General features: G+C 40.1%; 79 protein-coding genes, 2 long non-coding RNA genes and 1 pseudogene across 134 annotated transcripts in view; 45 read left to right on the top strand and 37 right to left on the bottom strand.

Annotated features, from left to right (window-relative positions):
• Positions 1-8,269, bottom strand: part of LOC135675653 (uncharacterized) — an 8,479-nt gene extending 210 nt beyond the window's left edge. The window contains exons 1-15 of one of the 2 annotated variants that reach the window (XM_065186018.1): positions 8,022-8,269; positions 7,444-7,571; positions 7,285-7,353; positions 7,095-7,208; positions 5,872-5,940; positions 5,738-5,794; positions 5,047-5,100; positions 4,910-4,972; positions 4,717-4,779; positions 4,329-4,493; positions 4,047-4,202; positions 2,543-2,623; positions 2,382-2,443; positions 2,156-2,287; positions 1-62 (exon numbers count right to left, since the gene is read on the bottom strand). The exon at positions 1-62 is cut by the window's left edge and continues 210 nt beyond it. In XM_065186018.1, the coding sequence (XP_065042090.1) occupies positions 2,203-2,287; positions 2,382-2,443; positions 2,543-2,623; positions 4,047-4,202; positions 4,329-4,493; positions 4,717-4,779; positions 4,910-4,972; positions 5,047-5,100; positions 5,738-5,794; positions 5,872-5,940; positions 7,095-7,208; positions 7,285-7,353; positions 7,444-7,571; positions 8,022-8,187 (1,332 nt within the window). In that variant the 5' untranslated portion in view covers positions 8,188-8,269 and the 3' untranslated portion in view covers positions 1-62; positions 2,156-2,202. Of the gene's footprint in view, positions 63-2,155; positions 2,288-2,381; positions 2,444-2,542; positions 2,624-4,046; positions 4,203-4,328; positions 4,494-4,716; positions 4,780-4,909; positions 4,973-5,046; positions 5,101-5,737; positions 5,795-5,871; positions 5,941-7,094; positions 7,209-7,284; positions 7,357-7,443; positions 7,572-8,021 lie in introns of both variants that reach the window. The other variant, XM_065186017.1, reaches the window with a different exon arrangement.
• A 908-nt stretch (positions 8,270-9,177) lies between these two features.
• On the bottom strand, positions 9,178-13,610 carry LOC103986683 (eukaryotic initiation factor 4A-1). The gene is made up of 5 exons (XM_009404760.3): positions 13,451-13,610; positions 11,823-11,892; positions 11,579-11,685; positions 11,045-11,475; positions 9,178-10,035 (listed from the first exon to the last, which is right to left on the bottom strand). Exons 2-5 carry the CDS (start codon positions 11,888-11,890, stop codon positions 9,400-9,402), a joined length of 1,242 nt encoding a protein of 413 aa, XP_009403035.2. The 5' UTR covers positions 11,891-11,892; positions 13,451-13,610; the 3' UTR covers positions 9,178-9,399.
• A 2,678-nt stretch (positions 13,611-16,288) lies between these two features.
• Positions 16,289-16,944, bottom strand: LOC103986682 (uncharacterized). Its single transcript, XM_009404759.3, has one exon. The coding sequence runs from the start codon at positions 16,839-16,841 to the stop codon at positions 16,377-16,379; it is 465 nt and encodes a 154-aa protein (XP_009403034.2). The 5' UTR covers positions 16,842-16,944; the 3' UTR covers positions 16,289-16,376.
• Positions 16,945-23,491: 6,547 nt separating this feature from the next.
• Positions 23,492-31,905, top strand: LOC135675652 (auxin response factor 19-like). Of its 4 annotated transcripts, none has more exons than XM_065186016.1 (15): positions 23,492-23,852; positions 23,926-24,038; positions 25,715-25,813; positions 25,916-25,972; positions 26,411-26,566; positions 26,657-26,741; positions 26,949-27,039; positions 27,363-27,527; positions 27,642-27,764; positions 28,008-28,083; positions 28,225-28,351; positions 28,632-30,388; positions 31,024-31,211; positions 31,348-31,567; positions 31,664-31,905. In XM_065186016.1, the coding sequence occupies exons 1-14, from the start codon at positions 23,804-23,806 to the stop codon at positions 31,529-31,531; spliced, it is 3,270 nt and encodes a 1,089-aa protein (XP_065042088.1). In that variant the 5' UTR covers positions 23,492-23,803; the 3' UTR covers positions 31,532-31,567; positions 31,664-31,905. The 4 variants fall into 4 exon arrangements, with proteins under 4 accessions (XP_065042088.1, XP_065042087.1, XP_065042085.1 ...); XM_065186015.1 differs by having other exon boundaries at positions 28,225-28,360; positions 31,348-31,542; XM_065186013.1 differs by having other exon boundaries at positions 28,225-28,360.
• A 3,555-nt stretch (positions 31,906-35,460) lies between these two features.
• On the top strand, positions 35,461-37,364 carry LOC135675651 (acyl transferase 5-like). The gene is made up of 2 exons (XM_065186011.1): positions 35,461-35,999; positions 36,391-37,364. Exons 1-2 carry the CDS (start codon positions 35,592-35,594, stop codon positions 37,234-37,236), a joined length of 1,254 nt encoding a protein of 417 aa, XP_065042083.1. The 5' UTR covers positions 35,461-35,591; the 3' UTR covers positions 37,237-37,364.
• Positions 37,365-42,137: 4,773 nt separating this feature from the next.
• On the top strand, positions 42,138-44,235 carry LOC103986680 (acyl transferase 7-like). The gene is made up of 2 exons (XM_009404752.3): positions 42,138-42,588; positions 43,258-44,235. Exons 1-2 carry the CDS (start codon positions 42,181-42,183, stop codon positions 44,113-44,115), a joined length of 1,266 nt encoding a protein of 421 aa, XP_009403027.2. The 5' UTR covers positions 42,138-42,180; the 3' UTR covers positions 44,116-44,235.
• LOC135675650 (acyl transferase 9-like) lies at positions 44,147-47,154 on the top strand. Its single transcript, XM_065186010.1, has 3 exons — positions 44,147-44,169; positions 45,233-45,679; positions 46,149-47,154. Exons 2-3 carry the CDS (start codon positions 45,272-45,274, stop codon positions 46,995-46,997), a joined length of 1,257 nt encoding a protein of 418 aa, XP_065042082.1. The 5' UTR covers positions 44,147-44,169; positions 45,233-45,271; the 3' UTR covers positions 46,998-47,154.
• A 2,102-nt stretch (positions 47,155-49,256) lies between these two features.
• Positions 49,257-51,167, top strand: LOC135677624 (acyl transferase 4-like). Its single transcript, XM_065189989.1, has 2 exons — positions 49,257-49,795; positions 50,259-51,167. Exons 1-2 carry the CDS (start codon positions 49,388-49,390, stop codon positions 51,114-51,116), a joined length of 1,266 nt encoding a protein of 421 aa, XP_065046061.1. The 5' UTR covers positions 49,257-49,387; the 3' UTR covers positions 51,117-51,167.
• Positions 51,168-53,250: 2,083 nt separating this feature from the next.
• Positions 53,251-55,206, top strand: LOC103986760 (acyl transferase 4-like). The gene is made up of 2 exons (XM_065189988.1): positions 53,251-53,678; positions 54,231-55,206. Exons 1-2 carry the CDS (start codon positions 53,271-53,273, stop codon positions 55,074-55,076), a joined length of 1,254 nt encoding a protein of 417 aa, XP_065046060.1. The 5' UTR covers positions 53,251-53,270; the 3' UTR covers positions 55,077-55,206.
• Positions 55,207-58,297: 3,091 nt separating this feature from the next.
• On the top strand, positions 58,298-60,304 carry LOC103986676 (acyl transferase 4-like). The gene is made up of 2 exons (XM_065186002.1): positions 58,298-58,730; positions 59,327-60,304. Exons 1-2 carry the CDS (start codon positions 58,323-58,325, stop codon positions 60,179-60,181), a joined length of 1,263 nt encoding a protein of 420 aa, XP_065042074.1. The 5' UTR covers positions 58,298-58,322; the 3' UTR covers positions 60,182-60,304.
• Positions 60,305-60,572: 268 nt separating this feature from the next.
• On the top strand, positions 60,573-64,187 carry LOC135675649 (protein TIFY 8-like). 7 transcript variants are annotated; one of them, XR_010513951.1, is made up of 8 exons: positions 60,573-60,700; positions 60,789-61,068; positions 61,440-61,627; positions 61,742-62,058; positions 62,199-62,286; positions 63,382-63,586; positions 63,671-63,796; positions 63,886-64,187. XR_010513951.1 is itself a non-coding variant. In XM_065186007.1 (8 exons), the coding sequence occupies exons 2-7, from the start codon at positions 60,855-60,857 to the stop codon at positions 63,762-63,764; spliced, it is 1,098 nt and encodes a 365-aa protein (XP_065042079.1). In that variant the 5' UTR covers positions 60,573-60,700; positions 60,789-60,854; the 3' UTR covers positions 63,765-63,796; positions 63,886-64,187. The 7 variants fall into 7 exon arrangements, 6 of the variants coding, with proteins under 6 accessions (XP_065042079.1, XP_065042077.1, XP_065042078.1 ...); XM_065186007.1 differs by having other exon boundaries at positions 63,679-63,796; XM_065186005.1 differs by having other exon boundaries at positions 63,676-63,796.
• A 427-nt stretch (positions 64,188-64,614) lies between these two features.
• Positions 64,615-76,733, bottom strand: LOC135675647 (transcriptional corepressor LEUNIG-like). Of its 2 annotated transcripts, none has more exons than XM_065186000.1 (19): positions 76,587-76,733; positions 76,283-76,478; positions 75,820-75,917; positions 75,618-75,727; positions 74,465-74,779; positions 74,292-74,377; positions 73,927-74,014; positions 73,785-73,860; positions 73,411-73,460; positions 72,020-72,334; positions 71,713-71,901; positions 69,556-69,798; positions 69,328-69,445; positions 69,100-69,224; positions 68,838-68,987; positions 66,115-66,270; positions 65,831-65,947; positions 65,350-65,556; positions 64,615-64,990 (listed from the first exon to the last, which is right to left on the bottom strand). In XM_065186000.1, exons 2-19 carry the CDS (start codon positions 76,312-76,314, stop codon positions 64,847-64,849), a joined length of 2,619 nt encoding a protein of 872 aa, XP_065042072.1. In that variant the 5' UTR covers positions 76,315-76,478; positions 76,587-76,733; the 3' UTR covers positions 64,615-64,846. The 2 variants fall into 2 exon arrangements, with proteins under 2 accessions (XP_065042072.1, XP_065042073.1); XM_065186001.1 differs by having other exon boundaries at positions 69,100-69,209.
• A 1,468-nt stretch (positions 76,734-78,201) lies between these two features.
• Positions 78,202-84,281, bottom strand: LOC103986673 (probable sodium/metabolite cotransporter BASS2, chloroplastic). Of its 3 annotated transcripts, none has more exons than XR_671810.3 (13): positions 83,533-84,281; positions 83,325-83,430; positions 83,029-83,152; positions 82,859-82,900; positions 82,613-82,726; positions 82,462-82,524; positions 81,546-81,673; positions 80,480-80,561; positions 80,311-80,362; positions 79,588-79,685; positions 79,117-79,278; positions 78,561-78,691; positions 78,202-78,470 (listed from the first exon to the last, which is right to left on the bottom strand). XR_671810.3 is itself a non-coding variant. In XM_009404741.3 (13 exons), the coding sequence occupies exons 1-13, from the start codon at positions 83,693-83,695 to the stop codon at positions 78,393-78,395; spliced, it is 1,302 nt and encodes a 433-aa protein (XP_009403016.2). In that variant the 5' UTR covers positions 83,696-84,279; the 3' UTR covers positions 78,202-78,392. The 3 variants fall into 3 exon arrangements, 2 of the variants coding, with proteins under 2 accessions (XP_009403016.2, XP_009403017.2); XM_009404741.3 differs by having other exon boundaries at positions 78,561-78,650; positions 83,533-84,279; XM_009404742.3 differs by lacking the exons at positions 79,588-79,685; positions 80,311-80,362 and having other exon boundaries at positions 78,561-78,650; positions 83,533-84,279.
• A 1,500-nt stretch (positions 84,282-85,781) lies between these two features.
• Positions 85,782-86,301, bottom strand: LOC135677937 (protein CHLOROPLAST VESICULATION-like). The gene is made up of 2 exons (XM_065190341.1): positions 86,201-86,301; positions 85,782-86,121 (listed from the first exon to the last, which is right to left on the bottom strand). Exons 1-2 carry the CDS (start codon positions 86,299-86,301, stop codon positions 85,782-85,784), a joined length of 441 nt encoding a protein of 146 aa, XP_065046413.1.
• Positions 86,302-87,432: 1,131 nt separating this feature from the next.
• Positions 87,433-89,057, top strand: LOC103986671 (molybdate transporter 2). The gene has a single exon (XM_009404738.3). The coding sequence runs from the start codon at positions 87,529-87,531 to the stop codon at positions 88,930-88,932; it is 1,404 nt and encodes a 467-aa protein (XP_009403013.2). The 5' UTR covers positions 87,433-87,528; the 3' UTR covers positions 88,933-89,057.
• A 2,061-nt stretch (positions 89,058-91,118) lies between these two features.
• On the bottom strand, positions 91,119-94,477 carry LOC135675646 (pentatricopeptide repeat-containing protein At1g15510, chloroplastic-like). Its single transcript, XM_065185999.1, has one exon. The coding sequence runs from the start codon at positions 94,270-94,272 to the stop codon at positions 91,513-91,515; it is 2,760 nt and encodes a 919-aa protein (XP_065042071.1). The 5' UTR covers positions 94,273-94,477; the 3' UTR covers positions 91,119-91,512.
• Positions 94,478-97,558: 3,081 nt separating this feature from the next.
• LOC135675645 (uncharacterized) lies at positions 97,559-103,920 on the bottom strand. Its single transcript, XM_065185998.1, has 6 exons — positions 103,729-103,920; positions 102,781-102,939; positions 100,597-100,764; positions 100,208-100,362; positions 98,638-98,804; positions 97,559-97,909 (listed from the first exon to the last, which is right to left on the bottom strand). The coding sequence occupies exons 1-6, from the start codon at positions 103,826-103,828 to the stop codon at positions 97,855-97,857; spliced, it is 804 nt and encodes a 267-aa protein (XP_065042070.1). The 5' UTR covers positions 103,829-103,920; the 3' UTR covers positions 97,559-97,854.
• Positions 103,921-109,427: 5,507 nt separating this feature from the next.
• On the top strand, positions 109,428-112,125 carry LOC135677623 (uncharacterized). The gene is made up of 9 exons (XM_065189987.1): positions 109,428-109,646; positions 109,735-109,852; positions 110,625-110,661; positions 110,827-110,896; positions 110,974-111,078; positions 111,169-111,319; positions 111,429-111,511; positions 111,612-111,705; positions 111,802-112,125. Exons 1-9 carry the CDS (start codon positions 109,616-109,618, stop codon positions 111,887-111,889), a joined length of 777 nt encoding a protein of 258 aa, XP_065046059.1. The 5' UTR covers positions 109,428-109,615; the 3' UTR covers positions 111,890-112,125.
• Positions 112,126-114,612: 2,487 nt separating this feature from the next.
• Positions 114,613-116,807, bottom strand: LOC135583649 (uncharacterized). 2 transcript variants are annotated; one of them, XM_065185997.1, is made up of 3 exons: positions 116,205-116,807; positions 115,307-116,134; positions 114,613-115,139 (listed from the first exon to the last, which is right to left on the bottom strand). In XM_065185997.1, exons 2-3 carry the CDS (start codon positions 115,985-115,987, stop codon positions 114,855-114,857), a joined length of 966 nt encoding a protein of 321 aa, XP_065042069.1. In that variant the 5' UTR covers positions 115,988-116,134; positions 116,205-116,807; the 3' UTR covers positions 114,613-114,854. The 2 variants fall into 2 exon arrangements, with proteins under 2 accessions (XP_065042069.1, XP_065042068.1); XM_065185996.1 differs by having other exon boundaries at positions 115,307-116,807.
• Positions 116,808-119,532: 2,725 nt separating this feature from the next.
• Positions 119,533-123,083, bottom strand: LOC135675642 (small ribosomal subunit protein uS15-like). 2 transcript variants are annotated; one of them, XM_065185993.1, is made up of 5 exons: positions 122,948-123,083; positions 122,776-122,848; positions 122,557-122,695; positions 122,241-122,427; positions 119,533-119,812 (listed from the first exon to the last, which is right to left on the bottom strand). In XM_065185993.1, the coding sequence occupies exons 1-5, from the start codon at positions 122,968-122,970 to the stop codon at positions 119,776-119,778; spliced, it is 459 nt and encodes a 152-aa protein (XP_065042065.1). In that variant the 5' UTR covers positions 122,971-123,083; the 3' UTR covers positions 119,533-119,775. The 2 variants fall into 2 exon arrangements, with proteins under 2 accessions (XP_065042065.1, XP_065042066.1); XM_065185994.1 differs by lacking the exon at positions 119,533-119,812 and having other exon boundaries at positions 122,240-122,427.
• A 2,803-nt stretch (positions 123,084-125,886) lies between these two features.
• On the top strand, positions 125,887-128,768 carry LOC135677622 (IQ domain-containing protein IQM2-like). The gene is made up of 10 exons (XM_065189986.1): positions 125,887-126,152; positions 126,255-126,709; positions 126,793-126,907; positions 126,999-127,064; positions 127,144-127,232; positions 127,310-127,400; positions 127,479-127,625; positions 127,717-127,809; positions 127,895-127,996; positions 128,084-128,768. The coding sequence occupies exons 2-10, from the start codon at positions 126,294-126,296 to the stop codon at positions 128,660-128,662; spliced, it is 1,698 nt and encodes a 565-aa protein (XP_065046058.1). The 5' UTR covers positions 125,887-126,152; positions 126,255-126,293; the 3' UTR covers positions 128,663-128,768.
• Positions 128,769-129,516: 748 nt separating this feature from the next.
• Positions 129,517-133,251, top strand: LOC135675641 (GTP-binding nuclear protein Ran-3-like). Its single transcript, XM_065185992.1, has 8 exons — positions 129,517-129,714; positions 129,809-129,878; positions 130,399-130,455; positions 130,538-130,655; positions 131,723-131,812; positions 131,907-132,086; positions 132,166-132,243; positions 132,927-133,251. Exons 1-8 carry the CDS (start codon positions 129,712-129,714, stop codon positions 132,994-132,996), a joined length of 666 nt encoding a protein of 221 aa, XP_065042064.1. The 5' UTR covers positions 129,517-129,711; the 3' UTR covers positions 132,997-133,251.
• Positions 133,252-134,435: 1,184 nt separating this feature from the next.
• LOC135677621 (uncharacterized) lies at positions 134,436-140,372 on the top strand. Its single transcript, XM_065189985.1, has 9 exons — positions 134,436-135,002; positions 135,091-135,208; positions 138,946-138,982; positions 139,099-139,168; positions 139,246-139,350; positions 139,445-139,595; positions 139,701-139,783; positions 139,884-139,977; positions 140,055-140,372. The coding sequence occupies exons 1-9, from the start codon at positions 134,930-134,932 to the stop codon at positions 140,140-140,142; spliced, it is 819 nt and encodes a 272-aa protein (XP_065046057.1). The 5' UTR covers positions 134,436-134,929; the 3' UTR covers positions 140,143-140,372.
• Positions 140,373-140,785: 413 nt separating this feature from the next.
• LOC135675636 (uncharacterized) lies at positions 140,786-146,992 on the bottom strand. Of its 2 annotated transcripts, none has more exons than XM_065185988.1 (8): positions 146,889-146,992; positions 146,718-146,790; positions 146,503-146,637; positions 143,409-143,641; positions 142,838-142,920; positions 141,854-141,965; positions 141,419-141,493; positions 140,786-141,349 (listed from the first exon to the last, which is right to left on the bottom strand). In XM_065185988.1, exons 4-8 carry the CDS (start codon positions 143,607-143,609, stop codon positions 141,170-141,172), a joined length of 651 nt encoding a protein of 216 aa, XP_065042060.1. In that variant the 5' UTR covers positions 143,610-143,641; positions 146,503-146,637; positions 146,718-146,790; positions 146,889-146,992; the 3' UTR covers positions 140,786-141,169. The 2 variants fall into 2 exon arrangements, with proteins under 2 accessions (XP_065042060.1, XP_065042059.1); XM_065185987.1 differs by having other exon boundaries at positions 146,519-146,637.
• A 2,111-nt stretch (positions 146,993-149,103) lies between these two features.
• Positions 149,104-151,963, top strand: LOC135675637 (IQ domain-containing protein IQM2-like). Its single transcript, XM_065185989.1, has 9 exons — positions 149,104-149,541; positions 149,625-149,739; positions 149,831-149,896; positions 149,976-150,064; positions 150,142-150,232; positions 150,311-150,457; positions 150,549-150,641; positions 150,727-150,828; positions 150,921-151,963. The coding sequence occupies exons 1-9, from the start codon at positions 149,126-149,128 to the stop codon at positions 151,497-151,499; spliced, it is 1,698 nt and encodes a 565-aa protein (XP_065042061.1). The 5' UTR covers positions 149,104-149,125; the 3' UTR covers positions 151,500-151,963.
• Positions 151,964-152,419: 456 nt separating this feature from the next.
• LOC135675639 (GTP-binding nuclear protein Ran1B-like) lies at positions 152,420-155,943 on the top strand. Its single transcript, XM_065185991.1, has 8 exons — positions 152,420-152,563; positions 152,657-152,726; positions 153,210-153,266; positions 153,348-153,465; positions 154,514-154,603; positions 154,698-154,877; positions 154,957-155,034; positions 155,674-155,943. The coding sequence occupies exons 1-8, from the start codon at positions 152,546-152,548 to the stop codon at positions 155,741-155,743; spliced, it is 681 nt and encodes a 226-aa protein (XP_065042063.1). The 5' UTR covers positions 152,420-152,545; the 3' UTR covers positions 155,744-155,943.
• A 1,452-nt stretch (positions 155,944-157,395) lies between these two features.
• Positions 157,396-159,510, top strand: LOC135675638 (uncharacterized). The gene has a single exon (XM_065185990.1). The coding sequence runs from the start codon at positions 157,538-157,540 to the stop codon at positions 159,293-159,295; it is 1,758 nt and encodes a 585-aa protein (XP_065042062.1). The 5' UTR covers positions 157,396-157,537; the 3' UTR covers positions 159,296-159,510.
• Positions 159,511-164,522: 5,012 nt separating this feature from the next.
• On the bottom strand, positions 164,523-175,660 carry LOC103986755 (uncharacterized). Of its 3 annotated transcripts, XM_065185985.1 has the most exons (14): positions 175,522-175,660; positions 175,408-175,452; positions 175,211-175,309; positions 171,724-171,834; positions 170,626-170,800; positions 170,454-170,510; positions 168,077-168,213; positions 167,925-167,984; positions 167,772-167,849; positions 167,550-167,623; positions 167,392-167,456; positions 165,165-165,241; positions 165,010-165,078; positions 164,523-164,874 (listed from the first exon to the last, which is right to left on the bottom strand). In XM_065185985.1, the coding sequence occupies exons 1-14, from the start codon at positions 175,597-175,599 to the stop codon at positions 164,809-164,811; spliced, it is 1,191 nt and encodes a 396-aa protein (XP_065042057.1). In that variant the 5' UTR covers positions 175,600-175,660; the 3' UTR covers positions 164,523-164,808. The 3 variants fall into 3 exon arrangements, 2 of the variants coding, with proteins under 2 accessions (XP_065042057.1, XP_065042058.1); XM_065185986.1 differs by lacking the exons at positions 175,211-175,309; positions 175,408-175,452; positions 175,522-175,660 and adding an exon at positions 173,212-173,397; XR_010513949.1 differs by lacking the exons at positions 164,523-164,874; positions 165,010-165,078; positions 165,165-165,241; ... (7 more) ...; positions 175,408-175,452; positions 175,522-175,660 and adding an exon at positions 173,212-175,182 and having other exon boundaries at positions 170,664-170,936.
• A 200-nt stretch (positions 175,661-175,860) lies between these two features.
• Positions 175,861-196,314, top strand: LOC135675635 (DNA topoisomerase 3-alpha-like). Its single transcript, XM_065185984.1, has 24 exons — positions 175,861-176,302; positions 178,644-178,822; positions 178,905-178,977; positions 179,179-179,301; positions 179,432-179,553; positions 179,629-179,701; positions 179,782-179,898; positions 180,737-180,820; positions 182,908-183,087; positions 183,227-183,355; positions 184,372-184,446; positions 186,277-186,366; positions 186,530-186,634; positions 188,785-188,819; positions 189,450-189,579; positions 190,579-190,631; positions 190,701-190,788; positions 190,882-190,920; positions 192,295-192,373; positions 192,475-192,546; positions 193,622-193,705; positions 194,531-194,707; positions 195,463-195,577; positions 195,801-196,314. The coding sequence occupies exons 1-24, from the start codon at positions 175,994-175,996 to the stop codon at positions 196,030-196,032; spliced, it is 2,763 nt and encodes a 920-aa protein (XP_065042056.1). The 5' UTR covers positions 175,861-175,993; the 3' UTR covers positions 196,033-196,314.
• Positions 196,315-201,371: 5,057 nt separating this feature from the next.
• LOC103986660 (ethylene-responsive transcription factor 3) lies at positions 201,372-202,104 on the bottom strand. Its single transcript, XM_009404723.3, has one exon. The coding sequence runs from the start codon at positions 202,067-202,069 to the stop codon at positions 201,509-201,511; it is 561 nt and encodes a 186-aa protein (XP_009402998.2). The 5' UTR covers positions 202,070-202,104; the 3' UTR covers positions 201,372-201,508.
• Positions 202,105-204,371: 2,267 nt separating this feature from the next.
• Positions 204,372-210,065, bottom strand: LOC135675634 (probable galacturonosyltransferase 6). Its single transcript, XM_065185983.1, has 9 exons — positions 209,786-210,065; positions 209,629-209,681; positions 209,490-209,531; positions 209,280-209,391; positions 209,091-209,158; positions 207,607-207,845; positions 207,098-207,455; positions 205,417-205,935; positions 204,372-204,910 (listed from the first exon to the last, which is right to left on the bottom strand). Exons 1-9 carry the CDS (start codon positions 209,964-209,966, stop codon positions 204,635-204,637), a joined length of 1,848 nt encoding a protein of 615 aa, XP_065042055.1. The 5' UTR covers positions 209,967-210,065; the 3' UTR covers positions 204,372-204,634.
• A 1,584-nt stretch (positions 210,066-211,649) lies between these two features.
• Positions 211,650-213,359, bottom strand: LOC103986659 (AP2/ERF and B3 domain-containing transcription factor RAV1-like). Its single transcript, XM_009404722.3, has one exon. It carries the CDS (start codon positions 213,356-213,358, stop codon positions 212,216-212,218), a length of 1,143 nt encoding a protein of 380 aa, XP_009402997.3. The 5' UTR covers position 213,359; the 3' UTR covers positions 211,650-212,215.
• An 8,813-nt stretch (positions 213,360-222,172) lies between these two features.
• On the bottom strand, positions 222,173-223,577 carry LOC103986753 (zinc finger protein WIP6-like). Its single transcript, XM_009404846.3, has 2 exons — positions 222,919-223,577; positions 222,173-222,833 (listed from the first exon to the last, which is right to left on the bottom strand). Exons 1-2 carry the CDS (start codon positions 223,366-223,368, stop codon positions 222,384-222,386), a joined length of 900 nt encoding a protein of 299 aa, XP_009403121.2. The 5' UTR covers positions 223,369-223,577; the 3' UTR covers positions 222,173-222,383.
• Positions 223,578-224,437: 860 nt separating this feature from the next.
• On the top strand, positions 224,438-246,447 carry LOC135583339 (putative ion channel POLLUX-like 2). Of its 5 annotated transcripts, XM_065185975.1 has the most exons (24): positions 224,438-224,733; positions 227,919-227,995; positions 229,461-229,597; positions 231,013-231,287; positions 231,903-231,974; positions 235,431-235,506; positions 235,660-235,758; positions 235,863-236,017; positions 236,126-236,230; positions 238,413-238,499; positions 240,331-240,415; positions 240,804-240,951; positions 242,201-242,277; positions 242,368-242,448; positions 243,560-243,748; positions 243,830-243,943; positions 244,293-244,385; positions 244,497-244,623; positions 244,686-244,762; positions 245,382-245,429; positions 245,505-245,574; positions 245,683-245,756; positions 245,976-246,086; positions 246,169-246,447. In XM_065185975.1, the coding sequence occupies exons 1-24, from the start codon at positions 224,618-224,620 to the stop codon at positions 246,268-246,270; spliced, it is 2,595 nt and encodes an 864-aa protein (XP_065042047.1). In that variant the 5' UTR covers positions 224,438-224,617; the 3' UTR covers positions 246,271-246,447. The 5 variants fall into 5 exon arrangements, 4 of the variants coding, with proteins under 4 accessions (XP_065042047.1, XP_065042048.1, XP_065042049.1 ...); XM_065185976.1 differs by lacking the exons at positions 243,560-243,748; positions 243,830-243,943; XR_010513948.1 differs by lacking the exons at positions 244,686-244,762; positions 245,976-246,086; positions 246,169-246,447 and having other exon boundaries at positions 245,683-245,753.
• A 1,013-nt stretch (positions 246,448-247,460) lies between these two features.
• Positions 247,461-248,191, top strand: LOC135675632 (pathogenesis-related protein PR-4-like). The gene is made up of 2 exons (XM_065185981.1): positions 247,461-247,753; positions 247,881-248,191. Exons 1-2 carry the CDS (start codon positions 247,487-247,489, stop codon positions 248,049-248,051), a joined length of 438 nt encoding a protein of 145 aa, XP_065042053.1. The 5' UTR covers positions 247,461-247,486; the 3' UTR covers positions 248,052-248,191.
• Positions 248,192-253,417: 5,226 nt separating this feature from the next.
• On the top strand, positions 253,418-254,164 carry LOC135675633 (pathogenesis-related protein PR-4-like). Its single transcript, XM_065185982.1, has 2 exons — positions 253,418-253,704; positions 253,832-254,164. The coding sequence occupies exons 1-2, from the start codon at positions 253,438-253,440 to the stop codon at positions 254,000-254,002; spliced, it is 438 nt and encodes a 145-aa protein (XP_065042054.1). The 5' UTR covers positions 253,418-253,437; the 3' UTR covers positions 254,003-254,164.
• A 370-nt stretch (positions 254,165-254,534) lies between these two features.
• On the bottom strand, positions 254,535-261,784 carry LOC135675631 (lipid phosphate phosphatase 2-like). 2 transcript variants are annotated; one of them, XM_065185980.1, is made up of 10 exons: positions 261,664-261,784; positions 261,485-261,588; positions 259,232-259,325; positions 257,678-257,899; positions 257,498-257,585; positions 257,294-257,403; positions 257,063-257,156; positions 256,009-256,197; positions 255,873-255,932; positions 254,535-255,062 (listed from the first exon to the last, which is right to left on the bottom strand). In XM_065185980.1, exons 4-10 carry the CDS (start codon positions 257,891-257,893, stop codon positions 254,872-254,874), a joined length of 948 nt encoding a protein of 315 aa, XP_065042052.1. In that variant the 5' UTR covers positions 257,894-257,899; positions 259,232-259,325; positions 261,485-261,588; positions 261,664-261,784; the 3' UTR covers positions 254,535-254,871. The 2 variants fall into 2 exon arrangements, with proteins under 2 accessions (XP_065042052.1, XP_065042051.1); XM_065185979.1 differs by lacking the exon at positions 259,232-259,325.
• Positions 261,785-264,618: 2,834 nt separating this feature from the next.
• LOC135675630 (uncharacterized protein At1g51745-like) lies at positions 264,619-274,764 on the bottom strand. 2 transcript variants are annotated; one of them, XM_065185972.1, is made up of 3 exons: positions 274,205-274,764; positions 270,845-271,905; positions 264,619-266,220 (listed from the first exon to the last, which is right to left on the bottom strand). In XM_065185972.1, the coding sequence occupies exons 1-3, from the start codon at positions 274,399-274,401 to the stop codon at positions 264,872-264,874; spliced, it is 2,607 nt and encodes an 868-aa protein (XP_065042044.1). In that variant the 5' UTR covers positions 274,402-274,764; the 3' UTR covers positions 264,619-264,871. The 2 variants fall into 2 exon arrangements, with proteins under 2 accessions (XP_065042044.1, XP_065042045.1); XM_065185973.1 differs by having other exon boundaries at positions 264,619-266,157.
• Positions 274,765-275,429: 665 nt separating this feature from the next.
• Positions 275,430-281,096, top strand: LOC135675628 (uncharacterized). Its single transcript, XM_065185969.1, has 10 exons — positions 275,430-275,826; positions 276,381-276,446; positions 277,933-278,113; positions 278,851-279,047; positions 279,141-279,191; positions 279,279-279,370; positions 279,496-279,560; positions 280,136-280,236; positions 280,463-280,567; positions 280,764-281,096. Exons 1-10 carry the CDS (start codon positions 275,518-275,520, stop codon positions 280,899-280,901), a joined length of 1,305 nt encoding a protein of 434 aa, XP_065042041.1. The 5' UTR covers positions 275,430-275,517; the 3' UTR covers positions 280,902-281,096.
• Positions 281,097-281,315: 219 nt separating this feature from the next.
• LOC103986651 (myb family transcription factor PHL11-like) lies at positions 281,316-283,692 on the top strand. 3 transcript variants are annotated; one of them, XM_065185971.1, is made up of 6 exons: positions 281,325-282,115; positions 282,329-282,462; positions 282,571-282,628; positions 282,727-282,793; positions 282,969-283,038; positions 283,108-283,692. In XM_065185971.1, the coding sequence occupies exons 1-6, from the start codon at positions 281,938-281,940 to the stop codon at positions 283,486-283,488; spliced, it is 888 nt and encodes a 295-aa protein (XP_065042043.1). In that variant the 5' UTR covers positions 281,325-281,937; the 3' UTR covers positions 283,489-283,692. The 3 variants fall into 3 exon arrangements, with proteins under 3 accessions (XP_065042042.1, XP_065042043.1, XP_009402982.2); XM_065185970.1 differs by having other exon boundaries at positions 281,316-282,115; positions 282,969-283,692; XM_009404707.3 differs by having other exon boundaries at positions 281,329-282,115; positions 282,386-282,462; positions 282,969-283,692.
• Positions 283,693-285,163: 1,471 nt separating this feature from the next.
• On the bottom strand, positions 285,164-287,035 carry LOC103986650 (ubiquinol oxidase 1a, mitochondrial). Its single transcript, XM_009404706.3, has 4 exons — positions 286,616-287,035; positions 286,378-286,506; positions 285,703-286,191; positions 285,164-285,623 (listed from the first exon to the last, which is right to left on the bottom strand). The coding sequence occupies exons 1-4, from the start codon at positions 286,955-286,957 to the stop codon at positions 285,564-285,566; spliced, it is 1,020 nt and encodes a 339-aa protein (XP_009402981.2). The 5' UTR covers positions 286,958-287,035; the 3' UTR covers positions 285,164-285,563.
• Positions 287,036-288,646: 1,611 nt separating this feature from the next.
• LOC135675627 (ATP-dependent Clp protease proteolytic subunit 4, chloroplastic-like) lies at positions 288,647-291,342 on the top strand. Its single transcript, XM_065185968.1, has 2 exons — positions 288,647-289,200; positions 290,656-291,342. The coding sequence occupies exons 1-2, from the start codon at positions 288,734-288,736 to the stop codon at positions 291,137-291,139; spliced, it is 951 nt and encodes a 316-aa protein (XP_065042040.1). The 5' UTR covers positions 288,647-288,733; the 3' UTR covers positions 291,140-291,342.
• Positions 291,343-292,897: 1,555 nt separating this feature from the next.
• LOC103986648 (GPCR-type G protein COLD1) lies at positions 292,898-308,085 on the bottom strand. The gene is made up of 13 exons (XM_009404704.3): positions 307,803-308,085; positions 307,197-307,297; positions 305,535-305,642; positions 304,464-304,584; positions 303,690-303,819; positions 300,590-300,668; positions 298,345-298,433; positions 297,140-297,232; positions 296,326-296,352; positions 296,069-296,155; positions 294,989-295,060; positions 294,513-294,643; positions 292,898-293,324 (listed from the first exon to the last, which is right to left on the bottom strand). The coding sequence occupies exons 1-13, from the start codon at positions 308,018-308,020 to the stop codon at positions 293,171-293,173; spliced, it is 1,410 nt and encodes a 469-aa protein (XP_009402979.1). The 5' UTR covers positions 308,021-308,085; the 3' UTR covers positions 292,898-293,170.
• A 1,001-nt stretch (positions 308,086-309,086) lies between these two features.
• Positions 309,087-312,623, bottom strand: LOC135675626 (growth-regulating factor 4-like). Its single transcript, XM_065185967.1, has 4 exons — positions 312,338-312,623; positions 311,374-311,731; positions 309,411-309,856; positions 309,087-309,328 (listed from the first exon to the last, which is right to left on the bottom strand). Exons 1-4 carry the CDS (start codon positions 312,606-312,608, stop codon positions 309,321-309,323), a joined length of 1,083 nt encoding a protein of 360 aa, XP_065042039.1. The 5' UTR covers positions 312,609-312,623; the 3' UTR covers positions 309,087-309,320.
• Positions 312,624-313,599: 976 nt separating this feature from the next.
• Positions 313,600-316,573, top strand: LOC135675625 (multiple organellar RNA editing factor 5, chloroplastic/mitochondrial-like). The gene is made up of 4 exons (XM_065185966.1): positions 313,600-314,114; positions 314,239-314,336; positions 314,676-314,741; positions 316,225-316,573. The coding sequence occupies exons 1-4, from the start codon at positions 313,666-313,668 to the stop codon at positions 316,371-316,373; spliced, it is 762 nt and encodes a 253-aa protein (XP_065042038.1). The 5' UTR covers positions 313,600-313,665; the 3' UTR covers positions 316,374-316,573.
• A 544-nt stretch (positions 316,574-317,117) lies between these two features.
• LOC103986645 (uncharacterized) lies at positions 317,118-321,355 on the bottom strand. The gene is made up of 7 exons (XM_009404700.3): positions 320,968-321,355; positions 320,558-320,715; positions 320,041-320,289; positions 319,654-319,788; positions 319,214-319,396; positions 317,790-317,951; positions 317,118-317,613 (listed from the first exon to the last, which is right to left on the bottom strand). Exons 1-7 carry the CDS (start codon positions 321,314-321,316, stop codon positions 317,203-317,205), a joined length of 1,647 nt encoding a protein of 548 aa, XP_009402975.2. The 5' UTR covers positions 321,317-321,355; the 3' UTR covers positions 317,118-317,202.
• An 805-nt stretch (positions 321,356-322,160) lies between these two features.
• LOC135583081 (SH3 domain-containing protein 2-like) lies at positions 322,161-332,996 on the top strand. 4 transcript variants are annotated; one of them, XM_065185963.1, is made up of 11 exons: positions 322,161-322,641; positions 322,760-322,888; positions 324,191-324,307; positions 324,436-324,505; positions 324,585-324,733; positions 326,003-326,104; positions 326,179-326,379; positions 329,355-329,417; positions 329,566-330,036; positions 330,488-330,562; positions 332,650-332,996. In XM_065185963.1, exons 3-11 carry the CDS (start codon positions 324,278-324,280, stop codon positions 332,764-332,766), a joined length of 1,278 nt encoding a protein of 425 aa, XP_065042035.1. In that variant the 5' UTR covers positions 322,161-322,641; positions 322,760-322,888; positions 324,191-324,277; the 3' UTR covers positions 332,767-332,996. The 4 variants fall into 4 exon arrangements, with proteins under 4 accessions (XP_065042035.1, XP_065042034.1, XP_065042036.1 ...); XM_065185962.1 differs by lacking the exon at positions 322,760-322,888 and having other exon boundaries at positions 322,162-322,641; XM_065185964.1 differs by lacking the exons at positions 322,161-322,641; positions 322,760-322,888 and adding an exon at positions 323,340-323,491.
• A 518-nt stretch (positions 332,997-333,514) lies between these two features.
• LOC135675624 (uncharacterized) lies at positions 333,515-334,234 on the top strand. Its single transcript, XR_010513946.1, has 2 exons — positions 333,515-333,661; positions 333,725-334,234. It is a non-coding gene; the product is annotated as an uncharacterized LOC135675624 (long non-coding RNA).
• A 509-nt stretch (positions 334,235-334,743) lies between these two features.
• Positions 334,744-338,893, bottom strand: LOC103986642 (protein NUCLEAR FUSION DEFECTIVE 4). Its single transcript, XM_009404692.3, has 3 exons — positions 338,254-338,893; positions 335,436-336,364; positions 334,744-335,367 (listed from the first exon to the last, which is right to left on the bottom strand). The coding sequence occupies exons 1-3, from the start codon at positions 338,713-338,715 to the stop codon at positions 334,875-334,877; spliced, it is 1,884 nt and encodes a 627-aa protein (XP_009402967.2). The 5' UTR covers positions 338,716-338,893; the 3' UTR covers positions 334,744-334,874.
• Positions 338,894-340,355: 1,462 nt separating this feature from the next.
• Positions 340,356-346,112, top strand: LOC103986640 (uncharacterized). Of its 4 annotated transcripts, none has more exons than XR_001978659.2 (4): positions 340,356-340,600; positions 340,711-340,945; positions 345,485-345,617; positions 345,817-346,112. XR_001978659.2 is itself a non-coding variant. In XM_009404691.3 (3 exons), the coding sequence occupies exons 1-2, from the start codon at positions 340,405-340,407 to the stop codon at positions 340,914-340,916; spliced, it is 402 nt and encodes a 133-aa protein (XP_009402966.2). In that variant the 5' UTR covers positions 340,356-340,404; the 3' UTR covers positions 340,917-340,945; positions 345,485-345,815. The 4 variants fall into 4 exon arrangements, 2 of the variants coding, with proteins under 2 accessions (XP_009402966.2, XP_009402964.2); XR_010513945.1 differs by having other exon boundaries at positions 345,485-345,621; XM_009404691.3 differs by lacking the exon at positions 345,817-346,112 and having other exon boundaries at positions 345,485-345,815.
• A 4,501-nt stretch (positions 346,113-350,613) lies between these two features.
• LOC135675622 (stearoyl-[acyl-carrier-protein] 9-desaturase, chloroplastic-like) lies at positions 350,614-352,167 on the top strand. 2 transcript variants are annotated; one of them, XM_065185960.1, is made up of 3 exons: positions 350,614-350,703; positions 350,895-351,372; positions 351,457-352,166. In XM_065185960.1, the coding sequence occupies exons 1-3, from the start codon at positions 350,693-350,695 to the stop codon at positions 352,018-352,020; spliced, it is 1,053 nt and encodes a 350-aa protein (XP_065042032.1). In that variant the 5' UTR covers positions 350,614-350,692; the 3' UTR covers positions 352,021-352,166. The 2 variants fall into 2 exon arrangements, with proteins under 2 accessions (XP_065042032.1, XP_065042031.1); XM_065185959.1 differs by having other exon boundaries at positions 350,640-350,814; positions 351,457-352,167.
• Positions 352,168-352,195: 28 nt separating this feature from the next.
• On the bottom strand, positions 352,196-356,235 carry LOC135675623 (uncharacterized). 2 transcript variants are annotated; one of them, XM_065185961.1, is made up of 9 exons: positions 355,875-356,225; positions 355,730-355,783; positions 355,554-355,629; positions 355,298-355,377; positions 355,173-355,222; positions 354,988-355,072; positions 354,690-354,788; positions 352,599-352,870; positions 352,196-352,505 (listed from the first exon to the last, which is right to left on the bottom strand). In XM_065185961.1, the coding sequence occupies exons 1-8, from the start codon at positions 356,148-356,150 to the stop codon at positions 352,637-352,639; spliced, it is 954 nt and encodes a 317-aa protein (XP_065042033.1). In that variant the 5' UTR covers positions 356,151-356,225; the 3' UTR covers positions 352,196-352,505; positions 352,599-352,636. The 2 variants fall into 2 exon arrangements, 1 of the variants encoding a protein (XP_065042033.1); XR_010513944.1 differs by lacking the exon at positions 352,196-352,505 and adding an exon at positions 353,052-353,325 and having other exon boundaries at positions 352,734-352,870; positions 355,875-356,235.
• Positions 356,236-358,478: 2,243 nt separating this feature from the next.
• On the bottom strand, positions 358,479-360,163 carry LOC103986638 (xylulose 5-phosphate/phosphate translocator, chloroplastic). The gene has a single exon (XM_009404686.3). It carries the CDS (start codon positions 360,002-360,004, stop codon positions 358,676-358,678), a length of 1,329 nt encoding a protein of 442 aa, XP_009402961.2. The 5' UTR covers positions 360,005-360,163; the 3' UTR covers positions 358,479-358,675.
• Positions 360,164-360,694: 531 nt separating this feature from the next.
• On the top strand, positions 360,695-363,802 carry LOC103986749 (uncharacterized). The gene is made up of 4 exons (XM_009404843.3): positions 360,695-361,137; positions 363,038-363,133; positions 363,212-363,260; positions 363,680-363,802. The coding sequence occupies exons 1-4, from the start codon at positions 360,769-360,771 to the stop codon at positions 363,772-363,774; spliced, it is 609 nt and encodes a 202-aa protein (XP_009403118.3). The 5' UTR covers positions 360,695-360,768; the 3' UTR covers positions 363,775-363,802.
• Positions 363,803-365,099: 1,297 nt separating this feature from the next.
• Positions 365,100-369,570, top strand: LOC135675621 (large ribosomal subunit protein bL19cy-like). Its single transcript, XM_065185958.1, has 5 exons — positions 365,100-365,384; positions 366,543-366,761; positions 366,975-367,061; positions 367,136-367,269; positions 369,285-369,570. Exons 1-5 carry the CDS (start codon positions 365,247-365,249, stop codon positions 369,385-369,387), a joined length of 681 nt encoding a protein of 226 aa, XP_065042030.1. The 5' UTR covers positions 365,100-365,246; the 3' UTR covers positions 369,388-369,570.
• A 2,161-nt stretch (positions 369,571-371,731) lies between these two features.
• On the top strand, positions 371,732-373,236 carry LOC135675619 (ubiquinol oxidase 2, mitochondrial-like). The gene is made up of 4 exons (XM_065185957.1): positions 371,732-372,108; positions 372,179-372,307; positions 372,398-372,886; positions 372,959-373,236. The coding sequence occupies exons 1-4, from the start codon at positions 371,803-371,805 to the stop codon at positions 373,016-373,018; spliced, it is 984 nt and encodes a 327-aa protein (XP_065042029.1). The 5' UTR covers positions 371,732-371,802; the 3' UTR covers positions 373,019-373,236.
• A 189-nt stretch (positions 373,237-373,425) lies between these two features.
• On the bottom strand, positions 373,426-378,159 carry LOC135675620 (uncharacterized). Its single transcript, XR_010513943.1, has 3 exons — positions 378,032-378,159; positions 374,584-374,773; positions 373,426-373,712 (listed from the first exon to the last, which is right to left on the bottom strand). It is a non-coding gene; the product is annotated as an uncharacterized LOC135675620 (long non-coding RNA).
• Positions 378,160-378,950: 791 nt separating this feature from the next.
• On the top strand, positions 378,951-381,065 carry LOC135677620 (transcription factor EAT1-like). Its single transcript, XM_065189984.1, has 4 exons — positions 378,951-379,088; positions 379,203-380,150; positions 380,230-380,649; positions 380,774-381,065. The coding sequence occupies exons 2-4, from the start codon at positions 379,215-379,217 to the stop codon at positions 380,873-380,875; spliced, it is 1,458 nt and encodes a 485-aa protein (XP_065046056.1). The 5' UTR covers positions 378,951-379,088; positions 379,203-379,214; the 3' UTR covers positions 380,876-381,065.
• A 587-nt stretch (positions 381,066-381,652) lies between these two features.
• Positions 381,653-397,463, top strand: LOC103986634 (uncharacterized protein At1g51745). 3 transcript variants are annotated; one of them, XM_065185956.1, is made up of 4 exons: positions 382,285-382,395; positions 383,548-383,625; positions 393,119-394,182; positions 395,726-397,463. In XM_065185956.1, the coding sequence occupies exons 3-4, from the start codon at positions 393,297-393,299 to the stop codon at positions 397,015-397,017; spliced, it is 2,178 nt and encodes a 725-aa protein (XP_065042028.1). In that variant the 5' UTR covers positions 382,285-382,395; positions 383,548-383,625; positions 393,119-393,296; the 3' UTR covers positions 397,018-397,463. The 3 variants fall into 3 exon arrangements, with proteins under 3 accessions (XP_009402956.2, XP_009402955.2, XP_065042028.1); XM_009404681.3 differs by lacking the exon at positions 383,548-383,625 and having other exon boundaries at positions 381,653-382,395; positions 395,729-397,463; XM_009404680.3 differs by lacking the exon at positions 383,548-383,625 and having other exon boundaries at positions 381,654-382,395.
• On the top strand, positions 397,205-404,718 carry LOC135675618 (DNA topoisomerase 2-like). Its single transcript, XM_065185955.1, has 21 exons — positions 397,205-397,340; positions 397,553-398,873; positions 399,160-399,452; positions 399,543-399,609; positions 399,712-399,982; positions 400,075-400,274; positions 400,358-400,567; positions 400,655-400,768; positions 400,853-400,966; positions 401,102-401,266; positions 401,350-401,535; positions 401,646-401,801; positions 401,887-402,020; positions 402,112-402,280; positions 402,368-402,556; positions 402,639-402,825; positions 402,905-402,954; positions 403,040-403,465; positions 403,546-403,755; positions 403,842-403,941; positions 404,021-404,718. The coding sequence occupies exons 2-21, from the start codon at positions 398,283-398,285 to the stop codon at positions 404,605-404,607; spliced, it is 4,419 nt and encodes a 1,472-aa protein (XP_065042027.1). The 5' UTR covers positions 397,205-397,340; positions 397,553-398,282; the 3' UTR covers positions 404,608-404,718.
• A 258-nt stretch (positions 404,719-404,976) lies between these two features.
• LOC135582826 (uncharacterized) lies at positions 404,977-407,476 on the top strand. 2 transcript variants are annotated; one of them, XM_065185953.1, is made up of 3 exons: positions 404,977-405,131; positions 405,244-405,358; positions 405,433-407,476. In XM_065185953.1, exon 3 carries the CDS (start codon positions 405,547-405,549, stop codon positions 407,341-407,343), a length of 1,797 nt encoding a protein of 598 aa, XP_065042025.1. In that variant the 5' UTR covers positions 404,977-405,131; positions 405,244-405,358; positions 405,433-405,546; the 3' UTR covers positions 407,344-407,476. The 2 variants fall into 2 exon arrangements, with proteins under 2 accessions (XP_065042025.1, XP_065042026.1); XM_065185954.1 differs by having other exon boundaries at positions 404,980-405,131; positions 405,251-405,358.
• A 1,936-nt stretch (positions 407,477-409,412) lies between these two features.
• On the bottom strand, positions 409,413-427,733 carry LOC103986630 (uncharacterized). 2 transcript variants are annotated; one of them, XM_065185947.1, is made up of 18 exons: positions 427,154-427,732; positions 424,228-424,286; positions 423,982-424,113; positions 423,672-423,812; positions 422,551-422,607; positions 419,964-420,058; positions 419,097-419,229; positions 417,215-417,394; positions 414,974-415,167; positions 414,747-414,813; positions 413,642-413,775; positions 412,806-412,872; positions 411,838-411,900; positions 411,512-411,747; positions 411,299-411,425; positions 410,795-410,887; positions 410,292-410,492; positions 409,413-409,954 (listed from the first exon to the last, which is right to left on the bottom strand). In XM_065185947.1, the coding sequence occupies exons 1-18, from the start codon at positions 427,515-427,517 to the stop codon at positions 409,661-409,663; spliced, it is 2,637 nt and encodes an 878-aa protein (XP_065042019.1). In that variant the 5' UTR covers positions 427,518-427,732; the 3' UTR covers positions 409,413-409,660. The 2 variants fall into 2 exon arrangements, with proteins under 2 accessions (XP_065042019.1, XP_065042020.1); XM_065185948.1 differs by lacking the exon at positions 410,795-410,887 and having other exon boundaries at positions 427,154-427,733.
• A 288-nt stretch (positions 427,734-428,021) lies between these two features.
• On the top strand, positions 428,022-429,226 carry LOC135677935 (coniferyl alcohol acyltransferase-like; annotated as a pseudogene).
• Positions 429,227-429,613: 387 nt separating this feature from the next.
• LOC135582771 (bZIP transcription factor 1-B-like) lies at positions 429,614-435,861 on the bottom strand. Of its 5 annotated transcripts, none has more exons than XM_065185950.1 (13): positions 435,622-435,861; positions 435,220-435,395; positions 435,026-435,091; positions 434,838-434,924; positions 434,059-434,142; positions 433,879-433,938; positions 433,613-433,782; positions 433,482-433,536; positions 432,039-432,081; positions 431,682-431,962; positions 430,429-430,506; positions 430,228-430,353; positions 429,614-430,147 (listed from the first exon to the last, which is right to left on the bottom strand). In XM_065185950.1, the coding sequence occupies exons 2-13, from the start codon at positions 435,268-435,270 to the stop codon at positions 430,007-430,009; spliced, it is 1,242 nt and encodes a 413-aa protein (XP_065042022.1). In that variant the 5' UTR covers positions 435,271-435,395; positions 435,622-435,861; the 3' UTR covers positions 429,614-430,006. The 5 variants fall into 5 exon arrangements, 4 of the variants coding, with proteins under 4 accessions (XP_065042022.1, XP_065042021.1, XP_065042024.1 ...); XM_065185949.1 differs by having other exon boundaries at positions 435,626-435,861; XM_065185952.1 differs by having other exon boundaries at positions 434,838-434,912; positions 435,626-435,861.
• Positions 435,862-436,435: 574 nt separating this feature from the next.
• Positions 436,436-437,637, top strand: LOC103986748 (uncharacterized). The gene is made up of 2 exons (XM_009404842.3): positions 436,436-436,998; positions 437,144-437,637. Exons 1-2 carry the CDS (start codon positions 436,492-436,494, stop codon positions 437,486-437,488), a joined length of 852 nt encoding a protein of 283 aa, XP_009403117.2. The 5' UTR covers positions 436,436-436,491; the 3' UTR covers positions 437,489-437,637.
• Positions 437,638-439,055: 1,418 nt separating this feature from the next.
• Positions 439,056-442,743, top strand: LOC135675617 (probable plastid-lipid-associated protein 3, chloroplastic). Its single transcript, XM_065185946.1, has 3 exons — positions 439,056-439,779; positions 440,690-440,885; positions 442,218-442,743. The coding sequence occupies exons 1-3, from the start codon at positions 439,136-439,138 to the stop codon at positions 442,530-442,532; spliced, it is 1,155 nt and encodes a 384-aa protein (XP_065042018.1). The 5' UTR covers positions 439,056-439,135; the 3' UTR covers positions 442,533-442,743.
• Positions 442,744-444,954: 2,211 nt separating this feature from the next.
• LOC135675616 (AT-hook motif nuclear-localized protein 20-like) lies at positions 444,955-446,811 on the bottom strand. Its single transcript, XM_065185945.1, has 2 exons — positions 446,486-446,811; positions 444,955-446,383 (listed from the first exon to the last, which is right to left on the bottom strand). Exon 2 carries the CDS (start codon positions 446,116-446,118, stop codon positions 445,180-445,182), a length of 939 nt encoding a protein of 312 aa, XP_065042017.1. The 5' UTR covers positions 446,119-446,383; positions 446,486-446,811; the 3' UTR covers positions 444,955-445,179.
• Positions 446,812-454,250: 7,439 nt separating this feature from the next.
• Positions 454,251-461,530, bottom strand: LOC135675615 (transcription factor bHLH157-like). Of its 3 annotated transcripts, none has more exons than XM_065185944.1 (10): positions 460,542-461,530; positions 459,650-459,872; positions 458,219-458,297; positions 458,077-458,118; positions 457,911-457,970; positions 455,832-457,055; positions 455,633-455,734; positions 454,797-454,937; positions 454,605-454,730; positions 454,251-454,464 (listed from the first exon to the last, which is right to left on the bottom strand). In XM_065185944.1, the coding sequence occupies exons 2-10, from the start codon at positions 459,661-459,663 to the stop codon at positions 454,375-454,377; spliced, it is 1,878 nt and encodes a 625-aa protein (XP_065042016.1). In that variant the 5' UTR covers positions 459,664-459,872; positions 460,542-461,530; the 3' UTR covers positions 454,251-454,374. The 3 variants fall into 3 exon arrangements, with proteins under 3 accessions (XP_065042016.1, XP_065042014.1, XP_065042015.1); XM_065185942.1 differs by having other exon boundaries at positions 459,666-459,872; XM_065185943.1 differs by having other exon boundaries at positions 459,666-459,872; positions 461,319-461,530.
• Positions 461,531-467,074: 5,544 nt separating this feature from the next.
• LOC135675612 (zinc finger CCCH domain-containing protein 35-like) lies at positions 467,075-468,537 on the bottom strand. The gene has a single exon (XM_065185935.1). It carries the CDS (start codon positions 468,516-468,518, stop codon positions 467,385-467,387), a length of 1,134 nt encoding a protein of 377 aa, XP_065042007.1. The 5' UTR covers positions 468,519-468,537; the 3' UTR covers positions 467,075-467,384.
• Positions 468,538-470,906: 2,369 nt separating this feature from the next.
• Positions 470,907-473,127, top strand: LOC103986625 (probable inositol oxygenase). Its single transcript, XM_009404665.3, has 11 exons — positions 470,907-471,039; positions 471,118-471,190; positions 471,312-471,393; positions 471,491-471,695; positions 471,780-471,839; positions 471,924-471,976; positions 472,050-472,172; positions 472,248-472,317; positions 472,409-472,487; positions 472,572-472,653; positions 472,725-473,127. Exons 1-11 carry the CDS (start codon positions 471,024-471,026, stop codon positions 472,749-472,751), a joined length of 870 nt encoding a protein of 289 aa, XP_009402940.2. The 5' UTR covers positions 470,907-471,023; the 3' UTR covers positions 472,752-473,127.
• A 156-nt stretch (positions 473,128-473,283) lies between these two features.
• On the top strand, positions 473,284-477,191 carry LOC135675614 (abscisic acid receptor PYL2-like). Of its 6 annotated transcripts, none has more exons than XM_065185941.1 (5): positions 473,284-473,626; positions 473,746-474,029; positions 474,114-474,250; positions 475,432-475,494; positions 475,562-477,191. In XM_065185941.1, exon 5 carries the CDS (start codon positions 476,475-476,477, stop codon positions 477,060-477,062), a length of 588 nt encoding a protein of 195 aa, XP_065042013.1. In that variant the 5' UTR covers positions 473,284-473,626; positions 473,746-474,029; positions 474,114-474,250; positions 475,432-475,494; positions 475,562-476,474; the 3' UTR covers positions 477,063-477,191. The 6 variants fall into 6 exon arrangements, 5 of the variants coding, with proteins under 5 accessions (XP_065042013.1, XP_065042011.1, XP_065042012.1 ...); XM_065185939.1 differs by having other exon boundaries at positions 474,114-474,255; XR_010513941.1 differs by having other exon boundaries at positions 473,774-474,029; positions 475,432-475,987.
• Positions 477,192-478,108: 917 nt separating this feature from the next.
• LOC135675613 (protein NDL1-like) lies at positions 478,109-482,616 on the bottom strand. The gene is made up of 11 exons (XM_065185936.1): positions 482,459-482,616; positions 480,528-480,627; positions 479,970-480,067; positions 479,762-479,850; positions 479,558-479,618; positions 479,386-479,472; positions 479,230-479,307; positions 479,097-479,153; positions 478,946-479,001; positions 478,721-478,856; positions 478,109-478,583 (listed from the first exon to the last, which is right to left on the bottom strand). The coding sequence occupies exons 1-11, from the start codon at positions 482,516-482,518 to the stop codon at positions 478,362-478,364; spliced, it is 1,044 nt and encodes a 347-aa protein (XP_065042008.1). The 5' UTR covers positions 482,519-482,616; the 3' UTR covers positions 478,109-478,361.
• Positions 482,617-485,356: 2,740 nt separating this feature from the next.
• On the top strand, positions 485,357-487,085 carry LOC135582591 (heat shock factor protein HSF30-like). Its single transcript, XM_065185934.1, has 2 exons — positions 485,357-485,863; positions 486,129-487,085. Exons 1-2 carry the CDS (start codon positions 485,582-485,584, stop codon positions 486,867-486,869), a joined length of 1,023 nt encoding a protein of 340 aa, XP_065042006.1. The 5' UTR covers positions 485,357-485,581; the 3' UTR covers positions 486,870-487,085.
• Positions 487,086-487,390: 305 nt separating this feature from the next.
• LOC103986619 (BTB/POZ domain and ankyrin repeat-containing protein NPR1) lies at positions 487,391-492,933 on the bottom strand. The gene is made up of 4 exons (XM_009404660.3): positions 491,946-492,933; positions 490,199-490,946; positions 488,262-488,462; positions 487,391-487,869 (listed from the first exon to the last, which is right to left on the bottom strand). The coding sequence occupies exons 1-4, from the start codon at positions 492,651-492,653 to the stop codon at positions 487,613-487,615; spliced, it is 1,914 nt and encodes a 637-aa protein (XP_009402935.2). The 5' UTR covers positions 492,654-492,933; the 3' UTR covers positions 487,391-487,612.
• A 3,469-nt stretch (positions 492,934-496,402) lies between these two features.
• On the top strand, positions 496,403-502,276 carry LOC135675610 (probable phospholipid-transporting ATPase 7). Of its 4 annotated transcripts, none has more exons than XM_065185932.1 (11): positions 496,403-496,653; positions 497,203-499,052; positions 499,143-499,253; positions 499,422-499,698; positions 499,775-499,863; positions 499,972-500,059; positions 500,162-500,371; positions 500,468-500,593; positions 500,734-500,832; positions 500,943-501,134; positions 501,384-502,276. In XM_065185932.1, the coding sequence occupies exons 2-11, from the start codon at positions 497,236-497,238 to the stop codon at positions 502,044-502,046; spliced, it is 3,672 nt and encodes a 1,223-aa protein (XP_065042004.1). In that variant the 5' UTR covers positions 496,403-496,653; positions 497,203-497,235; the 3' UTR covers positions 502,047-502,276. The 4 variants fall into 4 exon arrangements, with proteins under 4 accessions (XP_065042004.1, XP_065042001.1, XP_065042002.1 ...); XM_065185929.1 differs by having other exon boundaries at positions 500,132-500,371; XM_065185930.1 differs by having other exon boundaries at positions 497,145-499,052; positions 500,132-500,371.
• Positions 502,277-502,966: 690 nt separating this feature from the next.
• LOC135675611 (zinc transporter 7-like) lies at positions 502,967-504,922 on the top strand. The gene is made up of 5 exons (XM_065185933.1): positions 502,967-503,106; positions 503,177-503,234; positions 503,324-503,982; positions 504,067-504,216; positions 504,306-504,922. Exons 1-5 carry the CDS (start codon positions 502,978-502,980, stop codon positions 504,609-504,611), a joined length of 1,302 nt encoding a protein of 433 aa, XP_065042005.1. The 5' UTR covers positions 502,967-502,977; the 3' UTR covers positions 504,612-504,922.
• Positions 504,923-509,201: 4,279 nt separating this feature from the next.
• LOC103986616 (transmembrane 9 superfamily member 7) lies at positions 509,202-514,437 on the bottom strand. The gene is made up of 7 exons (XM_009404653.3): positions 514,245-514,437; positions 513,551-513,715; positions 513,254-513,363; positions 512,963-513,056; positions 512,774-512,886; positions 510,678-510,825; positions 509,202-510,612 (listed from the first exon to the last, which is right to left on the bottom strand). The coding sequence occupies exons 1-7, from the start codon at positions 514,362-514,364 to the stop codon at positions 509,455-509,457; spliced, it is 1,908 nt and encodes a 635-aa protein (XP_009402928.2). The 5' UTR covers positions 514,365-514,437; the 3' UTR covers positions 509,202-509,454.
• Positions 514,438-516,007: 1,570 nt separating this feature from the next.
• LOC135675609 (ent-kaurene oxidase 2-like) lies at positions 516,008-522,019 on the bottom strand. The gene is made up of 8 exons (XM_065185928.1): positions 521,702-522,019; positions 521,440-521,600; positions 518,226-518,387; positions 517,990-518,130; positions 517,435-517,689; positions 517,188-517,346; positions 516,862-517,056; positions 516,008-516,577 (listed from the first exon to the last, which is right to left on the bottom strand). Exons 1-8 carry the CDS (start codon positions 521,814-521,816, stop codon positions 516,239-516,241), a joined length of 1,527 nt encoding a protein of 508 aa, XP_065042000.1. The 5' UTR covers positions 521,817-522,019; the 3' UTR covers positions 516,008-516,238.
• A 1,197-nt stretch (positions 522,020-523,216) lies between these two features.
• On the top strand, positions 523,217-525,922 carry LOC103986612 (putative transcription factor bHLH041). 2 transcript variants are annotated; one of them, XM_009404650.2, is made up of 8 exons: positions 523,217-523,427; positions 523,518-523,646; positions 523,730-523,835; positions 523,920-523,934; positions 524,006-524,068; positions 524,145-524,759; positions 524,828-525,199; positions 525,742-525,922. In XM_009404650.2, exons 1-8 carry the CDS (start codon positions 523,258-523,260, stop codon positions 525,829-525,831), a joined length of 1,560 nt encoding a protein of 519 aa, XP_009402925.2. In that variant the 5' UTR covers positions 523,217-523,257; the 3' UTR covers positions 525,832-525,922. The 2 variants fall into 2 exon arrangements, with proteins under 2 accessions (XP_009402925.2, XP_009402924.2); XM_009404649.2 differs by having other exon boundaries at positions 523,219-523,427; positions 524,825-525,199.
• An 11-nt stretch (positions 525,923-525,933) lies between these two features.
• LOC135675608 (nucleosome assembly protein 1;1-like) lies at positions 525,934-531,550 on the bottom strand. Its single transcript, XM_065185927.1, has 12 exons — positions 531,387-531,550; positions 531,234-531,277; positions 531,015-531,110; positions 528,032-528,124; positions 527,747-527,837; positions 527,599-527,660; positions 527,335-527,519; positions 527,068-527,245; positions 526,936-526,979; positions 526,457-526,643; positions 526,335-526,352; positions 525,934-526,237 (listed from the first exon to the last, which is right to left on the bottom strand). Exons 1-12 carry the CDS (start codon positions 531,436-531,438, stop codon positions 526,187-526,189), a joined length of 1,101 nt encoding a protein of 366 aa, XP_065041999.1. The 5' UTR covers positions 531,439-531,550; the 3' UTR covers positions 525,934-526,186.
• Positions 531,551-536,282: 4,732 nt separating this feature from the next.
• LOC135675607 (beta-galactosidase-like) lies at positions 536,283-542,117 on the top strand. The gene is made up of 18 exons (XM_065185926.1): positions 536,283-536,950; positions 537,049-537,144; positions 537,257-537,369; positions 537,495-537,561; positions 537,637-537,729; positions 537,871-538,017; positions 538,346-538,434; positions 538,575-538,680; positions 538,776-538,863; positions 539,479-539,597; positions 539,685-539,849; positions 540,112-540,281; positions 540,392-540,501; positions 540,596-540,705; positions 540,918-541,028; positions 541,103-541,204; positions 541,309-541,514; positions 541,598-542,117. The coding sequence occupies exons 1-18, from the start codon at positions 536,753-536,755 to the stop codon at positions 541,707-541,709; spliced, it is 2,202 nt and encodes a 733-aa protein (XP_065041998.1). The 5' UTR covers positions 536,283-536,752; the 3' UTR covers positions 541,710-542,117.
• Positions 542,118-542,492: 375 nt separating this feature from the next.
• On the bottom strand, positions 542,493-543,714 carry LOC103986610 (1-aminocyclopropane-1-carboxylate oxidase 1). The gene is made up of 3 exons (XM_009404647.3): positions 543,518-543,714; positions 543,228-543,442; positions 542,493-543,157 (listed from the first exon to the last, which is right to left on the bottom strand). The coding sequence occupies exons 1-3, from the start codon at positions 543,617-543,619 to the stop codon at positions 542,593-542,595; spliced, it is 882 nt and encodes a 293-aa protein (XP_009402922.2). The 5' UTR covers positions 543,620-543,714; the 3' UTR covers positions 542,493-542,592.
• Positions 543,715-551,546: the final 7,832 nt, after the last annotated feature.

Below are 551,546 nucleotides of genomic sequence, written 5' to 3'. Positions count from 1 at the left end.
TTACCACTGCAGATCACAGCGACTACAAGAAAGGTTTGAGGCGAACTAGGAGCAGAGGCCATCTGAATAGAATGGAGTAATTGTTAGCCACAGAAAAAAGAACAACTCTACACCCTCATAAGAATAATTCATGGCCATTGATCACAACTACTAACTCTGAATTTTTGCATAGATATTAGATGTGCATGATTAGATAAACAACAATCATAAATATGCTGTACATAGAATCCAATCAACACAACAAAACAAGCATGAAAATGCAAATTGACTTGTTTGTCGAACTTATGATCAAATGACATGCAGACAAAAAAAACTGTAGTTGACCTTCAGATCATGTCATGACTGATTTTTGGCTGTCACTTCTGAAGGTCTCAAGACACGAAAGAAAATATTTCGGGAGCACTAAGTGTTTTTAGAAAAAGTATCACCAAGTATGTATGTGTACATGCAATACTTGCAGAATCATTTGCATAGAAAAAAGAAATCGTCTACAACTGAAGTAAAAATCAAGAACATATAGCAGGTAATTTACATGGGAATAGATTGCTTTACTAGATGTTTAAATATCAAATATCAAATCATGGTTTCTTGTCTCCTTAACCTTTTGCATAGCATAAGCTATAAGCATGATTCCAGGGGTTTGTCTACAATTTCCTCAACAAAAACAAATCCACAAGACATAAGTACTTACAAGATTCTCATCAAACCAACTGTACACTCCCCAAAAAAATGTGCTTACATAGCATACCACAGTGTGTGTGTGTGTGTGTGTGTGTGTGTGTGTGAGAGAGAGAGAGAGAGAGAGAGAGAGAGAGCCCAAATTTCACGAAATTTCTTTTACTGCTCATCATACTCAAATAACACTTATTTCTCTTTTTGCAGCTGAACCTCCCCGATATCTATCAAGAACTCCAAAAATAAAAGTTATAACCAAAACCAAGGTTATAATAACTTCAGATAAAGGATTTAAATACTGAAGGGATATTGACCAGTCTTTGTCGGTCTGATCTTGATACCAGGGAACAGTACACTAACCATACCAAAGTAAATGGTAACACATGAAAATATGTGTACTGTCATATTGTACTGGATTAATGTTCTGTACTGGTATTAAATTCTTTCTTCCAACTGTTACTCGCTGACCTATTCAACTGATTCCCCTATCTTTCTTCACTATACAGATTCTCAGCTAACAGATACTATAACTTCAACACGTGGCATAACCATTTTGCTTAATTTATAAGATTAATTTTATAATTTCTACTTTTTGAAGAGTATAGTCACTCTGCCTGAGATTACTTTCATCAGATTCCTGACTATGCTAATAATGACACTCTAACGGATAAATTGAAACAGCATATTTGATCAAACACATGATGGCCTTTTCCAAAAAGCATCATGGACCAGTTATATGCTAGGCATTGTATGAATACATCTACATTCCTCTGTCGAATCAAAGCATCACTTTATTGCCAAAGTTTTAACTTCAAAATTTAGTCACCAACCAATTTTATTCAATTCACTTGGATCTGATCCAACCATACATGAACAAACAAATACGGATCTCCGTTTCTCGAACTTTAAAATTCTCTACCATTGTTCCAATCTCCAAAGGAAGCACTTTCTGAAATAAAAAGTTGTGGACAGAACAATTTAACAGAAGTTGCTTCATTTAGGATTACTTGAAGATTATGTAGCTATACTACTAATATATTTGGTAATGTTTATACAAATGCCAAACAACAAACCTTACTAAAATATATATTTCCTAGATATTGGACTACCAAACACTATAGCTGCTGTCCCCAGAAAGCAATACCATAACAGGATATAGAATTATTAAGTCAATCTTTACTTTAAAAATCATTGATGAAAAAGGGAAACTAAAACTGATCAGTGTTTTACTAGACAAATTTTCATCCGTCTACTACTTTAAAATGAAAAACCCACCTGCCAAACACAATAGTGGTCATCCCCATAAAGCAATACCACCAACAGGATACAGAGTATTTTTTTAGCCAACCTTTATTTCAAAATCAATCAATTTGAGGAGAAGGATAATGAAAATTAAAAGCCTTAAATGATAATCTAAAATTTTTTCATCTGTTTCACCATGCTTGAGATATAAAGGCACATAAGAGACAAAGAATATTACCTCGAATATAAGAAGTACAACGTTGATAATTTTATTTTTATCGTACTCTACTTGTCAGGAAGTCTACGCTTAGGCCTTCTGTGTGTGTGGCTTCCGTGCGCATTTCGTGTTGGCTTTCTTGTGTTTTTAGAGCTGATCATTAACAAGTAGATACAAGTAAACAAATATCTTATCCATCAAAAAATATAAAAGTAATAAATTAAATATAGATGCAAAAGAAACCAACCAAAGAATATCTGATAAGAATCTGTATACAAGGAAAATGGGTAAAGCCAACAAAGCAGAAGCCTGCATGTCCATATAATCGTTGTTATATTGCTGACCAATGAAACTTTTGATTATATGAAATTCAAATATCTGATGACATAAAGGAAGAATCTGATATACCATAAACCACACCAGCTCTTTGGTAGCAAGAGGTTTTGTTAATTCATATTTCTTTAAATGTTCATGGATGCCAGCTTGGACCTACAATAAGATTAAACAGAACCATAAAATTGATCATGATATGCATATTTGCACATCACATAGCCTAAGACTAGAATCTCTAGACATGCAAAAATCTTAAACATTAGCATATGAAAGCAGCGAAAGGGCATAGAGCAAGCTTAAATTGTTCCTAAGCTTGGTGCAGTGCTAAAATGAAACAAAACTGATCAGTTAGGAATTGTTTTCATGGCAGATTTTCAAAATGCGGCAAGACTTCATGGGTCATAAGCAGAGCACATGACTTTATCCCTTATAACAAAACAAATTACCACACAATCTTCAGTCTTATCAACCAAACATTTCATGTCAATGAAGGCAAGTGTTCAACATGCATTACTTGTGTACCCGCATACCAGCGGATGCAACAAGAAGAGTGAACAAGCAGAATACAGCAAGAGACCATGCAACATGGAAACATAAATGGGGAACATGGATTGGAACATACAGAAATATGGAGCAGTAATTGAAAGTTTGAAACTACATTATACAAAGAATGCATGGTGTTGAACATTTAGTGTTCTGCAACAACAGGCTTTTGTATTACCATGCATTATGGAGCAGTAATATGGACTGGATTGGCTTTAGTGTTGAGCAGTAATATGGACTGCAATATGTATTACTATGCATTATGGAGCAGTAATGCATAGTTGGCTTTGTCCGAATTACTGCTCAACTAGTCAACATAAATGGGGACCATGGATTGGAACATACAGAAATATGGAGCAGTAATTGAAAGTTTGAAACTACATTATCCAAATGAGAGTAATGCATAGTTGTGGGTGGCTAACAATCCTGCTTCATAAGAGGAAAAAATTTAAAGGACAAGTACTTTGAAGTTTGAAATATCAAAATAATGCATGTATAATAGGGAAATGCACAACGAACAAGGAGAAACCGGCAATGAATCAATGATGTCAACTGTGATGATTACGATGACAACGGTTACGTCCTGTCAGCATGATCACAAGGAAAAAAAAATTACTTCCATATGAAGTAAAGAGTTACATCCTATAGTCTTTCTCTTATGTGTACAGTAAACAATTCTTTTAATGAGCTGGGCTGGCTTTTCAGTTTATCAGATATAGCTATTCCAAAGAACTTGCTCGCTTACAAAAAGCAGAAAAACTGTAGAAACTTCTTGCTTTGTTCATACAGAATTGTTGAATTCAAAATTCACGGGGAGCTACTATTATTCTCGTATATAAACATACATGTCTGTGTAAATGTGTGTATATCTCACACTGCAATTTCAGCCCTTTGTCTTATTTCTTTTCACACACTGGGAAGCTTGTAATCATGATGAGTGGATAAGATATTTTTTTTTGGCAAGAGATAAAACCTTTACTAAGAATAAATAAGCAGATCACACCAATTAGGAGAGAAAGAGAAGTGCAAGTATTACCTGGTGATGATAAACTGTTGCTGATTTATGAAACTTTCCATAAGCACGAACTATACGTTTCTTGTAGGGTTTCAAAGCAAATTGCACCTTATTGACATGAGGTTTGGTGATAGTGGCGACTTGATCTATATATGGTTTAGAAAACCTCTTGGCTGCCTAAAACCAAAGCACATGGAAATTATAGTGGCACAAGTAATTTATTAAAAACAAAAAATTGAGTATATAAAAGAATGTCAATAGAAGGACATCCAGTATTCCCATCAAACAGATTACATTAAGTACCTGGAAGTAGGGACCTCCCAGTTCTTGTACTTTGACTACATGTGCAGCTATGGCATCTTTAGAAGTGTGATACACTTCGACTGTCTTAGCTGATAAAGTGTGCACATAGGGTTCAGCATTTGTTGCAAAAATCACCCATCGCTCTTTAATAGCAGGAATCCATTTCTACAGAAATAGAAGAAGGATGATTATTGAAGTTAACAATATTACATAAAACATAAACTGTTTTAAGTGCATCTGTGATTCAGCATGTGATTGTTTGTATACAAGATTGAATATCAAAGTATCATATTCAGCAGACTCTCCAATAAACCAGCATGCACAGAATTTAATTGCTAAAGAATGTAAATATAATTATTAAAATGATCCTTAACTTTTGATGACATACATTTTTAGCCATTTCCAAGTGAGGTTCCATCCGTTTCTGTGCCTGAGCTGATTTCTCCAATGCCTGAAAAAATTTCAGACATAAAATGTTGAATGTGATTACAGATTGAAGTTAAAAAAAAACATGTGTCCTGTATTAATGGTGGGTGACAGAAGTAATACAGAAGGATGCTCTCATGCAAATATATAAACACCTTATGAAGGAAGACGTCCAACGTAGGTTTTGCATGATGCTTCCAGTAGGTTGCTGCAAGTTCCTGAAATGTTACCATCAAAGTTATCATCAGATGCTTAACATCTATGCCAACTAACATTTCGACATAATGCATACCAGATAGCGATTGATATGAGCGGCAAACCAACGTGGTAACCATGCTCCATGGGCCTGTAAAGTAAGCAAAATGGAAATTGACTTTTTTTTTTGCTGAATTATTTCATTATACAATATCAAGTAAACTTGCTGGTTCCACAAGTCCATCTTATCGAAAAGTAAAACAACCTACTACCATTGTGAGAATGAGGAACATGTAAAACCATCATTTGACCCTGCCTAACAAATACATACAATTACGTCTTGAAGGAGTTGTACAGGAAGCACCATTTATACGTCTAAGAGCCTGAACAGATATCAAGCAAAGACTATCCTTACCTAGGTAATGAACATCTAGATTCTGTATATTAGAGGAAGCTATTCTGGTCCACACGAAAATAAAGCCAGTAAAAAGAACTCATAATCATGAGGCACTGTTTCTGCAACAGTAAAACATTTCTGGGACATTTATTATACAGGATACAGACACAAGATAAGAAACAAAGTTGGCTTGAAAACAAAGATCAGGACAATACATGTTGCTCAGTTCGTTACTTCTTGTATAGCTTGGATAATCCAGGAATATTACAAGAAGAAAGGGTGTTAAAAAATCTGGTATAAAGGACTTACTACAATTTCTGAAAAAAAAGATACAGACTGTAAAATAATCGAAGGCTGTGATACTACTTCATTCATCTATAAGTATTATTACCTGAGACAACTCCTTTGACTTAGCTGTTGTTTCTAGCTGTGCCCTCATAAGCTCTTCCTAAAGAAGAGACCAACAGTAATATGAATGTCAGAATGTAAAACTTCCAAGTGATAATAGTGGTTGATAGCACAAACCTCTGCCACATGAAGAGCACGTTCAGTTTTCTGAATTCTACGTTTTTGTTCATCATTTATCTTCTGGAGCTATAAGAGATAACAAGGAGAAATTATATAACCAGCAATGGCAACTTGTGGCAACCAAAATAACATGTTCAACAAACATTTACTTGAAATTATATAAGAAAAATTGGAAAAATCTTCGACATAATCAAGCAAAAGATCATAGTATTCTTGGTTAAGAAATAAATATATCAATCTTAACTAAGTTCAAAAGCTAGAAAATACTTTAGCACAGGTGGTATGGAAGAAACTAAATCTACTGTTTACAACATGAAGGATTTTTGTCAAGATTTATTTGGGATCAAATCCATAAAGCCACCAGATATCTGACAGGATCCAAAAAGAAAAAAAAAGTGTATCGACCCATATCTTTCTAAATTATAACACTAATAATCAAGTGTTATATCATTCACCAATTGCAAGGTGGTCAAAGATGGGCCTAAAATGCTTCTCCAAAGCCTTTGGACACCTAGGTTCATTTATCTAAAAGAATTATCTCTCCCAAAATGTCGCATCAATAGAAGCCTCATGCACCTCACCATCCTTTTTTAATCATCACAGTTTTTCCAAAGCCTTTCGTCACTAGGTTCACATATCTGGAAGAATTATCCTTCTATGAACAGACCACTATCCTAAATTAATTGGTCCACAACAGTTGCTGAGTATATTTGGCAAATCATGATCTCATGTAAATTATGGAGACACTTACGTCCAATATTACAATGATTAAAAATCCATCTTGTCATTGTGGCCTGTGCACCTTGGAACTCCAGTATTTTTGTTTCTCTAACAATGGATGAACTGAATACCCATATGGTCAACTATCGGCTACAGACAAAAACTGTGAATAACTCTATATTTTCCCCCAATAGCTATATATGAATCAATGGCATCTAACTATAACATCCTAGTTCCATGTGCCTTGTAACCATAGAATGCAAGAACAGTGCTCCATTATGCAACAGTTTTCATTCCAAGAGATGGCTCTAACCAAATTATACTGTAAAGGCTGGATGTATGACATGAAAAGAAGAAGACAAAAGATGTTATTTGTGTTTAAATGATGATAGAATGAATACATGTAAAAGGACACATTGCAGAAAACCAACATTATAAGTGAAGACCTGTAGTAAACAGATGTTAACATCAAACATATCCAAACATAAGTTTAGACTTACATTTTCCAATTTTAAATTAAGTTCTCCCACTTTCTTTTCAGTTTCACCAGCCTGAGCATCCAAAGCAACTCTTCTTTTGTTCTGTAACTCAATATCATTTCTAAGTTTCGCCATCTGTGCAGAGAATCTACATCACAACCATGCAAATCCTTACAATTACATCACGACTAATCAATTTGATGTTTCAGACCTGCTTCTCAAGTTCACCAGCTCGGGCATGAGCCTTTTTAACAAGCTCCTCTGCATCTCCAGCTCCCTTCTTCTAGACAACCAAAAGTATATGGAAAACATAAGATGGATAGCAACAACCAAACAGAATAATTGAGCCTCTGTATCACCGTAGAGTCACCTGGACTGATTCTATCTCGCTTTGTAATGATAAAAGTGTTTTTGACTTCTCTTCAATGATCATTTCCAAATGTGTGATAGTCTCATCTTTGCTCTTCAGGTCACGCGTTCTGTCCAAAATGCTAGCTTCTACGGCGGGAATAATAAAAAAACATCATCATTCGAAACCATGTTTCCTCGGCTCAGAAATAATCACAGAATACCAGGAAAACACAAAGAAATGGAGTTGGTAGTTTAAATTAAATGAAACCCCCAAAAGAACAAAATCTAATCTGACTGCGAGAGCCAAACTACAACCTAGTTTGCCGTTATTTGGAAGTCTTAAAAAAGGAGGTACATTTGTAAAAGAACAGAACTTTAACTTCTCAAGACACCAAAAATCCAGAAGGTGAAGAAATAAAAAGGAAAATCAGACGTAAATTTTGAATCCAATCAAGGAAAGGAACAACTTTCTGAAGCAAAAAAAAACCCTTTATTTCATCTTCAAAACCCTAGAGACCCTAGAATACGAACAAAACTCTAGTCCAATAACAAAAACAAAAAAATTAAACAAGAATTAAATTCGAAATCGGCGCTGACCTAGGGCGGAGATTTTTGACCTAAGCTGCTCCAATTCCAGTTTCAGCGACGAATCCGGCGCCAGGTGTTGGACGACGACCTCCTCTTCGGCCCCGGCGTCCGCCCATGCTCCGACGAACACGAGGCAGAGCACGATCGAAGCTATCAGTAGCTTTGAAGCCTCCATCACCAGAAATCTTCTCCTCAAGAAACAAAAAGGAATCGCCTTTCTCCTCTCTTTCTATTGTTATCATTACCACAACACTAGTAATTCTTCTCACATAAAAAGTAATAAGAGGAGGAATCGCCCCATTGGATTTTACTGGAGCAATCACTTTCAATACCCATTACAGTTTTACCCGCCTCCAGAGAAATTAACCCTAGTGGAGAGAGAATTTAGAGTTCAGAGGAACCCACTGTGGGTCCAGTTTGTAAGTGGCAAGGTATACTGCGGGGCTTTCTCCATCCATACGTTAATATCCACGCTCAGTGTATACGCGACATCTAACCCAAAATATAATAATATGATGAAGCAGGGTCCACTTGCACCCACCTGTGGGCCGTGGTTGCCTCTGATGTCTCTAGAGAGTATATTTATAGGGTAACTGGCACATGGGTAGAGAAAAACATTGCTCTCTGTTTACAATGCAGTGGTGGAATGGCGACACGCGTCGTGGAGGAAGTGACCAGGTGGTCCCCACCTCTGTAGTTGCTCCGTAGCTGTCGGAGCTACCCCTTCCCATGCAGTGTCGGCCGTCCGATACTGATCGGACGGAGGTTATTCCGTGGAGGCCAAATTAGTCATCTCGTTCTTGTTTCTTGGACCACAACTTTTTTATTTTCTTGGCAATTTATGAACGGAAAATTATGAAATGATGCACGATTTTACCTTCTTTTTTTTGTTTCTGGGTGATCATCAAAATTTTCTCTTTCCTCTCTTTTCAATATCTGATTAACCCATGCAATGGCTGTGCCTTCTTTCAGCGCTGTCCATCTCCAGGACGTGCAATGATTCATGAAACCTACTTGAAGCAGCAATACTGGTCTGCTGCCGTCTCCAACTGCAGGCATTTGGCAAATCATCAAACATTTGCCACGCATCCACGAGAGGGGGGTCAAGCTCGTGCTAAGGCACAATTCGCCAATTGCACACAGCAGATAAATGATACCAAAAAACTTCAAATAAAAAAAAAATATATTCATCTTGCTTCTCTGAAAGTACCCAAATGCTCATACAAGAGATCTGGACAGCTTCGTAGCTTTGGAGAGATGGAATAACAATAAATTGGAACAAGTTACCATCGAAGGAAGATATAAAAAGGCTGAATCATTCCACCCAAAATGGATGGTTTGACAAAAAGAAACAGGCCTACAAAGGCATTAATGTCAAAGGATCTCGTCAGATGAGATCGGCAACATTGGAAGGCAGCTCCTCTATCACCACATTGTAGAACCTCTGTATATCAAATAGCATCCTCTCATCATCACGGGTAACAAAGTTTATTGCGGAACCCTTTCTTCCAAAACGTCCACTTCGTCCGATCCGATGGAGGTAGTTCTCCGGTTGAGTAGGCAGATCATAATTTATCACCATTGACACTTGCTGGACATCAATACCACGAGCAAGAAGGTCAGTTGTGACGAGAACACGAGAGGAGCCAGAACGGAATTCCCGCATTATAATGTCCCTGGTGTTTTGGTCCATGTCTCCGTGAGTAGCAGAAACCGTGTGATCCCTGCTCCTCATCTTATCGGTGAGCCAGTCAACCTTGCGTCGAGTGTTAACAAAGATGACACTTTGAGTGATGGTCAGTGCTTCATAAAGGTCACAGAGGGTATCAAGCTTCCACTCTTCTTTCTCGACATTGACATAAAACTGCCTTATACCCTCCAGGGTGAGTTCATCACGCTTCACAAGGATCCTAACAGGTTTGTTCATAAACTTCCTGGTAATCTCTAGGGCCTCAGGTGGCATTGTGGCAGAGAAGACGCCCACCTGAATTTTTGAAGGGAGTAACTGGAAGATATCATATATCTGAAAAGAAACATCAATTGTCAAATTTATATACACAGCTCAGAATATATTAGATGAATGGGAAATAAAGAAAGCATATTTCAAATTAGCAATATAATCCAAGTCAGCAGACACATGCACATGTAGAATGAGAGTATGTAGCAGGTGTTGAACATAGACATCAAGTACTAGTACTTCAGCATATTAACAATACAATAACAGTTCTTTGGCAATGAAAAACAACAAATAAACCACATTCTATATAGAAAATTATAAGGGAACAATATAGTTTGCATGGACACGGTAATGAAAGTCATTTGTAACAACAAACTATCACAATTTTTTTTTATACCAAAGAAACAAGTTAGACAAAAGGTCAGCACTTTGTGGTGACAGAAGATGTAATATGATATGCATTATCATGCTTGCGATTTTTTGCCACTAATGACAGGAACTGGATTGAGTTGGAGGAAGGATTTGCTCAATAAATTCTCAGTAGAGGGTAAAAAGGGACAAACAACAATAACAGGCTATTTATATTATAAGCTCATATGCATGTAAAATACTTTCAGCTGTTTTTCATATTGCAAATATCAAGCATCTAGAAGATAATTAATGTGAGAAACTGTGACTGTATAAAATTCAGGCCCAAGTCCTCAAAGATCCAATATTTATTTTACCAACTCACTGTCAGTCATACATTAATCATGTTATACAACAACATAGCCGATTTTGTTTATAAACCACTTTCTCGTAGTCTGATACTTAGCTCTTAGACCGTAGGCATATTGAGAAAGGAATTTAAAAGCCTAAAGAAGGTTCTTTAATAATCAAAAGTATCTTGAATCAGAATTCTATTAACTGATACAAAGATTTTTAAGTCTATGATACACATAAAATATGCATTCATTCTTATAATCAGTTCTGTATATTGCAGAACACATTAAAATAATAAAACATTTCTGATACAGTAATTAAAATAATAAAATTGTTTCATCAGAATAACAGGAGTTATCAGCAAAGAGAGAACCTGATCCTTGAAGCCTCGTGAAAGCATTTCATCTGCCTCATCCAAGACAAACATTTTAATGTAGTCAGGACGAAGGGATTGCCTCCTCAACATATCAAAGACACGACCTGGAGTACCAACCACGACATGGACCCCACTTTGAAGAATCCGTTGATCCTCTCGGACACTAGTCCCTCCTACACAAGCATGAACTTTGACACCTAAATAGTCACCAAGTGCTCGCATGACTTTCTCAATTTGCTGTGCTAGTTCTCTAGTGGGGGCAAGAACCAAAGCCTGGCATTGGACCAAGCCATAATCAAGCTGCTGCAGTATTCCAGAGCAAAAAGTTGCAGTTTTTCCTGTGCCTGACTGTGCTTGCTGAATAACATCTAGACCCTTGCAAAAGGGAACTATTCCTCTTTGCTGAATTGCAGATGGTTTCTCAAAACCTACAATGATAACAATATTAAATGTCCAACAACAGAACATATATGTTACAGAAGTATTTTGTAGCCAAAATGCTAACCAAAAAATACCATTGCAATGTCTTACCATAGGCATAAATGCCTCTAAGAAGGTTTTCGTGGAGTCCCATGTCATCAAAACTTTCACAAATCTCATCATATGAGGTGAAGAATTCTTGCCCATCCGCATTTAGCCTGTATTAACCATATGAAAACAATTGACAAAAAATTACATGTGATCACACCAAAGAAATAGCATGTATGGATCATTTATAAGGAAAACAATAATAAAATTAAAGTAAATAGACAAAAACAAGGTTCAGGTGAAGTACAGCTCAGTCATTTTAGCATCATATTGACGAGCATCAAATTGTGATCCTTCCGGTGCCATTCCAGCCATGCCTGGAAAGCAGAGAACAAATAATTATACAAAAAGGTAGAAAACTGAAGCAACGGTCTTTACAAAGTATCACAAAAACTAAAAAACTGAACTTGTTCGTTCAATTACAACAATAGATAGCACTTAGAACAACAGAAATTATCCAGAAATTGAGGAGAAAGAGATGCACCAGAGAAGAACAAACTAAAAATATATGATAATCAGAAGAATGAAAATCTTCCACAGCAACAAATAGCAATCACATGTTTATGTTTCCACTTTGAATGATATGATAGATCTCCTGTCATCTTGAAAAATGTGGGAAAACAGGATAAAGCTATGAATACAGAAGCAAAAAGGCATAGAAGTAATGACATGATTAATAAAACAAAAAAGCTCAACCGCTGCAAGTTTGAAGCATAAAATAAGGCCAGATAAATTGCTCCACTAAACATAGTGTATTGTGGATAAATCAAAATGTTACAACCTGACCTAATGGGATGAACCATTGGCTGGCTCAAAATAATTAAGCTTCACTTGTCGATAATACACTCATTAACTCCTTATAAACCAATCCAAAACTCTGTCCACTTCTGATGTGGGACTAAGGTGGTATGTTACAACAACATCCTGATAAGGACGCAACATAACCCATTACAATGATTGTAACATCAGTTTAGTCCCATATTAGAGGTGGCCAAAGACTTCACTAGTATATAAGGGGTGATAGGTGTACTCTTGTTAACTTGGTCCTAATAATTTTGAGCCAGTGATTCAGGCTCAACGAAACTAACATATCAGTTATCCTCAAGCCAGGTTACGATATAAAAAGTTGAGAGGAGGAGAAGATTATTCTTACAACTAAGACTGCAAGAAAAGCCTGAAGAAGATTTGGCTAAGCCTTGCAAGATGATCCCAATAGAAGGGAAAAGAAATTATAGAGATGACAATAGGTAGCTGGCTTTAAGGATAGAATTTTATAGACGTGAAGGTTGAAGGAACTAACATTTACATTGCATAATATAGTAGCAAGATTAACAGGAGAAAAGTAAATCATATTGCATAAGAAGCTTCTGTAGAGCCTGTAACAACAGGCCATGTCTTGCAAGAATTAAATGTAAAACATCTATGATCGGCTTCAACTAATTGTCCAAAGACGATTTTTAAAAGATCAGGGAAGAGAAGAGAAAAACAACACTGATGTATCACAATTCACCAAAAGCATTTTTCATCGAAAGGAAACCATAAGATGATCCCATCTCATGGTGCTATACCACCAGGGAAAAACTAACGCAAAGCATAGACTACTTGGAGAAGAGAAAAGCTGATCCAAGAAATAAGATCCCATCAATCAATCAAAAGTGGTTCGTTAAAAAAACGGAGACAAAAAAGAGGTTGATTACTAGCTGCCATACATCCACACAAAAGAAACCTAAAACATCAAGAAACCAGTAGTTCCAAATTGATTCAGTACTACGAAAAGGTCATCAATATGCAAACAAGACACAATATTTCCACGATTTCGCAAAGACGGATCTAATCTCGATCAACGTAAGCAGCCTAAATCACAAAACAATTCACCTGATCACGAGGTTGGAATTGACGCGGCGAGAACGTAAGGCCGGATTGGAATCAGAGGGAGGGCCACCGATCGAGAAATGAACCCGAGGTGGATATTGGATTCAACGGCAGCGAGGGCAGTCGCAGTTCTTATTAGTCGAGGCTGCTAACGGACGCGACCGCGGGGCTCTTAACTAGGGTTTCCTTCGGACCAACATCAATTGGGCCGGACCGGTCTCGACCGGATGAACCGGAGCCCTATCAGGGTTTTATTTTTACATTTAGCAAAAAAGAAAAATATACAATTTACTTTCTAAAACGAAAAGTTGGGTTTCCGTTGGCTTTTACTTTGGGATGTGCAGTAAGCCAACACACATAACTCTACAATAAGAGGAGAGATATAAAATGTAGTATATATTTCGAAGTATATTAAAAATATTTATGCTTTGTTGGGCCAACAAAAATTGAGCCGGGCCGAATCAGGCCTGCCTTCAACCCAACAAAAGGACCAGCCGATGGAGCCTTTGCAATAGTGCTCGAGGCAGATCTCATCCAACTGCAGTCAGTTCCTTACAAGTGTGCGACTCAAAACACAGGAAATTATTGTAACTGAGAAGGTAATCTACAATAATAACTTCCTGTTTCTCAATTAAGATTTATAACCTGGCTTCATAATAGTCCTATGTGTGTATCTCCTGCCATTACCCGCACTTCCATGTTCATCTATGTTCAAGATTCCTGTCTAAAAGTAAATGATAGTTTATACTTCAGAGGTATCATCATACTGGCATGTCAATTTCTCTGCAATATCTCTGGAAAACATCTAAGTTGTTCCAAATGAAGAAAATTCCATCACCCAAAAAAGCGAAAACAAAACAAAGGCCACAACCACCAGCTCATCTCTACACATTAAAACTCATGAAGAGACAAAATATCATCCTTTCAAACAGAGCACCAACCAGTCTGAACAACTGTTTAACAGTAAAGCATGAAGAATCTATACAACATGTAGATGTATTAATCAATTATTAATCATAAAACAATTGATCTCCCGTGGCACTCTAACCGGATGATGAAAACTTCATTATTTATGATGTACAAAGTACTCTATATTACAAGGAGTATCCACTAATCCAGCAAATCATTCTTGAACATATGATGGATCATTTAATCTTCACTTTTTGTTTGAAACCAAACACAACACAGTGCTTCTGCAAGTGGATTATATGTCAAAACTGCATTCAGAGTCTATCCAATTATTCAGAAGCTGCTCAGCTTCTTGCACATGGCATGCAACATTCCTGTTGAAATTAGCATTGATAAGCAGCACTTGACATATTTTACTTGTCATTCTGCACTCCGAATAAGATGTGATGCATCCTCAGGCAAGTCTTGGCTGAAATTGTGTTTAGACTGATTTAGAATTCCTCTGTTTACAAATTTGTCCTGAGTAAGTTACCACCCTTGCAATGCTAACCATAAAATGAAAAAAAGAAAATAATGCTTTGGAGTTCACTGAGGAAACAAATCCACACCTGGCACCACCATTCCCTGTGTCATTCTCAAGAATCTCGTGCACTTCTTATACTAAACTATTTTGCCTAAAAAAATTCCACACAATTTTACTTCTATAGTGCTGCATTTTGTCGATCTGTCATCCCAAATTTCGGCAGCATGCTGAATAATAGCAAAGGGTAGCTGCAAATAGCTACAGAGCAATACATCAGTCAGCCTCGAAACTATTGGTATGCTGGCAATCTCTAACTTATCTTGCACCATTTTATTCATAAGTAGGCCTCCCTCAAGCAAAAGATTCAGTTTGCTTTTAGTGTAGAGTTCAAACACCCAAGTCCCATATCAGAAGTGGGCTAAGACAAAGACTTAGATTGACTTATAAGAGCTTGGATCTAAACATTCTAAATCCATAGTTCAAGTCTAAAAAGTTAATAGGTCAGTTATTCGACGAGCATGACTAATATGAGAGCCGACGTAATATTGGGTGTGGTGAGACGTTCGAGTAGGAAACAACTACCTGTAAACAAGGCTAGAGGGCATAGAAGGTACGTCATGGCATGGAACCACCATTGCACTATGTTATGTTAGGGATTGATATGTTATGTGGAGCCTTGACGAGAATATCAAGCTCTTAAGTGGATGAGACTATAACACCCAAGTTTAGTCGCACATCAGAAGTGAACAAAGACCTAGGTCGACTTACAAAGGTCTGAAGAGTGCATTATTATTAATTTGGACTTAAGTAGGTTGATTGTTCAAGCTCATTAAGTTAATATATTAGTTGTCCAACCAAGATCGGATAACAAGAATTGCATTTCAAGGTACACCACAGCAGTGCTACACCAACAGGATGGAGGCTAAAGCCACTATTATGTTATGTTGGCTGGACCAACCAACACTTTCTGAAACAATAGCCTTAGACCAGAAAGCTCATGGATGGAGTTCTGCTCTTTCTCATATAACACTTTGGTGGATGATGAAGCTACCATAGCCCTTCCTGCACACCCAGATTGTCCAACTTGCAGAACTGACAAAACAACAAATAGCCTACAATGCAATAGTTCATAGCTGATCCATCCCTTGATCTTTCATATGGTTTGGTTAACCCAACACTTTTGAATCACATAAATTATGTCAAAAGTTATTAAGGTGTCCACCAAGTGTTGCCTCCTGCTGATTAAAACTTCCCATACTAAAAGTAATGTCTTCGTAATACACTTTAGGAGGCTATAAGAACAATGTTTCGACATGATAGAGAACTCTCTTTCGTGATTCTGTCTTTTCTTAATTTCTACCAATTTGTGCTTAAACATTTGAAAAGTAATAGTTGATGAGGAGAAATAATGACACATTTAACAGTGAAGGTAAAATTAAAATTGCAGAAATATTCCAACCAGAACAGGATTAATTAAAAGAAAGGGCATAGCAGCAGTTACGGTGAGGGAGGAGAGCCCTTGGTGGCGGACCAGACCGAGTCCCATATGCCACGGAGCCCGCCGAGGACATGAGGGATAGCTGAGACGATAGCGCCAGAGGCGACCCCGATGGCGAGCGACTCAGGGAAGCCGGGCTTGGAGTCGAGCTTCATCTCCAGAACGGCGAGGCGGGTGTTGACGCCATCGAGCTTGCGGGGGGAGTCGGCCGCGAAGCGCTCCTTCTTGGCGGCGTACCTGAAGAGGATGGCCTGGAGCTCGCGGATGGCCCGGAGGGACGCCTCGCGGGGGCTGAGCCCCTGCGACTCGTAGTGGGCGAGAACTTCTTCGGGGCCCGGAGGCTGGCGCCGCTTACTCTTCTTGGTGGTGGTGACGCTGCCGGGACTGGAGCCGGCATTGAGAGGGGGAGGGGACGGGAAAGGGTTTGGGGGGAGCGCAGCGTTGGGAGTCGGGGGCTGCTGCATAGCTATCTGGGGGAAGAGATAGTAGAAAAGATGAAAAGAAGACGAAGGGACAGATAGGGTTTAAGAGGGTTTGATGCGTGAGAGATGTTTGACGAAATGGCTCTTTAACGTTGTCCGGCGGATGGTGACCGGATGTGACGGAGAGAGAGATATGGGCCTTATATAGATTTTTCATGGGCCGGACCCGCTACACCATAAATGCTTGTTGGGCTACGTCCAATAAATGAAGGGATAGGCCCATAACATGTACTTGTTTGATGACTCACCTTGGCTGACAGGTGTAAACTTTATCTACCAAAGTTGTAAAGTCATAACTTTTTTATAAAAAGTCATATTTTAAATTAGATTAAAAATATTTATTTTTTTATTTATAGACTCTATAAAAGTATTCTTCTACTTTTCTTTAGCTCTCTGCTGCCAATTTGACCCCCTTCTAAATATTGCATATGTAGGTCACCTTAATAAAATATTTTTTATTTCAATATTATCTGATAATTACATAAGAGGTTTGACACCCCCTCATCATATTAATCATCTTTTTTTTATTATATGAGTAATATTTTTATCAGTCTTAAGAGAAGAGTGGTCCTCATAGTTGAATCGTATTCTTTGCGATCTAGTTTATCTTTATATATTTTATAAATCTTCAGTACTTATATTTATAAAATATTATATGTATAATAATTACTTTATAAAAAATTTAATCTCAAGATTTTCTTATGATCACACAAGATTATTGACCCCCTCTAATTGAATAATATTTTAATACCGCATCCCAAGAGTTAATGAAAAAAAATGAAGAATTATATTAGGTCATTCACAAATAACATAAAATTATATCAAATCTCATATTGTGTTTTGATTTATCAAAATACACATTTTGGTCTCAACCATGCACTCACTCCTTGTAGCATGACTTTCTCTCATCCTTCCAATATACAGTGAGAACAACTCCTTTGAGCCAAAAAGGCCATTCCAAACAACACATGATGCATGTTTGAGATCTTTTAAAGCCCAATGACAGAGACAAGAGGTTCTTTTTCTAATAGAAGTGGGCATCTCACTCACCCTCTCACTCTCGAGGATATGCCGATGACAAACCCTACCTGTCCATTTCTAGTGTAGCCATCAAAGTGAATCCATGAGATTTGGGGTGCACACCTCCAACGATGCATATATTGCCAAGTCAGCTGTCACTGTTGGCAGTGCCATCTGTTCCACGTGCATGTTTATATCGTTGACCATGACAGCTCATCGTGACGGCATAGAATTGTATCGTGCACTCGAGTTGACAACTTATTTTCATTAGAATATTAAGACTAGCCTCCGGGCTAAGTCTAAGAGATAAGCTTACCCTACCGCACCTAAATCATGTCAACACAACATCAATCTAATTAATGGATGCTGAAATGAAAAACCATTTAGTTGCCTGAGTCTCTGAGATCAACTCTATGGCCCAATCAACATATGGGAAAAGATGGTCTACAGATGTGGTTGATCATAGGAGGATGATAAGTAATCAACAGTGTGATGGAGTGATTGGTGCAGTATCAACTTGAGCTAAACAATAGCATGCGATTTGATCTTTGTTGATAGGCAATAGCACAATTTGCACAAAGTGAGTGGATCACAAATCCACTCCTTTCTTTGATGCGATGTTGATGGATCATAAAGTGGAATCCCTCCTCTCCCACCTTTGTGTGCATTCAATCACCATTCATGTAGTGAGGTCCAGTAATTAACAGTTTGAAGTCTAAGGTTATGGAGTTGCTCACCTCCACTGCCTCCAGTACTGAACTGATATGATGAGAAAGTTTTGAAGGACCCAATGAGCTCATTGGGACTCCAATCTCCATCATACACAATTAGTACAGGAGGGCCTCACTTTTTCACTTTTATTTGATCTATCTGCAGGTAAGTATGCATGGTAAGGAGAAGGCCTTCTTCCCTGTCCGCATCTGGTCACATTCTTCCAAGTTCAAGGGGTTGTTCTCCAACCTGAAGAATAGTAATGAGAAGGTTTCACATGAGGAGACATGTACCTCTGAGATGTCACCTACAAGGCCAACCAAAGGAGATGAGAAGCATGTCTGTTGGATGAACTAGGTTATCAGTTTATGCTGCTACTATATAGAGTTAATTCTGGAGGTCGATGTTGAAATGTGATGCTGTTGTTGCAATCACATGGTGGAGACTTTCTCTCCCTTTTTCTTTGGAGGAAACATTGGTAGCTAAAACTACTGCTGCTTGCAACTAAAATTAATGACTTGTTTGTTTGGCATATAGATAAACCATGCAGCTTGTGTGCTGCATCTTGATTTCTATGACTCTCATCCTAGTGCTTGTCATCAATCAGTTAAAACAATGTCAAAGCATCAAATGAGCTACAAAAGTCACACATTTGATGGTTTATCACTGGCTGAAGCTACTCACTCACATGCAGTAAAACCTCAGTATCAGAGCAGCAAAATCTTACTTCCTTTATTCTTCTTTCTTTTTGAAAGAGAGAGAAAGAGAGAGGGAGGGGGGGGGGGCTGTTTTCTAGCCTATTTAGTTTTATAATACGATATCACATGCAGTAAAGCCTCAGTTTCTTCTCTTTTTAGAGAGAGATACTTTGTTACAGTCCTTGATGTATCTTTGTATTTTCTTTTTAATCTTTCATCATCTAAATCAGCAAGTTTAGCCACTTGTGAGGAACAGTTTCTTTAGGGTTAAAGACAATGTTGTATCTTCTATCATCTTACCAAGCACTGCTGCTCCAGGAGAATATTCCAAACCATGGTTTAACTCAAGAGCAAAGGCTCATCTTCCAAGACTGATAAGCTCATGCCATGCTGCTGCTTGAATGCAGGTGCTGAGGTAGATGAGTGTCTCCCAAAAGCACAACAAGCTGCATAAAGATGTCTGCTACTAGAGGCCACGGTGGGTTCCCATCCACTCCCATCACCTTCTCTCAATCAATCATGTCTCATCCCCAAACAACACCATACATTTACACTCCTACACTGCCATGTCTACAATTCACAAGCCATGCCAAAGAAGCCAGCAGCATCTCTCCTACTAGGAAGTACTAATGGACCATTGGATGTTTTGGTGTGGTTCCCCATATAGAGAGAGAGAGAGAGAGAGAGAGCAGCCGTGGTAGGTGAAGGCTCAAACTCACATGAGTACAATCACAACTTCATTTACTCCTTACATTATAAATCTTAGCATCTATCTATATGATTTAAAAATAATTTATTTAACTTGAAAACTAATTTATCCTTTCTGAATATCAATAATGCATAATCAAATAGATCACAAAGATACTTTTGATAGAAAAAATTATATCAGTCAATAAATATTATGACTCCTAAATGAAAATCTAACTATCGGGATGATTATATCGTGGAGTTTTATTAAACGATATCAACGATTTATAGAATGTGACGTAGAGCATCGAAATTTTCAATTGGAATAAAATTTTGATTTGAAGAAGAGTTCGTTAGACCCGTTGAAATTCTACTAAAAAATTATTTTTTAGAATCAATTTTTTTCTAAATTCGCATTGATTAGATTATCCTTATATATCTTTACATGTCTTCTCTTACCTCGTTTGTGCCTCCTTTTCCAAATTATTTCATTCAAAATAAGAGCTTTAAATTTTTATCTTGGTGCAATAAATTTATGGTGAGATGACTAGCATTATGATCGTAGCAAACTGAAGACATGTGTTGCTACTTAGGACACCTAATCATATGCCATATAAAAACAACACCTTCTAACCAAATCCATTATATATGAAGATATACATTGCAAGTCAAATGACAATTCAATTCAACAACAAATCCCCCTCTTATGCCTTGAATTCAGATACAATTATTTGGAGGAGGGCGAGATCAAGGATGTGTAGCTAATTAATTCCCAACATGGAATTAATTTAAAAAAAAACAATGTAAATTGTGGGATGGAGGACAATAATACTTATATAATATGAAAGATTGATTCGTAGGATACAACTAGGAAAGAAAAAAACAAAAGAGAAAGATAATCTCCAAATAGTACCATTAAAAAGGACTCATTATATTAATCAAGTTGGCATAAAAGAATGAGAATGAACACATGATAACATGAACTTTTTTTTTTTTTTTGTAGATTCCACCACATTAGTCATTATATCTCCAAGCCATGACATTATGTTTTTGGATGATTTGGTCTCACCACATAAGTGATTATCTCCCTTTTCAGCAAAATTGTTAACACATTGTTATTTCCATAATGTTCTATTAATATACTTAATTCATAGACAAGTTTAAGTATTTTTTTTTGTACAAAAAATAAAAACAATTGAGAATAATTTGTGATAAATTCATAGTCGACAAGCCTACAGGAAACAAATTAATGGCAATCATATCTGTGTTGATTGATTAAAATAAAAGAAATTGAGTCGAAGTGATGAGGAATTAATGATGAAAGGATGGTAGAATCTTTGTGATGGGATGCGCCCGAGGAAAATGGCGTCGCTTCGTGACGTGGCTGATTTCGATTGGTCTTCGTTTACATGTTCTTTCCGTCGCCGCCTCAACCGTGTTCCGTCAATGACGGCGGAATTCTTGCTGACGCAGACGTCTACCCACTGGCTTGCCTCCACGCGCACCAGTCACAGGTTGCGGGTCCCATCATAGGCTTGCTGTGGGATTCTGTAATTGGTGGGTTTGCAGCCGTCAACCTCGTTACCTTGATTACTAAGCCAACGGAAACCGCTGGTGGGGCCCATGACAGCATCCAATAGGAGGTAGTCATTCGATGGGTGGTCGCTGGACTCATACAGACTTCTCATGAGATTGTTGCGCATGGTCAAATCCAACTCAAATAAAATAATTCAAAAATATGTTTATTCTCTTTGTAGTTGCACATTCTTGTGTCCAAATATTAGGTGGCTTTTGTACGATAATTATTCCGATGCTTAATTGGTCTTTTTTATGATTCCGATGCTTAATCGGTCGTTATCAATACGTATTGACATCGTCGTTCTCTGGAAGCCAGATTGGACCGGCTTTTTAGCCGATGACGACCGGAGCCGGCTTATTTCGAAACACGGCCCGCGCGTGGAACAGAGGGCACGCGCGGTCCGCGAACCCGAGGAGTACTGACCGCATCACGGCCGTCGGTTCCTCCACGTGAAACGAAACGAAACCCAAAACAATTCATTTCGCTAAGCCGATATGATGACCGGAGCCGGCTTATTTCCCAACCCGGCCCACGCGAGGACCACAAGAGCACGCGTGGGCCGCGAACCCGAGGTGACCCCATCACGGCCGTCGAATCTTCCACGTCTGATTCAACCGCTCGGGTCCACCACGTAGCTTTCCGACGCGGGACACGGCCGGGGCCCACCCTCGTGCTCCGAGATAATATTAAAATAATTAGTTCGGATAATTTTCCTCTCATAATACAAAAAAAAAAAAAAGGGAACGGGCCCGCTTCCATGCCACGTCACGGGGCACAGAGCTGAGGTGCGCCGTAATTAACTAAGCGCCAATCGCATTATAGGTGGGGTTTTGCTTAACCACCGGCTTAGCGGCATAGTAACCGTGGATTAGCGCGTGCCTGCCATTTCTTTTCCGTGAGGGCCGGGGTCGTGCCGGACGAATATGGCACGTGACGTCGGAACGCAAGCGTTCGTAGCGGCGGTGGTGCGATTTGACTCTTTTACCCCTCCGATGGTTGCCAAATTATTCCCTTGTTACCGGAGTAGGGTACAGGTGAGCTCGGACGTATACGTCCATTTTGGGATTTTTACATCGGTGAACGTTGCCAAGATTATGTATCATAATATTCTTTTACTTGAAAATTATATTCTTTAAAGAAATAATCTCCCATGAAAACATCGAACTTGGAGACAAATCGAGGTGGATGTTATTTTGTGTACGATCCGTTTCCAGACTACTAGTCACGTTTTTTAATTAATCATTATATTCTCGTCGTACCATCAACAATCACTTAAAAAATAAATTTAAAATATATATAAAAAATTATTAAGGAAATATAAATAAGGAAAAATAAATTTCAACCCAGAAAATGATTTATAATTTTTAGTAAAATAAAATAAAAAGACCGGAGAGCCGCCTCAAGAGGGTTCCCACTCTTGTGTTCACACGTGGCAGGATGCGATTATATCTGGCCGGTGCGCTGTGGACCGCAGGATTGCATGATTCAGTGAGAGGGGCAATTCCGTCCGAACGGGCTCCGAAGCCCATACAAAGCGGGTGGGAGTAGGTGGTTACCCGTCGCCGTTTGCAGCCAAATTTTGTTACAAGCCCCTCGTTAGACTAAAATTACCACCGTCCCAGAATTAAAATGTCATACACGCCCTTACAAAAATAAAATATTCGTGAAATATTTTGTATATGTAATTTTCTTTCATGTGATTCACATATCAATCATCTCAAAGTTATTTATGGGATATATATATATATATATATATATATATATATATATAATTTGTAAATAGTTTTGTGTGTGGATATTATATTTTATTAAATAGGGGACTTAAAAAGAGAATATGAACGATTACAGGGAATAAATGATAAATTTGACATTTACCCCTTTTTCTATATTACTTAGAGAGCTCTCTTTTCCTTCTCTCGTCTGCACTTCTTATTTGGTCCGTGGAGTGCCGGGAGACCGCTCGCGCGGCCGAATCCCTCGCCGGTTGCCTCCCCATTCAGGTCTCCTTCTTCTCCCGGCTGCCGGCACACCGGCCTAGCGTGCCGGAATCCGGGAGATCGGATCCCGTCCCAGGCGGTGCTCGATTCCCCACCCTCTCTCTCTCACTTAGCTATCCTTCCGTAGTCCTCCGTCTCGTCGAGCGGTAGGAGGCTGAGGCGTCGGTTATTGTGACCATGACGCGGCGGGAAGGGGTGGCCGAAGGGTGAGTGGCGTCATCGTCGGCCGCGGTCGAGTTCTCTGCAGCTTGGATGATGATTGGTCCCGTGAACGGCGCGTCGGCGGGGAACCCTTGTGAAGGTGAGTTTGCTCCCGCCCTCATGAGGGTTGGGGTTGCTCGTCGAGCTCACTCTTGTGGCAATGGTGGTGGCAGGGGAGAGGACGACGATCAACAAGGAGCTATGGCACGCGTGCGCCGGACCGCTGGTAGCCCTCCCGCCGGTGGGGAGCCTCGTTGTCTACTTTCCCCAAGGCCACAGCGAGCAGGTAATGCAGAACACAAGGGTTTACCATCGATCTCTGCTTTCTTTAGCTTCGGACGGGTTATTCATCTTGGTTGCTTTCTGGGTGCTGGGAATCCTAGGAGGCATGGAAAGTTTTCTCTTCTTTCGTTAGCTGGAAGCTTATATTTTAATCTTATTAAAGGAAAAGAAAAAAACTCACTCCTTTGCATTCTCTTTTCTCTTTCTTTGTTCTCCGCAACATCTTTTTCAACAGAGCTTTCTCAGAGCTTCTCTTCTCTTTATTTCTTTTGGTAAGTAAGAGAGAATTTTATTACCTGAATGCAAACAAAGTAGAGTACAAAGAACCAACTCAGCTAACTGGCTTCTTTCATCGATCTTTTTCCTATTCCCCAGTCCTTTTCAGTTGAAATGCAATATTCTCCTTTACTATTACTTTACTATGTTGCGTAATTGTATTTGGGTAGTTCGACCAGTTTGCCTAAAATAAAGCATGTAGACAATGAGATGTACCTTCATCTCCTGTTTCCTTCTTTTTGTTCATATGATTAGTTCTTTTCCTATGCTTTACAAATCATTTAAGCACCTTTTCTTCCACTTTGCTTTTGTTATTTAGGTGCTAATAAAATGAGTAGGTCTAAGGACAAGCAAAATGAACTGGGTTTCACATATGGTAATTATTTGGCAGCTTTCCTCATCTAAATAGTGTCTCAAACAATGTAAGCTGAAGCCATTTCTTGGTCCTTGGAGACCTAGAAAGAAGATTTGGCTTCAGTTTCTGTTTCGTCAGAATGAAGATCTAGCATGTGTCTCTCTAATTCCTTACGGTGGGTTTCCTGTCAGGTAGCCCACCTAGGAATTACTTTCTATTTAGGAGGATGAAGATTTGCGTGATTACCCTTGTCTTCATGGAGTCCTGGTTGCTGAAATCCAACCAATGATGCATAAGTTTTGTTGTCATATAGTAAGGAATACATCTCAAGAGCGTATTACATGTATCACTTATGGTCCACAAAGATCAACTCTATGAATCATTTACTATGGAGGAGACACTCGTTATGACTGTTCAGTAGCCTCCTGTGCTTAGCTGTACTGGTTGACAACATCATGTTGTGTCTTTCCTAAAGCTTTTTTTATAGAATTATTCTGTACTCTCAATTAGTTATTTCCAATGCCACAAGTGCCAGTTCTACATATCATAACTTTTTTCTCTACAAAGTCTGACATGTAACAACTACTGAGAGAAAATTAAAAGTTCATTTTCTCTCAGTATTCTAGTTGCTTCTGCTTCTACTTGACTACCAAACGAAAATATAATTGTTATATTTTGTTTGAAACTGGATACTTGTGATACATCACTTTCCTACCACTAATGGAAGTGTTTTGGTCTTGGTGTTGGCACTTGCAGCCTCTTTCAAGCTGAATATTATTTGTTAAAGTCGTAATTTTCTTGCTAAGTTATATTAAGTTCGATTGACATCAAGGAAAACTGAAAATAAAGCACGCCTACTTCTCTTCCTATGCTCTTTTAGGTATAGGATCTACCATGGTGTATTGGTAAATGAACCATTTATAATTATGTTGCTTGAGACATCATTGCTTCTGGAAACAAGATAAGAGTTCTAATTTTTGTATTGATGATTGTCAACAAAATATTTTTGCCAACTATGTGCAGAATATAATATCATTTTTAACCATCAGGTTGCAGCTTCCATGCAAAAGGACATTGATGCTCACATTCCAAACTACCCAAATCTTCCTTCGAAGTTGATATGCCTTCTTCACAATGTTACTCTGCATGTATGTTTCACCTTTTTCTTTGTCTTGTTCTCTATAGATGATAACATATAAGCACATTCATTGATCACCTTTGACGTTCTTTTATGTTAAAAAATGTTTTAGGCAGATCCAGATACAGATGAGGTCTATGCTCAAATCACCCTCCAGCCAGTTAATACGGTGAGTGAATGTCATTGTTGTTTTCTTTCTCAATAGATGCTTCAATTATCCTTCACCATGTAACTCAATGTATATAGCAAGCTGATAATTGAACTTTGAGGTGCTCAGAACATTATTATGACTGGTTTCCTCTGTCATCACTATGTCCACGTCACTATATCCGACAATGAACCAGTCTGTTTGCTCAGTGCACCAATTATCTAATGCTAGATGTGCTAATTAAAATAATTATGTTGTGGGAGATCTTTCTCTATCGATATAAGAAATTTGCTCTAGTGTTGAATTTGGAATGCAAATTTCAGTCATAGGTGTGCTTAATGCTTTTGGTCTATCTAGAATAATGAATGATACCTGTTTCTATTTGGCAATGCATCCTGCACTACAAATTTATGGGTGTATTCTCAAGTCTCAACAATGTTATTTGTTTGTGCTCTCCAGTATGATAAAGAGGCATTGCAGACATCAGATCTAGCTTTGAAACAGACAAGGCCTCAGACAGAATTCTTTTGTAAAACACTTACCGCAAGTGATACAAGCACTCATGGAGGTTTCTCTGTTCCTCGTCGTGCTGCAGAAAAGATTTTTCCGCCACTTGTATGCAACTTTTATTGTTACCCACAACCCTCTGCATATGATTCAAGATGATGGCAGTTGTTTAACAAACGTCAATTTTGCATGACTTAGGATTTCTCGATGCAGCCACCTGCTCAAGAATTGCAGGCCAGAGACTTGCATGACAATCTATGGACCTTCCGCCATATCTATCGAGGTAAGCAATTAAGTCAATTGGAATGATATGTTAGAAGTTCTTTATTGGTGTTTTGAGTCTAATCATCTTTTCTTGTCAACGAAACAATTTGATTACCTGCTGAAGTTTGCCTACTTTCTCATTGATTCTTTTTAATTCATTTACTCGTATATTTCTTCTTCTACTATGCCTTTTTGATACTATTATCTTGTCTACGTGTGATATCAGGTCAGCCAAAAAGGCACTTACTTACAACTGGTTGGAGCCTATTTGTGAGTGGAAAGAGGCTCTTTGCTGGTGATTCCGTCCTATTTATTAGGTACAATGGTTTTCCTTCGAGTAGTTTCTCTTACGAAGCAAAAATTCAAACCCAATTTTTTTCTTGTTTATGTAAGCTGTAAAGCACGTAGGTTCGTCGGTAATTAGTTACAGTCCTAAATAGCTAATGATCAGTCCTTTCATGTTTTTCCTTCTTCACTTGTAAACACAGGATTTCTTATATTTCTTTCATTTTATTCTTGCTATTTCCCCACTTTTCATCATTCATTTTCTCTGAGTTCTACATTCTTTTTCATAGTGGACTCTAAATTTGTCATTGCTCTATAAACCTAATGTGCTTTCTTTTGTCGTCTTTGTGAGCAGGGATGAGAAACAACAACTACTTTTAGGCATCAGACGTGCTAACAGGCAACCTACTAACCTATCATCATCAGTCCTGTCGAGTGACAGCATGCATATTGGAATTCTTGCTGCAGCAGCTCATGCTGCTGCGAATAATAGTCCCTTCACTGTATTCTATAATCCAAGGTTTTAATTTTAATTTCTTTATTTGTCTAGTGTCGGGCAAGGCTTATCTTCGATAGTTTAACTGCATCTTTTCTAAACTATTTACTATGGCTTTGCTCACCTTTTTATCTGCAGGACTAGTCCTTCAGAATTTGTCATTCCTTTTGCTAAGTACCAGAAGGCAATATACAGCAATCAAGTATCTCTTGGCATGCGCTTCCGCATGATGTTCGAAACTGAAGAATCAGGAACAAGGAGGTATTATACTACTACTATCTGATTATGTCATGTTAACCACTTTTGATACATGATGACTGCAACCAAATGGACATCTCGTTTTAATTCTATAATACTCCACTAAAGAAAATTATATTTATTTTCTGGTACTTAATTGAGGACCGATTCCCTCATGAACTTGACCTTTTACATCTACACCACTTTGTGGCGAGGTCTCATCAACTTAACTAGCTTTGCAGAGTAGTTACTTCCTAAACCTTGCAGGTACATGGGTACAATCACAGAGATAAGTGATCTGGATGTTGTTAGGTGGAAGAACTCACAATGGCGTAATTTGAAGGTTGATTTTCATTTTCAATTAAGCAATTTCTTTAAAGCTCAATGAGTAATATCATTCACAAGTTCATTTTACTTGATGAATCCAATGACTTTTTTTCCTCCAATTTTGTTTCTTTCTGACAATGCTTTATTGATCCAACAGGTGGGGTGGGATGAGTGCGCAGCTGGTGAGAGGCCCAGTAGGGTGTCCATATGGAACATTGAGCCCATTGCAGCACCTTTCTTTATCTGCCCTCCACCATTTTTTCGGAAGCGTCCTAGACAACCAGGTATTCCAGGTATTTATAGAGAGAAAAATATTAATAAAAATTGTATACGAGTGAACTAAATCATCAGAGAATTTTCAGCAAGCTTGAATCGAACTACTCTACAGAATAAATTTGCAAAAAAGTTTCATAAAACTATTTTGGTTGGGGAGGGGTGAACACTGGATTTTTATGTTTGGATTTAGTTGAAAAAGAAAGGACAGTAGTAGAGAAACTGCAATTTCATATCTATAGTTTGTGTTATGAAATAGCTAGAATACTGATTTAACTGCTAATTTTGCAGACGATGAGTCATCAGAAATGGAAAATCTTTTTAAGAGGGCAATCCCTTGGCTTAACGAGGAGATCTGCATAAAGGATTCTCAATCTCAGAATGCTATAATGCCTGGTCTAAGCTTAGCTCAATGGATGAGTATGCAGCAGAATCCCTCACTAGCTAACTCAGCCATGCAGAATGAATGCCTGCGCTCCTTGAGTGGACCTGTTGTACAAAACCTTGGATCGAGTGACTTCTCAAGGCATCTGCAGGCTCAGATTTTGCAGCAGAATAATATACATTTTGGTGCTCTTGGATTGCCTCGGCAATCCCAAGTCGACCAATTACCTAAATTATCCGGCTCTCTGAACCAATCCAGTGTTGTTAGCAGACCACAGCAGCAAGTTCAAGATTTCAGTCTACAGCAGAGGCAACACATGCTCAACCAAGCATCTCCTTTGACCCAAAACCAGGCCAGTCTTCTTCAATCTCAGTCACTTGTCCAACCTTCAGTTCAACAGCAATGTCCGGTGATTCAGAACCCCCAGGTATTACAAACCAGCCTCCTGCAAACCCAGCCACAAAGACCTGAGCAACCAGTTCCACTCCAGCAGCAGCAGAGTAGGATACCTGTCGATATCGCAAACCAACCAAACAAGCAATTACAAGTGTCTGATCCTCGAATTCAGTTTCAGCTCGTGCAGAAGCTACAGCAGCAACCCTCATTATTGTCACAACCAAAAGTCCAGGAAACCCAATTACATCAAATTCAAGACCAGCAGAAGACGCTGCTTGAAGTATCACAGCAACTTTTGGACTCCCCCCGTTCATTGGCTCAGCCACATGTTACCCCTCGACAAGGTGCAAAGATGACTTCACCGGGTGTCCAGCTGCCGCAATCCTTGCAGACCCAGTCACAGCAGAAGCTTCAGCAGCAGCAAGTTCTACTAGCCGACTTGCCTGGAATAACTTTCCCTGCAACTTCAGCAATCAATCCGATCTTGGCTAATGGTAGCTCTTTGTTAGCTACTGGAGGTGCACACTCGGTGGTTACAGATGACATCCCATCTTGCTCTACATCACCTTCAGCAAACAATGGTGTTGTTCTTCCTCAGTCAACTTTAAATTGGACTCGTCTGCGCAACCCTGTGTCGACAGAAAAGAATCAACTAGTTACTATGCTCAGTCCAAGCTCCTTTGAAGCTTCAGTTGCAAACCTTAACATAGCTAAGGAGCTGCCTAAAGCTGTACAGGACCTGAAACCCTCGGTGCCAATTTCCAAGGTGCAATCTCAGGGAGCTGTGGATCCTCAAGCTTACATTAACGACGCCGTACAGCTGGATTACCTGGACACTACTTCTTCAGCTACTTCGGTTTGTCTTTCTCAGACTGGAACCTTCCCATTAACATCTTTCAACCAGCCATCGATGCTTAGAGATATCCCTCCGGATGATGATGTCCAAGGCACAGATCCAAGGAGCAGTGCCCTTATGGGGGTCAACGTTGATGGACCATTGGGCATAGCTATTGCAACTGATGCATCACTAGCGACTAGCATTGCTTCAGAGAAGTACCAGAATCACATTCCCGGAAATATGATCTCAAACTACAATATCTCAAACGATGTTCATCAAGAGCTATCGTCTTCACTGGTCTCTCATTCATTTGGCGTTCCGGACCTGGCTTTCAATTCTATTGATTCGACAATCAATGAGAATAGCTTATTAAATGCAAGTTGCTGGGCACCTGCACCACCTCTTCAGCGAATGCGGACTTACACCAAGGTTTGTGGTTTCACATACACATGCTATGATATCATTGCTGTCAAGTGGGAAGCTAATTATTATACCTCCATAGTCGAATGGGAAATTTTGATCCATCCTACTCTGCTTGGTTCAAATATATTTCACAATTAATTCTTCTTAGCACCTTGAAACAAAAGTGAACTACTGCTTTTTAGTTTCTAGCAAGAGAAACGATTGCCAAATCTACCTACTGATGAAGACCTAATATTTAACTACTTCAAGTTTAAGCAAGACCTTCTAGGAGTATCTGAAATATTTTATCATATACATCAAAAGACTGTTTTCCAAATTATTCTTTTGGTGCAAAAGGCTTTATGAAATATATGGCTTAAGGTTAAAGTCCCATATATTAGCACTACTAGTAGTAGCCTCGATCTTTGTTGTTCTGGTTTTGTGTGAAATGACAGACATGTAAATACCTGTTGTTTCCCTGATTTTGTTGGAAATATATGTTAAATGATACCACTTCTATGACTAGATTATAAAGCAAACCATCGGATGAATTTAGAATTTTGAATGTTTTCTACTTCATGTTTATAAATTTGTTCATGGTGATAGCTGGTGTTCATCATTTCCATTTTTCTCAAAGCAAACCTAAATTGTGCCATTTTTAGGTTCACAAGCGTGGAGCTGTTGGCAGGTCAATAGATATTACTCGTTATTCAGGCTATGATGAGCTCAAACATGATATTGCCCGCATGTTCAGTATAGGACAGCTCGAAGATCTGCAGAAAATTGGTTGGAAGCTCGTCTACGTTGATCATGAGAAAGATGTTCTGCTTGTTGGTGACGACCCATGGGAGTAAGTCGTAACATCTTTATGCGTAGTTCCTTTCATTGAGTACTAAGTTCCAGAAGTGATGTAGGGAGCATCTGAGTCTAAAATGGTTTTCCATTGAATTTTCATGCGAGGGTGACATGGGATTGTCAATGTGCAGGGAATTTGTGAACTGCGTACAGTGCATTAAGATACTATCACCACAGGAAGTCCAACAGATGAGCTTGACTGGTGATCTAGGAAACAACATCCTCCCAAAACAAGCCTGCAGCAGTTCAGAAGGTGGAAATGGCTGGATGGGTCAGCGTGATCACAATTCTGGATCATATGATCATTTGGAATGACTCTGTTTAAGGTGTGGCGCAACAAAACCGATCTCGGTACCTCCTCTTTCTTGCTGATCTCCTAGTATCATAAGGGTTGACTGAGTGATGTGAGCTTAAAAGTCATCCTTCATATAACTTTAATATTGCCAGTTAGAATCTGGACCGGAAAGAGCAGCTGCGGAATGATGGCAAGACCACTCGATCGACCTTGGTCGGGAAGATGAGCATAGAAGACCATGGTAAAGAGTGAGCCAAATTGCTCCCTATAAATGCGGTGGTACGGAGGCTGGAATCTATACGTTGTAGTTATTTCCGGTTGGACTTCCAAAATCTTTATCTAATATGTACATGTATATTAGCTCCATAATTGAAGTTTATCGACTGTTTTAGAACTAAGCTGTGGAAAGATGAAAGGTAAAACCAGCAACTGTACTCTGGCTTAATTATAATATCAATTGTCATGATCCCTTAGTACCAAGATCAAAAGATCTAAGTTGAAGTTAATATTAATATTTTCATCCATCGTGGGGTAAACCGGGATGTTATTTTACTTGTTGAATCGTTTCGCGTGCATCGAAAGTGAGAGCTTGTGTGTAATGCCTTCAAAAGGTTCCCTTGTACAGTTGATCACGGTGATGTAATGATGGGTCAACTAGCGAGACCCACACCTTGATGTAGGTATGCCTTGTGTAAGTATAAAAATTGTTTTTATGTTACTATTATATGAAAATTTTAATGTTAAAATTTAAAATCAAATAATAATAGATCAAATTTACGATTTATACCTTTCGATATTATTCAAAAAGCTTTTATCTAATATGCGATTGAACTGTTGTCATCTGAAAGTTGTAGTGATATCGATTTATGTGACTAATAAGAGATTAGAGAAGATACGTGATCTCTAAACATATACATGTCTACACCTTGAGTCACTATGAGATCTTATTATTTTATAGGCGAGAACATAGGGCTTAGGATAAGTAATTAGGAAAGTCCCTTCTATCGCCATCAATCTCCTAAGAAATCTTACTATAATTAGATTTATTTTCTATCGATCGATAACGAATTCATAATATCCATAATATATCTTACTTAATTAAATAGTGCTACATAATATAACATTCTTCCACTTAGCCCATTAATTAGTAAGATATAAAATACATTCGAAATATAATAAATAAAATAAAATTTTATTTAAAATAATTATTTAATTAGATTTTAAAATTTTAAAAAAAATATTTTACATGTACATAAGAATTTTATAAAATAGGTCAATAAATCTAATAAATATAATGTCACATTAAGTCTAACGATCAATACAAGTCATAGTTATTATACGTAATTAATATCATACTTTCTTTGATATGCCACAATACTATTAAGCCTATCTGATCCAAAATGACCCTTGTAATTTATTTTATAAAGATAATTTTGCTATCATATTCAATCTACATACAAAAATATAAATAGTATAATAGAAATAAATAATTTTTAAATAAACAAGAATATCAATTATAATCTCTACTCAAACATGTTTTAACATATCTTTTATGAGTTGTTTATAAATCTAATTATAAGAATATATTCTTTCAAATACATAAGTGAATGGATCAAACAATTAATAAGAGAACTCAAGTTCTTACTTAACATTAATTATTTTTGGACTCTTTTTCTTTAACCATCAAATATTTTACCCCATAATGTATACAGCTACAATAGTATTTATCATTCTTTAAAAAAAAAACTATTATAATATGTCATCAAGTATTTCCAATAATTTGGTAATTGAGTTAGACCATACTAAGTCATGAAATAAAATTTCACAGTCACAAAGCTTGATTAGTGCCTTCAAAGAATATCAAAAAATTAATTTTTATTATTAGTAATATAATAATATATATTATTTTATATATTTTTTTTTATAAATTACCCCTCCAATTGATATAGATATAAATCTTAAAGTGGACTTCCTATTATCAAGGTAATTTAAAGAATCGATACATAAAAAATACCATCATTTCAAGTTAGTCTAATTTCATATATGAGCATATAATCCTTTGTTCTTTCTACATATCTTATTATTATTTTAATAATCTTTTACTATTTTTATTCTTGAGTAACTTTAATATCTATCCAATATTTCAATTACAAAACTAATATCTAATTTGGCATAGGCCTAACCTTATAATAGACTTTCAACTATATACACACATCGATCGGCGACCCCCATTGTCACCACAATGCACGGTTATTCCCATGCATCCTGCTACATAGCTATTGGGAACCGTAACCTTTAACATCTAGTTGACACCGACAATGACCAGCAAGTGTTGTTGCAACGGTATTGTTGTAGCCACAGTTCTCAATGGAGCTACATAGCCATCGTAGGGTTATCGCACCCCATGGTGATTCCATTGGGTACGTAGCCATTACTCGTGACTATGTTGGCGACCTCCAAAGATTGTCTCCCTTAACAATACTATTATCGATAGTAAACTGTCGATAATAATCCATCAATCAAGCACGATGAACCTCACATTGTCCACAAGTAAGCGATAGGATGGTGGATAGAAAAGTAGATCAGCAATACAAGTGAATCGTTCATGCATAGTAAATAAAAATTACAAAACATATATTTGTAAGTGAAAGGTGCTAATAAATAGATATAAAGTATTTGATTTCACAAACATTACTCTAATACTAATTGTAAATATAACATCTTATGCTATTGTTATATCGAAAAATTTAATATCAAAATCTGAAATCAAATTACAATAGATCAAATTTATAATGCATACCTTTCCATACCATTCAGAAAGCTTTTTTTCTAATATGTGAGCATATCATCATCGGATCTGAAAGCTACGTGATATCGATTTGTAAAGAAAACTAGACTTGCCTTCTATCCTTTAAAGAATAATTATGAGCCATAGATTATGGAGAAAGAGAATATGAGAGAAAATATATAATCTCTCAATAATGATAAGTATCTAAATTTCCACTTTAAGTTCTTAAGATATATTATTATTTTATAAATGAGAATAGAAGATGTAGAATAAATAATTACGAGAGTCTCTTCTATTAAGGTTACCTCCTAAAAAAATTTATCATAATTTATTTTTTTAATAGATCGATAATTATAATTAATATTTAATTATATTTATAATATATTTTAATTAATTAAATAAAATTATATAATTTTAATATTTTATGCTTCCCCAAATCGATAGCAACGAAGAAAGAAACCGACACAAACAAACGTTCTTAAAGATGTCAGACATTAGGCGCCTGCTTCTATCCAAAAAGTGAAGTTGCAGAGCCACTAAACTCTCCCACCACCACCATCATCATCCAAAATTCCCACTAGGTTTGGCTCGGCCACAAACTCTATTGTCTATCGAGGCTGCCGAGGGGTCTACCACGACGTGTCACGGTGAGTTTGGCATGGGTGTTTGGCCCATGCCATGATCAGCAGCAGCACCATACCTACCACATTCATCATTCACTACTGTTCCTCTTCTTTATAGCTTCACCTCCAAGAATAATAATTAGGAATCATTATTGGAGACACAAGTGTACTGCTGCAACCACAAAAGATACAGATCAATCCAAAAGCTCTCTGAAGGCAAACTAAAGAACTAATGCCAAGTATTGGAATGACCCAATGACTGGCTTTGGGTAAAAAGCACTCCTTTCAGTGAAACAAGGACCAAAAACCAAGTCTCTAACTTTATACCTTGGCTGATTAGATTTCCATTGAGTACTTTTGTACATGCATGCCTTTGGAAGCGTGTGATTATTAGTGAATATATAGGACACAACGCATAACATAATCCTCTCGTCGAGCAAAGGACACAAACTTCGGATTCAGATTAAATATACAGTGAGATTCGCATGTCCTTCTCATCCACCCACCCACACATTTCCCAACAATATGATGTATACGAAGGCACGCATCCCATTCTCATCAAACTCGCGTACAATTCAGTGCCCCATCTCCTCTCTGTCTCTCTCTCTATATATATAGAGATTGATTACCATCGCCTCACGGGCGACATCTATAGCAGCCGCAGCGACAATGAGCTTCTCCGTGAACAAGCTGGCCCCGGAGCTCGTGGCCGCCGCCGAGCCGACGCCGTCGGGCCACCTCCCGCTCTCCTGCATGGACCGCACCGCGGTGGTCAGGATCCTGGTCGACCTGATGCTCGTGTTCAAGCAAGGCGTGCAGCCGGCGAAGGCCTTCAGGGCGGCGCTGTCCCGTGCTCTCGTCTCTTACTACCCCGTTGCCGGGCGGATCGTCGAGCCGATCCCCGGCGAGCCCGAGGTCGCCTGCACCGGCGACGGCGTGTGGTTCGTCGACGCCTCCGTGGATTGCAGTCTCAAAGATGTTAACAACCTGGAGCGCCCTCTCCTGCTGCCCAAGAAGGAGCTCATCCCCTTTGCTCCCCCTGACGTGAACGAGGAAGACTTGATCTTCATGATGCAGGTACGTACGTACCAATCAATGTGCGTTTTCCCTAAAACTCCCTGCTTAGCTAGTAGCGGTGTTAAGCTTTTACTCTTCCTGTGCTACTGCCGACTGAACTGTAGAGAAGCCATCAGGCTCATGTGATTCTGCATGCTTTACGTAAATTGGACAGATGGCTTTCACGACCCGAACGTGACATTGTTTGCAATCATCACGTCTACCAAAAAAAAGCAACACTGTGCATTGTTGTTTGTCGTTCGAGTCTCTCTCTGATTCAATAACAAGCGGCAGAAAGCTAAATTTATTTGGGAGATTATGACACTGATTTGATCCAATATTGAACGCAGAAAGGTCATTTTGGTCGAATGATTCAACTCAAGACCTTTTTGACTGACATGTGTTGCGTTAGGTGACGGAGTTCACATGCGGTGGGTTCGCAGTGGGCATCAGATTCAGTCACACAGTGTTCGACGGCCTCGGAGCAGCCCAGTTCTTGCAAGCGGTCGCCGAGATCGCAAGAGGCCACGCTCGTCTCGTCGTCGATCCAGTCTGGTGCAGGGACGCCATCCCCAGTCCGCCGAAGTTATCGCGAGGACACGCACCCTCCCTCGCTTCCTTCCGTTTCGAGACCTCCGTCTTCGACGTCTCCTCCGACCATATCAGCGCGGTGAAGAACCAGTTCTGGAGGGAGACGGGCCAGAAGTGCTCCACCTTCGACGTGGTCACGGCCATGATCTGGCAGTCCCGGACGCGGGCGATAGGCTTGGACCCCCACGCCGACGTGCACCTAGGCTTCGCCGCCAACACCCGCCACCTTTTGCGCCAGGTGCTGCCGCAGGAAGGCTTCTACGGCAACTGCGTGTACCCCATGGGGATCAAGACGACCGCCGGAACCATCGCTGGTTCCTCGCCGGTGGAGGTGATCGAGCTGATACGAGACGCCAAGGAGAGGATGTCCGCCAAGTTCTTGGACTGGATGATGGGGGACGCGGAGGACGACCCGTACAAGGTGCCGCTGGAGTACGGGACGCTGGTGGTGTCGGATTGGAGCCGGGTGGGGTTCTCAGAAGTGAACTATGGGTGGGGAGAGCCGATCCATGTCGCACCGTTGAATGACGACAGCAACTTCATCGCTTCCTGCATCTACCTGCAGCCGTCCAAGCCGAAGCAGGGCGTGAGGTTGCTGACACGATGTGTTCAAAAGGAACATCTACCGGCCTTCACCGAAGAGACGATGAAGTTTGTCCATAATTAGCATGACTGCAACCATCCTCCCTCCACCTGCCTTGAAGGAACAGTTGTACATGCATGGCGATCTACAACCTATCTCTTGTTGCTCATGTTGTTCTACATGGAAGTCGTACATAGATCAACAGGTTTGCACGTCGCACGGCTTGCCGGAGCTTTGCTGAAATGTTCATAGATGAACATTGAGACTCATCGGTAGCAGCACTACGCCTACCACATTACTCATTTCCCGAACAATTAATAATTAAGAAGCATCTCTCTGAAGACCACCACATACAAAGATAATGTTAACTAAAGCAATAGATGTCCTATAGCTTTGAAAACCCTTTGGCGTTTCAGCTCTCGGCTAAGCTCCTATAATTATTAGCTTTAGTTGAAAGAACTCATAATTATTAGCTTTAGTAAAGCACTCATAGTATCTCCTCTAATATATAGGTGTCGAAATAACTTTTGTGTATAAATAAATATTAGCATAATATAATCGGAATTAAATGGAATTATAATCAAATAAAACATCAAAATATATATGAAAAATATTTTTTTGTGTACGAAGGATAAAAACTATAGGGCAAACTAGAGATAATCTACAATAATAATAATGAATATACAAATCTCAATTTTTTTATCCAAAACCCTAGCAACAATCACAAAAGAATAACTGGGATATAAAGATCACGTCATTGTGCACAATATCTAAATCCTTCATAATTCTTCCCAAGTAATCACAGTAAGAATTTACTGTAGATCTGATATAACATGAGATAAAAGCACTGCTAGATAATTGAAAACAGTCTCTTTGTGTTGTCATTGTCTTCTTCCCTTTTTTTCTCTTCCTTTTCTGCCTTGTTCTCCTCCTTTTCTTTGGAATCTTATGATTGCCAAAAATTGCCTTGTTACTGTTTTATTCTACCTCTTTTTAGGGGGTGAACTGTGGACTGATAATGCCCACATTGGGCTGAATATGAGCTGTCAGCCCAACAACATCTCCCTTCAGCCCATAAGGGAGGCTGTCTCATGACCCCTCAATGTGAAGCCATGCCGACCAGCTATCAGTATATCTCCTGTTTTTCTTTTGATCAATTCTTTGTCAACATGTCTGTTTCATTGTCATCTATGTGAATTTTCTAAAGCTGCAACTATTTCTCTTCAAATACATTTCGAATCCAGTGGTATCTGATATCTATATGCTTTGACTTAAAATGAAACATTGGGTTCTTACACAAATGGATAGCACTTTGACTATCACAATGCACTACATAGTTTTCCTGTTTAAGTCTCAATTCTTATAAGAATTCTTTTATCCATAACATTTCTTTATAAACCTCTGTAGCAACAATATATTCTGTCTCTATGTTGAAGAGAGCAATACGCCTTTGTAATCTGGATTGTCATGACACAACTCCACTTCTAAAAGTAAGTACATATCCTAATGTGGACTTCCTCGTATCTATATCTATTGTCATATCTGCATCTGTGTAACCTGTCAATATAGATGGTTCACCTCCAAAGCTTAAACATGTTGAGAAATCTTGGGGGCGACGGTACTCTACAAATGAGTATGTGATCTTTCTCAACTGAGGTAATATTCCAGAGATCGTATATCGGGCATGGTATTGTCAGACCCATATAGTTTCTACTCGAGTCTTGCTATAATCAGATTCTTCCCGAGAACTCTTTCTCTCTCAATCCAAATGACCTTGGCCAGGGATTTGTATGAGCAAGAACACATAGGATATTCCTCTCATGACGCCAAGAGTGGATGATCCTCTATCGACACTCAATAGCTCTCGTAAGGTCGACTATTACTCCCAATGACCAGTTGTACTAGATCTGAGACATCCAAACCTATAAGTTTGATATCAAAGAGCGGAGCACTCATACAGGATATCCTTGGTATCTCGAGTCTAAGGACCAAATGCACCACTAGGACTACGAAATCATTGTCTGACAATAAGGCATCATCAACCATCCAGCATTCCATAAACGGATCAATCAGTGAACTCATTCTCCAATGAGCACATGTACTGTATCCCTAGTGTTCCCACACAAGTAGCTATGAGACCAACTGCATCCATCATATGGACGGGTATACAGCACACCAGTTTATCCGGTTATCTCAATGTCCTTCTCGAGTAACCTATGACCGAGATTATTTAGGATCTGTGTTTAAAAGTGAATCAGTCTCATTATCGTGATCTCATCACGATTTGATTCATAATTTACAGATCCAAAGACATCACAATATATACATGTATATATGCAACAGTCAATATAAAGTGATAAATATCAAAATATAATAAGTAAAAAGATTCCGTGTCAAGTCACACGTGTCATCACTCATGTGATTGGCTAACTGAGCACCTATGACTAGCAAAGTCAAACAATATGCATCATATCCTTAAGTACTAATTTGCAACCAAGGTTGGTCTTTAAATGCATATCACAAATGCCAATGATGTCTGCTATGCCATAGTTGCTTATCCTGACAACACCAAAATTTTCATACCTGTATACAGCAAAAAACTCTCTTCATGGTATAGCATGATAAGAAACACCTATCTCAATCACCCACTTAAGATCTTGATAAACATAAAAAAATATTATCAGAATAAGACAAAATCAAATAATCACCACCCTACACTATAACTGTGATATTATCTTTGGACTCTGTAGACTCCACTTTTTTTCCATTCTTGTAATACCTTTTCTCACCACAATTATAGCAAACAATATCTTTTCTTAATCTTGATTTGTTCCTACCCATGCTTGAACTGCTTCTAGACTTTGACCTTTCTCTGTTCTCTGAGATAAGTGCTTGCGAATCATTTTGAGATGTTACTGAATTCTTTCTTATATACTCCTCATTCAATAAACTGCTTGTTACTTGACTCATGGTGACAACACTATTATCAAAAAAACTTTGTTGTCAGCTGTTTTTCTTTCATAGAGACTTTCCAACTTTTTCAAAAGAGAATATGTAGAAATTTCAGTAGAAACATGATGAAAGACACTATTATCAAGCCACTATCGAATAAACCTAACTGTCTTTTGATATAACCTCTTCCACTCATCATCTGATATAGTTGTGGGTTTTGCACTATCCCTCTGCAAAAGTCCATACAAATCTTTGCAATACAAGATATCTTTCATTCTTGATTTTCATATCATCTAATTGTTTCCATTCAAACTAATCATGCAAGAAATACTACTGGCCTCCTTCAAATACAAAAATTAAATCACCATAATCCTACTCTGATACCAGTTGATGAAATATAAAAAATAATAATTTTTGTATATGAATAAATATTAGCAAGCAAACCTTAGCAACAATAATAATAATAATAATATGAATAAAAGTTAAAAACCACGGGACAAACTAGAGATAATCTACTATAATAATAATAATAATAATAATAAATATACAAATCTCAATCTCTTGCCCAAAACCTTAGCAACAATCACAAGAGAATAACTGGGATACAATGATCACGTCACTGTGCACAATATCTAAATCCTTCATAATTCTCTCTAAGTAATCACAGTAAGAATCTACTATAGATTTGGTCTAACCTGAGATAAAAACACTACTGGATAATTGAGAACAGTCACTTTGTGTTATCCTTGTCTTTTTTCATTTCTTTCTCTTCATTTTCTGTCTTGTTCTTTTTCTTTTCTTTAGAATCTCATGGCTACTAAAAACCACCTTATTACTGTCTCTTTTTTTTTGTCTCTTTTTATAACCACCACACTCCCCTAATATAAATTATGATTAGATTAAGAGAAAGTGAACTATAGACCGATAAAGTCCACCTTAGTCCACCTTGAACTGAGTATGAGCTATTAACCCAATAGGGTGGTGCAAAGACAATATGTTCATTGTGGGGAAGCTAATGTGGTGCATTAAACATTCACTACCCAATGCATACTGCAAATGGTCAGAAAAATCAACACAGCATCATTCATTACTTGTTCTTCACTCGACTACCCATATGCTCCAACATTCCATGCTCATGCAGATAGATGTTAATGAATTCGGCGGAAGTCACAAAATACTCTCTTTTCGTTGACAGAAAGAGATGCACTTCAATTTCGTTTATACATGAAGGTGGGATTGGCAAGTCTGTACAGACGGCGCAATTCTTCTCTTGTTCTCACTCACCTATCCAAAATCCCCATCGGTATGATTTATACGCACGCATCCAACGTCAGCGACAGCACATACATATACAAATAGAGAGAGAGAACAGACGTTTGTACAAACTGGTGAGGTGACTAACGGGACATGGTGTGCGGCCAGGATGTCCAACACCCTCATTCAAGTGAGATTCGCCGGTCTGCACGGCCTCGTCAATCATTGCTTCTAACTCGCCGACGCACTTTCTCCAGCGTCTGACGCACGCGTCCCATGTTCAGCAGCAGGGTCGGGTGGAGAGCCCCATACCCGAGCGGGTCAAATGCGCCTCATCCCCTTCTGCATGAATACATATATAATGACCACCACCACAACCACCTCATGGCAGAGCCTGTAAGCCGAGAAATCAAAGCAGCTAGCTGTAGCAACCATGAGCTTATCCGTGAATAAGCAAACCTCGGCGGCCCCGGCTGGAGCTCCGTGGGATGAACTTAGTTTATGGCGCTAAGTGCCAAAATGGACATTAAAGAAGAAACTAAGTTTTCGCCTTTAATATTTTATGGTGACACCTATTCGTCAACGCCAATAGGAAAACCCTTTCGAATTGACTTGGTACCCCCATGAGAATGAGAAGATTCCACTCACACTGTAGACTTGTAAATAATTTAGAGAATCTAACGTTCTCGTTTGACTAGATTAGATAATATTAGATAGCGTTATCCCTGACACCATCCCCTTCCTTTCTCTCACTATATGGTCACCAACATCGCCTCGTGGCAGAGCATCTGAAGCTGAGGCACTGAAGCAACTGTAGCAACCATGAGATTTTCCGTGAACAAGCTCGTCCCGGAGCTCGTGGCCGCCGCCGAGCCAACGCCGTCCGGCCGCCTCCCGCTCTCCTCCATGGACCGGATTGCAGCAGTCAGAGTCCTGGCGGACACGATACTTGTGTTCCAGCAAGGCCTGGCGCCGGCGAAGGCCATCAAGGCGGCGCTCTCCCGGGCTCTCGTCCCTTACTACCCGGTCGCCGGACGCATCTTCGAGCCGCGCCCCGGCGAGCCCGAGGTCGCCTGCACCGGCGAAGGCGTGTGGTTCGTTGAGGCCTCAGTGGATTGCAATCTCAAAGATGTCAACAACTTGGAGCGCCCCCTCCTGCTGCCCAAGGAGGAGCTCATCCCATTCGCTCCCGCTGAAGTGAAAGAGGAAGATTTGATCATGATGATGCAGGTACGTATGTTTTGATACACGCTTTCCTCGGCATCGGCGTTAAGATAACATCATTTCTTCTGAGGTACTAATTAAATTAGTTTGAATATGACAGAATCCTATAAGCGGAAGGAAACTATGACACTAATTCTGTACAAAGAATCTGAAAGAAAGAACGCTGGAGATCATCTTATCGAGAATTTAAAATGGATGATGAGTCTTGTAGTCTACATAATCTAAAAGATTAAGTTTATTAAGTCACGAATCAAAAGACTAAGATATAGAACATTTATAAAATATTTCCAAGTGCATATACCTGATGGTAACTACCTCATCTCATGATTAAGTAAATGTAGGTATTATCTCCCATCATGAGTCATAATCTAAATCATATTTAGAACATAAGAACTATCTAGATAACTATCATGAATCAATTTTATGATTAGCGTTTATTAGAAATTAATTTAATCTAAAAGGTTAAATTTATTAAGACGTAAGTTTATCTTAATATATATAATCTGACTGACTCATGTGGTAAGTGTTGGCAATGAAGGTGGATTCATATATAGGCTCATGTAAGACACTGCATGGTTGGCTTTCACGAGCCGAACGTGACACTGTTTGCATTACGCTACTTCCAAAATCAACAGGATGTATATCACCCAGCCGTGTCTTCTCTCGATCGTTCAGGTGACGGAGTTCACATGCGGCGGGTTCGCAGTGGGCACCCGGCTGAGCCACGTAGTGTTCGACGGCCTCGGAGCAGCCCAGTTCTTGAAAGCAGTCGCCGAGATCGCAAGAGGCCACGCTCGTCCCGTCGTCCACCCAGTCTGGTCCAGGGACGCCATCCCCGGTCCGCCGAAGCTATCGCCAGGTCTTCCACTACCCTCCTTCGAGGCTTTCAACTTGGAGAACTCCGTGTTCGACATCCCCTCCGACCACATCGACGCAGTGAAGAACCAGTTCTGGAGGGAGACGGGCCAGAAGTGCTCCACCTTCGACGTGGTCACGGCCACGGCCTGGCAGTGCCGGACGCGGGCGATATGCTTCGACGCCCACGTCGACGTTCACCTCGGCTTCGCCGCCAACACCCGCCAGCTGCTGCGGGGGTTGCTGCCGCAGGAAGGCTACTACGGCAACTGCGTGTACCCCATGGGAATCAAGGCGAAAGCCGGAACCATCGCAGGTTCCTCGCCGGTGGAGGTGATCGAGCTGATACGAGACGCCAAAGAGAGGATATCCACCAAGTTCTTGGACTGGATGATGGGGGAGACTGCGGAGGAGGACCCTTGCCGGGTGCCACCGGGGTACGGGACGCTGGTGGTGTCGGATTGGAGACGCATGGGGTTCTCAGAGGTGAACTACGGGTGGGGAGAGCCGATCCATGTCACTCCGTTGAATGACGACAGTAACTTCGTGGCGTCCTGCATCTATCTGTCGCCGCCCAAGCCGAAGCAGGGCTTGAGGTTGATGACACGATGCTGTGAAAAGGATCATCTACCCGCCTTCCACGAAGAGATGATGAAGTTTTACCTAGAACTACAATGAGAGCGGGCTACCATCCACCGCCTGCAAGTCATCTTCGTCATTACCATGCAGCAGGTGTGACATCCTCTTGAATCATTATAAACCGTGTGAAAACGACATGTATGACATACATACAAGGAAATAAATATTATGCGTCACCTACCTGCTAACACATGATATTAATCTAAACAACACTAAACGATCCCTAATTTGTAGCTGCAAATCGGAGACTTTGGTTATAATCGATTTTTACCAAGTCAAAAAAAAAAAGAAGAGACTTTTAACCATACTTTTACGAAGTCTTAAGATAACTTTTACCATAACCATACGTGTACATGACTCCCTCTCTAAGCAACATCAATGGCATTCCATTGTCATGTGTCATTCACTTGCCACTCCTCTGCTACATACGGTCAAGAACTATTTCATTGTTACACCGAAAATGCATCAACATACGAATACAACCATATTTGAATGTGATGAATATGAGTTACTTTTTATTCTTATACGTATTGATCTGATCATATAATGTTTATTTGTTATTTTCTTGAGATGTCATGAATAACTTTAATATGCTAAATTCTTCTGTATCAGGAAGACACACATACTGAACTTCTTGAGGATTTGTTATAAATATTCATCTTACTTTTGTTGATTTATTTTTATATGAATAAATCTCTATGCCAATCATCGAAACGTGAGATATTAATGAATGGGAGACGAGCCATGAAATACTCCTCGCTTTGACCAAAAGAGAAGAAGCTTATCTCAAAATTAACCGCATCTAAATCTCAAATGTTGATTAAATTAAAATATATGAATTTTCATTGTATGGGAATAGGCTATCAAAGTTGACATTAACAACAACAACAACAAAAAAAACGAAAATTATATTATATATTTAAAATATTATGCCGACTATGGTGACACCAAACTTCTCATCACTAATAAAAAAAGACCCTTTCGAATTGAATCGATACAGCCAAATGAGAACGCGAAGATTTCATTCACACTGACGACTTCTAAATAATTTAATTAGGAGCCAATATTCTAATTTAACTATATTTGATAATATTGGATTGACACGTCACCTCCCGTTCTCTCACTAATGTAAGTCACCGCCATAGCCTCACGGCAGAGCATCTGAAGTCGAGAGACTGAAGCAGCCGTAGCCATCATGAGCTATTCCGTGAACAAGCTCGCCCCGGAGCTCGTGGCCGCCGCCGAGTCGACGCCGTCCGGCCGCCTCCCGCTCTCCTCCTTGGACCGCACCGCAGTGGTCAGATTGATCGTCGACCTGATACTCGTGTTCGAGCAAGGCGTGCAGCCGGCGAAGGCCATCAGGGCGGCGCTGTCCCGCGCTCTAGTCGCCTACTACCCCGTCGCCGGGCGAATCGTGGAGCCGCTCCCCGGTGAGACCGAGGTCGACTGCACCGGCGATGGCGTGTGGTTCGTCCAGGCCTCCCTGGATTGCGGTCTCGAAGATGTTAACAACCTGGAGCACCCTCTCCTGCTGCCCAGGAAGGATCTCATCCCCTATGCTCCCCCTGACGTGATCGAGGGAGACTTGATCTTCATGATGCAGGTATGTAACTATCGATGCACGCTTTCCCTGAACCTCCTCTCCGCGCTAAGGAAGAACATTTCTCTTGTCAACGTTTGACACGGACACACGTATTGCAATCAAGTTGGCTTGCTTTTAGGAGCTACCTGCCTTTCGTTCATATCGGCTCCTTTCTAAAGATGTTTTCTGGGTGTCAGGAGCTAGCTCTGCTCATCGTGTAGCTACTGCCGACTAATTGTACAAGAAGCCATTAGGCTCATGCGGCAGATTTCACGAGTCGAACGTGCCACCGTTTTCAGTCATCACCTTTATTGTTCTTATTATTAGTTTTATTATTGTGTCTCATCCAACTTTATCTCTGATTCAAGAACACGCGGCATACAGCCACACAGACCTGGTTTAGGAGATGATGAAGAGCATGCTGCCTAAATTTTAATGCTCACGCGAGACTCTTTTTTACCTTTATGCGCTCGCTGTATTACTTTTTCAGGTGACGGAGTTCACATGCAGTGGATTCGCTCTGGGCATCAGATTCAATCACACAGTATTCGATGGCCTCGGGGCAGCCCAGTTCTTGAAAGCAGTCGCCGAGATCGCAAGAGGCCACGCTCGTCCCGTCGTCCACCCAGTCTGGTCCAGGGACGCCATCCCCGGTCCGCCGAAGCTATCGCCAGGTCTTCCACTACCCTCCTTCGAGGCTTTCAACTTGGAGAACTCCGTGTTCGACATCCCCTCCGACCACATCGACGCAGTGAAGAACCAGTTCTGGAGGGAGACGGGCCAGAAGTGCTCCACCTTCGACGTGGTCACGGCCACGGCCTGGCAGTGCCGGACGCGGGCGATATGCTTCGACGCCCACGTCGACGTTCACCTCGGCTTCGCCGCCAACACCCGCCACCTGCTGCGGGGGTTGCTGCCGCAGGAAGGCTACTACGGCAACTGCGTGTACCCCATGGGAATCAAGGCGAAAGCTGGAACCATCGCTGGTTCCTCGCCGGTGGAGGTGATCGAGCTGATCCGGGACGCCAAGGAGAGGATGTCCACCAAGTTCTTGGACTGGATGATGGGGGACGCAGAGGCCGACCCGGACAAGGTGCCGCTGGAGTACGGGACGCTTGTGGTGTTGGATTGGAGCCGGGTGGGGTTCTCAGAAGTGAACTATGGGTGGGGAGAGCCGACCCATGTCGCTCCGTTGAATGACGACCACAACTTCGTCCCTTCCTGCATCTACCTGCAGCCGTCCAAGCCGAAGCAGGGCGTGAGGTTGCTGACACGATGTGTTCAAAAGGAACATCTACCGGCCTTCACCGAAGAGACGATGAACTTTGTCCATAATTAGCATGACGGCAACCATCCTCCACCTGCCTTGAAGGAACAGTTAATGCAGTCACTTCAGCCTTTCGATCCGCAGCCTGTATCTTGTTGTTCATGTTGTTCTACAAGTGATCTAAAACATGTGATGCTAATAAATGTGACACAGTCCGATTAAATCCTTATTCCCTCGAGTAAAATTACAAAAAAATTCAATTAAGATTAGACATGAAGCAAGATTTGCATGTCCGCACAGCCTCGTTCTATCACTTGTGCTCAACTGGACTACCCATATGCTCCAACATTATATACGATATATATATACACGCTCCCTGCTCATCAGGCTCGTGGAGATCAAAGATGTTATGAATTCGATGTAGGCCATAAAATAAATACTTCAATTTCTTTTATACTTAAAGTAAGATTGGCAAGTCTGTACACCCTCATAATTCTTCACTCTTTAATCTATACTTAACGTCATTAGGGATACATAATCTATCTCTAATTTTAATATGTATCCTCATTATTTTGAAAATTAGGTTTCAAACCCTCTTTTTTCATGTTATTTTTTAAGAATATCAAATATGGATATGGTACTTATACTTATTTAATTTATTAGATTTGTTAGATGAGATCAAACTTGAATAGATGTCATAAATTAAAAAAAGAAATCAATCGTATACTTTCCTCATAACACACAAGGTTGTTTAAACAACTCCTATTGAGTTACAATTAGTTCAACCATAAAACTTATAGATTTTTTAATAAATACATTAACCACAATATTGACTTTATTTGGTTAAAAATAAATCCTTTAATAATTTTATCGATCTCCTTTACTTTTTATTCAACTCTACTAACTCAAGTATTGTCATTATATAAGGAAGCTTAAATATTGATATTTTCTCAATAGTCAAATCAATAGTAAATTCACTTTTTCTATTAGGAGATAATTTAGATAAATTATCCAAAAAATGCATAGGGAACTTCCTTACGTTAAGGATTTCATTTAGATTAGGTTTTTTATCTGAGCACTTCTATATATATTCAAAGTAATATAAATATCCCTTTTGCATAAAATAGTGAGTATCAACAATAAATATAACGCGAGGAGATCGATCATGTTTGATACCCTCATACAGAGGTGCAGGCGACGAGAGAAGGGGGTGTCCTATATTGTCAACTCGTATGGGGAGGCACAAGTAACTAGGGAAGAAGAGAAGTGTGGCCGACAAGGGCTACAGGTAAAGGCACGATGGAGGATAGTGATTGACAAAGAAAAAATAATCATTTATGAAAAAAAAATATTCTATAATTTTTTTTAAAATTTATGTGAAAAATCCAATGTGTTAAATATTTTTCAAAAATTCACCCATGATATATTTTGGTGTAAAATTTTATGTATCTCAAACCAATTTTATCAGATTTATTGAGACAATCTCCAAACATACATATGATCAATATAATTAAAATAATTATTTATAAAAGTTCATTCGGCTTTGGAACTTTTGAGTATTGAATAACAGCATTCTTCGTGTTAACATCATCATCATCATTTCCTAAATTTTCATGGATCTAAGTTATCTGAACTTGTAATTTCTTTTGTATTAGGGGATAAAAAGACTTTTTGCTTCCAATAAAAATAAAACTATCTACTCGAAGAAACCCACATTATCAATTGCTATATTAGTGGCAACACCATAAGTTAAATCCTACTTTTGCACAAGTTTGGTATCAACAATCTCAAGAGACTCTGCTATACATATGAGAACTTTTCATCTTTATTTGATTAAAAATCATGATTTGTTTTCTATCATTGCTTCATCCTTTTCAGATAGTGTATGAGGATTTGATAAACACCTATATAAGATTAACCAGCTAATGTCAATTTCCAAAATAGCTTTCATTGTAATAATCATTTCCATCAAATCTAGGTAGCAAATATTTTCAGCAAAGAAAAAGATATCTTTTATATAAAATCATTTTGATGATAGAAAAAGATTGATATAAGTAGGAGACATGATTAGAAATTAATGTTGGCATGATTAGGAATAGATGGAATGCTCTTATCTTTTCCACATCTATTATAAGGTAGAGAAATATCTATGATTAGCCATAACATACTCTTTCTGTTAATTAAAAGAGATAAACTTCAATTCAACTGAGATTTTCAATTCTGCACAATCTCATTCATTATTTCTTCTAACTCGCCTACCCACACAACCAAATTAGTGTGACACACACACAGGTATTCCATGCTCAACAGGCTCGATCGGGTGGAGAGCCCCATACTCAACAAGCAGGTTCATTGCGCACCCATCCCCTTCTGCATGTATACATATGTAAAGCCAACCACCACCACCACCCCACGGCAGAGCGAGTAAAGCTGAGAAATCGAAGCAGCTAGTTGTACCAACCATGAGCTTTTCCGTGAACAAGCTAGCCCCGGAGCTCTTGGTCGCCGCCGAGCCGACGCCGTCCGGCCGCCTTCCCCTCTCTTGCATGGACCGCATTGCGGCAGTCGGGGTCCTGGTGGACACGATACTGGTGTTCCAGAAAGGCCTGGCGCCGGCGACGGCAATCAAGGCGTCGCTGTCCCGGGCTCTCGTCCCTTACTACCCAGTCGCCGGCCGCATCGTCGAGCCGAGCCCTGGTGAGCCCGAGGTCGCCTGCACCGGCGAAGGCGTGTGGTTCGTCGAGGCCTCCGTGGATTGCAGTCTCAAAGATGTCAACAACTTGGAGCGCCCGTTAGTGCTGCCCAAGGAGGAGCTCATCCCATTCGCTCCTGCTGAAGTGAAAGAGGAAGATTTGATCATGATGATGCAGGTACGTACGCACGCTTTCCTCAGCTTCGGCAGTGTAAGATTACCCAATAGCGGAAAGAAATTATGACATTAATTCTGCACAAAGGAGCAGAAAAAAACAAGGCTTAGATCATCATCTCGAGATTTTAAAACCGATGTAATAATCATGGATCAAACCCATTCTATTAAAAGCCATGGTTAGCACTTATTAGAGATCAATTATATATATATATATATATATATATATATATACAGAGAGAGAGAGAGAGAGAGAGAGAGAGAGAGAGAGGCAATGCGAGGAGCTTACAAGAAGTCATGAGACTCCAACCAAAAATGTAGGCTCACGTAATACTACTTCACGTAAAATGCATGGTTGTCTTTCACAAGCCGAACGTGACACATTGTGTCATTAAGCTACTTCCGAAAGCAACGGTATGCATATCACCCAATTATTTCGGCTGCCATGTCTTCTCTTGATTGTTCAGGTGACGGAGTTCACATGCGGCGGGTTCGCAGTGGGCACCCGACTGAGCCACGTAGTATTCGACGGCCTCGGAGCAGCCCAGTTCTTGAAAGCAGTCGCCGAGATCGCAAGAGGCCACGCTCGTCCCGTCGTCTACCCAGTCTGGTGCAGGGACGCCATCCCCAGTCCGCCGAAGCTATCGCCAGGACTTCCACTATCCTCCTTCAAGGCCTTCAACTTCGAGAACACCGTGTTCGACATCTCCTCCGTCCACATCGACGCAGTGAAGAACCAGTTCTCGAGGGAGAGGGGCCAGAAGTGCTCCACCTTCGACGTGGTAACGGCCATGGCCTGGCAGTGCCGGACGCGGGCGATATGCTTCGACGCTCGCGTCGACGTGCACCTCGGCTTCGCCGCCAACACCCGCCACCTGCTGCGGGGGTTGCTGCCGCAGGAAGGCTACTACGGAAACTGCGTGTACCCCATGGGAATCAAGGCGAAAGCTGGAACCATCGCTGGTTCCTCGCCAGTGGAGGTGATCGAGCTGATACGAGACGCCAAGGAGAGGATATCCACCAAGTTCTTGGACTGGATGATGGGGGAGACTTTGGAGGAGGACCCTTACCGCGTGCCACCGGGGTACGGGACGCTGGTGGTGTCGGATTGGAGACGCATGGGGTTCTCAGAGGTGAACTACGGGTGGGGTGAGCCGATCCATGTCACTCCGTTGAACGATGAAAGTAACTTCGTGGGATCCTGCATCTATCTGTCGCCGCCCAAGCCGAAGCAGGGCTTGCGGTTGATAACACGATGCTTCGAAAAGGATCATCTACCTGCCTTCGATGAAGAGATGATGAAGTTTTACCTAAAACACCGATGAGAGCGGACTACCATCCACCGCCTGAAGTCCTCTTCATCATTACCATGCATCGCATTCATCCTTTGGTTCATTTCATCTGGCAACCGTTGAAGGAAATACTTTCTCTCCTAATTTATATAAATAGGAGATGGAACATGTTAATGTATTGAAGCATTTTCATTTCTTCAATAAATCTTCTTCAATAATTGTTATTATCTTCTATTCTTTTCTTCATGCATTTTTATTTCTTCAATAAAATTTATTCAGTAATTATTTTTATCTTTATTCTTTTCTTCATAATCATGATAAACCGTATGGCATACATAGGAAATATTCTTCGTCACCAACTTGCTAACATATGGTTGTTATCCATGCCTTAGCCCTCCCCGAGCCCATGCGTCTCACCCAAAGATGAAGGACATGGTAGGATGGTTTCCAAACAAGATTAACATTCTTCGCGTACAAGTCAACTTATTGTCTACTGCACGACTCCCCCTTACTAAGGCACCATCAATGCCATTTGACTATCAACTGTCATTCCCTCATGTGTCGCCACCTGTCACTCCTACGCTAGATATCATCATGAACGATTTCGTTATTAAGTCAATAACGCAGGATGAATGTGATGAACATAATAAATACATATGTTGTCTATCCACTTTAATATATTTAAATTCTTGGATGAAATATTTATCTCACTTTTGTTGGTTTTCATAATAAAAAAAATCTCTGATAGATCCTTCTTTAAATATAAGTACTAATTATGATTTCAATACAAACAAGAATGAAGCTATTGACAATCATGAAGTGAATATAAAAGCAAATATCTACTAGAAAGAAAATATACAAGCAATAATTTGACATGAGTAAACTTATTAATTACTTTTCGTTTGAACTAGAATTCTTATTTGTGCGTGTTGGAAAGACTATTTTAGATTAATTTTGTCGTTATCAACTATAATAATAGACTTTTAGCTGTGATTATATTGTGTGATAGGTTGATATAACATATTGTATATGTGCATTGTGAATGTTATCGAGCTGTGCTACTTCAGGGTGATGTAAATATATTTAAGTTTGTAATACCCTTTCACATCACAAATAAATAAAATTAAAATTGATTTATAAAGGTCTGATGAATGTATCATTATTAATTTCAACTTAAGTATTTGACTAATACTCTATATTAAATGAAGCTAATAAGTCAGTTAACTTATTAGACTCGGGTCGTGACATTTGATATTAAAACCGATCAAATGAGTATGATGATAGATAGATTGGTGGATTGGGGAGTGACAAAGACCGCAAACCAAGTTTCCAACTTTACACTTTCTTTTTTTATGACCAATAATTCAACTACTTTAGATGCAATCATTCAAACGTGATATACCAAAGAATGGGCAAGATCTTCCATTCAGTGAGATTTGCAGGTTTCCAACAAATTTGATATATGAGAAGGAACTCTTTCGTAGAGCGAGAATGACTGCAGCCATGAGTAGAAAGAAATCCAAACATTCATTAATAATATTTCAAAAACGAATAACAATTTTGTCTTAGTAATTAGATGGAACGCTACAGCCTTCTCTTAAGAGCAATATCAATGGTAATTCATTCCTCTTTCAAGCTCAGCCTTGAGCCTGAGCTTGTCGATGATCGTTTACGTGTTCATCTCTGCAGTCTCTTTCTCAAACCTGGAAGTCAATTACATGCTTTCATTTTCTTAAATATTAGGATGGTTGTGGTGACACCTACTCGTCATCACCAATCGGAAAAACCTTACACCCACGTTAGGTTAAATCACTGAAGACTTGTAAATAGTTTACAAGTCCATATTCTACTTTAATACGATCAGATAATAAAAGAATATGTTTGAATATCAAATCAAAATTCATGATTAAATAGGATTTTGATTTAAGAGTATTATCCGAGAAGAGATGAATTAGAGCAAAACAAGAAAAAGAAATCCCGAGTCATAGAGATCGGAGAGATAGTAAGTTAACATTAGTTTTGAAGTATTTTCTCTTTTTATTTTTTCATTACTTGATGCCCAATAATTTTTTTTCTAAAAATCTTTTAATAAACACCCCTTCGCTTCCTTTCCCTCCATAAATAATCACCACCATCGCCTCACAACAATGCATCTGAAGTCGAGACACTGAAGCAGCTGTAGGAACCATGGGCTACTCCGTGAACAAGCTCGCCTCGGAGCTCGTGGCCGCCGCCGAGCCGACGCCGTCAACCCGCCTCCCGCTCTCCTCCATGGACCGCATCGCGGGGATCAGGTTGATGATCGACCTGATACTTGTGTTCGAGAACGGGCTGCAGCCGGCGAAGGCCATCAGGGCGGCGCTGTCCCGTGCTCTCGTCCTTTACTTCCCCGTCGCGGGGCGGATCGTGGAGCCGATCCCCGGTGAGGCCGAGGTGGACTGCACCGGCGATGGCGTGTGGTTCGTCGAGGCCTCCGTGGATTGCAGTCTCGAAGATGTTAACAACCTGGAGCGCCCTCTCCTGCTGCCCAAGAAGGATCTCATCCCCTATGCTCCCCCTGACGTGATCGAGGGAGACATGACCTTCATGCTCCAGGTACGTACCTATCGATGCATGCTTTGCCTAAACCTCTTCGCTACGATAAGCGAGAGCATTTCACAGGTCAACGTTTGACACAGACAAACGTAGTAGTGTAATTAAGTCGGCTTAGTTTTAAGAGCGACCCACCTCTGATAGTTCACGAACGAGCAGTGGGTTGGACATACAGAAGAATAAGCTCAAAAGTCACTCCCAAATTAGCTATAAATGAGGTTTTGCGATTCGGATCATATTGGTTCCTTTCTAGAGATCTTTCCTGGGTGTAAGAAGCTCTGCTCATCCTTTCTAGATGGATTTGACGAGTCGAACGTGTCACAGTTGGCGATCATCACCTTTTCCAAAAGCAACACTGCGTTGGTGTGTAATTTATTATTATTATTATTGAGTCTCATCCGACTTCACCTCCGATTCAAGAACACGCGGCAAACAGCCATACAGAGCTGTCAGCATGACGTCCCGGTTTGGGAGATCATGCAGAGCGTGCCACCTAAATTTTGTCGCTTGAACGCGAGACTTATTTGACTGCCATGCGTTGCATTACTTGTTCAGGTGACGGAGTTCAGATGCGGTGGGTTCGCAGTGGGCATCAGATTCAATCACACGATGTTCGACGGCATCGGGGTCGCCCAGTTCTCGAAAGCAGTCGCTGAGCTCGCAAGAGGCCACGCTTGTCCCCTCGTTAAGCCAGTCTGGTGCAGGGAAGCCATCCCTAGTCCGCCGAACCTATCGCGACGACATGCACCCTCCCCCGCTGGCATCCACTTCGAGACCTCCGTGTTCGACATCTCCTCCGACCAGATCAACGCGTTGAAAAATCAATTCTGCAGGGAGACGGGCCAGAAGTGCTCCACCTTCGACGTGGTCACGGCGATGCTCTGGCAATGCCGGACGCGGGCTATAAGCCTGGACCCTCACGCCGACATGCACCTCGGCTGCGCCGCCAACACCCGCCACCTGCTGCGGGGGCTGCTGCCGCAGGAAGGTTTCTACGGCAACTGCGTGTATCCCATGGGAATCAAGGCGAACGCCAAGACCATCTCTGGTTCCTCGCCGGTGGAGGTGATCGAGCTGATACGAGCCGCCAAGACGAGGATGCCCGCCATGTTCTTGGACTGGATGATGGGGTACGCGGACGACGACCCGTACGAGGTGCCATTGGAGTACGGGACGCTGGTGGTGTCGGATTGGAGCAGGGTGGGGTTCTCAGAAGTGAACTATGGGTGGGGGGAGCCGATCCATGTCGTTCCGTTGAATGATGACCACAACTTCATCCCTTCCTGCATCTACCTGCAGCCGTCCAAGCCGAAGCAAGGCGTGAGGTTGATGACACGATGTGTTCAAAAGGAACATCTACCTGCCTTCACCGAAGAGATGAAGCAGTTTGTCCATAATTAGCATGACATCAACCATCCTCCACCTGGCTTGAAGGAACAGTTGATGCAGTCATGACTGCAACCTACCTCTCGTTGCTCATGTTGTTCTTCATGTGATGCTAATAAATGGGACTCGATCCATACGATCCTTATTCCCTCGAGCAAAAGGACACCAACTTCACTAAAGATTAAGACATGAAGCAAGATTTGCAAATCTGCACACCCTCATTCATCACTTGCGCTCCACTCGACCGCCCTTATGCTCCAACAATATGGCATATATGCACACGATCCATTTCTTTGAAGTCATCTGATTCAAGAATAGCTTTCACAATAATCTTCCATCTACAATAATTCATTTTATCGAATTTGGATAAAAGCGAGATATCAAGAAAACCTTAAGAAAATCATTATCATGCAACTGAATGTACGCCATGGGAATCAAGGAGAACACTGAGGTCATCGTTGGTTCCTCGTCCTCGTCCATGGATACGATACAAGCTGCTATAGAGACTGTTGCTTGTCAAGTTCATCAGAGGAGGACCCCTACCAAATAGTTCGGATACCGGTTCGAATCAAATTGAGAAATTAGGTTCCATTTCCTGAAAATTGAACTCAGAACCAATAGTTTGGTTCGGTTTCAAATCGGCTAAAAAATATATATAACACAAATTTGTTACATGGTGCAGTGATTAGTATTTGAAATTTAAAGTCGAATTGAATCTCGATAGAGTAATTTACTTTTGAACTTTTTATGAATCGGAATAGGTGATTCGAAACAGGATTTGATGTTAGGATTAGTACGTACGAGATGTCGGTCGAATCGGGTAGAAATCGGATGGGGTTCTCGTAGGTGAACTATAGGGAGGGAGAACGGATCTAGCACGCGATGTTAATGATCATAGTAACTTTAGTCTTCCTACTTCTCTTTGTTCAGTAGATTTCATCTCGCAAGCTCTTGAATCATAATACATAGTATAAAGAATTTTATAAATATATAGTGTACATATAATATTTTGATATGGATGACAGAATAGTTTGTGTCACCTAAGTGCCAACATCGTTGCTCATATTACCTCTATTCAATTCATTTAAAATTTGAGTTAGATATTCTTTGACAATTCGCATTGAACTTAAATCTCGCTTTTGCGTTACTTATCTTCTACAAATAAATTCTTGCATTACTATAGATATTCGGGTTGGGTTTAACTTTGAGTCTAAAATCTAGATACTTAGTTCAATTATGATAATGATAGCAAGCTAAATTTTTTTTAAGGTACTCGTATGTATCATTTCCATCTAAAATGGATTTAGGTATGCTTGAATAAATTCTGAATATAGGAAGAAAAGAATGAAATCAAGTAAAGTACATTAATTTTGGATTTGAGAGAAATTAACGAAAATTCTATGTATAAATAAAATACAATCCGCTTTCGAAAAGCAAAATCGAACCGTTGTGTCATAACTTGATCCGATGAGATAATTAATTCATTAGCACAATTAGACAAAAATTGTCTGAGCTCAAGTTAATTAACTCAGTATATATATATATATATCTTTATCCACTTCAAATTGGAGTCTATATTCTGAGTAATATAATATATTCTTTTTGGGCTGCAATTATCAGAAACGTTTAAGGTCGAGCTCATGAGTCTTTGACCTAAGACAAACATGATGGTGGCTCTTTTTACGCTTAGATCACGAGACAGATTGCTAGAGAAAGACCTACTGATTCTTTTCCACGAGTATTGGAATGACTGTGGATGATCGAATATACTATAATTAGAACTGGTAGATGGGGGGTGAGGATGCGAAGTGACAAAGACCTCAAACCGAGTTTCCAACTATGCAACTTTTTTTTTTATGACCAGTAGTTCAATTACTTTTGGAGGTGCAATTATTTTAGGGTTTAGGGTTTGATGACCAGTAGTTCAATTATTTTTTAAGATGGAACGTGAGATGATATTGAATGCGACACGAGCCATAAAATACTTCTTACTTTGAGCTAACAGAAGAGAAGAAGAATCTATGATGTAGTGAGAGATCTGCATGTTTCCTAGCAAAGTTGACATATAAGAAGGCACTCATCAAACTCACGTAGAGCGAGATCGACTGCAGCCATCGAAATCCGAAGGAGGAGAAAGAAATCATGTTATTACGTACCTTCAAACCCAGAGATGGGAAGCAAAGGTTTCGTCTCAGCTTTGTGTGCCACCTTCTTGAGGAAAGAAGAGGACCGGTGGTGGTCGACTTGCACGGCCACATGACGGATTACCACAGTGCTGATGTGAACCTTCAGTGTTCTCACGTTGGGTAAAAGCGGGATTTTGTCGGACTATGTCTCGAACACAGATTCTTCCATAAATCTTACCGCAATCCAAAGACTAAGTTTAATATTCAAAATATTATAACCCTCATCTCATGGTGACATCTACTGGTCATCACCAATAAGAAATATAGTGTGGCTTTGACACCCTCGAGTCTTGCGGTTCACCTACTGCTTCTCTTTCAAATTGAATTGTTACATCCATGAGAAAGACAAGAGTAATTCAAATTTCTCAATAATTTATTTAGGGCGTTTTTTGTTTTTATTTTTATTTTTTTATTTCAAATGGTGTTCTAAATAATACTGAAAATACCAATCATCAATCCTAATATATTTTTCCTATCAACTTTGGAGAGACCCTATGGACTGGTCCATAGGGTGCACCAATTTTTCCTATTTACAATATATTTTAATAATATTATGATTTTTTAGATATTAAAAATAATATAAAGTTCTTGAAAAATATCGTAATATATTGTCTCTTATAATACTATATGTTTAGGCTTGTGATTAGTTTGATAGAGGTTATAAGTGTATATATATATATATATATATATATATATATATATATATATATATATATATATATATATATATATATGTATAATATTTTTTAAATATATTTTATAATATTTTTATTATGATAATCAAAATATTATAATAGGTTATTTTGTTTTAATAATAGTAAAATATTTTTTTATTGAGATACTCAAAACATTATATGATTATATATATATAAAAAAAGAAAACACCTGCAGGCATGCTTGAATGATCATCACTACTTCATCTCTATCCTTCCTTCCAAATCTGTTAGTCACATGCTTGTCGATGCCACCCAACATGTGAATGCCACCCTTCCTTTCTTTCACTATATATAGTCACCACCATCGCCTCACGGCAGAGCATCCCGAGTTGAGACACTCTGAAGCAGCCGTAGCAACCATGAGCTCTTCCGTGAACAAGCTCGCCCCGGAGCTCGTGGCCCCCGCCGAGCCTACGCCGTCCGGCCGCCTCCCGCTCTCCTTCATGGACCGCAACGTGACGGTCAGATTGATCATCGACCTGATACTCGTGTTCGAGCAAGGCGTGCAGCCGGCGAAGGCCATCAGGGCGGCGCTGTCCCGTGTTCTCGTCCCTTACTACCCCGTCGCCGGGCTGATCGTGGAGCCGATCCCCGGTGAGGCCGAGGTGGATTGCACCGGCGATGGCATGTGGTTCGTCGAGGCCTCCGTGGATTGCAGTCTCGAAGATGTTAACAACCTGGAGCGCCCTCTCCTGCTGCCCAGGAAGGATCTCATCCCCTATGCTCCCCCTGACGTGATCGAGGGAGACATGACCTTCATGCTCCAGGTACGTACCTATCGATGCATGCTTTGCCTAAACCTCTTCGCTACGCTAAGCGAGAGCATTTCACAGGTCAACGTTTGACACAGACAAACGTAGTAGTGTAATTAAGTCGACTTAGTTTTAAGAGCCACCCACCTCTGATAGTTCACGTGCGAGCAGTGGGTTGGACATACAGAAGAATAAGCTCAAAAGTCACTCCCAAATTAGCTATAAATGAGGTTTTGCGATTCGAATCATATTGGTTCCTTTCTAGAGATCTTTCCTGGGTGTAAGAAGCTCTGCTCATCCTTTCTAGATGGATTTGACGAGTCGAACGTGTCACAGTTGGCGATCATCACCTTTTCCAAAAGCAACACTGCATTGATGAGTAATTTATTATTATTATTATTATTATTATTGAGTCTCATCGGACTTTGTCTCCGATTGCACTGATGTGTAATTTATTATTATTATTATTATCGAATCTCATCCAACTTTGTCTCCGATTCAAGAACGCGCGGCAAACAGCCATACAGAGCTGTTAACATGACGTCCATGCAGTGTTATATTGCTTGAACGCGAGACTTCTTTGACTGCCATGTGTTGCATTACTTGTTCAGGTGACGGAGTTCAGTTGCGGTGGGTTCGCAGTGGGCATCAGATTCAATCACGCAGTGTTCGACGGCGTCGGGGCAGCCCAGTTCTTGAAAGCAGTTGCCGATGTCGCCAGAGGCCACGCTCGTCCCGTCGTCGAGCCAGTCTGGTGCAGGGAAGCCATCCCCAGTCCGCCGAAGATGTCGCAACGACATGCTGCTTCCTCCCCCGCTGCCTTCCACTTCCAGACCTCCGTGTTCGACATCTCCTCCGACCGCATCAACGCCGCGAAGAACCAGTTCTTGAGGGAGACGGGCCAGAAGTGCTCCACCTTCGATGTGGTCACGGCGATGCTCTGGCAGTGCCGGACTCGAGCGATAAGCCTGGACCCCCACGCCGACTTGGACCTCGGCTTCGCCGCCAACACCCGCCACCTGCTGCGGGGGCTGCTGCCGGAGGTAGGCTTCTACGGCAACTGCGTGTACCCCATGGGAATCAAGGCGAACGCCGGGACCATCTCTGCTTCCTCGCTGGTGGAGGTGATCCTGCTCATACGCGACGCCAAAGACAGTTTATCAGCCAAGTTCTCGGAGTGTATGATGGGGGGTTCGGCGGAGAACCCGTACACAGTACCACCGGGGTACGGGACGATGGCAGTGTCGGACTGGAGCCGAGTGGGGTTCTCCGAGGTAAACTACGGGTGGGGAGAGCCGATCCATGTGGTTCCGCTGACTGATGACAATAACTTAGTGGCTTCCTGCATCTATCTGTCGCCGCCCAAGCCGAAGCAGGGCGTGAGGTTGATGACACGATGCGTTGAAATGGAACATCTCCCTGCCTTCAGTGAAGAGCTGATGAAGTTTGCTGAAGATTTGGCGTGAGAGCGACCACCATCCACCTGCAAGTCTCTTCAGCATGCAATGTTCTTCCATGACGTCCTTGTCTTCCATCACCCCGTGTTATCTGGCAATCTCTATTATCAAATAAAAGAGTATTCCACAACATATGACACACAGCACAATGATGACACGAGCATTGCACAACCAGAATCGGCAGATCTTGTGTATCAATGAGCGTCGCATTCGTTGATCTGTCCAAATTCTGACGAAGATATTTGTGGGTGATTGGTGAGATGGGGTTTTACGTTAGCAGCAGCTCGTCGTTTCTTGAGTCAGCATCGTCATCACTGACTGTCGGCAACTTGTCTGGTGTGGATCCAATAATGGTATGTTTTTGTATTGGAAAGATGATGATTGGATTCTGTCCACTGCATGCGGTTACTTCCGAACAAATATAAAGAGAACGCAATTAGTGCTGTATACTTACGCTGACGTATATATAGATAAGTATGTCACAACTCCCACCCACCTTTCCCTCGCCGGATTCCTCCCTCGCTGCTGGTCTGCTCTGTTCTCTCAGCCGCCTCACTTAAATTGTCTGCTTCCCTTCTGACTTCCATCTTTTCTTGTGGTCCGAGCTCTACATTAGGTGTCGGCGGGGGTATCGGCATGAGGAGGCGGAGGCGGAGAGGAGGACAGTAAAGGTTGTCGAGAGATGGGCGGGGATGAGAGCAGTCCTGTCTTCCACGACTTCCTGGGAATGAGCTACGGCGGCGCCTCTTTCCCGGCCGCGCGATGGACGAAGGGCACCGGGATCAGGACGCTCCCCGGGAAGGCCGAGGCCTCGGGCTCGGGCTCGGCTTCCGCTTCGGTGGGGGTTTCTTCTATTGGGCATCGCCTCATCTCGGGAAGCGTTGATCTGGGTTCAGGTCAGTTCTTCTTCCGATCCTGTTCTCGCTTTGCCTTTCTTTGGCTTCGGTGCCCTCTGTGAGTTGGTAATTCCTTCAAAGAAAGCGCTCATCCTTTTTTTCCCAGTTTCTTGTCCAAACAAGAAAGAAGATCTGCCGATTTCTTCCTTCTTTTTTTTTTTTTGGCACTGATTCAGGGTCCTTTCATGTTTCTGATCAAGGTCTGTTGTCTGTGGAGAATGTATTATGAGTTCCTTTATGGGTACTTTTGAATCTGTGCAGAGAAAATTTGACTGATCGGATGCTTGTTGCAAAGTTAAGCGTTCTAATTCCTTGCAATTTTGATGACCAGAAGCACTTTTATTTATTTTCTCTTCATTGATCTTTGGTAGAGATGCAGGGGGTGTCAAATTCTGAGGTTTCTCAGCATGAGGGTACTGAGATTGCTCCATCAGGGCTTGAGTTGGGCAACACTACAGGTAGAAAGAGGAACCATTTCGATTCATCTTACATGGGTTCAATGAAAGATGCAGTGCTTCCAATGGGCTCAGGTTCCCTTGAAAGCTCAAATGCCACCAAGGTACTTACTTTGTGTTTTAATTCTGTAATTGCTCCAAAACAGTAAGCACTATGCTTTCTTGATAACCAGGGAAATGATGAATTTGCCTTTATGGCTGTTATTTCTGATGATTAGATGCTAGGAAAAGAGGTGATTAATGAGCAACTGGGAAGAGCTAATGATGTTGAGATGATGATGTCCTCTATGCAACCACCAATAAGGCCAACTAAACAGATAGTGCATCAAACTTCTCATTATGGGATTAGGATGTACTTGGACAATATTCCATCGTATGCCTGCAAATATTCTACCTTAGGTGGTGCAATTATCTCACAATCTGCGGCAGATGAAGGTTCCAGGACGGGCATTAGAGGATCCGGAGTTATGAATGTTCTTGGTCATAACAGGTCTTCGCAGACTACTGAACCAAAATCTTATTACCATGTACCCAGGTATGTCTCATTATATCTGTTTTGTGGTTGGTTTTTCAGATATCTACTAAGAGTAGATATCGTGAAAACTTCAGTTTTTTGGTGTGTATTTAGTGCAAACTGTAATTGAATCTGATGAATCATTCCTTGGTGCCCTGCAGGAACCGTGCCACGGCATGTGTCAGTCGTCAGATGACCATATTCTATGCTGGCCGGGCACATGTTTTCGATGATGTACATCCTAATAAGGTCAGTTTATGTTCTCTTGTATATCTTTGGGCTTGTGTGACACGAAATCGAGTCTTACGATATGAATAAGGTATGCACTATAGTATCTTGAGTTTCATCATCTACTGCTTGATAATTTCTCGATCTGCAGCTCTTTTTCTCGGAATGAACAAACTAGCTCTGTTTTTACATCAACAAGTATGTCAGTCTAAATTTGATCTGCTTATTAAGTTTTTGAACTTTTCATTACAGTTAGAGGTCACCTAACATACTTCAAGAAGACATAGTTTATATTTAATGTACAGTCATTTTCAGCAATAAAAGTTCTTATCCTACATGGCCAACTATTCACAAGCCAATAAAAGATACTAAATGGTATCGGACCAGCTCCTTGATGTACAAAATATCTTAATTCCGAGAAAAGAGGAAAATGTTTGAAAGATCAGCACGTCTATGACATGATAATGTTATTCCCTTCTTGTGATAATCAACTCTCTGCAGAGCCCATATTAAAATACTAAACAATCTTGAGCCACATATAAAAAGGGAAAAATACATGAATCTTTGAATTTGTCTATACAAACAGCCTTTCATCGTTTAACTACTGTTAGAGGCTTTGAACCATTGAGCACCTACGGAAACTAGTATAATCATAAAATCCTTGATCGAGGCACTGAATTAGGCGTCGGTGATCATATTAGGATCCAGCCAGTATGCAAGCTGAATGGTTGAGAAGGAAGAAGATCACCAAGTTGAGGTATTAATATAATTTGTTATTTTCTTTTTTTTTTTCTGAGAGAAATAGGCTTTATTTCGGCGTACGGTAGATATTGTTGAACGATAAGCTTTTATTGTTTATGATTCATTTGTTATTTTTAGGAGCATTTGACTTACCATATTTCTTAGAAATCCACATAAATTGAGAGCAGACATCTGCTGCCCCTATCGTCTCTGTCTATGCTTATACTAGTCCTGAGAATTCTTCTCGTTCGGTTTGGTTAATGGCCTTTCTTAAGAAATTTAATCATCTCCTATGCATCAAGATTATAACTTGCCAATCTACTCATGCATCATGATTAGAATTTAAAAGTGCCTATATTTTTGCCTGATCACCAGGCAGATGTCATAATGGCTTTGGCTGGATCAAGTGGAGGATCATGGTCGACCACTTACTCCACTGCCATGAACAAGGCTAAAGTTCTCGGCAGAGATGACACACAAAAGGCAAATGTGCTGCTGTCCAACGGCGGAGATCGAAATCATCTGCTTGGCCAAGTTACACAAACTCCAGTCGCGGATCCTCTTTCCGGCCACATATCTGGTACCTGCATGAACCTTCTTGAACTATATCTAATTAGATTGGTTTCGCGGAATTCTTATTCTGGATTGGTTTGGAATTATGGAGTTCAGCAGATCGTCGAGGTGGTGTAGCCACAAGAGATGGGAACCTGATGGCTCGTGCCGCAGAACCTAATACAGAAGGCAAATGGATGTCATAAGTCCGTCTCCGATCCAATTTTGTTGGTAGCAAGTTAGTAGGAGATTTCTGGTTTATGTCGTTGGATTCTCTCTCGTTGTGTTGCCGATATCATCAGATTGAAATGTCGGTCAACTCTGCAGACTTCATTTCTTAGGTAAAGAGAAAGTTTGACTACTATTATTCATCAGCAAACTGCTGCAACAAAACGACTTCTCCGGTCAACATCATCTGAAGGAAATCTCTAAGTCAAATCCCCCTCTTGTCTCTTCCCGCCTCGTACTCTGCCGTTGACTCTTCTTGGTGCATTGCCACTCCCCCAAGGCTCTCCAACACCCACCATCTCCTCCGCTGGTGTCTTTTGCAGCACCAGAACATCTTAATGTTGCATGTGTACCACTCGGTGTTGCAATGTTATACACATATATGGCACTCTAATGTTGCACTTCTGGCGTATGTATCCAAACGTCGACGGAAGAAGATGAGTAAATGATGATGTTGACAATAAAGATGCATTTTTGAAAGGTCAAAACAGTTTACATCTCTTAAAAAAGGCCTTCAAGAAATCCACCTGAAAGGCTATCATGAATTCCACCTTAAAGACCTTTTACCCAACTTGAACTCAAACATAGATACAAGCAACTCTGATTGTGGAAGCTCAAAAAGACAGTAAAGATGCTTGTAATTCTGGATAAGAAGATACAGACAGGGGACTGACATAGGGATATTAGAAATCCATCTATCGCTTGACCAACAATGTTTGAGAACAAGAGAGCTTATCCCTCGTGTTTTCTTTGCTAGTTGAAATCGTTGTATGATACAACAACCATGTAGATGATCGGAAATTAATCAAATCGCACCCGGGCAAACGATAGCAGACCAAGCAGAAACCAATGAATGGGATACAACACCTGGTTAATACAATATCGGTTTAACTTAGTAATTGAGACAACCTAAGATAATATAACATGAGATTTCATCATATCTCACAGAAAACTACAGTCTTTCTCGACGCCACCACCTGATGTCAAACATGAACAAGGAGATTGCAGCCTCTGCAGTAAAGTCATGGTCACTTTACAACACCATCAGCTAGCTCAGAGGTCACTTCCAGAGCTTGACATACTTGTCATGACTTGCAGATGCTATAACTCCGGTCACATTTGATACTGCCAGCGCTGCAATCAAGCCATCGTGTGCAGTAAGAGTCATGGTCTTGTTCTCATTTATGTCCCAGATTTCCAGCGACTGCACAGAATCAATGACTTAGGTTAGCAGTCATTTGATCGTTTCCATCACAGCACAACTTCAAAAGATCAACAAATAAAACATATGATACGCAAAACCAAACCTCTCCCTAACTATCACTCTACATGCTCTAATTAGGACAATTTCTGTTCCTAAAATTCCGAGGTGATCTCATGCCCATGCTACATGCATACTCTTTTGATGCAGAATCTGCTTTATTAAGGGTGGAGTAGATTTATAGATAGGTACTAAGAATGGTGCAAATTGAATCAGAGTGCTATTTCATGTACAATCTAGAAATCACATGATTAGATGTACAGATGAAAGCGAGTACCACTAGTAGTTAGCAGAAAACTTACCCGGTAACTACCGATAACAAGAAATGATGGATAGCTGGGGTGAAACACACACGAGTGAAATTTATTTCCATTACAACTTAACTCTTTCATACATTCCCCCTCACTTCCCAAGCCAAACGACCAAACTCTGACCGAGTCTTCACTGACAGAAGCCAGACAATCACCTGAAGAGTTCCAGCAGATGGAACCAACATGTTTTGTATGTCCCTGTAGTTGAACAGTGATGTCAATAGACTACAATGCTGTTTGGATAACACGGTAACAGAAGTTTGAAATGATCAAGAAGATATGGATAGTAAAATGGTGAAAAATCTGCATAAACTAGAGAAATCAAAAAATAATACTCAGAAGAGCATATACTTGATTCCCAATCTAATAACCCTCACTAGTGAAACTGTCATGTGCTTCATGTAACAAACAGATAGTCAAGAAGTTTGATGTACTTCATTGCATACTTGAGGTTCCAGATATGATAACCAACCTGTAGTAAATGTCTGCGAGCTTGTGTCTCAACATCTAGTATGCATATGGTGTTCTCGGCAGCAACAGCAAGATACCTACCCTGACGAGGTTGAAACCTCATTTGAGTTGTTCCACCCTGTGTGCACAAAAAAAAAATTGAAATAGCAAGTGGAAGAATCTTTAGATCAAAACGAACACAAGAAAACCCATTCAAGTGTTGCATTGGTTACTTTACCAAATAATAAGAGGGATTTCTCAGAAATAATTTGAGCAAAAACAAAAGACAATAGCACTGTTTCATACCTTAAAAACTCCGGCACAGTTACCATTATTTATACTCCAATAACGCATTTCTCCATCGCCATCACAAGAACAAATGAGATCCTCTTTACTTGGGTGAAAGTCGAGAGACATGACAGAAGCAGAATGGCCAGTAAAAGTCCGTAGTGAATAGCCTGGCTGTAGCCAAACAACATGTTAAAATAGCTGAATAAAGATAAAATCAACAACCTGACAAGAAAATAAAATATCGACATTGTACATGATGGCTAACAAATCACAAAATTCTTCTGCCTCTCTGAAATTCCTTAAGACCAGATTGCTTCAGACTGGTCCAGTCAAGGGGTGTAAGACATTGTTCTTTGTTCAGCTGGTTTTACAAAAAGAAGTTTGGTGCAGCAGTATCATTGTTCAGAGTCAACCAAAGTGAAGATTGTGATGACCAAAACCTTAATAAACAAGATTCCTAGTATTTTTTAATCTGCCATCAGGAGCAACTTATATGAAGTCTGACCGAGAGACAAAATAAATTTCAGATAATTTTCTCCCAATACTAATCCAATATTTACTAGACAGAAGTGTGATAAGGTACTTCTAAGATCTTCTATAAAAGATGATGGCAGTTGTGCAGGAGTGGCCATTTTTTGTCCTGGTAGAGCAACTTGAAGGATATTACTCTCCTTGATATGACTATCCAGTTCCTGGTGCTTGACAATAAGATTCACTGAACATACCAGACAATAGAACTGGAGGGAAAAAAAAAATTCTAGCTAAGCTTAATGCAACGACTTCCTCATAACAATAAAATAACTTAGAAGAAGAAGATTAAGCAACATATTCTCAAGAAACATACAAATGGGGCATCATCTTATCTAGCATTTGCCAACTCATGGTCATATATCTATATTATTCCAATGGGATAACTCCTTGCAAAGCTGTAATATACTTGACCTGGACTAATAAACCTCAATAATATGTTGCGTGTAATATACCCATGAGAAAGATGATATTAACATGTGGTTGATTCCACTGTTAAACTTTGCTTATTGACAATTAAGGTACTCTTTTTTATTCCGTAAACGTTCATACTTCATAGAAACAAAATTGTGTGTGGAAGACAATTTGAATGTGCAAATTGACAAATTGACAAATTTGTGTAATCTAAACCACGTTTCCTTGTGATTATCCAATTTTATATTTTGGCAACGTTTATAATAGGTACTATAAATAATGAATTTAAATAATCTTAAATAACTAAGAATATTGCCTTTTACAAAACTTAATGATAACAAAGGATCCATGTGGCTCATCCCGAATAGTTGGGACATTACAGTTGTTATTGTAGCATGTCTTGTCCTAGTTCTATAAAATTTTCTGCGATTATTTAACAAAGTTTCATCTATAACCGTGTTAAGCACTCAACCATATAGTCTCTATATATCATTGAAAACCACATAAAACAAGTATCATGCTACATCCTCGTTATTGCTTGTTTTTGTTCAACAATGACAAGTAAGAGAAATAATTTGTAGTCTAGCAAAAATAAAAAGTTTAGCCCTTTCCTTAAAAGAAACCCATTTTCTCTTTTCAAAGATACCATTTGACAATATTTCCTTATCCAAAATAACCATTTGTTGATGATCTCAGACATAACTAAATGCATCCAAGGATGAGCTTGTCTGAAGCTGGATTGTGTGTGGGTCCAGTGAAGTTTGTGGAAGGTGTTGCACGGGTTTTGACAAGACCAGGTCATCACAGTATGGACCCCAAGTCAACTAGTGTGCCAATACACACTTGGAAACACATAAGACAGACCAATGGCCAAGCAGCTGGCTAAAAGAACAGTCAGTACGTCTTGGTATGGCATTAATGTATGTCATGTTCATTGAGTTTAATTACTCATGGTGATCCATTCATACTATCCCTTCCAATAGTATAATTCTTCCAAGTCTAATATACTGTGGGTTATCTTTAAACTCCAAACTAAATAGCGAAAATAGTCCAAGGGATCATTTGTCTAATTGCATCACATAGTTGTACTACAAGTAAACAATGTGAAAGTCCTCCAGTAGATAGATATCCATCACAAAGGACAATTTACAAATGAATAAAAAACCGCCAATAATATCTATTACTCCTTGGTGGTTGTCATTGACTTAAGAAGTTACAAAACTTCAGAAAGATTTTATTATCACACTGGAGGAAACACAGGGATAATATAACTTTTGTTGACAATATGTGGGAAACCTCAATGCCCTAACCTCATTTTAAGCCAAACCAACAATTATTTTCTGCATTCACTAGTTTTAGTATAAAGTATAAACATCAATTCAGGAAACTGGCAAAAGATACTACAAAACTTATTATTTATTCCATCACAGATGCTAAGTTATATGAGACAGATTTTGATAGATTCAGTTATTTACAGATTTTAACTCAATCTAACTAAACCTACTAGCCTAATAACTTTTACAATGTCCTAGCAACATGAACCAAATACTATTAAGTGCAAGTTATTACGATAGGCAATTCATATATTATCATTGTAGATCTTGAAATATCACAGAGAGAATGAAATATTTGTCCAGAAGTGATAAAGCAACAGCATACAGAGCAGAAATGAAAGTACGAGTGCATACATCTAAAAATATTCCTAACAAACCATAATGATGTCCAAATGACAAAACAGATGTTTTTAATAAAAAGTGTTGCATTATAGCATGAGAAGTGAAGCACTTAAAACTAACATTATCAACATCCCAGACTCTGACAGTCTTGTCAAATGATGAGGTAGCTAGGCGTGGCATGCTAGGACTAAAACGAACATCAGTAATCAGCATTGTGTGCTCCTCCAGTGTTGATTTGAGTTTTAAATCATCAGCATGCCACAAAACAGCCTGCATGACAAATCAGTCACCTTAAGTAGTTGTACAGATTTCACCATCAAGATGGGAGGATATGACTCCTAATTAGTAACAAATGATTGTTGGGCCATCAAATCTCTTTGACCTTTTTATCATGGCCTCCAGTTGCAAGGAGCTTTCCATCTGAGGAGAAGTGGCAGCAAACCACTTTGTTTGTACTTGCTTTGGCTGATGAGATCTCATTAAACATGAAACCTGAAAGAGCAATTGCTGACATCAGACAGAGCAAAGCGGTCATTACACTTACAAATTTCAACCTAATTCATGTATCTGAGAAACATGAACAAAGAAAAAGATCGAAGAGATATAACACCTTTTGCAGAATCCATAGAGCGACCAACCACATCTCTTGGATCAGCATCATCATGAGATAGAAATGACTCCACATTATCATCCAAAGAAGCATCCTCCACAAAACGATCCATGTCAGCCTGCAAGCCAATTACTTTGTCATCTAACCATCAAAATGTAGTACAAATAGATCTGAGCAAGGTGGGATGTCAATGATCAATAAGCAACAACAATATTCCTGGAAAATTACCAACTGGTTGGTTGGAGATGTCAAAGAACCAGGCCCATCACCAAACATAACCAAAGGCTTAGATGAGCCACCATTATGTTGCAATTGTGTCATTGATATCACATCTCCTGGTGTATGAGTTGATGGTGTTGAGGGTGCAGAGCTTGGAGAAGGCCCAGCTGTATTTGCAGTTCCTGAGCTATTGGCAGGACCTGAGGATGACACAGGCTGTTTTCGTTTCCGGCCGGTTTGATTATTTGAAGTCTACAGTCCATGAAAAACTAGTTGCTACAAGTTAGAGGAAAATAATAAACATTTCAATATTTAAATGGATCTGAAATTTTGTGATTCACTTAAAGCAACTTCTTTTCTTTTTTCACACTCTCAATAGTACAAAAAAAAGGTCAGGACAGCCAGATTCCATAAGTTACTTCTAAAATCGAACTGATCTGATCCAACAGAGCAACCAATCATCTAAACAAACTAGTTATGCTGATGATCCAATAATCTAACTGACCATTTAATCTGATCTATGCCTATGATGTAGGACAAACTCTTATGTCAGTTATAATTTAAGATGAGCTATAATCTAACATATAGGACAAGTTCATGATAAGAAAGTTTTTTTCTTTGGGGATAGAGAAACAGAAGAAACATGAAAGAGATAATAATAGTGAAAGATAGTTATAAAAAAAGACAGTTTAGATCAGGGATCACCGTTTCGCCCGGACCAGTATGAAGCAGGCAGCGTGTACCAGTCCGAGCATTGACCGGTACGCGGACCCACCCCGGTCTGGTTCGCCGCATTAGAGAAGTGGGAAACCCTAATTCCCACTTCTCATGTGAGCACCGCAGATCGCGAGCGTCATCTCTGATGCTGCAATCGATGCTTCTCACGCAAGCGGCTATCAGACCGGGGTGCGATCATTACCTCATTGCACCAGTTAAGTCTTTCTCCTCTTCCTCTTCCTCCTTCCTCTTCCACCGCTTCCTCTTTTTCCCTCTTTCTTTCTCCTTCCTCCATTGTCCCTTCCTCTTCTCCCTTTTTTCTTCCTCTCTGAAACACCGATACTTACCGGTGTACTGTGTCAATACACTGGTACAGATCGATATGTACCGCCCCGACAAATCTCCGAGTTGGCTCTGGTACCCGATTTGATAAACCCTAGTTTAGATTCAGTCCTACTCAAGATAAAATCTCTCAGCGATGAAAGGCCCACACCTATCCATATCTCGCACATGGATGATGAAATTATATCATCAAGAAAATAAATATGACCTCATATCACTCAACCTTTCCCAAATAAAGAAGACTACAAGAAAGAAATTGCATCCCATACATAAGAAAAGAAATAATCATTTCATCTTTCCTTCTTAAAGGATGATGCATTTTCAAATTTTATTTACCAGGCAATCTATCAAGTGTTTGCAGGAGCTGTATGCCAGTCCCAGGCTATGATACAGCACCATTAGAATAGCAAGTGTCAAAGCTGGACCCATCAACGTAGAGGAATATGGCCAATGCAGCTCGCATGTGATCATCAATTAATCACTCAACACAAGAATTGGTTTTACCAAAAAAATAAAATTATTCTCCGGTAGTAGGTGAGAGCAATGGTAGTTTCATCATTTCACAGAATAAATAAATTTTTTAGGTTAAGGAAAATTCAATCAAGAATTTGGATTTTTTAGACAAATCTCCATTTCATAAAATACAAAAAAGGGCCTAAACATCAAAGGCAAACTGTTTTTACACTAAAGCAGAACTAACCATGCAGTCCTAACCTTTTATCTTATTAGCATACGATCTTCGGCATTTGTATCATGAGCTCCTATTTTCAGATTATAACAACAACATGAGATGCTTAAAGATTCTGTATGTGTTTCATTTGTCAAAAAATTCACAAGGAGAGTAACAAAAAACTGATTATAACCCTAAGAAATAAAGACGGAAAAGAAAAAGATATTAACAACCAAGCAATAACAGAAAATCAAGTGAAAAATGTGTCATCTAAGCACATCAAAATCTCAATATGACAGATCTGCTTCAGACATTATAGAACTATAATTGAAATTTTCACACTAGTGAAAACCTTCACAATCTTTATCTGTCTCATATAAACACTAACAACAGATTAAAAAAAAATTGTCAGTGCCAATATAAGGTAAAAGATATACCTGATCAGTCCCTCTAAAGGAATTTGACATGCTTCCATCAACTGTCATACTGGCTGTTCCAAGTTTTTCCTGATGAAGAAGGTGATTTGAATTTTGTGATTGATGACTTGAAAGAGCATGTTGTTGAAGCTGCTGCTGCTGTTGTTGACTGCTGCTGCTTTGCTGTCGTGGCTGCAACTGAGCTATTTTCTGTTGCAAATACAAAAAGAAACAAGATTTAGACGGTTGAGATTTTTGTTTTTATCCATGCAATCAAGTAACGGTGTGAAGAATGAACTATAATCATTGCAGAAGGAAAAGCTGTGACCTTTATTAGCAAATCTGAATCTGTCCGGGACATTAGAGGACTTGGAGTTTGCATGGAAGATCCCACATTTGGAATGACATCATTAAGGGCATTTGACTGGCCATCCTTCCCCAAGACCATGTTCCTGTTATGCAGAAGCATTCTTAGCCTTCTGTTATCAATATCTGCAGCTGATGGAGAATTCAGATTTTGCTGTGCCTGAAGCAGTAGCTGCTGTTGATGCGGACTTAGAAACTGGAGTTGATGAAGCGACTGAGGTGATTGCATAAATGACTTTTGCTGTTGCAAAAGCCCTGGACGAATTTGATCTAGACCCTATAAGTTGAAAAAGAATTAAATGTCACTAGACATATTTTGCATTCCAGTAATATACCCAAAGTCCTAATCGAAGAGTCCAACAAGAGAAACACTAAGCTAAGCTGATCCCTTCATCCAATAAACACAGGAAACAAATAGATATACAGCCATGCTGCCATGCACACAAATATGTAACTAGATCATTGCATAAAAGGTACCCAGAATGTAACCTCAACATATCTTTAATCTGAGGGCCCTCATTGCAAATTCTCTTTGGCTCCTTTGGAAAAAATCATGATGAACATCTATAACGCAACCACCAAATCCAACCATTCACTCTATGGAAAGCTATTGGTATCGCCAATGATTATATTTCTTCATTCAGAATTCTTAAGAGGATGCAGGGAGGCCTAAGAATCCTTGTAGGAATGATTCACCTGCTAGTTATAGTTTGTTGTTGGAATGTCATGGGTCCTCCAAAACTAACACAAGACCTGCAGGAGTTGGTTATTTTTCCAAGAATTTCCCAGGACAAAATATAGCAGCTGAACGCCGTACTCACAAGGCCCAATCTCCTACACAAGAAGGAAGTTTGGTAGCCAAAGAAGGCCCCTTTCAGAGTTCAGAGAGAAGGAATTGCAATTCGTAGGTAAAATCAGACTCTTTACAACTTATCCACATCCCTGACCATTTACAAGAACCTTGGTGGTCTTGAAGAGTTTGCTATAGACATTTTCTATGAGGCACAGAATGTTAAGGTTATGCAACAGCCTCATATTTCTATGTCTTGTAATCAATCTTCTCATGACCTAGCTAACCTACGTAGAACACAGGAAATGCCACGAGTGCGAGGACCTGAAGATGCTAGCAGGTGCAATCACTAATTTTGGGTTTAAATTTGAACTATGCGTCTTTGATTGAGTGAAGGTTATGTTTTCTTTCTTTCAAAAAAACACACAAACACACAAGGCAGAAAAAGAAGAACATATTGCATAAATTTTCGAGTATGGAAATACACAATTTATTTACAAGAAACAAGTATAACCAACAAGAATTAGGATTTCCGGATTCAGATATCACAAAGGCATACTTACATTCAGGGGCCAGCCTTTCAGAGTCAGATTGTTGCCAGCCTGATTAGGCCCTGTTAGAGGAGTATTTACAATCAGTTCATATGCTCTACAGAAGAAACACTGAGTTAATCTGGAAGTGTTTTAAAATAAATGGTGTTTGGACATTAAGTAACACAAATGGTCACTTGGAGAAGCTAAGCATATAAATATGTTACTTCCTCACACTACGTATCAGAGCCCCTTGAAATTAGCTCAAACAACATATTAAATCAGAAGCATGCAAGTAAAGAATCTAGATATGAAATTAGAGACAGCAACCAAAAAAGCCTCGAAGAATCAACCAAAAGGCAACATAATTAATTTTACAAAAAAATCAAACTTTTAGAGGAGACTACCTGGAACTCCAATTAATGAAGCATCAGGACCTGCAGCTCTGGGGTTCAGAACTGGACTAATCTCACTCTTTATGTCCTGTTCATGTTAGAATTATAACATTAGCAATACATTGTGAAACAATGTCATGTTTATAAAACAAACCTGTGATGATCCAGGAAGCTGTTGATTCCTAGCCTGAACCTGCTGCAGAGGTCCTGATAGACCACCAGCCGAACCATGCAAAACATGCCTGAAATGGAAGCATTTCATGACAGATCTCAAAATCTATTTACAGCACTTTAAATCTAAAACTAAGCACCAGCAAAAGCATGCACAATAACCAGTAAACGGTTCAGAAATGCATAGGTATTAAACGGCACAATTTGCACAAATGCATATCAGGACAATATACATGGGTCTTGGTATCTATGTCTGTGTTGACATAGACATGTAATTATCAAATAAAAGTGCAAAAGTCTGCTGCAAACTGAGCACACACTAATTTCAAAATTGTTAAGTGAGCATACCCTGAAGGTTGTCCAGGGGCTGCAGCTGACTTCAGCAGGGAAGCATGGTTTGGGTCCATGACCTGACCCACATTTTCACCAAATCTCTGCAAAAAGAACATAATAATTTGTCGATAACATGGAAGATGCACATCTCAATTCTCAAGGGAAACAAAACCATCATTCTGGAGCACCTTAATCGATGCCTCGTCCAAAGAATCCCTTTGAAGTGGCAACTTCAGCCGTTCCTCGTACATTTTTGTTGCCAAGGCATTAGCTGTTCCAGGATTCTGGCGCATCAAGGGATCAGCACTGACAAGCCCACTGGCATTGCCATTCAAAACCTGAGATCCCTCTCTACGCTGTGGCTGCTGCTGTTGTTGATGCTGATGCTGATGCTGTTGCTGCGCCTGCCTCTGCAATAAAAGTTGTTGTATTTGAATTTGTTGCTGCTGCTGCTGTTGAGATGGTTGCTGCAGTTGCTGCTCTCTTGCCTTTAGATGTTGAGTCTAGCAACAGAACCAACATGGATGTTCAGACTAAAAAGATCACAGGCAATCTATTTTATGGACCAGCACTTTACATATATACATATATATACATAAATATATATAGGCATGTATCTGTGTGTGTGTGTGTTTGTGTGTCAGGTTCCAGAAGATGGTGGTAGCCATAAGCTGCAACTTTTTTCTCATGTCACTTCTTGATTGAAAACTGTGTGCAAAGTTTCTCCAAAATAGTATAGTGAATTCCAAATTGTTATTTTTATTGTTCTTGCTGCTAGCCACCCAGACGCTGATGGGAACCTTTTGCACTAGGTTGCCCTTGTTCTTATTGCTTCCACTGTCATTGAGACGGTTGCTGTTGTTGCTGCTGTATTTCTTTTAAAACTTGAGTTTGGCATCATAATTCAACTTGGATGTTTGAATCAATTGCCATTAATTACATTAAACTAAGGGAATACAAACTCTATTCCAAGGATCAGCATACAAACTCTATTCGTGGGCATCTTTATCATTTCACCTTAAATTTCATCTAAGAAAACCACCTGGCAAAAGCATTTCTGGTAGTAAGACAAAAACAGGAGGAAACTATATCTTCCAAATTGAGCTTGCAGAATCACTGTTGTTAACTGGAATGTTTGTGTAGGTCCTCTGACAACAAATACAGACTAGACAGTAACAGAATAGTTGGGCCATGGCCTTGAGCCCCAACATGCTCCAAAGTAGGCACTAGAGACAACAAGATTAGCACAAGCAAAGAGACCCAGGTAAATGAGAGACACTTTTGTCAAGTCTTCATGAACTTTTAACACAACATACTGGGACGAGAATTAGAGAATATTACCTCGATGTAAGAGGCAGCAGCATCAGAGTGTTTTTCGTTTGTCCTTGCAATAAAAATATCCCAGAACACAGACCACCACTCGAACAGAAAACCACCAGGAGCATCAATAGCTGAGAAAAGGCCAATCCCAGTATTCAATCTATGAGCGGGAGAACTCCAAAGCATAAACACCACAAGTTCCATTAAACGCTACGCAACCTACCCACTGGATCCGACGACACCTTGGCTTCAGCTTGAAAGGACTTTGCAGTCGCCTGCAGGTCTCTCTTCATCAAATAATCGTAGATGTACACATCCAACCTGGTTCCCCAGTATCAGAAAAACACCAAATTTTCCATCGGTAGAAGAAAAAAAGGGATGCAAAGGTGCCCACAGAACAAGAAAAAACCAGATATGGTTCACCGTGAAGCATGTCTTCAACAACAACAACAACAACTCAGAAGTGCAGAGAACTAAAATCATCAGGAGCAAATCCATTCGTTGGTAATCGAACAACGAGCAGACATCCAAAAAAAGCCAACAAGGCCGATAAAAAAAAGAGTTTTTTCCAGAAAGAAATCGAGGAAACACATCACGCTGCTCGAATCCTGAAAAAACCCAAACGAAGGACCGAACAAAGAGGGGAGCAATCAAGCGAGTCCATAGCCTAACTAAACAAAACTCACATCTTATCAGCTTCCCAATTGGTCTGCGACATGATTCCAGGACCAAGTCCGCCGTTTTCCGAGGGCTCAAATCTCGCTCGATCCACCGGCGGCGAGATGTCACGGCGTCTCCGCTCGGCTCTGCTTCCGCAGCGAACGGCAACGGATCAAATCGACAGACCACTCCTTCCCCCCTCTTTCTCCTCCCACCCAAACCCTAAAGATAACGGAAATCATACAAGATATAGGATTAAAAAAGAGAGAGAGAGAGGTCTTAAAAAGAAGTTGAAGATTAAAAAAAAAAAAAAGAATACTATATAATTACATATAATAAAAAAAGATCAACTTCCGTGCCAGCGTAGCAGCTCCTCTAGTCTGATATGAACGACAGAAGTACATCAAAAAAGAGAATGACCAGAAAATAATGCTTATTCTCCAAGACCGAGGCCTCTCTTCTTCGGATGGTAGTAGTGGACGATAGTGCGTGCAATGCACCATTTATCGGTCTGGGAAGAGTGCGGCCGATGATGACCCACCCGCTATGCCTGCGAAGGGGACAACAACGCGCTGTGTGACATTGAATTCTTTCTCCTTTTTGTGGTGGGATAAAAATGAATCCTTGCCGTTCATTCAATTATGTCCCATTAAATCCGCCTCTCATATGACAAATTACGTGTGTTACGGAGTGGTCCGACTTTGACTCTGTGATGTATTATTGAGAGAAGTCCTCTATCTAATTGCATGTCTAGATTAGTCGTTTAGCTCTGTCGTAAGGACAAAGTCACCTGTCAACAAAAGCGACCTGAAACCAATGGTTTTAGTGTCTTTAATTATTATTTTTTTCTTTGCGTGGAGCCCCTTTTTTTTTTTTTTTTTTTTTTTTGCTTTTCTCGAAAGGTATTCTCATTTTTTTTATTTAGTATATTTATTTCCTCTAATATCCTAAATGTCTCCCCTCCCTTCGCTCGTCATCCGGTCGAAGCTCGTTTGATTCCATATTTATTTCCTTTAATATCATTGTCACTCGTTATCTCGTCGTGAAGCTCCTTTGATTCCATATTTATTTCCTCTAATATCATTGCCACTCGTCATCTCGTCGTAAAGCTCCTTTCCATATTTATTTCCTCTAATATCTTTAATCGTGACTCTTTACTATTACATGATGCACACAATCACATTCTCAAAGTTATGTCTCGTCCTTTCTCACACTGTTTGTGCACAGACTATTCTTCTCCTTCTCATCTTTTTCGATCTTCATGCTCTCTTTCTTGTCCCTCACCTTATCACCCTTGTGAAGAAATGATAGAACCTCAGGATGGGATAAAGACGATAAATAATGACAAAAGATACGTATGACATTGGAATAAAAAGAGATACAAAAAGCTAAGAACATCTATTTTTTAAAAAATAAACAAAATAAATTCACGACAGTTTAAGTTCATAATTGAAAATTAATGTCTATTTACTCCTAATCAGTCCTTCTCACATCGAAGTCGACAAATGGTCTGTTGCTATGGGGCTCCCTCAGCCACGGATAGATTCCAAACCACCATCCCTCAAACACTGCTAAGCGATCACTCACCAAACTAAATTGTTTTTTGGCAGAGATCGAGAACTAATTCTGACAGACATTTTGTAGAAAATGACTGCGCCGTATATGCTTACTACCTGTAAATTTTCATGCATATTTTCCTAATTTTCTAGCTGTGAATCAGAAGCCTGAGAGCAATTGATTCGAGAATATATCCGACACCTTCTTCACGTGTATTTTTCCGTCAGATTGGATCATGTTCGAGTTTCAACTTTCCCATAGCAAATTGTAATTGGCCCCATCGATCGAAGAACGCTCATCGACGTTGGATGTGATAACAGCATCACGTAGTGCATCATCTATGGATACAAGTCATTGTTAACTTTGAATGAATAGAAGGCATTTAGAATAAACCAACAATGATCTACGATGGGCAACCATCTGTGATTTATTCAGATTAATAGTTTTGCAAGTTCAGGATGATCAAATACTACGAACCGAACAACAATCCGAGGGGGATCAGAGATGCTAGTTATGCATCTATAAATAAACAGCTTCAGGCTTTTAATGGCAACCAAGAACAAGAATCAAGCAGTTGCCTCACTCTTTGAAGTCATCTTTGTCATCGGCAGGAATCGGCTTGTTCCTCCAGAAAACAGCAAGAGCACTCCCACCAAGCTGTCAAAATATGAAGATGAAGTATGATTAGTCACCGTAATAAAATGGTTAGAGAGTGCATGCTGATGAGGTATCAGGTGAAAGTCATACCACCATGAAGACAACGCTGACAGCTGAAGGGGTGGCGACAAGAGGATTTGTGAAATGCTTTTGGGCAAGCAGAAATCCTAGTGTGGAACTCTGTGCAAAGACGTGAAAAGGATGTACAGAAAATCAATACTCTGTGCAAAGCAGAAAAAGAGAATTTTTCAGTAATATTCTCGTAGCATTCTCCATAAAGGCTCTTCTAGAACGTAAAGATCCGACAAAAATCAGTATCTAGAATTGATAACAAACAGAAGAGAGAGGTTAACAGTTGTTTTTCTCTTTACCAAAAGCTAACACTAATTTTTCGCTTATGATATGTGCAGTTGAAGAGAAGCCTTTGTTTTAAGCCACTAAAGAGATGAAGATGTTTGCAAAATACATTCCCTTTGCATAGTCTGCTAGTATAACTACAAGCAGAACAAGGTGTCCAAGATAACTGCTGTTATGAGTGTTAAAATGTTTAGAATATTGCTGTAGAATCTTGAATTTTTGTGAATATTGAGTCCTGAGTTGGCACAAGTATATTTATCTTTTGTGCAACTTAAGTACATAAGTGTACCTGCATTCCACATTCTATGGAAATGGTCCGAGAAGTGGATTCCCCAAACGATGACAATCTTGAGAACCAATAGCCAAGAGCAAAGGCTGCAGCATGAAGGAGAGCTACAGGAACAATCAGTTGTGCTCCTTGAGCTTTCAAGACTTCTGCAACTTGTCCAATCTATCGAACAATCAAATAAGAAATTATCTCTCCAAGAAAAACAGCAATTAAAGAAATACTTCAACTGATGCACAACAAACTAGGATTTGCTGCATTAAAAATGTTCTCCAAAAAGTCCCTTGTAAGTACGAAATGACTAATAATGCCTTTCTGATTTCTTCTTTGCTAATTTTTCCTATAAGACTAAGCTCAGTAACAATAAAAAATATTAATATCATTAAAAGGCCAGCAATTCACACTTTAAATCAAATTCAGAGTTTCAAATATGTGACCTCCTCCATACTGACTTGAATCCACTGATATACTTACAGGGCTTGCACAGAGCAATGCAGTCAGGATAACCCCGATCAGTGGTGTAAGTGTGATCATTCGCTCAGTGAACTTCGGAAAATACTCATGTGACAGTACTGTCCAAAGAAGAATCCATTGCGTTAGTTATCAGTTCTGGAAGACTACAAGCATAATGTTTAACAGTAAAACATCTTTTTTTCTAAAAAGCTATATTTTGAGATTTATCTATGAATTAGACCCGAATACATTATGTTTATAAAACTAGATTGATAAATGATGTATCAGCATGAGTGGCTACAATTCTATTCAAAAGCAAAATAAGTTGTGCTTACACTACCCTCATGATTCTTCCTCTGAGTGGAGATCCTCTATGGTACAAGGCTCTGGTCCAGTGTAAGGAACCATCAGACGGGACATGTCAACACTTATGGAGTGCACCGTCTTTGATGACAATCCAGACAATGCACTAAAACCTCTAATTCTAGATTGATACGAGAGATCGAAAGCTACAGAGTAACTTGACTGTTGCAGAGTGGCAAAGATCAGAGAAGGGAGAGGTACAAGAAAGAACATGGACTTAAAAAATAGGGGTGCATGTGGCGAGGAACAAGATTATATTATAAGATTGACATTTTTTCCCATGCAGGTAACTGATTTACCCACTCATGCTGATGTTGCATGTTTAAGCTCTACTTTAAGAATATAATGATTTTTAGATGTGTCCCAAAAGAGAACTGTTACCTCCAACAATAGTGGGCACCAAAACCACCTGAAAAGTACTAATGGCCAATCCCTGAAGATAAATGTTTAGGTTCTATAATCATACTGTAAATTTGTTTAATACACAATATGACAATTGTTAAAACCACAAGATATGTTGGTATCTAACAAGAAGGTAACTTTTCCTTACAGCTGCATCAACGGGAACAAGCTGACCGGCAAGGAGCTTAGTGAGAAGAGGTGTCATGACTATAGCTCCAATTGTTGAACAACTGAAAGATTTCAAGAGCAATGATTGTTACCATGGTGGCCAGATTTTCAGTAACCTTAATTATTTGCAAGAGCAATTTCAGCATAATAAAGAAAAGTAAACATGAAATTCAGACTAGCTTGGTGTATAAAGGTTATTTCTAGGAATGACAATGTTAACCTGTGTATGAAAAAGATGGAGAATTATCCAAGCATGGCATCCAAATCTTAACACAAACTTAGCAACACATGATGATAAAGTTCCTCATAGAATGTGCATCCATCGATCAAATAAAAGTATCACTAACATAGCAGTTTTCAGTACCCTTAATTGAATCAATGGGTTATTCAGTCTCAGTCAAAGGATTGCACTTGTCAGGAACTATCTTGGCTTTTCAAATAGCAGACTATAATTTTTTTTTTTCTTCAGAAGAATTTATGACATTGGACAGTTAACACTCATCTTTCATGATGTCTATGTTTCTCGTACACTGACAATCAGCAACAGAGGGGTAAAAACCCATACATCATGGGTGCCTGAGATATAATTCCTGATCAAAAAAAGAAACTATTCACTAGACATAGATTCCCTTAAACAATTAACTTATTTTGTTTGAACCAGATACTTGCTTGTCCTGTGCCCACTCAATAGAGTATCAATAGCTCATCCAGACAATTATTCAAAATCCATTGCAACTTGTACTTCTCTTGCATGCATGGAACTTTATGAACAAAGAGCAGAGAGTAAAGATAAAAAAGGAACAAATACCCTCACATAGGCAACAAAATACTAAACTTTTTTTTTGTCAAATGTCTCAGTGACATAACAACTTGTATAAATTAATTTTGTGCTGCTCATAGTAGCATCAACAGATGTCTTGAGAAAATGGATCCAGTGTCGGACCAAGAGACAATATAGGTTCTTAGATTATTTTGCAGCTCATAATGAGGGTCATCAACATTTTACTCTGGGTATAAGCTATTAGATAGCAACACAGAAAACTTACATTGTCATTAGGACAGAAAGTGCAACATTTCCTTTGGATATATAAGTCGCCACAATGGATGCTTGGCCTCCAGGACAACATGATACAAGAATAAGACCAGTTGCAAGAGGAGCAGATAATTTTAATGTCTGCAGCATAAGGATTAGTGGTATTCAGCACACCTAATTTGATGCAGCACACCAAATACAAGACTAGCCAGACCCAATCTGATGCAGGTTAACCAAAGACACCAATTCAAGTTGTCATTTGTCAGCAACCATGATAAAGCAGAGGCTATATAACAAAACTAACTTGTGACGCCATTATAAAACTATGCTGGTCTTAGCTTTTTTAAGTTTTACCATGTTAAAACGCTTTACGTATGTGAACCGCAATATGCTTGAGAACTTTCTTAAATAATTTCGTGACAAACATTCTCATCTTTCCAAAACTATTCAATATGATAGAGGAGAATTAAGATAAATTTATTGGTTTAAAATGTCCAGGATGGAAGGCTTTGTGAAGGTTCATTTCTTGCAAAGCTTGAATTTTCTAATGTTCCATTTCAACCCTTTATAAGTTACTGTGTTATTTGGGCCAAATGTAGAATGAGATTATTTAATCTATGCTACATGCTAACTTTTAGTTGCTTATGTTCATTATTAGAATATGATAATGGCTAACTAGTTCAGAAATCAAGGAAATAAACAATATGCTGACTATATGTGGCTTGCTCTAATTCATCTGAGGTTTACTATCAGTTTGCGAGAATAAAACATGAGTTTCAGCTAAGATCAAACAAAAATCTGAAGGATAATCTGCATTTGCGTCATCTCTTGGATCAACCTTTAATGTCTGAAACCATTGCTATAGATGAAAAGGAAGAAAGAAAAAGTGCTGTTTAAACTTAAGATTGCCAGAGATAATGTGTCCATACCATAGCAATAGTGAAGCCTAGCATAGGTTTGATTAAATATTGTGCAAGGAATCCTACACCAACCTGCAAATAAAACACAAATAAAAGATGTGTGATAGTGAACATCAACAAATAATCTCCCTGGAAGAATCCAAGAATTGGAGCATCTTACCGTCCATGGGTTCCTCAAGCATCTCCTGAAATCCTCAAATGTGAGGGTCAAACCCATGGAGAGCATTAGGAATCCCAAGCCCACAGTGAAAAGGTCTGTCTCCAACCAGGTAACCTATAGATGGAAACTCAGAGTCAAGAAGTTAGAAAGCTATTGTACAAGAAATAAAAATAGGAACATTATATAACACAAAGAACAAAAGCTAATCCAAATGCAAATGGCACTAATGGAGGGAATATATTTTACCATAGATGGCTTGTTTATGCCAATGATAGTGCCTAGCATAACCTGTCAAAGTAAAAGGAGTTAATTTTGATAGCTTCACTCCCTGTAGCTTCAATATGAAAGCTGAAAGCAAGCTCAGGAATGCAGGAGAGGAGATTGATGCAGTTTTAAAGAGAACAATTAGATCATACCCAAACAGGGAAAAGAGTGGTAAGTAGCTCAATTATCCTCTCATATTGGCTCATTTCAGCCACAGGACTATTCAGTATATCCCCAGAAACATTTGCTTCAGCTTTGCACAAAACTTGTCTGATCCTGAAATATTAGTCCCCGATGAAAAGGGAAACCCAGCATCAAACAGATTTCTAGATTCTAGACAACACTACAGTGAAGCAGCAAAATAATAATGGTTCATTTCTGATTTTGCATCTTAAATTGATTGTTACCCACATTATTCATAAGGTGAGCTAGATTAAAGGGTACATACCTCAGAACTGGGATGATGGTAGACGTCATCGAGTAAGCAGAGGCATCGTTCCTTCCTCCTCCTCCATTCGGCATCGACGATTCACTCACCAAGACTGCTTTTTGTTCTTCTCGGACGATCGATTTGAAACAGAAGAAACATTGAGTACCATGTTGGTGGCAGCCCAAGACAGAAGAAGACCGAGTTAGAGGGACAGGGGAGCGCGTACCACGACGGGGCTGGGGCCTGCAACGGGCAGGGGATGGCGAAAGGCAGAAGCCCTTGGCGTACAAGGCGGGGCGCGACTGAGAACCGCAGTCTCTATGGAGGACCCGGGAGATGGAGGCAACAGAGGAGGAGGAAGCCGTCGCCGTCGCCGTCGTCGTAGCCATCGATGTAGCGGCCGAGTAAGAGGCAGGAAATCCTTCCGTCTTCCGTGGAAGCGAGGAAGAAAGGCCGGAGGCCAAATCAGCGCCCTAGTCTGCCGTAGAGCGAAGAAGGATAACGAGGAAGCCACGCGTCATGACACGACGCTTACTGCCAGGAAACGCCGTTCGTCTCCTACGGGTTGGGGTGGTGAGAAATTTAGGGACCACCCCCGTGACCGCCACCGCACGATTGCCACGTTCGTGACGCGAACTTCGATCTCGGCTGCACCAGCGACGAAGTTTTGGTCGCACACCAACGCAACAAAGCGTGCAACCCTCATTTCAGCCATGGCCGCATTGATTGAAGTGTTGTAGGCAAAACTTGCACTCTTCCTCTCCTGTAGGAGACCCGATACCAGAGATAGAGATGGGTGTCAAGAAGGTCCCTGGCCGACCGATCTCTGCGTCGAAGCTCCATCTCGCTGTCACGGGTTGCACGTCATCAGGGCACCCCTCGCAGCTTCTTCTCCCCTCGCCACTTATCGCTACAGGTGACGGGCGGCTTCGCCGTGGAAGCGAGGCTGACCTTTCCCCCTTCGATCCGCTCCACAGGTCTTATTCGAGCTCATTTCTAACTCAATTGAAATATATAATTGAATCACACTTAAATCAATTGAATAGACATAAATATCATCAAAAGCTTAATTCTCCTTCATGTTATTTTATAAATATCTTCTGATTAAAAAAATATGAGCTAATTAAATTATCTCATATAATTAGATGTTTTTAATATCTCCGTTTATACACTTAAAAATTTTATATTTAAATATATATAGGTATGAAAGCGAAATATCTAACTTCTATCGATTTTACCGATAGAAGCATGAAAATAATGAGTAAAAAGATAATTTTAATATCTCGATTATGTTTTCGATGATGACGAATGACGGTACTATTAGGGTTCACGAGTGACAGTTATAGACGAGGAGAAAGAGCAATAGTAAAAAGTGAGATGATGAGTGAGATGTCGAAGCTTTGTATTTGCATCGATGCCGCTTAACATATGCATATATGTCGATGCAGTTGTGGATTATCGGCATCTACGTCGTCGTCACTCTCCTTTTTCATCCCCAACATTCACCCGACCCGAATAACGTCACTTTCCATCACTACCCAAAATATAATTGGAACATTAAAATTATCTTTTTGTCTATCATGCTTGTATTGATAAAACTGACGATATTAAAATAAATAGAGTTAGATGTTTTATTTTCAAGATTTTAATATAAATTATTTAAAAATGAGGATTGGGATGTTAAAGAATAATATATAATTAACCCCCAAAATTATATTTTATTCAAACATAGACTTCTAACCTCACTTATTTTGGCTACATGACTATGATCTGCAAACCCAGTCCGATCTAAGCCGATCAAACGCACGAGTTATGAGATCAGATTGAATCCATTTGCCGAGCTGAATCTGACTAAGGTATCGAAGACAAACCAAACTTCATTATTATGTTTATTTACATAAAATATGTACGTTCATACATAATACTAAAACACGTTTCATTTTAGATAACGGAACCCGAACCCCCGCATCCAGTAAAATAATAGACGCAGATCCAAATCTTTGCTTGAAGGATCTGTGCACCGCGAAATTAGATTGGATTTGTGTTGGATGCCATCCTACTCTTGGAAGATGGTCAAAGGGGGAATAGCATATTTAGTTTGCAGAAAAGAAAAAGGAAGTCTCCGTTTGTACTACATGTAGTACAATAAACCCCAGTGTACCGCATGCTGACATGTTGGATATTTTGGTATCTTTTGACCCCACATGGATATGGACTTTTGTTGCAGACGATCTTAAATCTGATACCCCTTTCTTTGCTCTTTATTTTATAGTTTTGTAATGAAAAAAAATATTATTGATTAATGATCATTCGATGTATTCTTCGATATGAAAAAAGAGGATAGATGCTAAGTTATATCTTTCTATAATATTATTATTATTATTTTCTCTTTCTTCTCCGGTCAGTCGCTGTTAGGCATTCGTTCAGAGGAGGAATTCAGTCAGAAACAAAAGGAAAAGAAAATATGTGTGCACGCTACAGAGAGAAGCAACTGCTTCTGTAATGGATGAATGATCCGATCACAGGAGCAGCCGTGTGATGCCCATATGCTACATGTCCATCGGATCTCCGGCCACCGTAAGGCCGGGGAAGGTTCTCCGGCATTATGTTCTCCAAAGAATTCGCGTGCCAGGGTGGGCACCTCCTCTTGTCGCTCCATCGCATCGCCATCCTCACTTGTGATCCCTCCACGGCTCTCAGCTCTCCGGCCAGCACATTTCCGTCGCCTCCTCCGAGCCCCACGGTGGATCCGATTATGACGCATGCCGCCGTCGCGACACACCGGCTTCGCCAGCGGACCTCCTTCCTCTCCGACCTGCACGCACGCATGGTCTTCTCGTTGACATCAAAGACCGATCGATCCAAGCACATATGAAATCATCTCAGTTACTTACCCTGGAGCAACAGTGCTACTGCTACTGGTCTCGTGGAGAGTTGTGAGCTTGGGAGGAGGAGGAGGAGGAGGTCTGAGGCAGGAATGCACTGAGATGGCCATCGTTCCTTCGATCGGTTCCTGTTTGCAAGGAGGACCTACGCGTGTTGCGTGTGTGTTTATGGCTGGATTCGATGGCTTTGCGAGGTCTACTTCGATGGTTAAATAGGGACTGGGGACTGAGGACTGGGGAGGTCGACGGTCAGACCACGGTAGGTGGTGGCCGACGACACTGACGGTGGATCTTGGCAGACGGCACGTGGCCTCGCTCCTCCAAACGGGACGGCTTCTCTTGCTTGCCGTGTAAAAGTTACCCAATGGCGTGCGAGCTTAGTCGACACCTCGGATAATCTGGGTCCCACATGTGAGATATTATTTAATCCGAGAAAGACGTTAACCTCTCCCGTTGAGTTACCCTGATCGTGATTGGAGACGAAGGAGGGGTCCATGGTGGGCATCCGATCACAAGGCCGGGGTATCCGAAGTCGATCTCTGTTCCCCCAGACGAGATCTCATGGGTAACCTTTCCCAAGTCGGATGACCTTCGATCGCCCACTAGCCATCAGATCATGATCGGACGGTAAATGGAAGAAGGCGATGAAATGGTAACGGGTCTTCGTTCGCTGGTAGAGAAAGTCCGCACCGTAGAAAGATAACTGCAAGAAAAAACAGCGAAAATTAAGGCGTAGAGTAGAAGGTAACATCGTCGTCGGCGTGGCGTCTGCAAACAGCTTAGCAGAACGCTTGTCTTGGACCCAAGCGAGAAGGGTTGCGCGTGGAACACACCAAGTGGAGAGGCTTGGCCGTACATAAGAGAGTGACTCTGATTTGGATACGTATCTGACTTGTTCACCTTACCGTATGGGACGAAGTATAAAGATCCTGACCGTCCCTGCAACTCATCTAAGATCTCAACCGTCCCTATCCTTTTTAATCGGGAAAAGGAAAAAAAAATTCAGTGATTACAACTAAACTAGCAGCCCGTCCTGCAAAGCCCAAAGCCCAAAGCCCACGAGCTTGCTAGGCCTCCATCGGAGACCCGTTTGCCCAGATTCAAGATACCAGGTTGGGTATCGTAAACTGTAAATGGATCCTTCTCTGGGCCGCGCACTCGTGGCCCACGGACGGGCAACCTACGCTGGCTAATTGTGCTTCCCTTGCCCCCCCTCCGGAATCGCAAAGGATAAGCAATGGCGGTGGTGGTGCACGTAATCTGACCTTTCAACCACGCCAAGCGTCGGCACCCCTGCTCTTCTTCTTCCTGCCTCTCCCTCGTCCGTTCCCACGGCCATGGCGGGTGACGCTACTACCGACCCCCTCCTCCCCCGCGCCGGGTTCCGGGGGTGGTGCTGCCCCCGCTTCTCTGTCACGCTGCCCTCCCCGGCCGCCAGCTTCCGCCTCAAGACCACCGTGTGGGCGGAGCTGGGCGGCTCCGTCGGCGACCTCGGCACCTATATACCCATCGTCCTCGCACTCTCCCTCGTCAACCACCTCGACCTGGGCACCACCCTCATTTTCACCGGCCTCTACAACGCCATCACCGGTCTCCTCTTCGGCCTCCCCATGCCCGTTCAGCCCATGAAGTCCATCGCCGCCGTCGCCATCTCCGAATCCTCCGCCCACCTCTCCGTCCCCCAGATCATGGCTGCCGGCCTCTCCACCGCCGCTGTCCTCTTCCTCCTTGGCGCCACCGGCCTCATGTCCGCCCTCTACCGCTTCATTCCCCTCCCCGTCGTCCGCGGCGTCCAGCTCTCACAGGGCCTCTCCTTTGCTTTCTCCGCCATCAAGTACATCCGTTACGACCAGGACTTCGCCGCCGCCAAGTCCGTCGGTCCCCGCCCCTGGCTCGGCCTAGACGGCCTCGTCGTCGCCATCTCCGCCCTCCTCTTCATCGTCCTCGTCACCGGCTCCGGCGATGATCCTCCCCTCCAAGATCCTTCGACTCCCCGCCGCCGTCAGCGCGGCTCCTGCGTCCCATACTCCTCGCGTATCCCGACGGCTCTGCTGGTGTTCGTGCTGGGCGTCGTCCTATGCTTCGCCCGCGACCCGTCCATCTTCGGCGACCTCAAGCTCGGCCCTTCCAGGATCCAGCTCGTCCGGATCACCTGGAATGACTGGAAAGTGGGCTTCGTCCGGGCGGCGATCCCGCAGATCCCCCTTTCGGTGCTCAATTCGGTGATCGCCGTATGCAAGCTCTCCTCCGACCTGTTCCCGTCGCGGGGGCACGAGGTGTCGGCCACAGCCGTGTCGGTGAGCGTGGGGCTGATGAACATGGTGGGCTGTTGGTTCGGCGCCATGCCCGTCTGCCATGGCGCCGGTGGGCTGGCGGGGCAGTACCGGTTCGGCGGCCGCAGCGGGGCGTCGGTGCTGTTCCTAGGGATCGGGAAGGTAGTCCTGGGGCTGCTCTTTGGTAGCTCCTTCGTGCGGTTGCTGGGGGCATTCCCCATCGGAATCCTGGGGGTGCTGTTGCTCTTCTCGGGGATCGAGCTGGCTATGGCGTCGAGGGACATGGCGAGCAAGGAGGAGTCGTTCGTGATGCTGGTGTGCGCCGCGGTCTCCCTGACGGGGTCAAGCGCCGCGTTGGGTTTCGGTTGCGGCATCCTGCTCTTTCTTCTACTGAGGCTGCGGGAGGTGAACTGCCGCGCCCTGCTGCCCTCCACAAACAACAGAGACGGTGGAGGCGACCGCTGCTAGTGCTGGCCAGTGGCAAATCCAATATTATTATTGAACTTCTCATTATAAACTTGCAATTATTGGAATGAATCTTTTTTCTGTATTATTTATATGAATTATCATAAACCTGCGATCATTGAGATTGATTTTTCTTTTTTTGGGTATTATCGTATACGAAAATTTTCCTTTTGCATCCATTAGATTGCATGGTTGTTTTTGTATCTACATGATGATGATGTGTACTATATGTGTCTTGTGCTAGGGATGAATTCATCCCTTTTTTAGCCTACCATCATCTCTTTCTTGTAATTCTTAGAATATCCTCATCACAAAAAAAAAAGAATAATTTTTTTTTATCCTATGGACCCCTGTGGATTTTATTTTTTAAATAGATTTACATTGTTTTGATTAGAGTTGTCAAAATTATTATACTTCCTATTTCTTTTCTTATTCCTAAATCGATAATGATATTTATATGATTTTTTTTTATATCGATGACTTGATTTTTATTAGGTTTGGATCTATTTATCTTGATTATGATATTTTTGAATAATTTTTATGAAGGTGCTACCAATTCGAATATACTATAATAAATTATATAATTTTATTTAATTATGTAAGATATATTATTGATATGATTGGATTTTAATTACGGTTGTCGATCGATAAAAATAAAATTCTTTAGAAGATGATTTTGATGGTAATAATTCTCCTAATTACTTGACACTTAGAAAGGGCATCTTAATTATTGAATGTGGATGCCATGATTTTATTGAGAGATTATATATTTTCGTCCGTCTCTTTTTAGTCTCGTAAATAATTGAGAGATTAGAGATATTCTATTTTCTTAAATTAGTTATCTTTGTAGATCTATAATTTTTTACGTTTACAAATTAGATAAAAGCTTTCTAAAGAGTATCGAAAAGATATGCATCATATATTTATTTGATCCATAGTTATTTGATTTTATTTTTTGATATTAAAAATTTGTATACAGTAATATATTATGATTTTTTATGTTAACAGAATATTCATATTTGGTTATTTTTATTCACAAACTAATAATGGTATATATTTAAAATTGTATTTTTATGAGAATTGTGTTCTATTTTTTTATTTCACTTGCCTTAATTATAATATTTTGGTGAAAGCATTAAATATATTATAAGGATATTCAAAATATTTTTTAGCTGATATAGAATTATTCATATTTTGTTATTTTTATTTTAAAAAAGAATACCTATTCAAAATCATAATTTTCGAGATTTATCATTTTCAATTAGATTTTTAGTTAATTTTGCCTCAGTTACTGTGTTTTAGAGTATGGTTATAACGTTTAGATGGATATTTCAAAAACATTGACAGTATAAATTATATATATGAAGAATTAAATCGATTCAACGACTTGAGACTGCTTTAATTATCTTACTAGAGATATTTTTAAAATTATGATGTATAAAAATATTTTTTTTGAAAAATGTAAAAAAAGACTTTTATCTGAAAAAATATTTTTCGAGATTTCACACTTATGTTATTTTATTATTGGTAAAGAATGGCTACGGAATTTAACAGGTGGACTGCTGGTTGAGACGTCGAGACCGCGGCTTTGCTCACGAACCGAAGGTGTGGAGGCCGCGCTCACGAGAATCCTTCCATCTTCTCCCGTCGTGACCTAACTGGTCAGTTAAGCCGCGGGGGAAGCACTTTGCTGCGGGCGGACCCCACGATCAGCGATGCCGTTGGAAGATGGACAAAACCTTATGGGATGCCGACGCGTACTCGCTGCTGAGATCATTGATTGGACCAAAAGCGTCGTTATTACATGGCCAATGGCCAATGGCCACTCCGTTCCCTTTCGTAATCGTGACGATCGAAAGGTCGACTGCGCCAGCCATTCGACTAAAGACACGTACAGCGAGCATTACACTTTCACTGATTTGTCGTGGAAAAGGAGTGTTGGAGTTGCTTATCCTGAAATCATTCTTTTTCCACATCAAAAAAGAGTTATCCTACGCATCATCTGATAATTTTCGCATAAGGACAAGAGGTCGAGAGAGATTTTATTGGGAACCTATTAAATGAGAACAAATCCAAGGAATATTCGTCTCGCAATCGTCATGGATGACATAACCTTTGATTGGTACGTCCTTAATTTAATGGTAACCCGCACAGCTCTGTTGGGGCCCAAAGCATGTGAGAGTCGAGCATACTAATAACTGCGTTTCAAAATATATTATTCAATCATGTATGTGGCTGTGGCTGCACTTAACTATGTCATACAACAGTGACTGGACAAATTTACATCGTCCAAACAGCATGACTGGATACTAAGAATAATAATACACATGTTTTCCTGTTTCTATCTAATCCAACCATTTTGTTGCATTAGGCCGGCGGTGTGTTATCATGCACCAGATTACCATGTTCGATGTGTTCAGAATGAAGCACTTCTTATCATAATGCTTGTAGGGTTTTGGAAGCAACCGATTAGCATTGCCATTCTCAACATGAGGCATGGATCCCCAATGAATTCCACCCAGCATGCAACTGTGGATTCATGGCAACACCAAGTGACCAAATCATTTTTGCCATCCACTAATCTCACCTCATGCTTCCACCCCAGTAACCTTCGTCTCTGCAAGAGCAGCTTCCATCTTTGAAATGGTGAAATTGTTCGGTGTCCCTAACTGTAATCTCACGGCGAACAATTTTAGAGATCAACTTAAGAATGCTATGGCAATTCTGACACATATACAAGTTCTTGGTGACCCAAATAGGCATGCCGGGTGTGGTATTGATGAGCCCGAAAGCAACAGCTAATCTTTCACTGTGGCCACAGAAGATATCAGACTTTGATGCTTCCATCTGAGCTATGGATTGATCCTCAGGCAGAGTGAAACCTGCCGCCTTTATCCTATCATACAACCCCTTTAACACTCCATAGATCTCCTTTATCTGCGGGTGCGACTCATCAGAACTGAGAAATGCATGAACAACCCCCTTTACCTCCACCCAACTGCATCCAGGATCCATCTCTAGCCCCCTCTCCCTCATAACCTTCCTTGCTCTTGCCAGTTGATCCCATCTTCCGCTATCAGCATATAAGTTACATAAAAGCACATAATACCCTACACTTCTGTCATCCAATTCGAAAACATGTTTGGCAGCATATTCGCCAAGCTCAACCTGGTGGTGAATTCGGCATCCATTCAGCAAGGCTCCCCAAATGGCAGCATCTGGCTCGATAGGCATATCATTTATGAACTGGTGCGCTTGCCCCAGGTACCCCGCACGACCCAAAAGGTCCACCATGCAAGCATAGTGTTTTAGGTTTGGCGTTATCGAGTACTTCCTCTTCATGCTATCAAAATAGTCCCAACCTTGAGATACCATTCCTGACCTACTACAAGCACACAAGAGACCCACCATCGTAACCTCATCAGGATGCACACTAGCTTCTATCATTTGGTTGAACAGTGAAACAGCAAGATCTCCTCGTCCCTTCCCTGCATAACCTGTCAGCATGATGTTCCATGACACTATATCCTTCTCTTTGAGTATGTTAAACTGTGTCCAAGCATATTCCATCCTTCCACACTTGACATACAGATCTAGAAGAGCATTTGGCAGACACCCCTCATATCCTAATCCGCTTCTTAGAGCTTGGGCATGGATCTCTTTTCCGCACATCAATGCTCCAACAGCAGCACAAGCAGAGAGGGCAGCAATGAAGGTTATGGAGTTTGGCTTCACATCAACATGCATTTGGCGCAAGTAACTCAAAGCCTCGAAGCTCCTCCTGTTGATCCTCAAGCCCGATATCACCGAACTCCAAGTGACCACATCCTTCTCCGGCATCTGCCTAAAAACCTCTAAGGCCTTATCGATGCATCTAGACTTGGAATACATATCAAGAAGTGCATTTCCAACCATGGTGCAAGGCGTGATCCCAATGTTCCTCGCTAGCTCATGTACCTTAGTACCACTATCCAAACGTCCCAAAGAAGCACATGATGAAAGAACACTAGCAATTGTGACCTCGTCTGGGACTACATCGTTCGCTCCCATTTGTTCAAACACTTCCAAGGCCTTATCAGGTGAGCCATTTTTCTCGTAACCTGATATCATAGCAGTCCAGGATACGACGTCCTTAGACTCCTGGCGCAAGAAAATTTTTTCAGCTTCCTCCAAGTCCCCGAGAGTGGTGTACATCTGAATCAACGAATTATGCACTGAAACATCAGTTAGAAAATTCATTCTTATAGCATAACCATGAATCCCCTTCCCAAACTCGTTGTCAGGCAACAGACCAGAAGCAGAAATCACGCTAGTCATTGTCATAACATCTGGCTCCAAAGAGAGATTCCTCATCGTCAAAAACAGCTCCAGCCCTTCGGCACAATTCTCATTCTCAAAGTAGCCTGCAATCATTGCATTCCAAGAGATACAGTCTCTCCTCGGCATACCATCAAACACGTTTCTGGCAGTAGCACAGTAGCCACATTTCGCGTACATGGTGATGAGAGCATTCAGAACATCAACCTCTGAGCTGAATCCGAACCTGACCACATGTGCATGGAGCTCCCTCCCCCTAATCAAGTCCGTGACACCGCCGCAAGACCTCAGAACGCAAGGGAAAGTATACAAATCCGGTCGGGCGCCGGACCAAAGCATCCGGTGATACAAATCCAAAGCCTCATCCAAGAACCCGGACTTGGCGTAGCCCCCAATCATCACATTCCAGGAGAAGACGTCCCTCTCGACCATCTTCCCGAACACCGACCACGCCGACAGGAGGTCGCCGAACCTCACGAACATGCTCAAGAGGGCGTTCCCGAGAAGGGTGCTCAGGCAGGTGATGGAGGAAGAGGGGGAGATGTGGGAGTAGACGCGGAAGCCTTCGTCCACCGCGCGCTTCCATTCGCAGAGGCGGAGGAGAGCGACGTAGGCGTCGTCGTCCAGGCGGCGGCCCTCCGCCGAGTCCAAAAGCTCGAGGGCGCCTTCCAAGTCGCCACGGATGCAGAGGCGGCGGATTCCGGCGTCGGGGTCGGCAGATGCGGGGGCCTGGGCAGGGCTGAGGGCGGAGAGGTGTTGGGAATCGTGGGAGGAGAGTGGGTGCCGGTTCGGGAGGCCGCCGGAGTGGAGGTTGAGGTAATTTGGCCGCGTCGGGTTGGAGAGGAGGCGGAGGAAGTGGTAGTGGTCGGAGAAGAGGAGCGAATTGGGTGGCCTGTTAGCAGAAATCGCCATCTGTGGAGGAGGATGACATGGTTCCGAGGGAGGTTTTAGAGGTCGGGTTTTAACGCTGGTACACGATAAGCGTGCCGGGTGCGAAGAGGATATAGTTGCGTGATCGGACATCATGATTACTTATCGCAACACGCGGAGCATTTTGATTGGTGTAAGCAGAGGCTGCCAACTCCATCTATCGTTACTGCATTAACAGACTACGGTCGGAACTCCTCTCAACGAATGACGTGGCATCATCTTAACAGTTGATTGGAGAGCGTTATTGCCTTACAACGGACGACGGTGGGAATTCTTCTCAACGTACCACGTGGCGTCATTTTAATGGTCGATTGGAAAGCGTTCTTGCATTTCTACGGACGGTGGAGACTATTCTCAACGTTGGACGTGGCATCATCCTTATGGTTCATTCGAGAACGTTCTTGCCATTCTACGGATCAGATCAGTTTGTGTAGGTATATAAGCGGATCCGAAACCATCCTCCCAATTAGGCCAAATTGGGGTCATAAATTTGGCCCAATCATCCACTCAATTAAGCCGTCATAATTAAAATTAATTGAAATAAAAAATAATCAATTTTTTTTTAATTCGATTAAAACTTGATTTATCGAATATAAATACTAAATAGTCAAAATACAATTATGATCAAGTCTGATCAAAATATTTGATTAAAATAAATCAAATTAGTTAATTTTTATAATTAAGGATATAAGTCAAATTTTTTAAAATTTTGAAGCGTAAAACTATAATTTTTCTTAGGATATATTCTAAAGAAAATAGTTGAAAAATAAATTTAAGGACAAATTGAAATTATCTGATTTCTGAAGGATAAAAATATTGTTTTAGTTAAAAGGAAAAGTAACCCTAAAACCTCTCTCAATCACTATTGTTGCATTCCATCGTGCCCACGCTCGCGAGTCTCGTTGGCATTGCACTGACCATTCGTCGCCTGCGGGCTGCCCGCGATGACATGGCTGTTCTCAGGTGGCTGATTGATGACCTCACCATCATCGCGCCATGACATTGTGCCTACGTGGTTATGCACCAATTGACGACCACACCGTAAGAGGTCGGCGTTGATCAGCTCGACCTTTTGGACGATGGTAGCACCGTCCTCATCGTCAACTACGTCAATACTCTCCATAGAGTTTCCCCCGTTGATGGCTATCGCATCGTTCCCTTTTCGATTATGCAACCATTGGGAATCGTGGCTTGCGTCGTTTAGTTGATATCGATCATAGCCAATAAATGTCGCAGTCGTCATAACCGTCGCAATTGCCTCCAACCAAGGTAGGCTCGCCATAAGGATGTTGCACATAGGTAGTCATGCATGCAATCGATGTTGGCTGTCACACTCTACGATGCTTCATTTACATGCACAATCACTATTTGTGATTGTGCTAAAGACCACCAAAGGTCATCACCCTCAATAATACTATTATTGATAGTAAGTTGTTGATAGTAGTCAATCGATTAAACACGAGGAATCTCGTATCGCTTGCAAGATAACACATGACGTACTAGATAGAAAAATAGATCGACAACACAGATTGTTCAAGCATCATAAATCAAAATAGAATAACACCTTTTTGCAAGCTAATAAATAGATCTAAATATAAAATAGATTTGAAATATTTTTACGATCTAAAGTAATTGATTTCAAAACATTACTCTAATACTAATTGTAAGCATAAAAAAAATCGTAATATGCTATTTTATGAAAAAAATTAATGCTATAAATTGAAATGAAATAATAAAAGATAAAATTTACGATGCGCACCATTTGATGTCATTTAGAAAATCTTTATTTGATCTGTAGGTGTACCGTCGTCGAATCCGAAAGCTACAATAATACTGATTTGTAAAAAGAACTAGACTCTCGTTCTCTTTTCTTATTTTTTTATAGGATCATTACGAACGATGAGTTATGAATAAAGAAAAATGAGAAAAGATTTATAAACTATCAATAACTTAACATGACTAAAGAGAGATGATAGAAGATATGTAATCTCTCAATAATTATGTCATGTATCCATGTTAATTCTCTAGGAAGTCTTGTCTATTTATAAACGAAAGCAAAAGGTTTAAGATAAATAATTAGGAGAGTCTCTCCCATCAAAATTATCTCTTTGTTCTATCGATCAATATCCATTATTACAATTCAATTATATTTATAATATATCTTATCCATTATTAAAAATTAATTATATTTATAATATATCTTATTTAATTTGATAGGATCATATAATCTAATATTTATATTATAAATAAATTATTTAGATTATATCTTCCTAAAAAAAGTTTCAAAAGAATAGCAACTTTATAACAAACAAGAAACCGACAAGCAATAAGTTACAATCCTAAAAGCCCTTCGAATCGAGGAATACGATATCACAAGAAACCCGATTCTTGTAAGATGAGGAGAATCAAAGTCTTCATTTAGGAAGGGAAGCGAGATAGATCAAGAGTTGACGACAACCTCGAGAAGGATCGTAAGCTTCTACGAGCAGGTCGAGGTGGACCGGTTCGAATGCGGGGAGGCCTTTTCGATCTTTATACTATTCGTATTACACGTGATACTCACGTTTTGCACGTGTCGGCTACCTGTGGTGGGATGAAGAAGATATAAACAAAACAAAAAAATCACAGAATTAACATATGAAATGTTTATGCAATCACACACAGAAGGCCACAGAATTACGCGTGCGTATGAGGACACGCTAGCTCAAGTGATCTTTTAGTTTGAGCCCACCTTTTGGGTTCCTTAATGGGTTAGCAGACTAATCGAGTAGATAGAACCAACCCGAAGCGAATACAAGTGAACAAACACACGAGCGCAAAATGCTAGAGACTTTATTTCTCCAACAGAATTGGCCATAATTTTTATCTTCGTAGTCCTTCATGTCCTCAAATTAATTCTTAAGAAATAATTAGTTATCCTAAGGCTTTCTTTTTTATCAGGTCCCTTTTACCAGTAAATAAGTTGACCAGACTTACCTGCTCTGTCTTCCCCCGTTTTCCCTCCCTCTCCATGGTTCCAAGTCGGAGCTTTTATTTGTGCCCCTCCCCTCGAGAAAACCTACACTCTCTTGGATTATAAGCAAACACATGGGAGGAGGAAGTATCAACAACACTTTCTATGCGAATGCTACCAGCAAATACGATCAAAAGCTGAGAACGCATAGTATCGACACCTGCAAGTTGGGCACGGATGAACCCGAGCCCTACAGATGATGAGATCATGGGAGACGACCAAAGCCACCCACCTTTCAAGGAGACGGCTGAAGGCCCCTCCCACCACATGCCAGAAGCTGGGAAGCAACTCAACCTTCCAGAATGAGAATGGTAGAACGGCAGGTTGCTCCTTCCTGATTCGTGGGAACAAGAAAAACGATCATGAGAATGACGACAGGTAACAACAAATTTGGATTCAAACTATAAAAATGACCTGCTCCAGTTTGTCAAATTTCACATTCCATATGACCAACAATCCTCGACTCAGTCAGACAAATTATTGGTTCCACGACACTCGTGTCAAAGAATCATGACGGGCAAACGATACCTCGGATTTGAACAACCCAACTTACCCGCTCCAGTTTTCAAACAAACCTTTCACATAATAACGACCGGAGACACCTGGCCCACTGAAACAGTCATTTATTACCTTCCAAGGCAATTCTGCCAAAGGAATCAAACATCTCAAGAATATCCTTCCAGCATAATATACACGAAGCCACTTGGTGCCGAGGTTCTCCTGTTGGGAAAACCAAATATATCAAGTTTAATACAGGCAAACTGATCAAACAAAGAATGCGAGTACTATGCTTTTCAGATACAAATTTTAGTCTAGGCCTACATAAAACTGCAAGATAAACAACCAAAGATGGAGGAAACAATCTCCAGCTTCCCAAGATTGGCTAATTCCTCATTTTAATGGAGAAACCTAAGAATATCATGCATTATACATTTGACTAGAAGCCACAAAAATGGGCTTCTCACCGGTTTTGAGCCAGGATATCACAAGCCCCTCTTCCTAAGTTTCACCCAGTCAAAATATCCTGTAGCAGTGAGCCACATGACGACGTTTAGAAGCAAACTATGATGGTAAGGGGTCAGAAATTTCTTGGTAGATAGAAGGTTTCTCGTGGATTTAATTCCAATCAGAAAGCAAGGTCATTCTTTCAAATAGCAATATGCCACCAGGTATCTACACTTTTTGTGTCCAAGGTCTAAAGCTCCTAGTTACATTACAAATTCAACTATGATTACCGAGTGAATTCCAGCATTGATCAGATAATAGGATTATTGACTGATGCATCCCTCACCGAAGAAACTGCTGATAGGCAGACGTAATAAGTAGTCACCAAACACACGCACACAAAAAAAAAGAGAGAAGGTCCTAGTGATTTTCTCAAGTAACACTATGTTCAACAAAATGACAACAAAAACTCCAGAAATTTTAAGATAATAATGTATTACTACCTCTTGTAATAGGTGTAGCCTGCAAAACCGACCCCACTGGCAGCCACAAGCCCAAGAAGAACCAGCAACGCAACCAACCACCCAGACATCCCACTTGGCTTGTCACTAGGATCACTGCTGCTCATATCTCCACAGGCTTGCTGATTACAAGGCTCCTGCTTAACGGGCTGCAAACAATTAAGAATAGTAATTAGACACAATGCATGAAAAAGCTAGCTTACAGTACGTTCCAGCCCCTATCAAATGCATGTCAATATAAGATTGGTGATTCAGGCCTCAGGTCAAAAGCTTCAAATTGGTTTTGTGCTGTTTTTGAGCTGAAACCTTGTTTTAGCTAAAAATATCCCAGTTCCTGCCAATTCAAAAATAGCTGTATGACTTCTGGTTGAATTTTTGCCATTTTAACCAAAACTCATTAGTTTTTGCTACTTTGATTTTTATAACAATCAGCAAGTTCAATCATTCACTTACGAACAATTAGCAAGCTTAACTTTATAAATATGACAGGAATTGATAAATATATTCTAAATTTCATCACATGGGATGAAGAAATGATCCAAGCCGAACACATGGTATTTGAATTATATATAATGGAAAATTGCAGGAACTGAAGGCTCAAACAATAGACCTTTACTCAAACAGTGGGATCAGTGCCCATTGATCTCAAAGGTTAATTCTAGTAAACAAGACAGGTTCCAATATTCATATTCTAACAGGTAGTTGAGGAATACATAAGTAACTCCTTCAGGCCCATACTTTCCCTGGCAATGAGTTCATTCTAAGATATTCTACCACCAAGTTCTGTCAAAAACCAAAAGAACTAAGAGGATATTTGAACTAAGAGGATATTTTTTTACAAAATCTCTTCATCTGTGGATAGATAACCCCCAGAAGCAACAGCATGGGTGTATTCTAGAAGTTAAAATATAGTTCTTTTTTACTTTGGTCTATGGAATCCAGGCTATGGAACCCAAAATCTTCAGTCACTCAAAGTGAACGTTTTAAGATGGATAACGAAATTATAATATGTAAATTTTGTTTCGAAATTATAAGGAAAAAGTACAACTTAAAGATAAATCATATGAATTGCCTTGCAAACATTATTTATTTTCTTTTTAAAGGACGTTTTAAAAATATACTAAACCATCGAAACAGTCTGTAAGTTGCACTCCAGCCATTGATCAATGGACAAACAGTGCAACCATTGGCCAATTAAGAAATTATAACCTCAAAGGCACATTCTTGGAAGGTTCCAAATCGAAATCTTGCTATTTGCTAAAAAGAAGTTAGGGACTGCCTTAGTTGTTGTTCTCTTATTCAAAATCATGACAAGAGAGAGAAAATTAACATTCATATGTTCGAATCGGGGCAGAACTTCATGGAAGGTTGTCAAATCAGAATAACTTGTCAGACTGAAATCCTATGAGCACATTCTAAATAGATCCTCAAGTACTTCTGGCTACTTCTACAAAACATGCATACAAAAGGCCATTCACCCTTTGATCGATCCAATTCATATGATGTTAAAATGACAAAAATAAAAGTCACCAGAAAGCATCTTTTGACTCACCATTTGTTGATCTGAACACCTACTATCATCCACTGGGTAGTGTTTAATGGACGAATCATCAGTACTTGCATAACAGCCAACATCTCTGTACCGAACTCCACCATCACAAGGGGAAGAACATTTCATCCATGGCCCAGCAACCCATTTAAAAGCTTCTGAAATTTGTAGAGGTATTAAGTTGCATATTCATGATGGGTAAAATCACTTTTATTACAATTAGCTTATCAGACATGTAAAAGGAAGTAGATCGTATACCTTTCTAAATAGAAAACTTAATTATCAATTATTATATACCGCTATCAAAATTGAAATCTTTGCATCTGCTTGTTTACTATCAATCCCATCATGGTGACACAAAAAAAGAGGATAAGAAATGCAATGATAGCTACCATGTGGTTTCAATTGCACAGCCAGCTCTGCACCAGTCTTACAGTAACCCAATTTGGTGTTCTTGTCTATGAGGTAAGGATCTGAGCAGTCCATGCAGCATATGTATTCATCACCAAAATCTAACTTGTTCTTGCATCTTGTGCACCTGTTTGTTATCCTTGGGTTCTCTGCTCAGAAAATAAGGATCCTTTAGAACAAAGCAATCTTCAAAGTTCAAACATAAAATCCATCTACCAATTACGGTTGCTTAAAACCAAAGATGTTAACTAGAAAATATATCTACGTTTTAGATCTCTGTCAGGAGTCATTAATGGAAAAATTGACCATAAGGTTGTTTACTAGGAGGCAAGCACACATAATGGAACATTCACATTCAAGCAAGGAAAACAAAAAACAAAAAAACAAAGAAAGTGCATGCTTTCTGGAGAACGTCACTGGTTGGACAAGCATAATATCCATTTAAGTCTCAAGTAGAACTTCACTTGTTGGAGATGATGTCATCTAGATCAAGTCTAGAGCACATGTAACACCCCATTAGTTCCACACGGAAATAATGCTACACATGCATTTAGTGACTTACAACTAACAAGTTTATGTGTTCTCAACTAGTGTTTGGATAGGCCTCACCCCATTGAAGCTGTTGGATAACCTAATATTAGGGCAATTTTTTGGACCTTTCCATGTGGACCGACAAATAAACTGAGAAGTGTGTTTCTTTGGTTGATCCAGCACCAATACCTTAAATGTAAATTCCAATATGTACACCAATCCATGCAGGGTAACATGCATCAAGATGTGTGCTTCCTTAGGTGGCATCAAAATATCGGATATGGATGCTAGGTTACATGGAATGGCTACTATAATACACCAATTAGTCCCATATCAGAAGTGGACAAGACTAAGATTGATTCATAAGGGTATGATGGGGGTATTACTATCAGCTTCAACTTAAACATTGTGGCCACTGGTTTGGGCTCAACGAAGTTAATAGGTTCGTGACAATTAGTATCAGAGCTGATATAGTATTAAGGCATGGTGAAGGGCTTGAGTGGGAAAAGACTAGACATCAGAGCTGATCTAGTATTGAGGCATGGTGAGAGGCTTAAGTAGGAAAAGTCTACCCGTGAACATGGTAAGAGGACATGTTATGGCGTGGAGCTGTCATTGAGCTAAGCTAGGCCTTGATAAGGACGTCAAACCCTAAGTGGGAGAGTTTATAATACTCCAATTAATCCCACATCGAAAGTTAACAAAGCTAAATTTGACTTATAAGGGATGGGATACTACTATCAAGACTTGCTTAAGAAAGGTTGTGACTCTATGAGGATATGGATATGTGATCTAAGTGACAAGATAGATGTGTATTTTTTACTCTATAAAATCGTATGTTGTTGATTTTAACTAAAATGCTTAAATAAAATGGTTTTGGATCTCGTTATCTATCTAGTGGACAATACTCATCCTTACAACGGATAAGAGATATGAACTTCACAGCAGTCGAAGATATATTATTTCTTTTGAGTCAAGGACAGAATTACACATCAGTTCACCAAACTAAGAGAAGTGAAGATATTTGCAAGCTAAGTGAGAAATTTATCAAAGAATAAGAGGGCACAATCTAGAGTTAGGTATTACAAGAAAATATCACAACTTGTTTAAACATTGATGTGACATAAATGATAATCCCAAGTACAGGAAATTAGACATATCTTTATGCGAGAGAAGACAGCATATGTACACCTTGTCTGATTAATGCCTCCTATCACAGTTCAAGATTAAACAAGTGAAGTATGTTGTGAACTATTCCCAAACGTCAAAAGAAATTGTTCAAAGTGCAAGCAGATTGGCATGATGATGATTTCAAAGTACAAACAGAAATACTCTGCCTTCATTTTATACTTTAGAGAATCTGAAATTACAACATATAATCACAGATGTCTAAGAAAAGGTAGTACATGAGGCCAAACATGGACACTCAAACATAGATGTTCTTCTTTCAGGTTGTATTCAATCGATTTCAAGTCAGAAGGTGAACTACTTAACCAGCATGCTTAAAAGTTGGAAGAAAAACTGTAATTACGTGAATATGGGATCATTGTACAGACAAGCTAAAATAACATGCCAGCGAGAAAAACTGTTATCCTCTAAAACTTGAAAATATGAGAATAGAAGGACGATGATACCTGGTTTACAGCAGTGAAAATGTGTATGGAAGGGAAGGCATGGTGGATAAGCTGATTCCCCACAAAGACCATTGCAGTTATCTGACTGATCAGCTACCACAAGTCCGGCTCCACATCCACCGAGCCAGATGCTTTGACACGATTCAGTCCAGAAGCACCCTGCAATTCAAATAGAGAACACATATGCATTGTTGACCTGCCAATATATTTCACCAACTTATTGAACAAAATGAACATGTCATATTTGTGTGTGCATATACTGGTGGAAGCAATAACAAAAATTACAAGAAAAAAGATAATAATATCCAATAAAGCTCTCAACGCTTCAACCCACTAAATGGCCCTAGATCAATGAAGATATACAATCTATCAAGACCTCAGTTTGACAAAATCCTCCATAAAATTCTATTGCTATGTCAGTCAATGTCAGGGAGGCTGATACGCTGTAATGGAACATGGGGGTACCACTCTTACAGGCTTCGGTTTCACCAACTACACCATGCCGACCATCTAAAAGAACTAAGATTTGCACGCTAAGTTTTTAGAATAACGTGGAAACGAAGCTAGTAAACCCTCTCCCAACAGAAACATGAGAAAAAGAATATGCTCTTCAATCAAAGCTCACAAACGCATTCTAATCCTGATGAACATTAGACCCCAATTGAAACAAAACGACTAATTACAATAGACTGATCAGTTATCTCAATAGGTGGAACAGAAACAAAATCACATCATCGATACTACTCGTCTTAAAGCACAGTGGAATATCCGAATAAATTGAGAACCGATCGAATAACAGCCAATAATTAGCAACCAGATGAGCAGAACAAAGACCAGTAAGTGAAACGGAATCCTAGTCTCGAACATCATACTACGTGATCGATCTCGAAATGAGAGACTAAAGAATGATAATTCAAGAAACGAGACGATTAGGGTTCGAGGGGTTACCATGCGAGGGAAGATGGTCCGCAATCGAAGGAGAAGGGTGAAGGATTAGGAGGAGGAGGAGGGGGAGAAGCGGAGGGAGGAGGAGCTTAGAAGGCAGCATCTCCTCGCCTATCGGCGTCGACGCACACGCCACCGACGCGAACCCCTCTTTCTCGTACGGGCTGGCGTGGGGTGGTACGCTGAGAGCTGTCTCGGCTAAGACAGCGCGCAGGAAAACCGAAGGCAGGAGACGAAGCAGTTCGCTTGGGTGAGTGGGACCCATCCACGACGTGGACCGCGTTCGTCAGGTTGAGCGATCGCCTTAACGTCATTGGCACGGGACCCACCCCTCGGAGTGCTCTAACAATGGATCTCTGCCGTCCGATCCACGTCCATCAATCAAGGTATTTTACTCGTTTGTGAATCGCAAAGTGCAGCGGAAGCGGATCGCACCCAATAGAGGATCCGAAACCCGAAACGTTGATTACGACGTTAATATTCGTGCTGGTCACCACGTGGGCCGTTGCATTGCAGGCGAGAATTTAACGAAGACGGCTGTCGGCCCACTTAGATGGCATCCCAATCACCAGTCGTCGGTACTCGTCCAAGCCTCGTAGGCTCAACATAATAGACAAGCTATCAGTATTCCACTTCTGGATGGGGCATCTCTCCTCCTTTTGGTGCGCACCCACCGCCACTGCAAGCGTTAAGAGGCCGAAGGAAAGCCCGGCGGAGGATGGCTCGCGCGTCGCCTGCAGCCTAAACGGAGCATCGTCGATTTGTGTGGTAGTCCATAAAGCCTACCGCATGTGGTAGGCATATGCAGGGAAGCTGCAGCAGCTTTCTCTGATACCAAAGATGGCGACTACAAGCATTTCACCTTCCAAGACGCGACGTGGATTCTGCCTTTCACACAAGGAAATTAATATAGAAGAGATAGAGGAGGAATAGATTCCGAGCCCATCATAAATAGGTTATCACTAGTAGCCGAACCAGTTTGACTTCTGCATCCCTTTTTGCTTGGATATTGTTGTTTTCGCAAGGATTCCTTGCTCCCAAGTGCAGGTCAACAAGGAGCAGTCGGGGTTCCGTGGGATTGCCATCGCAGTGCCCACCTTGCCTGCGCAAATATGCATATGTAGAATCAGCATTCATGCGAGGTATCAAAGAAAAGTTCTTTTCTTTTCCTTCATTCTTTATCCAGGAGTGTCGAGAGAACCAGCGTTTTTGTCGTTATGCAGATGCAACAACTGCTTCCGGATATATTGCCCGGTATTCCAAACCGGATTAGGAGGAGGTGAATAAAGAATTTACTGTGAAAGAGTGAGTTAATACGTATTTATAAATGTTGTTAGAGAGAGAGAGAGAGAGAGATTTATTTTAATTATATATTTAAATCATATATTTAAGTTTATGATTGATCCTTAAATCATAGATTGATTGATGATTAGAATATATAAGGTATATAAGGTTATTATTTTATATTTATCTATATAATGATCTTCTATTGTACTATTGTAAGATTGAATTTTTTTTTGTCAATTTTGAATCGATATAATTATGATATTATACACGAGAAGCTTTACGATGGACCTACTAGTTCGTCAAAAAGTATGGACATGAGAAATATATAGTTGACATTTGATAATTTTATCTCTAATAAAGTATATATCGATGATAATAAAAGTAGGTTGGCGTATAAGTAAGTGGCACGGATATTATCACAGTATATTGTAAGAATGGATTAGGAGATAATATCAAGTTCATGTGGTAGATTGGTAACTCAATTGAATCGGTAGCGATGACTCGATATTCAACTTCAGTAGTGGATCTTACGATTGTGTTTTGCTTCTTGAAACTTCAATTAATCAGATTTGCTCCACGGAAGACAATGTAAGTTGATATAGATGTTCTATCATCAGTGTTATTTTCCTAATTATAATAAAAAAAGACATGAAGGCGAAATGATGAGTGTTTACGAAAAAGAATTTGTAATTGAGAATCCATTTACAATATCGCAAAATAAGTTTTAGTACAGATCAATGTATAATGGAAGGTTGATGCATGAATTGTGATAATTTGTTAACTATAAATGAAATACCTAGATATGTAAAAGGTAAATACTATAATGAACCAATTACTAGTCAGTATCGTATGAAATCCATAGTAGAGTGATCATCATCTAATTTGAGTGACTCAATTGTAGAGAATAATGTGATAATTTTTTAGCATTCTTCGTATTCATCTTTGGTAATATATTTCGAATGTACTTCTTTTGAAATAGAAATAGTCTAGAAGATGTGAACGTTACTTCTACTTTTAAAAAGTAGCTTAAGGTTCTTAGGTCCTTGATAGAAAATCGATCTGTCAATTACTCAAGGAATTATTTGATCTCTAAGAAATTATTGTCTATGATAATAATAACATCCACATAAACCAAGCACCAAAGAATATTATGTTCGAGGGAGTACCTAATGAAGATGCAAGACTTAAATTTTGGTATTAACTTGTATGAAACGTAAGGGCATAGCTAGGGACAATATAAATAATAAAATATTTTAAGTTTATAAAGATATCAAATTTTATGAAATAGTTTTTCAAATGATGAGTAGTGTTATAGGAATAGAATAAGTATACGGTTAATGAGTAGACTATAGTTTGAAATGTTGCTAACTAAAAGATTAGTGGTGTAGATGCTTAGTATAGGATAGTGAGACCTACCTCAACTAAATGTCAATGCTTTCGCTCGATAGACCCAACTAATTGAAATGCATATGGTGATGACCTGAGATGTTATATACCACAATGAGAGATAAATTGTTAGAGCTTGAAATTTACATCCTTCATCAAAGTAAATTGTTTTAATAATACACTTAGAAGAAGTTCTCGACCAGCTTTCTAAAATGAGTAATGACTACAGTAACTTTAGATTTATATTTGAGAGGATAGAGTTACGTATATTTAGTGAAGTAATATATGAAAATAACATAAAATTTAAAACTATCAAAGTGGTGGAGGTAGAGCCCTCGACATCAACGTAAATGATTTCAAGAATTTTGATGCGGAAGACATTCTAAAAGATAGTTTGTGACTTGTATTACTAAAGTAAGTATCACAATGATTATAATTCTAATTGATTTGAAGGTTAAAACAAAGTAACAAAAAAATTAGCTATTATTGAATGGAAGATAGCAGGTGACCAAGGTGACAATGTCATACATCAATTGGAGCAACAACTAAATCAAAAATTATTGGTTATGTATTTTATGAAGCTAACGGCTACTCGTAGATGTAATATTTATTCTAGCCTCAAACAAAAAATTAGTCAGAAAAAACTCAATAGAAGTGTTATTTTATTTACAAAATTATTATATGAAAATAAGATTTTTTTTTAATGTGAGATGCACATAAAACATCATCAAGTATAAAAGTGCTTATGTATGAATTAAGTATTGTGAAACCAGTGTTGTGAGTGATAGGGATTCCATCACCGTCACGAATGATGCTATCTTTACTGCCTTAATAGTCAATATGGATAGAAAAATTTTATAAATCAAAAGTGATATAATGAGAAGCATCCAAGTCAACGATCAAATTACTTTAAGGAGAAAGACACATTGAGAAGATACTATAATCAAATAAGAAAAATCCAAAATCAACGGATAGTTTGGTTTGGATGCATAGATTATGAAGATTTGATCATTCGGAGAAGATAAAATCTAAAAAGTGTACATTGGAGAATATGATCTAACGGGAGATTAAATTTGATAAGTGCACAAGGGAGGATATGATATAAGAAGTGTAGAAAATGTTGATCTTTTTCGTTCTCTCCGGAGTCATTCTCTCGATCATGAGTTCTGATGACATAGTCAAAAGGATGGTGATAAGCAATGGACTATCGTCGAGTCGTCGATTGTGGATTCGAGGCACTAGTGAGTTTAGCGGTTAATGAGCACGGGATGAGGATGCCAGTAAATATGTTGAGTAGTAGGTAGGAGTAGAGGAAACACCCACTAAGCAGAACTACATAGCAATGAAGGATTGCTAGAGAAGCTAGTCGATCAATAGAGGAGGTTGATCATATCAACAAAGTAGAGTAGATCTATTGTAAAGCATATCACGCCCGGAGATTGGTGGGGAGGAGTCACAAGTCTTCGTTCTCAATATAACACTATAATATAAAAGTAGAAAGTGTTATAAATTATCAACAGGGTAGACCAAGAAGAGGAACAACAGTCGCCAGTAGGGGAGAGGAAGAGAGAGCGAGGAAGGAGTCTTGCTTAAAGCAAGAAGGCTTTGATACCAAGAAGAATTTGTTGTGAAAGGGATAATTAAATTCATTGAGATAATACGTATTTATGGGGAGAGATTTTCCTCAATCATATGCTCAAATCATATATTTTAATTTGTGATTGATCCTCAAATCATAGATTGATGGACGATTAGAATATGTAAAGACCATATTTACCTATATAGTAATCTTCTATCAGTAAGAACCTAGTCCGATAAGATTGACAACCCGGCTCAACAACTTTGGATGAGTAACATGAGGATGTTACCTTAGCAATACCACCTTTGACTTACAATAGGTGGATATCAACTCTTAACATATGGAATATGAGGTTAAATCGTAAGTCCTGAATTCAATGCATCTGTCGCTCACAATCGGATGAGCCGTAGATTCATAATTATGTATCCGATTCTTCTTGCGACAATTTAATGCCTCAAACGTAGTGTAAAAAACCCAGGCACGTTTGCTCGTGAGTCCTCAAGTCAATGCATCTATTGCTCACAACCAAATAAGCAAGAGATTCATAACTATATCTTAGATTCTTCTTGCGACGATTTAATCTCCTACGGCTCTCTAACGCTACCCACAAAAACACGAGACCACATAATAGTGACGGAACGTAGGGGCAGGCGCTTCCACCCGGACACCTCACTTCACCGGTGAAGATGCACGAAGAGAGGACCAGTCTTTACGCAAAAGAGACTTCCATTTTTCTGAAAAAGAGGACGTCGAGGTCAATTTATTACTCCCTTATGAGCCCAAATAAACGTCTCGTATTTCTCTTTCCTGCTGGATCGTAGTTCCGATGACAACCGGGACAAGCATCTTCTTCATCCAGCTTGATCTCATGGAGGGGGCCAAAACACAACCCAATCCACCTTGCATCATACATCATCACTCTGTTGGCTGATGAAGCTGTTAACGAAGTGAGCCGTCCCTTTGTATAGAATTGGCAGAAAGCAGAGTTGGTGGGAAGCAAATATCTGACGACAGAGGCATCCTTACATGCCTATCTTCTTCGGGTCATTGTCATGTAAGCACTTGGAACTAGGAAAGCACGCCGCACTCACCCCATTTCTTTGCCCTTGTGTTACTTCATTTGATTCTCTCCTCTGCAATCAACGAAAACCTCTGATGGCTCGGTAAAAGCACAAGCTAGAGTTCACGGTAGAGATCGTTTTATCTGGAGACAAGTGTTCGATACTACTCTTGTAGGAAACACAACCGATCCGGGAAGAGTTACTCGATGGGTTATATTATTGTACAAAGAAAGATATGCTGCTGGTTCCTCCTCCACTTCCGTCTCGGAAGCATTGATTCCCGGGAGCAAATCCTGCATACCCACAGATTCTCTGCCTGCAACAAAGAAAGCTTCACTGACCTTTCTGCTATGCTGCTTGTCCCTCTTTCTACCCCGGTCTATAGGCCTTTCCGAAAGAACAGCTGCGCAGTGAAAGGCAGGCACTGTGGTGGGATGCGGATTCCTTGGTTTCCTTCCTCTACCATTCCACCAGCCACGCACCGTTATAAATAGAGGTTAATCGGGCGACTCCTCACTGCAGCGGAGCCTGTTGCAGCATCACCGGCACTCCCGGCACAGGGTGGGTGGTGATCCAAATGTACCGCGGCGGCAGCTCGTATGCCTCCGGTCGGCCTCCTTCCCCTCTGCGTTGTCTCGCTCCGCAGCCTCGTCCATGTTCTCTTCCACGTGCATAACGCGTGCGCATCGAATGCAGGTTCGAGGTCTGCGACCAGGAGGCATGTCGACTACGGGAGGACTTATGTTGTCCGGCCCAAGGGCAGACATCGGGCCACCATCGTCTGGCTTCACGGTTTAGGAGACAATGGCGCAAGGTACGAGCTGCTGCTCTTCTTTTGGCTGCATCAAATGCAAATTACAAGGCACTTTTTGGGAACGCAGCCATAGATAGGATTTATTCCCTTGTCGATATAAAATGATTACAATGGTTATATTCTGGTGCCTTCCCTGCACATATTCCTAGTATTGCTTTACCTAAGATGTCATCTCTGTATTCTCATTTATGGCGTAAAGGAAAGACAGGGAATGGAACAAGTGGCGAATGTCAATGCAGTATTAACAGTCGGGAGGGAACAACTCTTTAGCCCCTGTCAAATCCATGCAAAATTCCCACACCAAACAAATGCTCTTGTCATTCTCAACCGAATAGTTTATTCGAGGTTTTCATTGTTTATGGATCACATTCACGAATAAGAAATAACAAGTTAATCGCCTCAATTAATCATTGTGATTCTTTGAGATTGTGCTGCTTTCTGCTTCACGTTTTGATGGCTAAAGTGCATGGGAGTCCAACCAAACCTTGGGAAGAACCATTCCGATTAGCATAGAAAACAACATCATGCAGTTCTCTACTGCTATATTTGGCAATTGTCTTGTTATTTCCTTTTTCATGGGGAGATGTGTTCTTGAGGAACATAGGTATCATTAGATTTAGTGTTTTCGGTTGATTATTGTGGAAGCTACAATGATGTGTCTAATTACATTGAAACTGTAGGCTGTCAATGCAGTTCTTACGCAAATAACAATTCCACTACCTGCATGAATTCACCTTCTACTACTACTACTTCTTCTTCTTCTCTTTTGCAGCTGGTACCAGCTCCTGGAAACTCTTCCTCTGCCAAATGTAAGATGTGTAAACATGGTGTAATCACTCGTTAATCATTGGCATCCTTGTTCCTTGTGGTTCCTTTGGATTTCGATGCATTTATCCTCCCTGTCTACTGGTAACTTGGTAGTTCTGTGAGATGGTTTCGGTAGCTAATTCCAACACGAATGTGTGCCATTGCAGATTAAGTGGATATGCCCCACTGCTCCTACTCGACCTGTGGCTCTTTTCGGTGGATTTCCATGCACTGCATGTAACTCCCCATGATTTGCTTAGCATTACTCCATCTTGACCGATCTTATATGCCCTCCTCTGTTGTGTTCCACGCAGGGTTCGACGTTGCGGACCCTTCACAGGATGGCCCTGATGATGCCGATGGATTGGAAGCTTCAGCAGCACACATCGCAAATCTTTTGTCGTCTGAGCCAGCTGACGGTATAGCTTTTGATGTTAGCGTCGTTGTAATGCTGGTTAAGTATACTGACTCGACTGGGATTGATTCCTTCCTCCCTCCGATCGGTACAGTAAAACTTGGAATCGGTGGGTTCAGTATGGGTGCCGCGACCGCCTTGTATTCTGCTTCTTGCTTCGCACACGGAAGGTACGGAAATGGAGGCCGATATCCCATAAACCTCAGTGCAGTCGTTGGTCTCAGCGGCTGGCTTCCCTGTTCCAGGTCTGTTCCATCGCGAGTCAACGCAATCCTTGGATCTATTTCTTCTTTATTATTATTGCTGTGCGTGAATCGGAGGCATAATAAGAGTGCTTGGTCGTTCTTCATCCAGGAGCTTGAAGACCAAGGTGGAAAGCTCACAGGAAGCTGCAAGGCGAGCTGCCTCCTTGCCACTTTTGCTCTGTCATGGAACAGGTACCGTACGTAGCATTTACCTCGTCGAGATTGTTGGATTTTTTATTTGATCCAAGGAGCGTTGAGCTTCTCTGTTTTGTTCTTGCGCTGGTTATGGCAGGGGACGGAGTGGTTCCCTATAAACAGGGAGAAAGGTCTGCGGAGACGTTGAGGATGTCGGGGTTTCGAAATCTCACGTTTAAGGCCTACAATGGGTATGTTTCTGCCGCAGTTTCTCGACCTTAGGCCAACTATCATGCTTTGCTTTGCTTAGCTTAGCTTAGCTTAGCGAGCGATTCGGAACAATGCAGACTCGAACACTATACGATTCCGGAGGAAATGGATGCCGTCAGCAAGTGGCTCACCGCGAGGCTGCGGCTCGATGGGTCTCGCGCTTGACGCCGGGACGTGCCGTGTGCGTCCTGCGATCGCATCGAGGCGCGGTTATAGAAAGTACACCTAACTCACCCAGTATTCGTATGTGCTCAGGTGCTCGTCGCGGCGATATGTGCCGTGCGTGAGAGTCGAGTGTGTCTTGTGATAGCCTTGTCTCTCTTTGGCCTCGGAGTGGCTTATCAGCTTGTTTGGTGTACATTATCTTCCTTTCTACGAATGAATGAACGAACAGAGTCTAATTACTTTTGTCCGTAATCGTTTTCAGTGTACGATAGAGGGTGGATTCGTCGTACACCTCTTTTTTTGTGTGCTACGTGGGCAGCATCTGATCAGATCATCTGCCAGCTAATAGATACTTTTAATATAAATATTAGCAAGGGAATGGAATGCGTCTATGTAGGATGGGGAGGTGGTTGATGTCATGCAATTCTATGTGGAAGCTTGAAGAAGAATACTCGATAGATACGATTCCAACAAGTGGCCTTTCCGAGAAATATATCCATGTCTCGGGCATGTTTAGATCAAAAACAAGTCTGCACTAGAAAGGCCAGCAAAATGTCTATTTGTTGCTTCGTTCTATGGTTGAGTAACCACGCATTGAGGTGCATCTACCTACATGCATAACTTGTTTCCAGAAGAGAACAGTGCGTGTATGTGTGCATGTTAGTAACGAAAAGTAATCTGGGTTACTTTGTACGCTATGGTACTTACTCATAGCATTCCTGCACGTCCTCGTTGAGAGTATAAATACGATGTTAGAGTATAAATATGACATAACCATAAAAGAAGAGAATTCATGATTACCTGGTATAAAGAATTTATATTGCGGAGAGATGACAGTGCTGCACAGCGAGGACCCATACAGGTCGATCGGCACCCATTTCATACGAAATAAGCCATCTTGTTCAGCGACGTACAAGTCGACGTCGAACACCACGGAGCCATTCCGTAAGACTCGAAACGGCACCGCCCGATGTCAACCCGTATGAGTCGACCGGTGTTCATCCATAAGGTACAAGTCATCCTCCCAATCGGCCATCTCTTTGCAGGTATAAAAACCACGTCTCCGACTAACATAGGAGACTTCGAACACTCAACTCTCTCTTATTCCACTCAACTCTAACTTAAACTTTAGAGCGGTTGAATCGAAAAATCTCCCTCCTAACCTCGGCAATGAAGCAGGTGGTGATGAGGCCCATGAATCAACCTGACCCGACGCTCACTTCTGCCACCCAAGTCTTCGCATGGGCAACCTTATACATCCGGGCTCAGATCGAGATGCGCAGACTCCTCGACCACGGTGTAAAGATTCACAAACACTGAGCGTCTTCCATAATGGCTGAGTCAAGGTAGATTTTGTTACTCAAAGATTGTTGTGTCAAAATATTGATACCGTTTCACAACTGAGATCATTCGTTGTGGTGGTATATTAGATCTAAAATCAATAATGGACCAATTGATACAACCTATTTTCTTACCAATCTGCCTTACATATTCCACGAAGAAGCAATATGTGATGCAAAATGGAAGCTATGAGATTTCGTTGGTTTTTCTTCTTTTGCCCTATCTTTTGGTTTAACAGAATGATCAGGAGATGAATTTTTTTTTCCCTTTTTATCTTCATTTTAGATGTCATGCAGATGTTCTTGAACCACCCCAGGAAGATATGTAGAGAACTTTCTCAACATACGTCGGTTCTCCAATCATCTTTGTGTAAGATTTTATGAGCCACCGGACATGGTTGTCTTATTACTACCTGGTTTTAGGTTTTCCACCTCGCATGGAAAAATTGGAACCCAGAGAACTTGCCATCCTTGCTTTTTGTAGAAGCCACTTTAGCTCCTTTCCTCCTCTCGATGGTTTTCATCTACTAAGCACAAAAGCTCAAAGAAACTCGGTTTCTTCTTACAAAACTTCAACCAACATTCTCTCTACCTTTCAGTATTCTTTGACATACTGCCCCTTAAACCTTTTTCTATTTGAGATCTTAATGTTTACTCTTACAGGATTCTATATTGGTTGGTAGAATAAATGGATATCGGAAAGAGATTCTGGCTGGTTTAATGAACAGGTAACAATGAAAGCAAAGGAAAACGAAACCTTTTCATCCCTTTCATACAAACAGTCCAATAATCTCAGCTGGCTCCGGTGTCGATTTGCTATCTAATCTCTCATCATTCAGCGAGTCTAAGCTTGAAAGCTTTTCCTCCATTGTATGCTCGTCCGTGTTAGATTCTTCTGTACCCTGTTTGTGCATTATGTCTGCAAGTAGATTGTCGATTAGACGCCTACTACGAACACAGATTTACCAGCTTTTGAGAGAGAGAAAGAGTGATTTTGCTTTCTGAATTAACAGATTAAAAGAACAGAAATCGATCGTGTGCATGTTTTTCACAAAAGAACCTCCATCTGTATTCAACTCATTTCAATCAAGATGACTTCGGGGGTCGGAGATAGGGCAGAAGGAAACAGTGACCGAGCTATAGTGGTATTACCGCCGCCAAGGGAAGCAGCTACGTCGGTGGCGGCGAGAACGACTGACCAAAGCGGTGACTCCGGCGGCGAGACGATGGTAGTTTCCGAGCGACGGGTTTGGTATTGGGGCGTCGGGGCATGGTTATTGATTTGGACTCGATCGGATCGGGCGCCGTGTTTGTGTGTATATATATATATATATATATATATATCACTGTGGAAAGTAAGTAAGCTGACATAATGCATGCCAATTAAGAAACAATCAAACCAAATTAATACACATAAACAGTGCATCTGTTCATCTCTTTCTGACTGCATTGTTGTAGTTTGACAAACAAAAATCACATATATGTTTACTAGTGCATAATTTAATAGCATATTTTGCAGTTACAATCTGAAGCAATATCTTATGTTTATTGTGCTAACAGGCCATATCATAAACTGGCATTCTATATGCACAATGCACTTCCGAAGACACTTGTATCATCTGCACTTACTGTTTGTCTTCTTCGGTTGATGTAGCCCAGAGTACAGTGGCTCTGACCAAAGCATCCATGGGGTCAACACATTTCCCCAGCAGTGGGTCGTCCGCGGGTAAGAGTCCATGCATGTAATCAGAGACAAGAATAATGCTACTGACAGCCCTCACCAGAAGAACTTGAATCGATATCCTCAACAGATTTCTTGCACCTTCCATGTCTTCCCTGTCGAATGCCTCCCTTGCAGGGATGACAATGTGCTCCATGGTTGCTTTGTCGGGTAGCAGCACCTCGAAACCCTGCACAAGGTCATGTTTAAGATAACAGTGTGGTAGCCTCAAGAACATCCAAGAGAAGGAGAATGTAACTGCTCATGTCATCTGCGTATGCCATGGGACACAGAAGCATCATTTCTGGTTTGTACATCTCTTCATCTTTCGATGGCAATCGTGTAGCAATGGCTTACCTGGTTTTCGAGTTTTTGCTGATACAGCCGAGCCACGATTAATGCGTCCATGGCAAGAATTCCTATGCGAGCGTTGCTTCCCATTTCAACCGGCTTCAGGTTTGCTGCTTTCAGTTCCTTGGCGACACAGTCACCGGCGTCGAGGAGTGGCACAGAGCACCCCTCGGCGATCTCATCGCGCCAAGCGTGCGCGACGTGGCACGGCATAGCGATGCAACGAGCTCCAGCCCTCTCCAGGAAGACCCTCTCCCGACGGAGATTCTCCACGACAATAGAACCAGCAGATTGCGTGCAGCAGTCCCAACCGCTCTGATGCAGAGCGAGCTCTCGGTTCAGCACAGGGTTATTGCAAACGACAAAGGGGGGAGTCTCCTGCCCATCCGAGGAGCTCCATTGGACGAGCTTCTCCAAGAACCTGAGGGTGGAAGCAGCTGAAACCCCACCCAGGACACCCACAGTGTTAGACAAGTCCAAGAAAGGACCGTTGTACCCATTCCCCGAAGGAGACGAAACCGGCTCAGGCTTCCCAGAGGTGGACGATGTAGAGGCTGGTTTCGGAGCAAGAGAAGAGGTAGAAGACGGCCGAGATCTAAAATGGATCCGGTGCTTGTTCAGCTCCTCCACGACGTGGATAGGAAAGTTCACAGCGCTGTATGACAATGCCACGCTCCCATCAAACATCCTGAGCCTTCCGAATCTACGTTCGTGTCGCAGCAAATCTCACGATCTAGCGCTTAAAGCTTGGATCCACCAGGAAACATTATTGCTCTGCTTCGATTACCGACAGTAGTTACCTCGAATCCCTCCCATTCCAAGATTCTCAAGTACCTAAACAGAAATCTTCGGAAAAAGATGCAACTCCTGAAAGAAAATGAAGCTCGATTTATAGGAAAATAACCTGTAAGAGCTCGATGTTTCGGGGGGGAAGGAGAACGGGCGAGTCGACAGGGTGACATCACGAAGAAGCATCTCGGATCGTTCGAAGATACTCGATGAGCTCAATCATGCAATGTCTTTTCCACCAGCACAAAAATCCAAGAAAGAAAAAGAGTAGACTAGCGAAGAATCCACGACACCGTACCTTACACGCCTTTCATGAGCTGTCCGTCTTCCATCAATCTGACATTGGATTCTCGGTGAGATGAAAACAAAGCAAAAAACAGCGATGATCATTGACTTTTGCTCATCTCAGACTACACCTAATTGGGCTCTCTCGACTCTACTCGACTGCAGTGAGTTTATTCACTTCTCTATTTTACCGAAGGAAGAAGAAGCATTGGAATTTGGATACATCTGAAGAGGATTTTGTCCATTTCTGTGGCTGCTTCACCGGTCGGTACGGAAGTTTATGGTCCAAGAGGGTCATCATACTTGCACCCATCTCCTGCAGCAACCAGCAGCTTTGCGCATGCAAGTTTCTCGACTTGTTCGTCCTCGAGATTTCCGCAGGCTCAGCATGCTGAGGGCACCTCCATTTTTCCTTCCAGTGGTGGGGCATAAGATACGGACTGCAGTGACCCCATCCATCGCTCTCCTGTGAGATGAAAGGATGGACTTCACATCCTCCGGATTAAATATGATGAAGCTGCGTTATCCTAAGCTCAACGGACCGGAGGACGCCAATTGGTGATATTTGCGCCGTCGGCGGACTTGTGCGGGGCCCAACGTGTGTCGGCTGCGTAATTAACGTGCGTAATCGGCCACTGGACTGCCGTGATGGGCCGGATCTTGGCCGGTCTGCCAAAAGCCCAACTTCGAGGGATACTGCGACGGGACCCATCGCATCGGGTGACGGCGACAGTAGAAAGTAAAATGGAGAGGGAGGTTACTGCATCGCATGGCGAACATGATCGAGCAATATAATATGAAGCAAGCAGGTGGTAGGCAAAGGGGCCGCCCATGCACCAAAGAGGATGGTCCACGCACGAATGGCATCGCCTTTATGATCTCAACCACTCTCGCGCTTCCGTCGCCGCCGACCGTCCACCACGATTGACTCGACTCCGTGTTTCACGTTGGCGTGCAGCAAACATTTCTTGCACGTCCCAAACTCACACCTGAACGGATCCCATCTCTGCGTGCAGTCACAAGGCAGGTGGGCGTGGGTGGTGGTCGATGAGGGGATTGGTAAGGCCTTGTTCTGCTCCGAACGCGGTACCCACACTTGCTCGAAAGGAAGCCGCCGCGGGCCACGGCGGAAGAAGTTCTTCTTACGTTACGGAGAATCGACCTACGCGCCTTGACAAGTCATCGCTTTCGGCGTCCAGCATTATAAATAAGACCAGAATGGTCGAGTCGAATCCATCATCATCGAGCTTCCGGTTTCCATCTCGACCGACAGGCAGCAGACGTCTGCATCTCCAGGGCCGACGTCCAAGCCACCGAAAGCTTCGAGGAGGAAGAGATCGGTCTCCAAATTGTCGGGAAGCTTCGGACCATGGGAGGCAACTCGAAGACCACCTCTGTTGTCGTCGATGCCAGAATAGCATCGGCACCTGAAGATCGCAGACCCACGTCCAGCAAAGGCAGCAGCAGCAGAAACAAACCCTCCGCCGCTGCCTTGTTCCCTGGAAGAGGAGACGCCGGACAACAGCCGCGTGTGGCTGAGCTCAAGGCGAGGAGAGCAAAGCGCCTGGCAGTGGAGGAGGAGGAGGACATCAACGAGGTAGCCGATGCATTCATCAGGCGATTCAGGGAGGACCTCCACCTGCAGCGCCTGCAGTCCATCGAGAACTACAACCAGATGCTCGCTAGGGGGCTGTGACCGTCCTTGCTGACTGCAGTGTGCTCTGTGCGCCGATGAATCAACTGCATGCAGCACAAATTTGCCTGTTCTCTTTCCTTTTCGTGTGCTTTCAGTTTGATCCTTTGTAAGTTCATTGTGCGTCGGGTGTCGGAGCATGTGCTTTTAGCTTAGCCTGTGTTAAGTTCATATATGATCAATACAACCTTTCGTTTCTAGTGACAGAAAATTGTATTTGATCTATAGAGATGTCCAACATAAGGTGATCTCCGGAGAAACCAACAAATGTGGCATGAAGTGCTCATTAAGAGTAGAAGATCACGTTACACAATTTACTCGATCAAAATCAGAAAGTAGGCTTGTGTCCGCAAGATGTGTTAATAGTCTAATATGTGCAATCGCAACATGGACACGATAACAACCAAGCAAGCAAAGAAGCAGCTAATTATATATTATCCCCTGTAGTAAGCTATCTTTAATGTTTTAATCTTTATACTTTAAAAAGTTATATTGATATTTCTATAATTATGAAAATGAAATATCTAGTTTCATTTACTTGAACGATATTAGTTTTAATGATGAAAATAAATGATAAAAAGATAATTTTAATATTCGATGACAAACGACGATGGTGGTGGTGAACGATGATGTCGTTTGCATTGACGCTGACTGTCCACCTTCGATGATGATAAGGTCCGCTCTCACCAAGACGCCGCCCGCCTCCACGAAGAGTGTGTCGCCAATCTCATCGTCACCCGTCACGCACTGCTCTGCATCTGCGGCGACACTAATATAGTTGTTGAGTGACAACTATGTCGACATTGACATAGATGGCGGTAGCCATTGCAACGTCTACAGCGAAGATGGTGGTCACCTCGTCGCTGGTTTGTTAGGCAAATCTCAGCCTCAAACCGAAGCTGGGGTTATCGAAGCTCCTACCGCATCAATTTCGACACTACCTCTAGTCGAGTGACCCTTTCAATTTCGAGACAAGCAACGATAAGATTGACACCATGCTCTTGGTAGAGACAAGTGACATCATTCAAATATGACCAAACTAGATGACCAATTACGTCAGTATTAACACCAACAACATTATCGTACACAATCACCGACGACATTTATCATCAAACGTTATAATTATCCTTTTATCATTTATTTTTATATTTTTATCAATAAAACTAATATCACTAAAATAAATAAACATAAATACTTTCTTTTCATAACTATATAAATATCAATTCAATTTTTTTAAAAATATAAATATCAAATATCAAAAATATTAAAGATTATCTAACTTCATAATCTATTAATTAAACCGAAAAACAAAGTACAACCTACATCGCTCTTCCAGCGGAATTAGCACAAGCACGAGGACGAAGTTTGTGGAAATATAGATGAGGATTAAGTCCTCTACCACCCCCACCCGGCTACAACTCAATCTGAAATTCAAAGGATAAAAATTTTGAATTCAGACAAAACATGCATGAAAGATAGCTGGCTGGTGATGCAAAAATTGTCCTCATTACAAACCCTGATGCCACAAGTTTAAAAGAACACAAAGTAATCATCTGAAAAGCACATTGTCCAGCTAGCTGAAACACAAGCAAATAGTTCCATCAAAAAGATAATTTCAAAGGTTCATACTAAACTATATTTTACTTCTTCAATAAGCTTTTGGGCCCATCAGCCTATTGACCGCTGGTAACCTGAACATGGTCAGGTCCTAAGCCACCATAGTTTCAGCAGCAGATCCGGAGACACTGCAAAAGCAGCGAGACAGCCATTAAAACCAGAACATTTGAAGTTAGAAATGATTCCAAAACGGAGTTAGCACAAGCCATTATTGAGAACTATGATCCAAATACAAAATATAAGTACACAAGAACAATATTCCAAAACTTGTTATCAATAAAACATATCAAATATTTAAGACAATGAACCCTCACCTTACAAGTGGAACTGTATCCACCCTAAAAATCATAATTGTAATACCCAAAATTCCATGTCATGTCATATATTGACAAAGACTGAATATTTACTAGATGGTGTGTGTTTCCACGTCATACTCCGTTCATATGGACCCGCAACCATTTGTATGGATGGCAATGCAAATGGACTGACTGGCCTCAACAGTCAACTATAATTAAAAAAATAATTTGTACCAAGCTGCATGATCTATGTTTCTCAAGTGGCAGCAGAAATCTAAACAATGTGTTGGCAGGTGCCCATATTTTTCAATCCCCAAGCTTGGATTTGCAAAGATATGCAGATTAAAATACATTAAAAAAATTGATTGATCAACTTAATAGAATGTGAGGACAATCTTCAGATAGAAAGATGAACAGGATGCGCCAATTAACAGCTAACATCACCAACCCACATTGAAGATGAATGTTGACCAAGTGAGGCTAACAAGTCAGATATCATCATTTTCTTGGCGTATGAGATAGGAATTAAGTGATTCTGCCCAACCAGAGCCAGCAGGAAAAAATAAGAAAACTAATAAAAAAGACAGATTCTTGAGAATCAACTTACCAATACATTCATCAATAACTAGGTAAAAGTTATCCTTCATATATCCCCTCACTCCCTTCCCCATTATCATTGGTAAATTGACAAGAAGATTTGTCAAAGGTGAAAAATGGGATCAGTACCAATCAAGCGTGGTGCATGGAAAGCCACATCCAGTGAAATATCAGTAACTGGATATAGTTTCATTACTCATCCCTCATCTCATCCTCGTTGCACCTCTTTTCTTATTATCCCTCTTGAATCCCTGCCCCTTGCTTTCTTCTTGTACATTTTTCTACTCATCCTTCTACTGGGTGTTGACATGGGGTTGTGTGGATAATTGTCCATAACCAACAAGTCCAAGTTTCTTGATTTAATTAAAGTCAGGATAGTACATGAAAATCATACTAGTGATTGGACACATGAAGCACACAAGGAGAAATATTGCATTAAATATTGAAAACAGTAAAATGACAGTATGTCTATAAATCAAACACCATCAGCCTAAAATAAATTTCTATTAGAAGCATCAACTCAATCCTAAATTACATAAGTATAATATGTAGCCAAGAATATCTTAAAACATAAAAGTTACAAATACATTGGATCAAGAACAGACACTGTGAAGAGCACATCACAGGAAAAGCAAACTACTACAATTATATTCTGAAAATAACATGAAAACCTACAATCTCATGTCATTTTATGTTCCAAATAACCGAACAAATGAAGACTAATATGACAGCCAGTTGCTTGTCGTGCGCTAGGGTTAGCAGTACGCAGAGTCCACGTACCATTAAAATAAAAAAAAGGATCCGAGAACATCAAAATTTTGACACATTCGATTACTAGGCAGGTTTAATGGTTATACTGACTGATAAAACTTTAATGCATGCAATCCCCTATTGTCAAAATGCATGATAAAATTCTTATGCCTTCTTTCGCTGAAAAAAAAATTCTATGCCTAATCTCTACCTATCATTCTTTCCACAAAAAAAATGTTACTTACCTATCAAGCTAAAGATTGAAGCAGACAGGGCTTTCAGAATTTGTCAATCTGTCAGTACACTACCTAACAAACAATAAGAGCTGATGCAAAAAGAGACTACATAACAACAATTCATATGTCTCGATGACCCATTCAAAATAGTTAACACCTCACCAAGGGATCTAATGGCAACTACTAAATAATTTCATCATCCACTTATGGACAAAAGACACGGATTTGACAATAAAATATAAAAAAAGACAAGTGTTTAAACATGCTAAAAGGTTTCCAATGATCAATGCCTAAAATATCCATTAAAAATGAGAGTAACCACACATCAAATATCATGATTTGATTTTAAAAAACCCAATGACTTAACTTCCAGCATTAAAGTTGATAAAATATTAATAAATAACCTATCTAACTTTGTCCAATTCCAGTATTACAAAATTCAGAAATCCTAATCGATAGAGAAAAAAATCATTTCATGCATTGAGAGTGCTACTTGTTACGCTTGTGCGGTGACCTAAGGACCACAACTTCAAAGAGATATTCGGCACCTTACATTTGGGTACAGATATAAAGATCGAAATCAAGTGTAAAACGTTAAACTTAATTCCATTCAATGGAATACTGAAGTTTAGCTAATAAGAAAGGAAGCCAACAAGAAGGGTAGTAAAGTAACTCACTATTTATAGGTTGCAGGAACCTGCTTGGTCCTCTTGTAGTATCGGGTCAGGCGGTGGATCCTGCTCTCCACCAGGATCAGCCTGAACTTGGAATCCTTGTCCTTCTTGTTTCTCTCCAAGTGCTTCCTGATTGCCACAGCCTTCTTAATCAGAAAATACAGATCTTCCGGAATCCCCGGTTGAAGACCTTCATCAACCACATACCAAAAATCAAAAGTGATAAAAGACAAACGATTCATGACAGCACCAAACACAGAATATGCATAAGAAAAAGAAATTAAAAAAGCATCGCGGCTTAGGAAACTAATAACAGTACCGTGGGCCTTGAGGATCCGGAGGATCTTGTTCCCGGTGACACTCTTGACCTGGGCGATGCCATGAGAGTCACGAAGAATAACACCAATCTGCGACGGAGTCAGCCCCTTCTTAGAAAACTTGCAGATGCTTTCCTCCACCTAAGAGAGATCAAGCACATCAACACGCTTCAACATAAGACACTCCGATAGAAGGAAAGAACAAGGAGGAGATGGCTCACTTCTGCAGCAGAGATCTTGAGCCAACTCGGCGGAGTCCTCTTGTACGGCAGCGCCGATGAGGATATACCCTTTCTGCAGTCCACATCACGGAGATTGACGATCCCAGCACACAAAAAAAGAAATCGAAAAACATCAACCAGGGCGAGATGCGGCATGGAGAATGGGGATTACCCGCGACTGTGCATACGACCCATGGCGGCGACGGCGGCGGAGAAGCTTGGGTGGAAGAGACGCGCAGAAGAAACCCTAAGCCGGGCGAGAGAATGCGTCGTTAGGTCTTCTTAGCGATGCTTATATACAGGTGGTGGTGGGTCTCATTTACCGAAAATGCCCTCAAGACCGCCTATCAGCCGTTCAAATGCGCTCTGACGGATGTGATTGAACTTGATGATCTCGATCGATGAACGATATGGATCGAGATGACGTGAAACCATTAGATTGGAGGCTCCCAAGTGCAGTCTTCGCCGATGAATCGAACGGGCTACAAGAATCGGACCAAATAGTGGACTAGTAATTGGTCCGGAGCGGCCGGTCCAAGTTGTGTCCAAATTAAAAGCAGAATGAACCGATTGGTTCAGCCAATTTTTGAATAATCTGTATAAATCGGATGGATTATATACAACTAATAGGCTTTATACTATAACGAAAAATTACTCAAATATGTTTAATTTATTTTTTTATGATTTACTTAAGATGATATTTACTTCAAAAAAAAAAGGATTGATTGTGTTGTTTTTTTGTTATAACTATAATGGATAAATAAGTAACCTATTATGAGATTGAAATCGTCATTGTATTTTTTTGATGGCTCAAAGTTTTCAATAACTTATCTTTTCTTATTTCTTGGTTTTATGATTTTTTTTTATATTTTCGTTCATTCATAATAATTTTTGTCTAACTATGATTCTTTGAAAACTTATCCTCGTTGAGAGCATTGCACATATGTCAATATATATAATCGATGGCTTATAAGTATACACCCATGTACATATATCCCATTGGCATACTACTTAAATCTATAAGTAATAATTTTGAAACACCAAACATACAATAAAAAATTCTTTTTATTTTCGCTGAAATTTGAATTCTTGCTTATTTTTTAAATACACTTTTAAAAATTATAAGCTTCGGATTCTGGTATAAATTTCGAGGTCATGTGATAGAAAAAAAATACATATTATGATGAAATAAAAAACTTTTTGGAAACCAAGTTTGCTAAAGAAAAAGCTTTTATTATAGCTAAATATCTTTTTTTTCCCTTCCAAATATTTTTTTTATACAGAAGTATGCTTTTACTTTCAGTGATGGTCATTCAAAATGATCATTAATTTTTATCGTAGTATGTGAAAGAAATATAAATTTTTATTATTTTTATTTGTTTATGGTCAAAATAATTAGAAATATTTATCGTTATAAGTGAATATTCGATTTGCTTAGCTATTAATGGAGTAAACCTGTAACACCCCACTTAATCTCACATTGGAAATGGACAATGATTATAATTGACTTATATAAGCACGATGAATGTACTATGTTAACTTCAGCTTAAGCATTTTGATCAGTAATTTTAATCAAACGAAGTTGATAGGTCAGTTAACCCATAAAACTCAGGTCATGACACTCACGAGAAAAACATTTGATAGAAAAAGTACATATCATCATGATATATTACCAAAAATATATAAATTATAAAAGTTCGAGCATTTATATGTAATTTAAATATATTTACTTGTACGGTTGATCTTCATCGTTTTGATCATTAGCATGATTGCAATTTTAGCTAATGTTTAAACTCATCAAAAGATGAGCCACTGGGGATCTAAATATTTAGAGACATAGGTATGTTATTAAAGTTTGAAAGAATACTTCGTAACATCTTTTTAACTTTATTTTAAGTCATTAAGATTATTCTACCCATCCAAAAATAAGCTCAATAATAATAACACTAATAATTATTATTATTATCATTTTTATTACTCTATTGTCCACAAAATATTTTGTGGACAATATTACGCTAATTATCTGATTTATTTGGAATAAAAATCTTAAATCGTACAAATGTTTATGATCCTTCATCCCACGATGCTTCCTGTTAGCACAACCAGTTCGTCTCATATGATCGGAATCGCGCAAGACGCTCTAATGCAGGTGATTGGCTGACTCGAAGAGGATACACCGTCGCATGCAGCGGAGTTTCATCGACTTGAGCACCGATACAAGAAACGCTGTGTACTTCTCTCGCCGAGAACTCACTGTCCCAATAAACAAAAGGAAGAGCAGCTCGGATCGGTCGATGCCTGAGACCATATGATACAGACGTCTTCGACGGAAAAGCGACATCATACAATTGATAAATGCTGGTGGTGTATCTTATGTTCTGCCTTCGTCCAATGGACGTCCGACAAGCCGGCACACACACTTTTATCTACGTCCATGGACGCCCCATCTCCCGCGCTTTTGAGTTCCACGGCGAAGGTGAGAGCCACCTTCCTTCGTGTCGGTCGCATGGCCGTCTTATGTTCCAACACTGGGCCATGCGGTGTGGGAGGACAGTTGGACGTGACGGTGGTGCAGTTGATGCCTCCATTTTTATTGAGCTCCCTCTGTCTCGTGCGTGCCTAAACAATGTGCGAAGCGGGTCAGAGAGACACGTAAATGGCTGAGCAGGCGAGTTGGCTCGGAGGTGTCATATCATATCAGGACAACAGTTTCAGCCACGGTTGACTTAGTGCCCCTTTAGATGTTTGAATTACTGACGGTGAGACATAATCTTTTGGGGAGGAAACCGATCTCAAGCAAACTGCGGGCTAAATAATTCATATGAATTGCCTCAAAATATCCATGCATGTTGCGATCGTTCGCCCTCCTCCCTTCCTCGAGAACGAGTCAAAAAAGTCGAGTGAGAAGAGTCAACCTTAGAAAAAGTCATCAGCTTTTCTCCGTCCTCGAAAGAAACAAAACAAGTGCGTCCACGGTTGGATTCTTGGTACATGTGGCAGGAACTATGGATTTCTTTCCTGTCATCCCACCGTCACCTCCCTTACCTATATAAGCATGTCACCTCAAATTCCATCGCTCTGTGTTCTTGTCTCTGTCTCTCTCTCTCTCTCTCTCTCTCTATATGTATATATATCAAGCATTTGTGGGCTTCCGGCAGGCAGAAGAGGCAAAGTTGTGGTTGCGGTGCATGTTCTGTCGTTTCAAGTAATTTTTTTGTTTTTAGCAGGACTTGTACTCCTTCATCGTTTCTCTTGTTCCTGAATCCAAATCCTCATCTTTTGGATCTGAGATTTACCGATTGCAAGCTGATGTTTTTATAAATGAAGGAGATGTCTTTTCTCTTGTGACTTCATTGATCTACAGGAGCTTCACTCATGTACATCTACTTATTTGACTCATTCTTTGTTGAAATTAGTTTGAGCTTTCATCGATCTACGGTGATCTTGACCGGATGTGTCTTTCAATCATTGCTGTGCAGGAAGAAAATTGATAGGTAATTACTCTGTTCCAACTCGACATGCCAATATCATTTTCGTTCCCAGAAGTTGATGATGATGCCAAGGATGAAAGCTCAAAAGCCATTCTCAATGACAATGTGAGGCCAGCCCTGAGGTCTTTGAGCTTCAAGGGTCGAGATGCCAATCATTCCACGGTCAAAACTCTGAAGCCGGGCAAGTTAGTAGTCAAAGGATCCCTGAGCTTCAACAACACAAGGCAGATGCGCCCTTACCACTTTGAAACGATGATCTCGCTAGTGAATCCTACGACCGAAGACGACAACTCGAAAAGTTCAAATGCGCCTGCACTTTCAAGGTTTACTGTTTTGAAGGACAGGCCGAAGCATGAAGCTGCTGTGAAGTTGCAGAAAGTCTACAAAAGCTTTCGTACAAGAAGGCAGCTTGCAGATTGTGCTGTCATCGTAGAGCAGCAATGGTATGACATATAGCATACGTATCTGATCTTCGTTTAGCTCAGACAACTAATATGTTTTCCTTTCCCCTACTTGCTTTAACTAGGTGGAAATTGATAGACTTTGCACTGCTCAAGCTGAGTTCTGTGTCGTTTTTCGACATTGAGAAAGAAGAATCAGCTGTTTCTCGATGGTCGAGAGCAAGAACCAGAGCTGCCAAGGTAAATTGCTTCTCTCTGCAATCAAACTACCAATGCCGTGACTGTCTTCCGATCGTGTGATGTCGAGCATTCACCCATGCTTGATTTGCAGGTTGGCAAGGGGTTATCAAAGGACCAAAAAGCTCAAAAACTTGCCTTGCAACATTGGCTAGAAGCGGTAAGTCTGGTAGATCCAAGATTCATATCTCTCTCCAATCTCCATTTGTCATATTTGTCGGTTTATTGGCAATCAACAGATTGATCCTCGACATCGCTATGGCCACAATCTCCATTTCTACTATGACTATTGGCTCCACAGTGAAAGCAGGCAGCCCTTCTTCTACTGGTGCGTTTGCAGAGTCCCGTTTCCTTGATGGCTTCTAATAATAGCTCATCGAGAAGTCACCATTTCTGACTCATCAGGCTTGATGTGGGAGAAGGAAAGGAGATCAATCTTGAATCAAAGTGCACGAGATTAAAGCTTCAGCAGCAGTGCATAAAGTATCTTGGACCCGTAAGCACTATAAATGCTTCTTCCATGAAATTTATGCGGAATGTAGCATATGAAACAAAATATTGTGATACATTTCAGAGAGAAAGAGAGGCCTATGAAGTTGTAGTCAAGGATGGGAAGTTCATTTACAAGCTGAGCAGTGTACTTCTGCACACTTCTGAGGTTCCCAAAGATTCAAAGTGGATCTTTGTTTTAAGCACATCAAAGAATCTATACGTTGGTCAGGTAAACATCCTCATCCTTCCATACTATACCAAAAGATTAAATTTTGCTGTCTTTTTGAGTAGCCTAATGTATCATCTATTCGCTACTGCAGAAGAAAAGAGGCACATTTCAGCATTCTAGTTTTCTCGCTGGAGGAGCTACGTCTGCTGCAGGAAGATTAGTAGTGGAGAATGGGGTTCTTAAGGTACGAAGATGATTCGGTAGGACAATTTGAACTTTGTTGAAGTCATATCTGTCTACGAGTATGCTCATTTCATAGCATTTGGCAGGCCGTGTGGCCTCACAGCGGGCACTACCGACCCACAGAAGAGAATTTCAAGGAGTTCATGAGCTTTCTTCAAGAAATCGGCATCGATCTAACTGACGTTAGGGTGAGCACATCACTCGTCGATCACAGTGAGATTGTTCCCTTTTAAGATTCCAGTATGATACCTTGGAACCACATCTTTTTGCTACAGAGAAGTCCCACCGAAGGCGATGATTTGCCCTGGAGAGGTCACAGAAGCAGCTATTCTGACATAAACTTGCCTGATGACATCACCATCGACCCTCAACCTGAAGAACAATTGTCTCATGCATCTCCTGGAGAGATAAGCAACGATGCAAGAACTGGCTCTTCGAATGACGACCGGCAGCGCAAGGGAGTCCTCAGGGACACCGAAGAAGAAGCAGGCGAGGAGACAAATAACCCGAGAGAGTCAAAGAGTATCAGTTCGGAGGAAGAAAAACCTGAAGGATGCGAACGAGACTTCTCTGACGCCGCACAACAAAAGGAGGAAGAAACATCCATACCGTCGGAGCTGATCCTTCGAAGGATCAACTCAAAGAAAGGGCTGACGTCGTGTCAGCTGGGGAAGCAGCTATCTTTCAAGTGGGCAACCGGGACAGGGCCGCGGATCGCCTGCGTGAGGGACTATCCATCCGAGCTTCAGTGCCGTGCTCTCGAACAAGTAAATCTGTCGCCACGAACTGCTGCGACTTCTAGATTTGCTTCTCCTCGGACTACAGCCAGCCAAAGCCCAAAGATGTCAAACTGAGCGGTTGACTTCACAGGGAGATAAAACGTATTCATTTCCTAGGCATCGTAGAGAAATTGTCTATTCAAACTGTATCGACTTTTGATGGATCATCAGAAGCCAAAAAACCATACGTTTATAAAGATGCTGCTGCCGTGTGAATTGACAGCTGGTGGGTTGATACAATGAGAATTCAAGAAAAGAGCCCCGATAGGTGTTACAATAGGACGTGAGATCGTCCGCCGCCGCTGGCGAAGCGTGAGAGATTAGGAGGAAGGGAAGGAGTGGCTCAGCAGGGACCGTCTCCTCGCCTCCGCCTGTCTACGCCGCCGCTCGGCTGTAAGCCACGTATCGCCGTCGTTTTCCAGATCTGTTTAATCGGGGGCTCTTATGGGGTACACCGGGAGCTGTCTCAGCCACAACAAGGCACACAGGGTAACGAAGAACCTTCCGTGATGGGAGAGCACGCTTGGTTCTGGCACGAATCTTAAATCCGTCAATAAGTTATTTACTCTTTCGTGAATCTCGAAGAACCGCGGACGCGGATCACACCGAACGTACAAAAGAGGATCCGAAACCCTCCCCTTCAGAAACAATGGCCTCAAGCACGAATCTTATGTCAGTGAATCAAGTTATTCGTGAATCTCAAAAATCGGCTAACGTGGATCACATCCAACGCAGAACAGTTCGGTAACTCGCCCCGGAAACAAGTTAAGATCTGTACAATGAGAACGAGTTAAGATTCGTGTTCGAACGCAACCTCCGTGATCACAGGTGACCCATTTTTTGAAATCATCGAGATAAACGCACGTGGACGCGACCGTCTTTGGAAAAGGAAAGAGAAGACAAGAAGACGCGGACGTACGTCGCTCGGATTAAATACTTTTTCATCAAAGCGGCGCGATCAAAGAATCCGACGGCCGAGAGAGTCGCGTTCAAATGAAGCCGAATGGGGTGGGAAACGGAAATCTGTGAACCGTTTAGGGTTTGGCGTCGCTGTTGAAATTTATATACGTCCGTTCTCCACATTTCGCTTTCGTTCTCGTACTTCCCCTTTTAGAAGTGTTCTTATGGTGGGTTTCAGATCCGTTTCCTCTGTTATTCTTCTATTAGCTGGAGACCTGTGGGGTATATGTTTGCCTTTCTGATCTCTGCTATCATTTTCAGGCATTGCCGAACCAGCAAACTGTCGATTACCCGAGCTTTAAACTCGTTCTCGTTGGTGATGGAGGAACTGGTGCAATTTCCTGTTCTTCGTCTCCTTTTATATATTTAACCCTTTGACTTTTGATTTATTGAGCACAAATGAGTTTCTTTGTACTTATTCTCATTGCTAGAAATGATGGTCTTTCTGCTTTAATCAATCGCATAGACATATCGGAACAAATTTGCCGTGTTCTTTTTTAAAATATTTTTATGCATGAAATTCCTGATTTTTTTTTTTTGTCTTTTTCGAGGGACGTGGCTGGAATTTATTGTTAATCCTGTTGTTATCAATGCCTGTTAAATTTGATGTATTTTTTGGTATTCGCTATTAGTTAATCACTGTGCATAACATTGATCAGATTATAAACTGGGGCTTGAGAATTGGCAGGAATCTATCTCTCCCATTTGTTATAGTAATGCAACAAATAAACGTTCTTTTTGATTCATAGTTTTCGCTTCCCTTAACAGTGATCTTAAGTGCAAAAGAAGAAATTAATTCTTATATCTCTGCTTTTGCACTTAATCCTATGCTTTGCTTATGCTATGTACAGGGAAAACTACCTTTGTGAAGAGGCATCTTACTGGTGAATTCGAGAAGAAGTATGAGCGTGAGTATCATGGCAAATCTTCAGACATTTCTTTTTTTTTTTTGTTGCTGATTATGGATAAAATTGTCTTGGATTTTTTTAGCTACCATTGGTGTTGAGGTCCATCCGTTGGATTTCTTTACAAACTGTGGGAAGATCAGATTCTATTGCTGGGACACAGCTGGCCAAGAGAAATTTGGTGGTCTCAGGGATGGATACTAGTATGTCGTGGGCCCTTCTATTTTTAGTTTGATCGTAATGTGTTCACGGATGTGCTTTCTAGTCAATAGATGTATTGCACCTGTTGCTGTTTCTATTTTCTAAATGACAGATCTTGTGGTAATTCTTTTATTAGTTAGCCCACTTTGAATGCTAAATTACTTCCTAATCTGTTAACTTAGCTCACATTGTACCCAATTCAGGTTCATTAGCCGATACAAAGACTTACAAATAGTACTGTTGCTTATCTGACTATTTGGAAGCTCAGTTATTTGTGCTAGATAGTTATAATGTGTGTTTTGGAGAAACATCATTTTCCTCAACTTTTTGTGGACTCCTTTCTTCTAAAATCTATTTCAGATGGAGGAAAAATAAATTGTTAATGTAGAACTTTAAAGATTAATGAATAGGTACCATGATTTTGAGAAGGCAATAGTTGGGCATTCAAGTTACCCTGTGTCTTGGTCTATAAATAGTCAAGAATAAGAAGAGAATTTTTGCATGAGAAGAAGGCTAATTACATTTGAAACTACATAGATGTTACATTGTAACAACTTAAAATGCGGCACTTGGTCTTGTTTATTTGGATGTGATTGCAAAATTATTTGAGATCTCTTACATTATTGCTCTTGTGCAATCCAGATTAGTAGATGCATTGGAAATATGAATGTTTTGGATTTGTTATGGGAATTGATCATAATGCTAAGGATCATAAGTGGTCAAATAGAACTAAATATGTTGTAATACAAGCTACAATGTGAATAACCAATGAGATAGAGCAGAAAATGTTGTGATGCAATATTTTATGGGTGTCTGACTAGTAAGTTTTTGGATTATGGAAACTGTGTCCTCTCATTTAAGATGATGTATTGTGGTGTGGCAAGGTTGCTAATTGGATTTTTTTTTATAAATTTAAGATCATATTTTCTGTTATTGTTTGAGGATTACACAAAATTGTTTGTCACCTTTTGGCTGCCAATATGATTAGTCACATTAATGATTTGCAGTAATTGTTATTGCATGGATTATTTTTGTCTTTATTTGACTGCTACAATTCATTTGTCGACAGCATTCATGGTCAATGTGCTATTATCATGTTCGATGTCACCGCCAGGTTAACATACAAAAATGTCCCGACATGGCACCGGGATCTATGCAGGTCTTTTGACAAGACACTTTGAACTAAATGAGCACAAAATTCTTGTCACTTACAATTTAAAATGTGTAACTATCCTATTTGTCTCAAAAACCAGGGTCTGTGAGAATATTCCTATTGTTCTCTGTGGAAACAAGGTTGATGTGAAGAACAGGCAGGTTAAAGCAAAGCAAGTTACATTCCACAGGAAGAAGAACCTTCAATATTATGAGATTTCGGCAAAGAGCAATTACAACTTTGAGAAGCCCTTCCTTTATCTTGCTAGAAAACTTGCTGGGTAAATGCATGTTATTATGGTGTAAGGATTACATTGAGATATCTCTATAAGGTAAAACTGATGACAAATTCATTTGCAGGGACCAAAACCTTCACTTTGTCGAATCACCTGCTCTTGCGCCTCCAGAAGTCCAGATTGACCTTGTCGCACAGCAACAGTAAGTGCAGTTGATTATTTTATTATGACTCAAATCACTTTTTGAAATCTTAATTACATGTTTATCGGATTTGTTACTGGTTGTCACTTTCTGGATATGAGTCAGTCACATATATTCGTTCACATGTTTGGTTTTTGAATAGTCAATCTAAATTTCTTTCTTTTTTTTTGGAGACTTGAGGGGTATCTTAAAGGGGCACTTACCAAGATGACCATTTTAATGCATGTTGTACTTTTGATCAACGATGAGATGAATTTCTGTCATTAAATTGTTTATCTGAGTACAATTTGTATTGAGCATTCTAAAATGCTTTGTAGTTGTCGGAACTTTAAATTGCATATATAATTGCCTAAAAATTGTTAAGATCTATTTTATACCATATCTTACGTATAGTCAAATGACCTTATCCTTGTGTAGTATATGATTGCTGTTTGTCTTTTTTTACCTAATCATCAATCTTATTAATGTATGCATATCATGACCCATATCCAATGCCGTTAACTCTGTCACCTTATCACCGAGAACTGCCGTTAACATCTAAGCCAATTTTCAGCACTTATGTATTCATAGCAAGTTCAAGTCCCCACTGTGTCCATCTCTTCCTTATGCCACTTGACAATGAAGCTATTGAATGTATATGATAACATGGATCATCCATCTAACTTGCTATTTGTTTGTTCCAGACATGAAGCGGAGTTGGCTGCAGCTGCTGCGCAACCTCTTCCTGATGACGATGATGATTTATTTATTTGACTAGAAGATCCTACTAAAAAACTTTGATGTTGTGAGCAGTCCTTGTCTTGAATCATTTTGAGTTATTTTAACCATCCGCTTTTGAACTTGATTGATGAATTTGATTGATGAATTCAACAATCTTACATTTGATGTGGAGCAGATTGATTAGTCTCGTGCTAAGCGATCCATTTCTTTGATTGCTGAAATGGCCAGTGTTAATTGTGCTGGCGGATTACAATCTCATGTTTATGCGTACGAAACGCTTCTAATGTTTGATTTGCGTGCATCATTATTTAATATTCGTGTTGTTAATAAGATTGACATCTTTGAGATCGGTGCACAGAACGAAGTCTTCGAGCGTCATTTGCGTCGAGCTGTGTTTCTCCGTTCCCGGGATAGGTGATAGCTCACCCTCGTTCATTGGATGACGATTTTCGGGTTAAGACGCTCGTGGCTTGGGGGTGATCGTTTTCTTGCAAAAAAAACTTTCGTCGGGTGATACCCGACTTTGGCCCATGAGCAAGTTGATCATACGCGGGTTGGCGTGGTGGACATGCTAAACAGTTTCTTGATATGGATTTTGACTTGTCGTGTCTTGAGGGTTACGTTGTCTCGGGATTCTCGAGACGAGACGTGTCGAGCAACGTTTTGGTACGGATTTTGATCTGACGTATGGCATCAGCTGTGACGTGTCTTGGACAAAAAAAAATGTCTTAGTATCTTTAGAATCTTAAATTTCAGGATTATATTTGATAAGACTTTAAAAATCTTAAAATATTTGTTAATCCCAATAATGAGATAATTCACGTCACGTAATTACTTATCACAGCAGATATCTGCCGAACAGTTATATATAACAGGAGATATCTGAACTGTTATATATACGTGAATTAGGGCACCCGATCACCAGTAGCATTAATCGTCTTGGTCTGGTCGGGTTAACATAATGGAGAACCCTATCGGTATTCTGATAAGATGCTGCTTCTGGATGGGGGCATCTCTCCCTCTTTTGGTGCGTCAGTAGCCAACGGAAGCCCGGCGGATGGCTTGCGCATCGCTCACACCCTAAACAGAGCGTCGGTCATTTCCATGGTAGTACATAAAGCCTACTGCACAGTGGTCGGTAGCTCACGCAGAGAAGCTGCTGCAGCTTCCTTTTCCCTCATCTTCCAAGACAAGACATGGATTCGACCTTTCACGCAAGGAAATTAATACGGAAGAGACAGAGGAGGAACATATTCCGAGCCCAGCATAAATTGCTCATCACTAGCAGCCGAACCAGGGTTTGACTTCTGCACCCCTGTTTTGATTGGAGGTTCTCTAAACGTTCGATTAAAAAGGAACTCTAAAAGTGAAGATCCTTTGCTAGAAAAAGAATTCCCAAAATGAGAACTTTTCTCACGATCGTTTTATCTTGAGACAAGTGTTTGCGACGAGATGATAAGATAATTCTTGGATACTGCTCTCGTAGGAAACACGAACAATGGAAGGGCGACTCTATATCTATGGGTTATCTTCTACGAGAAGATATTATGCTGGGGCTGCTGCTGCTGCTACTACTGATTCACCCCTCCACTTCGTCTCAGAAGCATTGATTCTCACGAGCAAATCCGCAGCATTACTACTTCCTTTTCTCCGTCCCGAGTTCGTATCGTATTGGCTCGTGCGAGAGAGCCGATGGTCTGCCCGTCTAGAGATTCTCTGCTTGCAAGAAAGAAAGCTTCAGTGCCTTTTCTGCTATGCTCGTTCTACCTTTCCCACTTGGGTGCTGCTTGTCCCTCTTTCTACTCCGATCTAATAGGCCTTTCCAAAAGAACTGCTCCGTAGCCGTGAGCCGCCCTGTGGTGGGATGCGGATTCCTGGTTTCCTCTACCATTCCACTAGCCACCAGTAGTTGCTATAAATACGGGTCAATGGAGTGGTTCTTCTTCACCGCAGGCGAGCCTGTTGCATGCAACATCACCAGCGCTCCCCGCACAGGACGGTGATCCAAATGTACCGCGGCGGCAGCTCGTACGCCTCCGGTTAGCCTTCGTCCCCTATGCTTTGTCTCGCTCCACAGCCTCGTCCGTGTTCTCTTCCACGTGCATAACGCATGCAAATCGAATGCAGGTTCGGGGAGTGCGACCAGGAGGCATGTCGACTACGGGAGGACTTACGTTGCCTGGCCGAAGGGCAGACATCGGGCCACCGTCGTCTGGCTTCACGGTTTAGGAGACAATGGCGCAAGGTACGTGCCGCAGCTCTCCTTTTGGCCGCATCTAATACAAATTAGAAGGTACTTTGGGAACGCAGGCTTATAGAACATGATTTGATTCAGTTCTTAGATTATATGAATGTGTCTAATTAAATAAAATATATTATGAATACTATTAGATTTTAATTGTGATTATCGATAATGAAAGTTTTATTTAAAAGGCATGCATCATAAATTTAGATCAGTTATTAATTTATTTCAAATTTTGACATTAAAATTTTTTACATAATAATATCATATCATGATTTTTTTAGATATCTTTAGTAGCAATATTATTCAACGAGAATGATATTAATCCTCTATAAATAATTTTGGATGAATAGTTCAACATTACATGAAAAATTTAAAATATTATTTTATTATAATGACACTTCATTGTATTCTTATAAATATCCATATATTTTTTGGATTATAAATGACTTGAGCATATGCAATTTACTGTTGAAAATTTCATGAAACAAATAATTTAGATGACTAATTGGAAAAACTATAAAAGACTCGGTTATGATAATTGCTAATAATATTTAGACTTTATTACCGTCTACAATTAGTGTGCTGAAATATTTTAAAATTTAATTTAAATTTGTTAATAATTCATTAGTTGACATATTAACGAAAGGACCGATTGATATTCAGTATAGAGAAATTCAAATTTATATTTTCAATATGGCTAATAAAACTATAGACTTAAGAATATTAAACATGAGAATAGTTGAATTCTTTTTCATAAAATTTATTTTTGCATATGTTTCTTCTTAGTTTGACTCGTTTAAAATTTATTATAATAAAATTAAGAGTTAGTTAAACTTAAATAAGCTGACTATTATATATTTTTAGAAAGAATTAATTTTAAAGTAGGAAAGACTCATAATATTTTAAGTACTACTCAAGGAGTGGTTAACAATAAAAAAAATTAAAGTATAAATTGTCTGAGTTTATAAATATTATTTAAACTTATAAAATCTTCACAGGAAAGAATTATTTGTGCGGAAAGAAAGATTATGTGAAAAAAACTATAAGGTTTTGGTTTAAAACTGAATTGTATAAATCTGACTTTTGTATATTTCAAATTAAATATTACAGAAATCTTTTTCTAATACTTGGTATATTGATTATGATGCTTCAACATATGTTATCAATAATAAAGATTCATTTTAATATGAAAATCAAAAGAGAATAAAATATTCATAATTATAAGCAAATATATTTAGGTGAAAGTGATAATAGTTTGTATTTATCGCCTATGCCTAAGATTTATTTGATAAATCTTGAGCATATATGATATATTCTTACAATTATAAAAATTTAAATTCTTTATCTAGAATTGTTAGGATATCATTTCTATCATAGTGGTTGCAATGGTTCAATAAAAGTTAACCTTTAAATTCTATATGATAGCATATACAAAATTAATATGAATCTTGAGTTTATAACGATCTTATAATCTAATATTAGATAAAATATAGTTTCATTAACTTTTTGAGATTATGTATGCTTATATCTACGGGTTACTTTTATTTTTTTTTTTTTAGTAAAGAAAGATATTTTATCATATTTATAGATAATATGTTAAGATATAACCATGTAATGTCTTATACTAAAAAAAGAGATAGGAATTTTATGACTTCAAGGGGATCAACCTTCTTTTGATCGAGGGGAGTAACCTTCAAAGTGGTGAAAAGCTTTGAATTATATTTAATTACTTAAAAAAGATAACCGAAGATATTACATATATATAATTATTTAATCCCTAATCAGCTAAGACTAGGATTTCTAACAAAGGAAATAAATAAAACTAATAATCCTTAATTGGCTACATCAAAGGACTTTAACCATAATTAGAAAAAATAGATAGAAAAATAAAGATTAATATTAAATCTCTAAAATTAAAGACTCCTAACACTTTCTGTCTCTCCAAAATAGTCTTGTCCTCAAGGTTGAGCAACGATAAATTTTAAAAATTTCTCCTTTAATACTTTGTAAGACTACCAAGTGACATCTTCGATTGGTAATTTAACTTATTGAATAAGTACATCAATGTCAGGATATCTATCACTAATCACAATACATCAATCAATTAAATAATATATTTTTATATTATTATTAATAAAAATTAATTTGGTGACATACTTTGAGGCTACTAATCGATTTTTATGACTGCGAAATTTTATCTTAAGACTTGGTACGATCGAACTCAATTGCCAAGTCGTTGAACATACTTTGTAATATATTGTATTAGTCTTCTTCTCTAAACAAGTATTATTGTAACTTTATGTATTATGATATAAAATACTTGATATTTATAGAAAAAAATTTAGAAACAACTAATATTAATTAATAACTTGAGTTCTCCTATATTGATTATTGTTTTATTTACTTAAGATTTACAGTCTAATGTGTTTGAATGAACATGTTCTTATGATTCAGTTTGTGAGCAACCTATAAAAAATATGTTGATGAGTAGATATTATAATTGACATTCTTGATTGTATACTTAAAGTTATTTATTTTTGTTATTCTGTTCACATATATATATATATATATATATATATATATTAGTCGAATATGATGATAGGATTATTTTGAGAAAATAAATTACAGAAGTCATTTTGGACTATATTAGAAAGGGTTAATAGTATTGTGATACATAAAAGAAAATATGATATTGATGAGACATAACCGTTGTGACTCACATTATTAGTTAAAATTAATATAGTATTATTATATTTGTTGAACTTATTGGTATGTTTTTTTAAATTCGCACACGCATAATTGATTTTAAAATTTTATAATCCAATTGAGTAAAATTATTTTTAAAAATAAAATTATTTCTTTTTTTTATTTTGAACCTTTTGTATCTTATTAATTAATTGGTCAAGTGGGAGAATGTTAGATTATGTGATCTTATCTAATTAAATAAGATATATTATAGATATGATTAGATTCTGATCATGGTTATCGGTCAATATAAAGGAAATCTATGGTAGGATTTTTTAGGAGAGGGAGAAATACTTCCAATTACTTATTCTAGCCCCTCTGCTCTCACTTATAATTAGACAAAACTTTTTAGAGACTATATACATAAAAATTAAATATGCTGATACTTGATATTATCAAGAGATTATAAATCTTCCTTAATCTCACCTCAATCATGTTAATCAATCAATGAGAGATTACAAATTTTTTTTCCTATTTTTAGTATTGTTTTACCTATATAGTCTTTGTATTCTTATAATCGAATCATGAGCAGAGAATGTCAATCCACTATTAGCGGGTGTGGGGAATAAATCTTTCTTTCGCCCCGTCGAATCCATGCAAAATTCCAACATCATTTCTTTAGCCCTCGTCGACCTAATAAAACAAATCCAACGTCCCTATCTCTCTCTCTCTCTCTTATTTGGGGTTTATGACAGTCGTGAATCAGAAGTAGTACAGGATGCTGATCGCTGTAATTAATCATTGTGATTCTTTGGGATGGTGTTGCTTTTCGATTGACGTTGTTGTCTTGAAGGTAACGCTCTGTTTCATGGCTAAAGTATTCTTGTCAGGCCATCGTGCTCATAGATTCGGTGGAATAACAATTCATCTGCTAGTATTGCAACCGAGTGTCGATGTTAAGCCATCGTCCTCATAGTTCTTAATGCAGTTCTTATGCAAACAACAATTCGGTAGTACGCATGAATTCACCTTCTTCTTCTGCTCTTGTTCAGCTGGTACCAGCTCCTGGAAACCCTTCCTCTGCCAAACGTAAGAGGTTATCCTTGTTGGGTTTTTAATGAATTTACCTCACTTGCTTACTAGTAATTTGGCACTTGTGTGAGAAATAGCTAATTCGAGCATGAACATGTGATGTGGCATTGCAGATCAAGTGGATATGTCCTACTGCTCCTACCCGACCTGTGTCTCTTTTTGGTGGATTTCCATGCGCAGCATGTAACTCTCAATGATCTGCTTACCATCACTCCATCTTGACTGATCTTATATGACCTCCTCTGTTGTGTTCCACGCAGGGTTCGACATTGCGGACCCTTCACAGGATGGTCCTGATGACGCCGATGGATTGGAAGCTTCAGCAGCACATATCGCAAATCTTTTGTCGTCTGAGCCAGCTGATGGTATAGCTTTTGATGTTAGCATCGTTGTACTGCTGGTTAAGTATACTGACTCGACTGGGATTGATTCCTCCCTCCCTCCCTCCGATCGGTGCAGTGAAACTTGGAATCGGTGGGTTCAGTATGGGTGCCGCGACTGCCTTGTATTCTGCTTCTTGCTTCGCACATGGAAGATACGGAAATGGAGGCCGATATCCCATAAACCTCAGTGCAGTCGTTGGTCTCAGCGGCTGGCTTCCCTGTTCCAGGTCTGTTCCATCGCTAGTCAACGCAATCCTTGGATCTATTTTCTTCTTTATTATTGCTGTGTGTGAATCGGAGGCATAAGAGTACTTGGTCGTTCTTTCATCCAGGAGCTTGAAGACCAAGGTGGAAAGCTCACTGGAAGCTGCAAGGCGAGCTGCCTCCTTGCCACTTTTGCTCTGTCATGGAACAGGTACCGTACGTAGCATTTACCTCGTCGAGATTTTTGGATTTTTGATTTGATCCAAGGAGCGTTGAGCTTCTCTGTTTTGTTCTTGCGCTGGTTATGGCAGGGGATGGAGTGGTTCCCTATAAACAGGGAGAAAGGTCTGCGGAGACGTTGAGGATGTCGGGGTTTCGAAATCTCAGGTTTGAGGCCTACAATGGGTATGTTTCTGCTGCAGTTTCTCGACCTTAGGCCAACTATCATGCTTTTACTCAGATAGCGACTCGGAACAATGCAGACTCGAGCATTATACGATTCCGGAGGAAATGGATGCCGTCTGCAAGTGGATCACCGCGAGGCTGCAGCTCGATGGGTCTCGCGCTTGACTCCGGAGATGCTGTGTTTGTGTTGTGATCGCATCGAGGCGTCGATGGAAGTGCATCTCAATGGTATATGTATGCGCTCCGGTACTTTTTTGCGACGACGTGTCCGTAGTGCCTGTGCTGTGCTGTGCTGTGCTTTGAGAGCTGCGTATGTATTGTGATAGATTTGTTTCCCTATTTATCTGTCTTCCTATGAATGAATAGTTTGATTACTTTGTGTGGTAGAAGGCAGAGTAATCCCACGCTTTTCGTATTGCTGTGGTTTCCATATGCTTGTGCTACGTAGATATCTGATTAGATGATCAGAGTTTCAAAGTGAAACTGCAAGCTAATAAATTTTGCTGACGCTGTTAGGACCTACTGATTGTTATGTACAAAAGTTCAACGTAATGTAAAGTTGAAAATAAAAAAGATGGTCGCGGGTGTTTGGCAGATGAAACCACATTAATCGGAAGCAATGGCTTTGGTGGGAGAGAGAGATGCAGGTGTCAACAGAGAATGGAGGTTATCTACCAATGATCAATGCAGTAGTTCTATGTTCAGGCATGACAAGTCATGAAGAAGAAGAATACTTGACATATTATTCCCACAAGTAGCCTTTCTGAGAAATCTATCATCGATACTGGGCCATATTTAGAGCAAAACGTGAATTCTCCAACATTTCAACCCATTCAACGTATTAGATTGCCAAAAAAGTTTACATAAAGACTAGTGAAGAATCAAGTTACAGGCCGCTACTTCTTTGGACAAACATGTAGCAAATTTTTATGATTATAATCTTGCTGTAGGCAACAAGCTTTCATAAAGCAGCTTCCTCAAAGTTGCTCTCTTGGCATTGATCTAGAAGGGCGAATTTTCAGCAGACCGACAGATTGGAAGTCTTGCATGTTGGGCATCATCATGGGAACAAACAGGATTTTGTTTCACCCCCTGCATTTGCCACGAAAGCTTCAATCTATCTCAAGTTAGGCCATAAGTTGAAAAGATGGCGAGTTGGGTTGACTATGCATGAAACTATAGACTTCGCTCCCTAATGGCCACCATCTTCATCACTCATGACATCACTCAAATCAGAACCATGAGCATCAGTGACATCGCTGAGTCCTTCACTGCCTTCATCAGTCTCCATTGCGTCTTCAGATTCTTCGCTATCACTGTTCTCATATATAATGGGTTGGTCTGCCCCTCCATCATCAGCTTCATCAGCAATCTGTTATTGGAATTGTGAATTTTATTCAGGCCAATTACAATACCTTAGCTGGAAAACCAAACAACTTACCCTAGGAAACAGGTGATCTAAACAGGATGATAGCTGCAAAGCTGATCCAAATGTTGAAATCCTTGAATCAATTAGCTGTAAGAGTAACATAATCAGTAATTGCACATGCAAAAAAAGAAAAAATAATGCACATTAAACTAGCACAAGTATTCTTCAGCTGTTTTAGATGATTTAGATGGAGCTCAGTGTCAGAATGCTAATGCCCACCATCACAACAGGCAAAACGCTACTGCAGAGAGAAGATTAAGCTGATGATAAGGCTATGATCAGATCTGACACCACAGAATTTTCATTTAAGAATTGGTCTGGAAGAGACTAGAGGTAGTAACCGGAAAAGCTATCTAATCTCAGTCTTGGATATAGCCGGAAGAGGGTCAAGAGCTATAACATTATAATCTCGGGTACCGGATGAGGTAGTAAAGAATTCATGATTACCTGGTATAAAGAATTGAGAATGCGGATGGATGATTCCTGTGACATTATACTGCTTGCTTGTTGACAAAGCAAGATTCTTATCCACGGAAGTGCACAAACCAATACGGCACCCCTGTGACAGGAGACAAAGCAAGATTAAGGGAAGTACATATTTCATAATGCCAGACAAACACAAGCCAGAATCTCATTCAGAAATTCCATTCATTCTACCCACCAGTATAGAATCCACTAAAGAAAACATTAAAAATCAATAAGTTTTAGATGTAGTATGTACTATCAATAAGAAGCTAGGTTACAACTTAATAATCATCTAGAGAAGTTTCATACGAAAAACCATTCTGTGAGCCTTTGTGCCTATTAGCAGAAAAATATCATTCTAGGTGAGAACCATTGAAAGGGAAAGAGAGATTAAGTGACCATCTTTTATAATGATTTGAATTTTTTTAACCTCTTATGGAATATGGTATCAGATGTGCCTTCTACAAAAAAGCTAGGATAGCAAGTTCTAACGATTCCAATTTTCCTAAGTGACGTGCAAAATGTAAAACGAGGTAGTAGTAATAAAACAAAACTTAGGTCCATTTAATTACCAAGAAAGGACTTGACAACAACATCCAATGCCTCATCAATTTTTTTCACAAAGATGCTGAGAGATCCTAAAGTATGTTGACAAAAGTCAGGACATATCCTCGGATGGTGCGAGAAACGAAAAAGTTCATCAACTGCTGAGTCTTTTAGACCAAATCAAAAGATGAAAGAAAAAAACAAGTGAAATATAATATTTCAAAAAACCCACTTAACCTCTTCCATTTCACATTACGTATTTCTTCTTAGTCGAATATGTCAGGTGGTTTGGTGCTAGAGAAAAAATGTTGTATCGGTTGGTCGATTAATGATTTTAGTTAGAATCTAACAGCACAAGATCTCAGTGGACAACTGTATCAATATTTGGAGACAACAATCTTTGAGGAGTAACAAATCTACCTTGACTCGGCCATGAATAGAAGGCACTTCAGAAGCTTGACAACATTAGCTGGATTCAGGAGCGCTATTGACTTTGCAATAACCTGCAAGTAGGTACCATATTGAGAAAACCATAAGACCAAAGCAGAAGAAAATGGGTGTATTCAATAAACTGATGGTGGTATATATGTCAATAAAATGGGGACAGTGTTATGATACCTTGATGTTAAAAACACGTCTAGACATTCTCAACCCAAGGATATCAAGACTAGTAGAATAAGAATGGGTGTGTAGAACTCGGAGGAAAACCTATTCTAAAAGTACAGAGAAGTCAAGAGAAAATCCTTCAACAATTCAAATTCTGAGTTGAGTCCAACATCACTTCAATCTTTTACAACTCAAAAAGACCAAATTCAGGACTTTCCACCATCTGACACAGCTTATCAAAATTTGACAATTAAGATAGCATAAAGTTTGAAAACCCAGGTTTAGACTACAAAAATGCTGATATGCTGTTGACTACACAAATGATCAGCAGAAGGTGAGTGCCTACTAAATGAACAGGTAATAATGAAAACAAAATAAAACAAACCTTTTCATCCCTTGTATATAAACAGTCCAATAGTAATGCCTGATCTTCAGCATGTAGAGCTTGCCTCAACAAAATATGCAATGAATCTGCCCTTGGGAGCTCAACAGTGACAGCTGGCTCTGGTATAGCTTTGGTATCTAATTTCTCATCATTAAGCATGTCTAAGCTTGAAAGCTTTTCCTCCATGGTAGGTTCATCCATGTTAAATTCTCTATCCTGCTTATGTTTTATCTCTGCAAGTACATACACATGAATGACCAAATCAGACAGCGGATTAGGTAACTGCTATGAGCAAAATTTTACAAGATTACGAGAATGAGAAAGTAAAATGGCTTCCTGAAATAATTAGATCAAAAGAACTATCCAAATCACTACAAATGAGCATACCACCATGACTACACAATTTCATGATGCCACATTAAAGGTTCAGTGTCCAATATCCACAGAGGAAAATTCAACTTTCCAACACCAAAGGGAGGTTTAGTTGTGAACATTTCTTAATTTCAAAAAGATAAAGAAAAAAGGTAGTCTCTAAACTAAAGAGTGAAAAACCATTAGGCTTGTTACTCGGATGCATGGGGCACGCACATGTGCAACAACAGAGATCAACTCTGTGATGTTCAACAGCGATTCATGCTCGAATAACCAATGAATGCCAATGGAAATGGAAAGCCTGACCGATAGAGAATATGAAATCACAGATAAAAATCTAGAAAGCATGGTTGCGATACAAAAATAAGAGGTGAAATAAAACTTAACATGAGTGTAAAGATACTTTCCACATATGCATAGGACAATCAAATTAAAATGGTTCTACTAACAACAAGATTTCCACTATCCAACTTAGAGAGCAGGAGAGAGAGAAGGTGGAAAAGGGGAGGGCAAGTGAACAAGAGAGGTCTTTCTAGTGTCATCGGCAACAGCTACATTGGCAGCAACCCAGACTACAGGGGGAGGAGGCAAGGTTGGCAGTGAAAGGATAGGTTTCTGAGCAACAGGTTTCAAAGGGACTGATCAAACAACACATCTTGAGCAGGTGACCTTGGAGAAACCATGGGTCACTAAGTTGGACATGATCGAACAATACATCTCAATAAAAAATGATGAAAAATACAATAAAAACATCAAATTCTAAGAATTATAAGTTGTATTTGATCTCAAAGTCTGGAGACCAATCCTTTTAAGCTATCCCATTTATCTTAAAGGTCCCCGTCAATGACTGACCATTACAAGGATGAAGAGGAGCTTTTAAATATATTGGACAAAAAAGAAGAGCATGTACAACTAATGGTCATCCCGGCAGCACATAGATCTAAAAAACATGGAGGTGGTTTCAAATTCTTGTGGGATTCTTGGATGTCTTAGATCAGCTAACAAGTTGTTTCAACAGGCATCAAGCTTTTCCCAGGTACATGGATGCGCTCCAAGTTTCATTCTCCCTGACACAGGCCTTCAGATAAGGTTCAGAAGCCATTGTGCATGTAACCAACCTTTGTTCTTTGTACACCATGATCTGATCTGAAATCCAATCTGAGATTGGATCAGCTTCATTTACTGGCACTCACCATTATAAAAAGGGCAACCCCGGTGCAAAAAGCACCAGCTAATGCGGGGTTCGGGAAAAGCCAATGCATACAACCTTACCTCTATTGAGATAACCTGTTTTGGATTCTCAAATTCTAGTCTCCTAGATCATAATGGAGCAACCTTATCATGCAACTCAATGAAAAAAATAATTGCTATGTCTTTATATGATTTCATAAACATTTAAAGATACATACACTAACACCAACAATAATAATAAGCTTTAAGGTCCTAATTATAAAAGTTCAAGTAAATGAATCCCTCCTCACCATTGAACTTTAATGAGGAAAATATGACCAGTCAAAGTAAGAGCTCCCTCCTTACAAGTTACAACAAAACCCTCTCACACAATTAATAATAATAATTAAAATATGAAAATATTTATGACAAAAAATTGTCACATTCAACCCTCCTTATTTTGGACTTTGGATTAAGGTAAACAAAATTAATCATAAACATGTATAAGCAGAAGTAAATATGTAAACAAATGTATGCCAAAATCGTCGAACAAAAGATAGATATGATCATTTTCAATATCTTGACAACTTTTTATGAAATATTAGTACATCTTGGTCAGTACGGTTGGCATGTACCAGTACCTCTGATCATCTAGGTCTCAGCAAAAACTGATATAATTCATATCAATTACGAAACAATTGAACCAAATATATATATATATATATATATATATATATATATATATATATATTCTTCTCAATTGCAGTATGGAAAGCTTTATATTTGTAGTTCGACCAAGAAACCACAGAACACATTGTTATTTCTACAATGAAGGCACTCGACATGAAGGATATAGAAGGTGCAAGAAATCTTCTGAGAATATCAATTCAGATACTTCTAGTGCGGGATGTTAGTAGCATTATTCCAAAACCTATCCTTCCATCGTGGATCTTGCCACTACCATTGTAGTTGTTGCCCCGACACCAAGAAGCCCTCCCCCTCTCCCTTCTTCTCTTTCTCTCAAAGTTGGATCGTGGAAATCTTGTTTCATAGTAGCATAGTTTGATGTTTTAGATACTGAGACCATATTGTTACCCAACAATACCTTTTGTTAAGATTTGAAAAACAACATAATGGGAGGCACGTACATGGTCCATGTTGCCAATCCGATAGGCCACTGGACCAGTATTCACTGCCTGGTATGTGCTGAACTGGATAAAGCATAGAACCATGATTAGTAGAACCCTTCAAATTAGATTGCCATGTACGTGTGTGGGTATTTCCTTTACCCTCATGTTAAATGTCATTTGATATCATACGTGTGCTACAACCAAGGTTTGCAATACTGCTTGGTATAATACAGTTGGAGCAGTATTCACTGGGAATGAACACTTATCAATAAGCATACCAGGGAAAATGAAGTGGTACAAACGGTACAGGGTACCACCTAGTACAAGACTTCTACAGCCAGTTTTTTTTCAGGTTTTTAGGCTTTTTTTCCTCGAAATTCGATATGTATTGGATTACCACACTCGGCAAAGAAATTGCGAACCTTGAATACAACAAACCTCTTGAATCTTTCGGTTTGATTTGATAGTAAATTATCTCTGCAAGAGTAACGAAGAATGACACCAATCTGCGACGGAGTCAGTCCCTTCTTGGAAAACTTGCAAATGCTTTCCTCCACCTATGAGAGATCAAGCACATCAACACGCTTCAACCAAAAACACTCCGACAGAAGGAAATAACAAAGAGGAGATGGCTCACTTCTGAAGCGAAGATCTTAAGCCAACTCGGCGGAGTCGTATTGTACGGCAGCACCGACGAGGATATACCCTTTCTGCAGTTCACATCACGGAGATTGAAGATCCCAGCACCCAAAAAAGAAATCGAAAAATATCAACCGGGACGAGTTGCGGCGAGGAGAATGGGGATTACCCGCGACTGTGCATACGACCCACGGCGGCGGCGACGAAGCCGTAGAAGCTTGGGTGGAAGCGAAGCGCAGAAGAAACCCTAAGCCGGCCGAGAGTGCGTTCAGGGTTTCGTAGCGATGCTTATATACAGGTGGTGGTGGATCTCATTTGACCGAAAATGCCCTCGAGACCGCCTATCAGCCGTTCAATGCGCTCTGACGGACGTGCTTGAACTTGATGATCTCGATCGATGAACGAACCATTAGATTGGAGGCTCTCAAGGACAGTCTGCGCCGATGAACCCAACGGGCTACAAGAATCGGATCGAAAAGTGGACTAGTAATTGGTCCGGAGCGGCCGGTCCGAGTTGTGTCCAAAAAAAATCAAAACGAACCGATTGGTTCAGTCAATTTCTTAGATTAAGCCAAAAATATTATGAAAAATGATATCATATATATTTTTTGTTATTACTATATTTTATGGTAAAAATATTATGATGCATCAATTAGAAATGGATTGGTAAAATAAATTTCTTTTATATTTCCGAGGATATGATTCTATTGCGAGACATGTGAGATCTTCATCTTAAAATTATTCTACCTAAGCAAAATTGAGTTCAATAATTAATTAATTATTATTATTATTATCATCATCATTTTTATTACTCTAACTGTCGAAAAAAATATTTTGGTCCTACATCATGCATCGCTAGTGATATGATTTATTTGGAATAAAAATATTACATGGTACAAATGTACTGTTTATGATCCTTCCTGTTAGCACAACCAATTCGTCTCATATGATCGGAATCTTGTGCCGAGTCATGCAAGACGCTCCCATTCAGGTGTGGCTTACTCGGAGGAGAGGATACACCGTCGGATGTTCGAGTTCCTCTCCGGAAAGATTTCGACGACTCGGTCACCGATACACGGACGCCGTGTACCTCTCTCGCCAACAACTCACTATTGTCCCAATAAACAAAGGAAGAGCAGCTCGGGTCGGTCGATGCCTGAGACCGTACGATACAGACGTCTTCGACGGAAAAGCGACATCAAACAATAGACAAATGCTGGTGGCGTATCTTATGTTCTGCCTTCGTCCAATGGACGTCCGACAAGCTGGCACACACACTTTTATCTACGTCCATGGACGCATCATCTCCTGCGCTTTGTCTTCCATGGCGAAGGTGAGAGCCACCTTCCTCTGTGTCGGTCGCATGGCCGTCTTATGCTCCAACACTGGGCCATGTGGTGTGGGAGGACAGTTGGCCGTGACGGTGGTGCAGTTGATGCCTCCATTTTTATTGAGCTCCCTCTGTCTCGTGCGTGCCTAAACGGCTGAGAGACACATAAACGGCTGAGCAGCGAGTTGGCTCGGAGGTGTCAGATCATATCATGACAGCAGTTTCAACCACGGTTGGAGTAGTGCCCCTTAAGATGTTTGAATTAATGACGGTGAGACATAATCTTTTGGGGAGGAGACCGATCTCAAGCAAACTGATGGCTAAATAATTCATATGAATTGCCAAAAAATATCCATGCATGTCGCGATCGTTCGCCCTCCTCACTTCCTCGAGATGGAGTCAAAAAATAGAGTGAGAAGAGTCAACCTTAGAAAAAGTCATCAGCTTTTCTCTGTCCTCGAAACAAACAAAACAAGTGCGTCCACGGTTGGATTCTTGGTACGTGTGGCTGGAACTATGGATTTCTTCCCTGTCATCCCACCGTCACCTCCCTTAACCTATATAAGCATGTCACCTCAAATTCCATCGCTCCGTGTTCTTTGTTCTCTCTCTCTCTCTCTCTCTATGTATATATATCAAGCTTTTGTGGGCTTCCCACAGGCAGAAGAGGCAAAGGTGTGGTTGCCGTGCATGTTCTGTTGTTTCAAGTAATTTCTTTGTTTTTGGCAGGACTTGTACTCCTTTATCGTTCCTCTTGTTCCTGAATCCAAATCCTTTCTTATCTTTTGGATCTGAGATTTACCGATTGCAAGCTGATGTTTTTATTGATTCGGTTCTTCCGCTCATTTTCTTAAGTGGAGTTTCTAAGTCTAATTATAAATGAAGGAGATGTCTTTTCTCTTGTGACTTCATTGATCTACAGGAGCTTCACTCATGTACATCTACTTATTTGACTCAATCTTTGTTGAAATTAGTTTGAGCTTTGATCGATCTACGGTGAACTTGACCGGATGTGTCTTTCAATCATTGCTGTGCAGGAAGAAAATTGATAGGTAATTACTCTGTTCCAACTCGACATGCCAATATCATTTTCGTTCCCAGAAGTTGATGATGATGCCAAGGATGAAAGCTCAAAAGCCATTCTCACTGACAATGTGAGGGCAGCCCTGAGGTCTTTGAACTTCAAGGGTCGAAATGCCAATCCTTCCACGGTCAAAACTCTGCAGCTGGTCAAGTTAGTAGTCAAAGGATCCCTGAGCTTCAACAACAGAAGGCAGATTCGCCCTTACCACTTTGAAACGATGATCTCGCTAGTGAATCCTGCCACCGAAGACGACAACTCGAAAAGTTCAGATGAGCCAGCACTTTCAAGGTTTACTGTTTTGAAGGACAGGCCGAAGCATGAAGCTGCTGTGAAGTTGCAGAAAGTCTACAAAAGCTTTCGTACAAGAAGGCAGCTTGCAGATTGTGCTGTCATCGTAGATCAGCAATGGTATGACGTATAGCATACGTATCTGATCTTCGTATAGCATAGACAACTAATATGCTTTCCTTTTCCCTGGTTGCTTTAACTAGGTGGAAATTGATAGACTTTGCACTGCTCAAGCTGAGTTCTGTGTCGTTTTTCAACATTGAGAAAGAAGAATCAGCTGTTTCTCGATGGTCGAGAGCAAGAACCAGAGCTGCTAAGGTAAATTGCTTCTCTCTGCAATCAACCTACCAATGCCGTGATTATCTTCCGATCGTGTGATGTCGAGCATTCATCCATGCTTGATTTGCAGGTTGGCAAGGGGTTATCAAAGGACCAAAAAGCTCAAAAACTTGCCTTGCAACATTGGCTAGAAGCGGTAAGTCTGGTAGATCCAAGATTCATATCTCTCTCCAATCTCCATTTGTCATATTTGTCAGTTTATTGGCAATCAACAGATTGATCCTCGACATCGCTATGGTCACAATCTCCATTTCTACTATGACTATTGGCTCCACAGTGAAAGCAGGCAGCCCTTCTTCTACTGGTACGTTTGCAGAGTCCCGTTTCCTTGATGGCTTCTAATAATAGCTCATCGAGAAGTCACCATTTCTGACTCATCAGGCTTGATGTGGGAGAAGGAAAGGAGATCAATCTTGAATCAAAGTGCACGAGATTAAAGCTTCAGCAACAGTGCATAAAGTATCTTGGACCCGTAAGCACTATAAATGCTTCTTCCATGAAATTTATGCGGAATGTAGCATATGAAACAAAATCTTGTGATACATTTCAGAGAGAAAGAGAGGCCTATGAAGTTGTAGTCAAGGATGGGAAGTTCATTTACAAGCTGAGCAGTGTACTTCTGCACACTTCTGAGGTTCCCAAAGATTCAAAGTGGATCTTTGTTTTAAGCACATCAAAGAATCTGTACGTTGGTCAGGTAAATATCCTCATCCTTCCATACTATACCAAAAGATTAAATTTTGCTGTCTTTTTGAATAGCCTAATGTATCATCTATTCGGTACCGCAGAAGAAAAGAGGCACATTTCAGCATTCTAGTTTTCTCGCTGGAGGAGCTACGTCTGCTGCAGGAATATTAGTAGTGGAGAATGGGGTTCTTAAGGTACGAAGATGATTCGGTAGGACAATTTGAACTTTGTTGAAGTCATATCTGTCTACGAGTATGCTCATTTCATAGCATTTGGCAGGCCGTGTGGCCTCACAGTGGGCACTACCAACCCACAGAAGAGAATTTCACGGAGTTCATGAGCTTTCTTCAAGAAATCGGCATCGATCTAACTGATGTCAGGGTGAGCACGTCACTCGTCGATCACAGTGAGATTGTTCCCTTTTAAGATTCCAGTATGATACCTTGGAACCACATCTTTTCGCATTTCTACAGAGAAGTCCCACCGAAGGCGATGATTTGCCCTTGAGAGGTCACAGAAGCAGCTATTCTGACATAAACTTGCCTGATGACATCACCATCGACCCTCAACCTGAAGAACAATTGTCTCATGCATCTACTGGAGAGATAAGCAACGATGCAAGAACCGGCTCTTCGAATGGCGACCTGCAGCGCAAGGGAGTCCTCAGGGACACCGAAGAAGAAGCAGGCGAGGAGACAAATAAGCCGAAAGAGTCAAAGAGTATCAGTTCGGAGGAAGAAAAACCTGAAGGATGCGAACGAGACTTCTCTGACGCCGCACAACAAAAGGAGGAAGAAACATCCATACCGTCGGAGCTGATCCTTCGAAGGATCAACTCAAAGAAAGGGCTGAAGTCGTATCAGCTGGGGAAGCAGCTATCCTTCAAGTGGGCATCAGGCACAGGGCCGCGGATCGCCTGCGTGAGGGACTATCCATCCGAGCTTCAGTGCCGTGCTCTCGAACAAGTAAATCTGTCGCCACGAACTGCTGCGACTTCTAGATTTGCGTCTCCTCGTACTACAGCCAGCCAAAGCCCAAAGACGTCAAACTGAGCGGTTGACTTCGTAGAGAGATCAGGCGTATTCATTTCCTTGGCATCGTAGAGGAATTCTTTATTCAAAATGTATCGACTTTTGATAGATCAACAGAAGCCAAAAAAATACCATCCGTTTATACAGATGCTGCTACGGTGTGAATTGACATCTGGGTTGATACAATGAGAATTCAAGAAAAGAGCACCGGTAGGTGTTACCATGGGACGTGAGATCGTCCACCGTCGCTGGCGAAGCGCGAGTGATTAGGAGGAAGGGAAGGAGTGGCTCAGCGGGGAGCCTCTCCTCACCTCCACCTGTCTTCGGCGCCTCTCGGCTGCAATCCACGCATCGCCGTCGTTATCCAGATCGATTTAATCCCGGTCTCGCGTGGGGTACACCGGGAGCTGTGTCAGCCAGGACTGGGCATACGGTAACGAAGAACCTTCCGTGATGGGAGACCACGTTCTTGACTCCTCTGGTTCAAGCACGAATCTTAAATCGTTAATTGGTTGTTTACTCTGTCGTGCATCTCAACGAACCGCGGATGCGGATCACACCCAGCGTCTAACAGAGGATCCGAAACCCTCCCCTTGAGGAACAATGGCCTCAAGCACGCATCTTAAGTCCGTGAATCAAGTAATTCGTGAATCTCAAAAATCAGCGACCGTTGGATCACATGCAACGCATAATGGATCGGAAATCCTCCCCGAAAACAAGTTAAGATCTGTCCATTGAGAACGAGTTATGATTCGTGTTCGAACGCGACTGCCGTGATCACATGTGACCCACCTTTTTGAAACGATAGAGATGATTGCACGTGGCCGCGACCGTCCGTGCAAAAGAAAATGAGTAGGACAAGAATAGGTGGACGTACGTCTCTCGGATTAAATACTTTTTCATCACAGCGGCACGATCAAAGAATCCGACGGCCGAGAGTGTCGCGTTCAAATGAAGCCGAATGGGGTGGGAAACGGAAATCTGTGAACCGTTTAGGGTTTGACTTCGGTTTTGAAATCTACAGCGGCCAGTTCTCCACATTTCGCTTTCGTGCTCGTCCTTCCGCTATGAGAAGTGATCTTATGGTGGGTTTCCGATCCGTTTCCTCTGTTATTCTTCTATTAGCTGGAGACTGGGGGGTATATGTTTGCATTTCTGATCTCTGCTATCATTTGCAGGCATTGTCTAACCAGCCAACTGTCGATTTCCCGAGCTTTAAACTCGTTCTCGTTGGTGATGGAGGAACTGGTGAAATTTCCTGTTCTCTGTCTCCTTTTATATATTTTCCCCTTTGCCTTTTGATTTATTGAGCACAAATGAGGTCCTTTGTACTTATTGTCATTGCTAGAAATGATGGTCTTTCTGCTTTAATCAGTCGCATAGACATATCGGAACTCGTTTTCGTGTTCTTTTTTTAAATATTTTTCTGCATGAAATTCCTGATGTTTTTGTCTTTTTCGAGCGACGTGGCTGGAATTTATTGTTAATCCTGTTGTTATGAGTGCCTATTAAATTTGATGTATTTTTTTGTATTCGCTTTTTTTGTATTCGCTTTTTTTGTATCCCTCCCATTTGTTGATAGTAATGAAACACATAAATGTTCTTTTTGATTCATAGTCTTCGCTTCCCTTAACACTGATATCAAAATCTTGCATCTTTCTGTAAGAAACAATTGATTCTTATATCTCTGCTTTTGCACGTAATCCTATGGTTTGCTTATGCTATGCACAGGGAAAACTACTTTTGTGAAGAGGCATCTTACTGGTGAATTTGAGAAGAAGTATGAGCGTGAGTATCATGGCAAATTTTCAGACGTTCTTATTTGTTGTGGCTGTTGATTATGTATAAAAATGTCTTGGATTATTTTAGCTACCATTGGTGTTGAGGTCCATCCGTTGGATTTCTTTACAAACTGTGGGAAGATCAGATTCAATTGCTGGGACACAGCTGGCCAAGAGAAATTTGGTGGTCTCAGGGATGGATACTAGTATGTCGTGGGCCCTTCTATTTTTAGTTTGATCGTAATGCGTTCACGGATGTGCTTTCTAAGTCAATTGCTGTATTGCACTCGTTGCTGTTTCTATTTTCAAAAAGACAGATCTTATGGTATTTCTTTTATTAGTTAGCCCACGTTGAATGCTCAATTACTTCCTAAGCTGTTAGCTTAGCCCACATTGTTTAAACTTTAAAGTGCCCAATTCTGGTTCATTAGCCGATACAAAGACTTACAAATAGTACTGTTACTTTTGTGATGCACGACTTTTCTGACTATTTGGAAGCTCAGTTATTTGTGCTGGATAGTTATAATGTGTGTTTTGGAGTAACCTCATTTTCTTCAACTTTTTGTGGGCTCCTTTTTTCTAAAATCTATTTGAGATGGAGGAAAAATAAATTGTTAATGTAGAACTTTAAAGATTAATGAATAGGTACCATGATTTTGAGAAGGCAATAGGGGACACAGGTCTTGGTCTATGATAGTCGAGAATAAGAAGAGAATTTTTGCATGAGCAGAAGGCTAATTAAGTTTGACATCACATAGATGTGACATCATTGCAAAATTATTTGAGATCTCTTACATTATTGCTTATGTGCAAACCAGATTAGCAGAAGCATTGGAAATCAGTTAATGTTTTGATTTTTTTATGGGAATTGATCATAATGCCAAGGATCATTAGTAGTCAAATAGAATTAAATACGTTGTAATACAAGCTACAATGTGAATAACCAATTATATAGAGCAGAATATGTTTTTGGATTATGCAATATTTTATGGGGGTCGACTAGTAAGTTTTTTGATTATGGAAACTGTGTCCTCTCATTTAAGATGATATATTGTGGTGTGACAAGGTTGCTTATTGGATTTTTTATATAAATTTAAGTTCATATTTTTTTTGTTATTGTTTGGGGATTGCACAAAATTGTTTGTCTCCTTTTAGCTGCCAATGTGATAATAAGTCACGTCCATGATTTTCAGTAATTGTCATTGCAAGGATTAATTTTGTCTTTCTTTGACTCTACAATTCATTTGTCCACAGCATTAATGGTCAATGTGCTATTATCATGTTTGATGTCACCGCCAGGTTAACATACAAAAATGTTCCGACATGGCATCGGGATCTATGCAGGTCTTTTGACGAGACACTTTGAACTAAATGAGCACAAAATTCTCCTTAGTTACACTTTAAAATGTCTAACTATCCTATTTGTCTCAAAAACCAGGGTCTGTGAGAATGTTCCTATTGTTCTCTGTGGAAACAAGGTTGATGTGAAGAACAGGCAGGTCAAAGCAAAGCAAGTTACATTCCACAGGAAGAAGAACCTTCAATACTATGAGATTTCAGCAAAGAGCAATTATAACTTTGAGAAGCCCTTCCTTTATCTTGCTAGAAAACTTGCAGGGTAAATGCATGTTATTATGGTGTACGGATTGCATTGAGATATCCCTATAAGGTAAAACTGATGACAAATTCATTTGCAGGGACCAAAACCTTCACTTTGTTGAATCACCTGCTCTTGCGCCTCCGGAAGTCCAGATTGACCTTGCCGCCCAGCAACAGTAAGTGCAGTTGATTATTTATTATGGCTCAAATCACTTTTTGAAGTCTTAATTAGATGTTTATCGGATTTGTTACTGGTTGTCACTTTCTGGATATGAGTCAGTTGCATATAATATTCGTTCACATGTTTGGTTTTTGAATAGTCAATCTAAATTTCTTATTTTGTTTTTGGAGACTTTAGGGGTATCTGATAGGGGTACATACCGAGATGACCATTTTAATGCATATTGTACTTTTGATCAACCATGAGATGAATTTCTTTCATTAAATTGTTTATCTTAGTACAATTTGTATTGAGCATTCTAAAATGCTTTGTAGTTGTCATAACTTTAAATTGCATATATAATTGCCTAAAAATTGTTAAGTTCTATTTATATCATAGCTTACGTATAGTCAGATCACCTTGTCCTTGTGTAGTATATGATGACCCATATCCACTGCCGTAAACTCTGGCGCCGAGAACTGCAGTTAGGAAAAAGTGACATGAACATCTAAGCCAATTTTCGGCACTTTTTGTGTTCATGGCAAGTTCAAGGCCCCACTGTGTCCATCTCTTCCTTATGCCACTTGACAATGAAGCTATCGAATGTATATGATAACATGGATCATCCATCTAACTTGCTATTTGTATGTTCCAGGCACGAAGCAGAGCTGGCTGCAGCTGCTGCCCAACCTCTTCCTGATGACGATGATGATTTATTTGAATAGAAGATCCTACTGAAAACCTTTATGCTGTGAGCAGTCCTTGTCTTGAACCATTAGAGTTATTTTAACCGTGGAGTAGATGAACTTTTGAACTTTTGATTGATGAATCCAACAAATCTTACATTTGATGTGGAGCAATAAACTGATGGTGACATATACACCAATAAATTGGTGGCAGAGTTATGATTCCTTGATGTTAAAAACACGTCTAGACATTCTCAACCCAAAGATATCAATACTAGTAGAATTTGAATGGGTATGCAGAACTCAGAGGTAAACCTATTTTGAAGGTACACAAATGATCAGCAGAAGGTGAGTGCCTGCTAAATGAACAGGTAATAATGAAAACAAAAGAAAACAAACCTTTTCATCCCTTGTATATAGACAGTCCAATAGTAATAATGCATGATCTTCTGCATGTAGGGCTTGCCTGAACAAAATATGCAAGGAGCTCAACAGTAGCAACTGGCTCTGGTATGGCTCTGCTATCTAATCTCTCATCATTAAGCATGTCTAAGCTTGAATGCTTTTCCTCCATAGTAGGTTCGTCCATGTTAAAGTCTCTATCTGATTTATTGTTCCTAATAAAATAGCTCACAGAAACATACAAGTCCAATAAATTTGGGTTCAAGAATGTAGGTTTGAGAGAAAATAGAATATTAAAAACTCAATTGTCACACTTGACATTGACAAATCTATCATCTCCAATAATAAAAAAAAAAAGAGAGAAGCCCTTAGACAGTTCATAGCATTTAGACAGAAACTATTATATTTAACATGAACTATATTGAGATAATACCAATATGTTCTATCCAGAGGGTTGGATTATGCAAAAAGATATCATGAATATCGAGCCCCTAGTAAATTTAGGAGATAATTATTTCTTAATTAATCAGTTGTAAGCTACATTGTGAGCAACCTTTTTATCGATGAAAAGTCCTAATCATTTTCTCAATTTTGTGAAGGACACGAGTAGACATTCAAGAAATACACGGTGTGTATATGAAAAACTAGGAAAACAAAATTAATAATGTGATAGAGAAAAAATAATAGGTTTCAGACAATTAATCCTTTCGTTAGTTAGGTTTATTAATTAAAAATAGAAATAAAATATCATCAATATACATCAAATGAGAGATTCTAAATCTAGGTTTAAAATAGAAATGAACAGCTAAGAAATCACAATATACACACATGAGATAAAGATCAAGCCTGATTCTTTGATCTTTCTTTAAAGATCAATAAAGATTCTTTGTTAATCATAAAATAAAAAATTAGAGAGGAAATAAAATAAAAACTTAGGTGTAGTTTGACATTTGGTGTGTTGAGATATATAGTTTTATGAACATTATTTTAGATGGAGATTTGATCCCACAGTAAATCGGTTTAATTGAAACTAAGGCGTGCAGTCAAAGTATTCAACCGTAGTTCTCAAGCATACTGACTCATCGCTGTGAAGATCTGCTGTACCATTGCGAACAGGATTCAGCCTTTTCGGTGACAACCGAACCACCAACTGGCCAAAGAATGACAAATGATGCGGGCCCATTCTGTGTTGGTCGATCGAAACCTTAACCCTGTCTGACCGCCGACAGGACAGAGTGGCTTTGTTCTTCTAACACACGGATTAGCCATCGATCCACCGCCACCCTAAGCGCTCTATTTGCCGGAAAAGTTGCTGCGACTTCACCATCACAGTCACTTTTGAGATCTCCTCTCCACCAAACGCCACCGACCGGCTTCAAATCCTCCTCCTTCCCCAATCCCAATTCCACCAACCCTTCGCTCGAGACGGCCATGAAGGATTCAGGGAGCGACGCTTCGGCGGCGGCGGCGGAGCGGGAGCTGCCGCTGAGCCAGAAGGCGGTCAAGGTGCTCGGGAATGTGTGCTTCTCCGCATTCGTGCTCTCCGTGCTCGTATTCACCGTCATCGCCGTCACGTACCAGCCCCCCGACCCCTGGCTCGACTCCCCCAAGGCCATCATCTCCAAGTCCCTCGCCGCCACTCTGCCAAACGCCACCTTCCGCACCGACGACTCCGTCCTCCCCACCGGTGAAGACCTGGTCCCCGTTCCGCCCCGAAATGACACCGCCGCTGATGCCGCCAACGACACAATCCCCGCCGATCCCACCAACGACACAATCCCCGCCGATCCCGTCAACAATGCCACCGCCGCCGACGGCGCCTCTGTGCTCCTTCCCTCGCTGCCGCCACCGGCGTCGGACTGCGACGCCGACGCCCCGATCAACTGCTCCGACCCCCGCGCCCTCGTCGCCATCCGGCGCTTCAACGCCCGGGTATTCCGCCGCTCCATCGTCTTCCTCAGCTACGAGAAGCCCGTCCCTGGATCCGCCTCTGGCGAGTGCGATGCGGCCTGGCGCTTCCGAAACCGACGCGAAAAGTCCTGGCGCCGCTACAGAGACTACCGCCGCTTCCGCCTCGTGCCCGCCGACAACTGCACCTACGAGGTCGTATCCGCCGGCAAGTTCCGCTCTGGCGCAAACGCCGCCCCGAAGCCCTTGGCGTCTCGCCGGTCCTCTTCCCCCTCCTCTCCCGCCCAGATCCTTGATGCCGAGATCAATGACACCATCCCGACGCTCGGATCTGACTCCGATTTCCGGAAAGGGAAGTACCTCTACTACACCCGTGGCGGCGACTACTGCAAGGGGATGAATCAGTACTTGTGGAGCTTCCTCTGTGCCCTCGGCGAAGCCCAGTTCTTGAATCGGACGTTAGTGATGGATCTCAACATTTGCCTGGCCTCCACTTACAATCCTAGTGGCCGGGATGAGGAGGGCAAGGATTTCCGATTCTACTTTGATTTCGAGCACCTCAAAGAGTCGGCGTCATTGGTGGAGGAGAGCGAGTTCTTGAGAGACTGGCGACGGTGGGAGCGCTCCTCTGGCCGGAAGACCGGTGGCAAGATCACTGTCCATAAGGTGCCAACATACAAGGTCACACCGATGCAGCTCAAGAAGGACAAGAGCACCATCATCTGGAGGCAGTTTGATGGGCCGGAGCCCGAGAATTACTGGTACCGCGTGTGTGAGGGACGAGCAGCTAAGTACATTCAGCGGCCGTGGCAAGCCATATGGAAATCCAAGCATCTGATGAACATCGTTTCACAGATTGCTGGGAGGATGGACTGGGACTACGATGCTGTCCATGTGGTCCGGGGAGAGAAGGCCAGAAACAAGGAGCTGTGGCCCAATCTAGATGCAGACACCATGCCTGAGGCTCTAGTGCAGAAGCTTATGAAGGTGATACGACAATGGAGGAATTTGTATATCGCTACAAATGAGCCATTCTATAACTATTTCGATAAGTTGAGGTCTCATTATAAGGTGCATTTGCTTGATGATTATAAGGAGATGTGGGGGAACACAAGTCAGTGGTATAATGAGACAATGGTTCTAAATAATGGGCGTCCCGTGGTGTTTGATGGGTACATGAGGGTGGCAGTGGACACAGAGGTGCTCTATAGGGCAAAGAATCGAGTGGAGACGTTCAATAACCTGACGAGGGACTGTAAAGATGGTATCAACACGTGCTAGCATTGGCATGAAAAAAAGGATCGGAGGCTGAAAGCTGTGGATACTCTTCATGTTTGTGTGAGTCCTGGACAAGTACTTGTTGAAGAATTCCTCTTCTGTCCGTTTCAATTTGGAGTTCAAACATTGAACATTTTCGATCTGTATCATGTTCTATTATTTGCTTCTTTCCTGCTCTTTTGTGGTAATATATCTCTTTGTTGGTAACAGATTTATCATCTATTGGCCCCATACTATTCCATGACATGTTGAAACGTTCATGTTTACCTACACTCTATTTTGTTTGATCTACTAATAACCTTGCAATGAAGCTTTTATTCTTGTTTCTTAGTTGAGTCCCTTTAGGGCAAAAACTACAAGTGATATGAAATTTGTTCCCGAACAATTAGATTGAAATTTATGCAAAACATGTTTGTCTCTCATGCAATTTAGCTCACCATATACAAGAAGCTGATATTGGACGTGTTAAGATCATGTCTTTTTACTTCATCCAGATAGACTTTGAAGCGAATTAGATGAGGTTCTAGATAGTCATGGATGAAGTTAGGTTGCATGGTTGGGATGTCAGGTTGGGCATGGTCACATGAGTCAGCATGCCTGACCTTGCTGATGATATCTACAGTTTGACCTACAGTTTTACATGTGGATGACATACTTAAGGCATATTTCATTCCTAGTACATTGTAAAAGTGTTCTTGGCACCGGTCTTCTTGGATAGTCAGTTCCATGTGTATATTCTGAAGTAAAAAGTGGGTAATTTGGCGTAAACAAGTGAAGTTTAAATGCTACCAGAGACAAAATGTAAAGTATCTATAGGTGAAGTTTGACACCTTAAAGGCCAGGTATCAAGCTACCTCAGATAAAAACTAGGATTTAGGTGGAACCAAAATTACACTACCTAATAAAGGATTCCTTTTATTTGGGTGGAACAAGAATCCATGGGTTTCAATGAAATGAATCCCCAAGGAAGTGTTGTGTTGAGTAATGTGTTACCGAATCATTCCTTTTATTCTAGTTGGTGCAGAAATCCCTGGTTGACCTAAATAATACATGCTAGAATCAGTTCTACATTAGTTTGCTCAGATCCTCCTCCAAAACTATATCTACCAAAAATTAAACGGTTCTATTGACTCTCCATGTTAATCTAGATGATATGAATAAGTGGTTATTATCTCCTAAAAGTCAATGGTATAGCCCTTACCGTGGATAATCTTGCAAAAAGGTGCACCAAATTAGTTTCTGCTAGCGGAAACTCGAGATGGATGATCTTTGCTACTCTTGGGAATTGAATTCGTTCACTTGGCAGGAAAACCATGCTAATAAATCAAATGCTTTTTCTTGACCAATAAAAGAAATCGATGGTTGTAGACAATCAAGATTTGTGATACTCAGGCAAGACATGTGATGCATGGAGAGTGTCGATGTCTTAACTAATCGAGAAATGTAAAAAATGAATAGGATGGTTAAGGACGTGAAACAGTTGCTATGCCTGACATTGGTTAGATTGAATACTTTCTGCTCTTCATTCTTTGGCCTGAGTAACAGGATTTTCCAATGCCTTCAAAGGATCTTCTCATTAATGTATTGAATTTGCCCGCCGGAACATCTTGATGGTTTTCAGGTGCTGGATTGATGCAGGATACGAACCCATGTAGCCTAGTAAAGCAGGGACTTGTCTCGCGGTATTCTTCTCTTAGGTGATAATTTGACAGCTGAATATATTATCCTGCTTCTTTGAATCACCAATGTTACCATGGTAATTTATTTTTTTGTCCTAGTTGACAATAACAATATTGCAGGACATCATGGATGTTTAAAGACTTCAATTTCACGATATCTTTTCATGGTTTTCAATGCCAATCTGTTTGGCATGATCCGTATCTTTGCTCCAGCTTGAATTGGTGCTTACTGACTCAGGATTTTACTTGTGTGTATTTCTTAGATTGTGGGTGTTCTTTGTTATGATTTGTTATTTTTGTGCTTTCGGTTTATATAAAACCTAACCTTTGATTTTTTTTTCGCCTATTTAGGCATGTCCTTTTTTTTGTTTTTTCCTTGTGTTTTCAGAGGTCACTTTTGAATTCAAGAAATATGATATCTGGGCAGTATGCAGCATCACCTCTTTTGCTCTCACTTCTGTTCTTCTGTAAATATTGTTGTCAGCAATTTTTCTTCTCTTATTTATGAATGTTTTCCTTGCACATGTTTGCTATTTAGATTTGTGATTTTGATGCTTGAGCATCTGCCCATCATACAGTAGCTTCTTTTTGTCAAGGAAAATGGATTGTTTAAGTTTTTGATGCTAGAGCTTTTAATAGAAAATAGATTGATATCTAACTGAGGGTTTTGGTATTTGTTTATACTGGATTTCCCATTCGAATTATGCAGGGATCTACCCACAGTTGAGATAAAAATGTGATAATATCATGAGTCAGATTCGATATGATAATTGATTTATTCATAGTTCATCTTTCTTATCGGTCCGTATCGATGTACCGATCAATATACGGACACATGATATGCTGAAACTTGTTAACAAATCGGTGTGTACCACCTATGTTGCTCTCCTTGTCAGATCGATACATATCGCTCGTATCAGAGGATGGTACATCACGGTACGAAAGAACTATCAGCTTATGAATCATACGATCGTGATGTAGAAACTTGTTGGCAGATGAAGATCCACCTGGTTCACTAATGGTTATTCCAAATTGTTTCAAGGAGCACGAAGGACGTACGACGTGGGGAGAAGGCAGTCGTTGATGTTGGCTTGGCTTCCAACTCAAGGCTGTGAACGGTAGAGGCACGGAAGCAGCACTCGATTCACGGTGCTTCGTTCATGATGGGGGATGACTTGAGACGAGGAAAGAAAGAGCGAAGGCAAAACCTTCTACCGCCCACATCTGTCTTCCACCTCCAATAAAGGTGTCTGTCATTCTTCTCCAGCCGGTCTTCACAGCATCTATCTCTGTTTCTGTTTCTTCCCAATAATCAAGGGAAACTATATTACTTCGACTGTCTAATACAAGAAACAAAGGTTGTTCACACTTTAAGCTATGGATTTAGTATATTTTTATTATGATTTACAATATCGTACCATATCGCTTAGTATATATCGGTCCGATAAAAAATTGATATGAACGATACATCGATACACTTTAGTGTACTGTATATCAGTATACTCGATATAATTTGATACGTACCATGATAGTTAATGGGTACATTGGTATGGTGAGATATATTTAAAACTTTACTTATTATATGAATTTTGGATACGAAAATAGAGTGACTCGTAACCAATATGATAACAAGTGATTCGGTAGAATGAGGCCTATCCAACCCCAACAATGATGTCCATCCATCTTGACACTTCAATATAAGCTATTATACTATGATTGTAATATTCAATAGTTCGACATATATTTTCACCATCAAAGAATGATCAATGATTCAATGTGCTCTCACTTTAATTTGGCGATTGTCTAAGCTCACTATAAAGCACTCTTAGTTCATATGAGAACATTAGTTTAAATATCATTCTTCCAAATCCTTTTGACTCCACCTAAGTATAGCGTGCGTGTATGCCCCGACATAGTTTTTGCAGAATGTTGAATCCCTTGTTTTCCAAACACACCACTTTCAATGATATCGAATGGTGGACCAAAGTTAGATCCAAATCTCTAACATGTTGGACAATCAAATTTGAATTAATAGTTTTAGTTTTAAAAATTGAATTAAATAAGAGTTTGGATAAAATACGAATCATTTTTATTATTGACAGTTAGATTCAATTGAATTTTATTTCTATGGTAAATTATTTGTCTTGATTAACTGTCTATGCCTGTAAGTATTCAAATCGAATAAAAAATCAAATTAAATCGATTTATTAATAGTTTGGTCTCGAAGACTATAAACAATTTTGGTTTGGGGGTATTTTTCTTTAGTTCGGTTAATCCGTTCAGATCGAATCGAACTAATTTTAATTAAAAAATCATCAACTCGATGGACTTCATTATCTTCGATCCTTAACCGATTCAATCTTTGACATAGTCCGATTTCAACGCATCAATTTCACAAATGACATGAGCCTAATTTCATAAATCTTGTTGTGTTGGTCGATAAATATATTACTTGGTTAATCCAATCGATTTTAGTATTTTTTATACTTATCTAGTATAAAATAGTTGGCCCATCTCATATGATGATGTTTCCTTGCGTCTCTTGGAATGCATCTTCCAAAACGATATGATGTAGGATTAATTATTGTAGTATGATCTAGGATTAATTATTGTAGTTAGACCTCCTTAGTATTTAGATTCCTAGACATAAAAAGTTTACATTGGAATCCATATATTTATGAAAGTGAAATATTTAGTTTCATTTATCTTAATATCATCGGTTTTACCGACGAAAACATCAAAACAAAAGGTAAAAAAATAATTTTAATATTTCAGTTAATGGTGGCAGATAGAGTCGGTGGTAGCAGATGATAATGTTTTTATGTATGAGAAGAATGACGATAAGAGATGAGGGCCCACATCAGTGTTGGTACAGTTATCGCACAACAAAAGGCTCGTTTGACATTTGCATCGATAACAACACAAAGTAGAGCATGCTACTATGCATCTGCATCGGTGTCGATGCAGTTGTCAAGTGATGTTGCTTTGCATTTGCATCGTTGCCAACGTAATTGTTGAGCATGACTGTTTTGCATTTATGTTAATGTCAATACAAATACATAATGACCTTTATCTCTTGTTGTTGCTCTCCTCGTACACAATAGTTATTGCCGGTGTCACTATCCGCCACCACTAAATAAAACGTTAAAATTATTTATTTTTTATTTTTTATTTTTTATTTTTATTTATAAAACCGATGATATTAGAATAAATAAAACTAAATATTTTACTTTTTAATTAGTTATAAGGATTTCATCGTAAATTTTTTAAGTTTAAAAATAAAAAAGGTTTAACTTCCAGAGGGGGATAATATATAAATTTTTTACCAACGGCAGGAAGCTAGTGATTGACGTACCATCAAATGTATTAATTAGATAGTGGCTTCAACCATTCAGATCGTGATTTGCGCAATGATATGAAACAATTCTTGATTAGATATTTTTCTAAAGAAATGATTCACGGGCCGTATAAGTTTCTCAGATTGCTAAGTCATGTAAGACAGTAGCAGACGGTCTTCTGTTTATGCTCCAATGAGTTCAATGCCTATGCAATTTTTGGGAGAACAGCACGGATCCAAATATATCGAAGCATTTAAGGAATTACAATAACTGGATCAGTACTAACGTTGACTTTCTGAAACTTGTCTACAGTTGTATACGAGCTATAACAAGAGACACAGATGCCATCTTTATATCATTTGGTTGCTGTGCATGGAATAATTCCTGACCGCATCCTAAATCATGACATCCAAATTTGCTACAAGGTAAACTCAAGAACATAACACCTGAAATTTACAGGAATCAAGAAATTACGCTCTCATTGTGAAAGACACGACCTTCATCGTTGTGCGTCTGTAACCAAGTTCTCGGTGCCTAAGTGGCGGATCAGAGAAGCCTCTAGACCCTGTGCGAAGAATATAACCTCAGATATATATTTGAGAAACGAACTGATAATGATTAAAGAGGTACAATATCTGCGATGATGATAATAAAAAGTAAGCTTAAGATTATAAAGTCAGCCAAATAACATATATCTAACATTTGATTTGTCAACATCATCGACCGCAGGGATCTCTGAGCTCGCTGCTCCTGGAGGAGAACCACATGGCTGCAAGACATGACAGATAGGTTAGTCTTCACTAACTCAACAAATGGCTGCATCACAACACGTTAACCAGAAGAAAATTCATTTGCCTGGTGTGAGGATGAACCCGCAACATGTTTCTCTGAGGAGTTATTCTGTAGCAGGCATTCCTTGAACGGAGAAAAACCTGGTCCAGGGAAAAGATGGGCGCTTGTAGATAAGCCATGTTGCAAAAAGTTCAGTTCTCTAGAGTCAATCTTAAGTGTAGTCGTGCAGTTACACGTCAATATGGGATAAGTTTGTGACATTGAGGCACCATGATGCAAATTCATGCTAAGCTTCTAAAATAGAGAGGAAACAAAAATATTCAAAAGGGTATGAGTAACATTTAGTGGCTTGGGCTTATAAATCTGATAATTCCACAAAAATAATTTTCAAAGAGTTTCTTTTTGACCATTACATTTTTTTGCATATTACTTTTACAACCCAATTTTTAAGTATACATGGATGCAATATGTTTACCTAAGTCTCAATATGAAATAGAGGTAGGTCCTACAACAACTTTTTCTTTGTCAGGCTAAACTAATATCTGAAACTAGTTCGCAGCCCAAAAAGTTCTGGATCTACTTCACAAGTTCAACACCTTCATGGTTCAATTCGAGAAGCTTCCGACAGCTACAATCCATATATATATTACAGATTTGGAGGAATGTAACCAGAGATGAAGAATATTATAAAGATGATACAAGAAATGGATTGATACAAAGGTTCGCTTTGTATCTGAAACTAGGCAATATGTTTACCTAAGTCTCAATACGAAATAGAGGTAGGTCCTACAACAACTTTTTCTTTTTCAGGATAAACTAATATCTGAAACTAGTTCGCAGCCCAAAAAGTTTTGGATCTACTTCACAAGTTCAACACCATGGTTCAATTCGAGAAGCTTCCAACAGCTACAATCCATATAGATATTACAGATTTGGAGGAATGTAACCAGAGATGAAGAATATTATAAAGATGATACAAGAAATGGATTGATACAAAGATCGCTTTCTGAAAGCAGTGAATAGGGATTAAAATTTCAGTCTGCAGCTAAATGGTACACCAGAATGGATTTACATTATTATCCATATGGTTGCTTTTTACCACTCAGCTATGTAGCAAATCACTAGTCCTGCCAACAGAGAGAAGTGCTTGAAATCTTGTTCTAGCAAATATACTTCATAAAACACACTGCCCAATATTTACCAGGATTTTACTAATTATGTTCGAGAAGCAATTCCAATCATGATACCTGTAGGTCATCTTCTAAAGCACAAAGATGTCTGTATGAAGGTGATTAAATTTGTAATTTACATTATATACTGTCCAAATAAATTACAGAAAAAATAATGCAAGACTGGATTCATTTATTGGAAAAATGTGTATAGGATAGGACTAGATTTCCAGAAGCCTAACTCCTCTATCTATCCCTTTTACCATCATTCTCGATTGTACATCAAGGGAATGATAACCATAACTGCTTGTTGACTATCTCTGTTCTTGACAAACTATTAACGAAATTTTACTTCAGTGTTGAAAATTGCAACTTGTCAAGAAAAATTGGTAGTCTCAAGAAAGAAGGAAACCATTCTTCAGCTTATTCTAAAGACGGACTGATGGTTACTTTTAAGCACCAAGTATGATGAATGGGCACTAAGTACTAATTTGAGAAGTATAAATCATGAGTTGTGATCATGTGTTTGAGATGCCGAATGGATGTTCCTGTCCCTTTACCTGGAAGATAGAGCCTATGATCACAGTTCAACATGTCGAGGGTTTGATTCCTCTTAATAATGCTTTGTGCACCTATTGCTTACATTTTGTTTGCCCTCATGGCATTTTCTATATGCCTTGGGTGCCTACCTTCTTGGCTATACGTTTCCTCTTTTATGTGTCGGATTGTGCCAAGGTGGCATGGTAAAATTAAAAAAAAGAAAGAATGGAGATAGAATATTTTAAATTCTTAATATATGTCATTTTAACTATAAGATGTTTACATAAAAAATAATAATTTTTAATCATTTGCAAATGGTTAATAACAGTTTTAAGGTATTGTACCAATAAACTTCCAGATTTGTGTTATAACTAACAGAGAGTGAGCACTGTAAGCAAATATATTTTATAAAAAGGTTTTTGAGATACAAACACAGGAAAAGACGAGTATTCTGACTTGATAAATCCTAGAAAAATTATGATTCCATTTCTAAGCTTCCTTTATGGCTGATATGCAGAGGAAGGACTAACTATTCATAACCGCTTTGCAATAACAACAAAGTTTTGACAGAAGGGACTAACCTGGATGATATCTACATGTTGAAGAAGGCAATCTTTGTTTATTTTCCTGGATAATATTCTCCAAACTGATACACAGTAGCTAGGATAAACATCTTCCACTTTGACCCAATGATATTGGCTGTTCCATAAGCATTTTGGGAACTAAACAACATTCTCACCTTTCATTTTTGGCTGTGCTAATCATGTCAGACATTTCTTGGCTTCCTAGAAATGAGGACAATAATTTATGATCCTGAAATGAGAAGAAGACAACCATTAGCTGAGAAATCTATATCTCAAAAAGAAAGAATCTGTTAACAATGCCATAAGATGAGATAAAACTATCTCAAAATATGGAACTCATTAATATAAAAACCATATATAATATATAAATCTTCAACCTCAGTATTCACATTGAATAAAGTGTCCTGAATCTTCCTTGACATAACTTCCATGTTCCCCAGGTGAAGATACAGTGTCTGACATTAAAAAACTAGATTAACAACAATGAAACACCATCAGAAGGAAAATACAGTATCTAGATTTATATCAACCTGCTTCTCTATGGTTAACCTTTGTATAACTTCATCTTTCACCAGCAGAGTTTTCTGGAGGTGGTAACATGAAAGACAAACAGTTGACTACAAGCGATCAGTGACTGTAAAGATGAAAAAAAATAGTAGATACTGCTGAATCATCTGGATATCTCTTCAATTTGTGGCTGAAAATTGTTAGTAAATTTCGCAGCTTCAAGTTTTTCCTCTAATTCATTAATGGTAGCATCCCTCCTTCGAAGTTCAAGCTGGTAACTGCTAAGCTTCTTTTCGAGGTGCAAAATCTTCTCTAGATGGAAAGATATCAAAAGAAGTTATCCAACAATACAAATGTTGGCCAAAGAAAATATGAAAATAATACAAATAATTGATAGAGCTACTAAGCATCATTCATCAAAATCAAAGTTTCTAGTAATGCAATGAAGTTCTGCTATCCCCATTCGAGGGCATTATGTTTTAGTTACAATATAACAACTGGGAAAAACTATATGATAATCAAACTTGAATAAATAATGAAGACAAGTCGGTTTAGTCTTGAACAAAATTTAAACTTGGCTATCACACAAGTTTGTTGAAAAAGGCCCAAAAGCATGTCAAGTACATTAAATACTAACATACTAATGAGAAAGTAGTTAGTTAAATATTTTACTGCAAACAACATTGCGAGGAGAATATCAGTACATTCATGCTGAAAAATGCATTTCACATTACAAGAAGGGGTTCAAAAACATCATGCATGGAAGTGAGATGAGAAAATATCTTTAAGATCAAAGCTCAGTAGAAACAATAGCCTAGATAATATAATTTATATTTCTGATCCCCCCTATAAATTAGTGGAGAAAATATAACCAAAGTTACCAAACTACCCAAATATGGAACCGGTGATAATGGTTAACTACAGCTAGATCTTCAAAGGTCTGTAAGATAGCAGACAGAGGCCTCATGTTCACTTTTCTGGATTCTATTTAATGCTATTTCAGCTCATAGGAAAAAATCTATGGCTTCTGTATGGTTAAGTAATTAGTATAATGCTGAAATGAAAAGTTTTGGATTCTGGACATGCAAGAATATTACTAAATGAAGAAAACAGGCTTTTTTCTGCACTAAAGAATCGCATAAAGGGATCATGAAAGGCAAACTGGTAACTAGTCTAATTAAGCAATTGAGATTAAAAATTCTTCAGAAAAGAGGAAAATGAGAAAAGGCTGCCAGTACCAGGACTGATTTGAATTTTCTCTAGTTGAATGCTCCTAGATATGGTATTTCAACAGGAATCATAATAAAATTTGCCTAAGAACCTTAGGTTGATAAATATTTGGTCTAGGCAAATGTATTAAGTTAAAGTCATAGCAAGCAGATACTTGAAGTTTTATAAAAGGTAAAAAGGGTTGCAATGAAGTATTTGATGATAATCTTTGAAACTAACATCTGGCTAATACGGGAGAGATGATATCTGGATTCACTTTGGTAGGATCTCATTTCCAGTGTGCCTCATATATGGCAATTGTGCTATATCATAGGAAAAAAAAAATGAGAGCATTGAGTTTCATTATTTCAAAGTCAATTACCTTGGACTCTATCCTCTTAAGTAAGCAGGTAGTTGTTCTGTACCCCGCTTACCTGACCCAAAACTAACCCAGCAACAAGAGACTGGATTCTCTAAATTCAATCCAGAACCTAATAGTATTGATTAAATTTGATACCTGATCTGAAATCCAATCCAACTCCAGTACTTACCTGATTATGATCCATGCTTGGATCCTTATAGGATTTGGCTTTGAGATTTCAATGGATCTCATCTGATAAAACCACTAGCCTTTTAGAGATCCACTAAAGAGACCCACACCGCAATGACTTTGCACAGTAAAGTTCATGACCTGACAAAATTCTATTTGATATTTAGATGGTTAGACCTTTCAAATTGCAATTTCTAATTGTGCTAGAGCCTATATAACAAATGCACAACTGAAATTGGACTTCTATATAATATTAAAAAATCCAAAAAACTCAAGAATATTATAAACATGACTGAAACTAAGTTGAAACATACCCTAGACTTTAACTAAACTTATCCTATGACAATTTAGGACTGGCATCAAAATCTACAACAAGATACTGCCTCCTATACAGCCACCACGCATAAACACTCATCACATCAATAGCAAATATACAACGCAATTGGACTAATTTTTTAAAGTGCATAACTTATTTATCAAGGCCTCATGAACCTTGGTTGCCTTTAAATAATTTAAGCAGGCCTAGTCATAAGATGGTCTAGAGGCAAAACCAAACATTTCTTCTGCATAAGAAAACAACAAAAGCACTTGCTTCTTAAAATATCAAATGCAGACAATAATTACAGGTATGTGTTCTAGAAGGAAGGAGATAACCTTTAGCTATCCTGTTACATCAACTTTATATTGCAAACAACTTGTATCAATGAACCACCAAAAGTTGTGGTGAAATTAGATATGCTTCTTCTCAAATTTTAAATCATGAACAAGAATAAAGAATAAGGATTGAGCTTACCCACAAAATCTTTTTCGAGGGTTGAAATTTGGTCTACTTTCCTCTTTAATCTAGCAACTGAAAAAAAGTATAAGGGCAGTATTAAACAACCTCAACTGCTTGTTGGAGAAAATAGAATAAATTTTTAAATGTGATTGACGATATGGACAATATGGTTTTATGAGAAACAAGCCTTCTTGTTCCTTTCCATTTACAGTATCTTCAACAGTATTTACAACTTGCTTAATTGCAGCAGCTTCCTTCTCCATTGAATCAAACAACTGAATTTGTGTGTGTATCTTTTCAGTAAGGAGCACAAGCTTTCTGTCCCTTTTTTGAATGCTTTGCTTCAATTGATATGTAGAATCCTGCATTTCAAGTTCATAATCATCAAAATTTACCAGCAATCTTCCAACAGAGGTCTACAACAGGATGATTTTCCAATGGAATATCACTAGTCATGTATGGAACTCCTCAAAGGCAGTCTTTTTAATCCACATAAACCTGAACATACCTCAGTTTATTTAGATTATATAATGAAATATGCAAATACAAGTTGGCAAAGCTTCTTAACAAATCAGCCGTTGAAACATGGATAACGTACAACACAAGGTTCGCAATACCGTACCGTACCGGTATTTCGACTTGGGCTCGGTACCGGTATGGTACGGTGTACCGAGCACTGTAGCACTACTACAGTGCAGACCGGTACCGAGCAGTTCGTGTACCGCTGGCCTATCGGACCGGTACGTACCGCCCGTACCGGACGATATGATTCGGTATGGCAGACACTGGTACAACATGCAAAAACATAATGGACCAAATTATAAGTACTTTATCAGACAAAAAAATTATTTGGGTAAATAGATTATAAGTACTTTATCAAACATAAAAAAATTTATTTGGGTCTTAAATCCACCGAGATTTTTTTAGCTCAATTGCCAGCCATCAAAGCAAGGAGAACATAATAAAAAATAAGTCCACAAGTGGGTGAATATCTTATACCTTGCATATGTGATTACACATTTAGAACATAAGGAGCTAAAACACAAGTACAAATATGAAGCATGTACGATGGGCAGAAGATTCTAAAAGTGAAAATAATAATTTGTATTGAACACATCCTTTATGGTTAATTATGTTCATTATTAATTTATCTTCATGTTGTAAGAAATGAACTAATCATGAATTTGATCCCAATTTATACAGTGGCAAACCTGTATTACATAGATTTAAGATTCTCCATGTCCTGATGCCTGATTCTAAGAATAAAAATAGAAAAGAAACCAACCTCATAATGGCTTAGGAAAGCTTCTCTCGACTGAAGCAAGCTGTTGATAGTTTCTTTTAACTCTTTCTCCTTTTTCTTCAGTAAGTCTTTCTCAGTCTCAACATACTTTACCTGTAAAAGGAAGCAAATAAATTATGGAAGCAAAACTTATGAAAGCAGATGAAGATTAGCTTATAGCGTTTCATCACCAGCAAAATCAAAATGGAAAATGTGCAGCATATTAGTGTAAGTAAACTTGGATAGGAAGTCTGAATCTACTAACATACACATTATCCTTTAAGTGTTAAGTCACTATGGAAACCTAAAAGACTGAACCTTTTTCCAACTACTATATAGTCATTTATAGAGCAAAACCTAAGTTCAGGTGTAGTGAGCAGCGCTACTAAGCAAGCATCTTACAATATCCAGAGATTCAATAACATTGTGCTACAAAGATGTTGATTGCTTTATTGTCAAATCACTTTCTTTACTAAAGACTCGTGAACAAAGACCAAAATACTAATCTCATAACAGTCAGATCCAACTAAACCAAATAGGCAAGCATTTTTCTGGAACCTTGATGCAAAACAGACTCCATTTGTCTTATTAGTACTAGTCTTGTACACTTTTGCAAGCTACGCTTGATGAATCTACTCATGATCACCATCTTCAAACTGCGTATGTGCACTTGCTTCTCAAACATGGGGAACACAAAGGCCATTCTATTTCTCACTTATAACACAAGCCTGGACTTTTTTTTTATCATCATGTATGACACACATAACTTAGTCCGCCTTCTACCCTTTGATCTTGCACTTTCATATATTATATGAGACAAAATACTTTTAGCTCCAATAAGCAATGCTGTTACACTTATTAGAGTTGAAAAGTCAACATAGTGACAATTTGTCAATTCATAAAAGCTAAAACTGTAAAATATAATTGAAAGTTGAAACAACAATCCTATATTAATAGATGGGCTACGGCTTTAATCTCTTTTAAACTACTTCCACTGTTGGAAGTCTCATTGGACCACTGGGTTTTCTTCTTGTTTGGAGGTTAACATCTGTTTTCCATCAGTCACTTTTTACTTTTGGGCATCTATCAACTGGTCTCCAAGGATAAAACCAAAAATCTAAAAATTTTTAGGTGGTTAAGTTTCCAAAAGCAAGACCAGCAAATCAACCAAGATAATTGATGCGACTGATTTTAATTAAAGATCACAAACTACTGAGGGACACCATGGAATACCTTCAGCTAATTGCATTATTTTGACTTATTAGTTTTGGTTAGCCAACTATTCAAGTGTGTCGACACCATGAAAGAACCAAATGAGTTTGTAATCCAAGCTGATTTCTCATATCTGTTCATTCTAATATGACAACTAAATGCATCAAGAAAATCAATGGTTTTCTAAGTCATTGGAGCCAAATTTCTCCAAACTTTAGTTACTACAATTAGTCTTTCCAAAAATATCAGCATATATGCCAGAGTTTATCTAACACTCACCACATAGAATTTCCTGTAAAAATTTAGAAACAATAGCTGTAACGTCATAGATCATGGTCTCCAATCCAACTGAATGCAGGATTCTTTTGCAAACCTACTACTGTAATCTGATCCCTTAGAGTCTTTACAACTTCCCACTTCTCTTCGGCAGCATATATGTTGGAAAGCATCACTCTGTATGCAGCCTTTCTTGGATCCATCTCAAAGAGCTTTTTAGCAACAATTCTGCCCATCTCCAGATGACCATGAATGTTACAACCCCATAACAATGCCCCCCAAACACCAGAATCTGCTGGCTTTGGCATTGTATGTATAAAATCATAAGCCTCTTTCAATCGACCAACCATTGCAAGAATCTTTACCATGTACACATAGTGTTCCATCTGTACCTCTATACCAAATTCATCTCTCATTCTATTAAAGAGCTCCAATCCTTTATCCAAAAGCCCTGAATGGCAACAAGCACATAGAAGAGCTGAAAATGTGGCAGCATCAGGCTGATAGCCTCTATCAAGCATCCACTTAAAAAGAAAAAAAGCCTGGTCAACAAGTCCATGGGAACCTAGACCTGATATAACTGCATTATAGGCAATTACACCCTTCTCCGGCATCAATTCAAACAACTGAAATCCCAATTCAGGAAAACCACATTTCGCATACATATCTATGAGACCACATGATACTGCAGTGTCTAGATTGATGCTGCTCCTCATGGAATAACAGTGGATCTCTTTGCCTGGTCTGATCGCTGCAATCGAAGAAGAAGCAGAGAGAGCACAAGCAATTAAGATCGCATCTGGCCTTTTACCTGAACTAGTCATTTTTCTAAACAGCGTTAGTGCCTCCTTGTATTGTCCTGCCAGTGAAAAACCAGATATAAGAGCTGACCAAGTAACCAGATCTGGCTGGTATATACAACTGAAGATTTGACAAGCCATGTGCATCAACCTGCATCTGGCATACATGGTAACAAGTGCACTGCTCACATGTGAGCTGCAATCATACCCTCCTTTCAAGCAAAGTCCATGTATTCCTTTGGCAAAATGCAGAATGCTTGGATTCCAGATGCAGGAGATCAATGCAACCATGGAGTACCCATCTGGTTTTGCATTGGTCTCTCTCATTCTTCGAAATAATTGCAACCCCTCCTGCCACAAACCACCGTACCCGTATCCTGCAATGATTGAATTCCATACCACCAAATCTGGTGTATGCAACTGATCGAACACGGTTCTAGCGTTGTTGAGAAAGCCTAGTTTTGAGTAGGTGCTAACCAGGGAGCTGCTGACTATAAGATCAAGGGCAAGACCAGATGACAGGACAATGGCATGGACCATCTCAGCACCACTGCTATCAGAGTTGTCCGCACAGGCACGAAGGACACAGGCAAAGGTGTAGCAATCAGGCTTAGCGCTATGATCATGGCGCATGCTGTTGAAGAGGGTGTAGGCAAGGGGGAAGTGGCGGAGGCGAGCATGGGCTCGTATGATGGAATTCCAGAGGAGGGTGGTTCGGTGGGGACATTGGTCGAACAGGCGACGAGCAGAGAGTAGGTCGTTATGGGAGGCATAGGAGCGGAGGAGGTTGGCGGCCAAGAAGGCGTGGTCTAGGGAGAGGCAGGAGGTAGTGACGAGGAACGCATGGAACTGCTTGGTCTTGGACACGGTTGTCGTCAGAGAAGACCAAGAAAAAGAAGCAGGAAAGAGAAGGGCTGCCAATGATTGCATTAATTGCGATTTAGATGTCATTCCACTACTTTGTCACGTTGTGCCCATCTGTTAATTTCTCTAACTAGCGGAAGCAAATCGATTTCCCCTTTCCAAGTATCTTGTCTTCTTCTTTCCTAAATGCGATTCGCGATCACTGAAACAGACAAAGACATCCGCTATCCACTTCTCATGCAATAAATCGGCATGCCTCTCGAGGTATACAACAATGATCAAGAGAGCAAGAGTTTGAATTCAAATCATGAAAAGCGCTTCAAGTGCGGAGAAAGCACCTTGTCTTCGAGCCTGCGCTGCGACTCCTCGTGCGACGCAATCTCTGCTTGCAACTCTTGCAACTTCCTCGTGTACTCCGCTTCGATCTGCTCTCGCCTCTAAAATTCGAACCATCAGGAATCAGACAGCGTGAATCTCGGTGTGAATTCTTTATTCGACAATGAGATGAATCAGGAAAGGGAGAGAGGGGTTAAACCTGGATGGAGAATTGGAGCTCCTCTCGGGCGCTTCGTTCTCTTCCCTGTGAAGAAGGAAACCAAAGAGAATGACGAGGAGAAAACCACGTCGGGAGAGCGGAGATTCAATTTACTCGGATGTCGCGGGATTCGGCGATCAGCGCGAGTAGCTGAAGCTTGAACTTGGAGAGGCCGAGCAACTCCATCGCCATCGATGGATTTGGCCTCACAAGCTTCGCATCAGCTACGAATATTGGAATTTATTTTCATTTCTTTATTAAATGATAATACGATAACGGATCAAATCGTTTAAGATATTCGCATCTACTCGATCCGTTTTACCGGCTTCGTTTACTTCTGATTGAGTCGGAGTGGAATCACATAGAACGGTAAATGCTCAATCGGATTGTAATGATGAAACCGGTTAAAACCGGCCTAGAAGAATCAAATCGGATCCCTTCTGTCCTCTAAATAGCTCGCGACGAGGGTTGGGTAATAACCCATCGGCGAACTTGCGCGCTTGCCTCGAATTTGAAATCCCCGCCGTTGGTCTCGTTTCGTTTATAGGGCGAGAGCGGAGCGCGCTCTGGGAAGCGCCATTTCCAAATGTCGCGGCGCAGCGGCGGAGGCCGCATGATCCGGGTGCTGAACGTGGCGGAGAAGCCGTCGGTGGCGAAGGCGGTGGCGGAGATCTTGTCGCGCGGCAGCGGAGGGATGCGGTCGAGGCTGGGGCGGTCGCGGTACAATCGGGTGTTCGAGTTCGAGTACACCATTGGCAGTCAGGCGTGCCACATGCTTGTCACCTCCGTCATCGGCCACCTCATGGAACTCGAGTTCGATGACCGCTTCCGCAAGTGGCACTCCTGCGACCCCGCCGACCTCTACCACGCCCCCGTGCGCAAGCACGTCCCTCAGGTAAATGGATCGATCCTTCCATCTATCAATTAGCCCTTCGAATTAGTGTATTGCAACAATTTTGCATACGGATGTTTGTTTGCAATTTTTATCTTTGGTATTAAGTTTTGAATTTTTATCCTTTGGATTCTTCATATTGTTTCTTCTGTTTGCTGCTAGAAAAATAGCGATTTAGGATTTTAAATGTTTAACATTTTAGATTCTTGTCTACGTCTAATTTAGGGTTTCATCCTTTCTTGGAGATTTGGTAGAATTTCCACTTGCTGTGCTGCTCCTCAATGGGTCGTTCTCTTTTCTCTTTTTCCTTTTCTGAGTTATAAAGGATCCTCCGGCAGATATACGGTGGCCCTATCATGAATGTGGTAAGTTGGCCGTCCTTTTGTTGCTGTGTTTCATCTATCTACATATTTAGATATATTCTGTTAGTAAGGATGAGCAGAACAAGATGTTGAAGTCCAAATATCTAAACTCTTGGGATGATGATAGGGAGGGATTCCCGTAGAGGATGCGTTCTGGGGAACAATGAGTTTAGAAGTCTTTGGACAGGGAGCCCTACACAGTTTCTGATGGTTAGCACCAAAATGTGCAGAAATAACTCAAGCATCCGAGTCCTTTTATCACGATACAACAATAACAATTTTGTAAGTCTCAACTGTTTGAGGTTGGCTGCATGGGGCTTTTGCTGCTATTGAGATATGTAAAAAGTCATAAGTTTAGTTAAGTTTAGAGTACTTAAATCCTTATTTACAGTTTCTATTAAAATTTTTTAGATCTTTCTCTATCTCTCTTCGTATCACTAGCATTAATCATTTTATCTACTATCACATTTAGAGGTCTCCTAAGTACATGCCTATACCATTCTAAATGATTTTCTTTTATCTTATTCTCTATCAAAACGATATCTAATTGTTCATGAATAAAAATATTTCTTTTTCTATCTTTCCTATAACTCTACACTTCCATCTCAACATTCTTATCCTTTTTTCATATGTTTTATCATGATATGGCTACAAATTAAGGGATCAAGATCATTTTACCAATTATACACCCTACAGTTCTCTTGTAACTCCTTTTTTCACATGTTTTTTGGATATGTAATGTAATGGCTAAATATTCACCCAGTGAACCTGGTTGAGTACCAATTGAAGGAAACAAAACTATCAGACCAGTGAGTTGGATCTCACATTGTGTCTCATGAAGGGGAGCACATGCACCAAATGTGTACTTCTCTCAGGCATTTAAGATGTTAAAATGCTAGTCTTATGTTTCTTACTCCTGGCTGTTTCTGGTTGTGAGGTTTCCCTTCTCATTTTGCTTCGTCTTTCTTTATTTTCTGACATTTCTTCTGTCCCATCATCGTTAGACTTCAATAATATCACTGAAGTGCTTCTACTTCATCTATGCTTTATTTCTCATTTGTTGTGTTCTGAGTGGTGGCATGTTGTTCTCTTTTTTATCTTTACCTTTACCAACAACTTTAATGCCATAGACACCTACTTTTTTGCTGACATTTTCTCCTTTCGATTGAGTTGTATGGACTGCATCATATTATAGCTTGTCCATAATTGGTAATGAAGTGCAGTGCTTACATTTTTTACCTTCACACTCAGTGCTGAGTATTTGTCTCAGTCAATCGAGTGAAGTGCAAGAATATTTAGGTTTCTTGGTAAGATAGATAGTTATGCTAAGTAAAATCAGTTCACTTCCAAGAGTGCATGCTGTAACATATTATTTGATTTGTTGATGATGTTTTCAGTAGTCGATATAGACAAATTGCCATCAGATTCCTAAGCTGTCAATAGAATCAGAAAATTTTCTAATACATTGGTTGTGTGTGTTTCCTTGGCTATTTTCATGTTCAATGGTTTTAGGTCCATGGGTCTAAATGTAAGTCATTTCTTTGCTTGTGCAGAACTATCATGAAGTTATGATTTCACTTTAAAAGAACATTATAGAAGGAATTGAACAGATGCTAGCAAAATGGAACTTGGGTTTTCAGATAAAAATAATGACTGATAAGGCAAATTAGTCAAATAATACATATAATAATGAAGAAAGGACAGTCTGAATGTGTGAAGCATCAGAGTCAATACTGAGGTGGCGGCAATCATTCTGGATATTGTGTGGCTTGTGCATGCAAATCTGTGGATCAGAAAACAGACAAACATTGGCATGTTCTTTCTAAGCTGGTTCATCTCACTTCTTTGTTCTCCTAATCTAGATAGACAATGCATTTGCAACTTCAACTTGTACCTGATTAGATACTTGATGTTGCCTTCCTGTTCTATCTTTTGATCTGAAACATAGGATTGTAAGATTTCATTATTTCCTGGAAGTGCAGGATAAGTTGGACATCAAAATTACTTTGGAGGAGGAAGCAAGGAGATGCCAGTGGCTTGTTCTGTGGCTGGACTGTGATAGAGAGGGTGAAAATATTGCCTTTGAAGTCATAGAAGTTTGCACATCTGTCAATGATCATCTCAACATTTGGAGGGCTCATTTCTCTGCATTAATCGATCGGTGCCTTGTGCTTACTTTCTGGCTATATTGTTGCTTCATTTGCATTAACTAGCTTGTGATGCTAACTTCTAAGAACTGGCAGGGAAATACACCATTCTGTGCAGAATCTTGCACGACCCAACAAATTATTCTCAGATGCAGTAGATGCCAGGCAGGTAAATTATTGTTATAACTTATAACAATGATCTGTTTGATTCCAGTTCATAGGTTCACCTTTGACTACCAAATTATTGGGTAAAATACTTGGAAAATTATGGTTGAACTTATTAAAGGAATAAATTTTCTATTTACATTTTTTCTATATTTTCCTATATTTGGTTTGCAAATGAAAACTAATAAACGATGATATCTTGCAGGAAATTGATCTCCGAATAGGTGCCTCCTTTACTAGGTTCCAAACTATGCTACTAAAAGACTTATTTGTTCTCGATTTTGCCAGTGATAATAGGAGTCTTGTACTAAGCTATGGTCCATGTCAGGTTTTGTACTGTATATCTATTTTATTTAAGTTGAGAACTAAGCATCATTAATCTGGTTCCATTGAACTTTATATTTCAGATATCATATTCTGTAGATTGATTTATAATGAAATTTCTCTGCCTGGTGCAGTTCCCTACTCTTGGTTTCATTGTGGAAAGATATTGGGAAATACAATCCCATGAAGCTGAAGAATTTTGGACAATTAACTGTTCTCATACTTCAGAAGAGGGAACTGCTAATTTTATTTGGATGTAATATCGTTTGATATTCTGCTATTTACGTTTTATACATACACATGTTTTATAAACAATACTTGTTCTATGCAGGCGTGGCCATTTATTTGACTACACTAGTGCTGTTGTAATTTATGAGATGTGCGTTGAAGAACCAGCTGCAACTGTGAGTTTCCAGTCATGCTATTTAACCTACTCGATGTCCAGCAATGCACGGTATTAGGTTTATGCTTCCTGCATTTTCAGGTTAAAAATGTTAAACACCAGGAGAAGTTGAAGTATCCTCCATATCCTTTGAGTACAGTTGAACTTCAGAAACGTGCCTCCAGATTTTTCAGGATGAGTTCGGAGCACACAATGAAGGTGAGGTACAAACACAGCTGCTTTCTGGTTTTTGCTTTAACCTATCAATTTCCTTAGTAATGATTATAGAAGTTGTTTCTGGTTATAATATGTTCGTGCTTATTAATCTGGATGTGTCATTTCGATCAGCTTTCATGGTGTTAAAAATTTTGATAAACTACTCTAATTTGCTAGCAATGAACTATATTATAATGATCAGAAAAAGGATATAAACAATGAACTCACAGGGTTCTGAAAGATGAGGATAAAAAAGGAATAAGTGGAAGAGTAGAAAAAAGGAGAAAGGTACCACTAGTTCTCTGCCACCACTGCATTTCCTGACATTGCTTTATTGTGTTCTGGTGCTTTGCTGCTATCAACCATCACTTTGAAAGAGTGGAACCCTAGCCTGAAGTACTATATTTTGATACCATTCTAACCTTTTGAGTTATGGACACAATGTTTGAGTGGATTAAAATGAAAAAAAAACTAGTTGGTTTGGAATCTTTATTTCGTGATATTCCAATTTATCATATTTTGTATTTAAAAGTTAGCCATAAGCATTTAACCTCATAGAGAGAACCAATTTTCAGACTGCATATATTTCATGGTAGGTTCTGAGTATTCAAAGCCAATTGTCATGATTACTGTATTGGTTTATATTTTTCTGGTTCAACTTGAACTCTGTATAGTTGGATGGTACTCTTGGACCTGTTGCTTTATGATGCTAAATTGCTAATCATCTTGATAGATTTAAGAGTTTCTTTCTCATTTTCCTATTTTGTGCTGCATGTCTCTTGGCCTTTTTATGTTTCGCTTATCACTGGAATTGTGATGCTAACTTGTCTCTTATATCTAGATAGCAGAAGAACTTTATCAGGCTGGATTCATTAGCTACCCTCGTACTGAGACTGATGGCTTCTCAGTGAACACAGACTTACATGTTGGTATCTTAGTTTTTCTTGATCTTCTTGTATAGCACAATAGAACTTGCTTTATGATCACTTGAACATTTTCTTTTTGAAAGAAAAACAGTTACGTTTAGCAAGTTAGGATAAGGATGAAAGGAAATCTTGATGTCTTTGTATGAATAGAAAAACAGGTACCCTTCCTCCTCTCCACTTGAAAACATTTTTGAATGATTATTCTATTTGGTGGATTCACTTAAAAACTGAGGAAGGCAAGGAGGAAGCAGTGGAGGAAGATGATTTTAAAAGAGGAGGATGTTTAGCAAGTTATGTTAAGCCTTCACTTGATCTTTCTCAGTTTTTGTTGATTTCTTATGTTTTCGAATGATTCTTCTATTTGTTGGATTCACACTCATCATCTGGATCATTTTTCATTCTGCATTAACTATGAAAATGATGATTAAGTATGAATTTTCACACTCAAATGTTTATCCAAATATATAAATGTCTTTAACAATGATTACTGTCCTGTTACATTTTCTACAAGGAGAGAAACACTTTTATTACTGCCATTCCTTTTTGCTTGATGATTGTTTCACTGGAATGATTTTTTGATGGAAGAATTTTCATCCTTGGTGGGTTTTAGTTCTTTAGTGCTACACGAGGAGATATATAAAATCAGCATATTACTATTTTGAAGAAAATAGTTGGTTGGCAAACTATTTTTGTTTTCTGAGGAACCTTGGAGCATGGTTTGTTTGGTACCTATGATAAATGTAAGAATGTAGAAAGTTACTAATGCTAAGACGTGGTAGGATAGAGGTAGACTTCTTTAGATCACCTAGGTGAACATAATACATTTACTTGGATCATGGAGAGCATGTTTACACACACACACACACATATCTCTCTCTCTCTCTCTCTCTCTCTCTCTCTCTCTATATATATATATATATATATATATATATATATATATATATATATATATATATATACACATTTATTTATTTATTTATATCATGTATATTATGCATGTGGATGAGTGTTGTAAGGTTGATTTAAAAGTATGAAAGTGCAAATTCAAGTACTAGCCATCTACTAAATGTGTATGTGTTTCTTTGTTGCTCTTCCTTTCCTTTTAGAAGTCTTAGAACGTTCATCATGCTGTAGTATCCAGATTGTAAATCATTGCACATATGTATTATGTAGATAAGACCAGAAATGACATAATTTTCCCGAACTAGAACTTTGATTGTTGCATTTTCCAACAAGGCTACATTCTGTTTTTGTTCCTTTGGGTCTGATGTCTCATAAAACCAAGGTATGCAATAACATACCGTATCGATGTTTCGAGGTTGGCTCGGTACGGTATGGTACCATGTACTGCTCAATACACCAGAGCGTACGATAGCGGGCGGTCTGCGTATCGGTATGCCGTCGGACAGGTACATACCGTCCGTACCGGATGGTACTATTCGAAATTGCATACCGTGCATAAAACTGTAGAAGCCCCCCTAATTTTTTAGTAATTTCTTTTATTTTATGTGTTTGTCTCACTGATCTGAACTCTTTTGCCTCTTTTTCTTTCTTTTCTCTCTTATCTTAGCAACTTGTTGATTGTCTTATAGAATGACTTTTGTATGGGCTATTTGTTGCCTCCAAAAATTTAGATTCTGTAGGTATCACTTTGACCATCTTTTTTAATTATCCTGAGGCCTTGAAAAGTTTTTGACCTCATGGTCCATGAGCCATGGGTATTAATATGGTGCCACATTGTAAAGAAATTGTGGATAATCATGTTTGTTTGGAAGATTAGTGACTTTTTCTTTGCTAAGTAAGTTATCAATGACTTAGCAACATTATGTCTCAGTTATATTATTCTCTGTGCTCTCTGTTTGTTTTTTTGCTTCGTGAAGTCAGATCTGTATGCATATAATTGTTGTTGAAGCTTTAGTTTTCTATTTTTGAAGTAGTCGCAACCTGATGTCATTGCATCCATTTAATAGTAAATAATAATCCTTTTCCTGCTGTCATTGGCTAATATACTGGATGTTATTTCACCTTTTTTATATTGCTCATTTGTTATAATGTTCAGTTATTTCTTGACCATTTTATGGCCTAGGCCATTGTGCGGGAGCAAGTAACACATCCAATTTGGGGTTCATATGCGCAACAACTTTTGGATGTAGAAGCAAGGCTTTGGAGAAACCCTAGCAATGGTGGGCATGATGACAAGGCCCACCCTCCTATTCATCCAACAAAATTCTCTGCTGGTGAAACAGGGTGGAGCCAAGACCACAATGTATGTACACAAGCAACTAAATTATAATGCAAGTCACATATTTGGTTTTGATTTAGTTGATTTAACTCTTGGATTAAGGTGTATCTGTTGTTTCTAATAGTCTAGTAAGTTTATATTTTATCTTAATTGTTCTATCCAGAGATTGTATGAGCTTGTTGTACGTCATTTTCTTGCATGCGTCTCACAACCTGCAGTTGGAGCTGAAACTACAGTTGAAATTGACATTGCTGGTGAACAGTTTTCTGCATCAGGACGTGTGATAATAGCTGTAAGTTACATTAGCTTGTTATTACTAATCTTCGGTGATGATATATGTTTGTTTCTTGTTTGTGTAGCTGTTTTCTGGTTGTTTCGTTTTTTGATGGATCAGTTTGATTTTTCCTTGACTTGTTTATGCTATTTCTTTTTATTTGTTTTACAAGCATTTATGGCTTGTTTCCTAGTTGCTATTACCAACCTTCATTCTTGCCACTTCTGCAATATTAGGTACTTCAATTACTCTTTCTTGCAGAGAGCAGATGATCCAGATTAATAGGAAATAACTATGTAAATAGGCTTTTTGAGAGGATTATAAACTAATATTTTGCTATGAACTGACTGCACAATCAAATAATTCCTTGTTGATGCTTGCAATTTGCTGAAAATAAGGCAGTCTTGCAAATGATAGATGACAGTTTTTGGAACTTGAGATGATATTGTGAAGTTGTGGTAACTGGTAAACAAGTTTTTTGATTTTCCTATGCGATTATAGCATGTGGCAAACAGCTCAGATCACATGGGATCGATGGCAGCAAAGTTACATGTTGGCATGCCTTATGTCTTGGATGATAATGATGGGTGAAAGAGATCTTGTTCATATAGAGAGAATATTTGTATGATGTTATCGACCTTAACATTCTGAAGAACTTAGTGTTTTCCTAGAAGAATTGAAACTGCAAATTACTACATATGAATATTGTGGTTTTCATAAAGCATTGTGGATTACACAAACAAGGAACATTTAGTTTGCTTAATGCTTGACCATAGAATGTTAGGAAGCAGTCTTAGACCAACTTTTGCTCACATATGAGTAGAAGATGTTATCTTCACTTTGTTGCTTGCATTGCATGATTGTTAAGTTAATATTTATGCTATTGTTCTGGTCACTTTTCTTATTCTAAAGAATTTTAAAAGTTATTTCTTATTTTCTGAATCATTCTTAAAGATACTTAATTTTGGTCACTGGAAAAGTAGGAAATTTATTTAAGTATTAATTTATGTTCTGAACTTTCTTTTCTTTGATAGAAAAATTACTTGGATGTTTATCGGTTTGAATCATGGGGAGGTAATATAGTTCCTACATACACAATCGGGCAACAGGTATGTTATTGCCTTTCACTTGTTCTGTAGATTTATTTCTTAATTGAAAATTTGAAATTTGAGTTGTAACTTGTTTTATACTTGAACCTCCCTATGAGATTCATTGTACTTTAAGTAGTTTAACATGATCATGCTAAGCAAAAAGATAGCATATTATTTTGAGCTGAATACTGGTTTGATCCATGCCCAAGAAAGGTTATTATATGTTAAAATTTATGAAGCAATTTTTTGCTTGTAACCCCCTAAAAATTACATTCTAAGAAGATGCTATTTGAAAAAAAGATAAGAACACTACTTTATATACTGATTTCTGGAGTATTTTATTGAAAGAGGGGTCCATTCTTACTTTACTAAAAGAAAAGATTTTCATGTGCAGCCTTTGGGAAAATGTTAGTCCTTTCTTTAACTTGATTCATCATTTAATTTCTAAATAGGATTTTGGTCTGCAACATGAGATTGGACTAGTTAAGTTGAATTTTGGGAAAAATGTAATTTTTCTTAGGCTCTACTATAAGCATAGTTAAGCCTCCATAGGTGGATTGTTGACAATGATCCTGCTTAAATCAGATATCATCTATTTGTTAGAACCAGGGATTGCAATTTTTTCTGAACATGTATGTACCTGGTGGTAACCTGTGTAAATTGAGCTTATTGCTAGCGCCACACCCATCTCTAAACTCGCTTCGTTGCCTCTCGTGTTGTTAGCCTGCACTTGGCACTCTTCCTACTCTACTCTTCCTTCTCCCCTCTTCTAGGATAATGGTATCTAACCGTGTACCATATGTTGACCTGTGTGTTATGGACCATACTTGTCTCGTCAATGATTGGCATGGGTTCGATTGTCAAGATTGCAATATTGGATTAGAACTAATTGTTTGATTAGCTTAAGTTTGACTTTTACATATGCCATGGTTAAACTAAAAGTTTAAAATACTAAACACCACCCTTGGTAGATTTCTAAAGGTTAGTTATATAAACCGTACCGTATTAGGTGTACCAATTTAAGTGAATACTTGGACTAGGCTATTGAGTTTAGATCAGTTGGATCTCAGAGCATGTTGCTTTCAAACCAATCAATGGACAGTACTAATCCTAATCCTACATGCTATCTGCCAGGGAAGGATTTTGGCTTATATGTTACCGCCAGGATGTTGGAGATGTGATAGGGGAGTTGTGATGCCTTAATCCATCATAAGTTGTGGGGTGCGAAATTGGATAGTATGAGCTACTCACTCACTGGTGAAATGGAAAGTTTAGAATAGTTTTCTGAATCCAAATTGTTTCCAGATATCCTTTATTGATGTCTGCTTTGAGTGAGTTGGCTGTTATTGGTTAGAGATTTCACTGCTAGATGTGTTTGGTAGGCTATCAGATGTGCGTCATGTTCAAGGCTTTTGTACCTCTGATGTTTCAAAAGCCTAGCATCACCTGATACTTAAATGGTCCTTGATCTTTATTCTTGTTTTCTAATTTCTAATTTTTGGTTTCCGTGAAATTTCATCATCAGCCTTTTTTTGGCTTTTGTGGACAATCTGAATGGATTTGTTGATAAGTATATCCCATAGTTCATGATTGCCAGAGGAGTTCACCAGCTGGAAGCTTTCTATATTTAAATGTTGATATTCCTTTTCTGAAAATTTTCCACTTCTTTTTCTAGTTATGATTCTCTTAAACAAAACTGAGTTTCGAAGTAGGACTTCACATATCTAGCATATGTACTAATACTGAGCCTCTAATTTTTTGCTTATTTTTGTGTATGTTTGTATTTATACTGATATCTATGTTCAATAAAGCTCAATAATGAGTTAATGTTGCTCTATCTTTTCACAGTTTATTCCAACCAGTTTGACCCTTGATTCAGGGGTGACCAGACCACCTCCTCTTCTAAGTGAAGCTGATCTACTTAGTTGTATGGACAAGGTAAGCATCCACTATTACAAGTCCTGCTTTTGTTTCTTCTTTTTTTTTTGGTGTGTCTATGAATGCTTGTATAAGTCCTTGTGCTTTTGTTTTTCTTTTGGTGCACACATGCTTGCATAAGTCATCTTTTGATGATGTATCACTTAGCTCAATCTGCTTTCAGGCAGGAATTGGCACTGATGCGACAATGCACGATCACATTAAAAAGTTACTTGATCGGTGCTATGCAACAAAAGATTCAAATACTCGTTTCTCACCGACAAACCTAGTAATTCTCATTGCCTTTTGTTCATGCTTTTGTAGCTCTTTATATTTGTACCTTTTTTTCTTCTTAATCACTAGGTATAACTCATGCAACCAATTAAGCATCCATGCAAACTCTATGATTTAAAATTAAAATTGTTCCATCTATTGTTAGTTGCTAGATCATGCTTGTTATAAGATGGAAAAGTTTATGGCAGTTAAATAACAATGCAGTTCAATTTAAAGATATAAATTCAATTTTGTTTGTTCTTTGTGGGAATACATGGCCATTTAGATCTCGAAAAATTCCCTTCTTTCGCACTTTAAGATCATTGGAGGTATGTTGCATCCCTTCAAGTCTGTTCTTTCTTCGATATACATGGCCCTTTCATTTGAGAAGTGTATGCAGGAAGTCTTGTGAGTGTTACATGGGCATTATGTTAGAAACTGTAGATCCTAGTCACTTCTTTTTTTAACCTTATAGTAATAACTTTTCTTTGAAAGACCTATCCAGAGCTTCCCATGAAGGAATACTTTGATCACATGTTGTCTATACTCTTGATCAGACTAGTGAGATTTAGCCACCAAGGATTTGCCAATTTCTACCTCTTTGAATTTTCCACATTTTGTTAATCTAGTATCCTGTTGAGTCAGACAAGTAATCCAAGTCAAAGGTTCATTGCCAACATCTGTTTATTTATGACAAACCGAATTCCAGATTCCTTTTTTACCTCTTCTAAGTCATGCCATACATAATTAATGATGATAAACGAGCCTAATTTATATTAGACAAGCCAAAGTTCACAATTTTGTGTACTGGTCAGGGATCAGACTGGCATCATATCAGTACATACCAACATATCGAATGTTGGTACATCAAGTGTTAGTATACCCGAACATATTGATTTTTGGAAAAAAAAAACCTAAAAAGACTGAAAAGGAACCAAAAAAGAAACTGTTTGATGTATGACCTGTATACCGATGTGTACTCTCTCTCTCTCTCTCTCTCCTCTCCTGTCACTGCCTCTGCCTGTTCCCCATTGTGTCACAACTGTGCCTCTAACATCCTGTCATGTCACTGTCATCTGCTCCTTGTCTGGAACTCCATTTCCTCCTAGTCCTATTATTATGCCTCATCCTCCTCTTCTTTCGTCCTCCCCTTCTCTCTAGTCTAGGTGGTTTTGACTTGTACCGAATGTCGGTAAATTGTCCTTAAACCAGAGCCACACCAGTCTAGTCGTCTACTGGTATTGACACTAGATTGAGATTTTCAATCTTCATTTCAATATTTAATGTGAATACCCATATGTTGAGCAGTGTATATACTATATAATCTTGAAGTCGATACAATGTGTTGTTCTTTATTGCCGTAGGATATATTTATGAGAATGATGTTATTTTTTGTCTTTCTTTACAGAGATTAATATTGACATCTTTTAGTGATTTGTTAAGTTCTATTGTTGAGCTAAATATGTAAATTTACTGCATTTTTCTTGCATTTCCTCATACTATTGCAATTATCTGACAATTAATTATTTCTGTTTAGTTCACGAGTTATTTTACTTGAGAAATTACGTGTATGTGTTTTACCAGTTTGGCAGTATATACATGCACATATAAATTATCTGATTACATACATGGATTTCATTTTTATTGACTGGTAGTGACCAATTCGGCATGGAACAGCATGTAAATGCTTGACCTAAGTTTGGAAATTGCTGTGAGCCCAAAAATTAGTCAAGATGTCTTCTTCTTCTATAAAAAAATAAAAAATATCTGCAAAGTATTTGTGAAATTTGTGGTTCGTATATCACCTCCTATATTTATTGGCTGTTGTTTAATAAGCTTACTTGGGATTTGCTTTGCCTAACACTGCTAGGGGTCTCTTCTATCACTTGCTAAAGACATCTTATCAAAACAGGTCTGTTTGATATTATATTGAATAAGCAGCCATTATAGTTAGTTCATCTTTTGTCACATTTGTCGCCGTCATTCATCTTGGTCATACTTCATCTTCTCATGCTTTGCCTAGAAGAGTTCAATCAAACATTTCTTTGTTTTTTGTTATATTGATCAAATTGCTTCCATTAATTCATAGAAGTTTTATGATTTTCACATATCAGTTAATTCTTGTTGACTAAATTTTTGGCTGACCATGTAATCTATTAATGGCAGGGTGAAGCATTAGTGATGGGCTATGATGAGATGGGGTACGTAAATAATTGTTATCTTGTCTTGTGTATCATAACATGTGTCATCCAGCATGAAATTACTCTCTTTACATCTAGTATGGTACATGGAGCACTCAAACAGTAAAATGATATGCTATTATAATTTTTCCCTCCTGCAGAACCTATATGTTCAAAGTCTACATAGTTGCAAGTTTATGGTGTTGAAGCTTCTTGTTGCCTTCTTTAATATTGGTTACCTTTTTCTACATGCAAAGGAAGAGGACATTAGTTTGAAAGTTAAAAAAATATGTTAACCCTACCTTTTTAAACTAACTTTCAAACTAATGTCCTCTTCCTTTGCATGTAGAAAAAGGTGATTTATTTCATTATTCTTGAACTCTTATTCATGGAACATTAGAGAATATAATACTACCTTTTGAAATAAATTTGTATAGCTACTGCACATCGTGCACTTGTCACAATAAGGAATTTCTTAATTAATGAAATAATGTTGGTCACGTCCCAGGGGATTTTTGATTTTATAAGATTCCATTTATATTTGTTGACCTATCTACTAATAAATTGTGAACACTAGTTTTGTAGTAATATAAAATAAATTTAGGTTTTCTTTTTTTTATTTTTTTGAATGTTTGTGTATACTCCATTCAGGTATGAACTTTGGAAACCCTATCTCAGAGCGATGATGGAGTGTGATATGAAAGCAGTAAGCATAGGTACAAAGAGGAAATCTGAGGTTTTAGAGAGCTGCTTACAACAGATGAAAGCTTGTTTTCTAGATGTAAGTCTGGTTAACTCAGTCACATTCTTAAAGCCTAATCGTTACATTAAAATATTCAGTAGAACACCATGATACTTGTGTTTTAACATTTCAACTGTAGTATTTATTTAATTATTTTAATTAGCCTTTGGATAGTCTTTTCTATCTAGTCAGTGGTATTTAGATTCTTGTATAAAACTTTGCAAGATCCGCATATTTTACATGGTTAAAATATTTGGCCTATTTTCATTCTCTTGCCTTAGAAAATGAACTAAAGTAGCTGGCTTGCTTGATCATCAACAAAAGTGGGTTTAGTAGGCCTTATGAATGAACTGAATGAAATTTGTTGGGTTCATACATTATCATTCTGTTATTGAAGTGCATCAAGTCTACAAGGATGGGAACTGATGATTTTACGTGCTTCTGCAAAAAATGATTTATATGTAGGTTTGAATCTGATTGCAGTTTGTCCACCTAAGTTAGGGAAGTGTCAAATAAATTGAATCAGTTTGTCAGGTAATCTGCTTTAACTATTCAAATTAAACTGAATCATGATTAGTGAAGATTCTAGAATTGACTAGTTGTTTTGTCTTAGTACTTAAAAACTATATAGGCTAGAGAAAAATATGCAGAACAATGTATTTTACAACCAAGTTTGAGAACATTTTGGCAAAACTCAATCTCATTTTATGCCAGTTCCTGTTAAGTGTTCACATATAAAAGAATGAAACCTTTCTAGTTTCTAGTACTACATAGTATAAATAAACACCTTTTAGATATTTGTCGTACATAGACCTTACTTTTTTCTTTTGCCTGAATAAGCTGGAATGTTTGAACCCTTTCTGCCCAGTGACAAATTTGTGTTTGGGTAATAGTATGTGCTACAATCTAAATGAGTGGAAATGCCTTGTATTTATTGCTAATAATCCTGCTACACCTTTTAAAATCGTGTGTTTCATATTGATTACTTTCTTTCTTTTGCTTCCTTTTAAATGTTTATTCCAAAAGTGTGTTCTGTAGGCAAGGCGAAATAAAGTGAAACTCCTGGAAGCAATGGGTTTATTCTTTGAGAGGTAATCATGCATTTTTTTCACTCATGCTCTTTTGGATTTAGGATTCCAATTCCTTTTTTTATCTAATAGATCTGCTGGGGATGCACATAATGTTGGAGAGACTGTAAGGCCATGTAGTTTATGCAGTGAAGCTGACATGGTGCTGAAGCGAAGACTGGTAGTTATTCTGTTCTTTTGTTTCATTCCATCTTCAAAGGACAAATTCTATCTGATCTTTTCTTCAATATTAATCTGTTTCTTCTTTCTCCAGAATGGTGATTATATGGTGGGATGTTTGCGCTTTCCTAATGTGAGTTGCTATCTTTGAGACCTTCATGTTGCACCTTATAATTCACCATAAAGGGCTTCTTTTCTGTTATAATGATTTCCTCAATCATAGTTTTCTTCAAGTTTTTGTGTTGCAGATATCATCTTTCTGCTTAATGTAGTTGTTATTGTTGTTGTATAATTAAACAAATTAAGTAAAATCATTGACTTTCTTGTGACAAAAATAATGACACTAATTTTAGGCTCTTAAGACTGCTACGTATTAAGTAAAATCTACAACCATTAGAACAATACAATGACAGCCATGGTTTATCAGTGCTGTGCAAGGAGGTGTCATGCCAATGATGATGAGAATGGAAGTTGAGTTGTATGTCACAGAGTAGCCAAGAGTGTAAAGAGATTTACACGTGTGCAACATTGCACCCACCTGCTTGGAGATTCTTTCCATGATTGAAACGTACTCATTGGAATGCTAGGGTCACATGCAGGTGGGTGGTTAGTCTTTTAGGAAGCTGCAGGTTGATGGTGCTTGCAAGTTAGTCTTTTATTGTGGTAATTTGAATGCAATAGGGTCACATGCAGGTGATGGTTGCAACTGAGGAACATACATACTGCTCCTCTTGCCATTGCCTATATTACAGAGCGAATTGGCCTTGAACCAATTTCAGGCAGAGTCAATCTGGTCAAGTTCCAATCAGCTTCTAAAGATGGGACCCAGGAGGACTTTCAGAGCTCTAAGATGCATACATCTCTTTGATGATTGAGTTATCACAAAGCTCTAGAAGTCCTCCTGGGTCTCATCTCTGAAGTCCTTCAGCTTAATTGACTTGGGCTGGGTCTTGGGCTAGGCCATTCTGCATTACAATTGTGCTTGCAGATGGAGTTCGTTTGTGAAGGGGTTGACATCTCTTGTTTTGTTAAGGACTCTTGAGCCCTACCATTTCATATGGATTTCTTTCCTTCTTGCAATAGAATTGATGAAGGATTATTTATTTCTTAGTTAAGTCTTCTTGCAGCCATTTTTCATCTTTAGACCTTACCAAATCAGGATGTCTCCAACAGCTGGAAATATGTCTCTCGAAGTTTTAGAAGTCTTACTGGATTGCATCCTCTGCAATCAGCTGAATCTGGCTTGATTGACTTGGAATGGGCTTGTACTTGAAACCAATCTGATCTGTAACACTCTGAGACCTTCAATTCTTATTACCAAACACAAGAAGTGTTTTAGATCAGAAATTTAGAATTTGGAACTAATTTGATAAAAAGTGATGCCATGATTCTCACATCTATAATTTTTCATTATCATTGCTACTAAACTTCCATGCCTAGTAATGGTTTTCTGGAATGGTTCTTTGATAGGCTGTGGTTGTACACTAATTATCTGAATATATTTCAGTGTAGGAATGTAGTATGGCTTCCAGGATCAATATCAGAAGCAGCTGTGACCAATCATGTTTGCTCCAGTTGTGCTCCAGGTCTGCCTGACATCACCATTTATCCTAACTGAGCTGTAAAAGTTGGGCTATTTTACTTATCCATGTTGTCTTGTGTGTTGATTAAGTTATTCTACATATAGGTCCTGTTTACAAGGTTCAGTTTAAGTTTCGAAGACTGGAGATTCCTCCAAATTATGATGTTGATCATTTGGGTAAGCTTTATTATGGCTGCAGTGATTAAATTCAATTGCAAACATGATTTATAGTCTCCTATGAAAGCTACAAGTACATCGATCTTGAGTTCACGAATAACTAGTGTCATATTAGATAGAAGGAATTCTTTTTTTTTTTGGCAATAAAGTGAACAAATAGATTCATCATCCCATTACATGTATGTGCAAATCCTATCTCAGTACAAAATCTTGTTTTGTCTCAGAATGTTGAGTGCGCACCTACATATCCATTTTTGCAGTTCTTGATCCAAAACTTAGGAAGTAGAGATATCCCAGAAGCACCAACTACGTGATGCACAAAGGTTAAAGACCAAAGCATGCCCAACTTGATGAATCGGTTTATTCTAAACCTGCAACATGTGGTCTCACCAGTGTTGGATCATGACAAACTTGAAACTTTCCAGTATTTAAGTACTGGGAGCTGTTGTACTACCAAGAATTATGAATCTGCCATTGCAACAGTAATCAACATTTAGATTGTAAGTGTTCTTGTTAAGTTTGTTTTGGGTCTTCTTCAAACACTGTCTATATGTTTCACTAATGAGAGTTGAAATAGTTGGATTTGGGAATTGTTACATCATTTCAGATATTTAACTAGTAAATGGATTATGGAATGTTCCTTTTAATTACTCTAGAATCAATTTGTTACATGATTTTGTCCTCTGTCCAGCCTCCATATTACTGCTATAATGCTATTAACCAACAATAACAAACCGTAATGTCCCAAATATCTAGGGTCAGCTAGATGGATCTGTTGCCATGTTTCCATCATTAAGTCATAAAAAATTATATCCTTAATTCAATAAAGAGGATTTAAATATTTATTTATATTTTCTAGTAAAGTCTTTTCAGTTGGGACTTTACAACCTTGTTGTTGTTGTAAAGTCTTTTCAGTTATGGGGCTTTTTTGTGTTTGAATAAAGTTAATCATAGAATTATCTTCTATCAAGCAAGGCAGATGGCAATTGGCATACTTCTTCTATGAAGCTTATGGCATTGAGTGTACATTATATTCTCTTTTATTCAATTATTGTGCTAACATTTCTTTCTTTAGGTTGTATTGGTGGCTGTGATGTGATACTGAGAGAACTAATTGAGATTTGTGGAACAGGATCTCATAATCATACTGGCATGTCAGGTTTGTTCCAGAATATAAAGAAGTCAGCTTTGGATTGTACAATGAGTTTTCAATTGTGCAATTATCATTCTTTTTGCCAGTAGCCTTTTCCCCTTGGTTCTTATTGTTCTCCATTATGTTTATTTCCCTGTGTCTTCCAGGGAAATAATCTGCAGGTATTGTTAATTCATGATGCAATACATGGTTTTTATCATTTTTGCTGCAGCATTGTTCTTTCTATGCATATATGTGGCCATGGTTGCTTCATTTTGAACCCTTCCTTGAGATCTCTGAAGGGACCTGTTGCTATTGTTGCTCTATTGTCACTAGAAAATACAGTGGATGATATTTTTATTTGACCTTAATGTCACTGATTAGGCATAGTAGAATTTCCATCTTTTTCTTTTGGGGGCAAGCTGACCTATTATTTCATCTCGATCCTGCATTATTCAGATCTTCCTTGTACTTAACACTTATAACAAGCTATGTTTTCTAAGCCTAGTGTTTCTGAGTCATAATTTGTATGTAATACTAATAGCTCTTGGGAAAGGACATAAAGAATACTAAATGTAATAAGAGATTCCTGCGTGTGTTACAACCACAATTTAGATAGAGGTCCTGCACTTTTTGATGTCATCATTTATATAGATTTCCCCTTATAGTTCACCATACATGGAATCATACCGCTCTGCATATTCTGTGACTTGTTAGCTTCAATAACATTAAAATTCAGATCTCATTATATAGTAATTGGGGGTCATCAATATAATAAGTGGACATTTCTATCATTGAGCAAAATCATAATAGTAAAGTTTGATTTGATTTTGGTTTCTCTGATTCTATCAGCGAGAGGTCAGCGAGGCACAGAGCCTCTGAGCAGTGCAAGTAGAGGTAATTCAAGGCAGGAGCCCTGTCTGCACTGTGGACAAACAGGGCATTCTTCAAATCATTGCCCTTCCCAGGATTCCTCCTGCCCACGTGCTGCTCAACCTGCCCGAGTCCGGAATGCTAGAATTATTTCAGGTATTAAATTGCTAATGCTCTTAAACCAGCATAAATCTAAAATGCAACTTCAGCTTATTAATTGCATTGTCCAAGCTATCATACACCTGTGGTTTAGATTAAATTGATGTTACTGCATTGGTCTGACATGTCATTGTCCAAGCTATAACATACACCTGTGGTTTATATTAAATTGAAGTTACTGCAATGGTAAGTCTTCATTGCTTATTTCGCAATATGACCAGCTCGTGTTGACTTAATACATTTGTGGTAGGTACTAGCAGCTGAACTTGCAACCATTAGCAATCATTCATCCATGACTTAGAAGTTTCTAATAGCATGGTCAAAGCACCAATGTTACCAATTGATGCCTTTTTTTAATGTGGTGTGTGTGCGCACGCGTATGTGTATATATATATATGTCTGATAGCATGATCTGTGGTTTATCTTTGGGTTGTTCCGTTGCCTGCAATTGGGCTGAGTACCACTGCATTATCAACAACCAAGCCAAAAATGACTTCTTACTTTCCTGCAAATATCTCCAGTAATCCGGCTTGCAAAATCTTCCAGCTGTGAATTTCTTTCTCCACTTCAATAAATAAAATATCTTACTCCTTAAAATTCAGCTATACTGAATGAGTGCAGTCAATTAACAGTTGGCTCAAAAGCTCTTGCTGATCATGACACTTAAAAGGGTCTTAGATAGTTAATGTTACTTCATCAATATGCTTGTACAGTGGAACAGTAATCTTGGCTCACATATGTATTAAACGCAGGTGAAGTCCAGTGTAACTCATGTGGAGCAACTTGTGCATTGCGAACTGCTAATACAGAAAGTAATAGAGGAAGGAAGTTCTACACCTGCCAATCACAAGAATGCGGCTTTTTCGTGTACGTATCTCTTTCATGATGGTTTCTGTGGGTTCGCAGCATCTGATGCTTTCTTTAGTGACTCGATGAAGGTTATGTGTGTTTTGTCTGTTTCATGCCTGCCACCTCAACCACCCCTCTGAAAGCTTACTTAACTCAGTTACAGAAGATTTTTCTTGTGCTTCCCTCCAGAATCCTTTTGGGTGGACGAAAGTAATCAATCTTATCCTTTTCTGGAATGCAGATGGGCAGACAGCTTGGAAGATGGTGGAACACGAGGACATGGTGGATCCCGTGGGGGCAACGGCAGGTCATCTTCCACGGCGAGGAGAGGTGGTCGCGCCCGGGGACGGCGAAATACACCTACTAATGGTGTTACATTCGTATCGGCAACCGGTGAGCCAGCATCTGGAAGCTGCTTCGTGTGTGGTGATCCCTCACATTTCGCAAACGCCTGCCCAAATCGTGGCAGGTGACATGAGTGTCATATTCATGCAGAATTCTGGCTTTTGCTGCGTTATTCGAGTTCACGAACGTCATCTGGTCTTTGCATCAACAGATTGTCATTATTCCACCTTTTGTTTTAGTTGAAGGTTTATGAGAAGTAAAAGCCGATGCTCCTTGTGAAATATATTTTTTAATTTGAGAGGAAAAAACAAAATTATATTTTTTTAATTTGAATCTGCTTTTTACAAATTTAAACGATGGTAAAAGATCATCAATGCTCAAATTTTAAAATTTTAAATAAAGCTTATACATCGATAGGGGATACGTTGTCATTTTAGAAGGATAATTATAAGTTTTTTTCTTATTATTTATGATTAAAAAGATAATCATAAATTTTATTATTATTATTATTATTATTAAAAAGATAATTATAAAAAAAAAAATTATCTTTTATAATTAAGTATAAAAGTTCATTTTTAATATAGAGAAAACGAACTTCTTTAGATTATTTGTATTTATACTTGTACATCTCGGGTTATCGATATTAGAGATATCGAGTTGAGAAATTTTTCTCGATCTTGATCTTCGTATAGGTGGCATTTTAAAAGTTTATTATTTTCATCTTAGAGGCACCTTAAACATTTTAATATTAGAAGAATGGTTAAATGTTGCAGGAACATTCATCTATTAATCCTCTTAACAAATGCTTGAGCGATGAAGTCTTACCCTCGACTACAATACTTTCGCTTAAGAGGGGGCAACAGCTTTCCTGCCACACATAGATGCATCCATCTTAGCGTAAATACCGACACGATACTAATGTTTTTGGAGCAAGAAGGAGGGCTTAATATTGAAGGAACGTTCATCTACTAATCCTCTTAACAAACGCTTAGCAAGGAGGCCTTATCCTTGACCGTAGCACTTTCACTAAGGGGCAACTGTTAGGATCAAGAGCACTAAGAGGGAGGGGTGGGGGGGTGAATTAGTGCAGCAGAAAACTTTCGACGATTAAAACTGTGTTCGTATGTTGAAATCCGATTCTGACATAAAAGTCGTTTCGTACAGATAATAACTTTCAAAGTTTATGAAAATATATTTAAAGTAAAGTAAGGCAGGAAGTTTGCAGTTAAGATAGAAATCGGAATTCAAACTAAAATATTATGTTCGTACGATAAAATCGATTTCCGACGTAAAACCGTTTTCGGAAACTTAACTTGTAAGTGAGTTCGTAAAAGAGTGCAGTAAAAGTAAAGAGGAAGTAAAGCACATATGAAGGTTTGCAGTAAGGTACGCAGCAAGAATAAATGCAAACCAAAGAGCACCGTAATTTTAAAGTGGTTCGGTTAATCTTGACCTACATCCACTTTTGGCTTCCTCCTCCGACGAGGTCACCGATGTCCACTAGAGGCCTTCCTTCAATAGGCGAAGGCCAACCACCCTTTTACAGATTCACTCCTTTTGACAGGCTTAGGAGACAACCCTTACAAGATTTCTCTCCTCTCTTGAAAGATGAAAACTTGGAAGAAAAGAGGGAGGAGAACTTCTAGCCTTTACAACACTTTTTGAGCTCTAAAACTCACAGAGTAAGATTTAATTTTCGGTGCTTTGGGTTACCCTTTCATTGCTGAAAGGGTGGGGTATTTATAGGCCCCAAACCAATTTGAATTTCGAGCTCAAAACTGTCATCTCTCGGAATTCCAGGGTCTGGCGGTTGCACCGCTTGACTGGGGCGGTTGCACCGCTTGGCAGAGCTCGGAGACTGAGCCTCTGGGCGATGCCACCGCTTAACAGGGGCGGTTGCACCGCCTGGCAGAGCTCGGAGACTGAGCTCCTAGGCGGTGCCACCGCCTGACAGGGGCGATTGCACCGCCCAGTCTCACTCAGAGACTGAGCCCTGGAGGTGCCACCGCCTGCTTGGGGCAGTTGCACCGCCCAGCTTTCCTGGGAGACCCTCTCCTGGGCAGTGCCACCGCCTAGCAGGAATTCTGGTCCAAATGGGTTGATCCATTCGGCTCAATTTAGGTCTGTCAAGAGCCCAATTACCCCTAGATTAAGTTAATGGGATCACCTCTCATTCTTAACTTAATCTACATGCTAACTATGATAATTCTTAAGACATTTACTACAGCTTGCTTCGGTGCGTCAATCGCTTCTTCAGGCGAGCTTCCGGTGAACTTCCGTCGATCATCTGATGAACCCTCGGTGATGCTCCTGCGGACTTCCGGCAAACTCTTGGACTTGTGACGACCCACTTGGCGAGTTTCGACGAGCTTCTTTTGGCAAGCTCCTGGACTTCTTGGATTTGTTCTCGCAGAACCTCCGACAACCGTCCAGACTTCCGTCGAACTCTCGAACTCCCAATGTGATCATAGTCTTGACTCTGACGCAACTCCTACGGCATGTCTTACTTCCATCGTAGTTAATCCTGCACATGTAAAATAAAACTTCGATCAAGACAATTAATCCTAAGCAATTAACCAAGTTGTCCGGCATGTCATTGGTCCCTCGACGCTTCGTCCGATTCTTCGGCACATCGTCCTCTCCTACGGCCTATTGCCCAATCGGTCAGTTGACTCCACAACTCCGATATCCTTGGCACAATACCCGCTCTTCTTAGCCCGATGCCCGAGTCTACGGCCCGAAGCCTTCTGTCGATACGTCGACCGATCCACCGGCTCGATGTCCAATCTTCTGACATGTTCCTCCGGCACAACATGAATTTTCTTGCTTTAATTGTCTCATCCTGATCGAAGCATCCTGCGTCACTCAAAATGCAAATTAAAACATAAACACATATCAAGTGGTTTCATCATCAAAATATGAGATTTAACAGCAACAGCCTCCCTTGCCACACATGGATGCATCCACCTTGGCATAAATATCAACGCGATACTAGTGTCTATTCAATAACTCAAAGGCGACTCCTTATTTGTCCACGTTGAAACATTCTTGAACCTCACCCAATAGACACAAACACTAATAGGCATGATGCATATTGTTATTTGGCTCTTGCTCTAGCTAAGCTCAATAAGCAACGTAACCATCGCTATCACGATTAATAGCTCAACCACCATCGGCAGTGGCACTCGTCGAGGTTCCCCCATCTAATGCAACACCAACATCTCAAGAGTGCTTGAGGCCCATCAAACCATCGGTCAAGGAAGTACCTTGTTCCCCAACCATGAAATTCAATGGACTGCCACACCACTACTATATTCCACTTAAATCCCAAGCCCAATCGATAAATTCAACGGATGATTCTATGAGGATTTGGCTATGGCAAATGGACTAACTTTTGGAAGAGGTGCGATAAAAATTTCAACAATCTAAAGAGGAAAGCCTGGCCAACCCCACCTTTACTAAGAGCATCTAGGGGAGCTGATCCAGGCCCAATTTTATCTCCCATCATTGGAGGTCTTTGATGGTAATACTGACCCGTTAGAGCACTCCATTGCTTTATGCACCCAAATGTCGTTAAACAACACTTCAGACACCCTGATGGGTCGTGCCTCATATAATACCGACCTGTTGGATCATACCATTATTTTTCATGCTCAAATATCGTTATACAACACTTCAGATACCTTGACGTGTCATGTCTTCCTAACTCCATTAAGAAGCCTAGTACGAGAATGATACACAAACGACTCTCTATTAGTCTTTTTATTTAACTCACTAGAAAAATTGAGTTTCACTTCCTTAAAAATATACGCTCAAAGCCATCACAAACTTCGTACATCTTGGATTATTAACTTAGACTCAGCGATCTGAGAAACCTCTTGCAATCTCGTTCTTTGTGTCTATTGAATCTTAAGATGTTATCATTTTTATCTTAGAGGCACATCAAACAATCTTATAAATATAAATTCGAACTATGTCAATTTAATCATGATATCAATAACATTTTTTCTTAAACAGATTTCCACCGTCACTTGAACGGAGAGTTAACAGATAATAACAAAGGGTGGGGGGTTTGACCACCCGTCAGTGATCTTACCTCGTACAGGTGGCATGTCAAAGCAGCCCAAAAAAAGAAATTTTCAGCCTCACGTCACGCGAGTTTCGCAATCTTATTCTTCCTATCGGTGACCGTAACCCAAGCTGGTAGTCCATCCAGTGCGTTTACCGAAACGGGCCTCACATCTTTCTAGAATTGTCTTCTTGATTCGGGAAGGTGCGCTTACCCGAGACCTCACGACCGGAGAATACTCGAGTGTCACCGGATGGTGAGCTTACCTATTTGTGCCGGGACGATAAAGTCATCCAAAATAAATAAATTGACATATCGTCTCATATTCCCTCGGTGACCGAACACAAGTCATAATTATAATTAAGTAAATTTATTAAAAGGTGTTATCTACATAATTAACATAGACGAATTGATGTGTCCTCAGCCTTGGCATCAGCCCCGAAAGCAGCGGTAATTAAGAGTTAACAGTACCCAACGTCGACGAAGAGGATAACAAGGAAGAGCTTCGGGAGGATAAACAGGGAAAGCTTCCCGATCACAATACCCAGTGACTGTCACGCCACCTCTTTATTGGCTTTGAGATGCGGGATCGGTTGCCCCCTCATAGACCCTTTTTCTTCGGTCGGTGGACCCATCTTTGCAATATGCTCTCGCAATGACACGTGAATGCACATCGTGGCCCCACCGTCACAGATTCCCCGATTACGGCCTGCCGCCACAAACGTGACACCCATCTCGCTCGTCCGCATCGGTGACAACGAATCGGATTCTTCCACTTTGTCGTCGTCTCCCGCAACAGATCGGCGATGGCCGACACATGCGGACAACAAACCGGCACGAGAAAGAAAGGAAAGGATGGGCCGGTGGGAACGGCCGCCACCACACGTGCATGCCGATGCGACAAACGGCAAGCGACCCGCGAGTGCCGGGGCGGCTATATGGGCCAACGCGAAGACCACTCTCTATCACTCTCGCGACCGACACGTGCCCCGTTAGATCGACAGATGGATCAGCCGCTCCTCCAAACTCCTCGCTCAGCTTTTAGACGCCGGACACGGGCCGCCGTTTCGAGTCGTTGCGTGGAAGACACTACTGGAACTTATGCATTGTCAAAAATACCCTTCCGTGAAATGCCTCTTGAAAGGATAAAATGACGGGAAAGCCCTCCCATTCATGCGGGAGTCCGCTCTGTAACATACCCTCGTAAATGAAAAACAACGGTAAAGATATCCGATGGCAATTCCGTCCATCATGGTGTGACATCACGTCTCGGCAACTCGGTACCGAACCGGACGACTCGGCCCGGCGAGTGAACGGTGATTCAACTCGCTCCGAGTAATCTTCTGTCGGCTTCTGTTGTTTACATCCAGAATCGCAAACCAGCGTTTGATCGGAAGCTTCAGTCGCAGCGAGGAAAGGGCATAATAGATGTCGGGATATGTCACAAGAGAGAGGGAACCGAAGAAGGCGAGGACAGGTAAATACTACAGGACAAAAAAAACCGCCGGACATGGATCCGAGGCGATCGATCTCCGTCACACGAACGGAGGGGGTAGGTTGAGATCGAAGCAGAAGGGCGGCTTCTTCTTACCCTCCGCCACCGTCCCCCTCCTCTCCTGCTCGCCCTTCACCACCATCTTCACCGCTTCGAATCGGTACCCGGAGAACTCGGATCCGCTCTCCACCGCCAAACCCGGCTGCCCCAGGAACAGATCTCGCCCGTTCAACGCCGTTGCAGGTTCCCGGAAGCCCGATCGCCACGGCGACGACGACAGCCAGCCGATCTGCGGCTCCTGCACGGCGGCGGGAACGATCTCGACGTCAGCGGCGGAGTACCCGAAGTTGGTCTTGGCCTTGGACCCACGGAGCGTACGCGCCGCCGCGTCGTAGGCCAGCGCCGCCTCCTCAGCGGTGTCGAAGGTCCCCAGCCACTTCCTCGTCTTCTTCCACGGGTCTCGGATCTCCGCCGCGAACCTTCCCCACGGCCGCTTCCTCACACCGCGGAAGTGGGCCTCCTTTTCCCCTCCAGCCACCGCGGCTGCCGCCGGCGGCCCCAAACCCTCCTTCCTCAGCCGCAACGTCTCTACCGCCATCATCGAGGCGAACAACAAGAGGGGTCCAAGGGAAAGGAGGTGGGTGAGCCGGGTATTTATAGCGCAACCGGAGCGTCTCTGTTCCTCCCGACATGTATATCTCCTCGTAATTATTAATTTATTATTTTCTTAATAGGCGGATTTATTCGACGGCGGTGATTTCTCCAGTGCCGCACGAACGATCAGACGGCTGGCGACGCCGTGTTCGTAGTACGCCGATGACCGGCGCCCGCACATGCGCTTGCCGCGTCGCTGTGGCAGCTCGCGGCGCATTCTTTGTATCCTTTCGCATTGCTTTCCGCACGTGCGGCCGGGGCGTCCTCCCGCTGCCGAAACAACGGAGGTAGGTGTCGTGGGTAACGGAAACTTGGCATGGACCACGATGCGGTCCGGGGCGCGAGGTCCGGTGACGTAGCAAGTGGGTTGCGAACGGTCGACACGTCGCCGTGGTGACGGCCGGGATTCCCGGTGGGCCCCGCTATGGCTACCGTTTAACAAAGGAAGTGACACGTGAGGGGTGGCGTTGTAACGGCAGGGAGGCGCGTGAGCGATTGGGGGCGTGTTAAAGAGAGAGGGGGTTTGTTTTACCAACCACAGGATTATTAGGGTGGAAGAGATGCCCAAAAAAATAATGTATACGTGTGAGGGGATGCGTGCGTGGGGAGTTAAGTTAGTGGTACGAAGCGGAAAAGGAGTGGCCTCACAAAAGGGTGGATTCGGCGGCGCCGGCTAAGTACACGCAACCTGGGGCGGTTGAGGCGCAGCTGTCCTAGTCAGATTATGGGACAGGAAACCGATCCTGCTATGGCTTGGCCTCCACATATTTTTCCCTCTCCTCGCCTTTTGGTGGTGCGATTTCCTGAACTGTGAGAAGAATCTGTGAGTTTACGGTACTAAGAAAAGGACAAAAGGGTTGGCATTGTTGGCCACAATGCCGACCCGCAGCTGGACTCCCATCTCTGCTTGTCCTTATTCTCTTGACGACCGAGGCTTGCGTGTAGTGGGACGGTCGTCGATGAGGATTTGTTCATTTCCTCGGTGCTACTATTCATGATGATTACAAGAATAGTGGCTGGGTGCTGCAGCAAAGTGTGAATCAGCAGCGGCAGCAGCTCATTTATCGCATTTGCTTACATCTGTAGATTCGTATTAGTGGTGCCGAAAGCTGGAGAGCTTCGGGGAATGGGGCAATTCTTGCTAGTAACGCTAAGTGGTCGCGAGTCCAGTCGGACGGACCGGAGGGCGGCGGCAGCAGACCATGGGGCAAAACGAGAAGCAAAAGATGGTCAAAACGAGAAGCAAAGCGACATGTCAAGCGGAATGGAAGCGAAAGGAGTAGTCACCAGCAATGCTGTAGAGCATGTGGGAAGAGGAAGGGGAGAATAAAGCGGCTTATATAGCAGATTGTTTCTGATGGAGGAGTTTGCATGAACTGAACACTCAAGAGAAGAAACATTTGAACATGGGTTGGGAAACGTTAGACATGCTAACATATTCTACAACGCATGTAAAAGAAATTTCACAGGAACATTCGTAGAGGCAAGCGAGAATTGCACCCTTGAACACTAAACATATAGATTAATTCATTCCTGAGAATTAATTAATCTTTTTTAATTTTCTATAGATCGAGCTAATTACATAATACTTTTTGTAATTAATTATCTATGAAAATACCGCACATGTTGTTATTCGAAGTGTTATTCAAAGTGTTATTCGCATCGTCCAAAGAAAAAAAAAAGGAGAGATTTTATTCAAAAAATGAAGTCAGACAATACTATTTAATTGCTCTAACTTTTCTCTCAGTCCTTGAAGAGTTTGTTAAAAAGTGAAACACTCGATAAAAAATATCAATAAAAATAGTACTATGAAATTACCTTTTAAACCTTATTTTAGTGTTATTTTTCGCACCTACGATATTTCCTTCAATAGAGTTGACAACGTGAAAAGAAACGAGATTAAATATTTCACTTTCATAAATATAAAAATCTCAATGTAATTCTTAAAAATATAGAAATCGAGATGCTAAAGATAACTAACTACATAAGGTAATCTATAATTAGTCCCTTGTAGATCTTAACACGATCGATTGATGCATATAAGAAGATAAGAAAAGAAAACGATCCCTTGCCTCGTACTTACCTCTGATTACAACCTCGAGTACTTAGGAAACTTGATGAGGTTATCTCAACAATTGTTGTGATGATTCATACTTGAAATCAAAACTAAAGGTGCAGCAGTGCAAGTACAAGTACAAGAATTGAAACACAATTATAGTTCATGGTAGGCAACTGCACAAGCAAGTGTATTAAGAAAAATGGCATCATTTTCCAGTATATATAACCTTTCAACCATCTGTTTATTCCGCATGGTATAGCAAAAAATGAAGAAATAAATAAATAATGCCAACCAGGCTGTGTGGAAAATAAGAAAATGTCAAAGGCAGATTTACATCAAGGAATGTAGTGTCGAGGAAAAACATAGGTAGGAAAAAAGATGCTCATGTACACTGTAAAAGAACCAAATAATATCAACTATCAGCCGAAAAGAAGACTGCTAACCTGCCGTTAACTACTCATGGATGTTGCATTGTTGGAAGTAGGGGTTACTGTAGTCAAGAAACCTGGTCCAATATTTTCTGTACTTTGCAAGTGCAACATCCAACCATGGCTTCATATTTCCGTCGTAGTGTATTACTGCTGCCCTCTCAATCTCTGACCTCCTGATGCTTGAATGACGACCAAGCCCCAAAACGTGCCACCGCCTGTCCAGAATCATTGTGTGGTTGTAGCAGAGCAACTGGCCCAACAGAGAGCTTCCTGCTTTCCATGGCTGCTTGCTATTTTCCTGCAGTGTGATAGATCCTCAGGAACAGACAGGAGCAAGTCCAAACAATTTCTCTCGTCATGACTCTTTAAGGTTTTCCATTCACCAATTCAACTTCTGAATGGCCAGTTAAGATTGACAGGATAAATGGCCCATGTCCATGAAACCACGGGTCAAATGTCTTATTTACAGCATGACAATTTGTAGACCTCTTTAGCCTAATGTTAAGATCCACAAACCCAGTGAGATTTTAGGTGAGTCAAAGATCATTACTAATTACAGTATGCATCCATCAAACCTCCATATTGACCAAGATAGACATCTCTCCACTACTACCACCTAAATATCATCGACTAAAACTTTCCACAAGTACTCAAGGAGAAAAGGCAAAATAGTTACTAAAAATGCCCGTATGAATCCGTAAAAGCACCACCAGACTCCACCAATTAATAACTGTTCATGCTAATGATGATATAAATTTAGAAAAGAAGATATAGAACAAGAAACATACAAGCAATACTACTTACTAGTTGCTTCCAGTGGTGGTAACTTCCTGTTAAACCTCGTCTTCTCCACTCCTGCAGGTCAAATATGTTCATGCCGAATGCCCATGAACAAGCCTTGGCATCAAAAATATTTGCTATGACTGGATCCGAAAGGTTCACAAGTGTTTCCAATTTATGTGATGTCTTGTTGTCCCTACAGATATCCACTGCTCCATTGACTTTCCCGTTCATATCCACACTCCACAATCGTCTGAGATCTCTTTGCACAACCACATCATGGTCCAAAAGCATAATCTTGTTCAGCAAGGGGAAGAGCTCTGGCAGATAGAAGCGAAGGTGATTGAGTGGTGAAGTATATCTTGGATCAGCTTTAGCTGACTGCACAAAAAACGAACTGAATCCAGCAGGCAAGAATCGGAAATCATCCAAGCTCTGGATCTGAATGGTAGATTTTCCAGGAGGATTCAATAAAAACCACATCACCATTGCTGGAAAATTATAGGAATTGGTTACCACATGAAAGACAATTTTCTCTGGTTCCTGCAAAAGGGCTAAAAGTAAAATTTTCAAGCATATGCACTGTGATTGTAACAAAATAATTTAGTTTACCTGATACACTCCCAACTTACTGTTTTATTAGATTAATAAAATTATGATTTAACTAGTGTTTGTGCATAGCAGTCAAGGCATAACACCAGAAGACTTCCTAAAGCACACAAGAAGCAATTTCACCAGCTAGCTGAAAATGAGCCAAGGCACATCCTGTTGCTCAATATGATACATCCATATTCGAAAATAAGTAACTTCTTAATAATGTTCTAAAAGACTATTCTGGGGGTCCTGGGTATGACGTGATGTGTCTAACCAATGCTTGGGTGCTAAGGCTAAGATTTCTATGCGAATAACATATTTCTCGAGTTCAATGCTTACTAATAACAAACCAAAAGATCTGAATATTAGAAGAATCTAAAAGAAATACTAACAAATAAAAATATATATATATTGTTAATGTACAGCAAGTAAAACAGAGCTACCAACCTAAAATTCCATACTGTGTCAAAACAAGGGTCATCTACCACCACAGAAAATATCTTATTCATCTCTTAAAACGTGTAAAAAGAACAGGTTTGAATCGAACTCCATGACTTGGTTTCTTTCCTTTTGTCATCATTTCTCTATAATTAGTTCATATTAGAAGATTCAAACTGAATGAAAGACCTAGTGAAGATACAGAAATCCTCACTTAACCTCAATTAAATGTTTAGAGGTTATTCTGTTGAGATATGCACTACAGGACACAAGAAGGGATCATAAAAAAAAACTTAACATATGAAAAGGGCTATAAATAATCCCAAGATGAAAATTCTAGTTTCTCGTGATAGCCATTAAAAAGTTACAATATGCACTATCATTTAAGCAGAATGCATATGTACAAACATAATCAAGGTGTACATAAATATAGTCGATGCCAATTCATCCTGTATATGCACCAGAATTTAAACAGTTTCACATTGCCAAATAGTGCAGCCACACAGTATGCAAACCTAGCCAATCACCCAATTAAATTTTCTGTCAAATATAATTTCTAGTTCAAATTTCCAGAAGAGCTAAACCTATGTGATATTACTTTCAATTTCTCATGCATCCATGCCCACATAGATAACTGGAAAGTGTATGCACACAGAGAAGAGGAAACTTTTACCATGGAAGTAGATGTTGTTGAGTTCACAAGCACTGCACATGCCAGAACATTGTCGGAGAAAATAGCATAATGATAGAGAGCCAATTTATGCACGTTCTGACTGTTAGGCAACTTTCTCTGTTCAGGCTGCAATGCAAAGTACTCGGTGGTGAGACGCATGGATAGACAGTGAAGACCCCTGGGGAAGGTCCTGGCTGTAAGATGAATAAGATATGAAGCTTGGTGCTTCTGTGCCCTAAGCTGTTCTTCAGCATTGTATAACTGTGCATGCAGTTTTGATGCCACTGCAGAGCAATCTGGATAAGCCTTTCTAGCTTTGGAAAGAGTTACTTCCATGGCTTCCAATTTCTGTAAATCACTGAACAAGTTCCATTCTCAGTCAAAAGAAATTCATAACTTCCATGCATCAGAACATTTCATGGCACATTGAAGCCCTTTTGCCACAGTATTAATTTATATGGATAAGAATGCTTCAGTTAACTTTATTAACTTAGAAATGAATATTGTACCTCATGAATAAGTCTGAACTTTTGTTGGTTCGACCAAGAACCCTTTCTATCTCTTTTATCCTAATTTTTAGCTCTCGTACTAAGTGAGATTTACTATTGGATGAAGAAAACAGCAAGTATGCCTTTGCCATGTTTATCTGATCCTCCATCTCCAATATTTTCTCAGTTGTGGATGATTGAGGGGGCAAACCACTTTTAGTTTCACCACTAGTTCTGTTGGATGGTCCCTGCTTGTTATCCTATTGAAAAGCAGAAACAATCATGAAGTTTACATGTTTACAGAAGCACTTCAACAGTTTAATCCAACAAAGATCTAAGACTGGCATCAATACAACTCGCTGGTTTATCTTTTGGAGGCTTGGTCATTTAAATTTTATTAGGATCCAGTTGTTACTCAATAGGCAGAGATCAGCATTAATTAGTATATGCTTAATTTTGGAGGAAGTTCTCTTGAAATAAAAAACAGAAAAATGGTTGAAACAAAAAGGGGTGAGTGAATCAAAATTGTAGTCATAACTCTATTTTTCGACTATTAGGCATTTCTCCTTTACCTAAAATAGCTGTCGAAGATAGAACAAGTACAATAATAACATGAGTAGTGTTATAGGACGTTATAAAGAAAACAAAACATAAATGCACCAGTAAGACAAAGTAATTTATTTTTAGGAGAGAGAAAAACAAAGTAAGAATTAGTTACAATTGACAAAAAAGAATATCATCAGTGTCTAATTAATACCAAAGAGTTTAAAAAAAGATACATTATTGTGATTTGCTATTACAACTGCTGGTGGTGGTGGTAGCAGATATGCCATACCTAAACTTTAAAGTATGTCAACATTCAATTATAATATGCTTTATAAAGTTCAAACCCTGATTCAAATTAAGATTGTCCACCAGAATACGTAGATTATAACTAAGACAATCTTATCTAGTGCAGTGAAGGTAAAGGTACTTAGTAACATGTTCTTTACAGAGTTATGAAATTTGTCTTAAACAGGATGCAGATATAGTATTTGAATCTCGTTGCTGAAGCAAGTCATACAGATATTCTGGCTGTATAAGTTTCATTTGCAAGAACAAAGCCTCTAGCTCAATCATGCTGAGGATATGAATTTCTACTAATAGAAATGGTACTTAAATGATTATAATATACTATTTTCAAATCATTTCAGGACTAATACACCTTACGAAAAAAGTGCTAACAATGTTTGTGATACTACAACACTTTAAGGCTTATGAGTACCATTCGTGTGGCCCCATAAGCAACAAATAAGTTGAAAACCTAAACTGTGAAACTGCACATTTGACAATATTGCATGAGTTATCACACATATAATCAGGTAAACATCCACTTCCATAACCTAAAACTGATTTTGAGAATGCAATGAAACAGAATAAAAGAACAAAAGCAATCATTTAGCGGCTTCTTCAAATCTCAAACAGTAAGTATAGTGTAAGAATTCTCCTTGCATTGAAAAAAGTACCTCTCCAATAGCAGAACTTAACAAATGATTTTGATGATCCACACCTCCACTATTTCTTGAACTGGGGTCTTCAAGACACAAGGAGACAAAGAAATTGACAGATCTAATAAACATTAGATGCATAGATTGACAAGCTAAATACAAAAAAGAACATGAAAAACATCAATGAGCAAATTTCCATAGAACTACCATTTGCTACACCAGAAGTCGTTACATTCTCACTATATGTACTCTGAACATCCGTCAAGTCCTCGTCGTTGTAGATAATTCCTTTCGGCTCTTTCACTCCGCCACCAACTTCCTGAAACCCCGAAAACGGTAAACAACCAGCCGTATAACCACAAAGGAAACAGAGATAACGAGAGGCAATCATATGTCTATATACAATAAAGCAAACACCTGCTCGATCGCGTTGAGGTGCATAGAATTAGAAGCATGCACCTGCACTCAGACACAATATAAAGAACACATCCATGAAACAACAAAGATTCAAAAGGGATAAGAAGGGAAAAAGCGTAGAACACAGAGTGAATCATACAGGGGATAGATTCTTCACAATGCCGTTGCCCTCCCTGTCGGACTCCTTCCTTGCTGCATCGAATAATCCGACAAGAATCACCTAAAGCTCCCTCGATATAACTAGTAAACAAATCAACTGATCAAGGAAAGGGCGCAGCGATATAAGATGGGATCACCGTGAGAGAGGAAGATTTCGGCCGCAGGGACGCGAAGGAAGAGGAGGAGTGGGGAGACGAAGGAGGCAGCGAGGAGGGCGAGGACGACGACCGTGGTCCACGGCCGGCGGAGCACCACCATCGGACGGCGAATACCACCACCAATACCACCGCCGACGCCGCCGCGATTACGGGCGACCATTGCGCGAGATCGGCATCAGGCCTAGGGTCTCCGAACTCGCCAACGGCGAAAGCGGCAGAGGATGAGAACGAGGAGAAAGAAATCGCCATCCTCCTTTTTATTTTCGCTCCAATTTTATTGGTCTTTTTTTAGTTTGACTCCCTATCACATTCGTATACACCCTTATACTAATCGTATTTGCATATTAGTCTCGTCGCATCTTTGCAAATACATCCTTTGTACGAGTAAAATTTCGTAACGGAGCCGCAATAATCACAACTTGCGGTACGATCGAGTTTTTAAAGGAAATTATATCCTTACTTAAATTTTAAAAAAATAATATTTTATTTTATATTTTTGTATAAAATCCTTGGTTTTATAGGAGTATAATGTTTTTTTTATCTTGATTTTGTAATGGTTTATATGAGGGTTTTAAATATTGATTCGTATTGGCGTACAAATATATAGCGTGGTGCCTCGGTAACTATCAAAATTCATGATGATATCTATCAATATATCTCGGTATTGATCAAAGCACTAATACCGCATGGTAAAGGATAGTCCGTGTATCGATATCTTCTCGAACAGATATGTATCGTCCCAAACAATATATATTAAAATTAAAATTTTTATTTTATATAACAAGTTATTCATAACTCAATCGTATATGATTAACACCTTAGTGATAAAAGAATATCAAAACGCAACACACAATCTAAAACGAGCATATAATCCAATAATTATGCCTCTAATTCTTATCGATATAAATTAATGTATTAAGGTTTTCATCATACTATAAAAGACCTTATGTACACTATCATAAAAGGAAAGAAACACCACTTATCAATTCAAATCACTAGATTACTCATTTCTAATCTAAATTAATCTTTCTAAAACTTGGTATATATTGAGTCATCTAAATCCTTTAATAACTAAAGCATAGAAGGAGTTTTATTAGGTACATATCCAATGTATTTTCGTTGGTCTTCGTTTCGATGTTTTATCTAATTTTATCGATAATATTAAAAAAAAAGTCACGGTTGGATTTGGGTCACTCTGAATATCAAGCAATAAAAATATATTTTAATAATATTTTTTAATTAAGAATAGGAAGTGCAAACATGTGAAGGTATTAGAATGTCGAAATAATTTTTTATTTTTATTTTTTTTTGAAAAATTGAGTGTAAAATTGGTTTTGATAAGCAAGTGATCAAATTGGATGCCATTATTGATTACTCATACATATTTCGGTTCATTGTTATCTCTGCAAACCATAATTTAAATCTTTAACTAATTAATATTCATCTGTATGTGATTCATCTTCTGTGTCAGCACGAATGCAATCATGTTGCTATTAATTGTGAGACATAATACGTTTATCTCATGCTGTTCTTTAATTAGGTGCCTTTTTTCTTTCCCTATCTTCATTGGTTTCGAAGACGACATCAATCTTGCACTGTTTGATCCCACGAATTATTTCTTTTCATCTGTATGCTACGATTAAGTTGGAAAAGTCAAGACTGTTTCAAGACATTTGTTTAGATTAAGAACAAGTACGATACTAATTCATAAAAAAATCATGTCAGGTGGAGCAAAGAGACGACTCACTTGGCCACCATCAACATCAATCATCCAATGTTTGACACAAGACGAGATGAGATTTGTAGAAACTCGAGATATGCACCGAACATAGATGACTTGCACTAACGCAAAACTTCTTCGCCTTTATCTTGTAATTAAGAATACATATGGAGATTACCATCGGACATCAACATGAACACATTCATAGAACATATCCTCCGAGATGCCATTTCCTTCTCTTTATTTCGTGCTCAGATCCTTCATGGATGATGCCAGAGTTGACTCGTCCGTGAGACACTATCGAATGCAGCACCTCTTTCCTCGTGCATGTACAACATGAAACATATTTAAGAGATTGTCCTCCTCTTTTGTTGCAGAGAATAATACCATGTCCCCGTTTCCCATGCTTGCATCGTGCGGGTTTACCTTCTTACTCTGGCAGGACATTAGCATGACTCGTCCGCTGAACACAGTGATCTTTGGGAAGCAAAACAAAGATGAGATGCATCGATCGATTAAGATGGATAGAAACGCAATTATATGTGGTCGACAACATTGAAGCAACGCCTTCTTTTTATTGTTCCTTTTCTTTCCATGCAGCTGATGTTTCCAATCCTTTCACCAAAGATTCTAACTCTTCATAGTAATCGGACATATTGCACGACGGATTGGAAATCAAAGAGCCAACACTACAAAGCTTGTGTGCTTTGCCTCTTGAACGGCTCCCTTGATGAGATCAAACCCATGTCCCTGCTCCTCTTCCCATTCCAACCGATACCGTCCCCGTCCATCACACCGCCGCTGACGGCCACCGGAATCTTAACTATGTTTACTCCGAAGAGCCTCACCACCTCGACGGGAGGTCTGGGCGCGTGAACCCCTGCGGCAGCGTATCTGCAGACGGATCGCCTCCTGCAACCGATGAAGAGCTGATTCTCGGGGCCAGTCGACCGCTGAAAGGTGATGACGTCGCCGGCTCTGAGCCCCTTCTCCTTCACATACCTGCTCCAGCCCTTGGTTAGCACGTAGCTCTGGCTGCTGTTCCAGTACGAGTACCGAAACCGCCACACCTTCCCGCAGGCGTCCTCGAAGTTCAGCAGCAACCCCTTGCAGGCGGCATCGTTGGTCTGCTGCAGCGGGAAGTGCTTCTCGGCATGCTGCTTCGGTATCACCAATCTGTTCAGCTTCCCGACGTCGCTGGGAGTCACGGCCTTGTCGAAGAGATGCTCCCTGTACACTCGACCGAATGTCTCTTCGTGGGAAGGGAGAGGCTTCCTCCTGTCGGCGCCGGAGTACCTTCTACTTTGTTGCAGCTCATCGAAGTAGGTGTGCTTACGGAGCATATCGACGATCTCGGCCTTGGAGCGCGAGTTCAAGAACAGGAGTTCCGCCGCGTCGTTGCCGTCGGTCACGACGAGCGGCTTGAGGTTGGTGACCGCGTCGCGCCCGCGGAACCGCTGCACCGCCACGTCGTACGCCCGCGCGGCCTCGTCTTCCTCGTTGAAGGTTCCCAGCCAGACCCGCTGGTGTTTCTCGTAGATCTGCGCCCCCCACCGGCCGTTGGGCTGTGGCACGACGCCTTTGTACTGGGAAGACGGCAGCTTCCGTAGCTTGGCCTCGAGTATGACCTCGGGATCGAGGACGACGCTTGTGCCACTGCCGAGACGCTCCAAGCCCCCCGGAGATGGCCGTGGCGATGGCCGTGGCGGAGGAGACTGCTTCTCGGTCTCGCTGCAAGCCTGCTCCGAGCCGCTAGTCTCCATAGGACGTTTGAGCTTGATGTGATAGTCGAAAGCTTGGGAGGTAAGGAAAGAGATGAGAAAGAAAGACATAAAAGAGTGTCAGCGGTACAAGTAATTAATTAGGTTTGTATAGGGTTGATATATAGAGCCAATGGAGTGATTATTATTAGATTATTAGCTAGCCTGCATATGATATATCTCATGCCATGCTCGGTCAACACCAAGTGATGGTGGAACAAGGTTATTGGGAAGTAGGAGGGGGGGGAGTAAAGCTCTCTTTACCTTGGATGAGTGTGTAGGTGAGAAGAGACGGTGCAAGTCTGGAATGGTGGGGTGGGACCTGACCCTGATGCAAGTGGACAGGAAGAGGCTTCACGAGTGTGGACCATGCCTTCTGAATGCATCCCCCCTGAGCTTTGCTGCTTCTGTTGCTGATGGTGGTGGGTGGTGGTGGTAGAGCTGATGAACATGGCCTGCCCTGCCCTACCCTGGCCTTCTCTGATGCCAAAGTCTCATAGGAAATTGCATGCGCCAAAAAGCAAAGGGACAACAACACCATGGAAATGTTGCTCTTTTGTTTCTTTATATTTCAGATGGACTTACCCATCTCTCACAGTCCCTCCCATGCACAGAAAGGTGCATGCGCCAGAACCCTAGCATGACATGGAGGTGGGTAGGGGGGGAAGGCTAAGAAATCTAACATGTTTTCTTCGCAGGGATCTCGTGGAGGTGATTGAAATGTGGGTTCAGAACAGCGGTCGAATGTCTCCTTTGTTGCGTGTCTCTAAGTGGGGTTCTGTGTCCATGCACTGCATCAATCAACTCGTTCCTACAACCCGATAAATCTAAATCTGGAGCAACCAGTTTCTCCAGAGAATCCACTCGTACTACAGCTGCTCCAAGCAAACCATATGTAGCTCTGCCCATTGTATCAGAATCCAAACACATGCATGCTAGGTTACAGCAAATGGTGTCCATGGAGAGCTCAGCCTTTTGCTGCCCAAACCTCTAAACCTCCTAAGCTTGGAATCTTTCTTGCCACAATGTTGCTCTTAATTACCAGTGATCATACTATAGTTTTGATCATCAATTAAGAAGCTTGGATGAGTCAGATGCAAGCAGCTTGCATGGGGTTTGATCTTGTCAAACCTTTGGAAACGATCGTCCAACGGCAACCGCTTTAGATTGGCTGTCTCATTTTACCCAACTTTGCAGTCTCTTCTCTTTTTCTGTAACATGAATGAAGTCAAGTCAACGCATATCCTAAATTCCATAAACTCGGTCAACATTCTTAATTTCGAAGTAATTGTCTGTATACACCATTCATTTGCATAAAGTCAATCTTGCAGTAAATAACTTTGCCTGAAAAGTCAAACTATTTCTACATCCAACTCCACCCTATCAATTCAGTCAGCAGATTAATATCGATGAATGAATCAAACAAGTCAACTTCATTTTGTTTTTACTACTTTATATTTATTTTTCTTCTTCCTTGCAACTAATTAAATGCAGTTTCCATAATATTATATTATCTTGAATTGAGTTGGGTGCTGAAGGAAGAACCAGAGAGATTTTTCTTCTCATTTCTATGGCTATCAGAAACCAACTTCATCAAGTACCGGGATTGTACTGGAACCCTGTTCATAGTCCAATGCTAACATGTCATATTCATATAGCAGCTATGAGGTCCTTACCTTTAGTCAACTGGTGAAGGTTGTTTTCAGCAGTGTTCGCGCAGTATGTTGACTGTGGCGATTGTGACCAGCACAGTGTCTATTAAAATATCAGACATTGCTCCTCTATAGTATGCATCATGTCATCTTTGCTCTCTTATCTCACTTTCACGTTTACTTTAATGCTTTTGTATGAACGGCTTGGTTATCCTTATCATGATTCTATGCCGAAACCTCATCACCCACTCCCAAGTGCTCCAAATCTTTGAACACGATTAAATAGGCGATTGCATTGGAGTTGAAGGAAATATTTTGATTAAGTCAGTGACTTTGTTAATTCTCTTCAAAGATCTCAGTAAAAAGCTATCTATCTTTGCGTCGTCAATGAGCTCAAAAAATTACCTTTCTTCTTTTGAACGCTTGCTGAGATATCCTTCCCTTTGTCAGAAGATAGAAGAAAGAGTTCCCAGACTCGTCAGGCATCAACATGCGGCAATTGTTTGTTGTCATGTAATGAAGATTTAAGGTAAGTTGCTGGCTTTTGGACCACTCGGTGGGGGAAACAAAGCCAAATAATGGTACCATGCAGGCAGAGAGCACAATGAATGAGAAGCTATTCACGAGGAATAGTGTGTACTCTTGAGATGGGTTTGCACAGGTCGTTGTCTGATCCCAAATTGGCACTATCGAGTGGTCCTCGAGGAGCACAAGAATCAGACACTGTGCCTCGTACTGCAACACTTGCTTTGGATGCTGATGATGCTGTAACCCATTCGCTCTATGCGAGTATAGCCTGCGAGCTCGGTAGCTATCTGCTGTCCCTTCTTTCTCGTCGTTGTTATCGTCGGCATCGCCGTCTGTGAATGTCTTCTTCTTCTTCTTCTTCTTCTTCAAAGAGGTAGAATGGATTGCCCACATGAGGTATATATAGTTCACGGAAGAAGAACAAAGTGAGCACACTATGTGATCAAGAGAACCAGTTGAGAGATCTAAATGCATACATCACAGTTTCCATCCGAAGCAATTTGAAGTTACTAGATTTCTTCTTTCTAATCCACCATAGCAGGTGAAGATGATGATGGCCACCAACTGTTGAACGATTAATGTGTTGCCTACTCCCTTGAAGACCACAGCCCTCTGCAAGCTTCAAGGACTGGGCCGTTGGCTAATTTAAGGTAGACAGGAGCCTTTGCTTTCAAGGACCACACCGGGAAACCTTGAAAACAGGAATCGGGACTCTGTGCCTCCAACTCCCACAATGTTCTTCTTCTCCGTTCCTGTTCCCTGTTGGGTCCATGTCAGGAGCTACAGATGCCTGCAACATCTCCATGACAAGGTTGGCAGGATTCCTGTTCCCATTATCTCGTCTGGTGTTTGCATCCTCTCCACCGCACATCATGACGACCCAAAGAAGAAGGCCATTCACACAGTAGGAACAAACAGAAAACGGATGCAAACTACGTTAGGAAGAAGAAATCCACGGTCCTATTGATGGTTGGTGATTCGCTTTGATGTTTCCGACAGTCTCACTGCAGTCCTTGTCCAACCTAGTTGTACGCACGGACAATTCTTAGCATCATCACGAGACATCACAGCCAGAAATGCCCCATCATCCCCCACGTAGCACACTTGAGACTTCAATGCATGAAGCGATTCCGTGCATCCGCAGATTCTGACGCCATGCATCTCGAGCACCGACATGGTTGGATTTAGATGAGAAATGTAGTCTGTGATTCGCTTGGAGTACGTACGCAAGCTAACACATGCACCTTCATCACCGATGCCAGATGTGCAGGACGTCTGCAATAATGATTTCCTTCGAGCGACCTGCTGAAACTTGTGCTTGAGAACGAGAGTTGCTGAAGCTTCTCTTACTGCCACTGGTTACATACTTGTCAATAACGGGGACTGTGAATGAATGTGATTGTCCCATCTACTTACATATTATATGCGGGTTTGATGACCATTTCCATGCTGAACTGGTCGTGGCAGCATCTTCTATCCATGGTTTCATTTGTAGAGAGCTCGGTCTCTTTCCTTCATCCTGTAGTTGCCACTGGACGTACGCTACCTGTGCATGGGCCATTGAAGAGTGGTACAAACACATGCAAAGCAAGGTTACGGAGTCTCACCTACTCCACATTAATACTTGGTCACCAACAGAACAATCAATATCATATGACGTTGTAGCCATGCCTGCTCCAGTACCCATTCTTGTAAAGTCATTTCATCGATATCACCTGCAGTTTCCCAAGAAATGGCCCCTGCTGTCATGTCTCCAATTGAATAGCAGTGTTGATGGAGACCCTTATCTGAGACCTCAACACATCCAGTTTCTTGGTGTGCATGAAGTCACTAATCAACATTATACATGAATTAGGACGATAGGTATCGAGGCTCCCATTGTTGTGCTCATGGGCCTCTTTCTTCCATAATCATCCTACTATACTGATGATGATGATGATGATGATTATATATATATATATATATTGAACTTCATTTAGACTTTGATGGATCTAAGTATGTATATAATTATTGTCTATTTATAAGCGTAGAATAATAATTTAAACCAAGAGATCCTTATCTCTAAAATTTTATCTAATCAATTTATTTAAAAAATAAAAGATAATAATCTAAAATCTTTCATCTTAACATTTTGCCAAGTCAATAGATTGTAATTCTATAATTATGGCGGCAGAGTTCAGTTCTGCATGCAATTTTTGGGTTTCGGAAGAGCCATTTCCTTAATAATTACATATCATTGTGCAACAACATGAATACATCGACAGTGATCGGGTGTTCCATATTATAGATGCCAGACAAAATGATACTTACTTTGTTCTTATTCCCTTGCTTGCTTAATATTAGAATGAGAGAAGGCTGCTGCTTTACTTGCCTCACTTGTGATATAGTCTTTGTTTCGGAATGGACTAATACATGGATGAGATGGACACGTCCGGCAAATAGCTCTCCCACTTGTGTTCTCTGACTTTTCCAGCGACTGTCTGCATCATATGCATTGCTCCTCATGTGCTGCCATGATTGCTCATCTACTTTCTTGCTTCAATACTAAGTATTTACAGGCAGGCGTACCTCAAAAAGAATGGTAACAAGATCATGTTTACACTTCTTTTGTGCTGCCATTGTTATGTGAACCTTCCTACAGGTACTAACTCGATGATCGCAGAAGATTCTGAAACCCAGCTTCATCCTGAGAATACAGATCAATCTCTTTCACAATGTAAGGTAGAGAGCTGAGATCCATTCGACACTGTTCATGAAGCAAAACTAGTAGACATACACGCAGCAGTGTGTATGACTACTATAATACCAGCATGTGCGACGTTGCCTGAGTTGCAGTCAATAGCAAATGATGCAGAAACAACGTTGCTTTGAGGTCGGGAAAAGTGCCAAACATCATTGGCCTTTCTTTTGCATCAAACCAATAGCTGATAGCAACTCAAGCTTATTTTCTTTCCTATATGATTACAAGAACACATGCAGCCATGATGGAATCATCTTATGCAAGGAGTGTTTTCTAGTGCATTCTACATTTTCACGAAAGCATAATGCTTTCGATTGAAATTGAAATTTGAATGATGACAAATTTCCTTTTTTCACAATGACAATTGATCTCTTAATTATACTGTGCATCTTCATCGGTGGTGATGATGGATCAGTGCCCGTAATCATAGGAGTCATGTTGTTGCAACATCAGCTTTGATCACAAAATATACACTAATATTGGGTTCATGATATCTCTGGAATTTGATCATAGTGTTTTCCTACTTGTTGAAATATATCAAATTGTTTCCCCACCAATTTCTGCTAAAGTGCTTTTCTAGAATCGCTTTTAATTAGCGGATCAAAAGCAAATAATGGTCAGTCATCCAACTTTTCATCGGGGCATGTGTTGCATGTAAATCCGAGATGATGCTCGGGTGTCAGAAGATATTGATGTACTAGGAGAGATTGAAAGAGAAGAAGATTAAAAGAATAATTTCATATTAATAAATATCGAGAGAGTTAGATTATATATATATATATATACTTATCGGCTTCAAAAGTTAAATCATCGTCCTCTTCTTCCCGCTGTCGTCGAAAGATGTACTGCTCAAGCGGCTAATGCGTGCATGTTTCTTCCTAAAAGCGACCTGCTAGATTGATGATTGCCGAAGGATCCGCATTTGGTCGTCACAGGAAAACGAAGTGTCATCTGGCGCTGCTACCAAGAAAGCGAAAACGAACCATTCGTTTTTATTCATCCTCCCGCCCCCGTTGGCTCGCATTGCCTTCGCAGTAGGAGAACAAAAGCAGCCGAGAAGATACGAGATTTGTCTAGAAGGTAGGTACGTACGTACGCAAATTAAAAGAAGGAAGCATGCATGAGAGAGAGAGAGAGAGAGAGAGAGAGAGATCTCCTCCCTTCGGCTGCAGTAATAAGGTCATGCCGTAGCATGTCGGAGGACCCACAAGGAGGCCCATGCAAAGTCTCCATCAGTATCTATTACGAAAGGAGAGGAAGCGCGTCCTGCGGTCATGACTGTTGGGGAGGATGTTGGAAAGCGGCACCGGAAGACCTTTGAACAGGGCGCAGAAGCTGCGTTGGGTACTTCTCCCGTAGCTTTCGGCCGCGGCCTTTGGCGCGCAGGGCTTTGGCGTGTTCTGGCATGGCCGGAGCACACCACCGAGCTCCGGGCGTACCTTTTCCCGGCCCCACCCCCTCTGTCCCTTCCCTTGGGGCCCGCGCGCGTGGGGGACACGTCCTCCCCGACGTTGACGGGTCCTCCCGCGGGACTCCCCTCCCACGTTCGCGGGACCCACACCCATCATTCCCGCTAATGACCGTGCACCCAAACTGCGATGACCCAGTCCTCTGTTTCAAGGAAACCTAAAAGACGGAGCTGCTCGGCAACTTCTTCCGCTGCTTCACCTCTTTCCTTCTCCTTCTCCTTCTCCTTAGAACTCCATACTAATCAGCACCAGACCAGTAGTAGATTTCACCGGGATCTAATGCTTAGGAAGTGTTCTCAGAACATATACATGCATGCAGCGTAAGCAAGCAAGATTACAGTGCATGCCAAAACTCGGAGGTGGGTCAAAAGACACATTTATACTTGCCGCTTGAAAAGTTTGTCTTGGTTCACTGCATCATCGGGAATGCGTATGCCTGCGCAGTTAAAGTAGGATGGCGATATGATCTTTATGGACGGAGAACGACTTCTCGGTCGAGCAAAATGTGGTTGTCGTCGAACTCGGAGTGTAGGTTCTGCATCGGTTTCTCCACCCAGCTGACTCAGAAATAGTGTACGTAATCATGTAAGCATTGCGAGAAATGTGAATTAGGTCAAGTGGATGCACTTCTCTTTCACCTCGGATAGACTGTGATGCTACTCTCTAATAGCCGTAGGAATCCATAGGCACGCGTAGCATTGGTAGTTTGAAGTTATCTGTATTTGGACAACTTTAAAGCAATGAATGATCCATTATGAATATGATAGAATAGATTGATTACTGCGTTTAAAGATTGAAGATGATTCAACGCCTGGATCATTAGATCATCGTGATGTTCTACCAGTCGTTTAAATGTAAGCACCATTGTTAATGTCTGCTTGTGGATAGAGTGTTGAGGCATGGAGTCGAGAGAAAACAAATTTAATCGAACGATCGATTTAGGATGCTTTAATGATTGATTTTGATTAGTGGTTATCATTCGAAATAAAGACAAGAAGAATCCATGGTTTTCATTTTTTATTTAACTCTATGTTTCTCATGGCACACATTAGAAGCATTATTGTGATGTCATGGTCGGATACGAAATGATTTCAGAAGAAAGTTCGCTGTTAATTACTTTGTTTTAGGAGAAGGTGGTAAATCCATAAATAAAACCACTTTGTGACTTCATTTCATTAAAATTTGATGAACCAGATGTGAATTAAAACATCATTAAACTACATTTCAATAGTATGACACAGCTATTGGAAAAAAAATAAAATAGAATATGTAGTTGTGAGCATTACTTGATTCAAATCAGAACTAAATTCATTAAAAAATAGAATTAATAATTTGATTTATGTAAAGAAATTAGCACAATAAATCTACTCCATCTCATATATCCATCACGTCAACGTAAACTACTACACAGGGATAATCGGAAATAAAGACAAATTATGCTTAGCACCAGTCCAAGCAAGCCTCATTATATATGCAACATTATCGTAGAACAATGTCGTATGTTCTTGATGAAGCCTCCCGATTGCTTTTAGTGTCACACTTTGTTGGGTTCAACTCGAGAAACTAGTCAAACACATGAAAGGAAACCAGCTATAATGATCATGGGAAGAACAACGAAGTGTTAAACCATTAATATTTACCTTTACCTCTTAATTGTGGAGCATTACACAACAAAAAGAAAGACATCATATGTGTGTGTATATATACATATGATTGGTGCAACATGCACATGCACGGCAAGATCATGGCGTCTGTTTAGCAGCGACATGCATCTTGGCATCAGTTCGGTGCATGGAATGGCAACAAGGGACGTAGGAGTCTGGGTTTCTCTTTCCGTGCAAGCTGATGCAACCAGGCATGCAATGGCATCGAGGCGTTACTGCTCGCTTTCTCTGAAGCTTGTGTTTGTTGTTGGCTGAGAAAGGCAAGGAGCTACAGTGGGTTGGCTCAATCCTTAGAGCGCACACATAATGGGAGCAGCCACTCTCTGCAGTCCACGTACCGTGCTGACACTTCTGCACAAAGCGTCGTCTGCGCGAGCAGGAGTGGTCGTGGAGGAGCCATCGCGAGAGAGAAAGAAGGCCACCGAAGTGAATGAGAGAGAGAGAGAGATCTGGAGTGGAACGTACGTGTTGACATATTAATAACTCAATGGCTGCACATAACAGGCATGAATACAGAGACGAACCCTTCTCTCTCTTTCTCAGTCATGACCGCATTTATGAGCAGAAGAGTTGCTTAATATGTGGAGGCTAAATGAAAAGACGCTACTGCCCATTTCCAGCTCTCTCTCTCTCTCTCTCTCTTACTGACCGTCTGTCCCTGCCTTCTCTGATCTGCCATGCAAGGTGTGCCAGCTTTAGTATGGTTAAGAGGGAGAATCTAATTTACAGTTCTTCAAGTCTTCTGTACGTGCTGGCAACTGCACTGAGATTAAACTGACTAGGCATGGAAGACTTTAGTGAAAGACAGAAGATACAGACACATACTGATACATAGATCCATTCTCTCTCTCTCTCTCTCTCTCTCTCTCTCTCGTGCACGGGACACAACGACAGTAGACAACAGTAACCTAAAGAAAAAAGAAGTAAAGAAACTGATGGAAACCTCCGATTTGAAGTACCTTAGCATGCATCATCTACCCCCCTCTCTCTCGGATCCTAAGCTTAACGAAGTCTGTTACGATGAACGCTGTCTCCATTGCCCTCCTAATCACCGTCCTCGCCATCTTCTTCTACCTCATCCTCCTCCTCTTCATCGACGCTCATCGTCTCCACGAGGTGAGGCGCATGGCCGCTGCCGAATGACCTCACGTGGTCCTTGAGAGATCGCTTGTGCTTGAAGTCGGAGCCGCAGATGCAGAACCACAGCTTCCCGCAGTTTTTCTCGTGGGTGCGCCAGTCGCCCCGCACAGCGAATGCCTTGCCGCACCTCCGGCACGCGTAGGGCCGCGCTCCGTGCTTGCGCTTGTAATGCGTCTGCAGCGTCCGGAAGTCCTTGAGCGGCCGTGACCTCGGGTGCTCGATGTTGTTCTTGCACCCCTCGGCGCAGCAGTAGCACGGCAGCTTCAACAGAGATGGTGACGGCACTTGCCTCGTGACGCCACGCAACGACTCCGATCCTCTCCGGTACTGCGAGCCGTGCCCCCACATGTGCATCTGCTCCGAAACTATCACACAGAGTTAGGATCGCAGGAACAGTATTAAAGGCTTGTAGAGACACGCGTGCATGACGTTCGTAGACCTGCATGTTGTTGTATCGGTTGAAGGTTTTGTTGCACACAGTGCATGAGAACTGGGTGGTGCCGATGAGGATTTCAGCGGGAGAGGGGATCCAGTACTGACGAGGAACGGGGTTGAAGCCAGCGGCGGTGGTGGCCACGCCGCTTGTGCTTGCACTAGCACTCGCATTGGGCGGGCCGATGGACAGCGCGATCGTCACAGGCGAGTCATCGTCCCCCCGAGTGGAAGACTGGGAGAGGTACTGCTGCTGCTGCTGTATGAAGCTGGTATGTAACCGACTAGAAGCAACGGAAGTGGAAGTAGAAGAGGAGCAGGAAGAAGAAGCTGGTGAGGAGCAGGAGGAAGGGGTGCCTTGGCATCCAGGCGGCCAAAGAGAGAGCAACAAGACGGAGCGGTCTTCTTCCTCATCATTGGTCTTGGAAGACAAGGAGGTGCCACCTTTGGAGAACATGTTCGTCTAGAACGGAGAAGAGGGAGGGAGGATGAGGGAGTCGGAGAGAACAACAGGAGAGGAGGGGGTTTATATGGGTGTGGGGTTGGAGAGAGTGAGTGATTGGAAGTGAGGGCAGGGCACGTGCAAGTGGATGAGCATCGAAGAGACAAGGTGCCGGCCGAGGTGCGGAGGAGCTGCAGCATACACCATACTCCCTAACACGCACGCTCTGGCACCGACCACCGAGTCCGCGTGCGATCGGCAGCGTGCTTTCCGAGCGCCTTCTCCTCCACTTCTTCCTCCTCTCCTCTCACATCGTTATCGGTTTCCTTCTGTGGACACAGTCGTCCTCGCCTACACTCCTTCTCTGCCACCTCCTTCAGAATGCTAAAACCGTGAGATGGCGGGCCCACCAAAAAAGCCCAATCCAACATCTGGTGGAAACCGGAGTACGTCTTAGAGTGTGCTCGTTGTTTAATTGCCGACTCACTCTAACTCGTGGTCTCGCTCTCTCTCTCTCTCGTGTGCACGCACGCGCCTGCGCTTAATCGAGCAGCAGCATTCCATGCAGTGGAAGGTGTACTAGTTTAATACAATCTGTGTACGTGGAGGGTGATGGGTACTCCATATCATTGATCAAGACAAATGAACGATTCAAGTACGAGTAGAGTGGGAGTAGGTGGCAAGCAACGAGAAGGTTCGAGCCTGATTTCAGGTTAACGCTGAAGTACTAAATCTAATACAATTAATTCTCATGTCAAACTTGACTTATTGTCTTCTTTTAATTTCAGGTCGAATTGGATATATAATTAAAATATTAATAAACTGAAAATACATTACAATATCAACTCTATCAAATAAGAATAACACCTTAATGACACGTGATCAATATCTAAATACCATAGAGTCAATAATCCACACCCTAATGTCACATAGTTGAGTGGATTAAACATTATCTAATATTCTCCCCATTCTAATTCTCTGAATTATATTGACTTCCATACTAAAAAGGATATTATCGTGAATTGTCTCGACATAGTTTTATAGGATTCGAGAAAAGCTGAAATAGCGCCCCTGTTTTCGATTTTTTCTCACGCAGGCCCCTATTATCCCTAATCCTCAAAAGATCCTTCGTTCCCTTCCTCGTCGCCGCCCGCCCCTGCTGCTCCGCTCGTCGCCGCGAGATCCGCCCTTTCCCATCCCACTGCGAGTCTCTCGCGACGCTCGCCGCTGCCCCTTGTGCCACCGGCTACAGAAATGCAGCCCAATGTCTGCGTCTCCGCCGCCCCACGAAGCAGAGGAAGGGAGGGGGGTGACCTACGGCGGGGCCGACGCCTCCTCAATCGGTTCGCCGCCATTGATCTCCATTCCTGCTTCGCCCAGGTGAGCTGACGACTTCTTATGTCGATCGTTCTCGAGGTTGTCGTCAGCACTGTCGTAGGCCAACCCCCTCCCTTCCTCTGCTTCATTGGGCGGCGGAGGCGTAGGTACGGGTTGCCTTTTTTTGTCGGCAACGACAAAAGGGGCAATAGTGGGCGTCGCGAGGGAGATGCAAAGGGAAGGCGCCATCGCACGACAGAGAAGGAATCGTGCACGCGGAGGTGAGGGCCGCGACAGGGAAGGGCGGACATCACGACGATGAGCGGGTTAGCAGGGACGGAGGCGACGGGCGGGGCGAAGGCGGGGAGCACCGGCGAGGAAGGGTATTTTCGGGATTACAGAAAATAGGGGCGTATATGAAAAGTGAGGGGAGAGAGAGGGGTGCAAAAATGACCAAATAGGGGCGTATATATATATATATATATATATATATATATATATATATATATATATATATATATATATTACTTGCCACCGGCAATATATGTCAATGAGCCAACGGGGCATCCCATCGCTCCCATCTGCTGTAAGTTATACGAGAGACCGACAGGGAGTGAGAGGCCATTCTGTTCCGTTCCCTTCTAGAGCAAATCCTCTTCACTGAATCAGACCGTAGACTAGGGAAGTGAAGGCAGAAGGAGATGGGGTCTCAGCTGCGGTGGCCCGTGACGTGCTCATGGCCATCCCTTCGCCCTCTTCCCCGAACCCTCCCGACCTGCGCTATTCGTCGTTGCAGGTTACGATCTTCTTGCTCTTCCTAAGACTTGTCGAGGATCTTTCTCTGGAAATGGATTTTGATGGTTGGGGCGGCGGCCAACGATGTCCGTGTATTCCGTTCCTTCGCTTGGTCGACGACTGCTTCATTCTTCTCGCGGAAAGATTTTCTCTTTGATCTTATGTCTTGTCAAGATAGGATGCGACCGGTCTCTCCAATCTGAAGTCGTGTTTTTATGCTTTTCTAGAATCTTTTGGAGAATCTTTATTCGGTTTGGGGTTTTGCGATGGATTTTTGATGCGGTGGTCAGTTGTATCTATGTGTTTTGTTCCTTCACTAGGTTAACGGTTAGTTTAGTTTCCTGATCTTCGTGAGTTGCTACGAAAGAGAACGATCGGTTTCTTGAATCTAAAGCTATGCTGATTTGATCACTGATGAAGGTTTCTGTCAACTGTTTGTTTCTTTCTACCAATTCCAAATTCTTTGTGGGTTGATAAGAATGATTAGGAATAAATGTGAAGGAGTCAATGAAGTCATTGGGATGGACGTTAATATTGGAAAGTTTTTTTTTTTTTCTGTTGAGTGTGATGGTTACTTGCACCCATGGATTGCTTTTTTCTGTTGCTCTTAAAAGTTCGGCCCTTAGTTAATACTGTCCTATATTGGATAATTAGTTATTTGAATACTGTTGTGGGCACGTGGTTTATATTGACTGGATCTAATTGGTGGATGGTAATTGTATCTTTGAGCAGTCTTTACAAAAGTTCTATTTCTTTATGCATAATGCTATTTCAGATGGGTGTCCGCACTCAGTCACATGTATTATCATCTAAAGACAATATTAATTAACTTCTTGTTGCAAGTTATGGTTGCACAGAGAAATCTCATGTTTTTTTCCATAACATTTATGTTAAAGCTTTTAACTAATATCTCACTAATGATATTGAGGCAGTGCGTCTTTCTTTCGAACTAGGAAAAGTTGATCATGACAGAGAAACACTAAGGTGAGGAGGATCAACAACTAACTGATTTAGTCTAGATTTAATGGTGTAATTTCCACTATTGTGCAGAATTTAGAACTCATAGCTTGACCTACAACCTTATTTGTTGGTATGATAATGTTTTGGAAGAAGCCAACTGAATGCTTCTTATGACAAAAATAAATCACAAGGAAAAACTGATAAAAATAGCTTGACAAGCTTAAATGCGTGAGAAAATTGATAAGTAGATTAAGATCATGATTGTTTGAGAAAAGTCGGTGAGAGAGTTATAACAGCTTAATGGCTGTAGCAGGAGGCCTTCTTATGTCACTGACCACTGCAAGACATTTGTTAGAGGCCGATGATCCTAGATGTTTCTTAAGACTTAGAAGACCCTTCCCAACCAAGTCAACTAGAGCTTTTGTAAAAATATGACTTATTGTGCTTGGCTTGTATTGGTCAACATTCTCTCAATGTGATTGGCTTGTATTGGTCAGCATGTGACCCTTGTCATCAGTTGTGTCTTATTGTGCTGTTGGCGAAAAGATAGTCCGTGTTCAAAACCATTGAAAAGCGTAGTCCGTGATACTTGGTGAGAGTCTATATTAGGTAGTAACTATTGACTTTGCCAGAACAATTGTCTGGTCTCACTGTAAAATTTATCATAACTTAGGATTGTACATGTGGAAAGTTGGAACTTGTAATATTACAAATTAGAAGTTTAAATGTGGAAAATTGTCTGTGTGATTTGGACATGGTTGCAAGAATCTCTGATGCACTTGTAAGGCAAGATGAGTCAATATAGATGATGGGATTGGATGAGAGAAAGATAGAAAAAAGAAAACTTGGTCATCAATTTAAGGATAGATGCCATTCCTTTTGATTGTTCATTGACATCAGCCTCAATAGAGTTAAACTTCAGCAAGGAATAGACAAACTGATATTAATTGGGAATAATAGTCTCTTGTTATCATCATAATCAGAGAAGTTATCTTTGATTCTAAAGTCTAAGCTGCATCTGTGACCATACTCTGTCTCCAAAGTCTAGGCTGCATTTGAGGCCATGGTAGTTTGAGGAAAAAAAGTTATTAAAAATGGCATACAGTTCTGCTTCTTTTTTGCTTGATGTAGTAGCTTGAGTGTATCGTCTAATCTTATGTGCCTAGTCATTGACTGACTATCAAAAGCAATTTGGGTAGAGAATTCTGATCTTCTTTTCTCACTTGCCATTGGTGATTCACCATTGCTTCAATACTTAAGATTAGGACTATCTGTTCCTCTACTAGGAGCCGCTGACACCTATCGATTATTTTATTTGATCAAATCATAAGTTTATATATACAGTAAAATCTTTTTGTTCTTTAAGCTGATGTATTTTAATAATTAGGTTAGATAGTCAGTAGATGCAGTACAAGACTACCAGTCTCCTTTCTTTTATGGAATATTCTTGTTGCTTGTTGTGTAACTCTAATAAAATGCAGTCTCACTAACAGGAATTCTCTCCATTTTCAATGTCATTGCACACAATCCTCAGTGACATGTGCCAGCTATTTACAAAAGTACTCTTCAGGTGTGCTCCATATCTTTTACTCACTGAGAACATTGTGACCTTGTTATATAGGATTTCTTCTAGTCTTGTTAATTATCTTCAATATTTTAAAAAAGGATGGAAACATCCATTTGATAATTATACTTGATCATGCCATTTTCACATTTATGAAAGATGTTACATGGAAACATATTTGCTTTAACAATTAGATGTGCCCATGCTGACACTGATGTTCATGACAAAACGTGAATATATACTTATAGTATGGCTTTATATAGCTAATATGTTTGTAAAAGTTATTGGAAGAAGATATATGTCTTATTGTGATCCAGTAACCTTAAATATTAAGCATGGTAGGAAATTGTAATTCTCAACTTATATGGTCCATCAGTTTCTTTCTTCTTTTGGACCAAATCCTATTTACATTATTGTGCTCCATTTACCCTGTACTTTGTTATTTTTCATGTTCACCTTTCTATTAAACATAGTGTATTCCGCTCATACATCATTGATGTCAACATAGTTCTGTGATTTATCTTCCACATCATGTCTATTTCTACCAGGTACACATTTGAGATTTATGCAGATGGGCTATTATAACAAGCAAAAATGCCTTATATTCTGTGTTTCTAAAAAAGTGTCATATTTTGTGTCTTTCTAGAATAGTGTTATCTTAATATCCCTTAGATCTGTCAAAAAATTGGAGGCTCTGTTCATAATGATGTTTTATATATAGGCGTTTGTCTTTAAGAATTTGTGCTTTACAAACTGTATATACTAAACATGCATGGTTAAGTGCAAAAGTTATTTTTTTCATTCCTAATTATGTTTGTGCCAACTCGTGATTTTAAACTGTAAATAGGAAACATGCATGGTTAAATGCAAAACCTACTTTTTTCTGTCATGACATATGAACAGTTTAAGCTGTTAGGCCTATCAGAGAACTGCGGATTATCGAGTTCCCAGAATTATTGCTCTTCTTTAATGTTTGGCCTTAAAAGTACAACAAGAAATTTAATTCTTCCTGCATGCAGAATGACCTAGCTTTCATGGAAAACACTTGCTTGCTTAATTGGCTTGCCTTAGAAGTTAGAATCTTACTACTAGCTTTTAATAGGTTGAGATTGTGTTGAGAGCAATCTTAAAATTCATTCAGATGTTCAATGATGAAGACTCTAATATATATCTTTTCTCCTTGGTGTTAATGAGAGGTTTATATGTTGAGAAAATGAGCTTATACACAATCTCATCCATGTGTTAATGCAAAGGTTGAATATGTTTTCGTGTTAATGCATTTGATCTTTCATATTTATGGCTTCTTGGATGGATATAAAGAACACAAACAGTTTATATTAAACTGACTCCATATATGGAGGATGTTCTTGTTATTTACTTAAACATCCAAAATTAAAATATAGTGACAGTTGATGAAACTAATTTGTGTTCATTTTTTGGTACTAAAACTCCCTGTTTCTTTTTCTCCCAGGAAAAACAATGGCCAAGTCAGCAACAAGATTGGATAACATACGGACTCTCAGTTTGCACATCTTGCGTTTTAGATCACTCATCACCAACTCTGCAAATAACACTAGCAAGAATATCATCTTTGATAAAAACTATATTGTAATGCTTACTTAATCACACCTACTTTTGCCTCCTGATATGTGTGCATTTTGCTTTGGTTCAATAATTTTGTTGCTGGATGATTGTGATGGCAATTTTATGCTTATTTCAATTTTCAGTAAGCTATGCAGGTGCTTATTATATTCCCTTATTCAATGATGCCACTACTAGAACCCATATATTGAGTCAATGGTGTACTGAAGAATTTGGCTTGTTTCATTGGTGATGTGAAATAGTAATCTCATACTTTCAAATTTCAATATCTGCTACTTGGTGACTGTGAGAACAATTCATAATTACGTGATTAAAGGAGAAGATTAGACTGAAGCTTTAACTGGCTATTCAGTGGGACTGTTTACTGCAAATCCTCATCATATGCTTCATCATTATCCTCATCATACAAGGGAATCCTGGCAACATTTAGGCTTAATTTTCTGTTTGTTCTTTCTTTTCTTTTACCTTTATGTGATATGTATCTGAGTTCTTTGTGGTCTTGAATACCTTGTATTAGGTGGTTTTCATACTGTAAGACTGAATGTGATGGTAACCAACTATATGAAGCCCTAGAAAAGTCGGGAACTTGAAGTTCTCTCGGTGATAGTATCTTGAACTGCGTAGATCTTCACCGATATAAGTTTGTTCACTTTTTCCTACAATTTGGCAATGGAGTAGTGGTTGCTTGTCTTACGATAACAAAACTTCCAATATGTGGACAAGAGAAGGGGAAACAATATCTCGGAGTCTCAGACAATAATAATATTTTATTAATTAGACTAAAATTTTGCAGTAACTTGATATAAGATGAACTTAAAGGACTTGAAGAGTTTATTGACAATGATAATAGCCAGTTTTTAATAATAAGCGGCTTTTCATTTGTTGATGAGTTGATGACTCATGACTGACAGATGTTGGCCCTACTAAAAGAACTTTATTGTTAAGCTTCACGTCATTAGTCTTTAATATCTTTGTTTGTGCATCAAATTGTTTTTGTTATTGTTATGTTGTGAGCCATTTAAATCTAATATCTTCGTTTGTACAACAATTTGTACTTTTAATCTACGAATAATTCTCAGAAATGATTCTCTGATGAGAATAAGTTTTTTTTTTCAGAACAGTGGAAGAAATCTTTTTGTCAAGAATCATGGATATTATTCATAGTCAGAAACTCAGAATATCTTAATGCTATCAAACCACTTCTAAACACTTGATGTGCGGTGTGTAAATTTCACAATCAAACATGTACATTATGATTATGGAACAAATTTATATCAGAAGCATTTTATGATTTTTAGTTCTGTATGTATTTACTTTGGATAGTAATTGTGAAACAAGTTTGTACCAAAAGCATGTTACAATTCCTAATTGTAGTTCCATCTGTTCTATTTTCTAAGCTTGTTTGTCTAAACATTTTGCAGGTTTTTCAAGTTAAAGTACTTTTACGCTGCGTATCATTCTACTTTTTGTCCAGATTGGCATGGTCAAATACTATTCATTTAGTATTGAGGACAATTTGTACATTACCATGGAGTGGCAGTACCTTGCCTTTTGCTTGTTTGTCCAACTCTAGCTCTATAAACAAACCCATTCCTCTTCAGTTAAACGTATCTTTTCCATCATTCCAAGAACTTAAATGGAGTATTGCTCGACTTTATTATTTATTCAACATCCAGCTTGAACGAAATATTGGCATGTAAGTCTAGTAGCAGGATATTTCTACTAGCAAGTTACCATTAACTTCTGAATTGTCCTTTTCATACTTTTTTGCTATTGACTAGCAAGTATACTTTAATTCTATACTATTAAGTGCCACTAAGGGAGCTCTAAATCATCTTTACTATATTGCCAAACAAGAATTGCTACTTTTTTGTGGCATGGGGGCAATGCATTTCTGGCATAATGTGGTTCCCTGTATGCTGGTCAAAACACCCTTGTGCCTAAGAACACTAATTTGTTTTTGCAACCTAAAAACACAATATAAAACTTGGCCTAATCATATGTCAGCACTCTTACACGATTTGAAATGACATGCCTTGATACATCTGGTGTGGTGCATCTTGATTCAGGCTGGTACATGCCAAAATGACATGATGATCCTTGTTGCCACTAGGAGCTTTTTTTTATTCAACTATGTATTAATAAAAGTGAAATTATATATACCACTTTCCAGCATGTTACAAATTTACACGATGAATCATCTACACTAGGTTTTTCTTGTTGAAGTAGTGGACTTTATAAAACTTTTACTAACGAGTTAAATCTAGAACCATTTTCTCTTATCTGCTACTCATATTACTTGTAATTGTAGGTTTTTTGTGGTATTACTCGTGGCATGTTTCTCATTCGTTATGATTGGAGGCATCCTATTCTACAAATTCAGGTTATCGTATATATTTTCATCTGGTCCTTGTCATCTTACCCTAGATGTTCTGTTGCTTTATTGTCTCTTATTGCCTTGATATTTATGTTGTCTTTCTTCTACATAGAGCAAATATATGTCAAGAGTAGAATATGTTTTCTGTTGCATGTACTCATTCCAGAACTCATGCAAGTGTAATATTCCATTTAGTTTCATGGCTTGATTGTTGGACCATACTGAAGGTCTGTTGGTTCACTAACATATGTTTATTGGAAAGCTGAAGTTGTGTCCTGCAGATTGTAAAAAGATGACTCCATTGTAAACCAATTTATTGCATTTTGTGTGCTATGTAAACTTGATTTTGTTTGTTCTCAATTTTTGTAGTAGGAATCATTTTGTGATTATAAATTCCTCAACAACTTGAAGGTCTGAAACTCAATAAGATACTTGCAGATTTTGGCCATTTGTATCGATCAAATTCTTCAGTGGCCTCCCTCCTATATCAGCCAAGATTATCCTTTTTTGAAATCATTACATCGGTGGCCCCAACAGTAGAAAAATGAAATGTGTTATCTTTTGGAAAAAAAATAATATTGACCAACTACTCCATATTGATGGAAGACAATTTGCCTCAGCATTTATCTGAATAGTTGCATCGCAACTTGAATAACATTGCTCTTTGAATGAGAGTAACCGAGTATATGAAAGAAAAAGGATTATATGAGAATCCAGAGATAACATGGATTTATTGAGAAAGTACTCCGATTCTAGAGGGTATAGGCCAAGACCCTTCATTTACATATTTATAAAATTAAATTACTAATACATTTGTAAAGCTCATTATTAATATTTTTTTCCTACTCTTAAGTCCTAATAAAATAGGATGCTCAAATACAAAAAATACTCAAGGGACATGACTTCCTGTTTTAGAAAATTTGGAAGCCCATAAAAATTCACATGTAAAGAGACCTTTTGAACTCTCAATACTCAAAGTCAAACGGCTAAATAACTTTACTTAAGCCATATGATACCTGAAGTTGGATGTCTTAATATCAATGTGATTCAGATAGGACTTTAAAAACAACCACATGATAATGAAAATACATCCAAAAACTATAGGAAAAATAAAAGACCGAACCTTGACTGGATGACGCAACCCTGACTTAAATTAGCTTAACCCAGAACTTAAAATTGTCCTACACCAGTTAATTTTATTGTGTTCTTGTCCTAAGGATCTTTCTTCTGTCAATGTCTATTATCAACAAATGAAGCACTACCAGTTGAATTCCTGTACTCTGGATCAGTGCTCATGTGTTCTGGAGGATTGACGATTGGCTGCATTTGTGATTTTGCTCCACTATAGTTTTAGTATGGGATCTTCCTTTTTTATTTGATTTCCCATCCCATTCTCCTTTTCATTTAGTCTGGAAGCATTACTTCAAGTTGTACAATTCGAGGAACTTGTAGGATTTGCATTAGTTTTGTCAGTATGATTGAAGTGTGGCTTGTTCAGTTTGCCGGTTGTGCACCATGGTCCATAGCTCTTTCTATTTTCTTTAGGTAGGTCATAAGTTTTTGTATCGGACCTTGTTTTTGATCTATTAAATACATGGGAATGGATTGGAAGAAGGATCAATGAGAGGCTAACAATAGGCTTGTGGTGTGAGACTGTGGAATTTGTTACTGTTATTACAGAAGTGAACAAGAATATAGATCATATGAACTTATGAAGTATAAGTGATAGAGAAAGTTGGAGGTTTGGAATTAGTTTGTGAGTTAGGACCAAGTTTACGATATAATATTAAATCTGTGATGGACAACTATATTTTATAGAAAATCATGATTGCCACAACTCCTAATCAGTTATATTTTATAGACCAAAATGATAGTGGATGAGTGTACGATAGAAAGAGAATTAGAAGAGAAAAGAAAGTTAACAGATTAGAGCAAGAAGACCCAGTTAGAGAGGAGACACCTAGGCCTTTGACCAACCATATCTAATCAATTAAGAAAAGTTGTGTTACCCGATATTTGTAATTCTCCATCTCCTAATCCCAACTATATAAGAATCTGAAACAAGCAAAAAGATTTTTTTTTTCTATTTTAGGAATCATGGAAGCCCAAGATCTCAAAGGGACTGCAGTAACTGGCTAAACTCAAATAATGATAGAATCACTTTCTTAACCAAACCATGGTTTCAAATACCGGTTGGTATAGTAGGTGTGGACTATGAATCACCTGTTTGTTTACCTATCTGACCACGGACTTGTAGCAGATCATAAGGTCCAACACCAGTCGATATAATGTTTCATTACATTTTAGTGATACTAGATGGTGCATATCTGTTATCTCACTAGTCCAGTATTGATTGGTATTAATTTTCTATTGGTTTTTCGAGTAATTCAGGTGGTACACATTGATATAAGTCTCGATATGCAATATACCAGTGCCGTAGAGGTTTCAGTATTGAGATCAGTAATGGAACGAGATCTAAATTCTTGAATTATGCTATACCTAAACTGACTCCTGTCACTGAAATAACTTAAAACAGGGGTCTGGAAATATCATAAAATAATAACCTAGAATATATGGTTACTTTAAATTGCTTGCCAAGTTGCCATATACTTATGGGATACTTGTTAGGTATAATGGTTGTAAGATATTTTCTTGGATACATCTTAAAAACTTCCTTGAGATGTTTTACTTTTTAGGTAACTATTAAAAAAATACATGTTAGATTATGGTTTTATGTCATTGAGTTTAAAGCATCAGATTATGAATTTTGATGATAATTGTTTATCATTGAGTTCTTAATCTCTTTTCTACATTCTAGACATGTTTTATTGCTATAAATATTTTCTTTCATGATTTATAGTTATGCACTGCCAGAGCATTACTTGTTCAACTTTGTCATGTATAATTTTTAATTTAACTTATTTTTTATTATGATATCTGTGTTCTTTATTTTATTTTCTTGTCATAACTACATAGTCCTAAGCTGTAACATGTCATGTCAGTATCTTGTTCCTTTAACCACACTTCATTGATGACTGCTAAAATAAATGGCTAAAAGTTCATTTTTAAAACTGCAGAAAATGGGAAAGCCCAATCACTCAGTGTGACTTGATCTCAAACTTAAATTACCTATTGTTGATCCCACTAAAGACATGCCCTGAACCATTCAGCCTGTCATTGACTTTAAATTTTTAAATAAATTTTTTATATTTCAAAGTTGTCTATAAATACTTTTCTTCATTCTAAACTGCATCTCCTGTACTTATGGTTGTTAAATTTGCATCTAAGATAATGTCAGTTTTTGAATTCTATATATTTTTTTTCTTGACAAGCTAGTGTTCTGCTTGCTTAGATGTTCATTGAGATCAGCTTTATGCCTTTATCAGTTGTTGATTTATCAGTACCTGCTTCAGTTGCTATCCTAGACATCTCTGTATAACTATTTGTGATCTGCTTATTTAGGAACAAGGATCAGTCTTTGGAAGATTGTTTTTGGGAAGCTTGGGCATGCCTTTGTACATCTTCTACTCATTTAAGAGTATGATCAAGTATCATAGCAACAAACTGATATTCTTTGGATGTTTTATGTTTTATCCACAAGTTATCATAACTCATACATTTACCCTTTTTTTTTGTAACATGGTGGTAAATGATGATGGTCTAAAATTTAGGCTGTTATGTTGTTTGGCAGCAAAAAACTCGTGTTGAACGTATTCTTGGTCTTGTCCTTACTATTTGGGGAATATTATTCTATTCCCGATTATTAAGTACAATGACTGAACAGTTTCGAGTAAGTTTTTCTTTAGAATTTTCCATTTATTTTTTAAAAATGCAAAGTGTAAGATATACCATTTCAAGCTAAGAACATATTCCTGCACCAATATATGCTGGCAGAACAACATGCAAAAGATTAGAGAAGGAGCACAGTTGCAAGTTATGGAAAAGGATCATATTATTATCTGTGGAGTAAACAGTCATCTGACTTTTATACTAAAGCAGCTTAATAAATTTCATGAGTCAGCCATTCACTTAGGTACAGCCACAGTGAGGTAATATTATTTGCCTGTCAATGTACTTCATCTTAGAGATGTGTCCTTGGGAGTTGGGACATTACTCCTAAGTCCTAACACCATATTGAACACATTACATATCTGCAGGAAGCAAAGAATTCTTCTGTTGTCTGACCTTCCAAGGAAGCAGATAGAAAAACTCGGTGATAGCATCACCAAAGATTTGGACCATATTGATCTCCTGACTAAAAGGTGCAATATTGCTACTGAATTTTCGATGATATGTTTAGCAAATATTATAAAACTTCAGCTTCATTAGAAATCAAAGATGATTCTTTACTTGCATGTCCTTTTCTTTCTCCTGATTAATCACTTCTTATATGTATGCAACTGCTGCTTTGTACTCTCGTTTTGGTTTAATGAGAGCATATGTTAAATCTTTGCTTAAAATTGATGTCAAATAAATTTGACATCTACATGCGTATTCTATTTAACAGTAACCAACCTTTATGGCGAAACATAATGGATCCTCAAATGCAGATTTGTCTTGTTACCACCCAATAACTCTTTGGAGTTTGGTCATCATATCTTATCAGTGTTACTTAATGTTCTCTCTTTCACGCCATCACTACTTCGAATCTTGGTCTAATGTGTTGGCAAGTGTTCATATCATATAGTACATAAGGGGTTCCTTCAAGATTGAAGTACTTGCAAGTTGCAAGAATAAAGATATTTTCTGTCAATATTGGTATTGTGTGTCTATGTATGTTGATGCATTTCGTGCAAAATGTACCATGCAACCAGTTCATGTCATACCACTTACTGGAAACAAAAAAGAGCAATGAGTGCCAAACCAGTGAACCATGACCATGCAACCAATTGATATTATACCTGTTGCTGGAAATAAGAAAAAAGATATTTGAGTGCCTAACTGCTGTGGCCCATGCATACTTCTCGTCAGTACAGAAACCTGAGCAGCAGTGAAACTTCTTTACTTTGGTGGTCAATTAAAAACCATTGAAGCCTTCCTTTCTTTTGCATTCGTCACTGGTTATATTGTCCAAGGATGTGAACTGAACCATGCCCGTTCAAAATATCTATCAAAATCCAACCCAATTTCTTTCTTCATCTTATCTTTCTACCACTATCTTCCATGGTGCTCATTTCTCCTCCACTTCTCTCATTGATGTAACCTTCTCTCATCTTATTGGGTGCCTGAGAAACAGACAATTTAAATTTTTTATAAATTGATTTTTTTCCCTTTCTTTGACAACATAATCAGCAGGAAGATGATGTTATGTTGAACTTTTGTACGATATCAGTTGTTGGTTAATGTGGGCATGATACATGCGACAATGGTGCCTTGAATAGAAGTATTATAGTTGGCTAATTGGATGATTTAGAAACTAAGCAATGGAAGGAAAGTAATAACACGATTCTGAAAAGTTTTTGCTTTTGTATGAAACTCTAACTGTGTGAGATGCCTTTTCAAAGTCTAATTTGATGACCAACATCTGAATTGCATTTGTGTGACTGAAGCAGATAATCTCATGCACTGCCCATAAATTATCTCGTGATTGATCTTCCTTTGTTTACAGCATTCTGAGCTGATGAGCTTTTGCAATATTTTCATCAACTATTATGCCAGCAGCTTTGCAAAAATTTTGAAAATGCAGTTGAGCAAACTTCTGGAGCAGTAGTCTCATAATGCATTCTTGCATTCAGCATCAGAGCAGTACTGGGATGCTCAATCTGTCCATCATATTTTTACTTAGTCTTATACACACCTCTTGCATAATAGAGAGGTACCATATCTTCAGTTCCACACTAGGTTTGTTTCAGTTCATTGTAAGAAAGGTAAAATTGCTGATCCATATCAGATGAATATAGGATGAAGATCCATGTGAATTACCTCTAAAAGTGATAATTTATTTTAAAATTACCAATGTATGCTTTAGATCTCTGCATTATTAGGAAGTTTATATCATTTTTTTGGCTTCTGATACCATTGTTAGTTTGTTACCAAACAACACTATGTAGAAGCCTAGGAGGATTATGTTTGGATTATAACACTTAAGGTTCTGAATATTGTATCGTACCAATATACCGATCAGCTATTGGTACGGTACATACCGAGCTGTACTGAACGTATCAACATATGGTACACTAAGATGTACTGATGTACTGCTCATACCGGTCTTCTATCGGATCGGTATGTACCGCTCATGCCGAGTGGTACGGTACGGTATTGCAAACCATGATAACACTACAGGCATGTGAAATGGTTGATAATTACTCTGTTTACCTTATAAAACCAGATATATTGACAATGATGCTGAATGTTATCCTGTAAACTTTATTTCATTAAAGTCATTAGCTTCTTCATAATATATTTCCTTTATTGTAATGTTTTTAGAAAATGTTGTCATTGCAGTTGCAGTCTAAGCTTGACAAAATCTTTTGAAAGAGCAGCAGTAGACAAGGCACGTTCCTTGATTATTTTGCCAACGAAGAATGATCGGTTAGTATAACTTATAATTCTACTTATTCAAAATTATCAGGCTTTTCAATGAAAAAATTATTGTAATCAGAAGTATTTAAGTCATCTTACCAATTTGTCTAAGACATTTATTTTTATGCTACAAGAAGAAATAGGTTGAGTAATTAATGCATTGTTGGTAAGTTGGAAGTAGCACCAGCCACCAATTAATGATAAATGGATGAAAATTGTTTTGCTTTGGAATTATCAATGCATAGTTAAGGTGATATTCATACCACCATATAACATAAGACACGGGTATGTCCATGTCATAGCCAGAGTCAACCCTGATGGTTCATCTTTTACTTTGTTGATTGACTGGATAGAAAGCATTTTGTTTCCACTGACTTAAAAGTGGATTTCATGTAGTCCATGACTCCATGCAGTATTTTCTCCAAGGGTGACTTATTTATGAGTTCTGGTGCAATTTTAAAGTAAGATGTGCATTACATGTGGTGAGGTCTAGTAAACTGTAGTTGCTGGTTTTATGAGAGGAGATCAAAGACAGCGGCAATTGTGTTGTGAGTCTAGGGACATTGAAGTATGTATTCCCTGATAGCTAAATGGACCATAGTTGTGTTACGGGTTATGGCAAGAATCTTTCCTTGCGATTACTGGTATAGGACACCACTTGGCTTGAATCTTCAAGTTGGATTTTACACAAAAAGTTGCTTGCATATACTAACATTTTGTTTTGGTTTTACACAAACTGTTTTGAATTAACAGTTTTTGTTGAATAACATTTTGTTACTCAACAGTTGCTGGCAATTTGGTGTGGCAATTGCATATGAAGTTGCGAGTTGTCATATGGATCTCTTACGGAAGTCAGTGTAAACTCAAAATAGTCAAATCAAACAATGTTGTTGGAAACTGTAATATGTTTTCCTATAAATGACATAGCTAGAAATTTTCATTTAATTTTGACATCAAGAATGCTTGATCTTTTTGTGATATTCTGATGCTTGCTGTTTTCATAGTCTTGTTTTCTATGCCACAATGATAAGGGGAATCCATAACTAGGATCAAGAATTGTGCTCACTAACAACTCATAGTCTGTTATAATTGTTTTGACTTTTGAGAACTTTGCAATTCTAAGTAAGATTCATGTAAAATTTGTCAATGATATATTGGCCAGATGCAACTAATATGCAATAAACAAAATGCAGAACCCTTTTTTCATATGATGGCTTGCATACTGGAATAATACTAAGAAATCAGAAATACAGCACAAATAGTTGTTGATTATCCTATGAAAGACCTAAGAGGTCTTATGAGATAAAAAACGGTGCATATTCTGGTTCTCGTAAAACTGACTTAGTTATGAGATGGAAAATGATGCTCATAAAATTGACTTATGTGTCTTATCTGATTGGTTAGTGTATTGTTGCACAAGTGATCACAAGTGATGAGTCTCATGTTCTTGTCCATGTGTGAGTGACATACACCGTAATAAGAATCCAATATAAAAAAATTGACTTAGGTGTGTTGAGCTTGTCCGGGTACGCGATTGCAACATTTTTCAAGCATCATGGGCATGCATTTCAGGGGATACATTGCAGCATCTGAATTTATGCTCAAAAATATTATTGCATCTATAGATGTTCACAAAGATTTCTTTCAGTTACATTTTTTGAGAATACTCTATGTTAACACACCAGTAGCATATTAGACTTTAACAATGCTGATTGTTATGTGGACTATTTCACTGCCAGTAGTTCAAGTGATTTCATCCTAATCTACATGGAATTTCGTCTTAGTTCTTTTCTAATGCTTTACATGTTGATAATTTGCTTATTGAAGTTAATATAATCAGGTATGAAGTTGACACAGATGCATTTCTCTCATTGATAGCTCTTCAGCCTCTTCCCAATGTGGCATCTGTCCCTACCATAGTGGAGGTATATTATTTGTGCAGCTGAAAAGTTTTATTTTTAAAAAGTAATTAATTGAAATGCTATGTTGCTAACAGAGAACAACCTCTTGATTTTTTAGTTCTTATGTTAGTTTAGTTTCTGAATTTCTGTACATCGAGAAGTTAGTGCTCCAACATATGCTAATAAAAGTCCACTTCGATAGGAAACATAAAATGTTGAAATGATGGCGATTAGATCCAACAAGTTTCCTTCCTTGCCAGATTATTCAGGTTGTGGGGCATGATAACCTTGACATTGTCTGTGATAAAATTGCACTAGCATTTCTTGCCATAATCTGGAATTTTGCTTGAGTCAGTGCTTATTTATTTATATTCGAAGTTGTGACCTTGACAATTTTTTTTTCTGAATGTAGGCTTCCAGCTCTACTACATCTGAACTTCTTAAGTCAATCACAGGCCTGAATGTGCAGCCAGTTGAGATGGTTGCTTCCAAATTATTTGTTCAGTGTTCTCGGCAAAAGGGTCTCCTCAAAGTTTACAGACACTTGCTTAATTATCGAAGTAATTTTTTCCCTAACTGCATGATGATAATTGCGATTGACTAAAGAAAGAAGTGCTATTATTAGTGCAATAAAAATTTAAAAAAATGTTTTTATGCATTAGAAACTCTGCTTGTCAAACTGATTGCAAGATGTTCTTCCGTAAAATATTCTAAAATATCATATTTACGATGAAAATTTTTGATCCATATATTCTGTTAGGAAGCATTTATATGGTCATATATTTTATTTTGTTAAGTAAAGTATTACTTAAATGAACTTAATATAGTTATAAGTTATAATTCACTTATATGTTTTTTTAATAGCACATATGTTTTTTTTTAGCAGAATGTAGTAGCAAATGCCATATTCTGAAATGTTGAAGTTTCTTCTTGTTTTCATCCTTAAACTGTTAATATTGTTGATAACCATTTGCCACATTGGCATGTCCATTAAGTTGCTTCCTAGTTAAGCCTTCTACTTAATTTTCATTTCTTCCGTTTAACAAGATTACAAGCATGTAGCGCGCAAGATTATTTCTCATTATACAGTTAATACAGTCACCATCTCTTGTTTGATTGATTTAGATGGTTTGCCATGTCAAAAATTTTTCTTGCTTGTAAGATGTTTGCTTTTAGTATTAAGAAACTAGTCATTTTCTTGCTAAATCATTTTGGTCTTTGAAGTGATTTACAAATGTATCCAAGTTATTCTGGTACAAAATATTAAAGACAATGTATTATAATTCCAGATATTGACAATAAAGAAACCTTCTTTTGTACAAATGAAAATTGATGTCTTTTAGAGACATGATCTAATAAAGGCTTTGCTTCTCTTTTTATCCCATAAATTGTTACATGACTTCTATTTGTCCTTGAAGCTTCATAATCTATCCATTATTCTGTGCATTAATTCATACTGGGCCTATTTTGGATTCCAATTTGATAATTCTTAATGCCTGTTACAGTAAGTCAATATGAAAATGATCATGCTTGAACTAGAAATCCGGAGGATTAATGAGCTAGTAGATCTCAAAGTGCCAGATTCATATACATCCTGAACTTTTTTGATTGCATGTTCTAACTATAAAATTTGGGGATTTGGTAGTTGATGGGTTTGATGTCCTCAAAATTGATCGACGGGGTGTCCAAATAAGATTATGAAGATAACATCTTTTCATTAAATAAATGGAATTCTTTTTATGATTTTAGTAATGACAGTGGATTTCCTTACCTCCATGGAGTCTTGATGTTTGTTTTCCTTGCTTACAGAAAATGTGTTCAACCTTTGTAGCTTTTCATGTCTAATAGACTCCAAGTACAAGTATGCAAGACAAGCCATCCAGGAGGTAGAACTAAAAAAATTTATAAAATGCTTTTTTCTTCTGTAGATTCTGAGGTATAGTATTTATCTAATCATTTTCTTTTACTTTCTCCAGGCAGTGGTGTGTGGCCTCTTTAGATCTGGAAAAATATATTTTCACCCAAATGATGATGAAGTGATTACACAAACAGACAAAGTATGGATATCCTTTGATACTACTGAACATCATATTAATTCATGCTTCTCTAGACATAAATCGTACAACAATGTCAATAAAGACTAAATGAATAATTTGTGTTCACCCATTGGCGGATGGTAGTAGAAGTGTAGAACTATGATAATGTTCTTCCAATTTATACTTCCACTGGAAAGATTTCATCACACTAGTATTTGCTGCTAGACAGGGAAAAATTGTACTAAGTGTTATGTACATGAAGTGTTTTCCTACGACTAGGAGGCAGCAAGGCCATGCATAGAAGTTACTTATTATTCTAACATGATATTTATTTAATAACTGCCCTAGAGCATGAGCCTTGGCACCAAGATAAGGTTGTTCTTTTCCATCTGGGTCACTAGCGTTTTAGTTATAGGAACAAGCCAAGGGGAACAAACTTTTGACTTGCAGGAGAAAAGGATGCTCATTAGCTGTACTGCCCGTTTTGTATGATTCCCATCCCACAAGGATCCAAGATTTATGTTCAATTACCCAGTAGGAACTTACTAGGGAACATGCAGAAAATAAGAAAGGCTTTACAGATTTGCTAGGTATATTGAGATAGAAGAATAAATGAAACTGATTAAGTACATGGTCAATATAAAACAAAGTTGATACTTGATACAAAGAAGGGCATGATCTTTTATGTTTCTACATGATGCCTATTGATTGTTTAGACGTTTTCTAGTGGTTCATCGAAACTATCACCTTCTTAATATAATTTATCAAATCTTATGAGTAAGTTTTTTGAGTTTATGCTTGTTGGTTAGTCATAACCACCAATTTCTCATATACTCTAATTAATCTGGTCACAACCTAGATGATCCATATTTGTAATGTTTAAATCATAGGACCAAACAAATTTTCTACATAAGGCCTTCTAGCTAGAATAATGGATCAAAATTGGCAGGGCAGTCAGTCATGATAATAAACCAACCATTGTTATGCTTTTTAAATAAGTATTTTGTTAATTACAAATGTAGTAGGTGTTTTTCAGTTGGTAACATTCCTAGACGTTTATCATAACACGATTCACAAACAGTTTCCTTGTTTGCTATGCTTTTTTGTCTCCTAACTTTTATTTCAATCATAGCTGCTTCTTATAGCTCCTGTTTATGGGAAAAAAATGCCACAAATGTTGCTCCCGGATGCATCAAATTTGCAGCATACTTCAAATTATCAAAATCTAGAATGCTCAGAAACTGAAGTTTGCTTTGACACCAAGATTAGGAAATCAAGGCTCGAAAATATAGTAAAACGCCCTTCAAAATCAAGTTCCAAGGTATGACGGTAGTCAAATGGCTTTACAACAGTATTTTAGAAGATCATTCATTGCTTTTGACAAGTTCCAAACTTTGTGCAGACTAGTGATTGGCATCTTGGACCACAAGAGTGCATATTCATGATTGGATGGCGACCAAGAGTTGCTGATATGATTCGAGAATATGATTATTACCTTGGACCTGGTAGTACATTGGTCTGTTCCAAATTCTTGGAAATTAATGCAAGTGTTATTTTCACATGACTATATAAACTTTAGAGAAGATAAGAAAGCATTTTCTTCTCATGACTTTACATAGCACTTGAGAAACATTTACACGAATATTGTACAAGGTTATCTAAAAAGCTGTTGACCCAATTCCTTGCATTTGACCATGCTATTTCTGTTCGTTTATTGAGCACTTACCTAAATAAACTAGAATAATGTTGGTTAACTTCCAAAAGATTCTTTTCATATCATTTTCAAATCTAATATATCTGGGAATTAGTGAATAAATATTTGAAATGAATTTTTAGTCATGGAAAATGCATACTGAATTTTGTAGGAAATATTGTCAGAAGCTTCCATCAGTGAAAGGAACAGTATAGTGAACCCTGTGCTCCAAAGCCAATTAAAGAATGTCAAAGTTTCTCACAGGGTATCTCTCTATATATACATATTTAAGCATATCGTGTACTGTATTAGTGTGTTTGTCTGCATGTTTGTCTTGCTCTAACAGGCTGTTGGTTTGTGATGATGTTATGCATAGATGGGCAATCCCATGTATTATGAAACACTGAAGGAAGCTATATTAAATATTAGGAATTCTTCGTTGAAGGGGGGTGATGTCCCTCTATCAATTGTTGTGATATCTGACAAAGAATGGCTTGCTGGAGGTAATTTCTATATTAATGCCCATTTTCAAAGTATATACTCAATTGACATATCTTCTTCACAGATCCATCCCAAGCAGATAAACAAACAACTTATTCCCTTCTTCTTGCTGAAATTATTTGCAAAAAACATGGGATAAAGGTTTGCTTGTTCACTATTGAAGAATTCCAGTTATTTGTGCCAGTGCATTTAACAAATTTGCTCTTCTGGACTTTTTATAGCACGCAACATCTGATTAATTACCTACTGCATAAGATTTGTGTTACAAATTGTCTCCATACACCGGCACTCTTATATCTATTTCTGTTTTAAAAAACAGCACTCAATTAGTTCTTGAGATCATTTATTTGTTATTTTGGTTCTTTGAAAACATTTGGTTCTACACCATGCAGCACAGGTTAAGCATTGATAAATATTGTGGAGCAACTTGTGAGAGAATTTCAGTTGCAAATCTTTATAACATTTATCTTTTTATTTCCTCGAATTATCTATATTGGTTCATAGGAGCCATATCAGAAAATTGCTGTAGATTTTGGCCTTCTTGTAAACTTTACATCAATAAGAAATTTACTGGTTGATTTCGGTTCCTGCTCCACTTCCAGACAAAATGAGAATCTGAGAAAGCATAGATCATCCATGTGCTCCCTTTTCTCCATTTGTATTATTCTTCTTTCATATCGAATTAAATTTTGTTTTACTGCATTTGTTTGCTTTTCAAATTCCACTTCATAACTTGAATTCTCACTCTTCTTTCTTTCAGGTGGAAAACCTAGTTGCTGAAATTGTTGATACAAGACTTGGGAAACAAGTAATTCTCTAACTTCATTAGCTACCCAAAGAATAAGGAATAACAATTTTATGAATCATTTCATCTTCTGTATAGATTTCAAGAATAAGACCATCCCTTTCATTTATTGGTGCTGAGGAAGTGATGAGCCTTGTAACTGCTCAAGGTATCCCTTTTTTTTCTTTTAAAGTTTCGTCACTTTTGGTTATGTTTGCAGACACCATCCCTACTGTTTATAAACTAAATAAAGCACACCCTGCCTTCTGGATGGCAGTGACAGAAAGCGCTGAGCTGAATGAGGTTTGGAAAGACATCCTTAATGCTGAAGGAGATGAGATATATCTGAAGGTATTTTCTTATCTTCTTTAATTCCAGTCTCAATTGGTTTCATTCATTCTAATCTCAGGAGTTTCATTGTATTTGCCAAATTCTGCGACTGGAACATTTGTTCATAATGGGCCTGGATCAAACTTCATTATGAATGAATGTGGTCGGAGACTGGCCAGGCCATTACCAGTGTGTTGTTCAAGTAAATAGTGTCTGAAACACATTATACCTCGCCAACAGGATATAAGCTTCTACATGAAGGAGGGTGAGACGCCATCTTTCTTGGAGCTATCTGAAAGAGCAATCCTACGCCGAGAAGTTGCAATAGGTTATGTGAAAGGAAACAAGCAGGTAGTTTATTTGTACTGCCTACCCACACAGTTTCACTGTCACTAATTTGGATGCCATGTTAACTTCCTCCACATTATGTTAGGTTATAAATCCAAGAAACAAGACGGAACCTCTTTTCCTGGAGAAGACAGATTTGCTTATTGTAATCTCCGAGCTTGAAGGCAAACAACCGCTCATTGTGTAAAACGTTTTTTTTTCTTTGGAGTATATATTATATGGCAGTGAAGTTGGAAGATCTTCTGTTCATGGTCGTCGTGGTGGGTTGTTATGTGCAAGGATGATCGTCCACCTTTTGTGGCAATCAAAAGTATCAATATAGAAATACAAATCTGTGCTCTGAAATCCGTGAGCATTCTGGTTATGCAGCCGCAGCTGGATTTCACAATCTGTATATTCTACATCCTTTGCTTTCTTTTGCTAGTTATGGCTTCTGTGCAGCTGGGATCGCTTCCTTGATCTTCTTGAGAAGTGCAACACACTAACCCACTTCAACCAGATCTTGGCCCCGGTAAAGAGGCTCTGCAGTTCCTCACCCCGAGTACTCGACTCGCGAGATCAGTTTTGTCTCTCCCCAGTCCAGAGGTTTTGATCTTTACAAGTGTATGCTCTCATCACAGATCTTCTGTCGTTTAACAGATCCATGGTCCATGTTCATTTGCAGAATTCTCTCATGAAGATGTCCGTGCTTGGGTTGTGGAGATACTGCTTCTGCCCGGCAGGTGTTTGATCAATTGCATGGATACGATGTCGGTTCAGTGCAGGTTCATGCCATCCGGGCCTGCTGCGTGGGATATGGAAACACCATGGTGAGTTCTCAAGTAGTTCTTGCACTATAATGCTATCTTAATTTGATTCGTGCAAAAAGTATAGCATCATGTCAGAAGACCCAACCTTGTGTTTTTGGTGGGTTCTATTCCTAGTCACGATGGGCAGAGACTTGGTGGCGAAACGAAGTTTTCCATCTCTCTTTATCTTATGATAATGAAGGGTGCTGTGTGGTCAAGACATGGATAAAGCATAGATGACTTGACTGTGCCAGCGTAATGGTGAGAGAGGAAAGTTTCTAGTGGCTCACTCTGTCTCTCGCCCCATTGATTGGATTTGGTACGAACATTTGGTTTCTGAGGTTGGAAACGTGACTCCATCCATCCATCTGCCCAACCATCGAATCTCATGTCATTTGCTCGAGCACTCCACCACCAGAGGCGGCCCCCGTCTGTGGCGGGCGTCTCGATTCATCGTTCCAGTCAAATTGGCTCCAATTTTCCGGTCACGTGGAAAGCAGAAACGTCACGCAGATTGGCTCCATTTTCCACGCAAATCCGAGAAAACTTGCACCAGCGACATCTATAAATGCCGACCACCATGCCGCCACCGTTTTCATCCGAAGCAAAGCCGTCATGACGATGAGCGCCAAGGTGAGCTCCGTCGTCACCGTGCTGCTCTGCGTCGCCGCGGCGGCCAGCGCGCAGCAAGCGTCCAACGTCCGGGCGACGTACCACTACTACTACCCGGCTCAGAATAACTGGGACCTGAACCGTGTTAGCGCCTACTGCGCGACGTGGGACGCCAATAAGCCCCTCGAGTGGAGGAAGAAGTACGGCTGGACCGCCTTCTGCGGCCCCGTCGGCCCAACCGGCCGCGACGCCTGTGGCAAGTGCTTGCGGGTAACAACTCCACGCCGCAGATACTATACGTTCTAAGTCGACCCATCCCAATCCACTGAAGCAGTGTTGGGAGAGCAAAAGGTCGAGGACTCGACACTGACCCATGTCCCTGGCGAGCGTCTTGCAGGTGACGAACACGGCGACGGGAACTCAGGCTACGGTCAGGATCGTGGACCAGTGCGCCAACGGAGGGTTAGATTTAGACCAAGGCGTCTTCTCTCAACTGGATACCGATGGTGGCGGCTACAATCGAGGCCACTTGATTGTCAACTACCAGTTCGTCAACTGCGGTGACTGATCTGTTGCCTCTCTTCCACACCATCTCCTGCAAGCATATATATACATCGATCTATATAAATAAGCTTGCTTGCATGCTCAGTTAGTGATGCTGTAATGCTATCTTACCATCCAATAAAATGACAACGAGGAATGACTGCCTCTGCTGTCTGTCTTCGCATGACAAAGAAGAAGATCGTGGAATTCGCTGATGTGAGACGATAAACTTGGAACATTCCTTTTAAACTAAACCATAGTACACTGCGAAACACTATTTTCGAACACAAAAAATATGGATTGAACAGTCAAACAGTCTTTACCAATTACAGTTTTGGTGCCAGGGAAAGATTTCTCCTTCACTGGCTGCATGTTTCGACAATTCTAATGTTTCAGCATGCAGAATAACTTAAACAAGATGTTGGAGTTCATCATGTATACATAGATAGCAGAGGAGAGACCCTCCCTACACAGCAGGAAGAAGAGAGAAGATTGAATCTTACACATTGCCTTCAATTTCCCATTTGAAGGGGAAATTAAAGCAGTTGCTGGGGATCAAGAATGAAAACATGGTGAGAGGTAAGAAGAGATGATGAATCATGTTTCCAACTATTCGGATGTGGAAAATCTATGCTACACTCATGCAGCATCCCAGCGTCGAACTCACTGTCTTCTCCCAGCCTCCATCGAGTTCAGAATCAGGATTGTGTCCCTCAAGTGGATCCCATCTTGGCCCTCAGATGAAACATAAACAGTCTCCATCTCTGACGGCCTCGACTGAAGAGGATTTGCAGTCGGTTGATCGTTGTGTCTGGAGTCAGCCATTGCATGCAAGTATGCATGAGGAAACCAACCTGGAAGAAATACCAGATATGAATTAGGAAGACGGAAAATATATATTATGCAGTGAACTCACAGCAAGCAGTTTTTGACGGAGTTTGATAGTTTTGGACATGGCAAACCAAGTTACTAAAGCCATTAAATATCGACATGTCGCTTTCCCTGTGAAATTTGGTGAAATGTTGACTTCGATATACAAATTCGTGGATATGGTATGCACATTAATAGCAAAACTTAGCAAGATTAGGAATCCTACAAGTGAATAATGACTGCTTGGAATTTGCAATACGTAAGGGTCTCACATTCGAAGTGAGCTAAGATTGGTTTATAAGGGTCTCACATCGGATGTAATCTTAGCTTAAACGATTTATTCGGGTCAATGGTCTAGCCTCAATCAGTGATTTTAATAGATGCTCGGACGAGGCCTAAGCGCCTTGTGTGTGGACCAGCGATGCACTTCAATGAGGCATCGCTTGGGCACTTCAAGCAAGCGCCAGGTCCAAATAAGCAAATTGAACTAGATTTTTAAGTTTGGTTCAGTTCAATAGCATAGTTTCTTACTCTCAATAGCCACCTTTCATGCTCGCGCGACCTCGAGCCAACCTTAGCGTTGCTTTTGCCTCTACCGCCGATGCTTTATGTTGTTGTCTCCAACACAAACGTAGTGGACTGAGCCTTTGTCGTCGACGGACGAGTCTGACGACCTAGCAAGAGCTTATAGCTTTCTTTCACTGTTGCTTCGTATATAGTTCCTTCCACTGTCAAGGGAGAAGACCGTAGGTTCCTCTGCCACCAACGGACGCTCTCTGGAGCTTTCGTCACTACAGCTACTATTGTTCGCAGCTTCTGTCGCCGTTGTTGCTGTATGCAACTTCTATTGTTGCTACTGCTATTATCTGCAACTTCTACCATTACCGCTATCCACAGCTTTTGTCGATGCCGCCACTGTCGTCCACAACTTTCACCGCAACTATTGTTGTTATCCTGTCATGGACTTAGCTAGAATTGCCTAAGTCATGAGGACCCTTATAACAAAGTTATAGATTTAGCTAGAGTTGCCTAAGTCGTGAAACACCTTTGTGTTAACTCTTCGAACTTAGTTGGGATTGCTTAAGTCAGGAGGTGTCCTTGTGACATATGTGTCCGCATAGGGTCAACCTAGTTACAATCTCGTACAGGTCCCAACGGACCTGTAAAATAGAAAGGTGATTGGATTAAAAACGAACGACGGATAAGTCCTGACGTTTCGTGAAGAGGGAAGCTTTATAAGTAATTCAGTGAGCACCTTGAGTACAAGAGAGAAAAGAGAGAAAAAAGAAAACGACTTTAGAAGGTAGAATGAACAGTTGCAAGTCCACAAACAACTACTCACCGGGTGCCGGGCGCAAAGGCAAGTTCTCGTCAAGTTAACGTGTGAACTTATGAAGATTATTCAATGCCCGACAATATACCGAAGCCTCATCTAGTCCTGTGCCAACCAGGAGGTTTCAGAGTGCTGAGATGGCTAATATTTCGCGTGCAACTGTAGTCTATAGAAAACAAGATATGACACGAAAACGGAACCATTTTGGACAGTTTTGCTCGTGCAGTGAGCCGTCGCACTATAGTATGGCAATCTATTCGAACATGCATTTTTTTCAAGAAAAAATACACAAAACTAAGGTAAAACATATTGCCATGTCTTTGTACAAGCATGCAAAAGCGACGAACGATTCGTTGAACGAAGTTGTTGCATATGCATGACGACTATTCGTGACAGTTCACAGTGCAACCGCAACCGTCCTAAACTAATCCTTCGCCGTCGCTACTGCCAACTTCTCACCATTGCCTTCTCACCGCTACTGTTGCCACTTTCCTTCAGCTTTAATCGTTAGCGACCCTTTTATCTTCATTTGTTATTGTTAACGGTTGTTTTCTCCCCCTCTATGGTTAACATTAAGTAATATACTATTAATAGTATATATTTAATTTAATATCATATTTTTATCTAAATAATTATATTTTTAATTATATTATATACTTTTTATATTTTAATATTTAAGAGCGCTTTGTTTCACTCGACGAGCACCTAGTGCCTCGGTTATTTCGAGACTTTAACGCCTAACACTTTTTAAATCAATAAGTTTAATAAAATTAATAGACGAATTATCCCATCAATCATCATGAGGATCTATACAACTGGTATTAGACTCGACGGGGCATCCACTACTATTAACTGTTGGGTTGTGACACAAACTAGATAACTCAACGAGTTTACCTTTGGATATAAATTGAATTAAAAAGAGTAATATTTTACATGCTAAACAAATATTTGTATGCATGAGGTGAGAAACACCAGTACATGAAATGTCCTAAGTACCATTTGTGTTTCTTGAGAAATCAAACTCATAAAACAGAGACTTGCATATAATATAAAAAAGAGTACGTACCATCTACATCATAAGGTGGCGGGAAGAATTGCAGGTAACAAAATGAAGCAATTACCAATCCTGCATAAGGAAACAAAAAATATTCAGTAATATGGAATAACTTCAGCTTAAAAGTTTAGCTTGATTTCAAAACAAACCTAGAAAACCTCCTGCGAACACATCTTGCCAATGATGCCAGTAGTCATCAACTCGGGAAATTACAATATGAGATGCACAAAGCTGAGGAAGGAACACAATGCACAGTTTTGCAACGTAGCCCCGACGATCAAAAAGCCTTGAGTTTCCCTGCAAGATATCATGAAAGAAAACTTAGACCTGCAAAAGACCCTGATAAGAAAAGAAGTTAAATGTAATAAACTCAGTGATGAAAATAATAGAAGATAAAGATAATTATTGAAGAAGTTTTATTGAAGAAACTTTATTGAAGAAGTGAAAAAGCTTAAATACATTAACATGTCCCTCTCCTATTTATATAAATTAGAAGGAAGGATATCAGTAAAGGATTTTCCATAACAGAATAGAGAGATTATCTCATATAATTGGGGAAATCTTATCTTCTATCATGCCCCCGCAAGATGGTACTCCTGTCAAGGATACCAATCTTTGGATCGCAGATCAGTTTTGTCAAGGATACCAATCTTCTATCATGCCCTTCGTTCTCCTTAAGTCTACTGACTTTTGGCAGATCAATGAAGATTATCGCAGTGAGGAAGATGAGGATTGATCGTGGAGCCTCTTAGGAATTTGACTGCAGCGACGTTGGTCGCTGGCCGAAGGCAAGGGTGAAGCAAAATTTATGCAGATTAGAAAAAACTTATGCAGATTAGAAAAAAGCAAGGGTGAAAAAAAAATTTAAATACATTAACATGTTCATGTCCCTCTTCTATTTATGCAGATTAAAAAGAAAAATTATCTCAATGCAGAGATTTCCTGACCTACATGGTCGTGGTCGACCAACGGCGGCATCCTTTATTGCGTCAGTTAAAACTCATAGTTATAAGTACAGAGAAGAGCAAGCCTTTTTTCATATGTATCAGTCTAACTGCAGAACGAAAGAAACTTCACGCAAACGAAACTGATCACTCCTATAAAGGATGAGGAAAGGAGGTGTACCTACTACGGCATTATGCAAATCATACACATTCTTCCTTTTGACGTAAATTCCAATGTATATTCTACATCCTTGCTTTCGTTTGCTAGTTATGGCGGCTTCTGTGCAGCTGGGATCGCTTCCTTGTTCTTCTTGAGAAGTGCAACACACTAGCCCAGGTAAAGAGGCTCTGCAGTTCCTCACCCCGAGTGCTCGACTCGCGAGATCAGTTTTGTCTCTATCCAGTCCAGAGGTTTTGATCTTTACAAGTGTATGCTCTCATCACAGATCTTCTGTCGTTTAGCAGATCCATGGTCCGTGTTCATTTGCAGAATTCTCTCGTGAAGATGTCCGTGCTTGGGTTGTGGAGATATTGCTTCTGCCCGGCAGGAGTTTGCTCGATTGCGTGGATACGATGTCGTTCGGTGCAGGTTCATGACATCCGGTCCTGCTGCGTGGGATATGGATACTCTCCATGGTGAGTTCTCAAGTAGTTCTTGCACTGTAATGCTATCTTAATTTGATTCATGCAAAAAGTATAGCATCATGTCAGAAGACCCAACCTTGCGTTTTTGGTGGGTTCTATTCTTCGTCCCGATGGGTCGGGACAAGAGACTTGTTGGTGGCGAACCAAAGTTTTCCATCTTATGATAATGAAGGATGCTGTGTAGTCAAGACGTGGATAAAGGGTAGATGACTTGCCCGTGCGCGAGGAAAGGTTTCAGTGGCTCACTCTCTCTCTCACCCTATTGATTGGATTTGGTACGAACATTTGGTTTCCGAGGTTGGAATCGTGACTCCGTGCATGTGCCCAACCATCGAATCTCATGTCATTTGCTCGCGTACTCCACCTCCAAAGGCGGCCCCGTCTGCGTCGGGCGCCTCGATTTATCTTCCAGTCAAATTGGCTTCAATTTTCCGGTCACGCGGAAAGCAGACACGTCACGCAGATTGGCTCCATTTTGCACGCAAATCCGAGAAAACTTGCACCAGCGACATCTATAAATGCCGGCCTCCGTGCCGCCACCGTTTTCATCCGAAGCGAAGCCGTCATGACGATGTGCGCCAAGGTGAGCTCCGTCGTCGCCGTGCTGCTCTGCGTCGCCGCGGCGGCCAGCGCGCAGCAAGCGTCCAACGTCCGGGCGACGTACCACTACTACTACCCGGCTCAGAATAACTGGGACCTGAACCGTGTTAGCGCCTACTGCGCGACGTGGGACGCCAATAAGCCCCTGGCCTGGAGGAAGAAGTACGGCTGGACCGCCTTCTGCGGCCCCGTCGGCCCTACCGGCCGCGACTCCTGTGGCAAGTGCTTGCGGGTAACAACTCCACGCCGCAGCTACTATACGTTCTAAGTCGATCCATCCCAATCCACTGAAGCAGTGTTGGGAGAGCAAAAGGTCGAGGACTCGACACTGACCCATGTCCCTGGCGAGCGTCTTGCAGGTGACGAACAAGGCGACGGGAACTCAGGCTACGGTCAGGATCGTGGACCAGTGCGCCAACGGAGGGTTAGATTTAGACCAAGGCGTCTTCTCGCAACTGGATACCGATGGAGGCGGCTACAAACAAGGCCACTTGATTGTCAACTACCAGTTCGTCAACTGCGGTGACTGATCTGTTGCCTCTCTTCCACACCATCTCCTGCAAGCATATATATATATACATCGATCTATATAAATAAGCATGCTTGCATGCTCAGTTAGTGATGCTGTAATGTATCTTACCATCCAATAAAATGACAACGAGGAATGACTGCCTCTGCTGTCTGTCTTTGCATGACAAAGAAGAAGATCGTGGAATTCGCTGATGTGAGACGATAAACTTGGAACATTCCTTTTAAACTAAACCATAGCAAGGTTCGCAATATCATACCGTACCGGTATTTCGATCTGAGCTCGATACCGATATGATACGGTATACCGAGCGATACACTAAGGTGTGTCGAGTACTGTAGCACTGCTATAGTGCTACAGTGCACTCGGACCGGTAATAGACGGTCCGTGTATCGATAATCGGTCGGACCGATACGTACCGTCCGTACCGGGCGGTACAGTTCGATACTACAGACCTTGAACCATAGTACACTGCGAAACACTATTTTCGAACACAAAAAATATGGATTGAACAGTCAAACAGTCTTTACCAATTACAGTTTTGGCACCAGGGAAAGATTTCTCCATTACTGGCTGCATGTTTCGACAATTCTAATGTTTCAGCATGCAGAATAACTTAAACAAGATGTTGGAGTTCATCATGTATACATAGAGAGCAGAGGAGAGACCCTCCCTACACAGCAGGAAGAAGAGAGAAGAATGAATCTTACACACTGCCTTCAATTTCCCATTTGAAGGGGAAATTACAGCAGTTGCTGGGGATCAAGAATGAAAACATGGTGAGAGGTAAGAAGAGATGATGAATCATGTTTCCAACTATTCGGATGTGGAAAATCTAGGCTACACTCATGCAGCATCCCAGCGTCGAACTCACTGTCTTCTCCCAGCCTCCATCGAGTCCAGAATCGAGCTTGTGTCCCTCGAGTGGATCCCATCTTGACCCTCGGATGAAACATAAACAGTCTCGATCTCTGATGGCCTCGACTGAAGAGGGTTTGCAGTTGGTTGATCGTTGTGTCTGGAGTCAGCCATTGCATGCAAGTATGCATGGGGAAACCAACCTGGAAGAAATACTTGATATGAACTAGGAAGACAGGAAAATATATTATGCAGTGAATTCACAGCAAGCAGCATTTTTGAGGGAGTTTGATGGTTTTGGACATGGCAAACCAAGTTACTAAAGCCATTAAATATCGACATGTCACTTTCCCTGTGAAATTTGGTGAAATGTTGACTTCGATATACAAATTCGTGAATATGGTATGCACATTAATAGCAAAAAGTAGCAAGATTAGGAATCCTACAAGTGAATAATGACTGCTTAGAATTTGCAATACAGTATGCACATTAATAGCAAAATGTAGCAATATTAGGAATTCTGTAAGTAAATAATGACGACTTAGAGTTTACAATACAAATTGTAACACTCTGGCTTAGCCTCACATCGGAAGTGAGTTAAGATTGGTTTATAAGGGTCTCGCATTGGAAGTAAGTAACCTTAGCTTAAGCAATTTGTTCGGGTCAATGGTTTAGGCTCAATAAAGTTAACAGACCAGTTATCCCATCAATCATCAGGGTCTAAACAATTGGTATTAGAGTTGATGGGGCGTGTACTACTGTTAACTTTAGCTAAACCAGGTTGAGGTCGGATTGTGACACAAATTGGACAACTCTAGGAGTTTGCCTTTGAATAGAAATTGAATTAAAAAGAGTAACATTTTACATGCAAAACAAATATTTGTATGTATGAGGTGAGAAACTCACACTAGTACTTGAAATGTACTAAGTACCACTGTGTTTCTTGAGAAATCAAACTCATAAAACAGAGCATACAAACAGACACTGCATATAATATAAAAAAGAGTACATACCATCTATATCATAAGGTGGTGGGAAGAATTGCAGGTAACAAAATGAAGCAATTACCAATCCTGCATAAGGAAACAAAAATATTCAGGAATATGGAATAACGTCAGCTTAAAAGTTTAGATTGATTTCAAATCAAACCTAGAAAACCTCCTGCGAACACATCTTGCCAATGATGCCAGTAGTCATCAACTCGGGAAATTGCAATAAGAGATGCACAAAGCAGAGGAAGGAACACAATGCACAGTTTTGCAACGTGGCCCCGACGATCAAAAGCCTTGAGTTTCCCTGCAAGATACCATGATAGAAAACCTAGACCTGCAAAAGACCCTGCACATGGATAATAGAAATCCTTATAAGCAGAACTACAAAAAATCATTTCTTGTGGAGAGATCCTATACAAAGCTGATCCAAGTCTTGACTAGTGATGAGTAACGAAAAAAGCTTACTCATGAAGAACATTGGAAAAGACTAAACAGGATGGCAGTAATTAGAGCTTTGAGAGGAACAAGAAATAAAACACCAATAGCTCAAAAAATATGACATCCTAAAATTCAACCACAAATAACACATAAGTTGGAGTTAATTAAATGGTCAGGCCTACATTACTGCAAGATAGTAGTATTTTCAGATATAACAATAGTAACAACAAAGCTTATAAGTTCTAACTATTTGGCGTCTGCTACATGGATCTTTTGCCACCATTAAGTTATATAAATACTATATATTTAGTTAAGTTTAGAGTAGTTAAATTTTTATTTATAGTTTTTATTAAAGTCCTTTTAAGTCTTCCTCTAGCTATTCTCGTATCACTAACATTAATTATTTTACCTCTTTTGACAACCGTATCAGAAGGTCTCCTCAGCACATGTTCATATCATCTTAAATGATTTTTTCTTATCATTTATTGAAGTGATACCTAATTATTCACGAATAAAAGTATTTCTTTTCCATCTTTCCTGGTAACTTCACACATTCATCTCAACATTCTTATCTTGACAATATAAACTTTTTGTATATGTTTTTTCTTAATTGCCCAAAGCTCAAATCCATAAAGTAGTACTTCAAGATACAATAATACGAAAACAGATGAAAATCTATCAGAATAGATTGACAAAAGCTGAAGTTAAAACCCTCAATGACAAGAAAACTAGTTGGCCAGTTTGATGCTCTAGCCGACCAATTTTATGCTTACATGACGAATGTCCACTTGGAAAACTCTTGTGCCCTTCTTTAATAACACTATTGTCCCCATGGCATATAACATTTGTCGTTATGTTGTCATAGACCTGCATATTAAGAGTATGAGCAACATTATTTTAAACAAAAGCTACATAAACTAGTATGTTTATCGATGGTAATAGACAAAAGAAAAATTCAGGACATGATAAGAAAAGAAGTTCAATGTAATAAACTCAGGACCCACAGCTTTTCCATCAGGAAAACATCGCCAAAAGAAATCTGGTCGTGGTCGACCAACGGCATCCTTTATTGCATCAGTTAAAACTCCAGTTATAAGTACCGAGAAGAGCAAGCCTGTTTACATGTGCATTAGTCAACTGCAGAATGAAAGAAACTTCATGCAAACGAAACTGATCACTCCTATAAAGGATGAGGAAAGGAGGTGTACCTAGTACGGCATTATGCAAATCATACACATTCTTCCTTTTGACGTAAATTCCAATGATTATTGCAAAAGGTAATAGAATTCCAATCAACTACCAAGAAGATGTTATGGTTCCACTAAGCACAAATGTGATATTAAATGTAAAGACGTGATCCAAAAGTGTAAAAAGGTGACAACATGTACCGGAACAGCCCAAAATGGTACTGTGTTGCTTTTGAGTGGATATCTCAGATCTGTCATCATGTCTCTTCCAACAAACCTATGAAAAGGTTCTATAATATTCAAGCATCCATCTATTATAGCAAGGAGTATGAGTATGAACCAGTCATGCATGTGAAATCTTGCGACTTGTGTTCCATGGGATCTCACTGTGTGAGTGCCTAACTGAATGTCTGGCATTTTTTCCTGAAGGAAGAAAGAAGAAAAAATCAGTAAATTAAACAGTAAAAGATGCTTAAATTCATGCAGTTTCCTCAATTATGTGTGATCTGCCCTCATCAGTTTGCAAACATACCCAAACAACACAGTTAATGCATCCACCAACAACAGGGAAAACTGTGTTTTCAAGAAATGATAAAGAAATGGAAGAACTTGAACAAGAAACATAAAGGGGAAACTATTTTCACTGTGAGAGTGTTAGATTTACAGAACTAATGGTAAATCGATTCAACATAACTGATGTGAAGGCTTGTTATTGTCATTGTTATGTTGATAATATAGCAAAACTTCTAATACAATATGCTTGAATTATACAATCTAAAGAATAGTTAACATTAACTAAAGCACAAAGAAGGTTGATGACCATAAAGTTTGTGTCACGCCCCAACATGATTTAACTCTGTAATAAGAAAATTATATCGTGCATAAACCACTCATTCAAAATCCATATTTACAAAGGTAATTTTTTTTATTAAATCAAATATTAATTGTATTTACAAGAATAAACTTTATCAACTAGAAAAAGAGGGGAACTTGTTGATAGTGCTATTTAAAAACAAAGAAGTCTCCCTCATGTTGTGTATGAATCACGAAAAAAAATCATAAAAATAGTCTTCAATGCTCATGAAACATCTTTAATTATTATATACTAATATTTTCATATCGAATGACAATAAATCAATTCTTCATGAAAAACGTCTAAACTAACCTAATTGGACTTGAGTGGATTAATTTGTACTAAACCAGCTTAAACAAAACAAGATAACTTTGGAATCATCCTAAATCGATCATGAACCAATCAAAACAGGTTTGGTTGGTCAATTACAAGGCGTAGATTGGGCCATAGGTTAGGCCACGGACCACATGTGGTGCTGGCATTGGGCCCTTGTGGGCAACGAGCATGGCCCGTAATTGGCTAAAAGGGGTCAAGCATCTGCTCGGGTTTGGTGCACAGTTTTAGGTGGGGCTTGGACTAGGTCGCAAGGGCCTGAACTGGGGTCATGTGGGACACACGTGCCCATGGAGCAAAGGAGGGCAATGGGCTCGAGTATTTTAAGGTGATAATGAGTCAATGACAAATTTTCATGAGTTTCATTAATTTGGTTTATTAAACATGATTCAATATTTTAAAATAACAACATAATTCAGTCATCATGATCTTAAAATACAAGATATTCACTATCTGACAATCTTGAATCATAATTCAAAATTTTTAAACTAATGAAGTTAGCATCATTATACATCCAAAATTTTTCAGCAATATAAAAAACAATAAATAAGAAAAGGGAGAGGACCTACCTCTCACTTCAAGATGATCCTCTACTTATTCCCTCTCGTTGTTTGTCAGAACAAGGGAGAGAGGGACATCTTTAAATAGGAGAGGAAGAGCACTCTAAAATGGTAAGAATAAAAAATTATTTTTGAATTAATTAATTTTATTTCAAATGCATTCACACAATCAAGGAGATTAAATAAAAAATATAAGGCTAAAAACCTAATATGAAATTCTTATTTTAGGAAAAGTGGAAAAATAATCACGTGATTCAGAAAAAAGTCCTACTTGTTATTAGGATTGTAAGTACAAACAATATTCTTCTACCCTAAATGATTCCACATACAGGGAAGGAAGATATGTGGCGAATTACTGGGAACTCTTTTATCATAAAGGGCAGCATGCAATCAATGATCCTTTCCACGAACTGAAAAGGAACTCTGAAGTACTAGCCCCTTAATTCTACATATTTTAAGCAATGATAATATTTGGTATTAGAAGCCAGATTTGTGTGTATAAGACCATTGAAAATATTTTCAGAAAGTTAGATGTGCTTAAAGTTGTAAACCACAATAGGGAAGACTTGACTTGTATTTTAACTGGAGTAAAGGATAAGAATCCTTCATATTACTAAAGAGTACGAGTGATCTTATTCAAGTATTTGGTGCACGGATCCTATCATTAGCAAAATGCAGGGTTACCTACTAATAAATTTTAGAAACTAGGCTGTTGAATGGGTACCAGTGCCACCAGTTTGATAGAAATTCCCTTCTCATACTAACTGGAGTTTATCACAATACAAGATTATCATACACTCTCAACAGGTGAAATTGACTCCTAAGCTTATTCTAGTATTGTCACTATACATATACTTTTTGGTTTTTGGTTGACCTGCGACCTAAGTGCTATCCAGCTTGCAAAACCTCAATCAGAAGGATCTCCAGAAGCAAGTTGAGCCCTTTTTTAGGTTGAGATTTTAGACTTCTTTTCATTAGATGAATTACTATGTTTCTGGTAACTCTGCATCTGTCTCTTTTTCCTGCACTTGGAGAAGGGTGAAGTACTGATTCTTGGCCATGGGAAGTTCTATTGGGGGGTTGGGGGAGAAGACCTCGAAGACAAACAGAAAAAACGGAAAGCCAACCCAAACAAGTTGAGGGTGAAAGGACTCGGGTGCTATCATCTTAGAAACGCATAAATTTAGGCAAACTGTCTTTCTCAGTAACTTGTAATCTTTTCTCACTTGTATGTACCTAATCAACTGATGTAACATAAGTCAGCATAAAAGTCAAACCAAATCTCTAATAAATGTATAACTTCCACAAAAACAGAAATAAAAAGAAAACCTTTGTTTTCTGTTTCACTGAAGCACACAACAGTCCCTCAACCAATAATTGCATTCCTCACGACTATGCCTACAGTTCGATTATCATCATAAAATACCAAAACTATAAAAGAAATGCAGTTCTTAAAAAAACAAAATTGTGTCCATCAATTCATTAAATAGCACAGCAGAACTTATATCTCAATACAACTGCTCAGCTCAAATGCAACATACACATGCAAAATACAATGGATCAATCCCAATAGACATCCCTTTTAAAGTTTTTTCTCCAAAAACTCCATAGTATTTTGCATTTGAGGTTCCTATATCTCACGAGCAATGGGTCTTTTATGGACATACAGCAACATTCTAAATTCGTGGCAGTTCCTCATCGTTTGCGGAAAACTACTTCCCCCTACAACTCGTGGCCAATCCTTTCTTGGAACTTGGGTCAGAAAATCTACTTAAGCTGTGCTCTATAGGCAACGGTTGTAGGCATCGCAAGAGATAAGGGTCTCAATCGGAGGAAAACTAGATCCAATGCCTAGGTCAAGATCAGCAGATCAACTCTGGCATTTTCACCATAGTCGTCACATCATCCGAACTCTTTGATAGGCCGATAGATCTCTCTAAAAATCTCTTCTTTTTTTAATTTGCAATTCCAAGACTCGGGAACCAATTCATCCGAAGATCTGGACATGCTGAAGGAGGACCGAGGAATCACAACCATCAGAAAACCAAGAACAGAACTCCAACATGCAAAAGCACAGATCTTAACTGCCAAAAAAGGCAGCAAGACGCTCCGGAAACTCGGGTTTTCCCCCACCCAACATTCCAAGCAACATCAGAAATGGCTGTCCACTCGGTGAAAATTCCAAGAGTGGGAAAGCAAATCCAACAAACCGCAGACAAGAATTAAGAGCAAGAAGAGTCAAACATTCAATCATCCTCTTACCGATTTCCTTTGTCGTATCAGAGATAATGTGTTGTGTGGACACGGAAGCAGCGGCTCGTCAGAGCAGGCCGACACCGAGCCCTCTCCTTCCCCGTCCTCCGCTTCTGTAATAGACATATCACATCAATCAAAGAAGCAATTCCAAGAAACAGGACGAATAGGTCAGAAAGGGACCCAACCCGGAATTTTCCGGTTCCTTTGGACTCCCAAACCAACCACGAGAAGGAAGACGACGTGGTAGAATCGTAATCAGACACGAGAGAGAGAGAGAGATAGCACTCTTCACACTTTTAAGGGCACGGCGTTCCTTTCTATTTACTATGAGGGGTTGGGGCGTCCGTCCATTTACGGTGTTGCAGTTCGAGTTGTGTCGGATTTGGTTGCGAATCACTCGTAAGACGCTTTGTTAGATTTGGTTACACCTCTCGTTAGGTTTGTCTTTGCCGTTGGATTTGGTAGTAGATATCGAACGGTTGTGTGTTCTTTTTTATTGGATCCGGTGGTAACTGTTTGTTTCATTATTGCATTGGAAAGGAAAACATAATTGAGGAGAGAGAGAGAGAGAGAGAGAGAGAGAGAGGGGGGGAAGCGAGTGGTGGAGGTAAGACCACGGGACGGTGGCCGGAACTGGAGTCAACGAACGCGGGTTAAGGGATCGATGTGGGGAAGACAGTATTATCTTTAAGGAAAACACTTTGGGCACAACTCAACCACGAAGGTAGTGAAAACTATAATATGAAGCCATGATGGATCAAGAAAGTTATAAAATGTTCTTATCTCATATCACATATATTGTCTTAATCAATTTTTATAAAAGACTTGGTAGGTATGCAATTGATTATAAAGGAATTCGACTGATATTTATGCAAAAGTGGATGAGATTATTATTATTATTATTATTTCATTCTATGTAGGCACGTCTTATGCGTAAAAAAATATTTTACTTAATTAAGACACATGACTTTTTAATACTTATATCTTAAATGAATATATTATGCATTCGGGAGATGTTTTATTTGGTTGTGATATATTAGGCACTTTGACGTTAAGGTACATAATGTGCTTGGCATCTCTTAGGTGAACCATCATATGTAAGAAAAATCTTTAACTATCAATGAATGTGTTGCGGATAAGACGAACGTTAGGGGTTGCATCGAATATTTTAAAATTTTTTAATCTTTAATCGCATAATTTACTTCAAATGCTTTATATATTTTTAATCATTAACAAATGTATTATCGATAAGATGGATGCTATGGGTTGTATGAAATGTTTTAAATTCTTTTATCCTAAGCAAACACATTATATGTAAGTGGATATTTATGATTAGGTTTGGTAATTCAATGAATCGCTTTGGATTATGTTAGGTGTTTCGTTTTTTTCTTTTAAAATCTTTGATGGATGCATCAAGCAAGAGAAATACACTTTTCGTCACATTACGGGATATAAGCTACCTATGAACAAATCGTGGTAGTAAGGCTAGGCTTCACATGCATAATACTATATTTTGATTTTGAATTATGTAGATATTATAATATAATAATTTAATCTTATATAAAAATAAATAAATTAAGATTAACTTATAAGACTATGATGTATATATTCATTTATCTCACCATAGACAAAATCATGATGCTTATAGTTACTTGTTCAAAGTAGGTCTGGCCTGTCAATCGAGTGTGCTTATAAAATTGACCAGGGTTGAAAATATTTATAAGCGATTTTAGCATTAAGTAGTCAGTTATATTTAATAAGTCTTTAAATATACGAATTGACATGTTGTCGCATTCAACTTGATTAGACTATACATGTTGAATATCGATTAGTCGAAAATGATGTTCCTATGTTACTATACATGTTGAATATCGATGGGTGGAAAATGATGTTCCTATAACATAGTAAACTTATAGTGAGCTCCTTAAATTTTATTTCCTAATGATTAATAGATCAAAGATGATCGTCGATCATTAGTGAGATCATCAAAGTGGTACAAAAGTGAATTATAGAATGGCTACTCCAAAAGAAGCTTCAAATCCAATAATTTCAGTAATCAACAGACAAACTTCACTCACTCACTATAAGACAACATCCCGGCCATGGTTTATATATATGAAGTAGCATTCGGTTACTAGAAGACATCCAAAAGAAGCCGTAGTGTGATGATTGGATCTCCACTTAGCAAGTAGATAGTCTATCCGATGCTGAAGTCTGTGTATGATTTATTTTTTTTCATCCATGGTTGGAGATGATTGACAATTTCAATATTTTGTTGGAATCAGTAAAGTTCGATTGCCTGTAATCATCATCATCAATGCTCGAGAGAAATGGTTGGACACTTTCACATGATAAACCTTTTGTGAATGATTTAGTTCTTAACATGAATCTGAGTCCAGTAAAATTAGCATGCCGGCAATATTCGTAGACCACCGATATCTACTGGTCCGATCAAGAATCAACATCCAACCAAGTAATCGTATCGGTTTGATCAGATCAAAAAAATAAAATAAAATAAAATTTGATGATCATCCATCTGTCTGATTATCAATAACCTCTCGTGCCGATCAGTATATTGGTAAACCATGTGATAATAGGTCTCGGACCGAAACCTAAAACCTTAGTTGAGAGGTCATGACTGGCTTACTATTGCAGAAAATATTCCTAATCAGATGGTAGGTCAACCATTCTGTTTCCATCAAAAGCACTGTAATGTTTCATCAACGACAGAAAACTAGTGTCTATGGAAACAAAAGCAGGGAAGTTGCTGAGAAAACCTAACACCAGGGGCCCTAAATTTAGCCACACAACTGACTATGACATCAAGGATCCATTAGGAATAATGAGACAGCACCGGTTACATTATTTGGGCATACTTCTACTCATTCAGAAATATAGATGATGGCATTTTACAGATCTGGCTCTTCTACAACACTATATGAAATTTAAGATTTATGTGTGTTTCCAAATTGTAGAACATACTAAAAATTGCAGCTAGTACTTTACAAGAGTCGGCCAACCAAGCATCAACAAGGAACTTACTCGAGTGAAAGTACTCCTTGTCGTCGGAAGATACCAAGTTGGCCAGCGGGGATGTGCTGAACATCAGCGTGCCGTAAGGGCCAAATGCACTGCCTCAGTTTCACGAGAAGGAATATATATTTATGGTAACTTGCAATGGAACATTTATGGCAGCCAGTAAAAGCTCATTTGACCCCCGTTACTGGTCAGACTCGATTAGCTGATCAACTACAAAGATCCACTTCCATTGCTGATTTAATCGGGGAACACTGGAACATTCACTTTGGCACTGAAGTTTATGACTAGTGTACATGAAGTATTGGAGTAAATGACTGGACAAAGTATCAACCATAACTAGCACGTAATGGTTGCCTATGACGCATCTCTTATTGCTAAAGTGGCCATTCGAACACGATTCAAATTTGATGATGGCCTTCTAACTGCTTCCAGAATCCTACTATATGCTACCTTCACGGGGACACATGGAACTACAGGCACTTGCCTCTCCAGTTTCATCAAGCCACTGAATCCATCACTTCCCCTAGCAAGCCTTGTGTTGCAATTCTGACGACCAAGTCTTTGTTCAGTTGCAAAAGAAGAAAGTGTTCTGGTTTTCTGGCTTGACAAGGTTACCCTTTTCAATGACTTCTTGTGAATCTTCCCCAAGGGTGGTCGGTGAGCGGACATTAGCTTATTTTTAGCTAATCTGGACTGGTCCTTAGAAGGATCTGAAGTTCTGCTTTGTTGCTCTGAATATCTAGAAATCCCAGCATCATCATCCTCCAAAGAAGATGCCACCGGATTAGGACGAGGGACTCGTTGCATGGCTGTTCTTCTGGCAGTCCTCCAGACAGGTTGGTGTGCTACACTTTCATCCGGACAAGAATAATTGCTAGAAGTATATTGACCAGCAGAACCATCTTCTAAAATTTCAATCTGGACAGGGTGCCCTATAATTGCTTTTCCATTCAATCTGCTCATTAGAGAAACCAGAGGGACATGCTCACCTTGATAGCTCGCTTTAACTTTCAGATTAACATCAAACAAAATGGACCCCATCTCTCTGCTTGCCTGAGCAGCATAAACAGCATCATAGCACTCATCAGATTCTTCCCAAAATTTCGTTCGAGCTCTGTGATGTGACCCATCAGCTTCCCAGCCTGATGTCGACATTGAATGAGAATCATTTTCCAAATGGTTGAAGCCAAAGTGGCTTCTCCTGAGACCCCTAGATGCTTTAGAGGCTAACGGATATGTTTGATTGTTATATCCATTGATTTCATCCTGAAGAAAATCCTCACCAATCAAATCAGCCTCATCAGAAGAATAGTTTTCCTCCATTTTAATATGGCAAGAACCATGCTCCACATCCCTCTGGCCGGGATGTTCCATCTCCACCATTCTTGAACTGCTACACTTGGCCCCATATGCTGTTTCCCTTGCAGAACTGTTGCATTTCTCTGAACCAATGATACTGATCTTGTGATCCATTACGTCAGCTGGCATCTTCACTAGATTACGGATGTTGCGTTTTCCTTTCATATGCCATTTGGAAACTCCCACCTCAGCAGAAGCATCTGCAGGATGTTCACGAGGATGGACTTGGGAAGTGTAGCCAGTAAAAGGCACATCGTCATTGTACATATCGCCAAATTTTTCTGAAATAAGATATGCAGAAGGGTCACAATCTTTTCGTCCAGGTGGAAGGGAACAACTAGCATCTGAAACCAAACCAATAGAATACAGCTCTTAAGGAAAACATAGCAAAAGAAATTAGCATCAAAGGTCACAGAAGGCTTAAAATGATACCCCACATCATAATTTCTGCAAATAATACTAACATCATCTTCACACCATCACAAATTATTTTTAATACCCAATAATGATTTGCAAATTAAATTCAAAACAAAAAGTGGCATTGACTCTGATCTTATACAAGTATAATTCAAATCAAGTAATGGAATCCTGAAGAAATGATCAAAATGAGCCAGATACAAGCAAGCAGGACTGCATTTGTCTACCACATATATAAGCCTCTAGATGCACCAACAAAAGGAAACAAGTTGCTATGCATATTTTTATAAACCTCAAGGTCCAGATTGAATATGTTGAAGATTTCACCTGTTTCTAACAAAATGTCAGACTGTTAAGATCAAAACCAACAACCGATCAGCAAATCATAAATGGTATTTTTTATCTTTAAATACATCTCTGAATGTTTTGAAGTGGGCCTAAGATTATCAAAAGTTTCTGCCAAGTCTTTCAACCTACGCATCTGGGAAAAGATGCAATTTTCCATATTATAATCCAGACAAGTCTGCCCTCTAATTGATCTGTCACATCCCTTTTTTTTACAACACAACTAAGAACAAGACCATCTGTCCAAGACATCCATCTAGAGCAATTATAGGCTGATTTAGTTTATTCAAGAGTCAAAATTTCACGTCTTATTCAAGATGAGAAAATTGTTAGAAAGACAACTAATGAGCTCTAGTAGCTTAACCTAGGAATTATTAAAAGCTGGAAGCTTCAAGTACTGTTACGTAGCGATATTGAAAAGTCTTTTCCACTCAAGTATCAGATATAATACAATCAGAATGTCTACTCAGATTTGACACAATCAGAAGAAGTCTTCTCTGAAAATAAATAATAAACAAAAACATTTCAGCAATCATGCTGAGTAGGATACTCTCAAATTAAATTCAAAAACTATAAATTAACTTGAATCATCATGCTGAGCAGGAGTCCACCATCGCTCGTCAAACATCGATGGTGGACTCCCCCAACAATGAATGAAGAACCATACATCGAGTAAACTATACAACAACAACCACTCGCTCGTCAAAATAGAGACACGTTCCTTCCAACAATGAATGGAAGAACTATCTAGCAGCCACATTTATCAACCCACTAATCCTCGAAAGGAATCACTCTACTAGCTCTTGTGTGTGTATATATATACATTACATCATTCATTTATAATTTCATTAATTCAAACATGAATCCAAAAAGACATTTAAATGTATAAAAAAAATCCATACATGATATATCACATGGGAAACTCGGTCTGTTAATGGCTCCCTACCATGATGGACTTGGAGCCCTTTTTCATATGTCATCATATGCGTTATAATATCAAACTCGATGTCAATTAGTGAATAAACTTAAGAAATGGTTAATAGTTGTCAAAATTCATCCCTTAACATCAAATGAAATCCCTTAGATTCAATAAATCAGGAGATCAAGGGGTATTGAGCCCACTAGATGCTAAGATTAACCTGAACCCAACCTAAACCAATCCAATTTCTAACCTGATTTAGATTCAAGATGAATTTTCCTGAATCAATTTGAACCATTCTAGAACCATCCAAAAGCGGCTTCAACTGGTCTGATTTCTAGTTCAACCGGTTTTAAAAGCTGAATAGGCTTGAACTGACTCTAAACATTCTAGAATCACCCAAAACTGACTTGAAATCAGCTACCACATTGGTCATGCCATGTTGGACTGTGTTCAACATGTTGGGAAATGCTGGTCTAGCCTGGACCAGACCAGGCATCTGGGTCATACTGACTTGGTGGCGGGATGGGTTAGACATGACCAAAGTCGAGTTTGGTCCACTTTGGTCGGTGGTGGACCTGACTCATACCAATTCGGTCCCTGCCAGGCTGGAGCTCACTTTTGATCCAAGACAAGCTAGGGTCTGCCCCGGATCGAACCAACATTCATCCTCTTTTTAAATATGACTTCTCTTAAATTAAAAAAAAAATTAAACAAATATTTTGTCATTTAATCTAATGAATATGTGAACATATTTAATCTAATCTAACATGAATATCATTAAATTTTGTTTAAAGACACAAACAACATTAAATATGGTATATTAATTTTAACATCATGGTATAAAATTTTTGAAACAATTAAATTAACATTAATAATACTAAAATTTAGAAACATATGCTATTTTTAAATATAAATTTAATAAATATCATAATTTTATGAAATATTAAACAACTAAAGAATCAATATATTATTTCAAAATTTAGACCAAAAGAAAAGATGGAGAACATACTATTTTTTCTAAGGCAATGACCACATGGTCCTCACTAGTGGTCTTCCCAAACAATCAAACCTCTCCCCGGCCAAAGTTAAGATAAATAGTGAGGACATCATCTAAGTTTATATAGGGAATGACGAAGGACCTCCATTGATGTAGGGATGTTTGTATCCATATCAGATGCTATTTTTAAATAAAAATAAAATAGATTTTTCCTTATTATAATACTTTGTAAAAGTATGAAATAAATCCTGAATGTTGAGATATGTTCCTTACGAGTGAATGAAAATTTAAAACAAAAATAATGATGGTGATTACTGACAACCTCTGCATATGATGGTAACAACATTACAACTACACAATATCTGATGAATGAAAGTAATCCCTTTTCGAAGAGTCTTTAACTTTTTGCTGATCATCTAATATAATATATGGAAAGAATCAAGATAACTTGTTAAAGTAGTCTTCATATTCAATCAATGTCTAATTTCCTATTTGAATGTTGAAGAATTCTTATTGTTTCTTACGACGGACATGAGTGGGAAAATATTGTTCATAAATTCTTCTTTAAAATTGTTCCCATGTGATAAATTTCCCTCCGTCTTCTAAGATCCTTCTATTAGTTGTCTATCCACCAAGCATCTGTTTTCCCTCTAGAATAAGAGAAGTAACCATCACCTTTTGCTCTTCCATACATCCATTAGCTTCAAATGCTTTCTCTTCCAAGTGTATCCATCGTTCATCAAATAAAGGATAAGGTCTGCCATCAAAACCAGATGAACCAACTACCAAGCCTTCAAAACTACTCAAATCTAGAGTTAGCACCATGATTAACTCCAGCATGTCCTCTACACCATGATGTGATGGTGGCAGTTGCTAAAAATAATCTCTCGTGGCATTAAGAACTTCATGATCAATCTGAGGGGCATTCAAAGCTTCAGGATCACCTAATGGATTTAATGAGCATATTGAAGCTGCCACATTATAGTCAGGAGGTTATACTTTTAAAAGGAACATTCTAAGACCCTAGCGCTTGCTGATCCTTAACCATACTCTTATAACAGGAAAAGATGTCGCATCTCATGACGAATTTTTTTGCAACTCTACTCAAAACATGGCCATCTTTCCAAGACGTTCATACAGAGCCATTATTGGCTAATTAATATATTCAAAAGTCAAAACTCATGTCTTATGAAAGAAAGGAAAATTGTTTGAAAAGCAATTAATGAGCTCTAGCAGCTCGAACCAGGATTCAGAAAAAACTGAAATTTCCAAGTGGTGCTACTTATCCATGTAGAGAAGTCTTTTTAACTCGAATCTCTGGTCTAGCATGTTTAAAAGGTTGCTCTAAAATTAGATAACTAACAAAACATTTCAACAATCATACTGAGTAGACATCTCCTAAATTAAGTTTAAAAAATATAAATCAACTTTATCTGAAATGAGCAAGTAATCTCAAGACAATGTAACCGTGAAGCAAAGTCATTCAAAATCATATGCAACATGAATGAATCATAATAGACCAGACAACATTATTATGTGCACCTAAAATTCCTAATGCTTGGACTAACACATCCTGAAGCTGAACTCTAACTAACCATTAATTCCCTATATTATTATGCTTACCTAAATATCGAAGTTGACTGAAATTAGGACTACATAATAAATCCAGTCAACATAGCATATAAAAGATATTATTCATACTTCATTGATATTTTGTGGTATTAATATGCTGAATTAATCATTTAACTTAAAAAGTCTAAAACCGACCAGAAACATAATTGATTAAGGATTTCCCGTTGCAGTGTCCTGCCTGATGCCCTGTAATGCCTGTACAGTATTCTAAGGTAATAATAGTATAGTGCATTGGTGCATGCAGATCTTGTGCCTATTTATAAAATCGAGAAAGAAAATAACCATTGTAAATATGAAGTGCCACAGCTCAGCACCTGGCAGCATGCGGCAGTCTTATTAAAATGTAATAGCAAGTACACCTGAGCCCTAACAAATCAAGTCATTAGCATTATTAAAGATATCACTATAGAAATTGCTTCAGAATTCATCCATGACACTAAAGTGTAGAAGGCTTTGTCTGCTATCTGAAACAGTTCCAATAAACATGCAACACCATCAAACGTGATACAAAAATGTAGAAATAGAGTAAACAGGTGTAGCTTTTAACCAAGTGAGCCTGCAACAAAAGTAAAGAAAAACAAACCAGAAATAAAAACTTAAGAGATTGATTTATGATGAATAAAAAGACAAGTACATGATCCATTCAAGTCAGTACCTCCTAAGGTATCTCCATCCTCCATCCTAGTCTCCAAGTAATCCCTTGGGGAAGAATCAGATTCATCCGTCTCAATCATCTCAGATGTGCAACCTTCTGCCAGCGAACCAGGTTGGTTAAGGCAATTATCCAGTCCAAACTGGTCAGTTGGTGTTTGTGTTTCTTCAGAAGAATATCCTTCATCATCCTGATAATTAACTGAATCAGCAGGCAGATAGATGCATCTGCTTCGTTTTGCCCGACACATAACACCCAATTGGTCTTTTTCCCCTTGCATTACGACAAGATTAGGATAGCGATCAATCTGAGATGAATGAGAAGCCTGCAATTTTGCACTACTTTGTAAAACTTGATGAAGTGGCCTACGTCTATCGCGTTTTTTCACTAGAGATTCTTCAATTGTAGCACCATGTGACCTTTTCCTTTTGATTGCCAAGGTACTTTTGCTACTCCTGACATGATCCATACCTCCTACTACATTGTCAGAACAAGGAAAATCATCCATGTAGTTGTCAGAAGGTTTCCTGGTAGTCAACCAAGAAATAGAGTGTGGGAGCTTTTTCTTTGGAGCAGTCCTCAGGCCAAAATCCTGTAGTCCTCTCATCCGAGGAATAGATTCAGAAAAATCTTTTTGCCACCCTATTTGCTTATAATTTTTTCCGTCATATATATTTGTAGAATTGCTAATATTCTCTTCCTCATGCAACAAAGCTGGTTTATTGGGAACTGTGGGAGACTTGTGAATGGAATATTTACTATGTCTCGAAGATTCATCATTTCTGGAGAATATATCTGATGATGACATGTTATTGAACTCTTTTTTCAGTGTAAAAGGTTTGCCGGTAACTCCATTTGACATGATGGCTTGTTCATGCTGATTCATCTCGAGCTGCTTTCTCTCAAGTTCAAGAGCATGGAGAATAGCATCTTCTCGACGTGCATATTTCTCCCTTTTCTTTATAGGAACTCCTAGAGAAGCTTCAGCCTTTTCAATGCAGGCATCAAACTCCCCACAGCGAAATGCCTTTACACGTTTGGATTTCTCCAAGTTATACCAGTCCCTGCATATAGGTCCATCTTATTATTAGTATATGTTTACAAACAAGATATTCTATTATCCATTGATCAACAATGGGGTTGCACACAGAAATAAAAAGGTAAACAAAATGCAATAATGTCCAGAAAATGAGCTAAGTGATAAATCTCACCTATCAAATCAAATCTAATTTTTAAGAACAGGGAGACTAGAAGTTTCTAAACATAACCAAACATTTAAACCAGAGGAATATATCACTATTCATCACCTCAAAGTAATTATGCTGTTTTATTTGTGTAAAGGAAGTTGAAATATTATCACACCAAGTGAAGGGAAGTTAAATATGAAGTTAACGACTTCCATTTCACCCTAAACTAGAAGTCAAATGATGTCATATTATGTAAACACCTATAACAAACAAGACAAGGGGCCAAGTGCCAGTATATTTAAATCATGATCAGAGCAGCAATGCTCAAACTAAACCTTGATTTCTAACACAGGCAAATATTAGTGGTATTTGAATCATATCAAGTTGCCTCAGATGTGATCTTCAAAATGAACCAGTTACTGAATCTTGATCATGTTTGCAAAATAAGCAGGCTTGCATGTAGAGAACTGTGCTAATATGTACGTAGTTTCATCAACATATCACAAAATATAAGCTAGAAATGATACCACATATATTAAGCAACTCTAACTTGGAAAGGACATCCAAGATAAATAAGAAAAGTTGGTTCTTTATTGACCTTGCAAAAATGCATAGGATAGCTGACAAGTAACCTAGCCTTCATTGCAGATGCCAAAGAAATTCTCATAGCATGGTTGCATTCCTATCATTTACATTAACAACCAGTTCTCTTTGTATTAAGTCATATGGTCTACAACACTATTTAGCAAACAAATCTTCAATATTTATGAGGACAAGTCACAGACAAATTTAAATTCCACAAGAGACATGAGTTACTTTCGATGAAAACAAATTGGCTATTTGTTTGCTGAGAAATTCGAGAAAAGAGTGCAGAGAGAAAGAAAAACATGGTTTTTTATTGACTACGGAGAGCATTATGATATAATTTCTAGTGAGATAACATGGATTATAGATAGAAATAAAGATACAAATTTATTGTAAGTTCGCATCTACAACAACATACTTATGGAGAAACAAATTTATCATAAATGAATATCTTCTAACATTTATAAAAAAACTATATAGAGCATATCTTTTGTTGTTGAGATATCATAAATGACGAACAATGCCTTATGGATTTGAGTGTTGGGTAGTTAAAAAACAACATATACAAAAATTTTGTATCGATGAGATGAGAATGCTGAGATGGATGTATAGAGTTACAAAGAAACATAGAAAAAAAATATTTTTTCATTCATGAATAACTAGGTATAGAATAAAATGAGAGAGAATCGTTTAATATGATATAGACATGTAATTAGGAGACCTATGGATGCAGTGATTAGAAGAGGTGACTGATGTTAGTGGTACAAGGAAAGATAGAGAAAGACCTAAAAAGACTAATAAAAATTATAAATAAATATTTAAGTCCTCTAAGCTTAATTAAATATATAACTTTTTGTATATCTCAATGGCGACAAAAGATACATGCAACCGACCCCAAATAGTTAGGATTTATGGCTAGAGCATATCTTTTACTAAAGAACACAAAGAAAAACAACTCTTATGCAACCGCATGAAAATAAAATTGAGCTGATATAAAAGAAACAAAAAGGATATTTTGAAAACTCTCAAACATCTTGCCAAATATTATCTTTTCCTAATCTTCCAACAAAGAGCAAAGAGGAAATTTGCCTTATTGTTTGGGTTAGATTTAAAGGAGAAGGTACACATCCTGAATAACTACAACTTGGAATCATAAGTCAATCTTCAAGTTTCATTTTCCTAACAAAATAAGCAAAGAAGTTTGCCATGTACAGTAACAAGTAAGCAGAAGCATGGCAAGGCAAGTCAAGGTCGTCAGTTCAGGATTCACCCAGTGAAGTTTTACTTTGTCAATAAAAATAAAGAAGTACATGTATCTATATATGAACATCAAAAAGCTCAAAGGATGTTCTACATAACATGCATAATTAATGTAAGGCTTCCACAGCTCAGAAAGTTCTTAGCTTCAATTTAATTTTAGCTGCAGTCTTCCCCGAGTATCAAAATCTATGCCACAGTTGAATTCCAACTGTAGCAAAACAACTAGCGGTTCTTGTGAAAGTTTTGAAGTACACTATGGATTAACAAAAATTCCACAAAGAAAAAAATATTACAGAAGTCGAAAGATGAACAAGGAAAGCAGAAATCTCACACGCTGGCGTCCTCCCTACCCAGGAGTTTGACCGGCGTCCCGGACCTTGGCGACATGAGATGCGACGCCGACAGCTCGTCGGGGCCAAGAATCCTCCCAGGCCACCACGAGCCGTTCCTCCGCCGTACCCAAACGATCGTGCCGACGCTGCAATCGACTCCATTCCCCCCTCCATCCCCGTCCTCAGAAAACCCCATCTCGTCCCTTCCCACCCGCCCGCAACCGGTCCAGAAAACCAGAACGAAGCCCTAGAACCCGATACCACCGCGGCGGGGATCGAGGGGCCGTCGCCGGCCAATGGAGCCGGAGGATCGCAACGGCCGGAGAAGGTCCTCACAGATCCGATCAGTCCGTTCCCAACCAAGATTTCCATTCACATCAAAGAAAATCTCATCCTTCTTTCCTCTCCGCTGACCTCCACTCCTTTGGATTTCCTCGAGGTTTTCATCATCACCACCTCCTCCTCCGCCGCCGCCGCCGTTATTCTACCACCGGATCGAAGAACCCCTCCGATCTCCCTCACCGACTAATCGAAGAAGATGCTTCTCTCCCCCTCTCTCTCTCTCTCTCTCTCTCTCTCTCTCGCTCTCTTTCTTCCTGCCTTGTTATTTTCCTTTTACTTCTTATTCTCTTGTTCTCCTAAGAAAGATGGAATGATAATTTAATTTAATTCAAAATAGTAAATGGGGGAAGAAGGTGACGACGACCTTCGGAGACCGCTCTTTAATTCTCTGCTCTCTGCTGCTTCGATAATTGTAGATTAAGAATAATTAAACATACAAATAGGAATCCCCGTGGGTTTTCGACCGGGTTTACTCGGTTGGCATCACGACCGTGCGATGGAGATGGAGATGGAGCGGACCAGATTTGTCCTACGCCAGAGGACGTCCGTCGGATTGGAATCGGACGGACGGATGGACGTTCGTGGATTCGTGACATCCGCCGCATCGGCGGGGTTGTCGGTGTTCGGTCCGTTGATTGCCCGCAGTAATTAAACCCAGACGCACATGCCTAAAGAACTTACAGCACTAAACCGTGTCCACATGACTTCTTTATGCCAACGACGCTTAGCATGCTGATACATGTGACCAACTCATGGTTATGACTCAACCACATCATACATGTATGCGGCGCCATAGTTTGGCATGCTCGGCTCGCGATTACATGTGGCACAGCCGCGTGTATGCATCCATCCGCTCGGCCAGTTTAAGATTGGTTTCTCTGGAGGCGTATTGTATTGGTACATAACTCCAGTGTTCCCACTCTTCTCGGCTCTACCGAGAAACCCTACCGGAGGGCTTAGCGCGTGTGACATGGCGGTGAGGTTTCTGATCCCGCGAGCATCCAAAACCCTGAGCCATCACTTGTTGCGTTCCCCTCCCTCTCGGGTCGATTCCATCCCCTCAGCAGCCGGCGTCTCCGGATGCCTCCGAGCTCTTCACTCCGTCGTTTCCCGCAGCTCCCGCCCCTTCTATCGTCGTGGCATCTTGCCGCCCTTTTCGAGGTTCATGGTCTCCGCCTCCTCTCCGCGGCTGGACCTCGCCGAGGCCGTATCCTCTGCGCTCGACATCGATATCAGGGTTCCTGCCACCGTGATCACTGGATTCCTCGGCTCCGGGAAGGTCAGCTCCCTCTTTCCTTTTATTTCTCAATATCTAATGTTGTCGTTTATGGGTCTGTGGGGAAGCTGGAGAGTGGTTTGCTGTCACAAACTCAGAAAAGTTTTTCTTTTATTAATTTTTGAAGGGATACATAGTGGCTCGGTTAAATAGTGAAAACTGAGTTACATTAGAACTCAACTAGCTAATCTTGATGCTTTCTTGTTTTTATCTAAAGGGCTTAGGTATTGATCCCAGTAACTCAACTTTTCAATGAGATTCTTGAGGAATGAAATCTGTTACATTTTCCTTCCAAGTATCTTGCAAATTATGCTTTTGGGAAAAGTATGACACCTTTTTCTGAGTACAATTGATCTAAGGCACAATTGTAAATAACACCAGAGTAATCCAATGTTGCTTTAGGGCCTCTATGTTGTCATTTTGAACACTAAGAAAAGTGATTTTTGTTTTGCAGTGGCTTTGCGACAGTATATGAATCTTGTTATATTCTATAGTTGTTTATCTCTTGCTGTAGCTATGAAATACCTATCGGTTGAAGTTGTTGTCAATAAATGCAGACAACTCTACTGAACCACATTTTGACCTCACAACATGGGAAGAGGATTGCTGTCATTGAGAATGAGGTATTAAAAGTTTCTACATTTTTCTCTTCAATACTATCTACATATAAATTGACTTCCATTATTCTTTTCGATCTCATTGTTCTTTTGTTTCAATCATATAAATAAATTCATAGTTTTTGTAACAAACAACTTGGTATTGATGTCATTTCTTTTTCATGGAAATATTAATGTTACTTATTCAAAATGTTCTAATGTTCTTTTGACATTTAAATTTCTCCCAACAATATATCTTCAGCAATGCTCCATTCGGAACAATGAATCTTTGTGGCAAAAACTTAAACTAATCATCATTGACTTCTATGGGTGTCATATCTTTTACTGTTTATCCTACCATTGCCCTTAACCTCATCCTGAAGTTCTTTCACATTATCGGCCTTGTGACATTCCAATCCTGTGTTCAGGTTTTCTTCTCTTTTACATCCCTGTACCCTCATCTGTATAATCTTCTAATTGTTTGTTTGACTCTTATCATTACCACAGTGGTCAAACATTAAATCTAACTGTAGTTTGTTCTTTAGATAGTCAACATCTGTTATATTTACTTGTAAATGCAGATAGCTGGTTTTTCTTTTAGACCCTTTTCAGGCTTGTATTTCTTAAATCTTACCTTTTTGTATCTGAGAAGCCATCATTTGTCATCACCAGTCCTAATCATTGGGGTTAAGGTTTTTTTCATTGATTTCCATTCATGATATTGCATCTCAAGGTCTATGCAGGAAGCTGTATCTGTCTTTCTGTTTGGCAGTTAGGGAAAGCATGCGATTGTCTTTCTATTGTAGGAGTTAGTGTAATCCTGAGATTTACTGTCTCCAGAATCTGAGTACTTTCCCAATATTTATTCTTATTCTTGCTAAGGATCTGTAGTTGTTTGTATGTACAATTTTGTAATCACATTCTTATGGAAGCTGTAAAGCTATAGTTATACTTCTTTCAAATTGTGAAGTATTCATTTGTAAAGAATCTGATTGCTTGAATCATTGTAAACTCTGTTTTTAGTCTAGGCAGTGATTTAGCATTATCTTTAGGTTTTTGGTATTTATTCTTATCTTGCTCTCTATTCAACATGTTTCTGTGTGAACTCTTTTATTAAGTTTTGTAGTAAGCTTTTGATAAAATCTTTCTTGAATACCTTCATAAATAGATTTGAGATGCTAGACTGTTTGAATTGTTAGAAAAAAGATCTGCACAAATGTGCCATTCTTGTAATTGTTTTCCCATATTTCCATGGACAAAATGCAATCTTATCTCGACCTTGTGAATTTTTTCAAATGCAACATGTCAATTATTGAATCATTGGTGAGGCTGTTATTGGGCATTGCACGCAGCACTTCTCTTTATTGTGTTAATGGAAATGAAGCACATTGGATGATTCTTTTTTATGCATTGGATGATTGATAATAAGCTTGTAAAGTAACTTATTTACATTTTTGAATAGTTGTTTAGGAATTAAGCATACATATCTGAATGGTCTTTTCTCTCTTGGCAGTTTGGGGAGGTAGATATTGATAGTTCATTGGTTGCTAGCCATTCTTCTGTTTCTGAGGACATTGTGATGGTTAACAATGGTTGCCTCTGTTGCACTGTGAGAGGAGACTTGGTTAAAATGCTTTTGAAGTTGGTGAAGAACAAGCGGGACAAGTTCGATCACATAGTTATAGAGACAACAGGTGAAGTTATTCCATGCAAGGTCATTCTTACCATATGTGAATAGTTATGTGCACTTTGTTCTACCTTTTCTCTGGTCATCTCTGCATAAGGCTGCAATTACTTAATGCACACTTGCTGGACTTGATATTCCTAATGCTACTGCTCATTCTTAACCATGGTTGTTGATGCTTATGAAGTCAATATGATTCAGAGGGTTACTGTAGTCATGATCCACTTCATCTCCTTTTCTTTTTCTTTTGCTGCGTGTTCATTTTATGTAAAAAAAATTTCACCGACTTCATGGGCACATCTCACAAACACTACATTATGTGATTTTGATTTGAAGTCTGTGTATCAAGCTAAAGATAAGGACAGCATTGGAGTGAGAAGGCTACTGTTGACCCTTCAAAGAAGCTTCCTGTCTTCTATATAACCATTAACCCATCATGCTTAATAGCTTCAGTTTAGATGAAGTTTAGGTGTAGTTTCCTTTTGACTATGATAAAAGAATATATGTTTCCAAAGTGAGATGCTGACTGGTTGATTCCATAAAAACACCAAATTTTCATGTGGCATCGACCCGTGAAGCATTCTAGGCTGACATACGAACATGAACTTGTGCTGATACACAGGTCACATTGCTCAGTTTCCATGCTCCAAGTACATCATGTAGCTATAATTAAGTTCTTAGTTGCTTACCTGTACATTCTTTTTTATATTGAAATTTGTTGTTTTTTTTTTTTTTTTTTTTGTGCAGGTCTTGCAAAACCTTCTCCTGTTATAGAAACTTTCTGCTCAGATGAATTGGTCGCACGATATGTGAAGCTTGATGGTGTTGTCACTTTGGTAGATTGTAAGCATGCTATGCGACATTTGGATGAAGTGAAACCAAGGTGGGTCGTAAATGAGGCAGTAGAACAAGTTGCATATGCAGACCGCATTATATTGAATAAGGTAATCGTATTTCAGCTGATAAGCTACTTTCTTCATTTAGCTAGCCATCAAAGATGTTTTAGCTTTTTCCTGAATTTATTCTTGCTTTTGCAGACAGATTTGGTCAATGAGGCCGAACTGGATGCACTAACTAACAGAATCAAGGTAAATTTTGTTCATGAACAAAACTTTCTCCAGCTAGCTTAATGTGTAATACTTTTAATATAATGATGTCATTTGTAACTGTTGCAGCTTATAAATGGGATGGCACAAATTAAACAAGCCAAACACAGCATTGTGGATATGGATTTTGTTCTGGGAATTGGTGGCTATGATTTAGACAGGTGTCTCTATATAAATCAGTTGTCCTTGAATTGATAGATTTCTGAAGTTTAGCTTATCTGCTGTTGGCTTGCTAATTATATGGTTTCATTTAGCTAGGAGGTTTTGAGTTTTCATATTTTTGCAGAATTGAGACTGATGTTCAAGTGGAAGCCAGCCATGACAAGGGTCATCATTGTGGAAATGGACATGGTAGTGCCTTTTTTATGCAATAATGAAAACTTTCGTTATGACTGTATTTTGAAACGAGCTACAAGATAGTCACATATTAGTAGAAGAAGATCATAGAGGTCATGTGGAAACTCTGGGGCACTAATTTCTAATAGTCATCGTCATTTGATAATCATAGAAACATAACCTTAAAGGTAGTCATGATATAAGTGTCATTTGCTATTCTGCATGTTCTTTATCTGGCATATAGGTTTCACTTTTGGAAATTATTCTCTCTGCTATAATGTTGTTGATTCAGTTGCTTGGTAAAGATAAAAGAAGCTATGAATACTATGAGCACTTATTTTCCAAATATCTCTCAATATTTGGCTGGGCAAATTGATTAAAGGCCATGGCCCATCATCACCAAGTTTATCATGTAGACGTTCTGGGTAAAGATTAACTGAAGTCATTGGAAAGCATGAAAACAATACTTAATGTTTGTGTGATGCGATGTGAAGTAATTGTTTTTCTTTTTCTTTTACTTGAGTCAGCTGCTAGAACCTGTAGCGCATTGGTTGTTTGTGATGGTTTCTTGTCGGGTTTTCTTCTTCCAGATCACCATGGGGAACATGGGGGACATCATCATGACCATGTGCATGATTCATCTGTGACCAGCGTCAGTATAGTTTCTGAGGGGACCCTGGATCTTGATGAGGTAGCTTTTAATCTCTTGCTGTATGTTAACTATTTCTCTATGTATGCAGAGGATTTCAGTATTTATTTGTTTTAAACTAGTTAAAAACAATAACTCCTGTTTCTTTGACTTGCTTTTTGCTTCAGTTCTTGATCTTTCTGCATCAATCTGGCTGAAGTACATATGAATTATCTGTCTGTTGAAAAGTGAACATGAAGTTGTGATTGCTAACTAATTCAACTCTTAGGTTAACGATTGGCTTGAGAGACTTGTTGATGAAAAAGGGGAAGACTTGTACAGGATGAAAGGTGTTGTATCTGTAAATGACTCTACCGGTCGATTTGTCTTTCAGGTACTTGGATCTCTTGTTTCCTACCCTGCATCCTAATTTATCCGCGCTTGCAGATGCGATATCATATGTTAATTTTCTCGGTTGCCACTTGGAACAACTTTCCCCAGCTGTTTCTGGGTTGCCACTTAAAAACAACTTTGCCCAGCTGTTTCTTATCTGCTATCGTCATAATTTCTGTTCGTTGTACTTATCTCAGGGGGTGCATTCTATGTTGGATGGATGTCCTGCCAAACCATGGGGACCAGATGAAAAGATGATCAACAAACTGGTGTTCATAGGTAGAAACTTGGATGAAGCTGCTTTGCGGAAGGCTTTCAAAGGGTGTTTAATATGAGTGCATGATCCAAAGATGAAACAAGTAGTGTGTTCCTTAGGGTTAAGATTGGATTGTAAGTCTCAGTGGAGTGTTGGAAATATTTTACACAGCTAGAGAGAGAGAGAGAGAAAGAGCCTATTAATCATGTACGCGACATGATTGAATTGTAATGCTGACATATTACATAAACTTTACCAGATATTATTGGGACAACTCTCCTCATTCCATGCCTTTGACTTGGTTCAATTTGCCTCATCTTTTTCCTTCCTCCCCCTCTCCACACGAGAGAACAACCGTCTTAATCTTTTTAGCTTCGTATGTCGTTATTGTTCATCATGATCTGTTTTCCAGTGTGATCTCATCCACTGATCTACTATGACCCCATGAGCAGGTTCGCTGACATATGACACGATCACATACTTCATGATTGGAGTGGGACCCTCCCACAACTGTTCGGTGGCCAGCGAAAACAAACGCTGGAGAAGAGAGAAAGGAGACTGATCAAAGGCTGCAGAGGATGGCGCCGACTGGTGATGACGACGAGGGAGCGGGAATGGAATATTCCCAGCCCCGCCAAAGACGTCGCCTTGCTTTCCGCAAAGGGCCCTCGCGGGCCCACGCCGACATGGCGCGCTCGGGTGCATGGCGGCACGAATCTTCCACTTCCCGGTCTCGGCGGCGAATATGCCGGCCCCCTCTCTGCCGTCCGCACGCGGCGCCCGCCTCACGTGCTCTCGCTTGTGCTCCTCCGCGGGATCGCCGTAGCCACCGACGCTTCTCGGGGGCCAAGCGCCAAAATCTCTCCTTTTCCGCTGGTGTTGACGTGCTCCGCGGTGCAGTGGAATGTCCGAATCCCTCGGTGCGGTGGACGAAGTCGACATCTCTCACTCGTTTGAAAGGGAAAGACTTTTGATGTCTTTATACTGCTTTCATTTCTTTCTTCGCTTCTCTTATCGTGTTGCGGGTTGTCAGATTCGTCGCCGAGAATCCTCCGGGAGTTCTTCTGCTCTCTCACTCTCTATTCTCCACACGAACACACTCGCATACATTCGTCATGAGGTTCGAGGATGGGATGATGAGGCACCACCGCACGCGATCGGCAGGAGCAGAAGCATCAGCCTACGAAGCTGCAGGGGCGACGCTGTCGAGAGATCCCAAGCCTCGACTGAGATGGACGCCCGAACTCCATGACCGGTTTGTGGACGCCGTCGCCAAGCTCGGTGGACCAGACAGTAAGTACTCCTCTGATCCTGTTCAGGCAGGATTAGGACATAATACACCTCCATGTCACAGCTTCTGATTCTTAGCATCATCACTGTGGTAGAGAACGTCTTTAAAGACTGATTCTTAGCCTGATTGAGTTAAGCAGCCCAATTCAAGTACTGCATCTGTTCAGATTATTCAATTAATACTGTGTGTTTTCGAGCTGATTCATGATCATATAGCATTTGGCACCGGTGCCGCTTTGTCGTTCCTGATCGCCGACGTGAAAATTTCCGCAGAGGCGACACCGAAATCGGTGCTTAGATTAATGGGCATGAAGGGATTGACGCTGTACCATCTGAAGAGTCACTTGCAGGTTCTGTTGATTGATCTATCCGTTCCAAAATCCTTGTTTCATCTTCTTCCGCTCTTCTTTTGCTCAAACTTGTGTTCCTTTATTGATCTCAGCCTGCATTTGCTACAGAAATATAGACTTGGACGGCAAACTGGACGAGAGACGAAGGCGGAAACCTCCAGCAAAGGTATATATGTTATATATACACACACACCCCTTAGTCAAGGATGCATTGCAAACTGGGTATACAATTTCTTGTTCCGAATTGGGGTTCTATGAGTACAGGAAGCAACCCAGCCGACACGAGCTATTCCGCTGATAGCAGTGTCTTCGGAGGACCAGAATCCGTAGGGTATGTTTTGTCCCTCGTTCTTCCCACAACAGTTCACCATTGTTTATTGAGTGGAATTAGACGAGTACAGCCAAGGCGTCGTGCACACTCCACTAATTAAGACGATGATGATGATGGTACTGTTTGTATTTCGACTCATGGGCTGATCATAATCATGATCTGTGAAATCACACAGAGGAACTCCACTTGCTGAGGCAATACGGTATCAGTTGGAAGTGCAGAGGAAGATGAACGAGCAACTTGAGGTAAAGACCACTGGCACCATTCAGCAGTGTTACCTCATCGGATTCTCAAGGAAAGAACACGCATGGCAGGTACAAAAGAAGCTGCAAACGAGAATCGAGGCTCAAGGAAGATACTTGCAAGCGATATTAGAGAAAGCCCTCAACAGTCTGTCCCTCGACATGAACGCCTCTGCTAGCGTGGAAGCAACCAGCAGCTCCCAGCTCACAGATTGCAATCTGGCACTTTCAGGCTCGATGGACGATGCAACCAAAAACTCGACCTCGCTCAAGAGGAGTGACACTTCAGCCTTTCAGCTTCACCGGGAGGGAAGACAGGAGCACGAGGACAGCAATCTCGGCAACGATGCAGGCACAGTCCTCTTGGATCTGAATGCAAAAGGAAGCGACCAACTGTTTGGTGTTGCCGGTGGAAGCGAGTTGAGTCTGCGAATCCAACCACAGGGAATATAGGTGGTCAACTGCCACTAACTGGTAACGGTGTTCAAAAATCCTGGGCTCGAATTCTGTCTTCGTCAAAATAAAGCTCCATTCATGTCAAGAAAATTGCAGTGCAGACAGATAAAAATAGTTATGATGGGATTCTGCAATTTTGATTGTGTTAATCTTACAACACAAACTTCTCTGATCAATGGACTCCACCTATTCCAATTTTGAGGAGTTCGCACTTACATATCCATTAAATCATCACCGAAGAACTAAATTTAGAGAGAATCCAACCCAATTCGATCATGCCGTTGACTTCTTTTGAGCTCTCGGAAACAAAAGCAACATCTGTGTTGAGCTTTAATTGACGATTGACGAACGAGAAAGGAAGTCCACGACGACTGTTAAAGAGCATCTAAGAAAATCCTGTTGGTTGGTCAACAAGTCAAGAGAGCACATAGCTTGACAAATACGCTGCATCATCAACTCTTGTTTTGTTGGTTTGAAAGACCATAACACTTCATGATGTATTTTCTCCTGCCAGGAAAAATACATCAAAAAGCTTGTTCTAAGAGCCATTAGACTTACACAGGCTTCTCCTCCATCCATATCTCGATTTATTTTAATTTTTTTTATTATTATTTTTAAGAAAGAGATATTATAGTAAACGAAAAAAATTCATACGAAACCGCGATGATGATGATGATGATGATGATGATGAGTTGAGCACTTAAAATAAGTGGATCAACGATATTATCATCATATCAATATTTTATGTATATAATTTTATAGGATGAGTTTTAAACTTTGAACTGATCAACAGATTAAATTTGTGCTTTATATGCATTGTAAATTAGTTGGACCTACATTTAGTTTATGGCCCGGTCGTTGTAGCTGTCTATTTCATTCTTTTCTCATGTTCTTTGTGTTCTCATGACATTAGGAAACTAAAATGCTTCGACACTTGCAACAACACTCAAAATCTTTACATCTTTAACTTTATACATTATATCTTCATCATTATAATGGTTTGGGTCTAATTATTTCTAAAGTGTGAATAGAATTTTATTTGGTTAATTACATATTATCATGAATCTTATTAGCGTCCTTGTATTTAAAAAACTTATATTATAATCTTTATAATTTTAAAAATAAAATAAATAATCTTATTTATTCTAATATTGTCAGCTATATGGATGAAACACATAATACATGACACAATGTGTTGGATCGATATGAAAATAATAAAAAAATGATATCATAAAAAAAATTAAAATTATTTATTTTTATTTTTAAAATTATAGGAATCTCAATATAATTTTTTTGAAGTACAAGAATCATAATATTAATAGAATCTAAGTATAAATAATAATATGTAATTAATACTTTTACATTCTCCAATATTATTATTACTTTTATAAGCTCCAGTGGCGCACTGAGGATGCTTTGATGTTCCTGATCACCTACGTAAATAATTCGCAGAGGAAACACCAATACCGGTGTTTAGATCAATGGGCATGAAGGGAATGATGCTGTACCATCTGAAAAATCACTTGCCGGTTCCTTTTCCTCCGTTTTCTGTTGATTGATCTATCCATCCATTCCAAAATCCTTCTTGTGAGTTCTTCGGCTCTCCTTATGCTCATTTGCTTTGCTACAGAAATATAGATTTGGAAGACAAACTGGACGAGAGGCGAAGATAGAAACCAACAAAGCCGAGCAACAGCACCTTTCCTCCTTCAATTCATACAGTAACAGACAGTCTGTCCCTCGACATGAACACGCCTCTGCTAACTTGGAAGCAACTCCCAGCACAGATCGCTAGTGATATTAGAGGAGTCTGTACCTCCTCGACCAATGTTTCAGCTTCTTAAACACACTGTTCAAATCACAGCCAACTACTAAGCAAAAGCTTACCCTATCACAAGATAGCGAGTAATACACATGATCGAATAGGATGCTTCAGAGTTGTGGTCTAACATGAAGATAGCAATCCTTGTTCCTCGTGCAAGGATCATCTACATAGCAATCGATGCCATCAGACTTATTTATGGCCCGTATTCCGCCGGCGAACTATCTACCTGTCGACAACGAGCAGCAATTTAGTGGTAACCGAGCGGTGCCGGTGAATCTTTGAGTTCCAATCCCTGGTAATGGATGTCCTGCAAACACAACGTCGTCACTCAATGACCGCAACAACTACAATAATGGCGTCGGAGAAGAAGACAGAATGAAGCGCACCGAAGCGAAGTGATTGACGTCACGATGGTGCGCCTCGTCCGCGCGGACGACCACGACCACATCCTTGAGAGTGGCGTCGGCGGGGAGACGCCAGTAGTCGATGGCGATGGAGGGGGCGGGGATGTTGTCGATCTTGCCGGCCTCCAGGTCCCTTAGGTACTCGGTGTAGGAGTGGATGGCCTCCTCCTCCAGGTAGCCGGTCACGCGATGGGCGAACTTCGGGGAGACGAGGTAGCCCAGGAAGTAGGCGTTGAAGAAGACGCCCTGCACCGCGAGGACGATGGCGCGCTCGTACCACCGCGGCTGCGCCACCTCCATGAAGGTCATCAGGTGCATCCGCTCGTTCTCCGCCTCCTCCAGCAGCGCGCGGATCCACCCGCCGCTCTGCTCGAAGCGGCGAAGGGAGCGGAGGTGGAGCAGCATGCCGCCGACCATACCCGGCACAGCCGCCACCGTCTCCAACATCATCGCGCGGCAACCATACCTCCTCTGTTTCAAACAAGCGCGGTAAGAATAGCGGCAACTACTGACGAATGAAGCTTGCAATCGTCTTGATGATCCCGAACGGCAAATACATCACGAATCGATGATAAGAGGAAGAACGACGGTGGCTTTAGGTCATCGAGGTTCCGATTTCTTGGGAAAGAAGAACAGAGAAGAAGCGGCGTTATGTACCTGGAAGAAGATATCCGTGGGGACTCGGAGGGCTTTCACCATCCAGTACGCGATCTTGTCGAGGAGGGTCGCGGGAACGTGGTGCTTCTTCAGATCAATCGAGACATCCGCCTTGTACGTCTCCCATGGCTACGGAATCGATCGTACTCGATCAGATCATTAGGAACAAGATTCACCGAGAACGGCAACGAAGAAGAGATCATGGTCACTAACCCAATCGACGAACGGAATCGCTTACCATGAAGCAAGACCATCTCCAGGGGGTGCCGTCCACGTTGGTGATCTTGGAGGGCTGGACGCCCCAATAGCTCGCGGTCGCATCATTCGCGGCGGCGGAAGGCTTCGCCTCGCCCTGCCCTCGGTCTCCACCAACAGCCGGAGTCGCCGTGGTGCCGGCCATCCGGACGGGGAAGAGGCGCTGGTGCAACGGGGCGGGCTCCGACGCAGTGGCCCGGGAAAGGAGTGACGAGCACGCCGGCCCTCCAGCAGCAGCGGCGCCGCGGATCGCGGAGGCGCCGGAGAAGAGGCGGGGCCCGAGGTGCCTGAGCAGCGTCGACCCGGCCATCCGAGAACTCATCATCTCAATCGAGACGCAACGAGAAGGAAAGTTGAGAGGGGAAGAGGAGACTACTAGTCGCACCCGACGACGGGGACATTATATGGCAACAGCGGCGATATGGTGGTGTTCGTGGTCTTCGTGTCGGTTCCCTGGAGTCTGTCACTCGCGAAACGTTTACCGCATACTAAATCCATCAATCGTAGCCGTTGATGGAAAGTCAATGGCCAGCAGCCGTCGACGAGGAAGCTGGTTGCGGGGGTGACCATTTTCTGTGACATACTGCGGAGGAGCGTATACGTTCCGAGATTATTGGTGGTCTATTGGTGGCCGGCCGTTGCTAGGAAGCTTCCAGGAGGCCGACGGGGTTCCCATCAATTTACCGGATAAACCCTCCGTGTCAGAACGACAATGGTGGTAATTTGGTCATTTCATGAGGCATGTTTTCTTGGGCCCCCCAAATGCAGGGAAACAGAGAGGGAGGGAGAGACACGGCGGAGCACGTGACTGTGTTGACTGTTGCTTTTCGGAATTTTTTTTTTTTTTATGAATTCGTATCATTAGACTCTTGAAACCATTTAATTGCAAAATATCCGTTCTTGATTTATCTTTGATAAGTAAAAAATAAACAGTATACTATATTTTGAAGATATAAAATAGTTTGAAACTTCATACTCGAAAAGAATAAAAAACAATATGAGCATGCTTATCGTCCAAAACGGATAATTTCTCTCACACTTACGGGTCATACCGACGATAAATCGATCAAATATTGATTTATTAAATTAATGCTAGAAGAAGGGTCTTGAGCCTTTTGGCTCTCCTAAACGAGGAAACATTGGTAAAAATATTTAATTTCATATTAGTTGAGAAGAAAGGAAATCAAAAGCTTTCGTCAAGTTTCTTTTATCTATAAAGGTGTCATTTAATGTTCGTTAGCTTCGAAATCATAAAATTATATGGGTACCCTCACCGCTTAACTTAAAACAAATAATTTCTCGTGCCTCTACGCTATAATTGAGAGTGAGTTAGTCTTTTAGTAGATTAATCTTTTTATATATTAAAAAATATAAGATGAGATTTTTATTTTTTTATAAGAATACCTTTTTATTCTTTTTTTTTCCGAGAGATATCCTTTTTCATTTTTTTCAATCAATCTTTTTTATCATATTCCATAAAATAGGTCCGACAAATCGTAATAATATAACTTTCTCTTTTCTGATTAATCGATTTATAAGTTTAAAACATAGTAATGTTATTCGAACGGATCGTAAATTAACTAACATAAAAATCTCTTTATTTGATATTAGATCATTTTTGTTCGTAGAGCAATAATAATATTTTTTTAAAATATATATTTTTATATAAATTTTGAGTCGATTTATCTCTATTATAATTTTTTTAATAAAAATATTTTTAAAAAAATCACTCTATATAAGGAATACTAAGGCTATTTTGTGAAGGGATATTTTAGGATTACAATAAATAAAAGGGGACCCCTATTAGTAAAAACATAAAAAGAAGAGGAAAATTTTCCAATAATTAGTCCAAAATAAAACTAATTGAACTTGAAAATCATCTCTTGTTTTTTTTATTATTATTTGTCTTAATTATTTTATTCAACTAACAATTTCTATTTTTTTTCTTTTATTAAATGCCAGTAATATAAATAATAATAATAATAAAAGAGGAAATTGAGAAACGAGGGTTGAGCCTCACTGCTTTATCCGCTCGGCTGCAGTTGCCGAAGCCGCTCCTCCCCCATCTCGTTCTCATTCTGCTCTCTTACCGGTCTCCGCCATGGCCTCCCTCTGTGTCTCCGCCCCCCTCAAGCACTCCTCCCTCCTCCCTCCTTCCTCTTTCTCCCTCTCTCCCAAAACCCTCCTTTCCCCCAGATCCCGCTCTCTCCGCTCTATATCCCCTCCTCCCCTCTCCCCCATCCGAGCCCTTGTCTCTTCCGCCTCCCCCGCATCGAAGCCCTTCTCCCATGGCAGCCTCGAATCCCAGAGTTACTTCTCTTCTCCGCTGTCCTCCCCCTTCGATTCCTTCTCGCCGGCTTCGTCGGACCCGCAGACGCCGGCCGCGGCCATGAGGGGGGCGGAGTCCGACGTGATGGGGCTGTTGCTGCGGGAGCGGATCGTGTTCTTGGGGAGCAGCATCGACGACTTCGTGGCCGACGCCATCATCAGCCAGCTTCTTCTCCTCGACGCCCAGGACCACACCAAGGACATCCGCCTCTTCATCAACTCCGCCGGCGGCTCTCTCAGGTACACTCGTGGAACTCGAAGCGCTTGATTGTGGGGCTCCTCCTTCTTCTTATCTTTGTTTGTGGTTGGGCGATCTGGAGTCGGACATCTTCTTGTTTGAGTTTATGCGGCTTAAACCAAAACCTTTTTTCTTGCAATTTAATTGCTACTCTCTTTCAACTATGGGTTGTTCGAATGAAATTGACTTGCAAATAATTGAATACCGAGGAGATCTGTTCGACATTCATGTATAAGATGGTGAGATTGGCTGTAATTAGGGCAATGCGGCATGCTACTACTTGGATTGTGATGTCCAAAGCAACTTATTGTAGAAGTCAAACTTTCTTTGACGAATATGGTCCGTATAAGTAGGGAGTTGAAGCTAATTGATATAATTTGCATGGTTCAATCATTGTTATAAATATTATAAATATTTAGCATTCTCTAAATAGGATACTAGAAAAATGACTTTCACCATATAGCTATTGTTGTTCTTATAACATATATACTTCATATCGATCTCTTCAGCAGAAGTTCTGCCGATCTTGAAGAATATCTATCTCTTGGTGATGACCTTGCAATGTAGAATGATTGCCTATTTGCTACATGGCAGGATATGGCTTTTCTGATTCATGGTGCATACGGTGTGAGCCTATGATCACATCTGCAGAGAGCAGTACAAAACCATGATTTGTTAATGTACCATTCTATCGACTAAAATCTTTGTTACTGCTTCCTTCCCCTCTTGGATTTACAGGTGCTCTGGTTCTTTTCCTTAGTTGTGCAACATTTCTGTCGAACATTTAAGTGCTACCACTTTGTAATTTTTGCACCTTTCCGTGGTGATTCTGACAGATCTAGGTTAGTTTGGTTGACCATTGCTAGTTTGATACACGCTGAAGCTGAGGAATGCAAATAAATTTTATCTTCATGATTTCTTATGTACTTGTTATGTCTTCCCTTTATGATGAAGTGCAATATTTTCTTGAACTTGGTTTGCAAGTGCTATTTTAGGAATGTAGATATATATATTTATTTTCCAGAATTGTTGTTTTGCATCAAGTTAAGGTGCAAACACTCTTTCTATTGTCAACCAGCCAACTGACGAATGTAAGAATGTTCTATAACTACAATGAACATAGAACAGTTCGATTCGAAAATCGATGGTTGAGCACTTTTGCCCTAGATCTTTTTTTAGGATTCCTATGTTGAATTTCTGAAAGTCTATCAAAAATCTGTTCTTGTTCAGCGATGGATTTTTTAATAGGAAGCAGCTGAAGATTTTACTCACATAACTGTCATTTCCTTCGATAAGATTCCACGTCATAATGCTTGACATAAATGTTTACTTTATGATTCAATCTGCTGTGCCATCATGTTTTCCCTGTTACTTTTGACTTTTAAGTTGATATTATCTACAGAATCATGTCTACTGCATATTTTTATAATGAGCTTAAGGCTGTGCTCTTTTCTCAGTGCTACCATGGCCGTTTATGATGTGGTTCAGCTTGTGAGAGCAGATGTCTCTACCATAGCACTTGGTTTTGCAGCATCTACGGCATCTATCATCCTCGGCGGTGGTACCAAGGGAAAGCGACTTGCGATGCCCAACACACGGATAATGATTCATCAACCTCTTGGAGGAGCCAGTGGTCAAGCCTTGGATGTTGAGATTCAGGCCAAAGAGATTATGCATAACAAGGACAACGTTACCAGAATCATCTCAGGTTTTACTGGTCGTACCTTCAAACAAGTTGAGAAGGATATAGATAGGGATCGTTACATGTCACCTATCGAGGGTGTTGAGTATGGGATCATCGATGGTGTTATCGACCGGGACTCCATCATTTCCCTTATGCCGGTGCCAGACAAAGTGAAGCCCAAACTGAATTACGACGAGATGTACAAGGATCCTAAGAAATATTTTACACCAGAGGTTCCCGATGACGAGATATACTAGCTGAGTAGTTTTCTTTCCTTTCCTTTTTCTTCTTTTATCGTTCTTCGGGTTGGTAACCATGGACATGTGTTTCTTTTTACATGTTACAATTTTTTTGTTTGTTTTCCGCTGCACCGATGCAGTGATGATATTACCTGTTGTGAAGTTACCTTAGTGGATGATCGCTAGGCGGAAACATAAACTATGCTCAGTCAATTCGGCAAGTGATGTCTCTGCGATGTTTTATTGCGCAGATCAAACTCTTCGTGGATCGTCTTTTGCCCCCAACAAAGAAGAAAACTGTTTCAGGCTGGTGGTTCCGCTGCACGAGATGGATGATTAAGTTATGGGAAAGAAGATTACAGGTCTTTTCCTTCCTGATGTGTTTGTTCTTTTATTTTAAGTGATTGAAATAATAAATGATTCTTTAGTAAACATCAATCTGAATAAATTCAAAAGTTTCATAATGTTGCAAATAAACGAATTTATAAACTATTTGCCAAGACAAAGTGCCCTGTAACCTCGACGCTTTCTGGATGCATAAACTCGACATCTCATAAGGCTGACATTAAAACAAATAATTGATAGATACGTACTTCCAAATACTATGAAACAATATACTTGATACGTACTTTAAAATACTGTAAACTTCAGATCTTATAAGGCGACATGAAAATAAACACTCAAGAGGTACTCCAAAATATAATATTGAACTGAATGATTATACGATAAAGTATCTAATATAGATCGTGTATGTGTCTCATTTCCCGATAAAGTATCTAATATAGATCGTTTATGTGTCTCATTTCCCAACTAATCCCTCAACGTTATTATTGAAATGTTATTATTTAAACACCTCAATAGAGACGTCTATATCTGACTATTCAATAATAATCCCTCAATAGAAACGTCTGACTATTCAATAATAATCCCTCAACTAGTTGAGTAGGGGCAATATGCTCATAAACATCTACACCCGATGAGCGAGGTTCAAGAATACCTCGATGGGAACAAGCAGGTGACTCGAGCTCATCGGTGTCTGCCAAAGTGGACGTATCCACATATGAGTAGGAGAGCAATTGCCCCCATGGTAAAAGTGTTTTGGATCGGAGACAAAGCCTCATCACTTGAGCATTCGTTGAGAGGTTGGTAGGTGGACGTTACTGCACCATCAAGCCCTACTTATAGCACCAAACCATTAGAAATTGAAGTCTTAGTCAGCCCAATGTGATCCGGACCCATGTGTGCATAATTATCTAAAGTGACTCCGAGGAAGAGGTGTCAAACTCCCGAGATAGCTCTAAGATGGATCTAAGATCGAGATGTTGAGCTCATGAGATGGAAATATTACGATCCCAAGATGGAGGTATTGTGCTCTCAAGGTGAAAATATTATGCTTTCAAAGTAGAAGGAGATGACACCCGCACAAAAACCAAGGTCAGAAGAGAGAAAAAAATTAGTAATCAAAGGTCCTAGATATTATATCATTCCTCATCATAAAAGGAAAAAAAAATTAAAATTATCTTCCTTATCATAAAAAAATTAAAATTCTTTTTTATTATTAAAAAAAACCTTAAAATTACCTTGAAGAGAGAAAAAAAATCGTGACCATCTCTCTTACCATAATGAACAAAAAATATATATATTTCTCTAATACGGATGGCAAATATCTTGAATGACATGTGAAGATTGCAAGTCAACCGCTGATAAATTCTCTATCATCATGATAAATAATGATCAATAGATTGTGTCATCAAATCTGCAATTTGCACTGGGAGACACAGAGACAAAGCCAGAGATGTCACATTATGAAAGAACCACTAAGTGTATGGTGTATTCAAATACAATTTTAAGAAAAAAAAAACTTAGGTTGCATGTGGTTGAGGCATTAGCTCATCTGTTGTCAGATCTCCAAACAATTTTCCAAACATGATAACTCGAAGATCAGATCATTCATAATGGGGGGCGACTAATGGCTTGTACAAATAGAAATATTAAAAAAAAAAATATTTTTTTATTTTACATATTTACATCAAGATGTCAATCAAGAAATCAATCAATAGAGTGCTTGTCGGCCTTCCGTGAAGTATATTGTGCAGAAAGCAATAGTAAGGACAGGAAGGCACTGGCAACAAATATTGCGTCGAACCAGCGATGGTAAAAATCAAACTGTATGTCACCTCCCAAAACATCAGTAATAATTAACCTGCCACCAACATCAACAGGATTTCATTAAATCATTTTACCATAACAAAAGTCGAACAAAAAGCAAGCTTCTCAATGAAAGATATGTTCAACATTTCTGGAACATTCTGGCAGGAATATAGATGCACAACATTCTGGAGCAAATGACGAAAAGACCCAGACTTGCTGATTGGCTTTTTTATTTTTATTTTCCTTCTTATCCCAAACAAGATGAATAAATGGACATTGACAGAAATGTTAAGCTCTGTAGAGATCTGCAAGGTTGGCTTCCTCAAGATGTATAGAGGAGTTGCCATTACAAAGATGCCTAGAGCTAGCCTTTGCAATTAGTTCTGATTTGAAGTTACAAAGAGGAAAAAGATTTAACCAACAAATAAAACCCAGAGAAAGACAGTTACACAACAGTAATAGTCTAACCATTTGATCTTAATAAATGGGAGCAAAGAATAATTCTTCATAAACATATTGGTTGATGTGGGCTTATCTATAGTATGCCTTGAGTGCTTCATGACTCGTGGATTATATTTCATATGATGCTATTACCATGAAAGCATTTTGAAGGGTCATGGAAGAGGCCCAACGTAAAATTGAAAAGAGCAAACAATCAATTTGAAGAAAGCCATATTTCTATAATCACCACAAAGTACTAGAACATCCTGCATTCTTAATGGCACACTTAGTTAAGAAGTTTCAAAGTAGATATTAAGATTTCCTTCATGCTCAAAGAAATTGGACTTCCAACTGAGAACATTAAGAGTAAAAGAGCACGTTGTCAGATATTAAAAAGATTCGAATCTTTACTATGGTTTTCTCTATCCTATACCATTTTGCCTGGTCTCTGCAAGTATCACACTGCAGAGTGAACATTTAGAGAGAAATAATAATAATAATAAAATCTAAAGAAAGGTAGTGACAAAAGTTTAGAGACCAAGTAGTGTGCTCGTTTGGTTGCATTGTGGGATGACTCTTTGTGGTATCCAAACTTTTTAAGTCAACAACTTTGTCCTTGTTAGCAACTCCCAGTACAAGCAAGTTTTATGTCAATGAATGAAAAAATGTATAATAATTTACCGCAAAGTGAAGAATGAAAGAAAGATTATCTCAAAGGAACTGTAACATCACGGGATCCAGTACTTAGTTCACATTGCGATCACATTCTCGGACAACTTTCTAGTGAAGATAAGCATACCTGTATTCAGTTGCTAGACTTTTTCTAATAAGAAGGATCGATGACACGAAATACATGCCCATAATCTCAGACAGGAAAAGGACAACATTTGTAGATGATCCACTTCCAACTCTAGAAACTGCAAAGAAGAACTGCAAATAAAAGGATAACAAGAAGTATCAGTCATATTGAAGGTCCAGTACAATCCCACAACACGAAAAAAAAAAAAAAAACATGTCAATATGTTTTCCTTATAACAAGCCAGATTCATTTTCAGTTTTGATCAGAACATAAATGACGAAATGCAGCATAATATTCTATGTAAATGTAGCATAATATTCTACATTAATGAAATGTAGCATAATGTAACCATATTCATTTTCCTTATAAGCCTTATATTCTACATTTTATCCCTGGTTAGAACATAAATGAAAAGGATTTATGTATGGTTAGAACATGAAAAAAGTTGTCTCCTCCGAAAAGAAAAGGAAGTTTACCTTCATGAGATTTGTTAAGAAGCCTCGGACAGAAATGACAATCAACATCCCAATGAATAGCAAAGATATATACTGTTAAATAAAAAGATGACACCAGCAAATGCAACATCAGTCCATACAACAAAAGAATATAGAGATGAAAACAATATAAAGGGAAATGAAGCAAGCTTTGGTTGTGCAATAATTGTTTAATAAATCAAAACCTTCTAGAAATTGCTGAATATATCGTCAAACAGATGACCATGATTTCCCAAGAAGAACAGAGGTTGAACACATTATTGATAGCTTTATAGTGTAATGGTTAAAGTCCAAAGTGCCATGAATGAGTTTTACGCAATTGCCATAACAGATTAAAAAATAAGACAATTATAAAACCAAGTATGCTTTATGCTTTGGAATTCTCAGCAATTAGGAATTATATACAAAAAGTTTGTTGCTCAGATGAAGATGTTGTGGATTTATGAGTTCACCAAAATTAATAGAAGAAAAATATTAACATTCACAAATAATTAGATATAACTCTTAAATGGTGAAAATCATTTAATATGATATGAACATGTCCAAACAAGATCTACCGATATCTTAGATGTACTGAGATCTAAGAAAACTTTATTAAAAGCAATAAAGGAGGCCCCATTGTTTTTAGTTTGACTAGCAATATTTTTCTAGCTGAAGCTCAACGGTCAAAAAGACACAGGTCCTTGACCCTAAATAGTTGGGACATTATGGCCTATTATCATAAAAATTGCTCATCTATAGGTGAAGACAAGGTCATTAACTAGGCTTCTGTTTGAATTTGCTCATACAAGATATAATGTGGCAAGGTATTCCACCCAATCATTCAACTGCAGCTACACAGCTGACATTTATACCAAAGAATATATTTGCAGCATGGTAAATAGGTTAGTCAAACTTTGTTTTTTAATAACTCAGACATCAGATGTCAAGATGTATAGTTGACTACTACAAGACCATAACATTTCACACAATGAGAGATCATGCAGCAAAATGGTATTTTTAAATTTCCAAGTAAAATTCACAGATTAGCCGTTATCATCATTTGGAATACTGGACTACAACCTGCGACAGAAGAGCAGCATTGATTCCTATGTCAAACAATTGCAAGAATATACTGATCACCATTGTCACTGGATCCACAGAACCTGCCTGTCACATTGCAAGAAAGATGTAAATCTATCTGCTAGAAGAACATACAAAAATGATTGTAATAAAATAAAAAGAAGTAATCAAACTGAAAAGTATCTAGTAGTAGAAAAATCAATTTAGGTCATAAAACAAATGGGAAGCTTGATACAAAGGTCATGTACAATCCATACCTCCTTAAAAACCACACTTTGTAGAGACTGCAAAAGAAAACCAAAAGGAATCAAACTAATGAAAGCAGTGCTACAGGAAAAAAAGAGAAGAAATTACTTATTTTAAAATGAATAGATACATAACAAAAAATAGTCATCAAAGATGTCAAATGTCACTATTTGGCATTTGAAATAAGATATACTAGATATTATGATGCAACAGCATCCAAATGAGACCAATGCATGCTCAAAGACTGTCATTTGCACATATTACTGGAACTCTCATCTTATAAGTCTAGATATATGGAGCCTCATATGCTTCTTAATGGAGTCTCATGGATGCCAAGCTTCATGATCTATACGACCCTATTTTTCTCACTCTACATGTATAACATGTGCAGAGATTGGTAAATATAACTTTTTAGCTGTTCCCATGTTCCTGAATAGAGTTATGTAAGAAAACGAAGATACTGCATAAGAATTCACATTCATACATTCTCTTCTTTTACTGATTATATGAGACATTCGATCAATATTATGCTTATTTCAACAGCAACAAGATGGATTTGTCAATTCCCTTCATACCTGTCCTTGGATTAAGATGCTCATTTAGTCCCTAGATTCCCTACTATGATGAAATGAGCAAGTTGTCTACATCATGTCGGATATATAGCAGTACTAAGTCACTAAGTACTAACTCCAATCATCTAAACACCACAAAACAGTAAGATATAAGCCATGGAAGAAAGAATGTTGGGGATAAAAAATGAAGGCTCAGATTTTCACAAGCAACCATCACCAAGAGCATCCTAATAACACAAAAGTCAGTTGATACCTTTATCATCTTGTAAACACAATAAACAGACAAAGCATAGCCCAACAAATTCTGCAGGTGCCCTTTCCAAGTCCGTGAATAAGCAGCTGCTACCTGAAAGTAGCGTTAGTCAGACAGCCCAACAACAACGATGTAATAGGACAATATCATTAGACAATTCACATGACAAAGAATGACCAGCAGCAAGGTGAAAATTTAATCCAGAATATAAAGATATACAAACAGTGCAAAGTCAATGTATAGATTCTGAATTCATATTTTGTAATTAGAATATGTAAAATGGGAACTCCTGCAGTAACAATTGCAAAAATTTTACTGTTGGTGTTAAAAAAATGCAGTCTAAAGAACTTCCAGAAGTAATCTAAAGCAAAATTTTCATTGTTAAACCAATTAATTGAAAAGGACAATGAACATATATTATAGGTGGGCTGGGAACTGACCCATTGGATTGATAAGTCAGTATTGGCTGGAACAAGCTAACGATCCAACATGATCAACCTGGGACTAACATGAAACATCTAGAGATAGCATCAAATAGGCTTGTGACAGGTCCAGATAAGCCCATCTCAGGTTGATTAGGATCCTGGATTCCTGAATTTTGGGTTTTGTATGCCGTCTCATGTTGATCTGAATTAGCATCAATCAATTTCTGGAACCTTGTAATAAATGCACTACAAAGATGAAAATAACTCAGTGACGATTTCTAATATGAACCCCAAGGCCCATGAGGTGGCTTCATGTTGATTGTACTAGTCTCAAGTAAAAGAAATCATAATGGAAGTTACGTTGTAGCATAAGATGCATCATAACTGAACATCTTTGCTATAGAAATTGAAGGGCAGACCAACACTAAGTGATGGAAATCAGAAAAAAAAAAATACTGAACCATGTGTTGCTTGATAAAAGTCACCAACCCATTTGTTGGAGGTTCTAGAAAGCAGTTTTGTCAGCACCATGGTTCCAAAATGACCAAGGTGCTAGCCGCTTGCCTAGGTGCTCACTTGAGCAAAGCGAGATGCTCGACAATATAAAAATTGGAAGTTGCCTAGCACTGGGCTCAAGCATGCGCCATGTTCCATCCAATATGATTTGGTTCAGGCACTCACCTAAGTTGCCTAACAATTGGGCTCAAGCATGCACCTGGACTGCACCCGATTAAAATTTAATAGGAAATATACTTCATGTAACGAATATTAACAACAAACCTTAGCCTTCCTAAGTTCATATATATCAAGGAACAACTGCTTTGAAAGCTCTTCCAAAGCTTGTACCTCTGCTTCCCAGGTTTTGATATCTTCAAAAGATTAGCAAAAGAATTAGGATAAAGATATTTCTACCAAGAACCAAAAAATATGCTATAAAACTTTGTCTACAAAAATCTATGAGAAAAAGATCAACAATTTTCTACCTAGTGTTCAAACTTGATAGATGCAATTCTTCTTTTCCAAATATCATAGTAAGAAACATATACCAACACAAGAACAGACATAGACTCATAGAGAATTAGAGATAATATCCATCATAAACACATTCCTGATCAAGTGGTACGTAAGATAGAAACCAACATAAAAAAATAACTCATTGATTAAAAGAAAAAACACTAAAGAAATTGACAAGTAAAAGATTTAAGGACTAGTTGCTTCCTTAATGACTCCAGATGATTGAGACTTGAAGGCCTGTTGTTGTTATTGTTGCATCCTTAATTATAAGACAAATGCCACAAAGGTAGCATCAAAAGTCAAAGGAACCAAATAGAGATAATTTTGGTTATATTTCCTTTTTCTTTCATTGGAGATGTCCAACTTTATGCACATTTATTCAGTTCTACATTATTGAAATGCTTAAAAGGGAGATAGAAAACCTACAGAGGTATTATCTAATCGATAAAAGGTGGCACTGATTCAAGAAATGAGAATGCAGCATTTTAAAGGACAATAATATTCATATTTCCTATATTAGAAACTCACGTCTTAGCAACAATAAATGCTATTTCATATACTGTTGACCATCAACTATCATATTAGTGCACTACACATGATGTGCACATATCCTGATCTGTTTCCACCAAGCCTATTGCTTGCAACAGGGTCTGCAGTACCGACTGTACCGCCCAGTACGAGCGGTACGTATCGGTCCGCGGACCACCTGTTACCGGTCCGAGTGTACTATAACACTGTAGCAGTGCTACAGTACTCGACACACCTGGATGTACCGCTCGGTATACCGTACCGTACCGGTACCGAGCCCAGATCGAAATACCGGTATGGTTCGGTATTGCGAACCTTGGCTTGCAACATTATAAATCTTACTCTTTGCTGCAACTGGTGCAACCAACTGTACAGTGTGCTCCCCACGTCTCAACTGTTCCCCAAAAAATTTAATGTAGTTACTGCTAATGATTCAACAAGTGTTTCCAGTCAGTTGTCAAAATGCCTGCAGCATTCGTAGGATGTAACCACTGTGACAGCACAATGATGTATTTGACAAAATGCTGTTGCATCTAGAAAGACCTATACTGAAAATCTGGAGATCGTTTAGTCCGTGACCAACCTAAATCAAAAACATAAAGCTCATTATGGGCTTTAGTGCATAAGAAGCATGAGATCATTGAGGTCAAATTTGAACTTTAACTGATAATGAACAGGTCAAAGTCCCATGTTATATAAAGAGTTTCCAGTTTCAGTGCTCTCAGCTAGTTTCCCACTGAAGTAGTCACAGTTGGAACCTACTCTTGCATGTAACATGAATCCATCAACAAACAATAATCTGGTGCTCCAATTACCTCCAAGATACCTTTCGGACAAACTTCCAATCTTAAAATGTTCATTTCAACATAGTTTCATGGATATCATTGCTCTGCAATTCTCATCACCCATGCAACATTCTCCACCTACACCAATTGTTTCTCTTCTGCATTGTGTAAGATCCGTCTCTAACACCCCCTACACCAGAACCTACCAGTCCTATAAAGAATGCACACTGGTAAAAAGTTGTTGAAATGATTGTGAGAAGGTAGTATAAAGCATAAACCATGGTTCATATGCTGCTTGGTATGAATAATACCAACCAACGTTTGTTGTACCACCCGAGTTGGTACGGTACGGGCGGTATAGACTGGTCCGACTGGCAACCGAGACGTGAATCACCCGAGTTCCCATCGGCATACCCTAGCATACCATGTGTTGGCACACCGGTACAAACTGATATATATACCAACCCAATATATCTCCGTGATGGGTCCGGTACTCGAAATGGTGAAACCTGGTACCAACCAAAATTTACTGATGTGACCAAGGACTGGTATTGGACCATATTGTCTAGCACTGATCAATATTATCTTTTTACTCTTTTTAGGGTGATACCAGGGGTACAGATCAGTATACGGCCAGTATTGTCCCAGTTTGAACAATATCTGACAAATATTTAAATTATTGGGAAACAGAATCATACCTTGCTCCCTTTGATCTTCTTGTACTGACCGAATGACTGTTCCAACTATGCGCTTTAGGAAAGAACTAGCTTTTAGCTTCTGCAAAGAAAATTCTTGATGAGATGCATACGTGAATAAAAGAAAATTCTACAAAAAAAACAAGGTTAAACATCTTGAAACTTCATAAAGCACATGCTTAGTATATAAAGCAGAAAAAGAAACAATAGGATAAATTTATTTTCTTTCCATGTGATAATTCTTTCACAAGTAGTAGAAAAATGACCAAGACACAAGACTAGCTGACTAGGTAACAAGTATTCCAAAGAACTTGATTTCCAAACTTAATTTACAAGACTAACATAAAGAAACCAAAAAGCACAGCCAGACAAGATCAAAGGATCTGCAACCAAAATAAAAAGAATATACTATGATCCCACATTCAAGATTGAAGTGTCAGCTCTGCTTTGATATGTACCTATATGCCAAGTTTTTAAATTTCTAACTGATACCTATATAAGGAATCTATCGGACCGGTGCAGTACCGATGCATCAAGCAGTATACCAACCCACACCGATGGATACTAGTCAAAGGCTAAGAACCAGTTGTCGGATCGGTAACCAATGCATCAAGCCGCTGCTCTGCCACCTCATTACCCCACTGTGTTGCAGCACCCTCCTCTGCTTCATCTCCTCTTCCTCATCCTCCTCCTCTCCACCATCTACTTCTCCTTCCATTCTTCCTCCTCCCCTCCACTCTTCTCCCCCTCTTTCTGTTTGGTCCATGCCCATCAGTACGTCAGTATGTACCAAGGCCATACCGGTCCGATAAGTGAACAAAACTTGAAATCTTGCTTAACAAAGCCCTAGTGACACAACAAAGAAATATGGTGTGCTCATTAACTTTGCTCTTGGAATACGGGGTGACATAACATGTGGGTGTGGTTTATGAATAGAACCGCTTTGCTTGGATCATGGCATGTAAGAGATAGACATGATAGGTTTGTCATTTTTTATTGTTGTTCTCTTTAATCATAATTAGATCGCTTACAATGTCAAATAAATTTCTATGATTATTTAAATCAGAACTTATGCATTTGATTAGGTCAAAAATAATGGCCGTAGAAGACCTTTAGATATCATTTTACCGTTTACTCCTTTGTCGCTCTGCTCTATCTTAAGTGAGTTACAGAATAGGAATGTCTGATGTGATTACATTTGTCTTTAACTGGGTTATGTCTATAAACAATGACATTTAAGAAATTGTCCCAGCTTTCAACAATATTATCCACACTCCACAAACACAAAGGTAAGGTGTCTTATGAATCAGGATGCAAAAGACTCAATAATGGTTAAGGTTTAGGGTTGTGCAGAAGTGCCAATCAAAAAAACAGTCCCAACCAACACTCAGTCTGATATATTTTTGGGTTTTCTACAATGATCGATTCAGTTTTGTTCGAGAAAGTGAAAGTCAAACTTCTGGTCCGATTTGATTTGGCATTCAAGCAGAATTGTCCAAACCAAATAGTGCACACCAATATATGTGTATTAATATGAAAATATTTCAAACTTTTAATAAGAAAATATTTCAAACTTAGAAATATTGAATCTAGCAGCGTTCGATCATATATAATATACTAACAATGTATTCTATAATCTATTTGATCCTTATGAATAAACGATACTTTATGCAAAGTGTAATTATTTATAACACAACATCTTAATAAACAATTCATTCTAGAATTAACAAATCATCAAACTGAAAAAGTTGAAGTTAGGTTCAACTTTTTTCTTATAGTTCTATTTGGCTAGATTTCAAATTCTTAGTCCAAACAAGAACCGTTCTTTTTTTTTCTTTTTTAAACCAAACTGAACCAATCCATACCAAGTAAGCAGAAAGATAGCAGGTAACTATGGGATTGGTGATGTACAAAGCAAACATATGAACTAACACAAATGAGAAGATGCCTAATCCAACCAAATCATCATATCTGCTCTCAACAGTAGCCAACTCAATGGAAGACCTATTGGGGAATTCCACATGCTATTTATCACATATCGAAGATTTTAAATGAAGCATGTATACGTCTTTCATAAGTGGTCCAAAAGCCCCTCAAATAAGTACACAATTAGGGTGCAAAGTTAGTTTCTGTCACAATTGTCATTTATGATACATATATGAGGCCACGTGTGTGCCACATGGCTACAAGTAAATCAAATTTCCCATAGATGTCATTTACAGTACGTATCATTCGTCTTTGATATAAATTTAGAGGTAGCTAAAAAGGGGCATGATTGAAATTACAACACCAAATTAAATTCAAGGTAACCTATTATACCATATGCCTAGATATAACAAAAACAACAACAACAAAGCCATAATTTCCAACTATTTAGGGTGCATTTGTCAAGAATGAGATTCGAACCTATACCATATACTTAGATAGGTGGCTAAAATATTGCAACTATAGTTTCGCAATCATATAAAACACAACAGTAAGAATCTTCAAAAAGGAAAATTGGAACCAAAGTCCAAAGCTCATAATGACATGGAACCATGTTAAGTTTAATGCATGCCACCCCTGATCCCAATTAGAACCAAAGTCCAAAGCTCATAATTAGTTTCATACATAAAGAATCTTTTAACTTTGTGGCCCCTGCTACCCCTCTAAATCCACCACTCATCCCAATTATCCAAATGGCAAAAAGTTTGATGAATTAGACGAGAAAAGAAATACATGGGAACTAGGAGACGAGGAAGTGATATAGACTTTGTTTCCAACAAGAAAGTCATGTACAAAATCATTTCGAACAAGAAAGTCATTCGTGCCAAATCATAGTCCTGGCCATTATATAGAAATCCAAATTCCACAGATTTCTCCATCTCCTAAAGATCAGATTTGGTGTTCAGTTGGGGAATTTCGAGCATGGGAATACATGGATAAGGATCTGTATAGGATATAGAATCCCAATGCAACCATGGTCGCCAAACTTGACCAACACTAACCAGTTTGTGACTCTAGATACTTTTTAATTTGGCTGATATTTCACAACATTCAAGCTACTGCACCTTTAACTTTTGGTGTGGAAACACGAGAAACATTTCTGTTAGATGTACATTACCTCTTCAGATCCCTGAATCCGCTCCATCTCCATTTGGGATAAAATGATTTTCTTCTTCTTTGAAATGCAGGTCTCTATTGATTGCATCAATTGTCTCTCCAAAGCTTTAATATCTGATTCTTCAATCTCCCTAAAAGGAATTTCAAGATATCAATAATAATTCAATTGGACTGGAAATAATAAGTTTGCAGCTGTATTCAAGAATTAAGCATCTTGCATGACTAGATAAGCACTTCAGCATTATCGAAGCATCTTGCTTCTGAAGGCAATCAAGCATTCTAGCATGTGGTCTAACAGATGGTTACTCATTTTCACAACAGTTCAGGATGGAAGATCCGCTGAAAACACTCAACTAGAGTCTTTTTTAAGGTATGGCACAGGTTTTTAATACCTTTTCAGGCTTCAGCCAACTCGAGAGTACAAGACGACAGTGCACGGCTAAGTTTCAATTAATAAGGTGCCTCACAGATCAAGACTATGAAGTGCAAATAAGATAATCGTGAGCTGCACATTGTAGTATACATTGGGGAACCTCCCATCCCTATGCACAAACGTAAAGGAGTATCCAAGATCATTGAACAAGTAAGCTACGTAAAACACCCAAAAGGCTTAAACCACTAAAATAACAATAGTCCACTTACTATTAATTCTAAAAGGTAATTGCATTTGTCAAGTTCAACTCACAAAGCAGAACCTCCTTGTATGTATCATTTTATAGAAACATTTAACCAGGAAAAAATGCATAAAGTAAATAATTCTATGAATTAAATACACCTGATGAATAGGGATAAATAACTGTATGGAAGATTAACAGCTCCAAAGCCAGATAGTACGGCCATGACAGTGACACCTATGACACCAATTCTGCTAACTAACTGAGGTGTAGTGAAGAAACCTGCAAAGAAAAGAATCATAGCATAAACTTTGTTAAAATTGGTATTCAGCAGCTTTAAAATATTTATGACATGGTAAGAGCATATTTTAGATGTGAACAACAGACCCAAAATTTCTTATTTGAACTTTAGGGGAAAAAAATATCTTCCACCTATATTAGACACTCATGCTTGCAAAAAATGAATTCTTAGAAGTTAGAACAGAAATAAGGTACTACATGCCGTAATGCCACAAGTAGAAAGATAAAAAAAGAAGCTACTATAGGCGTGGAACTTTAATATGGCAAACCACAAACACACAACATTGAAACTTTCCTTGACAGACGTCAATCAATTTCCAGTCCATGCTGCAGATATTTCAATTTCTTAAGCAGCCACTACACTGGCAGACCAATTAAACTGGTAACTAAATTGAGTATCTCATCAAGGCCTAGAAAGTAGCTGAATTCTAGGCTCACAGTGGACTGTATTTAGGAATGTTAAATGCATAGATTAAAACTCCATGTGCATCTTAGATAACAACTTTGCCATTCAGAAAAAAGAATTCTATTTTTCAAGCACTAGTTTATTTATTTCTAGTTGTTGCATAACATTTTTTAATAAAGTTGTTTGTTGCAGCAGCTCAATCGAACTTGTAGAGCAAGTGATCGTATTAGGGACAAACTACTATTGCTGCAAATTTCTAATACATTATGACATTATGATTGCGACGTTAGAATAAATCAAATCACAAACAAATGCAAATGCATTTGTCCTATTTGTAAACTAAAACTGGTTAAGGATCTTTAAGGACTCGGAACCAGCCAAAGAAGTGTCACTTCAAAGGACAACATATGAGGTCAAGATGTCACGAGTCTGGGAAAGCCTAAGTCAAGACTAATGGGCTAAGTTAATGAAACGATTACCAAACAATGGAATACCTCCATCAAATAGAAAAGTTTTCGAATCAAACCTTTTTCTGGAGAAGGCATAGGAAAGTGAATTCCCAAGCGCCAAAAAACATAAAGAAATGCAAGCAAGAATAAGGTAGCTCCAAATGCAGCTCGTTCTTTCCTCACCGCTGTGATCAAAAGAAGTAATTTGTATCAATTAATACATCAATGAACCAAGCATAAACAAATAATACAAGCCAACAATAAATTATTGGACAACCACACTTAAATACTTTCATTTAATAAGATGTAAAGTTGGATGTGAACTACATTCACCTTGTTAAAGAGCTTGAGAGAGACCACACACATTTGAGATCCCATGGAGAAGATCAAGAAATAAATACACAAAAGCAACATTATATCAGTGTTTTTAAAAACGTTAGGCGCCGAGGTCCCAAAATACCTAAGGCGCTAGACACCCGCCTAGATGCCCGCCCGAGTGAAACAAGGTGTTCTAAAATATTAAAAATATATTATGAGTGATAGATATGATCATAAAAATAATTATGACACAATATGGTTTCTACTAATGGAAACCTATGCTAAACAGGATTCTAACCAGTGCTAAAGAGAGAGTTCTAAAGAGTGGATCAATATGGTGCTAAACAGTTCTAAAAGAGGGAACTGAGAAGAGGAGTAATTGAAGGTTGTTGAGGAAAGAGAGGGCAGCAGACGAAGGCAGTGGCCATGGGGTGGGCGAGGGGGGGGTGGGGGGGCATTAGTTGGTTTGATTGAACCAACTTGCACGTTTAATCGAACCAGGCGTGAACCCCGACCCAACTTCACTCGGGCGCTCACCCGAGGTGCTTGGGCTCAAGCAAGCGCCCAAGAGGTACTTCATGGAAATGTCTTGCCCAGAGGTTTTGCGATGTGCTCAGGCGAGGAAAACACTGTATTTCATCTTCTACTTGAAGTTTGAGACAATCGAGTTGGTAGGACAATATTAAACTATCATAAAAAAGGTTCATAATTCATATTAGTTTAAATGATCAAGTTAATACTTCGTATATCACAATTAAACAGTCAAATGACCTTTCTTTGTCCCACTGACCTCTTGGAGTTTTCTTAAGAATGTCAATTATAATACCAAAATCTCACTTGCGCACAGACCAAAAATCACATGCTGCAGCAATAACTTGGGTTCAAGTCAAACCCACTAGATTCTACCAGATTAATAGTCTAACATCTAGAAATATTCTGTGTCAGTGAAACATAGCTCAGTTGGAATCGGAATGAGCATCCCAGACTGGGCAAAAGCACATCAGTTATAGCTCACAACTACAGAAAATCAATTTATTTCTCCTTATGTATACCTCCCCTCCCCAAACTTTCTGTTAAGTGTCTCACCAATCATAATGGAACAATGACCAATGAGTAGAATGATAATAATATCCAACAGTCATATAACCCACTTCCTAGAAGTGAGAATTGGCTAGGATGATAATAACATCAGGTATAAAGATATAAGGTTGTTCATTCCAGAAAATTTTGCCTATATTCAAATTTCTCGTTACATTTTTTTTTCCTTCTACATTCCTTTAAATTCTAAATAAGCATAGGGCGACCAATTAAAAGATACAGCCAGTATTTATTTTAAAAATGTTCATGACATGATTTCAGTATATCACAAACATGAAAATTGAAAGAAGAGTTGCAAAGGGTCATGGGGCTGCAGAACATACCACTGTTCCTGAGAATCAAATAGCAATGATAATACGGCAATACAAAAACCAGCAACATGATCAAACAAAATAGATCAATCTTCCAGTTTATCCATCTAGCCCTGCAAACCAAAAGACTACTAGATGAAACGCATGTAAGCCAAATCCCAGATAAACCTGTACCAGCATCAAGAAATAAATGTAACCAACTAAGACAAAAGCATTTCATGGGGAGATCTATACGCAATGGAGCAGTATCAGCCAAGTGTCACTATATTACAGAAAGATCAGCCACCAAAACGGAAGATCTACTGCGAAAGGCCAAGGCAAAACTAAGAGAGAAAAAGAAGATAACTATATAGCTAAAACTGCTTCAAAGATCGCCAAGGAACACTTCAAGGAATTGAAATCAAAGGGCCAATCGTATTCGAAAAGACAATCCCTGGAATCAAGAAATGAGCCCCAGAATCCAAAGAACACTTAAAGAAATTGAAATCAAAGGGGAAATTGTATTCGAAAAAACGATCCCTAGAATCAAGAAATGAGCCATGGAATCCGGAACCCTACAGACGCGTAATCTTGATAGCAAATCAAACAAGAGGGAGAGACGGAGAGAAAGAGGCGAACTTCTTGGAAAGTACGGGGAGGATCTCGAAGAGGACGAGCTGAAAGAGGTTGCAGGAGAAGGCGAAGACGAGGCTGAAGAGGATCTGGACGAGGGCGCGCTTCTCCTCGTACTCCTTGTACAGGCGTCGGTTCAAGAACCAAAGCCCGCCCCATGCCAACAGGGACAGCGAGCCCACCACCACCGTTCCCTCGTACATCATCCTCCACCCCGACTCCATTGCTGCCGCCACCGCCGCCGCACCACCTTCTCCACGCTCCCTCTCACCTCCTCCGGTGGATCTGATCTGAGGATTGTCCGCGTTTTGAACCATCTTCTTCTTTTGTGTGCGTGGAGGGCGGTCCCACACATATGACGTGTCAACTTAGGGGTAACTTAACTGATAAATTAGTAGACGAATTTTCGGAAAAAAAAACCTGTAAGTTTAAGAATTTTCTATATATATACAACCCCCAATTTGAAATTATATATATATATATATATATATATATATATATATATATATATATATATATATATATATTCTTAAACTCCTGTCATCGTCCTTTACACTACTCAGAGGACTCATCGTTGCCACTTGCAATCCTCACGCAAGGGAGGACTATCGTTGTCGACAACCTTGATCATTCCTCTCGCACAAGGGCTCGTCGTTGCCATGAGCAACCCTAGTTACTCTCCTTCGTAAGTCTTGCACGAGTATTCTTAGTAGCCACTTGCAACCTTTGCGTAAAAAATTGATCATCGATCAATATCATAATTCGTATCGGTTAACATTAATCGATATTAATCTCTACTGTTTAAATTACTTCAATATATTAAAACATAAAAAATAAAATAAACATACAAATTTTTGGGGGTTTTAATCCAACATCGACAGTAAATATTTAATGATAATATAGATAAAATCATGCAAACAGATGTTCAACCCTCATCAATTATGATCCTACTTATGATTCATCAAAGTTTCCTGTTTCCAGAACCCTCGAGCTTTGCTCCACGGCGATGAAGAGCCAAAGCCCGTCAAGGAAGTAATCATACATGATCATGCCCCCTTTTCCGATTCAGCTCGAGATGCCAGTGGTTCCACTTTGGCATCTCAAAGGTACAACAATTCAGTAGAATAAAGTCGCAGGGCTGCAAGACATTGATACGCGGACCCAAACTTGAAGCAGAAACAAAGCAATATGCTCCCAGCATCATAGAACTGATACCTGGATTCGTGGGATAGCATCGCCATCTCAATAATTGGACCACCACATAGGTCTCACATGTTGAGACACAGAAACTGTCTGCATGAGCTTTCCAAGCAGCCTTTTTTCTAAGTACATATTCAAATCCAAAAACCACATCAGTTTCAAGTGTCACACACTAATAAACTTACTCAAAATGGAGTTGACAAATGCTCAATAGTCAACTAGGACAAAAAGGATTGAGCATAAATGATGATTAATAGAACTGAAAACTACTAGGGCCATCAAGGAAACTTCCACTAGTTCAGCTTCACCGGCGAACCACATGTTTCAATCATCTGCAACAACACAAAAATGGTGAGTTAGGGAGCTTGGGGGATGATCAGAATCAAGGTGACAATGCATAAGAGCAGGACACACCGATCGGGGATCTGGAACTGCTGGTGGAGAAGTCAGAGGATGTCACAGGTATGGAGATGGACAGCTGTGTCGTGGAGAACGATGACCGGTTTGATCTCTCGTCTTCAAGGTCAGACCAAGGACCTCTTGTCTTTGGCCACTCATCGAAGAAAGGTCGGAGCTCCTGACTTTGCTTCACCGGCTCCTCGGACCCAAACTCATTCCCGAAGAAAGAATGCTGAGATTGGTCCTGCTTTGCCAATGAGCTGACTGTAACCTGTCCGAGATCGTTGAATGCAGGAAGCTGCAGGTAATTGCTCTCGAAGCCCAGGGCATTTGGCATCTGTGATGGCATCAATCCCCATGAGCTGTCCAGAGGAAAGTCCATTTCGAGGCCTCTTGCACTTCCAGAAACCTCCGGAAAGAAACCATGCTCGCCAGCCTCGGATTTATCTCCATAGGGATACCTGCATGTTCGAAGATAAAAAAGCATCATGTACTGGGAAACAAAGCATCACCTTCTTGTAACTATTAAGATCTGTATGGAAGTTGCAAACGGAACAAATTCAGACATTCAACTGGTTGGGTTTTCTAGTTAAAATGACAAATGCTCAATATAAGTGACTCTTTGTCAGTCAAAACTAGAACCGTAAAAAAGTAGCTTAGCAACCGATCCACAACTTTCGGAACTGGGAAGCGCTCTCTCTTGGTAACAGATACCAGAGAACAGTGAGTCATTTTCTTGATTAAGTTTGCCTACCAACTTGATTCGAGCAGGTCAACCAATGTTGTACCCTCATTATATGTAATAAGATCAAAGAGCAGATTGCTGACGATTCTACCTGAAGGGGAATTATTATAGCCATGCATCAGAATTGCAAAGGATCAACAAAGCATGAGCAGCCACATCACTTGATCATCGTCCGATAAAAATATAGCTGCATTTATTCTTCACATAGGAGCAAGAAATGCATAACAAAATCATCACCACCATCAAGCCATACAAAGACTTCCATACCAATACATTATCCATATATTGAGCTAATGAATTATCAAAAAAACATTACTCAATGCACACTATTTACAAGTTTGAATGGCTTATGGAAACTAGGCGCAATGCAGAAGGAAACGATGATGTCCAACAGATGAATCAGGTCAAAATTATAACAAAAAATGAAAGCACTATGCTGATTGTGATTTCCTATTTAGTCACCAGCAAGATGCAGCAAGCAATTCAATTCGATCAATCATTATGGACAAAAGCTTCAAAAGCTCAAAAAATTACATTACCGAGTGTAATAAGGTAGACAGAATAAAAAAGAAGTTACAGTTCAGTCATGAAAAGTATGTATATGAAACATTTGAACTAAACTTCTATTCCAGATGCTAATAATAACAAGCAAACCTGGAGATTTGAGACAAAGAAGGCAAGCATAACAGTAGGACGGGTAATTTGTCTATGAGAACAGGTGGCAGGTTTAGATTCTATTTCAAAAAATAAATGTCAGATCTTTCATATGACTTGCACTTGGGCAGGAGACAATTGTCTGGTAAGCCAGTATCACTAGCTGCAACTAACTTCTCAGAACCAAAAGAGAAGCAGAAAAGCTAGTCAGCTTACAACACTATTTCATCTGTCCATGAGACTGACTGACAACTAAGCGCAATTCTACCCACATTTTGGGAGCAAAAGAAGCTCCACAGACACATTGGCTTCCCTGACAGCAGAAAGCCACTGCCCTGCGGTAATCTGAGGCCATTAGCATTTAGTTCAGTACATCAGGCAATTGTCACACCACCACAGGATACGAACATGCATTTCTCATATACGACTCAAAAGCAAGATCAGAAGGCACGCCTCCCTGAAATCTAGAAGCAATAGACTTTTGACAGATTAAAACCAATAAGAGGACATCACAGTGTGCTATTCAAGTTGTTTCACTCGGTCCATAAAACAGAGTAGTCACAGAATGAAAGAAGAGACCTGAATTCTTTGCTGCCTGTTTCATGGGAACCCGTGCCAGGCTGCAACTGGAAGCAGCTCATGCCGCCAGAGAATGGAACCTGAGCACCGGTACCAGGGTGCATGGGGATGCTTTTGCTGTCACTTCCGCCGCTCCCGGAAGGGGCAAGGGAGATCACGGTCGATGCCGACTGCGACGGGGCGACGGGTTGCGATTCCACAGGCTTTCTTGAACGGTTTCGGCCTCGGTGCATGTGGCGCTCGCAGTATCGGGATTCAGGGTGGGCGTCCTTGGAGCACCGCCACTTTTTGCCGTCTGTCCGACGGCACCGCCCAGGCTCCGGGTCAAACTTTTTCCCGAAATAGGAGCAGTGGCCATCTGAAGCTCAAGCCCCCAAAAACACAGAAACAGTAATTAATGCTCGGAAGAATCATCTGACCGCCAGAGGACAGAGGCAGACTCTAGTGGAAACGGAAGATAACACGAAAACGAAAAGAAACCGATACGAGCCGAAGAAAGCGATGCGTACACAATTAGTCCAACAGAGGTTAAAGAAGTCCTAAAAGCTGAACAGAAATCATAAATCAGCTTGGGAATTCCAGGAAATAAAATTGCTAATGAACGATCCATCCCGATCAACAAGAAAGTCCATATGTAACTTCAACCAAAAACCTGCAAGGAGTATTTTTGCGATGAGATGCAAGACAAAGGCGCTAAAAACCAGAGCAAGAGACGAGAAAGATAAGAACTTGATCGAAGCGACAGATTAACTCGGAGGGTTAGAGATGTCGCAAGGTAGAAAGCAACGAGAAGGAACTACTAAACCAAGACTCTTTTGGATGATGAACAAGGGCCGGAACGGAGAAGATATGCGCCAAAAGCAAACAAATCCAAAGATTGAAACTTGATAATAAAAAATATATATATCCTACGGCAATGTGGAGCAATCAGGAGCAACACGAAATGAGAGGAGCGCTATCTTACATGCGGGGTGTTGATATAAACGAGCGGCCATGGCCTCCAAGCTCCTACGAACCAGAAGCAGGAGCTCCGGCGGCACGGGAACCCCCATGAGGATGTGCTTGAAGATGAGCACCTGGACTCGCAGCTCCTCCAACTGCGACGCCGTGAACGGCGGCCGGCCTTCTATGGCCGCCGCCGCCGCCGTATTATTCATCAGCCACCCCGATTCCTCCCTCACCCCTCCTGCTCCTCCTCCTCCTTCCCCCCCTATCCTAATAAACCTGTCCCCCATCGCCTCCCCTCTGCAAGGCAGCAAAAGCTTCAAGAAACAAACAAAGAAAAAGAAAAGAGAAAAAGGAAGCACAGAGAGAGAGAGAGGAGAGAGAGAAAAGAAAAAGCAATGAAAAAGGACGGCTTCTCAGTCGTTCCCCCGAGAAGAGACAGCAAGGACGTACCCGTGAGGGAGAGGGGGAAGACAGCAGAAAAGGTTGGGGCTCGGGAGTAGGGCGGTGGAATCACCATCCGGTGCGCGAGGCACACAATAGGGTTTCGCCATTTCCGAGCTGGATGGATCGATGGGACAGCAGAAAACTCAGACGAGAGGACGGTGTTCTCTGTGAGAGAGAGAGAGAGAGAGAGAGAGAGAGAGAGAGAGAAGAGAGAGGGACACACACACAGAAAGCGACCTGTTCTGTTCTGTTGCGGCGACCGAGATGTCTGTAAGAGCTCTTTATAGAGCCGCTTGCTTCTTGTTTGTTACTTCAAATTGGTACGTGTAACTTCGATATTGTCGATATTAATTAGGACCAAATAAAGTAAGAAAAGGAAAAATCCAAATTAATTACCTTTAACTGCAGTTGCTATTAATTAATTTGTTTGAATCAACATAGTATTTATAAAATGTAAAATACCTAAAATACTTCTGTCATAATTGAGAATCATGAGCGTATTAATACATCTACTGTCGAATTGCTTCCTTGTTATGTCATGTCCGCGTCACGGGCGTTACCAGTCACGTATATTTGTCGGATATGGGTAATGGTTTGCCGTGTCGATGCTTGTTGTATATTCTTCTTCGAGCGTTATCGATTGACTGTGTTGTGTCCATATATACACATATATGAATATATATACATACATATATATATATATATATATATATATATAAATTTAGAGCAAGTGAATGATTTAAAATAATAATAATAATAATAATTTTGGCTGCGCATTGCAATTTCAACGTCATAAATACTCCTCCAAACCTACACCCCAACCAAAAACCCTCGCGCTCTTCTGTACTTGCTTTGGTGTCTGCTCGCCTCCCCTCCCTCGCTCCGACGGCCGTCGCTACCATGTCCCGCTCCATCATCTCCTGCCCCATCGCCACTGCCGCCGTCGCTCGATACCCTATTGCTTCGTTCCTTTCCAAGCGCTGCCTACACCTAAGCTCCTCCTCCGCTCCCGCTTCCGCCGCCGCCGCCGCACGCCCGTTAGTCGGTATTCGCCTTCTCCGCCCCTCTCCTACGTTACTTGGGCTGGCCGCGGTGGGAGTGGCCTCCCGCATTGGTGCGTTCCGATCCATGGCCCTCCGCGCTGGCGATTCGGGTTACTCGCCCCTGAGTTCGGGCTCCCGTGGTGGTTCTGGTTTCAGCGACCGCCCGCCGACGGAGATGGCGCCGCTGTTCCCCGGGTGCGACTACGAGCACTGGCTTATCGTCATCGACAAGCCTGGAGGCGAGGGGGCCACCAAGCAGCAGATGATCGATTGCTACGTTCAAACCCTAGCCAAGGTCCTCGGCAGGTAACAATCATGTAACGCTTGCTCGTATTCTTACAACAAGCCCAGTAGTAATTTGTTGAATCGATTCTCTCTTTGGCTAATTGATCGCGTCCTCTGCATTTCAAATTCTTTTCCACTGTGTTAGTGAGGAGGAAGCGAAGAAGAAAATATACAATGTGTCTTGTGAGCGTTACTTTGGATTTGGATGTGAAATTGATGAGGAGACATCCAACAAGCTCGAAGGTAAGTGTCGTAGTTTCGTTCTCGGATGTAAATCTCATTTCTTTTCTTTTTTCCTTTTCCCTTCTTAAAGAAAGTTAAGCTCGCAAAAGTGTTTCATTTGCGGGTGATAAAGGTGTAGCGGTGGCGAGTGTAGCTTGTCTCAAATAAGTGGCGTGTGCTGTCTCCCAAGAAGCAGTTTTTATTGCCACCTGAATCTTCTTCCGCCATTCTGGAAGTCCAAACGTTTTATTTGCATTAGCTTATCTGCCCATGCTTGTAATTTGATTCATTAGTCAAGGGAAATTCTCTCCCATTTCTGTGAGAAGCACCCATTGTAATAGGTGTCTATGATTTTGACAGGTCTTCCTGGTGTTCTTTTTGTGCTTCCAGATTCCTACGTCGATGCTGAAAACAAGGATTATGGAGGTAAGCATACTAGTTTCTTTTGAGTGTTCTTAGATGTTTTTGAATTAAGCTTAGGTTGCATTGTTATGCGCTAGGTTAAACATCTTCTTCACTAGGTTACTTTCCTTACCTGGTTGCATAAGATCAGTTATATTTTGTTACTGATCAGTTGATAATTGTCAAATATGGACACATCTTTCTTTCTTTTTTCTTTTTTTTTCTATAAACCACATTATTTCAGATCGTCCTCAAGTGAAAGCAGTGCTATCTGCAATTCTTTGAGGAGATAGTATCAATTACTTGTTGCTTCAACTGTATAATGCACCTCGGCAGAATTAAATGGTCTTATTACTGAGAAGCCAATGGGCACATTAACATTCTCCCTTATGGTGCCACACTTTTCATATTCAGGGAAATTGCAGACAATGTAAAACAAAACTTCATGATTTCTGTTCTTTGCATGTGCAGTTCTTTTTGCCACTAAAAAGTAGAATGTGGAATCAGTGATGTTTGATTATTTTCTACGATGGCTATTATTGTGTGTATTACAAATGACTTGGAAAGATGGTTTATGTTGTTATAAGGCTGCCCAAATAAGAGGATAACATCATGTCTACTGTTCCACAGTTTGAATTTTTTTTCTCCGTGGATAGTTGTAAACTAAGGAGTTTTTAAATACCTATCCTTTCAAAGTTTGGAAACTGTGTATTTTCCTTACGAAATTTGATCTATCCCCCTAAACATTAGGATCCTTCACATATATCCCTCCCATTGACATAAGACTCGGGTTACCATGACTAATTGTAATTAGCATTAGTTATCTTGTGTTATAAGGATATATAAATACTTAGAAGCACCTCAAATGTTCTTATAATCCAAAGAGTTGTAATGTATTAATGTCATTTAGAGTTTTCATACTATCAGTCGCATGATAGTTAGTGGATGAAATGACATACATGCAAGTTTTTAGGTTTTACAAAGATATACAGGGTGAACTCAACTTTAGAGGGATAAATACGAAAAACATTTATTTTGGAGGGAAATGTATGCATTTTTGCCTAGGACTAATGGTTGTTACGACACCTGGACATCATGTAAAAGCTCTTGTGTATGCTACACTTTGCTTCTTTTGATTCAAGACAATAATTTTAAATATTTCTGCTTGATCTGCAATATCGCGTTAATCCATATATTATGTGATTGATGCCATCTGCTGGTTATGGATCGTCAGATATTGAACACATGAAGGGGATTATCATTTCTTTGTGTTAGGTAGAAGCTTGCTAGACATTTATGACTTACTGCTTTTTTCTGCCAGTACAGTATGCCTGTACTGATTTACATTTTCTTATCCACAAGATTTCTCTCTAAAAGAATTAGACGAGTCACTTAAGAAAACACATTTGATACATAACTGAATTATCTGAGGAAGTAAACTGTTTGCTTTCACCATAATCACGTTGGACAAAGTGTGCTCACTCCTACTATGTTTTGGTAATTGCAGCTGAATTATTTCTGAATGGAGAAATAGTTCAAAGGCCTCCGGAGAGGCAGAGGAGGATCGATGCAGCCACCACCCAGAGAAATGATAGAGATAGACCCAGATATAATGACAGGACTCGTTATGTTAGGCGGAGGGAGAGTCAGCGATGAACTGCTCCCTGGTAGCAGCTAGATATTAGGCTGTATACACTGGGAACCTAAGCACTCGTCCCATAATGGTAGCATTATGGTGTGAGATGTTTGGTGATGCCATATCTTGATCCAATTTTCTTCATGATGTTTTCTTCACCCTGGACGTGATCATGAATGTTTGATTTAAATAAAGACTTTGGCCTCGGAGTTGTAGGATACTGCGTTTTGTTAGTCCAGTTGGAATTTACTATCAGATCAAAGCTCGGTACTTGTTTTGCTATAAGGATGCTCAAAGCTTTTTCATAACTTGTTCTGATGCTCAAAGCTCGGTACTTGTTCTGTAGTTCTTTTTAGCTTGACTTGTGTCAAGCTATCTATATATGATTGGAAGTTCTCGAATGTATTTTATCGTACATAATTCACAAAAAGATATACCTCATTTGCTTGTGCTTCCACCAATACAGAATCTGAGAAAGATCAATCAAATATATAGAGGATTGGTTGTATATAACACGAAATGTGAAAATGATTTCTCCATAGGAGTAATCTTATCCTTGTATATAACATGAAACATGAAAATTGATCAAAATCCGAAAACATAAAGGCAACCTTACTGTTTTTTAGGGTATAAAATGTGAAAATTGATGATAACATGGAACATCAGATGAAGATTTGGCAGGTTCAAGCCGAATAGTAGAGAGAGAAAGCGAGAATTATAGACTGCTTGCCTTGGAGGACCAGACAAATGAAGGCCAATTCCAATGCTTGCAAGGATGGTGACTATTCTCATATTCTAGGCTCATAACTTTGAGCAAACGTTAAGCAACTAAGATAATTAGAAACAATTTTATGACTTTTTATTACCCCCTCTGGAATTGAACAATGCTGAGCTTGAGTACAAGATGTTCCTGATCCAACCACTACCTGATTTGTCCATACTCGATATCAACCATTCATGATCTTCTAATGCCTTCCCCGATAATGGCTCTAAAAACTCACATTTAGCTAATATTTCAGGTGTTGGCACTCCATCAACTAGATTTGTGTCTAATTTAGGCTTCCCTTTTGTGGATTCCATAGGTCCTCCTGAATACTGGTCAAAGGCAATGGGAGAAGCTCCTGGGATAACTTCCTGCTGGAAAGGCAATGCGCTCGCGATTTGCAAGCAGAACTCCAACCACTGATAGATTAGCGGAGACGGGCTTCTGACTCTGCCACCAATTTTATCGGTTTTGAATCTGGTAGCATAAGGTATCACCTGAAAGATTAAATACTCAATTTAGCATCTCATCAGTGGATTTTATATACTTGTGAAAATGGAAAGCTTTTGGGTAAATGCAGCTGACATTCTGCAGACACAAGTTTTGACCAATGGAACATAAATTATGAAATATATTTCATCATAAAAATATCTTAGTGTAATTTAGATCATACCCATAGATCCGCCCATAGACTACTCCCTGATTTGGGAACGATCACTGCAACATTGGACATGCGCTTGGCAACAGGAATAACATCACTACTCCATCCTACAGCAACCCATACATCTCCTGAACTAAATGCCTTTAGGTAGTGAACACTGTCAAATAGCCGAACCTACATAAGGAAAAGTGCATATTATAGTTTCAGATTTAAAGCAATGGCAAGCATTATTTGGAAACTAACATGACCAAATAGGAGTTGCTACCAAGACTAACTCAAAAGCTTAAATATAACTTGTAATTTATAATTACAGAAGTCTTTCTAAATGGTGGACTTTCACTTCTATAGTATACTAAATATTACAGAGTAGTTATTATGATTTAAACTGTTGTTGATGACTTCCTTATCATTTTGCTTCAGTAAAGCTAATTGATTTTTTTATTTTTTTCATAAGTCAAGAAAGAGAGCAAGAAAAAACATAAGGTTACATTATATACTGGTGATCCTCATGGCCAAACCAGCATATCAAGGACAATTAAGTGGTAGATCTAGTTGTCACATAGGTAGATAATGAGGCAGGAGCTCTTACAATAACTGTTTGGCTGGAGTCAGTAATGATGTATCGAATGGCAATGGAGATGGTGATCACATGTATTTATGTGTCTATTTTTAACAATATTTTGTTGTATGATGCTGAATTTGAGTTATCACTGACTAGCTCATTTAAAGCTTCAGGAGGAAATGGGCTTCATTTAGCTTGTTCACATGACTACGCTGATTTCTGAAGTGGCTGTCTTTCAGTTTTGAGGTTGTTGCACAGATATAATTATCTGTGGAATATTGTGGAATGAGAGTGCTTGATAAGTATTGACCAGAAAAGGCTTGCTTTTAATGATCATGTGTACATGGTCTCATCAGATGAAAATGTTTGTAAGTGATTCTAAGTGGCCTCTTCTTAGTGGGCTATGCTTTATGTTTGCTCGATGAGATATGCAGTATGCTTTCAGATATGCCGGTAATAGTTCCTTAGCTGGCATTTGCAAATGCCAGTATTTTATTTTTACTCGCATTTGGCCTTATACCAGCAGTTCTAAAAGTGAGATGCAACTAATGACATTGGCATAGCTCGCCTCAAAATGTTAGAATAAATGCTGGTGATTGTATTAATGGAGCTTTTACCAGCATTTGAAATGTATGGTAGATGCCTACTCTATGTCATGCCCACCCAAACTCATTATTCTTTCTTCCCAATTACTTGAGTAAATATTAAACCTGTTCTTGACTATTCATATTGGTATTATAACAGAAATAACAATCGGGAAAAGATATTTGGGAGCAATGACTTGAATAACAAGGCAGTTATGCATAATTTAATGTGTCTCAGCAATCTCTTGAAGAAACATCAACAGCCTGAATTCACAATCTTTACAGCATACCTGCCTTTGAAGCACTCTTAGATTATGTAGCACTGCTTTCCTCCCACCAACAACTTGGGTTTCAACATCCTTGGTGTTGTATGATGATCCCATATATTTCAACACTGCACCAATGACCTCCCTAGAAGAATCAACCATTGCAACCTTCCCAGCGAGCTCAGTTCTCCATAAATCACTCCAGTCCTGCAATAATAATTCAAATATCCTAGAAAACAGGATAAAGATAACCCGATATAAACTGTTGTCTATGTTATTCAGATAATAATTACTTCATATGTAGGTATAAAGAACATATCAGAGGAAAAACCAACATCACGAACAAAGCCATAAATTTTCAGCTATATGGGGCCAGCTACATCAAAGGAAAAACAAATCTTCCATTTTTGTATGAAAAGGAATAAAGAAATGATGCTCACATTTTCTTCAAAAATTGAAATTACCTCAATCGGTCTTAAATTGTGCCTTCTAAATTTCTCCTTCTTGTATGCTATTACCATAGGTCCCCAACGATATGGGGCTCCCCATATATAACCATTTGGATCCAATTCTCCTTTATCATTCCTGCATAAATGAACCTGAGAGATTTTCAATAAACTACCGTGCAAACTCTGCTACAAAAGGATTCAGGAATACAAGACATCTCAGCATTTAACAATAGTTCCACATCCATAACAATTATATGGCATCCTCATAGATAGCTGGCAAGCATACTACTGTGATAGTATGACAACTTAGTGATATATCAAACCCAGAGAACCATAATAGAAAGCTCTAAGGCTTAATAATCAATGGGAAAAATGAATCCAATTCATGGAACAGGTTCTCACCTTCCATTTGTTGCTTAAATTTTTAAACCATTCTTGTTCTTCTATATGTTTAACAGGTTCAATTAGACCCCTGATAATTGCAAAATTCAGCCAGGAGTCACCAAGGGAAATAATATCAGCTGCCATGGCTGATTTTGGCTGCAGATGACCTTTATCAGAAGCTGATGACAAATCAGAGAAGATGGATTCAAGACCTCCACGATATTCAAGGTTCATATGTAATCTCCTTCCTTGCACTTGAATGAAATCCTGTTTGCCATGAAGACTTAAGGTTAATATTACAAATTGCTACAAGCACTAGAATGATAAAATCACCACCATTTCCAGATATACTTGTATTTAAAAAAGATTGCTTCATGCAAACTTGCAACTAAAGAAACATAATTGAATGATTAGAAAAACCCAAGCTTGGTTTAATTTGCAGGATCATGAACATAAAACCAGTGGAGAGCATGTTATGAATAAAATACTAGCACCCCCACTTTTTCTTTCCAGGAAACATACTGAGGCACCAAACCTTAATCCATGAAGGTGGAAGGGATCCACGAAGGGCAACAATTCTTAGCGGCACAGTCAAAGCATATGTCTTCGACTTCCAAGCCTCCAATGCCGCTTTCAACTCCTCATTCTCCGCTGATTGTTCTATGATCGCATCGGAGCTCTCCGTTTCATTCACTTAAAAATCACAATTTTAAGATCACTTCGTCAGTAAGAGGGATCATTTTGCGGTTCAAAGAAACCCCAAAACAATTCCAAGCCTGAATTAAAAAAACAAAGTTATACGCTCTAGAATGGCTATGAATAGCCCAAAGATACATGCATATATTCACTCCAATCAACCTCAAATAAAACCAGATAAGGCAACAAGGTGGGATCTTTATGCAAGTACAATCACTTCCTGATGGAAGAAAAGAAAGGTTGGCACACCTGACGAACTGACGACGGTAGGGGGATCAACTGCGGCAGAAGCGGGGGTAGAGGCGCGGGCGCTAAAGCCGATGAGGAAGGCAGCAGCAGCGGCAAGGTGAACCAGCAGGCCTAAATGCCTTCTGAAGGTTTCGGTAAGAGATAATAGCGGTAAGAACGAATTCGTGGTCGCCGGTGATCCATCCGACGCTGGACGACGGAGGGCGGCGGATGGCCGAAATCCGCGCCTCGGCTTCGCAGTAACGTCCAGCCTTCGAAGCCACAGGGAGGGAGATGTCGCTCTACGGTTTTGAACGCGGAGGTGGGGATGAGGAACGAGCAAGGACTGAACGAGAGCCACTGAATACATCAGAGTGAGAGAGAGGGAGTTCCGTTTGCGACCTTTGGGGACGAAGGGTTTGGGAGACTATTAGTGGAAATGTGGATCTAGTGGTGGGTAACTAAACCGGCCCATTTCAAAGGGCCCATAAAACTAAACCGGCCCAATTTAATGGACACGTTGCGGTGACTTGCTCCACACCAACAGAACCTGTGGGATGCGCGGGCCAGCGTGAATTGTGTGGACCCAATCAATTTGATCTGTCATTTTGGGGCCTACAGCCCCGCCGACAACTCCATTAATATCATTGCTGGTTAAGGTACCGCACCCGATCCCAGGTCAGCTGACCCAATCACGACTCGGGTCTGCTGCTACTCTGGTTACCTTACCCGCTCGCATCATCGCTTCCGCGTAACATTATAAAGTTGGTTCCCACGCTACTATCACCGGTGAGCGGATAGAAGGACCCCACTCGCCCGTGACAGGATCAAACCGGGGTATGTGGCCGCGGCGTCGAGTCTTTCTCGACGTGTTGACGCTTTGTTACCTTCTACGGATAAATTTGTACTCGCTAAACCCACCACGCACCCCACCACCCGACGCCACTCTGTAACTGTTGTTTCGTGCGTAATAAACTCCGCGCGTGTAACGGCCATGGCGTGAAAGCTACGCGCTCGGGGCGGCCACTCTGTCGTGGAATCTGCGCGGCCTCTGGTTCTGCTCACACAGGCAACTCCGCGGGAAAATGACATGGCCATCGGTGAGAGGGCAGGAGAGGCGGGCCCCAGCGTGAATATGCGTATCATTGTGTTGTATGTTGTGGGCGGAAACAGGTGATGGGAGGCCGCTCGGTCGTCTCCCCTGCTCCCTCGGTCGAGTGTAGCAGTTGCTGTGGCTTCTGCAAGTTTTGTCCTTTATAATTCGAGCAGAATGGATAGCTCGCCAACAGCTCCTCTTTCTCATCGTCTCCGTCCCTCTCTCTCTCTCTCTCTCCTTTTCCCTTGCTGTAGCAAGACACTCACCGAGTGTGATGCGAGAGTAGTGTAATAAAGATGATGCATATTTATAACACCAAATCTTTCCGTCCTCTGCAGCTCTGCTGCTGACTGTGGTGGCTCGTCGCAACTACTCGGCGTTCCCAAATACCATCTGATTCTGGACCAACAAAAAGAAAATATCCTCTACCAGATCGATTTCTTATTGGCTTTTACTGCATCGGGTTCGCGATGGGGATGGGGATCATGATCTGAAACCCTTCTGCAGCAGGGGAGGTGGAGAAAGGAAGGAGAGGCACCATGGAAGCGATTCGGAAGCAGGCTAGTAAGTTGAGGGAGCAAGTGGCCAAGCAACAACAGGTGCGTCTTGCCGTTCTCGTTTCTTCCATCTTTCTCTTTCTTGGCTATTCTTGTCCTTCTTGCTGGTTTGGAGATTGGGTCGAGTACGAGATGTCTAATTTTGATTACTCACTTCCAGATTGGGTCTAAAATGACGAATACCTGAGGATTTTGAGAGCATTCACGCTTTTCATGTTGGCGATTTTGCTGTCTACTGTGAGATTTGTGGGTTTAGGCAGTGGCATATCGACTATCTATATACTGGGAAGTAAGCTTCTGGATTCGTATTATGGATCTTTTAGGTTTTGCACCTTATCCGCAAATTTTTGAGACCTTAGGTTGATGATATTGGAGTCTGATACGACATGAAAGAGGCCCTTTTGTGAATTTTTTAGCTTTATCAGAATTGTTTAGCAGTCAAAAGCTCATCATTGCCTGCTTATTTGAGGTCAATCTATAATGCTGCTCAATTTCAGCAAAATAAGATCTCCAAACTCTGAAAATGTGGCTGCCCCAAGTCATGGAAAATTGATTATATATGTAGTATTCTAATTCGATGATGCATGCAGGGATGCTGTTAGACATGGCTAAAATTTGATACTGTATGTTAATAGATTGAGGTGTCGCATCTCATCAAATGGCATGACATTGTTGCAGTTATTTTTAAATTTTTTGATATCTCGTCAGGTTTCAGATTATGAGTTTCTAGTCCCATTGCTTATCAATATATACAGACACATTTAATGACAAAAGCTTTAGGAGAAAAACGAGAATGGCAGTCAGGGGTGGGAAGAACGGGGTTTTGAGATACTTGAAGAGAAGAAGGTGGGGAACCTTCTTGATTTAAGGATCTAAGAGTCTGCAGTAGCAGGTGAGCTGGCCAGGCATAGAAGAAAATATAAACGTAATTCTCAACAACCTAACTATATTTTTATATAACTATTCAAATTAGACAGTTCAGAAGATTGAACCTCTTGCTTTGACTGTTCTTCAGTATTGTTGTCGTTTAAAAGTATTGATATTGCAATGTAAGTAGCAAACCATACAATTCTCTTGTTCCATGGAATGAATTGATCTCGATAAACTCCCAAGTATGAAACATGAATTTGGGTTTGCTGTTCTCTCCTCTAAAGGGATGTGACTTATGAAATGGCATGTGAAAACTATCCTTTGCTTCGGGAACTAACAATTGTGATACTGGAAGATCTACTAAAAAGTTTTAGATAAAATTTTATGAATACATGCCTCATGAAATTATGGAATATAATATCTCTCATATAGTCTGGTGACAAGTTAAATCATGATCACATTCCTTTTGCTGCTCTGTTAGTAAATCTCTCCAGCTTAATTGTAATATTTAGTTTCTAATAAATGCTAATTTCTCGTTGAGCTTGATTCAACACAAATCACAAGATTAATATATTATGGATTTTGTCACAAAGCAAAACTTGTTCTGTAACTTCTTAATAATTTAAACTATTGTCTTTTCTAAATATTATTATTATTATTATTATTATTATTATTATTATTTGTTTTGAGACACTAACAGAAGTTTTATCATGTTATGCAGGCAGTCTTTAAGCAAATTAGTGTTCGTTTTAGTCATGATTCTTCTCTTGTTGATGAAGCTGAACTTCAATGTCAGCAAAAACTTCAGATGCTATATGCTTCTACAAAAGCAGCGAAGGTAAAGAAAGAAATTTGGCTAGGACTTCCAGTTTTCTTATTTTCTTTCCAGATATAGGAGATGAAATGCTATTTGAGCTGAAATTTTCATAATTGTTTTTTATTTTTAAAAATATCCCTTTTATATAGCATCTTCAACGGGACATTGTACGTGGTGTCGAGGCATTCATTGCTATTAGTTCTAAGCAGATGGAAATAGGTAATATATTGTTACATATTCAGATTAAGGTGCCACTGAAAATTTTATATTGTCTAAACTTGATATTTAATATTTACAGTAAACAAGCTAGCTGAAGATTGTTGCAAATATGGAACCAAGTATCAAGATTTTGGCTTTCCTTTAGCGTCTGGTGCTCTAAACTTTGGTACTTCTCACAGTATGATGGAGAAAGAAAGGGCTAATCTTCTCACAATACTTGGAGATCAGGTTTAGTCATTTGACTCTACTTGTTAAATGATTATGGAACTTGAAGTAAGAAGTTCTTTGATTTGACTACAAGTTTTCACTTTTTGACTTAATCATACAGTAGCTTAAAACCAAGGGAGTCTCATTATATTTTTTTTTTTCTTTCAAGAACTGTCTCAATATCAACATCACCAATATCAGTCCCAAGCTTAGAATGAAAAGAAATGGAGGGTTAGGTCAGGCTATTGATAGTCAGCATGAAACTATGTTAAATCTCATGTGAATGTGTCCCATTCATTTTCATTATAAGGCTGTGTCATCACTCAAATGTATCTAGGAGGTTGCTCACAACCCGAAGTTCTAAGAGTGGGGCTAGGAGGTTGCTCACAACAATCTTTCACCTTTGTGCCCAGATGTGGTGCAAGATAGATGAGTACTCTTGCGTTGTATCAGATCAACAAAGATTATGAGTGTGACAAAAAAGATTCTTAGATATTCTCAAGTTAGAGGTGTAGATTCAAGGGGTGAGTTAGTGGTTGTGTAAGGAATTTCATAAGTTAATCACCACAAAAGGGCATGTTTTAAATACTAACAAAATTTTAAAAATAAGAGGAATTTTAAAATAAGCACACTAGCTAAAAAGCAGCAAAAGTTAGTCAAATTGGTTAACTACAAGGCCTATGATAGTCTTTATGATAAGGTAGATACTAAGTATAGGAAAAGAATACTTTTTACTTTGCTAAAGTTAGGGAAAGGAAGAGTAGAGATCAAGGTTACATTATACGAAGATCAACTGGTGCTTGTCAATAATATGAAAATTAAGGAAAGATGGAGAGATTTGTTATAAATTATTAAATTAACATCCTAGTGCTGAAGTAGCTTTAGAGATAGACAATGGTTTGAAGTTCGAAAATCAAAGATATTTTCATAAAATTAAAACAAATGAGATACATGAAGTTAAAAGAGAATGAAATTGGATAAGTGTGTAAAAAACTTGATGGTGTCTTTTGAGGTTTGGAAGAATTTAGGAGATAAGGATATGACTAATTTATTTAACAAAATTTTGAGGATAAAAAAATAACTGACGAATGAAGGAATAATTTCAGCATTAATTTGTAAAAATAAGGGAGATATATTCGAAGTTACCTCCAATTATTAAGGAATTAAACTAATGAGTCATGTTATGGAACTTAGGGAAAGGGTGGGTGATTGAAGGATAAGTATCACCTTAGATCATTGTGTATCAACTTGTATATTTGGTTCTTAAGGACTCCTTTTCTTTCTCCACAGGTCTATGAACCAATACGAGCAATGATAATAGGAGCCCCTCTAGAAGATGCCCGTTTCTTGACTTACCGTTATGACCGGATTAGACAAGATGTGGAAGCACAGGTAAATAGTATGATTATGTATTTGTCCATGGAGGTGAAAAAAATGTAACTAATGAATGAGTATATGCTGATTAGACAGCAGAAGTTCTTAGACGTCAATTGAAGTCCAAGGAAGTTGTTGAAACCACAGATGTTTCACCCAAACTTCAACATGCAGAATCAAAGTTACAAGAACTGCGGACTACTCTATCAGCATTGGGCAGAGAAGCAACTGCTGCTATGATGGCTGTTGAGGATCAACAACAACAGAATACTTTTAATCACCTGCTTGCAATGGTACTGCCCATTCTTTCGTGGTCATAATTTTTCAACTTGTGCTCTTATGCTTTTTCCTATTCGTCATTTTTTATTTTCCTCCATATATTTAATTTCCATATGGTATGTTTGCATATGAGATTTAAGATACTGGACCTGTCCAAATTCTTGATACTTGTGGAAGGCCACCTGAGAGAGAGAGAAGGCAAAACTGAACACTTTGATGGAATATCTATTTAAACTTGTGGAAGAATTTATATTTTGAATTCAAATGAAAATTTTTACCTATTGCATAGGTTCTAAACAGATACATATACTGGGCTTTTTGTATAGCAGATAACCTCTCTATGAAGTTAATTGTTGCACACATATTTTATGAACCTATAGTGTATTATGGGGCCATTGTTGGAAAACTTACTGTTCTTCCATGTGGGAAGCCACAAACCGGGTGTGATCTCTATTGATCATTGGTCATCAGATGTGGGGTTACAGTTTGCACAAGATCAATCAAATTGGATGTCAGATGATACAACAAAGCCATAAAGTCCCATTGAAATTTGTAAAATGTCATATGTATAGTTAAGTTAATAGTATTTAGTTCTTTATTTACATTCTTTATTAAAATCTTTTTAGGTCTTCTTCTACCTCTCCTCAAACCACTAATAGTAATTATTTCATTTTTTCTGACTACCACATCCTTCGAATCTGTAGGTCTCTTGAGTACATGTTCCTTCTAACTTAAATGTTAATCTCTTATTTTATCCTTATAACTATACCTAATTGTCCACGAATGAAAAGATTTATTTTCCTATCTTTCCTAATAACTCTACATATCCGCTTCAACATTCTCATACTAACAACACAAACATTTATATATGTTGCTTTCAGAATTGTCCAACACAAACTTTTTATATTGGTTGTCAGATTATATCTTTCAGAAAGACTCAAATAAAGCTAAAACAGGCTGATTGATATGCGTTGAAACTCCTTAGTAATCTATTTCTAGACTCAGTTTGACCAAAATCAGTCAAGTCAGGTGGTTCAACCATAAAATATGGAGTTAGTCAAGGAACTTTCACATTAGATATTCCTCCTGCTTCCTTTCCCTAATCTCCTATGTGCTACCCTAATATGGGGCATACAACACTCAATGCCAGGATCAGCATTGCCAACATAAAAGCAGTCCTTGGATCTAAGCTTGTGAAGCTTTCTCAGATTAAGGGATCCTTTACTAGCATCATCATTGATTAACATATAAAATGATGCAATATCTTGATCCATGTATTTAAAGAACTAGAACATGAATGCTGCAATTATATCTGAAACAGAACCATATAGGAACCTTTCCTGTAGCCTTTTATGCCTAGAGTTGTTAGGTTCTCTTAAAGACAGTTTTGATGAGGGCTTCATTTTCTGAATCGGAACTTTCATATGAATCATTTTGTAGCTATGTTAGCCTGGGAATGCTATTTGTAGATCATTGATGGCCTATGACAATAACAGATAACTACATATACATAACCCTAGTACCAAATACCTGTTACTGTTTGGTTCCTATATGGCTTGTTTTTGCATATTTAGTCTTTATCGCAATTTGATTGAAAATGGTTTCTCATCACCAAGGAAGCAGAACTTCCCAGTAAACATGGGCCATCGTGCTTTAATCATGTATAGCCTTGTTTATTTCTGCTGGTATCTTGAACCAGTGTTAACTGCATAGCAGTTAACCTTCTATCTGAACGTATCTGACCCACATATCTTATAAACACCATAGTGTAGATAGCTTGAGTTAACATAGAATTCAAAACTTTAATTATGTCTTTCATATATTTTAAGCAAAAAAGATTCCACTTAAAGCACAAAATGCAGATGTCATAAATCTGCATGTGCCTGAACATAGAGGTAAATATTTTGAACATCACCAAGTTATTGATATACCAAGTTTATCAGTAGGTCATTAATGGTACTTTGTTCTCATCAGTTCCCATCAGTGTGCATGCTGGTAGGAACTTTTATCATTACAAGTAACTTAATGATTGATAACCTCATGTATAAATATAGCGCACCCTCATAATATAGAAACACCCTAGTAAAGAGAACTTTTGAGTTAACATAGTATTCAAAGCTTTAGATTTACATCCTTATATATGTTTTCAAAGAAATTTCTACTTAAAGCACATAATGCAACTATCATATTCATCCTTGTGTCCTAAAAAAGAGGTAAAGATTTTGCAACATTACCATATTATTGGTGTACCAAGTGTAATTAGAGGATCATCACCAAGTTTTACCTCTAGCATGACAGTCACATGTACATTCATCTGTGCATGTGATGTAGGTATAGCCAGTGCACATACGCATATTGGACGTGTGTAGAATGGAGTGTCTAGTTTTACCTTTAGATTTACATCCTTATATATGTTTTCAAAGAAATTTCTACTTAAAGCACATAATGCAACTATCATATTCATCCTTGTGTCCTTACAAAGAAGTAAATATTTTGCGACATTACCAAATTATTTGTATACCAAGTGTAATTAGAGGATCATCACCAAGTTTTACCTCTAGTATGATAATCACATGTACATACATCTGTGCATGTGATGTATGTATAGCCAGTGCACATATGCATATTGGATGTGTGTAGAATGGAGTGTCTAGAGCCAATTATATGGCTTCTTCTCTGCAGCTGACCTCTAGTTCTTGTTCTCATCAGCATGTGTATTTATATTTATGTTTACACATGATGGCCGGTAGATATACGTGTATGCATATGATTTTATCAAAATGAAAGTTTATGCATGTGATACAGGTACATATATATACATATACATATACATATATACATATACATATACATATATTGATATACATATATATATATATATATATTTATTTATTTATTTATTTATATTTATATTTATATTTATATTTATATTTATATTTATATTTATATTCTACCTGAAATTGACATTCTTATTGCTGATGATGTTCAGGTTGATGCTGAGAGGGCTTACTATCAGAGTGTTGCCAACATTCTAGATAAACTCCATGATGAGGTACCCAGCTAGAGTAGAGGAACTTTGTGACAGCATCTCGTGATTTCATATTCTATTTCTAGATTCCCAATACAATTTATACATAGTAATAATCATAAAAGTTGTTTTATGCTAATCAGCATGTATGACTGTTTACATGTTATCGCAGATGGTCCAAATGAAGGATAATCATGGGTCCGTGAGACAGGCTGCGACAATTGAGACCATACAAAATGACGATTCCAAGACAAGTCAATCGTATCATGTGTCTGTGACACAGGCTGCAACAACTGAGATTATGCAATCTCAAACAGGAAATGAAGATTCCAATACGAGTCCATCTCATCAAGAGTCTGTGACACAGGCTGCAACAACAGAGACTGTTCAACGTCAAACAGGAAATGAAGATTCCAAGAGAAGTCAATCTCATCATGTATCAGTGACACAGACTGCAACAACTGAGACCATGCAATCTCAAACAGGAAATGAAGATGTCAAGACAAGTCGATATCATCATGAGTCTGTGACACAGACTGCAACAACTGAGATGCAATCTCAAAAAGATGACAATGATTCCAAAGCAAGTCGATCTGGTGATTTCCAAGTAAATGGTCAGAATCCAATGTATTTTGTTGCACAAGTAAGAATTCCACTTAAAATTTGAATTTTCCTTTTTTTTAAATAGATTTGTCCATAGCTTGCAAAACCTTGCATGATGTAGAGGATAATTCATTTTCCTTTGGCAATGTCCTTGCACTTTTTCTTTATAGCATTTTTTATCTTCAAAATATAATTTCTGTTGAATGCAACTTTTTGCAGCATGACCATATAGAGAAATGCGGCAAGGACCATTTGTACTGAATATAAGTATCCAGTTATCTTGTGTTAGTACTTGGCAGTTTTTTCAAGAAGTTGTTAATAATGCTGTGATGCTTTAAATTTATAGTTGACATGGCATAATTCTATATACGGTGGATTTATTTCTAATGAATCTGTGTTATTTGTTTGTGAGGGTAAATTCTGGATAATGATATTAGTTTGATTGATGAATTTCATTTTGGCATTCGTCTTATTCTCTGTAATTTATGTAGGTTGTCCACTCATTTGATGCGCAAGCTGATGGAGAGCTAAGTCTATCAGTTGGTGATTATGTTGTAGTTCGCCAGGTACATCTTCAAGAGATGGACAAATTTATCTGTCTCATGCACTTTGATTTGGCCTTTCCGTATGTCAATACTCTATTATTTGCATCGCTCTACTATTATCATATGTTTTGATCATGCTGAACTGCATAAATCTATGTGAATTATATTGGGTATTTAGATACATTCTCGTGCAATCTGAAAAAGCTTTGGGGGTGAAATACATCTTCCGAATATTTTTTACTGTAGGTTGTAGCTTGGACCTTTTTTTTCCCCTTGAAAGAAGACTCAGTTTGAAAACCTTTCTGGTTCCTGTGTGCTCCACAACTGAAAAGGAAGGGCCAAGTATGTTGTGCACATTTGCAGAGTTAATGTAGTTGCCCTCATAAAACATGCATCTGCAAACTCCATGGGACGATAGCATATCTCATAATACCATCACTTTGCAATCATGTATCATGAAACCTGAGATTGATTCCTTGTTAGGAAAACCTACCTGTTAAAGCACTTGCATCTGCAGGCCAGCACGCTTTTTCCCTCTGTTTCAAATGAGTGGGAAAACAAAATAATATAGCAAGCTCAGGAAAATACTTCTTTTTTACGAGGACAATAGAAGCTGCAGCCAAGTTGCTACCCTTAATTACTTCACATTATTCATAAACTTCTCATCGTTAGCTTTCTTATCACTCTTGGAAGTGCTGTAGGTATTTGCTGATATTCTGTCTGCTAGATTTTTCATTTTTTTCATCCATTAAAGAGTTGTTTCCATATTGAAGTCTCATCCTGCCCAAGTGCTAGGTCGGCTTTGAATTTTATATCAAACAGATAGAAGGTGAAGTGGGATTCCAAACATAATATGGTTCATCCATTTCTGAATGACCACCAAACATAATCTAGAGCATCGCGGGCTCTAAGCATATACCCTTTACCATTTCTGGCAAAGGTCCAAATAATCCCACAAACACCAGAGTACAAAAGGGTATTGTGAACAATAAATTGGGACATATCGGAAACACATGCGGAACAACGGAATGCATGTGCCTACACGAAACATTGCGATACAAACATGAAGTTTACATAACAGATTCAAGTATTCAAATACATGTAGGACAAGAGTATACAGAAATTTAAAGCAGTAATGTAAAGCTGAAGTGAGGTAAGGATTTTAGCTAAATCAATTTCCAAATAGATGAAATAAGAATAGGCGAAATCGATCAAAGCTCGATTTCTAACAGAATTCGAGAGGCACATTGAACAAATGATTCAAACTGTCAATTGTGCTCCAATATACTCAAGAAAGCTATTGTGGAAAGATATTTCAATCTATTTTTCAGATAAAACAAGTCTCGTATGAATCGAAGTTTCTAACAAAAAGTTACAGTTGATTTAGTAACCAAAGGTCAGAAAACAAAATCATTGTTTTGCAGAATCCATAGGGTCGGATTCAATAGATAACTGAGCAAACATTTGGACTCTAAATCTTTCAATCCAGGTATCAAAAGAAAGATCTACGAGTCTAGTTTTTAAAGAACGACTACCAAAGAGAATTTGCAATAGAGAATTAAAGTTGGTCTGACCAGAGTAGTTGATGGATAATAAGATTAAATAACTTGATATAGAAGAAATAGTATTCCTGATTTTATTCACATGGACCTTTTCTGGTCAGAATATAAAAGATAATATGAAGTGGCTGGATATTATAAAAGATAATAACTTCATCCAACCACAATATATCAGAAAATGGTTATTCTAATATTTTCCCTTGTGATCCTCTAGCAGAAACCTTTGTTAAATTTTATAGGCACGCCCACATAGTCTGCGGAAGTTGTATGCCTCAAACATAAATGTAAGTAAAGGATTACATAGAAGATAAAAACTTGATGATACCTTCTCAAGGCTTCTATGCTTGTCTAGGAGTTGCATGCAATTAGTTTTTTTTTTTGTTCATTTTTCATTGTAAAACATGCACTGCAAATCTTGTATTAATAAATACAGTTTCTTTTCAACTTTGGGAATTGGTTGCATTTAGAAAACTCGATCAACAGACCTGAAAATCTATGTATAGATTTAATCATTTCAACAGAAGTTTTGATTGTTGCAAGGCTTCGCAGGTAGCACCTAATGGATGGTCTGAAGGTGAATGCAAGGAAAAAGCTGGGTGGTTTCCATCCGCTTATGTGGAGCGACGAGACAAAGCTCCAGCAAGCAAGGTGATAAAGACCCACTAGCCGACATGATCGCTGTATGCAAATCAATATTCTTGTAAAGATGCATGTTGTCCGGTTACAAAATCTCCTTGTTCTTTTGAGCCTGCTATTAGTTTCTCTAAAAGGTTGGAATTGTTCTGTGAAAAAACAGGATGTCTTGCGAGTGTAGTTTGCATACATGTTTGTGCTTAAAACAACAGCATGATGTATACATGTAATAACTTTTCGTGCCTTTTTATTTTTTTGTTGGAGATGGATGTAGCAAATTGCTTGAGCTTTTTCGTTGCAGGATCATCTTTTCTTCAGACCAATTATTTTTGTGATGGTGGTGATGTAGTGTTCAGTGTCTGAGGAATGCCAGTGAACAACAAAAGAGGTTTCATGTAGGAGCATATCTTGGTCATATTATGATTAACTTTTTCTTAGTCTTCTAATTAAAAGGGGTTTAACCTCCTTTTAGCCTTGTCATTTTGAATCTGCTCATGAAATGTATCTGCAAGCTAACATTATATATATATAATATATTTATATTTAGAAATAAGACTATATTTTGATTCTTCCTAAATCCTACATCCATGGAAATCTCGTACAGATCGATGGAAGCCTCGTACATTTAGGTAGGGTTTGGCGTAGTGTCAATGAAATATGAAATGATCAACTTCACCAACCCCACTAGCTTCCTAGCGATTCTCCAAAAAGCTGTGGTGGGACCGGAAAGCCAAAATTAAAGTCTCAGCTCCCGAGTCGTCCACTAAAATGGTCACATGCTTCTCCAGTTTGATGTCACCTGAAAGCGAACGCGCAGCCACCTCCAAGTCACTACTCGTCCCGAATCTCTCGGCTCTTCCATGGATCTAAATAGACATATATACATTCAAACCAACACAACACCTCGATCAGATTGAGGAAATCGTTGGTAAGAGGAATATCATCTGTATTAATTGGAAGAATCCTCCGATTTATGTATCTGATTATGCAGAGAAATCTGTGAGATCATTCCTTACCATCTCCTCCTCTGTGGTCATGGCTGAGAACCGATCCGGGGAATCGCCTCCACCACCGCGGCGGACGTGTTGCTTCGGATGTTACGGCGCTCGAGAATCCACCAGGAAGGGAAAGAGCAACGAGGTCCACGGTGCAGCAAGTCTCGATGAAGCAAGGTGGGGGAGCAACCAGGGAATTCTTACCGATTTCAGTACCTTTTCCGTGGAAGAACAGCGGCAACGCCTGAAGCGGGCACTGGAGGAGGAGGAGAGGGCGAGCAAGGAGGCCGAGAAGATGGTCCGGTGGGTAAAACAAGCATCAGCCAGGATAGATACATCTACTGTCAACGACTGAGATCAGAATCATCATCAGCTAAACCAGCAGGAGGTAAGAGCGCCTGTTACTCTCTGATGTAATCTACGAATTAAGTTCAGACCAAAACTTCTCTGCCTTCCGTTCAGAGATCAAGAAATCTGGATAACCAAAGAGCCAAGGGTTCAAGTCATCTGCAGGCCAGAGTATTACTTTTATATATATATATATATATATATATATATATATATATATATATATATATATATGAATTGTCGATTCGATCCAAATCAACTTAACTATAGTATTACTTATCAGATGTTGTAGGTTTAGAGCGTGATAAAACATCCGAGTGAATATAGTATTATGCATTATAAGGAGAAAAGGTTCTTCATCAAAATGCACAACGAATGCTAACGAGAATCTAAGATGGGTAAGTGAAGAAGATTATAGTACTCAGGAAATCTATATCAGAAGCGAAAGGAATTTGAATTATTAATATATTTAAATATTTTGAGTCAATGATTGTATGTCTGTCTTTGGATAAATAATCTTATGAGGTTGAACCTTCATTTTTTTATATGAATTCATCGTGTTAGCTCAATGAATCAGTTATCTTTGGAACAAATTTACGGTCCTATGTTGGTCAGATGAGTCATTGATCACTCTTATATAATATATATATATATATATATATATATATATATAAAAGATTTTAATTTCTATCTCGTATTCCTAAGTACAAAACTACCGTCGTATTTTGCCAAGGAAACTTTTCTAGCATCAAAACTTCGACCTGATTGATCCCCAGACTGTAATCAACATTCTGTGAGCTAATCCTGAGCCTCGCTCTGAGCTCCTTCCTCCGCTGCCGGCCTTCGCGCCGGCTGCACGTAGATCGCCCTCGTCCTCAAGTATAGCGCCAAGCTCGACGCGAGACCGACCAATGTAATGCACGCCCACCACAAGAACGTCTTGGAGTAGCATTTCCTCCCCATGCAAAGCACCATTCCGTCACCGAGTACCAGTGGGACCATAGACTTGCCATTGGCATCATATATCAAGGCGGCAAGCAGGCCGTAGAGGAGAGATCCCAAGGGGATGTTGGTGATGAGGATGTTGTGGTTGACGCCCAGACTGTTGGGCCCGAAGAGCTCCGAAGTAATGCATACGGCAGCGGCGAAGATGAAACCGGAGCTGAGCGCGATGAGAGCTGTGCCGGCCAGCAAAGCATGCGTGTCGCCCACCTCTGCCAGCAGAAAGAACGCAAGCGGCATCGGCACCACAGCCACCGCCAGCCACCCCGTCCTTGCGAAGTTGATCTTCCTGCCATTGAGATCCAAGATTAATCATAATTATATGCCGCGAGAACGAAGGCTGAAGCACGTACGTACCCGCGAAGGAAGTCGGGGGCGGCGGAGACCAGGCGACCGAAGAATGAACAAGATGAGTAGACCGTGACGAGCATCGTGGTCTGCGACTGCCTTCCCATCGACTGCGCGATCTGACCCAGGTTATTGCTGTAGACCAACCCTACCGTGGCGGCGCAGAAGTAGGACACGTAGTATAACCAGAAATCAATGCGGGATACAAGCCTCGTGGCGGTGTGCTCATCACCGAGCGCCGCCAGCCGGTCACAGCACCAACACCACCACCACCAACAAGACCGTCGCCCGTCTTCTCCATGAGAGCAGTCGTCGTTACCGTCGTTGACGTTGAAGGCGTCACCATTGTTGACGCTGACGTCTATGTCGTCCTCGCTCCTTTGGACGAGCTGCTTTTGGAGTTCGAGGTCTTCGACACCAATGAAACTGAAAAGAGAGCTAGAGAATATGGTTCGGCGAGCCCAATCACGAGCACAAATGACGCCGGGGACGCAGAGCGGGAGTAGCAGGAGCAGAACGGCACCGACAAGGAGCAGGCGGGCAGTAGACGACACGGAGGAGATGGAGTTGAGGAAGAGGAGATAGAAGCCGGTGATGAAGGCAAGGATGTTGAGGAGAAGGAAGATGTATGAGTCATGACGAGCGGAGTCCGCAGGAGCCAAAAGGAGCAGATGGGTGGGAGGTTGGCGGACGATAGGGAGGAGGGCGATGGTGGAGACGAGAAGGGGAAGAGTGGCGTTGAGCAAGAGGTAGACAGAGCAAGAGCCACCGACGGCATTGACAACGAGGGTGTAGAGGGAAGCGCTGACGCCATTGAAGCTGGTGGTGAGGGAGAGAGCCAGAGAGCGGTTGACAGGGAAATTGCGAACGCACAACACGAAGCAGACTGTGTTGAACCAGCAGATGCTGCATCCTGCAAGCAGGCACAAGAGGAACACCTGATACCACTCAACAATGAAGAGTTAAACTCAGTTTCAGTCAAAGAGAAAAATCATCGAATACTGTAGATAATGAAAAGTCAAATCGATTAATTTTTCATGCAATCTGAAACGATATTGATTTTTTTTTTTTTTACTGAATCCGTTCTGCAACCCTATCATCGTCTTCCGCGTGTACATGTCGTACCCACCAGTCTTATTAATGTTTTTCACCCCGACAGCAGTCTACCGGTGAGGTGTCCACGTTTAGTCGTAGGAAACAAGAAAAAGAAGGGCATCAGCCTTATTTTGGTCGTTGCACGTGAAACACGCCCCGACTGACTTGTATAGTTTATATTGCAGACTGGGTTGGCTGTTACCAGCTTCAGGACATTATTGATCATAATAATATGCTATCATCATGATTCTTCATGAACGAGAAAAACGTGAAGCACCCCGAACTGACTGATGCGTACAAGACCAGCTGCATTTCCAGCCTGTGATTCATGTGTAAGCACTAACAAGAGTTCACTATTCTAATAAAAGAGCCAACCCTTATGCATCGAAAGTGCTCCTTCAATGCATCTTCGGCTCAAATATACTATTATATAAAAGCACGATCTGATCACTTTTTTAGACTAAATCTGTTCTCATAGGAATCGTGCCATCTCTTCACATGCAGCATTGATTATATGCCTCACGGTGTTCTCTGCGGACAAATTTCAATCCGAGGCTGGGGCTCATTGTCTCGGCCAATCTAAATGTCTCTAAAGCGTAAAAATCATATAATGACTGATAAAAAAATTTAATTATAAAAAATATTAATTGATTAGGAGGATAATATAATATCACTAAGGACTAAGGACTAAGAGAATTACGTTACATATATTGAATATCACCTACAATCTAATAAACTTAAATCTCTTGGTTGAATTAATGTCAGACCTAATGTATGATAACATTAATTAATTTTAAAATAAATTTAAATTTTATATTATATTATATATACTGAGGACGACCCATAATCTATCATTCGTGAATAGGATACGACAGCACAACCTAAATATGATGTATGCTAACGTGAAACAGAAATATCATAATCTTCATCTGATTTTAATCCTAATCTTCATTTGGCATCTAAGATCATCATTTGATTGAGATAAAACAAATCTCAAACTGAAGTTAACATTTTTGACTCTTTCGTTGGGATCACTAACAATATTGACTTAGAGGCTTATTCATCCAAACGCTGGGAGCCAAATTGGGACTCGAAATATGAATTAGCTCGAAGACACGGTCCAAATTTGTTCGAGAAATCAATAATAATAATAATAGTAATAGTAATTTGATCAGGAAAAATATATAAAATGACAGAAAAATAAAGAGTCTGACTAGTAGATTGGAAGTCAAACCATCTGCTATTCCTAGAGGCACGCCTAACCTACCCGTTGTCTGGTCGCTGGACGAGAACCCGAGCCTATTGGAGAGCAAAAGAGGGACCACCCTCCAACATTGCCATGTGTTGCGTCCTTAAGCCATGTCTCCAACGGTGACTGCACAACGCACCCCGTCGTCGAGACACAGACACCTGTCTCATCCGACGGTGGACGAGCTACTGGCTTGGCGATTGATCGACCAAGCAAAACGGAACGGTGGGCAAGGCGCCCAACTCCGATACGATCGGACTCTGCTTTGGGTTCTCAGGAGAACCATCAGCAGGGATAAAAGGGATGCGATGAAAGGAGTTCACCGTACGCTACCTCGCCGATCTCACGAGCCACCCCCGCCAATGTTTAATTAAAAGCAATTTAGTTCGAAGTTTTGAATCGAAAACACAAAAAAAAAGTATAAAGGAAGTATAAATTATTCACCAAAAATTAATCGAAAAACAGAAAGGGAAATGAACCCACCGGGAAGTAGGGGAGGGAGATGCGATTGGTGATGAGGAGCCACTGGGCGCCGTACGCGCCGAAGCCGACGGCGGCAGCGAGGAGGAGGACGAAAGGGAGCGGGAGGTAGAGGAGGGCGAGGCCCGAGGACCAGCCGAGAGCCTTGCCGAGGTCGGAGGCGGTGGCCAGGTAGTTAAGCTGCACCTGCGATATCCCCATGGCCGCCTTCAAATCCGACGAATAAGCCGAAAAGTCGAAGTTGGTTCCCGTGAACGCCTGGATCCACACCGTCGCCATCAATACCATCCACTTCCGCGTCTGCCGCCCCATCATCGCCCCATCCTCCATCGCTCCCGCCGGAATCCTTTTTCGTCCTTCACGAGCGGTGGCGGTCTCCGATCGGTCGGGAATCGACGGGGAATTTGGGCCGTCGAAGGAAGGGAAGCCAAGAAAACTAACCAACCAAGAGATCAATGTAGCCATCGTTCCCCGGAGCTCGTTGATTTAAACGGAGGAGCTTCTTCCGGTCTGATGTCATGGTGTTGCAGTCTAACAAACCGGCCTCCCTTCGCCCTTCCACTTACCCTTCCAACCTAAAAATACTGAAGAACTCGAGGAAGAACCAACGTTTCATCCATCGGCTATTTTTAACAATATTTTATAGACCCAACGTATTGTGCATGATCCGGTGATACAAGAAAGTGGAATCCAATTTTAGGGTTCAGATATTTAGATGTCTTATCATTCCCAGTGTCAAACCCGAGGCATCGATCGATCGAGTCCCATTCTGTGTGGAATTGAGTCGACCTCTCTCTTGCAACCCCATTGGCTACCACGTCATCCAATGACGGTTGAGGTGTCGATCGATGACGTGTCGGCGAGTAAGGTATCATAACACCGTATCAGGTATGAATGTTATTGGTAAGGATTTAAACTCAGGAGATTTCCCTCTCAGATCATCTTATACTTTGAAGAATAATTATGCATCATAAAAAATTATTTTTATTAGAGAACAATTAGATACGTCCTCGTTAGATTAATTTTTTATTCAGTATATGTTTAAAGAATCTTTAAGGAAACTTAGTAAAAAATAATAATTATCAATTCTTCACTAATAATAATCAATTTTATCGAGAATAAATTATATATCTCGTTTCGTAACAAAATATGAATCGGAAACGAAAATGATACGAACATATTCGGAAGTAATAACTAAATAAAAAAAAATCGATTGATAAATTTTATAAAAAAAAAATCTTAAAAATTTTAAAATCGACGATGCAATGCTGATTAAAACTCTGATAGGCATCCAATCAGTTTAAACAGTATGAGACGTTTGAGAAACTGAAGGTATTTTTCTTTATTTGAAAGATATATAAGAACTAATAAAGATCGGTATAACTCAACTTATTTCACACTAGAGTCAGAGTCAATGGAGAGCATACACGAGCCAAGATGGAGACTATTCAACAGCGATGATGGAGAGCATACAAAAGCCAAGATGCATGTTGTAATTGAAGATTGTAGATTCAATAAATGTGCAAAGACGTAGCATCCACAAAAGCTTCGATGAGAACGTTAAAGTAATAAATGAGAGAGAATATCAAAGACAATTCTGTGAATAAGATATTGATATATGTTTGTGTATATTCGTATCTTTTAATTTTATTCATGCTTGGCACAATATATAAATAATTTACAGTTGGTTTGATAGTCTTATTTTTGTTGATTTTTATGATTGTTCAATCTTATAGTCACATATTGTGTATATTCGTTGCACATAAGCAAGATTATTCAAAAACAAATCATCCTAGAGATCATTTTTTAGGCTTTCTAGCTCTATAAAGTGATGCAGAGTGTTAGTCATTATAGTATTAAAAAATTACCGAGGTGGTATACGGTTGGATGATTATCTATCAAATATTTATTAAAAAAATAATTACTCGTTAAATGTTCTCTTTTTTATTGGATAAAATCAATTATGTGCATGACACCCAGCTAATAAATCAATTAAGAGATGCCATCAGGTAAAAGAGCTCAAAGAAGGTTTGTTTACGGTAAATAATTTTTATTTACATGTTCTATGTATAATTTTAAAACATTTACGATTTTTATTTTCCAATGAGATAGTCGGGAGAGAGAGAGAGAGAGAGAGAGAGGAGGGAGAGAGAGATGGCATCGGGCGACATCAAGGGTTTCTACCGGCAAAAGAAGAAACATCAGAAGGGCGGCATCAGCAAATCCGTCTCCGCCTCCGCCTCCGCCTCGAAGAAGAAGAAACCTAGCAAATCAGGCGGTGGCGCCACTTTGGGGGCCACCGATCCTCAGACACCTGCTCTCTTTGCGCATGGCGCGTTTGATCTCACAGGTTGTGTGTTCCCCTTTCCCCTTCCCCCTTTTGTATTTGATTCCCTTTCCGGTTTCCGCGCTCCTTCCTTGCATCTCGTACCATGTGCTATCTCTTGGGTCCGACTTCAGATGACTATGGCGAGGACGAGGAGAGGCTGAGGCAGTTCGACATGGACATGAGGTACGGCCCCTGCATTGGTCTGACGCGTCTCCAACGCTGGGAGCGAGCCTCTTCCATGGGCCTCCACCCCCCAGCCGACCTCCGCAACCTCCTTACTCGTGCGTCCGGGCCCAAGTCCCCCGATCTGGAGTGCCTCTGGGAGGGGCGTGTCTAAGGAAGTAGGAGGATGGGGAATTATTTCCGGTGAGATTTGATTTCCATGGTTTCTCGAAAAACAGACAACAATTTCTTCCCTTTCAAGCTTCTTGTTTGTTAATAGTTCCATGATGACTGACAACTTGCTACACAAGTAAACGAAGTAGAGGTTTATTAATGCTTGTTGCAAGTTCATTTACTCATTGCCATAGAAACCCTTTAGTTGCCTGATAATGCAAACCGGGCAAGTATTAATGTTATTTAGAAAGCCAATCATTACTGTTAAAAGGTCATGACACTGTCTTATGTGGAATTAAATTCACCTATAGCATCCTCGACCTCATTACTACAATTGTTTACTATGCATTCTGTAGTAAGAGCAACTCAATAGTATGCAAGAAATTGCAATCACTTGATATGCTTTTTAAGTGCCACAAAGTGTAATCTTTTTGTTGACACTTTATTTTTAAGCTAGCAGACAAGGTGATGTAGTTTGCTTCTTAACATTTATTATAAGTTGGAAGCATTTGGACTGCACATACTAGGCCAAAAGCAGCTCCTCTGGGTATTTCATTTGTTACGATTGAGAAGTACATAAGAAGGATAACATTCTTCTTAGAAGTGCATCTTCTTAACGAGAAATGAAATGTGGTTTTCCATCGTTTGGGTTTCTGCTTGCTCCTCCCCGTTGGCCGTGGTAGTTGGTGTTTCAGCAGAGCTATGTTGAAAATTACCTTGAGTTGTTGGAACATCGACGTTAATCCTTAGTCATGTTGAACATGTCAGTTAAGGGTATTCTTGCAGATATCTTCCTCGTAATCATGATGATTGATGGTGTCATATAAAGTTGATGAACTTTAGTAGCTTCACCAATGGTTTAATTAGTCATTATGCCTTTTGAACTACCATAATTAAAAAACACAAGAGCCCCTATTTTTTTATCCTTCCTGTTTTCATTGAAAAATTATATGATGATTGATTAGATTACTTTTATTTGCAAACACCTTTTCTAGGACAAAAGGTACGACTTGATTGCTTGACTACATCTATTAGCATGTGATTTTCCTTGCAAGTTATTCTTAAATTTTGAGGAAATTATTGATATTTATTGTTTCTAGCATTAGGCTGTATTTTGTAAGAAGATTACGTTTCAAGTACAAGAAACATGTAAATTGTTAAAAACAAGATATTTCAGTTATGTTTAGAACATTTAAATAGTTAAAGAAGTATAAATATAAGGTACTAAGATGGAAGTCCATACTCCAAGGTTCATTGCATGATCTAACTTGTGTTGAGTTGATTTGTTGAACGTGTTCCTGGACTCTATAAGGTACTAAGATGGAAGTCCATGCATGATTTCTTCAATGCACTCAGATGAGAGGGAAATCTCCAAGGTAAAAAAAGAAACTAGTACCTTTTAATGTGATATTCAAGGACTACAATAGACTGCATGCATCACATAGACTTTAGAGTAGAGATTGAGAAAGAGAATCTTTTGAGTTCTCCTTCCTCTCTTACCTGAAATATCCATGAGGTGCCTTGTGAAGTTAAATTTTAGCATAAATATCTTCCATGAAAATTGAGTTAACTAAATTATGACCTACACTTCTTTGACTTATACTTTAAGGATCACAAAATTTATCGAATTCTGGATTGCATTGTTGCATGTTAATGGCTGTGTACTTTCGTCTTTATTTTTTATGGGAGCTTTAGGAATTGCCCATATCCTATAGCGACAAACATATATGAATAGTTTAACATAGGAGAGAATCTATTGGATACATATGGCATTGTATCTCCGGAATAATACTACTCATGTCTCTCAAAGATAAGTACTTAAACCTTTACATAAGAGCATAAATCATGAAAAAATAGCTTGGAGTAAAAATCTATATATATGTAAATGCACCTGTCTCATGGCTAACCTAGTGGCTTATTATTATGGCAATAAACGTTCTAAGAGATCATCTTATGGGTTACATATTATCTTTTTCGATGGCTTGTGGATCTTAGTTTTGTTTAAACGTATGGTAATTTAGTTAGCTCACCACTTCTATAGTCACATTTTAAGAGATCATCCTTATATAGGTCTGTCTCAGCTAGCTAAATGCGACCACTTATAGCTAGTGGGCGAAGTTATCACTAGGTTTGTGAGGATCTTTTATCGCATTTTGCCAAAAGTGGTGATGAGTGAGTTATGTGAAGATCCTCAAATGGGAAAGTGACATGTAGGAGCCATGTGAGTGCATATGAAATTTAAATAGGCGCTACTTTTTTAATTTGGATTTGATGTTTCTCCTGCATTGGTACAAAACAAGTAGTGTGTACCGGTCCAGGTGTGAACCGGTACATAGATCGCTCTCGTCTTAAGCATTCTGATTCAAACCTTAAAAATAAAAAAAATAAATATACTTTATGGTTGGCATTCGTGAGCCCTTCCCGTTTCGCCTCCTGTAGTTGCCCATCGTCATGACGCCCACTGTCGATCAATAGTCATCCTTTTCTCTTCTTCACTTCTTCGTCTCGCCTCCTCCCTCCTCTTTTTCCTGCATTGCCTCCTCTCCTTCCCCTTCCTTCGTTGTCTCCTCTTCTGCCTTTCTCTTCCTCCTACTTCCTTCTCTTCCTTTATCGCTTCCTCTCTTTCTTCCTCTTCCTCCATTCTCCTCTTCCTTTACCACCTCTCTTTTTCCTTTCTATTCCTCCCACTTCTCTTCCTTCATCGCCTCCTCTTCTTCCTTTCTCTTCCCCTCCCCTTCTCTTCTTTTCTCCTTTTCTTTTACCATCTCTTCCTCTTCTCTTTCTTCTTCCTATTCGAAAACACCGATATCGATCGATACGTACTAGTCCGACCCTTCTTCTAGTTCCACACATACCATACATGCATAACTAGAATAGGATGTTATCACACCCTTTTATTTATGCTATCAATAATAACATAGTGGGGAAAGTGGGCCAATTTGAAGCATTTCAACTTGCTAATCATAATGATATTTGACACCTGTATATAGGTTATTAACACATACTCTCAAATCATACATGTATTTTCTATTCAAACTCATGTACATAAAAATGTCCACAGGTGGTCATCTATATCTACTTTGGCATGAGCCTATATCTGCTTTGCTCCTTGTCCATCATATGAATAGATTCACATTATCCTTTTCTGCAAAAGGGTCTACAATGAGTGATAATTCAGTAAGTATAAACTTTCAATTTAACATATTAAGATGAGCATGCATTGTGCCATATATGCAATCTTTTAAAATCAAATGCCTAAAACATTCCATTGTGAACTCATCTTCTTATGACCTCTTTAGCAATGAATAACCCCATAACATGATAGATGCATAATAAAAAGGTAAAACTTTTATTCGAAATAAATTGTAATACATATGTGCAGAGTAGGTCATACTATATGCAATAGGTGATCATAGTATATCCAAGAACTTTCACATCATATTTATGTGGACTCTTATACTGCACGTCGTGCATACAAATGCATAAAATATTTCATGGTAAATAAATCTTCTTATGTCCATTTTGGCAACATACCAGCCTATAACATGATGGATGGATAACGAGATATAACTCTTATTCAAGGTAAATCATAATGTACGTGAGGTTCGTTACGCAAAACAGTGGTTTTTAGTGCCTATTGCTTCTCCATAAGATTTCCGTATATTCTTGATCAATAGGATTATCTTCAATAAAGGTTTTTAGTGCTCATCTCTCTTTTTCCTGAGTACAAGTTTAAGGTCAATATTCTCACAAGAAGGATGATTGGAAGAATAAGATATTTCTGGGCTTCTAGATTTAGAAAAAGGAAAGTTTAATAAACTCTGTTTTTTTGGGATTTAATCGAAGTGTCATTAGCAATTTTGTTAATGTCAGATTTAACCACATGAAACTGGTAAGCATGAAAGACAGTATCAATGGTCTAAGATCCCATCCTTTTCTCTTAGGTTCAAGGATATTGAACTTGACTAAGGACTCATCTCGGTTACCTTTCGGTGCTTAGAGTTCAATTATTTAGCGTATGGTTGGTTTTTCTTTCTCGTGCTTAGGTTGGGCATGATGCTCCATTTTGTAGTGCCTTCTTGACTTTAAGCTGGTTAACCTCTACCCATCAACTTAATATGGTGATAGTTGAGCTATGTGATGGAGTAATCTGAATTAAGTTAGTCACTGCCTGTATGCTGCTTGATGTAGTCTGTATAAGAGATCTTTGGAACCAGTAAACATTCCTGGTTTGTCCTGATTGGTGTTTGGGTTTTACTGGATGGGTTATTTCCTTCTCTTGAGCAGTTGCAATTTCTTGAGTTTTGTTTTATTTTTGTACAGGTGTTGCAGTTGGTGCTGACGGTCATAAATAGGATCCCAATGTTTTGTTTTTCTTTGAACTGTCTCCTCAAGTCTTAAAGCCTTTTATCAGTTCTTGTGTCATAAATGATATTGTATCAAGCATAAATGTTGCATTATATATATACCTGTTGAGTTGATGTACATAGGAATTGTGTCGGCATGTGAATATTAAGATTTATATGGGTTTGTTAGTCATTGTGCATGTCATGTTGGTGGATTTTGCAGTCAACCACGTCAAAGGAATGGATGTTCTTGAAGATTGGTCAGACATATCGTTGCTTCTGCACCTAATGCTCTGCGGTGGAAAGGCTTGAAGTTAATTCTCACAGAAGATCTGAAATTTCTTTTCCGCAACAATGTAAGTAAGTCTCAATCAGAACCTGAAATAGAATAAGATATGGATGATGCCTAAATGTTATCAATGTATGAACTCAAGCACATGATGCCAGTTGCTTATGTGCTGGAGTTCTTCAGATGCATGGACAAAACTCTCGTTGGTTTTTGTTATTCTTAGATCCGTGATCAAAAGTTGATTTAACATTTGAACTTATTCCCAGACCTGTCTGATTTATATCATCAAAACCCATCTGATTCATTGAAGGCAACAACGTGACAGTCTTTGTTCGGTGGTGACACACCATGTGAAGTCAATATTGCATGATGATGGTAGCGACTAATAGATTGTTTTGGGTACAGGAGATTGACAATTTTGAGCTGTGATGGAGTCTGCCTTTTTGTAATGTCGACACTAAGAACCTTTTTGTAATGTCGACACTGATACTTACTCATCATAACTTTCATGTTATAGAGGATATTATCAATAGATATATGATGATAATTAATATTTGTTTTCCATTCTGGAGTCAATAGTACTTACGCCAGAGTCATAGATTAGTGACACTAGTCACTGTTCTGGAACACTATTCCTCAAGAAGGCAATTACTTGGGTTAATGGCAATAACTTGTGCTGCATCGATGTGTCAAATCACATGGTTTACTAGTATAATCTACCTAATAGCAGTTTGAAGATCGAGTCCATGACATTCAAAAGATTTAAGGATCTTGATGAGTGATGAATCAAAGGAAGAGATGTCATCATTAATATTACCTTTGATATTTTATTTTGGTCAAATCTTAGAGTTTGACACCTAATCCAACATCTCAGCTGTTCTTTATGGGTGAGAGAATATTAGATAGAATCAATGGAAGCAACTTTGACTTTGCCATAGAATTTTTATTGTCGATGCTTATAGCTTAAAATTTCCATTGATTTATGTCTTGGATATACTTTATTTTTATCTAACTTTAACTTATATATTAAGACAGTAGGAGAAAAAGAAAGAAAATATCCTAAAATATAATTTTTCATTTATTTATTTGATATACTAACATAGTACATAGGTACTGATAGGGGGGAGAGAGAGAGAGAGAGAGAGAGAGAGAGAGAGAGAGAAGAGAAAATTAAATTAGCTTTAAAGGATAGAGTGGAGAAGGGTATGGTAACTTAGATCCAAAATTAAATCGAGGTTGTTAGTGGAAAAGTCCATCCACTCTTAATTAAAGAAACTTACAATTCATAGCCTCTATTTATTATTCACAACTACTCACTGTTGTTGTCATCTTTGCCAACTCGTTGTCGTCGCTCCCTCGATATTATTGTTCGAGGAGGAGGATAAAAAAGAAGGGATGAGAAAGAAAAGGATAGACAAGAAAGATACTGTTTTCATTCTTTATAAAGAAATAATTTAATAATAATAATAATAATAATAATAATAATAATAATGAGAAGGGGATTGTAAATAAAAATCTTCTAATAGAGAGAGAGAGAGAGAGAGAGAGGAGAATTTAATCCTCATAGAAGGTGGGTGCTTATGGTGTAACATATTCCATGCCAAAAACTTTGACACATGTAGATAGAAACGAGAATCAAAATCGATCTTTGATCCAAAGTAACGGATGACAATTCCAATGATGGTGGGATTCAAAGTGCTCCATTTCGACTCATTCAATTACGGTATCGGTCATCACAGTTTTTAGTGGTGAAGTAAATAGAGCCACAAATTCTTCAATCTTACTCGGATCTTTTTTTTTGGTTCTCTCTTGATTTTTAAGATTTCTCAAGAAAAGTCCAATCATTTGTGGGCTTTTTTAGTATAATTATCTCCTCTTTTTTTTTTTTTTGCTATCTTTTTATCAATATTTTTTAAGATAAAAAAAAACTTCAAATTTTTAACTTTTCTCACTAAGCATCTCTTTTTTGTTTTATTTTCATAGTGTATTACTTTTTTTCTAAAGGATGAGATTGTTCTTAGTCTTCGTTCCGTTAGTCATTGTCTTTGTCATTTCATGACCATCTCTATCTCACCGTTTCGGTCATCTTCGCCTCTCGTCTCCGTCTTGTCACATTCTCATCTTACACTTTTCTCTACCATTGCCTCTATGCTACCATCGTGGCTCTCATCGTACCTTATGCTACTATGCCATCATGATGGTAGCAATGGTGGCTCATGACTTTTGTAATGAAAATAATAAGAATATTATTTTACTATTTATAATCATCTTCGCCTGTACCACCGTCGATGCTCTCGTCACACCTTATACTAGCATGCCATCAGGATGGTAGCGATGGTAGCTTATAGTATCCACGACTTTACGAAAACAATAATTTTTTTGATAAAATTAATTTAAACTATTAAATATAATTAATTAGGTAGAAAGACCCATCCAAACTTATTATTCATAGCTCCTCTATAGTCACTTACTATTCATAATCTTTTAAAAAATAATGAGAATATTATTTTACTATTTACAACCTTAGTATTATCAAATTTATCTTCTTCTTTTTTCCCAAAAACTCTTATTTCATCGCATTCCTTATCGATATCATCATCGCTGATTACACTTAGATGTCGACACCATCGTTACCAACATTGCTTACCGATATCATTCATCGTACCCTCAAGAGAAAGAAAAGAAGATGGGGAGGACAAGGAAAAGAAAAAAGAGACAGGAGAAAAATAATATTTACACATATTTATAAAAGAATAATTTATAAATATAAAAATAAATAAAATTTATAAAAAAATAAAAAACTATTTTAAAATAAATAATCTTCTAATAAAAAAAAGAGGGAGAATTTAATGCTCATAGAAGGTGGGCGCTTATGGCCTAACATATTCAAACTTGTGATATATGCAGATAAGAACATGAATAAAAAATGATCTTCTTGATATAATTCAAAGTATGGGGTAATAATTACTCATTAAATTTTAGTGTTGGTTGGTTAGATTTTCCATATCTACTCATTAAATTGTAGCATGGTTCCTTACTTTTTTTAGTGGAGAAGTAAATAGAGCAACAGATTACTCAATCCAAATCCAATCTTTTTTTGGGTTCTCTCTTAATTTTTATCAAGAAAAGTCTAATCATTTGGGGGCTTTTTAATATAATTATATCCTTCTATTTCACTATCTTTTTATCAATAATTTTAAAAATAGATTAAAAAAAACTTAAATTTTTACCTTTTTCTCACGAAACATATCCTTTTTATTTTATTCTCATAATGGATAATTTATTTTTTAAATGATGAGATTGTTCATAGTCTCAATCCTATTAGCCATCGCTTTCATCATGTCCAGAGCATCTCTATTTCATCGTATTACCGTAGCCATTCTCGTCTTTCCCCATCGCACTCCAACCTCACTCCTCTTCATCTATGTCTCTATACCATCATTAATAGTTATGTCGTACCTTAATGCTACCATGTCATCGTTGTGATAGCGGTGATGGTCGGTAGTAAGCTTTAATAAGGAGTCGGCTTCCGTAATGAAAATAATAATTTTTTTTGATAAAATTAATTAAAACTATTAAATATCGTTGACCCACTTAAAAAAAAAAAAAGCAATTGGAGAACGAGTGGACTAACAAATGGACCTAAAAGAAACACGGAGAGTTCATTTATAATTTAGACCCGTGAGGGAAGCATTCAAACGTCGAAGACGAGTAGTATATAGGAGGATTAGTTGGATGAGATGTGAGGAGAGAACACATGAATCAATGGAGTCAATTTTATTGAATGAAAGACCATGCTGCGACGGAGTTTATCTATAATGCGATAGATCCGAAAAGATAACAATTTATATTTTCCATCTTTAAAGCTTAGAATTTCTATTAATTTATGATTTCGATCTACACGCAATTACAGAACTAACTCAATTAGGGCATAGAACGACATTAAGGATGCTCTGACTTGTGAGTTGGGGTACGATTGCCAACTATTTTTTTTGGTGGAAAATGTAAATAAACCCTCTAATAATTTCACTTGCTTTCTTTGTCATCAATTTTATTTTATGGGAGATCCAATCTTTTTACATACTCTCTCTCTCTCTCTCTCTCTCTCTCTCTCTCTCTCTCTCTCTTAATTATCTTAACTATCACTCTTTCTCTCTCTTCATGTTTTTTTCAATAATTTTAGGGATAGGAAAAAAAGAAATAAAAACATAATTCATGTTTACCTTATTGTGTGTATTATATATATATATATATATATATATATATATATATATATAATATATATATATATATATATATATATATTCATAATTTGAGTATTTTTCAATCAATATATCTCATTTTACTCTTTTATGAATAGTATTATAATTTTAAAAAATATTTAAACTGTCTCTTAAAATTTTTTTATTGCTTATAATGTTTTTGGCATGTTATAGTGTTTTTGCCATTGCAAGCACTGTAAAGTCTATTTGAAAACAGTTTAAATATATTAAATGGAAACTATTTATATATCATTCTGATTCAAATAGATATTTATAATAATTTATGAATAACATCACCCGAATAAAAATTAAAAATTGACTTGTTATAATATTTTGGTTACCACAATAAAAACACTATAATAAATGCATAAATCATAACCTCTACCAACCAACTGTATATCATAATGATTTATGAGTAATGAATGACAACTAAAAAATTATAATATGATATCACTTCTAATATTTTTCAATAGTTTTTATGATGTTTATAGTACCAGAATAAAAACACTGGAAACATTGTACTGATTTAAAATTGATGAGAAATTTTTTAAAAGATATTTTAAATTAAAGGATATTTGTTGAGAAAAAAAAGTAAAATAGGGATATATCCATTAAGAAATACTTAAAATATAAATATTTGTTTAAAATACACTGTATATATTCAATATAAATATTTCTCTCTCTTGACAATTACTACTTCAAAGTACTAAAATATTTTATTTCAGGATAATGACAAAAGGATTCAAACATCAAAGCATAATAGTTGCACTGTTTCAGTTTGTGGCCTCTATAAATGATGAGGCTTCCTCCTCTGCAGCACAGCAGCATCTCATCTCATCTCCTACGAATTGCCGTGCCTGCACGCTCGATCGCAAGATAAATGGCCTTAAGGTTGAGCCCTTCTTGTTTCCTTCATGGCTGCGGTCCAAAGTCTTCCACTGTTGTGTTACTTCCCCCTTTTCCTTCCTCCTATAAACCCGGCCACTTTGCCATGCTTGCCGGGTGAGACTTGCTTTCCGGCAGACCTTGATTACCGATGACTACACTCACTGTTGTCACTATTGTTGTTGCTGTTGTTGCAGGATCAACAAGAAGAAGAAGCAGAAGACTGTTGTACGTGCCATTAGTCCGGAAAAGCTTGAGGTCGTTAAATCTATGGAGGGATGGATGGAGGATAACGTGTTGACGTTCCTGAAGCCGGTGGAGAGCTCATGGCAGCCTCAGGATTTCCTGCCGGATCCTTCGGGGGAAGGCTTCTTGGATGGGATAAAGGAGATCCGTGAGCGGGCAGCAGAGATCCCCGACGCGTACTATGTCTGCCTCGTCGGCAACATGATCACCGAAGAAGCTCTGCCCACTTACGAGAACGTCCTCAACACTTTCGACGGCACCCGGGACGAAACCGGGGCGAGCATGACGGCGTGGGCGAGGTGGACGAGGAAGTGGACGGCGGAAGAAAACCGCCACGGCGACGTCCTGAACAAGTACCTGTACTTGAGCGGGAGGTTGAACATGCGGCAGATCGAGAAGACGATACAGTACTTGATCGGATCGGGCATGGTAAGGGTTTGAGCCAAAAAGGCTACGTTGCACGCAGGGTGACGGGGTGGGTAGTAACCACTACTTGGTCTGTGTTTTGGACAGATGATAGAGGCAGACAACGATCCGTATCGTGGCTTCGTGTACACGTCCTTCCAAGAGAGGGCAACCTTCATCTCCCACGGAAACACAGCAAGGAAAGCCAAGGAGCACGGCGACGTGCTGCTGGCGAAGATCTGTGGGCTGATCGCCGCCGACGAGAAGCGCCACGAGATGGCGTACACGAAGATCGTGGAGAAGCTGTTCGAGGTCGATCCGGAGGCGACCATGTTGGCGTTGGCGGACATGATGAGGAAGAGGATCAAAATGCCTGCTCGGTTCATGTTCGATGGGCAGGAACGGGACATCTTCCGCCACTACTCCTCCGTCGCGCAGCGGCTCGGGGTGTATACCAGCAAGGACTACGGGGACGTGGTGGAGTTCTTCGTGGAGAGGTGGAAGGTTGGGGAAGTGACGGGGTTGTCGGGGGAGGGGAGACGGGCTCAGGACTACGTCTGCAGTCTGCCTAGCAGGCTTCGCAAGACGGAAGAGAGAGCTCAGGAACGGGCGGAGAAGAAGACCAGCATGGTGCCCTTCAGTTGGATCTTTAACAGAGAAGTTGAGATTTAAGAGTTGCACACTGCATGGTCTGTCACAATCTACACGCTCTCAGCAAAAACCATATATATATCTATAGCTTATAGCTATGTTTGTGCTCATCTCTCTCTAACTCACATCCCTATCCCTCACCTGTTTTACTTCATGTGTTTCCATAATAATAACAACAATCGGATGATCAATAAACTAGGAAATAACGCCAGACTCCCCATTCTAAATATATTAGGAATCATCGATTCTTGTATACAATTTTCCGCACAAGCACTACGATCCTCGTGTTATCGAGGAGCCATGGTTTGCTTGTCTCATAAAAGGAATCAGGACATACTGCTAATCAAGCTAAAAATTCTGCTTTGTAACAGTAACTCTCAAACCTCGTAGACCGATAATGTCGCCAACCTGCTGAAGCATAAGCCATGTTTGCATCAGGAAGAATTGGCATGCCCTTCAATTTTCGTGCATGGTTCCTCGGCTCGCCATCACCGAAATCTCATGCCCTGTAAAAGCACATGAAGTACATAGTTGTGGTTGGTGAATTCGAAGGGATATAAATGGATGAATTAGAGGACAGGCGACATGAAGCTAAATACCTCAGCAGGGGAATAAGGCAATCGATCATATGTTTTGGCTAAACACAATGCTTTTGTTTTTGGTATATCCTTCTGTAGATTCTAGCACCTTCTAGCTCTGCATGTATCTCTCTTTCTGTTCGTATACCCATGGGGTTGTGCAGCACCCATCCTTGGGTGTCACATAAAAAATTGTTGTCGATGGTATCGACATGCTCAAATACATCCAAACGAGCATCAAACTGGTTCCTCATGTCGAATGCCAATTCAAGCACATCTGATTGCACAAAGACCTACAAAAAGTGAAGCGCAAACAAGTTCAAAAAGCTTTGAAAAAAATAGAGGATTAACTCCCACATTTAAACGGAAACACTGGAAGCAACCCAGCAATGAAAAAGTAAGCCAACAAATGAGATAGAAAAAAAAAAATTGTTCTTAAAGTTTGCAATATTCATGAAATATAATGTCTATCACCTTCTGACTTGATGCGATGGCAGGTTCTCTGTAATTATCAGCTTGTCACTTAACATAAAAAATGAAATTCACACTTTCAGATGTCCCATTTAGATTCTGCACAAAAGCAATCGTGCAGCTGACTTAGCTGATTGGGTCGGACGAGTTAGCAGGCTGCTTGTGATGCAGTGATCTGAAGGATGTGTTTTCTAAGGAGTTGTAGCATATCATATCCAATGATGATTTTGGATCTTTCTGGTATGTAAGGGTTCACTGCCTTCACCTCCCTCCTCCACTATTCTCCCAAAAATTAAAAAAAAAATATATTGTTAAGCTACCTGAAAAATGAAGAGGGTTCTGAAAATTAAAATTACGTGAAAGCAATTTGTAACTGCATCAAAATTTATTTGACTTGTCTTCTTGTGGTGAATACAGACATCAGAAGCCAATGAAGTACCGACCTGTCACGACCTTAGCTGGAATTGCCTAAGGCGTGAGGCACCCTTGCGGCCAAAGACGCGAACTTAGCTTGCGTTGCCTAAGTCGCGAGTCACCCTTGTGGCAAAGACGCGAACTTAGCTTGCGTTGCCTAAGTCGCGCTTTGCCCTTGCGATCTTGCTCCGCAAGGATCAACCACTTTGTAACCTCTCGCAGGTCCCGAAGGACCTGTAAAAGAGAAAGAAAGTTAGATCGAAAGAACGAGCAACGGACAAGTCCCGAAGTCTCGCGAAAAGGGAAGCTTTACAAGCAATTCGACGAACACCTTGTGTGCACAAGAGAAAAGAGGGAGAGGGAGAAAAACAAGGCTTTCAAGGATGAACGAACAGCTGCAAGCCTACAAACAACCGCTCACCTGGTCCCGGGCGCAAAACCAAGTTCCCGTAAAGGTCACGTGCGAACTTGCGAAAGAGTGTTCAACGCCCGGTATATAACCGAAGCCCCATCCAGCCATGTGCCACCCGGGGGGTTCCTGGGGGCTGAGATGGCTGACATTTTGGTGAGCGGAGGCAGCACTCCGCTCACCTCCCGCGGCACGTGAAAACGGAGCCGTTTTGGGCTGTTTTGGGGCTGTTTTGCTCGGTTCGGTGAGTGATCGCTTTGCAACGCTGCAGCTTGTTCGAACTTACATATTTACAAGCAAAATGACCCAAAACCATGAGAAAACATGCTGTCAAGCAGCTGTACATGCGGGTGTGAGCGACGAACGATTCGTTGAACGGAGTTGTTGCGGGTGCACGACGACCGTTCGTGACAGACCGGTCAATAACTTCACCAGAATAGTTAGGTAGAACTAGCAAAATTACATGGACATACCATTGGTGTTTAAAAAGTCGGTCATTTAACAAGCTGATTGATAACAAAGAAAACAAATAAATTCTCTTATTTCATCAACCTTTATGGTTCTTAAGGTGATGCTTTACCCTTGAAGAGTAATCAGCAAGGCCAACTTTTAGTAAACAATTGACCTAGCTATGATTTTTCTGAAAGTGCTTAACTTTAACAATGGAAGGAAAAAGAAAGATGTTCTGCTTATCCCTGGTATAAGTTAGCACACCTTCAATTCAATAATTTGGAAGAAAATTTTGATTTTTATATATCTGTGCCGGCTATGTATTTCGAACTCAAATAGAATAGAAGCGCAAGTTAAGCGAGCCATACCTGCCCTCCAATGCTCAACCTTTTTGAGATGGAATCAACTAAGCTCGCCTGTACAACTCTTCTTTTGTGATGCCTTTTCTTGAAATAAGGGTCCGGGCACTGCAAGATCGAATGAAGGCATAAGCTCTCAATCAAACCCAAAATTTGGTCATATTCAAGACAAAGAAACAACTGCATTATGCAAAAAAGAAAAACCTGTCTCACTTCAAACTAGTGACAGAGAGCCTGAGTTTGCAGTATCAAGAATAATCTCCCTGTTAAATTCTAAAATGGGAAAACTAACTTAGGTAAAGCTCACCAGTATGGAGACCAGCATAATAGGTCCGGGATAGGTGGCAACCAGTGGCTCGAAGGATACCGTGGCGTTGGCAAACATAAAATGACTGCTCAAAAAATGAACATCTTTTAGTTCCACAGGTAGCTTACAATCCTTCATTTGAATGATGTGCGAGCGAGCAGGTGATTTTATACACAAGAGCTCACATGTTTGCAAGACCCAATTCTTCGACCCAGAACTGTGACCGCTCCACTAGCTACATTAACAGCAAAAAGACCATATTACTACGGAAGAATCAGATGAAGATAGCTTAAGCAGTAGCATTTAGAACCTTTTGACGTATCTCCAGACCCAGATAATTTCTTCTTTCGGGGCAATTTTTAGCAAGCCAGATAAGGAATCTACCACTGCCTGCAAGGATTCATCGTCATCATCATTAGAAACTTTTGGGAATCAGAAATACTCGTAATTTTTTCACATCAAACGGGAAGCAACAAGCAAAGACCATGGCATCTTATTAGATGAGGAGGAAAACGAAACAGATATAGTGACCATGCCATTTATTCTCACAGAGAACGACTTCATACCACTACCAATATCCACCATCAACGGGAGCGACGGATCCCTGAAAACTTCCTTCCATACCGGAATCTCCACTGGTGTCTGTGATTCACCCCATAATCAAAAACAGAAAGAAAGATAATAAAGGAGAAACAAAGAACTCGGACGTGAAGATTCGACAGATGGAGTGATCAACACTCACAGCGAAAGAAGAACTGAGGGGATTCACATGTTGTCGAATCCGAATGTGACCTAACTGCCATAGAAGAACGGAATGTTCCATCAAGAGGAAAACGCAAATAGAGGAGGGAAAAGAGAGCCCGGAATAGGAAGGGGAATCGGGATACATTAGGAGCGGCGCCGTAGAAATTCTTGAGGTTGAGGTCAGCGTACTCCACCTCAACCACGTCGGGGCTCCGCTGTGCCGCACTCGTCGACCTCCTCCTCGTCCACCCATTCGCCGTGCCCTCCTTGGGCTCTTCGCACCAGAATTTCCTGCAACAGCGTCGGAGGTGAAGGGTAGGGGCGATGCGAAGAAACGGGGAGGAAGCCATGGCCGAAGCCGCCGATCCGAAGGCATATGCAGCGCACCAGCCGCCGCCGGTACACCCGAAGACCAACATTGTTGATCGGTTTATCCTCTCCCCTCAAGGCTTGGGTATACGAGTTCGGGTTTAGGGTTTTTGGATTTAGGATTCGGGTTTCATGTCCACAATTAGTTGTATAGGATATAGAATTTAGAATTTAGGAATTGCTAGAGTTTAGTGTTTGAGAGTTTTAGATTTAAGGTTTATTAGGTTTAGGTCATAAGGTATTGATTTCAGGATTTAAATTTTAAAGTTAGGATTTAGTATTTGAAATAGGGTTTGGGGTATAGGTTTTTTATTCATCGGGATTAGGATGGATGAGCCTTAGTGTTGATCAACCAAAGTAGGTCACTTATTGATAAGTCCATTCACGGATAGTCCTTTGATACTCGAGTCCTCTTATTATACTTAAACACTAGGAAAATATTAAATGTCACGATGTAGGCCTAATGGCCTAACTGATCCATAAACTTCGTTTAGTCTAAATCACTAATCAAAATACTAAAGTTGAAGTTGATAATAATATACTCATCAAATCCTTATAAGTCAGTCTTAATCTTACAATGTGAGACTAATTATCTTACAATGTGAGACTAATTGAGGGTGTTACATGTCTTGGGTTCAACGCATCATGATCATAATTAAGTTCGAAAGAGACATTATTTTTTTCATAACTAGCAGGTAATGATATTTGAAGTCCGGAGTAACCGATTTATGTTTTGGATAGGTCTTGTGGAGAACACTCTCAACATAGTCTTACATGTTTCGACATGATTTGAAGGTAAATAACAATAGAATCAACTAGCATCAACTCAGGACAAAGATGGAGAAGGATCTTAATTGGCTCTAAGTCAACATCTAACTCAAACAAATAAAATCCAACTTAACAAGTTTTTTTATGTTTTAAGATTTAGGAATTTTGATTTAGAATTACATTACATGAATTTTGAACAGTGAGAATTCAATTAACATGATGTTACATATATACACAAATTTTATCATAAATCTAAAAGAAATGTTGAAGGTGATCATATGTTTACATATTGAAGAATTATAAATTGTATGCATTTAAGTCAAAATGTTTATAGAATATACTTAATATTATTATTGTTTGCTATACATATGTTCATTTTCATGATATACTATTGTAACTTATATTTATTAAATTGATTTTTTAAAATCTTTTTTAGTTTGATTCGTACGAGAAAGTTATATGCTTTTAGTGTGACGGGATCGAGCCGACGATGCGAATGACCCACGAAGTGCACTTAGGCAACAAACAATACAAGTAGAATGAGTGCGCTCGTACCAACATTAAAGCATTGGATCTTATTAAAACTTTGAAATAAAGTGTGCTTTGGAGAGAGTCCTTGTGTTGTACTCATTTTTTACGCTCGAGCGACGAAAACCTTTGCCGCAGACCTTTGAGGCAATGGTTTTCAGGCCTGGAATTTTTTGTGATCACTTCATAGTCAGCCACGTGGGGCTCGGGGAGAGGTTTCCATAATGGGGTCGCAATAGCGGTTTCGAGATCATTCGAGAAAGTTACAATGGTTTTAGGTCGAGCCGACGATGTGCGCGACCCACGCAAGGGGCTCCACCCATCCCATCACTACCTGCGACGTGCACTTAGGCGATGCACGACACTCACAACATAGATGCGATCATACTAGCATTAAAATATCGAATTCTAACTTTAAAGTTAAGCGTGCTTGAGCGAGAATAGTTCTAGGATGGGTGACCCCTTTCGAAGTTCTCGTGTTGCACTCTTTTTTGTGCCAAGGAGACCCACATAAGGGGCCCTGCCCATCCCATCATCACACGTGACATGCACTTAGGCGACGGATGACATTGCAACATGGTTGTGATCATACCAATACTAAAGCCCATAAGAATTTCAAAGTTAAGCATGCTTGGACGAGAGTAGCATTAGGATGGGTGATCCCTTGGGAAGTCCTGTTGTTGGGGTCGAGCCAACGACACGCATGACTCACGTAAGAGGCTCCGCCCAACCCAACGGACGACACATGGATGCCATCATACCAACATACTAAAGCACCAGATCCTATCAAACCAACACTAAAGCACCAGATTCTATCATACCAACACACTAAAGCACCAGATCCTACCGGGCACAAACATTATGGATACGATCATACCAACACTAAAGCATTGGATCCCATCATAATTTTAAAGTTAAGCATGCTTGGGCAAGAATAATACTATGATGGGTGATCTCGGGAATTCTTTGTGTTGCACTCTTTTTTGCCCGTGATTGTTTTGGGCTCGAAAGATATATATATATATATATATATATATATATATATGCAGACATATTATGTACTGAATTATATTAAAAATTGGTGAAAAAGGAACAGAGAAATCATCTTCACCTATTAACAACCCGCCTGTCATCGTTCCATCAGTAACCATCCTAGTACTACCAGCGAATGGTCCTATAAAAGGACAGCAAAAGGGAAGGAGACGAAGGAAAGAGAACTAGTTCTTACCAGAATCTAATGAGAGGAGCAAGGCTTCGTCAAACCAGCAGCAGAGATTGCTTAGCTCTTCCTCTCGGGGATATCATTCTTCCCGCTCTTGTTGCCCATTGTGGTGGCCTGCGAATATAAGAAAGTCCCGAAGATGGCGATAGCAGACCCTAAGGCGTTCAATGGCCTAATGGGATTCCTGAAGACCAAAACGGAGGCCACAATCACCACGACTCGCTTCATGGTGTTGCCGACAGAGAAGGTCAAGGGGCTGATTTCGTCGAGCGCTTGGTACGACGACTGGTTGTAGAGATGGTAAAAGATCCCGGACAAGAGCACCCAAAAGTAGAAGGTCCACGGGGTGGGAACCGCCACCAAGGCCCTGCGGAAGCCCTCCACCCACTGGGAGCCCTCGACGAAGATGGCGACGGGGAAGAGGTAGAGAAGGGAGACGATGCTGATCCAGCCGTAGAGGTTGAGACCGTTGACGTGCGTGACGTCCTGCAGGCTCTTCTTGGAGTAGATGTTTCGGAACACGAAGCCGACGTTGCTGATGAGGGCGCCCCAGAGGCCCTGGGCGTCGAAGGAGACCTCGGTGACGGCGGCCAGGGAGCACCCGGCGACGATGGGGAGGACGGAGAGCCAGACCGGGAGGGGGTAGAGGCGGACGCCGAGGAGGGCAGAGAAGAGGACGGAGAAGACGGGCTCGGAGGCCTTGATAACGTGAGTGAAGGAGACGGCGACTTTGGAGAAGGAGACGCAGGCGGAGATGTGGCCGACGGTGTGGAACAGGGCGGGGCCGAGGAGGGCGAGGAAGAAGCGGCGGCCGAGAGGGCGGGGAAAGGGCTGAAGGCCGGAGAGCCACAGGGCGGACATCCAGAGGGAGCCGGCAAGGAGCTGGAAGGAGGCGAGGAGCCAGGGGTAAGGGAAGATGTTGAGCACCTTCTTGTTGTAGATGTTGAACACCACGTTCTGGAAGTACCAGAAGCCGAACACTATGGCCAGATTCAGTCTCGGATTGCTCTTCTTCTTGACACCGTCGCGGCTGCTCCTATCATGAGAGCTTGCGTCTTCCAATCCTCGTCCCGTTGGATCTTGCGATTGAGGAGCAGGAGAGGCATTCGGATCTCCATCCGGATCAGGGACGCCGGCGGCGGCGGCGGCTGCGGCAGCGACGGGCCTGAGACCTACGGAGATTCTTTTGAGGCCGATCTGGAGGACGGATTGACGCACGGAGAAGCACAAGAAGGGGATTGTTTTACTTGGGAGGCCACAAATACTAGCTGCGCGGAATCTAATGGCGGCTACGTGCCTCAGGTGGTGGGTTTCTGTGTGGTAACGGTAGGAAGAACGAAGAGGAGATAACGATGGCGGAAGCAGAGCATGTACGGAGGAGATCATGGCGGTCGCTCGCTTCTCTCTTTACCCTTGGCGTCTGCAAAGTGTCCCTCTACCTCCCTTGGCCTTTGCTCTGTTTCCGTCTCGATCGAAGTGAACCGCCGGGAGAACTCGGCCAGATATTATTAGGATTAGATGGGGAAACGGCCACTCGTAAAAATCACCGGGCCGCGGTGGCTCCCGTAGAGACGAAAGAGATTACTGATGTATACAGACACGGCACAGCGCTTGACATCACTAACATTTGATGGCTCATCGGACGGTCAGCAACTGCTGGGGACCAGTATCCGGACAGACCACAAACACAAGTGTACATTGACCGAACGAACCGGTCGAAGTCGCTCCGGTTCGATTCCGAATTCTGTTCCGGATGTGGATGATAATGACGAGTCACTAGTGGACCGGGCTCCACGAGTCGTTTGCTTAACGATGGGCTAACGATGTGTTGGTCTTCGAGTCTGCGGAGTGGCCGGCATCACATCGGAGATAAAAGCGGCTATACCGCCAAAGCTAGCTGCGTATAACATATCGAATCATTATAATGTTTTGTTTTGTCTTCACCATTTATCATCATCTGGTTGGGCCCAACCAAGTCCAACTAACCCCAAAACGAACATCGATTGTAGTCCGTTATACTGTTAGTTTACGAATTCAAATTGGAAATTCAAATCCTTCGATTACGAGCCCGCTCATATGCGACGTATAAATAGCTACCGCGACGATTTGGTTACCATTCCCTCCGCGGGAGGAACGCGCGCCTCGTGTCGATGAGGAAGAGAGCGGCATCAGCATCGGCGGCAGCCAAATCTGTGGCGAAGGGTAAGTCGACGGGGCACGACGCCTTCTTCACTTCGCCCGATCCTTCCTCCAAACCCTACCATTTCGATCTCCCGTCGTTCCCTACTGCAACTGCCGCCTCCTCCTCCCTAAACACCACCCCTGCCTCCTACTTGCGCCACCCCCCATCACCTCCCCCTTCCGCCAAGGACAAGACCACCACCCTAGCCACCATCTCCGATCTTAAAGCCTTGGCCTCCTCCCGCATCGACTCCCTCAAGCGACACCTTGACCTATGTCGCTCCGACATCCTCAGGGACTTCGACGCTTCCAACACTCGCCTCTCCAAACGCTTCAAGGTACGAATCTTGTTACCTAGCTTTTCTTCTTTTGTCTAGATTGTCCGTGCTGGTATCATATGATTTAGGACTGGTTCTATCTTTTTCTGGCCCCTGATGTATTTAGAATGAGATTGATCTTTAGGGATTGCATGTTTCTTGATCTTGCCATTGATTACTGTCTAATTATCTTTAGGTTGCCCTGTTCTGTCGATGAACTGTCTGGATCTCATGCAAACAGGAGATTCCTCTGTGATATCTTTGTTCGTTTCTTCTGTGGCTGACGATAGTGTGGATCAGACACTGTTGTTGGTGTCAGCAATACGTGATTTGGAAATTCATGAAATATGTACGAGAGGAATTTGTTTTAAGTATTAATCTTCCAATGGTTTTATACTCACCTATGGGTGATGCATGATCTCTTGTTGTTATTGTAAGTTCATTTTCCTTTACCTGACTAAACTTGCATAATGTTATTGTCCTTATTTTCTAGTGTAGATAGTCTAGTTTGGTCCGGTATCCTATGGTTGATGCTATTGATGATCACTCTCTGGTTCTTCCGTGTATCTACATGTTGAGTCGGATATTCTTGACTTTCTTACTTGAATCCTGATGTGGTACCAAGATATTTGTGTTTGGAGACATTATGTTTGTTGGTCTTGCTATTTTCTTAGTCTAATATTTTCATGTCACCCTCTACCAATGTTTTTCTGCCTAGACATTGTGTATCTGAAGGGTGATTCTTGTGGTTCCTTTGCTATTTTTATATATGGCATATCTGGCCATATAGACTGCCGATGGCATCAGTAGTGAGTGGGTTATCTAGACATTCCAGAATAATCAGTAGAAGAACTATTTGTGAATCTAGATTTTCCAGTAAGTTTATCATGATCTACAGGTGTTTCCTGAATACCTTAGTTTGTCGTAGCTGTAAAAGCTTGATCAAACACAATCATAATTTGTGGAAATATTTTAAATGGAATGACAATTCTTTTATCTTGAACCAAATTCTTGTCTTCATTGTTTCATATAAAGAGATTTAATATGTACACTTTCTTTATTCTTAATGAAGGAAAAATATCTCAATAAGATTTAATTGGACTGCCACTTATCCAAAAACTTAAGCTCATAAGAAAGGGCCCAACTTATAAACTCTAATGTCTGTCTCATGTCCAAGATGACTCGACACACAAATCTAAGTGTAAGGGTGATTAAACAATGGGTGAATTAAAAGGGATGGAGCTAGTGTTCATACTCATGCTTCCACTGGATCCTTGATAAAATTTTAGTTGAGTTACTGCTTATCCTGAATTCTTAAGATTGCAGGAAATTTCCCTACCTATCTATGGACCCTTAACAAAATCTGAATCTACAGACACATGTTTTAAGCTTTTTTGCCAAGCTATAGCTTGATTAAGTCAGGTAACATGCAGTCTCTGTAGTTTAGACATATAAATGCTTGCAGAATCCTTTATTTAGTCTCGTCCTTCAAGCTTAAGTTTAGAAGAAAGATTAGACACAAGTAACAGGCACAAAAATTCTCTGGATTACGTGACATATTGCAATTTTGTATTGGAATTGATCCTTTACTGTTTAGGTGAGCTACCGTTTTACAGGATCTCACTAGAAATTCATGTGATAATATTTTTCTGAAGCCATTTTTTATAGATATAATCACTTCTTTCAATACTCTAAATTTATTCACTTTATAGTGACATATTTTGAAGGATGTTTTGAGCTTCAAACTTTTAGTAACTAAATTGATACTTGTCTCTAGATAATTACATTCAGACAAGAAACAACGTTTTAGTGGCAATTCTTTATCCCTTTCTAATTTGTAGACTGTATTAGCTTCTTAGAATTATTTGGATTCGCATGATATCTTAATTATGTATTTGTTCTTATTGCTCTCTCTCTGTAGATCCAAACAAAAGCTTGCCTGCAATTAACAGAGGAAGCAGAAAAGGACTATAAGAAGATTGCTGATAGGATTAGTGAACATACAGAAACAATAAAGGTGCCATGATGTCCTCTCAGCTCTTTCATCATTTCTCCTTCCCAACATAAGTATCTTGATCTAATGTTGTTTTCTCAGGCCTCATATGCAGAAGTTATCAGCGAAGCTCATTCCACAGCCTCTCGTGGTACATAATAGTTCCTAATGCCAAAATTTTGGTCTAGTTTGCTCTTCTTTTTGTAAGTAGGATTGGAAATTGCACAATAAATTTGATGCTAAAACAATCAGATATGTAAATATTGGCTCATCGTCAGAGTTAGCAGTGCTTAATTATTGAGGAGGAATTACATTAATTAGAATGTCATGTCTTAGTTATTCTGCAGCACTGAATTTGTAAGATATATAGCTTTTGACCAGTTCAACGTCGTTGGTAGGTTAGCAAAGAGAAACTCCCATGCTGCATTTTTTTCAATTTAAATCCGATCAAAGAAGGTACAATTAATAGCAAGAAACAAGATCACGTGAACATGCCAATTTGCATCAGTTTGAGTGCTTCATCTTATTTTCTGTTGCTCTTATTTTCCATCTTTTCTATGACTTTGTCAGTTTGTAAGGTTTCCATCCCTGAGCTGATACAATCGATGGAGAAAGCTATTGAAGGATTGCGTAGTCGTTATAAGATTCCAGCAACTCCAATTTAATCAAATCTCAAAGTTTGCTTTGAGATTTTTCTGGGTATGCGCAGCTATTTACTGTTTGCTTGTTCTCAAAATGATATAGAATCAAGAATTACTAATTATAGCTTCGTGATGATGAATAGTTCAAGTTCTTTTCGGTCTAAATTTCTTGTATTGCCAATCACTACTACATTGTCAAGTTCTCCCTAAGATACAAACTTTTATGCCACTTATATGTTTACTGTTTACTTGTTCTCGAAGCGACTTACCTATTCTGTTTTCTTCCCAGATCCATTTTTCGCTTTACTCAGTTCCACATGCTAGCATACTTCCACATCAATCTTTACCGACACAATGTGTATATTTCAGGTTTCAGTCTCAATCGCTGGATGGTTTGAAGGCCACTTTATGATTCGTGTGAATAAAAGATTTCAAAACCACTAACAGAGAAGTGTGATCACTGTTACGTGTAGCAGCTAGGTTTCTAGCTTGAGACTACTCTATGTTACATACGATCAGTAATCTTGTCATCCTTTGTTTTGGCACCAGAATGATTGATGCCTTATCTCAGTTGTTTCGACTGAAATCCCTCGAGGGTTCAGATTTGACATTTCAGCAGATTTAATAGTTAGACACTTTAAATATCTATCGATATGTAATTATATATTACTTCACATACTTGGATTTTATTAACAACGTGATTATTGTATTTAAAAAATTTATATTAAGATTTTTATAATTTTATTTGTTCTAACGTTATTAGCTGTATTGATTAAAAAAGCATAACACGTGATATCGTGTGTTAGATTGATAAAAAAATAATTTTTTTTATTTTTAATGTATAAAATATTAAAATTATCTTTTTATTAGAAAATTTATTGAAAATAAAAATAATATTAAAATTATCGTTTTGTTCGATGATGTCATATGTTATATTTTTCGTCAATACAATGAATGACATTAGGATAAATAAAATTATTTATTTTATTTTTAAAATTATATGAATCTTACTATAAATTTTTAAATATAAAAAAAATAATACTAATATGATCCAAATACAAAACTAATATGTAATTCGCCCTATGAGCCACTCCACACAAGCAACCAAGTTCAGTCAGACAGTAAGATACAAGAAAAAAAACGTATTTGTTTAACTTAATTGCTATTAAAAATTCGATAATACCGAATGGATTTTCCATTTTAATTACTGTTATAACTTGTCTGTTTTAATGATAATTTGCCTGTCGGATAAGTACACTTTGACAAGTATCGATTGATTGACGTCATATAGAGGTTCGGTTGGGGAATCAAAGACGCGAACTTGGGTCCTCCGGCCCACCCGTGTGTGCGTCCATCATGCTTCGAAAATAGTGCAGGGTTTTTGAGTGGCGTCTTCAAGATCCGTGCCTACTGTGCGTCAAGGGCCGGGCTAACCCCTTCTGTCTCGTTCCCCGGCGTCGCATGCGCTCAACAGCAGCCGAAGAAGAGAAGAGCAAATGCTGGGTGGCGTCTCGAGGCGTTGGGTCGCTTCCGCGGTTCGATCTGCCGGCGCTGGTTACCGCCGGATCCTTGCGCCGGTCTGCAGTTCCGCCTACTCGCCCCCTTCGTCACCATCCTTCGTCCTCCGTCCGCCGGTGAGAAAATATATGTTTTCTAAGACAGAATATACACTTTCCCTCTCTCTCTCTCTCTCTCTCTCTACCTCTTTTTTCTGTTCTTCGTCTTCTGTATTTTCCCATTTAAATTTCTTTCCACTAGTAAATTAATGGGTGTAGTTTATCCTGATGATGATGCACAACCTTGTACTTGTCGAACTACGATGGGGCACGTACACAAGATATAGAATGTTGTGATTTATGCTTTACCTTCTTACGAGTTTCTTGACTGCACTCGGACGAGCCGTAGTGCCTGCGAGTTGCTTGTGGAAATGGTGATGTAAACTTGGATGTTTTAGGGTGGCAAAAGAACAGATGAATCGGTCTGAACTGCTCTTTCAATTTTATCCTTAGGCAGAGAAAAGAAGTAAGAGGTCTAATAGAAAATGCAATCTTGAGCAAGCCACATCTGAATCCCTTGGTTTGGTCCTGATCTGATTAGATCTACTCCGAAAGAGTCAAATAATAAGGTACGTAAAAAAAGGCATATATATTTTTTCATCTTTCATGGATGCTATTGTGAATCTGTGATGCCAGTTCCAGTGACAGCAGGCAGTCTAGGCTGCGATGACTGAACATAAGAACTGATATATAGGAAATAGTATTTGAGAAAAAGAGAATATAATGCAGCAAAATTTAAGGATAGAAGAATAGGAGCATTGAACACAACATCAAAAGATTAAGAAAAAAGGAGAAGATGTGGAAAAAACCAACATAGAGTGACCTTAGGCCTTGTCAAAAAAATTGTGGAACAGTGGTATACTACTTTTAAGAAAATAGAAAGAACTTATTCACACTTAATAACGAGTAAGTAGAAAATTCTCTGGAGAAATGCCAGAGCTCAATCACATAGAACAACCTCTAAACCACCCATGTAGGCTCTTAAGTTGATTCAGAAGCACTACACCTACAGTTTTTTTCCTCTTGCACCTTCACATTCCAACAAGTGATTATATTTCTGGGATTAATGATGGATGTCTTTCAGGGGTGATGGTTCCTGTTTATACAATTGTATAATAGATATATACAAGAAATGCACTCATAGGCCTTATGCTTAATTGTCATTATTTTGTTGAATTTTCACAAGATTTAGGAGTTCAAATTTCAGATATTTGATTTATTATTTTGTTATTGTAGGCAAACAAGCTTGACGCTCATGGGGAGTTGATAATAACTCATAATGGAATATTCAAGCCTTGGATTAATGGAAATAAATATTTCTTAAGGTGCATGACAACAGTGGGCAACCCTGAGGTATCTTCTGGACAGGAGAGTTCTGTTGCCTCACCTGAAACTGACCAGCCTCATCGCATCAAATTCAAAAGGCTTGACAAAACTGCTAAGCACATAATGAATGTAAGCATAGTGCAGTAGATGCCAAATTTTTAATGATATGCCTTATCTGATAGGTGGGCACCTGGTGCACTGATAAGCGGGTACCCTGTGCACCGGGCTGCCCTTTTTATCTCTCTGATTAGTTTGCTTATGTTGTCCGTCTCAATAGTTTGAGAGATAAGTGTTGTGTTATTATGGTTATTGATATGTAGTAGTTCTTTCTGACACATGCAGATTTTAGATAAAGAAGCAGTGGATAAAATGAGAGATGAGAGAGATATTCCTGACATAAGACCTGGGTATATTATCCAGCTAAAAGTGGTATGACAGTTTTTGTGTTTTATTATAAATCTCTTCCTCTCTCTATTTTCCTTTGCGATTCATGATATCAACAGGAGGTGCCTGAAAACAAGCGTCGAATTTCAAGTATGAAAGGCATTGTCATAGCAAGGCGAAATGCAGGTCTGCATACCACATTCAGGCTGCGAAGGCTAGTATCTGGTGTTGGGGTTGAATCTGTTTTCCCATTGTAAGTTTTTTTTTTTTTGGAAGAGCCTTATCCTATGTTTTAGACATTGATATGTGCGATCTAAATTTGCCATATTTTCAGCTTTTATTATCTTCTGCTGATTGTTCCTCTTTAATTTATCTTTTTGATTGAATGAAATGAACATTTTCTGTTAATGTAACCTTAGTGTATAAGTTGTTGACACTATTATCATGGTCATTCAATTCTTGTTCCATCTATTGAATGGGTCAGAACATACATGTAAAGAGAGACATATTGAGTTGCTGTTTGAGTGATCATGTACTGATTTTGTGACTATCGATTATAAATCTCATGAATACTAATAACCTTCTTTTATGTCAAGTATAATGAAATAGAACTTAAAAAAGAATCGAGTTTAGAAACAAACACATCTTGTCAAGAATGATATGATATCCAACATCAGAATCTGGATATCTTTTGCTTCTTTTCGTAATAAAAGAAACAATGGGAGGAATGTCAATATTTAACATTTTAATGTCTTCATCAGTTTATACATAGAAAAACACTGAGGATCTTGACAGATATTGAATACAGTGTATTGTGTGGGGTTTGTTATATGTGCAGTATTTGTCCTTGAGGATCCATTCGATGTGATTTTGCTGCATAAAAAAAACTCTGGTACTTATTGTTAGATATCACTGTCTTAAGATTTCCAATTTGTGGACTACAAGTGTTATTTTACATTGATCAATGGACCGCTAATAAGAGGAGGTCAACATAAAAAGGTGGTCCATTTCACCAGGCTTCCCACCAATGCTGGACCTAGGGAGGTTAATGAAAACAGCCTTATCCTTGTAAGCAGGGAGGCTCTGCTTGTAACTAGAGCTCTAGATAACTAAATCACAAAGTAAAATCTTACCATGACACCAAGAGTTGGCCTCCCTGGAGGACAATAGTTTCACTTTAGTTGGTGTTGAACTTAGAAATTTTGTTATTTTCTGAGAGTTCTAACTACTACACCCCAAGAACAAATAAGAATCAGTATAACGACCTTTCCTCAAATCCCTCGATGGAATTAGTATAATAAGTGACTTTGATAGCATAATGGCAGTACCTTAACTGGGAATCATTGTCTTTTTCTTTTAACATCAGGGTTACATAATAGCAAAAGGGTAATATTTTCATGTCTAAATCATGTGAATTAACAAATTGGCAATAGGGTGAGTAGATGCTTTTATATTTTCCTTGCCCTATTTCTTTTATGTATACCCATGTCAATTTTGAGCTACAATATCTAACTAAATAATGTAAATCAACAAAATAGTGCACCCATGGACTTAATTCTGTATTTTTTTCTCTCACCATGTTTCTTTTTCTTTGCCCTTGTCCTTTTCAACCAATGATTTCTATTTACATCATGTGAATCAAGAAAATGAGATGCCCGCCAAGACAAGGTATATACTCTCTATTCTGGTGTTGTTCCTCTTGGTTTGCCCTTGTCCTTGTGGAGCAATGGTTTTCTTTTTTTTTTTGTCAACATCATGTGAATCGACAATCAGATTGTTAATGCATGCTTGGGTATAGGATATTGGATGGTGCAATTGGTATGAGAAGTATGTTCTGTTGGGGATTTATATGTTCTTTCTTCCCATATCTTTGTATGCACCTGATTTTAACATAGGTTAAAGCAATATGATAGTAGCAAGAAGAAACCAATGTTCAGAGATATAAAAAGGCTGTACCTTACTCAAATTTGAAAAGTCCTATTTGGCACTTGCAATTAACTTCTATTCTTAATTTATTTTGAAAAATCAATATTTTTTTAATAATGTTATATGTTTATTGTTTATTTTGTCTCAAAACAAAAAAGGTCCAAATGCAGGAACCATGTTTCCATCCTTGCTCAGGATTAGGAGGCTGTTGTAGCTTTGTACTGTGATGTAATTTTATATTCTTTGACCTCACTATAGGGAAACTTGTATATGCTTTTCCTGTCACTTGAAGTGTATTGGTTTTTATTCAGTTCTTACATTGTGTTTGCCATTTTGTTGCAGATACTCGCCTAATATAAAGGAAATAAAAGTAGTAGACAAGAAGAAAGTGAGAAGGGCAAAGCTTTACTACCTCAGGGATAGGATGAATCCATTAAAAAAATGATGATATTTTTTGTCATCTTTTGCATTTTGTTCTTTTGACAGTTCCATGGTTCTTATAGTCATGATTTTATGAATTCCATAATCAGTAGCTGAGGAGTCTGTCTTCCTGATGCACATTCAGGGCTGTTTCTCTTATCAATGCTGTTTCTCTCTTATCAATTCCGAAACATTATCTTGCGACTCACCTATAAACTTCTGTTTCTGATATCTATGGAATAATGCCTTTTTCATTATACAACATTTTTCTTGAGGAGGAGGCAAGGCTTTCATTCTTATAGCGTGCATTTTTAACTATTTAGTAATTTGATGTATATGCATTAAGTGAACTGTCAAATTGACTTGTTGAAACTTCAACTGGCCTATGGTAACAGGGACTTGAAGATCAACTTCCAAGAGGTACCGGAGAGGTATGCCTCCAAACTTGTGTTCCATCTTCTTACTTATTTTACTCTTTGCGGGTGGGTGGTGCCAGTTGCACTCTTTTAGATATATGGTGCATGCATAACGTGATGGAATGTATTCATTCCAGACTTAGACATAGATTCATGGAAAATATATAGTTTTTTTTAGAGGGTAAAAGGTAGATCTTACCGGTAGTCTATACAGGTAAATTTACTCACGATCCCAACTCGACAATGGGAAGCGAAGCGGGACTTGGATGACATGACAGTCACCTAGGCTTAGCAACAACGGTTAGCTTAGAAGGAAATGTTTTACTCATATTATAGGATTTTTTTTTTGAGTTTAGCCTTCTATAAAAGTTTATTAATTTATTGTTACTCAGGTAAATTATTGTTTATTGTGATTTAGGTAAGTTATTATTCAATTTACCTTTCATCTATATCCTAACTTGAACGTCCGAGTGATCGATCGAGCTCCTCATTCAATACTGATCTTTGGTAAGCTAGAATGAGATCATAAACCCTTTGGTTGGATCTGGGACATCTCTTTTAGTTGTAAACCCGACTTGGTGATCATGAATTCGTTGCCTTAAGTCGGTTAGGAGCGGAGTCCGCCGCCAACTAACCACGAAGCTCGGCAAGATTGCCCGTCGCCGTGTCTGGCGCACACGATCCGGCCGACTTCAAAGGACCGAGTCAGCCCCACATGACAAGGGGCACCGCTAGATTTCGTCATCCCTGACGAACGCCCCCCAACCAGTGGCCGAGTCGAATGCGTGCACTGGTTGAGTCCTAAAAGAAGGGAATCTCGTGCCTTCCACGCTCCGTAACCAAACCAAGCCATCTGACTTTGGCACGTGGTCAACCGTGGCGGTGGGGGATGTAGCCTGGGCCTTCACGGCATCATCAAGGTGAGTGGAATCCTTGCCTTCCTCCCCAAGAAAAAAAAATTACTTTTTTTTAGATTGTATTTGTCATCCATGACGTAACCATCTCAGGAGTCTCTCGTCTTCTTGTTGAACGATCGTTGACCACTGATTAAGGTTGTTAGTGTAAACAACTTTATGCCGTGGTCTCGGGGTTGACGCGATTTCGTTCGGGGTCCGAATGATGGGGATCTTACATGACGTCCCTCGAGATCTCCCGGTGGTCGATTGCGGTCCGGTCGGGTCGTCGCGTCAGGAGGAAAGCTTTGCCGCAGCGCCGGGAAGTGACAACCTCGTTCTTGCACCTGCACACAGGTCGGGTCGGAAGCTCGGTCCGACCCCTCCGACGATCAAGTCAGTGAATGTGGAGGGGATTTTGGATGAAGAAGTCCCCTCTTCACTTAGAACTCTGGGGTATTTATAAGTAGGTTTAGTGTTACCTGATGTGCCTGCTCGCAGGAGCAAGATCGTACCTCTGATGGCATCTGGCATTGTTGTTCGCGTTGCGTGGGGAACCGAACTGCCGCATGGCATGGGCGAGCCTCGATCGTCGTTCTCTTTTGCCTCGGCCAAGCGTGTTGAGTTAAACGACGATGAAGTCGTTGTCTGAGAGCGGGCGACGTCAGTGCACATCACGTCGACATTATTGTCATGCAGGTTTTGGGCAAAGTGTCGTTCAGGCGTAGCTGATGTCGTGGCGCGTCATGTCGCCGTTATTATCCTCGTCAAAGTCAAATTCGCTTCGTGTAAGCTTACCAAAACATCATCCTCTGTTGGGAAGCTCTTAGGCAGATGGAAAGGGAGGTCAAACCATGGAAAGCGTGGTGGTCAAACAGGGATCTACATGAGGGTTTAAAATTCGCTGCTGGTAGTACAACCGCCCCGTTATCGTACAATTCGTGCTTCTGCAAAGCAACGTATTCAATCTCGCCAGCTCAAATTATCTCTCGATTCTTAACCCACCCTGGATTGAGTTTGACCTTTTCTCCCTCCCTATATATACGCCACCACTCTTAGATTCCTCTCCTCACATCACGATCACAGTGCCTCCACAATAGTAATATACGCACCAGTTCGTTCCCACGAGCCATGAATCGTAGGGTGGCAGCAGCGGCGCTGAGACAGCTCGGTCCACGCCTCTTCTCCACCGCAGCGATCTCCCGCTCAGCTGCCGGAGGGACCTGGGAGCCAACGTTAGGCGTTTCACCGTTGGCCCTGAGTAGGTTCCTCAGCACTGCGGCGTCGATCGGCGGGGAGGGCGCGGACGAACGAACCGGCGCCATAGCTTCCGCCAGTACGAAGAGGGAGGAGAAGGCGTTGGCGAGCTACTGGGGGGTGGCGCCTCCGAGGCTCTTCAAGGAGGACGGCACGGAGTGGCGATGGACTTGCTTCAAGGTCGGTCATCATCTACTTCCTCTCTCTCTCTCTCTCTCATCTGTCTTAGCGTCGACATGTTGATGAACAGCCGTGGGATACGTACTCGTCCAACGTCTCGATTGACCTGCACAAGCATCACGTCCCGACGACGTGGGGAGATAAGTGTGCTCGTTGGCTCGTCAAGTCGCTCCGCGTCCCGACCGACATCTTCTTTCAGGTACGGAGAGAAGGCTTTGTTGCTTCTCTATGATTCATCTCCTCCGCTCCAATGTCATATCTATATGAAAGTAATGAGTTGTTGCCGCAGAGGAGGTATGGCTGCCGTGCCATGATGCTGGAGACGGTGGCGGCGGTGCCAGGGATGGTGGCCGGAATGCTGCTCCACCTCCGCTCCCTCCGCCACTTCGAGCACAGCGGTGGATGGATCAGGGCGCTGCTGGAGGAGGCGGAGAACGAGCGGATGCACCTGATGACCTTCATGGAGGTGTCGCAGCCGCGGTGGTACGAGCGGGCGCTGGTGTTCGCAGTGCAGGGCGTCTTCTTCAACGCCTACTTCGCGGCCTACCTGCTCTCCCCCAAGCTCGCCCACCGCATGGTCGGATACCTGGAGGAGGAGGCCATCCACTCCTACACCGAGTTCCTCAGGGACCTGGAGGCCGGCAAGATCGAAAACGTCCCCGCCCCCGCCATCGCCATCGACTACTGGCGCCTGCCCGCCGACGCCACGCTCAAGGACGTGGTCACCGTCGTCCGCGCCGACGAGGCGCACCACCGCGACGTCAACCACTTCGCATCTGTACGTATCAGCCTTCTATCTATGTGTTGCGCGCATTAGCTCCTTCTCTTATCCGTGTTGGTGCATCGGCAGGACATCCATTACCAGGGGCATGCGCTGAGGGAGCTCCCGGCTCCGGTCGGGTACCACTGATTTGGTTGTTCATCGGAGAAGGGATGGGACACCACGGAATCTCGCCATCGCGTAATCAAGTGGTAGGAATAAAGCAGCTGTAGTGACTTGGATTGTACATACAAGTGCAAGTTTGATTGTTGTTTACTTTTGTTTCCTTTTTGTCGGTGATGCAGTGCCAAATTTGGTATATGTAATTTGGTCGATTAACGTACGATCGCAGCTTTGCTTCTGTTTCATCACCTTTGCCTTGCCATCGCCATCCCATTCCGTTGTGCTCACGATGGCAACGACACAGAGGCGACGAACAATGGAGGTAGACACACACACACACACACATCCCATTGCGTTGTGCTAGGTCATCTGTACTACCAACGAACAATGGAGATAGCCACACACACAGAGAGAGAGAGAGAGAGAGAGAGAGAGAGAGAGAGAGAGAGACTAACTTTAATCGAAGAGAAGAAGCTAGCAAACCTGTCTATGGTGTTTCTCTTCGAGAGGATAACGAACAACGATGGAGCAGATATTTCGAGCCAAATAGACGACAGCCATTCTCCTCTTCCGTGGAGAAATGCTAGGGTTAGGTTAGCAAACCTGTGGCTCCATGACTCCCCCATCGAGATCCTCGTTTCAGTTCTTTACGATGCCTTCGACTTCCTTCGGTGCACTGCCCCACACGATCACGCGCTCATCCATGGCTTTGTCGCGAGGCCTTGCAATAACAGAAAAGATCAAACATAGAAAGCTAAGCCACACAAACCATGAAATGGAAGACTAGGCTTAAAAGACCTCTCTCAATAAAACATTAACAAACATATGTAGAGAAGCCATCAACATGAAAGTTACCCAATAATGTCAGCCATCATATACTATAAATTGTAGCTAAAATTCCAACCAGTTAAAAATGAATCCCAAATTTGCCTCCATGAATTATAAACAAGCCGAGAAAAGGTTGTACCACTGAATGATTGTCCTTTTTTCTTATTCTCTCTTTTGGTTCTCCTCTCTAATATGTTTCTTAACCTATCCTTTCCAAGTCTCGTGAATGTTTAACATAATGCTTCTTTCCTGCCAACAACAGCATGTTGCTGTAGAAATTTCAAACAAAAATAATCAAATAACCACGCCAAGAACCATCCTTTTCATGGTCAAAAGCTGTACAAGATGAAGACTGGTTAGACAACTGCACGCCTCATAACCTCTCCAATGTATTAGGCATATGAACCTGTCTCCAGTGGTAAAACAAAATTCTGTCTTTCCGTGAATTAACTTTTATGTGTTCCTCAAGAGAAATCTTTGGTGTATTTACCTCCAAATTGTAGATCAAAATTTACAAGTTCAGTTTTTCCATCAAGGTCTATTAAATCCCAAAACAGGGGTTCAGTTCATTTTGCCATGCTGACTTTGCATCATATATACGAATAACACTGGCAAAACTGTCAAGATTATTCACCCTGCCGGTGCTTTGATTGTTCCACAGACAATAACAATAAGAGCAATGATATATATCAGAAGGTGAGACTAAGTTTAGATCTGTATCATGCTTTTGGATAAGAAAAGGTAAAGAAGACAAAAGGACACACCATTCAAGTCACAAGAGATCTGCGGTGGAAGTCAGAGGAGTGTGGCTGCTGAGATATGGCCTGGCAATGGATCTATCATGAACCAATCTATGGAATGGGACTACTGGTGCTTGTGGGAGGCAAGTGAATGTTGGCTCTGGATGGTTGGGAGAAGTCACCATTGCCACCACAGCTGCTGGAGGAACAGAATCTGCAGGAGAGAAGGAGGAAATTTGTAAATAAAAAATATCAAATCAATTTTGAAATTCACATTTATCCCCCAGCTGAACTTTATCACCCCTGGACTTTTAGTGGATGAACTTACATGAGTGTAAATCGAGTATGCATGAACATATATGACTTATGCGTAATCAGCAAAATCATCAAGGAAAGAGTCTGGTCACAGATCTGGTTGGGTGCATACTAATATAGCATATTTTGGCATCCACCCCATGCGACACATCAGCTGTCACAGCAGACTCGGCGTGGCGTCCCTAAGTTGACGTGTCGCACCGAGCCAACTTAGCACCGTGAGCTCGAGGCCAGCCAGTCGCATGATGCCATCCCCCTGCACCCACTCCGCTCGAGGTTGTACGGTGTGGTGCAACCATGTACCAGGCCACACGGGAGGCGAGAAGCAACGCCGAACGAGACTGAATTGAGCAGATTAGATGACGCTTGCACCCAACGCACGGGCCGATCGCCTAAAGCGTCAACGGGCATTAAATACCAGCGTACGATGACGACCGAGGATCATTAAAACTGCTACGTACGACCGCACGCAAGAACAAGTATAAAAGCCACCCCCAGGAACAGCACTGGGGGTTGGACCTCATACACACACACACACTCCAACTCATGCTAACTTAATCATCGGATGGGTCGACTCGGAAAGCCCTTCCGACGCCAACTTGTGTGTAGGAACCCAGCGAACGACGAGAGGAGTCACCTTCAACCTCCATCCGTGGGAACCTAGGTCGCAGCCCTTCAACCCGACTCCAAGTCAATACACTCCAGCTCAGAGATCGCGCTGGTGACCTTGCGCATTGGGACAGACCAATCCATGCTGACACCGCAGCCACAGCATAAAGGTGTAAAACACATACTACTTGGAACATCAATCAACATTATGACTGAGAGGTGCCTTGCATGCTATAGAAATATGCAGAAGGAATTGGGCTAATCATCATGAGACAACTAAATTAGATCCAGTAGCAACATATGATTAATACAAGAAAGATAATGTAGACATCAGCCAACTGGAAGACAAAAAAGAAGTTTCTAGAAGAAACTTTGGATAGCACAGTCATTGTCATTAATCAAATGTTTCGATGATAATTTAAGATCCCTTCAGCAACTATCTCACCTTATTCTTTCACAAACAAAAGAACATTATCAAAAGGAAGCAAGTCAGCTTTGCCCTAGAAGTGAAAATTTTCTTGCCTTGTGTCTCTTTTTAAATGAAAAGAGTTAGAGAACTGGGTGAGAAACTGAGTACATGTTGCCATCAGCAACAAAAGTCATATTCAATCATATAAAACAATACTTCATCACAAATAATTGCAAAAGATTCAGTTCAATTACAAACCATTTGTAAGTACAGCTTTTTGAAAAATCTATGATCAAACTGATGACATCTTGCTTCTGCGGCAATGATCAATACTAGAAAAGAAAAAGGAAAAAAATCCTCCAAGATCTTTGTCTCTTGGGTGTAAATTGTTCAAGAAAGAGTCATCTTGAATATAGGACTCAAATGGTTGTTTGTCTCTTGGGTGTAAATTGTTCAAGAAAGAATCATCTTGAATACAGGACTCAAATGGTTGCAGAAATGGGCTTTAAACATCTGTGGTAAGTGGATAACTCATTATTTCCAGCATGATAAGCTACGTTGGGATGTCCAGATCAATACTAGTCAATGCAGAAGTTTCCTGGTGAACAAAAGATATTAATTACCTAGTCCATGATTACTAAAAAATGAAATATAGTAATAAGGAAGCCTATTACTATATTTTTTATTGACCTGTAGAAAAAATATAGATTTTCATATGTTCCTCTTTTAGAACATGCTGAAGTCGTGAACAACTTTCCAGCCTAGGAATCTCTCATATGATTTTGCCTGCTCTATAGCTGACACAATCCTCATGCTTCCCATGCTCAATGTAGCAGGACCACTTTTCTGCCTTGTTCTATTGAACAACATCCAAGTTATAGAAAAAAGATATGGCTATCACCACTAATTGTCTTCACCGCTCAAAACACACACTTACATTTGTGTCATTTCTACACTCATCTCTCTTGTCAACAAATTTTTGGATTAAATCCCATCAGATTGAGCTCTTGTTCAAAACCAAAAAACAAAATTCATAATACCAAGGGGTACATTCTGATTAATCCTTGTTTCCTTCTGGTCCTCCTTAAATTCATCTTCTTCTTTAGTTTCATATTAAGATCTGACAACTATCTTTCTTCAAAATGACTAACACTTTTACAGAATAATGATATACAAGTGGCATTCAGAAACATTAGATTTCATGTCAAACAATGTTACAACAAATTGATCAAATTAAACCAACGGAAATTGCAAGATATGGTTGCACGTATCACAGCTCACTTTTCCATGATGATAAAGAAATGTGAGGATGAGGATGACAATGGTGATGGTAACTAAAATCTAAGTCTAGATACTAGAATTTAAAAGAGTTCTGAGGTGACTAAGTAATGGTGATGGAAAGCCAGTGCTGCAAAGAAATGTACCGTCCCTTGAATTTTCTTTTTCACTTATAGTATACATTGTGATAAAAAAAATATGTGCTAAAACCATGATCATTAAGTATCAAACATATGGTCGTTACAAATTTGACAATGCAAGAAAGAGAGAAAGACATATTGGCTTATCAGGATGCCGACATCATAATAAGCAGAATTACCAGACAGGACAACATAAACCAATGGACTAATTTTGTTCACTTAACAGGAAATGAGTGTTACCAACAACAAATTCAGTGTTACATTAACGTTCCGTAATCTACACCATTTAGCACACAACCATCTGATTTATGGATTTCCAACATCGAACAGAATTTATCTACAGCGTCTGTTTCAAAAGAACAAATGCATCACAGAACAGGTAAGCAGAAGTAATCTTTTATTGGATATACCCTACAGTCGACCACAGAAATCTTCATGGTTTTCCTTGCTCGCACACACAAACACTGTGCGTACTGGCAAACTGCAGTGGAACTCATCATAGTCCCACTGATTTAATCTTAGTCGCACAAGTCGCTCTCTGGATGAATCAAACCCCAATATGCATCTAAATTATCGACAAACTAACCATTGATGACCTGAAACAGCGTGAACATTCGGGAGAATGGACCAGAGAACTCCCAACATTACTAACACACAATCCAACGAATCTATGAAGTTCTACAACCCAAAGAACAGGAAATCGAAGAAAAGATCTACATACAAGATATCTAAATCGAAGAAAACGATCCCTCGCACACCGATCGAGATTTTGAGCGCCGAGATCGGTCTGGGAAGGGCGCCGAAGAGGTTACAAAAGGGGTTCTTCTTTCACCGTGAGAAGGGGATGATGGCTTAAATGGGCCTGGGCCCATGTGAACCCATGGGACCCACCATTCGGTTGCTTAATATGTACATACGACCATCTTTGACCAAATGAATTCCAAGTTCTTAGACATCGGTTTGCAGGAACTATAACACGGCACGTACTGTTAAACCAAGACGACATCGTACTCGTACACGTCCGTCCACGCATACGTTTTCTTGCCTCGATTGCCTTTCCAACTAAAATTGTAACGTCCATAGGTCAATTATATTTACTCGGTGGTCTCAAGCAGATACAAAGAACCGTATAATACTGTTGGGAAGATGAAAGGCATGAGACGCATTTCCCAACTTCCCAAAGAAAGAATTCGCAGCAAAAGATGCCCCAAGTGAAAAGAGTGTGGGGTGGAGTATTTTTACTGTGGGTTTGGTGATAACCATATGATATTCCCTCATTTGGCCTTAATTTAAATGATGAATGAATGAGTCCCAATTATAATACAACCACCTTGGATAGGTGTTGTATTATAATCTTCTCTCTCTGTCATCAACTTTACGTGATGGCCTTCTTATTATCATAAGCCATCAGAAGCCTGAATGAGTGCACATAAGCTGGTGAAATTTCTCTGTGAATACAAATATGTTTAGGCTCCCTTTGATGATTGGAGAGCAGCAAGGATGGTCGGCATAAGCGTGTAGTCGATCATAATTTAGGTACCTGAGGAGTCTAAAATACTCTTCGGATGCAATGATGATAGAACAGATTATATAGTTTTATACAGACGAACTTGTCAGCACGCAAAAGGAAACCTGTTGAGACTTCGTGGAGGAGGAGGAAGAAGGTTTCCTTGCCTCATCATCACCATCATCTCGTTTCCCTACTTCTAGTTTGAGCTGCTGAGCTTCCTTGCCTCTTCTTCCAGCCACTATACTTCCTGGAGGACATTGAGATATCGGTACTTATTTTCATGCCTTTTTTTGTTCCTGTAACTCCTGAAACAAATGTCTCTTGATGCTTGAAAGATTATTATCCTCAACAAAATGTTGGTGATTCTCTTGAAACAATGCAGATATCCAGTAAGATGTTGGATGAGAATGGCTACTATGATCCCAACCACGGCTCCAACCCCATACAAGCATCCTTGGTTGACAGCCCCAACCAATCTGTCACATACAATGATCACAACAATGGGTTGGATGATGGCAATATCAAGCTCCCCACCTTCTCCCTCGAGGACCTCTCCCATCATGACAATCTTCCCTCCGAGGATGCAGCTCCGGAGATTGGCCTTGACCACCTGCAACACCCGATCATTTTTGATCTGGATCAAGAGCTACAGAGCAACATCATCGAGGAGGGACCCCCTCCTCCGGTGGAGAGCAACAGATGGGAGCCGTCCATGGAACACATCCAAGAGTCCTTCACCATGAACCACCACCGTATCATCTACGAGGACCAGCAACAGGGTGTGGCAGAAGAGGATCTCCAGAACTACGCCATTCCTTATCCCGATCCGCCGTACGCAGTTGCACCCGATCTCTTCAACATCCTGCAGCTTCCGGCGTGCACGGTTGCTCCCACGATGTTTCCTCCCACCGCCTCGATCTCCTTCGGTAACCCGAGCCTTCAACCAGCGTCTTTCTCGTTTGATGTATACAACGACGATGTCCCGGCGACTCATGACTCAACCCAGCAAATGGGATATCCTCCTCCTCCTCCTCCTCCTCAGTCTCGTTTGCTGAAGGACTTGTTCAGCTCACTGCCACAAAACTACGGATTGTTTTATGGGGTCGATGAGAGGGAAGCAATGGTAGGAGGAGCCATCGGAGGGGGTAATGTCTTCCAAGAGATGGATTTAAGGCGCTGCGATGGCATTGGCTTGGACTATGACCGGAGGGAGATGGGAGGGTTGGGTAAAGGTGAGGGGAAGACTAGCTTCGCCACAGAGCGGCAAAGGAGGGAGCAGTTGAATGAGAAGTACAAGGCTCTAAGGCTCCTCATTCCAAACCCAACAAAGGTATCGGAATCTTAGCTTCGACCTCTCCTTCCTCGCACTATTGCTCTATATCTCTGACCTCCTGCGACACCGTTTCAAGGCCGACAGAGCCTCCATCGTCGGCGACGCAATCGAGCACATCAAAGAACTCCTGAGAACAGTTGAGGAGCTAAAAGTGCTGGTGGAGAAGAAGAGACACGGCAGGGAGAGGAGAAAGATCCTGAAGATGGAAGACGAGGCCACCGCCGACATGGAGAGCTCGTCGATTCGGCCTCTTAGCGTCGAACGTGATGACCCACTTAGCGGCGGACTGAGGAGTTCTTTGCTGCAGAGGAGATACAAGGACGGCGCAGTGGACGTCCGAATCATCGATGACGAGGTGAACATAAAGCTTACACAGAAGAAGAAACCCAACTGCCTGCTTGGCGCTGCAAAGGTGCTGGACGAGCTCCACCTCGATCTCGCCCACGTTGCGGGAGGAAACGTAGGAGACCACCATGTCTACATGTTCAATACCAAGGTCGACTTCGCATCATTTCTAATTACCCATTATATGCGTTCTTCTTCCATTATATTACTTGCTGTTTATTGAACTTCTTTCTTTCTTCTTCTTCTTCTTCTTCTTCTTCTTCTTCGTCATGCAGATATCTGAGGGGTCTTCGGTGTACGCAGGTGCAGTAGCCAACAAGTTCCTTCGTGTCTTGGAAGGACAACACGGAAATCAACCATGTCCCGTTGCATTCTAGTGCATGTCCTTTGATGTTTGTCCTGTCGTTCCTTGGTTCCCTTACACTGGTAAGAAAAAGAACTGTCCCAATCGGACAATCAACCATGGTATGTTTTATCGACAACAAAGACGATTTGAGTCTGGTGTTTAAGATCTTGACATATTTCATCATCATAAATTCATAGTAACACATTCAAAACAACTATTTTTGGTGGTGGTGATTTGGCCGTAAGATTGTGTTTAGATCCAATTCGATGGGACAAAGACATATTAGCTTGGTATTCTTTGAAACGCATGCGTCTAAGATAGAAGCAATAAATAATATACTCAACAAGCCCTTTCTGTGCAATAATACAATATCCTATATCTTGGGCGGAAAGTGATATACATTATTCTCTAAAAAGAAAAAAAAAGAAAAAAAGACTACTGTGAAATTGATTCGTAATTGATGCGACCATTTAACGAGAATAGATTATAAGACATGATGCGTGTGGATCCGTCGGCGAAGAGGACACAGAATGCACGTAACACGTAAGATCTGATCATCCGATAGGTGTGAACCATTTCGAGGAACTCCTGCCCGTCGGATCCTAATCCGACAGCCCACGATCTCCTCGGTCGTATGAACCACTGAAAGTAGTCGCGGCGAAAGCACCCTCTTCCGGTCGATCTCCATCACACGGCCGTATCACTCGGTGTAGGATAACGTATGTAGTTCAGACGGGACAACGACGCAGGAAATGGGAATAGAAAGCCAAGCCAACTCCTGGTTCCGATCCCTCGCGTTTTATTTCTTGCTCTCTTAATCTCCCCGTCATCATCTATTTACTATTTTGAAATAATTACCGTTTGCATTTCCTCTCTTCTTCACCCGTCTCTCTCTCTCTCTCTCTCTCTGATGTGAAGGAAAACAAAAGGAGGAAAAAAAAAGAAGGCGAAAATAAAGAAAGAAAATAAAAGAAAAAGAAAAAGGAACGGAATCTTGGTCCCAGAGGCGGCATCTCTTCGATTCATCGGCGAGGGAGATCGGAGGAGCTCCTTGACCCCAATCGAGGGTTGGGTCGCGGCGGTGTCGGTGGGGGAAGAGGTGACGATGGCGACCTCGAGGAAACCCTAAGTTTGGAGGTCCCGGTCGGTCGAGGATGAGATCTTCTTTGATGTAAATGGAAATTCTGGGTAGGGATCCTCTCTTCTTGATCGGATCTGTGAGAACCATCACCTGCAGCTGCAAACCGCCGCCGGCATCAGCGGCGGTCAGCCACTCGATCGCCGTCGCGGTCGTGCCGTTTCTAGGGCTTCGTTTTGGCTTTTGGATCGTTTTGTAGGCGTAGGGAGGGAGGAGATGGGGGTTTCGGAGGGCGGAGATGGAGGAGGGAGCGGCGTCGATTGCAGTGTCGGGACGATCATCTGGGTGCGCCGCAGGAACGGCTCTTGGTGGCCCGGGAGGATTCTTGGCCCTGAAGAGCTGTCGGTGTCGCATCTCATGTCACCGAGATCCGGGACGCCAGTCAAGCTCCTCGGTAGGGAGGACGCCAGCGTGTGAGATTTCTGTTCTGCTTGTTCATTTATCGACTTCTATGGTGATTTTATTTTTTTCTACTTGTTTTTCTTAATTTATGCATTCTGTACCCTTCTCTGGATATCAAGAAAAGGTAGCATGGATGAATGCACTACTTCAAATTTTCATAAATCTCGATTTGGTGTTTTCTTGGCTGATTCTTGCTTAGTATGTTCGTTCTTATGATTCTAATTTTCTCGATATTTATTTGCTATTGCGTATCAAATTTACTCTTTCCACGGTGCTGTGTGCTTGCAGTGCCTGATGCGACTCAGTACCTTCCAATTATCTAGTTCCGCTCTAATTTCGCAATCTTTTTATATGAAATAAATGCAAGCCAGCCTGTGGACCAATTGTTTTCCTACAGAAGAACTCTCGCAATTAGGAACTCAACTGAGGCCTAGAGTTGGTCACCTACGGGATGGGTTGAAGCTAAATCAAGTGGTAGCTAGGAAGCTCTTTCTTCACCGTGGAAGCATTATGTGTCCATGCAGTTAGAATATGCATGTCATCGATAACATGCTGTTTTATGAACAAAGTAACATCACTGCTGTGGGGTTCAGGTTATGCTTCCTGGGTATTGTGTGTTAGAAGAGATGGTTAAGCTTTAGAGATGGATGACTTTTTTTGTTCAATTTTTTCTGCTATCATATAAACTTTAGCTCTCATCGATGGGAAAGTAATTCTGTGAAATGCTTTTCCTTGGACTTTCCTTTGGCATGAACTTTCATCCACTGAACCTGATTCTTTTAAGGTGGAGAGAGCCCTACACTGTTAAACAGGAGCAGGCACAAGCAGCCTGAGCATTGGACATCCATATGCAAGTTTATTATTGGGATTATATGGTTGAAATTTAACATTTATAGGATCTTCGAAAATGTTGCAATTTAAGGTGTTTGACCATTTGATTATTATATGAAAACTGGACACTCGGGTTATAAACTCAATATGTCTCTAGCATTATTTTCTTCATTTGCATCTTCTGTTGTGTTTTCTCACCCTCGAAAAGGAATGTAGAATTTAGTGCGGACCATGATCCCATTGATTTTCTTTATAATTTTCTATTAGCCTCTAATTCCTGATATAGTTGTCACCTCATCTAGATTGTTCTAATGATCATTCTGATTTTTCAGAAACAAGTATTGAAGACAGAATGACAAATTATATAGTAGCCGTCCTATTTCTAAATTCTGGAGAAGTTGCCTATGTTGGTTAGATTTTCTTGTATTTGAACCAAATACTTCATTTCTATTTTATAAAACCACACTATGAACTAGTAATTATACATACATTTAACTATAAACAAGTAGTCTTTTCCTGAGTACCTTGTGTTGGCTTTACAAATTTTTTGGCTAATTAATATTCCTCAGTGGCGCTACTTCTTGTGTAACAGCAAGATTTTACATGTTTGCTTGTTTTTCTTTAACATTTTTTTAGGTTGTTACTTTCTGATGTATCTTATTATCGTATTTTTATCAGTGCACTTCTCCAGCATCTTGGTTGCTGATAACTTGTCCATAAGGAATGTAACTTTGGTAACTAATACCATTTCTTTTGTCCTTTCCACATCCTCAGATCTCCATCTCAGAATTCTTATACTAGTACACCAATCCTGATTATAACTCTAAATCGACCATTTATACTTCTCATTCATCTCAATTATAAATAATAAGGATTAAGCTAAATTGTATCCTTTATTGCTCATTGGTTGTGTCCTTGACCATAAGCCAATCTTGTGGATCATAATCCTATGTGCTAGGCCAATCCAGAAAGTATGCACCTTGACTTACATTGTCATGCTTTTGCTGAATTATTGATTTGCATGGCATTCTTTCTTGCTCATATCGTGTCACTCCATTTGTCCCTGAAATCTGCTGCTTTATTATCTTTATACTTGACCATAATATAACAACCACACTACATTATGCTGAAATTCCATTTGTTTCATATTTAACATCGATCACATATTCAAACCTGCCAAATAACTTTTTTTTAGCAATCTTACCCTTTTTTCTTTCACTTCTTTGTTAGTTTCGTATCATAGTTTAAAATATTATCTGTACCAATTATTTACTGACCTGACAGACACTTGGGACATGAACTGAGTGATTTCACCTTGTTCAGTGTGAGCTTCACCAACTTACCATACTGACTTATCTGACTATCAGCAGACCGTACGAACTATACAGATGGTAAGCCTACTGCTTGGTTTGAAGTTCTTGACAGTTTTTGTAATTGTCTTATCCTTTGTTTTTTTGTTTTTTCTCTTTCTTTCTTCTCTTCCCTCTACCACTGTGATGTAGAACAAGGTAGAGAGAGGAGAGTAGTAGAGAGAAAGCAGGAGAGCAAGATAGCAAGAGAAGAGTGTAAGAGACTAGAAGAGAGAAGATTCAAGCCTTTTTTCATTTGAATCAGTAGTGTTTGATTCATTAACAAGCTCCACTATTTATAGTGGTTTAGGAGCATTGGTATAATTAATGAATATAATAATTCCCAAGAGTAATCTACCAAGGAATTAGTATGATTTTTAGAAATCTAAAATGTGACTTCTAGGATACTTAAATAATAAGCGAGTGCACTTAATATAAAAGGAGTTCCTAGAAAGCAATGATTTAAAAAACGCTAGGTTCTAAGGTTCCAAAACGCCCGAGGCGCTCTAAAATATTAAAATATAAAAAATATATAATATAATTAATAAATATTATTACTTAAATAAAAAATATTCTATTAAATTAAAACAAAGATTAGCAGCGTTAAAATCTAAATAGTTATTATTAATCTAATAAATAAAGATTATTTTAAATAGTAATTAATAATATATTGTTAATAGTATATTTACTGTTAACAGTAGTAGGGAAGAGTAGAGACTGAAGAAGTCGCGGTGAGATGCCGAGTTGCAGGCAGCAGACAACACCAGAAGCTGTAGAGTCGCGGATAGTAGGAGGTAGCAGACAACAACGATAGTGGAGTCGCGGATAGCAGGAGGCAACGGACTGCAACAACGACAGTGGAGTCATGTCGCGGATAGTAGTAGGCAATGGACAACGGCAGCGAAAGCTGAGGAGACTCGGACGACGACAAAGGAAGACTTGGAGGCAACGAGAGAAACCATTGGCGGCGGAGGTAGAGGGAGAAATCGTCGACGACGGAAACAAAGAGAGAAGCATGTGTAGGGTTGGGAGTCGGGGTCACGTGCTGATATAACTGCATGCGTTAGTTGGTTCAATTGGGCCTCGCTCGAAGCGCCCGACGCCTGGGCTTGGGCGAGTGCCTAGGTGGCACCTCATTGGAGCATGTCGCTCGGCCCTTAAACGAGGCGCTCGGGCCTCGCCTTGCCCGAGCACTTAGGCAAGCACCCGAGCGTCTTTTTAAATCACTGCTAGAAAGACCAAAAGACTTTTTAATTTTCAACACAACTCTTGGAATTTCTAGGCGAACTAATTGATGACTTTTTTGTTGATATCTTTGTCTTGAATAAACTTTTTTGAGATCCTTTGCAAAACTCGATGGTTCTCCATCATTCTCCCTCGATAAAAAAGAACTTGACCTCGGAGAGTGATATGCAAGGTACTGGTCCAATAAGTCTGCTGCAAAGTCTTGAAATTCCCCCAAAGTAATCTAAGTGGCATCGAAAGTTGGACCATCATGCCACTTGATAAGAAAGTGTTGAGTAATGCTAGTAGTAGACGCAACAAGACGGTCATCAAGAATGACCTCTACCTCATCCCTATGTTGTGGGAGAATCGGTGCTTTGGGAGGATTGTCACTTGCAGGAATATCGATAGATAGAGGAGGCTCAAAAGTACCATGATATAGAGTTAAATCCTCTACATTAAAAACTAGACTAATATTTAAGTCGAAAGGTAAATCGAGCATATATACATTAAATCCCAGTTTTTGGATAACGAGAAAAGACCAATGACTCGGGCATATAACTTTTTGAATGAGTTTTTAAGGAATCTCTCAGGACGAATGTGAACCAAGACAGAATCGACAACTTGAAACTCTTGACTTCTATGATATACATTAGTTGTAAGTTTGTAACTTTCATTACTTATGACAATTTTATGTTGAATCTTAGCATGCAAATCATGAATATGTTGAGCAAAGGAGTATGTTGGTTTTGAGGGATGATACTCAAGGAAGGGGTGCAAAGTCAATGAGAGTGTGAGGAGTATAGCCGAGGACAGTTTGATATGCGCTTTTTTTGATAGAGTAGTTGGCTGAGTTATTGTATACAAATTCTGTAGTGGGTAAGTTGAAGTCCTAGTTTTCGGGTTTCTCCCTAACTAACATCTAAGAAGGTTTTTCAAGGAACGATTAACAATCTCAGTTTGACCATCAGTCTAAGGGTGAAAGGCTGAAGAGAACTTCAGTGTTGGGTCAAATAGTTTTCACAAAGCTTTCCAAAAATAGCTAACAAATTTTACATCTCTATCAGACACCATGGTTAAGAGCAAATCATGTAATTTAATCACTTTTCGAAAGAACAATTCAGCAATGTGTGAGTTGTCGTTGGTCTTGTTACATGGGACAAAGTGAGCCATTTTTAAAAATCGATCAACAACAACCAGAATGGAGTCATGATCACGAGCTATTTTGGGAAGTCCAAGGACAAATCTAAATTCACATTTTGCCATGGTGTATGTGGAATGGATAAAGGGGTGTATAGGCTAATATTGTGTTTGCGAGTTTTAGCAATTTGACAGGTGTAATACTATGACACCACTAGAGCAACATCTTGCTGTAAGGAAGGCCTGTAAAATCTATCATCGATTAATGCAATGGTTTTGCCTCGGTCTAGGTGACCTACTAATCTACTCATGTGTATTTCCCAAACAAAAATGTCTTGAAGGGAGGATCGGGGAATACACAATCTAGTAAATAAAAAAAGGTAACCATCCCTTAGAATGAAGTCCATACATTCACGATGGTTTTCATCTTGGACTTCTCGATATACGTGACTAAAGTCTGGACATTGGATATACTCTTCTTTTAATCGCTTGATGGTCAGACAATAAGATAAACTCTTGCTATAGAAGGTAAGATTGCCAATACCTAAGACATTGCACAATCACGTAGAATTCTTTGTCGTAGGTAGAATAATGCTGTTTTGCATCGTTGAGTTTCTCATTGAAAAGGCGATAGGCTTACCCTCTTGACTAAGAATTCCTTGTATGCCTATACCAGAGGCAACACAAGTGACCTCAATGGGTTTACTAAAGTTAGAGTGCTTAAGAATAGGAGTCGTGGTCATTTTCGTTTTGATGTTAGCAAAGGCTTTGGTAGCGGCCAAGGTATAAGAAAACTCACATTTCTTTAGACAATCAGTGATAGGTGTCATGATAGAAGTGACCTCAATGGGTTTACTAAAGTTAGAGTGCTTAAGAATAGGAGTCGTGGTCATTTTCGTTTTGATGTTTGCAAAGGCTTTGGTAGCGGCCAAGGTCCAAGAAAACTCACATTTCTTTAGACAATCAGTGATAGGTGTCATGATAGAACTAAACTCTCTAATGAATCTCTTATAGAAAGTGATTAATTCTTGGAAACTTTGAACTTTAGGAAGGGTTTTAGGCTTAGACCATTCTAAAATGACATGGATCTTTTTTGGATCAGTGGAAACACCCTAGGTAGAAATGTTGAAGCCTAGGGAATAGGATATGGGTTTGCATGAACGAACATTTTTTCTAATTGACATAGAGCTTAGCAACTCGAAGGGTAGTAAGAACCTGTTGAAGATGTTCCAAATGATTCTCATTGGTTTTAGCAAAGATCAAGATGTCATCAAAGTAGACTACAACAATTTTCTTATGTAGGGTTGTAAAACATTGTTCATGAAGCGCATGAAAGTGTTTGAGGCGTTGGATAACATTTTTTCTGAGTGAAATAGAGCTTAGCAACTTGAAGGGTAGTAAGAACCCGTCGAAGATGTTCCAAATGATTCTCATTGGTTTTAGCAAAGATCAAGATGTCATCAAAGTAGACTACAACAATTTGCCTATGTAGGGTTGTAAAACATTGTTCATGAAACGCATGGAAGTGTTCGAGGCATTGGATAGACCAAAAGGCATGACTAGCTATTCATATAGGCCATCATGAATTTTAAATACTGTTTTCCATTTGTCACCAGGTCTAATATGAATTTGGTGGTATCTGCTTCTCAGGTCAAGTTTTGACAACCAACTGGATCCAGGGAGAAGGTGTAGCATATCCTCAAGTCGAGGAATTAGGAAGCTATATTTGATTGTTATTTTGTTGATCGCTCTACTATCGACATAAATCTGCCAAGACTCATCTTTCTTTGGGGTTAACAAAGCAAGGGCATCACAAGAACTGAGGTTGTGTCGTACAAAGTCTTTAACCAAAAGTTCTTCAACTTGTCTAACTCAACTCTCTCCTTATGATTCATTCTATAATGTAGGAGGGAGCTGTGATCCTAAGACAAGGTCAATGACATGTTGAATTTCCCGTAAGGATGGTAGCTCACTAGGTAATTTCGAGGGTATGATATCAAAAAAAATATTTAATAAGGATTTAACCTCGGGAGTTTGGTTAGGAATAGTACAAGGCTAGGAATTTTTTTAGCAATAATGGTCATACAAAATTTGTTGTCTAGGCTCTCTATTTCAAAAGATTTAGGATCCAGTAAGTGGAGTCCCTTAGTGGTTGGGGCTTGTGGAAGAGACTTGGGAGTGTTCCTATTTTGTCCTTTTCTAACGGTTTTACTGGTTGTAGAATATAGTTTTTGCCTTTATATTGAAAGGCATACGTGTTTTCTCTCCCATGATTGGTGACATCAAGGCCATACAACCAAGACAGACCTAAAAGAATGTGGGCAACATCCATTGGTAGGATGTCACAATAGATCTCACCCTGGTAATCACTCATTTTGATTGGTACCGAACATCTTTTGGTCATGGGTAAAGTGGTTTTGTTAACCCAGGCTACTTAAATTGGTTTGGATGTGACTCTATTTTAAGGTTTAGTCTTTTGAAAATCACATTCTAATGAAATATACGATTTTTCTTTCTGACAAAAAATATTAGTAAAATTTTCAAAAATTTACTCGACATTGAGAGCTATGTGGTCCACCAATTCTGTAGGGGCAGTCGCCCCAAAGTCGTAAGAGATTGACATTGGAGGTGTAAGGATTCATGAGTGTTGATCGAGGCTTTTGCTGCTAGTTGGAACACAACGTGGTGTAGGTCAGGTTTTTTTATGGGCTCTGATACCAAACTGATGTAGAACAAAGTAGAGAGAAAGCAAGAGAGCAATATAGCAAGGGAAGAGTGTAAGAGACTCTGAGAGAGAAGATGCAAGCATTTTTTTTCATTCAAAACTATAGTGCTTGATTCATTAACAAGCTCCACCATTTATAGGGATTTAGGAGTCTTGGTACAATTAATGAAGACAATGATTCCCAAGAATAATCTCCTAGAGAATTAGTATGTCTTTTAGAAATCTAAAATATGACTTCTAGGATATCTAAATAGTAAATGAGTATACTTAATTCAAGAGTACACTTAATACAAAAGGAGTCCCCAGAAATACCAAAAGACTTTTTAATTTTCAACATAATTCGTATAATTTATATTTTATAGACCAACTAATTGATGACTTTTTGTTGGTGTCTTTGCCTAGAATAAAATTTTCTGAAATCCTTTGTGAAGCTCGATGGTTCTCCATCACGCTGCCTTCTGATGCTCCTTGCTGTGTCACTACCATCATCTCCTCTTCCTCCACTCTCTCTTTTTCTCTCTAATCTGAGCAGTATGTTCAAATGCGACACATACTGAGTGTCTGTATGCTGGCCCGTATTACTACCATTACTGGTCTGACCATCTAGTATCAGACTGAGATTGTATTCCATGTTTAATATCATTGTAAACTTGTGCACTAACTACCATAATCTTGGAATGGCTTCTGTAAGGTTTTGCTTGGTCTCTAGCCATATTATGCATCTACTGGTATCTCCTATTATCATTGCATTTTTTTCCGTTAGATCACAGTCTTTCTCATTTCTCATCGACTATCTTAGCTTACCGTTGCTGGTTTGCCGCCTATGTTTCTTGTTTGCCTGAATCTAACTTTATGAAGACTATAATCTTACTGTCGTGTTGAAAAAGCTATTCCAGGCATTGGTTGTTTTGGCTGAAAGGCCTGACCAATTAGAGTTGTTATGTCTTTGCAGCCTCTAGGTATGTAGCTCTATTTCATTGCAATATAGCCTCTTGCTTGTTGTCTTGGTGATTGTATTTTTGTGATTAGTTTTTTCAAGTTGTTTTGGTCTTGACTTTTCTGGCTTGTTTAATTCATAAGTTGTTGAATCTTGCAACAGTTCCATTATAAACTTCCCTACAATACTCCCACAGAGGATGTGTTTTATGAAATGGCATGGCATGAATGTGATGACTGAAATCCATTCATATACATGACTTGCTCCATAAATTGAGCACTTAGGAGTTAGTGATTATGATACCTGAATATCCTACTGGTGACTTACGTTGGATTTTTCACAAATTTGTTCATATTAAAATTAGGTTCGTTTTGAAGTTTAGGTCCACTAGGATATATTCAGTCTTGATTTTATTTGATTTTGGGTACAGTTGACTAAATTAATTTTATCTTTTAGTATTTTCTGGGAGTTCTCATTGTATTGTAATAAAATATCACAGAGAAGTCGTTCTTGGAATTATTTGAAGCCTGTCATCAAATAAGAGTGTATGAGATAAAAGAGTTTGAGTTGATATCCAATATTCTTAATATGAACGTGTTTAACTCATATTTTTTGCTGGCTTGATTAAGGTTATTTCTTTCCTTTTTTATTCTCTAATAAGAGTCCTAATGAGGAAAGTAAAGGCAGGTTATGTGGTACTAGAAGAGTATCCATTCCTTCAAAAGACAGATTTTTTGAGATTGAAAAATTTTGTGAAAAAATTTGACTTGACCACCAGTCCTATCTTGCTTCTTTGCTTTCTTTTTCTTTCTCCTATCTGTTTCCTTTTTCCTTTCTCTTTCATTTGTTGGAATGAATATTGCAGCAGGGGTCTTGTCTCTCTTTGAAAAGCAAACAACCTCAAGCCTGTTCGGAATGCTAATGACAGTTCAATGACCTAATCTTTTTTTAAAGAGACTAAGATGCAAACTACCAGCCTTATTGTAACCTCTAGGTGTATCTGTCCTTTTATGAAACCAGTAACATAGCCGTGGGGGTTGCGTGGCCACGTGCTCCGTGCAGGCGGGTTGAGAACAGCCCTCTATCCTACCTTGTGCATGTTAAAACTGAAAAGCACCACTGTACCTCATATTATTTTCCGTTGTTGCCAGTCTAACTAATCAGGTAGCAAATTCCATGTGAGACTTCTGTGTCCTCACTTCCCATCCATTTTGCCTTGAAGTAGGTGAAATTTCGTGCTGTATCCCCTTGAACCCAGGAAGAGGGAATAAGAAAATTAGTTGCTAATCCTTTATTATATATATGGTAAGGATAAATCTGGGTTTTAAAACTTAAAAAAATCTTTTATTGATTTTGAAATAGGAATAACATAATATAAGATTGAGCCTCCTATTTTAGGCTATTATTATTAAGAACATGAAGATTGTTATACGAGTTTAGTCTATGGGTGTTATGATCAAAATTCTTTCTGTATTTCTCTTTACTATCTCTAAGAAAACAATAAATTTGAATACTCTCTGTGATATTTGTTGAGTGTTAAGGAAAAACATTCTTCCAGATAAACAACTCATTTGAGACGTGATTCTTGATATTTCATATATGTTTTGATAGAACAAAGAATAGTGATATATGTGATAAGGGATTATAGCCTGAAAATGTTCTTTAGGTTGTTTGAATATTGCCACAATGCTCAAAGAAAATTCCAGATTTCTATATGTTTTGACAAGATTCATGAGATTCTTCAAAATATATTCATTTTAAACTCTTTTCTATTAGTCCAATTGCCATATTCAAGGTGTTGAATGACAGTTCTTTATGTGCTGTTTAGCAGAATTATATGCTTTATATAACCTTTATATCAATATCAAACTTTATTGTTTATATCCATTTATGGTAACATACAATATTATTTCATCATAACTATATATGGTGCATTCCCCCTCCATTAAAGTTCTAGTGCCACCCGTCTAAGATCCATCATGTGATATCTCTAGAAAATATATCAATAAGATTCTTCTTTAGTCAACAAATAACTGTGTAAATCTCTCTCTACACTCTTACATTCAATTAAAAAATAATTAATTTTTCCAATCAAAAGTAGCTGATGCCTGTTGTGGAATTTAACTTGGCTCAAAAATATGTATGATTCTCTTTTCCAGATAGTGTTGTAGACTGTATGATTTAACACAAAGATTCAAGTTAGAGTTGCTCGATATACATCCGCTAGGAGTATCTAAGCTTATCTTTTTTGGCTATGATGATGTACTTGCACATTAGCGAAGTTTTCTTTAGTTTGCTTTTAAGCAAATGATAAAGATTGACAGTAACTGATTCATTTTGGGATCCGCCACAAAGTATGTTATTGTGTGCAAAGCAAGGCTCTGTATATTATTATATTTTGAATATCGAGTTATGTCATATGCAATCTCATCGTTGACCAATGACATAGAATCTCCTGTTGATTTATATGTATATACTCATTGTATGATGTGTTTCAGTTGAAATATTTAAGGTGAACCTATTGGCAGGGACTGGTACAACTTAGAGAAATCCAAACGTGTTAAGGCATTTCGCTGCGGGGAGTTTGATGCCTGCATTGAAAAGGCTGAAGCTTCCTTAGGTGTTCCTATAAAGAAAAGGGAGAAATATGCACGCCGAGAGGATGCTATTCTTCATGCTCTTGAACTTGAAAGAAAGCAGCTTGAAATGAAGCAGCAAAAACAAGTGATCACCTCTAATGGAATTACAGGCAAACCTTTAGGTACTTTAAAAAGAGAGTTTATTAACTTGTCAGCTTCAGATACACTCACAGGAAATGATGAATCTTTGATAAATAGTAAAAATGCCATTCGCAAGACTCAGATGCTTCCCAGAAAAGCAGGTTTGTTGCATGAGGAAGAGAATATCAACAATTCTATGAAAATGGATGACGATCATAAAAATAGTAAGCAAATAGGAAGGGAAGAAGATATTTCGGATACCTTTCATCGGATGAGAGGACTGCAGGATTTTGGTCTGCGGATTGCTTCAAAGAAAAAGCTCCCCAAGTCTGTTCCTTGGTTGACTACCAAGGAACCTGCTGAGAATAACATGGATGCTTTTCCTAGTGCTGGGCATATAGTGGGTGGTAGAGGTCATGTCAGTAGCGTCAAAGATGCCTTGGAAATCAATAGAAAAAGGTCACATGGCGGTGTGATTGAAGAATCTCTAGCGAAAAAGCGTGATAGACGTCGGCCCCTTCATCAAGTTTTACAAAGTAGTGCAAAGTTGCAGTCTTCTGATTCTTCCCAGTTTATTCATTATCCTGACATTGTCAGAACACAAGGGAGAAAAGACCATATGGGTATTATATGTCGGGCAAAACGAAGTAGATGCATCTATGTGCCTGCTGATTCAGTTGATTCTCAGGATGGAGGATATTCTTCTGAAGATATGCAGATACCTGCAGACCAGATTGGAATGGATAGCCTTGACCGACCTGGTTCTTTAGAAGAAGATTGCACATCTTCTGGAATGATCAAGATGACTGACTCTGATTCTTCTCTAAAGGATTACTTGGAGACTGGGATGGAGGAGGAAGATTTTTTGGGAGGTACCATGCTTGAGTTGTTCATCTATTATTTTCTTTTTCTTCATCAGGGATGGATCAAGTTCTTGAGTTTGTGTTTCTGGCTTCTATTTCTTTGCTTTTATTGTAGATCGCTTGGTTAAAAGCTAACTGTTTATCTGGTGTGATGCTGCTGTGTCATCTTTGATGGTGTTGCAGATGTCATTACAAGAACTGGCGATGTGACTACAGGAACTCTTAGATGAACTCAAGTTCATTGCACTTTCTTTTTCTTAGCTCCATTTCAGAAGTAGCCAAAATCTTTTATACTTTGGTCTCAAGGATGAATTTTGAATCTTTTGTTTTAGTACCAGGTCCATTTAGAATAGCTAGGTATACTTATTTGTTGTTACATAACTAACCTTCTTTTTTATGTTCCAAGGATTGCAATATATTGCCACATGTTTTGTTCTCTGCTATTCTGACTGGCCATGTTGTTCATTTTCTGGGCCTTATAAATGTGCATGCTTTTTTCCTAGAGCACTGGATGGGCATTAATGGGCAATAAGAATGGCGTGGCAAGAAAAACCCTAATTAAACTATGTTTTCTGGTGAACCAAAAAGAACTAAAATATGTTTCCAGTATCTTTAATGGGCCCACAATATTTGTTTTGAATTGTAGTGTTCGCTGGTCTAGCTTAGTTTATTTGAAGTTACGAGTGCAGTTAAGGTCAATTATCTAACAGTTTTTGGGCTTGTTTATAAATTAGTTGAAGTATCACTTTTCAGTAGTTATAGTTTATGTAGCTGTAGCCTGAAAATGCAGGGATTAGTGGCTATGCATAATTCTGCATCAGGATGTGTCGGTCCATGTCTAATAAACTTTTAATAGCCACTGACCGATGCTTTACTTAAGTCCTTTTCTTCTTTTCTTTTCCTTATAATCCTCTTTCTGTCTCTAATTCCTTCCTCGAGACTATAAATTCTATTTCCTCTGCTATTTGCCTCCTTATCTTTTATCTTGTTGTTTATTCTTTTTGGAGATTAAAAACTGTAGATTGAGTAGATATGCAGACTTGTAAAGGATTTTAATATGAAAAAATGGAATATTGTTCAGATGCATAGGTTGAAAGTCGTTGCACAGCATTGCAAAAAGAACACCACTAATGATTTTTCTGCTGGTTGTTTGCATAACATCCTTAAATCTAAATGGAAACAAATGATATTTTCATAATCTTTAATTTCGATCTTGAGGGGCCCAAATATGCATATTAACAATGTGTTTTAAATTGTTGGTGCATCTAGAGCCTTGTTATGGTATACAAACAAAACTTACAGTCCTGCTTGATTTTTTTTTCAGGATTTGGCCATTGCAACTTCTAAATTAATGATTGTGTATTAATTTTAGTGTTTGGAAATAACTTGTGATGGTGTGAAGATGACGTTGAATTCATCTGCAGAATTGATGATTTGAGATCGCATGTTAAGTTTTATGTGCTTTTGATGCTAATTGATTTTGCTATAGTTTCCTTGAGAACCATGTCTTCAATGGTTTCTGATAGTGGTCAATTGTTTGAATCTGGACCAGAAGATCGTGACGCTTCTGCATCTCATAGTTCGGAGAAATTTGAAGATGTGGACAATGATGAAGTGCCTTTTCCTGGCAACATTTCCCAGTTGCATCCTTATGGACATTCTGCAGATGCTTCTGCTGAGGCGGGAGTTTCCAAGTGGCATATGAAAGGCAAACGCAACACCCGAAATCTAGTTAAGAGGCCAAGCAATGTAAGGGATGGCAAGAATTGTGTCATTGGTTCTGATAAATATGATGCTTCCTTAAAGGAAGCTGCATATGGAGCCAAGTATAGCAATTTGAAATTGGAGAAGATGGAACCTTTCAGCCAGAGGACTGTAGAACCAGATTCCTACCATATCAAAGAGGAGGATAATTATGCTTCTGATGATGTTGACTTGAGTGATGGGGATTTTCTTCAAGAACAAGTCATTGGATATAGTAATCAAAGATACCCTCTAGTCTCCAAAGCAGCCAGGGATTCAGGGAGACGCCGCATTGGCATGAACAATTTGGGAAGTGATTCTCATTTAATGATGACTCCAGGCTGGGAAGCTGATGGACCGTCTTATGTGACTCGAAGGAAGTATTGGGAAGAATCTGGTGAGTGCTATGATCCTGTTTATTCTTCTCATATCAGCAGAGAGATAGGATCGAATTTGTTTAATGTCGATCTGAAAGTTAAAGCAAGCTATCAAGGTGAGCATGTTCCTCTGGTTTCTCTAATGAGCAGATTGAATGGAAAAGCAATTATAGGCCACCCTCTCCAGATTGAAATCTTAGAAGATGGTTCCACTGGCCAATATTTTTCTAGCAATCCTGATGAAAGTACAGCACACCAACCTGTCTGGAGGACTGCCAGAAGAACAGCCATGCAACGAGTACCTCGTTCTAATCCAGTATCATCTTTGGAGGATGACGAAGCTGGGGTGTCTCTGTATTCAGAAATAGAAAACAAACATCTACCCGACATGTATTCTGGTCATTCCAAAAACCAGTCCAGGTCAACAAAGAAGAAAGTATTTCATGATCTCCGACCACCCTTGGGTAATAGCCAGAAAAAGTCATTAAAAAGAGCAAGTTTGTCAAGCCAGAAAACTAGAACACTATCCTCTTTTGCAACTGAACAGAGAAACAGTAGAGAGAATGGTGATGTGAGGCTTGGTAGGGATCGTGATATATTGAGTGGTTTGATGAAACCAGAAGGACAATTGCCTTCAGTTACATGTGTCCCTGTGAAGGTAGCATTTAGTAGGATTCTGGAAGCAGTTAGGAGGCCATCAACTGCTGTGACCCATCATATTTGAACGGCCGATCCAACAATAAGTTCCATCATAGGTGACAATTCCATGCAATATGTCCAACTACCTGATTCAATGCTTCATGTACACTACTCACAAACACTTTGGCCCGAGGTGAATGTTCCAATGAAGTTTTCCGATTAGATCGGTCACAAAGGTGGGTCCTTATATTGATAAGCTAATTCTGTTTTACCAGTCACCAAGGGCAAACAAGCGCCCTGCTTGTTGCTGTAAAATGTCACATTGCAAGTTATATATTTGGCTCCTATGACAAGCTGCTCTTCTTTAGCATAGCACTTCTAGTCAACCTGGCATCTCGGTACTCAAAGGTGTGTTCTTATTCAAGAACTTTCTCAGTGGTGTTTGGTTGGCCGACTCGTGTAAATTACTAATTGCAAATTTTAGTATGTTCAACAGTTTGATTAGTATACATAAATCATAAATTTCAGTCATGTGAAAGAGCCAGATCTGTAAAACTTTATATGCATACGAGTCAGTTATTTATTGTCAAATGCTCATCAACTCTTTTGTGGATGCGTAGGCAATTTAGCTACTGCATTTGATGGAACCTGGTACCATCTCCCTGTTCCACATGAAACTGTCGTCAGCTGAGTAAAACTCCTCTGGCTTTTTTTTTTATTTGGTTTGGCAACATCATTTCTCTTCGATGTTTTTGTAGACACTGGGATGATTGGTGTGAGGGAGAATTTTATACATCGCTACTGTTTCTCTTTTCAGGTTCTAGGTGATATGCTATGCAGCATTGAGGTAGCAGGACATGTTTTCTTTTGATTTATTCGTATCTAAAATAATTTTATATATTTTAATAGATTTTAATAGATTTTAATCTAAATTATACGTATTAGTATGTCACAGGTTTTATTTAATGTTTATTATTTATAAGTTATATTTTTAAAAATACATGAGTTATTTTAGATATGAATAAATCATAATAATTTGATTTAAAATTTTTTTGATTAAAATTTAAAATTACATTGGCTCAAATGAATATTAACCTGACATGGGGAGAACTGCATGCCTTTCTATTGACTAACCGCACCCGTTGGATCCTTCCTCCTGATCTCATCACCGCCATTTAATTCAAACACGCCCCGCTACGAATTCAAATTTCAAATCTTGGAACGTTGTAACCCTTCCCCATATTCTCTTCCTCGCTGCACTTCCATCTCTGCCCAATTTACATCTATCTCTCTTGATCTTTGTCCCCCTCTCCGTGACACAAGCTCTGTGTCTCCTCCTCCACCACCGCCATGGCCGCCGAGAGGAAGCTTCCCCTCCAATCCAGCGCCGCCCACAACTCCGCTGCGGGGGGCGGTACCGCCGAAGCCCCCGCACCGGCAAGGGGCAAGAAGACGATCGAGCAGATCTACCAGAAGAAGACGCAGCTCGAGCACATCCTTCTTCGCCCGGACACTTACATCGGCTCCGTCGAGAAGCACACTCAGCCCCTCTGGGTCTACGAGAACGGGGAGATGGTCCACCGCCCCGTTACCTACGTCCCCGGCCTCTACAAGATCTTCGACGAGATCCTCGTCAACGCCGCCGACAACAAGCAGCGCGACTCCTCCATGGACACCGTGAAGGTCGAGATCGACGTCGACGCAAACCGCATCAGCATCTACAACAACGGCGATGGCGTGCCCGTCGAGATCCACCAGGAGGAAAGGGTCTACGTGCCGGAGTTGATCTTCGGCCACCTCCTCACCAGCAGCAACTACGACGACAACGTCGAGAAGACCACGGGTGGGCGAAATGGCTACGGCGCCAAGCTCACCAACATCTTCTCCGCGGAGTTCATCATCGAGACCGCCGATGGGAGGAAGCAGAAGAAGTATAAGCAGGTAACCACGGTTTCTTGATCTGGACCTCGATTTCTTGATTACTATTTTTTATTTCTGGCACCAAAAAGCTACGAATGAGGCACTCTGCTCTCGATTCTGCCACATCCTTGCCTGATGTTTCTGAATTAGGATTTCCGCTCCCGATCTTGACGAATCCTCTTTTCTGGATCTAGATATGTTTGGCGCTCAGGAATTTCATGGTTTCTTTGTCCTGATCAAGCTTCTTGATCGAGTGATCTGATCCTTAACACTATGAACATGTGTTCTTTTCGGCTTTGGGTTGTAGGTTTTCTCTGACAACATGGGGAAAAGGTCCGATCCCTCAATTACCAAGTGCAAGGAAGGGGAAAACTGGACAAAGGTGACCTTTAGGCCAGATCTTGCCAAATTTAACATGACTCGTCTCGAGGAAGACGTGGTTGCACTCATGAAGAAGAGGGTTGTTGATCTCGCTGGAACCCTCGGCAAGTCCGTCAAGGTAGAGTTGAATGGGCAACGGATACCTGTAAAGACTTTCTCCGATTACGTCAACTTGTACCTTCAGTCTGCATCGAAGTCCAGAACTGAACCACTTCCAAGGTCTGCTGAGAACCTGCACTTCTCTCAGTCTCATTTCAGCCTTTGATTATAAGAAAAATGATCTTTTTTTGGTGTGGATTGTTCGACCAGGATCGCGGAGAAGGTTAATGAAAGGTGGGAGATTTGTGTCAGTCTAAGTGAAGGGCAGTTCCAGCAGGTACACATGGAACTTGTGCTTGATGATTGTTGTATCTGCTACTGGATTTGACATTGTTTATGGATTGCATAGTGTCTCATCAGTTGCGTCTCGTTCATACAGGTTAGCTTCGTGAATGGTATTTCAACTATCAAGGGAGGAACTCACGTTGAGTATGTTACTAATCAGATCACCAACCATATAATGACCGTCGTAAACAAGAAAAACAAGAATGCTAACCTTAAAGCACACAATGTGAGAAGTCATCTATGGGTATTCGTCAATGCCCTCATCAATAACCCTGCCTTCGATTCACAGACCAAAGAAACCTTGACTACTCGTCAGGGAAGCTTTGGATCAAAGTGTGAGCTCTCACAAGAGTTCCTTAAGAAGGGTTAGTTCTACTCCTGACATGCTGCTGTTCCAGTTTTTTCTCTAGACGGTAATAAAGCATTGCGATAATTTGAACATGTTCTCTTTTTGCAGTTTCTAAATCAGGAGTCGTAAACACTCTGCTTACATGGGCTGATTTCAAGCAGAGCAAGGAATTGAAGAAAACAGATGGTGCCAAAAGGCAGAGGATTACAGGCATTCCCAAGCTCGAGGATGCTAATGATGCTGGTGGCAGGAACTCCGATAAGTGTACCTTGGTTTTGACTGAAGGAGATTCTGCAAAGGCTCTTGCTGTGAGTCGTTTCAGCCTATTTAGTCATGTACACTTTCAGCTTCCCATTCCAAAGCATAATCTCAATTCTCTACTTCATCACAGATGGCTGGTATCTCGGTAGTAGGCAGGAACTACTATGGTGTGTTCCCGCTGAGAGGGAAACTGCTGAATGTCAGAGAAGCTAACCATAAGCAGATAATGGATAATGCAGAAATCCAGAACGTAAAGCAAATTCTTGGTTTGCAGCATGGAAAGGAGTATGATAGTACTAAAGGCTTGAGATATGGCCATCTCATGATAATGACAGATCAGGTTTGGTGTCAGCCCTGTGCATCACTCTATTCTTACCATAATATAATTGCATTGCTGGCAAAAAAAGTTACTTCCATTTCTGTGCAGGATCATGATGGCTCGCACATCAAGGGCCTCCTCATCAACTTTATTCATACATTTTGGCCCTCGTTGCTAAAAGTTCCCTCATTTATGGTTGAGTTTATAACACCTCTTTTGAAGGTATTGTCGTTTCCACAATAGTCTGACATGTTAGAGAAATATTATGTATGAGAATTAAGAATATATCTATCATCTTTCATGCAGGCAACTAATAACAAGAACAAGACTGTTCTATCATTCTATTCCATGCCAGAGTATGAAGCATGGAAAGAAAGTTTGGGAGGGAATTCAAGTGGTTGGTCAATTAAGTATTATAAGGTTTGCTGATTAAAGCATAACTAATCTCAATCTGATCTTCCCGAAGTATTATTTTCTCTGTTTATTGTTTATGGAGAGATCTTTGTTTGCATATACTCAAGAATTAGATTTTAACATTGTCTATCCTTGATTCAGGGGTTAGGGACAAGTAAATCAGAAGAAGGCAAAGAGTATTTTAAGGACATAGACAAGCACAAAAAGGAATTTGTATGGGCGGATGAGCAAGATGGTAATGCTATTGAGTTAGCATTCAGCAAGAAAAAGATTGAGGCTAGAAAGAATTGGCTCCGCCAATTTGAGGTAAGTTTCATGATTACCGCTAACCATAGCCAATTGATCTTTCAACTCTATTCTGAGAAACACATTTTATCAAACTATTTCAGCCGGACAATTATCTTGATCAAAAGCAGAAGCTTATCAAATACAGTGATTTCATCAACAAGGAGTTGATCCTGTTCTCCAGGGCAGACCTACAAAGATCAATACCTTCAATGGTTGATGGCCTGAAACCAGGCCAGAGGAAGATCTTGTTTTGCGCCTTCAAGCGGAATTTCGTAAAGCAGGCCAAGGTATACCAAGGAAGGGGAGCCTTGAGTACTTTGCTTCCAAGCAGTAGTTTTAAGTGTTTAAAGACAAGTTCATAAATCTTTTATTTAATGCATATTTCATTGTCGTACAGGTTGCCCAGTTTGTAGGTTATGTTTCTGAGAAGTCAGCATATCATCATGGCGAGCAGAGTCTTTCTACTACTATAATTGGTATGGCTCAAGATTTTGTGGGCAGCAACAACATAAATCTTTTGCTACCTGAAGGACAATTTGGTACTAGACACCAGGTAAATTTGCTCAAGATTTCTCTTTATATCTTAATTCGGCTCTATGCTTTGGTTTCTAACTCATTATTCCCCTCACCATTCATAGGGAGGCAAAGATCATGCCAGTGCAAGGTATATCTTCACTTGTCTGTCACCTGTCACGAGGTTCTTGTTCTCCAAGGATGATGATATTCTTCTTGACTACCTAAATGAGGATGGGCAATCAATTGAACCCACCTGGTAAACATCTAGAAAGCACTGATTACATTCTATAATTTGATTGTTTGGACTCCCTTGAGCTTATCTATGACTCACATATTTTAATTGTCAGGTATATGCCTGTCATACCTACAGTTTTAGTCAATGGAAGTGAAGGGATTGGAACTGGGTGGAGTTCCTATGTTCCTAATTACAACCCAAAAGACATTGTAGCTAACGTTAGGCGATTGTTGAATGACGAACCAATGCAACCCATGGACCCATGGTATCGAGGTTTCAAGGTATGTTCGTTTTTTATGCTGTCTTTTTCTACTTGAGGTTACTATAAGAGGAACATAAACAAGATTCGGTTCCAATTATTATATCAGGGTCGGATAGAGAAATCAGCAACAAAGGAAGCTGGTGTGACCTATACTATTACTGGTGTCATAGAAGAAGTTGACAACACAACACTGAGAATAACAGAGTTGCCGGTCCGTAGATGGACCCAGGACTACAAGGAATTTCTTGAGTCCATGATGACTGGGAATGATAAGATCAAGGAACCATTTATCAAGGTAAATTGCTGAAAAATGGTTTTTGTGTAAGTTCAGAAATTATACATGAAGAAAAGCATATGTGATGGTGCATTATCCACAGGATTATCGGGAGTATAATGATGACAAGACGGTCCACTTTGAGGTAACTTTGACAGAGGAGAATATGAACATTGCCAGACAAGAAGGGCTGGAGAAAAAGTTCAAGCTGACTACAACAATTGGCACCACCAATATGCACTTGTTTGATTCGAAGGGTGTCATAAAAAAATACGATAATCCCGAGCAGAGTAAGTTTCATTCTGCAAATATCAATGTACATTCCTTGTCAACTTGAATTAGTTGCTAACACTCCAATCTTATTTGCAGTTCTTGAGGAGTTCTTTCATATGAGATATGAATTTTATGAAAAAAGAAAGGTGAGCTTTCTGTCATTGTTGTGCCGAAATTCTCTGGGTTGTTTCGTGTAGTAGACGCTAATAACTTTTCACCATCTTAATGCAGAAAGCACTCTTGGACAACCTCGAGCTCGATTTGCTGAAACTGGATAACAAAGCGAGGTTCATCCTTGGTGTTGTTAGAGGTGAGATAATAGTCAGTAACCGGAAGAGAGCAGATCTGTTCCTTGAACTGCAGCAGAAAGGGTTCACTCCTATGCCAAAGAAAAAAAAAGGCATTGATGCTGTTGTCGCCGGAGCTGTGGAGGAAGAAGATCAAGAAGAAGAGAGCCCTGAGGTGGGAAAGGGTGGAGTAAAAGCCAGCGATTACGAATATTTGATGTGCATGCCGATAGGAAGTTTGACGTTAGAGAAGGTTCAAGAGCTTTGTGCAGATAAAGACAGACTAGAGGGAGAGGTTGATGAATTAAGAAGAACATCTGCAAAATCTCTATGGTTGAAGGAACTCAATGCATTAGAAGAGGAGCTGGATGTAAGTGTTGTTACTGATCTTTATGAAATTACTCTTCTGTTTCATTTGTCATGTTACAAGTTTGCCTATACGTTTTACAGAAGCTAGAACGAAAAGATGCTGAGGCCGAGGGGGTGAGGAAAGAGATGAGAATGAAGACCACTGCCGGTCTTGCACCCTCTAGACCAGGACCGAAGAAGCCAAGAAAGAATGCAGCAAATAACTCATCCGTTGTTGGATCGGAGGCTACTGCAACTGATGCGGGACAAAAGAAGCCTAGAGGGGCAACCAAGAGAGCTCCTGCTAAACAGGTTGATTCAATTGCAGTGATGATAACTTCATATATTTGAAGTCCACTCTGTCTTAAGTCAATTTTGTTTTCTGACTTCCCTGTTAGCGTGTGGTGGTTGAGAGCGGCGACGAAGACGACGATGATATTCTTGCACTGAAAGATCGGCTTGCTGCCTACAATCTCGACTCTTCTCCGGATCACCCAGGTAGGCGCACTGGAATAGCATTGCGTCACATATATTATGGTAGCACATGGTGCAAGACTCAATGTCTGCCATGTTGCAGCAATGGAAACAACAGATGCAGTGGTCGGGCAGGGAGAGGACAAAAAACAAGCGGACGGAAATAGCGCTGCAACAAGGAAGGCAACTTCGATCGACCTGTCGGATGACGAGGATAACGAAGCTGGAAATCACATGCCCGCCATAGACGAAGACAACGATGAGGATTTCAGTGTGGTGGAAGCACCTAAAGGAGGGAAAGGTAGAGGGAAAAAGCCTGCCAAAGAAAAGGCTACCACGACCGCGACAAGGAAGAGGGGTTTGGCACTGCCGGTTTCGAGTCAGAAACGCATCACCCAAGTGCTTAAGCCCGCGGAAAATGCCACCACCAGGATCTCGCCACAGAAGAAGGTCCGGAAGATGAGAGCTTCTCCTTTCAACAACAAAAGTGGATCAGTGCTGGGTCGACTCAAAGGTTCACCCTCCGGCAGTGAAGACTCTGGCGGTTCCTCAAATGGCGGCCCTTCACCGATCAACGAAGTGGCAGCGGCAAGAACTCGACCGAGGAGAGCGAACAGTACGAGAGCTGTGTATGTGCTGAGCGATTCAGAGGTGGAAGAGGAATCAGCCGATTCAGACTTCGAAGAGTAGGAAGCTTAAATTGTACGAGTATAGTAGAACCGTGTTATTGTAACACCATGTTGATGTAACAGTTACTCGAGGGAAAAGCTTGGACTGTATTCTGATGTTACTGATTGATCATTCGTCTTGTTCGTGAAACAATTGGAGATCAGTATTTACGGAGTAAGTTTATGAGTAAGTGATGTGTCCACATATATTGGAAGCGGTCAATGGCAATGTGGTGGGACCGGCGTCGATGAGCCGTTCGGTGAAGCCATTTCACGGAGAAGGCGAAGCGGGTAGGTACGCGAGTCTCTTTTGGCATCGTTCTCGGCCTTGAACCCATTGCGACATCCGAACCGTTTGATCTGAATCAGATGATCATGTGGACAGCACAAGTGCATCTCAGCCATACACGCCCCACCCCTCCGCCGCTCCATTTCTCTCTCGCTCGCTCGCTCGCTCGCTCTCTGGTAGCCGAGAAGGGGGAAGGGGGAAGGGGGAGCAACGCCGTCCCCCTTTGTGACGTCGCCTTTGCGGACCTCAAGTTCCTGGTGAGGCTTTCTGAACCTTTCGGCTTTGCCTTTTCCTTTTGATGCTTGCTCTTCCATCCCCTTTCGCTGTTTCCCCTTGTAATGTCCGATCGCTTCGTTGATTTGCTGTAAGCTTCCAGCGTTTGGAATGTCGGTCTCCACTTCGCTACGAGAAAAGGAACCCTAACCCTGATTCCCCTATTGGAAGATTATTGTGATCCAATGAAGATCTGATCCTACTGAAGAAGGTAGAAATCCTTGCTTTCGATTTTGTGAGTCAGCTAGGGTTTTTCGTTCCCTTCTTTTATCAGGTTTTGTGCAGGAGTTTCGATGGTACGGTGGAATAGGTGGGATTTTGCTGCTAGGATTTGGGGAAACAAGGGTTGTTTGCTTTCTTGGATTGACAGATAAGGGAAATGAGAGCAATTTTAGGAGGATGGATCTGAACCTCTACCTGGGGCTGCCTCGTTCCCCTCGTCCCTGCACTCTTGGTCTCGGTCCGGATCTCGCTCTCAGTTCATTGTACTTGCCATCGTCTTCCACCACTATCGAGGACGTCCGTGTTCCAGTTCCCATGTCAGGTGCCGTGGAACCATCGGATTCTCACCCTCCATACTCTCCTTCACATGCCGAATACACCCCTGACATGCCGGCTGTTCTCCCATTTCATAGGATCGACACTCCAGAGTACACCCCATTCCCTTCCAATGAACGATATGGGGAATCCTCGTCTGCTATTCCACCAATTATTCGAGACCCTGAAGGACCTGATGTTCCATATTCTCCTTCCAGTGTACAACCCCTGCCAGCTCTGCAGGAACCCGATGAAACTGCAGTCCAGGATGATGACTCTCATATGGTCTATTACCCTGCGTCTCCACTCAGACGTGCTGATGAACCTGTATTTTACTCGCCACCTTATGTTTCTGGATCGACAAATTCACAGGATCACGAAACAGCCACCTTTCGCTTTTACCCATCAATGCCCATGCAAACAGGTCAGATCCTGTGTCCGGAAGATGGCCCCTCTTCGAGGCCTGAGCCTCTTCACACCACTGAGGCACATTTCAGAAGACTGACCGAATCTAGCCTTCGATGGCCAAACAGACAATTTAGATCTTTGCTTCAGCATGCCAGTGAGAGGTCCAGTTTTCTGTCGCCATCAGTGCCTATTCGTGAACAGCCAGTGTGTGATACATTGAGCTCCCAAAGATCTTTGGAACATAATGGGAAGCATAAAGTGAGTGCTGAAAATGATACAACAGAAACTTCACAAGAGGAGAGGGAAGAGAAAGGTACAAGTGCTGCTAACTTTGAGTGCAATATATGTTTTGATATGGCTGTAGAACCTGTTGTTACCTCATGTGGACATCTGTTTTGCTGGCCATGTTTATATCAATGGCTGCATGTCCATTCTGATTTTAAAGAATGCCCTGTTTGTAAGGGAGTGGTAACTGAATCAAACATCACACCTATTTATGGTAGAGGGTCTCTGCAACCTACTGTTGAGAAAAATAATGAGGATGAGGTGTCAGATCTTACAATACCACCAAGACCACGTGGAAATAGATTTGAAAGCTTTAGGCAACTGTATCGCCCAGTTTCAAGGAGACTGGGGGAGGGAATTGTATTGTCATGGAGACGCCTTCTTGATCAGCACATGCATAGAGAAAACAGGCACGAAGACCCAAGCCTGCAGGAAATATTTGACAGTGTTCATCGTAGAGCTCTAAGTAGGATGAGGGCAAGAAGACTGCAAAGAGAGGTAAATCCTGAAAGTGGATCTATCACTGAGGATCTTGGATTGCCCATAAACAATGTGCCAAACCCTATCAGAAGTAATACAAATTCTATCTTCCGAGATGGAGCCAATCTTTGGCCACAGAATTCCATGTATGACCATGGCACAGATAGAGAGATTGGTAATATGGTTGGACAAAATGCAAGTAGTAGCAATGGATATGGTCTATCTACTTCATCTGCCGATCCTTTAAATCTGGAACCACCAACAATCAGGCATCACGCTGAATCAGTATTGGCTGCTGATCAGGCCTCTGCTTCTAGCACCATGGCCATGATACAGGGAGATGCTGCTGCCACTGATGCTCTCGCAGAACCAAATAGTGCAGGATATTCTCGGTCCAGTAGAAGGAGAGTTAGAAGCAACACTTATGGTTCTTTTGATGTTGATGAAAGCACACTTCACTCATGTAAGAGAAGAAGGCTGAACTAGTCTCCTTGTCTTGTTGTTTAGACATCTTCTAGTTATTCACCTCTTGGTATGATTGTATGCGGAAATAAATCCACTAGAGTGTTATACTTAGTTGTTTGGATAACATTTATATTTATCTGATTATCTTGGGTCAGGTTGCCATTTGATTTCCTTCATTTATTATACTCTGCACAACACGCATCCTGGAAATTTGATAACCTTTACGGCTGTATTACAATGTCGATGGCTAGTTTCTGTATCTGAAATACTGATCTGATGGACTACCATAATTTATGGTTCTGATCATTGAGTTCTACTGTTGACTTTCCAGTTCTACTTTTGTGATGCTATAATAAAATGGATATGCAGAAAACCTATTGAAATTGTTAGATTTTTATCTAGCTATTTTCTTTCAAATACAATCATTTTTTTGTGTGGCAAGATGATCTTTTAGAGGAGACAGAGAATTCATCAATCCTTTTATCAATTTTCTTTGTTTTTTTCTCTCGTGTGCATAATTGTGGAGGCATAGGTTCTGCACAAGCCTTTGTGCAAGTCCAATGTCTTTGATGTGTATCCAAATATCTTGACCGATATTTCTTTCATCCTTGTCATCCAAAGCCAAGATCAGTTGACTTTTTGGTTCATCTTGGTATTAGCCGTTAACCAAGATGGTCTCCTGAAGTGTCTACAGCCGTTAAACCAGTTAGGTTGGGTCGAGGAATGGCGTCATGTGCTGTAGGAGTGTGCCAGTACCTTTCTCGCATTATGAGAATTGTATGTGCCAGTTGGAAGGCCTCTTGTGCCTACCAATCGACCTTATCATGTGCCGTCTTGGCAGGCCAGAAGCCATTTTGTTTGATGAGGAGGAACTTGTAGTGGTATTTTTTGTTGTTGCAGGAACAAGCAGCTGTCAAATATGTTCATAATTCTGGGAATGCAGTTGTGATTGGTCATATTGGCAGAAACTTATGAATCTAGTCCATTTGATAACAAGCACAAAGTAACCTGCAACATAAGTTTCATCAAGTGTGGTTGTAAGAATTGCATTTCATATGGTCATTGGTAGAGAGGATGTAGCATAAAAAGTCTTCTGTTTTGGTGAAGAAATCTTCTGTTTTAATTTGAAAACTTGTTCTGATTGCTATGCTTTTAAATAGGTATCTGCATGTGTTGACTCCAGTAGCATAAAAAGTCTTGTTTAGGATATCTGTGAAAGATGTTAATCTGCATTTGTTGTTTATGTTCATCTGGAATCATGTGTGGTTTACCAACTTGACGATTATGAAGTCATTTCTTTTTTTCCTGCCAAGACATTTGTATTTAAACAATCCAACCTATATCTACACAATTAGCTACTATATATTTTTTTTTGATGTACTGTTACATTGATGATTCATTTGACTGCCATGAACATTAGTCATCAGATTTGTGGACACAATCAATGGTTCTGAGTTTATCGTGTCATCAGATTTGTGGACACAATCACATTGAAGTTTATTCAATAGAAGAAACTTGGACTGAATTGGATGGTCACATTAATTAGAAGGACCCAATAGAAGTAATTAGGAGAGGATTTTGATGTAATCAGGCTCTCCTAATTATTTATGTCTCTGTTATCGTCTATAAATAGATTGGACCTCATAATGACTCAGCACACAATATCCGAATACACGAAGATATGAATATGATATTATTGAGAGATTAGAAAATTTTTTCTCATCTCTCCTTAATCATGTGAACTAGTAGATTAAAGATCTTTTTCTTATCTCTCCTTTATCCTTAATCCGCGATGATGTGAAGGATTGAAATAGAGAAGACGAGTTTAGTTCTTTCGGATTCGAATGATAGCAAAAGATACTTATCGTAAATTTAAATATATTATTATTTAACTTTAAAATTTAATATTAATTTTTTTTTATATAATAGTAACATAAGATTGATTTTTATGCTCATAAGGTTACTGACCCACTCCTATTTTAAAGTTGAATTGGACTGAGAACGAATCCACCTACATAGAAGAGCCCACGATAGTATCCCGTGGTCAATTGTCAATCAGGCTAATGATAAATAATAATCCAGTATCACAATGGAACCAAATCCCATCCAATGCTATCTGATTGGTAAGAAGCAACTAAATGCCACAAGATACATTGATTGCTGGATTATGATATGTATATTTCTATGGAATGTAATCAAGCTTTGATCTTCTTGAAAAGAATTCTGTACAAAGAGCTCCATCTCTGCGGAACTAACGTAATGCAACATCGACGAATAATAACTATCCCACGACCTGCCCAACCATCTTCTTAATCTGCCCGTCGCATGCAACTTAGGTTCACACCCTCACTTCAATTATATCACCATCCTTGAGCTGGGTTTGTGGTAACACAAGCTGTCCATTTACCCAGACAAGCTTTCCATCCTGGCCTATTCTTCTAGCAGCATCGGCGGCAGTGGTACCAGATTTCATTCTCATTATTTCACCATGCGGCCAACGTATAACCACCACCTCACCAAGACCAACAGAATTAGATCCTCCGTACAAGCTCGATTGATGCTTTCGTTCTCTTGACGATGCTCCGAGCAAGATCTGCTCTTCCCACTGAAGCATTGTCCTCAGGAAATGCACCTTTATTGAAAAATAATCTCCATGAGAACTTTGTGATACATGAGCAGTTGTATGGGTAAAATGAACATGGAAAAAAAAAAATGCAGTGTTATCCGGCTGGCTCTTTCCTGCTAGAACAATTATCACAGTGCTGACAAATCCAGTTGGGTGTAAAATCATACGACCGTCAAAGGTAATCATGAAATGGGGCAGGAGTGTTGGTGATATTACAAAATGGACAGATTACTAAGATGTGATTGCTTGCTACCTCAGATTTGCATGTTTAGTTTGTTCCAAATAATCTAGTTGCCCGAATGAAAAGCAAGCTCCAAAATATTGAGTTGATAAAAATTCTAACCTTGTTGGTGATGCCATCATCCGCAGGAGCATAGCTACCAGAGTAGAGGGTTTTCTCTGAGTAGTTTGAACCAGATGGAACAGCAAGGATTTGTTTCCCCTCAAATACAGCAGAAACGACCATCCAATACTCAGCTTCGTCCTCCTCCTTTAGATCTATTACTTGGATGAAGGTAGGTAATAGTCGTTGAAATTGGTCTTGCTGGACAAGAAAAAGCAAGTCTTACAATAATCAAACTGTTAGCTTGGAAATGAATATGCAATTTCATCCTGGTGGATAACTAAAATTAATTTATCATTCAAGTTTTAGCTTTGTTCTTTTGCCTCTCTGTCATTTGAAGGAAACTTGTCCTTTTCCAATGCAAGGAGTGGCAGTAAAGAAGTGAGAGATATTCAAATGCTTGAGACTAAAGAAAATTGCCATATTGATTTTTAACAATATTACTTGTGGGAGTTGGCTTTAGTGACACTTCTTAATAAAATCAGATGTAGTGTGACTTCCACCTTATGAAATATCCCATCTCGGCATAATGTATACTTCTCCAGGCATGTACACCAGTCCCCATGTCCTGGTGCGAACCACCACTGTTCGGAAGCCTAAACAACCAACTTAAAGTTTTAGGGAAAGAAAACTAACAACAGAAGCAAAAGACGTACATCACAGCAAAACCCAATTACATTAAAGAATGGCAATCGAAAGGCAAATGTCACTGACCAATAGATTAGCAATTTCAACAATGGACTATTCTTATTCAAGAAAAAGAAAAAAGATAATTAAATGTTGTTATATGATCTTTCACAAGAACTTTGATTGTTATTTTGACATAATAAATGTTGTCATGAGAATAGAAAGGGGTAGCATTCAGACAACCCTCACAGCCAAGATGATTGAATTTGAAAGAGCAACTTTTGTTAATCTATCAATATCATATACCACAATGTATATTTTGATCGTTTAAAACAAAATATATAAATCGAATAAATAATCTGCAAGAGTAACATAATTACCTTCTTATAGAGTCTAGCATAAATTTCCCAACGCTTCAATTGAGAAGAAGATCTTATATCTGCAACGGCTTCAGAAGCTTCAAGAAAGCTCACAGCAACAAGTAGCTCCCTTTTATCATGATCTACCCTGGATTAGCCATGTTTACATGATAGCATTAGACATAAGAACCTAGTAATGTTAATAAATAAATTAAGTTACAACAGATACCGAACCTGACAATGACTGCTGCAAGTAATTGACTTCCCTCCACCCTAAGGACAGGGTGTCCCACTTTAATGGAACTGTATTTCCAGGGGCTCTCATCTTGAGTATACACCTCATCCTCCAAAATATTTGATTGATAGGGAGAGACATTAGCTACAGAATCACTAGGACTTGTATAGTCAACCTCGTTCTCCTTGTATAACCAATGAGCAGCAAGTCCATATTCTGCATGGTCATGCATCCGCTAGATAGGAAAATGGTGTGTCAGTATTAGCACAAATCTAGAATTATAACTACATGATGTTCATAATTAATGCTTTGATAAGTGCTGTACCTGTGTTCTTATTTGCACCTCCAAAGGTGAGTTATCAGGACCCTGCACTGCAGTATGGAGCGACTGCAAGAAATGAATGAAGAATAACAGCATAAGAAGAAAAAAGTAGAACTGGGAAGAGAACTGGGAGACCTAGTCAACCAGCCAACTACCTCACATATACAATTTGATGCCAATGAAAACCTACATGCATGAAGTTTAAATTTAAAACATATGAATGAACCTAATCAGAATTTCTAATGAAGAAAATCTAATATTACAAAGCAAGTCCAGTTTCGCACTCTCAAAGATCAACAAAATAGAGTAAATGCATCAAGTGATATGCCCAAACAACTGCACCTGATAAAGTAAATTAACTGGTCATACTGACATGCTCTTCAGCTTAGGAAAAGAAACAAATATTTTCACAACTAGAATTCTCACACAAAATGAACTACTTTACCTCCAAATAGTTAGACTGGACTATTCATCAATATTTCCATTTTCTAGGTCTTGTACGATAAAGACCAATCCGCTACTGATGTCTCCTCCCAGGCTTGCCTTTTTATCTAGCCAAACTACTTGTCCACTCGAGAACTGCAATTCCCTTTTAAGGTTCTTGATTATGCATGTCCCTAGTCCTCTTAGATAATGTACCACTATTCCAGCCTCATCTCACCTTAGTTTATCTTAGATATCTAAGCTCTTTGTGTTTATCAAAGTGCAAAGTTTATGATAAATTCAGTTTGGAAGCACAGTATATGTGCAGATATCTTGACATTTAAGACTATTTGACATGGCATTACACAATTTGTGATATTGTAAAACATACCAAATAAAATGGACAAAGCTATCACCATTTAAACAAGTTCATGCCAACTAGAACGTGTGGCCTAAGAGATCTCTAATGCCCGTTAAGAGGTACCATCAAAATGCAGTTAATTGATTCCACATTGTATTAGCATGACTAATCATGCAACAATATTTACCTGATAACCACTAGGCTTCGGATTTACAATATAGTCATCAAATTCTCCATCAATTGGGGTCCAGAGCCTGCAAGCAGGTAGCAAATTCAACAAAGCAACAATCAACAATCTCACTGATTAACATTTTACTGGACAACCCTCACATACTTTGACACTTTAATCATTAGTTGGTAGCACTCTGCAGCATTGTTTCTAGAATACTAAAAAACATGCAATATCAGTTCAAATTTTGGAAGAGGGTCAACCTATAAAGACAAACATACCACAATGATATTTCTAAGAGAACAATGTCTCACATCACGAGCATTCCCTCCCAAAACTCATCCTTGGCCTCTCATAGCTCTATGGTTTGGGGCCTGCATGGTAGGTTGAAACAACAAACCATGTGGGCTCCCACGAAAGGCTGGTGAAAGGCCTATAGGAACAGAAAGTAGATGGGATGGAAGGCAGAATTTCTTTACTGAATTTCCTGCAGATTAATGATCTATAGTAGGAAAATCTACTATACATCCTATTTACTTGCTCAAACAATTAACAATGCATCAACTACCAAGCGAAATCAATCAATTCAGATTATCTAAGAGGATAGTTAAAGGAACATCTAAGGAAACATTACTAGAAAAGTAAAGAAACTAATGGCTCTTAATTTGACTAGTGATCTCACCCTAAAAAAACTAGATGATGGAAATATCAATCTAGCCAACCCCAAATAAATGGGGCCTCTAGATTGCTGTAAAGGACCTCAAATAATAAATTTTCTTTTAGGAGTTCTGAAATGTTTGACATTACCCACAATAAAAAAGTTGGTTCAGCTTACAAGTAACCAGAAATCTTACTTGTGTATAATGTCAAGAAGACAGTAGCAGTTCTTTACAGCAGGTCCGTGTAGTTTTCCATTCTTATCCCCAATAATCACCCTTAGTGCACGAGCATCATAAATTTTCCTAATGCCAACACCTTTGCGTTTCATCTTTTCAAAACATAGGAAGAAAATGATAAGCATATTCTAATACAAAAAGAAACATATATGAGAACCCAATTCATTAGATAGCTATTATACACTTCATCCTAGCAGTTACATAGGTCATGTTTTCCAAGACAATTGAAAGAATGCACAACTTTGTCAACTTAGAGATCCTCATGGAAATTTGATGGTTTGCACAAGGATAAAACAAAATTCTGTTCATATATCAAAACACTTTTGACATGCATAAGAAATAGAAGAAACAAGAACATTAAATGTTATCCTAATACAGCCATTTTGAAGATGTTTTTTACCTACAAATTATATTAATAATACACATGCATTGCACAACTAAATGAGAATCGATACACATGGGGGTATAAGTTATAATAAGGTCATTTTAATTCAAAACTTATTAAGGGTATTTGCACAGTCATTCTTGCAAGAAAAATCAGGTTTAGGTGATTATTCCAACTATCTGGAGTAGGGAGACAAATTATATAAGGCACTGATTCAACAATTTTATGACATCAGTACATCCTTAGATTGGATATTTTTCTATTTTACCCAAATGTTAGTGAATTGTGACATTTCCAAAGCAGGATATATCATACAACACATATAGAAAGTAATTCTAAGACATCAATCAATCCTGACAATGGCTTAAACCATAGAATTGTCACTGGAATACTGTTAGTGTTTCCTTTAGCCATTTGTTTGTCTGGATACTTTGTCATTCAGGGTTTCTGTAATTTCAAGTTATTGACATTTGTCAAAATAATATGTTTCATGTTGGTTCCATAAGAATTTCCTTCACGTTGGTCTCCTTCAAAATACTTTTTCATTTCTCAAGGAATATATGTAAACATAAACATATATGTATATCTCTATGTACCAGGCATGTCTCAAGCATATTTGAATAAGTAAAAAAAGATGAATGTGATTAATTAAATTTACTGAATGAAACTTGGATATACCTTGCAATAGATACTGTACAAGCTTTTCAGCCGACTACAGAGAGAGACTTCCATCCCTGGTATGTAGCTGAGCAGTAGAAAATGTTATTATAAAACTTATAACTGATTCTAAGGTAATAAATATGAGAATATCTGCCCACAAGCATGAACTAGAAGAATGATAAATATACCCATAAAAGAACCAGTTGATCATAAGGCAAAATCAGAAAAGGATAATACAATCTTACGAGGTTGATATGTGTAACTCTCTTTCAAGTGCTTCCTCACAAATTGCTAAAGATGCTAGTGCGATAACTGCATCACTGAAAACCTTAGGCTTTGTTTCATGTGATTCTGAGCATTTACTAAGATTACTAAGAAAGTTAGTGCGCTTCTTCCGGTCCAGAAACAAATCAAATGGCAATACAGCCTGTAAAAGATCCTGCAGATAAACAATAACCAGAAATATTAGCAATTAAGTTATTGCAAAAAGTGAGAGACGTCACATTTCAAAAGAAATTGAAGAGTATATTGGTAATTCTACCTATGAGCAGTGAGATCAAATTTGTCCTTTATTTTCAACTAAATTGTTAATATTTGTTAAAATAAGTCCTCCAAACATTGTCAACTAAGAAATTGAGAAGGTTTAAACCAGAATAGATTAAGTAAGCACTTTTATATAAATATAACCACTTATTCACTTAATTGTAAAATAAGGAAAAACAACTTATCATCAAATTATAATTGCCTGAATTAGTATGAACTCATGAAGCAACTATACATTTTAATTGTAGGATACAGGAGATTAAATAGAATATTAGTCTTTTGTCCTAACTGTCCAGAAGATAATTAGAAAATTTTAATTGACACCGTTTATAAAAAAAGATAAATTTTGATGCTCATTTTACCTCATTTAGAAACATATCACATACTAACTCAAGCCTCATGGATAAAGCCTATAGAAGGTTGAGGCATATGTACCAAATAAAAATGCTTGTGTTATGTGAACAAGATGTACTTTACTTATTGTGTCATATGCAAGGAAATTCGTCTAAAATTTTCAAAGATGACTTGGAGTTCTCTCCCTGTAGTAAATTAAGCTGTTAATTTACCATTGAACACTCATATGTACCTTTGGTGCTGCTCATTGTTTCATGGTCCCAATTGCTATTAACCCCATTTTACATGTTCTGTTTCAGATTTTCAAAATTTTAAGAAAAATCAGGAGCCCTGTGGTTCACCTCTGACCTCACTATGAATCTAAACTTTTGTGAAAGCTTTCCTTGCTTAAAGTATCAGCATATTGTAGCAAAATAAACATCCAAAAATACATAGAGATAGGTCTGGTCTACCATGTTTGTGCTACCTTCTCCAGAAATGCTTAGGACATGTTTTGTGTCATTTGACTTAAGGAGAATACTAACATTTTTGGAATTTCTTTTACATCCTCCTCAGGAGAATCAGAACCACATAATTGAGCATTTGCATGCATGTAAAAACATGAAGGTCCTTGATTTTCTAGTAAGATACCAGGCATGACATGCTGATGAGGAACCCAGCAAAGTGCCAAGGCAATTCAGCAAAAAGACATCTGTGCTACTTCATAGTGGCCCATACTAGACTGAGAAAGGTACCCATGATTAAGTAGAGAATAATTAATTATGGCCAATACATGGGTTTGCACACATGTAAACTGCTGAGATATCACTGATATGATATAGTGCAGCATTGCAGTTGTCCATGGATCAGCATAACCATTTATGCATTTAATTAAAAGATGACAAAGGAACCCCAAACTCAAGGTTGTTCTCTCACTCAAGTGTTTGCATCCTGCAGATCATCTAGTCGTCAACTATCTTGACATATCTTTTTCTATGGTTGTATTATAGGTCCACATAAAAGTAACTCGCAGCAGCATGCTAAAAGAGTTGTATTTGTTGATCTCATCGGCTTAGTTATCTTTGCATCATTCACGACCTAACATCCCAAGCCATGACATGAGGAACCTCTGATTTACTTCCTTCAGCTGCTATTAGATTAGTATTGTGTTTCATTATCTACATTGTTCAATTTGCTTGACACTAAAATCTCAAACTGCTGCAATATTTGTTTTTATTTATGAACTAAGCTTTTCAATTTCCTTAGAACTTTGGGTATAACATGCTTCCAGAGTTGTTAAATGACACAAATCATTTTCTTGCAGCTAAAATATTGTTTTCTTCATTTAAAAAATGCAAATTACATAACATGTCCTAAATATTGAGGATCCACTCACTAAAATATAGAAGAGGGAACATCTGTTGTTTCGAAGAAAATTTCAAGTCATTGAACTATTTATTTTTCGTTTTAGCTTTGTATTACTCTTTACAATAGTATCTTAGTAGCTACACCCAGCACATGTCATATAAGTAAAACTTAGCTTGAAGGTCCTAGTTGTTAATTTGAAACACTGCAACCAAACCATAGAAATTCTTGCAAATCATACTCACTCTCATATTTTCTCTTTCTTCATTGTTTCTGATAGGCCAACCATCATGAAATATTATACCATCATCTTTTGATGGGGTTAGAAGGCCAGCCTTCATAGACACTCTCCTAAAATTACGAATCTTGTTATTTGGAGCCCACATGGAAGCAAGCTCAGCTCGGATTATCCTAAACACCCGTGGCTGCAAAAGATTCAACATGAATGTTAAACTGAAGAAAATTGCATGTAAGTTTAAGAGTTACTAATAAACTATGTCAAAGTGAAATTTACACAGCTAAATGACAGCAAGGTTTCTCTTGCCTATCACTACTCATACAGCTAAAAATTATAATGCAGGAGAGAGAGTCAGACAGAGCAAGCTAACCTAATTCAGGAAGTATAACAATTGCTCCTGCATCTGCAGGTATTAGTTTGCATATGAATACAAGATAAAGAAAATTTTTTATATTGTAGATCTTTTTGGCTGAAAAAGAAGACAATTATTTCCAAACAAGCACTTCAAAGCACACATAAAGATGATGATCAATTGTTAACTTCCAGAAAGAGGAACTCCGTACTGTTATTCATGGCAGTGGTTAGTAAAATAGTGTGATGCCTTACCTTGCCCTGCAAAGAGTAAGCATGTTGTGCTACTTGCTTCATATTGCTTGGAAATTGATGCTGTATCAGCTATTTTGTCTTTCCATGTAGGGAATATAACAATATTGTTAATGTTTACTCTTCAAATTGGATTCATTTTTCAGTGCAAGCTTATTATCTAGCAGTAGTTGACCAAGAAGTTCCAATTTACTCTTCTAGACTCATTGTCATTTCAGCAATTTTGTCATAAAACTAGTTGCAGCTTGATTAAGAAGAAAAAAATATTTAGTACCAATGTTTGCAGAACAGGATATTAGAAGGAAAAAACAAAATTTTGTTAATAACCAATGAGGTTCTAGTTGAGGATAAGCCTTGGAACAAGATAGGTTGCTCCTTGTAACATAGATTAATAGGGTTTAGTCATAGAAACAACCTCTCTATTTGTAGGTGTAATCATGGTTCGTCTTAATACCGATGTACTGACCAGCTATCGGGATGATACGTACCGAACTGTACCTAACCGTGCCGAATATACTAATACATGGCACATGGGGGTGTACCAATTTACTGCCTATACCAGTCTACTATCGGACCAGTATGTACCACTTGTACCGAGTGGATAGTACGGTGAACCTTGGGTGTAATATTGCATATTGTAATCTTGCATAAAGTTTCTTTTTGTATCCTTTCTTCTCTCCCTACTCTTTTTACCCTACTTCCTACTGTAATGTCATTATGCCAGCCGCATGGACTCTAATGTCTGTACTGCACTGACATGTATGACAAGGCCACATCGAACCTTCAAACATGTTATTGTGCAGTTCTCTAATGAACAGTACATGGTGTAAGCAATCACAAACACGATAAATATTATATTTCACTCTCGAAGTGGATAATTTGTGGTTCTACCATATCAATCTCTTCAACAAACACATGGGTTTAATTTCTTGTCATCATATCATCCAAATTGCCATGGTACAAATAGAAAAGAAATAAAGGATATTAGGCTATCAGCCAAGTGCAAGTTTTCCTAGTGAGAAATAGCTAACAGATTAACCATGTTATTTACTTACATTAGACAAGACGACTAGCAGTTAATGCTTCTGAATGAGAACACAGTGGGTGGGACAAATTGAGAGAACTGAATGCTTCAGAATGACTAACAGTTTTTGCCATTAAATATGAAAAAAAAAGCATGACAATTGAGCAACAAATAATCCTGAATGTTGATCAACTAGGAAATCTTTTCATTTTTTTTTCAATAGTTTCTGCAAGTCCATATCAGAAAGACACTGGAAACAGACCTGAAGGACTGCAAAGCACAAATCTTCCAGTTCTGATTTTAAAGCCCAAACACCTAATCTAGAAGCAAGAGAACACCAAACTGCCAATGTCTCCTGAGCCACTGCCTGAGCTTTGGGCAATGATAAAGCATAGCTGAAGGAATTGACAAAAAACTGAGAAATTTAAGTATATCAAGAAGCATTCCTTATGATAGTTCAGACACTGAAAAGATTGTACCATCATTTGGCTTACCGAATTAATATTTCAAGCTAGTATCCATGATAGTCAAGGAAAAGACTTTAAGACAAATCAGAAATAGAACAAATACAAATGTACTTCAAAGTTTAAACATCAGAATATTGAAAAGCTAAACAAAGTGACTTTAGAATGAGAACCTGGTTCTTGAAAATTATTTAGTTCCTCTCAAAACATAGATTGGGTTACTAAAGCAAGAATAGGTTCCTTGTAAATGTAACAATACGGATTATATGCACCAACTCATGATTCAAAAATAGATGCACCCAGTAGATTGGTGTCCCTTTTTGACCAAATAAAACATGCTTCTTTTTTTTCCAACAACTGGTCAAAACTGCCAAATGTATGTGTGATAACCTCAACTGGAGAAAATGGAAAACTTCGCAAGACACATCTTATATCATCTTAAGATTTTACAACTAAATCAAGCCATTTCATATGCACATTCAGGCAAATATATATACCAATTCCATAACTACTTGAACAATATGATTTCTGTAAGTAATATGGTTCAATACTTTTAAACTCCAGATGGACAAAGAGAAACTGACGATCTGATGAAATCATCCACATATTATAAAACAAACAGCTATGAGAAAGAAAGATCTAGCAGTAACACCCAGCAAACTTACATTGTCCGCATATTATGCAAACGATCTGCCAGCTTGATGAGAACAACACGAGGGTCATCAACCATCCCCAAAAGCATAACTCTTAGGTTATTTGCCTACAGAGCAGGTTAAAACTTTCAAGATATTAATAAAACATTAATTTAAGTGATGTCTGTCAACATATATTTTCAAATGTGAAGTCAGTCATAGATGTGGATAATAAAATCAAGCAACATTTCGTACCATGATCCAGTTAATTCACAAGATAGTTTGTTTTCTTTTTGCTTTCTGTTTTTCTTTTTTGTTGTCCGTATGCATTTACACGTGTGAGAACTCATGGAAGCTTTTTCTTACTTCTAGAGTAACCTAGACCACGACACTGAGTGCCCAGTTAGGAAAAACTAAAAATAGGATAACCACATCATATTCAACATCATAATGTACAATGCAATAGTCGTAGAACACAACATTATAATAAACTGAAATGTCTAGTATTGTAACTTGTTGGTGTGTCATGATAAGATACATGGATTTAAGAATACCAAGAAAAATTGTAGTTCTGTGCAGCATTTGCTTTTAAAAGTCAAAGCATGAAAGAAAGTATAGAATAAAAGTTAGTGAGAAATTAGCTCCTAGCCTCCTACAAAAATTGATGGGTAGCATGCCACATGCTGATGGCATATAACATAAGGCAAATGTAGCTTACAGTATTATGCAGCAAATTTTATTTTCAAGATATGAAAAGGTAAAAAAAAAGGTAACATTTGGCTTATATAACTTGAAAAAGTTTATCATACAAGATAAAAGATTTACCATGCAATCTCAGATAACCCCTGAGTACATTTAGTTGATTATGTAAGTGTTCAATATTCATGTGAGAAAAATCATTCTATTGAATGGATAGACCAAAAGTATGCCCTATCGATTGATATAGACGCTGAACAAGTAAAGAACAAACAGGATCAACAGATATAACAAATAACAAAAGGGGGTTGATACAAGGAAAAGGAATAGTAAAAGAAGAAATAAGATAAGGTACTGCCCACAGACACTTTCTGTTCTTATAAGAAATTATATCATGTCTTTCTTCTTCTTTTTCTTTCAATTGACAAACTTTTATTTATGGAACTCTCGAAAAACGCAGACCTACGATGCAGCTGAATTGGACATGCATCAATGGGTTACTATGTGTGCACCTTGATGTTGTCTAATTAGACAAGTGCAAGAAAATCAGGGACATGGATCAAGCAATCACAGGAAAAAGACAAATGGTTATTATGTTGCATTTGGTAGAAATCAGTGGTCCCAAAATGGTCACTTTGTTTCTTATAAGTAATCTTCACATCACTACAAGCAGTTACTAGTAAACCTTGCAAACTTTACTTTGGTTAGCATATCAAGAATATGTCTTAGAAATATCACGCTCCATTAAATTGTCCAGTACATTCTTGGACTTTAATTATATCTTTTAACACTTCATGAGGAATAGTCAAATGATACCTGAAACAAATTCTAAGCTTAACGTGTCATTTTGGCATTTGTTGACAACCTAGAGATGTCTCATTATCTATAAATTTTCAAAGAACCTGGTTTGGATAAGTAAAAGGAAGAATGAAATAGTAAAAAGGAACATCACTAAATCATCTTTAAGTTTGTTATGCCTGAAATCTAGAAATAATCAAGAATGAAGCCAGGATGTCTCAAAATATAGTTCCAATTTCAGCACAAAGTACAAACCTAGTCCTTATCGGTCTACAAAACTTTATCACTATGCTCTGTACTTGTTCTTCAGCAGAAAAACATCTGCTGTGGCCAATTTTAATTTTCTTTAGTTAATGAAAATTCAAACCAAAATAAGCTAGATAAACTTGTGCACCTCCTTGCATATGATGTAACTTAAAAGGACGAGTCAAAAAAGGAAAAAAATTCTTAAATATAATAATGTTAGGTGGCCCAACAGAACCTCAGTTATAATTTCGATACAAAAAGGCCTCATAATAATAAATGTTTCAGGAAAAATCATAAGATAACAAATTTGTTAAGACTATTTAAGATTTCATGTAAGGACATTAAACTAGTGCATAAAGAGAGTGATGATAGCCATCTCAAGGACCAAGAGGTCCATGATGTTGGAAAAGAGAGCAGTGCTCGTGAAATTTGGTGACATTATAAGAGAAGTAAAATAGAAAACAACAGCCAGATCTGATAGGAAATGAGAGAATGTAGGGTGTGGTTTACAACGACATGCTTTCTTTTTTAGCAGGAAAAGTCCAATATGCTAACTTCAACTTAGAAATCTGGCTTAGAGATAGATATCAAAGAAAAAATACGTAAATCATTTCTCAACCTCTAGAAAAGAGCATCTTAATATGCTGAAGAAAAGTACTTAAGAAAATAACTCAAACGACCAAGGTAATCGATGAAATTTGTAATTATACATGAACATTTATTGGTGTCTTAAAATGCAAACATTTTATGATACTAAAATATATACACACATAATGCTACATAATAAAAAGTTTTACATGAATATCAAATAAAATCCCAGAATTTAAGTTTCATGCTCCGTGGGTAAGATATATATCTATATAAGAGAAGAACATATTACCTCTTCAGAACCAAGGGTAGTTTGGTTTACACTTTCACGCCTATGTCTTCGTAACAGCTGCACAGTGCAATTGTTGATCATAAGCAAGAAATTAAGACATAGATGTTGTTCTCAGACACAGGGTTACCAAGAAAAATTAGCTGCATACTGTCACAGTCACAAGTACAATCCCAGCATAAAAAGACTGATGCACTTTATATTGCCTATTGGTTCAGATATTTTTCATTTTGTCAAATTGCTGCTAGGTGATATGAAAAGTTCAGACATCACAGTAAAAGATGAAAGATTTTCATATGACAGTGTCTACATAGGATGTTTAAGTATCAATGTATCATTCAAAAACAAGTTGTACATGTGTCGGAAGAAATAGTACATATGATGTGCATTGCAGGAGAATAACTTTGGTCGACTGGATCTCAGTATCCATACTTTAGGGATTCCAAAACAAGAATTGACTTCATTAAAAATGCTTAACACTTGTCCCTTGCCAGCTTAAAGAAAGCCTTATATAAACTGAAGGCATCCAAGACATCATCTAAAAAACCAGTAATTAGTAGCTCTCCATTCCAGACCCAACAGAACCTTCACCACAATCAGATGTTCATGAAATGAACCAATTGCTATCTGACTAAATTAAAGTCAGATTATGTTACAAGTTCTTGTAGTGTCTAATATATGAGTTAGTGTGTACCAATGATTATAATTTAAGTCTGATATCAATATCAGTCAATGACCGAACCGATACAGTGCTGATCCTGTACAGTGTACCAAATGATAGTATGGGTTGATGCTGCTTGAACCACTAGAGAGAGAACCGGGGGGGAGGTGGTGACAACACATACGATAGGCAGCAACATAGACGAAGACGAGGAGGAGGAGGAGAAGAAGAGGAGTAAGTGGCAGAGGATGAGAGAGAGAAGCAGCAGAAAAAAGAGAAGCACAACTGAATAGCTGTCGAGCATCTAAAATGAAAAAGAAAAAAAAAGAGAATCAACACTCGGACTGAGCAGTAGACTTGCCACTGTGTATAACTTCATATCAGTCAGCTCATAGATGGTAAACCTTGTTTCACAGGCAAAATTGCACGGCTTATATAGCTTAACAAAAATATAATGGCATACCTGGTTTATATAGCTTAATTTTGATACACCAGCAACTAAATGTGCCACATCATCACCAAACTCTTCCTTGATTGTACTGAGGTTTTCTAATGTGTCATCAGTCACATCATGAAGTATCCCAGCTACAACTGTGTTTACTGCCTGCAATAAGATTATATTTATTTTGGTTTTTAGGGGACAAAATTTGTATGACTTCAAAATGCAAATCAAACATAGGATGATTGACAATTTAATGTATATTTATATATAAATATCCTTCAAGAAAAACCTAGGTATAAGCAAGAACATAAGTATACAAGGGAGTATATACTCTATTTCCACTTATTGGAACCAAGGCAGCTAAAATTTTTCCTGTATGGATGCAATGTGTAACATAAGGCTCTCCAGTTTTTCTTAATTGGCCGAAGTGAGCTTTGCTTGCAAATGCAATAGCCTTCTGCACCTGGAACACAGAACAAAGAGTAGACATGAAGCCAGAATATATATATATATATATATATATATAAAGTGTGTGCGTGTGTGTGTGTGTGTGATGATTAGGAAGAGAATACTAAACCTTTGCATCTTTAAAGATTGGGTATCCTGTAACATCTACTCCTTCCAATATTAGAGTATCTGCATTAAAAATCCTCATCATATTAAAATTTAGATGGCAATATTGACAGTAGTATTAAGAGAATCAGACAGTGCATTACAAAGAAGCAAGAAAGCAAGATATGGTGGCGATCAATGATCACAAAGTATAGTCTATAACCATGCAAATACAAACATAGAAATTTGGTCCTGTCATTGAGTAACTATAACAATCATTATAAACTTGTTTCACTATAACATATGAAATCATTTACTATGCTTGATTACGAAAACCCAAAGAGAACATAAGCAATGGCCATAATATGAATCAAGGCACAGATACTGTCGAAGAAGTAAACTGAAACAGGTGGGAACTGCAGTTCTTTTATTTTCAACATTGGGACCACTGTGTTTCATTTTCTGCAATACAGCAAATACCTTATGTTAGATGACGGGAAACACACCTACAAAGTCAGAGCATAGAAACTTTTATCTAGGACAATTACAGTTGAGCCTTAGTGTGAATCAAGTCCAGTTTTAGGCCATGTCAGAATTTCAGATTATAAACAATTTTCAATTTCCATGAAGCTGTTTCATGTGTTTGTCATCAACCTAAAAAATATAATCAAGATGACTAGGATGGTGATCTGCCATGAGGCATCCTGAACAAATTGCTGCTGAGAATGTGATAATAAATCAAAATGTCCATGGTCTGCCAAGATATTGTGATTAGATCATGGCCAATGCAATTATTGGTAGAGATTCTTCACTCTTCACGGATGAGAGATAAATGCAGCAAGAATTAGCTTGAGACAAGTCCTGTACTGGGTTAAGCTAGATTCTCAGTTAAAATTTTAACATGATATTCCATTTACTGGAGATCTTTTAAGTCCCTAGTTAAGACAGAGACTTGACTATTGTAGCTGTTAACCAGAATGCAAAAGAATTTAATACATTTCAGACAGGATTTTGTCAAGATTGTAGATTTCTTTAAGAAAAAATTCTTGCCCCATAATGTTTTCTTACCCTGCAGTTTTAATTAGCATTCAAGAATAGATGATCTGTAAATGAAAGCTCATGACTGATTGGAAGGATTCAAAGAAGACTGGAAGTCGGTTTTGACAAGCCAAAACTTGTCTACTCTGTCTTTTTTTTTTTCTTCTCTTTCCTTATTGTTTCTGCTCATCTAAGATACTGCTGTAATAAATTCCTCTGGAGATAAACAAGCAAAGAACTATATTTCCCCTCTAGCCATAAGTGTGCATCAAATTGCAGTATGCGATTTGTTATTGGCAACTTCAAGGTGGATGAGAGATAGATCAACAAGAAAGTTCGCAACGAGAAGAGGAGAAATAAATAGAAGGCACCTTTCCTTGTTCCCAGTGTGCATTCTTTAATCTACCTGACTCCATAAAATCATACCTCTATCACTGATAGTAAAGATCACCATATAACAAAAGCAAAACTGATTCATCATATCCAAACTTCTGTATAGCTGATCTCCTATCATCATAAATGCAAATTTTCAGGCATAGTCATGAATCAATCTTCTTTATAATTGGACAAACCAATGAATACAGCATCACCTCCTAGGAATGATCAACCCAAGAGTCTTCCCTAGCATGCCAATTCGAGCACCATTTCACCCCAAATAAATAAGGTTCTCATCTAGACAGTAATCAAACTTATTTTCTTGATAAAGAATAAGCAGACTTACATGTTTCTTTTTTTTGTGCAAAGGGTAAATCGTGAAGGTGGGATTAGAGCTCAAGACCTTACGATAAGCTGTCAAAGTCTTTACCAACTAAACTAGCTAGCACCTTCAAGTCATTGGTCAGCTTAGTAGCCTCCCATATGCAGCGAGGGCCCTCCGCCTCCAATGTTTGTGTTCCTTAGTGCTCTCCGCACCAGGGTTGGTTGTTTGTCCCTGCCATCATCCCACCCGAGGGCAAATCGACATTCGGGTGATGCCGAGACAAGCCCAACTGGTATCCGTTGACGCGTTCACAGTCGTCCTCATCAATGGGTCTCGACAATGATCCTTCAGCAGGTTCACCTATAGAAACCTTGTTACTACTTCTCCTTCCTCTAAATGATAAGGTTTAGTGGACTTCTCATGACGTCACGGGCCACCACCTCGATCCAAACACTTCACTAGACCATTCAGTCGGTAGGAGCGATAGGCGATGTGTACAAAGGGTAGAGACATAGCCAATGCGAGCTGATGACTCGTGCTCAATAAGAATTCCTCGTTGAAAGCCAACAATTGCAATTATCTATCCCCGTTACGATGAAATTTTCAAAGATTACCCAAGCTTGTCAACCAAGGTTATAGACTCGTTGAATACATTAGTGTAGCGCAAGCAAACTTAAATGTTCCCCAACTAACTAAATCAACAAAACCATTATAGTAAACAATAAAAGCCTTTAGGTCTTCTATTAAGTCCTTCGCACTAATACAATTGGACCCATTATAGATAGTTCCTTTCATCCATAATTAACATGTTTCAGCTCATAAAATGGACGATGAAGGATTTTGTTCAGATATTGGATATTTGATCCGATGCTACAGCTGCTTTGATCTTGATCTATTTACTTTCTTTTTCTTTTTTCCTATTGTCTTCACCTTCATTCACTAGAAAAGAACAACTAAACATTTGCAAGATAACATGAAACATGGATATAGATTCCTCAAAATTCCTCCCACAGTCACACAACTATACCATTTCATTCCCATTTTCTGTTACCAAAGAGATACATCACACGCATTCATCTATCCGTATTCCGTGACCTTCTAAAGACTAGAAGATCGAACTAAAGGTCAAGACGGCAAATCCGACGCCTCAACTGAGAACATGAAAAAGAAGAAAGAAGGCGAAAATATAAGAGGAGAAAGAAAGGAACCACACCAGGTTTTTCTTCCACCTTGGGCCACAAGAAATCGACCTTGGTGGAGAGGCACGCCCCGGAGGCGATGGCGACAGCCGTGACGGCCACTTGCGCGAGCGTCGACCCCACCGCAGCGTGGCTCGCGCCGGAGCCTCCGGCGGCCGCTGCGGCTGCGGCGATGGCGTTGCCGGCGGCGAGGACGGAACCGAGCGGAGGGGAGGAAGCGGCCAGCCGCGCGGCGACCTGGTCGAGGACGCAGCGGAATCGGGGGGCAGAGCCGCGGAGCGCGGCTGCCGGGAGCAGGAGGAGGCGAGAGCTCCGGTGGCCGATCACGGCGGTGCGGCCCCGGAGAGGTCGGCCCAGTCCGGCGCAAGAAGACATCATCCGTGGAGGATCCGATTCTTTAGGGTATAACGGTTGAGGGCTTCGCCTCACTCACTCCCTCCCTCGGTCGCATCTTTTCCGCGAACGATGTCGATGGGAGGGGGTAGGAAGCAGAGGAGGATGAGAGAGAGAGAGAGCGCGCGCGATGAGAGGGAGGAGGCAACGGTGTGTCCGCGTGTGTGGTTGGGGGGTGGAAGAGGAGTTGGTTTCGTGATGTCATAATTAGGAGCAACTCGGCAGTTTCTTCTGGTGAATAAAATGGGAAGGTTCCGTGGTCCCTTTTTGTCTACCTCACTCTATTATCTTCTTTTCGTTTCCCCGAAACGAAGAAAACGTTTCCCGGCCCAGATAAAACATTTTACGTAATTCATGAATTAAAAAAACACTTTTTTGGACCTCACGTACTTCTTCCTCTCGGCTCCCTGGCTCCATCTTCTCTCCATCTCCGAGTCCTCCCTCGTATCGGCGTCTTCTTCTGCTACAAGAAAGAGACAGCCCGACGCGATGGCGGCCACCACCTCCTCACGCCCATCGATGCCATGGTGGACAAACTACGCTGTCGTTGGTGAAGTCGTCGACAAGCCCTCGGGCGAGTATGAAGTGCTCTGCAACAACCGCGGGGTGTGCCTTCGTGGAAGCTTATGCGAACATGGGGCTCAGCGAGCTCAATCTCCATGATGCTGATAGGAACGTAGAAGGAAAGCTGGTGCGCAGGAACGATGGAGGAGTTCTCTGTGTTCAGGTGAGAAGGAACAGAGTGCTTACTTCGGCTACGTGCTTTACGATCCAGTGTTAGCTATGATTACTCGTTGCAGGTCACCGAGCTCAAGCGCGCGGGGGGCGGGTGGGGGGGTCGTGGTCGGCCTGGCGTTCGATCACCGCGTCGCCGACGCCTTCTACACCAGCATGTTCCTCGTCGCATGGGCCGAATGCGCACGGCCTAAACCAATCTCCGCCGCTCCTTGCTCCACCCTCGCCGCCCGGCTCGCTATCGCCCCTCCCTAATCAGTAAACTCTACACCACACTTATCATCTCTCCTGACGGTCCATCCCATCACCGCTTCGTTAGCCGCATCTACCGCGTTGCCGCGGCTGATATCAGTCGCATCCAAGCTCTGGCGACTTCGAATCCGGCCAAATCCGGAAAAAGGACTAAGATCGAAGCCTTCACCGCATTCCCGTGGCAGACGGTCGCCGAGGGCATGGGGAACGGCTCCGGCCGGCGCAGGGCCTGCAAGATGAGCGTGGTGGTGGATGAAGTCTTACTTCGGCAACGCCGTGACAATCACCTTCGAGAATCTAAGAATCGCGGATCTCACGTCGATGGAGTTGGGCGAGGTGGCGGAGTTCGTGCACGCGATGATAATGGAGGTGGCCACGCGGGAGCAATTCTTGCAGTTCATCGATTGGGTCGAGGAGCAGCGGCCAGAAGCAGTGAGGTCGAAGATCTACCGGGAGGAGGAGGGCGACGGGGCGGCGGTGAAGGTGTCGTCGGGGATGAGGTTTCGGGTGGAGTAGGCTGGCGTTGGCGTCGTACCACTTCTCGTGGGCGTGAACGTGGGCCCTGTCATGCCCGACGCCGAGCGTGGGAGGGGAAGGGGACCGGGTGGTGTACACGAGGATGCAGAGGTGGCAGGTGGAAGCCGTGGAGGTGGCTGGCAACATGCGATTACTTTGTGGAGCTGCCGCAGGAGGAAGAAGGTCCTTAGCAGGTCTCCGATATTGTATTCATCATCTAATACGGCTTGTTTGGTCCATAAAACTTTTGGTCTTCCCACATTTGCGGTGTAGGTTGACCATTGACTTCATCCGACTCAGCAAAAGTCTACACTTGGCTGGTCAACACACTGCAGCAAACAACCTTGAAACGATATCAATGACGATCAGAACTAAACAGTAAATTCTTCACCCCACTGCAACAGAGACCAGACAAATTATTTATGAGAAGAGAAAAGAGAGAAAACAAATTTCTATTTTTCATCAAGTTGAGACAGCAGCATCATTCCTTTGTTACAATCTGCAACAAAGTTGGGACTGCGGCTGATGCTGATTCACATTCCACCAAAAGCTTCTCATACAGGTAGACCTAACCCCGGTAGTAGCAAATTATTTAGGATTCATTTATCTTGAAAAGAAATACACACAAGTTTCATAAATTCTGTCCAATAAGGAGAACATAGAACTTGATCACAGTTAGTTATTTAACTCAATATTCTATACCTGCTGTAGCACAACACTTGGAACTATATAACCTCCGATAACATATCAAGCAGTAATCATGTCATATAGAATGAACAAAAACACCTAGCCTTAGCCTTGATCTAAGTGACGGGGCAACTGATTTTAGCCATATATGCTGCTTGCCTTGACTGCTAAAAGATCAATCAAGACAATCAGGCAAGGAACATTTTATGTCAATCTGTGAAGAATTCATGGTTATGATTCAGTCAGGGTTAGGCTTGAGAAGACGGTATCAAGCAGTCATGATCTCACTTGCCACTCTGCTTAGAGTCTGATTGCCCTTCTTGTGGCTCAGAACTGAAGCTCCTGCGAGCATTATCATCAGCATGTTGGCTGCTCTCCTTTATCACTAAATCTTCTTTTACTTTTGTTGTCTGCCCAGTCCTCTCCTGCATATAGCAATATCATTTCTGCTGCTTGCAAATTGCAGGCAGAACAACTGGAAGCAAGTGAAGACAAAGTTTAGTACCTTGAGGGAGGCATTTTGAGCAACAAGTTGATCATATTCTTTCCTGATATGATCTACTTCTGCTCTGAGGGCTGTATTCTCCTCCTTCAGAACCTCAACACGCTGAGCCAATTCTTCATACTCTACCTGGAAGTAGAAACTTAAACCAATGGCAGCCACTTACAAACCTGGAGATTACCAGTCTCTCTGGATGCATAATACCTGCTTGCGCAACCTTGATCGACGTGCAGATTCCCTGTTTGACTGCTTTCTTCTCTGCCTTTTGAGTTCTCTTTCATCCTGAATTCATCAAAAACCATATATTTAAACAACACAAATGTCAAAAGGCCAGTTCCATTAACACAAAGTTCAGCATCGTGCAGGAAAAGGAAAGGAGAAATGCAAATAAACTGTAGCATCACTAGCTCTGGAGAATCGGAAAGGCATATGAAGACAAAGGATAAACATAACAAAGGGAGTAAAAGGGAATTTTGAAGGGTGTTTAAGTCATTATATCTTAATTTTAGCAAATAAGTCTTGGATCATCAGAGCAACAAATTAGTAACAAAAGGCAGCAACTTATTTATAATGCAACAAAATGGAATAAAGTACCATTTCTCGGTTAAAGAAAACAAAATACCTTATTCAGAAATGTTATAGTTTTTATGACCCAACGGAATGCTGGATATTTACTTCAAGGTCAGTGAGAACTATCTCTTTGTCTTGAAGAGAAACACAAAAAATGGTTCAATCTTCACTTGTTACATGTCAGCACGAACAGTTATCCGAGTATGTTCATTTAACAGAAATTTATATATGTAAAGCCAACCTACAGCTGGTATAAGAATCCTTAAAAATAGGACATGATATGACAAGGTATAATAATGAAACTATACTTGTCAAACACAATAGCTTTTGCTTTCTCAAGCTTATTCAGAAAAAATGTGTGGTTAAAACCTAATTGTAAGTGATGAATGTTAATTATGCAAGTATGGTTAACTTATTCAACAGGAATAAGCTATCTTTTGCATCACAATGCTCTTGACATGCTGAGGATGAAAATACAAAAGTGCATGTAAGTCTATGAACAAGAAAGATAGTAACACTAAATGGACCATAAGAATTGGCCAATATCTAGTACCTATTAAAATGATATTACTAAATACAGAGCTCTAGAAGTCCTATCATTCATGGGTCAACATCAAGTATCCGTCAAGTGCCCTTGTTTTAATTTCCAATAAATAGGATAATAATCCAAGTATCCAATGCATTGACAAAGAATAGATCCAGTATCTTTATCAATCACGGAATGCATTTAGAGATACTTGTGAAGATCCTCCACTGTCAAACGGGCATCAAAGTTGCAAACACTAATTGCAGATATTATTTATTCAACATCAAATAAAATGTTTATCTAAGCTCAGAACAATAAATATATTACAGTCAAATAACTAGGAGTGAAGCTGAGAAAAAACCTGTAGCCAAATCTCGGATGCAACCTTTTCGTTGCCTCCAACAAGTGTACTGGTAACTGTTGCTCCTGAAGCTACTGTTGCAGGAACCTTCCCATATACTGGAGGGTTTACGGACGGTGTTGGACCAACCCAGTAGTCCAACCCTATATTCAAGTTTGTAGTGGGACCAGCAACTACCCCAGGTAATCCAGCTGCTAAAATAGGCATTACAGGGACTGTCTGATGTGATTTTGTCTGTGTTGATCCAGTAGCAATGCCACTTGTGCCATTCTGGGATGTCTCTGCAAGACACATGGATGATAAGTCATTAATATAAAATTCATTAAATTAACCAGGCAAAAAATTTATAGTGCCTACCATCCAAAGGTTCATGTCTGCCACCTGTCTTTGGTTCCGAGTCCTATACAATTTTCTCACAACATTAATGCTTGATCCACCAAAAGTATAGTTTTCAAACAACATAATATGGAAATTATCTCTATAATATGCAAGCTACATGGACAAACCATAAAAGAGAGCATTTCCACACTTAATCAACTGCTAGCATTTCAACAGAACATGCTTGCCTCAAAATATACTTGTTAATTCAATAGTGAAATTTAAACAGAAATTGGATAGACTTTAATTAGCAAAAAAGAAGGCCGACAGCAGGAAAAAAAATCTCATAGTCAAAATTTGTCAGAGTTTAACAATAAACAATCAGCCAAACATCCTCATAATAAGGGGTTAGCTTAAATAAGTCCTATTTTTCCATCATCTGCTAAGGTTGCTATTCATAACAATTATTGCTAGGTCACAACATCAAGAGTAGCTTTTTGATGTTTTGGGCCCTCTCTCATATGTATAACAAATCAAAGTAATATTAGACCATATTTTAATGACCTAACATGACCTCATTCCAAAGGACCTGATGAATAAGCAAAGACTAAGCTTGTCACTCAAAATTTAATAAAGCATATATTCTTACTCGAAGTAACCTATAAACTGTAACTGTTGCTCCAATTCTGAGCGGCCAATACTTTGAGCAAATGCTGAGGTTGGAGTATGCATGTTATCACATTAAAATAGAAAAATAATTCCCAAAAAAATCTGAATACACAAATTTGATATCTGTAATGAATATACAAATTTGAAGTCCGCAAATATTCTTATTCTAAGTAACCTATAAACTGTAACTGTTGCTCCGATTCTGAGCGGCCAATACTTTCAGCAAATGCTGAGGTTGAAGTCCGCATGTTATCACATTAAAATAGAAAAATAATTCCCAAAAAAATCTGAATACACTAATTTGATATCTGTAATGAATATACACACATTAAATTATAACTGGGCATCAACTGCCAGAATTTGACTCACGAAAATGGGGTCTTCAGAAACGATATTTTGTTCTTCCCACTTTATAACAGTTGATCTTAGAAGATGCCATACAACAATAGCTAACTTAATCTAAGGATACATGTAAACATTTGAAGTTCATTGTAGAAAGTTTATGTTTGACTAATGAAAACAGCTCGAAAAACTACACAAGTTAATAATTACTGTTTCTTAAATGTGCTATTATTTCAAATGACCTTCAGCATTCTGGTGTTTAATAATGCAACATTGTATGTTGCAACTGACAACAGTAGCCATCAGTTAAATTTGCATTAATGTATGGGAAACACAGAATACCTAATACAACACAGGTTCTGTTATGTGGTGACAGCTTATGAATGTACTACCAACAGGAAACTCTAAAATGTACAGTTTATATTATTTTCCATAAACAATTAGGAAAGCAATACAAAGGAAATGACTCACATTCTTAGAGTTAGCATCACTTCCTTCACTTGAGTTTTCACTGCCGCTATCACCACTGGAAACAATCGAATCATATCAATTATAAAAGCAGCACATCACGATAATAATTAACCAGTCCAATATGCCTTTACCTTTGTGAGAAGATTCCATTAACCGCTCCTGATGTTTTATCCAGCTCATTCTTATTCTTTTCTGTTACCATATTCAAACTTCCAAAACTTCCCTTCAATTTTTGAATTGCATTCCTTTCTTTCCCTTCAGATGATCTTGCATCTCCTTCTGTGCTTGCAGGTATGCTTCCCTGTGAGATACAAAAGCATATCACACAACTCACCACCCTTATACTGAGTTCTAGATCACAATAAATTTTATAGTGTGGATTAGCTTGGGAACTCACATGGGCTTCAGCATTGCCATTTGGAGAAGTCATAGCATAAGGACTAAACGGGTGCAAACCCTGCTCACAGATTAAGGAGCATAGCAAGTAATTAGTAACATTTGCAAAGCACTGAAAAAAAAAGTCATGCATTTCAAAAGTAAGAAGTCTTTTGCTTAGTCATGTTCTAAAATGACATACCGGTGGAGTAGATGGATGTGCATATATTCCATGAGGATACATAACATATGGAGGTGGTGGGGTCCCATAAGGTGGCATAAGGTGCTAAAAGGAGAAAAAAGATGATTAAGAATACATTTCACCAGTGTATCATAATTAAGTTACAGCAACATGAGAAACCCACCTGACTTCACTCAAAACCGTCACCACTGTCATCCTTCCATATTCACTCTTAACTTTTTTTAAAAAATTTTAGGTGCTTAAAATTTACACTCAGACTAACCAGGCTAATACCACAAAATCATACTAACTTGGAAGACTCCCACTAGTCAAAATAAAAACATCATAGATGAGAAGCCAAGAATGTTAAAGAAATTCACTAGACATACATAGACATGTAGTTACTGATTTCATTTAAATTACTGAACTTAGCACATGTAGACTAATGCTGGTGATGGGATCGGCATAAGGAGAGGCGTGCTACTTAATGAAAGAAATCAATGTCCCTATTCTGAAGCAGTGTGCAGTAAATAAGCTAACTTCGTGCTAGATTGTTTGTCTTTGTTCATGAATCAATACTCTCAACAGACCTTTTCTCTTCCACGACAGATCTGTCCTCATATGGAATGAGCAAAATTTGGATAAAAATATCTTTTGTCACATTTAAGAGGTTACATTTTCCAATTGCAAATTGTCTCCCCGTATATACAACTAACCCAGCAACCAAGAGTCAGAAAAGTGCATCTGAAATTTGAGAGGAAAAAAAAGAGGCTTTGTTTTTATGTAATAGAAGAAAGCACCTGAGGTCCCCACATGTAGGGATGAGCCTGAGGACTTGATACGATCGGAGAATGGAAGAAGCCATGTGGAGGAATCTGCGAGTATGCCTATTGGTGTCAGATAAAATACAAAGTCATGAGTGCACAAGATCTGTTGGGAGGTTCCCAAATGTCACAATTCACTTAAGCAAGAAAATTCCCATCATCACCTGAAATCCAGACCAGTCAGGACAGAGTGAAGCACTGGGATTGGAGCTTGTGGCCGGTGGCTGCTCCTGAGAAAGGAGAAAAAAACAGAAGAAGTAGATAATTAAACAAATAAAAATCAAAGTCTTAGACTCTTGATTCAAACCAGACCATCGAATAGGATAAAACTTGCAATTGCAAGAGCAGAATAAAGTACCTGCACGGCAGATGTCTTCGGCCCCTTGGAATCCGTCTCGCTGCCTCCCATTGTCTAACTTCTCCTTCTAACTCTACGTAACACTTACTTTGACTCTCCTTTCTTCCTCTCCGTCTTTCCCTCTCAAGCCATCCTATTTCTCACTCGATCAATTCTAAGGAGCAATATTCTCCAATCTAATAACCGAATTGAAAACGTCAACAACTCAAACAACTCAATTCTCAATTTCCCTTCAAATCTCGCTGTAAAACCCTACCTCGTGGATATATATACTAAAATCTTGAACTGAAAAATTCACCGACGAAATTCGAAACGGTAACAAAAACAGATATCTCCCGACAAAAAGCACGATTCTATTGGGAAACACATAAAAAAACGTTCGATCGAGGAGGAGGAACATACTTACATGAAATCGAACACTATCGCAGACGAATCGGGACTTCAAGCTAGATCAGGAACCAAAAACCAGCGTAATTCTCTCTGTCTGGCGAACTGATCTCCGGCGGGGAGGAGAACGAAGAATGACAGAAGAGAAGGGAGGAAGGCAAAGTGGCGGATCCAATGGTATTCCGATGAGAGCAATCTCTCGCAAAGACCACGCGAGCGAGAGAGAGAGAGAGGGGGGAGAGAGAATTGTGTTGTTTGTTATACAACATGTAGTCCGTAGCAGAAGCTAAGGAAACGGGGACGGATACGCTAAGCTTTGGGCTGACATGGGCCGGGCTTCGACTGACTCTACGATATACGACTAATGGACAAAGTGGGACCCATCTCCATGCCACGTTAGCGGTTCATGTGCGTTTCCCACGGCATTAGCACGTTTCTGATTTGACACGTATGCACAGAATATAACAAGCTTCTCAACAGGCCTACATGTCATGACCAAACTATATGCAATTCACATAGATTACGTGCAGAGGATTCATTCATACATACTTGTTATAGTAGAATAAAAAGGCTCACACTTCGTGTTAATTAAGGTCTAAAGCGTAAGCAAACAATGAATGTAGAACACCAATCCAAACGAAGTAATATTGCAACATATGTTTATATCCTTGTCAACGTCTAGTTTTTGCACGTAAGGAAAGAAACCAAGAGATCCTTTCTTTCTTCCTCACCTCTTCCCTCCCCTACAACGGTCCATGTTACCGTTGTAGACCTCCCGATTCAAATCTTTTATACCCCCTCCTCTTCTTCTTCTTCCGCCCACCTCCATTCTTGCGTCTCCATCTTCCTTTCCAAGACTTGGAAGCTTCGTAGTTGTCGCAGGCAATGGAAACCCCATCATCCACGGGAAGGAACACAAGATCTCAGGCCGCCGCCGAATGCACTGTCGCAAGCAAGCAAGAGGAGTCGCACTCGAGATCGAGAAACGGAGAGGAACGGGCGGGGCTTATTGACGTCACCAACGACTCGCCCGTCGTCGGGCTCGCCGCTGGGCGGCTACTGGTGGAGAAGACGGCCTCGTCGTCGTCGGTCGAGAGCCGGGTTCCAGCGAGTAGGACCCCCGTGTCGGGCGAGGAGGTGCTCCGTGGCCAGGTGCGGACGCTGCTGCAGAAGGTTGAGGAAGACGCTGAGCTTGTCGATAAGCTGCCAGTGGGGCATCCGACGCCGCTGTTCTCCTCCATCTTGGACCTCGCTAGATCTCCGATGCGGCTTCTCGCCCCGACGCCGGCCAATACGCCGCAGATACCCGACCTGACCGGCTCGAAGGAAGGCTTTGCTTCCGTGGGGTTCGCATCGCCTTGTGTTTGTCCAGAACAAGACGACCATCTAAAGGTATCCTGAGAAGAGCTCGCCTCTTCCTTTGCACGGAGTTCCCTCCGCTATCTCTTCCTTCGATACATCTTAATCATCGTTTAGTTCCATGTTTGGCCATGGGTTTTCACGTCCTTTGATCTATCATATATTGTTGTGCGTGCAGTTCGTTCAGGTTGTGGCGGCTTTCCGCGCAGAGGAACGCCTCGGTCCTCAAGAACTCCTCATCAACCGGACGCTGACGTTCGACTCCCCTGAGAAATCGGGCGACGAGGAGGAGGAGGAGTTGGATGGCTTGTGCGACGGTCTGAAGAAGATGCGGGTGCAGGATGTGAAGCATAGATTGGCTGAATTCACAGGGAAGCACACGAGGTTCATCTACAATAGCGACGACGAGATCGAAGGAGAAGAGGAAGTGATGGCTGCTTCGCCGAACGTGTTGGTGTTGAAGGGGCTGCCTACGCCGGAGGGGAAGCACCTCCGCTTCCAGGAGGAAGACGAAGAAGACTAAGCTCGAATCTGCCATAATTGGACAGAGAACGGGTGCAATTTCTATCGGATAGCATCATCTATTCAAGAAACAGAGAACGCTTTATATGTTCTTTACTATATCTAAAATTCTATCAATTAGATTTTTAATAAAGTTTACAAATTAATTAATACCTCTATTTTCTTTTGTTGGTGAATTTTTATGCCATGGCCGAGAAGTCACCGTGGCTTGATCCAATCCCCGATGCGCAAAGCCACCCACATAGACACTCAGTGAAGAGGGAGAGCGTTGGGTCAAGTCGGGTTCGAGCCTCATTGGGCTTGCCTCTCTCTTGACGAGCGACTTGCCTCTCTATTGTTGAACTCATGCAAACAGGTCAAGGTCTGGAGGGGGATTTCTCGACCGAGCACGACCTTCCCTCTTGGCAAGCAACTTGTCTCATCGGGTGCGCCTATCTTTCTTGGCAAGTGACTTGCCTCTCCATCACGGGGCTCCTGCAAACCGATCGAGATCGAGAGGGAGATTTCTCAACTTAACCATTCCAAAGCTTAAATTAGCTTTTGGTGGAATGAGAGAAAAATAATTGAGTATTCGAAAAAAGCCTCCCTTGTACTAACCAAGCGATGGATTTTTATATTTGCACATGGGAGTTGGTCATACCTAATTAATTAATAACCGTTGATCCTTTTAAGTGGTGAACCCATATCCTCCATGCAAACACTCGTCGACCTGCATGGATCGACACCGAACGATGTCACCCTAAGCTTTGCAGGGAAGCTTCGTACTTGACGACTCTATCTTGAGTTTTGTAGGGCAGTTTTGTACTCGACAACATCGTCCTGAGTTTTGCAAGGTAGCTTCGTACCTGACAATGTCATCTCAAGCTTTCTACGGGTAGCTTCGTACCCAATGACATCATCTCAAACTTTTCGAAGGAAGTTTGTACCCGACGTTACACCTTGCATGGTATTGTACGACACGAGAGGATGGTCGTTTTGTCCGAGGTGTCACACCGACGTGATCCGCCACATCGATTTTGAAGCTCCATGTTGGTGCTATCGTGGCTGTGAAATTGCTATCAAATTATGTCATATCATTTTCCTATAATACTAGCGACACTATATACAGTATATTTATTAGATCTCAAGAACGTGATAATTAAGATCACAACAAAAATGTATTGTCTCGTGAGTTTTTTATTTTATTTTATTATTTATTTATTTGTTTTTAAGCTCCAATGTGCAATTATTAGCAGTACTTTGCGTGGCCAAAATGCAATGAGCACCCAAACTAATCGGGATTCCAAATTTGTGGGGCGGCAAAAAATTTCCTACGAAGATTCCAAATGCATAGCATTCTGCTGCCATTGCACCGATCGAGCAGCACTTGTCCTTCGTGCGACAAATCAGACAGCGTATGGGAAATGAACCCGGTAGCACGGCCATTTCGAAGCGGGGTCCATCCGGCAGCCATGCGGGACCCAGTTAATTAGCCAACGTAAGGCTGCCGATTATCTATTCTTTGTCTGGGCCAAGACAGATGAGCCAGTATTTCTTTTTCCCTTTTATATAAGAATAAATGGGAAGATATTTTTGGTGGCAGCGAAACGACCACCGCTGTCGCCGCTTCGTATTCCGACCACCCGAACACGAACCACAGCGCTACCAGATGGCCGCCCTCCTGCCTTCCTCGCTCCCAACCTTCTCCTCCGCCGCTCCTCAGAAGTCGAACAGACCGCATCGACTTCTATCCAAGACCCTCGCCCTCCCCTCCCTCTCCTGCTCCTCCGCTGCCATTAAAATCCATAGATCGTCCTCCTTCGCTGCCGCTTCCGCCGTCCCAGGCGAAGACCGTGAACCGAGAATCGCCGACGAGTGGGGGGAGAAGTTCGAACCAGATGCCGAGCCGCCGTCGGCGCCGGATCCCCCCAAAGACGAGGACGAATGGGGCACCGAACCGGGGGCCTCGGCGTCCTTCGCGGCGGGCATCACCGACGAGTGGGGAGAGAAGGCGGAGCCGGAGGTCGAGGCGCCGTCGCCGGCGGATCCTCCCGTGGATGAAGACGAATGGGGGCGAGAGCCCGGGGGAGCAGGGAATTTGTCGGGAAATGGAACCCCGACTCCTTCCGAGGATAACCTTGGGGACTTGAAGCGGTGCCTTGTGGACTCGTTGTATGGGACGGAGTTGGGGTTTAGGGCATCGGTCGAAGATAGGGCCGATATCTCGGAGCTGGTCAACCAGCTGGAGGCAGCAAATCCCACTCCAGCGCCGACGGAGGCCCCCGAGCTTCTTGATGGCAATTGGATTCTACTGTGAGTTGTTTGGATTTTTCTCTCCCTTCTTTTCCTGTTCCTTAGGGATTCAGATTCGTCAGTTCTCGTTGGGGCTAAGAAAATGACGGTAATTTAAATTCGCATAACAATACATTGCACAGTAATTGGTATGTCCAGTTCTTGATTATAGTTGTTTTCTTCTCGCGAAATATTCCTGGTCACCAAGAAAATAGACATTAGGGACCTGCGTCAATCGGACTGTTCAAGGTTGAACATGGGTTTGCATTTCAATATGTTAAATTTATGGCCTGTAGAGGAAACGAAGATGGAATTGTGGTTACTGTAACCTGTAGATATTGGCATGATTCTCTACTTTTTCTGTCTACCAGAAGAGGTTCTTTCATTTAATTTGAGTCATCCTTAGTACATGATGTAGGATAATCTTGAAGGTTCCTTTGAGATTCCTAAAGATGAATATGCAACTTGCTGAGTACAAATATGAGCTGTAGAAAGATTAAAGCTTAGCAACTACACTAAGCATAGTTAACTGTCAGCACTCAATTACCAGAGTTCTATGATCCATATCAATCAACAATTTCATGATGTAACAAAGGAGAGGATATGAAAGAAACATGCTATTTTAGGCAGGAAAATGACTATGAGATCAAGTAGCTGTTGTGAACCCTGAAGGGTAGGTGCTGCATGTCCTCTAAATAATTTGCTACAATGATGAAGTTTCCGTTGGGTCATTACACTGAATCCGTCTCAACTTTTATGAGATATATATTCTGTTGCATATTAACAGCAGAGGCCACCTCTTTGCTACGAAATTTATGTTATTTCAACAAAATAATTGTCTCAATATTGAAAGAATCACGGCATTATATATAAGGCTTCATGTTGTGTGTGCTATTTTAGCTAATTAGAGGTTGTCTTTTACTTGCTCTAGGTACACAGCATCTTCTGAGCTATTACCTCTTTTAGCAGTGGGGACAACACCATTGTTGAAAATTAAAAGGATATCTCAAGCTATTGACTGCAAGACTATGGAAATTGTGAATGCTACAACTCTTTCCAGCCCTTTTGCCAATTTTGCTTTTAGTGTTTCTGCTTCCTTCGGAGTTCGAAGTTCATCCAGAATCCAGGTATCCTCATATTAGTCACAAGTGATTTCTGATTATGTTTTTTTCTTCCCTTCAAGTAACTAGTAGTGCTCTTATCAAACACAGTTTAGACATACATAGTATATTTGATTTAGTTGGAGAAACACTTACTGTTCAGTTAGTGACACTAATACAGAGAAGAGCAACTGCACTTGTTGAGTTTGCATATATGTCTGTGTTAAATAGGAAATGCTTTTAGTGTTTGGATTCTTGAAACAATGGATTGAGGAATGACTTTGGAATGTGATTTTCTTTTTACTATGTTGAATCCCATGTTTTATCCAGAATACTGGTATCCTCATTTTAGTCACAAGTGAATTCTCATTATGCTTTTTTTCCCTTCAAGTAACTAGTATTTCTCTTAAAAATCACAACATAGACATATTGTACATATTTGTTTTAGTTGGAGAAACACATACTGGTCAATTGTTAATACTATTCCAGAGAAGGGCAAACTGCACCTGTAGTTGTTGGAATTGCTGTTAATGTTCAATTCTTGAAAAAATGGATTAAGGAATATGTTTGTAACCTTTTCATGATTTCATGGTTTGAGAAACTGTACCAAATTAATTTTAAATTGAAATTTTGCTCCATGTATCAACTTTAGAGCAAGGAATCCTTTGGGGAATCTTGATGCCTCTCGGAAGGATAAGTGTTCTTTTGATGAACTGAATTTTGAAATTGTGGAAACTACAGTTCAAGCAATTATGAAAAAAAAATATTTCCAGTTAAGATGGTTTTCTGACTTGATTGATGAATCTCTTCTTGAAATTATTGTTTCATGTGTCCATGTTGGTGATGGGAATAACTCCATGGGAAACCTCTTCATGATGATTTCCTGTATATCAACTAGGAAAATTAATTCTAACCGGACAGGTTCTTGTGTATTGATTATTTCGAATCCTCTCTAATATGTTCAGTTTGATCTAAATTTGATCAGGCAGCTTGAGCATTTGTTTTTCTTCTGATCTTCTAAAGCATTTCTCTGATTTTTACTGGTGATTGAACCACTAAGTGGTGTTGAAGTTTCAACAAGTAGAGACTACTCAGGAAGCACTTTGATGCTTCACAATGATATATGTGTAGTTTTAAAGAGGAGGAGGATATATCGTCCACCATCCATGACGCACCCATATAAAAGCTTCCATACAATATATTGTTTAAATGTTGCAACTGCCAACTGTGTGTCTTTTTCTCCTTTCGGTAACTTGATCGGCTTTTCTGCTGTTTTTTTTTTCACAAAGGTTAAGTTGTGGTAGCGAAATTTGCTTTTTTTTTTCACAAGGAAGCTCAAGCTTGTTCATGCCGGTGCAGGTCCAGTTCAAGGAAGGAACTTTTCAGCCTCCGGAGATATCATCAACACTGGATCTGCCGGAGAAGTTTGATATCTTTGGGCAGAGTATCAACCTGAAACCTGTTCAGCAGACGCTGAACCCAGTACAAGAGGCTGTTGCAAACGTCACTCGTTCCATCTCTGGCCAGCCACCTCTCAAAGTCCCTCTGCCTGGAAATAGAGCTGAGTCCTGGCTTCTGATAACATACCTCGACGAGGATTTCAGGATCTCAAGAGGTGACGGTGGTTTGTTTGTTCTTGCAAAGGAAGGAAGCCCTTTATTAGATCAGCTGTGATAAAGCTGATTGGGAATATCAACTGTATCCAACCAAATCTTTAGCCAATCTTCCTGTTCTTTTTGACTGATCTATACCTAATTATATTTTCTGTGAAGCGGGATTGCATCACTCCCATGAACGCTATTCCATGATTTCCATCCATACACGAGATGCAAACGATCATCATATGAACTGATCAATTTTGATTCATCATGGATGTTACATCACATTATTCTGGGGTACAATGAGCTCTTGACTGCAATTCTGCTGAATAATCGATATAATGAATCTCATGTTTTGATTCATATTTAGGTTGCAGGTGTGATGGTCATCATGTATCGAATAAACTCTTGTGGATTTTTCAGCAACTGTTAGGTATGTTTGGCTGAAATGATGTATCATCAGCATCAAATCTATAGTGGTGCTCCAATATCTAAATAGATCAGGCTGTTCTCATGTGAGGGACTGCTTCAGTGTCTAATTAGTTTCTTGCAGAACAAAAGAAGTAACTAAGGATCAAATCTGCTAACATAGATGTAAGAAGCCAATCGACATGAGTTCCAATTTGGACCAAGAGGAAGGAAAAAGTCCTCACAACCTGAGTAATCCCTGTATATATTGGTAATATAGTCACAAGCACTCGTGCTTCTCATAATAAAAATGACTGACCTATTGCCTTCAGTTGCCAACAGAGGCTCCTAAGATTCAAGTGCATCATTAGCAGGAACTTAAATTTGGCAATCCATTGACATCATGCACAGTTTTGGGTTGAAAAGAGGCAAGTGTTGGAACAAAAATGAAACTCAATACTGGATATTATCATGTTTCATTCTGAAGGACTCGAGGAACTTCTCAGCACTATCTCTACTTTGAACATGGAACTTGACTTTAATGAGAGCATGAGGTGTTGAACTTAACAAGTCCTGGAACTCTCATCCCCTACTTAATTCAAGGTTCATGTGTTGGGTATGAAACATTTAAACAGCTCACATGTGATCTCAAGAGTTTTAACAGTATAATATAACACAACAACACGATCATCTCCAAATTTGACTCGCACAATTCTGAATAGTTTTTAGCACTTCAGTAGCAGGATAATAAACTTACAAACAGGCATAGCATGGTTTTCAAGCAGCTTCCAGTCCAAAGCTAGAATTCAAGATAATAGAAAACCAGAAATGATGTTGCTACATACATATACATGATTTTCTCTGAGTCGAATTACCTTTGATGTAGCTCAATGCAAAACATAAAGGAATTTGTGTTGCATGTCCAGAGTTATACATATGCGCACACAGTAGCAAGAACTCAATGAACTGTGTGTGACAAGAATGCAGAGGCCATCTTGCAGTTTGCTCATCCAGTAAAACTCAAGTTTGAATTTTCAGCACCAAATGCAATAGACCAAGCAACCAATAGCAGAAAGGCCGTAACATCACAAAGGACTAATCTGTGTGTCAAATGAAAGATTGAGGAGTAGTCTGAATTAAAGATAAAAACATTCATTACTCGGAACATAAGCAAACTAAAAATAAATCATTTAGCTAAGACAACAACACTGATCCTTCGACAAGGACAACAGATCTGTTCGGATCTTAAACATGCGACCCTGATATCGGGAAACTCAACCAGAGTTGAGCGACCATGGTTGTGAACAAACAAGACTATATATATATCCATGCAGTGTGAACAAGCAAGACCAAGGCAAAGTAGCACAGCGACGCATGCCGATTGACCGACTTTTGTGCTGCAAGACAGCTTCTTCCAGCTCAACTTATGTTCCTGCTCATGATCATGTTTACTCCGTCATGAGCAGGAAGCCATAAGCTAAACATCATCAGAGAAGCGAAAGGTATCGTCGGTTACAGAATCACTGCAGCAGCGAGACAAGCAGTCTTTACCAAACAAAATCAGATGGCAGATGAGGAAGAAATGGAGCAGGATTCGTGCCACAAAAGAGTGCAAGCAGTTCTTGTTTGATGTCCCCATGGCCCCTAGTGATCATGAAGAAGACAAGCAAAATTGTCTTGATGTGAAAGAATGACCTCCTAATACCCAACTGCCTCACCTAAACCTGAAGCTGAAACAACAGCTTGGAGAATTTAGTGCACCGAGAGAGACCAAAAACAATCTCCCTTCACAGCTGCAGTCACCATCCTAATGCTAACCCTGCTTAGTTGGTAACAGTAGGATCCGTGAACTTGTCATGCAATGGTGTGATAGAAGTCATCAAATGGACAGTTTCATCGAGACTGCAAGTTGTTTCATGTCAGAATCAGATTGCACGGTTTCTATGAGCTCGAGTAATTGCACGAAAGAAACATCAAAGATGAAGATCTCAGAAATAATCGTAATTATTTGAAATTTTCATCATCTTGTACCTAAACGAGCATCCAACTGATCATGCACAAGAACAAGGCATTGACATGAGGATGATGAATTTAGTGTGAGTAGATATAGAATATTTGTTTATTGAAATTGATGAACCTCCAACTCCAGTATATATGTTTACTGCAGAGAGAGATCATGCAATGGCATTGACACGAGGATGATGAACAAGAAGAACACTACAATAACAAAGGTACAACAAACATAGGAACATATATGTATGTATATATATATATATATATATATATATATATATAGATAGGAGAAGTGTAGGGACTTAGTAGGACGGAGGTGGCCGAGGAGCTGCAGCAGATGCCCAAGCGCCGAGAACCTCATGGGGCATCGGACCATTAGGCAACAGATTTGGCGGCAGATTGTACAGTGGCATCGCCGCTGGATCCCATCCCCCATGTGGCTGCTGCGACGACGATCGAACGCCAACTCCACTGTCACACGGGTTCTGTGGCAATCCTTCTGTGGTCGGTGGAGCCACCGCCGTGGCTGGCTCTTCGACCACGAGCGGTAATTGCTCATATGTCGCGTTGGAGAATGTGGCTGCGACCATCATCACGGGGCCCGACGCGACCAATTCGCCCACAACATTGCCTCCCACCACCTGCCCGTGGCCGCCGGCTAAGTAGACTGTGAGCCCGGTGGCCCCGGGTGGCGATGGCGCTGGCAGGAAAGCCCCCGAAAGAGCAAGGATCTCGAGGCGGCCGTGGAGGGTGACGACCCCCGGCGCACCGGGCTGGCGGAGCGTGACGTCGGTCACGACCCCGCTGCCGTTCAGGATACAAACGCCACGCTGCCTCCGACGGGCGAAGGCGGCTACGGCGTCCATGATGTCGGTCCCGCTCGCGACCTCAAGGACATGCGAGCGGAGCGCGCTGGGGCTCTCCCGCGTGATGATGATAGGCGGCTTCGGCTTATTCTTGGACCCGGGCGGCCGTCCACGCGGCCGGCGGCCGGCGGTGCTACTGGCTCCTTCGACAGAACCGGCCTCGAGCCCACCGGCGGACTGGTCCTCGGCAGTGCCGTCGTCGTCGTTGGGATGGTTGTTGCTGCCGCTGCTGTTGGTGGTCGTAGTCGTGGTGTTCGGCTCTTGGTCTCTTCTGCCGAAGTGGTGGCTGCGGTGGTCGTCGACGCTGTTGGGATTGCCGAGATGGAGGGCAGGGACCGATGTGGCAGAGGCGACCCCGGGATCGATCCCTCCCATCGCCACAGATCCGTTCCACCACCGGTTCGCCAGCTCTTCAGCCAAGCACAAGCACAGCCCCAACGAGGAAAGAGATGATAACTATCGTATATGAAAGCTCTCTATGCTGTTCGCATAACCATCATTTCTCCAGCTTTTGTACTTCTCTTCGACTTTTACCCTTTAGAGTTCTGTTCATTCTTCATGCACATCTCTCACTGCACTCTTCTCCATCCTTTCCCCCGTCGGTCGCTTTCTCTCAGCCAAATCTCATCTCCGCTAGACTCTGACAAGGAAAAGAAAAAAGAGAAAGAAATAGCAGCACTCAGAAAACAATTACAAGAAGGAAGAAGAACAGAACCGCATGAAGCTCCTAACAAACACCTACAAGATTTCTACTTCTGATATAGAAGCCAAAGACAGCAAAGAGGAGAGACGATCCACAAAACTAGAGAGACGGAGGGAGCAGCTCCACAGGCTTCAGACATAACACGAAGCAATCGGAGATGGTGTTTTTGTTCTTTAAAGGACTCTGCATCAAGTACAGGATAACCCACACCAGAAAGCGACTCCCCTTGCGCCGCTGCTCCCACTCACCAAAAGCCATCCATCCTCCTCTTTATCTTCATCTCGCTCTCATCATTAGACCAATAGCGAGAAATGTATATCGACTGCACTACTGGTATCCCTATGAGTCTACTCCCCATCTCGTCAATCTAACAGAGCCGATGGGTGAGAAGGTCAGCGAGACGTTGCTGTCTGAGTCTACACGTGAGAGACTGGGAGGAGCGTGGGAACACGTCGACGTCCCGAGTCCCGACGCAGCATCGAAAGCCCGAATGTTAGGGAAGGAGCGGGGTAACGTGCACAAGAGAAAGTGTAGAGACTCCCTGGCACCAAGAAAGGTGAAGGGAGAGCAAGGCTCGCTGTTCCTCCACCGGGGCAGGTAGTCTCCGACAAAAACTTCAATCACGGTAGCTTAAACCACAAGCAGTAGGGCGTCGTTCCACGACCCCATCATTAATGGGCGACGCAGAATGACCCCCGCCCCTGTGTCCCTGTCGCTGTCTTCTTCTTCTTTGGGTTCATACGATACCCTCACGAAAGGTGGAACAGATCATAGACGCCACCTTATAGTCACATCCATCCCTTAACTCTCATCCGTGACACCATTAATGCGTGTTCGCGTTCCTAACCCGACTAATCTAACAAAACATGTTTGACATGCCGATATCGGCTAGACGTATAATGAATCATGATGTTATAACATTTCATTTTTTTTATTTTTTTTGTAAATTAATACATTAGTTGACCATCGAGAAATTTTAAATTTATCAAATTATAATTATTTAATTATGTGAAACTTTTCAATCTCACACAAGAATTATTGTCTATAGATAATTTTTCTATAGATTGGACGAATCGTGACCATGAGTCGGGTGCAAAAACAATAACAAGCACAAGATAAGATCTTAGATCGTCATTTCGTCGATATGATACGGTGATAGATTGAGACGGAGAGACACATAGATAGTGATCACATCACTCGAGTACAACTATGGCATGTTTTCATTAAAGAGAAAAAAAAGGAGAGGTCGACCTTTCTGATAGCATATAAGATATTTTTAACTATACTAAAAAATCTCGGTTCAGAAAAATCCTTCCTTTAACCCGTATAAATAAAAAATATATCAATAAATTTCTCATCAATTTTTGTATCACATTCTAGTTTATCATAGTATCAGAGCTCAAGGGGGAGGATCCTTGGGCAGTGAAAGTCTTTGGCTGGAGGAGAAGGGTGGGAAGACATTCTGGGCACTGGTCATCGTAGTTTGCCATAGCGATCACTATAATCTGTGAGAGATCTATAGTTCTTGTCGTAGATCTGTGAGAGATATGCAAGTCTATGACGACACAGTGTTGCGACTATGGCTTTAGAGAGTCGTAGTAAGGAGGGTCAATGTTGGAGGTGAAGAGGTTCGTCGATCATATCATCAACGACTATAAGCATAGTTTGTTACAAAGTAGATGGGGAAACAATGTTGTTGCTACAAAGATGAGTGGAGAAGATAGCTGCAACAAGGTGCATAGATGGTTGTGCTACTTCCTGGGGCACTGTTCCGATGCAAACTAGGCCCAACGAACGCCCTCAACCGCTTGGTTAAAGGAAAATAGTCAATAGAGTGAGGTAGTCGGACAATGCTTTGCAACCAGGCAAGTGGGCCAACTCTGTGCTTGGTGCATAGTTCTAGATGCAGATCAAAGCATCAAAGTTACAGTATCTGATAGAGGGGTTTTGCACAAGTGATCCTCGACGAGGCCGATGAGGTGGACCAGCGATCGCCTCCTGGAGCGCGCCACCGTCGATCTCTAGAGCAGTGATTGGTGGGAGAGGGAAAGTTACAATGCGGTAGAGATCAGAGAGCTGCAGCAATTCTCTACCGAACAGGATATGGTTGCGAAAGACCACCGAGCAAACTAACAAAACACAATCAAATAGAACACCAAGATATACGTGGAAAACCCCTCCAATGTGAAGGGTAAAAATCACAGGGCAAACTAGAGATAATCTACTATGAGAATAATGAATATACAAATCACAATCTCTTGCCCTAAACCCTAGCAACAATCACAAGAGAACAACTGGGATACAAGGATCACGTCATAATCCACGATATCTAAAACCTTCCCAAGTAATCACAGCAAGAGTTTACTGTAGATTTGATCTAACCTGAGATGAGAACACTGCTAAATGATTGAGAACATTCTCTATGTGTTTTTCTTATTTTCTTCCCTTTCTTTCTCTTGTTTTTTCTGCCTTTTTCTTCTCTTCTTTGTTGCTGCGAAGATCACCATGTTGCTACCCTTTTCTGCCCAAAAAACGCAGCCACCTCCGCGTCAAAACGCAGCCACCACACCCCCCTTATATTGATCTAGGGTTAGGTCAAAAGGGTGTGGGTTGTGAGCTGATAAAGCCCACCATGGGCTGAACCCACTTTGGGCTATCAGCCCAACAGCGATCGCTTAGCGAGGATGATCGCTTAGAGAGCGGTAGTGTGATAGTGGTCAAAGATCAACGATAATGAGTAAGAAGAAGAGAGCGGCCTACGACCAGTGGATCGTAGCCGCCAAAGGAGAAGGTGCAGATCTGCTGGGGAAGGGCTTCTCACCGGTGAAGAAGAGGTGCAACCACTTGTGTAAATTAGATGACGAGGAGGAGGGAGGAAGCTTGCCATTGGAGTAGTAGAGGAGGCCAACTAGAAGCCTTCAAAGCTCCGATCGGAGTGGTGATGTCGCTGCTCATTGGAGTTGGTGTGGTAATGATGGAGCTCGAGGACTTTGAAGGTGTCGCAGGAGCAGTGACATATTACGTTTGTGGGGAAGGTTGATTGTTGTGACAAGGCAGAGAAGAGGAGCACTAGCAGCGAAGAACGCAGCTTCTCGCTAGTGAGGAGATGTCGTTGGATAGCGAGGAAGTAATGGTAAGTCTTTGCTCTAAGGCAAGGGCTCTTAGAGCAATGGTCAACATCCCCGGAGAATCCAATCCAGTACCAAATCCAGCTCACAAACTATGATTACATCAAGATCGTCTCATCCTCCAAGCTATTCAAGCCTTAGTCACTAGATCTATCGCCCCACTGATATCTTCATATGCAACTACTGTAGAAGCATGGTATAAGCGACAAACAACCTTGACAAATCATTTACATACTCGCATGCTCAGTCTTCTATTCAGTCTAATAAAAACAAAATAAGATGAGAGTGCTACTGCGGATTATCTACAAAATATCAAAGTTATCATCGATGACTTAACTTTGATAGGTTATTCCCTTAGTGATGAAGAAGTAATAATCCATACTCTTAATGGCCTAGGAGACGAGTACAAGGAATTGACAGTTGCAATTCGGGCATGCGACTCACCAATGTCATTTGAAGAACTTTATGATAAGTTGATTAACTATGAGACGTATTTGAAGTGCGAGGATAGGTTGCCCGGACCAACCATCACAACTCAAGTCAGTTAAAAATCCAAGAGGAAGAGCAACTAGTATAATAAGAACGTCAACAAAGGTTTGGCCATGATGTCTCCTGACCCTATGGGTCCCAAACAAACTCTCCTTCATCCAGATCATCAATATTTCTATCAAGGTGGCAACTTCAATAACCATTAACCCTAGCGTCCTGACCTCATAAACCAATAATGAGTCGTTTGCCAGTTGTGTGATAAAGTCGAATACTCCACAAAAGTCTATCGATCTCAACCCAGACTCCTTACTCCATCATGAGTCTCCTGTCATGCAAGCCACTATAACAAACATTCATCATTGGAGTATACCTTCGATCCTGTCGGATGAGCCTCCCATGACACCGTCTAATCCATCCCCTCAGGATCCACACTCTATTGCTACTCCAATTCAACAACTGCTCATTCCCTCCATTACTTCCCCCACTCTCTTCTTCTCAAGTTTCTCCTATTAATGAGGCAATATATTTAGAAACACAACCACTATCTTTACCTCCTTCTAGACCTAGTGACACTGAAGTACGTCAGCCTGACCCGGCCCATGTTAGTGACTCTCCACTGCTTATACCAACAACATAACCTCACAATCCCATGGCCTCTAAACATCCAATGACAATACGCTCTAAGAGTGATATTTTCAAACAATGTTAAGTCATTGACCTACATGTTATCACAGAATCCTCACCTAAGACCATTGAACTCACTATATTTACTTAAGCCTAAAAATCTCCACACTGGCATAAAGCCATGTGTAAATAATATAATGTCCTCCTCCATAACTCAACAAGGACCCTTGTACTCTTTTATCACACCATCATCGAGTATAAGTGGATCTTTCGAATTAAGTGATACTCAAATAGATCTGTTGCCAGATCTAAAGCATGTCTAGTCACCAAAGGGATTCATCAACGACCTAGTGTTGAATTCACTAAGACATTCAGTCTCATTATTAAACTCACAACAATATGACTTATCCTGAGTTTGGCCATCACTAAAGGCTGGCAATTATGATAATTGGATGTTAACAATGTCTTTTTATAGGGGACTCTAACTAAAAACATTTTTATGTAGTAACCTCATGGTTTCATCCATCCTTAGTATATAAGGTATGTTTATAAAATATAAAAAGCTATTTATGGACTTCGTTAAGCTTTAAGAGCTTGGTACATTGAACTTGGCTCATTTTTTACTTCAACTGGTTTTATCAACTCCAAGTCTGATATCTCGTTATTTTTACGACAACAAAATGGAGGCGTATAATATATCTTATAGTGTATGTGGATGACATTATTGTCACAGGTAATAATCCTATAGAGATTCAATCATTCATCAAACAATTAGTAGATTGATTCCCCCTTAAAGATCTAGGAACCTTGAGCTGCTTTCTAGGAGTAGAAGAAATATATACATTTTCAAGTCTCTTTCTATCACAAAGAAAGCACATTCAAGATTTATTATCAAAGATAAATATACAGGAAGTAAAAGAGGTTCCAACTCTCCTCTATACTAGTGAATTAATCAAATTATGTGATTGAAGGCCTACTACGGAACTCACTCAATACCGATAAGTTATTGGCTTCTTATAGTACTTAGCTCTCACCCGTCCAAATATTTCATTTGTGATCAATAAATTATCATAATTTATACATCGGTCATCTACTACATATTGGTCTGCAGTCAAACGAATCTTGTGATATCTTAAAGGGACACTTAATCATGGCATATTTTTTTGCAAACACTCTCTATTTCATCTCTATGCCTTTGCCGATGCTGATTGGGCAGGAAACTTTGATGATTAATCATCTACATCGGGGTATATTGTCTTCCTTAGAACTAATTAGTTAGAGTTCTAAGAAGCAAAAGATAGTTGCACGGTTTACAATTGAAGTTGAATACCGTGTCATCACCATCGCTACTGTAGAACTCAATTGGGTCACAAATCTACTAAGGAACTTAACATCGACTCCATTCTTCTACAATATATTGTGATAATATCGGAGCTACCTACCTATGCGTCAATCCAGTATTCCACTCTCGCATGAAACATATTGTCATCAACTTCCACTTCGTGCGAGATCAAGTCGTCCGACATCAACTACGTGTTCTCATATACATACGGTTGATCAACCAGCAGACTCACTCACGAAACCTCTCGCCCGTAAACTATTTTCATTGCATCGATCTAAGATCAACATCGTTGACATGAGCACCATCTTGCGAGGGCATGATAGTAGATAAGATTTTTTGAACTACACGAGGAAATCTTGTTACTCTCCTGTATAAATAAAAAATATATCAATAAATTTCTGATCAACTTTTATATCATACTCTAGTTTATCACTTTATCTCACAACTAACTACTGCTAATCGATTGACGAGTCGAGTTAGACCGCTTAAATGAATGTCTTATCCCCTATCGTTTTAAAAAAATTAAAAAAAATATTTTGATATTGGAACTTGAGATTCCATCCTCAACTTTAATTTCAGAATTTATGTTATATTATTATTTTTTATAACAAAATTAAAGAGTAATAAAATTTCAATTTATTGGAACATAAATATCTTTTGCTAATCAAAGATGAAATTTTATTATTTTATTTTTTTTCATATTTGAGAAATATGGTTTTATACGTTTTTCACATTTAAGACAGATTGATATCTGTCCACATATTCGAATTGATTAATACATTATTATACAAGTAATATATTTTAGGTTTAAATTTTAAATTTTGTACATATTATTTGATATAATATATTTTTTTTAAGAAATAGATAGGAATGAAGGAATTTAGGTATGAAGCTATATTATACAAGTAATATTTTTTTTCTTATTGCCTGCCTTTGCCGCCGGAAGCCAAATGATTGCAGTGTGTAGTTGCTGTTTTTGGCAATGGAATCCGAAGTCCTTCCTCTGTTCTCTCTCTCTCTCTCTCTCTCTCTCTCTCTCTCTAAGTGGGGAGAGTAGAAGTGAAGACAAAGCTCTCTCCATCTCCAGATGGGGGGGGGGGGGGGGGGGGGGGGAGTAGAAGCGAAGGCAAAGCTACTGGGGATGGCAGCCTTCACCAGCCGACAGTGGCAGCGTTCTCACTGCAGCCCGTCCCATTCGATTCCATCCAACTCACTCCCTCCGCCTACGTGCATGGATTTGGTTGTTCCCAGAAAACTCGCACTGCACGTGCACCAATCCCGACGCCAATCACCTCTCTCTCTCTCTCTCTCTCTCGCCCCTTACTCTTTTTGTGCATCTCCGAGGAATTCCTTCGTTCCAAGCATTAAATCGATTGATAGAATATTATCTGGTAGCAAAACACAACTCTTTTATCTCGCAAAGAGTTGTGTTTTAGATAAATGATATGGGCGTGGATAAGGACATGCGATGGAAACATTTTTCGTGGCTGAATAGTAGTATACCATCATCTCAAGACCAAACTTTGGTTGGACGAAGAAATCATATGAAGTGACTCGAGCAATGTTCGAGTAGGCCCTCATGCCGCTCCAATAATTGAATCCAATCGTTCATGCAATTTACATTGAATCTGAGAACCATCTCTTTTGGACTTGTCAATTGTGTAAGCCAAAGACTGTCGGTGGGGTATGGAGGTGTCATCCTCTCCGATTCACGTAGAAAATTGGGACGCAAATTTAAGTCAGTCACTACGAGAAGCGATGAAGAGAGGATTCATACGCAAGCAACATCGTGGCGGTGCCCACCACGCTGTTGGACGTCACACGAACCCATGTGAAGTAGAGATCGCGTCCTTCGATGATTGGCTCGTTCGAGGTGTGCGCGTGTGGCTCACACAGTACGATTGTTACCGGACAGTGTTCCATTTAAATTGGTGCATGATACGGCAGCTGACACCTTTCATGTCTAAGTTGATGGGGGCATCTATATATCTATCTATCTATGTATCTATCAAAAGAAGGTGAGCATCTCCAACAACACCACCACTGCATTCACCGTGGCAGTAAGAATGCCTTGTTGAACTCATCTTTACCTACGTCTCTTCGGTTCAACTTCTTACTGCCAAACTTTGATTCATGATATTTTTTCTTGACATGTACATCCCAAAAATCTTCCTAATTGCATTTTTCAGAAAGCCTAAAATTATGCATGTAATTTTGATGATGAACTCAATTGACATAGTAGTACGTAAATTGTTTAAGCATACAACTTTAAGTTCATCTACATTCATTCAAGATAACGTTAACACATACAAGCCGATGTTTCAGTAATCCAACATGATGAGTGATCAGAACTTGCGTGGCATCAGTGCATATTTTCGCTGCAAAAGCTGCATCAGCGGCAAAAGAATGTGTGTTCTGTGGAAGCCTTTGGACGCCTGTTTAGAAGAATATGCCATTGTCTCATGTTAGAGTAATGAAACGAAAATTTAATTCTTCGAGTAAACGTAAACCGTAAATGGTCATCTCGCTCATCACTATCCAAGTATAGTGTGTTACAAGCTTGGCATCAGCCTACCTCGATTATGAAATGAGCCCAGAGTTTGTTCGATCGACTTTCCAGAACTCCCTTCAGGATTGTCAGCTCTAGTCGCCTAATGACATGCACAATTTCCAGAAAGAGCTCATAGTCATTGCACTGCACCTGGTGAGATACATAGCTTAGCAAGGAGGTGGAAAATAATAATTTACTCAAAATATTATATGGTACCTCTATGAGGATTTGTCCCAGTTGGTCAAGGTTTTCAACTAGTATAGGCCAAAACTCTGGTTTTTTCCCCTCTTCACGGGCCGAGTTGGCTCCATTAGCTTGAGTTTGTGGTTTCGCAGAACTGCAAAGCTCACTTTTGGCCTGCAATTTCATTGTCTGCTGGTTCAGTAAAAATACCATCTATATGCAGTATTATCAAAATTTTAGTCAGCAGTTGTGTCATCCAGCTTTCTTTTTTTTTCCAATAAAACAACTTAAAAATGAAAATTTCCTCATCGGTAATCAGTTGTAGTTGCAGCAAGGTCAATGTATATTATGTAGTAAAACAGAGTTCAGGGCTCAGATATCCTCCGAAGTGAGCATCAGCATTATGTCAGCTTCTCTTAGTACTGTGGCATGGCTATAAAATATGGCTGCCATCTCACAGGTGAAGGTTTGTGCGAGAACATTAATCATGTCCCTGGAGTGATGGGACGATTGTAGTTGTGGCTTGAATAGAGATATAATCCGCACCACTTTCTTTTGTCAAGAGAACCAGGGAATGAAAAATCACAAGGATTGATGCTACATATTTGGTGATCTCATGGTAGGGATAACCATATTTAGAGTCATGGACACAAAACAATCTAATACCTCACAAGTTTAAGTTTAGCGAACCATGCCAATTTATAAACTAAGTGCGTGCACTCCTTCGGCAGCACCTAAGGGGCATAGTTTGAGATCCTAGAGAACCAGGTAAAGCAATTAAATGGTGCACAGCAACTACTATTAATGATTTTAGACGATGCTACCAGAAGTGCTTATGATCATCAAGACCTCCATGATGGTTTATCTACCTCTGTGTCCGCAGTTTGTTTCAGTTTTTCAGCCTGAGAAGAGATACTTTGCAGGAATACCATATGGCTAACAGTTCTATCCAACAATGCATCGATGCTGCACTGTACAGCAGAAGGAAATGGCGTTAGAACACATGATTTAAAGACCAGAGGACATGCTAGGAGTACTCCTTAACCAATGATCTCTTAAATGACTTACCTTTGATCCATTAGGAATAAGCTTGCGCAATTCCTTGACTCGCTCTTGGATCAACTGCCTGTCTCTTGGTCTTGGTTTGTGGCTGTTGCCATTTCTAACCCCTCTTTTGTTTATCATGGCCAACTTTCTGCTGTAGCGTCCTTTAGCCATGTGATTGTAATTATCTTCATTAGTCGACTTACAGAAACTCTTGCATGAAGAAATAGGAGAACTCATGAATCCATCAGCTTTTGATACAGATGTGGACCTCTGTTGACTGGTCGGCAGTACACTGCAAATGTCCAAGACACTGGATTCACTTTTGTTTTCTCTTGGGGAAGAATCAACCAGCCTCTCTGATAAGTTATCACTGAATGATCTTAAAGATTTGCCATCAAATGTGTCATCATCTGAGCCACAGAGTAAACTGCTTACCATTGCATCAAACAGATATCCTGTCTCACTTTCTTTAATTAGCCATGAATTAGATTCATCAAATGTGTGATCATGATACTCGGATACCACACCTTGGAAGGTAGTAATTGAATTATCAGGTCCATCGTCCATTGGTACTGTTGTATTCAAGAAACAGCCATTGTATTCTTCCATAGAAGTAATTCCAAGTGCCTTGTGTAGCTCTGAATCAATTGGAAAGGAAAGAAATCTGCCATTTACTAAGGAATTTGTCTTGCTAGCATAATTCTTTTCTGATTCCTTGTATGTCATATCTTCAGCACTTAAATCATAACCATACTGCTCTTTGTCAGAAATTGATATACAATCTAAAGGATCTGGTTGTAAACTTATTTCTGTCTCATTTTCGGTGAACAAAAGATCCAACGTATCACCTTCAGGCATGGTATTTGGGTGGCTGAAGTACTGTGGTTCTTCAGTGGAGGCTAGCCACAGATAATTGCACGCTGCATTAATAACATTTTCATCTATATCTAGTATTGTATCTGTGTCAAGAATTTTCTCCAAAATGTTCTCTGACGATGGAGAATTATGGTCAACCATGAAAAAGGGCAACATGTTAGAATCAATAGTCCAAGGTTGTTGCACCTGAGATGAATTGAATGAACTGAAAATTGATGTTGAACTGTTTGTCAAGGAAGGCACATTAACTGGTGATAAGATGTTTGAACAATTAATGCCTGAATCTAAGGAATCACTAGTCTCCAAGTCATGGTAAAGAGCAGAGAATAAGCATTTAATGTGGAACACCAATGTTGTATCTTCCACAACCTGAATTTTAGAGGGAAAAGAAAATTTGTCAAGATGGAATATCCTGATAATTGGATATACCATGGAAATGATATATAGTAGCAAAGCTCAAAAATAAAATGCAAAAATTAAACACTGAATGTAGTCAACTGGAAGCTATCACTAACAAAAAAAAAGCAAGAGATTTCAAATGAATCACCACTTTTAAGCAAATTTTCTGGGCTGCATTATACGCTTTGTCACTGATGGATGATGGGCGATGCCTTGGTTTAGTGACAAAGGATATTGCTTGCCTTAAAAACAGCCCTGTTAATGTAATGGGAAAAAAAATGAAGACAATAAGATGCAAAACGAAGAATAGAAAATAATGGAGCTATCAATTAGTTGACCAAGTGAAAGGTCTCTGTAGCAAAACTGTCTAAGAAATGGCCATGACAAAGGTGACGCAAGATTTGCTTAATTGTGCTACTTCAGTAAAAGAGTTTCTCTCTCCAATAGGAATAGGTACTGAAAACAGATAGTGGAATCATGATCCCAGAGTCCATATTGGAGTGTGCTATGGACTGGTCAATAGAGGAGGTAGTTGTTTGTAATTGAAAGATAAAGCACTCGTCCAAGTAAGAATTTTTCCTGAAAAGTACCGAGTATATCTTTACCTGAAAACACCTTGTTGTACTTGGGAACAAAAGGTATTTTGTTTAACTGGTTAATCATAAATGCTTATTACCCAATCTACTGGGGAAGGTACTCTCATTAATGGTTGACATCTAATATCTCTAAGAACTGTAGACATATACTAAATATAAAAACTAGATCTGAGGAACCAAATATTTGACTACAGTCATAAACTGATATAACCAGATCAAAGGAACCAACCGTTTCTAATGAACCAAGCTGAACAACTCCATAACAGGCAACAGGTACAAGCAAAATAGTCTGCAAAACCATCGAATCATCCAAATGTGTATATTAGTAAAGGCTTAGGCAGAAGGAAAGAGGATCACAATATTTAACAACTCTGAATAAAACAGATGACCACTACCTTAATGTCTGCTGCCAACTGCAGTTGCCAATCCTCGCATGACTGTACAAGGAAAAAAAATTTCCTCAATTTGCAATTCATTCCATGTAAGAGAATAATAGTAGCCAATTTTGAGATAGCAGTGACCCAACTAACAACTCACATCTAAGTGGTCTTCAGATTTCAATTCATCAGCAAAGATCCAGGAATGCCTCCGGATAAGTGCCACCTTCCCCACAACCCTGTAAGACAAACATGCAAGCCTGTAAACTAAGAAATCCTCGTTGAGGATTCAAAAAGTGATATGCTAGAAGATTCCAGATGCAGGATTTTGGAGATCAAATTCCATGTTGAGTATTTTGATCAACAGGACTTGTATTTTCATTTAGACTATCAAATTGATAGGAAAAAAAATTCGAGCAGCAAAAATTGTTTTGATATTGATAGTTTAGTTTGCTTCAAAAGATAGATCTCGGCCATTGACATCACTGTGTTTCACTTCAAAGTTCTTTTGTTCTAGATGTCACTTTTTTTTTCTTTATATTCAGAGACTTTTTTATATTTTGAGGTTGCATTAGGTCAAGCATTGATCATCGGCTTTGGTTTTTTGTGGTCTTTCCTTGAAAGAGTTCCATGCACATCAGGAGCATGTCTCTCGGTTTTGACTGAAGACAGAAGAGGGAGAGAATCCTCAAGTTCAAACATTGTGATGACTATTCTCATTATCGTATATTTGGACTATGCCAAACATGATTAGTAATCTTCGAAAAAGAAACAGATAATAAGATATTTAGAAAGGGGAACCTTCTTCCAGAAGGGTGAATGTAAGACAAAATCTAGACAGCATTTGCTTATTTCAGCTATAACTTTTTCACAACTGTGCTACCATTACAATATTACGTAAAACAATCCCAGAACTCCCAGCTTTATTAGCACTGAATTCGCACAAGAGAAAAAGCTTTTTAACAACTGAACTTCTAATTCAACTGAAATATTTTAGTTATACATTTTTATTAATATGTCCATAAAATGCAACAAAAGCCAGTCTGTTACTCCTAAACACCTAAAAAGCTGAAAAGTCCAAGATGACCATGGAACACCAAATTAGTTGAGGTTAAGGCTTACAACAAGACTTTGTTAGCTGACATATGCATACAAGGAATGAAAGAATAAACTATCTGCTTAAACTGACTGACAGAGAGAATTTTAATAAAAGATAAATAGCAAAAACATCTAGTATATTGAAAATAAGTTTAAAGTGATCTTTCATCCATTTCTGCATAAATCAGATGCTTAAACAGACACCCAAATGACTTAAAAGATCCAAACCCAGTGAAACCAGTAAAACTACAACATTATTATCTTTACCTGCAATGCTGGAATTGTCATCTTTCACAAATATGGAAAAAGTGGTAACAAAGAAGACAGAAAAAAGGAACAAAAATGACCTACCATCCAGAGTTTGAGATGTTAAAGTTCTTGAGATTAGATATATCGAAACACTAGAATAACCTCCCTAGAGTCTTGACTAGTAAGGTGACTAGTTGAGCAACCTAAAGAGGGCAAAAGGAAAATGGGGGTGAGAATAACTAACGGCTCAGCCTGCATACCCTTCCCCAAGTGAATAACGATGACATTTCATATTTGCCAGTGACACCTTGATTGGATGACTAGTACAATTTTGATATTGGGCATCATTAGAATCCACAAAAGAAATCATCCGACGGTTAATATGGAGGGATCCATCAGACAGAGTATCTTCCAATTTAATTCTTGCTTTTGCATCATCAAAATAGCTATCCGCCCATGTCAACACCCTGAAATAATAATACATGATAGATCAGCAAAAAAAATAATGGTGATGGATCTCATAGAGAGTATGAGAAGAGGTATGTAACCTAGGTGAAAGTCACATGGGAAGCAAATATTTTTGCTGATGCTTGTGACAAAAAAATAGTAATTGTCTCGACTACTTGTATACCAGATAAAACTAGAACAAAAGTACCACAAACAGATGTATCCAACCATCTCATAGTTATATAAGTAGAACAATAAACAAGTCAAAGTTATGCGGCAAACCTAGATTCGGTATAAGTTACATTATTCGGGGCAAAAAACATGTAAAAGAAGAAAAAAAAGGAAGCAAGTAGCATGCTCCCCAACATCTTCAATACAAAATGTGTATTTGAATGAAATATGTTGACCCAGGAAACCAGCTAGTCTAAAGGCAACTTGTGCCTGCAGCAGCATTATAAAATGGACATAATGACACCAAATTGATCATAATAAGACAAAATATGAAACTAAACATACCTAGATGCAAGTTAAGAAAAAGACTTGGTGAGCTTCTGAGTAAGCCCGGCTATAGGATACATATGCAGTAACAAGTTCAATGAAAACAGAACTAGTTAAGAACAGTTACATGGATATCCTTTTATCTCGAACTAGAGAAGCACACCGAATGATGTCTATATAAAGAATCTTACGTTCTTGTCTCCTGCTTAAGCTTCCAAAAGACAGCATAGTCCCACCGCGTGTTGTGACACAGATTCCTCAGCAACTGCCTCAGCATGGTGGTATTTCTCATTTACAAACTTGAAATCTGACCTCTGAGAAGGTGAAATTTCAAGAAACCAGAACTTTCTCAGCTGGCTCGGTAGCAGCCCCGTCCTGCTTGCTTCCTCCGTAAACCAGCTCGTCCTTTGATCGGTGGCTCAGCAGAAGCAAGTAGCAGTAAGCGCATATTTGGCCCCGCGTACTGAGTTATAAGTAGGTTGCGTCTCTGTTTGCACTCAAGCACCCACTAAGCGACACAAGAAGAACCAGTGACCGAGAATTCAAGAAGTCACTTGACACCGTTGTTTTCCTGGGCAGGATGGAGCCTGAAAAGCTAAATTTTCTATCTGATACAGAAGACTGCTAAAGCTTAACACCTACACAACACCTCCCTCGTTCATGGTCTAATCCGATGATTATCGATCTTTTTCTTGTTTGTTAATAGCTAACACAGATTTCTATCATCTTTAGTGTGGCACCTTCTTATCAACGTCAGTGTGTCGCAGTTATTCCAGGAAAAAGAAACCCCAGCATAGAAGCACTGCTATAGGCGTCTTGATGGCCTACTTTTTTGCAGAGAGACGAGAGATCTTTGGGAAAACCAAGAACTTCCCGCCCAAATCCAAACTTTTTAGCATCTACTCAGTTACGAAAGTAAAGATCTCGAGAAAGAGAGCAAATTAGCAGACGAAAGACAAAAGCATCACCGATTTCGCCATCCGAAGCCTTTTCCGCTGGTTGGAACGGTCCCTGAGCCATCCGAGAAAATCCTTTCGATGTAAACGTCTTCCCTACAAGATTTCCACCTCAGGGAGCAAAAAGCTAGAGATTAGACAATGGAAGATTCCGACTTGGGTTCTTTGATCGTCTCGCGGGCGGATGGGGCTTCCGCGGGGGCGAAGACGACGTCTTACGGCTCTTCGCGCTCTCCGTCCCTTTTATGCGCCTTTTGCCGGACGTGATACGGGAGACTAAACTGTATTTAAGAATCTGAGCAAAATTTTACGTACCTAATGTTTCGTACCCTTCGATTACCGGCATCAACTTCCTCTATCGTGAACGGTCTTTCAATGGGTCCCACAAGAGTAAACATACATTTAAACTCGTGGTCTTTTGCGATTGGCGTCGGGACAATGTGAAGGAAAGATTACCCAGCGCCGCACCAGCAAAAGGTCCCACACGTGGGGCCACCCTCAGTGCAAGTAAGTCAGAGGGGTATGATCGTAAATTTAAGCGCCGATGAGCTTGGCGATTCGTGTCGGCATGATGTGCGATGACTTGTGGATAAGCATGATGGATTCCTAAATGATGCTTCGATTTTGCTCCCTCAAAATAACTATTGTCACTAAATCAAGAACTTGAGATTTATTGATTCAAGAAAGGCTAAATTATTATTATTATAAGGAAATTGCACTTGAAACATCTTTGAACATGTCAAGCTGATGTCTAATTTTGGTTTAAAAATAGGAAATCAAGATAGAATCTTCTGAACATGTCATGCTGATGTCTAATTTTGGTTTAAAAATAGGAAATCAAGATAGAATCTTCTTTTAGTTGTGACAATAGCAGGGAAGACTTTGTTTCGAAAGGCATCCCAATGTTAATTTAAGGATGGTTGACTCTCCCGACAAGATTAGAATACTCATTGGGCGGCCGCAGGCAGATCAATCAAACACGCCATTTGATGCAGCATCACCGACCTCGTCCTGTCGTCGCTCGACACGACAAGGCTAATCGAGAAAGGGAGAGGCTGCTGCGCGCGAGAGAGAGAGAGAGAGAGAGACGGGAAGAGCTCGCGTGTCTTCTGAGAAGGGCCCCACAATCTATTAACCAATGGGAAGGCAGAGATTGCTAAATGGTATCTCGGGTGGGACACATGGAACTACGGGAATGTTGTGGCTGTCTGCTTCACCTTTGTCTTCTTTTGAGATCAAAGAAAAGAAATATAAATTAAATTGAATAAAAAAAAAAAGGGATGAGGTCACCACACAACCACTGAGCCACCCACCGCCCACACAAGGTTTGGTAGTCGGAGAACCCATTTGAGTGAAGCATCCATGTCAGAAGAGGGCAAAGATGGTATGGCACGCAGTGCTGAGGTGGCATGCACAATGAGAGAAAGGTCAGAGGGATTATTTTAGGGAATAGAGGCTTCATGAAAGTCAAAACAGAAAAAAAAAAAGGAAATGGTGGAGAGAAATTGTCGAAGGAGATCAGCAAGATACCAAGACAGTTTCATGCTTGTCTAAAAGCAGATACCAAGACAGGTCTAGAGTTAGGCAGACGTGAAGGGTTTTGACCAAGTTTAGAGTTGGGTTTAGTGTTAGGGTATAGGTTAGATTTAAGTTTAGTGTTAGGGTATAGGTTAGATTTAAGTTTATGGTTAATTAGGATTAGTTTTAGAGTTAATCAAACGATATTTGTTATATAGGGAGATCATATATCCCTGTAAAATCCTAGATATATAGAAGTGGATGAATGAGATCAACTACATTACTTAGTGATCCGCATGGTAAATGCGACGAATACGCTACTCAAATCATTGTACAATCTTCTCTCCATATGGTGATCAAAAAAGAGGTTGACCCTTCTTGCTATCCACACACTCAAACTAGGGTTATCAATTGAGGAGGAGAGAGAGAGAGTAGAATAGGATATGGTAGATAAAAAATGTTAGTCTATGCCCCTTTAGTTTTCTCCTATTTATAAATGTTCATATTAACTAACAATAATGGATCCTGCTCTATTGGATACTGGATCTCCATCAAACTACCCAAGTCTTTTGGATTAGTTGATCTCTATCAAATAATCTCTCGTTGGCTCTTATTGAATCTTATTTATAAGATTCAATAATTATGGGGCTTACTGGATATCTAATACGATAGGGGCTCCAACGGATATCTCATATCCGAACCTTTATTCGTCGCAACACATATCATATGTGCGTGACCCTCCAGGCCCAATATCAAGTTGGTCATAAATCATACATGTCAAAACTCGTTCTAACTCAATGAATTATCATATCCTATAATAACTCACTCGACTCATCGACTACAGACGTACTATGCTACTACGTCATAGTCCCTAAACGATATAGGGGAATCCAATCCATTTGACCTATTTGTCCTTAGTTACTATGTATCTATGTCCCTCATTCATCTAATATCCTAGAGATTGTATACCGAGTATGGTACTATCAGAACTATATGGAATCTACTCGAGTTTCGCTCTAATCGGATTCTTCCCGAGAACTATTTATCTGTCAATCCAAATAACCATGGCTAGAGATTTGCCTATGTAAGAACACATAAGATATTTCTCTCATGACACCGAGAGCGGATGATCCTATATCAACACTGAATTATCTTCGTAAGGTTGTCTACTACTCCTGAAGATCAATTGTGCTAGAGTTAAAACTTCCAGATTTATAAGTTTGGTATCAAAGAATGAAGTACTCGTATAGGATGTCCTTAGTGTCTCAAGTCTAAGGATCAAATACACAACTGGGACGACGGAATCATTGTTTAACATTGAGGTATCATCAACCATCTAGCATTCCGTAAGCATAAGCAGATCATTCTCTAATGAATACTTGTATCATATTCTTAGTGTTATCACATGAGCAACTATGAGACCAGCCACCTCAATCATATGGACGAGTACATGTGATACACTATATAATCTTTTGATGTACTTCTCGAGTAACTTATAACTGAGATTTTTAAGGTCTGTGTTTAAAAGTGAATCAATCTCATTATCGTGAGTGATAGCACGTGTGACACACTATACAGTCTTTTTACTTATTATTAAGTATTGATATTTTTTTATTTTATATATTGTGATATTTATAGATCTATACAATGGAATCGAATAATGAATAATGACACAGTGTGTCACACGTATCATCAGTTACGTGATTAGTTTGCAGGGCACATATAACTTATAGGTAGGCTTTTACTGGGCTCTTTAGCTCTCAAAGATTCATAGCTACCAAAGGATCACGAAGCAAGAGTTAAAGAAAAATGAAAAAGAATCCAGAAAGAAAAAATTGACTATATCAGATGGGGCCAAGGAGTGGCTTCCACCAAAGGGCCTCCTCCTTACACTCCATCGGCCCAGTTGATAAGAACCTCATAAACTTCTCTAGGCCTTGGCTTCGGCAGAGGAGGCAGCGCGTTGTCCGTAGTATGCACTGCTTAAACCACAAGAAAGCCTAGTACTAACTAAAAGATAGAATATAATTTTTTCTAAATAATAAAAAAATCATATCCTAATACTCATGGCACATCACAAAATGAAACTCGGCTTCAATTCCCAGAATTCTAATTCCAAAGTCAACCATAGGTTCCATAGTTTTCCATGGTGGACCCCTTCTTCCTTCTTCCTGTACTCCGACTCAGGAACACTCGCTTGGCTCTCGCCGATGAACCATCATCCTAGTGCTACACATACGATCCTTTCCTTCTTTCTAGCTTCATATCATTAACTTTTAATGATTAATTTGCTCCGAGAAAATCGATAATCTGTCTATTCTACTACTGTATTTAATTTCAACGTTTGCTCTCTGTATTTAATGTACTGTAATCATGAATCGTAACCTAAAATAATACTCTTTCCAAGTCAACGTCTTCACCACTCGCCACAATGAAGTCGACATCGTACCGAGGCTTCTGTGCCGTCAATGTGTATCTACGTCTCACACTGAGACAAGTATCGCAACCGCGTTGCGTCTCCGTCCTTGAACTAGTATGGCCAGACTGAGTCAATGGTCTGTGCTAGCAAACCCTGCGTTCTATATATGTCCAGTGCGTCGTCCTCCCTTCACCACGCCCATTCCTCACTACAAATCACAGGCTCCTTCTTGCTGCGTGCAGAACGCAGAGAATGGAACTTCCCACAGAAATACGCTTCTCCCACGCAGGCGCCCCGTTCCAAGCGACTCTGGAAGAGAGAGCTCCTGCAGGGACGAACGCTGTATGCAGCTTGTGCCTCCACTCAATACTGGAAGGCTGCTCCTTCTATACCACTAATCCGCCCGACTTTCAGGTGCATGCCGAGTGCACCCGACAGTATCTATCCAGTCATATGGCGGCAGCGACGGTCGACGGCCGCAATACCTCTTTTGTTCCTCCTGACAATTCCCGCTCCATGAATCCGGGATCACACTTTGGCCATTATCCTTCCTTTCCTCCCTATCATCTTTTATCTTATTATCCTTATCCCTACCCTAGTTATTACGCTCAGCCGCATGGCTATGGCCCTGCTCCTCCCCCTCCGCCGCAGCTGCCACCTCACCATGGTCCCTGGAACTCGGTATTCTATTCTCCCGTTCAACCACAACATGTCTATGCTCCTTTTCCTGCTCCTCCCCGTCCCCCGCCGCTGCCGCCTCCTCACCATGGTGCCAGCTGGAACTCGGTTGACAACGCTCCTCCTCCCCTTCCTCCTCCTCCTCCTCATCACAATGATACCTGGACTCCGGTGCTCAATACTGTCCAAACATCTGCAATCGGGGCATTTATGCAGATACTTTTCCAGTCCATATTCTCTAGTGTGTTGTTCAATTAGACAGCTCGATCGAAACATCTTCGTCTTCCTTGTGTTTAGCGCACCTGTGTGTGTGTCTGCACGTCGATCTGAAGTATATGAATGATGTAATATATGTGTTTGGCTCATTACGGTGGGCATTGTAAGTTTTCCTATTCCAATAAACATGATTGATGTTATCCGTATGACAATGTTATCTATCCACTGTATCTTTTAGCCAATAAATGATGAAGGAACTGCATGGGTTGCGGATTGCTCGCAGACCCGAGGAGTCATCGTCTGCTCACCGAGCTGATTGATTTCCAGGACCTTAAAATCATCCTCGAAACCCGCCTTCCTTTGTTTGCCGAGAAAAGCTTCGACATCCGAGAATCTATAATAACGATAATTAAGCTTTACCTTATACAAACAATACCATTTTATTTTATTGAATTTGACTGTTAATTCGGTGTTATCGTCTGACCGAAAGATATAATTGTGTTAGTTGAATAATAACTCAATTCAAATTTATTTTTGGATAATTTATCTAAAAAATTAGACTAATTTATTTTTATCACATGATATTAAGATTTTAATTTTACTCTTTTATTATTTTTTTGAAAGAAATTTAAATCGATTTGGACCGGTGAACTCATTCACTGAACCGGTCGACCCTCCTCGATGGAGTGACGACGACGACGGAGGAGCCGGGCAGGAATCAACGGGATGATGATGACTGGCCTACGACGACGCGAACGCGGTGGCAGAAGAGACGAGAAGGGACGACGCCGGTCCTATGCTTTGACCGGATCAACGGCGCGAAGGTCGAGACGCGCTGTCCCCGTTACCATGAGAAAGGCGACAGAGAAGGGAGTAATGAATGCATCGTCGAATCGCGAGCTGAGGGCAAGAAATGCTGTCGCATATGCATCGGACATGGACCGGCAAGGAGTGACATGTCGCACTAAATCGTCGTGATACAAAGCTACATATATACTACAAAATACAGACGTGATAATTACAGATTTCACATTGCAATCACAAGGATAAGGCCGCGGTGCTGCTCCTGCTTGCTTCGATCTTCCATGGATCACTTCACCTTCTTTCTTTCTGCAGGAAGAATCCCCAAAACAGATCCACCACGGTTCCATTCCCACCACCATTTTCTATGTACAAATATTCTACATCCATCTTCTCTATCTCCCTCGACGGTTTACGGTCACCCATAAGATTCCTCCTCCGGCATATCACTTCACCACCTCCGGTGCCGGTGCCGGCACCGGCGGAGCCGCCTCGGCTCGCTCCACAACGCATTCTTTGCTCAGCTTCTCGAAGATCTTCGCTCTGAGGGCTCTCCCCGACTCCACCCTCTCCACTGGCTCTTCCCCCTCCGCCAACCCACCGTCCGCGTCGTCCGCCCACCCCAGTCCGCCGCCACTCGTCCCCGCCATCGTTGGAGTCGATGGCAGACTGCAAAAGCCGGCATTGAACCCCGATGCGGTGCATCTTGGCGATCCGAACAGACCGTCAACTAGTTGTAAGTTCCAACAGCTAGGCGCTGGATTCGCCTGGGTGAGCTGTAGCTGCCGCAGTGCGGCCACGATCTCGTTCAGAGAATTTCCCACCGGCCACGACGCCCGCCGGAGTGCTGTCCTGCTCGGTGACATCGGCGGGGAAACCGGCGGAGACATCAGCGTCGAGGTCTTGGAGGACATCAGTTTCTTCGATATGTAGCACTCCAGCGCCTGCTGTTGGCGTAGCGGCGAACCATCATAGGACTCCACCGCGGGTAATGTTGTCGTCTGCTGATGCTGTGAAAGGACGCGGAGCTGGTCGGGCGCGTGGGCGAAGAAACAGACGCGGCGGGCGCAGGTGGTGCCGTCCTTGCAGGGCTGCGTCCGGTAGCGCGCCGGGTGGAGCCAGCACTCGAACACCCCGTGAGCGAACTCGCAGGCGTCACCGCGCTTGCAACCGCCCTTGCGGAAGTCCGGGCACGCCGCGCTGGAGTAGTGGTACTTCCTCGGGTCCCGGCGCCGCGCCTTCTCACCAGGGTGGACGAAGGGACACTCGGTCCAGTCGTGGGAGCGGCCGCGCGCACACCGCCGCACCTTGAACTCATACATCCGGAACTCGTCCGACGAGTAGACGTCCACGGCCGAGTCGGGCTCCTCCACGTCCTCCTCCACCCATCCCGCCTCGTCGCCGTCGAACCGCAGCTGGCGCTGCAGCAGCGCGAGGGTGGACTCCCCGCCGGCGGCGGCCAAGAGGTGGTAGTCAATCCCCGCGGCCGGACTCTCGAAGGGCGACGACCACGGCGGAGCAACGACCGTCGGATGACGACGGTCCCCTCCTTCTGCCCCCATCATCATCATGGCCATCATCTCCTCGCTGGCTCTCCTACTACCTAGTTTGTCGCAGCGCTCAAGGGGTGATTATAAACTACGAGGGTGAACCCGGTTGGGGTTGCAGTAACCGCGGTTTGGTTAAGCTTCGCCAAACCTGAAAACACGACGTCAAAACTAACGGCGCCCGAGGGGCCGATGCGTTGTCAGAATAACGACGTCAGAAAGAAGCAGAAGCGAAGAAAGAGGGAAGTGGGACACGTGGATGCAGCAGACCGTCGAACCGTGGTTCGTGTAGCCGATCTGGGGCTTGGCAGTGTTTTTGTACGATTTGGGTTACAACGGTGGGCCCCTTCCGGAGTGCCAGTGAGAACCAAATCTTACGGCTCGATCCAATACCACGGGTGAGGAGAATGGTGCTGTGGGTCCACCAGTTTTGGTAGAGGATCTTATCCTCCTCCAGCATGGGAAGAACGCCGATGCCAACTGCAGCACTCGTGGCCGCATATGATTATGGCGGGCCACGGTCTTTCTCTGCTCCTACTACCACGTGGCATGCGTGGAGACGCAGAGCTGGGTGATGCAAGCGACGTCGTGGGCGACGCGGGTCATCATGCGTGTGCCTTCTGCCTTTAATAATCGTGCATCTCATCGGATCCCCGACGTCCTCGTGAATCTACGGATTAGGTTACCAACGTTCGGCCTTCGAATGTACGCTGCCCGCACGGTTCCCCGCTTGTGGTGGGTCCCCGAGTGAGCCCACTGTTGCTGCAATCGTAAGGCAGCATGGATGCCTCCGGATAAGAACAGCACTCGGATTCCGGAACAAGGAAACAGGTCGTATTTCTGTGTGCTACCAACTGGGTTATCACACCTCCTCCTCCCATACTCTTCTTTCCGATGGCAACCGGTCGGGGGAAGAGAGAGAGAGAGAGAGAGAGAGAGAGAGAGAGAGAGACTCTGTGGGAGGAAAACATGGGAACCGGAAGCTTATCCTTCTTGACTATGCAAGTTTTGAGTTTTATCTTTATGTATGTGAAAACTGCACGATGGTGTGAGCGAGACGTGAAGCTGATCCCCAGCTTGCATGGGCCGAGCTCGATCCAAATACCCATAGTTTCATCCGGTAAAAGGCTGCTGTGCAATCGAGATCAAAACGAAGAGTATGAGATTTTATGATTCTAATTAATTGATTAAGATATACTGAGATCCTAATTAGATTCTCTCTTAGTTATCTTAGATCTTGAACCACTACATCATATTCTAGCAATTCTTCATCCACACATTAGCAGCATATAACGCATGGCAGGTAGTAGCTATGATTGAAACTAGACGCTTTCCCAGCCGTCCGTTCTTGGGCGGCCAAACCTTACGAGGCGACTCACCGAAGCAGTGGGTGAGTGAGATATTAGCGAGTCTCCATCGATCCTGCCATGGCTGCGAGTTGCCGGGTTTCCAAGCTTGACTCGGCTCCACGTCACGTGGGTCCCTTGTCTCCGAAGAAACCGACGATCCTTGATGAGACGTCATGAGTCGCCGGCAACATGATTTTTAGTCTGAACGATTCTTTCCAACCTCAATATATTACGTGATAGATAAGACTTGAATTTCTGGCGTAATGTGTACTTAATTATGAAATCTAAGAATATTTTACCCCACTCCAGTCTATATAACATGATTTTTTTATTAGATCCTATCGACAGGGAAATCGATCATAATGAATGAAAGATTTAGTTACTAATGGCTCTTATATTGTTTCCTTTTCTTACACTTTCTTAATAAACTCTCCAAACGTATCATTGTTTGGGTTTTTTTTTTAGTATAATTTCTATCATTTTGCTTCGGCACATATAAATAATTTAGAGTTATCGGATAGAAATGATGATTGATGCAGGAGCAATAAATGACAGTCATAAGTTAGAACAATGAACACCTCATCTGTGATCCACCTATGGCATATATTAATCTAAAAAGACAATGCTATTTTATTCTTTTCATGAATCATGCATGAGAATAAACGTAACCCAGATGTATGCACTTGTCTTGTTCTACGTAAAATATTATGACCTCGAAGGCCAAGTTGAGGATGAGACAATCATGCATGTTGACCTTGTGGTGTCTCCACGCCAGTTCCCAGTCATTCCCAGACTCGTCTTATCCTCTTGTCCTTACTGCGCTTCCTCCCTAAATTTGCCTGGAATTTACTATAGATTCCATGTTCTCATCCACGACAGCAATAATTTACTATAAATTGCTTGTCGTAATCTATCACGATGATTCACTATGCGTCACGTGCATTAATCCCGTCGAGATAATTCACTATATTATACGCAGTTGACCAATTCAAATCTTTTGTCCAGCTCAGCTCTGCGTCACAGAACAGCTGTGTGCTCCTCCAAATGGCAGACTTCTCCTTTTGCTTGCTTGCTTGCATCGCCCCCTCCCTTTATATGCACTCTCTATCTTGTCACCACCGCCAAATACAAACAATACCACATCATTCCCGTTGTTCTTGTTGTTGTTGTTTTTGAGTTGTGTGCGAAGATGACTATGGTCGTTGGTAATTTTTCTTCTCTTCTTGTTTTATGTGATTTAGTGTTGGATTGCGTGGATGTGATGGGGCTTGTTCTTGTTGCAGGAGACTCGAAGGAGATGGGTTTGGGTGGTGGCTTTGTGGTGCCAGATACCAACTCATTTGGACAAACCTTCAGGTATCATTAGCTGATTCTTGTGGTCCACTTTGCTGTTGATGTGATAAAGATGCTTGTGTTTATGTTTCAGTGGCCTCATATGAGTTGTTGTTTCGATGATCTGTGATCACCTCATTGGCAGGGACTATGATGCTGCATCCGAGAGGCAGAAGTCAGTGGAAGAGTTTTACCGAGCGAACCATATCCATCAAACCTATGATTTTGTACGTCGGTCACATCGTTCCTTTTTTCTTGTTAGCGAGCATCGGGCAGAAGCAGCAATGGAGGTAATTAAGATCAAGGTGTATGTTTGATGAACAGGTGAAGAAAATGAGAGAGGAGTATGGCAAGTTGGATAGGGTGGAGATGAGCATCTGGGAGTGCATCGAGCTGCTCAACGAGTTCGTCGACGAGAGCGATCCCGATCTCGACGAGCCACAGATCGAACACCTGTTGCAGACCGCTGAAGCCATCAGGAAGGACTACCCTGACGAGGATTGGCTTCACTTGACCGGCCTGATTCATGGTGAGCTGCTTGTTCATGGAAATTAGTCTCGTGGAGCTTCTGAGGTAGAGTGACGTCGTTGGACTCTGTCCTGCTGTGAAACAGATCTCGGCAAGGTGCTTCTCCATCCAAGCTTTGGCCAACTCCCGCAGTGGGCTGTCGTCGGTGAGCACTGCCATCTTCTTACTTCTCTTTCATCCGGGAATGTTCTTCCAAGGTGCTGATTCTGTGAGCTAATTCTTGATGCAGGTGACACATTCCCTGTTGGCTGTGCTTTTGATGAATCCAATGTTCATTTCAAGGTACCGGACTGCTTCAATGGATGATGCCAATCCAAAAATCTCATGCTCTGATTGCTTCTCTTGGTTGCTGCAGCATTTCATGGAAAACCCAGACTACGACAATCCTAAATACAACACCAAGCTTGGAGTTTATTCTGAAGGATGTGGATTGGAGAATGTACTCATGTCGTTTGGCCATGATGACTACATGTATCTGGTACATCATCAGAATCTCTCTCTCTGTACCTCAGCATTGATGAACTCAATTATGATCACAAAGTTCAATCTTTAGGTGGCCACGGAGAACAGGACTACTCTTCCTTCAGCTGCTTTGTTCGCCATCCGATACCACTCTTTCTACCGTAATTCCATGAACTCATCACATCCTTTCACTTCTCTACCATAATTTCAGATCGAATGAACATTACTCTGTGTTGTGCTGTTGCATTTCAGCTCTGCACAAGCATGGAGCCTATCAGTACCTACTGAATAAGGAAGACAGAGAGAATCTGAAGTGGCTACATATATTCAAGTAAGATCTCAAGAATCTTGATGTTCTGATAAATCTACTCTCTCAAGATTGCCCTGCTAACAGCAAACCATTGTTTGGATCCAGCAAATATGACCTGTACAGCAAGAGCAAAGTCAGAATCGATGTGGAGGAAGTGAAGCCATACTACCTTTCCCTCATCGAAAAGGTCAGTGTCTTGGATTTCTTCTTTTCTCTCTGCTCACCGCTGTTGCTAAGTAGCTACAGTTCCTGCTGCAGTACTTCCCAGCTAAGCTGAAGTGGTGAGGTCCCCTTGAGCATGATCCACTCCATGGTCATCGACTCTGAGGAGTCGAGGAGTTCCCATTTTCTTGGATTCATCAATGGTCATCTCACACCGAGCCCCTCAACCTTTCTCTATCTATCTCCATCAACCATGTACTGCACTCATGAGTAAATAAAGCACGTTCCAAAGAGCTTAGTTTCTGCAGTGGCAGTCATAATTGTGAACTGTGGCTTATATTATGTTGTTGATGTGCAATGAACAGTGGTATGATGTGCAATGAACAATAATATTATCGGAATTTTATTTATGCTATACATCGCAATGTAAACCATATCTTATATAGTTATATCTATATATAAATTTTCCAAAAAAGAAGTAGAGTTATTATTTCCAAAATGACCGTAATATCCCTCGCGTTCTAAACGGATTTCAGGTAACGGTAGGTGGTACGCTCGTAAATAATCATGTAAGGGAGTACAAAACCGTCAAATATAACGGTTGTGAACGAAATACAACCGTCAAATATATATGTATTTGGCTCGTTTCGTTTTATACGAGTCCAGAGAGTAAGGGTTCTCTTGCGGCCGCGCTCGCGTCACGGCGGCGCAGCAGAATTCGAAGCTACGGTTTTCTCTCTTTCGTAGATCCTTGGAGTTTCCTATGGAGCTCGGTTGTTGATCCATTTCTAGGGTCTGGATCGGTGTTTCCTCGGTTCGGCCTCCGACACCGATGGCTACCGTCAACACTTTTGATCTCCTGGCCGATGACGACAACGACGATCCTTCTCATCTTATCGCTGTCCGGCAACAGAAGGTTGCCTCCAAGAAGCCCCACGCACCCGCGGCTGTGCCGGCGACCAAATTCCTGAACAAGCCCCTCCCTTCCGCTCAAGCAGGTTTTTTTTTTTTTTTTTGCTATTCTTGATCCTTCCTGATTACTGTTTGCTCGAAAAATTGGCATTTTGTTTGTTCTTCGAGCTCGTTTTATCAACAATTAATTAGTTAAAGGATTTAGGAAACGGGGACGTCAATGGATTTGCCAGGGGCTACGGTGGCGGTGTTTCTGAAGAGGGTGATGGTGATAAGCCCTCTGAAAGGGGGCGTGGAGGATATGGGGCGCAACGGCAGTATTTTCGTGGTGGTCGACTTGGTGGATATGGCAATAGTAACGGAGAAGGCGGGTCTGACTCCGAACGACCCCCACGTAGAAGAAGGTGGGAGCGGTCGGGGTTATGAGATGAAGCGTGAGGGCACAGGGCGTGCGAACTGGGGAACCAAGGATGATTATTTGATTGCACAGTTATGATTAATCTTTTATTACAATAATATCATCCATCAATGCTTGTTTATGTATTTGTGCTGATCTGAGAATAGTTGGATTAGAGGGACCGAAGAAGAAGCAGACATGGATGGGAAGCTTGCAAATTCTAAGGAAGAATAGGATGGTGGAACACAAACAGAGGTGAATAAGGAAAGCATGGAGGCCACAGCAATTGAAACTGATGAAAAAGAACCTGAAAGTAAGGTACCTCATCATCTAATCTGATATATTTGACCCTATTTATTTGTAGGTGTAGTTTAGATACTCTTAGTATTATTCACTTTTTTTCGGAGAATCACTGCAGTCTTCTCTCCCAACAGCATTTTTGTTAATGATAATGATAAAGTTGGTGGATTCACTTATTGATTTAAAGAAACTAGAAGCATCTTATTTAGGGTCCAACACTGAACATCTTCACATTACATTTAAGATGAGGTAAATCTTGTCCTTGTTTGCTATTGCCTTTGAGAGAACTAGGTGGCTTGCTATAAAGCTTATATATATCTGTCACTTCAGTTCCGTTGCAGGCATACACTAAAATCTACTTACAGCCCTATCTTTGAAAATTTCCCTGTGCAACAAAATGTTGCTTGCAAGAAGGGCCTTGGAAATTGTATGCTTTCAGTTTTCTTGGATATTGTTTTGGTTGCAAAATATGTTTTGTGACTTTCTGTTAATTAAGGCCATAAATCAAAAGTATAAAAAAATCTGCATGTATGATATCGTTTGATGAACCAGGAGCATATCTAGTAAGCTCTTATTTATGGCTGCGGTCAATCGAAGGGGTCATGGTGAGAACCAGGAGCATATGAAGTGCTTCATTTTTCTTGACCAAAATACATATTTTGTGGTAGCATCAACGTTTATGGATTTTGGTGAGTGTTTTCAGTGCCATCTATAATTTAGAAAGCCACCACATGTTTTGCATGGATGTTTTCGAGGAGGGAGCTGACAACTTGAGACGTCCTGTAAACGTACCACTATATTGTTTGAAGTAGCAAAGCTAGTACTTCAGTTAGTATCTTTAGTGCTACCAACGAATGCATTGCCAGTTCTACATTTTCAAATGTTTGTCATAGATATATACCAGGGAGTGGATTTCTAACTGCATCTTTGAAAGGAAGTATGGCTTGAATAGAAAAGGAAGAAATAAATGAAACCACTCATTGAATATTTTCTTTTAGATTATTACATTTTAACTTTGTCTGGAAAAAAATGTGCTTATGTTTTCTGTTTGTGTTCACCTGTTGAACTTGTTGATGTGGGAAATTACATTTTATTAAGTTGGTAAGCTTAGTCACATCACCTCTTGTGGACTCCACCTCCATGTAATAGATCGTTAGCAAAATCAAATTTTAATGATACTAATGATTTTAATAGGGTTCCGACAAGGATATGGGAAGAAGAAAAGATAGTGCTGATCGGGAGGAGCGAGGCAAAAAGGTATTGTATTCTCTGATAAATAAGTTTGCTTTGAACGGAACCAAACCTATGTGATTTCCTGCTCTAGTCCGAGTATCACAGAGTTTCTGAGACCAGCTGAAGAGGAAAGATGCTACAGTCTTGGTGGTCATGGCCATGGCAAAGGCCAAGGTGATCATGGAGCGATTTGGCGGTGCAACAGTAAGCCCCACTTATGCTCCTTCCATTGAGGATCCTGGACAATTCCCCACACTTGGGGGAAAGTAGAATACTAGTATGCCAATGCCTTTTTCCCCACCCTTCTCTTGCATCTCTTTCAAAATTTTGTTTATCTAACTTAGAAACTTGTCTGACTTCTTTCTTTTAATTATTCTGTTTAGAAATTCTATATGGTTAATACTCAGGTGGTATAATTTCTTGTACTTGCAGTGTTCTCTTTGACCACTAGTATGAAGTATGTGGTTAGATAAAACTAGCATTGGAATAGTAGAATCTGATCCAAAACATTGCATTTCGTTGGATCTCTTTGAATCTTCCTGCTGCTGTTTGCATTATCTGATCCAAAACAACCGTATTCTGATCTGATACAAATTTTCAATTCAGCCAGATATGTTATACAGAAATGTGCTGTGGAATTAGATTTCTTCAGAATAATTAACAAACAACTGTGATGATCTATATAGCATGCCCCTTCTTTGTCTTTACATTGGTTCCACTCGATGACAAGTAGGGGAACCAATGTATTCGTTTGATGTCACTCACAGTCATCCATAAACCTGCCTTGATCCTATCCTACAGATGACATGAGCAGTTGACATGACAGCTTTTGTGTGTGTATATATATATATATATATATATATATATATATATATAGAGGGAGAGAGAGAGAAGTGAACAAGTCCAAATCGTGCCCAGCTTGCACGATCCTCTCTCTCTCTCTCCCCTCGACTCGCTCCTCCATCTTCCCTTAAAAGAGAGAGAGAGAGAGAGGGAGAGAAGCCATGGAGCCGCACTGCCACCCTGCCCAGGGATTGACACAGGAGGAGATGGCAGAGCTGGAGCCGGTGATCCGAGCGCACCACGCCTTCCCGCGTGCGCCGGGTACGTGCACCTCCCTCATCACGCAGCGCATCGACGCCCCGCTGTGCGCCGTGTGGCCCGTCGTCCGTAGCTTCGACCGGCCCGAGCGATACAAGCACTTCATCAAGAGCTGCCGCCTCGTCCGCGGCGATGGTGGCGTCGGCAGCGTCCGGGAGGTCACCGTCGTGTCGGGCCTCCCGGCGTCCACCAGCGTCGAGCGGCTGGAGATCCTGGACGACGACCGCCACGTCCTCAGCTTCTGCGTCATGGGCGGGGAGCACCGGCTCAGGAACTACCGCTCCGTCACGTCGGTCACCGAGCTCCACCGGGAAGGTAAGGCCTACACCCTCGTCCTCGAGTCCTACGTTGTGGACATCCCGGAGGGGAACACCGAGGAGGACACCAAGATGTTCACCGACACCGTCGTCAAGCTCAACTTGCAGAAGCTCGCGGCGGTGGCCATGGCCTCCTCGCGCGCTGAACCATGCACTGCTTCAGGTCGGACTTGATGACGCTAACATGCACTGCGTCGGTTCCCTCTTTCATATGCTGCCTCTGTTGTTTCACTTGAACTCTTCGTATCTTTAACCTTGGTGTTTGCTGTACTGTCGTTTGAGATAAACCCCTATGTTTCTTTCCTTTTTCTTCATCTCACTAAGAAGGTATTGTTGATGCGCATCTGTACAAGATTTTCCAGTGCCTGCCAATGAAAGATCTGTGGAAGGCATGGGTTAGAAGAGGAGGATGATGAAGAAGAAGAAGAAGAAAGTAGAAAGGTGAGGGGAGGCACAGGAGACATGTGAGCAGACCTTGGGAGACATGTGACACTGCATCAGAATCTAGTCTTTGGGAGTGTGTGCGTGAGCAGCCCCTCTTTCCAGACTCTCTTAACTGCTACTAACGAACCAGAAAGGGACTTCCCTACTCGGAGGTCTCCTCTGCAATCCTCTGTTTCGTTTTTACTTGGGAGTTGCTGCTGCTAGGAAACCTCGAAGGCCATGGCAGTGTCGATCTACCAAGGGAAGATCTTTAAGCTTTTAGATTGTCTCGGTGTTTAATCAAAATCGAGTCAAGATTACCAAAAGAGAAATCCATATTAAAGTCGAGATGAAATAGAACATCTGCGAGGGAAAAAGGTGAGACCAAGAAACCAATCTTCCCACTCCTCAGCAGCTTATTGTGTTCTTAATATTAAGGTTCCCGATTCACTTGAATCATCTCCTTTCTTTGCGTATTAGTGTTAGTGAACTCTGTCGAAGTCTGTAACCGATGCATTAGGGCAGGCCAGAAGAGTATCTGGTTTCATTAGTTGTCTCTCACATATGTGATTCAGAATCCACACTGTATCTTGTTAAATCCCCAGAGATTGTCCAATCCATGACAAAGAGTTTGGACTGGAAAGCAATAGAAAAGTAGCAACATTGTCTTGTACATAAATCACACAACCAGGCTGTTTTGGTTCGACACTGCATAGCTTGAGCATATAACTGAGTCTTGGTTCATATCTGGAAATATTGAAATGAGACAAACATTACCTCTGGCAGATCTTAAAAGCTGAAGCTAATGATTGAGGGCAACACTTGATTACTTTGGTCATCATAAAAAATCGATTTACACAAGTTATTTGAGGACAAATGAATTTCGATAACAGCCCTTAATAAGCTCGCTTATTCTCGATGATATCTACAATCCTACACTAATGAGCCAAGAAACTGTGTCTGTATAGGAGGTACATGATGCTTTACATTGTTTGGCAAAATTGTGCCTCTGCCTATCGACAAGTCGTATGTTTCTTGATACTAATCTTCTCAGACTTTAAGGGAGATCCGAGTCTTGATTGGCTTTAGCTTCAGTCCCATGCTTTCGGGCGACAGCAGTTCGGGAGAGATGCATAACGGACTGAGAGGACTCCGCGGGCTGTAGCTCAGCTTGGTCGGTCTGTACAAGCCGTACCCCATGAGGAAGTACTCCAAGGGGATCAGCATGGCATGGGGCTGCTCTTCTGTCACGACCGAGCCACATGCTTGAACCTGCAGCGTTTTGACAAGGATGCCAAGACAACCATGAGAGGATGAGAAATAGATCCCAGATAAATGTCGATGGTAGGAGGATTTCACCGTAAAGAAGGATGCAAGACAGTTTGAGATGATTCGATCAAGTAGAATACCTCTACCAATGCGCTGTATCTCTTGTCTAGTTCTTTGGTCATGTTCAGGGCTTCTGAGTGAAACGGAGAGTTCTCACCTACAAAAATTAGAGTCCGACACCGCAGTTTCTTCAAATCTTCCATCAAGTCGTGTCTCCTGTTTAAGCATCAGAGCACTATGAATTCTTCACTACATTGTCTGCAGTAGATCTAATAATTTACAGAGCTAAGAGAGTAAGGGTATACCCATTAATTGACTGAAGAAATCGCCAAACATTTTCACTCTGCTTCTCATCAAGCAACTGCAGATTGTAAAATAAACATACTATGAGAAAATAATCCGAATATATCTCGATCAAATTTCAGAAGGGAAACAAACAGTAGATGAGTTGCTAACACTTCTACAGGCTAGTACAATGTCTGACTCAGGAACTTGTGAACTTCCTCGTACTTCCTGCGGCACATTTAGAAGAATAAAGAACAGCATGATGCAGAAAAAAATTGCCAAGGAGTGAATGCTCCTAGCATACCTTACTGAAGTATCGTTGGAGTAAGTATTCCTTGACCAAGCCACACATTCCATAAAAATATAGTAAATTTGATACTACCTGAGATTTCACATCTGATCATTAGCACCAACTCTCCATTACGATTGGAACATTATCGGTTAGAATATCAAATCATACCTTAGTATACAACCATTCCGTCCATGAAGGAGCCTTACAGAGAGGTGAGACAAGTATTAGTCCAAGGACACGCTCCCTATATTTAGTCTGAGAGATGCATAAACAGGTTCTTAGGCTCTAAATTAAGTGTTTAACAAGCTAATATGTTAAGGGCCTTAATTGCAGCACTTACAGCAAATAGAGTAAGAATATAAGCACCAGCCGTAACCCCAAAGCACATGGCAGAGCCTAACCTGGAAAGATCAAATTAAAAAAAATGGAAAAAAAATTGTTATGGAACAGTGACCGTGGCGTAGAAAAAACAACTTATGATTTGTAAGCATTGAGTTCACCAAAAGATACTGCCAAGAAGAGAGAGAGAGAGAGAACAGATTACCCGAAATAATCAAGAACCTCTGCCACCTGATCTGCTAGCTGGTCAACAGAGAGTGTTGGTTCATCTGCAGAAATTGGAGCAGCACCTAACTGCAGGATTCTTAGAGTAGATGACCAGCAAAATCATGTTAAAGAAATATCCAGAATGTGAACCACAGACATGTTTAATAAACGCATGTCAAAACATAAGCTGCAACAGAATTACCGACCTCATGTCCTGGAGGACTAATATGGTATATGCAGAAATTATGAAGCAGCAAAGAAGAAGCTTCCGGACAAAAAAGTAATCCTTGAAAGCATGACATATCTGAACAAATCAAGAAGAGTAGAAGTTATGTCCATTTCTTTTTTATTTCTATTAGAAGTTAAACCAATTGCATGGTGAATGACAGAATTAGCAAAGTTTCAGAAGAACACATTCTTGCATCTTAGCCACAAACTAGGTTAACCCCATGCACAGTCAAGAATGCAGGAGGGCAAAGGTATCAACACACCAGATGATTAGGACAAAACAAAAATGGTAGGAAGAAAAGAATCAAGAAAGGAACAATATAGTAGCAACAACAATGACAAGCCACAACTACTGGAAGTCAGCTAGGGAGAACACAACATTTCTAGAAATGAGTGATCGAGTGTTTGATGCAAGCAAAACTAAATATGACATCAAGTAAGATCGCTAGAAAGAAAAACCATGTGGTACATTGAGTTAACAATGAATGTGATTGAACTAATAGAATAACAAATAAGTGCGATGCCACACAACTTACGATTTAAAGCAACATCTGGATATGTCACAAGTGCAGGCTTTTCTAGATCCCCATAAACAGCAACTGAAATAGGGCCATGGCTTGTTAATACATGATGTTCCTGAAGAAACAAATAAATGTGCTGATGAGCAAACAAAGAAACACTATAGAAAAAGGACTTAATAATTTAGAATAAGTGATTGCATGTGCACAAGTAAATGGCAAAGAAGAAAGAAATCGAAGCAAAAATATGACATTAGACAGAAAATATAGCAACCTTGTTAGTGGGAATGAGAATCAACTTTTGGTTTGAAAATATAGCAACTTTGTTAGACAGAAAAAAAAATGCTGAGAAAGATAATGAGAATCAAGGACCTCGCTATAGGAGACTTGATAGTGGGAATGTTAATAATCATCTTTTGGGTTGAGATTCATCTAAGGAGAAGAGACTATAAGTAACATACACACACAATATATACATACATACATACATACATACATACATTTATACACACACACACACACACACACATATATATATATGTATATATATATGTGTGTATATATATATATATGTGTGTATATATATATATATGTGTATATATATATATATGTGTGTGTATATATATATATATATATATATATATACATTTATACACACACACACACATATATATGTATATATGTATATATGTATGTATGTATGTATGTATATATATATGTATATATACATATATATATATGTAACAGGTAATTGTTAAGGAGGAAGTAGGCTAAAGAAAGGTAAAGGTGTGTGTTGTGAAGACAACGTGAAATGACAAGGAGATAGCATAGCATGATTCAAGACCATGCATGCCCTGAGATGTTATTGAACACTGGATATGTATAAGATTTTGGAAAAAGGAAAAATAGATCTAATTTGGCCTCCCACAAGCTTACAAGATCAGAAAAATAAGAACCACAAGAATTTGACAGGTGATCTGACTCCAAATGACATGTGCCACAACTGGCAATAGCTAAATCCCCAAACTGGTCGAAAATGACTAAAAACACACGAAAATCTCATGTTGTGGAATCGTTTCTGTATCATTATAGCCTATCCCTTCCAAAATTAGCACACTGAATCATAACCTTACCCATATTTAGAGCTGTCTATCATTAGACTAACGAAGTAAATATTCTGAAAGCATCATCATCGAGTATAATCTGGTACGTCACTCGTAATATCTGTATGTATAGCTAAGCCTATATTTCCCAGCTAGAAACTAACCTACCGCCTGATGCTTCAAGGAAAAAACGATTCTATCTTAAGCAATGAATAGAACGACAGGCAAAACAAGTGCGTGCTTTTCCCGTCATAGTAGGTTCAACGATGGAGACTTACAAGACGCCTTGTCTGAAACACACACACACACACACACACAATGGAAAAAGACTCCGCGAGGGAAAAGAAAACTGTTCTAATAGAAAGAAAAGCAAGCTCTCATCCAAGATAAAGCCTTCAAATTTTTCATAGAGAAAAAGAAATGCAAAACTTTCATCAGCAAACCTGCATAAGAAGATCGATCATGTTGAGAAAACAACACAGAATGGAAAAACAAATTAGCAAACAAAATACACAACTGACACCCATAAAGGAAAAGAACATCAAATGCAGCAAAATAAGACAATGAATTAAGCAATGGATGAAAAAGACTACTTTTTTTACACCCATGAGAAGAAACAGCCATAGCCTAAAGCAAGCATTTTGGCGCAGGGAACGATTAATCCCTCTCCACGCGACCAATTACCTCGAGGAGAAAAGATAGGAAACTCATAGAAATGCAATTTACCTGCTCGGAACGCAAAACTTACGCCACATTCTACGTTTCACCCCATCATTAATCGACCCCAAGAAAGCTCAAAGCAACAGAGAGGTAAAGGTGATAAGCATTGAATCAGTGAATTCCTACCTTCCCTCCGAACGAGATCCTCTCCACATCCACCGAGACCGTCCCGCTCGATTCCCCCATGGCTGCAAAATCCAATCTTTCTCCTCCTCCTCCTACCTCTTTTGCTTTTCTTGCGCCTTCCACCTGTGATGGCTTGGCTTATTAATATACCGTCGGGCTCCTCTGCCTCCTCCTCCTCCTCCTCTCGGCTTAATTCTGGTCAAACTTAACCGTGGTTTGAGGGATTAGCCCATCGACCGACAGGTCAAATCGAATGACGATACTGCCCTTCACAAGATACGAACCGTCCGATGAACTGTCGGCCGCGATCCGAGCCGATGGCGCCAGGACGCCCGCCACGGATCAGGAACTCCGGATGTGGCACGTGGTGGGTTGGGGGTGGGCCGCATCGCGCTGTGCCAGGTGGGACCCACTGTAGTACACCCAAGGCAAGCTCGCCGCGTGGCCCCGTTGGTGTGGGTGGCGGGCGGAGTGAGGCGGAAGCGCGTGCGGCCCCCTCCCCTCGTGCTCGATCATTGCCGAGGGATCATATCGAAAACGACGACTTAGTTCACGACGCTTCTGCAGCGTGCTTCCCGAAGGTGCACCGACAGCCTGTGTCGTATGCCAAGTCGTGCGTCAAAAAAGGTCACGTCCTGGGCTTGAGAAACACGTGGCCCCTGAGATGTCCTAAGGTTGCCTCCGCGTGCGTGTCCCAATTCGTGACACCGTTTAATCGTTTAAACTTTATTTAGTGGCAATTCACCTTTCAACTCTACTATTAAATTTTATCGAATATTTATAGAAACAATATAAAAGACATACAACTAATATTTCATGAGAAGTCTAATTTCACCATACTACCTTTTAAATATAAAATTTTATTTTTTTTTCTTTATAATGATATTAAAATTAAATTAAATTTATATTTTTCGAAAGGATAAAATCATACGGATACGTTCATCGTTCAAAATGGATAATTCCTCGTACGAATGACCGATCGATCAAATGATCCTTTGTCAATTCTGAAAAGAATTTTTAAATTAGGATGGATGGTAATGGAAATTGAAATTGAAATGAAAATTGTCAAGTTCTCTTTTCCACAGGGTGGATGGTAATGGAAATTGAAACAAAGATTTAGTTGCACTGTCGTTGAACGCTCTCTCGGCATATTATATACTTCTCTAAAGGAAGAAGGTGGCAAGTCGTTGGCAATTGCGAGCGACATGAGAGTGGTGAAGGAAAAGGCCGGCGTTTTCCACGAGTTCTCTCGTCATTTTGCATGTGTGGCAAAGTCAAAAGAGAACTGTCCTCACCTCACCAAATACAGAGAATAATTTACATTCATTAGACTAAGATAGATATTTTCACGTGAACTCGAACATGAAATCTAATCATATTGAAATGAAATGTCAACCTAATGCCAATTCTATACTGAAACAATGAATATAAGAATGTAGTTTGTGTAAATTAAGCCGGATATATCAGCCTAATGCATCGATACCTAAATTTAGATACGTAAGTATAAACTAATAATAATAATAATAATAATAATAATAATAATAATAATATTTACACTGATCAGATAATAAAATAATGGGATGGGATAGGATGAGCTCTAGTTATCAAAATCAATGAGATTACAAAATAATCTACTCTAAATTGATTGAAGGATTCTCAAAAACAATGGTTTACTTGAAAAAAAAAATCTAGTGATAAATAAAAAAGATAAATTAGTATTAATTGGGATATTAGAATATAATATAGGAGGAGACTTTCGATTTAGTGTTAACAATAATATATTATAAAGAATCCAATCTGAAGCTTTGTGAGATATGACGGTCATTATCTAGATTGACCTTTTTGGATTAACATATGAATACAAGAAATCTTTCTCTATATTTTGGTTGATCGATTTATATCACAAGAACAACATATTACATTTCACTTTAGAGATACGATGATACGATGAATAAGGTGTTTATTTGTCTTTCATGTGTATAAAATATTAGCATATGTTTGTTATAAATGATGAGTTATAAGATGATTTTGTTGTAACTCAGATGATCAAATTTCTTCCCCATATGTTATATTGGCAAGTGTGGGTAATCCCTTCATGATTCTAAGCATGAATGTCTTCGCTTTCGATGGGATCAAAGTTGATAGACGTAAGAAACAAGATATTTGTAAAATTAACTCCGGTATTGATTTGCTCTAGATACGAAAATACGTTGACCCATAACGGCCTTAGTGCAACTGGAGCATTATGATGGACAAATCAATTTCTATATGCGTAAGAAGGGCACCTCGATACCTACATCGTCTTGAAAGATTAAGACACGCGGTTTGATCGAAATTATTTACGTAAGTTAGGCTCAAACCATGTCACACTAACTTGTTACGACCAACATCAGACCACATCACCAGAAGATGGCTTTGAATAATTACCCATCAGCCTTCTTTTGGTTCTCTAGGATCCAATTCTCATGTTTAATTTAGTTGATGCGCTTTGAAGTTTTGGTAAGGTTAGATTTGCGTATATTTGGCTCATTTTGATATGATAGTATCAATGATGTAGTTCGAATCTTAAAGATTTAGATCATACGTCCTCCGAGCCGATCTTTATCGCACGCATGGGAGTTCGTCACGAAAAATCCGGAGACACGCGTCGGGCTCGGAATGGGTTCACCAGGTTCAATGATGGAGGAGGCCGACCAGTCGATCACCGCACTCGTGGGCGCTAGAAGAAAAGAAATCAACGGCCTTGCCACCGCGAACCCGTCGATCCCGAGGCCTCTGCCGTAGGATGCCATCGACGGGACGGCAGTGATCGCTCTCCGCAGTGCCTCGGGATGGGATCGCATTCGGACGACGGAAGCTTCTGGAAGCCAGGTGGTGGAAGACGGAATGTGGCGACAGAGAACAGGGTCGCTTCGCGTGTTGCCTGCAGGAACAGAGACGGCCCATCCGTTCGCCGCTCTTGTTCCGTCTTTCCAGAAACTTCTATCCGCCTCCCTTTCAACCGCGCCCGCCCCTTCTTCGCTGGTGCTCACTCCTCACTCCGACGGAGGACAGGAGAAGAAGAAAGGTTGTTGGCAGTGATCCGTTTCTTGGTCCCGGGTTCTGGTTCCAGATTGGCGACCCATGGAGAATGCGGTGTTGATGGTGAAGGAGGAGGAGGAGGAGGAGGAGGAGGCGATGGCGGCGCCGCAACCGCTGACGGGGCTCCACGAGGCCGGCCCGACGCCGTTCCTGTCGAAGACGTTCGATATGGTGGAGGACCCTGAGACGGACGCGGTGGTGTCGTGGAGCCGCGCCCGGAACAGCTTCATCGTCTGGGATTCCCACAAGTTCGCCATCGCCCTTTTGCCCAAATACTTCAAGCACAGCAACTTCTCCAGCTTCGTTCGGCAGCTCAATACCTACGTAAGCTCCGCTCCCCCTGAATCTTGTATTCCGTCTCTATGTCCTGCTGATCTCGAAGCGCCACGTTCCAAAGCAAGAGTTTGGGATATTGGTAAAGGTCGTTCCTTGACGAAAAGAATTCTCAGAACATTGTAAAGATAACGTAGATTTTCACTCGTTTGATTGAAATCGAGACGGAATGGGATGAGACCTGGCAGGTTCGGTTAAAAATCTTCACTTGTCGCTAAGTATTTGTGGGATTTGGTGGTGGCTCTGACGGATGCAGGGGTTTCGGAAGGTCGATCCGGACCGGTGGGAGTTCGCGAACGCCGACTTCTTGGGCGGACGTAAGCACCTCCTTAAGAACATCAAGCGTCGGCGCGGCGTCGCCCAGAGCTCGGGCCAGCAGCACGGCAGTGGTGCTTGCGTCGAACTGGGGATGTTCGGGCTCGAGGCCGAGGCGGATAGGCTGAGGAGGGACCGCAACGTGATGATGCTGGAGATCGTCAAGCTGCGGCAGCGGCAACAGAGCTCTCGGGCGCAGCTCGTCGAGATGGAGCGGCGGATGCAAGGCACCGAGAGGAGGCAGCAGCGGACGATGACCTTCTTGGCGCGGGCGCTCAAGAGCCCCACGTTCATCCGCGAGCTCGTGCTGCGAGGGCAGCAGCAGAGGCAGCTTGGCGGCGCAGGTAAGAAGAGAAGATTGCCGGCGAACCCAAGCTCAGAGGACCTCCTGGAACTCGCCATCAGCTCGGAGATTGACAGTGTGTCCTTGTCTTCAACGGAGACCAACGGAGCGACGCCGGAACCAGTCGATCAGAGCACGGCCGCCATCAGCGATCTGAGATGGGAAGAACTACTCAACGAGAGCATCCTGATGGAGGGTGACGAAGAAGAAGGAGAGCACTCCGAGGCGGAGGCGGAGGCGGAGGCGGAGGATCTGGAATCGGCTGCAGAGCAACTGGAATGGGAAGAGGACATGAAGGATTTGGTGATGCAGATGGATTACATGAACTCGAACCCTTAACACTGGTATCTTCCTCGTGCACGTATCTCTGTGCATGTAGACATGATGACATTATTAGTTAGTCTAAAATATAGTTGGAGATGTTGATAGAATCTAAGTGTTATTTCAGTTATATATCCTGCGTTTGTCGAGTCCACCATTGTAAGAAAGTTGGAACCTTTTTGGCTGTGGATATTCCTGGAATCTACAGTTGATAGTCGTGCTTTGTGGTGTCTACAGTTGACTTTGCTGCAATTCATAGCTGACTTCTTTTACTGTTTTCTTTGACCTCTTCTTTTATGTGGAGACTTCAACTGCAACAGTTTCTTCCTCCTCATCAACTTAGTTGTAGTTGACTTAATGTTTAATCTCATGCGTGTTAGTCATCATCAATCTGACTCAAATTGATCTAACAAAAGTCAAAATTAAGAAAAAAAAAAGGAGAGGTTTTCAGTAAAAAAAAAAAAAAACAATAAATAAAACCCGGTACTTGATTCTGCATTCCAATGGAAGCCACGGATGATCATACTGAGACAGTAGCCTATCCAAGCTGCTTTGCATTAATATTATGATGTTCATAATACCTTTGTAAATAACACAAATCAGTAATATTAGACAAAGAGTTATATAACACATGTTACAGCATGATCTAGTGGTGTGTCATGGTTCTATAAGAGGCAACAACTCAGAGAGACGAAGCAAACATGTTTTGGCACGAAGAAACCATAATCAGCGTACAAGGTATAGAATCGACTAGGTGGGAATCATCTCATCTTCTTGTTCGGGCAAACCTTGTCGATGGATGTTGATGACGATGAGGATGAGGAAGACAAGGCAGACCTGTCGAATTCCTCCTTGTCTTGGCTAAATGCTTTTGACAGGACTTCCTGCAACTCCTGAAATCTCCTCCTCTTCTCCTCCGAAGTGTGGTGTCCGAGGCCAGTGATTTCTGTGAGATCGTCGTCCATGATCTTGTTGATGACCTCTGAGCACCGAGGGAAAAAGCGCTTCCCAAGTTCCACTGTGACATGCCATCATCGATTTCATCAGTTGAATAGTACAGAGTGCAACATCACCAACAGAGCAGCCGGTTGAATCGAGAGCACGTATAACCCAAAGGCTGTCTACTGCATGATTAGCTAGCTACGGCGATACGAAAGTTAAAAAGTGTGAAATGATGAATCGAGAATTTCACTTAGCATTTAGTGCCCATCTTACATCATCTATATGTTTCACCTCCTCCACCGGATTGCCTAATTCTACATAGCCAGCAAAAAAATGAATGGAACTGTAACTACTAGTGTGATTGTATATAATTTTTCAAATTATCATTTCCTGATATAAATATATTTTTCTCTTGAGGATCAAGCGCAAGAAAGCACTGAAAATGGAAAGAAAAGCTTAAGAAAATACCTGTTCTGGAAAGTGCTCTCATTCGTGCCAGATGCTCTTCCTTGATCTTGAATGGTGCTTCGTTTAGATCCATCGCAGTCCTTTGATTTCCAGTAGAACGGTTGCTGGTAGACCCTAAGGTGAACTCCGATGTGCCATCAACTTGTGCAATGTCCATAGCAACTCTTGCCTCCATGGGGAACAATAGTCTTGCCAGAGCAACTGCACGATAATGCAAAACATAAAAGAAATTAGAAAAACGTTATGCATAAAATAACAAAATATAATATTCTGGTATTCTCCTTGTTGTGAAGTCATACGGTGTGGAGTAACTAGTTACCATTTCTGTCAGCATTTTGACATATTTAGAAGTTTTCTTTTCGGACCATTTCCAAAAGGCGACTAGTTTCTCCCCAAAAAAAATAGCATTCTCCTTAGCCTAAAGAATTTCTTGCAATCTTTTTATAAAAATCAGTTGAAACAAACCAAGGAATTGGGTGACGTTTTAACAGTGGACGCAGAAGATTGTTAATCGGCATCAAATCTTTGCTGAAAATATGCTAACATATGCAATAAGAAAAAATTCTGCAGAAACACGTACAAGACTCAAAAATCGAAAGCTTTGAATCACATAATGCATGATTACTTACGAGCATCTTTGAATAGAGACAAAGAACTTGGACATCGGAAGCGCTCTTGTTTCCCGTTACAACATTCTGAACTGAACTTTGCTTAGAAGAATAAACAATGAGGAAATAGAGTTGTACATACAACCAAGATAAAGAGTATATAAATTTTTAACAGATCCTATAATTTTTGTTTAACAGCTCTAACTCAAGATTTGAACTTAGTAAGTTGGACAGCCAACTGCAAGCCTGCTTGTATAGGTTTGAAATAGAAATATTGTAGCTTCGCAACAGCATGAATATGCTGAACTTTTACAAGGCTCACTTGATGTATCTCAAAAGTTTCAAACGAATAACCATAAGATGATCATCAGATGCTTGAGTAGTAACAACAGGAAAAAGAAACATTACAGCAGCAAGAAGAAGATGGCATAGAACAAAACAAGGCAATAAGTTATACATGCAATTGAGGTAACTGCATCTTCGAAGGCCAAAGTCTTTAGAAACACAAAACACATCAGTATAAAGAAATATGCAATTTATACAACTAACTGATCTTTGTATTATTCAGGACCTTTGAATTAAACAGAGCATTACGGAGATATAACATTAAGAAGTAGATTTCGGCACATATGAAAGCATCCGAAGCAGCCAAGAGACATAAGCAAAAGATATAAGGGCACAGGAGAAAAATGATATTAATGAATCGATTTGGAATTGGATCAGGATTCAATAACTAAGGAAAACACTTGAACAATTAAATACTTCTCGAATAAATAAAAATCACACTGAAGTTTCAGCAGATTTGATCTCTTAATTTCTTTAGAACACACCAGAAACTTAATATATAAATGGGCAGTCTAGAGAACCGGGCTCCCGCCAATGAAGGATTTCCAAGGGGTCTATTTATATGCAGCCTAAATCACAAAGTATGATTATTGGAGGTCTCTCTGACCTCCTGTTTAATATATCCTTTGTGTGACTGGCATTTGTTACTTTATATATAAAAAATTACCTATGTAGGAAAGGTAATGAAGATTTAATAAAAAAAAGAATAGCATACGATGATTGGAAAAACAAGACTTACAGGGGTCAAACTCCACTCTTCCACAGTCAACGGGCACACAAAACAAATGACGATTCAAACCATAAAGGCCACTTCTGTATTAGCTGATTAAGAGTGGACAAAAGTACGACACAAGCTAATTTGCGAAAAGGGGGAAAAAAATAACAACTAGTGATATATGATCGACCTTGCAAAATGGTGGAAAAAGAACTGTACAATTAGATCAAAATCAAAAGAAGGATTAACTAGGGACCTGACGGAATTACCTCGATTCTCAAGATACAACAATCTTCCCCGCAAGTCATCACCAGCCATTGCAAGTGATACAGAAGCTTCACCTACTTGTGGATCTCTTCTTTCAGCTTGCTCTAATATCTCAATGCACAAACGACTCTTAGGAGATGCTTCTCCTTCTTCAATCGACCTGAGGTACTCCACAGACTTGGTAAGTCTCTTTGCAATCTGAAGTGCTTTCCTTCCATCCAATGTAAGATCAGATGGTCTGGCTCCCTTTGTCAGAAGTGACACGATGATCTTAGGTTCTTTACGCATTGCAGCTATGTGAAGCACAGTATAACCTCTGAAGTCTCTATGGTTAACATCTGCCAGTGCAAGATCTAACAGCTCTGTTGTGATTTTTGAATCACAATATGCTACCGCATAATGCAATGCACATGCGTCATCTAGCGTTGTATTCCCCTCCTTTAATAGCATTCTTACTAAGTCAACATCATCACTGTCAAGAGCTCTATGTATTCTCTTGACGTGTTTATCAGGAAAGCTGCTGCTTTCAGGTCCCACTAGCCCAAAATTCAAGCGTAAATCCATAATTTGCTTAACAATATCAGGAGGCGTCTTCTTCTCTAGGGTGATGGTATCTAGGTCTGACTTGACTACAACGTCTATGCATTTGCTGAGCAGATTGGCGCATGAGCTATCGCATAGTTTAGCAACAGAGAGAATTACTGGTATGTCATCTATTGCCATCTTGTCCAGAATACCAAGGAGGTGCCGCTGCAATTAAACAATTGATGGTTAACCGGCATTTCAAGAAAACAATGACGATAAGCATACATGAAGAAAAAACCGATAACGGAAACTTCACATATCTAGATAAAAACTTATAGTAAGTTTTAATCCTGTAATGAATATGCTTGTGCTTTAAGAATACAAGAAAAAACAAAAACACTAACCCAAAAGACGTAAAGAATGGCACAACAAATTTTCCTCCATCTAAGAAGGTAACTATGCGAAGGCATAAGTCAACTACGGGATATCAAACTAAGGAGTCGCTACATGTGAGGTGGTTATATATGTTGCAAAAATTGTAGTTATGCACTTCATCTTTCTTGACTCTCTATTTGGAAGGATAAGGTTAGTACTACATTGGTGAAAGCCGCAAGCATCGATCTGCGCCTTTTGTGTACTTGGCCATGTGAAATTTGCTTCCATGCGGCCGCAAACATAAGCTGATAACAACAACAGTAAAGACATGATAATAGAAAGAGCACATCCGATAGGAATGAAGATCGTAAACCCAGAAATTTATACACTCTTGTTCTTGTTCAGAATAACATCATCATCCCTGGCCTTCTATTTTTAATCATGGTATCTACATGACACAATTCAAAGTCAAATTGGCTCTCATCATGGAAAATTAAACTTCTAAATAAGGTGTTTAATTCCTGTTGAAATAAACATGAAAGGAGGATTTACTATAATACCTCAAAGATTACTTTTTTGCTTACTATGACAAAAGAAATCGAAGAATGCATCTCTAAAAGAAGCGAGAGATGAGAAATTTGGTACAAAGAGATGACTCGCCACGAGACCTCCAACATTAGCTGACCAGTAGTAGAAATATCTATGTTGCTTGTGTATCAATCAGACCTCAAAGATCCCATCTTGCTGGTTGCAATCCATGCTCATATACCCACCCAAAACCTCAAGAAGTTTGAGAGAGAACAGCAAGATGGCATGACGGAGATAGACTTGAGCATTCCATTAACACACCTGGAAGAGGCTGACCAGCTCGGCGATTTGGAAGACGGAGGAGGCGTAGAGCACTTCGGCCATGAAATCGACCGCCGGCCGGCACGCCTCGTGCCGGCACTCCTCGTCGACGCAGGCGCACACCGCCTTGGGCAGCGGTGCCACCCTCCCGGTGTAGAGGTACCCGAGCACCGCCACCAAGGCGTCGTACCCGACCTCGAAGTCCTTTACCAGCTCCTTCAGCTCCATCCTCACCGGGGCCGCGGCCGTTCCCCTCCCCCGCCTCGCGAACTCCTCCCGGAATACGATGCTCCGGGCGGATAGCACGCAGCGGTGTACCGCGACCTCGCGGGGCGTTGACCCGCCGTCCCCTGGGGGCCCGACCGCGATGCGGGCGTCGGCGAGGAACTCGAAGTCCGGCGACTGGAAGGCGGAGCCGAGGTGGTCCGACAGGCGACGGAGTCCCTCGACCTCCGCCGCGGGCGGGGCGGAGTCCGGAGCTGCAGCAGCCGCCGCATCGCCGGAGAAGTGCACGCAGCTGCTGTTGTCGGAGCCCGAGAAGGCGGTGGCGGCCGTGAGGTAGCTGGGTTCCATGTCCCGCCGTTGTACCGCCGTCGTCCAACGGCGTGCCGGCATATACTCGGGATACGTCGCGCGCGTTACAGAAGGGGGAGGAGATCTACACGAGATTACGATGGCAGGAAACGTCGGCTTTGGGTTCCGATACATCAAACGGAAGGCTGTTTGACTTTATGGTGATGATTGACCGAAGAGAAGGCGTCGCTCCATCTCCAAGTACTCCTTCGATGATTTGGGCATTGGCTCGATAGGATCGATCAGGCATGATGTGCACGTGTGGAACAAGAAGAAGAAGAAGACGAAGAAGAATAGTATCCAAATGTTACATCTCTGCTTCAAGAGACGGATCGCGTAAAGGTCAATCAAGCCTAAGCAACTATAGAGTTGGTAGACAAGCGACAGCATTAGCTATAAACGTCGTCACGGTAATTGAGCTGGATCACGAGAAGCAACTCACAAGCACCAAGACAGTGTCACATCATCTAGACATCGTCGATTCGTCAACTTAACCTTTCAATCCTCCGACGCAGATTTATTCTCTTGCAGCGTGCCGAAAGAGCGAGTTGAGGAGGTCAACGGGCGGGGAAAGGGGGGGGAGGAAGAACACCTGAGGCGACTTTTTGAGGTAATATTATATTGATCGATGAAAAGTAATTTTGCTTTTGTTAGTGATTAGGAGAGGGATTAGAAAGAATCGACGCGATTAATAAAAGGAGATTAGGTCGAAAAGGAAATATGTGGGGCCGACAGGCAGCTAATGCTTACCTCGCGACGCCCCTTGTTTTGTTTGGGGCCCATCATCCATCCATTCATTCAGCGCGTGTACCACGCGTTCGCAGCCACCTTCGTACCTCACTCGTTCTGTGTTGTCTAATTCCGGGACCCACCGAGGGCTCTGATGGGGCCCGCGTTTCTTCCGATTGGATTTGGCATCATCATCATCCGATCTAAATATTAAATGACTGTAAGATTGTATGATTCTAAATATTAAATATTATTTGGAGCTGATTTTAATACCAAAACTTATTATCGAAAAAGGCTTAAAATCTTTATTTGACTCTATCTTCCTATCAAACCTTCAAAGGAGGATAACAAAGGTGAGGAGAGGAAACGGGACCTCCAGAAAGCGACCACAGTTCCTTTCCTTTTTCTCTCACGAGAAAAACAGGTCACAGGTTCATGCATGTCTTGAGAGAGATATTGAGCGGACAGTCCACACTCTATAATGGGTTTGACAGTCTACGACCTATATTTTCTCTTAATATATAATAAATTTTTACTGTGATTATTTGAAAAGGTTTTAGTCTCAATTATTCTTTTGTGATTATCATCAAAGTTTTGGACAAAAGATTGATATTTATATATTCATTATTCTCATAGTAGATCATCTTTAGTTTGTCTTGTGATTTTTATCCTTCGTATTTAAAAAGATTTTCACGTATATCTTGATGTTCTATTTTATCATGATTTTATTTAATTTCATCACATATCATTACCTACTAATATTTATTCATATATAAAGATTATTTCTATCAATTTAGAGAGACATAGAGATGAGAGTAAATTCTAAATAATTCTGCAATAAACTACAAATTTCAGCTTGAGAGGATCGAGCTGCCATTTCCACACAGGTTTGGAGAAGCATCGCCCGTCTCTCTCGATCACTTCCACTGTAACTTCGTACCGAATGCATTGATAGCCGGCCATCTCCATTAAAGTCATGCCTGCGGCTTTGCCGATGCTCATCTTACTCCAAGGATGAAAGATTGAGCTTTGGAAAGATCTATTACTTTATTATAAGTATCCTATATTTCTAACTCTTTAATTTATATTCTTTGTGTGCTCTCAAAGTTTTCTCTGTCGATAAGTAATCGGACATGATATCGATCGAAAGTAAAGTGGAAACACCAAATGGGATTCAAATCATAAGAGGAATGAGTGCGTTTGATCCATCAATCTCTTCAATAAAGTTTAGCCAACAATAAGTATTTGACAGATAATATTATTCAAATCTGATGTATGATTACAAATAACCTAAACTGATTTGCACAAAATACATGAAATTTTTTGCTTTAGTGGCCAAATCTCAGACAATTTAGATGATAACTAACATGACAATAAAAACACAAATAATGTATATATATTATTTCCAGTATGCATATATGAACAATAATATGTGGATGTTTTATACGTATAAATTTTGAACATATTAAACGTGTGATTATTTTTTTTATTAGAGGCTATAATTATGTATAGGTGTCAAAAATATTAAATACAAAGAAAATCTTATTATTTTGTTTAGTAAATTAGTATGTTTTAATTTTTTAATTAATTATTTTTTACTGTACCTTTATTGATGACGGTAAAAAAATTTGAGATCCTAGTTTACTCGTGTATATAGGATATGGGTAGAACTAAGAGTACGATGTTAAATTATATTTTTGGATGTATCAATTTTTCGAGATACTCAATTGATTACTTTAAAAGTTTTATTTTTGTCAAAAAAAAATTAAAAAAATCTTATAAATTTTCTATGATCGAGTTGTTATCTATGTTAACGTATCGATATGAAAGCTCATCATTTCAATGATTTTGTGACTTTCTTATGATTATTCAATGATTTCGTGACTTTCATACTATTGGGATGTGCAAAAAAAAATTATTAGAAGTGATGACTAAACTTATCAATTTTTAGATAATTTTTTAATCGAACAGAATTATAAATCTCTCAATTTAGATTGAGGATCACAATAACATCAATACTATTAATCTATAGAACCAATGAAACCCAAATTTTTTGGGTGATGACACTCATCTATAGTTTTATTTTCTTTTCTATCATAATAATGTAATGCAGGGATAAATTTTTTTATACTTTGTGTTTTAGAAAATAAATTTTTTATATATAAAAATAATTTAATTGAGACATGAAAATCACTTATTTCATTTGCTGATGTGTCATTCATGAATATCACTCAATCACATAAATAATAACTTTTAATTTTTGATATAATCATCTTGTCACAACATCACCACCAACTTCTGAAATTTATGCTTATATAATCATGATCTTATTTATATTTTAAGGAGGAGCTAATCCTATCAGATGAACCTGCAATAAATATATCATGGATATATACATTAGTAGATATGATTTTATTTATATATTTCAATTGCTCCAAGTTTAGAGTTTCTTACATCAACATTATGCTCTCTCCTAATTAAGCTTAATTACAATAACCAGGCGGTAAGTGTGACACGTATTAGGAAACCACTCAAAAATTAGCCCACATGACTGTCATTTTCCCTAAATTAATGAATGAACAAAAAAGCAACCGCACACCTGTACTTCTTACTCGTTTGCCGACCGGCCTTCGAGTTCAAAGTACCCGTGGGGCGCAAAAATTATCACCCAATCATAAGGCAGGTAAGAAAGAGGGGTTTGACTTCAACTTGCTGTCCTCGTTGTCCTGTACTGGATCCTGTTCCACGGAATAGCCGCACCTGCGCTGTCGCCTTGTACTGGATCCTGTCCGCAAGCCGGACCGCCACCCCCTCCAGCACCGTGCAAGAGCGACCGCGTCCTTACGCGTGGCACCGACCGAGGGAGAAGTGGGTGCCGACGTGTCTTCGAGGAAAACCCACCCCCCCACTCCTCCTCGGCCGTACCGTCGCTACCCTGCGACGAGTGGGAGGTGAATGGTGCTCCGCGTGAATGGGACCCCCTCGACGATCGACGGGGTGGGGGAGTTGCGTAAGGTTCGAGCGTGGCCGCATCTGCTCTGCGGTCCAGCTAAAAGTTACGAGCTTAGGTTCCGTTAATCTCGTTTTGAACGAACAATTTAACTCCGCTTAATAATACCTGGGAAAAAAAAAGATATAATAGCAGAGGCAAAATTTGAGGGCGATGTGCCAAGTCCGGGAAATCCTCGCGTTGCGTCTGGAGAGAGAGGGAGAAAGCGAGAGACGGAGGGAGAGGCAGGGAGAGCCTCCCATCTCTCTCTCGTCCCCTCTCCTCTAGTCTCTTGCTTTGGCGGTCGCTACATCGTCGAGGAGGAGGTCTTCGTCGGGCGCGATCTCCGACGCCTATCGGGCGGTGGCTGGTCCCTGTAGAGTTGGCATTCCGGAGGGGCTTGGGCATCGGTTCCAGGTGCGTCAAATCTTTTCCCTTTTGCGTCCGGCCGAGTCGTCGATCTTGGCTTCCTCGCTCGTGGTCCCGATTCGGTTCTTGCTTTGTGGGATTGTTTTTGTGATTTTGGTTGGCCAAACACGGATGAAGCCATCCCTCGGCGAGTTCTTCGTCTACTCTGCGGATCTAAAAGTAATACCGTCGCCGATTCCGTCTTCCTTTGAGTTTCCTGCGATTAGGTCTGCGGTTCGAGCTGCAATATCTGTTTATTCTTCTCGTTGTCCTGGTTGTCGAGGCTCAGTTAGCGTTAGGGCACCCGAACACTTAATGCTTCTCCATTTGCCGTTCAACGACAGGAATTTTGATAGGATACACGAAATCGATCTTTTTCGGCCTCATTATAACGAATAGGGCGGAGCTCTGAGTCGATATTAATTCCATAATTGTTGTAACTTTCAGATAAATATCTGGAATCTTGTCAACCCATAAACATTACACGCATTGTGTTGTAGATTAGAGAGAAAGTTTCCAACTCTGTTATGACGGGGGATGCTTCATGCTTGTCTGTAGCCTGAGCTTAAAGGAAGTCGAACGAGGGGAGCGATGGCACGGCGAGTAAGGAAAAGGGATCGGCTCCGCTGGAGCCTGCTTTATACTTTCGCCTGTGCCCGCCCGGCCGTGTTAGCGGATGATGAGCAAACCCCATTCCTCCAAGGTCCCGGTTACTCCCGCATTGTCCACTGCAACCAATCCCAACTCCACGGCAAGAAGCCCCTCGATTACTCAAGCAACTATATCTCCACCACGAGGTACAATGCCATTACCTTCCTCCCCAAGGCGCTATTTGAGCAATTCCGTCGTGTAGCCAATATCTATTTTCTCCTCGCTGCCATCATCTCCATCACCCCTGTGTCCCCATTCAACCCCATGAGCATGATCGCGCCTCTGGCCTTTGTTGTCGGCCTCAGTATGGTGAAAGAGGCACTGGAAGATTGGCGGAGATTTTATCAGGACATGAAAGTCAACAGCCGGAAGGTTAGCGTCCACAATGGGCAGGGGCAGTTTGGTTACAAACCTTGGCAGAAGATTCGGGTTGGAGATGTTGTGAAGGTCGAGAAAGACCGGTTCTTTCCGGCTGACTTGCTTCTACTTTCGTCAAGCTATGAAGATGGGATATGCTATGTGGAGACTATGAATTTGGATGGTGAGACGAATTTGAAGGTCAAGAGGTCGCTGGAGGTAACGTTGGCTTTGGAAGATGATGAGGCTTTCAGGGATTTTACAGCCACCCTAAGATGTGAAGACCCGAATCCTAATCTCTACACTTTTGTGGGTAACCTTGAGTATGAAAGACAAGTCTATGCACTTGATCCAAATCAGGTTCTGCTCAGAGATTCAAAGCTTAGGAACACTAGCTATATATATGGAGTGGTTATCTTCACTGGTCATGACAGCAAAGTTATGCAGAATGCGACAGAATCACCATCCAAGAGAAGCAGAATTGAGAAGAAAATGGATAAGATTATATACATCCTCTTTACTGTTCTCGTACTCATTTCACTGGTTAGCTCCATAGGGTTTGCTGTGATGACAAAATATGATATGCCGAATTGGTGGTTCTTGGAACCAAATAATACAACAAGCTTGTATGATCCTTCAAAGCCAGCGTTATCTGGTATTTTTCATATGGTCACAGCCCTTATTCTTTATGGATACCTAATACCTATTTCACTCTATGTTTCTATTGAAGTCGTCAAGGTCTTGCAAGCGACATTCATCAATCAAGACGTTCTCATGTATGATGAGGAGATAGGAAAACCTGCACGAGCTCGGACTTCAAACTTAAATGAGGAACTTGGGCAAGTCGATACAATTTTGTCGGACAAAACAGGCACTTTAACTTGCAATCAGATGGACTTTCTCAAGTGTTCCATAGCTGGAGTTTCATATGGTGTACGTGCTAGTGAAGTGGAAATTGCTGCTGCAAAGCAGCTGGCATCGGAGGCCTCTGGTTCTCCTGAGCATCACGATGACACTGAAGAACTTGGGGAGGATAATGCGGGTTTTTATGGGACATCAGAGATTGAGTTGGCAAATGGGATTACTTGCATGGTTGAGAAGTCACATAAGCCTGCCATAAAGGGTTTCAGTTTCGAAGATGACCACCTAATGCATGGAAACTGGACAAACGAGCCCGCTGCCAGTACCATTCTCATGTTCTTCAGGATACTTGCTTTGTGTCAAACAGCAATTCCTGAGCACAATAAGGAAACTGGTGGTTTCACCTATGAAGCAGAATCACCCGACGAAGGAGCATTTCTTGTTGCAGCCAGGGAATTTGGCTTTGAATTCTGTAAGAGGACTCAGTCTAGCGTATTCATCAGGGAGAAATATTCTCCTTCCGAGGACCCTGTGGAGAGGTCATAGCTCAATCTATATATTTTAATCAGTAGGTTATCATTTATCTCTATTGTTAATTCTTGGCATCTTAAGCATTCAGTATCCCACAGGGAGTTCAAGATCCTCAATCTGTTGGAATTCAACAGCAAAAGGAAGAGAATGTCAGTAATTGTGCGTGATGAGGGTGGGCAGATCATTCTTCTTTGCAAAGGTGCTGACAGGTATGTGTGACTAGTTGTCTTGATGGGGTTGATACATTTGATTGTTGATATATCTTTATCATGGTGCAAGAATTTTTTTATCCGTTTATGTTCTCAAATCATTTAGTGCAAGTGGAATGAATATGTCCTCAATTATTACTCATCTTCGGTGCTCCTTTTTTTGTGCAGCATCATCTTTGATAGACTGTCAAAAAATGGAAGACTGTACGAGAATGATACAAGCAAGCATCTGAATGAATATGGCGAAGCAGGCTTGCGGACATTAGCACTGGCATATAGGATGCTTGATGAATCTGAGTATTCTGCTTGGAACACCGATTTTCTAAAAGCAAAAACTACAATTGGACCAGATAGAGAAGCTCAAGTTGAGCGAGTCTCTGAGATGATGGAAAGGGATTTGATTCTCGTTGGTGCCACTGCTGTGGAAGACAAATTACAGAGAGGAGTAAGCTTCTGTCCCTTGCTTTTATACTATCGATTTGCTTGTTCTTTTCTTCTCTTGACAGATAACTCCTGCACAGGTTCCACAGTGTATAGACAAATTAGCGCAAGCTGGTCTCAAGATCTGGGTTCTGACGGGTGATAAGATTGAAACTGCAATAAATATAGGGTACGTCTCTAGCCATTCACATAGCCGAAGACCTATCGTTACTGATGGGTTGACTGTTTGCTATAATTACATGATCGATGATATACAGAACATCGCTTCTCTGTGCAGATTTGCTTGCAGTTTACTTAGGCAAGGCATGAAACAAATATCTTTATCCATCACAAACATTGACCTACTGACACATGATGCAAACAAGGTACATCTTTATCATATGCATTCAATTACTTCCCTTCATCTTGTTCTGTGCAGAAATTTGATTTTATGATAGGGTGTGCGTTTACATTTGATGACTGATCAGGCAGCAAAAGAGAACCTTTCGATGCAAATAACAAATGCCTTCCAAATGATCAAGCTGGAGAAGGACCCAGATGCAGCCTTTGCTTTAATAATTGATGGGAAAACCCTAACATATGCTCTGGAGGATGATTTAAAGAATCAGTTTTTGAGTCTAGCAGTTGATTGTGCTTCTGTCATATGTTGCCGTGTCTCCCCAAAGCAGAAAGCAATGGTACAATATGTCATCTTTTGACTAATGTACTTTGATGTGCCAAAATCTCCACCCTTCATATTTTTATAGTTGATAACAGTTTATCTGTTGCTCTAGGTGACTAGATTGGTAAAAGAAGGTACAGGAAAAGTTACATTAGCTGTAGGTGATGGTGCAAATGATGTAGGCATGATTCAGGAGGCTGATATTGGTGTCGGCATTAGTGGTGTAGAAGGGATGCAGGTTTGGCAAAGGATGAAATAGTTGCTTGAAAACTCAATTATTTGTTCAATTCTGACCTTTTAAGATGTCTGACTCACTTTATGCTTGGCATGACTGGATAACCAATTGCTATATGGTCATGACTACTTTGATTCTTGCAGGCTGTGATGGCTAGTGATTTCTCCATTTCCCAGTTCAGATTCCTTGAACGGCTTCTTGTTGTACATGGCCACTGGTGCTATAAGAGGATAGCACTTATGGTGAGAACCATTGATCGACTGATTTTTTGCTTTTGCAGTTATTATGTTCTCTATGTAAATGTGCATGGCTACGCTGTTTACTAGCTTGATATTTTTTGGGTTGTTTTCAGATTTGTTACTTCTTCTATAAAAACATCGCATTCGGTCTGACAATATTCTACTTCGAGGCATATACTGGCTTCTCGGGGCAGTCAGTGTATGACGACTGGTATATGCTACTATTTAACGTTGTGCTGACCTCATTGCCGGTCATATCATTAGGAGTCTTTGAGCAAGATGTTTCTTCTGAAGTATGCTTGCAGGTATGTTTTCTTATTAGTTTTGTTTTTCCAAATACAATCTCATTATTGTAATGTTTTGACTTGTCAGACAGATTCACCATCAGTGAGGATTAGTTCTTCCTTTTTTCTTTTTTTTTTTCTTTTCTGTGGCCCAATCTTCTGTTTGTCTAACGTCTTCATTACATAATCTTCTTGTCATGCACATCATTTATGGTCTTGTTCCTATATGACACAAACTGGATTCATCATCATCATCATCTTCTTCTGCAGTTTCCAGCACTGTATCAACAAGGGCCAAGGGACCTGTTCTTCGGTTGGTACAGGATTATCGGTTGGATGTTTAATGGTCTCTCTGCGTCCATCATCATATTTCTCCTCAACATTGCAATCTTCTACCACGGAGCATTCTGTGCCGGTGGCCAGACCGCTGATTTAGCTGCCGTCGGCACCACCATGTTCACCTGCATTATCTGGGCTGTCAATGTGCAAATTGCCCTTATCATGAGCCACTTCACATGGATCCAGCATCTCTTTGTGTGGGGCAGTGTTGTCGCGTGGTACCTCTTCTTGGTTGCCTATGGATTGTCTTCACCAACAATCTCCGGGAATTCCCACCAAATACTCTCGGAAGCCCTCGGACCAGCACCCGTTTACTGGTCTGCCACACTTCTGGTTACTGCAGTCTGTAACATTCCATATCTGGTTCACATCTCCTTCCAGAGAACCTTCAATCCACTCGACAACCATGTGATCCACGAAATCAAACACTACAAGAAGGATGTCGAAGACCAGCATATGTGGAAGAGAGAGAAGTCCAAGGCAAGGCAGAAAACCAAGATTGGTTTCACTGCAAGGGTGGATGCCAAGATCAGGCAGCTCCGAGGAAAGTTACACAGGAAAGTCTCATCACTGACCATTCATACTGTATCCTAACCTGTCAGCCACCGTATCCATGTCTGCAAAAATTTTCTTTTTTTTCGTTGCCCCATTGGTTAGTTTTGGTCTTTCACATTTTGATTACCCACCAATTCGTTTTACACTACGCTTCTTGGGGATGCTTGACACACACTTCCCCTGCTTGTATAAATCCTGCTGCTTTATCACATTTATAGCCATGTCCAATCGAAGCTTCATGGAAATAGATGAGGTAACATAGAACCACAGCTCTGTACATTGTCACTTATCTCAGATTGCTTTCTTGAGATTACTACTGGTTGTAGTAGCTACGCAGGTATTAGCCTGACCACATCTCAGTCGACATGTTTCTTTTACTTGCCAAATTATATATATATATATATATATATATATATATATATATATATATATATATATTATTGCGGGTTTGGGTAGTAATCCGGATCCGTCACACGCGAACCGCCCCTCGCATAGCCAACTACCCAGAACCGTTCCCTATTCTCTTCAGATTACCCACCACTCTTACCTCGCTTCTTACTGATGTTACGAAGGGTCCCACTGCAGTCTACCAGGAGGGCGCCAATGGGTGCACCACACGCGTATCGACGACTCCAGAACAAAGCGCCCGTGACGCAACCCGTGACGCGACCTCGCGTGTTGCTTATAGAGGCAATTCCATGCCATCCCCAGATGTGACGTCCTCATTGTGTCGACATCGTTATCTCATCAGATACTTGCGTTCTCCTGCAACGACACGTGGCAAATCCGACGGATTCGAACCCCCCGTTGGTGATCACACGACAGCAAAAAGGAAGTCAGCGGATCATCGTTGAGACATCCGACGTCGATAGCCGTCCGATCCAACCATATTAACGCCCAGATCTCGCAGTTACCGTCACGGCGTGACCGCTTTCCGTTCCCGTCATGGAGTGGCCTTTACTTCCTTTGGATGACGACATCTCGTAAAGTTGCAGCATCCCCAATAACACCCTCTTTACTCTCTTCTAGAGCTGTGTCTATCGAAACCCAAAGCCGAGACGAGCGGGTAGAGCGATCCAACGCAATGTCACTGTTCGAGGTATTCGATCTTATTCCTTTTCCTTGTAATCGGTGCTCGACATGATTATTTGGAACTTATTCGTTCGCAGGATCTCGAGCCTTGGTATTTCCTCAATCGATTCCGCGACCATTTGCACGCCTTCTCCGGTAAAAATCGCGTTTTTTCCTTGGTTTCTTGAGTTTCGATCATGTGATTAAAGGTGTTTTCTGTCATGTGGTGGCGATCGACGAAACGGTATCGGCGTCGATGTCGACGGCGAGCTGCGCTGGGGAGGCGGCTGACGAGTGCCGGGACGACGCGGCAGCGCTGACGCTGAAATTGGTGGCGATCGTGGCGATCCTTGTGGCGGGGGTGGTGGGTGTGGCCATCCCCCTGGCGGGCCGGAAGCGGCGGCTGCTGCGGACCGACGGGGGCGTGTTTATTTGCGCCAAGGCGTTCGCTGCCGGCGTCATCCTCGCCACGGGGTTCGTGCACATGCTCCACGACGCCCAGTCCGCGCTCACCAGCCCATGCCTCCCGATCTCGCCGTGGCGGCGCTTCCCCTTCCCGGGCTTCGTCGCTATGGCGGCGGCGCTCGGCACGCTGGTGTTGGACTTCGCGGCCACCCAGTTCTACGAGCGGAAGCACCGGGAAGAGGCTGCGGGCGTGAAGGCTGCCGCAGCGGCAGCTGTGGCACCTACGTCGGCAGACGAAGAGGAGTTCGGAATCACGGTCGTCGTCTCTGTCGCTCCGGACGCCGACGTGGGTAGCGAGAACGATCCGATGCACATCGTCGGAATGCACGCTCATGCGGCGGCGCACCGCCACAGCCACGCGCGTGACCATGGCCACGGGCACGCGCATGCGCACGCCCACGAAGAGGGAGACCACGTGCGGCACGTGGTCGTATCACAGGTGGGCATCTCACATGCTTAATTCACCAAATCTATCCCATTATACTTCCTAATGGAATAATGGTCGAGTTAATGATGTGGTTAGATTCTGGAGCTTGGAATCGTCTCCCACTCTGTGATCATTGGCCTCTCGCTGGGTGTTTCCCGGAGCCCCTGCACCATAAGGCCACTGGTAGCAGCCCTCTCCTTCCACCAGTTCTTCGAAGGCTTTGCTTTGGGCGGCTGCATCTCCCAGGTGGCCATTTGGCTTTTACCACTGCTTTCATTCGTCTCTGCGTTCTGCACTCTTTAACTTTGCCTGGATTCTACCTGCGACGACACCAGGCGCAGTTCAACCACCTGGCTGCGGTTCTCATGGCGTGCTTCTTCGCCATCACGACGCCGGCGGGGATCGCGGCGGGGGCCGGCGTCGCGTCGTCCTTCAACGCCAACAGCCCACGAGCGCTGGTGGTGGAGGGGCTGCTCGACTCGGTGTCGGCTGGCATTCTGATCTACATGGCCTTGGTCGATCTGATAGCCGCCGACTTCCTCGGCCGGAGGATGAGCAGCAGTGTGAAGCTTCAGGTGGCGTCCTACGCCGCCCTCTTCGTCGGCGCCGGATCCATGTCGATCCTTGCGATCTGGGCTTGAGACGAGACTAAGAGCTACTTGGAAGATCACCACCACCACCACCGCAATACCTTGCTTGGACTTCTCTAACATCGAACACTTAGGTGGTCCATCCAAAACGCATTAGGAATGTATACCAAAGGATGATCGTTGCTTGCACCACCGCCGATTGATCCTGTAAAGAGTGCACGTGACTTCCTTTTTCTTGTTGGTAGTGACTCTATTTTGTCTTAACTGCCGAAACTAATGTTTGAATTGATACCAAAATCAATTCAAAGCGAGTCGAATTGATATAAATATTAAACAAAGTCAATCGGTTGCCATTATTCTCATCCAATAAACCTAAATGTGAATAATATCTAATTCTGTATCCGACTTGATCCCAAATAAAATCAAAAGGTATATAAATATAATTATGTAGGTCAAAAATATATGGCACGGACAAAGATGTCGTTTGGGGTGGCGGCTAATGGAGGAGGACGAGCGATACCCGCTGTGGAGAGCACGATCGCCGACTGCCTCTTGCTTGGTCCGCCTCTCTCTTCTTCCTTCCCCCTCATCTCCGCGTCTAAGTTTTGATCGATTGGGTTTTCTCGTTTCTTGTGAATTCGGGTTTTCGTTGTTCTTTTGTGTGATTTAGGGTTTTGATACGATGTTAAGAGATGGTGGATCTTGCCCTGTTCTTCTTGTGATTTGGTTTCTGTGATTTGATGGGGGAGTGAATCTTGATGACATCGACCTCCTTATGGGATCTCGATAACATTTAGGCGGATCGAGGTGTCAGGACGTTCCGTATGCGTTCTCTTCTCCTTTCCCATCTCTCGTTCTATCTGTTTACTGCGATTCTGGTCTTCGTTTCATTGTTCTTTTGTGCGATTTAAGATCTTGGTGTGATGAAAGAGATGGTGGCACGCGCCATGTTCTTCCTGCGATTTGGTTTCTGTGATCTGATGGGGAGCGATAAAGGATGACATCGACCTCCTTTTGGCATGGTCGAGGTCGCGGGAACATTCCGCTGCGCAGAGAGGGAAAGGATCGAGGAGGAAGGTGGCACCGGGTTAGTTATCTTCTAAGACAATTCTTGAATCTCGGACCCGAGAATTCGATTTGCTAGCAAAGAGTACCTCCTTTCTCGGGCTGCCGCGTACAGTGCCCAAGTTTTTCACCAAGATCGAGGCTACGTTCACGGAAACGAGGATCCCTTGCAAGAGAACCGAGGAACAGGAAAAGCGGCGCACCTCGGCCGGAGACAAACAGAGGTCGATGTATCTGCTGCGCCGCCACGTGAGCGGAACAATAGGGGCCTCGCCACCTCGGCCGCTGCCCCGCTTTTGTACAGAGAGGGGTCACCGATTTGGGTGGGACGGATGCGGTCGAACCGCGGTATAAATAGCACCACGGTGCCGGTCTTAGTGGTTAGCGGTTTGGTTCTTGTGTACCTTAGCCGGTCAGGGCTTTGGTGTACCCAACAACCTTTTATTATGTTTTTGCCGCTTTACCGGTGTTATTATTACACGAGATTAAAGGCAGAGAGAGATGACAACGGCGTCGGAATAATTATATTTTTATCCCTATAGTTACTTAGGATTTATATTCCGATCCTTATATCTTAAAACATTTAATCTCAATTCTCTCAATGTCATTAATTTCATTTTGAATGAAAAAAATAAAAAATTATTTTATAAAAAAATTATTTTTTCCTATACAAACGGTAGATCACCAATGGTGTCGATGGCACGTAAGGCAAGGCCGGACTGACGACGCACGAGGGGAAAGGGGAACGGGATGTACGGCGAGAAGGTGCACATAGTAGTTCTCGATCTCCCTCCTGGAGTCCCATCGCATAAGGGAGTGGTAGAATTTCACCACATTCAGCACTTGCATCACGCTTACTATCGCTGATTTGCACTCTATCGTTGGTGGTGGGGGAGGTGGAGGTAGGGGATGTGGCTACACTTTGCTTTGCTTTGCGATATGAATTTTACTGATGGGGTTGGTGATAGAATCGATGAGAGACACGTCAAATTGGAGCCTTTGCTTATTGCGATGTGAAATGAGGTACGTGAAGAAATGACATATGTCGACACACAAGGGTGGTATTCCAAAGGAGATCCATGTGTCGACCTTACACGACGTCGGAATAATTATAGATTTACCCCTATAATTACTTAGGATTTACATCTCAATCTTTATACTTTAATAAATAGTATTAAAAATCTTATATTTACAAAAGAAAAATATTTAACCTTAATTATCCTCTTAATTTCGTCGTGCATGAAAAAATAAAAAAAATATAAATTTTTTTTAACTTTCCTCCCATTCAGACGGTAGACCACCAACGACGTCAATGATTTGTACTACCAACAACATTGGTGGCATGAGAGGCTGATGACGTGTGAGGGGAAAGGGGAACGAGCCTTACGGTGAGAAGGTGCATGGAGCGGTTCTCGATCTCATCCATCATGTTGCACGCATTGGAGATGGATGTGGTAGCGGGAGGCGACTCTTGCACTCTGCCGCAAGACTCCCTCTTACAGTCCCAACGTATAAGGGAGTGATATAATTTCATCACCTCTGGCACTCATCTCACGCTTACTATTGCTGACCTGGACCCCATTGTCGACGATGAGGGAGGTGGAGGCGAAGGAGGTGGCTACGCTCTACCTTGCGGTGCAAATTTTATTAGTGGGGTTGGTGATAGAATCGACATGAGGCACGCCAAGTTGGGGCCTTTGCTTATTGCGATGTGTGATGAGGTATAGGAAGAAGATGATGCGAGGCTTGCGCACAAGGGTGATATTCTAAAAGAGCTACGGGCGTTAGCCTCACACATCATTGGCCTTGCACGCCTCTGACGTTATCGATGGGTCTACCGTCTATGAAATTATTTTTTTACCGTTTTCATTCACACCTTTTTTTACCCTTTCAGCATTCAATTTCATGTTAAACGTAGGGATCTGCATTTCTTTCTTGGTAAGAATTAGATATCCGCTAATCAAAATAATATCCTATTTTGTGTGTGTCTTAATTGATCATTGATCTATGTCATGAGTCGATCAAACCCACTTCCTGAAGGTTATTGCGTATTAAGAAGAGGACAAACATACTTCTTCAAAATGACTTCCGATTAGATGAGTCTCTTCCGTCATAGATATCACTTACGAGGCTATATGTATATATAAATAATTTTAGGATCTGATTATTAATAATCAAATTCTGAGTAGCTTCAAATTATGATCAATCGGATAAAATTTAAAAGATAACATTTTAGATTTTTAAGTAAATATATCAGCACTACATAAATATTTTAGGTGTATAAAAAAAATTATAGGTTAGAACTTGAGAAACCTCATTCTGAAAGTAGAGGAAATCAGTATTTGCGGCAAAATCACTCGCATGAATTCTCATGCGCGTACTTTTATGATAGGTATTAGGTATGGAGCGGTATTAATCCTACATAGCAATGCTTCTCTCCTCCTATAGGGTGGGTTGGTTTGCCTTCAAGCCACAATTGTTGCGGAGTAGAAAGTCGGAAATATAAATTTTAATTAAGAAATTAACTAAAACCGCAAAAGAGAAAGACGGAGAAGAAATTATATGCATTCATTATTCCATCAGCCGCATGGACTCAGATTAACTTTGAGAAATCCCTGATCCTAAAAAATGTTGTCCATCTTTCCAATCAGGGCCCCAAAACCCGAGCACTGTGTAACAACTATTTAACGGAAGTATCGGCAACATATACGGATCAACCTCAAGGAAGGCAGGAGAAAAGAGAAAGGAAAGAAGGGGCGAAACCTCCGAGGCTCCGAAGCACATGAGGGAGAGCACCACCTTCAAAATCTTGCGTCGTTGGAGATAGGCAAGCAGAGAAGGAGGTGGATCTCCGCGGCCGCCGCCTTCGTCGTCGTCGTCGTCGGCGGCGGCGGATCTCTGGATATGGAAGGCCAGTTCCTCGAAAAGGCGGGCGATTTGAGTACTGGGAATGGCTAACGGACACAGAGAGGCGATTCGAAGGACTCTTGCTATATATTTAATCAGGCGGTAGGCTTGGGAGCACGATAAGAGATGGTCATCGCTCCGAGGACCAGCAGACCGGGAAGCGTAGTACAGGTTAGCGGATGCAGGCTTATGCGGTAGTGATTAGGGACCGCTGACACAATCCATCAAAGTCTAATTGACTTTAAGATGGGGTAATAAAGATTCGCATGGAAAAATAATCAATTGCAATTACGAATTTATTACCTTTATTCGATTTGGATATATATATATATATATATATATATATATATATATATATATATATATATATATATATATATCTCTCTTCATTTAAGGATGATATATAACATGGACCAGACTTCTTTCCTTGATCAATTAGGTGTCCCGTTAGAGGACGAATTTGTGATGACTAAGAAGTAGGGATAGGATACTTACCTCATCTTCGTCATACGACATATTTATTGGATGGTTTTAAGTTAGTTTTTGGTACGTGCCTGATCACGCAAGCCCTTGCACATCCAAGGAAGATATTCGAAAATGTAAGTGACAAAGGTACAGGATGAACAGCTAAAACCAGGATGTCTGTATCCTTCCCTAACTTCGTACAACTTATCTAGAAGATTGCTTGATTTAAAAGCGTTTAATCCAATATTCAGTCAAAGTTACATTCAGGCGGATAAAAGATAACACAACAGCTCAAAATCAAACAGAAACAAGAATACATGATGCTATATTTGCCTTTATAAACTACTAAGCTACAAAGTTCTCTGATCTGCAGTTGTTGCAATAAAGCTTTTCATCATCTCAAGCCCAACTCATCCCTCCAAATCTCGAGACTTGCCAATTTATTAATGGGACCTGATCAGTCTATTTTTACCGATGAATATATCTTGCGGACAAACCAGAAACAGGCATAAAAGCCAATTGTGCCGGTCAACACGAAGAACGCATAAGATCCGATCAACATGTACCCAAAGTAGAGGAATCCAGAAACCACTTTGGTAATTTCCAACTTTGTGAAGAAATAGAATGCTGAATATGCAAAGAGGTAGAATGCAGACGAACCTGCAGTCAAGTATGCCCTCCACCACCAGTGATAGTCTTCACTGCATAGCTGGAAGTAGCACAGCACAATCGTAATCTCAGCACAGGTCACGATGAGGATGACGAAGACTATGAAAAGGAAGCCGAAGATGTAGTAGAACTGGTTCAACCATATTGAGGTCAGGATGAAGAAGAGCTCAATAAAAACAGCACCAAACGGGAGTATCCCACCGATTAGTATAGAAAATGCTGGTTGCATATACCAAGCCTGCTCAGGTATCTGCCTGGGGATCTTGTTTGTCTTCACCGGATCCTCAAGAGCTGGCCTCTTGTAGCCTATGTAGCTGCCAACAAACACTAGGGGCACAGATATGCCGAACCATAGCAACACCAAGGCGAACATTGTCCCAAAGGGAACTGCACCGGATGATTTCTCCCCCCAGATAAGAGCATTCAGCACAAAGAAAATGGCAAAGACAATACCAGGAAACATAAAAGCAGTTTTCAAGGTGATCCTCTTCCATTCTGAACCCTTGAACATTTTATAAAGGCGGGCTGAAGAATACCCGGCAAAGAGACCCATGAATACCCACAGGAGAACCATAGCAGTCATCAAACCCCCACGGTTGGAGGGGGAAAGAAAACCTAGTAATGCAAAAATCATAGTGACCAAAGTCATTCCAAAGAACTGAACCCCGGTTCCAACATAAACACAAAGAAGCCCGGAGTTCACTGGCGGTCTGAAGACATCACCATGGACTAACTTCCATCCTGTTTCTTCCTGGGCTTCGTCCTGAGTCTCTAACTGGTTGTAATTAGCTATATCTCTGTAAAGGGTCCTCAACATAATCATGGCCACCATGCCAGACAGAAACAGAACTATCATTAAAGAGTTGATAATAGAAAACCAGTGGATTTGATCATCATTCATGAGAAGGTAAGTGTCCCAACGTGAGGCCCATTTGATATTGCTGGGCTGCAACAGACAAACTCAGATGTAAGGAACACACTTGAAAAGGAAGGTGCAGAAAAAGAAGGTACCTGAAAGGTAACATCATATGAGAATACAACATATGTGTCAGCAGCCACTTCTTGGAGTGCATTGCTACCAGGAGTTATTTTAGTGTCTGAGTTGCATGTAGTAACTTTGGGGTTTTTATCATCCCAGTTACCAGACTCATGCTTCACACTGTTTGGAAGAGCAAATTAAAAAGTAACTTATTATGAATCAATTAATTCTGAAAAGATAGATGAACAGAATGTGTAAGACCACGGAAAGCATAGATAACCAGCTTGGATGAGCTAATTTGATGGTTTCTTATTCAATACATAAATGATGTTGAGAACATCAATGCAACATAGGATTTCACAAACTTCACCCAAAATTTTCACAAAATGCCTTGTGTTAATTATAATGGATATGGATCCTAATAACAGTGCGAAAGAGATACATGTACAATATAAAATGGACATATAGATCATGATATGGACATAGAAATAGAAGAAAAAAAATTAGAACAACAATTGGCCAATATATAAATGAACAAATAGAATTCTTTCATAAGTGAACACCATAATCGAACTTTTCTACTGCTGAAATATGATCCATCATCCTAGGCCATAGCGAACCACTAATGCCTTTTGTAACTTTATAATAGGACTACTATATACAAAAAATGCATATTTGTTGTCTTGTATGCTATTTTAGTAAAGGACATCCACCTTAGATATTAACTTGTGCTATTCCACTCACATACAAACATCACCTTTGATATGTGACACACAACTTTCACTATACCATTGATGACATCATTATCATCAGCCAACACAACTTTGGTGGGCTTTCTATATCTGTCCCTTCAAACTTTTGAAAATAGCAAATTTGCCCCTCCAGATTTTGGTATAGCATATATATCCCTATGAATATTTAGATGTTGCATATATATCCTTTTAATATTCTAATCCTCCATAAGTTATTCCCATTAGCATCCATCAAATAAAGATTAACGACTTGTCATTTTTACTTATTTGATTCCTCGTCTTATAAAATTAAATATAGAAGGACAAATACAAAAAAAATATTAATTTAAGAGGAATGTATAGGAAACTTTTTTAAAGGGGTTAATTGGAGTTTCAACATCACTTAGTTGAATGTCAAAGAGACCAACTACAATGGCACATCTGCAATTTTTTAAATTTTAAGTGCTTAACTTAATCTTAGAGGGGCACATACAAATATCATTAACTTTGGAGGGATACGTCACACACACTAAAATATAGGTAGAGACTCAAGACTACAGATACATAACGGGGAATGAGCAACAGGTTTTCCTATTTCTTCCAAACAGATGTATAGGCACAGCCACGTTTGTAGCAGCATCTGACATAAGAAAATCTCCGAATAAAAGCACCAAAGGAAGGCTTATCGAAATATTTATTATGAAATCCAATAAAATTCAAATTCAAATAACTATAGCAATCTTTAAAAGAAAGAAATAGTTCATATTTGAACTGTGGTATGCCAAAACAAAGTAGAACCCATCAACATAAATAGCCAAATCCAACCAATACATCATAAAAATATATACTTCAGTATCAGAACTTTTCATTTTATGCTTTTATGCTATTAGTTATGCTCTATAGAAAATAATTTCAAATTGCAGGCCAAACAAGCTACTGATACTCAATAAACAAAATAATGGTTACACTGCAGCAAAATTTTTAAAGCAATGCAGGCAATTGGAAGACACCCATAAGATGGTTAATGCTGAAGGGCTGAAAATAAATGAGACAGCAACATAATGTTGCAAAGATCAGAACCTCAGAGATAAATCTTTTGGCTATCCTATTTAACAATACACTGCTAGAACATCACTTGTTTGGATGGTTTTTTGTTTTGTTTTATATCTAATATTGTAACAACATAGTTTGGCAGAGCTGCTGCTGTGTAGTTGTCACTTATTATTACTTGGCAAATGACAAATAATTTAGCCATACTGACGACTGCTTTCTGCGGTACGTTTAACTCTACAGCAAGATCGTGTTCCACAACAACTACTACCAAAGTTAGCATAATGCTTGACATTGCTTAAAAAGGAGAACTAATTTGACTGCAGAGCTGCATGAAATATCAGTACCTGCTTGGAATCACCTCAAAACCAACAATACGAGCACCATCTGATTCTGGATCTTTATGGTACATGACTTTGAAACTGAGGTGGTTACTAAGGTAATATTTACCATCCTTGCTCTGATCACAAACACTGCATGTCAACTAACTAAACAAGCTGCTAGGTGTTCACAACCTAATGTGACAAGTGACTTACTTTATATCCAACACGAAAACCTTGTTCATAGCTTGTATCTTGACTGCCATCTCTTCTTAGCCTAGGAACTGCGACAGGAAGATTGTCCAGGATCCTATAAAGTGAAAAACAAATGTGGGGATGATATGTTATCAGAGAAACATGATTATGTGTCTCAAAAACCATGCAAAGAAGCTGGAGATTACAGTAAGCATAATATTTACCAGATAGCAATAGCTATATACAAAGTGGTTTTAGGACTATGATGGATTACCACTTTACAAGTAGAGCAAAAACAGACCAATAACTTACATGTTCACTCGATATTCATCATCAATTTTTTCCTTGAAGTTCTTAGCAGCTTCAGAGCTAAGTTTTATTAGACAGGCTACTTTGCAACTTTCATCCCTTCTCATTTTAAACTGCAGATATCATGCATACCAAATGGGAAAAAAAAAAAAGAAGGTTAGACAAGTAGAAACCTTAGCTTATTTCTATTTAATATTCTATTGTTGTCGGGAGCAAAGCTCTGAGAATACATGAAAGTTCAAATGGGCATTTTACAAAGTATTTGTTGTCTATCCAACAGAAAAGAGAGCGGGTACTTACTGCATAAACAGAATTTTCAATGCGATCACCACGAAGGACCTCCCCCAAATTCTCAGCGCTGTTCATTATCTTGGGAGGCTTACAGTAATCCAAGAAATAATAATCATAAGGAAGTTGCGTTTTTGTGGATGAGAGTTTGTTCACTTTGACTTGCAGTTCATCATCCTGGCAAAAAGGCGAAAAAGGAAAATCACGGTTGACAACATTTTGTCAAATAGGAAACATCAGTTTTTTTGGCAGATCATGAACAGAGAACTCTGAAGAACAAAATCTAACAAAATATGCAAATAAAAGAGGCGTAAGTTGATTGGAAGTTGGCGCAAGAAAGTGGCAAGATATTCGATGCATCACACTTTTTCTGCTACCTCAATGGACTAACAGGCGACGTCTCCAAAGGTGAACCATTGAACGTATCACACGTTTTTCTAACAACTACTCGTCATTATTAACCCTCGCGACCAAAGAAGTACCAAACGCAGGGAGATCCCCTGGCCAACCTTTGGATCAGTTAAGTTCCTAAGACCAGATTCGCCAAATCAAGCTATAAAAACCCCCTCCCCAGATTAAATTTTAAGGGGATCGAAGAAGCGATGCGCAGATCCAAGGAAAGGAAGAAGAAACACACAGTATCAGCCCTGATCTCGAGATGTCACACAAAAGATCCTAAACCCTCGCCAGATCAGGAAGTGATCACCTTCTGGAAGTCGCGAGGAGCTACGCCGGGGAGGTAGAAGGCGCGGGCGGAGGGAAGCACGAGGTACAAGAGGCAGGAGAGGAGAAGAGCTGCGACGACCTCACGGTTCGCCTCCGCCATTGCGAGAGAGAGAGAACCTGACGCCCTCACTGCGGGGAAAACGAGCGACGGAAGGACGAGAAGCCTACAGAAGCAGCGAGGACAGATCGGGAATTTTAGTTTTAATTGACTTCGACTAAAACGATCGGAACGCCCGACACAGACCCAAAATCTGACCCTCCTCGGCGAAACGGGAGTCGGGAGTTCGGACGCTGATGGGACCCACGGACTTCGGTTTGTATTTGTACCCTCTTCTTTGCCACGAGGTATAATGGGCAGAAATAATCATTTTTTATATTTTATTTTTCGAGGTATATATGGATATATTATTTAGCATATATTATCCCTTTAATATAGTTATATAATATATATTCATTGTTCATGATCAATAATAATTTATTTAAATTAAAAAATACATAATGTTTAGTATAATAATATTTTTAATAACTATTACTAGAGATTATGAATTCAACTAAAAGTAAATTAGCTAACATAAATTAAGTACATTGATACATATAGAAGCGTTTATGGAAGTAAATTTATAGGGACAAAAAACAGTTAAAATTCATTTGATATAGTTAAAGTAAATTTTTGGGGGTCGATGATGTTATTTAATTCGATATTAGTTGAGAAGTATGAGAATCAAATGTTCATTAGTCCGTCGGATATTTCTTATTCTCAGATGCGTCTTTTAGAGTTCACATATTCCAAAAGGATAAAATCGTGTGAGTACACCCATTACCTAAAGCGGATAATTTCTCGTGAACTTACGAGCCGCACTAATGATTAACCGACCAAATAATCTCTAATCATATGTGTTTATATCAATTCAAGATTGAAAGGAAGAGATATCAAAAGTACTCTATTTTGATGGTACATGGATGCTATTTTGCTAAAAATCATGATACTGTAACTTGTAAAAGGATAGGGTAGAATTTAGTCTCACGAAAAATAAATTCGAAATAACTCTTTCTAAAACGTGAAAAGATTGATAAGGGAAATTAGTAACATGTTTATTTCCACATGTATGCATCTCATAAGCTATGTGCATGCTTTTTGCCTCAAATAAAGGAAGTGAGTTTGTCCCAACGGGAGCTTCCACGCGGAACATGTTCAACCATGGAAGTTGATAGGTTTTAGTGGATTTCATATACTTTTGTGACCCATTTCAACTAAAAGTCAACATAAATTTATCCTTTTTTTATTGTCATATGAAATGCTCTTTAGAAACTTTCTATAGTTGTTATAACAATTTGCTCAAAAAAACTTTCACTAATTAGCTTTGAACAAATAGTGCCCTTCAGAATTCATCCCAAATATTTTTTTTTTCACAAATAAGTAAATATATCTTTTGTCTTTGTATTAAACTATTTTTCTCGATTTATTTTCTTCGTCTATCTGATGCTATCTTTCACGACCCCTTTTTCGTTGCTTCTCCATCTTTTTTTTTTTTTTTTTTTTTCTGTTTTTCAATCAAGTTTTGAGTTTGTAGTTTTCTCCTGGAGAAATCTTTCGAGAGTTGGAGACTACCAAGAGTATCTCGGACTGGACAATAGCTCGCGTGCCACAAAATGCGAGCTCTTAGAGACTCTCTCGTAGAAGTTCGTTGGATCATTGTGTACAATGGATGCAAGACAGGCAAGAAAGGCAGCAGTGACACCCAATTCAAGAACAGGTAAGCTAACTCAATTTAGGACGAGGAGCTCAACAAGAACGAGGCATCTAATGCTAAGAGTGTCAGTGGAGGCCTACAGCACGGCACCGAGCGTTTAATTTATTGATGCAGTGTTGTCGGAAGCTCAAAGTTGATGCCAAACACACATCTTAGAGAACATATAACACATCGACTATATGCTGATGAACTTGCTTCTCAGTCCGTATAACTTCATCTGAGTCTAGGATGATTGAGGCCTTGCAGAATCTGCTTCTCTTGGTGTTATGTGTGCTTGCATAGGCTGGAGCTTGTGAGTTGTGAGCTGAACGGTGGCAACATTGGCTTCTTCTCCTTCCTTCAGTCTCCACTGGAACTCTTGCACGAACCTCGCGATGGCCACGCAAGAAATCAGCATCGCTTGCAGTGTTCCTGCACATGCCCGCTTTCCTGCGCCGAAAGCCATTGTCTTGTGCATGTCCGTCTGCTCGAACTTGTCGCGTAGGAATCTCTCAGGCTTCCATTCTTCGGGTTCCTCCCATTGCATTTTGTCCATGTTGCAGGCATAAAGATTGACCGCTATCTGTAATGGTTTAAGCTCAGTGAAGACCAAATAAATGCTGTAGTGAGACGATACGAGATAATCAATACTAGTGGTACAGGAGAAATAGAGAGAAGGTTATGATTTTATCGGAAACTTTCAATAGTCAAATGATTTTAATCTAACTAAGATATTATTCTTTACAAGCCTCAACAGTGATAGAAGTCCAAGAAGCTGACCCAAATAACTGGGGACATTATGCTTATTGTTGTTGTTGAAAGACCAAATAAAGAAAATTCATAATCTAGTGTCAGCCAAATGCTCACCTCAGAGCCTGCCTGAATGTTGAAGCCTCCAAGCTGGGTATCTTCAGTGGCATACCGGAGGGGTATAATAGGGACTGGAGAATGTCGTCTGAGAGCCTCATGGAACACAGCATTCAAATACGGCATCTGTGGCAAATGCTCCTCTGTGACTTTTTCAGACCCACATACTTGTAGAATTTCATGATAAAGTCGATCCTGAAGAGCCAATGGACTTTCAATTTGATGCTAATAAATGCAAGAGAGAGAGAGAGAGAGAGAGAGAGAGAGAGAGAGAGAGAGAAAAGAGAGAAGAAAAGAGAAGATAAAGATGTGGTTTATATAGCAACCTGGCACTCTGGATTCTTAGCAAGCTCAAACATAGCCCACTCTGTTGTGACCACAGTTGTATCGGACGCCTCAATTATTGCTTCCCAGACTAATGTTGTCAACTGCTCCTCCGTTAGCGTGTTCTCAGACAGCAGAAAGTCCAAATAACAGTTTATCTCCTACAAATTAGCAAGAATTCAGATCATCTGATATATAAAGCAATTGCAGAAGACTGAACAAAACCAAAATGAATTGATGGAGAAGGACCTCTCCTCGTTCTCTACGTTTCTTTTGCTCCATAATCAGGGCCCTCGTCACCGCCATCTTACGAGTCACCATTCCTTGGATCTTCGTCTCGAAGCTTCTATTTGGGATCCAGCTGAGGTATGGGAAGAAATCCCTCCAATCTACGTCAATAGCACCCATCATTGGATCTACAACTAGTGTATCGAAGATTTCCTTCTTTGTTATTTCCTTCCCAAGTTCCTCTACAAAAATGGATTCCACATCCAGGCCCAAGGCCTGCAAAATACTCGGTAAATAATTTGGTTCTGATTGTCAGCATAGAATAATGCAAGCCCTGACACAAATTTACCAACACACACACACAGAAATAATAGATCCAATTAATGTACTATTTATTGACTTGCGTGTTAAGAACCTTTTCCTTGTATCCTTGTACTATGGTGATATTAGACCATCTAAACATCCAGCAATTTCAAGTTTAGACTGGCTTGATATGTCAAGATGGTATACCAAAAGGAACTACCTTAATAACAAAAAAAATTCATCGAAATAAGGAGTATGAAGCATTATACTTACTTGTTTCAAGGATAATCGGAAAATCTCAGCCTGAAATGGTGTTCTGAATTCTATTGCTCGAGAAGGATCACTTTTAATTTCTGAATGCAGAATATTTAAGACGTTACAAATCATCGTGTCCCTGTAACCGCGGTTGTGCTTCTGATATCCAATAGCATAGAGAATTAGTGTGCGTTTCAGCTACAGTGCATAAGGCATATTATAAGAGCAGTGAATGAGACTGTTGGCCTGCGCACCTGAGCATTAGCTCCTAAGAGACTTGTCAACACATAGCGCTTCACCATCCGGTGGAAATCCCCATAGTCACTCATAGCAACCATTGATTTATTGGAAGTGAGCAACATCAATGCCTTTGAGAGCTTTCGAGTTGAAATGGATGAGAATTTGGTCACCATTGCCTGGAAAAAGTGATTCATTGTCATGTCTCATTTCAGTTGTAAGAAATCACAAAGGATATTATTAATTAACAAAATCACATAGGAATAGGGCAAAAGAGATGCCAATACTTGACCTTTCAGGTTGGGACAACTAAGATCCTACTATAGCATCATTATACTCCTCTCTCTACTAATGTCACTATTTGTCTGTTCTTAATTACAACATCACAAGAACAGCACCAGCATTTGAACACAATAATGTCCACACATCAAAACCAAAGTCTTTTATTTATGCAAATGCAATTAGAAGTTTAGAACATTATGTTGCATACTCAAGTGAAACTACAAGCATCAGCAAGTCTCCATCAGTCACCACATTTGGAGCCGTGTATAAGATGACACTAATTAGATTACTGATGCATGTAACTTACAAAATCAACCATTTATATGATGTTCCAGGCTTTTATTCATCATAGTCTCAAGTTATTCACTATAATTTCGTCATGAAGACTTCTTGTGTAACTTTTAGAAGGAAATCACTTCAAAGGTTTCTTCTCACTTATGGCGTAGGATAGCAGTGAAATACTCAAATGAACTGGTTGGGATTAGAACCGAGGGCAGGTCCTAAGAGCTTTTCAACAATCGATAGCAGCAAAGGTTCGAATTCTTCTCAAGTTATTCATCATAATTCCATCATGAAAACTTCTCATATAACTTTTAAAAAGAAATCATTCCAAAGGTTTCTTCTCACTTGTAGCATCAGATACCCTTGTTTTGAGAGTTGAGAATCCCAAAAAGCTAAAGAACTTGAGAATTGTTGATCCTACTATCGCAAATTCTCCTTCCTCAAGCCGCCCACGTAGATGTAGGTTATCAGCTCAACTACATAAGTTGTTAATATTCCTCTTGATATCCAGGTCCCCTCTGCAAATTTTTGGTCATCTTGTTCTTGTTATTGTGGTGACATCAAGATTATGCCACTTCCTATATGGCTCTCCAGCTTTTAGTAACACAAATCTTTAGCACCCATAAGGAATATAACAAATCTACTAAGTATGTAATACAGAAAGAAATCGAGCCCTTCATCTGGTGCCTTGGGTACATACCACCAAATAGATCATCGATTTAGAATGAACCTGAGATATGTTGTCACATCCCAGATTAAAAAAAATAAACCATCATTTCATTATTCATAATTTCCATAAGAGTCTTTTTTTATCTTTGAATTCAAATCCTTATTTTTACAACACTATATATATTTTTAATTAAAAAAAATGAATCACATCTTCTTAGTAGGGCCACAAGTGATGAAAAAGTCTTCTCCACCCAAACCTTAGATCTATTGCAAAGTAGTAGGTTACTCTGAAAATAAATATAAGATGAAAACAAACCAGCACCCACACATATTAGTAGGAACCTTTGAAAAATCATAAAAATAATTTTCAATATTCGTAAAACATATATAAATGTCAATAATTTAATATGAAATAATAACATATCAATTTATTATGAAACTTATGTATCAGAAAAATAATGATAATTCTTATACATTAAACAAAATCATGTATCAATCACATGCAACACATCTTGATGACATACATAACAATCAGATAACAAAAGACATATATCATACTCGATGGTGCACTCTTCTAACAACAAATGGAGATACATACTCTATCGGATGGATTCTTCCCAACAGTGAATGAAGAAAATCTATATCGCACCCCCAATAGCAAATGGAGTGGTATCCCTCACTCACCCAAGTAGAGACACGTTCATCCCAATAGCAGATGGAGGAATCATCTAACTATCATATCTGACGGTCTACTAATCCTCAAAGGTAATCGCCTTACTTGCTCTCGGCAAAGATATATAGTCACCCATGATCATTTATTTACATTCATCCATTTATTTATGTATGCATCCAAGAAGTAGTATGATAAAATATTATGAGGGACTATGCTTGATGTACTAGCCTGCTAGACTATGTCCATCGGTGGCACTGCATTGTAATGGACCCGTAGTTCCTTTCATAGATAGCATTTCCAATGTGGACAACTCAATATAGTCACATATACTACATGATAACAATCACATCAAAATCATCAATTTAATCTAAAAAAATAAGAGAAAACTAATAATAATTTTCAAATGACACATTCAAATAAAACTTTTAAGTTCATCAAATCATAAAGACACGAGACATCAATCTCTCAATAGTCTTCAATCAACCATAACCCTAATTAGAATAACTCAATTGACTTGTACCAAACTTAGTTCAACTAGGATCTAACGGAACCAATCTCAAATCCTTATAGAACCGATCTAGAATCACCCTAAATTGGTCTAATTTAGATTTAATTAATTTTAATTAGGTCAAACAGGCTTTAATTGATCAAGTTGGTCTGGAATCACCTTGAACCGACTTGAACCGATCAAACCCATCTGATTCAATCAACTAACAAGCTTAAACCAATAAAGGGAGAGGAAATTGGACTATGTCGTATAGTGCTAGCCCAGACCGAACCGACCCACTTGAGTCTTGGAGAGGTCACATGTGTTGCATATGTCTATCCCAGATAACAGGTTAGGCTAAGATATAACGAGCTGGATAGAGGGATGTCGATGTGTCTAGCGCCAGTTGCATAGTTGGGCAAGCCTAGCTTAACGGGTTGGGCTGAGCCTCACTCACGAGTTGAGCTAAGTCTTACTACTGAACTGAGTCACGCTTGGCTTGCGGGTTGGGTTGTGCCTAGTCACATAGGTTGGATCATATTTGACCATATAGGTTAAATCACGCCTGACTACATAGGTCGGGTCATACCCGATCACATAGACTGGGTCGTGCTTAGCCACATGGATTATGTCTTACCTGGCTACATAGACCATACACAAAAATAAAATTTGAACTATTTAAGTTCTAAAAATCATGTCAAAAAATAGTTTAATTAATTGATAAAAATTTTAACTTATACATATGATTAAGGAAATTAATTTTAATCATTTTAAAAAATAATAATTTAAATAAAATAATCCCATTATTTATAGTAATTAAAGAGAGAAATAAAGGTACCTCTTTGGCAAGTTCAGTGGAATTCAGAACCACCACAGTGGAAGTGCCGGTTCTGATGGTATAAATCGGCCCATACGTCGCGGCCCATTTCGCGAACGTCAGGTGAGGCTTCTTCTCCTTCAGCTGCAGCAAATTCCCAATCAAGGGCCACCCAGGAACAGCTGCAACACCACCACCATCAGTCACATGAATCAGACAAATCCACAAGCACGAAGGAAATTATGACCCAAAAAGAAGTGGGGAAACGGCCGAAAGCCGACACCTGGAGGACTATTGGACCGCCGTCTGCGGGCGACGAGGAGGATTCCAGCGACGACGGCGGCGGCGGCGGGGGCGCTCCGCAGGAGCAAGTGAAGCGCCGCTATTGACATCTCCATCGCTCGCTCGTACCCACCACCCGACTAGTCTTCGGCGTGCTACCCAAAGAAGAAAGAGACAGAGAGAGAGAGACAGGTGGGACTGATAGATGGCAACAGCAAGAGACAAGGCGACCATTTAAGATGGACGGCAGGGTTTTCGGTGGCACCGCCCTCTGCTGCTGCTGTTTTTCCTCCCATCATCGATTCAGTGGTGAGAAGAGATGCACCGTATCGGCCGTTCGATGCATCGTTTTCGAAACTAGGACGATTTTTGGATAAATTCTCCTCCTTTTTTTTTGTCTAATATAATTCTTTAATTTAATAATGCCTAAAATTAAGCCCATAGAGACTCTTTTATTTTTTTTCTGAATATATAAAAATAGCTTGGATTTATCGTCTTTTATTTTATATATATATATATATATATATATATATATATATATATATATATATATATATATAATTGAATTCGGATGACTTATGAATCAATATGATTGAGATACAAAGATATCACCTTAATTCATAGAAACACATCAAGCGAGGTGGCTATTTTTAGTCTTTGGAGGAAAGCCGGCGCAGCATCTTCGACTACCCCTTATCGGTAGATTCTCCCCACAAAAGGCCTAAATGGTACTCCCCATGGATACTTACATTATAGGGCATCACCCAACGTTATCTCACCTTTCATTCGATCGTGTACTGCCAAAGGAAAGCAATCAAAGAATCGAACATTGGCTTCACCCACAAATTGAATTTGATTTGGGCTGGAGTTCTAACCCAAGTGATCTCCCTATCTAAAGAGGCCCATTAATCAAGTGTGGGTTATGCCTCAAAGCTACAAAGAAAAGCCCAAGTGATCAATCGATTTGAATTTGCATTAGTAGAGTATAAATCACTTGCATGTCACAATGGAGAAGTGGATTGAAGTTTTCTTATCACACATTCTATAATATTGTGTAATGTTAACAATTATATAAAATTGGAATGTTTTTGAGTCCTTTTTTTTTATCTCTTTTAGTATTCCACTCCCAATAAAAGAGACTAATCCTTTTTCTGCTATTAGCTCAAGCTTTTAGCAGTAACAAAAAAAGGATTGACCTCCCAAGTAAGCCCGCCAGCCATGAATCAGTCTCGGTCTCGCTCTCAGTCTCTCTCTCTCTCTCGACGATGGGACAGAAGGACGACATCACGATGACCACAGCCGCCTCTCTGTCTGTGCTTGTCTATCTCTTCTGCCTCCTACTTTGACCCAATTCTGAATCATCTCGAGCAAAGACTTTGAACCCCTACTTTTCAATTTGAAGTTTGTCATCTCTCTCTCTCTCTTTGAACCCCTACTTTTCTACTTGAAGTTTGTCATCTCTCTCTCTCTCTCTCTCTCTCTCTCTCTCTCTCTCTCTCTCTCTCTTATAAATAGCGAAGGGGGAACCCATTTGTCTCCCATCGTAGGCCATGGAAGATGTTATCCAAATGCCTTAGCTTGGAGCCGCACGCATGTCCTGTCGCCTTCATGGACACCGTCTTCCTCCTCCGCCCCGAAGCCCGCAGTCACTTCCTCCGGACCGCCGCTCGCGCACTGGGATGCACATATATTTGCCTGTGGTCTCCGCTTTACCATCCGTCATCCGAGTATCCATCGATTCCTCTCGGTTCACAGACCAACTCATCTCTTTCTTAACTGTGATCGGGATATATCTGACTCGAGTAATTTCCAACCAGTTGCTTCACCTCCATGGATGGATGGCACCACGAGGACGACAGCAGCGGTCGGCCGAGCTCCTCGTCGGGAAGCCCCTCCAGAAGGCTCTTCGCCGCCTACTTGAGGTCTCTCTGCAGCATCCGATGCAGGTGTTCTGCCTAACGCCCTTCATCGTTTCGCTCCATGTGTGGTATCTGACATATATATGGATTGCTTCTTCCCGCTTCTTAAGCTGTGTTCCTGGTTGGGCTTTCAAGAGCAGCCTTCCCTACATCGAGCTAAAGGACTCGGACCTCATGAACTCGGCATCAATGCAAGTACAACGGCAATTCTATCAGGTATATATGCGTGCCAAGAACATTAATGGCTGAATTGAATGCATCCGGAATGCTTGCTTACTTTGATGTGGTCTCATCTTTCAGGAAGCTGGAATTAAGGTTGGCAATTCTCCGTCTCTTTAATCGTAATGGATCATCTTCGACATAACGATTGACTCCTCCCTTGACAGACTGCAGCTTTTCTTGGATGCACAAGCGGAGAGATCGAGTTTGGGATGACGACTTCGAGTGATGTAATCGATCGAAATCCAAAGGATTTGTATCGATCATTTCTGTGTCATATGTATAACGTGGAATTCCTTTTGGCAGGCAAACATGCATGCGAATGTTGAGAAAGTGTTCAGCGAGGATTTCATACGACAGTCGCAATTAGAGCAAGAATTCATTCACCAGACTCAGTTGGAAGAGCTGTTCCCACCTCCCGACTCCTCCGACTCCTCCTCGCTTCGATCTTTTTCGGTGGAAAGTCCAGAGTGCTCGTCTCTCCTTCTCGCCAATACGAGCACCGTTGCCCCTCACCAAATCCCCATGAGCGTCTACGATCGACACCGAACCGTGCTGTTTCCATCAACTGCCGTCGATGATGCTGCGATCGCGAGGGCGATGCTGGCTGTCATCTCTTCGAACTCTTCTTCGGCTGCCGATCGGAGTTGGTCCGGCCGCCGAGTAGGGGCATTCAAAGCCTACGCTACTCCAGCCTTTGCACCAAGATGCGATCCCACTCCAAGCTCGCATGGCCAGAAGATGATTAAGATGCTCATCAACCTACTGAAGAAGATGAATGACATGCGGTTCGAAGCCCGGACGCAGGACGCCCGGCCTACCAGCAACCAGCTGCACCACATGATATCTGAGCGCAAGCGCCGGGAAAAGCTCAACGAAAGCTTCGATGCTCTCAGAATGCTACTTCCACCGGTGTCCAAGGTGCGCTTCCCAGTTCATCATCCTTGTTCGCATCCATTTACATACTGATTTCTTCGATTCAATAGAAGGACAAGGCGTCGGTGCTTTACAACACCAGGAACTACCTGAACGCATTGAAAGCTCAAATATCTGAGCTGGAGCGTAGGAACCGACTGCTAGAGATGCAGGTTCGGCGTCCTGATGAGAAGGAAGAAGACGGCGATTCGAACGAGAGAGTACGAGTTCAGATAAGCCGGCAGGCAACCGAATCGACACCAGAAGGCGAAGGAGTCAACCTCGTCATAGCAGTGAGGGCGGGTTGCAACATGATCGATTTGATTCACGACGTACTCCAATGCTTGAAACGGATGGGAGTCGCTACTTTATTATCGGTGGAGGCAATCACAGGATCGCCGCAGAAGAATGATCTAATAAAGGCAAGCTTCACCGTACGAGTAAAGGTAATTTTAATTTCAACCTATGCAATTAAAGCTTTCAAATTGGAATTATTTATGAGTATTTTCCTTCGAGCTCTAGAAAAAAAAATCTATAAACCTGTTAAAGTTGAAGATAATAATAAATAAAAGGATATTAAATATTCTGCTAGCGAGGACAGAAGGGCCACTTGATGTTCACGTTTGGAGGTTTTGTGGAAGATCGAATAGATACTGTGTGCCAAGGTTGTCTGCCACCGAGCATCTGAGTCAATGAGCCAACATCTAAATCGCAGCGCCAACTCCTGTCATAGTATGATGTCATACAAGATTCATTCAACTAGAACGCTATTGACATTTCTTAGATGCCCCCCTTGACTGCAGAATTCAAAAGCAGTATATTATGGTTTGTGATTGTAATGGATCACATGCAAAATTCTCACCTGGTAGCTGAAGCAACGCACAGGAAGTTTCGTCTTCCCTGCGGTCCAGTCCCGGTTTTCTCTGTCTTCCGGAGAAGAAGACACCGCTGAATGAAGAGAGAGCTGACGTTGATTGATGTCACGCAGGGCGCCGATTGCGACGAGGAGACGCTCGAGGAAGCTGTGACCCAAGCTGTGGCTGCGGTGTTGGAGCGATCAGCAACACCCACTTCATAATACTTTTTACTCTTCGCCCATCAAATTTGACCGACTGTTGTAATCGATAATGGCCAAACAAGTCATTTCCTGTGAAAGAAGCTGCAAAACAAAGATGGTGACTGATTGGATAAATAATGCAGTGACTTATTGTCATCGTAGCAGAGAGTTTCCCCAGTCAATGGACTGAAGACAATCATAACGCTACAGTTGGAAAACATTGAACGGATCGTCCCAACAAATCTATGCAAATAATCCTCCATGACTACACTCTATACGGAGTTTAAATGAAAAATCAGAAAACTCTGTAAGGATCCTCCACAAATACACACGCTAGAAGACACTTCATCCATTATAAAACACGTTATAGAACATTTTACTGTTGTTTGCACTCTGCGGGCCGATCGACTTGCTCCCCTCCACTCTTCTGTATTTCCACAATTTAGAATATTAACAAAGCAAATGCAGAGAAACGACAAAGATTAAGACAAAATTAAAAGAGGGGGAAGTTAATAATAATGCACCTTCTGCCTTGTAGCCGACTGCATTGGTGATACAGAGAATAATAAGAGCACAAGTCAGTGTCTAATAACCCAAGTGTAAAACTTGCAAACAGGAAACAAGATCTTGCACGTGTTAGACATACCATTTTCTTGGACTTGCCATTCTCTTCTTCATCTTCATCTTCATCTTCATCATCCTCTTCATCTTCATCTTCATCCTCTTCATCTTCACCATCCTCATCATCCTCTATTTCTGCATCTTCATCTTGAACAGCCTCCCCCGTGAACCATGAAACTGCATGGGGAATTATCTTGTCTCTAATTGTGGACCTGCAGGTTTAACAGTACCTTTGACTTAATGTTGTGACGAGTGACAACCGGGGAAAGAACCGTTATGTATTGTGAAATGGTGACTTAATAGGGAATTATGATTTCAGGCTAAACATTATAAGAACTAGTAAGCAAATTAGCAAGATTTGATATTTACTTGGCAGGTTCTAAAATGTCTTAAGAAGCCTTTAGCATCTATAACTATTGACATTCTCATTGCACCTATTTATCAATTTTCATTACAAGATAGTGGACCAGCGGACAGCTAAGCCAAACTACAGAAAGGGCTTACCCAATATCATAATCTAATTCCATCTGACTCTGCAACTGCTCAGCCTGCCCAAAGAATGACAATGTAGTTAGTTGTGCTTTTTCTTATTATTCTGCTAATATTTCTTTAGGCTGACAGACGACAATAACTTACAGTCTCTTCATCAATATCAGCATCATCATCTGGTACTTCTGGTGGATTAAAGAAGTTGAAAAAACTCTCACAATCTTCAGTTTTTGTTACGGGTTTAGCATTCCTTGAACCTTTCTTTGGCTTCTTCTTAACAATTTTCTGAGTCACACACTTCCCTGGAAACCATTCAATATCCGTACTGGAGTAGAAGATGACAATTCGCAAAAATCAGTAATAGATCAACCAAGATAAGATACACAATGTCAATGAGATAAAAAGAAGGATTACCCAATTGCCTTCTCCAAGATTGGTTCATCTTCATCGATCATGTGATACGTTTTTGTCAGAACACTGTTCTTGAAATAAGGGTTGGAATTGAAAAAAAATTCAAGTTTAAAACCCTTAGGATTATCAATTCTGCACCATTTTATGTCCTTTAGATACTTGAGAGCTTCCTCATCACGCTCTTGAATCTAGATGAAGAAAAGGATAATAGATACACCAACAATGTGAAGACGAGAAAAAAAGAAGTGATAATTTGCAATTGATTACCTCCTCAGCTAGCACTTCATTTGTTTTCAGAGCAGTGAGCCAAAAATCTGGCACACCTTTTTCTGAGGCAATGCGGAACAATAAGCATCCATAATATGACTAGAAAGCTAAAACAAAACATTCCACATCTCAGGTGTGTTAAGATAACCTTCACTGGCTTTATCCTCAGCAAGGGTTTCAACCGAAGATTCATTTTTAATGCCGTCAACTTCGACAACACCATTCACAATCTCATATCTCTGTAGTCCATGTCGTAGAATGTTAGCCGATATTAACAACATTTAATCCTAGACTCAGTAAACAAACTACACAACTGACAAAGGCACATAAAAGCAACTAAACATTAGGTTTAGACCTTAGCCACATTGTTTTTTCCCCCAGTAGTCAAGTAAACTAGAAAATCATATAACATTAATGGCTCTTTAAAAAGTACCTTAGTATACAAGGGCTCATAAAGTTTCTGGTACTTAGCTTCTAGTACAGCCCTTTCCTCAAAAAACTTTGCCTCAAGCTCATCGTGTTGGTTCTGCAGAAAAGAAACAAGAGAAGGTGAATGACATCTGGAATTTGGCATCAACTTTGACTCATGACACGCTAAACAAATTGATGAGCAGAGGGGCAGAGGAATATTGCTAACACAATTGGCAAGCATCCTATTTCTTCCTAATCCATCCAATATCCCTCTTGTTCATTCACGAGGTACAGACATGGCACATCTAAAAATATGTATATAGGTCAAAATTAAAGAAAGGTGTGACATCCATTTCAGGCTGGTCAATGGTGGTAGATGAGCTGCCAAACTTTAATAAATAATTAGACTGCAATCCCACATATTATACTGCAGGAAAGATCAATGGTTATAAACACCACCACTAACTTTTATCTTTCTTCAAGATTTCCAAGTTGAAACCCCTAATATGATACAAAAGGAGACCTTAAATGTTCAAACACAAAGTCTTCAGGTGACATTTAGTAAGTTAGAAGTTTCCAAGAAAAAAATGCTGATTATTAATCAAGTGAGATTGCTTATGTACACAGTATCCACAAAGAAGCAAGTTCTATGTTATCAGATGCATAACCACATAGTAAAAATAGCATGCTACATCAAACTAACTTCTTGATTTATGAACAAAGAAAGGATAAATGTCAGGTCAAATTTAGCAAATTAGAATTTCGCAAATATTAGTTTAAAAGTTCAGTAGTCATATTCAAACGAAGATAAATGTTGATTTCATTCACAATCATATATATGGAAATTAACAGGATAATCCACTACTTTCCACCATACATACATACAGAAAAAACTAACAATAAGAATCAACATAAACTAGCTAGAGTAATCAAAAGAATAACATGCACTAATAGAGTAAATATGAATGGCATGATATAGTTCAAAAAAATGATCAACTTCAGGAAATGGCACTACGCACTCGTCTATGTACATTTAGCTCTTATACAGCTTGTTAAGGTACATCTCTCTTTACAGCCAGATTGGTTATTCTCTCTTTCCTGTCACATTGGTCATTAATACGACCGAAAACTTCAGTATCATATTTTCAAAAATAGAAAACTAGAAGGAGAATAAGAACTAGGAAGAAAAGTAATCAGGCATGTAGACACCAAGAGGGAGCAAATGCAATATGAATTCCTCCCTCTTGCCCAAATCTGTTTCCAAACCATCTTCTCTTCATGTATTTTCAAACTATCCTCTTTATCATCCATACCACATCATGAACCGGTCAAATTAATAGCAGCAGTGAATGCAATTCAGGTGCTTCACCATCGATGGGTTAAATTGCAAACTATGAATCTGACATATCTAACATTCAAAAGTGTTGTATGATCGGGCCCAAAAACTGAAACGCTGGCAGCATTGAGGAATCGAACAGATACATCTAGACGTAGGCACAATCATCTGGAAGTTGGACAAAATTAATCAATCTTAATTGCTCGCGACAAGTTTTGACTGATTCTAAGGAAATCCCTCAATTTAAAAAAGAAACAAAATCTAACATAACAGTCCTGTAAATTGACTGATTGATTGGAAGTAAAGTCCCAAACCCGATAGTCAATCCTGAAACCATCCTAATCTTACAAATGTTAACACAAAAGCTACCACAATATTAGCTAACACACAAAAACATTCAGCTGCATATCTAATGCAAGAAATATGAAAAGTATTTTTATCCAGTGTAAACTAGAATAGGAACCCCCTTCAACCAAGAAGAAGAGAATAATAAAACAGGTTAATTGTAGCCCGCATAGTGGCAGACCAATTCACTAATTTGATCAAAATGTATTTAAAAAATTCTTTTATCAAACTAAATGTAATCAGCCAATGTAATCAACCAGTCAAGAGTAGAAATGATAATCTTAGAGTGCATTTTTCGAAGATAGGAATACTGAGAACAGGTTGATACCAAAGACATAAGAAGAGAAAATCAGATGCTGAAAAGGAGTTCATCCTCCTCAGACCTCACTATAATGCAACACATTAATACCAAAGGGACCACTCCACTGGTCAACATAATATGTATTTTTACCTCCTCAAAATCCACATTTTCTAGTTCTTATATAGTGCTTCATAATTGTTTCTTACAGGTCCAAGATAAATGGTCCTGACAGAAATTATAATTTTGCAAACTCAAATGAGAACAGAAGAATTGAAAATAAAGGGAAAGAACATTCTAAGATATAATGACAACAGATAATACTTCAATTAGCGAAGCGCTGCTTGAAGTCAAGTATCTGATTCTATGACATGATAACGTAAAATTGGCTGCAGATGTATGTTTTCTCTTTCACCTACCTCTCTAAAACAAAAGGCAAAGCAGCAACTACTAGAAACAATTCATGGAGTTAATGCAGTCGAGTATAAGATACAATGTGCCGGTAAAGAAGAGATAGATGATGACAGACTTAAAATCATTGACAATTTGGAGAACTATTTATAGCAAATCGAGCACTTTTCAATAGAAGTCATCTTCGAGTTTCAAAGAAGTCGAAGTTGATTCGGAGGATGACATTTGAAATTCTAACAGGAAAAACAATGGAACAAGCATTTTTCACGGAATAAGGTTTTACGACTTTGAAAGGGAAAATAGATCTTCATTCGCACTGACCAATGTATGAGGGTTTATGATCCCAAAAATCAAGCACCAAAACGAAAATATAAACAACCGGTCATGCTCGTCATGCATATACGGATATTGTTTTGGCGATATATAAATCTTCCAACGTTAACTTGCAGTCAAATATCCGATCACAATCTAAACAGAAAGAAGATGATACGAATCAAAATCCCCAGGAAAACCCAACCAAGTACGTAAGACAGAAATATACAAAGCAAAACAAATCATCCCAACACAGAAATATACAACAACAGAAGATCTCGAGTCCAGAAGAACGAAGCAAACCTGAATCTCCCTCAGCACCTCGACGCGCTTCCTGACCGCCGCGCTAAGCGTCTCCAGAACATCCGTATGCTTCCCTGTGAGGCTCTGGAGCTTGTCCTGCAGCCAACCAAAGTACCAACGAAAACACGTTAAACAACAGAAAAACAGACCTATCCAACCTCAAATCTCCCAACAAACGCAGAGGTTAATATACTCGATCGAGAATAACCAGGATCGCACCTTTAGAGCATTGACCAGACCGACTCTATCCTCCTCGCTCATAGCTGGAAGACAGAAACAGTTCGACGTGATAATCAAACGGGAAAAGAAAGAAGGCGAACAGAGAGCGAGAACGATCGAATTGAAGACAGAGGGTTTGGGGGAGGGTGAGACCGGCACGGAGATCGGAGAGATTGAAGCCATGTTGGTGATTGTCGTTGCTCATTGTCGCCCTCCGCGTCTTCCGCTTCTTCGCCGAGATGGGATGCTCCAATGAGGCAAACCCTAGGGCGGGGGATAAGAGCCGGAACGAGAGGAGACAGCCAGAGAGACACGGGAGGCAGATTAACATCTTCAACTATAGCACGCATAATTCAAAATTTTAGCAGAACTTTGCGCACACGTACCTGTGTACTCGTCACTGTATCCTCAATTTCATTGGTTGCATGATAATAGCATATCTGGGTCCCACACGCAGGCACAGAAAATTCTCTTACAACGAAGCGGGTAAATTCGGCGAGTAACGTTAGTTTGGGGGTCAACACAACTAAGCGGCGCCATTCTGCCAAATTATTTTGTTTGTTTTTTTTAATTATTCCGTTTGTTTAATTGTGGATTTTTAGATATATATCATCGTAATTATAAATTTTATTATAACAAATAAGATCCTTCACATGAATTTCTCAATTAACATTTATTACGAAATATTCATTTTCAACCATGTTGCACTTAAATATATATATATGTATATATACATATATATATAAATATAATATCTAAACTAACCTAAATGATATATATCATTTGATTTTGAAAAGTACATATACATCAAAATATTTATAAGTCAATCTTAATCTTTGTCTATTTCGAATGTGAGATTAATTGAAATATTACACACTCAATCTCTGGATGACTATTGTAAAAAAATTTATCCGTAATAATTATGGAATGCTAATAATATTTTTTCAATTGTGAACTGAAACGACGATATCTTTGGAAGTGGTATAAAAGGATGGATCTTATCATTTAGGCCAAGCTTTGCATTGCAACCATCTTGTTCTTTCTTATTATGAATATAACTCAAGGTCTCCAACTCACCAAGAATAAGATCAGTTAAGATACTACATCTTAAGAACATGGTGAAGGCTATGACTAAAAGATATTTAAAAGATATTGATATGGACATTGATATGTTTTTGCATCTGAAACATCAAACTGCAATGATGATCACTCATGTTCCTTCTCCTTCCTTTCTCTTTCAATCTTTTTTTTTTTTTTGGGTACAGAACAAGAAGGGAAAAAGTAATTGGGAAAGAAGGATACAATGGCTTTGTGGATAAGATTGGTTGGAAATCCTGCACTCATTGAAACCTGGTGGGGCAAATATGTTTCACCCTATAAGTGGCTTCAGACATGAACAGATGAGAGTGGTCTACAACATCTCAAAGAACATTGGTGAACAAAGTTGTCAATTGAGTGTTTGATTTGGCTGCTCACCTTCTATCCTTCACTTGATGAAATGAGATGAGATTAATTCGATGATCACACGTGTTTGCGCTAATCCAAGACGGATAGATACAAAGAAGCTCATTAGCATGTCTAAACTTATTTTACTGATATCCAAATACAGATTTACCAAACACATTTTCAGCAACTTGTTGATGAAAAGGAAATGTGTTGTGTGTAGCTAATAGCAAGAAGACCAAACTTGGTTCATGTGGTTGGGAATGTGTACAACCCAATCATATTGCCATGGTAGGAGTTCATATATTATAAGTCCTGAGCAATCTACACAGGAAAAAGATTTCCATGGATGCTGGTACACAAGCCATTAACAAGATTACAAGAAGGATACAGTATTAGTGTGTGAAGCCTTACCATCATCAATCTGGATGTTGTTCTATTTGACTTTGGAAAAGTACATGGTGCATTGGAGGTCTAAAAGAACAAAGGCAAGAACAGATGACAGAGGTCAGCAAAGGGAATAGTACTCTCTGCTGAGCTGCTGTGGACCTCTTGTTCTTTTGACTTATATTTCAATTATAATCTGAATCATCAAAGATGACACTGATGCTTGATTGTTTTCACATTCTCAGCAGATCTGTATTGTTAAACCATGACCTATAGTATCTTTGCACCTTCTACACATCAAATGGCCATACTTATAGCATAATAAATGGCATGGTAACATCATCTGCATCTTGTTCATATCTCTGTCTGCTACATTGTAGAATTTCTATCTTATCCTGAATTTTACTTCCACTGTTTACAGCACTGCTAGAATTCATGTGCAATTTTATCCTGAATTTAGTAGCTTTTATTACTACCTAAAATTATCATGTTCTTTGAATTAATTAGCCAAATAGAAGCTAGCCATCAGGTTAGGCACTGGTCAAACGAAAGCAGAGTATGGAGATGGAGTGAAGGCTTTTGTCAGAACACATTGATAATGAAAGGATATAAGCACCAGTGAGAACCAGGCTTTCCATTGCATCTAGATTAAAGAAACTGATGAAGGGACAATGTACTATTTTGTGGCCTTCTTCTCTTAAACTATGCAGTGGGATTTCAACAATTTTTTTCCTCTTGCAACACCAAGTATGTATAATGCATCAAGTTTTACAATTAGGAATGCCTAAGCAGCCAAATATTATGGTCACATCAACAAATTATTTCTCCTTGAAATGGTGGCAAGCCTATTCTGAACCAAGCTACCATGAATTTTGTGCAAAAACACTTCAGCCTGCTAATTCCAGTGATATGAGATAGTTTAGGCCAATATCTCTGTTTAATCTCTCTCTCTCTCTCTCTCTCTCTCTCTCTGTTTCACACACAAAAGTAAAGAAAAAGTTCAAGTGTGCTACTACAACCATTGTTCCTTTTTTTCAGCATAAAAATTGCTAGCAAGTGTAAGATAATTATAGAATGCATTGGTAGGACAAACTTATTTGGACTTGGAAGGCACCTGTAGGAAGACAACTAAGAACCTAGTAATTCAGTAACATTTTCCTTTTCTTTAGGTGGAGTCCAAGGAAAAAATTGAAACATTATGGTGGTTGAGGCAGCTGTCTCTAAAGTCTGACTCCTGTCAACTAGTGTCACTAAATGACAAAAACAAGTAGTCTTTACTATGCTAAAAATTAGGTAGTGAGAAAAAATTAAATGCATGGTTTCTGGCCTAACATTGTGTGCATGGAGTTGTTAGGGCATCCCCACATTAAGGAAGGTAGGATTGGCACTCATCTTGCAAGGTGTTTTCTGCAGTGGGACCTTTACTTACAGCAAGCTGCCCTCCTTCCAAACAACATGGTCCCAAACACAAAGGGAATATTAAGGACCAGCAGCTATAAAAGTGAGAAGCACAGTGCACCAAAAAGAAGAAAAGAAGAAAAGAAGATAGCATTTGGTAACATTGGAGGTGGTTTAGGTTGATCTGAATTAACTTTCTACAGCCTCAGCAGGTTGAGATCTTTTCTTGGTAGTTTGACTGAGGACATCCATGTTAGCATACTGATTCATCTTCTTTGGCTTAATTATCTCCTTCATGCACCTTGACTTGCCAATCTGCTTGTCCATCTACCAAATTCTTATGCATGAAAAATCTTACTGCACTGATCATTATCAACCTATGAAGTGCACTAACAGAGGATGATTCCCTACTATGAGAACAAAGGTTAGGTCACATTCACAGTGGACTTTGGAATCTTATTGGTCGATGATTCTGGTCCAACTGTTTCTTGGTGAAGTAGAAAGTGATCATCTAATACTGTTTCTAACACACCCAAAAATCTAGTTTATACAACATAACTTTTGAGCAACCCAAATTAATGTTGGTGTTAATATGAGAAGTCATAATGGAATGGTTCTAGTGAGTTGTTGAGAAGAACAGCAGCTGTTTCACCCTTTTGTACTGATGATTAACTACAAGAAGCATTTTTATTTTCAGAAATAGAAGAAGTAGTCTAAAAGATGACAGAATTAGCCAGATTGTTGGAACCAGAAGCAATCACTTCCAAAGCCTGATACAGATGGCAGATATAATGAACAGCAGTGAGTTGTTGAGAAGAACAGCAGCTGTTTCACCCTTTTGCAGATTAGACAATGAATGTACTGATGATTAACTACAAGAAACATTTTTATTTTCAGAAATAGAAGAAGAAGAAGAAGAAGAAGTAGTCTAAAAGAAGACAGAATTAGCCAGATTGTTGGTTCCAGAAGTAATCACTTCCAAAGCCTGATGCAGATGCCAGATATAATGAAACAGTGAACTGATACAGCTTATCTGTTGTTCTTAATTCATATAGATTAGTGTCCCACAATATTTTATATGGCAAATTGCTTCATGTTCTAGTTGGTGCAATGTCTTGTTCAAGACAGTTAATGCTGTCTCACATGTTTCAAGTCCAGAGTAGTGACAAAAAAGTTGTAACTTTTATTGAGCATCAATCGAGGGCAAAAGATGTCTTTACTCACAGAATAAAAATAGCTTCTGTGGCTACATTAACACCCACAAAATTAAGAGGAAAGAAATCAAAGCATTGATCCAGAGTGTTTAAACACTTGTTCTCTCTCAATCCGAAGACTGCATAAATTATGCCAAATTTCTCTTTCTTTTTTGATTGAGATCTCCACTTGCTCTGACCTGATTGCATGATACTATCATTTGGTTGAAGAACTTTTGGTGTATGTGATCTCAGTGATTAATGCCACAAATATATCAACAGGCTTTACATAATTACCCTGAGAACACAAGATGAATCTGCATATAATATTACTGAGATTTAGTCATCCTTGTTCTTTCAGTGACAAAAGTTCAATTTTCTCATATTTGAACCACATGTTGCCGACAGCAGGTGGTGTTCTCTCTCGTCTTCTTCCCTGCTGCTACCTCCTAATAATACAATGCACAGCCACTTTTTGATGAGGCGTTTGAGCTGCTCCTTCAACCTGCACGTCAATGTAGTCCTCCTTTTTTTGATGGGATTTAACATCTTGTAGCAGCCACTTTCTGGTTCATATGTTTGAGAATTGGACTATAAGAGTATGAAATCTTCTGGGAACCTCAGTATCTCGATGTCAGCTCTTGTCTCTCTGCTTCCCTGTTTCCTAAGAAATAAAAAGTGCATGGAACTTCCAAACACCACGAGCTTTGGGTAGCACAACATACATGGAACAGAACGTCACTGGTTGGATGAAGCCTCGACGGGGGTCCCACGTTCCCGCACCAGTCCTGGTCTCGCTTTCACCCCTCCGGTGTTAAAGAGCAGTGATCCCCAGCTTTTACGGCACATTTCCTCCTCCTCCTCCTCTCTCTCTCTCTCTCTCTCTCTCGCTCTCATTCTCTCTGTTATTGTGCTGCCATTGTTTAATGGATTCATCGACTCATCTCTAGCCAAGAAGATGGAGAGACGTATGAGAAGGAAGAGACTGCTGTGGCAAAGAGAGCAGAGAACAAGCAAATCATTTCTCGGAACCCTCTGCCCATAGTAAGGTTAAAAAAAGGGTTACTCGTTTGAAGCTAAGAACAATAGTTAGCCACAATGGGCGTCGAGCATATACTGGTTAGACGCGGCCGAGGGCTGTCGCCGATGCTGCTACTGGCGGTCGCTGCAGCTGTGGTGTGGCGCTTCACTCCGGTCGATGCCTCCGTTTCTTACGACCGCAAGGCCGTGATCATCAATGGGCAGCGGAGGATCCTCTTCTCTGGTTCCATTCACTACCCCAGGAGCACTCCGGAGGTAAGGATTCCGCTCTTGCGGGAAATGTGGCTCCTTGGTGCCTTTCTGTTTCTTTCGTTGCACAAAGCTCCGATTTTTATACCTCGAATTGTCGACAGATGTGGCCAGATCTTATCCAGAAGGCTAAAGATGGCGGCTTGGATGTAATCCAGACCTATGTATTCTGGAACGGACACGAGCCTTCCCCTGGCCAGGTTTGCTTGCAGCTTATGGAACGGAACCTTCCCCATCTCTTTCTCCAGTCTGCTGCTCTTTTTTGCAGTAAAGTTAGCTGAGTTTTGCAAGATTTTTCTTGATTTATGGCAGTATTATTTTGGAGGAAATTATGACCTGGTTCGCTTCGTCAAGCTGGTGAAGCAGGCCGGCCTCTACGTTCATCTCCGAATTGGTCCTTATGTTTGTGCCGAATGGAACTTTGGGTAAGCTTCTTATTCACAGTCTTGAAAGAGTTCTTTTACCAGTTCCTCGAAGAAAGGTGTAGAATCACATGTCTTTACATGTAATCTGATGATGTCTTGTTCTTCTTCTCTTCTTCGGAGAACAGGGGGTTTCCTGTCTGGTTAAAATATGTTCCTGGTATCAGTTTCAGGACTGATAATGGTCCTTTCAAGGTACAATTTTCACAAAATATACTTTATCTTATTCCATTTTTGCTTGGTCGCTGATTAGTTTTGTTCATATAAAAGGCAGCAATGGCAAAATTCACAGAGAAGATTGTCTCCATGATGAAGTCTCAAGGACTATTTGAATCTCAGGGTGGTCCCATCATCCTCTCTCAGGTATTACTGAATCATTTTCCATTCTGCTGCATCGGTTTATTAGCCAATATAGCGAGACAAACAGGAGAGATCAACATAATGATCTTAGTTCTCTTCTGATTCAGTTTCCTGTTCTTCCATGTGTTTGCCAAATTTGAGCAGATTGAAAATGAATATGGTCCACTGGAGGAGTATTATGGTGGTGCCGCAGCCAAGAATTATGCAAGTTGGGCTGCTCAAATGGCAGTTGGCCTCAAGACTGGTGTGCCATGGGTCATGTGCAAACAAGATGATGCACCCGATCCAATTGTAAGTTCAAAAAGAGACCTTTTTACTGTCTTGAATTTTCACTGCATCAACTATTTTGGTTATTGTGCATCGAGCTGGTTGCATCACTTGCCTTTTTTTTTTTTCTGTTGATTTGTCACATCGCGCGGAAGACTCTTTTCATTTTCCTCCTCCAGCTTTTCCTTTTCAACATCAAGTTCTTGGATTTATATACCAACTGAAACAAAAATGGCACCTAGTTTCCAATTACTCCAACTAAATTTGTCGATGCTCAAGCTTATATCCTAGTGAAGAATTTATAGTTTTACACAACTTTCTAACATTTTATTCTTGAATTTTATATTTACAGATAAACACCTGTAATGGATTCTACTGTGATTATTTCTCACCAAACAAGCCCTATAAACCTACCATGTGGACAGAAGCTTGGACTGGCTGGTAACTTTCTTTGTTCTTGAACTTTAGTTCAGCCCAACATCACACTGAAATTGAACGCACTTGCATTTCAGAAAAAAAAATGGCAAACTGATACCTTCTTGTTATTTAGTGCATTTATTCAACGTATTCATTGCTAACAGGTTCACTGCATTTGGGAGTCCGGTTCCTCACCGGCCTGTTGAGGACTTGGCTTTTGCTGTTGCACGGTTTATACAGAAAGGTGGCTCCTTTGTTAACTATTATATGGTAAGAAGTCAAACATTTGTTTTTCAGTTCCCAGTAATCATTTATTTATACACATCATCTAAGAAAAGTAATTTGCACATTTCTGTCAATTCCAGTATCATGGAGGAACAAACTTTGGTAGGACAGCTGGTGGCCCCTTCATTTCAACAAGCTATGACTATGATGCCCCAGTTGATGAATATGGTATGGTAGCTTCTCTTTTGTGATTCTTTGGAAATGATATGTAGCAATTTTCATAAAGATATGGTTTTAGTCAAAATGGTGACCACATTGACGTGCCAGTATTAGAGTGACTCGATCATCTACCTTCTTTTTTTCTGCATCTGAAGCACTTGTAACATGCATTTGACAATTTCATCGAGATATAACTTTGTATTGTCATCCTGCTTTTGAAAAGAAATTCATGATTCTAAAAATGGTATGATTGCTCACCTAGCAATGTTTTGAATTCAAAACCTTTTTCTAATAGGGGTTAAACCACCTCTAGGTGATGAATCGACAAAATAATGTGATTTGACTGCCAGTTGGTTTGCTTCTCCTATGAGCCATTCTTCATATGAAAAATCTGTTGTTCCACTGCAAGGATACTATTGTATACTTCTCTCATTGCTCAAACACTTAAAATGTTATAAACTTCCCATTGATACGATGAAATACAGCATGTTTCCAAATCTGTCACTCTCATTCTTTGGAATCCTTGAAGGACTGGTGATGCAACCAATTCTGTTATGAGACTCGATTTTATGTAAAATTTTAATTCCCTTTGTCTAGTATTTACCATTTTTTACTCTTTCTCAGGTCTCTTGAGGCAGCCAAAATGGGGCCATCTGAGAGACCTGCATAAGGCGATCAGAATGTGTGAACCCGCTCTTGTGTCAGCAGATCCCACTGTGACAAAACTTGGAAATTATGAGCAGGTTCATCTTTTATGTGTAGATGTACAATTAGCAAACATATTCCAATGGTCTGGATTTGGAACTAAATCTATAGTCAATTCCTTCCAGGCACATGTCTTCAGATCAAAGTCGGGCTCTTGTGCTGCATTCCTTTCTAATTACAACCCAAGATCATATGCAACAGTTACTTTCAACAGAATGAAATATGATATTCCACCTTGGTCCATCAGTATCCTTCCTGACTGCAAAACCACAGTATTCAACACTGCAAGGGTGAGAAATTTCTGATAATTATTTTTGTTCATGGTTGCATTTGCATTCTACTCCTTGCCTTTGCACCCACAAGTCAACTCTTCATTTTGAGTTATTTGTTTCATGGCTTGAAAAGATTATATACTCCACTACATTGTTCTGTGGTTCCTAAAACTTTATTGTATCATCTATAGTCTCGGTGGAAAGAGTCCTTGGTTTCTTGTTGGATAAAAGGGTCTCCCATTCAAGAGTCTCAAGCGCATTCGTATTAATCATGATCCAGGTTGAAGCTCCAACATTGCAGATAAAAATGACATTGCTTGGTAGGTTTTCTTGGAAGTCCTTCAGCGAAGAGACCAACACACTGGATGATAACTCATTCACGAAAGATGGGTTAGTGGAGCAGATAAGCATGACAAGGGACCAGACAGACTACTTGTGGTACACTACATCGTGAGTAACAAAGTTATTATTACATATTTACAACATTAATTTGCAGCTTCTCTTTGGTCGAAACAAAACCAATGTCTATAAATTAATATCTTACTGTGCTCCCTTTTCAGTGTTGATATAGGGCCAAATGAACCATTTCTAAAGAATGGTCCACACCCTGTTCTGACTGTAATGTCGGCAGGTCATTCTATGCATATTTTCATCAACGGAAAGCGAGCTGGTAAGTTACTTTGGCTTATGCAGAGCTATATTTGAAAATATGCCCGATATTTGATCGGCTCCAATCTACACATTTAACTTCCTTTTTCCGGCAGGGACTGTTTATGGTGGTTTAGACAATCCAAAACTGACTTATAAAGGAAAGGCAAAGTTGTGGGCAGGAAGCAACCAAATCTCCATTTTAAGTGTAGCTGTTGGTCTACCTGTACGTACCTTTGTTTGGAAACTTTTCATGTTATATGTATCCATCTAAAACATACCATGGTAACTATCCTTCTCTGAGATATTAATGTGTATCAGAGGGATATACACAATATTTTGGGGACCACATGAAATTTTATCTTTTTGCACTTATCTCAGCAAAATAAATTGCAGAAATTCTGGTTATCTTAGTTCCTCTTTTCTGATTTCTTTCAGAATGTTGGTAGTCATTTTGAGACATGGAATGCTGGAGTTCTTGGTCCAGTGACCTTGCATGGCCTTAATGAAGGAAGAAGAGACCTTACCTCACAGAAATGGACTTACCAGGTTTCCCTATGTGCATGATTTGCCTAGCTTCTTCCTAAAAGTTGCAGATTAGTAAGTTTGATATTTGTGTGCAGGTTGGCTTGAAAGGTGAATCTTTGAATCTTCATATGCTTAGTGGTGTTTCTTCAGTTGAGTGGGGCGGTGCATCTTCGAAACAGGCCTTGACTTGGTACAAGGTTAGTACAGCAGAATGCAGGCATTCTTGCAAAGTGCAAATTTCCTTTCTTTGTTGTTCAGGACCGATATGACTAGCATTGTCTTAATCCCTATGATCTTCCAGGCTTTCTTTAATGCTCCAAGCGGCAATGAGCCATTGGCTTTAGATATGAGTAGCATGGGCAAAGGTCAGATATGGATTAATGGACAAAGCATTGGCCGGTACTGGCCTGCCTACAAAGCATATGGTACATGTGCCAGTTGTGATTACCGTGGAACATACAATGAGAAAAAATGCCAAACAAATTGTGGGGAATCTTCTCAAAAATGGTAAGAAATCAATTCTTCTTTTCTACCCAATTAAGTAGTTTGTCTGCGACAGTTAAATGACCGGCTAGTGATTACAATCTCAGGTACCATGTTCCTCGTTCCTGGCTAAACCCAACTGGAAACCTTCTGGTTGTGTTTGAAGAGTGGGGTGGTGATCCATCAGGCATATCTTTGGTAAAAAGAACAGCACTATGAACAAGCTTGCTGCTGAAAGCCATCTGTGAACATTGGCCATTGATGGTGATCAAGTAAAAAAAAAAAAAAAAGCAAAGCTAATCTTCCTCTTCGACGGGCAGAGGTTACTTCTGGTGATTGGTATTGCCTGGTTAAGTACGAGTAATCGTACACAGGCCAACATTTCCAGCATGGCTTTGTCGACACTAAAGAAATTATTGGATGAATTTTGCATCATACAGCATGTAGGAGTCTGAATGTAATTTGAATTCATGTGTGCAAATCTAGGAAATTGATAGAGGAAAACCTTTGTTTTTTTTATCTTGGAATGGGTTGGGAATAATGTCCACAAAGTGGAATGGCTGGTCTTGTTATTGCAGGAACTGAGCATGTAAGCATTTTGATTCATAAAGGAACTGCCTTCCTTCACCTTTGAAATCAGTAATTTTCAGACACTCTTTCATCATAAGATGAATATATCATCTCCAGCAAGCTAAGTCTCTTTCATCTTATGTTTCTACTACATAGTGCTCAGCAATTCTACTAAACCAGTCCTCCATTCTTGATCTGATAGTTCTTGTATTGTCATCACATCAGTAGGATTCTGTCCGAGTTCTTGAACTGTTAATATCATGGCATCCTTGTCGATATTTATAGTTTAAATGTTTTTCTTGATTTAATTAAAATTATTTTATATAAAATTTAATGACAATAAAAATGCCCAGTTTTCTGGCTGATGCACGACGTTGATGTTTATACTCGGTGGTCGGTATGATTCTGTCGACTCTGACAGTGCCGGGCAGCTAAAGAAGAGATGGCGATCGATGTTTATTTGGATTGAAGCACAAGCGTGGATTGACCGGTACAAATTCCTCTTCCGTCAGCTGCTACAGGCATGAGTGGCTCACACGAGCGTCTGCTTCATGTTCTGAAACCTCGACGCTTTGTCCGAGAACTTGGTCTTGGTGTAGTAATCCAGGTAGTCTTGGAAGCGGTAGCGACTCGGGTACACCAGCTCGGCCGCCGGGGAAATGATGGCGTCGGCCCCCGGGTTGTAGAACGTGGCGATCGACAGCCGGCTTCCGGTCCCGTCAGCGAGCACCCGGTGCCTGATGCTCTTGTAGACGCCATTGCTCACGACCTCGACCTGATCGCCGAGGTTCACGAAGATGCGGTGACACTGCGCCGGCGGCACCGCCACCCACTCGCCGTCCTTGAGGAACTCCAGGCCGGGGACCGTGTCGTCCTGCAGCAGCAGGATGATCCCACCGGCGTCGGTGTGGCCGCGGAGCCCCATGACGAGCTCCGGGTTGGAGCATTTGGGGTACATTGCCACCTTCGTCCCCACGAAAGGATCGGCGAATGCGTTCTTCAGGTAGGTGTTCGCCAGCCCGAGATTCTCGCTCAGAAGCTCCGCGAGCTTCTCGGCCAGCTTCACCACCTGTTCGACGTATTGCTTCATAGCGTCACTGCACGAGCATGCTGCGGCGTCAGCTTGGGGTTGCTCTACGTGGTTATACTCCATGAAAGAGAACTCACCGAACCAGTTCGGGGAGATCATTGATGTTGGAATCCGGGCGATGGCGGTAGAAGAAGCTGGTCTCCCAGTCCACATCCGAGGCTTTAGTTCCACGTCGCAGTCCCTGTGCCAGCCCCGACTCGTAGAAGCTCTCCCTCATGCTCTCCTCGTAGTGCTGCTTCACCAGCTGCTTCACCTCCTCCATCACTCCATCCTCGATCCCATGGTTCTCGAGCTGCCATGCCGGACTCATCAGAGTAACCAAACACGAATACCAATGCTTGCAGAGATAAAGATGCTCACAACGTACCCAGAAGAAGCCCCACTTCTGGCACGCATCATGGAGGAGCGACATGGTTTTGCTTCTCTTCTCTCCCTCCAGCTCTCCAAGGTTGATCACCGGGATCTCCATTTCCGCCGGCTTTCGTGCCTCTCGGGTTATTCCTCCGACTCGGTAAGCACGCTTCCTCGACCCAACTCTTCACATCCGTAGTAGATGCATTCACCAGCCATACTTATAGTAGCTCATCAAGCATTATAATGGAGTCCAAGTGCATCTCGCTCTTTCGCCCATGTGATGGCAATTTACCTGAGTAACTTTATGTTAGAATAATAGCAGCAAAACCAGTCCAAGTACATCACCTAATCATCCTTGACTTGTACTAGAAACAATTCAGCTCTCCTGTGTTCCATTTTCTTATGCCAAAACCAGGGGAAGGCCACTCAATTTCCTTCTCATCTTCCGGTGGGCGGCATGGGAAGAATCCAGTCTTAACTACTCCATTGAGAACCTTGACATGGGAGACCGATGCTAACCGCTGCCTTTTGTTCTGTTTACATTTGGAGTAGGATCGTGTCACTGTCATTGGAACATGGCCCGCAAACCTTATGAGTCTTGCCTTGGATTCGGAGACTGAGAGTATCCCCGAGAATCCATTATCAAATTCCTTCATGTTCTTGTAGGCCCAAGCCGAACGGGAACGACAATCGATGGCTCCACCTGGATCTACATCCCCACTGGCTTCGAGGTCTAAGCATCCGGAAGCTGGATCAGATACTGGCCAACCAAACAACATGGACTAGATTTTGATGTCGAAAGCATGCTGATTTGGAGTAGAGCTAGTCATAATTTGGGTTAGCTTAGATTTCTTTTGGATTTGGTATGATTGTGTTTCTTTCTGTAGACAGGAACATCAGCAAGACTACCATTTAGGAAGGTGGGTCACACTGCATCAGCTTCGACCGAACCCCATCAGCTCTTCTAGAGCTGAGACCAACTGGTCAAAACTTGAGAACACTTTCTATCTCCGTGTTTCTGCATGCCCACCGGAAGATGTCAAATCCGCTGGTTGATTGAACCTTCAGGAAATGCAGAGTAAGATATGATATGGCAAAAAATGGCAGACCCCACTCCTAACAACGTCCCCCGCACGTGGACAGGTGCGGCGCCCCAGGAAGAGCAATGAGGGTGACGGTCTGCGTCCGGACGTCAGCTTCGCTGAGCCCACAGCCCCCTCAGTTGACTCAACACAGTAGGACAAGACCGAAGTAGGTAACGGTTGAAGCTCGCCCATACCCTGCGATTCCCCGGTCCCCTACGCAACGTCCTCGGCGATGTCGGACGCTATCAGAGGTACGGCCCCGACTGACGGGATGGCGCGCCCGGTAATGCCGAGTCCCCCTATAAACACCCCCGAGCCAGAAGGAGAAAGGGGGGCTACCTCCTGGAAGAAAAACGACCTCCACGTCACTCTCTAACTTGATCGTCGGAGGGGTCGGGTGGAGCATCCCGACCCGACCTTTGTGAAGGTACCGAGCCGAGGCCCCCGTCCGGACACGCAGAATCCCCGCCCGGAGGAAGTCGCAGCGTCGCCTCGGGTCCGAAGCCGCACCCGACCGCCTTGGCAGAAACGAGCAACGCCCCAGGGAGATCCCCGCCATTCGGACCCCCGAACGAGCCGAGACGACCCCCCGGGTCACGACTAAGAAAAAGGTGTTTACCCTAACATAATGGCGCTAGAAGGAGGGCCGGTCCGAATGTCAAGCGATCAACAGGCTCACTCCGACGAACCCCCAGCCGTCAGGCCGCACACGACCGACGCAACGGAAGAACATCCCCAACAAGAGGGGGTTTGGGACGAGCGCCCCGCTGCGATCTCGGAGCGCTATTGGCGATTGTTCAACGACCCTGGTCTGTCGCCGCCCATCGCCAATCCCGGTGGCCCGTCCCCCGTGCCGCTTGAAGCCTTCTACAACCTCACACACCAAGTCCGGGCTCTTACGGGAGTGATGCAGACCATCACCCCGCTGGTCTCTCCTCCGACGTTTTCACACTCAACCCTACCTCCACCACGGCAACGGTCCGCCGCCCAGAACCCCGCGCCGCTTCCCGAGTCTCCCGCTTCGCCTCCGGGCCAATCGACCCAACCCGGGAGCGGAGGATCCAGCGGCGCACCCGACGCCCGTGGCCCCGCTTTCAGACTCGACGGAGGGCCTGTGGGCCCAGCTACGCCTCGTAGGCCGCCGACTGGACGAGGTGCAGCGTGAGGTTCGCCGGACCAGGGGAGACTCGGGGGCCAAGCAACACCAGGGGTCCCCTTTCACCCCCGAGATTCAAGAGCAAGCAATCCCGCCGCATTTTCGGCTCCCTTCATTGGATCCCTACGACGGCGCCACCGACCCGGAGGACCACGTAGCCGCTTTCCGCGCCCAAATGGCGCTATACGGGACGTCTGATGCCTTGATGTGCAGGGCGTTCCCGACAACCCTGCGAGGCCCAGCCCGAGCGTGGTACAGCAATCTGAAGACCGTGACCATCGCCTCTTTCGACCAGTTGGCCGGGGACTTCGAGCTTAACTTCCTGGCTCACGCCAAGCCGAAGCCGTCGGTGGCAATGCTCCTCGGGCTCAACCAGAGGGAGGACGAGCCCCTTTCTCACTTTGTGAACCGCTTCACCACACAAATTCGCGGGCTGTCTGATGCTCACCCTTCTTTGATGATGCAGGCATTCATGATGGGCCTGCGCCCTACCCGATTCTTTTGGTCTCTGGTGGAGCGACCCCCCACTTCGGTACCCGAAATGTTGCAGCGCGCGAACCAGTTCATCGCTGCTGAAGCATGGATGGTCGGGAGGCGCGACGAGCGCAAGAGGGTCAAGCCAGAGCAGTCCCAGCTGTTAGGATCGAGAGCACTAAGAGGGGGGGGGGTGAATTAGTGCAGCGGAAATCTTATAATAATTTAAAAACCAAACACTGCTTTCATTCAAAAACTATTGTGATGCAAAAGCAAATTCTCAGTTTGTATCTAAGTGCAGTTTACGTCTAAGTGCAGATTGCGTTTAAGCGCAGTTTTGCGTCTAAGCGCAGTTTTGCGTTTAAACTCAGATTTACGTCTAAATGCAGATTTACGTCTAAACGCAGATTTACGTCTAAACGCAGTTTTACGTCTAAACGCAGTTTTACGTCTAAACGTAGATTTACGTCCAAACGCAGTTTTACGTCTAAACGCAGATTTACGTCTAAACGCAGTTTTACGTCTAGACGCAGATTTACGTCTAAACTTTGAAACTCGTTTGTATACTCACAGAAGGCAGTATGCAGTTGAAATCAAGACGTAAACGTGAACAGAAATCTGATGATTGAGCGAGGAAAGCCGATTTACGTCTGAATGCAGTTTTACGTCTAAATGTTTGAAACTCGTTCTTAAAATCGTAGAGGACAGATTGCAGTTATTAATAGAATTAAAATGTAAGCGTAAACTGCAAGGAAGCTCGTTCGTAAAAGCGCGGAAAACAGTTCTGCAGAATCAAACGTAAACGTAAGCTGTAATGTATGAAGATATGAAGTTACGTCTGAATGCAGATTTGGAAGAACAGCTCTTAGAACTTGTTCGTGAAAGCGCAGAGAGCAGTAGTGATGAGGGAGGTTTGCAGTAATGATAAAGTACTCGAAATTAAACGCAAACCAGAGATTTAGAGTGGTTCGGTCAGCCTTGACCTACTCCACTTTTGGCTTCCTCCACCGATGAGGTTGCCGACGTCAACTAGGAGCCTTCCTTCAATGGGCGAAGGCCAAACTTCCCTCTTACAATTTCTCTCCTTTTGATAGGCTTAGGAGACAACCTTTACAGACCTTTCTCTCCTCACTTTACAATTGGAAACTTGAAGAACAGAAGGAGGAGACTTAAGGCTTTACAACACTTTTGAGCTCTTTAGAATCACAGAAAAGATCACAATTTCGGTATGGGTCTGTTATCTTTTCAGTGCTGAATGGGTGGGGTATTTATAGGCCCCAACCCAATTCAAAATTCGAGCTCAAAACGATCAAATCGATCAAATCCCAGAATTCTGGGATCAGGCGGTTGCACCTCTCGACTGGAGAGGTGGCACCGCCTGGCAGAGCTCGAAGACTGAGCTCTGCCGATTGCTTCTCTCTGCCAGAGCTCGAAGACTGAGCTCGATGGTTGCATCACCTGGCAGAGCTCGAAGACTGAGCTTGGTGGTTGCATCACCTGGCAGAGCTCGAAATCTGAGCTTGGTGGTTGCATCACTTGGCAGAGCTCCAAACTGAGCTCAAGCTGATGCACCATTCTGCCAGAGCTCGAAGACTGAGCTTGGTGAATGCTTCACCTGGCAAAGCTCGAGACTGAGCTCAGGCTGATGCACCACTCTGCCAGAGCTCGAAGACTGAGCTCGGTGGTTGCATCGCCTGGCAGAGCTCGGAACTTGAGCTCTGGCGGTGCAACCTCTTGGCTGGAGCGGTTGCACCTCCCAGCCTTGCAACCCTGGCGGTTGCACCTCCTGGCTGGGGCGGTTGCACCTCCCAGCCTTGCAACCCTGGCGGTTGCACCTCCTGGCTGGGGCGGTTGCACCTCTCAACCCCACAGCCCAGGCGGTTGCACCTCCTGGCTGGGGCGGTTGCACCTCCTGGTGCAATCAGGGTCCGAATGGTTCACTCCATTCGTCCCAGTTTGAATCTTTTCAGGGGCCCAATTGCCCCAAGATTAAGCTAATGAGATCACCTCCCATTTTCATGCTTAATCATCGTGCTAACTACGAATATCTCTAAGACAACTTCTGCAGCTTTGCTCCGATGCGTCAATCGCTTCTTCCGGCGAGTTTCCGGCCAACTTCCGTCGATCAACCGATAACCTTCGGTGATCCTTCTGCGGATATCCGGCATACTCCTGGACTTTGCGACGATCCACTTGGCGAGTTCCGACGAGCTTCGCTTGGCAAGCTTCAGGACTTCTCGGATCTGTTCTCTCTGAACCTCCGACGACCGTCCGAACTTCCGTCGAACTCTCGAACTCCCAACGTGATCATGATCTTGACTCCGGCGCAACTCCTGCTGCTTGTCTTATTCTCATCGTAGTTAATCCTGCACACTTATCTCAACACATAGATTAGATAACAAATGACAATTGACTTCATCATCAAAATCCGAGATTCAACAATCTCCCCCTTTTTGATGATGACAATCAATTGATAAAGGAGTTGTCCTCAACTCCCCCTATCTATATGCCATAGTTGAGATAAGTCAATCTTGAATTCAAGACCTAAGAATTCAAGTGACGTATTGATAAGTTAGATCAGTTAAACTTATCAATGCTCCCATCATGATGCCTATCATGATGTATCTCTTCATACATCATCAAGTTTGTATGATAGTGTTTGTAACCATTCATCATGTAATCATATAAAGCAAGGAAGGACTTTTTACATGATGCTCACATTTGAGATTTTCTAGTAAGTTTGCATTTTCTTTACAATATCAAATCAAGACATGATGCAAACTATAGTACATGTTCACATATCTCTTGGTGATGCAAGGATGGCATAACATTGTTTATAGCATCACTCAAGTATTTGCAACTATGACATAGATATGATTATGGCAGTTCAGCTATGACATAGTGTTTATCAATTCATATTTTTCTCCCCCTTTGTCATCAACAAAAAGCATGATAGCATTATCAAGCATATAAAGGAAGTCATGACACATATATTTTGCTTGACGAAGGAAAGTCATTTTCCAAAGAGTTTTCATAAGAGTGTACGGGAACATCCCATTTTTAGCATACAACCTGAAAAATGAACTTCTTACATGCATTTGGTTAAAAATATTTGTCACATAATTTGCAACATGTTATTTGAACAAGCGTTGTCAAGGCATGTAATAGCATTCGAATAATTTTGATGTAGTAACACAATTATTTTAAGTGCAGCATTATATCATATTGCATAGCAGGATTTTTATTTCAGCAAGTGTAGCATTGCATCACATGGTAAGATATCAGCTCGTATGATGCAAATTTTTGTTTGATACATGGCCTGATAGCAAACATATTAGCAATAGCTACCATATCAATGTCATCCTGCTGACTTATCAACTTACATTGGTATGTTGCTTCATATTTTCAAGGCATAGGCTTTTAAACCTTTTTAGTTTCAGTAAAAAAGACGAGATAAACAACAAGAGATGTTTGCAAATATGCTTACATAGATAAAGATAACCATATCAGGGTAACATATGTTTACAGCATATCAGGTAACCATAAAGACAAAGTCCTTCATGAATAACATAAGGAGTTTACAGCATGTCATATCAAAAACATCAGATGTTTATACAAGCTTATTCATGAGGTGGAAGATTAAAGTGCCTAAATAAAGAGTCAAATTGTCGATGGATTTGTTGTAGCTCGGTTAGGATTTGATCTTGTCGAAGTTCAAGCCGTTCTTGTCGTTGCTCAAATCGGTCCATCCGAATCCCGATATCTTCGATGGATGATGTGTGAGTTTGCTCAACCGGATGTGTTTCCTCAAGGGGACAGATCGGAGGAGAGTGGGTACTCCTAAAGACTGGGGTTTCCGGCTCTGGTTCAGGTTCAAGCTGAGGGGGATCAGTTCTTCTAGGCATTCTAACCCAGTTACCGTTTCTATAGTGACATCTCAGTCGGTGAAGTAGATTTTTGTTTATTATGCTGCATCTATCTGATTTCATTACTTCTTCTTCTGGTGGTATTTGAATGTCGTAAGCTTTCATTATTCTAGTAATAATTCCACCATATGGGAGCATCATATCTTTCGTAGATAATTCCAACATGTTTTGTTGGATCAGATAGCCAAGACAAATGTCACGTTCTTTCATAATTAGGTACATAATTCCTAATTCCAATTGACTCACTTCATCATGATGGTATTGCTTAGGAAGAATTATACTAGTCATGATATGATGAAGTATCTTAGTGTTAAAGGGCATTAGATGTTCACAACTTTTAGGAATAGATTCTACGTTAGGATTGGCAAGGATTGTTCCTAAGGCTTCAACGTAGGATGTTTCAATAGTTTTTTCATCCCATGATCCTTTGAAGTAAAGTCCTATGCTTTTCATGGGAATACCTATCATATCACAAATGAATCTATCAGTGATTGAAATGTGTTGTCCTAAAAGATAGGTTGATATCCTTTCTTCATCATCTTTTTGCATGTTGTTATAAAACAATCTAACTAGTCTAGGATAAATGGGTTCGTTGATCTGCAAAATGGGAAGTAGATTAAGGTTTGCAAACCAATGGATAGTCTCTACATCTCTTAGTTCATTCAGATCTACGTATTTTCCTTTATTGATGCTTCTTAGTTCGAAGGAGAGAAATTTTTCAGCATGGTTTTTGGAATTAAAAAGAGTGAGATCAAATTCTTCTACTACTCTCCTCTTTCCTTTGTCCCTTGAGGATCTTCTAGATCCCATTACTACTGCTGTTTTAAAGGGATGATGATGAGCTTAAGGTAAATGAAGAACAAAACAGAATTTAAGAGCTTCTTAGAGAGTACCTTTGTGAAATCTTCAAGAGAAGGAAGGATTCTTGATGTTTTGCTCCGAAATAGGAGGTATTTGGAAGGCTTAGAGGAGTGAAGTGGGAATGGAGGAGACTTGGAAGAGTAGAAGAGGAAATGGGGGTGAGTTGGGGTCGGTTTCTCAGCCGGCCCTAGCGTGATTTTAAAGGGGCAGAGCTGCTGGCGGTTGCACCTCTGGCTGGAGCGGTGCAACCTCTGGCAACCCGTGATGGCTGGAGGTGCAACCGCCAGCTGGAGAGGTGCCACCGCCTGCAGCAGGTGAGTACTTAGGATGATTTGATTTGGGAGAATTTGCCTTGAGGAGAGTTTCAGAGCAATTTATGTTTTGTTACATGATTTCGTATGAGTTTTTATTTAAGGAAGAAGCTCTTTGTAGGATAGATCTTTTAACGTGCATACGAATGTTTGTTTGGTGTCCCTTTTAAGATCATGACATGTTTAGTTTCTAGAAGAATTAATTCGTAGATGAACAGGTTTTGAAGAT

Source organism: Musa acuminata, chromosome BXJ1-6, assembly GCF_036884655.1.
Source record: "Musa acuminata AAA Group cultivar baxijiao chromosome BXJ1-6, Cavendish_Baxijiao_AAA, whole genome shotgun sequence".
NCBI classification, from domain to species: Eukaryota; Viridiplantae; Streptophyta; class Magnoliopsida; order Zingiberales; family Musaceae; genus Musa; species Musa acuminata.
The sequence above is the reverse complement of the archived record's forward strand: the minus strand, read 5'-3'. Positions and strand labels throughout refer to the sequence as shown.

Excerpts from the sequence above, each read along its gene's own strand:
- LOC103986683 (XM_009404760.3), bottom strand. The coding sequence starts at position 11,890 with ATGGCTGGAATGGCACCGGAAGGATCACAATTTGATGCTCGTCAATAT. Across the intron at positions 11,686-11,822 it reads GATGCTAAAATGACTGAGCT|GCTAAATGCGGATGGGCAAG; the intron begins GTACTTCACCTG and ends TGGTTAATACAG. Across the intron at positions 10,036-11,044 it reads CACGAGGCTTCAAGGATCAG|ATATATGATATCTTCCAGTT; the intron begins GTTCTCTCTTTG and ends GTTTCTTTTCAG.
- LOC103986682 (XM_009404759.3), bottom strand. The coding sequence starts at position 16,841 with ATGCAGCAGCCCCCGACTCCCAACGCTGCGCTCCCCCCAAACCCTTTC.
- LOC135675652 (XM_065186015.1), top strand. The coding sequence starts at position 23,804 with ATGATGATTGGTCCCGTGAACGGCGCGTCGGCGGGGAACCCTTGTGAA. Across the intron at positions 26,742-26,948 it reads CTTCCGCCATATCTATCGAG|GTCAGCCAAAAAGGCACTTA; the intron begins GTAAGCAATTAA and ends GTGTGATATCAG. Across the intron at positions 27,040-27,362 it reads GATTCCGTCCTATTTATTAG|GGATGAGAAACAACAACTAC; the intron begins GTACAATGGTTT and ends CTTTGTGAGCAG.
- LOC135675651 (XM_065186011.1), top strand. The coding sequence starts at position 35,592 with ATGAGCTTCTCCGTGAACAAGCTGGCCCCGGAGCTCGTGGCCGCCGCC. Across the intron at positions 36,000-36,390 it reads ACTTGATCTTCATGATGCAG|GTGACGGAGTTCACATGCGG; the intron begins GTACGTACGTAC and ends GTGTTGCGTTAG.
- LOC103986680 (XM_009404752.3), top strand. The coding sequence starts at position 42,181 with ATGAGATTTTCCGTGAACAAGCTCGTCCCGGAGCTCGTGGCCGCCGCC. Across the intron at positions 42,589-43,257 it reads ATTTGATCATGATGATGCAG|GTGACGGAGTTCACATGCGG; the intron begins GTACGTATGTTT and ends TCGATCGTTCAG.
- LOC135675650 (XM_065186010.1), top strand. The coding sequence starts at position 45,272 with ATGAGCTATTCCGTGAACAAGCTCGCCCCGGAGCTCGTGGCCGCCGCC. Across the intron at positions 45,680-46,148 it reads ACTTGATCTTCATGATGCAG|GTGACGGAGTTCACATGCAG; the intron begins GTATGTAACTAT and ends TTACTTTTTCAG.
- LOC135677624 (XM_065189989.1), top strand. The coding sequence starts at position 49,388 with ATGAGCTTTTCCGTGAACAAGCTAGCCCCGGAGCTCTTGGTCGCCGCC. Across the intron at positions 49,796-50,258 it reads ATTTGATCATGATGATGCAG|GTGACGGAGTTCACATGCGG; the intron begins GTACGTACGCAC and ends TTGATTGTTCAG.
- LOC103986760 (XM_065189988.1), top strand. The coding sequence starts at position 53,271 with ATGGGCTACTCCGTGAACAAGCTCGCCTCGGAGCTCGTGGCCGCCGCC. Across the intron at positions 53,679-54,230 it reads ACATGACCTTCATGCTCCAG|GTGACGGAGTTCAGATGCGG; the intron begins GTACGTACCTAT and ends TTACTTGTTCAG.
- LOC103986676 (XM_065186002.1), top strand. The coding sequence starts at position 58,323 with ATGAGCTCTTCCGTGAACAAGCTCGCCCCGGAGCTCGTGGCCCCCGCC. Across the intron at positions 58,731-59,326 it reads ACATGACCTTCATGCTCCAG|GTGACGGAGTTCAGTTGCGG; the intron begins GTACGTACCTAT and ends TTACTTGTTCAG.
- LOC135675649 (XM_065186005.1), top strand. The coding sequence starts at position 60,855 with ATGGGCGGGGATGAGAGCAGTCCTGTCTTCCACGACTTCCTGGGAATG. Across the intron at positions 62,059-62,198 it reads TCTTATTACCATGTACCCAG|GAACCGTGCCACGGCATGTG; the intron begins GTATGTCTCATT and ends GGTGCCCTGCAG. Across the intron at positions 63,587-63,675 it reads TCTTTCCGGCCACATATCTG|CAGATCGTCGAGGTGGTGTA; the intron begins GTACCTGCATGA and ends TATGGAGTTCAG.
- LOC135675647 (XM_065186000.1), bottom strand. The coding sequence starts at position 76,314 with ATGTCGCAGACCAATTGGGAAGCTGATAAGAT. Across the intron at positions 75,918-76,282 it reads AATTGGGAAGCTGATAAGAT|GTTGGATGTGTACATCTACG; the intron begins GTGAGTTTTGTT and ends CTGGGGAACCAG. Across the intron at positions 68,988-69,099 it reads CTGGAGGCCATGATAAAAAG|GCTGTTTTGTGGCATGCTGA; the intron begins GTCAAAGAGATT and ends TTTGTCATGCAG.
- LOC103986673 (XM_009404741.3), bottom strand. The coding sequence starts at position 83,695 with ATGGCTACGACGACGGCGACGGCGACGGCTTCCTCCTCCTCTGTTGCC. Across the intron at positions 83,431-83,532 it reads CAGGCCCCAGCCCCGTCGTG|AACAAAAAGCAGTCTTGGTG; the intron begins GTACGCGCTCCC and ends TCGTCCGAGAAG. Across the intron at positions 82,727-82,858 it reads GCATAAACAAGCCATCTATG|GTTACCTGGTTGGAGACAGA; the intron begins GTAAAATATATT and ends TTCCATCTATAG.
- LOC135677937 (XM_065190341.1), bottom strand. The coding sequence starts at position 86,301 with ATGGCCATCTCAGTGCATTCCTGCCTCAGACCTCCTCCTCCTCCTCCT. Across the intron at positions 86,122-86,200 it reads AGTAGCACTGTTGCTCCAGG|GTCGGAGAGGAAGGAGGTCC; the intron begins GTAAGTAACTGA and ends GCGTGCGTGCAG.
- LOC103986671 (XM_009404738.3), top strand. The coding sequence starts at position 87,529 with ATGGCGGGTGACGCTACTACCGACCCCCTCCTCCCCCGCGCCGGGTTC.
- LOC135675646 (XM_065185999.1), bottom strand. The coding sequence starts at position 94,272 with ATGATGTCCGATCACGCAACTATATCCTCTTCGCACCCGGCACGCTTA.
- LOC135675645 (XM_065185998.1), bottom strand. The coding sequence starts at position 103,828 with ATGCTGCCTTCTAAGCTCCTCCTCCCTCCGCTTCTCCCCCTCCTCCTC. Across the intron at positions 102,940-103,728 it reads GGACCATCTTCCCTCGCATG|GGTGCTTCTGGACTGAATCG; the intron begins GTAACCCCTCGA and ends TTTGAATTGCAG. Across the intron at positions 98,805-100,207 it reads GGTGTTCAGATCAACAAATG|CCCGTTAAGCAGGAGCCTTG; the intron begins GTGAGTCAAAAG and ends AATTGTTTGCAG.
- LOC135677623 (XM_065189987.1), top strand. The coding sequence starts at position 109,616 with ATGTACCGCGGCGGCAGCTCGTATGCCTCCG. Across the intron at positions 109,647-109,734 it reads CGGCAGCTCGTATGCCTCCG|GTTCGAGGTCTGCGACCAGG; the intron begins GTCGGCCTCCTT and ends CATCGAATGCAG. Across the intron at positions 111,706-111,801 it reads ACGTTTAAGGCCTACAATGG|ACTCGAACACTATACGATTC; the intron begins GTATGTTTCTGC and ends GGAACAATGCAG.
- LOC135583649 (XM_065185996.1), bottom strand. The coding sequence starts at position 115,987 with ATGTTTGATGGGAGCGTGGCATTGTCATACAGCGCTGTGAACTTTCCT. Across the intron at positions 115,140-115,306 it reads AGCAAAAACTCGAAAACCAG|GGTTTCGAGGTGCTGCTACC; the intron begins GTAAGCCATTGC and ends GACCTTGTGCAG.
- LOC135675642 (XM_065185993.1), bottom strand. The coding sequence starts at position 122,970 with ATGGGTCGTATGCACAGTCGCGG. Across the intron at positions 122,849-122,947 it reads GGTCGTATGCACAGTCGCGG|AAAGGGTATATCCTCATCGG; the intron begins GTAATCCCCATT and ends TGTGGACTGCAG. Across the intron at positions 119,813-122,240 it reads GTTCCTGCAACCTATAAATA|TGTCTCCGGATCTGCTGCTG; the intron begins GTGAGTTACTTT and ends CTGCTTTTGCAG.
- LOC135677622 (XM_065189986.1), top strand. The coding sequence starts at position 126,294 with ATGCCAATATCATTTTCGTTCCCAGAAGTTGATGATGATGCCAAGGAT. Across the intron at positions 126,908-126,998 it reads CAAGAACCAGAGCTGCCAAG|GTTGGCAAGGGGTTATCAAA; the intron begins GTAAATTGCTTC and ends CTTGATTTGCAG. Across the intron at positions 127,401-127,478 it reads GCATAAAGTATCTTGGACCC|AGAGAAAGAGAGGCCTATGA; the intron begins GTAAGCACTATA and ends GATACATTTCAG.
- LOC135675641 (XM_065185992.1), top strand. Across the intron at positions 131,813-131,906 it reads TGGCACCGGGATCTATGCAG|GGTCTGTGAGAATATTCCTA; the intron begins GTCTTTTGACAA and ends CTCAAAAACCAG. Across the intron at positions 132,087-132,165 it reads CTTGCTAGAAAACTTGCTGG|GGACCAAAACCTTCACTTTG; the intron begins GTAAATGCATGT and ends ATTCATTTGCAG.
- LOC135677621 (XM_065189985.1), top strand. The coding sequence starts at position 134,930 with ATGCAACATCACCAGCGCTCCCCGCACAGGACGGTGATCCAAATGTAC. Across the intron at positions 135,209-138,945 it reads TTAGGAGACAATGGCGCAAG|CTGGTACCAGCTCCTGGAAA; the intron begins GTACGTGCCGCA and ends GCTCTTGTTCAG. Across the intron at positions 139,351-139,444 it reads GTCGTCTGAGCCAGCTGATG|TGAAACTTGGAATCGGTGGG; the intron begins GTATAGCTTTTG and ends CGATCGGTGCAG.
- LOC135675636 (XM_065185988.1), bottom strand. The coding sequence starts at position 143,609 with ATGGATGAACCTACCATGGAGGAAAAGCTTTCAAGCTTAGACATGCTT. Across the intron at positions 142,921-143,408 it reads TATATACAAGGGATGAAAAG|GTTATTGCAAAGTCAATAGC; the intron begins GTTTGTTTTATT and ends ACCTACTTGCAG. Across the intron at positions 141,966-142,837 it reads CTATTCATGGCCGAGTCAAG|GGGTGCCGTATTGGTTTGTG; the intron begins GTAGATTTGTTA and ends CTCCTGTCACAG.
- LOC135675637 (XM_065185989.1), top strand. The coding sequence starts at position 149,126 with ATGCCAATATCATTTTCGTTCCCAGAAGTTGATGATGATGCCAAGGAT. Across the intron at positions 149,897-149,975 it reads TGCAACATTGGCTAGAAGCG|ATTGATCCTCGACATCGCTA; the intron begins GTAAGTCTGGTA and ends GGCAATCAACAG. Across the intron at positions 150,065-150,141 it reads AGGCAGCCCTTCTTCTACTG|GCTTGATGTGGGAGAAGGAA; the intron begins GTACGTTTGCAG and ends CTGACTCATCAG.
- LOC135675639 (XM_065185991.1), top strand. Across the intron at positions 154,604-154,697 it reads TGGCATCGGGATCTATGCAG|GGTCTGTGAGAATGTTCCTA; the intron begins GTCTTTTGACGA and ends CTCAAAAACCAG. Across the intron at positions 154,878-154,956 it reads CTTGCTAGAAAACTTGCAGG|GGACCAAAACCTTCACTTTG; the intron begins GTAAATGCATGT and ends ATTCATTTGCAG.
- LOC135675638 (XM_065185990.1), top strand. The coding sequence starts at position 157,538 with ATGAAGGATTCAGGGAGCGACGCTTCGGCGGCGGCGGCGGAGCGGGAG.
- LOC103986755 (XM_065185985.1), bottom strand. The coding sequence starts at position 175,599 with ATGGCGATGGAGTTGCTCGGCCTCTCCAAGTTCAAGCTTCAGCTACTC. Across the intron at positions 175,310-175,407 it reads AGCTCCAATTCTCCATCCAG|AGGCGAGAGCAGATCGAAGC; the intron begins GTTTAACCCCTC and ends TTCGAATTTTAG. Across the intron at positions 170,511-170,625 it reads AAATGGAAAGGAACAAGAAG|TTGCTAGATTAAAGAGGAAA; the intron begins GCTTGTTTCTCA and ends ACTTTTTTTCAG.
- LOC135675635 (XM_065185984.1), top strand. The coding sequence starts at position 175,994 with ATGTCGCGGCGCAGCGGCGGAGGCCGCATGATCCGGGTGCTGAACGTG. Across the intron at positions 179,302-179,431 it reads TAAGCTATGGTCCATGTCAG|TTCCCTACTCTTGGTTTCAT; the intron begins GTTTTGTACTGT and ends TGCCTGGTGCAG. Across the intron at positions 179,899-180,736 it reads GTTCGGAGCACACAATGAAG|ATAGCAGAAGAACTTTATCA; the intron begins GTGAGGTACAAA and ends TCTTATATCTAG.
- LOC103986660 (XM_009404723.3), bottom strand. The coding sequence starts at position 202,069 with ATGATGGCGGTAGAGACGTTGCGGCTGAGGAAGGAGGGTTTGGGGCCG.
- LOC135675634 (XM_065185983.1), bottom strand. The coding sequence starts at position 209,966 with ATGGTCGCCCGTAATCGCGGCGGCGTCGGCGGTGGTATTGGTGGTGGT. Across the intron at positions 209,392-209,489 it reads ACCTCAACGCGATCGAGCAG|GAAGTTGGTGGCGGAGTGAA; the intron begins GTGTTTGCTTTA and ends TCGGGGTTTCAG. Across the intron at positions 204,911-205,416 it reads ACCACCACTGGAAGCAACTA|GAAAATAGCAAGCAGCCATG; the intron begins GTAAGTAGTATT and ends ATCACACTGCAG.
- LOC103986659 (XM_009404722.3), bottom strand. The coding sequence starts at position 213,358 with ATGTCTTTCTTTCTCATCTCTTTCCTTACCTCCCAAGCTTTCGACTAT.
- LOC103986753 (XM_009404846.3), bottom strand. The coding sequence starts at position 223,368 with ATGTTCTCCAAAGGTGGCACCTCCTTGTCTTCCAAGACCAATGATGAG. Across the intron at positions 222,834-222,918 it reads ACCGATACAACAACATGCAG|ATGCACATGTGGGGGCACGG; the intron begins GTCTACGAACGT and ends GTTTCGGAGCAG.
- LOC135583339 (XM_065185975.1), top strand. The coding sequence starts at position 224,618 with ATGTCTGCGTCTCCGCCGCCCCACGAAGCAGAGGAAGGGAGGGGGGTG. Across the intron at positions 240,952-242,200 it reads ACACTTGCTTAATTATCGAA|AAAATGTGTTCAACCTTTGT; the intron begins GTAATTTTTTCC and ends CCTTGCTTACAG. Across the intron at positions 245,430-245,504 it reads ATACAAGACTTGGGAAACAA|ATTTCAAGAATAAGACCATC; the intron begins GTAATTCTCTAA and ends TCTTCTGTATAG.
- LOC135675632 (XM_065185981.1), top strand. The coding sequence starts at position 247,487 with ATGACGATGAGCGCCAAGGTGAGCTCCGTCGTCACCGTGCTGCTCTGC. Across the intron at positions 247,754-247,880 it reads CCTGTGGCAAGTGCTTGCGG|GTGACGAACACGGCGACGGG; the intron begins GTAACAACTCCA and ends AGCGTCTTGCAG.
- LOC135675633 (XM_065185982.1), top strand. The coding sequence starts at position 253,438 with ATGACGATGTGCGCCAAGGTGAGCTCCGTCGTCGCCGTGCTGCTCTGC. Across the intron at positions 253,705-253,831 it reads CCTGTGGCAAGTGCTTGCGG|GTGACGAACAAGGCGACGGG; the intron begins GTAACAACTCCA and ends AGCGTCTTGCAG.
- LOC135675631 (XM_065185980.1), bottom strand. The coding sequence starts at position 257,893 with ATGCCAGACATTCAGTTAGGCACTCACACAGTGAGATCCCATGGAACA. Across the intron at positions 257,404-257,497 it reads TTTGCATAATGCCGTACTAG|GCTTGCTCTTCTCGGTACTT; the intron begins GTACACCTCCTT and ends ACATGTAAACAG. Across the intron at positions 256,198-257,062 it reads TCCAAGTGGACATTCGTCAT|GGTCTTTTGCAGGTCTAGGT; the intron begins GTAAGCATAAAA and ends ATCCATGTGCAG.
- LOC135675630 (XM_065185972.1), bottom strand. The coding sequence starts at position 274,401 with ATGGGGTTTTCTGAGGACGGGGATGGAGGGGGGAATGGAGTCGATTGC. Across the intron at positions 271,906-274,204 it reads GGTAGGGAGGACGCCAGCGT|GGACTGGTATAACTTGGAGA; the intron begins GTGAGATTTCTG and ends ACCTATATGCAG. Across the intron at positions 266,221-270,844 it reads GGATGGAGATACCTTAGGAG|ATGCTAGTTGTTCCCTTCCA; the intron begins GTACTGACTTGA and ends GTTTGGTTTCAG.
- LOC135675628 (XM_065185969.1), top strand. The coding sequence starts at position 275,518 with ATGGCGGTGAGGTTTCTGATCCCGCGAGCATCCAAAACCCTGAGCCAT. Across the intron at positions 276,447-277,932 it reads TTGCTGTCATTGAGAATGAG|TTTGGGGAGGTAGATATTGA; the intron begins GTATTAAAAGTT and ends CTCTCTTGGCAG. Across the intron at positions 278,114-278,850 it reads CATAGTTATAGAGACAACAG|GTCTTGCAAAACCTTCTCCT; the intron begins GTGAAGTTATTC and ends TTTTTTGTGCAG.
- LOC103986651 (XM_065185970.1), top strand. The coding sequence starts at position 281,938 with ATGAGGTTCGAGGATGGGATGATGAGGCACCACCGCACGCGATCGGCA. Across the intron at positions 282,116-282,328 it reads CAAGCTCGGTGGACCAGACA|CATTTGGCACCGGTGCCGCT; the intron begins GTAAGTACTCCT and ends ATGATCATATAG. Across the intron at positions 282,463-282,570 it reads ATCTGAAGAGTCACTTGCAG|AAATATAGACTTGGACGGCA; the intron begins GTTCTGTTGATT and ends CATTTGCTACAG.
- LOC103986650 (XM_009404706.3), bottom strand. The coding sequence starts at position 286,957 with ATGATGAGTTCTCGGATGGCCGGGTCGACGCTGCTCAGGCACCTCGGG. Across the intron at positions 286,507-286,615 it reads GGAGATGGTCTTGCTTCATG|CCATGGGAGACGTACAAGGC; the intron begins GTAAGCGATTCC and ends TCGATTCCGTAG. Across the intron at positions 286,192-286,377 it reads CCACGGATATCTTCTTCCAG|AGGAGGTATGGTTGCCGCGC; the intron begins GTACATAACGCC and ends TGTTTGAAACAG.
- LOC135675627 (XM_065185968.1), top strand. The coding sequence starts at position 288,734 with ATGGCCTCCCTCTGTGTCTCCGCCCCCCTCAAGCACTCCTCCCTCCTC. Across the intron at positions 289,201-290,655 it reads TCCGCCGGCGGCTCTCTCAG|TGCTACCATGGCCGTTTATG; the intron begins GTACACTCGTGG and ends CTCTTTTCTCAG.
- LOC103986648 (XM_009404704.3), bottom strand. The coding sequence starts at position 308,020 with ATGGAGTCGGGGTGGAGGATGATGTACGAGGGAACGGTGGTGGTGGGC. Across the intron at positions 300,669-303,689 it reads GGATTCAGGGATCTGAAGAG|AAGCTAAAAGCTAGTTCTTT; the intron begins GTAATGTACATC and ends TTTTCTTTGCAG. Across the intron at positions 298,434-300,589 it reads AGAAGATCAAAGGGAGCAAG|ATATCAAAACCTGGGAAGCA; the intron begins GTATGATTCTGT and ends AATCTTTTGAAG.
- LOC135675626 (XM_065185967.1), bottom strand. The coding sequence starts at position 312,608 with ATGGGGGACAGGTTTATTAGGATAGGGGGGGAAGGAGGAGGAGGAGCA. Across the intron at positions 311,732-312,337 it reads TTTATATCAACACCCCGCAT|ATGGCCACTGCTCCTATTTC; the intron begins GTAAGATAGCGC and ends CTTGAGCTTCAG. Across the intron at positions 309,857-311,373 it reads ACAGGCAGCAAAGAATTCAG|GTATCCCTATGGAGATAAAT; the intron begins GTCTCTTCTTTC and ends TCGAACATGCAG.
- LOC135675625 (XM_065185966.1), top strand. The coding sequence starts at position 313,666 with ATGTCCCGCTCCATCATCTCCTGCCCCATCGCCACTGCCGCCGTCGCT. Across the intron at positions 314,337-314,675 it reads GACATCCAACAAGCTCGAAG|GTCTTCCTGGTGTTCTTTTT; the intron begins GTAAGTGTCGTA and ends TGATTTTGACAG. Across the intron at positions 314,742-316,224 it reads TGAAAACAAGGATTATGGAG|CTGAATTATTTCTGAATGGA; the intron begins GTAAGCATACTA and ends TGGTAATTGCAG.
- LOC103986645 (XM_009404700.3), bottom strand. The coding sequence starts at position 321,316 with ATGTATTCAGTGGCTCTCGTTCAGTCCTTGCTCGTTCCTCATCCCCAC. Across the intron at positions 319,397-319,653 it reads ACAATTTAAGACCGATTGAG|GACTGGAGTGATTTATGGAG; the intron begins GTAATTTCAATT and ends TTATTATTGCAG. Across the intron at positions 317,952-319,213 it reads TAAGAGTGCTTCAAAGGCAG|GTTCGGCTATTTGACAGTGT; the intron begins GTATGCTGTAAA and ends TTCCTTATGTAG.
- LOC135583081 (XM_065185962.1), top strand. The coding sequence starts at position 322,582 with ATGGAAGCGATTCGGAAGCAGGCTAGTAAGTTGAGGGAGCAAGTGGCC. Across the intron at positions 326,105-326,178 it reads GACAAGATGTGGAAGCACAG|ACAGCAGAAGTTCTTAGACG; the intron begins GTAAATAGTATG and ends TATGCTGATTAG. Across the intron at positions 330,563-332,649 it reads ATTATGTTGTAGTTCGCCAG|GTAGCACCTAATGGATGGTC; the intron begins GTACATCTTCAA and ends AAGGCTTCGCAG.
- LOC103986642 (XM_009404692.3), bottom strand. The coding sequence starts at position 338,715 with ATGGCTACATTGATCTCTTGGTTGGTTAGTTTTCTTGGCTTCCCTTCC. Across the intron at positions 336,365-338,253 it reads TCTCCCTCCCCTACTTCCCG|GTGTTCCTCTTGTGCCTGCT; the intron begins GTGGGTTCATTT and ends GAGTGGTATCAG. Across the intron at positions 335,368-335,435 it reads GCCCCCGACTTCCTTCGCGG|GAAGATCAACTTCGCAAGGA; the intron begins GTACGTACGTGC and ends TCTCAATGGCAG.
- LOC103986640 (XM_009404691.3), top strand. The coding sequence starts at position 340,405 with ATGGCATCGGGCGACATCAAGGGTTTCTACCGGCAAAAGAAGAAACAT. Across the intron at positions 340,601-340,710 it reads TGGCGCGTTTGATCTCACAG|ATGACTATGGCGAGGACGAG; the intron begins GTTGTGTGTTCC and ends GTCCGACTTCAG.
- LOC135675622 (XM_065185959.1), top strand. The coding sequence starts at position 350,693 with ATGGCCTTAAGGTTGAGCCCTTCTTGTTTCCTTCATGGCTGCGGTCCA. Across the intron at positions 350,815-350,894 it reads CACTTTGCCATGCTTGCCGG|GATCAACAAGAAGAAGAAGC; the intron begins GTGAGACTTGCT and ends CTGTTGTTGCAG. Across the intron at positions 351,373-351,456 it reads ACTTGATCGGATCGGGCATG|ATGATAGAGGCAGACAACGA; the intron begins GTAAGGGTTTGA and ends TGTTTTGGACAG.
- LOC135675623 (XM_065185961.1), bottom strand. The coding sequence starts at position 356,150 with ATGTTGGTCTTCGGGTGTACCGGCGGCGGCTGGTGCGCTGCATATGCC. Across the intron at positions 355,784-355,874 it reads TCTACGGCGCCGCTCCTAAT|TTAGGTCACATTCGGATTCG; the intron begins GTATCCCGATTC and ends CTTCTATGGCAG. Across the intron at positions 352,871-354,689 it reads GGTTGAGCATTGGAGGGCAG|GTCTTTGTGCAATCAGATGT; the intron begins GTATGGCTCGCT and ends CACTTTTTGTAG.
- LOC103986638 (XM_009404686.3), bottom strand. The coding sequence starts at position 360,004 with ATGATCTCCTCCGTACATGCTCTGCTTCCGCCATCGTTATCTCCTCTT.
- LOC103986749 (XM_009404843.3), top strand. The coding sequence starts at position 360,769 with ATGAGGAAGAGAGCGGCATCAGCATCGGCGGCAGCCAAATCTGTGGCG. Across the intron at positions 361,138-363,037 it reads GCCTCTCCAAACGCTTCAAG|ATCCAAACAAAAGCTTGCCT; the intron begins GTACGAATCTTG and ends CTCTCTCTGTAG. Across the intron at positions 363,261-363,679 it reads TCATTCCACAGCCTCTCGTG|TTTGTAAGGTTTCCATCCCT; the intron begins GTACATAATAGT and ends TGACTTTGTCAG.
- LOC135675621 (XM_065185958.1), top strand. The coding sequence starts at position 365,247 with ATGCTGGGTGGCGTCTCGAGGCGTTGGGTCGCTTCCGCGGTTCGATCT. Across the intron at positions 365,385-366,542 it reads CCTTCGTCCTCCGTCCGCCG|GCAAACAAGCTTGACGCTCA; the intron begins GTGAGAAAATAT and ends TTGTTATTGTAG. Across the intron at positions 366,762-366,974 it reads CTGCTAAGCACATAATGAAT|ATTTTAGATAAAGAAGCAGT; the intron begins GTAAGCATAGTG and ends TGACACATGCAG.
- LOC135675619 (XM_065185957.1), top strand. The coding sequence starts at position 371,803 with ATGAATCGTAGGGTGGCAGCAGCGGCGCTGAGACAGCTCGGTCCACGC. Across the intron at positions 372,308-372,397 it reads CGACCGACATCTTCTTTCAG|AGGAGGTATGGCTGCCGTGC; the intron begins GTACGGAGAGAA and ends TTGTTGCCGCAG. Across the intron at positions 372,887-372,958 it reads ACGTCAACCACTTCGCATCT|GACATCCATTACCAGGGGCA; the intron begins GTACGTATCAGC and ends GTGCATCGGCAG.
- LOC135677620 (XM_065189984.1), top strand. The coding sequence starts at position 379,215 with ATGTTGGATGAGAATGGCTACTATGATCCCAACCACGGCTCCAACCCC. Across the intron at positions 380,151-380,229 it reads TCATTCCAAACCCAACAAAG|GCCGACAGAGCCTCCATCGT; the intron begins GTATCGGAATCT and ends CACCGTTTCAAG. Across the intron at positions 380,650-380,773 it reads TCTACATGTTCAATACCAAG|ATATCTGAGGGGTCTTCGGT; the intron begins GTCGACTTCGCA and ends TTCGTCATGCAG.
- LOC103986634 (XM_009404680.3), top strand. The coding sequence starts at position 382,199 with ATGGGGGTTTCGGAGGGCGGAGATGGAGGAGGGAGCGGCGTCGATTGC. Across the intron at positions 382,396-393,118 it reads GGTAGGGAGGACGCCAGCGT|GGACTGGTACAACTTAGAGA; the intron begins GTGAGATTTCTG and ends ACCTATTGGCAG. Across the intron at positions 394,183-395,725 it reads GGAGGAAGATTTTTTGGGAG|AAGATCGTGACGCTTCTGCA; the intron begins GTACCATGCTTG and ends AATCTGGACCAG.
- LOC135675618 (XM_065185955.1), top strand. The coding sequence starts at position 398,283 with ATGGCCGCCGAGAGGAAGCTTCCCCTCCAATCCAGCGCCGCCCACAAC. Across the intron at positions 399,453-399,542 it reads AGAACTGAACCACTTCCAAG|GATCGCGGAGAAGGTTAATG; the intron begins GTCTGCTGAGAA and ends TTGTTCGACCAG. Across the intron at positions 402,281-402,367 it reads CATGGTATCGAGGTTTCAAG|GGTCGGATAGAGAAATCAGC; the intron begins GTATGTTCGTTT and ends TTATTATATCAG.
- LOC135582826 (XM_065185953.1), top strand. The coding sequence starts at position 405,547 with ATGGATCTGAACCTCTACCTGGGGCTGCCTCGTTCCCCTCGTCCCTGC.
- LOC103986630 (XM_065185947.1), bottom strand. The coding sequence starts at position 427,517 with ATGATGTCTTCTTGCGCCGGACTGGGCCGACCTCTCCGGGGCCGCACC. Across the intron at positions 419,230-419,963 it reads TTGCATAATATGCGGACAAT|CTATGCTTTATCATTGCCCA; the intron begins GTAAGTTTGCTG and ends CAATTCCTTCAG. Across the intron at positions 415,168-417,214 it reads AAGAAAGAGAAAATATGAGA|GATCTTTTACAGGCTGTATT; the intron begins GTGAGTATGATT and ends GTTTATCTGCAG.
- LOC135582771 (XM_065185950.1), bottom strand. The coding sequence starts at position 435,270 with ATGGGAGGCAGCGAGACGGATTCCAAGGGGCCGAAGACATCTGCCGTG. Across the intron at positions 433,537-433,612 it reads AATGGAATCTTCTCACAAAG|TGGTGATAGCGGCAGTGAAA; the intron begins GTAAAGGCATAT and ends GATTGTTTCCAG. Across the intron at positions 430,148-430,227 it reads CTCAAAATGCCTCCCTCAAG|GAGAGGACTGGGCAGACAAC; the intron begins GTACTAAACTTT and ends TGCTATATGCAG.
- LOC103986748 (XM_009404842.3), top strand. The coding sequence starts at position 436,492 with ATGGAAACCCCATCATCCACGGGAAGGAACACAAGATCTCAGGCCGCC. Across the intron at positions 436,999-437,143 it reads AACAAGACGACCATCTAAAG|TTCGTTCAGGTTGTGGCGGC; the intron begins GTATCCTGAGAA and ends TTGTGCGTGCAG.
- LOC135675617 (XM_065185946.1), top strand. The coding sequence starts at position 439,136 with ATGGCCGCCCTCCTGCCTTCCTCGCTCCCAACCTTCTCCTCCGCCGCT. Across the intron at positions 439,780-440,689 it reads GATGGCAATTGGATTCTACT|GTACACAGCATCTTCTGAGC; the intron begins GTGAGTTGTTTG and ends TACTTGCTCTAG. Across the intron at positions 440,886-442,217 it reads GAAGTTCATCCAGAATCCAG|GTCCAGTTCAAGGAAGGAAC; the intron begins GTATCCTCATAT and ends ATGCCGGTGCAG.
- LOC135675616 (XM_065185945.1), bottom strand. The coding sequence starts at position 446,118 with ATGGGAGGGATCGATCCCGGGGTCGCCTCTGCCACATCGGTCCCTGCC.
- LOC135675615 (XM_065185942.1), bottom strand. The coding sequence starts at position 460,642 with ATGAGAAATACCACCATGCTGAGGCAGTTGCTGAGGAATCTGTGTCAC. Across the intron at positions 458,119-458,218 it reads AATCTGAAGACCACTTAGAT|TCATGCGAGGATTGGCAACT; the intron begins GTGAGTTGTTAG and ends TTCCTTGTACAG. Across the intron at positions 454,465-454,604 it reads GGGCTCATTTCATAATCGAG|GCGTCCAAAGGCTTCCACAG; the intron begins GTAGGCTGATGC and ends TCTTCTAAACAG.
- LOC135675612 (XM_065185935.1), bottom strand. The coding sequence starts at position 468,518 with ATGATGGCCATGATGATGATGGGGGCAGAAGGAGGGGACCGTCGTCAT.
- LOC103986625 (XM_009404665.3), top strand. Across the intron at positions 471,394-471,490 it reads TCCATCAAACCTATGATTTT|GTGAAGAAAATGAGAGAGGA; the intron begins GTACGTCGGTCA and ends TTTGATGAACAG. Across the intron at positions 472,488-472,571 it reads AAGTGGCTACATATATTCAA|CAAATATGACCTGTACAGCA; the intron begins GTAAGATCTCAA and ends GTTTGGATCCAG.
- LOC135675614 (XM_065185940.1), top strand. The coding sequence starts at position 476,475 with ATGGAGCCGCACTGCCACCCTGCCCAGGGATTGACACAGGAGGAGATG.
- LOC135675613 (XM_065185936.1), bottom strand. The coding sequence starts at position 482,518 with ATGGGGGAATCGAGCGGGACGGTCTCGGTGGATGTGGAGAGGATCTCG. Across the intron at positions 479,002-479,096 it reads TTGTACTAGCCTGTAGAAGT|TTGCTTGATGAGAAGCAGAG; the intron begins GTTAGCAACTCA and ends TACAATCTGCAG. Across the intron at positions 478,857-478,945 it reads TTTCTTCAGTCAATTAATGG|GAGACACGACTTGATGGAAG; the intron begins GTATACCCTTAC and ends ATGCTTAAACAG.
- LOC135582591 (XM_065185934.1), top strand. The coding sequence starts at position 485,582 with ATGGAGAATGCGGTGTTGATGGTGAAGGAGGAGGAGGAGGAGGAGGAG. Across the intron at positions 485,864-486,128 it reads TTCGGCAGCTCAATACCTAC|GGGTTTCGGAAGGTCGATCC; the intron begins GTAAGCTCCGCT and ends TGACGGATGCAG.
- LOC103986619 (XM_009404660.3), bottom strand. The coding sequence starts at position 492,653 with ATGTATCGGAACCCAAAGCCGACGTTTCCTGCCATCGTAATCTCGTGT. Across the intron at positions 488,463-490,198 it reads GTTGTATCTTGAGAATCGAG|TTGCTCTGGCAAGACTATTG; the intron begins GTAATTCCGTCA and ends ATTATCGTGCAG. Across the intron at positions 487,870-488,261 it reads GAGAGCACTTTCCAGAACAG|TGGAACTTGGGAAGCGCTTT; the intron begins GTATTTTCTTAA and ends GGCATGTCACAG.
- LOC135675610 (XM_065185929.1), top strand. The coding sequence starts at position 497,236 with ATGGCACGGCGAGTAAGGAAAAGGGATCGGCTCCGCTGGAGCCTGCTT. Across the intron at positions 499,699-499,774 it reads AAGACAAATTACAGAGAGGA|GTTCCACAGTGTATAGACAA; the intron begins GTAAGCTTCTGT and ends ACTCCTGCACAG. Across the intron at positions 500,833-500,942 it reads ATAAGAGGATAGCACTTATG|ATTTGTTACTTCTTCTATAA; the intron begins GTGAGAACCATT and ends GGTTGTTTTCAG.
- LOC135675611 (XM_065185933.1), top strand. The coding sequence starts at position 502,978 with ATGACGACATCTCGTAAAGTTGCAGCATCCCCAATAACACCCTCTTTA. Across the intron at positions 503,107-503,176 it reads ACGCAATGTCACTGTTCGAG|GATCTCGAGCCTTGGTATTT; the intron begins GTATTCGATCTT and ends ATTCGTTCGCAG. Across the intron at positions 503,235-503,323 it reads CCATTTGCACGCCTTCTCCG|TATCGGCGTCGATGTCGACG; the intron begins GTAAAAATCGCG and ends TCGACGAAACGG.
- LOC103986616 (XM_009404653.3), bottom strand. The coding sequence starts at position 514,364 with ATGGCGGAGGCGAACCGTGAGGTCGTCGCAGCTCTTCTCCTCTCCTGC. Across the intron at positions 513,057-513,253 it reads GATGAATATCGAGTGAACAT|GATCCTGGACAATCTTCCTG; the intron begins GTAAGTTATTGG and ends TTCACTTTATAG. Across the intron at positions 512,887-512,962 it reads GTTTTCGTGTTGGATATAAA|AGCAAGGATGGTAAATATTA; the intron begins GTAAGTCACTTG and ends GTTTGTGATCAG.
- LOC135675609 (XM_065185928.1), bottom strand. The coding sequence starts at position 521,816 with ATGGAGATGTCAATAGCGGCGCTTCACTTGCTCCTGCGGAGCGCCCCC. Across the intron at positions 517,690-517,989 it reads TCCGATTATCCTTGAAACAA|GCCTTGGGCCTGGATGTGGA; the intron begins GTAAGTATAATG and ends AGTATTTTGCAG. Across the intron at positions 517,347-517,434 it reads AACGTAGAGAACGAGGAGAG|GAGATAAACTGTTATTTGGA; the intron begins GTCCTTCTCCAT and ends GCTAATTTGTAG.
- LOC103986612 (XM_009404649.2), top strand. The coding sequence starts at position 523,258 with ATGTTATCCAAATGCCTTAGCTTGGAGCCGCACGCATGTCCTGTCGCC. Across the intron at positions 524,069-524,144 it reads GGATGACGACTTCGAGTGAT|GCAAACATGCATGCGAATGT; the intron begins GTAATCGATCGA and ends TCCTTTTGGCAG. Across the intron at positions 524,760-524,824 it reads TACTTCCACCGGTGTCCAAG|AAGGACAAGGCGTCGGTGCT; the intron begins GTGCGCTTCCCA and ends TCGATTCAATAG.
- LOC135675608 (XM_065185927.1), bottom strand. The coding sequence starts at position 531,438 with ATGAGCAACGACAATCACCAACATGGCTTCAATCTCTCCGATCTCCGT. Across the intron at positions 527,838-528,031 it reads ATGAGCCCTTGTATACTAAG|AGATATGAGATTGTGAATGG; the intron begins GTACTTTTTAAA and ends CATGGACTACAG. Across the intron at positions 527,520-527,598 it reads ATGAAGTGCTAGCTGAGGAG|ATTCAAGAGCGTGATGAGGA; the intron begins GTAATCAATTGC and ends TTCTTCATCTAG.
- LOC135675607 (XM_065185926.1), top strand. The coding sequence starts at position 536,753 with ATGGGCGTCGAGCATATACTGGTTAGACGCGGCCGAGGGCTGTCGCCG. Across the intron at positions 537,370-537,494 it reads TGTGCCGAATGGAACTTTGG|GGGGTTTCCTGTCTGGTTAA; the intron begins GTAAGCTTCTTA and ends TTCGGAGAACAG. Across the intron at positions 537,730-537,870 it reads GTCCCATCATCCTCTCTCAG|ATTGAAAATGAATATGGTCC; the intron begins GTATTACTGAAT and ends AAATTTGAGCAG.
- LOC103986610 (XM_009404647.3), bottom strand. The coding sequence starts at position 543,619 with ATGGAGATCCCGGTGATCAACCTTGGAGAGCTGGAGGGAGAGAAGAGA. Across the intron at positions 543,443-543,517 it reads AGAAGTGGGGCTTCTTCTGG|CTCGAGAACCATGGGATCGA; the intron begins GTACGTTGTGAG and ends CCGGCATGGCAG. Across the intron at positions 543,158-543,227 it reads GATCTCCCCGAACTGGTTCG|TGACGCTATGAAGCAATACG; the intron begins GTGAGTTCTCTT and ends ATGCTCGTGCAG.